Source organism: Alligator mississippiensis, chromosome 12, assembly GCF_030867095.1.
Source record: "Alligator mississippiensis isolate rAllMis1 chromosome 12, rAllMis1, whole genome shotgun sequence".
Taxonomy (NCBI): domain Eukaryota; kingdom Metazoa; phylum Chordata; order Crocodylia; family Alligatoridae; genus Alligator; species Alligator mississippiensis.
This window is the reverse complement of record NC_081835.1, coordinates 48,638,576-49,060,626: the sequence shown is the minus strand read 5'-3', so window position 1 is coordinate 49,060,626 and position 422,051 is coordinate 48,638,576. Positions and strand designations below refer to the sequence as shown.

The 422,051-nt window shown below is 48.4% G+C and overlaps 7 protein-coding genes across 26 annotated transcripts; 3 read left to right on the top strand and 4 right to left on the bottom strand.

Moving 5' to 3' along the window:
- Positions 1–322: 322 nt before the first annotated feature.
- Positions 323–32,931, bottom strand: WDR31 (WD repeat domain 31). 3 transcript variants are annotated; one of them, XM_014602668.3, is made up of 10 exons: positions 32,748–32,931; positions 28,041–28,165; positions 17,347–17,476; positions 15,165–15,239; positions 13,351–13,495; positions 13,164–13,264; positions 11,611–11,678; positions 10,510–10,651; positions 9,231–9,393; positions 323–5,379 (listed from the first exon to the last, which is right to left on the bottom strand). In XM_014602668.3, the coding sequence occupies exons 2-10, from the start codon at positions 28,145–28,147 to the stop codon at positions 5,219–5,221; spliced, it is 1,092 nt and encodes a 363-aa protein (XP_014458154.2). In that variant the 5' UTR covers positions 28,148–28,165; positions 32,748–32,931; the 3' UTR covers positions 323–5,218. The 3 variants fall into 3 exon arrangements, with proteins under 3 accessions (XP_014458154.2, XP_019331195.1, XP_019331194.1); XM_019475650.2 differs by lacking the exons at positions 17,347–17,476; positions 32,748–32,931 and having other exon boundaries at positions 15,145–15,239; positions 28,041–28,131; XM_019475649.2 differs by lacking the exons at positions 17,347–17,476; positions 32,748–32,931 and having other exon boundaries at positions 28,041–28,131.
- Positions 32,932–44,702: 11,771 nt separating this feature from the next.
- BSPRY (B-box and SPRY domain containing) lies at positions 44,703–62,947 on the top strand. The gene is made up of 6 exons (XM_006268293.4): positions 44,703–45,034; positions 46,479–46,577; positions 48,229–48,459; positions 52,642–52,667; positions 54,263–54,387; positions 61,406–62,947. Exons 1-6 carry the CDS (start codon positions 44,756–44,758, stop codon positions 61,927–61,929), a joined length of 1,284 nt encoding a protein of 427 aa, XP_006268355.1. The 5' UTR covers positions 44,703–44,755; the 3' UTR covers positions 61,930–62,947.
- A 1,348-nt stretch (positions 62,948–64,295) lies between these two features.
- On the bottom strand, positions 64,296–72,302 carry HDHD3 (haloacid dehalogenase like hydrolase domain containing 3). The gene is made up of 2 exons (XM_006268277.4): positions 70,911–72,302; positions 64,296–65,296 (listed from the first exon to the last, which is right to left on the bottom strand). Exons 1-2 carry the CDS (start codon positions 71,022–71,024, stop codon positions 64,553–64,555), a joined length of 858 nt encoding a protein of 285 aa, XP_006268339.2. The 5' UTR covers positions 71,025–72,302; the 3' UTR covers positions 64,296–64,552.
- Positions 72,303–72,401: 99 nt separating this feature from the next.
- Positions 72,402–86,808, bottom strand: ALAD (aminolevulinate dehydratase). The gene is made up of 12 exons (XM_006268276.4): positions 86,646–86,808; positions 81,644–81,770; positions 81,388–81,438; positions 79,867–79,963; positions 78,962–79,097; positions 78,792–78,875; positions 78,251–78,339; positions 77,853–77,908; positions 76,986–77,073; positions 75,642–75,728; positions 74,804–74,933; positions 72,402–73,558 (listed from the first exon to the last, which is right to left on the bottom strand). The coding sequence occupies exons 1-12, from the start codon at positions 86,791–86,793 to the stop codon at positions 73,491–73,493; spliced, it is 1,161 nt and encodes a 386-aa protein (XP_006268338.2). The 5' UTR covers positions 86,794–86,808; the 3' UTR covers positions 72,402–73,490.
- Positions 86,809–88,189: 1,381 nt separating this feature from the next.
- Positions 88,190–95,660, bottom strand: POLE3 (DNA polymerase epsilon 3, accessory subunit). Of its 5 annotated transcripts, none has more exons than XM_019475701.1 (5): positions 95,579–95,660; positions 95,010–95,091; positions 94,122–94,207; positions 92,787–92,905; positions 88,190–91,951 (listed from the first exon to the last, which is right to left on the bottom strand). In XM_019475701.1, the coding sequence occupies exons 2-5, from the start codon at positions 95,073–95,075 to the stop codon at positions 91,791–91,793; spliced, it is 432 nt and encodes a 143-aa protein (XP_019331246.1). In that variant the 5' UTR covers positions 95,076–95,091; positions 95,579–95,660; the 3' UTR covers positions 88,190–91,790. The 5 variants fall into 5 exon arrangements, with proteins under 5 accessions (XP_019331246.1, XP_059571441.1, XP_006268336.1 ...); XM_059715458.1 differs by lacking the exon at positions 95,579–95,660 and adding an exon at positions 95,357–95,537 and having other exon boundaries at positions 95,010–95,085; XM_006268274.4 differs by lacking the exon at positions 95,579–95,660 and adding an exon at positions 95,392–95,537.
- Positions 95,635–118,082, top strand: C12H9orf43 (chromosome 12 C9orf43 homolog). 3 transcript variants are annotated; one of them, XM_019475696.1, is made up of 12 exons: positions 95,635–95,717; positions 96,070–96,289; positions 101,398–101,575; positions 104,272–104,371; positions 104,804–104,937; positions 109,522–109,618; positions 110,244–110,368; positions 111,445–111,598; positions 113,580–113,667; positions 114,258–114,406; positions 116,030–116,153; positions 117,588–118,082. In XM_019475696.1, the coding sequence occupies exons 2-12, from the start codon at positions 96,127–96,129 to the stop codon at positions 117,869–117,871; spliced, it is 1,596 nt and encodes a 531-aa protein (XP_019331241.1). In that variant the 5' UTR covers positions 95,635–95,717; positions 96,070–96,126; the 3' UTR covers positions 117,872–118,082. The 3 variants fall into 3 exon arrangements, with proteins under 3 accessions (XP_019331241.1, XP_019331242.1, XP_006268334.2); XM_006268272.4 differs by lacking the exon at positions 95,635–95,717 and having other exon boundaries at positions 95,959–96,289; XM_019475697.2 differs by lacking the exons at positions 95,635–95,717; positions 116,030–116,153 and having other exon boundaries at positions 95,957–96,289; positions 117,588–117,708.
- Positions 118,083–121,765: 3,683 nt separating this feature from the next.
- Positions 121,766–299,085, top strand: RGS3 (regulator of G protein signaling 3). 12 transcript variants are annotated; one of them, XM_019475792.1, is made up of 24 exons: positions 121,766–121,864; positions 134,362–134,511; positions 158,533–158,583; positions 162,330–162,388; positions 163,379–163,473; positions 164,512–164,580; positions 166,868–166,928; positions 170,832–170,922; positions 172,697–172,764; positions 180,578–180,659; positions 183,771–183,876; positions 184,587–184,926; positions 185,448–185,487; positions 197,954–198,144; positions 200,447–200,530; positions 218,152–218,263; positions 226,689–226,732; positions 239,982–240,104; positions 275,404–276,072; positions 287,357–287,433; positions 292,881–292,982; positions 294,319–294,380; positions 296,561–296,727; positions 297,706–299,085. In XM_019475792.1, exons 2-24 carry the CDS (start codon positions 134,364–134,366, stop codon positions 297,889–297,891), a joined length of 3,027 nt encoding a protein of 1,008 aa, XP_019331337.1. In that variant the 5' UTR covers positions 121,766–121,864; positions 134,362–134,363; the 3' UTR covers positions 297,892–299,085. The 12 variants fall into 12 exon arrangements, with proteins under 12 accessions (XP_019331337.1, XP_059571435.1, XP_014458172.2 ...); XM_059715452.1 differs by lacking the exon at positions 121,766–121,864 and adding an exon at positions 124,634–124,738 and having other exon boundaries at positions 287,360–287,433; XM_014602686.3 differs by lacking the exon at positions 121,766–121,864 and adding an exon at positions 124,634–124,738.
- The last annotated feature ends 122,966 nt before the right edge of the window (positions 299,086–422,051 follow it).

The window sequence follows — 422,051 nt, the reverse complement described above, 5'->3', positions numbered from 1 at the left end:
CTTCATCTAACAGGCGCTTCTGAACTTGTCATCAATGGTTTAGTAGCCCAATTCACACGGAGCAGAGAAAATGAGCCAAAGCTCTCAGTAGTCTGAGAAAGGGACAGACTGAGCACTGAGGTCCACAGCCTTGTCTGCTAGTGGCAGCTCGGCAGAAAATTCTTCACTATTGGAAACACACCCAGTGCTGGCAAAGCAGGCTGTGAGTCTGGCATCAGTCCCTTCCATGTGGAGATTAAGTCTGCATCAGCATCACACACACCTTTTAAAGGGTAGGGCTCTCCAAGACAGGATTGTTATTCAATACACAAAGGCAAAGAACTTGTGTGCTCAATTTTATTTGCTCCAGCCTAGGAATATAATGTGGGCCATAAACTAGGTCATCTATAAAATACATTCCAGTTGTATTTGCAGTACAAAAAAGTGCCACTTGATCCTTTCAGTAAGTTACATTCAGACAAGTCAACAACTAAATTGGTTCAAAGGAGATTAACAGGCACCACATCTGAGTCCCACCACCTGTTACTGCAATGTAAATGAGCATCACAAGAAACCACACAGTGAAATATTCTACTAGGGGGGTGTTACATGTTCAACTTAATACTTACTAAGTGCAGTTAGAATGCAAGCAAATGAATGTTTAAGCAGTTTAGTACGTGTCAAGTACCATCATGGCATTTCAGGCGAAGATTATCTAACATAATAAGTTTAATACATCACAGCATTCCAATGATTTGCAACTGTTGCAAGTGAATGTGTCACTATGCCCCTAAAGTCATCTAGAGAAAGACAGAGACCAAGTATGCTAGTTTTTTCCTTTTACAAACCAGTGTCAGAACAGGTTTTAGTAGTACATCTACAGCATCCCTAAGAACTACACCAAATGAAGGGGACAGTTTAAACCTGAGTGGAACATACATAGTAATTCAGAGCATATAAACAGATTTCAGACAAGTGCATGACTGGACAGAACATGTCCTTCTGGCCACCCATCGTATGTTCCCTTGTATCTAATTCAAAGAGAAGCAGATGCCAAAGCAAAGGAGATATAAAAGACCACTATTCATACCACCCCACCCCATCTCTCACCCATTGACTCCTCAATCCACATCTTCACTGACTGCCTGTCTTGTATGCAGATCAGCCCAGCCGCTGGCTTCTTTACTTTTCATTCCATCCAGGAAGAGCACACACCGCCTGCAGAAACTTCCTTAACCTGACCAAGGGTTTTTGAACCCGAAAGCTTGCTTAATAATTGTTTTCCAACTATTTAAGTTGGTCTAATAAAAGATATCAGATTCACCCAAAGAACCTTGTCAGACCAAGAAAGAGGCACTAAGCACAGGCAGCTACTTGTGAACTCGGTGTAGCTATTGGGTTGGAGTCCAAAAAGGTGGCACAGAAGAAAATGTCTCTGACCCTGCAAGTTCCTGCTCTGTAGCCCCAATTTTCTCCTGCTGTAAATCTGCCTGTTGTAGGATGTTACAGAAAGAAGAGGTAACACCACAGGGAAAAGTATTGAGTTTCAGTAGAGTGATACTCTGGGCAGGAAGGATGAAAGGAAACTTGATGGGATAAACCGAGAGAGAGGAAAGAACCAAGAAAAGTGTTAACATCCATCAGGACTGTTTCAAAGGTCATTGCCCAGGAGGGGTGCAAGGCAGGTGGGAGATATGTAGTTGGGTGCGGAGGAGGTGGTGGCCGAGGCGATCACAGAACATTGTAATTGCAAGAAGGCCGATACAAACCCTCGCAAGGAACATCGGGGAAGAAGGGAGAGCATTTGAAGGGCCAGTAAGAGCAACTATTATTACAAACCTTTTCTGAAAGTACAGATTATTGGAGAAACATTTGGCTGAAATGTTATGGTCGTGATGCAGACTCTAACCTGTCAAAAGTAGAGTAGTGCAGATGGCAGCATTTGTATGAGGTGCCTGTACCCTCCATCTCAGGTAGCCAGTGTTAGCTTCCACTAAATAGAGACTGAATCTGGGGGTGGCTGGTGAATAAAGTGCATCATGTAGGGTATTAGCAGTGATGTGAGAAGCCCAAATCCCACTGAGTTGTACCCAACAGGCTGACTTCTGAGGAGCTTTTCTTTTCAGTTTCATCTTTGCTTTGGCTAACCACTGCCCACTCTGCACCACACAGAAGGAAGTGCTGGTTTTTCCCAGATTAATGTGTAGAGAAATTGGCCCCTCAAACATTAGGTCTCCAATATGGCCTTTCTGCACTACAAGCCAGAAACACTTCACTGTCCATCCCAATAACAAACACCTCCTCCAGATCACACCCCAGCTTCCAAAACAGTGCAGGGTTGCCACATGTTAAATATGAGGGTTGTTTCCTCTACACCGCCCTGCTGCATCACTGTCAGCTTGCAGACGTATTGATAGGATTCTTAAGGTTATTAGACACACTAGACACAGGGTCCCAGTCCCAGCGGCACTGCCAGCAAACCTTAAATGAAGCACGTGCCTGGCGTATCATCTGGCTGTTCACAAAGAACCAGGGGGTGTATAGTTTTACACAGGTCAGAGGTACCCTTCAAAAAGGCTCTTTAGTTGTGCTGTAAGTGAAAAGATGTCAAATTGTTACTGAGACAGAAGTGCATGAGTATTTTAACTCAGATTTGTACCAGAGAGAGGAGAAAAAGTGCCATGGACAGATTTCATGGATGACAGACATGCTCTCACATTATTTGTAAATACACATACAAAACCGTTATGAACAAAGCACCTATTTTCATCACAGGAAATTAAAAAAAAAAGATTGGCTCAAGTATAATCTCACGTGAAAAGTGCCCTAAATCCAAAGCAGAGCCAGCAGCTCTACCTAATAACAGCAGCTACCTTGGAGTGAGCCAAAGAAATGCCCATTGCATTAGACCACTGCAGAGCACAATGCTCAGAGACTTGGCCACAAGCATCAAGTTACTTAGGTACCAGGCCTGGGAGTCATGAAAGGGGAGGAAGCTAGTGGCAACCCCTGTAGTTAGGCTGCCCATCGCATAAGAGAGCCCAGGTTTCTTGGAAGCTTGCTCAAAACTGTTTGGAGAACTGAGCCTCTAGGCACAAAACCAACAAAGTGGTTATACGGAGGTGGGACATCTCTAAGGGATTATTCAGGATGGAGGATGCAAGGGCTCAGGAGCGCACAGAAAGTGGCATGATTTGGTATGTACCCTCCTCCAATGCCACAAAGAAGGAAGACCTTCTCCTGTCATCAGCCACTATAGTTAGCCTTTTTTGGCCAAGTGACCACAGTTCACAGTCTCACCCCACATGGGTGGTATCACTAACCATAGTTTCATAGCTAGTTGGCAGCCATGTCAGGCAGGAACATGGCAGGAGCTGTAGCAGACAAAGGATCTTTCTGTTGTTAGTGAACACAGAGACTTTGCATCTATTCCAGTTGACTACCTAGCGTCATCTGCATGTGAGGCAGCAGCAGCCACAATGGAGAAACCCCCTAGCGATTTCAGTGACTGTATGCTCAGAGTCAGCCCGATCGCCATCTTTGGGGTCAGGAAGGAATTGAACCCATGGTCAGGTTGGTATGGATTGTGGGGGATTTTGCCTTCGTCTATAGCAGGGGGGATGGCCTTCTGCCCAGGATCTCTTGAGAGTATATTGGGTATATTTTATAGCAGCAGGACATTGGCTGCCATGGTTCCCCTGCTTTACCTGTGGCAGGTTAGGATGCTAAGTCTATGTTGCATCAGGGTTGAGGGTAGTCTTATGTAGAGTTTAGATTATGGTTTGTATGGGATGGTTTGGACAGGGGTGATCCTGCCTCAGGCAGGGGGATGGATTAGGTGACCTCTGGAGGTCCCTCCCAGCCCTACTTCTGTATGACAGAACATTTGCCTAAGTTCTCCTTTCCAGAGAATATTCTGAACCTCACTTTAATCCACCAGGAATAAGCCACCAGGAAAAGGACAGCATAAGCACTTCTGAGAGCTGGTTGTCATTATACTGGGAAAACGGTCAGGCTCTGGTGTTCGGTATCATATAGGAAAAAAGGGCTGCCTTGTACCTGGCAAGCCTGGTAATCACTGGACAGCCCTCTTTCTGCAAATCCCTGTTACCTGGAAGGTATGGGTCTCTCTGAAACCTTTTCTTATAGGGTGACCCTCATGCCATGAAAGAGGATGAAGTCCCTGTCACCAAAGATTTCTCTTCCCTACTGAGGGAGGCCACACTTATAACACCGAGCTCATACAACACAAGTATTCTCCTCAAGCCTAAGGTTTCTGTGGCACCATCTTTAGCTGCACTAAACAGTACAATGAATATGATCAATAAAAAATGGGTTGAACTTTCCTAACCCAGTGCCTTGGCACTTCTCAATGCTGCATTGTTCATTCATTTAGTCAGTCACTGATACCTCCAGAAACAAGAAGTTCATTCCAAATCCTGAAGCCTAAAAGGTGGTTTCCAGGTTTATACAGAGAGCTTTGCCGCTTCATTGCACAGCACTCTGCTTCTAACCTGAGAGTAACAGAATAGTCCTTTTGTCCCTCAAAGGGTCAGTATGGTACACAGTATTCATACCCCAGAGTCTCTACTCTTTCAAGGTATTGTGTAGTGAGCCAGACTCCAAGCTAGTGTGGCCCCTGGGGTACAGAATGGAGATGCTGATTTAAAACCAATTAGGTAAGAGAGACGTTACTGTAGTTTCTCCTTCTATCTAACTGACTGAATTCATGTAATCCCTTATGTACATTTCTTAGAAAAGGAAAATGAACGAAGGAATTGGATGAAGCTAGGAGTGGTGTCTCCACATGATATCAAGTCCATACCACCATAGAGGGCAAAGCCAAATTCCTTCTAAGGAACAGAGTTCCACATAGGTAGTTAGCTTATTTTAGTACAGTCTTAGCTTATGTGTCTTGTTCCCTAACCTTACAAGACTTACAAGTAGTTTTCTTGTAATTTGTGCAAGTCAAACTCTTTTAAACTTAAAAATTGGCCTAAATGCATCTACAGTTTGGCTTTAAAAATGTAGCAATTGTCACCTCAGAAACTGAACCTGACCAGTCCTGCCACTTCTGCATTTGATTTACATCATCGCTGCTGGGGGCTGAATTAATGAAGTCCCCTTACAGGTGACTGATCAGTAAATCTTGGAAGTGACTCAGAACCCTTCTTAAGCAGGCAGGAGTCTCCAGCCTTTGACCTGCCACATAGCCTTCTTCAGGGAAGGTCTCTGCAAATCAGAATTTGGCCACTTCTTGGAGTTCCAGGTCCTTTGCGTTATTTATTCTGAGTAAGTGAATTCCTGAGTTAAAGCTGGCACAGAGGAGAGTAGAACTGTCGCAGACTGCCAGGGAAGCCAGGGGTCCAGATCCTTCAAGGCACAAGGTGGTCAGGCAGGCTGGAGAGGGAACAGAGAAGTCATCAGTTAGCAGAATTCTTCATCCCTGCATTCAGATGTTCATTGCTGCCATTCAGAAGTTAATCATCACCAGCAGGACAAGAACCAATAGCTACCTGGAGGAAACAAAGGAGCTTTTCCTAAGTTGCCCTCTACAAGCAGAATGCAGTTATACAATGATGTGCTTCTGCACACACTGGGCGCATCTACATGAGACACTACGTCGCTGTAGCAATGAGCTACGACGCTGTAGTTCGTTGCTACGGTGACATAGCATTGGCAGGCAAAAGCTGTGTCACTGAGCTACTGCACAGTAGCAACAAAGCACTGTGCAGTAGAGTCGGAAATGACCCATGCACTGCCAGGACTGTGCAGTAATGGTGGTTACTGCACAGTCATTAAGTACTTGCTTTAGCATTTTGTACTAAATGACTGCGCAGTAACAATTGCGCAGTCAGGGGCACATGTAGATGTGTCCATTAAGAGCTGAACATTTAAATGATGCAGTGGTCCAGTAGATTAGATCCAACCCTACCTTATCTCTCCATAGTCAGGTAGTTCTTCCTGGCTGTGGAATTTCCATCCTTGGAAGTTTTTAAGAGGAGGTTAGATAAACGCTCGTCTGAAATGGTTCAGACAGGTATGATCCTATTTTGAGCTGGGGTTGGACTAGCTGACTTCCTGAAGGCCCTATTTTCTTAAGAGTTTATGACATTACTTGTCTGTTGAGGGGACTAAGCTAGAGTATTACTTGTTTTGTTTGGTTCCTTTGCTTAGATTTTCCTTTCTGGGAGTTCCCAACACAAAGAGATACGGTCCAGACATTCATCTCAGTGAAAAGCACAGCCAGCCATCCTATTACTGCATGGCTACTGGATTCTAATCAGCCAGATCCCAGCTACAATCATGCTCAATCAGGCGAATGGATGTTACAACAAACTACTCTTGATATCACTTACATACTGAGTTAATGCCTTTCCAGGGGCCAACCTGAATTAACATTCCCAGAATACTTCCTCCTCATTTCTTTATCACCACTACCTTTGACTTAAATTAACAAAAGCATTACTGTTTCTCAAAGGCTGGAAAGTATACTGCTCTGCCAGTACTGGGGGTATTAGAACAAGCTTACTCCCAAAGCTCAGGAGGTTCTAGCACCGGGTGTATCTATGTATTTTATATGGAGACTTGCAGCCCATACAGAGTGAGAAGACCTAAAGGCCTGTGTGTTCTGGAGCATTTGTAGTATCTTCCTGCCATGACAATGACCCTGGCAGTGATTCTCACAGTGTGGGTGCATCTACACGTGCCATTAAGGTGATGTGATAAACTCTGGCAAGGTTTGTGCTGAAGTCAGCTGCTCCTGGGCACAGCGTCTGCACATGTCCCCAGGACCAAAGCAGTTTGAGTCAGGGTGGAGCAGCCCTGAGCTGGCAGGAAGCCCAGGGATGACAACACCGGGTGGTGAAGAGGCTGGCTGGGGCATGAGGGTGCTAAAGTGCAGAGCCAGGCGGCAGGCAGCCCCCACACTTTAGCACCCTAGTGCCCCAGCCAACCCCTGTCACCACCTACACGTGTGTTTCAGCAGAGTTAAGTACTCTGCCATAAGATAGATAGTACTGTCAGGGATAGTGCTAACAGCAGAGTTAATTTACTGTGCCCTAATATCAGCACACATGTAGATGATGATGCTGTACTGAGGAGCTAATTAGTCAACACTGTAGTAAAGTGCACATGTAGATGTACCCAGTATGTACAAAACACATGAACATGATCAAGTGCACTGTTTTGTTCTGAATTTGTAGACAACTTAACACGGTAGAGTCCTAGTCCATGGTGGGATATCCTAGATACTACCACCATAGAAAAAATAAGCAACACACAATTTTACAAGTGGCTTATATATTATCAAAGCTAGTGCAGCAATGGACTGTGGTTTATTATGGATTCAGACTGAGTTCTGGTTGGGAGATGGCATAGGCACTTTCAGAGTGCCCTGTATAGCCAGGAGACTGCTAGGTTGGCTTCAGCTTCATGTTATTCTCACTGCTAGGATTTCCCTACAGGGGATGCTTAGGTGAACTGTTAGCAGTCAGAGAGTCTCTGGAAACCCTTGTTTATATTGGATGTGTTACACTGAAGGTGCACTTTGAGATCCTGAAATATGAAATACAAAGGGATTCACTCTCCAGAGTTGCATAGAGCATTTTGTTTGCTTTTCTTTTGAAGACACTGATTTTATTATCCAGCAGAGAATAATATGTCAATATTTATGTAACACTGGGAACATCTACATGAGACACTACTGTGCAGTAGCAATGAGCTCCTGTGCAGTACCTTATTGCTACTGCGCAGTAGCATTGGTAGGCACTGACCGTAATGCAACACTACTGTGCAGAACTGTCTGAAAAAAAAGAGCGTGGGGATGCTACTGGACAATAAACTATGGCTACTGCGCAGTTATTTAGCATTGGCTTATGCAAATACTAAATGACTGCACAGTAACAACTGCACAGTCCACTGCTCATGTAGACATGGCCACTGTCAACTCCATGCTGGGTTAAAAGGAGAAGCACATTTGACAGGAATCTGCATCTACTTAAATCTCAAAATGGCTTAGAAAATTTAATTCCACCTAGATTAAGCTAAAATTTGATCTAGGTGTTCTGGCAACTGGCCAAAGAACAAGTGATTTGCCAATATCATGATCATCCCAACATGGAATGACAGACATAGACTGGGTTATAAAACCCGAGTATAGAATAACACAGAGGAAAAAACATTTCTATGGAATATTAGAAAATCTTCCCTTTCCCTACCACTGTAACCTACTGTGCTGATTTGAGAGACAGACATTTAAATGGACAAAAGTGTCCTATGATAATTGTTTGTACTGGATACGGTTACAGACTCTAAACTTCATCTGTTTCCCAAGCAGCTCTGTGTACCTGGAACGAGAGATAAGCAGCCCTGTAACACAAGCCTGCCGGCAGAACAGTGCTTGGCAAGCCTGTACTCTTCATTGTGCTCAGAGACCGTAACCTTTACTGTACCCTGTGTGTTTGGTGGGGATTAACCCCACAATGCCTTTAATTCCCAACTGAGGAACTACATGAGATCATCCATCATGTTGACAGTGGGCGTGTCTACACATGCCTCTATGGCCTCATTGTTACTGCGCCATCACTTAGTGCTTCCTAAAAAGAACATGCCGGTGGTGCATGTTTATTTTTAGCTGCAACATCACTGTAGCAATGCGCTATAGTGATGGAGCACATTGCTATGGCAATGGAGCTGCAGCATTGTTGTGGTTTGACTCCCAATGCTATGTCGCCATAGTGTGTTGCTACAGCTGTTGGATAAATGACCAATGCATAGTATATGGACAACTGAGGCAAGAAGTTGCGTCACATGTAGATGCACCCAGTGAGCATTTGATCACAAAGCCCAGCAGGTCCCAAAGTGGAATCACAGCTCTCTAGAGCTGGATTCCCTGGAACTTCCCCATAGCTGTTATTTCACCCCTACCTGCCCCCTTGCTGCTGAACTTGGTCACATCCAAAGAACTTCACCCTTAATAATGTCCTGTCAATTTAAACAGGATAGAAGTCTGCTGCAATGTGACAAACTTGAAAGGGCTTTATATATTTGTGATACAGAAACTAAATTGAGTCCACCAGGGTATCCAACATAGCTATTTGGTAAGCTTATTCCAGTCACAACCTACACAGGCTGCATGTCAATTCAAGGTTCAATAGCCCATCCCCATCCTTCAGAGATAAAGAAATAAGAAAGGAAGTTTGAAGATCCTGTGGTTACATTCACACAACATGTAATTCCCTGCAAGTCACCTGCAGTATCCTGGTTCCAGATCTTCACCATGCAGTCATGTGAGGAAGTAGCAATGACTGGGGTCAGACCCAGACCCTTTGGAAGGAAGATGCATGATGCAATGGTTTGGAAATGCCCCTTGTATTCACATACTCGGTTTTTAGTCTGTCGAAGGTCCCAGAGCTGCAAGGGAAGGGACACAAAGTATTCCAGCCTCCAGCTGCTCCACAGCTATTATGATAATTATTTAATAACAAAATAGGGGGCTTTATAAAGAAAAACACATTGCTACATTGTTAAACAATCTTCTTGCCATCCCAAATCTGCCCCTGTAGTCAGAAATTATCACAGAGAAGTTTCAGCTTGTTGCTCTGCTTTCCCATCCTCTTCAATGTTTGGCACACAGCATCACATATATCCATCTCATTTCTCAGTCCCTGATTTGTAGGGTTGCTGGCTTTCTCTCTCATTCCCTGCTCAAGATGACTCTAAATGGCAAATTCCACACGCCCAAGGTACAAGTACTTAGCCACACAATTCCCATGAACTCTGAGCAGTCATGAGACAGTACAGCCAGATCCTGGATCAAATGAATGCAACAGTGATTTTGCCACACCCTTAAACAGGGATCAAAATTTGGTTCTAGACTCTAGAATCTAGAGCTTCTCCTTAGAAGAACTTCAGTGTCTAAGGGGATGACTTTTCTTTTCACAAAATAATTATCAATTTAGATAGGGGTTATGGACTTCTACCGTATTTGATGCAGCAAGCACTCACAGCCAGATGCTCACATATCTCATTTGTGTTTTTCCTTCTCTCTTCCTCATTGGGCCCCCTGTGAAGGCTGTCTGTCCTGTCAGTGTTTATAGATGTCTGCCCTGAGAAATTCTGACAAAGCCCCCGAGAGCACTCATGAGCAGGGAGTTATACATATGTTTACATTTTGCAGGACTGGGTCTTTAGATTGCAAAGTCCGATAGGAAGTAACCTGTCTGGTGTGCTTCCTGCTAAGCACTTCGTATTTGTTCTAGAACTAAGATGAAACTGAGATAAAGGCAGAGTACTTCTTATTCCAAAAGAAGGAAGAGATGTAAAAAAAGTAGAGAGACCTGGACAGCAGGTCTTAGCAGGTAACGCCAATGTGGAAGCTAATGCAATGTGAAAGCTGTTCTACCTGGCAGTATAGGTCCTAGTATGATGATGTGAACACTGTGAACCCTGCTGCCAGCCAGCTGTGCCACCTGTGTTTTTAAAAGGAAGAGGGCAAGCAGCACTGTGCTGTTCAGCTAGCAAACTCACCGTTGCTTCACAACCCTCCCCAGCAAAGCCATTACTGCTGCTGATGCAGTATTGCCCGTCTTGGCTCACATCACAGTAGGTCTGAATATGCTGCTTTCCAGGGAAGGTGTGTGCCACCTGCAGTTTCCGACTATCCCACATTCTGGAAGGAATAACAAGAACAAGGAAAGCCAAGTTAATGACACAGTTAAAAACCTGGCCAGTTCCTGAGGCAGAATCTGAAAAGAACAAGAAAGGTCTAATTTGATGCATCACTGTGGTGATATGAAGCACCCGATCCCTCCACACTGTTAGCCTGGCCTCTTCTGTCCACTCCTCTACCTTGGGTTTCCTAGACTCTTCCACTCTTGGCCTTTGCTCTGGCTGAGTCTGATGATTTGTGGTGCCCCTTAGATGTGAACTAGAGGTCCTCTTCCTTCCTCCCAAGTGACAGTCATTTCCTCCCTTCAGCTCTAGTCTCCAAGACTGCAGGCTCTTTGGGGTGAGGCTGCCACTTATTGTAGACTGATTTGTAGTGTTTAGCACAGCAAGCCCCCATCTCAGCTAGATCCCCTAGCAGGTGCTGATGCAACATTAAACAACCACAACAGCCTTTCCTGCTCACTTTGACCTACAGCTTTTGTTCAGTCCCTTTCCCCTTCTGCCATCTATTGCTGCCTCCCTCCACTGCCCCCTTGATGTAATTAGGCTTATAAGGGAGGTTACATCACAGCCACTTGGAAAGGACTTGCAAGGCCACTTCCTCTTTAGTTTGTAATGTAGCTTCCAAATAGGAAGTTCTTCATCTTCCCATTTTCAGTGTTAATGACAGAATAAATATGCAAGTGTCCCCTCAATATGGCTGTGAGACTAGCCAAGGACAGTGCTGCCCTGTCCTGCAAGGGAGCAGGTATAAGGAAGAAAGCCTTGGGAATGCTGTCCCTTGAAAGAGGTAGAAAGGCCCCAAAGATAGTCATGGTGCATGGCAGAGAGGCATGGAACTACCTAGACAGCTGAGCACAAATGAGAGGTCTCACAGCTTCAGGCCACCAGCAGCTACCATCCCACCAAAAGGTCTAATTAACAACAGATCTGCCACTGATCACCACTGATAGGATTTACCTTATCAATTTATCCTCTGATGTCTGGATGAAGTAAGGTTCTCTAGGAACCCAGCACAGGTGTGTTACCTGTGAAAGGGGAAGAACAATTAGAAACCTGCCCATGCACAAAGCCCAAACTGATGCCTGCCCACAAATGTACTGTGATAGTGCCCCACTCTAGTCCAGTTCTGAGTGATCTTGTCTAGAGCAAAGAGGGCTGGACAAAGGTTTCTCTGGACCCAACAGTGCAGCTCCTTTGCTTGGGACAGGGGTGCTTGTAGGTGCAGTGCCTGTAGGCTATTAGGAGATTGGGAAAGTGCTGGGAGGGAAAGGATCTTTATTAAAGCAGATCAAACAAGAGTTTAAGGCTGGGAGAAGATAGGTAATGGAGTATTAAAGAAGTGTGTACATGCATGGATTTCACATATGCTGGAAGAGGCTGATAGGAAGAGTTGTGCAAATGGGCTAGGATTACACTGAAAGAGCATAATATCCTCTCTCTCCTCCTATTCTGCACTGTCTACTTAGCATTATGGGGTAGGGACCCTTCTTATTGTCTGGGATACCCAGGCCATTTTCAGTTTGCTCATGATTTTTGACATTTGAATTTGGTCCAGATTCTCCTGTATGTGTAACATCTACTTACTCTAGACTGCTTTTGACCCAGTGGGCACATCTACATGTTCCTTAATGCACTTTTGCTACTGCACATTAAGTTTAGTACTTCGAATATGAGGCGCTATATAAAGGCGCATTAGACTACCCTAATGCACAGTAGCAAAAGTAAATGCCTTTTTAGTGACACTTAATGTGCAATAGACTAAGTCTACTGTACATTAACATATTAGCACTGTTCTTGCTGTGATGCTTTAATACACAGTAAAATAAACTACTGCTTATTAAAGCACACATATAGATGCACCCAGTGTTCTCTAAAACTGCAGCCTCTGTCCTTCAGCCAACAATTCTGTTACAATTGCAATACAGGGTTTTCCAAAGAGAATTTGAGGCTGGTAGGAGTGGCCAGACCCAAAGCATTGGGGAGTGAGACTGCAATGCACACAGAACAGATGTCTCATGGGCTTGGGCACTGTGCCCCACTCATTACTGGAAGGGCAGAGATGACAGAAATACAGCCTCTGTGCTCACTTATCTGCTAGCCTTATTGAACAGACAGCCTTCAAACAAGCCCAGGTCATACAAATTGGGTATTTGGTGACATGGACCCAGCAACTCCACCCACAACGGCCTCTGGAGGGCCATTCTTTGGTAACTACTCCCAGCTGTTTCAGCTTTGGCCAGCCTAGAGATCCTGAGTTTGGACCTTTGTCGAAATTAAATGCATCTTTCAGAGGCTTTATGCAGCTGGAGCTTCTTGTCTCTTTTGGGAACAAGGCTAGCCTTCCAGGAGGCCTGGTCTCCAGGTACTTCAAAGGAAAACTGGGCAACTCAGGTTTATATAATGCTAGACTAGCAGTATAAATAGCTTCCTCTTTGCGTAGTTTTACATGCATCATGAGCCAGTGGGAAGATAGCTGCAGTCTGGGGATGAACTATGCTCAGGACTCTTACCAGATTCCTGGAGATGGCAGTTCTGCACAGGCACTCCCCGGTCTCTATGTCCCATTTGCAAATGGTGTTATCTCGGGAGCCTGTGCATAGCTGTGAAGCATCTACAATCACAATGAGCTTATGTAAAAAAGGAGGGCAAAAGCAAAATTTGGATAATCACTGGAAACAGGAGGCAGCTTTTCCCCACCTGGGCTCACAACTAGTCCAGTTACAACCAAGTCATGTCCTGGGAAGTGTTGGCTTGGCCCTGAGTTCCCAGACAATTCCCACATCATGACTGTCTTGTCACGGGATGCACTGAAGAATCTGTTTGATTCAAAGACACAGGCAACCTACACAGAACAGTGTGGAAAAGAAGGTTTTGATTATTTGATCAGGCAAACTTCATGGCAAGATAAGCACAGCAAGTCTGCAATAGTACCAGAGCTGGAAATTCCACTGCAGCTATATGCTCATCGCAAAGCTCAGGTTATGCACCAAAGACTCTGGGCTATGACTGCATTTCCATGAACCAAACTTGCTGGGTGCTCTGGCCAATAGCAACCCCAAAGTGTAGCCTCCTTCTGCATAAGCATGAGGATATATAACACAATCACAGGCCACTTTGCCACGAGACCCTGCATCATTCAGTGCACGGATGTTCAATTCAGATGCAGTTATGAAGGTCTTGTTTTCTCCTCACTGTTCAATGCATGGCCTCTATACCTTATTTACTACACACATCAAACCTTACTCTTAAGACTAATTTATTATTGGCTGTTCCATGATGCTCATGGAACATACTTTGTGACAGGATGTGAAATTCTTTTGTAAGCTTTCTATCATATCTGTGCATGCTTCCATTTTCCTGACTTGACTGAATGCTGTTATGTGCTGGGAAGGAATGGGTTAACTTTCAACCTGGACTAGGAGAGGGTGGGAAGAAGGTGAAATGTTGGCTTCTTTACTAATGGCTGTGGCTAATAGTGGGCCATCAGGAATTCTTCCTAAGGAAGAAGATGAGCCATTCAGTGTAAGTGGTAATGACTGGTGATACCCTTCAAGGACTAGTGCCTAGGAAGCAGATCAAAGAAGTCGGGCATGAGAAACTGGCTTAAAAAGGGAGTCACAACTTGGATTCTGGGACACAGAAAGATGTCATGAACCAAAAAGGACACAGCTCCAAAGGCCAATTCTTCCTGCTGACAGGGGCTCTATTTAGGCATAGCATAGTCATTGTGACACCAGGACTCAGTTAGCCAATAAATACGGTCTTCTTTGAGAAAGGCTGCCTGCTGTGCTGCATTTCACTTCAAGTTGCCCTCCTTCCCTTCCTGCAGGAGGGTCCTTATAAGGAGCTAGCCAGTTGAAGCTCACTGATGAGGCCCTAGAGACAAGGAAGGATTGTGTGATCTAAGGTCTGGCCTCAGTCCAATGAGCCATGGGCCCACCTCCATTGGAAGCTATGCCTGGACTGGTTTTAAGGAGTAGTCAGAGAGACCGTGCAAAGAATGGTGGTCCCAAACGGGAACACTTCTGTGGAATCCATGATGTAATTAATTAACAATTCATCTTTAGCACCCCTTAAAGAAGGGAATGGGCAATATCATCCTTATTCTATAGGTGGGGACCAGAGGCACTAAGAAATTACTGTAAAAATATCCATTAATTTTTGGTGTTCAATTTGGTATTCTAGGACCAGCATTTTACAGAGTACTTATAATGAACTGGGCTTCACTTATGTTTAAAGCACAGCTCCCACTGACTTCAGCTGCAGCTGTGAGCACTCAGCACTTCTACAAATAAACTACAGGGTCTCAAAATCATCAGTCAGGGATTATTGAAAACTAAGCATCTAGCCCCAAGGACTCTCCACATCTTTCTTTCTGCCTGAGGAAAGTCATGCCTGCTGGGGATGATGAACCACCACAAGTATCTCTTGATTCCTCAGTCTCTGACAGATGTTAGAGATTCCAGTAGTAACATAAGACTTGTGCTTCACCTGTTAAGTCTGCTATGTACCTTGGTCACCTCACGTTCATGTCCAAGGAACCTCTTCAACACAGCTCCTGATCTCCAGTTGTATATGACGACAGTCTACAGAAAGAACCATTTAGATTAATTCAGCATAGACAAAGTTGTGTAGTAACTGAAGCTATTCACACTGGTCTGCAAGTTAAAATAGCTCTGGTTTCTTTCAGGCAAATAGCTTTTTCTAACAAAGAGATTAGGCCTATTGATAAAGTGCACTAAGGAAGGATGTGCTCAAAGAACCAGGAAAAAATAGCAGTGGTAGTTTGAAAATGTACATATCTGTTGAAATAAGGGAATTTTCTAGACCAAAATACACCCAAGCGACATTTCCTTGAAGCTGGATTTATACCTTAGGGTTGCAGTGACAATATAAACTGTCAATAAAGCAAGACAAGCCTCAGCAACAGACCAGAAATATCAAAGCATACAGCCTTGGTTCCAAGCCTCAGGTAATAAATTATTCTTTTGGTCTTGAAATACAACAGTGATTTTTAGATCCCTTCTCAGAAGCTTTTCTTTTACAGTATAAAACACATCAAGGTGTATTGATTTTTAAGGACAAAGAAGCAATGAGATCATCTAATCTGACCTTCTGTATGACAAAAACTATAAAATTCCCCCAATTACCCTGTATTGAGCCAAATAACTTGTATTTGACTAAAATGTCTTTCAGGAAGGTATCCAACTATGACCTGAAAATTGCCAGAGAATCTACCACTCCATCAAATTTTACCTTGATATTAAAAGATACAGAAAAGCACTACTTGTCTATGAGAACAATAAAGCCAGGCTTGATTTTGAATAGTCTTCTAAACTTCTTCAAATCAAGAAAAAATGCAATAGGATCCAAAAGCTGGAATGCCAATTCATGTCACCTGCATTTGTGTGATTTTAGCATTGCGTTTCTAACAGGATTGCCTTCTCAACCCTTGGGAGTAGTGTCCTTCTCTCCTCCTTTTTAAGAAATAGCTTGTGATATTCTCTCACTAAGACTGGAGTTTTTTTTGGAAGACTGTTGTTGACTCCTCATTCATGACCTTTGCCCACCCCCTGTCTGTCTCCTATACCACCAGTTTGGGTTTTATCTATGTAGCTTCATGTATGTGGGCTTTCTCTAGTTAGACAGTTTTTAATAAGAGACTGCATGTCTGAGTTGTAGAAAGTCCCAGGTGCCCAAGCCAAGAGGCAGTGTGAGAAGTGGAGGATGTGGAACAAGTGTGCTAACCACCAGGCTACTGGGCAAAAAGTGGACTTCCACCCATATTCAAGAGTGAACACAAAGTGCTGCACTATCTACCAAAATCTGATGTTGCTAGACTGGTGTTATGGTTCAGGCAGGGGTTTCTTCTCTGAGGGTGCTGACTAATTACCTCTGCAGTAAAGCATCACCATCTATGCATGTGGCACTATTAGGCTTTAGTAAATTAATTAACTCTACTGTAGGACAGTACTGCCTGACACAAGTACTATCCTACAGTGGAGTAGTTACATGCAGAGAAATGCACATGTAGACAGTGATGGGGCTGGCTGGGGCACGAGGGTGCTTCAGTGTGAGGGCTGCCTGCTGACCAGCCCCACACTTTAGCACTCTTGTGCCCCAGCCAGCTTCTCTTCAGCATGTTGAGCTGGGTTGGAGCAGACCCAGGCTAGCAGGCTGACCACCGGGTCCCCTGCCAGCCAGAGCTGCTCCTCCCTGGCTCAATGTGCTGTGGTCCCAGGTGCATGTGCAAACACTGCATGTGGGAGCAATAAACTCTGGTGCAAACTGTGCCAGAGTTTATTGTGTCACATTAATATCATGTGTAGACATGTCCTGAGCAGTCCAGATTCTGATGGCACAAGTGGCTCCTTTGCAGCCCTGAATCAGATGCCTAAACCCTGAGGAGGAGCAGGTGCTGACACATACCCCTGCACATAGCATTTCCTGCTGAATTCCTATGAGACCTGGACCCCCTCAGGAGACACATACATCCAATTCACTATACAGGAAGCCTTGCACCTAAACCCTCACTATCTGGATTGCCTCCACAAGCAACATACTTATATTTTAGGTTGTGATGTCTACATGGTAGTATCTATAAGGTCAATTTGGATTAGAGATCTGACCCTGTACTTCCTTTGTATCCATTTGTATTTATTTGTTCTCTGAGGATGTTGATGTGCTCCCCACCTTATCCTTTCCTCCTGACACACACAGATCTGATTTCAGAGCAGCCACAGAAGTAACCGCATCAGTGTGAGCAGGGCTGTATTGCTGAATAGCTTTAACAGGACTGTTCTCTTCCATGTAACCACCAGCCCTGCCAATGAGGAAGAGACACAGTAGTGTGAATTTCAGTAAATATTACACAGAAGTTATCATACATACATCCCCACCTCAAAAAACACTCAACAGCGTGTCAAATTAGACTGAATTTTGAAGGGTAGCAGCACCTTCTTTCCCAAACAAATGCTGTATTTGCAGATGCTAGAGGTAAGCAGGCCAACACTAAGCTGCAGCAAATTCAGAGACTGGTCCCATAAGGACATGCATTTGTTCCCTGGACCAGATGTAGTTTGAAAGGTCTCCATCATCTGTAATTTCTAAACACTCAGAGTTATTCCCATCCACTCTTAGACAGTGGTGAGATGTCAAAATGTCTTCACACAGCTGCATTAGGTAATGCTCTAACTCAACCAAGTTAGATACTAGAAAGAATGTCTTAATTCTCAGGGTGGTTTAAACACTGGAACAAATATGTAGAGAGACTGGAATATCAAACATTTATCTGGCATTAGTTAGACAGAGATGATTCTACATCTGAACATCTTGTTCTACATTTGAACAAGACATGGTTTCTCAAGGTCCTTCCCAGCCCTATTTCAGATGATTGTTCCAGCAGATAAGAAGGGTTTTGCTCTCAGATTTGCCTAACCATAGCATTACTATTCTATTTTCTGCTGCTCTGTGCCTTTAGCTTATCTCGAGTCTGTGGCCATTACTATCATCTCTCTGTTCCTGAAGAAAGATAGATCTGAACCTCTTCTCTGCAGGGAGAAGCATGCAAGCCACTCTCTCAGACTATTAAAGTGCTTCTATCTGGTTTCCTGCTAGGCTGTTTACCATTTCTCCTCTCCATAAATAGGCACCCTTCCTACTAGGGCATCTCACTGTCCCTCCAGCAGGGATGGTGAAATGCCCTCCTTTTTCGCCACAAACAGTTTGCACCACAGCAATGTCCTCACTTCAGGAACAAAGGACAGATCCCTATACATAGGTTGTTGGCACTGCTATGACCACTCATTAGTAGTCCTAGGACTGGCATCTTCTTTTACTAAACTAAATTTATCATTCCTTTCTTACTGCTAACCCCTGAGGAAATTCCTCTTTTTGCCATCAAATCGATGTGTAGTAGTGGTTGGAGGCTCCCTTCTGCTGGGGATGGAGGGATCCATCTGCTGGTCTGACCTGTTGTCCCGGGAGGTCTGCTTGTCCCAAGCCTGGATCCAAGATGTCACAGAAGGATTACTGAGACTCGTCCAACCCTCTGACTATACTACCCCATGCTGCTCATCAATGTGGGCACCAATGATACTGCCAGGGATGACCCTGAGCAAATCAAGAGTGACTACAGGACTCTGGGTGCAAGGGTGAAGGGGACAGGGGCAGAGGTAGCGTTCTCGATCTTTCCGGTCAAAGGGAAGGGCCCAGGCAAGAGCAGGTGCATCCTGCAGATCAATGCATGCTTGTGCAGGTGGTGTCGTCAGCAGAGATTCAGCTTCTTCGACCACGGGATGTTGTTCCAAGAAGATGAATTGCTAGGAAGAGATGGGATCCACCTGACGGAGAGAAGGAAGAGCATCTTCGCAGACAGGCTTGCTAACCTAGTGAGGATGGCTTTAAGCTAGGTTCTCTGGGGGGATGGAGACCAAAGCCCTGAGGTAAGGGGGGAAGCAGGAGACATAGAGGAAACACAAGGAGGAGGGGTAACAAGGGAGGCATTCCCATGTTCCTGAGAAAGTAGAGCAACTGGCTAGTTACCTCAGGTGTCTGTACATGAATGCACGGAGCCTGGGAAACAAACAGGAAGAATTGGAAGTCTTCACACAGTCAAGGAACTATGATGTGCCTGGAATAACAGAGACTTGGTGGGAGCTTGCATGGCTGGAGCACTGTCATAGATTTCATAGACATTAGGGCTGCAAGGGACCTCGGAAGATCATCGAGTCCAGCCCCCTGCCCAAAGGGCAGGAAGTCAGCTGGGGTCATAGGATCCCAGCAAGATAAGCATCCAATTTACTCTTGAAGGTGTTCAATGTAGGTGCTTGAACCATCTCCAATGGCAAGCTATTCCATACCTTGGGGGCTCGGACAGTAAAGAAATTCTTCCTTATGTCCAGCCTGAATTGGTCTTGCAGTAGTTTGTAACCGTTCAACCTTGTCATCTCTTGGGGCGCTCTGGTGAACAAACGTTCCCCCACATACAGGTGGTCATACTGCAGGTTTTTCCTCCCAAGGTAGAGAACCTTGCATTTTTCAGTGTTAAACACCATCAGGTTCTTGTCCGCCCATTTGCTGAGCCTGTCCAGGTCAGTCTGGATTGCCCTCCTGTCTTCTGGTGTGGATGCTATGCCCCAAAATTTGGTGTCATCGGCGAACTTGGCCAGTCTGCTTCTGACTCCAATGTCATGGATGGGTATAAACTGTTCAGGAAGGACAGAGAGGGGAGAAGAGGAGGAGAGTTGCACTGTATGTAAAAGAGCTGTATGATTGCTCAAGGCTGCAGTATGAAACTGGAGACAGGCGTCTGGAAAGTCTCTGGGTTAAGGTTAGAGAGGAAAGCAACAAGGGTGATGCCGTGCTGGGTGTGTGCTATAGACCACCAGACCAGAGGATGAGGTAGATTTCATAGACATTAGGGCTGGAAGGCATCTTGGAAGATCATCCAGTCCAGCCCCCTTCCCTAGGGCAGGAAGTCAGCAGGGGTCATAGGATCCCAGCAAGATAAACATCCAAATGTCTCTTGAAGGCATTCAAAGTAGGTGCTTGAATCATCTCCGGTGGCAGTCTGTTCTAAATCTTGGGGACTCGGACAGTAAAGGAGTTCTTCCTTATGTCCAGCCTGAAACAGTCATGGAGGAGTTTGTGATCATTCGATCTTGTCATCCCTTGGGGCGCTCTGGTGAACAGACGTTCCCCCAGATCCTGGTGAGCACCCCTGATAAACTCATAGGTGGCCACCAGATCACCCCTGAGCCTGTGCTTTTCCAGGCTGAAGAGTCCCATGGATCTCAGCCTCACATCATAAGGTCTGTTTCCTGACCTCTGATCATGCGCATGGGTCTCCTCTGCGCTCTCTCAAGCTTCTCCACATCCTTTTTGAATTGTGGAGCCCAAAACTGGATGCAGTACTCCAGCTGCGGCCTCACCAAGGCCAAGTGCAATGGGAGAATGACATCCTGGGATTTGCTTGAGAAGCATCTGTGGATGCAAGCCAGCATTTTGCTCGCTTTACTAGCTGCAGCATCACATTGATGGCTCATGTTCATCTTGTGGTTAATTGTGACCCCCAAGTCCCTTTCGTCCATACTGCTAGCCAGCGTAGCACTGCCAAACTTATAAGGATGCTGCAGGTTTTTCTTCCCAAGGTGGAGAACCTTGCATTTTTCGGTGTTAAACACCATCAGGTTCTCATCCACCCATTTCCTGAGCCTGTCAAGGTCAGCCTGGATCACCCTCCTGTCCTCAGGTGTGGACGCTTTACCACAAAGTTTGGTGTCGTCGGTGAACTTGGCCAGTCTGCTTCTGATACCAATGTCCATATCATTAATGAAGATGTTGAAAAGTGTAGACTCAAGAACAGAACCTTGAGGGATCCCACTGGTCACAGTGCACCACAGCAATTGACTTCCATCAACCACCACCCTCTGGGTCCTACCATGGAGCCAATTCCCCAGCCAGTGGATCATGGTGAGGCCAAGGCCACAGTTAGCCAGTTTTGCTAAGAGGTGATCATGGAATACCAGATCAAAGGCTTTTTTAATGTCAAGATATATAACATCAATCTCCTCTCCCTTGTCCAGGTGATAAGTCACCTGGTTGTAATAGGAAATAAGATTGGTCAAGCAAGACCTACCTGCAACAAACCCGTGCTGGCCAACCCTCAGGATGTTGCCATCAGTCTGTTAAGGATGGTCTCTTTGATGATCTTTTCTAAGACCTTCCCCGGGACAGAGGTCAGGCTGATGGGCCTGTAGTTTGCCTGATCCACTTTCCTCCCTTTCTCGAAGATAGGCACCACATTGGCCTTCTTCCAGTCCTCAGGCACTTCAGCAGACCGCCAGTTCTCGAAGATCTGTGCCAAGGGCTAAGCTATGATGCTAGCCAGCTCCTTGAGTACCCTGGGGTGTGCTGTCAGGGCCAGCTGACTGGAAGGTATCCAGCCTCTCAAGGTGTTCCTTCACAAGGTCAGCATTGATGGAGGGTAAGGAATCACCCTCACCTGGGCCTTCCCATCCTGTAACGGGCAGAGGCATCCCATGGGACTGGTGAAAAACCAACACAAAGTACCCATTTAGCAAGTTGCCTTTTTTCTCGGCGTCAGTTCTCAGTTGTCCCATTTGGTTTAGCAGGGGTCCAGTGTTGCCTTTGCTTTTCCTCCGGCTCCCCACATATCTAAAAAAGGACTTTTTATTGTCCTTGATACTTGTAGCTAGTTGGAGTTCAGCCGCAGCCTTGGCTTTTCTGGTTTGCTACCTGGAGGTCCAGACCAGTGCAGAGTATTCCTCCTTGGAGGTGGATCAAGTCCTCCACCCTTTGTAGGTCTTTCCTCCCTTTGTAGGTCTTTAGATGCAGGAGGTCGGCTAGTTCCCTGCAGAGCCAAGGGGGCTGCTGTGCCCTTTTGCTGCCTTTCCTCCAAGACGGAATAGGCTTTGCTTGTGCATCCAGGATTGCTCACTTGAGGAGCAACCACTCGTCCTGAATTCCCCTCCCCTTTGGGTCGTGGTCCCTTAGGGCTTCACTGACAAGCCTCCTGAGCTTGTCAAAGTCAGCTTTCCTGAAGTCAAGGACTTCTGTATTACTGACTGACTTGCCAGCTTTACAGCAGATGGTGAAGGTGATCAGTTCATGGTCACTGTCACCCAGCTTCCCTTCAGTCGTTAGGTTGCTAATTAGGTTGTCCCTGGTTGCCAGTACCAGGTCAAGCAGCACTTTACCTCTCGTCAGCCCGTAGACTTCTTGCGTCAGATAGAGCTCATCCACGCATGAGAGAAAGCTTTGTGACTGTTCGGATTTGGCTGAGCGCTCTTCCCACGAGATGTCTGGGTAGTTGAAGTCTCCCATGACAGCCATACAGCAGAAGCGCGCAGCCTCAGCCAGTTCCCAGGCGAACTCCTGGTCAAGCTCTTGATCCTGGGTAGGGGGTCTGCAGTAGACTCCCACCATTGTGTCCCCTGTGCCATGTTCCCCATGGATTTTAACTCAGAGGGTCTCCAGTTGTCCACCCTGGGTGCCAATGTCAGCTTACAGGGATGCGTAGCTCTCCTTGACATAGAGAGCTACACCCCTGCCCCTTTTGTCCACTTGATCCCTCCTGTACAGGGTATAGCCATATATATCAGTGGCCCAGTCATGGGTGGAGTCCCACCAGGTCTCTGTTATCCCTATGACATGGTAATTATTTGTGTTAAGCAGGAGGACAAGTTCTTCCTGTTTATTCCCCAAGCTCCTGGCATTTGTGTACAGGCAGGCAAGTGTCCCGTTGGGGGCCCTTGCCTTGCCCACAGATCGTTCCAGGGCTGGGGCAGGGGTGGGCTCCCTTAAGTGCCTTGACCTGCTGGCTTTGCAAGGATTGCTCAGCGGGCCAGCAGTGATGGTAGTCCCTGCATCCCCGGCAGGCTTAGTTTAAAGCCCAGTAGAGCAGGTCAGCCAGTCTGGCTGAGAAGAGCCTCCTCCCCAGGGGAGAGAGGTGGAGGCCATCCCTTCCCAGCAGTTCACTGCCTCTCTCGCCAAAGAGCAGGCTGTGTTCATGGAAGCCAAAGCCTTCCTGATGACACCAGTGCCAGAGTCTTTGGTACACTACCTCTTCTCCCTCCTCAGCCCATAGCCCGAAACTGGGAGAATCGAGGAAAACACCACCTGCGTCTCGAACCCCTTAAGCCCCGCTCCCAAATCCCTGTAGCGCTTCATGACCAAGCTGGGAGTGCTCCGAGCCGTGTCACTGGTGCCCACATAGATGAGGAGCATAGGGTAGTGGTCAGTGGGCCGGAAGAGCTTAGGGATCTTCTCCGCAATGTCTCGGATTTGGGCTCCCAGGAAGCAGCAGACTTCCTGGGCTAAGGGGTCGGGGTGGCAGATTGCCCCCTCAGTCCCCCTCAGGATGGAGTCCCCCATGTCAAACACTTTGTGTTTTGTCTTAGGGAGAGCAGGGGCAGTAGCTACAGTGTTGTCTGTGTTGCCTGAGGGAGCTGGCAACTCAGCAGGCTCTGCTGGGGCTGCAAGAGGTTTGTACCTGTTGCAAAGCTCCAGCGGGGCAGGGGCCTTGGTGTGGCGGGCCTTGGGGCCCTTAACCACCTTGGTCCAGCCCCGTGGCTGGACAGTAATGGTGGTCCCTGAGTCCTTCCTTATCCTGGAAGGTGACCGTGGTCTACCCTCCATCTCCTGAGGGAGGAGGACCTGGCAGTAGGAGTCGATCTCCCGCTTACCATCCCTGATGGCAGGCAGTCTCTGGACTACGGCCTGGAGCTCCACCAGCTGGCGCGCCAGAGACCCCAAAAGGGAGCAGACCTCACAAGGGGAGGTGGCCACGCTCCTGGACACCAGAGCCTGAAAAAGTGACAGGCAGCCTCCGCAGCCGAGAGCCAGGGGCTCCGTCCGCGTGGAGCCAGGACCGTGGGCTCCGTCTGGGTGGAGACCTCTGCGGTGCTGGGGTGGGGGCCACAGACCCCTCGGGGATCCTCGGGGTGCAGCATGTGCCCATCGACATGGTGCCACTGGTAGGCCGGCTGCTGATGGGACTGCCTTCCCTAGGGTGCACTGACAGGGCCTCGGGCCCTCCCTCTCAAACTCCCGCGCTAACTCGTGCACTGGGCCCAGAAGCATGCCTGTTCGTGTGGCCTGTTCACGAGGCTCCGGTCATGCGGCTCCCTGTGGGGCTGGGCCAAGTAGGAGCCGGGGCAGGATGTGACCCTTCTCGGCTCCACTCAGCTGCTTCCCAGCTGGCTATGTCCCAGCTGGCTATGTCCCTCCCACCACGGGCCTCTCTCCTGGGGGTCCCTGGGGTCAAGGGGGCACATCAGGCTTTCACCTGCACATCTCTCACCAGAGCTGGGAACTGAGATGAGGCTTTCTTCAGAAAATTAGTGGAAGTTTCCCAATCACAGACCCTGGTTCTCATGGGGGACTTCAATCACCCCAGCATCTGCTGGGAGAGCAACGTAGCAGCACACAGGCAATCTAAGGGCCATGCTGCTCTTGACCTGCTGCTCAAACAGGGAAGAATTGGTGGGGGATGTAGAATTGGATGGCAACTTGGGCAGCAGTGACCATGAGATGACTGAGTTCAGGATCCTGACAAAAGGAAGAAAGGAGAGCAGCAGAGTAAGGACCTTGGACTTCAGAAAAACAGACTTTGACTCCCTCAAGAAATTGATGGGCAGGATCCCCTGGGAGGCCAGTCTCAGGGGGAGAGGAGTCCAGGAGAGCTGGTGGTATTTTAAAGAAACCTTATCAAGGGTGCAGGAACAAGCCATCCCGATATGCAGGAAGACTAGCAACTATGGGAGGCAACCAGTTTGGCTTAGCAGAGTACTTTTTGGTGAGCTTAACTGCAAAAAGGAAGCTTACAAGAAGTGGAAGCTTGGACAGATGACTAGGGAGGAGTATAAGAATATTGTTCTGACATCCAGGGAGGAAATCAGAAAGGCCAAAGTGCAAATGGAGTTGCACCTAGCAAGGGATGCACAGGGTACAAGAAGGGTTTCTACAAGTATGTCAGCAACAAGAGGAAGGTCAGGGAAAGTGTGGGTCCCTTACTGAATGGGGCAGGCAATCTAGTGACAGATGATGATGAAAAGGCTGTAGTACTCAATGCCTTTTTTACCTTAGTCTTCACAGGTACGTTCAGCTTCCAGACTACTGCATCAGGTAGCACTGTTTGGGGAGAAGGTGAGCAGCCCTCAGTGGAGAAAGAAAAGGTTAGGAAGTATTTAGAAAAGCTGGACATGTGCAAGTCAATGGGGCTGGATACAATGCATTTGAGAGTGCTGAGGGAGTTGGCTAATGTGATTACAGAGCTACTGGCCATTACCTTTGAAAACTCGTGGCAATTGGGGGAGGCCCCAGATGATTGGAAAAGGGCAAATATAGTGCCCATCTTTAAGTAAGGGAAAAAGGAGGATCCAAGGAACTACAGATCAGTCAGCCTCACCTCAATCCCCCCAAAAATCATGGAGCAGGTCCTTAAATAATCTATTTCTAAGCATTTGGAGGAGAAGAAGGTGGTTAGGAACAGCCAAGGGCAAGTCATGCATCACCAACCTGATTGCCTTCAATGATGAGATAACTGGCTCTGTGGATGCAGGAAAAGTAGTGGACATGATATACCTTGACTTTAGCATGGCTTTTGATATGATCTCCCACAGCATTCTTGGAAGCAACCTGAGGAAGTATGGGTTGGATGAATGGACTTTAAGGTGGATAGAAAACTGGCTGAATCATCAGGCTCAATAGGTAGTGATTAATGGCTTGATGTCTAGTTGGCAGCTGGTATAAAGTGGAGTGCACCAGGGGTCAGTTCTGGGGCTGGTTTTGTTCAATATCTTCATTAACGATCTGGAAGATGGGATGGATTGTACCTTAAGCAAGTTCTCAGGTGACACCAAATTGGGGGAGTGTAGTAGATACAGTGGAGGGTAGGGTTAGGATTCAGAATGATCTAGACTAATTGGAGGATTGGGTCAAAAGAAATCTCATGAGGTTCAACAAAGACAAGTATAAAGTCCTGTACTTAGGGTGGAACAATCCCATGTACCACGACAGGCTTGGGACCAACTGGCCAAGCAGCAGCTCTGCAGAAAGGGACCTGGGGATTACAGTGGACAGTAAGATGGATATGAGTCAACAGCGTGCCCTTGTTGCAAAGAAGGCTAATGGCATACTGGGCTGCATTAGTAGGTGTGTTGCCAGCAGGTCAAGGGAAGTGATTATTCCTCTCTATTCTATACTGGTAAGGCCACATCTGGAGTACTATAACCAGTTTTGGGCCACTACAGAAATAGTGGACAAGTTGGATAGAGTCCAGTGGAGGGTAATGGAAAAGGTTAGGGGGGCTGGGGCACATAATTTATGAGGAGATGCTGAGGGAACTGGGTTTATTTAGTCTGGAGAAGATAACACCGAGAAGAGGCTTAATAGCAGCCTTTAACTACTTGAAGGGGGGTTTCCAAAGAGGATGGAGCTAGACTGTTCTCAGTGGTGGCAGATGACAGAGCAAGCAGCAATGGTCTCAAGTTGCAGCAAGGGAAGTTTAGGTTGGATATTAGGAAAAGCTCTCTCACTAGGAGGGTGGCGAAGCACTGGAATGGGTTACCTAAAGGGGTAGTGGAATCTCCATCCTTGGAGGTTTTTAAGTCCCTGCTCAACAAAGCCTTGGCTGGAATGATCTAGTGGTGGATGATCCTGCTTTGAGCAGGGGGTTGAATTAGATGACCTCCTGAGATCTCTTCCAACCCAAATTTTCTATGATTCTAAATACTTGGATACAGATCTAGATCATCCAGTTGTAAGGGATACTCTCCATTTCCCTGGAGGTTAATGGGCAAAATCTCATTTGAAATTCTCTCTCTAATTGCCTCTGTGGTGGCACCAACAGCCTTCCTCTACCAATACTGAAAAATAAGGATTTGTTGCTTCCTGGCACTTGCTAGAATTATCCCTCCATCCCAGCTAATACCTATGAAAAGCAAGTAACAGCTGTGTCACAGTGTGGGCACTAGTACTCTGCCTGCATCATTAGAAATTAAGCTGCAGCAGTAGTACTAAATGTACACTTTCTCTTACATGCTCTGTTTGCTAGGTAGCCTAAAATGCAGTGCCTGACAGAGGAGGGGTGCAGGTTGTCAAATCATGGACTACATATAGACATTGGATTTATGACACATTATAACCTGCCTGACATCTGACTCCCCAGGTACCTCTCCACTATTTAACTGCTACATTCATCTTCCTTTTCTCTTCCCCCCCACCACCTAGCCTGTCTCTCACCCACTGACTCCTCAATTTACATTTTCACTGACTGCCTGTTTTGTATGCATACCAGCCCAGCCTCTGGCTTTTTTACTATTCCTTCCATCCAGGAAGAGCACACACCAACTGCAGAGACTTCCTCAGCCTGACAAAGGGTTTTTAAACCCAAAAGCTTGCTAAATTTTTTTTTCCAACTATTTAAGTTGGTCTAATAAAAGATATCAGATTCACACAAACAACCTTGTCTGCCTGACAGAGGAGGTGCATTCTTCACAGGAGCTAGAAAGCCAAGGTCCATTTTACTTGTCTAATAATTATTCAGGTGGAAGCCAATGACTCTCTAAAGACTAGGGTAGATGTCACACCGTGACCAGACACCCTCCCTTCCACTGAGGCAGCTTCTGGCATTCAAGGCTATTCATGAGTAAGTACAAATGTTGGTCGTGCTTGTCCACAGTCACTGCTTAGAGAGACAGGTAGGGATTTCAGTCAGAGCTGGGAGGCAAAAAGAAAAGTCAGTTTAGATAACCAATAAAACCCCAATGATTACACATAATCACTAGCTGCCCTGTCAAAAAAATGGCTAATAGACTTGATTAACTTCTTATAGAGCTGTCATTCACACAGGATGGGTGTACCTGTATTTGGAGGTGCTGTGGTTGATCTTACTCTGCAGTTTCCCCATGGTATTGCATATGAAAGCAGCTCTGGCAATGCAGTGAATTGTGCTCAGCATCTCAGGCATTCCCTGGCAGGAGATGAGCTGGGGTGTGAGGAGAGGTTATGTTACTGGACAAGTAAATCTTAGTTCTGATCTTTGCACACATTGAACCGGACATCAATAATACTGCACTGTCACTGCAGCCCCATTTGTAAGCGTCCCAGCATTTCTCTTCCCCTCTGTCTCCCTGACTGCTCCCATGGCTTTTGGAGGCAAAACAGGAAGGCTGCTTTCTCAGCCATGCTGTCACTGCCTTTTTTGTAAATGCCCAGGTTCATGGCCTGTGAGTCCATATGGAAGGGGCACATGTTCTCCCTTGGTTACACAGAGCTGCATTTATCTGCTTGGTTTTACTGTTGCCTTTTTGTATTAAAATGGATTCTGTGCACAAGCAAGGTGCCAAGCTAGCAGCCCAGAAACAATAATACCCTTTGTCCACAGAGTGGTGCAGCTCGGGATACATGTTCTGAATGCCCTTACCTGTGTAACTCAGTCCTGATATGAAGGACTTCACCACCCTTATCCAGTCTATAAATCTTTAAGCGTCACTCTCCCTAGATGCCTGGCTGTGCCAGTTTCTAGGTCTGGTGATGCAGACTCCTACCAACTTATTTTACGGAGGCAACTCAAGCAAGTGTAGTCTCAGACAAGGATGTTTTGATAACCACCAGCCTGGAATAGATATGAGCTAGGCTTAGAAATAAGTCTCTATGTTCCACTACCAACCCCTTCATCCATCCAGGCTCCTTGAGAACAACACAAAAACCTCCATTTAAAGAGAAACCAGGTGAAAAAGCAAGTGGTTGTTCAGGAGGTTTAAGTAAGCTTAATTAAGTTGAGACCACAGTGACTCACATGATAAGGCACCCAAGAAAGGACCTTTTCCCCTCAGCAAGTAGGCACCTGCATCACACATAATATTACCCAACACAACACAACACAATGCAGCAGGCTAATGACAAACATTAGTGCAGCCTGGTGGGGGGGATTCATCTCTGGGACGGTGTCTCCAGCTGTGCACATCAGTTGTAAGGGGAGGAACAGTTGTCCACAGGTCAGTGTCAATGGCAGTGAATTACCACGTACAGTAATTGGATTCCTCTCAGCTGGGAATGCTCTAATTGGATTTATGTTAGTCTGTGCTAGAGTTCCCATCTTCTCTGTCAGGCAATCACTGAAAATTCACAAACAGCTATCTGTCATAGCAAAAAAAATACATCAGCCTTACAGTCATTGATCACCAAAGCCTGAAAAACAAATGCTAGAAGCTGTAGGTTTGAGTGGACTTGCATTCCAGAAAATATTCCATTTCTAATTTTACTTTGCTGTCCTTTGAGATTAGCAGTAAGTAATACCTAGTTAAGCTGGTCTTGTTCTATCCATGTGTTTATACACTGAAAAGATTTAAAGGATACCCAATCTTAGGAGTTCAGGGACTGTGATAATTTGGTAATTTAATTTTTCCATCAGACTGAAATTGAGTTTGCAAATTATTTCAGCTCTGTAGGAATAAATGTAATTTATCTCAGCAAAGGAAGGCTGCTTCTGAAATATAATGCAAGAGGCAAGGATTTCGTAGGGTGATATCTTTTACTGGCCCAACTATGTAGTTCAGATAAAATTAAACAAGCTTCTGAATACAGATATGCTTTGTCAGGTCTGAAATACAATGCAGAATTTAACCCTTGTTCTTTTCTAGACTTGCAGTTAAAAGTGAAACTGCAATTACTAAAATTATCAGCATAAAACAGGAAGCTGGAAGGAAGGGAGAAAATAGAGCAACCGTAGTGTTCTTTACTGGAAGTTTGCATAGTGCTTTGAAGAGGGGGTGCAGATTGTAAAATCCCTGGGGCAGGAACTACCTCAATCTGATGTCAAATAATAATAGTGCTTAAGTACTGTTAGTAAATAGACCATGTCGTTCTACATTGTTAAAAGATTTTTACAATAAACCTACTAGATCATTCTCATTCGCAACTACTTTCTTGGTCAACTTGGTCATTTTTTTCCCCATTACCTTTAGTTTTTCACACTTAACTACCTTTACATTTTAAGTGGACTAGCAAAGAAGGAATCTGGGACTTTGAGGAAAAACGGGTATGCAGGGAAAACAGGAAGTGTATATCCTTGGGCCTAGATTCTGTTTCCTTGTCGCTAGCCTGCTGCAGAAATCTGTTGTGGTTCTTCAACTCTGAACACTTAACAAGAACAGAAAGTTTCCAAGTCATATCACTCCTTGCGCAAGCCATAAGTTATTTAGAAATCTCTCTACTGGGCCCCCTTTCCCAGGCAACTTTATTACTCTTTTCGTGTGTAAGTTGGTCACTCTTGTGAAATGCTGTTAGAGCAAAGTGTTGTGTTGGGATCAGAAGGTAACTGATTCATACAAAAAGCATGCTTCAAAAAGGCTGAATTTCATAGCAGGGGATTTCCCTTCCCCCCTTCCAATATGTATTGCTTAAGATACACTAATCTGTTTCCTAAATTGTTCCTAACAGCAGAACATATTTGCATTTAAACAAGAGGTTGTATTTTCTCAGCCTGCAGTGACTCTGACCTGAAACCCACACACTAACACCATCAAGAGCAGCAGCCATTGTGCAAAACACAAAATGAAACTTCATTACAGGATCAAGCCCGGTATTTCAGTTTATCCCTCATCCCCTCAGCGTCCCAGTGCCTTCCAGTCATATATTAAAGGACACAATTAACATCCACCACATGTTGTTTATTCTCTCCCCACGGAAAACTATTTGAGCATTGGTTTTTCATCTATACAATAGATTTTTTAAAACTATTTAAAAAATTATATAATTCAACTATAAAAAAACTATACAATAGTTTTCCATCTATTGACTTGTCTGTGAAATCCTATGAAATATGAACTTTCATTTCTACCCAGGAGAACTTTTACAATCTTTTCTCCAATGCCTGATGAAGGGTGTTTGTGCCCTAAAGCTTGCAATTAAAGAATTTTTTTTTGCAAAAATCTTGTTGGCTCTTGATAAAAGATATCATCTCTATTATGAGTCCCAATTCCCTTTTGAGCACTGGAGTGATTTTAAAAAAATATATATATATACAGACACAGTGGATGAACTGTGCACAGAGACAGAAGGCATTTGATCAAGCAGATCTCTTTGGGGTTTATTTGCAATTGTAGGTTTCCCTCGCTTTATGCTGTCCATGTGTTCCTGGAAAATGGCACAACTTGAATTCGCATAAAGGGAACCCACTTTACAATGTAGCAAATAGGGATATGTTCCAAGACCTCGACTGTACTGACCCCCAGACCCATTTCTACCACTTTTACAAGACAATTTTGGTACTCACCAACAGCAGACAGTGCACACAAGCATGGGTGACTGGTGCCACCTTAGTCATGGGGGGCATGCCCCCCCAGTGACCAGTCAGCAACTGGGGGGGAGGTCCTCCTGGCAGCCAATTGCGCTGCAACTGTGGTGCTCCCGAAAGCAGCTGTGGTGCTACACCCAGCACTCTCACTCCCCAGCCAGTGCTTACAGGGGGGACACTGGCATTCCTGCCTGCCCCTGCTGCCTGTCGCCTAAGCAGGGAGCGAGGCCTGTCAGGGAGGCACCAGTGCTCTCAGGGGGTGCATGTGCACCCCTGTGGACCCCCTATGCATCGCCAGCCACTGCACACAAGTTGGTGGTGAATGTTAAGCTAGCGGGATGCTTAGAAGCCATAACAAGGATGGCAACTACAGAAACACAGTTCGCAGGCAACGAGCAAGAAGCACAGATCCACGCAGGAGACTATATTTTGGTGCGTGTTGCTCCCACAATGCACCGCACAAAGCAGCTGACTGTGGGCTTCCACCAAACCAAAAGCATAAGAGTGAATGAACAATGAATTTTTGGTATAAAAAGGGTCATTGCATCAGAGTGAATTCACACATACAGAACCCGCATAAAGCGAGGGAAACCTGTACTGGGACTTGCATGTGCTTGTGGCAGAGAGAATGAAAACAGAAAGGGGAAGCAGGGAGGAGCAATTCAAAGGACCAAATCATCAGATTTTTCAAGAATAATCAGGATGCTCCCACGTCTGCCAAGATCACCCGCCCCCCTCTTTAATAATGCAATTAAAAGATCTTAAACTAGGTTTCGCCCCTCCATCTCCTGACGCACAGGCGCGACTATTTACAGAACAGCTCTGGCGATGCGACCACCTGGGGAGAACCCGGTGCAATGCTTTGGCATCTCAAGAGGCTCCTTGGACGGCGCCCAGCGAAGAGCGTTGTCTATCGGGACGGCGCGACCCTGAACGCGTGGCAGTGTGTTCAGAGGATGAGCTGGACATTTGTCCAAACCGGGGAGCACCCTGAGGCCTGGGGTCTCCCATCCCCTGGTACCCGGGCACAATAAGAAGGCCTTTGTTTCACACAAGCCGCCTGGGGCTGCTGTTTCTCCCTCTGCTCCGGGGCTGCCCCGACAGGTGTTTCCGCCGGGGAGGCTCCCCGCAGTTTGCAGCCCCCGGCCCCGCTCAGCTTTGCCCCTCTAGGACGGCGGCTCGGGAGCCGGGGCAGGCAGCAGCCGCCGCCCAGAGCCGGCTGGGCCCGGGGCTGCGGCACCGCCATCCGCCTCCGCCGCCCCGCACTCACCTGCCCGCGCCCGGCCCATCCCGCCGGCTCCAGGCGCCCGGCGCCGCGGCTGGGGGCGCGGCCCGCGCTGTCCCCGCCCGCCGGCTCTGCCCGAGCAAGCCCGGCCCGGCCCGGCCCCGCGGGGGGACCGCTCCCGCAGGAGTCTGCTCCTCCGGGCTGGCCTGCGCCAAGCGGCACCGCGCAGCGATGCTGTCACGGCGAGGAGCTCAGTGGCCTGGGTCTTCATGCACTGAAAGGGACTCAGCAGGACGTGGCACTGCTGGGGCTGGCACCCAGAAACCATCCTGCCCCTTTTACTGTCAGCCTTTGGCGGTAGGGGCCGTGTCAGCGTTGTAGCCCGATGATGAATGGCAGTGCGGGGGAGCCAGTGTGAAATGAGTGGACAAGCAAACAACACAAACATCAGGGTGATGATCGTCCAACATCAACTTTGTTGTGCCAGCTACATCATCCAGATGTCTTCAACTGAAATGAGCAGTCATCATCATCCTCCGCAGTCCCTCGTAGTCAAGGATGATTGTCTTATCTGCGGGTCTGAATGCAGACGGCGGACTAGGCCCATCTGGGATAGACGGGGTCTGCTGCAACGTGGGCGCGTTTCCCTGCTGGGCTAGTGGCTCTGGATTCTTGATTCGGTCTGACACTGTTTCTGCCGCTCCTGCTTTTCTGTCTCCTGTTGTCATCATTCAGTTGCAAAGTACTAAAATCCTTGCAACAGAGTCTTCCTCTATTTCAGGCAGTCCTGGGCAACAGTCTCCCAGGAGCTGATGTTGATGTTGTGTTTTTTCAAGTTGACCTTGAGGACGTCCTTGAAGCCCTTTCTCTGCCCTCCTCTTAAGTGTATGCCTTGACTGAACTGGGAAAATAAAACTTGTTTTGGGAATCTGGAGTTGGACATCTGGATGATGTAGCTGGCCCAGCAAAACTGATGTTGGATGATCATCACCTCAATGCTTGTGATGTTTGCTTGCGAGAGGACACCAGTGTTGGCATGTCAGTCTTCCTGCTGGATTTGAAGGATCTTCTGCAGGCAGTGTTGATGGTATTTCTCCAGTGACTTGAGGTATCTCCTCTAAGTTGTCCATCTCTCATCTCTGTACAGTAAGGTGGGGATCACACCTGCTTGACAAACCATGAGATTGGTTTTGGATCTGATGTTGCAATCTTTGAATACCCATTTTCTCAGGCATCCGAAAGCTGCACTTTCACATTTGAACTTTGAGGCGATGTTGGATTTCTTCATTGATGTTAGCCTTCTGTGAGAGGTGGCTTCCGAGGTATGGGAAATACTCAGTGTTCTCCAGACTCTCACCATGAATCTGAATGACCAGAGCTGGGGACTGCTCATTAAGAGCTTGTTGATGGAGGACCTTAGTCTTTTGAATGTTGTCAATCCCAATTTCTTGTATGCCTTGGTAAGACATTGATGGTTGCCTGAAGGTCTGCTTCCAAGTGAGCACACACTAGAGCATCATCAGTATACTGGAGCTTGATGACTGAGGTCAGGGTAATCTTGATTTTGGCTTGGAGTCGGCTGAGATTCAACATTATACCATCCATTCGGTAGTTTAGCTCCACTCCAACTGGAAGCTTGTTGGTGGTCAGATGTAGCATGACAGTAAGAAATACTGAAAAGAGTGCTGAAGGGATAACGCAGCCTTGCTTAACTCCCATCTTAACCTCAAAGGAACCTGTGATAGGTCTGTTATTGAGAATTACCGCTCACATGCCGTTATGGAGCAGGCAAAGAACAATGATGAATTTCAGTGGACATTCGTACTTCAGAAGGATCTTCCTTTGTATGTAATGCCCTAAATGAACTGAGTTGTATTGTAATGTGTTTAAAAGACTTCTTGTGCCTCCGCCAGGAATTTCAGAGTGCTTCTTGTTTATGTTTAAATCTCTCTGACAGGTGTAGGTGTTGTGGGAGCCACTTGCTTGTGGTCATTAAAGGAGTTCACAGAGACTGATGATCTAGGAGGGCTTTTATTTAAGGCAGAGGTTTGAGACTCAGCTGACTGGGATTTATTGCCCTGTGTGGCTTTGGGCAGTCACTTGGGGCCAGGTTCAAATCATGCTTGTAGGTGCCTCCACTTAGGCATCACAGTGACTAGGAGTTATGTGCCTTGCCTCAGGAGAGCAATCCAAGTCAACAGACTCCCTGTACAGGCAGCAGTGAGGCAGTTGCCTCCAAAGGGCAATCCAGAGTGCTGAGCAGGGAGGAACCTGCAGCTAGCCAATAGGACTGAAAGGCTCAGGTGTGTTTCTGAATGCTTGTCCCTCTTTGGGACATAGGACACCTGACTCAGGGCTGCAAGGAGGCACTTCAGTCATGTCAAGATCCAGAGCAGTGGGAGGAAAGGTACCTATTGACCAGGACACCTAGGTCACACTAGCCACAGCACTGACTGCAGTGCAAAGCACAGCACCCATGGCCACTTTCATTTTTGAACACAGTGGGCACGCCCAGACAAGCATGCATGTGCACGTGTGGTTTGAGGCACCGCAAGCCTGTTTGAGGTATCGTAAACCACATGCAGTGCATATACAACTGTGTACCATGCTGCACATTTGCAGCATGGTGCCAAAATTTGATACTAGGATTTCCTGATATATAAAACAAACAAACAAACAAACAAACAAAAAAACAGTTAAAAAAAAAAAAAAGCAGGGCAAAGTACAGTTCAGGAGTGTGCACTATAACAAACGGAGGCTTGGTCCTTCAAGGAAACACTCTGGCTGCCAGCCAAAGTGTCTCTGTTATTGCTGAGTGCCTCTGCTGCTACAGCCTTCGGCCTGGTGTGTTGGAGCAAATAGAAATGCATCAAGTCTCTCAGTTGCCTGCTGTGGAGCCTGCCTGGCATCCAGGGCCTGTCCTGGACACAGACAGGCACCCAGAACCAGCTGGGCTACCTTGCAGCTGGGCATGTAGGCCATCTGTCCCCATGCCCTGGAGACTGAGCTACCCAGGTCTCAGTTGCAGCCCAGACACAGTGGCAGGAAGCCCCAGAGGCGGTGGCGGGGATCATGGCTGAGTGCAGTAAGGCAGATGTGGGGATCCGGCTGGAGGAGGCTGCCCAGGCCTGGTACCAGGGACTAAACTGGACAGCCAACAAAGTGACTGACCTCCTGGTCATTTGGGGCCAGGAGGACACACAGCAGCGGCTTGCCATGGCCTGCTTCGATGAACACATGTATCAGGTAATTGCTGCCCAGATGGCAGAGTGGGGGCACTGCAAAACCTGGCAGCAGTGCTGGATGAGGGCAGTTTCATGCTGTCTATGATGCCAACTGGCACTAGGGGGTGGGGCAAACCACTATGCCCTACTATGAGGTCTGCAGCCACCAAGTCCCCCCAGCACTCCTTCACCACCGGGGGGGAGTGCAGCCAGTGGCACCCAGCCTGGTGACCCAGCCGGAGTTCCCGGAGGCAGAGCCCACCTCCAGGCCTGCTACACCACCACTGCCCAGCCATGCTGGGAGCGACAGCAGTGAAGGATGAACACTGCAGGCCAGACCTGGTGCTACAGCCAGGCCTGAGGTGGGCCCGCAGCAACAGGACCCCTGCCTCCTGCGGGACAGCAGCAAGAGCAGAGAGCCTGAGGACCAGCCCAGGGTGTCGGCCAGGTGGGCGGAGGCCACACCCTGGCAGCCTCAGCACCAGCCCTCACCCCCATCAGAGACCTGGTCTGGCCCCAGCTCCAACCCAGGGCCCAGGAACAAGGTCTCCCAGCTGAGCCGGCAGCACAGGACATGGGGAACTGGGAGCCTCCCCCCACCACCTCCCTGCAACTCCCTTCTCTCCTGGGTCACTTCTTCTGGGGCCCTGCATGCACCCTAAGTCTGTCTCTGCCACCCCTCTCCCTCCTCTCACAACTCCAACTCCCCTGCCATGCAGGGGCCCCCTTCCCAGCAAGGGCAGGACAGCCTCCCCCCTTGCCAGCACTCCCAGCTGGATGGAGCTGTCCTGGCCATGAGAGCAAGGGGGAGGTGGTGGCATTGTCGGAGCCACGTGCCTGTTAGGCCCCAGCTTGCACCTACTGGGGCCAGTGGCTGAGGGCCTGGGTGTCCTGGAAGACCGCATCTATCCTGGTAGGGGGGCGCTTGTCCCTGGGAAGGATCTTTCCAGGCGAGGCCCCGCGGAGGCCACAGGCAGAGGAGGGGCCCTGTTGGCCTGGACACACACCAAGAGAGGATGGGCAGACCCCAGGATGGGTGTAGTCCTTGTCAGGGTGCAGGGCCCACGCTGCTCTGGTTTGGGGGCTGTCTGCCTAGCCCTGCGCTTCAGAGTGAGGCTATTCCCTGAGACCCTCGCAGAGGCCTGTTCTTGCCACATGCCATATTGCTGTAGCTGAAGATGGCCCTCCATTCGCTCTCTCTACAGACAGCCCATCTGCCAGGGGAGAGGCTGCTGCCCAGTGCCTGGGACCTGCCTGGCCACTGTTGCAGACTCCAGGGGCTGTCCAGGTGCACCGCCTGTGCTTGGAGCGATGCGCCCAACAGGGCAGTGTGCAGGACCAGGTGCTCTGGACAGAGCAGGCATGCCACCAGGAGTCTCAGGACATTCGCGCCCAGGTCCTGCACAAGCTCCGCCACTTCCACTGTGACCAGACCCTGACCCTGGAGGAGGCACAGGCTGGGAGGGTGGCCCTTCAGCAGCTGGTTGGCGAGATACGAGAGGAGCAGCAGCTCGCCTGGGACAGCTTTGAGGAGCTGTGCCCACTGTGAACCTCTGTAGATACTGCCATCGCGCAGGAGTGCAAGGTCATGGAGTAGCTCCTAGCTGCCATCCCCGCCCTGGCCACTCCTCGTGCTGCACCCCAGCCTGTGCCAGCCCCACCACAGCCACCTGGCCCCTTTGGCCAGCCCACACCCCCAACACCAAGGGCAGGGCCTGGCTGGGAGCAGGTTAGGTGGCTGCTGGTGCAGCTGGCACCCAAGCAGGCCCCATGGGCCTGCTATGGCCCTCAAGGAGCACCAGTCCTGTGTCCCCCACTCCTGGTCCCAGGCCTACCTGCCACAGCTGCCCAAGGAGGAGCACCCGCCCTCCTCCCAGAACAACTGGGGCCCCAGCCACATTGGCGTGGCTCCCACACATGGGGTGGTCTGACCCAGGCCCAAGGCCTGGCTCAGGGTGAAGGGCCAGCAACCCCTGAGTCCTTCTTCCCTGTGCCTCCTCCCCTGGTGTTTCCCCTAACCCTCAGACCCTCTGTTTTCCTCCTGGTACACATGTAAATAGTTTTCATGCCTTTCTGGTTTTGCTTGGGTCTGCGCATCAGAGGGGCCCGGGTGAATGGCGGTGGCATAGTGAAGGTTTCGTATAGGGTACTGTGGGCACGTTGGTGCTGGGGAAGTTTTGGGGAGAGGGAAGGGGAATACGGTTGCTTTTGATTTCACTACAGCCACACTGCCTATGTTGCTGTGGTCCTGGCAGTGGGTGGGGATGGAGGCCCCTGGGCAGGTGGCCTAGTGCCAGTGGTGAGAAGGCCGGTTCCTTATCCAGGGGGTGGGCCTGCAAGTGGGCGGTGATGGTAGCACGCACTTTGGGTCCCATGTGCCACTACCTGAAAAGGTGGTCTTCACCTGCGGTATTGTTCCTGGCTGGCTAGCCCTGCTTTGGCTGTTGTTGGATGTGCTGTGCTATATGGTGAGCCTTCTCCATTCACTGGGGCTCAAAGACCTCTCCCCAGGATTCACGTGCATTACACAGGACATGCTGCAGTGCTGATGTGGGATATGTACTGTGGTGTTGCCTCCAGGTGGATGACTTTGACCCCAGACTGAGCTGCCTGGATGCAGTGGTGCTGCTGTGCAGTCACAGCCTGCTGGCAGCTGGCCCAGAGGTGCAGACAGCTCTGCTGGAGCACACACACCACAGCCTAGGCTGCTATGCAGTCCCCAACCAGGTCTGGCAGGTGCACAGCTGTGGGGCCACAGGTCTGAGGGGGCAGATGCTCTTGAGGGTGGCAGGTCACAGCCAGGCAGGTGCCAGACTGCTGCAGTGGGTACAGGGTATAGGGGCCACTCTAGGTCAGGCGTGCTGCAGCAGTCCAGGGGGTTAGTGTCCCCAGACACCAACTTCCCAGATCTGAGAAGCTTCTGAGGACAAGTAGCCCTGAGTTGCTTTCTAGGGCACCTTTTTATACTGCTAGGGCCAGCACAGTGGTTGACCCCAGCCTCCAGCTCCCCCTGACTGAAGATCCAAGAGGAGCTGGGCAAGGTCAGTTTGCCCAAAGTGGCACAATTTGCCCTGCACCAAAGTGCATGTTCAGGTATGTGCACTGAGGCACAAACCTGTGGCACAAATTTGTGCTGCCGCTATTTGTACTGCTGCAAGTGGATACCTCTGGATGTATAGATGCACCCAGTGAGTACAGGCCTCTTACACAAGAGCCTGCTGGATAGAGTACTTGATAAGCTTTCCCCCAGCATGGTACAGTGTGTGGACATTGCCTTCTGCCACTCCTAGTAGCTAACCACTTTGGTGTTAGTAGGTTAAAAACCACCGTTGTTGTCACGGAGATCAGCAATGGCATTAAGGTAGGGCTGCTGACCATGTACAGGGGTTATTGATGACCTTGTATGGGTAGGGTTTCTGTATTGTGTAGGAGTTATTGATGGGACCCCATGTCTATGAGTTCTGCTACATGTTCAAATGTAAGCTGGATAGAAACCAGCTGTAGAGTTGTTACACATTTTCAGGCACTAACTTTGTAGCTGGTTGGCTCTTCTTATAGCTGGATACTAGTAATTTTTATAGTGTGATAATTACTCCGTGCATGACTAGTCTAAATTTATTGCACAGTTAACTCATTAATTGTGTGACAGTTACTTTGCATGTGCGGCTGGTCTTTGCACATGTGTCCAGTCTAAATGTACTGTGTGATTAATCAGCTAACTGAGTAATATATGTAATGTATAGCAGGGGCCTATGTCACAAGTTCTGACCCCATCTTACAGGCTAGGAAGGACTATTTCCTTGTGGTGCGGCAAGGTATGGTTGATCACTGTGAAAGGTACAACAGCATTATTATAATTTGGTCTGGAAAGGTCCTTGATACCACAGTCTTTAGAAACTCAGCCCTGTTTGCTGTGTTTGGCCTTTATTATGGCCTTCAACTAAGTTCTGTTTCGTTTTGTCATTCAGGAAAACACCCTGCTCTCCTGGCTTATGACACCTTTTCATTGACCACTTGAGCGAGAGAAACAGCAGTTTAATGAATCACTGAATTGCTACAGACTAAGAATATAGTGTGTGTTCAGAAGACTTAAGGTAAGATGACAGTGCCCAAGATAGCATGGGTCATCCAGGAGACTGACTGCCCTCAGGAGCAATTTCAGGCTGGTTGCTGACAGCAGTTGCCTTCACAGCAGTTTGTGGGTTCCTGCATGGTGTTCTTGTATCGTCTCCAAATTGCCGTGTCATATAGCTCTTGGCTGTCCAGAAAAATCTCCTGGTGTGCTTGGGGTCTAGGATGCCTTCTCCATAGGGTCTTAGGAGCTTGCTCTGTTGTCTGTTTGTGGAATGCAGGACAGGCAGTGACCTCTTGGGGGATTGAGTTCAGCCCCCTGCTACAACACACACTGTTTTATACAATCTCTTCCATAAATTGTTCTATCTTAATCTTTAAAATGATTAGTTTTTTCCTGCACCAGGAGGCTAGGAGAATGAACTACTTCTTACTTTGCCAGTGCATCCTATTGTTACAGCAAGTCCTCAGCCTCACATGTGGGTTGGCCTGGGCATGTGCACCATTTCTCTGTCCACCAGTGGCACATAGATGGTTTCTTAGATGAAGAATTCACCACAAATACAAAAGGTAAAAGTAGCCTCTGTGAGGGAGTATGGTATGGCACCGTGCTGTCTGTCACAGGGAGAGAACACAACATGGCTGTCTGTCTCAGCAGCCACAGAGCCCTTAAACATGGAGCTGTGCTGAGTACAGAGCATGTAAGGTGCCACAGCTTCCAAGTTGGATGCATCACAGAGGGAAGCTCCCACAGTCCTACCAAACAAGGTGGGAGGTCTTTCATTAGTTCATGAAGTATTGAATGTCTTGGCCCACAGTCCTTCCTGGTAGAACAGCACCTAGTACACTGGAGTAGCACCAGGGATGAATTGGGCTCTTTGTGTCTAGGTTACATGGTGACTAGCAATTGCTTTTAAAAGTTGCTGGGAGACAGCCCTCACTGCTGCTCTGGTTGCCCAACTTACTTCCTGCCACACCTTTCTAAGGAGTAACAAGCAGAGGGGAAAAAAATCAGAAGTCCTGTCTAGCTTGGCACTGAGGGCTCCATTGCAGTTAGGTCATTTCTTAGAATTTGACTGCTCCAGTGAAGGATTTTTGCTGGACTTTTTGAGTATAAGTAAGTGCTAGGAACCTACCTAAACTGATACTAAACCCACCAAGCCCCTAATATGTTTCAAAGCATTATCTGTGTTGAATATCTTGGTGACAAATGAGCACTTGAGGCAGAGCAGAAGGCAAAAATTAATGGCTTTATGCATATCCTGGAAGATTAATTTCATCCTGCCTCAACCACCCTGCAGAATCCTGTAATGCTTAAGCCTTGCTAGAAGGAATAACCTCTCTCGCAGACTGAGATCTGTCACTGATGAATGGGCATTGGTGTTGCACTAGTGCTGCCTCCCATGTAACTACAGAGTAATGGCTGTGTGAAGGAGGTGGCCTGGCAATGCTGCTTACTGATTCATGTCTTGGGATAATGATTTTTACTAATCTGCCCTGTCAAAGATTACTAGATCAGCCTGGAACATAGAGAAGAACTGACATGCTCAGGCTGCAATTTACAAAAGCAGACTAGCTTCACAAGCAGGACAGGATCCAATCCTGTGTTGCAGGCTGTGTACCAAGCACACAGGATTACTTTGCTCAGATCTCTAGGCTTCCAGCTAAGGAATCTTCTGAGCAATGGCCCTCATGTGCCCCAGTAACAATGGTACTCAGAAAACATCCCAGCTGTGCCTCATTATCTGCTACTGGATCTCCCAGGCATATATGTGGCTTATGTTGCCCTTGAAAGCCTGAAGGCCTACTGAGGATAGAAAGCCTATCGCTCGTACAGCTAACAGATATTTTTTATGGTTCACCAGGAAGTGGTGGGTGTTTCTGTAGCCAAAGGTCCTAGATACTGTATGCAGTGTCAACACTGAGATGTAGCTGAGTATGCCTATAGCTGCTGCTCACAACACAGGTTAACTATACTACCACCATGCAAATACTCAGACACCTTGAGCTACACATGTGGAATACATATATGAATAAAAGACTAAGCAAGCAGAGTCTGCGGGAAGTTTCCATATTCAAATCAAAACTGTTTAGATATGCGGTGTTGATCTTTCTGACTCTGCAGGCTCCAATCAGAGCCCCATTCAGCTGCTTGGCATGTATGATGGGAGCTCTGGATATGAAAGCATGACTCTGTCCAGTGCAAACAGCTACAGCTTTGCAGTATGTACATCAGCAAATTGCATTCTCAGCTCTCACAACTATAGACTGACAGACCTGAATGTCCTCCTCTTCATTATCAGCACTGAGCTATAGTCCTTGGGCATCTCAGCCAGCTTTCTGTGGGGTTATAAACTCCCAAGGGAACAGAACTGCTTCTGGACCTTATTCCCCAGATAAAACACTACAGATGTGCTATTTGGGAGGCCCTGGAGATTGTGTCTTTTCCCCAGGTAATGCCTGGGCAGATATGGTATCAGGGAACACACTTGACTATGATTCCCCCTGTGACAGCACCATCAGCGTCTTTCCATCCTGATCCAGGGCACTGTGGCACAAGGAATCACTTTAATTGCTTTTCCAAGGTGGACCATTATCTGTGGAAGTAACACAGCAGCCCTGCCTTCAGCCCTGGTTTAGAGACTTTCCATCTGCAGCAATTTGTCCCCTGTCAAACCTACAGTATCTGCAAAGGCCTCCATCTGAGGAGCAAGGCTTCTTATTGATTTTTACAGCAAGCTGTTTTTTGGGCCAAACTGCTCTCAGACATGTTGGATAAATTTACAGTAATGCCACAGAAGTCACAGGAGTTGCTGCAGATTTACATCAGTGTAACAGCAGAATACAACCCTCTTCTTTATTAGACATGGGGGGAAGGGGGATATAAATTACTCTTACATCAGGGATTTCCTGGAGGATCTTTATCACACAGCAGTTGTCTGAGAGGAGACAATGTCTTTCCCTAAGGATCAAGGCTTTCAATACTCCCAGGACATGCCAAGATCATTGTTAACGGAGCTAAGAGGTGGGGTGTAGCGCAGGGGTGGGCAAAATGCATCCTGGGGCTGGATGCGGCCTGCCAGGCCATTCTGTCTGGTCCACAGGGCCCCTAAAAATTTAGAAAAATAATATTAATCTGCCCTGGGCTTCCTGTCACATGGCCCTCGATGGCTTACCAAAACTCAGTAAGCAGCCCTCTGTCCAAAATAATCGCCCGCCCCTGGTATAGCGGAATCCTTACTGAACATCCTATCTGTATCACTCAAGTATTAAGCAGAGGATGATGTTCTCTGGCACTCAGGCTACTTAGGCAAGGACAAAGTAGAGATGGGACACACAAATAAATCAGCCACGTAGTGATGGAAACACAAAACGTTGCCAGTGCTGAGCATGCTTCATAAGATTTGGATGCCGAATTGATTCAGTTAAGTAAGTGACCATATTTGCAGTTGCAGTAAGCAATCAGGAGACCGCAAACCAACCTTGAAATCTCTCTAGAACAGGCTCTTCCAAGGTTTCTAGCCCATCTCAACTCCCATTCAGTGACAGCAGATTCCTAAAACAGTTCTGCCCCTAGTTGTGCAGGGAACCACCCACATGTGAGTAACCTTCCTGGCTAAGTGTGAGCCTACCTGGCTCCAGGCCCAACTGCAGAGATGTGCATGAAAATGAGCAATGGGGCACGGCTGTTGGAACATGCACAGAGAATCCCTGTGGGATCCATTCTAGTGAGGAGATGAGTGTTGGGGAGATGGGGCCCAACTAACACTGCTCCCTAAAGAAGGAGCAATGTGCACCCATGTCTGGGCAGTCACAGCCCTCTGATCCCAGTGGCTCCATGAACTTTGCCTGGGGCTCTACCAGCACCCAGTGCTATAGCAAGGGCAGGGGGTAAGCAGGACGACTGCCCCAGGCACTGAAGCAAAGGAGCACCAACAGGCGCTGCCCAGCTGGGGTGGGACGGAGCTGCAAATCACTCGTTTGGGGCAGAGTGGGGACGGGGTGGCTCCCACTGCTGCATGCACTCCTGGGCAAGCATGGGGGGGCATGCACCCCCTTGGATCTGTACAAGGGGCAAGGGTGGGCTGCCTTTGTGGGCTTTGCCCGGGGCATCAATCTTCTTTGCTATAGTACTGCCAGCACTGGTGAGCCCTTCTTGACCCCTCAGAAAGTCCCCATCCAAACACTTCCATCCCTCCCTGTGACAGCCAGGAAAGGAAAAATGCGAATCACCAGTGAACGCTGCCGTGCTGTGCTGCTATCAGCGCCAGTGTGATCGCCACAGAAGACAAGACAGCCTCCAGCAGGACATTCAATCCACATCCTTTCAGCCAGCAGCATCCTCAAGGCTGGCACACTGGTTAACCAGTAACCCGTTCTCAGGGCAAACATGTCTTCGGTGCGCTCCCACCCCCTCCAGCCGCACCCAGGCACTTAGCCCGGCCAGCCTGCAGCCAGAAGTGAGCTGGGCTCAGCAAAGCTTGTGCGGGACACCTCCGATGAACTCGGTTTAGAAGGTGCACATCTGCCCTGCCCTGCCCTCCCCCAGGCGCACACAGCGCCTCGCCCGCACCCGGAGGGGCAGGCACCCCACCCCGGCCCGCCCTCCACGAAGGGGGCGGAGGCCCCGGGGAGCCGCCGCCGAGGGCCCGCGGAAGGGAGGGCGGGCTCGCTCCAAGTGTGCAGCACCGGCCCGGCCCCGCCCCGCACCTGAGACAGGTGCAGCCGCGGCGCCGCCAGCTCCGTGCTCCGCGCAGCATGGCCGAGCGCCGGGCGCAGGCGGAGCCGGGGGACCGCTCCGCAGCGCTGCCCGGGGAGGGGACTGCGGCTCCCGGCGGCGCCGGCCGTGACCTTGGGGAGCAGGAGCCCGGGGCGGCGCGGGGCGCCTGGGCGGCGGAGCGGTGCCCGGATCACGACCTGGAGCTGGTCTGGTTTTGCTGCACCGAGAAGCGGCTCGTCTGCGCGCACTGCCCCAGCCTGGGCGCCTGCCGCGGCCACCGCGTGAGGACGGTGGAGGAGCAGGCGGCGGAGCTGCGGGTGAGCCGGGCGGGCGGCGGGCACTCCTGGGCCGGGGCTGCTCCCCTCCCTCCAGCCCGGCCGGGCGTCATCGTGGCCCGGGCCCCCCGAGTGGCGCTGCCGCCGCCTCCCCACCGGCCAGGCCGGCTGCTCCGGGCCGGGCTGGGCAGGGCAGGGCAGGGCAGGGCAGGGCGCTGCCTGCTGCAGGTGCGAGCACGGCGGACTCGTGCGGCTGCGGGGCCCAGCGCAGGGCAGGGCAGGGCCGGGCCGGGCCGGGCCCCATCCTGCCGGGTGCGGCGCAGGGGCAGGGGCAGGGCCCGGCCGGGGAGCGAGCGGAGCCGCAGGCGGGACGAAGCCGGTGCAGACCCCGCTGCCGCAGCCCGGCCCCAGCGGCGCCCCCCGGAGCTCGCCCGGCCGCCGCCGCCCGCGCGCTCCGCTTGAAATGCACCAATACAAAAAAGCCTCTTCCTCCACCAACAGCGGAGAGAGGCATTGCCACGTGCCGGGGCAGTCTCGCACCTCCGCGGGTGCACAGTAGACGTGGAAGAGTTTGCGGGCAGCCCTGGGAGTGTCACTGAGCCCAAGCAGGCGTCCAGAAACTTCCAGTAGGGCAGGAGGCAGGTGGATCCGCACCTCGGAGATCCACCGAAGTAGTCCTGAGGAGCCCAGGAATTGCCTTATTACAGGCACCAGGGGCTCTGTTGTGACTGAGCTGTGCTGCAAGAGGAGGCGAGGGCAACTTTAAGAGCCCAAGCAAGAAGCTGCCCGGTCCTGACTCAAGTTAGAGCAGTTGCAGGGCTGCTCCAGTTTCTGTCTGGCTGCAGCAACTCCCCAGGGGCCGTTCTGCAGCCAACGGGAGCTGGCACTGGTATGGTCTGGTCTGGCCTGGCCCTGCCAGCCCCCTCTTCTGGCATATGTCTCTGACTGTGCGTAGGAGGCTGTTCTGGGGAAATTCTACCCCAGGGACATTTCCATCAGGCTTGTCCCCCCATCACAGTGCCAGAGCAGTGCAGTGAGGAACCCAGCTGTTCTGCATGCAGTGGTATCTTGCTGCCTTTGCTTTCTTCCCCATGTTCTCCTGTGCAGATGATAGTGCTGGTAATCAGGGGCCCAGGATAGCCCTTTACAAGGACAGTTGTTATTGGACTAAAACACCAGCTTTTAGAGCCATTTCCAGCCTGTTCAGTGACCTTTTCCAGGAAAATGCTGACATTTGCTTAGAAGCAGCAAAGGGCCTGGGCTTTATTTTCTCCTTGCTCAGATAGTGTGCATTTGGGCTGGGGGCAATGGAGCTGCAAGCCAGAAGCACACAGGGGAGGGACCTTTCTGGGTGCAGGGGACGTGTTCTGGGGAAAGGGTATTGTCTGGCTGGGACACCATCACCAGCTGAGAGCTTGTCAGCCCCAAAGAGCAAAGGATTTTCCCAAAGAGGCCAGTCCTTCAGCTTTCTGATTCTGTGTTTCAGAACAAAATCGTGGATCAGTGTGAGAAGCTGCAGCTGCAGAGTGCCACGATTACCAAGTACGTGGCAGAGGTGCTGCCAGGGAAGAACCAAAGCGCACTGGTAATTGTCTTGTTTTTCCCCTGTTGGGTAGCATGGACTAGAGCTTGCTAGTGCAGCCTCCTTGCATCTCACTGGCTAAAGTCCCAAGGTCAGCAATATTGCTGCTGGCTGCAGAGGGTCCCTGAGGTGGCTTTACTCTGAGGTCACCATTTTGCTTTAGGCAGCTCATATGTAATGCCTGGCTCCCCACAGCGATAAACCCCAGCTATGGTCCATGGGTCAGCCTGCTGATACCAACCCTCGCTATTGCTGGGCTGCACTGGAGCACTCCTGAGAGGTCAGTTCTTGAACATTGTACTTCTCGCAAGAGAGATGCTGTCTTATATGGGCCTTAACATCATGTCCTCAGTGCTATTGAGTCGCACAGATGCCCTCTCTTTCACCCCAGTGTCCCATCGACATTGGAGCTGCGCCCTGATCGTGAACCTGCTCCTCTCCCTGCTCAGTTTGTGGGTGTTCAGCCAGCCTCTTCCCCAAAGCCACTCATTCACTGCCCTCCCTTAAGCTGACAAGATAACAGCACTGGGCCTATTTCCCATGTACATGTTACTCTGCTCTGGCAGCCTCAATGTAATTTTACGCTAATTTCAAGGCCTGTTTGCACTGCAAGTGCCATGTAATGGGATGTTAGCCTGACTGATAATTAGTTCAGCCCCATTTATAGAAAAAAATCTTTCCCTGGGTTAGCATAATGCCACTGAATGGTTCAAGGAACCCAACTGCTTTGAGCTTCCTGCTGGCAATGTCTTTACTTCCCTCATGTGGGGAAGTAGCAATAAAGGACTGGCCAGTTCTGTTTCCAGCAGCTCATGTCCTATTGCAATATTTGGGCTGCAAAGACTGCATGGGACATCAGTGCAGAGACATTTTAATTGGGCCAAATCCTGAGCAGTACAGGGTTTGTGGGACTCAGCAGGTTTGAAGTCTGGGGACCCAGTCCTTACTACTGCAGGCTAAATGGTTTTTTTGTGTGTGTGTGTGTGTGTAAGTGCTGTTTTCCTGAGCCAAGCTCTGCTTATCAGTATGAGATCATCTCCCTAAACAGTAAGTGGGATGAAACTTGCTTTATGGATGAAACTGAAGTCTGGGGCCTCCGCTCAGTGGTGAGTTGCCACATGGATTCTGTGGTGATATCAGCAGGTACCTTAGGGCACATTGGCACGGTGGTGGTGTGTTTCACTTCGGATGAATCCAATTACACTCTGCCCTCTGGGTTTCCAAACCTGGAAACATGGTGGTGAGGCCACTCGAGGGTCTCTCCCTGCGGCCATTCGCAAAGCCTAAGCCTCTGGCCTGCTCAAGCGCAGCCAGTGGGGGTGACCAGCATGTTCATAACTCTGGATTTATAACATGTGGGTGTGGGGGCAGGGCATGCTGTGGGCCACCCCAGCTAAGACATGTTGCCAGCATGGTGTAATGAAATGCATAGAAACACTATAGCTGGGAAGACTGGGAGGTTGGAAAACAGACCTGGTTCTGATTGTCACTCCTGGTTTGTATCGATATAATCATTGTGACTTAAGCTGTATTTACTCTGTTAATGGGAGCAGAGTACAACGAGAGTTGGCGCTAGTAGTAGCTCAGCTGAGCATTTAGTTGGGCTGAGGTAGGATTGCCTGACAACTCTCTCTCCCCTGCCCTTGCTGTGCAGAGTGCGGCGAGTTGGGCCCGAGAAACAGTGATTCAGAGACTGATCTTCGTGAGAAATGTGTGCGAGAATGAAGAGCAGAGGCTGCTGGAGAAGGTACACACAGAAGAGGAGAGGACTCACCAGAGCATCCTGACCCAGCGAGCACACTGGACTGAGTCCTTGCAGAAACTGGCCACACTCCGGACCTACCTGGTGGACATGATCACCAACCTGGATGACCGTGGCCTTGTGGTAAGAATCCCACAGTCTTGTACTGAGGGACTGGTTAGATAGGCCTAGGCTGTTGCTTGGCTTCTCTTACTGTAGCCAGTGAGTGCTGAGTGTCACAATTTAGCAGCAAGTTGCACTTAGGATGAGGAGTTGGAGTTAGATGGACTGGGGTTTGCATGCCTGACTCTGCCAAGCTCCTTCAGCTGGTGGCTTCCAGTTATCCTGGTTGGAATCCCTGGAGAAATACAGCTTTCCCTCTAAGAGCTAGGAGCAGGCAAGGGACATTCCTGAATATGTGATCTGTCTGGGTTCTCCCTTGAGGTGATGGTAGAATATTTGAATAGTGCCCCAAGCTCAGGTACCCAGTGCTGGCTTGGAGCAATCCTAACTGCTGCATTGTGTCCTCCTTAGGTACCCTTCAACCTAACAAGCAGATGATTCCTTCTAGACCAGCCAGGGTAGGCCTCAGCATCTGGGGTTAGTTGCGCAACAAGGCCCTTTAGATCAGTTGGATTACATTTTGGCTTTTCCAGTGCTCTGTCTACTATTTAAACAGCACAAACTTCAGGACGTCTACCTTTTCACTTGAGAGATTGTCCAGCCATCTATCAGGTGAGGGCACTTCTGTCATGTAGCTTGAGTGCCCCTTTCCTCAGTTCCCTCCTATTATTTGCTACATAAACCTTGAGCCACTCTAATAATTCTTTTCCCTTCAGATACTTGTGGCCAGTATATTTTCTATCCTAGTTCTGTAGTAGTCAAATAGCATCCTGTAGCATGAGATCTGGACTTGTTGACTTTAGCCCATGTAGCTGCCAATATGATTGGTCACAGAATTAGCCAGCACTGGGATTTGACTCTAACCTCCAACAATAGTAAATTCTACACCTTGGGTGCTTCTACACATGCAGTTAGTGTGTTTGAATAACCTTTGGTGTGGTTTGCCCCAGAGTTTATTTCTCCCAGGCACAGCATTTACACATGTACTTGGGACAGCAGCACGTTGAGCTGGAGTGGCATAACCCCAGCTGGCAAGGGACCTGGAGGCTCAGCTTGCCAGCCTGGAGCTGCTCTGCTGTAGTTCAGCCTGCTGCAGAGGGGCTGGCTGAGGCATGAGGGTGCTACAGTGCAGGGCTAACAGGTAGGCACCCATGCACTGTAGCACCGTTGTGCCCCAGCCATCTTCAGTCACTGTCTACATGTGCAGTGGAGTAAATAACTCCACTGTAGAATAGTACTTATGTTGGGCAGTACTATCCTATGACAGAGCTAATGAGTTTACTGCAGCCTAATAGCACTGCTCGTGTAGATGGTGATGTTTTACGGTGGAGCTAATTAGGCAACTTCGCAGTAAGCATTTTGTGTAGATGCATACTTTAATTACATGCTGTACAAAGACTTAGGTTCTTATTTTGCATAATATATGAGAGAGAGAGAGAGAGAGAAGCTTTGGGTGATGGCAGGGTTGAGAGAGGAATCTAGGACATGCTCTGTGTGGTGGCAGATTTATAGCAGTTACAATTTCTGGCACATCCTGAGTCAAACAATTGATGAAGGGCGGTAATGGTAGTGCTAATGCATTCAGCTTCCTATGGGTTTAAGTGCAATGAGGGCTGTGTAGTTGCCAGTATGTTAAAAAATAGTTCTGCTAGTAAATTTGTATATAATTTTAGCTGTGTAGAGGGCACTGGGGTGTTTTACAGAAGGTCGCAGCCTCTGTAAATGGCTTGGCTAATTCTGTCCTACCAAAATTAATTTCCTGTTAGCCTTCTGTTGTGAAGAACACTGTGATGTCAGGCAGCAGGGCAATTATATCCTTTATCTATAGCTTCCTGGCTATTACTATGAGTGTGGCCTGTTTTGGACCATGGGGGAGAAAGCATGGCTGGCAATTAAGCTGGGTGTGGGGTTTCATGCTGTGGTGCCGAGTAGATGTCTGGACTCCTGGAGACTGGAGAAGCTCCTTGAGCACTGAAGTGTTTAGGGCCATTCTTGGGAGGGTCTCAGTTTTGGAGACTTCGTGCCCTAACTTAAGTTTCCCATGCCAGACAAGCCTGCTATAGTTACAAAAGCAGCACTGTGCTACCACTACTGTCACTGCCGCTCGTATGCAGCAGCATCTTGTCACCAGTACGTCATGGGGTGGCAGCCCTCCCCCCTCCCCCCCCGTGCTGCAGTTGGCTAGGGCCGGCAGAGCCCCATGCTGTCACCACCCTGCGATCCAAGCCCTGGCCCCACCCATCTGTCCTGTCCTGTTCCCAAATGTTGCTTTCACCCACCTGCAGGCCCATCCCATCCCATCTGCCTGGCCGAACATGTCCTGCCCACAGGTGTCCCAGGCTGGTTTCCATGGAGTTTCCTTCCCACCTTCCTGCTCTGTGCAGCACCCCCATTGGTGGGTGCAGGGTGGATGGTCCCAGGGTGGCCAGGCAGTGGAGCTAGGTCCAGCAGTGGTGATGGCAGTGGTGGGGATGGCGGGGTCTGCCAGGAAGCCGAGTCTGGCTGCTGTGCTGCCCCCACCCCAGAGCCCCACTGCCCAGCCCCGCAGACTATGGCTCCCAGTGTGCCCAAGAGCTGCATATGGGGGTGGGGCGGGCTATGCCAGGCAGCACCTCCATACCTGGGGACAGCAGGACTTGCACACACCAGGGTCCAGGCTGCCCCCTGTACCTGGACTGGATGGAGCTGAGGGACCCACTGTGGGCTGTACAGAATCCCTTGGCAGGCTGGATCTGGCCCGTGGGTCATATTTTGCCCACCCCAACACTAGAGACTGAGCAGATGGATGCTAGATCTGCTCCCTGCTTCCCAGCAGCAAAGGATAGGGGTGTAGAGCTGCTGCCTCCCTGGGAGGGCGGCTATGCTCCACCTAATCCAAATCACCAGCAAGAGTGGTGGTGGTGTCATCACAAAGCATTCTGAGATATACTGGTGCATAGGGGTGGGAGGATTCCTGAAGTGGACTGACTGCAAAGATGGACTGACTATGAGGATCCTCAGCAGACTAGTTTCTTTGTGTAAATGTGATATCTTTTATTAGACCAACTAAATAGTTGGAAAATTTCTTCTTTGCAAGGTTTCGGGCACAAACACCCTTCTTCAGGCATAGGGAGAGTCTGCTGTTGTTTTGTGTACTCAGGGATGGAATAGAAACCAATATGCAAAATGCAGGTCTGTAAAAATGTAAATACATGGCAGTGAGGGGCAGAGGGAATGGGAAACAATAGGTGTGAGGCCGGTAGGGGGGGAAAGGGGGATGGTGACCTGATGATGGAATGTAGCTAGTAAATGTAGAGAGGTTACCTGGGGTTATCAGATGGCAGGCAGGGTATAATGTGCCATAAATCCAATGTCTATATTTAGTCTGTTAATTTTGTATCCAGTAGATTTATTAAGTGAAATTCGTAGGCTCGTCTACAAAAAGTGTTTTGTAAATTCCCTTTGAAGATTAGAACTGAGAGATTGGAGAGAGAGTGGTTGTTGTCTTGTGAGAAGTGTGCACCCACAGGTAATTGGGTGCTTTTGTCTTTGATAGATTTTCAGTGCGCGTTCAGTCTAGTACACAGTTGTTTGGTTTTTCCTACATATTTTCCATCAGGGCATTTAGTGAACTAGATGAGATATATAACATTTCTGGAGGTTCAGGTGTAAGATCTAGGAATGGTGATGGTTCTTTTGTGGGGTGTAGTTATTGTGGGGAGGGTGGAGATGTGTTGGCAAGTTTCACATTTTTTGTCTTGGCACGGTCTGGATCCATTTGGTGTGTTTTGTACTACAAGACGTTTGCTTCTGGTGATGAGATTGGCAAGGTTTGGTGCTTGTTTAAAGGCTAAGATGGATGGTTCTGGGAAGATCTCTTTAAGAACTGGATCTTATTTTAGTATGGATTGCAATTGTTTGAGGATTTTCCATACAGGTTCCAGGTAGGGATGGTATGTCATAGCTAATGGTGTGTGATTTGTGGGGATTTTTTTTTGTACTGCAGCAATTCTTCACGTGGTATCTGGGTGGCACTTTAAAAAATGTGATCGATCTGTCTGGAAGGATCCCATACATTGATGGGTCTGGGGACACTTGGGCATCACAATGGAAGGCAAATAGGTGAAACTTCTAAACAGTGAGACATGGACAAGCATCCAGGGTTGGGATTTTATTTTGTGAAGATTACAACCTTGGTGACTCTGTCTCTCTCTTTGTCCCCAGCACGCAGAGCAGGAGATCTTCGAGAGGTTAGTAATCAACCATGCACAGACCTTTTCCAGGCTGGTTCTTACTTGCACTATTAGCTGAGCCACCTGTGCCCAGGCTTCAGGTCACGTGCAGCATTGAGCAGCATGCCACTGCTCAGGCAGAAGGTGATGCTGACCTTTTCCATGCCACTGCAGCTTTTGTTCAGGACCTTGCACAAGGGAGCTAAGTCGTCACGCAAATTAATGTCCCTTGCCCAGAATGTCACATTAAGGCTCTGCTTTGTATGCTGTATTATGGCTTAGATATGAAAACCTTTGCTTTTTTATATGGCACCAAGAAACCACAGTGGCTAGGACATGCGACTCGATGATCTGTTGAGGTCCCTTCTGACCGTAGCATCTATGAATATGTGTCTGCACAGATTAAAACTGATATGTATGTTGGCATGAGCACACTCGCATGCATGCTTGGGCCTGAATGCAGGGCACAGACTCTCACTCTCTGTAGGTTATTTGCTTATCTACTATTTAGGTCCTACAAAATCTGGTGGAAAAACTTCCCTTGAGTCGAGTCAGTGATGGATCACATCATTACCTGGCATGTTGACAGGAGGTAGAGACTATTCCACAGAGCCTTCAGTACTCCTGTTCTGTGGGTATATTTGGGACACTCACGGAGGGAATCATTATTTAGAGTTGTCTATGAACTCCCTCACACAGGGCTTTGCATTCTAGCAGCCTCCTTATTAAACAGAGAAGTCATTCATGAAGCACCTGAAAATGGAAAACCAGATGCATTTATAGGCTGGGGCTAACCTTGAGCTGCCCTTTGCTAAAATAGAAATCCAGGGCTGGATTTTGGAAGGTTTTGCAGTGACACTTAGTCACTTACTGGTAAATACCTTTAGAAATCTGGTCCTGCCCAGGTTTTGCACCCTATGGCAATACTTTAATTATAGTAGTGTTCAGTGCGGGATCTGCCTGTTGGACTACTCTCCCCAGATACTTGTTGGGTTTTTTTTGCTTTATGCTTGGTTTCAGTGAATAAAAAAGACTGTACAGCAGATTATTAGTAGCAGACTTCAAGGGCTCAGTCTTTTCTTACAAACCCGATAAAATTCATGCGTGCACTGCTCACCACACAAACCTGTCAGGCCTTCAGGTCTCTTTCTATGCCATGTTAAATACTTCAAGAGTCTTGGCCTGTTCTTATACTGTCTATTCCTCCCTTGTAACAATGATGCTTTGTCTGTGGGAGGCCTCACAAGGAAATCTGATTTGCCCATCTCACCATGTTGGCTGCATTCTCCTGTGTTTTGTGGGCTTGTCTCAGAGCTATTTATTCTGTGTCAACTGAGCAGTGAAGCTGTTGATTCTCAGCCTTTTGGGATTTTATTGTAAAATATCAACAGCTTTTTTTAAATGCCTGTAATCAAAGTCAACAGAAAATAACACTTGGGCTTCCAGGTAAAGAGGCAGCCATGTCCCCTCTGTAATTCCTCTGCAGTCAGCACTGCTCCTGGGACTGAGTCTGGCTCAATATCTCTGTCATACTTCTTAAGGACAGATGGCTTATGTAAGCATCTCTCAATAAAGCAAAACTCTTCAAAATAACTCTTTGTTTCCTTTGCTAGGACGGAGGCAGCAGAGGGGATCTTGGAACCGCAGGAGTCAGAGAAGTTAAACTTTAATCAGAAGTGTGTTCAGAGTCCACTACTGCACCGATTATGGGCTTCCACTGTTCTCTGCTGTACAACAGGTCAGTGCCTGGCTCATGTCCTTCTGGGATCTCTTGGCAAAAGCCATGAATTCTGTGCTCAAGAAAGCATCCTGCCTGTTTGTTATCGTCTGCCTCAGGTTCACACACTTAAAAGCAAATGGGTGTTAGGAATAAATATGTAACTTCAAAGCATGCCTGGGATTCTTGGTGTGTAAATTTGCAAGTGGAACCCAGAGACAGGAATGTCCCTTAGCAGGTATTCATCTCCAGACAGTCGCAACTTCCACAGCAGCAGTGGTCTCTGAAGAGGACAGAAATGCTATTGTCTTGTTTCAGACAGCTCACAGCAGTGGAGAGCCCCAGGGGACAGGGTGAACTAAATGGGGTTTAGTGGACAGGGCTCTCAAAAGCATCTTGTTGATTGCTGCCCAGATCAGGATGCATGGAGAGCAACCCAGTAGCAATGATCTCCAGTCACATCCTGTGCCTCTTGTACAAGGCCAGCACACCAGGTAACTATGCAGCAATACAATGCATTTTCCAGATAAACAGAGTAGTTTCAAGATGCGTTTACTAATGGTCACATTTAGTAACAGCAGCAGGATATATTTAGACTTTCTACTCTTTGAGTTTGAGTGAACTATACATGTTGCTGCTTGTACTTGTGGATATAAGCGTAATATTGTGCTTTGTAACAGAGTTGTCAATAGCTCCCAGGTTCTGCCAGGGGCATCATGCATCATCAGTAGTTCCTTGTACTCATGTTTGGCAAGATACCCATTTCTTTGGGCCATCTTTTGAATAGTACCAAACTGAGGTGTCCCTCAAGAATTGCGTCCCAGATGCATTTTCTTCCAGCACTGTTCCCTTCTCCACTGAGAACTCATGGTTTGGGTTTTTTTGTTTTCTTTTCCCATTCTGAAAGTCTGTAATGGCCAAGAGAGCTTGTCCTTGTGCAGGCCGTGTCAGTGCTGCTGACTGCGTTATCACTTTCACTTTGCTGTTTGGATTAGGTCTCATTTTTCAATGTGATCATACCAGAGGGTGTTCTCAGCACTTTTATCCCAACAGAGTGTTTCAAGTGTCTAACTCAATGCTTTCTTTGTTCATTCTCATCTAACAATATTCAGATGCAACATTCAATATGCTTGCTGCAGACAGCATGCCAGGGATATCCTTTAGAGTGGACTGGCTGTAGGGCTTAAACATTATCACTTTGTTTAGATCAGTGCATGTGCAGACCACAACAATGTTGGTATTTTCTACTGCAACTAGTGATTCTCAATCTTGGTGCTATGAGATCTTTTTAAAGTTATTGAAGTGTGTTGTGTAATAGTAGCAATGTTAGGTGTGCAAGCACCTACAGGTGATTCACCAGATAAACAGAGATTCCAAAAAGGAATCCATAAACATCAAAACCATTCTGACTGGTTGTGACCTTTGAGTTCTTGGCAACAGAAGAATTACTTTATTATTTCTTTTGTTGTCAAAAAATGAGTGAAAGCTAAGAGCTGGCATGTTCTGAGGTGGGTCTTGAGTCTAATGACGGGGGCCTTGAGTCTAAAAAGGTTGAAAACCACTGATCTGTACTTAACATGGAATTTCCTCATTATGTGGAGTGAATGCCCTCCATGTCCTGCTAACTTCTCAGGTATGTATGATAAAGAATGTTGTGGTGTCAGCTAAACTTCCTGGTGTCTATCTCCTGGATGCAGTTTACTTGTGCTCTGGCATCCATTTTGAGTTTTATGGGCATTTCTTTGGGGCCTTATTACTATCTTTACTATTGCAATGATAGTGTCTCATCATGATCCTTTCCCCCTAATTGGCACTGCAGCCCAAAAATAAGCTGCATCCTGGTTGTGGAGGTGCCCTCCTTTGGTAGGGGGGTGTAGGGGGGAGGTTCTCTGATAGCCTGCACTATGAGCTAAGTCCTTTTGTTTGCCTCTGTGGTTTGCTCCTGCAGAGTGGTTTGGCTTTGTGGCACTTTGTGAGCATCTTCCCCAGTCCTGGGCATTCCTTTTTCTCTGCATGATGCCATCCCCATTTACTGCAAAACTGCTCAGTCTGCACCTTTGCTACATGCTTCTCTTTTGATGCAGTGTTGTGGCAAGTGCCCAGCTGTTGCATCCTTTTCTGTGTGTGTGTGTGTGTGTGTGTGTGTGTGTGTGAGCGTGCGCGCTTATTTGCCAGAACCTTCTGGTTTATCACATACATGTTAGGACTGGGGTTGACAAATAATTTAATCTGCTCTTTGGCTGTTTCACATACTCTGCCTGCCCCAATGGCTTCTCGATGCTAACTTTGTCTGCCATTAGAAATATTTCTTTCCTTCTTTTTAGGTAGAATGATAGGACCTTAATGAAATCTATGTGAAAATCTCTTATTACCAGCTGTTGCTGGGTTACCCACCAATCATTTTAGTAGGCCCTTGTTTCTTCACACAGAATGTTTTCCTTGTGTTGTTTCTTGGAAATCAATACACCTCAAATAAGTCTAGGCAGGCTGTTTGAGCTTTTCCCCCTCTGTTTCACTGAACTTGTCACTAGGGGCCAATACTCTTCAGGCACTCCTGTCTTTTAGCCCATTATACATGTGAAAAGTATTTTGGCCCACTGACCTTGTTTCTGCCTCAGAAGCTGCAAAGATAAACACTGTTAACTCATTCTTCCTAGTCCAGTTTTGTGCAATGCTCCTGGTTTCCAAGTCTATAGGTAGCATTTTTTCTTTTTTGCATTATTCTGCATGAAAGTCATAGTTCACTACTTCTTCTATCTTCATTTAATTTGCTCATGGCATTGGAGGTCTGCACAATGAATGAAACAGAGGTTTTTGTTAACAAGGCTTTTCAAATGTACCAAGCTGTCACCTGCTCACTTCAGCAGACACAGTGACACCAGGCAGCAGTATTACAGTTATTTCCTGTCTCTCTCTTTAAAAGACAATGTCCTGGTGACCTAACTGCGTGGTTACAATACATGCCACCATTGTTTGTTTGAGCAGGGGGGGATACTATGAAGAGAGGATCTAAAATACAGAAACGAAGCAAGCCCCTTGCCACAGCACCAGCACAGAGCTGAGCCCCATGGCCTTAGTTTTAAAAACTAGCTAATGTTGAATAGCAACCTTGTCAGCTCTCTCAACGTCCTCTCCACCTATGGCATGTTGTAGGATGTTCTTGGTTTTTCAGGTGCTATGCTTTACGTGTGTTTGTTGTCTGCCAATGTGGGGGACTGGATCTGAGAGTCCAGGAGACCCTGTCCAGTTCTGTGTTTCCCAACTATTTAGTTGGTCTAATAAAAGATACCACATATACCCAAGGAACCATGCCTGCCTAACTTTTTATTGCATTTTGTGATTAATTATTTCATTTGAAGCCCTAGCTCCTGCAGGTAATTGGTTGGGAGCTTCATTTTGAGAGAGAGCTTTTAGGCTTTTTGTTTGTAGGGTGCTCCATATGAGTGTGGTAAAATGAAGTAAAGAAAAAGAACCCAAACGTGAGTTTTAAAAATAATTGGAGTTTTTTAAGGTACTTGTTCAATTTTGGGGGCAGATTTGTGGCTTTTGAAGATTTTGGGTTGGCAAGGGTGTAATATCCATTGTTTCGTGGCCTTAAGAGAAATTCTCTTTGGATAATGCATCCCCAGCAGTGTTTGCAGCCCAGATATTACAGCTTTGGGGTCTGTCAGTGGGCAGGAAGTAAAAGTGAAACTGCCTAGAAACAGCTTGGGTGTAAAGTTCAAGAAGGGGATAAACATCTTAAGTGGTGTCACATCTCTTGCATGTTACAGTGGCTTGACATGCTTGTGTGCTCTTAGAAACACAGGATAGGAGATTGCTTTGCAAATATCCAGAGCAATGGTGGTTTTGTTAAATCCAGGATTTCAACCCTAATTCCAGATTAATTTAGGAGTCTCAATTCAAATATGCTGGCTTGAAGATTCAGGCTGGGATTTTTTAAATAGAAATAATGCACTACCTGTAATGCACAAATAATGAACAGCCAGACTGAAATGATCTGTAGAGCAGATGGTCTCTCCAAAAGAAGTACTATCCTCAGCTACGTACGAGGACCCAGCAACCATAGTGATTGGTGAGTTGGCATGGTATAAACACTTGGGGACACAGAGTAGATCAAATAAAGAGGACCTTTTAAAGCATAGCTCAGATTCTGAACCAGGAGCATCTGGTTTGGCCTCCTCTATAGAGGAATTCATTAGAATGAAAGGCTTCTATACCGAGGAATTCTAACAGTGTAGGTCATACAGTATAACTCCTTGCTTGGATGTTCATCTTTCAGGAAAGGTGTGTTCATACAGAGTGTTAGTCTGGTATAAATATTATATGGGCAAACTTTTCCCATGCAGATAAGTCCTAAAGCACAAACCCCAGCCTGCAGTGCTCTGCCTAGATCCAGAAGGGAGGTGTGTGTAACCTCTGTGGGCTCCCCCTCTGCATTACAGATAAGGGAGGTTGTATCCTCCTCTGCTTCATAAGAATTAAGTGCAGCTTGTAGGCTTCTGGCATGTTGTCAGTGTGTCTCTTATCTGGGTGAAGTTGCATATACCTTGGGAACAGGGACTGGAGAACAGTCAAGAGCCCCCCTCACCCAAAGCTACCACCTCATGTGTAATTGTACCATCTGTGCTGAATGCAGGGGGCATTTCCATCCTGCCTTGCTACAACTGATGCCATTCTCCTAATTCAAGTAATGCCAGAAGCAAGGGTTTAAGCAAAATCCATAGATCCCTCACTTCAAGCTGCTACAGTTAATTGCATGGGGCTGCCTTACTGCCATGCTGCTGGAAGATCAGGTAGAGGCTAATTCAGAAGCAAATGCTGAGTTCCCAACATTACTGAGGGCACCTGGGGTCTGCCGCTGCCCGCTTTGGAGTCACTGGCAGCAGGCTTGGGACTGTCATGCTTTGGGTTCTGCATATTGGTTTGTTCTCTCTGTGAGGGCCCAGTCCTGCGAGGGGCTGAAACAGCAGTTTAGGGTGCTGGGCACCAGTCAGAATCTGCCCAGGATAAACAAGCTCTTTCTCCCAAGTGTAGCAGAGCTGAGCCTTGTGGTGACTGAGAGAGGAGGTGATTCACTTGCTCTCTGCCTAGTTTCTATAGTGATGATTTAAGACACAAAGTAAGTAAATGGGGGGAAAGAGCAGGGCAAAGAAACCCCGCCCCGGTAGTGGCTGAGGCGACCCAAGTAGCATCAGCCTTTTCTGTTCCTTACTCAGAGAATTTGAAAAGTAAATAGAACAGAGATGTTGAGCAACCATGCAAGCAGCTTTGTACCCAAGCTTTGGCTCTGCTGAGGACAGTCTCCCTGTGCAGCCCATCTGGGGATAGACTGTGGAGGAAATATCCTGCAGTGCGGGGCATGGTACCATAAACCCCAGGCAGGGATTGTGAGGTGTGGTGAGAAGTCTAAAGCAGTGGTTCTCAACCTTTTTTGGACCAGGACGCATTTGTAAACATTGATGGCCAGTCCCAACCCAGTAAATAGTTTAAGTAGAAAACAGCCCCTTGGCCCTGCTGGTGCCCATCACTCCTAACCCATAGCCCCCCACCCCCAGGCCCCAGCCCTGCAGTGTGTGGGGTGTGGGTGTAGACTATGAGGGGGCACATGCCCCTCCCAGATTTGTGTACCCACAGTGGGCACGGGGCTGCAGCCTGGCTATGCTGGCACGGGCAGGAGCCACCTACACGGCCCAGCAGATGGGACTTGGTGCAGGAGGGTAAAGCAGTGTGGCATGACTTATTGCTGCCACTGCTCAGGGCAGGGGGCGCACAGCCCTCACCTTCTCTTGCCACCAGCTGCTTGTGCACTAGGCTATGACTCTACCCTGCCACCATGGCTGAGCTGCCACCACCACTCCCCTCAAGCCATGGCTCTGCTCCAGAGAGGAGGTGGGGTGGTGGGTAGTATCTCCAAACCTGTAGACTTACCTGCGGGGAGCTGTGGGAACTGCTCTCCACACTGCTTGGCTGCCACATGCATGTGTGTGTGCACATGCACATGGCACCCCCTGGCTAATTGCCCTCCTCTTGCTCCCCCCAGCCCCAAGCAGCCCCTGAAGGCTGGAGCTCTGCCAGCCTGCAAAGAGAAAGCCGCAGTTTCCCACGTTTTTCTCCTTTAAAGGAGAATCTGTTTTTTAAATTTGTAGATCCATTTTTTTAAAGTTTTGTTCACAACCCTTTCATATATTCTTGTGACCCACTTTTTGGGTCATGACCCACAGGTTGAGAAACACTGGTCTAAAGAGCCTGAGTGGAAATGTCTGAGATCCCAGAATCCTCTTTGTCCTGGGATTTCATAGATTTCATAGACATTAGGGCTGGAAGGGACCTCGGAAGATCATCGAGTCCAGCCCCCTGCCCAAAGGGCAGGAAGTCAGCTGGGGTCATAGGATCCCAGCAAGATAAGCATCCAGTTTGCTCTTGAAGGTGTTCAATGTAGGTGCTTGAACCACCTCCGGTGGCAGGCTGTTCCAGACCTTGGGGGCTTGGACAGTAAAGAAATTCTTCCTTATGTCCAGCCTGAAACAGTCTTGTAGTAGTTTATGACCGTTCAACCTAGTCGTCATCCCTTGGGGCACTCTGGTGAACAAACGTTCCCCCAGATACTGGTGGTCACCCCAATAAACTTATAGGTGGCCATCAGATCACCCCTGGGATGTAGTCTCCCTGTCAGCTAAGCCCACTGCCTGGCTCTACTCCCTGGTCTACTCCAGCTCATTATTGGCCCTGGGTTCTCAGACACTCAGGCCAAATGAATGGTTTAGATTGTGAATTCTGTGCAGGTGAAAGGTGCTGGTCTGACTAGCAGCCCTGGGGTTCAGAAAGCTTCATCCCTCTAGGCCTAGGTGCCGTATGGGCAACAGCTGAGGGAATTTCCCTGCCTCATCCAGCCTCAGCCCAGCCTGAGCGGCCACAGGAATAACTGTACCAAATTAGTTCTGCTGCTGAGCTCTGATCCCCCTTGCCTAACCAAGTTCCATTGCCTTACTGGGTCCCAGCTGCTGAGCCAGTGCTCATTGTTTTGCTTCCCTGGCAGGATTAGAAGAAATTCGTGTGGATGAGAAAACTATCAGCCCCCGCCTAGCCCTGTCAGAAGACAAGAAGACCTTGACATTCAGCCCCAAAGCAAAGACCTACCCAGACTGCCCTGACCGCTTCGATCACTGGCCCAATGCCTTGGCTGCCAAGGCCTTCCACAAAGGGATCCATGCCTGGAGGGTCAGCGTGGAGAAGAGCTGTGCGTACAAGCTGGGGGTTTCCTATGGCTCCTTGCAGCGCAAAGGGCCTGGAAATGAAGCCCGGCTGGGCTACAACAGCTGCTCATGGGTGTTCTCCCGCTACGACAAGGAGTTCAGGTTCTCACATGACAGCCAACATCAGACTGTGGAGCTGATCAAGTGCCCCATGCAGATTGGGGTCCTGGTTGACTTTGATGGGGGAGAGGTTCTGTTTTATGACCCTAACTCCTGCATCATCCTTCACTCCCACCGAGAAACCTTCACTGAGCCCATCTATCCTGTCCTGGCTGTGGCTGACCAGAGTATCTCTCTTGTACAGTGAGAAGGCCTGGCAGGATAGATGCTCAAGCTCCTGCTTCGTGGGGGAAATGAAAAGAGCTTTTCCCACTTATGCAAAGCACAGCGCAGACCCCAGAAGTATCTTCTTTGGTGGCAAGTAGCCAGGATGGGATGGGTAGCCTAAGTGTGCTGGCACTTGGTCGAATCCTGCCTTCACCCCAGATACCTGCTCTTCATTTGTTTTTCAGCTGTGGTTGATGGCTACTCCACAAGCACGATGATCCAATCAGTTGCGCACCCACCTTACAGTAGTTCCATCTAGACTGGTTTTCCTTAGAAAGTAATGGGAGATGGTATTAAAAGATATGAGGTGTCTTGCATCCAGGACTTGCCAAGCCCCTCCACCATCCATGAGGCCTGCCACCTTGTCTGAGAAGGTAACCATGTTGGCCAGGTATGAGTTGCTGTTGACACATCCATGTTGGCTGTTAATTATCGCCTCCTTATTCTCTGGATACTTACAGACTGATTGATGAGATGCTTCAGTGTTATTCCAGGCATCCAACTTAGACTGCCCTATTTGTCATGCCCTGGGTCATCTTCACTTAAAGCTGGGGACTATATTTGCCCCTTTTCTAATGTTCTGGGCCTCCACTTGAATTGTTTTGTTTCAGCCTGACCCTTTCTGTGCTCTGTTCTTGTCTGCAAAGTGTAGTTGTTGTCCTGACAGAAAGCATTGGTGCAGTGACCTTGGGGACCCTGCCACCTGCCTACTTGAGGAAAAATTATGCAAGAAACAAGTGAAGGTGCCTATGCTGGAAGATGAATTCCACCACTAACTCAGCCATCACAGGAAGAGTGCTCTGTCTTGCATGTGAGACTGGCTGTGGAAGTGGGTCAGACTGAGATGAGTCAGGTTACCCCTCTGATATGATGGCTGCTCTTTCATCCCACAGAGCAATGTGGGAAGGCTAGGCTAGTGAATGCATGTGAGCTGCCCAGGTCTGGAGAGATCAGAGCTGGAGAAAAGCCTCTCAATAAACACAGTGTGAAACCCTTCATTGGATGGTCTGGCTACAACGTAGCTTTAGAGGAAAGATGTGACCCAGTGAGTTGTGGTCAACTCCCCTTTTATTTTTTAATCCCCTGAACATTGCAGATTCTCAGGATTAGTCTTCACTGTAGCTGGCAGTGGCCCTGTCACAGGGTGGCTGAAGCAGTCACTAGCAGCCATGTGGCAACAACTGTGAGCAGATGAGGCTTTTTGGGTAGGTGTGATATATTTTATTAGACCGACTAAATCATTGGAAAAATTGTTCTTTGCAATCTTTTACAAATACCCTTCTTCAGGCACACGGAGAGTCTGTTGGTGCTTTGTATGCTCTCCTGGGTGAAACAGAAGCCAAACCAACAAACCTTAACCACTGTGAGCAGCATTTTGAAAGGCACCTTCCGAGACTTGGGCAAAGAAATGGCCACTGGCTCTTTCATTCCCAGCTAAGCAGTGAACACCGAGCTGCTTCCTTTTTTTCCAACATTCCCAACAGTTTGCCCAGGTACAGTGTAAGCATTATGGTGAGAGGTGTGGGGATAGATAACACAGGATGCATTGCTAGGGTCATGCCTGAGGTACAAACTTTCCAAGAGACACCAGCTTCTTCAGGGCTGGCATTGTGTGGATGCTAAGGTGCATGGTTGACAGCCCAGAGACTTTAAGTTTGAGGCCACAGCAGAAATGTTCGTGGCACGGCCCTGTCAGATTCCAACAAATCTGTTAATTCTGCTAAATACCTTGTCACAAGGACCCAAAAAGGAAGAAAAGGGCCAGTTTCTTCAAGTGCAGATGCTAGCTGAGGAAAGCATTGTGTAGGGAATTGCAGTAAGGACAGTGGCAGCCTCCTGAGTCAGTGCAGCCCAGGAAAGCAGTGCCAGCTGAACATGGGCTATGGTCGGCTCAGACAAAGATGCACAGAATTAAGCACAGCCAGTATGCAGCCCCCACCCATACTTGCCCCTGCTGGAAGCACCACTTGTCTCCTTTGTGGGTGAGGCCCCTTGGCAGGGCAGCAAGCCACACTGCACAGGTAGATGTACCATCCCTTTGCCCTAATGGGGGAAAGAGCCTGACGGAGAGGAGGGTTTTCTTTTTCTGGCTTGGTCTGCAGGAAAACATGACTCTTGTTCCCAGTGGCATGGGCTATCTCCTGTGAGCAGGAGCACTTGCAAGGCACAAGACTGGTATGCTGGAAGACTTGAGTTCTGCTCTGAGCTTGGCCACTAATTTATTGAGTGACCATAAATATCACACACCCCTTGTGCCTCAGTTTCCCCATCTAGAAAATGAGGGTAGTGATGCTGACCCACTCCTGCAAAGCCCTTGGAGAGCTATGGAAGGAAGTGGCTGAGAAGTACTGAGCACAGTAAGGATTTTATTTTAAGACTGTCCCTAGGGTTTTGCTGTATATGGTGATAGTAAGTGCCTCTTTGCAGCATGGAAATGACACCAAACAGTATCTACAGTGTAGTTGATTCACCTGGTGAAAAATAAAGCCACACAGCCTTCCACCTCCACGTAGCAGCACAATTGGTCCCAATTCTTCCTACCAGGACTGTCTGCAACCTTCTTTCCCACTGGAGGGCTCTGCTGAGAAGTCAGGGGCTCCCTCTTAATCCTTTTTGATAACAGATAGCAGGTGGGGTAGTGAAGGCAAGAGATGCTCCTCTGGTACATCTGACTCCCATGTGTTGGCCTGCCCAGCTCTTTTGAGTAAGAAGCTGTGCATGCCCACTTCTCTGGCTGCCCTGTAATCCTTCATGTAATCATCCCCCACATGAGCTGCCAGCTGGGGAGCTACCCCTGAAATGCGGAGGGCTTTCAGAAAGATCCTTTGGTCAGGTTTGGCAAAGCCAGCATCCTCAGAGGTCAACACAAACTCAAAATGGTGCCTGAGGTCACACTGGGACAGAATCTTCTCCAGCCTTTTGTCAAAGTTGGAAATGACTGCCATGCGGATGCCTTGCTGGCTGCACTGCCTCAGAGTCTCTGTGGCACCTGGTAACACTTCCCAGTTGCATGCAATGCAGAAGTCTTGATAGAGCTTTTCTGCAATAGGTGCAAGGACTGTGTCTTCGTGGACACCAGAGAGTCTGAAAGTTTGTTTCACAACGTCCACCCACCACTGCTTGGAGCTGAGCCCCCTGTTCAAGCCATAGTTAGGGAAGTGTTTGCTCTGGATTTTGTAGGCCTGATGGAAACACTTATTAAGAGCCTCTGGCTCCACCTGGATTCCATGAACTCGGGCTTCAGCAGAGTAGTTCTCTCCCACTGGGTGCCGGAGCCGGATTAATGTGTCCTTCACGTCCCATGTTAATAATCGTAGCCTAAGCATGGCTTCATCAATGCCTATGGACTAAGAAGAATCTAGAATAACAAATGCCGGGATAAAAGCCAGACAAGCCACAGACCTCACCCTCCCTCTCACAGCCAAAGATTGATAGGGGAAGGAGCATTTTGGACAGTAATCAGCTTGAGGGATTGATAAAAGCTCTAGCACTTTTCAGCTCCAGGGTCAAATTTAACCCAGTTGTGCTGTGACTGAAAATGGTTTCCAGCCCATTGCTGTTCTCTGCCTGGTGTGAAACAAACTTCTGGGTCTCAGACCAGTTCTTGGCAGATCTGGGTATGTATCACCTGCACCTATCACCAGCAGTACCAACTGGCCTCTTACTGGGAGCCTTCTCCCTGGGTCTATGGAAACTCATCTCCCCTCTCAGAAGCTGTCCCCTGCAGGGCTGAGCTGAGACACAGCAGGGCAGAACAGGGGAAGCTTGGCCTGTTGGTAGTTACGTCCTGGACATTCTCTGGGTGCAGGGAAGCCATCGCTTTTCAGGACAGTTCATTCAGCATATGCTCCTGAAATCAGTCTGAAACTTTTTCAAATATTGAGGCTCACTTCATTTCTAAAGTGATTTACCTCCTCCCATTAATTTATGCAGCTCGCCAACAAGGATCCTAAATGTTAACACTTTACAACTTCTCTCTGCTTACACAAGAAACTCGAACAGCGTTTGCATTGAATTGCAATTTTAATTCCTTTCTGTACTATTACAATGTTCCCTGGCCTCCACAGCCACCAGCTTGGAAAACAAGTGCAAGGCAAATAAATGGAGGTAGATAGGCCATTATAACCTACTGAACTCTGCCAAGTTTCTGTAACAAAGTGGAATCCTCCCATTGCTAAAGAGGTTAACAACTAAGCTTATAAATCTGCTGTATAACAGAGGGTATCATGAGACAATGGGCTTCTATAAAACCACATGAGCTCTCAGTTTACTAGCCTGTGCGTGAGGGACTGAATTACTCAGCAACCTGATGATATTCTGGGAGAAACAGCCAAACCTGTTTAGCAGGAAAAGCAAAAGCAGTTAACAGTTGGAATTAACCAGGAATGACCTAAGCTTCACACAAAACTACACACCAAAAGGCAGATCTAACCATGAGCTTGTTGCAGTATCTGTACTGAACTCTGCCTACAATTTAATGGTGCAACAGCATGTTCCCTAGGTAAGGATTCCTTTCCACATGTTGTATTACATGCCCAGTCTCAGGCAAGGTGCTGTTCTGATGACAATGACTGAATGAAATCCCCTTTGCAGAGGGCAGCAGCAGGGCAAACACCTACCATCCTGCCCTATTAACATGCTGCCACTTTGTCCTGAAATGAGAAGGAGGCTCATCATCCCCAGGCTGTGACCAGCCTCTCTGCAGAGACGAACACCTACATGCCACATTCCTGGATAGTCTGTGAATGTTTAGGACAGGAGCTGGCACCCTGCAGCCCATGGGCTGGATGAGGCCTGGCAAATAATGTCATCTGCCTGTGAAGCCAGAATGTGTCAGTGAGTCTGGGGCAGGGACGCTGGCAGGAATTAGGCGGCAGGGGAGCGGCTGCTGGGTCAGGACTCTGGCACTGGCAAGGGAGCGGCAGCTGCCTTCAGAAAGCTGCGCTGAGTTGGCCTGTTGCTCCTAGAGCCTGCAGACCCTTGACTGAGGGCGGCGGGGCAGGCTGCTGAGAGGACACAGGTCACCGAGACTGCTAGCTCATGCCGCAGAGGTGCCCAGCCGCTGCCCCGAGCGAGGGCCATAGCTCCCTGCTGCTTGGTTTAGCCTCATCTGGCCACAGAGGGCTACCATATTTCCAGTATCAAAAAAAGAGGACAACTGGGGGGAAGAGGGGAGGGCATACAATCATGGGGGGGCAGTGATATGCCGGTGCCCTGACCCTGCTCCTCACTCCTAAGCCCCTGCCCCTCCCTGCCTCCCCTCACTCCTGCCCCACAGCCCCCTGCCCCCCAGCCCAAGCACACACATGCCAGAAATCCAGGTATTTGATTGCAGTTTAAAAACCTGCCAGACACAAGGACTGGGGGCCAAAAATGAGGACGTGTCTGGGAAAACCCGGACATGTGGTCACTGTCATGGGACAGGCAGCGCCCACATAAACACCTGGTGAAAGCGAGGTGCTGATACAAAGGGGAGCACCACCTGTTCCTTCCCGCAGGTGAGGTCTGGGTGCTGCACTTGGGCACCTTGCTCCCCCCAGCAAGACCCTGCAGCTGGAGGGAAGGGCCAACCCTTGAGCCACATCCGGGTGGAGGCAAGGCCGGGCCTGTTGCCCCTTCCTCAGCAACCCCAGCTGAGGGGGCAGTGGGGGGGGTCCCAGGGCTGCTCGCACTGCCCCCGTGTCTGATGGCCCAGGCCCCGCTGCACTCGTGACTCTGCAGGGGGTGGGGGAACGTCCCGGGTGCTCCAGCAACAGGAGCAGCTGGTGCAGCAGACAGGGCCGCGGGGCTGTGGGACCTGGCCCCAGGGCTGGACAACGCCCGGCCAGCGCCTTAGGGGGAGGGCCGCAGCTCTCCGCTGGACCCATCCCTGCAGCTGGCGCTGGGGGCCCGCTGGGCACCTCGGATGTACCGGAAGCAGCCAGGCAACGGCGGCGGCACCTGCCAGCGCGCGCGGCACTTCTGCTCCAGTGGCGAGCGAGGCCAGCGCTGCGGTTCGGGGGCCAAGACCCCCCCGACAGCGCGGCAGGGGCGGGGCCTCAGGCTGGGCTGTCGTCACGGGGCGGCCGCGTGAGCAGCACAGCCCCGCCCATTACAGATCCGTAGTTGGGACTTCAGAAGACTGTCAGGTCCAGCCCCCTGCACCAGGCAGGAAAGGCAACAGAGGTCAGGTGACCCCAGCAAGGTGACCGTCCAGCCTCCTCTTGAAGATTTCCAGGGTAGACCATTGCACCACCTCTGGAGGGAGCTTATTCCACAGCCTGGACACCCGGACTGTGAAGTTTTTCCTAATGTTGAGCCCGAATTGATTTTTCAGGAGTCTGTAGCCATTACTCCTGGTTTTCCCCTTGGGTGCCCTGGTGAACAATTGCTCACCAAGCCCTTGATGTACCCCCTAGTGTAGTGGTAGCTCAGGCCTGCTGGGATCAGGGCCAACCTACAACACCCTCCGCTTGAAGCAGCCCTTTCCTTTCAGGTGTCCTTGGGGTTACAGAAAGCACTGCCAACCCTTCCAGGCAGGGCTGTACTGAGCCAAAGGGCATAGCTGGCAGGGGAGGTGCCATGAGGCGGCTTTCAAGCAGGTCAGACACCCAGAATGGCAGTGAGGGGCATGGACATGTCCAGCGCACTGTGGACAGCCCCCAACCAGTCCGCTATACTATAAGCCTCCCAATGGGAGGATCTCGGCTACATGCCTATTTTATGGAGATGGGGGATTTCTCCCTAGCTTGCTCCTTTGGTTTGTTGGTTAAGGGCAGGTGAGACACGGGAGCATCTGAACTCCAATGACCTCTGGGCTTGGGGCCTGGAAGTAGGAAGCCTGCCAGGGATTTGGAGTATCTGAAACCCCTGGACTGAAGGATAACACATGGACCTGAACCATTGGGCTCTGCTCAGTGGATGGAATTCAGAAACACTTGGACTGGTGTGACCTGATGCATGAAATTAAAAAAAAAAAAAAAAAAAAAAAAAGCACTAAGTCAAAGGAGCCAGCCTGGCCTAGGCAGCCCTATAGGAGTGGCTTTTGCTGCCCTTTCCCTACACTGTTTCCATTTGAGCTCCTGCTCTTCAAATGCAACCAGCTCCCCACACGGTTGCATCACAGCCCTGTGGAGCAGCATTGTTACATCCGCTTGGTGTGGCTCTGGGCAATCGATCTTTTGCCTCTGCCATTTCCAACACAGCCTGTGTTTTATGGCAAACATTTTCAAGGGTGGGGCACATGACCTTGCACTTCATTTCCTCCCATTTCTATTGTGCCAGTCCTGAAAAAGTGAATCAATTCTTCCTGAAAGACGCCCCATTTCTCATCAGTGGTGCTTCTTGCATCACCAGCAAATGTCATCAGCATGCTTCTACTACTGCTGCTTAAATCACTTATGTCAAATCAGGCTTCACAACAGTGATACTCAAATCAGGGTGTCATGACCCCTGGGGTGCCTTGAGATCCTTTCAAGGGTGCTGTGGGGTGCCACTCAGTGTTAGCACTGTTGGGAGGGCAGGCACGATTCAGAAGATAAACCCAGAGATTTCAAATAGGAATCCACTACGTTAAAAACATTCTGACCCGCTGTGGGCTTTCTGTGTTCTTTGCAACAGAATTACTCCATTATGTTTCTGTAGGCAAAAACCAAGTGAAAACTAACAGCTGGCATTTTCTGAGGGGTGCCTTGTGTCTAAAAAGTTTGAACCACTGTCTTAGGGTGACCTTTGAGGAACTTCTCTATTCACTTCCTTCCACCCTACTTCTCATCTTTCACAGCCTCTCTCATCTTACACAGCCTTCCTGTCACTTTTCCTTAGTTCTTAATCTAGCTTTGAGTTCTCGTACTCAAGAAAATGGGCATAAGCATTACAGAAACTTTAAATTTAGCTTAACTATAAGTTTGCCATATAGCATCCATGACTTTCTGAAGTTCACACAAAAGATTAAGTCTTCCATGTTTCCTTTGACAAAGCATCCTTGTTTCACAAATCAGTGAGCAGATTAGTTTGGCACAATCTCTTTGGAAAACCCATATTGCATTTTTATGTCATTTCCATATGTTGATTGTTCTTTCTTTCAGATGTTCTTCTAAAACCTTCCAGAGCGTGACAGGGGGCTGTTACAAGGCCAATCAAATGTCGGCCCACCCACCTGTCTGGGGCAGTCTGCCCCGTCTCTTCTGCCACAACTTCTTGTTGAATTATTTGTGTAAACATGCGGGAGGCTGCCCATTTAATGCCCTGATGCCCAGGGTGTTATACACAGCTCCGACCTGCCCACGTCATGTCCCACACCTCGCAGAGGGCATCACACATTGATAACAGCTCCGTGCGAGGCCAGGCTAAACTCTGCCCTTTGCTGGGCCTCTAGCATACTCCTCTCACCCCCCACCCGCTCTCACGGGGCCTTATTCACCCTGCCCCCCCCACCGAGCTTCATGCGTAGCGCCCCTCACTTGGGCCACGGATCTGTGCAGCCCCTTCGGGTCCCCCTTGGGCCCCACTCCACACAGCCCTTCAGGCTTTCCTGCTCACACTCTGGCCAGCCCACACAGCCCTTCAGCCACTGCCCTTACGCCTCACGCTGGGCTGAACTCAGCCACTAGCCCCTCTCCGGGCAGCTTGCTCATGTTGTCACTTGCAGGGGCTGGCCCCCGTGCAGACCCCGCTCCACCCCCCTCACGCACAGCCCGTCAGGCACCACCGGGCACCCTACGCTGTGCGGGCCTCTACCCACTTCTGCCCCCGCGCTGGGGCTCAGGTGCCCACAGACACGCCTGGCCCCTACTGCCTGTTCCTGCTCTAAAATTACCCGCTGGGTCGTGGGAGCTGGGGTTACAAAGCGCCCCGACCCGCCTCTCACTGGGGAGACGACCGGCCGGGCATTTCCGGGGAACTGCCCCCCCAGCAGGGTGCGGGTTTTGGTCATGCCCCAGGACTGGGGCCCTCCGCCTTTCCGGTAGCTCCTGCCCTTACCTCCAAGCATGAGCTGAGCAGCAGCAGCCAGCGGGCAGACTGCTGCCTCAGCCCTGAGTTAAAATGGAGGCTATTCAGCCTCTTCTTCCAATCCCATGGCCCGCCTGCAGTCATGTGACTGCCTCATCATGGGGGCGGGGCCTGCACCTGCCAGCCACTCAGCTGCCTGCTCTGAGCCCTTAAAGTGGCAGGCACCAAAGGTGCTACACAGACTTTCTCTGGCATTAGGGATCTGCCCGCATTAGCGTTCCCTACAGTTTACAAAGAAGACCTTGGCTCAGGATTAGCAGTTACCAATTACACTACAGGACCCTCATTATAGGGTTATTATACATCCAGGTTTTCCTGGACATGTCCTCTTTTTTGATCCTCCAATCTCTGTCTGGGCTGGTTTTTTAAATCTAATCAAATGTCTGCGATCAGCTGTGTGAGGGCAGAGGTGCCTGCAGACACTTGGAGATGTGCAGGCACCTGGGAAATGTCTGGCCGCCTGGGGGCAAAGGAGATGTCCCGAGGGTCCTGACACCTACCAGGTTCAGTTTAGTTTCTTTGCCTCAGCACAGAAGACATCCCCACGATCCTACCACCTGCCTTTTTCTATCCATTCCTCTTGCAGTGGCGTCTGATCAATATGGGGCACGGGGCTGCAACTTGCGGAGGGGGCCGAGCTGTAGACAGCAGCCCACTGTGTGAAAAAGGTTGCAGGGGTGGGCAGCTGGGGGATGGAAGGAGCAGGGACCTGTGGCTTGGAAGTGAGGGGCAGGGGCCTGTGGGTTGGGAGTGAGGGCCACTGGCAGGGCTAGGGGTCCCCAGGTTGGGAGGGAGGGGCTGCAGCAGGGCTGGGGGTCTGTGGTTTGGGAGTGAGAGGCAATAGAATGGGCAGGGCCAGGGCACCATCATATCACTGCCCCTCACAGTCATATACCCTCCCACCCCGCTGTGCACACAACAGGTGTCCTCTTTTTTGGAACTGGAAATACGGTATCCCATCTACACTCCACTAAGACTCCCCCTCCCAGAGCACTTGCCTTTTACCCTGGCTATAACACAGGGGCCTGCAGATGAAACTTTCAGCCACCATAAAGAATTAGATCTAAAGCGTTGGTCTTGTCTCTCTGCTCAGTTGTGGAGAGAAGAAGGATTTTATTCCACTTCCTCAACTTATCACAGGCAGAAACCCACTACTAGAAAAGCCATAGCATAAATCACCTGGACTAGGTTTCTTTATGGTTTGTGAGACCTTGGAAAGAATGCAGCACATTAAGCTATCAGCACAAGGGATTCCTGACATGGTTCACAGACACCAAGGCATGTAATTGTTAGCTGACTGTACCTCTAGGGAAGGTCACAGATCTGCTTGCATTAGTGCAGCTGCAGCAGCCAATCCAGCACTTTTTAGCCCTTGCTAGTTGGACAATGAGCAATTAGTACAGTGAATTTCACTCCTGATCCTTCCTGCAATGACGGAGCTTCAAATACCACACAGAGACATTGGGTCAAAAACCTGTTATTTTAAAATTCTAGTGAAAAGCAAAGAAACATTTTTGAAAATGATTGTTTTGATAATACAAGGCGACAGCTCAGGGAACTGAAGGCGAGAACTGACATTTAGTGCTGGGAGCTAGGCATTTGGGTGCCCAGGGCTGAGAGACTGAAGGAGCATTAGTTAGAACATGCAGCAGGCTCCTTACACAGGACATTTGATTCTTGAAGCCCACGAAGCATTCATTGCCCAGCCCCCCATACCCTGTCACCCTAAATTCAGCAAGGCCACTGCTGAAAACCTACACTGTATTCTCTACCCCCCACAATGACCACAAGGCACAAGTGCTCTGGAGGGGGAGCGCCACCCTCCCCCTCAGCTCTGAAGGTGCTTGGGATGTTTAAGTATTTAAACGTTTAAAACAGCAGCGTGTTTACAAAAGGGAAAGCACAAGAGACTCCACAAAGAAACTGGCTGATGCGACATGGGGCAGGAAGCTGAGGGCTGCAACAAAGAGATTGCTTGTTTTGCTTAGTGTGCTGGAGGGGGAAAATTCCAAGGAAAGCCTGAGAAACACCCAAGGAGCCAAGCAGGTCAATATTCTTAGCAAGCCAAATCCCCTGCATTAGGCTCCCACTGTGTTAGCAACAGCCAGGCTGGGTTGGGAAGGATGTGACTCTAGCTGAGGGGAGCAGTAAGAAATAGGTCCCTCCTCCACAAAGAATCCTGTAGCAGCTGGGAAATTTAGTATGCCCCACCTTAAAATAGACCATCATATAAATTAGGTTTCTCGCTAAAGCAGGTTGCTGGAGGGATCAGCTCTGGCCCCAGGTGCCTTTCACTGGTCTGTGAGGGTCTCAGCCTTAAAGCCCAAATTTAAAATAACATTTTGTAAAAACTAGTTTCCATTGGTGTCTTTGGGCCAAAGTCAGCCTGAATCTGAGGCTGCAGTGCCTGTGTCATTGATGGCACTGTGTCTGCTCACACTGGAGCTGAATTTGGCTCTAAGTTTAAGACCCCACAGGAATCTTGTTTGGTTCACAGTCTTTTCAAACCCTTGCAGGTTTCCTTCTACTTGTTCCTGTTATTGAAGCACTTCATGCCTCTTGCTCCTTCAACCACTTCAGCAGCTGGGGCACAAAGTAGGTAATGATGATGTCAGCCCCTGTAACACAGCAGCAAGGAACACGTGAGGATTTATTGGAAATGCAGCACTAAGCTAGCCTGCTCTGCTACCCGAAAGCAAATGATACTATGCCCCAGGAAGGACCCACCAGCCTTGCAGCATCATCCCTGCTCCCCAGCCTGGCCAGGTGCCACTCCCTCTAACCCAGCATCAGCAGCCATAAAGTCTGCAGGCTGGGCATGGACTGACCATAGGCCACATTTACATGCTCCATGTGACATTCAGGTTCTCCAGAATCTCAGGCTTTGTGTAATTTCTAGCGCTCACAATGTAAACTGGAAGCAAGACAAATGGTGACACAGACCTGTGTTCACAGGTGTCTTGAAACACTAACCCTGCAATGTGATCTCTCACATTCTGCATTGACAGTGGGGAGCTTTTAAGTACTGGATTTATAGTAAAATCCATGGGCCACAATTCAAGCAGTCTCTTGGCCCTCTGAGAGAACTGCACACTCCTGCCTCTGACTCCTTCCACCCAGCATCACGTAGAGAAACTTTCATTCTCCACAAGCCAGATCAAAGAGGTGGAATGATTACATCCAAGCACTGGCAACTGGGAGGATTATGGGTTAACCCCCTAAGCATGGCTTAAGCAAGGTTTTGTGTCTCATCTTAACTAACCAGGTTAAGAAGTAAGACCCACACCAGGGAGGGGCTGCTGTGTTTTCACAGCCAGATGTCTTCAGAAATAAACCCAGGTTAACATATACAGCATCTTTCATCCAGAAGGCTCCCTGTAGCCCATGGAAGTAGGAGACATCCCTGCTTTATGAATGGTATAACAGAAGAGTAGGAAAATGCAAAAACTCACATAGTAACACAGGAAGTGGCACAGCTGGAAACAAAACCAGGAGTCCTGGCTTCCAGCCTCCTGCTACAGCCACATATCAGGCTTACTAAAAAGTCAGGGAGACCTGGTTTTCTTGAATTGTTATTGATTACATAGGAAAAACTCACAGAGCCTGAGCCACACAGAGCAGCGGTATAGCATGATCTAGAAATAGGTCTTCATTAAGGGCTGAAAGCGTGAACACCTCCCTCAGACCTGGCTTTGTGGTCCAATGTCAGCCTTCAGCTCAATACACATCACTGACTGGCATTGAAATCCTGGAATGACTGCAAGGGCTTTATAATGCCACCCCTCCTGCACTGGACCCAGAGGCAAAGAAAAGAGCTCCTAAGGTACTTGTTAGGTACAAAGCCAACCCATCCTCCCACTCACCTGCTCGCCTGAACCCTCTCATCACCTCCATCACAGCAGCCTTTAGGTCAAAGGCACCAGCCTTTGCTCCATGCCACAGCATGGCGAACTCCCCAGATACATGGTAAACTGCCAGTGGGTGGGCACGATGCTGAAAACAGCAAAAAAGTTAGTGAGACAACACTGAGCTGCAGGGTATAGCTCTTCTGAGCTCTGTCTAGGGTACAAAGTAGGGGTCCAATGCATTTTTTGCTGCAGTCACAGAAACCCAAGGCTTTGTAAGTTGGAAATTAGGAGACAGCTTGTACATATCCTTTGCAATCCCACCAACACAGCCATGGTCTGACAGGGGAGCAGAGGCCACTGTTGGACATCATGCGATAGCTTACTCTGGCCACATGGCTAGATTTGTACAAATGCATGGAGTGCAAGGAGTAAAAATGTGGAGATGACCAATAGCAAGATTGCAGCAGCCCCAGCAGGCAGAGCTGACAAAACAGAGGAACCTCATAGTTCAGCCTAGGAACTAAACCTCTAATCATGGCACAGGCTATAGCAGCAGGCCCCCAGGGTCTCCTCCTAGACTGAATGATGTGGAATGTCCTCCAGACTGGAGCATCATGGAGAAACCAAGAGCAAGAGTCTGTACACAAAGGCCCTCTTCCTTTCTGCTCTTCCCCAGGGGACACACTCATCTGAGGAAGCTCAAGGCCTTCCATGCCCTTCGTGAGGCTGAGAGGCCTCTCTGGTTTTAAAGGGGTCCCCCTCCTGAACTAGCTTATTCCAACCCTACAGCTTCTCATTCCATTTACAGTGATATTAGAAGCATCATTCCCCTGCAGACATGTGTGGAGCTTACCCTGGCTTTGACTTCTCCCACAATATCCAGGTAGGGCGTCCCCGGCTTTACCATCAGCATGTCTGCTCCCTCCCTCACGTCTCGGTCCTGGAAGGAGAACACAAGTCCGGGAATCTGCGAGTTGCACAGACATGGGGCAGGACACGAATATGGCAAGACCAGCTGGTTCACCTGATAGCTGTGGCTTAGGAACTGGTGCCAGAGGGAAGAGACAGTGTTTCCCATAGGAGAGATTGAGTTTGTCTGGCTCTTTTTAGCACTCTGCGCATTCTGTGCAACCCTAACCCACCTCTGTCCCTCCCCCAAACGCATGCACGCAGCAACTAGAGGGACCAACAGCAGCTGTTCTATACTCAGCAAGAACCTCCATGCAGTAACAGGGTGGGAGCTGCAACACCACATAGACCCAGGTGTGAGAGATGTGTCAAAAAGGCCAACACAAGTCACGTTTCTGCTCTTCCTCTAGCAGGAAGGCTGTTATGCTCAAAACAAGGACCAGGACAGGGAGCAATGTTTTGACAGAATAGCCAGAGGTGCTAAATAGGCTGATGCTCTTCACTGCACCAGAGCTAGCCACTCCATGCAGAGTCGGAGTTCAGTCCTCATTCTGGTTTCACATTGCTGGCAACTACAAGAGAGCTGAAGAGAAACTGGAAGGCTGAGCCAGCTCTACAGCTCCTGGCTTAGCAGGTCCTGAAGTCTCTGGGCAAGCAGGTCTGGGGTGGGAGAGAGGGAAGTTCAGTTCTCCTTATCAGAGAACAGCTGCTCTGGTGCCTGGGAGGGGCAAATATATGTGAGATTGTGACATGGACCCCTGGTGAGGCCAGCTTGATGGGGGACAGAGCCCTGCTCCAGTACAACCAGCCTCTCCTAACCCTACTTTTGAAGCCCCACATGCCAAGAAAAGGCATTAGCCCTGCTAACAGACAATTTAGCTGCAATTGGTGAGCTGGGTGGTAACAAAGGACTTGACATTTCTCCAGCTCACAGGAGAAACTCACAGCTCTTCCAAGCCAGCGCAATTCACTGCTGCTCCTCCCTCATGGTGCACAGCTAATCTTATGCACTTGGTTCCACTTCCCCTGACACACTCCTCTCCCAGCCAGAGGCACCTGTTCAGCTCGGCATGCATGGGCCCATGGCCCTATTGCTGTGCCCAGGCTCTCTGGAGGGCAGGAACAGGTGCAATTCACTCCCCAGCACAATTCAGCATCACCTCAATTCTCACATAAGTGTTCACATCAGGACATGAAAAACAGGAGAAAGGCCCAGGGATGAGGATGCTCCTGAGACAACTGGGTTTGTGGGATGCTGTGTGGCATCCCCCGTGGCAAGCTCACTCACCACAGCTCGCAGGGCCAGGCCCCTGGCACCTGGAGGAAGCTGGTAACATCGCCGGTCTCCAAAGGCAGGTTTGGACTGAGCAGCATCTCTGGTAACACAAGAGACCAGACAAGGAATCAGTATGAGACTGCAAAGAATTCCCACCAAACAGTTCTGGCAGAGCTCAGGCAACAGGGTGGCCCTCTCATAGACACAGAGGCAGGGGCAATGCCCCAACTTCTCCTTTCAGTTCCAGGAGGTGGGGGCAACTAAGAAGGCCTTCACCCCATTGCACACAACAGGCTAGGAACCCCAACTGCCCCACTGAACAGTCTCCCTTGGGACACATGCCAGACATGGTCTTTCATCACTGTCCCCCCTACTCCTGGTGGCTGAGAGTCAGGCAGTTCAGACCTTCTCCATCCCTGTTCTGAGCCAGGGGACCCTTGGAGGCCTTGGACACCAGTAAATTGCAATTCCTAACACTGGTAAGCTTCCTCCAGGAATGAACCTGACAGCTGAGTGAGCTAGGGCCTGTCCTGACACACACCAAGGGACAAGGAAAAGATCCATACCATTCACCAGCAGGGTTCTGGAGATGTTAACTCCTGCTACTCCTACCCTGCCCACCCTTGCTCCCAAAAGGCTGTGAGCAGAGGCCCAGGTGAAGCTGGGTGGGCACAGAAGTCAACTCTGGAGGTAGTAGGGGAGACAGCATGTGCCTGCCCCCACAGAGAACCTGTTATCTTGAGTCCCAGAACCTATATGCAGGACTCTTGGCTGAGTCCTAGTTTAGATCCCTAGGTCAAATGCAAGCCCTCTGGGGTTGGAGGTGAAGTCTGGCACACAGGCTGCTCACACTCACCCCTGCCTTTGTGAGAAGCTTACCTGAAGGGACCATAGAAGCAGGAAGCAAACTTGGCACTGTAGCTCATCACACAGACCTATGGAAGTAGGAGAGACACAGGGAATGTCACAGTTGTGTCCTGGTCAACAACTGGGTTGGGGGAGCTGTTCTTTTTGCATGACGTTCTCCAGTTCTCCATTCATGGGGGACCTTGGATCCACTCCTCTCTAGTGTGGCCTGGATCCCCAGGTTACTCTGTTCCCAACCATGTGCTCTGGGGAGTGCCTCCATGGCATCTACCATGCAATCTGTTGGCCAACTGCTGTGGAAAGAGAGGAACCCCTCACTGCCACACCCTGGTCATGCTGTGATGTCCCTGCCATACAGAACTCCAGGTGGAGCCATTCATGACAAGAGCATATGCTTGTCACCTGCTCACCTTGTTGCCCATGTTGTTGGAGATCAGGGCATGTTTTATGGATGCAATGCGTCCATCCATCATATCTGAAGGGGCCACGATGTGGCATCCTAAAAGGAGAGACCACAGACATTAAGAAACTGCAGAAAGCACTCCCTGCTTTGGGGGAGAGGGGCAGGGGTCACTTCTGGAATGGGAGGCTCCAATCTGAACTCCCAGCACTTGCTGGAATTGGCAGGCTTCAACAGTCAGGAGCTCAGGAGAATTGCTGCTAAGTTACCATTCATGTTGGCTGGGGGAGTATGTTGCACTCTGCTAGAGGAAGAGAGGAGTTGGTTCAGACACTCCACAAACAGTGGGTAGAAGCAGAGGTACATGGGATAGGCCTAAGTATGTGCAGCTCCTTGTGATATCAGCATGTCTTGGGCACCTGTATCCTCCCTAAACATTGGCCCAATCTTGGCAGGGACCAACTGTTATTTGCTGCCAGCTCTGCAGTGGGGTGGAAGGCATCAGCAAGAATCATCCCAGCCCACTGGTTACTTCCAGGAAGACCTCTCACCTGCCTTGGCGTAGGCCAGTGACACTTCTGCCAGCCTCTGGCAGCTGGTCTCATTCTGGATGGTGCCATCCTCCCGCAGGATGCCTGGAAAACAAGATTGGGAACTAGAAGGGAACTGAACCAGCCTGCATTGCCCATTGCTCTGTGGTCCCCATCTTTGTGGTACTCACCACAGTGTCCATGTGAGGTGTAGGGGCACAGGCAGACATCGCAGGCAATCAGCAGCTCTGGGAAGGAGGAGCGGATCTTCCTGATGGCCTGGATGGCTGGCATGTCTTTGGAGTCAGCAGCGGAGCCTCTTCCATCCTGAAGGGAGGAAACATGCTCCTTTAAATACATATCCTAAAGGGTCACACCCCTCCACAGAGGTCCCCTCACACACTGCACCCAGACTCTGCTGGGGCACCTGCACTGCAGAACTGAGAAAAGAAAAGGGCTCACAGCCTGTGGAGAGTGCAAGAGATGGGATGCAGACATGAGCACTGGGGCTTGGCCAGGGAGATACCTTTGGCATTTGGGAAAGACAGGGAAATTGTAGGCAGTAAGCAATCAGGAGGATTTTATTCTCATCCACCTAATCACAACTCCCCCAGCACAAGTTGTGCTCAGTGGCCGGAAGGAGCGCATGCCGCAGCCCAAGTTATCTACCCTGTTCCTTGCAACACCAGTGCCTTCAAGCAATGGGGCCAGCACAGGAAGCTCTCACTTGGAGTCTACCAAGCCCTACACCCTGCATTACAGCTCCCCCTTGCATTACACAGGCATAATGGGGTCTGCAATGATGCCACATAGAATACCCACAACATTTGGGATGGTCCCTGGAGATCTCCCATCCAAGCAGCAACTTCTTTGTCTTGCTGAGCCGACGTGTTCTTATCATAACCCAAGAACCTCCCTACAACTCAAGGACCTCCCCAAATCAGCAAAGATGCAGCTGAAGGGTTTCAGCTGATTTTTCAGAGGATTCACAAGACACCTTTCCATCCTCCTTCTTCCCTCCCCTCATCCCCCCTCCCCCTGGCTTTGCCAGGGCCAACAGCTTGAAACCCATCTGCAGCCATTCCCCCCAGCTGACCTTGGGGACTTTACTGGGCACACCGAAGATCAGCACACACTTCAGGCCGTCCTCCACCAGGGGGCGCAGCATCCCCTCCAGCTTGTTGACGCCATACCTAGAAAAGGCAGTGGGGTGGGTGGGATGCGAGGTGGGGCACAGCCCAGTGCCCCCACTCCTGGCTCCCTCTGCAGGGCAGTTGCTTTAGGGACACTGTGAGCAGGCTTGATGGCAGTGTTTACTACCCTGAGGTAGCTGAAGGTGATGGAGCATTCCCAGTGGCACCCTCCCCGGGGTGGGCAAGTGTGCAGCTGTGAAGAGAAAGGATGCACTGGGAACAGCCCCTACAAGGCCTGCAGTAGCTCGGGACCCGGCCTGAAGTCAGACAATGCACTGCAGATGGCTCAAGAAAATGCCAGCTGGAGATCCTGGGACCAGTGCAGGGAGGAGCAACCTCAGGCCTTATCTGGGGTCTCCAAGAGGCAGGAAACTACTGAAGAGTTATCTGCTGTGCTGGGGATGTGGAGGGAGCTGATCCCTGCCCAGTCTCCTCTCCAAGGGCGAGCAGGCACTGTCCTTGGCCACATTTATCTCAGTATTCCTGCTGAGGCTCTGCTGGGCCAGGCTGGGGCCCCTCTGCATTGACCTTGCCTGCCCAGAGCAGGCCCAGAGGCACTGGGTGAATGCATTGAGAAGGCAATTAACCCCCAAAGGGCATTGGCATGAACAGAAGGGCAACTGAGGAGCACTGTGGCCAGGCTGGGCAAAGAGCAATGGGTGCTTTCTGTCCCAGAGAACAGTAGCCTAATTCCCCAAGCCCAAAGGCAGGTATGACAGTGTCACTGCTGGCAAAGATCCAGCTGGCACTGCCCTTGCTCAGGCCTGCCTCCTGCCAGCCAGGTTCCCTGGACCTACTACACGCAGGGATTTTATTCAGCAACCCCCTCCTTCACATTTCCCCCAATCCCTGAGTCCTCCCCTCCTCTCCCCCCACCATCTTTTCACACAAAATAGGCTAATAAGGGGAGTCACAGCAGGGCTACCACTAGCCCAGCAAGGTCCATAGCATGCTCAGAGACAGCTTCCTGTACAGGAAGGAAAGGGGAAACCTGCCTGCTGCTGGAGCCCTATCTTTCTGCTAATTCTGGAGCTGCCCTTCTTCCTCCCCAGGATATGGAGCATTTGAAATAACTGGTGCACTATGGGAACTCAGAGTAGCTATCCCAGCGCTCTGCAGAAAGCATTCCCACTTTGGCTGCACCTGTTCCACTTGCAGCTTCCTGGGAGGTTTCTGGCCCCCTCCAAGAATCACTCAGGCAGCTGGGATGATGGACCAGCAAGGCATGGCCTGGAGCTCTGTCCGCCTTGGCCACATCACACTCTGAGGCACAGAACAGCTGGTAAGAACTGGAATTTCCTAGCAGGAGGGTGCCTCCTTCAGCCTGTGCCCATCCCAGGCCATGTGCCAGGCCCTCGCCCTTGTGGACAGGAGCATTACAGTGAAACCCTCCTGGCTCATAATGAATCTCTGCAGGCTCTTACCTGGCTTGTCCGGGGAGGCTGGCGATCGGCTCCTCTGCATCAGGGTTGTCACTGAAGGTGTCATATAGAACAAACAAGCAGTCAGCACTGGGCTCCACACAAAGGGAGGCCGAAAGAAGGGAGAGCCCAGGGGTACACACAAATTGCTTAACACAGCCAACATGAGAAACTGAGCAGCCAAGAGAATGAGTTGGAGCCAGGCCTCAACCATTCCCTGTCTGGCTGCACTCAGGCCCCAGTACAGAGAGCTACTTACGTGACAAAAATGGGGTAGATGAGGTTAGATGCATCAAAGGCTGTGGCTGCGGTCTGCCAGGAGCGCAGAACGGGGTGGAAGTAGCCGCTGTGGAGAATGGAGTCTGCCTGCATCTCGGAAACTGAGTCTGAAAGACCAAGAGAAACAAGAGGCTGCATCTGAGCAAGAGCTGCCAAAGCCAGAGATGGAAAAGACCTCTTCCTGGCAACCTGAGCAAGGCCATGCTCCAGGGGACAGACTAGAGGCAGCCCTCTCATAAGCACAGGGGGTCTATGCCACAACTCAGGTGATGGCACTGCCAGGAAGCAACTCCAGCCATGCAGCCTGACTGGGAGAGAGGCAGCATTGCCAAGTGGGCTGTAGTGAAGAGACCTGCATTCCAGAGAGACCTTCTCCTTTTCATGCCTCAGTTTCCTACCTGAGAAGCAGGGTTTGGTGCTGACTCACTCCTTCAAAGCACCCAGACTTCCATGGATGAAAATGCTAGTTATTAAACTTCCCCCATATATAACCACAAACCATCTCCCAGCACAGTGATGCTGTGCTGGACCCACTTTGTCAATCATGTACAAGGCACCCCAGGGGGCACCTGCAGGCACCTTCAGCTTGAAGAGTACCTTATAAAGCATATTTGAGGACTGCAGGAGTTGTGCCAAAGAACCAGTCTGTGATATTCCAAGCCAAGTGCACTGAAGCCTCCAGGTAACACACAGATGCTGCTGGGAGCTCCCCCCAAGAGATACATCATGCATGCATCAAGACTGCCAGGGCTGCCAACTGCTGTGTCACCTGCACAGCACCAGGGCTGCTGTCTTTCTGGTTACTAGGCCAGGACCCTTCTGCCATCCTGGGCATGCTAGTACCAAAGTTTTTCAGCCCTGGCTAATTTAGAGGGGTGGGTCCCAGAGAGCACATTCTCCCTGGTGCCCCGTGATTCCTCTCCTGTATCAACTACAATGGGTTTTTGGCACAGCTGGCCAGAGTGACAGAGCAGCAGAACTGCATGCCAGGGATAAAGCTTGTGACAGCAGCTGCCAAATTCAAGCAGCAAACAAGGCAAGAAGTAAAGAGCATGAGAAGTCATACAAGGTGATGTTTTGGGTCTAACGCCTGTGGAGTGGCCATGGTGACAAGCAAGCCTAGGTACCTGGGGGAACCCAGCTCTCAAGCTTTTCAGGGGGGGATAAAGCACTAGTGTCTAGCCCCACCATAGGATTTCTGCTGTCCCTGGCCCCTTGGCCCAGTGGTATGGGCCCAGGACTGAGTCCTGAACAGCCTGGACGTCAGTGGCAGACATTTGTGAAAGCTACATTTTGCACAGGGAAGGAAAAGCAATAAACAAAGCAGCTGCTTTGATCCTCCAGACCAGACTCCAACTGGAAGAGGCTTGCTGAGAAGAAAGGTCCTTGCAGGAGCTGGGAAATAAAGGCTGCATGTTCCCGGAGATGAGTCACTTTGTAGCAGTGCGGTGCCTCCTACTGCGATTACCACAAACAGGAACCCCTGAAAACAACAGCTGGAAGGGCACTTGCTTGTTGAGAGTAGGTTCAAAGGCTGCAGCTGGCTCTGCAGAGCCATACCACGCATGCAGGCCTGAAAAACCTTCAATCACTCAAGAGCTGTAGTGGCATAGGTAGTGCCCTGTCCCCTCTGGCACGGCTATGTCGGGAATTCTGCTCCACCCCACTGCCAGCACGTACCTATGCATCTGGGGCAGGACATCAACCTGACCTGCTCCAGATAAAGCCTGTGCCCTTCAACTGCCTTGGCTCCAAACAGCCCTGAGATCCAGTGAGAGCAAGCTGGATCCAGTGAGAGCAAGCTGATCCCTGTAACCCCAAAAGGTATCCCTGCCCAGCCCCATCACACTTCTGCTGACAGTCAGTCACCCCCCACCTCGGTCTCCAAGGTCACACTGTCTGCAGCACCAAGGGGAGCTCTGGCTAAGAGACTGTGTTAGAGAAACTGGGGGCCCCGCCAGTAATGGAAGGGAAGCGGGCAAGGAAAACTGAGAGATCCTCATCAAAATGAAAGTGTCTTATCAGTTTTATCCAGGTACTCATCACTGCAGTGCCTGAACACCCTCGCCTGTGCCATGCAGGAGGCTGAACTGGACAACCTAAAGGCCTGTTTTTGGCCTGAAGGGGAAGGTTGGGTCCAAATATGCCTAGTCCCAGTTGCCTGGCTATACTGGTCCTAGTTACCCTCCCATGCTGGCCCCAGTTACCTGGCTGTACTGGCCCCAGTTAAGCCCTATGCCCAATTCAGGTGGCAACATCTGACCTGAATCTTGCTAGAGTTACTGCTGCCCTTCAGCAACTGAACAGCAGCTATGAAGCTGATCAGTCTTTCCACTTTCAATAAGTTACTACAGCTTAGAAAGGCCTCTAGCATCAGCAAGGCCTGGTCTGTCTGCAGACTCAGGCAGAAAGTTCTTTTTGCACCTCCAAGGGTGGAAGTAGAGAAAAGAATAGATCTAAATTTTGCAGAAATGGCCACCTCCCAATCCATGCTCATCCAATCCCATGGCTCAGAGGTACGCAGTCATCTGGGTGGATATGCTGAAAAACCTTAGGCAGGCAGGCTTCTTTGGGTAGATGTGATATCTTTTATTAGACCAACTGAGCAGTTGGAAAAAAGTTCTTTGCAAGCTTTTGGGCACAAGCACCCTTCTTCAGGCATAGAAAGTCTCTGCTATTGTTCCAAGATCTCCAAGAAATGAAATTAACTAAAAGTGTGACAGGAGGTCAGTAAATAGGTGAAAATTAGGAAAACAATGGGTAGAGAAGAGAGGAGGGGAAGGGGAAAATAGTGGGTGAAGGAATGCCAAAGGTAAGCAAGGGAGACTCAGCTGCAGTTGAGTTCTCCAAGGTAGAAAAGAGGCAGTCTGTGAAAAAGTAAATAGCTGAAAATTAGGAAGACAAAGGGGTAGAAAAAGAAGGGGAGGAGAGGGGTGGAGGGGAGAGTGTAAATAGTAAGGACAGGCAGGTACCTGGCAAATTAAATGTCAGGCAGGTTGTAATGTGTTATAAATCCCATGTCTATATTGAGTCCATGATGTTTTGTATGCAGTAGATTTATGAAAAGAAGTTTGTAGGCTTCTCTACAAAAGGTGTTTTGTAAGAGCCTTAGGGGAATATGACAGCAATCATGCAAGTCACTGGTTTAGCCAAGGATCGGCGCACCAAAGGAGAGTTTTCCTGATGATGCATCTTCTATCCATAGTGCTTCTAGGCTAGGGCACTGTACGCTTGGTAACAGCAGTGCTGAGGAACCACCCGTAAAGTATCCCACCTTATCTTTCAAGTAACCTGTGGCAGGGAAGGTGAGGTTACTTCACCTAACTTAAGTACTGGAAAAAGTAAATTAGTGTTTTTAAAACAATCTAATTAGGGTGAAGGTGACTGGACAGTTATGAAGTCAGTAAGTGGGGAGGGATGGGACCTAACACTATCAGTCCTAAGAGCATGCTGCCCTGTTCCATCTGTTCCAGAGGGAGCAGAAAGATAACGTTTTGTTCTGTGCAATATTTGCAGATAACCTGCTGTCTGTACGGACACGTTTAAATTACACTGCAGACAGCCACCCTGCTCCACCCTCCACTCATGCACTTGATGTAGCAAGAATCAGTTTGGCGGGAACTGGCTGAATAATCCTTATAACAGATGGATCTGTGATCCACTCTGCTGCAGATCAAGGCAAGAGTTAAGCACCTGGACTGCAAGGCAGCAGCTGGTGCCCCTGAGAACAGGGCTCTGGGTGGGATGTTCTGATCTCCTCAGTCACTGAGAAAAACAGGATTTGTGTTTGTGCCTGGCACAAAGGGGCAACGCGTCAGCCCATCCCTGCAGGGTGAATAACCTCTGTGTTGACAGTGAATCACAGGCAGAAGTCCTGCAAGCCAAGAACCAATGGCTAGGAACAAACAGGGAAGGGCAGGTCAGGCATGAACTCCTGAAACAACAGATCAGCCCCAAACCTACCTTTTCTCTGCAGGATTGGGGTGAACTCATACAGACCTTGGATACAACCAGTCCGGGGACTATGACTTAGCTCAGCTGACTGGACTCACAGGCATCCCACTGCAGGTGGAAGTGCTGCTTTAAGGCCAGAGCTACTGAAGGTGGACGGCTTCCTAGCACTGCTTGATGGGACAGCAGGATTAACAGTGCCCAAGAGTGCCAATTATCCAAGAGCAAAGCAGCAGCTGTTTCCAAGCTAAAAAAAAATGCTGGACTTCCACCTTGGCTCTCAGCCCTGCCTGCTCAGCAGAAGCTTTGGTGAATACTATTTCCACCCAAACTCTGCCAAACATTAACTATTGCTGCCTTGTTTACGGGCATTAGATGATCCAGGACCTCCTTCTAGCTGAAGCTGGTTCATGAGCCAGGGAGTTTGTCAGCTCCTAAGAGACGGGACAGAAGTCCTCGCCTGCGTGGCCCGGGCGGCCGGGAGGGCCAGCGTGTGCAAGGCAGTAGCACCATCCAAGGGGAGAAAATGCCCCTGGTGGAACAGCCAGCGGCGAAAAAGCAAGAGGGAAAGAGAGGGAGGCTCGTGCCAGGCTCCCCAGGATGTTACGAAAGCATCTGCAGGCTGCCCGGCCAGGGGCGAGCGCTCTGCTCCGGCACCGGCAGCGGCCCCGCACACGGCCCGCCGGCCTGGGGGGAGCCGAGCCGAGCCGAGCCGAGCCGAGCGGGGGCACCGCTGCCGGAGCGGCCACGAGAGCACGCGGGAGAAGGAGGGTGACGTGCAGGACGTGCAACCGCGCCCGGCCCCGCCGCCCCACGCACGACCGCGTCCGAGGGACCCCGGCGCCGCCTCTCCCCGGGGCTCCCCCAGCCCCGCCAGCACCGCGGGGCCGGGCCAAGCCGGGGCTCCTGCTGCAGCTCCGACCTGGAGCCAGAAGCCGCCGGGATCGCGGGCAGCCCCGGCCCGGCCCGGCCCGGCCCGGCCCGGCCTCTGCCCACGAGGCACCGCAAGGACGCGCCGCGGGGACACTCACCCGAGCCGCGCTCCGCTCCGCTCCCACCGCGGAACCGGAGGCCTCCCCCCGCCTGCGGCCCCGCCCCGCCCCGCCTGCAGGGGCCGGGCCAGACGTGGAGCGGGGCCCGGCCGGGTCGCTTGTTCCCAGCTCCTTTCTCAAAGCTCATCTAGACGCAATAAAAGACTGTTATGAATGAATTGCGCCTCCTAAAGAGAGAGAGAGAGAGGGTTTCATTAGCTAGGCACATGTGCTAGTGAATATGTAAAATGCCTAATGACCCTAAATGAAGGTCAGATTAAGATGGGGCGTTGTAAGGAATCAGGAGCTGGGAATAAAGAGTAGGGGCTGGGAAGACGCGGCCGGCCTCATCGCTGCACAGCCCAAGGTGCCGCGGGGCAGCGCAGGCAGCAGAGGGCCCTGGGCCGGGGGTGTACAGGCCTCCGCGCCTGGGGCTGGAGCTGCACGCAGGGACGAGCCCTCTCAGAGGTCACTGCTGTCACTGACTGCATGGAGCCTGGACGTGCACATCTGTGTTGCACCTGAGGCAATGGAGAAGCTGATGCCGACCCCAATTCCTGCAGTCTGCTTGGGGCTCCCCCAGTGACCCTGGAGGTTTCTGTGTTAGGGTGAAGGAGACAGCACCATAGCCGAGGGCTGTGTCAGGCTGCTTACCACCCTGGAGCTGGCAGACTCCTGGTTTTGCGGCAGGACAGGTGCGTTATTGCTCCTGATCCCATCCTGGTTGCACTGCTGGTCAGACACTGGTCCATGCCTGAGCTGTGTCTCTGCTCCCTTGCTGCTGGAGTGTCACGGCTGCTGTCCAGAGACCCTAAAGACATAAGTGGGGAGGGATGGGGGGAACAGAGGGTCTTAAACCCACAGCTTTTCCTGAGTTGGGACTGGTCTCTGCTCTGGGTAAGAGGTGGGTGCTTGGCGCTGCAGCCATGGCTAGGATCTAGCTTGGATCGTTGTGGACTTTGTATGTGAGGGTGAGGCTGAGATCTGTGTGCCTGTAGTTAGAAATGTAGAGTGAGGCTTGGTGGGAAAGCTTACAGCGTTGCTGAGTCACTGGAGATTTTCCTAAGGCAGTCCAGGGGTCCCTCACTTGGGATCAGAGCTTCATAATGCCAAGGACTAGAGGTACAATAGAGAGGGGGGAGCTTTCCTTGTATCTGTGCACTTCTGGTTTATTTTTGTGCTTCAGCAGATGGGAAACTCAGCTTTCTCCTCCAATGTTAAATGCAAGAAGGTCTCTTACCCTCAAACTCTCCTTAGACAATTCAAGTGAAGAATGTGTTTGGATCACAGGACTAAGTTAAAGAGTAAGGCTGTCCCATTGCAAAAGTAAGCAATAGGACCTGATAGTCCAAGTAATGGGCTCCATAATAAATGCTGCACTTGATCTGCACCAAAGGCCAAACCTAACTTATCCAGTGTAAGAAAGGGGCAGGTTGGGATTTTTCATCAAAAAACTCCTTCGAGAAGGAAAAACTTGAAGGAAAATGAGATTCACTTAGTGAATCACTTAATGACACTGTAACACATGGTGACTGCTAAAATGCTGGGGTGCACAATAATAATTGGCTTTTAATTACAAACTGCAGCACATACAACTGTATGGCAACCCTCTTAAATCACAGAGGATAGGTTTTGTACCAAACCACAGAAGGGACAGATGTGTATTTCAAACACCATAGACAGGTAGTTTGGTTATCATGTGAGACTCCTACACAGCTTCTGATTCATCTCAGCATGAAGGCAATCCAAAGGAAATGGCGTTTCACCCAGCCGACTCCACATCACACTAGCTTATGGCACAGGCAGTGGCATGCTTAGGGAACAGGCAAGTCATGTTTCCCATTTCTCAATTCACCCTCTAGGAACAGGTGATAGTCACATCCCAGCTGCAGATACCTGCATAACACCCTCTGCAGAGTCAAACCGAATCAGGACATTATCGTTAAATCTTCATAGCTTTACAGCAGTTTCAGAGCTTTGTTCCTTAATGGGAGCCTCCACCATACCTCGATTAACTCAGCAAAGTCATACCCAGGGTGAATTTGGTCAAAAATTCTAATGCTTGATTAATTTCCATCTCCTCTCCATTTGCTCTGTGCTCGTGTTTAAATGAACCATTACCTGCACTAAAAGTAACAAAGAGCCCACTGCAACTGCAGAAACTCCTCTCCTGTCAATAAGGGGATTGTGGCATTTTGATGACAGCATGTCTCAGGAGGGTAGCTGTATCTCCAGAAACACTGCCAGGGCTAGCTTGTCACTCAGATTACTGATTTACTTAGAATTTATGCTATATAGGTGTAAGTTGCCACCATTTCTAGTGTTGACCTGTATAAGCCTGGGCTCAGGTAGGTAGCACCCCAAGGAAGGAAACAACATAAAAAAAATGGTGGGAGGCTGAGGAAGGAGTGTGAATAAGAGGCTGGTAGAGAAACCAGCACACCATCCGATACACAAAATAGCCTTCATTTCACTGCCTCATCTCCCACCTCAAAAGTAGAAGGGTTAACTAGAGTCTAAATTCTGTTTAGCTCTAGTCAGGCTCAGGCTTTGAGATGAAGGATGTCAATCAGAAGCCATGCCACAGTGGGGTGTATACTTGCTTCTCAGCTGAGGGAAATTTGTGCTCATTTTCATTAAACAGATTCCCAACCCTTTACTGCTTGACTGCTGATTCCCCAGATGACAGCAGCAGCAACTCTTCCACCTATGGGATGTAAGATGCTGCTCAGTCTTCACAACATGGACTCGACTGCTAGACTCGCATTGCCACATGCTTTGAAAAATAATGACAAAGTTAATTCACAGGCTCACTGCTTCCCTTCCTCCTCTCCTACATTCCTGCTGCAATTCAATCACACCAGAAGGCTGATCAAATCCCCAGTGAAGAAACATCAAGCACTGTAACTCGTATATCTAATCCTTTAACAATTATACACTAGGCTCGGTGTCACCTTTGGCTATGCAAGGGGAAGCAGAGTTATAAAACACAAAATAGTTAGTCTTTTTACTGGTTGGAGGAACCAAAGCTTTAAAAAACAACAACGGCCCCCCCCTCCCCCCGTATCTGTACAGAACCTGGCTTATTTAAATAAAATATTGTTCCCCTCCAGGAAGAGATGCACCTCAGGTTCATACTGCAAGAGGTATCAGATCTTCCATACAGCTCTGTTTTAACTGGACCCCTTAGGAAGACAAGTCATTCCTTTCAAATAATTTCAGCTATCATTGTTTGCAATCCTGCAGAAGCTGTACACACAAGAGCTCTGCTAGTTTTCCACCGGTTTCAATGTCTGGAGCACTATAAGATGTTATGTTGTAACAGTGCAGCAGCAGCTGAATTCCTGCTTCAGATGCAGTATCAAACAATAAGGTGCCATTTCTCACAAATGCTCTCAGTTTAGCCTGAATAAGCAGAACTGGGGAATTTTCAATACTTTAAAACTTGGATAAAAGAAAGTTTGGGAAATTTTGAAAGATTTTAAATTTAGGTCAAAGAGTTGGTTTACAATTATTTGATTTTGTTCTTCATGTACAGACTGCACAGAAGGGATGTATTTAAGAATGAATTTCTATGGGGAGGTACTATCCCCATGAATATGGACGGGGGAGGTATTCAGGACAGAAGCTCAAGTGCTCAAAGAGCAAGTTACTACAGAAGAGAAAAAAAATACTGAATGTGGCAGTTTTCTTTAACCATTGCATCAGCTAAACCATCTTACCTGAGCTAGTACAGGAAACCCTCACTGTTCACGGGGTTTGGCATTCGCGACTTCAAATATTCATGAATGCCGAACCCGCATCTTAAATATACTTATAGGAGTTCCTTGGGACCTCCATGCTCCTGCCACCACCGCCAGAGCAGCTGTGCCCTACCCCCATTCATGAACGCAGTGCCTTGTTCGCAGATTTCACATTCTCGTGATCCCCGTAAATGGTATCCCCTGTGAATGGTGAGGGTCTCCTGTATTTTGAAAGTTGCACCTTTTGCCCCCTAGGGAAGGCAAATACCTTTCTCTACTATATTTCTAGGGCTTACCAGGACAGGAGGTAGAATGATTTTTTAAAATCAGTTTTGGAAAACTTGTGTAAAAAAGGATACCAGGGGAGTTTGCACTGCCTAAAGGTAAACTATATCCATTAGAAAATTCTATCCTAAGAACATGAGAAGTCTGAACAGATAAAGGATACCCTGCTGTCACATCCTTTCTGCAACTCAGCATATAAAGGGCGAGTGATGCCACCATCTGATTGATTAGGAAACAAATGCTAGCCCAAAGAAAATGTACAGAACTTGACCTTAATCCTTCCCAGCCTCACACTTGCGACACAGTCAAGATTTCTTAGTTGTTAATTGTTTCAGCTTTTTTTTTTTTTTGCTTTTTTTTTAATATAAAAACCCTGTTGGCCTCACAGCATTTGAAACAAACCCCCAAACCAAAAACAAATACTTTGGGTATTAAATTACATTGCAGAAGCACAGTAAAACTCTTTGAATGCGATTGATCCTAGGCAAGAAGAGTCAGTTCTGTAAAGAACTGGTTGCTGAATGGTCTTACTGCAAATTGCTGTCAAGGTTGCAACCAAATAAGGGCATCACTGTCACATTTGGAAAGAGAAGGCACAGCCAGAATTAAAGAAAACAAAGGGATGCAGCTAGGAACCTCTTCTCCCCATATACAAAAACGTTTTGTGTTCAGCCTTTAAACCATTAAGGCATCAACATTATGTAAAACTTAAAGCCAGCTTAAGGCCTATCAAATTCAGACTTGGACCCAGTTAGTAAAACAGGCTTATTCAGCATTTTCATGTAGGTTCTTCTGCCCAGCTTCCTCAGTGGGAATCTTGAATGCTGCATTTTGGAATAAATCCAGCATAAAGCCCACAGTCAATTACATCAGTGGCTGTTCAGAAGTAAGGAGACAATGCCAAGATCCCTGTGCCACCAGCAAGAGGTTCTCTTTCACTGCAAAAGCTGTAGAAGTCTCATCAGTTCCCCTCTTGCATGAAAGTTAAAGCAAGGAGTGAACAAGCCCCAGGAACAGCGTGGAGCTTTACCAAAAAACAGAGGGGCACAAAGTTGATTTACAACATTTATGTCCCTATGCCAAGAGTCCAGCCCCAGTGCACATCTCTCCAGGAGGCTCAGTTATCCACCTCCTCCTCTTCATTCTGTTCCTCTTCCTCCATTCGTTCATCATCATCATCGTTCTCCTCCTCTCGGCTTTTGTCTTGTTCCTCAGAGTCTGCCTTCTTGTCTTTATCCTTTCTTGCCTCTTTCTTTCCTTTTTGCTCTCGCCTGTAAACTAGCAAAGCAAAAACAAACAAACAAAAATAAAGACAGCTGGCTGTATGTATGTTGATGGGCACAGTAGGAACAATTCAGTGGCCTAGTGCAGTGGTTCTCAACCCTTATAGACTCAAGGGCCCCCTCAGAATGTGTCAGTACTTATTTTTCCAGTCAAAAAAAAGGAGTGAAAACTAAAAGAGCAGTTCTTCTGTTGCAAAGGACTCAGTAAGTCACAAGGTCATAGCAGGTCAGAATGTTTGACACTATGGATTTCTAATTGAAATCTCTAGGTTTATTCTGTAAATCATATGTAGACGTTTGCACACCTAACAGTATTAATATTGTACAGCCTCTTGCAGCACCCTTAAAAGGGATCTCATAGCACCCTGGTTGAGAATCACTATTGATAGTGCTCATTCCCATGACTTAGAAGCTCTCCAGGTTCTTCTGGCTGACATCAACTGGAGCAATGAAGCTCCCAGTTGCAGTAACCCACCCTCTTATTTTAGCTGTGCCAGCAAACTCTAAAGGATATGCAGGTCAGCAGAATGTTTATGAAGATACTGAAGCTTACATGTAGCAGGAAGCACAAAAGACTCTACCTAGACAAAACTGATGGGGGAAGGTTACATGAACCACAAAAGTGCCTCCCCAACCAACAACAATTATAAAATTACACCACACCAGTACTAATGAACCACATGTTATTTGTCCCCATGCAAACTTCAATACAGGCTGTGGGGCAGAGATGAGAGACATGGCACAGGGAACAATATTGGACAACCAACTTTCGAAATAAATAGGAGCTCATACTGCTAGTCCTTACACAATGTGAATTTAGAGAATGTTACCTTCCAGTGATTCTTTTAAAGGGGCTACAAATCGCTGGAACTCCATTTCCTCCATGGCTGAGAGAACGTCTCCAGCATTAAGTGTTTTTCTCTTTCCTTTCATTGCAAAGTTATTTGCACTAATTGAAGACAAGCAGAATAACAGAAATCAAACAGCAGAAATTGACTCCATTTACCAGTGGTTTTAAGCATCACGGTCAACTCGAAACGTTTCAGAGAGTAACGATTTTTGTCACCAGTTATAAGTAATGCTTATAATTGACCAGGAAATTAACTATAACAGATTAAAAACCAAACAAACAAACAAACAAACAACCAACCAACCCCCCTTTGTGTTTATACTCTGCATTTATGTTTGTAGCCAGTTTTTGTTTAGTTACATTTTTCTGTTGTTGTGGGAGTTTCATAGAAGTATAACAGGGAAAATTATTTATTGGTGTAACTGTAAAACTGAAATGGCAAGTTTCAAGGCAGGTGCACTTTTAAAAAATTGCCTTTAAGAGACATTTGAATGTTAACAACTTTAGATTTAATCAAAGAGTATAGATGTACAAGAAGGTGAAACGGTCAGCTGTGGGACTCAGCTGCACATGGTCCTAGTGGCTGGGTGCCTCCGCTGCTGAGAAGACAATAAGGCACAGTGTGATCTATTGCACAATTCCATAAACATTCCTCCTGCCATGCACGTGTACTTAGATCACATGGCACCTTTACCTGCACATAGAGAGGGGTCCTAAGTAATCAAATAAACTCTCAGTGACACACCCAGTAATTTCCTAGTCTGTTTAGAACAACATTCAGCAAGCAAGTCAAAGGACTATGATGGAATCACATAACAAAACTAAAAGGCACCCCTTCATTAAACGGATGTTTGATTAAAAAAAAGAAAAAAAAGGCTGGATACTTTTATGACCAATATCACCACTGTTATAGCTAGTAAAGCAAACTAAAATGATCAGGTAAATCAACTGTTATGTTTGATGGTTAAAGATGACCACTGGCAAGTTTATGGTAATTCACCACTAATAGTCCATGCCCTCATTATTAAACACCATAGAAAGCATTTTACAGCAGCAAATATTGTCCACTGGTACAGAGGCAAAGCGATTTTTGCCCAGAGGGACAAATCATCATTGGCACCATGGTGCTTAATCAAGAAACTATCATGAATCACAAGATTACATTACAGGTTAAGACTCCATGAAGCTTTAGCAACCCCTCATAGATATTTATCACCAATGGGTATTTCATGAGAAGCAGTGAAAATCCTGCCCCCACAAGTGGACTATCTGCAGATCAACTAGTTGTTGTTGATTTGATCCAAGAGATGCTTACCATGATGTTGCATACAGCACAAACACACTTGCAGCTCGAGATATTGCACTTCGAGCTTCTTTGGAAATATTTACTCCATCAGGAAGCTGAAAAGAAAGCAGCATCATTTTATCAGAGGCAATGCAGTTCATACAGGTCAGGAAGCTGCAAGGAACGATTCAAGCTTTACATAATTTCTGCCTGAAAGAACCGGTACAGCAGGGGGAGATTGAGGCAGAGGGAGAAAAAATTATTTGGGGGTGCGCCTCCCCAGCAGGTAAGTCCCACATAGCTGGGGCCCCACTCAACTTACCCCTGCTCCTGCAGCACTGTCCCTCACTGTGGGGGCCTCGATCTAGCCCCCACCCCTTCCCTACCCCACAAACTGACCCGCTGGGCTGGGGCGCATGCGTGCAGGAAGAGCACGCAGCAACTGCTGCAGCGTCCTTAGCCTGACAAAGGGTTTTTGAACCCGAAAGCTTGCTTAATAACTATTCTCCAACCATTTGGGTTGGTCTAATAAAAAATATCAAATTCACCCAAGGAACCTTGTCTGCATGCAGACAGGCACTCAGCCCCCGCCCCAGCCTCGGATCGACTCCAAGACTTACCGGAGGATCGAGACCCACTGCTGTACAGCCACCCGTTCAGCCAAGCCACGTAGAGACTACACGGGGAGAAGTCACCAGCAAGGCTAAAAACCAGGTGTCTATTCTGGACACATCAAACTGCTGAGTCCAAAAGCAGTTAGTTACTCTAACTTCTCAAATATACAATCAGAAAGGCCAAGGATTTAACCTCTTCTTCCCACAGTAGTCAATGTAACAGCTGTCACGTTTCAGATGTCGAGGGGTAATCTCAAATGTGCAGCATCCATTTATCAAGCGTCTCGATACTGACGGTACTTACTGCTTCTTTAATAATCCGAGTGATGACAGCGTTGGGCAAGTTCAAGTCCTCTGGTCGTTCTGCCATCTTGGGACACCTGGAACTAAAACCAGCGTTATGAATTCACCAGATGCTTTTCTCTCCCATGCAGCTCTGCTTATAAAACACTCGGTCCCATGACAGGTATCCCCCCAAGACATCCTTGCCTCTCCTAGTCTACGCTTGTTTCATCCATGCAGCAGATCTAGCAAGTCCTACTTTGCAAAGCGTCTAGAGCAGGGGTTTCCTACCACAACCCCCGCGCTGCCTCGAGATCCTGACAAGGGTGCCGCGGGGGCCACGCGGCCAGACGCGCCCGCACCACTCACACGGTAAACACTGAGGGTCAGGCAGGCACCCGCACCTCCGGCCTGTTGCAACGAGACGGCGGCTCTAGTTTCCCGGAAGGTGAAAACCGAGGGGAGGGGAAGAGGAGGCGTCTTCCGAGGGGGCCTCGAGTCCAGAGAAGGCGACACCCGCTCACCGCGCGCAGAGGCCCGGCCAACCGAACCGCGCGCCAGCCCTGACCCCTGACCCCTCCCAGCACGCACCGCGCCGCCCGCCCGCCGGCGTAGTCGGCCTCTCCTTTCCCAGCGTGCACCGCGACCGCTCCTCCTCCCGCGCGTGGGTGGTTGCCTGGTAACCCGCGCGGGCGGGCCTGGGCCCCCGCTAGGGCGGCCCCGCGGAGAGGTGAGCAAGGGGGCCCCGCGGCCAAGGAGGGCCCGGGGGCGGGGCGGGGCGGGGTTAGCCGGGGAAGGGCGGAGGTGGGCGAGGCTTGAGGGCACTGGGCGGGGCTGGGGTGGGGGTCCACTTTGTGAGACTGGGGTGGGCTGGGCGGGGCTTGAGGGCACTGGGCGGGGCTGGGTGGGGGATTCCACTTTGTGAGGCTGGGGTGGGCGGGGCTTGAGGGCAGTGGGCGGGGCGGGGCTGGGTGGAGGGTTCCTCCCTGTGAGGCTGATGGAGCTTGGCAGGTCCGTGGCCTGGGTGCTGCAGAATGACGCCCTCCTCCCCCTGCCCTGTGGGCACTGTCTCCTGTGGGCAGGGAGCCCCACGGCCACGTGCTGCCAGGTCACTGCTGTCCCCCATTGCCCGAGTGACCATGAAAACGGCGGACGTGGACCAGTGGGATGAGACCATCTGCGACATGGCTGCTTGTCCGCACCCGCAGTGCTGGGACACCCTCCGCAGGGTGGAGCAGGGACGACCTCGCATTCGTGCCAGGGACTTGGACCCGCTCTGCAGAGCGTCTGTGGAAAGCGAAGGTAAAGCCCGAGGCAGCGGCACCACTGGCAGGACAAACACGTTCCTCACGTTAGTGAATCCTGATAAAGTTTCCCTGGAGTTAGCAGGTCGGGTTAAACCCTGTTCATCGTCATACGTTTAAAAGCTGAAAACGACCATCGTGTTGTCTAACCCAGTGGTGCTCAAACTAAGGCTGCCACCGCGGCCCTGCCGCCAGATCTTTGGACCCAGGGGAGCCCTGTGGTGTGGATAACACAGCTCCAGGGGACCCATGGGGACAGGCACTTGGAGAAGAAAGGACAGTTACTTACCTTCTTACCGTAATTGTGATCCTTCATGATTGTGTATGCATCTGGATCCCGTGTATGGCAGGTCCCAGCCACAGGGGTAGCTGTGACGCTCTCCCGTGGCCATGCAGCCCCTGCCTGGTCAGGCTCTAATGTAGCCCCTCTTTGATCACTTGCCCACCACACCTTGTTCTTATCTGAGAGATAATGTAAGGGAGGCTGCCAGTGGGCTTTGGAGTGAGCCTGAATCATACAAACCACCACTGGGCCCCTTATGGACCCCCCTAGTCATAGCTCTGCCCTCAAGCTAAGTAGCCCCTCTCAGCCTGCCCTTGTCTCTGCAGGGCATTTGTAGCCTTAAGGCAGGGGCAGGCAGTTATTTTGGGCGGAGGGCCACTTACTGAGTTTTGGCATGCCATTGAGGGCTGCATGGCAGGCAGCCAAGAGCAGATAAATATTAATTTTCTACATTTTTTAGGGGCCCCGCAGGCTGGATAGAACGGCCTGGTGAGCCACGTCTGGCCTGTGGACTGTATTTTGCCGACCCCTGCCTTAAGGGCTCATTGCGAGGCTCCCTCCTTCCCTACACCACACTCCATGCCTTATGGGTGTTATTTTCAATGATGTCACCTGCTGTTTATTATACTTAGCTCCTCTCTGGGCTCTTCAGTGCTCTCAGCCCCTCTCTTTGGACTCTTGGCCTTCTGGTTACCTGCACAGCCCACCTCTGGGCTCCAGGACCCTCAGGTCCCACATGCAGCCACTTGTGGGGTCTTGGACTTTGGTCTCCCACTGAGTCCCCTCTTGAGCCCTCAGAACCCCTGGTCCCACATGCAGCCTCTCTCTGGGTTTTTGAACCCTAGTCCCAAGCTCAGCCTCCCCTTCCCCCCAGGCTTGTGGACCCGCTAGTTCGGCTCACAGCCCCTCTCAGGCTCACGGGCCCTCTAGTCTGACTCTCACCCCTTCTCTGGGCCTGCGGACACTCTGATCTGACTTTCAGCCAGTCCCTGGCTCCTGAGTCTCCTGTTCTCGCACTCGGGCACTCTCCGTGTCTTTAAAGCTTCTTCAGTCTTGCTCTCAGCCCTGCTTTGTGCTCCTGGATTCTCTGATAACACTCCCAGCCCCTCTCTGGCCTTGGGTTCATGGATCTTCTGATCCCCACCCTCTGAGCTCCTGCACTTTCTGCTGGGCCCCACTCTCAGCCACTGTTGGGCTACTGGCACTCTAAGTAGGCCTTGAGCCTGCCCTTGTAGGGCTCAAAGCTAAACCACTGATTCAACTTAATAAAAGGATCTGCAGACACTCAAACATTCTCTGGGTTATAACATAAAACCAAGGCCACCTGCCTGTATAACAAGCCTCTCTTTGCCTTGGGTACCTTCGCTTGTTCCCAGCATTGCAGAGTTGCTTCCTTTCAGTCTATTTAGGAGCTCTGTTGCTAAGAGCTCCTCATTTCATGACTCTCAAAACTAAACTGCATGACTCGGCCAGGCCCAGGGCTTATATAGCTCAAGCACGACCTGCTGCTAGTCAGGTGAGTCCCTAATTAACCCCCTTCGCCACCTGCAAGGTGCCTCTCAAAAATAGGCACACCTCGGTGCTCTGTTACACCATGGTCCACGTACCTTTCATGCAGCTGTTGGTTAGAAGATCCCAGTCTCTTTTGTGCTCAGGGTATGCATTGTGCCAGGAGTGGGATCAATATGTACAAGACATCTAAAAAATGGCAGTAACTGTAGCGTAAGTCCCTGTCTGTTTGGTTTGAACTTCCAGCCATTGACTTCTGCTATGCCGTTATTTTCTAAACTGAAGAGTTCTTTAGGACCCAGGATTTTTTCCCCATAAAGGTACTTATCCCCAATAAGCAAGCCATCTCTCAGTCTTCTTTTTTGTAAGCAGGCAGACTGGAGTTCTTCAAGTCTGTCATTGTCATAGATTTTCAAATAATTTCTATGGTCTTTTTGCATCATTTCAATTTTTTCAGTATGCAGCTTTGTGGCATTGAGCTCACTGATGCCTATGTATATGTAAAATCACATCTCTGCTTTTACCTACTATCCTTATCTTTGAACCCCAGTGCAAGGGTCACACTTGTTCTTTTTATCATAGGATTATCCTGGAAGCTTATTTTGAAATACATGTCTACCATGATGCCTGAATCCTTTTCAGAGTCCCTACTTTCTAGGCACCATAAGAGCACCTGCAGTCCCTGATTCTGTATTTGTTCCCAGATTTATGACCTTGAAATTGGATTTATTAAAATTCATTTTGTTTGAACTGGCCCCACTTTAACACGATTCAGATCATTCTGTGCGATTGTCCTGACCTATCATAGATTCATAGAAAATTAGGGTTGGAAGGGACCTCAGGAGGTCATCTAGTTCAACTGCCTGCTCAAAGGAGGACCATTCCCAACTAGATGATCCCAGCCAAGGCTTTGTCTACTCAGGTCTTAAACATCTCTAAGGATAGAGATTCTACAACTTCTCTGGGTAACCCGTTCCAGTGCTTTACTACCTTCCTAGTGAGAAAGTTCTTCCTAATATCTAACCTAAACTTCCCTTGCTGCAACTTGAGACTATTGCTCCACCCTTCAGGTAGTTGAAGGTTGCTATTAAATCCCCTCTCAGTTGTCTCATTGCCAGACTAAATAAGCCTAGTTCCCTCTGCTTTTCCTCATAAGTCGTGTGTCCCAGCCCCATAACCATTTTCGTTGTCCTCTGCTGGACTCTCCAATTTGTCCACATCCTTTCTGTAGTGGGGGGCCCAAAACTGGACACAGCACTCCAAATGTTAGCATTTCCCCCTCTTAGTAGTAAGCCAGTATCCCACTTCAGATTTTTCAGTCACGGTAGTAGTGTCTTTCAGATGAGATGTAAAACTGGTATCCTGACCACTTAGTCTTATTACAGATCCTCTGACATTTTTTATAAGAAGGAAATATTAAGCCTGATGTCATGTCCACCTTCTAACCAAGACTACATTGAGCATCCTAAAAGTTCCTCATGTAGTTAAATTTGGGTCATTCTTTATTTTCTGTAAGGAACTCTTTTGTAGTATTACTGTGCACTGGTAAACAGCTTCTATGGTGCACGTCTGAGGTGGTTGAATTTAGGTGCTGGATAGCCCCTTGTTTATCCAGTTTGAAAGGTGGCAAGGTTATGAGGCTTAGTTAATTACTTTTTTCAAAATTCCTTTCACATCCTTTGGTAAAAGGCACTAGAAAAGACGAAGAGTTAATTATATGATCATTAGTCACTGTTTAAATTGGACTGACAGCACACTGATGAGGCTGAAGTGCAGGGGTGGGCAAAATACAGCCCACAGGCCGGATGTGGCCTGCAAGGTCATTCTACCTGGCCCACAGGGCTCCTAAAAATTTTAGAAAATTAATATTTATCTGCCCTTGGTTCCTGTGAAAAATGACAGGAGCCTGGGGCAGTAGGATCCAGGGCAAGCCCCGGCAGGCTTCTGCAACAGCAGGGCCCCCCCGGCCTGGCCCAGCCCCCAGCCAGAAGCCCCAGCAGGAGTTCTGGCCCGGGCCCCAGCTGGAAACTCAGGTAAGGGGGGGAGGGCAGGGGAGGAACCCAGGGAAAAGTGGCCTGGGGAAAAGCTGAGCGTGGGGAAAAGCGGCCATTCCCCTGCCCCATGGCTGGTGCTCCCCGCTGCAGTTGCTTGCAGCCTGCGCGGGGCTGAGCAGGCACAGGCAGCCCCACACGGGCTGCGAGTGGCTGCAGCACAGGGCGCCGGCCACAGGGCGGGCAAAGGGCCACTTTTCCTCCCCTGTGCTCAGCATCAGCTTGTAACCTGCCCCCGCTGCCAGTCTGGGCCCTGTGCTGGCTCCAGGCTCGCCCATCAGGGGTGCATGTGGTGGCAGCAGCTTCACTCCCCCGCTTGCTGCACCAAGCAGTGCTTGCCACTGCTGCCTCTGGGCTGCCCAGCGTGCGAGCTCCTGGTGGGCAGCAGCAGCAAATGCTGCCCAGCTTGGCAAATGGGGGTGCTGCTTTCTGCCATGCCAAGCAGCTGCTGCCTCTGCACGCAGCCCCGATGGGTGAGCCCGGAGCTGGTGCGGGGCCCAGGCTGGCAGCGGGGGCGGGTTACAAGCCGGTGCGGGGGAGGGGGGCAGGGCGGGAAGTGGCCTTTCATCTGCCCCGTGGCCAGCGCCCTGCGCTGCAGCCACTCACAGCCCATGTGAGGCTGCCTGTGCCTGCTCAGGTCAGCCCTGCCAGGCTGTAAGCAGCTGCAGCAGGGAGTATGGGCCGTGGGGCAGGGGAAGGGCCACTTTTCCTCGTGCTCTGCACCAGCTTCTTCCCTGCTGGCGAGCAGGGGGTCAGGGTTGCATGCTGCCCCCCACCTGTACCGTGGGGCTGGGGAGCACTGGGTATGAGCAGGCGGGGAGCCAGTGGGAGCACAGGGCCCGTACCAGTGTCCTGGGGCCGGCGCTGGTGGGACTCGGAGCAGGGCAGCAGGGGTACAGGGTCCTGGCCGGCAGGGGCTCTATGGAGCTGGGCCAGCTCCCCCCGGCTCCCTGCTGGTGCAGCTCAGCCCGGCTCCACAGACTCCTGCCAGCCTATGCCCCTGCTCTGGGCCCTGCCAGTGCTGGCCCTGTGACATTGGTCCCAAGATGGTGACCAGGGGGCGGGGCACCTGTCAAGGGGCGGGGCTACCCATGCAGCCCTCAACATTTTGCCAAAACTGGGTAAGCGGCTCTCTGCCCAAAATAATTGCCTGCCCCTGCTATAGTGTCTAAAATGGACATTAAATTGTTAAAGTCTATAATGATAAAGCTCATTAAGATCACATCCTCAGTGTAGACAGTATATTTGCTTTTATCTTTTAAGATGAATTACCAACGCTGAAGATTATAAACTTGCCAAGCATTTGTTCTTCCCAAAATGTGACCAGATGTTCTACACGCAACAGAACAACCACTTTCTCTGCACTGGAGACCTTCTTCTCCTATGGTTCTCTTCAGGGAACTTCAGCCCATGACTCATCTGAGCGAGATAGTTTAGTGAGGTGAGTTGCTGTTAAGCTCCCATCTATGGCTGATACAGTTGGTATGCTGCGGATTAAGTGTTTGCAGTGGGCTGATGGCAAACTTATGGCATGCTTGTTTTTCTGAAAGAAGTTGACAGAAATACATTTAGAGGCAGCAGTTGCTCTGTGGTATACATCTGGGGTGCCACTTACGGCTCTGGGAGCCTTCTCATTCGGCCTGTGGGGCTCTCCAGTGGTGCTCCCCTTTTGTCAAATTTCTGAACCCATAGGGAGCCCCATGGACTGGACAGTATGGCCATGCCCAATGTGGGGTGGCACGGTGCTCCAGGATCTGATTCTAGCATACAAGGGCCTGATCCGGTGCGCAGGGTCTCAGCGCCAAATTATGGCACACAGGTGCCTGATCCCAGTGTGCCAGGCTGGGCAGGGGTAGCACAGGACCCTAGGGCCCAGTCCCAGTGTGCAGGGGCCTGATCCTGGCAGGGGGCCTGCTCCTGGACTAGTCAGGGACTAGGTGAGGGTGCAGGGGACCCCAGGGCCTGATCCTAGTGTGCAGGATCATTTTCCTCTGTTTTTTACTGGGCAGAGCAAACTTTTAGCACTTACAGCACCAGTTTTGCAAATAATTACCCATATGGTTTATTTCACTCAGTGTGAGAGGCAAGGATTTTTTAGGGTGATATCTTTTATTGGATCAACTATATAGCTGGGATGAAGTTAGACAAGCTTTTGAGTGCAAGACATTCTTCCTCAGGTCTCTGATCACAGGGAGCCAGGCACAGTAAAGACTCAAGTAAGTGTTCTCACTAATTTCAGTATTAAGGACATGCATAAGTGTTTGTTAGAGCAGGGTCTAGGAAATACAAGTAATAAAAAAACCCAGATTGATTATTTTTACAATAGGCTGTATCATTATAATTAAATCGTCATTATTCCAATCAAGACCAGGTCACATTGTGGCTGGTGCTATTCATAGTCATGAAAAGCATAGTCTCTGCTGTGAAGCAGTTACAATTTAAATAGGCAAGATAGAAAGAAATAAAAAACAACAGGTGAGGAAGGGTCTGGAGGTGAGATATGTAAACCCCTGTGCTTAATTTTATATATAAACTGAGATTGTTTTCAGTGACCAAGAGTAAGCACGTGTAGACCTTGAACCGGTAAATGTTTTAGTCTGTGCATAGTTTGTCTCAGGATAAATACATCTGAATCAGTTCTATCCCCTTCTGTCCTAAGGAACAATAACCTACTGCACCATAACTAGTTGTAGGACTGTTTATGGAGGGAGTTACCGCTTGATGTAAACAGGGAGAGCAAAAATGGGCATAAACTGATCAGGGTAACGATGAATACGTCACCTTAGTTTACAATGTGACAACAGTGGATGTGCTGTTAATAATAGGCACATATCTCAGACATCTGGATCTGAAAAGCATGAGCCTTTACAGCATTTACTGAAGTGAGGTTCAGCTGATGAAAGCTTGTGGTATATATCTATTTTGAGGTGCAAATCTACCTTGCTTTCCACTTGAATTCAGACTAATGTGGCTAATTATGTCTCTCTCCTCTACTGCTTGAGCCAAATGACCCAGCTCTGTTAGCTCATTGCCAGTAAAACTCACACAGTTCTGGATGGGGCCCAGCCAACAGAAAAGCGCAGAGCTACAGCATATAAGCATGAGTTATAGCCGCAGGGGCATGCCACAAATTAGCCCCACACTCTCCCTGGAGTGCCAGTCTGATTCCTTTGCCCTGTTCACTCTGCTGCTCTGCTTTCTGTTCCCTGACCAAGCTGCTGCTCTGCTTTCTGATACCTGCCTTATCGGCCCCTGTGCTGCCTGTACCCTCCCCAGTCTGCCATGTGCTTTATATAGGCTGCTTGTGCCACCCATGTTGCAGATTGGCTACCCCTGAATTACAGGATAGGTTACAAGCATTGGTTATTTGTTAAGAGTATTTTTAGGGATTTATTTTAGAAAATACCATAGACATGTATCCTTGCCCATCTGTTTTTGTTGTTGTCGTTCTCTTGTACTCCTGGTCAATTTATTTCTTCTTCTTTTTTTAATTATAGAAAGACATAGTTTACTAACCTGTTTGGTATTCCTTTTTAAATTAGAGCTGGCACCCTCATGGTAGCATTTTCTGATTTTTAAATGGTTCCCTTCTCACTTGTAGTGCAATGGCAGCCCTAATTTTTCATGGTATTCTCTCTTAAAACCGTTTTCCCTTTAGAGAGAGAAATACCCAAGAAGAAAAGACAATAACAACTTCCAGGGGAGTCTGCCAGTGTCTGGATGCCCTCTGAAACCCTCTGCTCCTTAGCTCAGACCTCCTAAGCTTAGGTCATTTGTGACAAAGGCCTCCAAATTCAGCATTTTAACCTCAAACTTTAGACCATTTGAACCACCCCAGATTTTAGACCAGTCAGAAGTTCAGTATATCCCAGAGACCCCATCATTGTAAGCTACTCTAACTACTTAGTGTATTCAGAATTTCCCTATAAGTCTACTGGTCAAATGGGATTTCCGTGTGATTTAGTAAGATGCACAGGGCATCTGTACTAGGACAGATAGCTAATGAGGAGCTTTCCACTTTAGCACTTGTATGATACTTCAGAGAGGAAAAGCTCTATATTGTAGCACTTAAATTTTCTTTCATATTGGTAGTTTGTATTGGTCTCCTCATGATTCTGACTTGTGTTTCTATTTCAGTTCAGAAAGACTTCATTTCCCAGGACTGAACTCAGCAACAGAGTCACATGCAATCCTGCACAGACAGATGAACCTCACCTACTTGAACAGAGTTGGAAAAGTAAGTGATTTAAAGTGGAAGGTGGAGACACAAGTAGATGCAAGTGTCTCCTCCTGAGAAAACTCAGAGCTTGCCTTTGGGCTCCTGGGAGATTGCAGTGGAAGGACTGTCTCTGCATAATATAATCTCTTGTGAGAAGTTCTGCAGGATCACACATAATTAGCCATTCATTTCTGTATCTCATCATTTGAAAGAAAACTGCAACTAATTACTTGGCACCAGCATTCCCTCTAAGCTGTGTGGTGTACGCAGCTGTGCAGGTGCACTCATGCTGCGCTGCCAGGCGCGCGCCTGTGTGGCTGCGCACGCTGCTCAGCTTAGAGGGAACGCTGCTTGGCACTTGCAGGAGTGCAGTGACCCTCCTGCAGCTTTGTGAGTGCTTTAGGACCTGTACCTTTAAAAGTGGTTAACTGTATCATGTTTATATCTTAGCTTCAAGTAATCGATCTTGGTGAGCTAGCTGCTCCCACTCAGACCAGTTGGCCTGATGGTGGAAATTTGATTGTCAAATGGATCCCAAATATACATCGAAAATCTCAGAGGCCTGTTGTACACACACAGACAGAGTAAGTTTCATAGTGATAAGTACAACTGTGGGAGGGTGGCTGGGTCTATCTGGGTTTCCCTCTGAACTCATCTGCCACGACTTTGATTGAAAGAAAAAATGTTCAGTGCTCTCCTTAGGGATGAGGAAACACCACAAACCACCCAGATGGTGAACTCACACAGTGCTGATTTTATTCTTAGCAGGAGGTTACAAAGTTGCATTCACCTAGCTAATTATCTCATTAGCAAGGGAAACCAATGTAGCTGATAAGGTAACTCCGGAAGCCTGAGAGTGCCCGGGATGCGTTAGGCTATTTTGGTTCAGGCTGCGTTTTCCCTGCTAATTAACTCATTTGCGGGGCGTGTTCCCTGCACCTCTGCGGGTCCCAAGCCAGGAGCTGCCTCTGTGGCTACCTCCCTGTGCCTAATAATAGACCCAGCACTGCTCTGAGCTGTCTGGTGGCACGAATGGCTCTGCACTGCTTTTGCTGCCTGTGTGCTGCCCTGAAGCCCTCTACCTCGGGGTTCTCCTTGGTGCAACAGTCTCCTGGAGCCCCAGTTCTTCCCTGGGTTAACCATATTGACTGCAGGTCTCGGGTGAGTACCTCACCTCCTTACCAGCCAGCCGTGGCATCTCAGGGTCTGCCATCCCAGGCTCTCCTGGGTTGTGGATTGGGCTTCTCTCTCTCTCTCTTCTTTTCTTCTCTTGCAGTCCTCCCTTCTTCCTCCAATGCCCGAAGGCAAAGTGTGTTCACTTGCCGCTGGGCTTATACCAGCTGCGGCGGGATAATTATCCTGACCTTCTCCCAGTGTGTAATTCTCCTCACCTGTGCAAGGTGCTCTCTATAGCCACCCACTCCCATGACTACCTTAGTAATGGGGCTCCTGTTACAACAACATACACTAGACCCTTTCTCCTAAGGTTATGAGTGACCAAAGGCTAGGTAGCTGAAGTCACATGAGTGCACCTATTTCCACAAAATGGCATCCAGCAGTCCCCCTTGCAATCTCCATGTCCCTGAATACTGTGCACCATTGTGACCTCAGTGGCATTCTGCTTAGCCTAAGATGGAGCTTTGAGTGTCAGGGCTTTGCTGGACATCCCACTGTATTAGAGGTGGGACTTTCATGGTACAGAAGCTGCTTTTGGATACTTGTTTCCCAGGTGAGCAAAATGTGTCATTTGGACCTGAACCCATAGCTAGTGGCCGTCTGTAGCAATCCAGTGAAAACATAGTTTTGTAGCTCACAGCGGTCTTGGCTGTGAACCTGTAAATCTGAAGATGTTAGTCTGAAATGGGACAGAACAGTGGTTAACACTGTTATTTGATAAGTTATTTACTCAGTTTAACACTAAGTATTTGATCCCAGTCAATGTTGAGCCAGACTAGATATTTAGAAACCTGCCTAAATCGTGGTTTCGCAGATTTAATGGAAACCACAAAATCCAGGGGTGTCCATGAAATCTGCAAAAAAGAAACTTAATAAAAACATTTTTATTAAGTCTTCCCCTCCTGGGTGAGCCTTGCAACCCACCTACGAGGGGAAGGCACCGACTGGTGGGGTGGCCTGAAGGGGGCAGCAGACAAGATGGCAGCTATCCCTCCTCCCCACCGAGGCCTCTCCACCAATCAACACTGAGGGATGGGGCTGGACAATGGTCAGCCAGCAGTTAAGGTGCTGGTCACCCACTTGTCCCTCCTCCCCACCCCTTCCCCTAGGGCCTCTGTGCCAATCAGTGCTGAGAAGTGGGGCCACTCCACCAATCAGCGCCAAGGGGCAGGGTTGCTGTGAAATGCCTGTGAAATAGGCTTTTCCTGCTGGGAGAAAACTGTGAAAATGGCTTTGTCTTGCTGCAAGTTAAGTAGGTCCCTATGGATATTTGAACATGGGGAGTCAGCAGCAGAGAAAAGCCACCAAGTTCTGCATGCTGCATTTGAACCTACTGTCTGGTTTTGCACGTTCACCTCAATTACTTCATTTCTCGGGTGTACCAAACTCTCTCACACTCTTGGCCTTGATCATTTTCCTCAGTTATTTTTTGGGAAAGAATCTCTTGCAGTGCATAGATGTAAAATTTAGTGCACAAGAACTGCAGTTTCCATTGCAAGCTAATGTATTTGGATACTGAGTTCCATTAAATGTCAGACAAGGTTCTTCAGGAAGAGCACACACCAACTGCTGAAACTTCCTTAGCCTGACGAAGGGTTTTTGAACTCGAAAGCTTGCTTAATAACTATTCTCCAACTATTTGGGTTGGTCTAATAAAAGATATCAAATTCACCCAGGGAACCTTGCCTGCCTATGTCTTTAGACCAACATGGCTACAACCTACACCCCTGCATTAAATGTCAGGGCATTTGAAAATCTCAACCAAGCTTTCTAGCTGATAGATCAGTTTACACTGATCCGAGTTACAGAAGTTAGTGTTGTTGTTAGTGTAAGGAGGTGACACTAGAATTTGGCCCCTGGTCTTCAAGAGTCAACTTAAAGCAGGGTTGGTGCATTAATAAATGTACTCTCTGTACTTTCATGTTCATGCTAAAATGCCAATGACTTATGACCAGCTCCACATTTGGGTGAGATACACTTGTGTAATGGGATGTCCAGTGGTTTAAACTAGACAAAATAGTCATCTGAGCATGTGCATGAGATGGATGAGTCATTTACATATTGGTGCAATTAAGAGGAAGGGTTGTTGTGGTTTAGATTCTCTAGGCTGAAATTCAATTGTGGTGCAGAGGGGGAACTGAAACAGATAGCTCATAATGATTAAGGGGTGCTGTGCCAACCTTTTGTTACAGAGTCAGCTCTGTAAGTCAGCTCTGAACAGACTGGCAGATAAGTCAGGATTGATTGGAGGAAAGGATGCATAGTATGGGTGTGCAAAGCGGGCCCTATTTGATTTGGATTTGGATTTGGCCTGAATCAGGGACAGTGATTTGATTAGTTGATTCGGATCAGTGTCCCTGATTCGATTTGGACGAATCTGAAGATTCAATGCTGATTTGGAGAATCAGTGATTCAGACTTAGGCACAGCTTTAAATGTTTTTTCTACATACCTTGAGGTACCAGTACGGCTTGTGAGCACTGCGATGCTGGGGCAGATGGAGCGTCCCACGGAAGTGTGGGGTGGGGGACCCTCCATGTGCTCGGCGGTGAACCTGGAAGTGGACCGGAAGTACTTCAGGTCCGCTTCCGGGTCCAGTGTGGAATGCATGGCCCCCCCCCCCCCCACCCCCCGGCTCAGCATTCGGCTGTAGAGGGACCCCGGGTGCCCCCCAAGACTCAGGAGGCACCAGTCACTGAGCCGGGAGGTGCGGCCCTTCCACATGATCCTCGGGACCAAAGTGCTTCTGGTCTATTTCTGGGTCTGCTGCCAAGTGTGCTGGGGCCCCCCTTTGCTTCTGTGGGACACTCCATGCACCCCAGCATTGCAACACTCACGAGCTGCCTGATACCTAGAGGTATGTAGAAAAAACATTTAAAGCTGTGTCTATGTCTGAATCTCCGAATCTTTGCAAATCTCTCCGATTCAGAGGGCTCGGATCTGATTCGGAGAGATTAAAGGGTCCTCTGATTCAATTTGGATTCAGAGATTAAGCCACCGAATTGGGCCAAATGTCCGCTGAATCGAATCAGGGACCAAAGCTTTGCAGAGCCGTAGTGCACAGTCCACGACAACCAGATCTAGTGGCCTGGTCTCCCTGCATAAATATGGCTAAGTGGCAGCAGCCTATTCTTACAGCCTTTGGGGTGGAACGATGGCTGTACAGGAGTTGCCCAATGAGTCTCTCATATACCTTGGATTATGGAGCTGACTCCCATACTCTCAGTTTATTTATTTCTTTTCTGAATCTATTTATCAGCGCAGCACTACTGGTCCACCATTCATCATCATTCCAGTCCATCCAATTAACAGGCTAGGAATTAAGTTAGGTCTTTAAACCCAGGGCATAGGTAAGGAATCTGAGCTGGACCCCTTAGCTTGTTTTTTCTTCATTCCTTGAGACTTCCTTTGGGTGGAACTTACTCAGGTTCTGATCAGGTGTCCTTGCTGAATCACACAAAATAGTATTTATTCCCAGAACCTCTTGCTGTCTTAGTAAAAGTCTGCAGTTCAAGCCCAGGCCCCCTCCTTTGTAGTGCATAATTTTACTACTACCTCATCAAGCAGGTCTCTGATGCTTAGGCTGATGCCAGTTAACCCTTTCAAATATACATTTTTGCTGGTTTTATTTTATTGTTTTTCAAGGATGAGAGAGGGAAAATCTTACATGTCATTACTGGAGCCACAAGAATCACAGATTCCTCTCACCCTTCTGCAGCAGATTTCCTTTATCACTGGTGTCCTACCAGCTGACAGGGAAGTGTGAGGCATTGCTTTCATTCTCCACCTCCCGAGTGTTTTGTACTCCATGTGTAGCAGGCTAGAACTGCTGCTGAAGGACTGGGAATCAAATACTGGTTTCCTGTGAAGATACTTGATAAAAACTGGGATTTCTTTTCACCATAACTGAACATTCAGACTTTTGGTAAAATGTTATGCACAGAGTATGTGTACTGCTGCCATTAATTCAATTCCTGTTTTTCCCTTGTTTAGACTAAAGCCTTTAAGAAGACTGTGTGTTAAAAATCTTCCCTCTGAAAATCTCCTTTCCTTGAAAGAAGTGCAAAGCAAAGGAAGAGGCTTTGACACTGTAAGCTTCTGCAGTATTTGCATAATGCCTCTGGACTATCTATGTTTCCAGCCACTGCTGTACAGCATCTTAGAGATGGAAAGAAGACCACTGTAAAGAGGGCAAATGCTTTATGCAGACTAAAGAAATTATAACTTCTTCACGCCTTCTGGGACAGAAGAGGGCTGAGGGTTCTTCTTTCAGGAGTGGCACACAATTACCTCTGATTGGACATATTATTCACAGCTCATAGTTCCCCTATGTGGAAATAAAGGGCTGTGGAGGCTTGGCCCTCACTGTAAGAGAGGCTTTGCTTTGTGTTGCACCGCAGCAAAACACTGAGGTGACTAAGCAGCAGCATTGCAACAGAATCCCCCCTAGCTGAAATCAAGACATGGGTGGCTGTAAGGTTAAAGTGCAGGATACTGCAGGATGCAAAATAATGTCTGAGGAGCAGAAACCCTTGCCAATCCATTGTGCCTTCTCTGCTTTAGGATGAAATGCCCATCTTTCTGATTATTTCCCCTGGGAAACATTTATCTGGAAGAGAGAAGGCAGTAAGGGGCTCAGGCATTCCAGGCTTAAGGTCCTGAGGAAACATTTTTCTCCTGAGTTTCTGTTTCATTGTAACTGCTCTGTTCTCCAGAAAAGAAAGAAGTCCTGGGAAACCCCTACAGGAAACCAGCCTTATCTCCTGAACCCCAAAAGATGCCAAATAATGAACCGGTCATCTAAAAAAACGAAGCCAGCCCCCAAATACAGAGGCGAAAGGTAAGCCATTTCAATTAAATAACCCTTGTTTCAGTCTGTTCTCTGTACCAGAGTGCCACACAGGCTAGTGTGCTGTCTATTTCAAATTGCTGTTGTTGAGCCAACAGCAGGTGCAAACATTGCTCGGGTGGTGCGGCTCCTGTTCGTTCTGGGAGTCAGGTTTTGGGAATCAAACGTTCTAGAGAGAGTTCTTCTTCTGTCCTTTGTGCACTGTGGGCATTGTGGGCTGGTTAGATGTGAAAATGCATGGGGAGGTTTGCAGGGACTTCTGCTAAAATAGAATCCTGGGAAGGCAGAAATGCTCAAGGGTAAGGAGTAGTTGAAGCAAAACAATGACACTTTTTCAGGCTTGCACCTCTGCCCAGCCCCAGGATCTCTTTGTTTTCCCTTTGGTTCCAGTCTAGAAGAGACCCAGCTAAGAAGGAGAAAGGACATAGTAAGGGTGTGTACAGAAGCTGTTTTTTCTGCTATTTAAAGCATTTATTGTTGTGACTTAACAGAAGTGCACAGCTTTAAAGCATTTAAAAATGGGTCCAGTGCTTTAAATGAACTCTTGTTAAATGAGGTATTAAATTTGAAGTGCTGTATTTTATAGCACTTTAGCAATCTACAGCACTTGAAATAACTTCTGTACACTGGTCAGATTTCTGATCAGTGGAGAAGTCCCAGGAAGCTGTGGAGTGCCCCCTTCCTCCTAGCTTGGAAAGAAGAGGGAGGCTCAGATATCACACCCCTCCCCCATGAAACACTGCACTTCTGTCATGTTTAAGACTGTTATAACTTTATAGTGCTCGAAAAAGTGCTCTAAATTAAAGTACTGTAAAACATGCATAGATCACTTGTGTACACACCCTAAATCAGCTTGCAAGAGTAGAGGAGGTCTCTGTGCTGCATCGGAAGGGGCTTGTCAATCCTTACCTTCTTTAAAGGGATATTTGTTGTTTACAACTCTGTGGCTTTACTGCACTCCTGATGTATTTTCCCTTTGAGAAAAGTTGGGTGCATCTGTCCTGTCTTTGACACCTGATTTCTTGAAATGAGGCAATATTGATTCTTCCTCTTTGTTTTGTCTTTAGTTCTACAGCCACAGAAGGGAAACCAAGAGCTCCTCAGATAAAAAAGGGGAATGCTGTCCCCAGGCATCTGCAGACTGCTACAATAGTGCAGCTGCAAGATCGGAGAGCCTTGTTGCCAATGAACAGGACAGAGCCTGAGGCTAAGCAGAAGCATGTGAGTCATTTGCTTTTGCAGAAGATACCCAGTGGGTGTGTCTACACAAAATACTAAATGTGCAGTAGACAAATTCTACTGTGCATTAGCGTGTCACGGCAAAAGTTGTGCTAAGGTGCTAATAATGCACAGTAGAGTTAGTCTGCTGTGCATTAGTGTCACTAAAAAAGTGTGTGCCAGTGCTACAGCTCAGTAATGCCAGTTACTGCGCATTGAGTTAGTACCTGTTATTGCAGGTACTAAAATTAATGCACAGTATTTATGGCTCATTCATACATGTGTAGATGTGTCCGGTGTGTGTGAACTTGGTGACAGACTTGGTGTCCTGAGGAGGCAATTTGTCCCCAGTCATGAGCTGTCATTGTAGAAATCTATTACAGAGGACTTTCTGGAAGTGGGGAAATCTGTTGATAGTTCTGTTTTTCACAAAGGCAAAAGAAAGTGCTTCCAAGGCAGCATGAGTCCATGGTTTCTACAGGACATTTTCCTTTTGCAGTGGAGTCAAGGGTTTCTTTACACCAGTGGTCCTCAACCTTTTTAGGTTTGAGGCACTTTGGTAGGCTTGTGGTCCCCACGAGAAAATATCAGCTCTTAGTTTTTACTCATTTTTTGATTACAGAAAAATGCAAGTCCTATTCTTCTGTTGCAAAGAACTCAGAGAGACCACAGGAGTTCTGAATGCTTTTGACACTATGGATTCCTATTTGAAATCTCTCAGCTTATCTTGTGAATCATGTTTAAACACCTAACAGTAGTAATTTTGTGTGGCATCTCACGGCATCCTTGAAAGGATCTTAAGGCACTTGTGGATGCTGAGGCAGCCTGGTTGAGAATAACTGCTTTAATGTCTTTCAGTCAGTCACAGCAGTCCTTAATCCAATGGTTCTCAACCTTTTTAGAGTCAAAGCATCCCCTCATTAGATTCAGGGCATCCTTGTTAGGCTCAGGACATTCTTTGGAAAATGCCAGCTTTGTTTTGACTGTTTTTTTGAGCACAGAAAAATAATAGAGCAATTCTTCTGTTGCAAAGAATTTAGCCCACAGGAAGGTTTTTAACACTGTGGATTCCTATTTGAAATCTCTGAGTTTATCTTGTGAATTATGGTTGCTTGCAGACATAAAAAAACCCCAAAACAATGCTTTACTTTAAACTTGGTGCACTTCCATGACGTGCCCAGCATATGCCCAGAAAAGGCAGTGCGTTAGTTGGACCTGGCTCGCTGAACGTCTGTATAGATTGGGTACTGTAGTGGGTTTTTTTTGGTGCTTTGATCTAACAGCTGATTAAATTAGTTTTAGCTAAAAATGCCAAAAAGCCCCACTGCAGCACCTAATCTATACAGATGCTGCAGAGTTGGGTTGAAGCAGTGCACTGCCTCTTCTGGTAAAGTGTGTTTGTCTGGTTTTTTAATGTCTGCAAGCAGCTCATGTTTTTATACCTGACAGTGCTAACATCATTTGGCACCCTGAGGCACCCTTGAAAGGATCTTAAGGCACCCCAGGGTGCCAGGTTACTTTGGTTGAAAATCACTACCCTAGGGGATTTGCCAAAGCTAAGTGAGACCAGTCAAGCTCATCCTCATATCTTTGTATTCTCTTTTCCTCCCTACACACATTCTTGCTGACTTCAGCTTCCATGTGGATGACCCACGTGATCCCTTAACTGCACATTTCCTCACCTTCATCAATACACATGATCTGCAGGCTTGATTCAACTCCCGTGCTCCTCAGAAGATCCATTCACCTGAGTTGGTCCAAGCCAAGCATCATTCCCTGTCTGATCTCTCTGAGTTCCCCTCCATTAAAACTACCTCATCTCTTAACTAACATGGCCACCTCCTGGAGGTTGGGAATGGGGAAGAACACATGGTGTATCAGTGAGATAAGCTGAGCTGCATTTGGGGTGTGTATACAGAATGTATTATTAAAAATGCTATCTGAAGATACCAACTTAACTGTGATATTCTTGCTTTTGGTTTAGAATCCAGTAATGGTGAAACAAAAAGTCTTGGAAAGAATGAGAAACAAACTTTACCTAAGAAAACCACTCAAGAATGAAACTAGACTAGGTACTAAAATGGAAGCTTCAGTTATGCCTTTAAATACCTCTGCATTTCCACACCACAATGTTTAGATTTCCTGAAACTATAAATTTTTCTGTAGGGAGTGGGCATTTGGGATAGAAATACTATATGATAACATGTTTTACCTCTTAGCTACCAATAAGTACTCTCAGCCTTAACATGTTCTTAATATAGTATTTTTCTCTTGGAATTTCCCTGGGTTTTTTTTAGTTAAAAATGTACACATGAGCACTAAGCAGAATCCATGAAGAGTGACTCGAGCTTCTTTCTAAGGGGTACAGAATGTGCTTGTATATGTGTACTGATAACACTGCTGCAGCATTGGTGTAGAAGGATGCCTTCAGTTCCTCCTTTTCCCCCTGGGATTGGCTAGCACACACAGGGATAGCAGGGGGGGAAGACGTCTATGCTGGAGGAGTGTGGACACTGTCAGGGTCATTCTTTACCTGGTAACAAGCTCTTGTTGTTTTCTCTCTGGATTGTGGAGCATTTTCCTGACCTGAGAGTCCCAAAGGATATGCTGTTTGGATGATTTGACAGAAAGTCCAGCCTATCTGTTCTGTATCCTTATGCAGACTGTATGGTCTTATGGCCCCTTTTACCTAAACTGGAACAGCAGCCTCACTGCCAAGGACCAAGTGAGTTGCCATGCCAGTCTGTGGACTCCCACCCACCAGCAAGCACAGAGGAGACTTCTGCAAACAAAACATTGTCACACAAAACAGTAAGTACTAGTCAGATGACAACATGCATCAGACTAGAGGGATCAGACTCCCCAGCTCTGAATGGGATCCTGGCACTATGACTAACAGTAAAGCTTTTATAGCAGCCCAAAAAGCAGGATCAATTTAGGCTTTTTGTTGATCAGAAAGTAGGGAGTGTGCTGCAGAGCTACAAATTGTGCATTCTGTCACAGCACTCAAGTGCTGCCATTACGGAGGGCACTGACAGATGTGACAGCTTGTCGTACAATTGGCTACTGAAAGCACTCTACAGCTATGCACTGAAAGGAGCACACGGCTGCAGAGCACTTAAACAATGCTTGATTGTGCAACAATTTGAACCCTCGTTACATGTGGGTTCAGATGAAGGCACTCCAAAGGAGGGGAGTGAGTTCAGTCTTTGATTTGCCCAGCCAGTGCTGGAGGGTGGGGTAGGTGTATTGGAGCCCCCCTGAGGTGGGGGGCTCCAATCCATCCTCCTCCATACTGCAGAGCAGGCTGGGGAAACCTCAGAATGGACCTCCCTCCCCTGCCTCGCCTCGCCTCCCCCTCTGAATCCTGAGACAGCACAAGAGCTGGGAGAGGGGAGGCAGGGCTAGGGGACAGATGTTGCAGACAAGTAGCTTCTCTCCCTGGATCAGCTCTAAAATGGAGCTCGATCGCCCACCCTCTTGATCCAACAGTGAATGTCTGTTGGGTCTGGAGAGTTGGTCTCACTCATGGTGCTTTCTGCAAAGCCCTATGAGTTAGACTGGGGAGCTGCATGTCTGGCAGCTCCCAGAGAGAACCATCAGCACTCCAAACCTTTTGTTAGATCCTCACTTCCATGTTGTCTGGGTTAGCATCTTTAGAGTACATTCATAGTCTGGTCTCTGTGAGTTCTTAGGTATATCCTTATTGCTCTACCAGGTTAATTGTCAGGGTGACAAAGATTAACTGCCAAGCAGATCCTCAAGGGTCAATACAACCCATTATACAGCAAAGTCTACAGAGCAATTTCCTGTTGCTTCAACCTCCTTCAGTCCCAGAAATCAAAATATCCAAAAATAGGCCCACTGACAGCCAGCAGTCTCAGCTCTCTTTGTGACCTGATAATATCCCTATCCTCCACAGAACAAGCCAAACTTCCTCATTGGCAAATGGTGACCAATGAGATTTCATTTGACTCAGCCCTTGCTCTCTTGCAAGCTCTGTAATTACATTATTTTAGAGATGCAGATTTGACTTTCCACTTGTTGGCTTGTAGTTAAAAGATTAGCACAGTAGCTTGGCTGGATGGTGTCTGGCACTCTTTCACTGAAGGCCTACTACACACAAACTTCTAGTTATGAGGAGTTAGTTTATGCTATCCTAGATGAGCAGGAAAGCTTTAGGGAGGGACTGTGTGCAACATTGGAGTGAGAAAAGGAAGACAAAGGATATAATGGGAGAAGATGGAAACTAACCCATTCTTCTTTTGATTAATGCAACCTGTAAGCTTCTTCTGGCTGACCTGGCTAGGGGTTGAGTGAGTGAAGAGCTGAAAGTATTCTTTTGGTGAAAGAAAGTCTGAAATAGCTCTAGAGGAATATCACTTTTATCTGCTACCCTTCTAAGATGTGTATAGTATTTGTGAACCTCTTTAGTCTGCAGAGAGGGAGTGCCATGAAGTGAAGAGCCTCACAGAACAGCTTATGGGACTTGGGAAGAGGAGATCTTCAGTGAAGCCTGTGCAGTGCAAGAGCAGCACAACAAATCTAGTCCTTGAGGGTGAGTGCTGCTAATGTCTTTGCCATGGAATGTGTCTGGTTTCTGTAAGGACAATGTATTCACATTATATGTCAACAGAAGGCACAGGCAGAGGCGACAATTTTCACCCAGTCTGGCCCCTGAAAGTGCACTGCAGCCATGACCAAACAGAAGTGCACAGCTGCAAAGTGCTTTAAAAGGACCCAGTCCCATGAAAATCTGAACCCTTATTGCATGAGGGTTCAGATGAAGATGTTTCAGAACAGAGTGGCTTCAGTATCTTGTGTCTGTGCTGCCCCCAGCCTCAGAGCTGTTTTCAGAATGTTTCCGGCTGGGGAACCCTTAGAACGAGCTCCCTTTCCTCCCTCTCATTCTGAAAACAGCACCCCTCTGGGAAAGACGAGAGACTATTGCTAGAGGAAACAGGCTGCAAGCTCACAGCCAGCAGCTGGATTTCCTTTCCCCCTGGAATCACCAGAGAGCTTCTATGTGGTCTGGGGGATCTTGTGCCTCAGAACACTTCCTGCAAAGCATTATGAGTTACAGCGGAGAGCTGTACTTCTGTCTGCACCCAGAGTGGGGCTGTGTGTGGCAGGTGCTTCAAAACCAATGAGCTTGGTCATACCAGTCACTAGGGCAGTGTGACATTACTCTGCCATACTCTGATTAGCTGCAAGTGAAGAAAGTTGTAGTTGGAAGATGCATTGCCTCAATGTCTGAAACTGTTGGTGCACCCAGTCTGGTATGTGCCTCTACAGATGTCCAGTGCTGGATGCTCCAGAGGCAAATGAAGAGCAGAAATCCATGTAGGTTCTTAAAATGTGCTGAAACCTTGCAGATATTTGCAAGTGCATTCCAGAGAATGCAGCAAAACTTGAACTTCTCATGGGACCGCAGAGATCACTGACACTTGAATTCAGAGATCACTCATGGGACCAGGCAAAAGAGGTGCAGAAGGGAGGTGGAGGGCTTAAGGGCTGCACTTGAAAAGCTTGGGGGAATCCCACAAGAGGTGAATTCATTTTGACCTATAAGATGCTGAATGTTATTTGGCTGTTTATAGAAATGTGTAATTTTAAAAATAAAATACTTGAAACACATATATTAAAGTTGTTAAATAGAGGAAAGGTTGGATGTAGCTGGCTTAGATATAGGAGGGACAACATTGGAACTTTTACTTTCAGTATAAAGTGGTCTGATACCAAGACAGTGGCACAGTAACAGAGCTGAGAGTCATTATCATGGGATAATGGACTGGTCTAGGACATGGACCTTAACTCACAAGTTCTGACTCGCACAAAACCCCCATTGAATTCAGTGGTGTTTTGCCCTGAATAGGAGTCTGCACGATTTTTCCCAGGATGTTTTACTCTGCTTTTATCCTCAGGTGACCTCTTATTTGTCCCTGTCAGCAGTAGGACAATGTTATGTTCCCTCTTCTTATTCTCTGCTCAGGTGTTGAAGAAAACAGGCATCTGCTAACTGAAAAAGCAAGTGAGCATGAAATGTACTGCAATCACCCAGCAATCAGGATGGAAGCGATGCAGGCTCTGGGCTCTCATCAGGGAGAGGGCAGAGAGCAGCCAGGAGGAACTGCTTTGCCACCTCATCCTCCACCCCCTTCCCCTTCTCCTCTCCTATCTAAGGACAATGAGGAGCCTTCTGGGGCAGAATCTCCTCTCTGTATCAGAGGCGGCATCCAAGGGCTGGTCAGTGATGAAGGCAGCCTTCCTGATTAACCTTTCATTGGACAAATGCTGAAGAAACCTGTTTCTACCCTGACTATAAACACTGTGTGGTATGATTTGTCCCAAGACACTTTGCTATCTACAGCTAAGGTGAAAAGACTCAGAAGGAGGGCGAATGACGTGACTCCAGAAGCCTTGGAACATACACAACAGGCTCAGTGCTTCTTTATTTATTATAAGTAAAGTTAAAGCTTTCCATTGACCTGCCTGTGTGTTTGTCCAGTGCATTGTCCGTGGAAGGGGAGTTAATCTGTGGATGAGGGCACATTTGTTAGGGGGAGGAAAAGGAGGATTTCTGAATTTAGCTGATTGCAGAGCCCAAACACTCCAGCCCTGCTCATGAGGGCTGTTGAAGCAGTAACTTGATCAGAGCCTTAGCCTTGGTACCATTGCGCTACACAGCATTGGGTTGCAGAAGCACAATCTTTCTGCTGAGCTGTATGAGTGTCAATGCTGATGCAATGGCTTCACTGTGGCTGGCATCTAAACATCAGCCCAGCAAGCCTGAGTCTCTGACATCACAGACAACTGACCCCTGGTGTCACCCTAGCAAGCAAGAGGGGCTGGGTTGGTGACCCTGGTGTTGCCTTGACATCAGACCTCTATGCTGTAGGTGCTGAGCTAGTGACCTCACAGAGGCCTATGGCTTGTCATCAGCCCAGCAAGCTAGAACTGCTGCTGAGGCAGGCTCTGGCTACCAGACCTGCCCAGGGGATGCCAGGAACTTCATGGGCACTTTGTACCTTGGCATCAGGAAGCTCATTGGGAAGCCAAGCTGATGAGGCAGAGACTGCAGGGAGAGCTGTGCTTAGCACTGTCACAGCAAGGTGAGGGCACTTAATCATTCCACAGGGGCTACAGCTGGATGCCAGGTTGGTAGCTGAGAGCTGCTGAACTAGTGAAAAAATGCAGGCCCTGCCTTGGCACGCATCCAGTAACTAAGGGTAAGGATTAAGTGAAAAAGTGTCCTGGAAGAGCAAGTCCCCTCCCCCTGAAACTAGAGAAGAGGTCTCTGTTAGACCTGGGAGTGTTCCTTCTCCCAGAGCTCCCCCTCCTTCATTAGCTGGTGATACGGACTTGTCAGGCAGGAGGACAAATTGGGAGCAGCAGGAATTATCAGTATCAGGCTAAGGGACTTCAAGGCTTCATGCCAGTAAATAAAGCAGAAGCACCTGAGAAAGGGAGAGAGTCTCCAGCTGTTTCCTGGACAGCCTGTTCCTCTCCTGTTTACCCTTCTCTCCAGAGGGACTGAGAGGAAAGAGGCAGAATCTATACCTTCAGCTGTCCCTCTGCTTCAGGGGAAAAAAGGGAAGTTCTGCCATCAACTACCCCTTCCCCAGGTGGAAATCAGGGCTACAAAGCAGTCCTGCCAACACCTTCTCCTTTCCCAGCTCCCCCAGCATAGGGGTACCTTGGAACAACTGCATACGCAGAGTAAGCATGTGTGCACACAAGGTAGGGAGCTGGATGGGCAGCTTGAAGAGACATTCCCCTTTCAAGACCTGAATTCTCTCTACATGTGCAGCTTTAACTGTCCAGACTGATTTCCCACATGTGCAGCTCTGGGGGTCTTGCACTGAGCACTTGCCTTTGGGCTAAGCTAAAACAGCTCTTTAGAAAGGAAGTCTAGACCTGATGTAAAGATTGCAAATCCCTCCTTGGTGAGCTCCAACCTTAGCTACCTTCACTCAGGGAGTGTGAAAAGGCCACACTAGCTGCTAGCCTGAATGTGTTCATCTTCAGCTTCCTACCGGTGGGTTTCATCCTTCTGTCTCCTGCACTGAAGAGTCCTTTGCTGTTACAAACCTTACCCCATACAGGTCTTTATAGACTGGGAAGTCCCTTCTTATCCTTATGTTAGTTGACTAAGAAAAATTGAGTCTTTCGTCTCTTGCTGTCAGGTTTCCAGACTTTGAACCGTTCTCTTTTTTTCTGAACGCTTTCCAGTTTTTTAAGGTCCCTTTTGACATATAGGCACTGGAACTGGCTGCAGTGCCAGTCACGGTCCCACTTGGTAACACACCTCCCTATTCTTGGTGATACCTTCCAACTCATGCATCCAAGGGTCAGGGTAACCCTCCAAGCTACAGAATGGCACTTAGAGCTGATTTTCTTCATAACTTCTACCCCTGTCTGGATGCCTGCTCTCCAGGTTACAGTCCTTGCCCTCAAGTGCTGCCCTACTGTCTTTTAATATATGTTACTGTGATGTAACAGTGCAAAGAGGGAGGTGTGGGCCTGAGGCAGCACCTTCCTTAGAGGAAGGTGGGCACCGATCTTGCTTCTAGCAGGTAAGGCCCCCGGGGGGGGGAGAGATGTGAGGCCAGCAGCAGGGTCTTTTCCACAGGGAGCTGCTGGGTTGTGGTTAGGGAAGGGATGGGAGGAGCTGGGGAGACCAGGAGCCCCAAGTCTGAGTCCTGAGGTGGCCAACATCCTGTGACCTCCTCAGGGGGCATCTCCATCCTGCACTTCAAAGAGGGAATCTCCTGGCTCTGGTATCTTCTACTTGGCCCCAGCAATGAGGCTTCCCTCCCCTCTGAAGCCAGACTGCTCCTGTCCCCATGGCGCCTTTCCTGCACTTGAGGAAAAGGACTTTCATAGTTTCATAGTAGGTAGGGTTGGAAGGGACCTGAGCAGATCATCAAGTCCGACCCCCTGCCATGGGCAGGAAAGAATGATGGGGTCAAACGACCCTGGCTAGGTGTCTTATCTAGCCTCCTTTTGAAGACCCCTAGGGTAGGAGCAAGCACCGCTTCCCTTGGAAATTGGTTCCAGATCCTAGCCGCCCTGACTGTGAAGTAGTGCCTCCTGATATCTAGCCTGAATCTACTCTCAGTCAACTTATGGCCATTATTCCTTGTTACTCTTGGTAGTGCTCAGGGGAACAGGGACTCTCCCATAACCTGCTGGCCTCCCCTGGCAAGTTTATAGATGGCCACCAGATCCCCTCTGTCTTCTTTCGTGGGAAGGAGGGAGGACAGGGAACAAGGGGAAGTGTGTGCACCAGCTGCATTCCTCTGCCGGAGACCAAGGTTTAAGTTCTTGCTTTCAACCTGGCAGAGCAAGGACTTGAACTTGGCTCTCTCTTAGCTTAAGTTGCTGCCCTAGCCACTGTGCTACTTCTTATCCAGGAGACTCTCTGGCCTCAGCGTCTCCTGAAGAATCTGGGGTTTATACAGTAGCCAGCACTGCCATGTCTAAGTCTACTCCTGGTTCAGGGATCTGTCTCCTCTCTTCACTCTCAGTGCTATGCCGTCCTCATATGCATCCCCTTCCCTCCACCCTGGGGCCAGGCTCCTGCCTGCTCACCTCTGGGAACCAGGGCGTTGAGCATTAGACGCTAGGGTCTGGGACAGAAGGTTCAGAAAGGGGTTTGACCCAAATCAGTTAAGTCTGATACTACATTCGACCAGGTTGATCTTCAACCAGTTTCAGCCATTTTGAAACTGGTTTATGTGCCCTGAGCTTCTGTTGTGTTACAGGTTTAAACCAGTTTCTGATCACTTAAACTGGTTTGTGTGTAATGTCTGTCCCTAGCCCTACCACCCGTGTCCCAGATAGACTCCACAGGAAGAGCCTTTTCTTGCAGACCTTGATTTGGCCTAGGTGCTTCAGCAATCTGCTAGGGGATGGGGATATAGGGGGGTATGTGTGGACTCCCTAGCACCACATTCTGGGCAAGGATTTTTCACTCCCCGGCAACACCTCACTAAATCCTCTGCTCCGGTGGCAAACTTGTATGATCCACCCCCACACAGTGACAGGATTCAGCTGTTCCACCCTCAGACAGTGTCACCTCGCTGTCCCCTCCCCACTCCAAAGGGGCCACTGGGTGCCTTCAGCCGAAGGGATCCAGCAAACAGCAATTCTTTCTCAGTGGATTGGGAAAAGGGTCCTGTGCCTTTAAGACTGGGAGATCCCCCTCCAGACAGGCTCAGGAAAGTTTGAATAGGCTCAGAGCTGCCTGGACTTTGCTGCTTGCAGGTGAGCCCTAAGTTTTGCCAGTGAATTTAACTTTGCAGGTCCTCGCAGTTTCGGAGGGAAACAGTGGGTGGCTGTTGTATGGCCCAGTGTAGGCTTTGTCTGTGATCGTGCTGCTGGTTTTTGGTTTGTTTAAGGCGTTTGAGTTGTAAAACCCCAAATTCCCAGGGTAGAAGGAAGGAGCAGCAGCGGAGTTGTAGCAGCTGGGTGCTGAAGGTCCTATCCCTGGTGGGAAGTCCCAAGGCAGAGCCAGCTGGGTTTGAAGTTAGAAGTGAATCTAACTTGTTGGAGAAGGGGAAACAGTATATTTGTGCATTTGGTTAAGGTGCAGGAGCAAATCATTGAGTATTTGCAAATGTAGCATAAGAGTCAGCTTAAATCCTGTCAGCAGCATGCAGGGGATGGCAACTTTGCAGATGGGATTGTATGGGGGAGAAGATGCAAGAATCAGTTGGGTGAATCCTGCTGACATTCAGTCTGAGAGTGGGAGCAGTGTGAATACTGCTGGGGGTGTTCATGTTGCCTCCCAGATTTGGGGTCCTTACAATGGCTGATGAGCCATCCATTCTCTGGTCTGAGATGGGGCAGTGCTGCTGGGTCAATGCTCATTTCCTTAGGGAAAAGGATTGCTGTGGCTGCCTAACAGAAATGTAGAAAGCTCCTTTTCCCTGTTGTGGGTGGATGTGCTTTGTGCTGGTGGCATGTTAGGGGGGACTCCAGCATCTCCCCCAGGTCATGCCCCAGCTCTAAGTGACATGCTGCATCAGAATCGTGCCTGGTACCAGCTTTGGTGTGCCCTACACTTTCCCAAGGGGGGCATTTCTCAGTAATGCTGCCCCTCCATTGCAGCTATTTTCTGTCAAGTCCGAGGGTCTGGTAGAGTCCCATCCAGTGCAGCTGCTGAGAGGCAGTGCTTAGTATGTTGTTGGTCACCTCCTCTGCACCCCACGGGTGAAGGGGCTACACCAGGGCCTGCCCTAGCACATGAGGCAGTGCTGATCCTGGCTGCATCAGTCTGAATGGCTTTTGGGGCCAGGCTCACCTGCCATCTCACAGCTGTAAACTGCCCAGGGCTGCTGGTACATAGTATCATGGTGGTGATGGAGCAGAACAATCCTTTGATAGTCTCTTGCTGAGTTCAGGGGTGAATTTGGTCTGGGGGGTTGCTATTCAAATGCTACATGCCTTCACCTTTGTGTTTAAGGCTTTCTCCTGTGAGATGCAGCACATGTGACTGTAGAGTGGAAGCAAAGTCATGTGTTCCCTTTCTGGCCCTTGGTCAAGAGCCCAAGAACAACTGAGGTGCCTCCACCTCCACCTGCCTCCAGTTTAGTACAGAGGGATTGGTTGCTGGGATGAGAAGGGAGCAGGTCCTCTTGGGACTCTTCATCCTTTGGCTTTTTTGCCAAGAGTCAGTGAGAGGGCTAGTCCCACCAATTGTGACTGAGGGGGCCTTTGTGATGTTGGAGTTGACTGACACCAATAGCAGCTGTTAATCCCCCGTCCAGGGGGATGGCTCGAGGTGGCTACTGATGTGGGCTAGCTTTAGGCCACCAACTTAGAGCTCAGGCAGCCTGCTGCGCTAGCTAGTCCTCTCCTTTCGGTTTCTTCAAACCAGTGTGCTAGGAGAGCATTTATGCAGTAAATAATTCAGTTACAGTTGGCTATTAGCTCAATACTGCTGGGAAGGAAGCGTGAGGAGGAGTCCCTGCCTTCTGGGGTGATCTGCTCCTGTTCATACACTGGAGGAGACAGCGAGACGCCTATCTCAGCACTGGGAATGGTGTGTTATATTTTAATAGTCGTGAAAGAAGTGCTTACAGGAATAGCTCAGTCTGTCTCTTGCTCCTCAACACTGATTTGGAAAACCAGGTTTTCCTGCTCAGGTGATCTGTAAATACAGAAGGATATCGTTTGTAGCCAAAGCAATCTAGGCTAGCCTCAACACACTTGTCTGGTTATTCAAGCCCATATATACAAAGCAAGTATCTACATAGCACTGGGGGATTGGGGACTGTAGGAGGTGAACCATATCAAATCTTAAACTTAGAAGGAAATTCATTAACCCCAAGATTGATTGGCTGAAGTGTACTTTGCTGTAAAAGTTAATATAAACTGCAGGAGAATTTCAGTCCCTGGGGGATTAGATCACCACAATGGGAACACGAACCAACCTTGCTCTTGCTCCTGGGAACATGTGGGGGAGAGAGGACTTTGTTCATGCATCCCTCCCCCTCAGTAGTTGTTCCCCTTCCAGCAGAGGAACATGAGCAAGGACTGCTGACTGCCTCTGCCATCCTGCCTGGGTCAAAAGCTCATGGAAAGTAAATCAAGAAGTGATTGCAAAGTTTCAGTGCTGAATACTTTAATAATGTTTTCCTTTCCTTCTCCTGCATCCCCTTATGGAGGTCTGTGTTAACGAGTAACCCTCCTGGCTGGGGCCTGTGAAAGAGATGCCATGCTAGGGAGATCAAGGAGTGAAGTAATGAGTACTCTGATTAGATGTCTCTACTTGGACTGGGCAGTCAGTACTAAAGTTCGGGTGGATGAGAGCTGTGTGGGCTGCTCTCCTTAATACCTTTGCTAGGCTTCTCCTGTTTTCCTTCTGTCAGGAGAAACCAGGTTTTGGTGGAAGGGCATGGAATATTTCCAGGGAACAGATGCAAGGGCTAATAGCATGGAGCTTGTTTGTTGCCTTATTGCCTCTGCTTGGATTATAGGTTAATGATTACCCCTAGGTGCCCAGTTAGCTCTGCTTATTTAAAAATTAGCAGTATTCAGGACCTGGGGAGTGCTGAGGCTGTCTGTCTCCAGTCAAGTGTGCTTGGAAGATACTTGGGCCATTGCAGTACTGGACATGATACATCCCAGATTCAGGTACCTTTGCCAGCATCTCGTGCTGCTCAGCCTGATGGGCCCAATCCTGCCAGAATGTCTGAAAAGGGCTGCTCATTCTGGGTACCTTAGCTTTTGGGTACTGAACAGGAGATCCCTTTGAACAGATTGTCCAGGCTGCTGTGCACTGAGTGGAGGGTGCTCAGGGTCTATGGGGTTTGATTTTGGTTTCCTAGGAGTTCCTCAGCAACTCATTCTTAAACTGTTATTTCTTTTTCTCTCTTTTTTTTTGGCTGAGCTGAGGGCACAGCTAGGAAAAGCCCAATCTAGTTGTGACCCCCTTGTTCAAAAACTGCTGGGCAAGCTGTTTTAAAGAGACAGTGCCCTTTTGTGACTGTCTCATTGTTCCTTTCTTTCTCTCCTTAAAAAAAAGTTTTGCAATAAAAAAAAAAAATTGAGCGAGGAAGTTCTGTCTGAGAATGGGATGTTTCCAGGATACTGATGGCGGCATGTGAAGCAAATATTGTATTCTCTTTGGGTGTAAATTGTACTGACTGGGGGGAGCCACTGGCTCGCCAGAGGAAAAGAGAAATAACACAGGTTTGATGGGGTTGGTTGTAGCAGTGCCCTGGAAATGTTGCAAAGTCCGTTGGAGTGTGCGGTAGTTTGTCTCGCTAAGTGCTTTGCCTTTGCTCGATGCATTCCAGTGCCCAGAGGTTGTGGGAAGCGGGTCTCATGCAGAGTGACTACACAGCCCCCGCTTCCTTGACATAACTTCATGGCTCTGGATTGTGTTGGACAGTTTTATTTTTCTTGTATTGGAAAAAAATCAGTTTTGAGGGGACTGAAATTATTCATGAATTTGTTCCATCCAGGAAATAAAAGGGAGGGGACTTGGGAAAGTCTAACTGTCTTTTCAATACTGTATGTTGTCATTTTGGATTAGTGCTTTTGTTTAGGGGTTGAGATTATTCTTTTTAAGGGCTAAATAAGCCCCATGTGAAATAAAACATGTCATTTCAGGTCTGATGAAAGTCGTTTTGGATCAAATGAGATATTTCAGGTGGAGCCAAATGGAACGGAAAATGCCACCATTTGCAGAGCTTTGCATCTCCCCCATTTCCAGAGCTGGTACAGCACATTGCTTTATGTTGTTTGCTTGTCCACCAGTGATAGCTGATGCTGAACCAGCGGGGTTTCTTGAGATGTGAACAAGGACTGGTTCTGATGATGGCAGGTGTGAACGTAGCAGTGTTTCAGGCATAGGAGGCAGAGCATGCGGTGGGGTAGGGGGACCTCAGCTGTAGATCTGGCTCTTGATTCTGGATGTGATAGGAAGAGCAAAGAGAATGTGGCGTCTGGAAAGGTGTCTCATTCATATTTCTGGACACTAAAGTTCTTAGTTCACAGTACTAGTACTGTACAGAGGAAATGTCTATCCCTGGCCACAGACATTACGCTTTTACCAATATAAGTGATCAGAAACCGGTCTATACCCATAGCAGAACAGAAATTCGACACACAAAACTGGTCTGTTCCTGTAACAGAAGGTATGTTTGGCTCACCTAGACTGGTTTAAAAATGGTAGAAACCAATCTAAGATTTGCCCCCCACGCCACCCCAAAGGGCGAATGTGTGTTCTGTTCACTACTGACCTATATATATACCGTGCAGCTTACAGAAAACCATGCAACTTTAGGTTGAGTCTGCCTCAGCCTTTTTGAATATCTGTGCCTAGAGTGTCTCATGGAAATCAGTGGCAGAACTCTTGTTAAATAATTAGGGGCAGGATTTCAGGACCAGGCTTTGATGTCTCTGGTAAGAATCTCATGAGGTTGGAACTCAGCTTGGACCCCCCAACTGATTTCATAAAGCTTGAGGAGCAGAGGTGCTGTCTGGTGCTTCCTAGTAAAATCCCAAAATGGAGAATGTGGATTTTTTGGGTAATTTTCTTGTAACCAAAAATATATGACACAGTTTACCTCCTCCTCCTGTTGTTGTCTACCAGGTCGGAAGCAATGAATTGCTTTCCTTGGATGAGGGATGGGAAGGAGTAACATGGGCAATAGCCATTCCTGAGATGGTGTGAGTGAGCTGTCGAGACTTGTTTAGGAGCTGCATCTGGACACTAACTATTAATGAGTTGGAAAGAAAGAAAAAAACATGTCAATGCAGTGCAACTGCAACCCAAGGCACAGGACTAGCATGTGAACATACGTGTTACATGAACTCTGTTGTCAGGGCAGGGGAAAAGGAGATGAATCCTGGGTATTATGCGATAGATAGAGAGCCCAAGCATGTGGGTAGAGGTTTGCTTTTTCTGTTCCAGCCAATGAGCCCTACACCCTTGGTTTCACTTACCTAATAAATGCTGTCTTGTTTTGAAGGTCAGTCTGTGTTGTTGTACACACCTGGTTGCACTGATGATGACAGAGGTATGATCTATGGCAGTTTCAACTCATTATAGCCAATAGGTTGATCTGGTGGTCACTGAGGTAAGATTTTAATCATCTTTTAGGGTTGTTTTGCTTTCCAAAGAAGCAAGGCCATTGACAGGTCCTAACCTAATTTGGATCAAAAGGGTAAGCTATATAGTAAGAAACAGGTGGTTGAAGGAAACAGTCTGAGAGTAGTGCAGGTGCTGGGCTCATCCATGCAACAAACAGAGGTCTAAGGGATGCCCACAGCAAGACTGCAGAGGTTGAGGCATGCCCTGCTCTGAAAATCTGTTGTTTATAACTTAGACAAACTTTAACTTTCTGGGCTAAAGCATTCTGCATTTGTGGACTGCCTTGGGCTGAAGGGTTTTGGAAGGTTTCCCCAAAGAGCTGGGGTTTAAACAGCTCTGAGGAGCAGGTCAGCATAGAGCAGGGTGTTTTGGTTATGTACAGCGCTCTTTTCCCCGCAGTTACATAAGCAGGTGGTGTGCTTCAAGTGTTTGCAAGAGGCTGTTGGGATTTGGGAAGGGCGTGTTCTGAGGTCTGAGAGGCGCCATGTGCTGCCCCTGAGACAGCCCACCCAGGCTGACTGAGCTACAAGTTGCAGAAGAAGGGCTGCTTCACAGTAACTGTGGCTCTGGTCATGCCTTGTCCATGGGGATCCCACTCCAGGTGCACCCATCACAGTCCAGGATTTCACTGTGCTCAGCACTGAATGGAACAAGGAGATGGTGCTAACGAACTTACCACTTAAGTCCAAAAAGACAGCATACAGATATGAGCAAACAGGAGGGAGCACATGCCAACAAAGAGATGCAAATGGTTATGTGATAGGCAGCTCCTTCCTGTTGTATTTGCCGGACATGAGTGGGTGAGCTGGAGATGAAAGGTGCCATGCTGGGAACAGGGGCCCTGTGCATGTGAAACAGAGTGCAGTTATTGAATTCCCTCCTTCACTGGTCTACAGTATTCCTCCTCACATCTCGGGCTTCTGGTGGCTGGTCCCAGGTTTCTGGTATTTTCCACACGCAGTCTGAGTGTGCAAAAGACCCTCAGGGTTTGCAGGGATCCTTCTACTCAGCAGAGCCAAGATGTGGACTTCACCTTTGCCAGTGCTGCAGCGCCATCTATGAAGCACATCCTGCCGCAGCACCCCAGTTCCCTGCTCTGACACACCTGGCTGTGGAGGCCTGAGCCCTTTGATTCAAGCACACTTTTGTTGCTGGCTGTGGAAAATGTTAAATGCTGACCCTGCAGGCTGAGTGACCCAGCAGATCTCCTGATCCAATGCCCCTTATGTGATTTGTATAGCACCCTTCCCAACAAAGGCTCAGGGTGGCTTATACTAAGAGAACAGAGTAACTTGTAGAACAGGAGATGGGCAAGAGAACAAAACAGCGAAAAGGGGAACTAGAATATCAGTATCAGAGACCCACTAAGCAATAACTCAGCCTAGCTTTGTTTGCTAAAAGCCTGCCCAAATAGCAAGATCTTACAGTGCTTCTCAAAGTTGCTCAGGCTCAGGCATGCCTCGAGAGGGGGGAAGTGCCAGAGCTCAGGAGCCACAGCTGAGAATAACCAGCCATAGGTTTTTGCCAAGTCGACTTGGTATACTCATGGTGCTTCCAGGAAGTTGCTCTTGACTGATCTTGAGTATCACAACATGCTGCAAGGGAGAAGGCAGTAGGTACGTAGGGGAAAGACCATTTAGGGCCTTATAGGTTAAAACCAACACGTTGAATTGCACCCAGAAAGCTATTGGGAGCCAGTGCAGATGCTGGAAGGTTGGAGTTGTGTGCTCCTGGCAACCAATCTGGGTCATCCTGCATCAGCTGCAGCTTCCAGACCGTTTTCTAGGGCATGGATGACAGTGTCCAGATCTGAATCTGAAAGAAAGGGTCACAGCCTTCTCACCAGATGGAGTTGGTGAGAAGAGGCTCCTAGCTGCTGCTGCCACCTGAAGATCCAGGAGCACCCGAAGGCTGCAAACCTGAGTGGTGGTAGACTGAACCCCATCAGTGATAGGTGTCCCAGTCCCCCTCAAGTCCTGTGGTCTGCCCCCCACCATCACCTCTGTCTTGTCTGGATCTAGAAAGGACTGAGGCTGTGGGGCCAGGGTCAGAAAAAGAGGAGAGGTGGAGCTGGGTGTCATTAGCATACTGATGGCACCTCACTCGAAATCTCCCCATCATCTCACCGAGTGGCCTCATACACATTGAATAGGATGGGTGACCAGACAGAGCCTTGAGGGACTGTTCAGGAATGATCCTGAGGGGATGACATGCACTCGCTCATCATCACCCTCTGAGATCTCCCTGCTTGTCCTGTGGAAGTTTCTTTCAGACTCAGCCTGCGTGTTGTTACTCTGGCTCAGGGGCGGGCAATTATTTTGGGCAGAGAGCCGCTTACTGAGTTTTGGCAAGCCATCGAGGGCCGCATGACTGGCAGCCAGGGGCAGATAAAAAATTTAGAAAATTTAGATTTAGGGGCCCTGCAGGCCAGAAAGAATGGCCTGGTGGGCCGCATCTGGCCTGTGGGCCGCATTTTGCCCACCCCTGCTCTAGCTGCTGCACGTGGCCTGAAACCTCTTGCCTGAATTGTCCTTGGGTGGAGCTGCTAACAGCAGGTTGTCACCCAAGCAAGCTTCTGGATTAACCTGCCTGTGGCCCAACTGCACGCAAGGCCAACCTTCTCCAAGCAAGTGGGCATTTTTGCAGTCGGAGCTGCTTGGCAGCTATGTAACAGCGAAGATGAGAGGTTCTACTTAAAAAGCTGATCGTGTTTCTTTAAAAGCAAGAAGAACCCAGGTGTCCTCCTGTGGTCTGTTTCTGCCCATGGAAACTAGTTAGCATTGATTGTTTACTTGCTGCATTTTAATTACTGCCTGCTCTCCAGAGGCGGCTGGCTTTCTAAATAAACAAGCAGCAATTAAAGAATAAATAATGCCTTTGTCAGGGTCTCCCTCCCCACTCCACCCAGAGCTCCTGTCTCTAAGCTGGAGACAGCAGGAGGACATCCAGATTAATTGCCGCGGCGCCCAAGACAGAGCGGGCAATGTTCATTTTTTGGTGCGATGCCATGGACGCCAGAGCAGTTGCTCTGACCCCGGGGTGTGGCCAGCCGCTTCTCTCCTGCCAGCTCTTGCTTGTTCGGTGCCCGGTTGGGGCGGCTGGCTCCAGATTCTCAGGGTGATGTGGTTATTTGTCATGGGAGGGAGGGAGGGAGGGCAGCAGCTTAGCCTGGCTGGGGAATGGAGCAGAGTCGCTCTCCACCAGCAGGAAAGTGACTCTCCAACAGTGCAGGGGTCCTGGGCCGTATGCTTGGCTGAGTCTTGCCTCGCTGTTCCTGGGGCTGTCCATCTCCTGCTGTTTTGCACCAGCCTGGGGTTTTCTGCCCTTCCTGTGAGGGGATGGTATGCACAGTGTCTCCCCCCAGCTCAGAGGATTGGGGCCAGTTTTAGTATTGGATGCTTCCTTTCTTAGCACCGACCACAGCACTGAATGCTCCTCAGGGCACTCATGGGCTATAAATAACTGGCAGCAATTAAAATAACCGAAGGTCTTTGCTGGATGCTTTTCCATGCTCCTCCCCACAGGCCCATGCAGCTTCCCAAGTTGAAGGCTGAGCACAGCGGGAGGGCGTCCAGACCAAACAGAGCCCAGCTCTTTGTTCGGAGGCCTTGGGAGAATAATGTGTCAGTGCCTTTATTTGTCTCCTTTTCCCCGCTCCCACAGGGGCCGTGATTTAAAGCTGCAGCACAATAGCTGTCCGTTCGGGCTCTATAAATGAGATGACCAGGGGGTGTCCTCCTTTCCCTTGGTTGGTCACTTGGCATCTCCTCTGCTCTTTTTCCTGAAATGCAAGCAAGCATTTTGAGCAGAAAACCCATTTCTAGGGTTAACCTGTGTAAATGCAGCCAGGGTTCGGCTGAGAGAGAGCCCAACCCTGTTCTAGTAAAAGCAGCCAGCGGCCTGAGGTATGGGCTGCTGTAGTAAATGGCAGATGTCCCTTCCTGGCTGCTGCCATGGAGCGTTGCTCAGTTGCGAACCCCCTGGTCAGAGAGGGCAGTGGGATGGGGGTGGGTTTGGACCAGTTGGTAACCTTGGGTGCCAGCGGGTCCTGGCTGGGTTGCTGGGCACTTGCCTTTGAATATCTGTCCTGGCCCTGTCCCTCTCGGCATTACCCCCTCGGTTCTCTGGGATTTATTGAGCTATTAATGCTTTCTATTTCCAAAGTCCTCTATGAACAAGGCTGGCAACGGGGTCCAGCCCTGTGAGCTAGCTGATATTTCTACATCCATTTGAGAGGTGGATCTCTGGCAGCACAGTGCTAAGTGACCTGCCCACCATTCCTGAGATACTGGGTGAGTGCTGTTTGCAAACATGTCCTCAGATCACCCTCTAGTTTTACACCCCTCAGTATTTGCAACCACTTGGATCTGCTATGTCTAACTGGTAGAAGTAGAGAGAGGTAGTTAGCCATGTTAGTCTGAAGCCAGTCAGAAGGCAGGGTAGATATACACTTTCATAGACTAGTTAAATAAGATATATATAGAGCATAAGCTTTTGTGAACCTCATCAGATTGCGTGTGACTGATATGAGCCTGTCTTTGCTGGGGTGAATGGCAGGAGAGGCAGCTGTCTCCAGCACTGTGCAGACATCCCTGAGCTGCCTTCAAGCTAACTGACTCCATGAAGAATAACAGACCCTGCTGCATTGTTTTCCAGAAACTGCTTGCCCCAAGGAGGGCTTCTTTTCCTAGGACTGTGCCAGTATGTGAGATGGGGACATCTGTGTTGTGACGGTACCTCTGAGAGCATGTGCAGATCTGTGTTGCCCAGAAACAGATTGGGAGGAAAACCTTTTTGCCAAGCGTGCCACAATTTAGTCTTATCCTGTCCCCTCGTGCCACTCTGATCCCCTTCCCCTGGCTGCTCTGCTGCTCTGCTTTCTGTTCCTTGCCCTATGCACCACTGTGGTCCCTGTCCTCTGCCTGTGCCACACCCAGAGGCTGCCCGTGCCACTTCTGGCATGTATGGCGCAGTTTGGCCACCCCTGACAGGGCATTAAATATCAGGGAAATCCTGGAAACAAAATCTTGCTTACAACTAAACTGAATGTGTTGGGATGTGTTTTGAATGGATCTTGTTTACCCACATAGCGAGCAGAGAGTGACCAGCTCTCTTGTGGAAACTGCTCAGTACAAGAGCTTTTCATTTCAAGTAGTATCCTTTTGTTGTTGGTTTTGTTCTGTGGTGGAATAACTTTGTGCAAAGGGATCCCGACTGTTGCTCTCCTTTTCTCTTGCAATTGGTTCACTGGTTTCAGTCATTGAAGGTTAAATTGCACAAATAAGAAGCACGTACTGACTGAGTTTCATAGATGTCCTTGTCACTGTGTCACAAAGCGTTGTGATGGGCTAAGCCAGGAGTTTTTCCATCTGATGACATTTTAGGATATTGTTCTAAATGTAGTTGTTACTCCAGGCTAATGCAATGTGGAACACAGCAGAGTAACTGTCTAGAGATGAGAAAAGAAAGCCCAAAATAGACACCCTTGTGACTCCTGGAACAAGTGTAAGCTGGGGGCTTTGTAGCTTAACTTCTCAGCTACTTCTCTCCCGTACAGGCTAATGGTGGGGTGAAGAAGTGTATGATCTTCTGCAGGATTTGGGGTTAGGATATATTCATGTAGTATCTTTGTCGCTGGGTCACTGTCAAGTTTGTGTGTGCACACACATCTGTATGTGTTTGGGGTGGGAGAAAGGGGACATTTAGAAAAGGTCCATTAAGGTTTGATTTCTTCTCTAGTAGTGCAGTTTCCTTTCTCGGTAGCTTCTAACCTGCCCAGGTGCTGTGTTATACTTCTGGCCAGCAGGTGGGGACAGGAAAGCAGGTCATATGGAGTTAAACCTGGGCACCAAGGGCACTTTTACGTGGCAATTAGAGCATCTCTGAGAGCCACTTGAAAGTTCTGCGGCATCGCCTGTATTAGCATCCCCACGCTTAAAAATGGTAGCAGGAGCTCTTGAACTAAAACGTGTTCAACAAGCTGTAGTTCAAGTGCCCCCACTGCCATTTTTAATTGAGGGCATGCTGATATGCGAGACACAGGAGGTTGCTGGTGCACAGTTACTGCCACACTCCAGCAGACTCAATTAATGAATCTGCTCTGACGTGCTGGAATTCCAGCATGTCGGAGCAGCCTCCACACTCATGCATAGCTGCCCCAAGATCTTACTCCCTTGTACAAAGCCCATGCTTCTCCACAGACCTATTGAAAGCAAGCAGGGCAGTCAGTCAACTTGCTTGAAGTCTGCAGTGCTGCTTTTACTGACCATGCTAATGGTGGTTGGAGATTAAACAATTCTAACCAGCTACTACAAAACAGAACGGCCTTTGAAACTCTTTCTGGCGAGTTATAAAGGATAAATGCCTTTATCCAGCATGGTATTCCAATGTATCGTCTCTAGCTCTCTTGAAGGGGCCTTCTCCAGAGCATTGCTTGTGTGCCAGGCAAGGCTACACTTGGTCCTGCATGCTCTGTGTGACAGACTGACACTGGTAATGGTTGCAGTTTTAAGGTGGGCCTTTCGGAAGTGCTCAGTGTTGGCCCGTCTCTGTGTTTTCAAAGGACAGGTCTGAATGGTCCTGCTTTGTGCAGAGGGTTGGGCTAGATAACCTCCTGAGGTCCCTTCCAACCCTAATTTTCTATGATTCTCTGAATGAATGTGGGGTCCTAGTGAAACTCCCCTTCCTAATGTGGATGGTAAAGCTTTCTGCTCTGGTGTCCAGATTGGAACCAGGCTGGGTTTATGTTGCAGCTGTGCTTAATTTACCATGGCAGGTACAGGGCGTTTCCTGACCAGCGATAAAAGTGCTTGCACCTAGTTTAAGTCCATGGACAGCTCAGAGGTTGGCTTGTTGCTGTGATTAACAGAGTGCTGCCCTCTGGACTGCAGGCCAGGTTTTGTGGGGAGCTGATCTTCCCAACCCCTCAGCTGATGGCCGCAGGACAACAGCATTTCCTGGAAACTCCCACACCCAGGTGCTTTTGGGGAGGGGGGCTCAGCTCAGTCCCCAGAGAGTATGAGGGGCTCTGGCAGGCATCTGACAAAGGAGCATTGTGGGGAAGCTGGAGCTGCTCATCCCGAATGTGCACCAGTTCCACTTCTGTGCCAGGGGCTGAATGAGGCCATTCTCAGCCATGCTGTGTTTTCTCCAGCAGGGATGGATCTGGGTCTCTGCAGTGTGGAGCCAGAGCATGAATTGTCCCCTCGTGTCGCCGTTTCTACTGTCCGATCCTCACTGAGGAAGCAGAGGGGGCAGCATGTGATGAGACGGAGGAAGATCAGCCATGCGAGAGTGAAAGGAAAAGGTAGGTGGGGCAGATGTGCAAGCCAGGAGGTGAACTTCGGTGGCTTAGGGCAAGGCACTGCAGGCCATGCCTGGGGCTCCCTGCACAGGCACAGAGAAGTGTGGAGTACTGCTTGGCTGTGGGGGGTTTGGTATCTCTCTCCAGAGAGGGTCACAGCTGATACTTCTGCAACAATTGGATGTGTGTCCTGTGGAATACACAGGATCCAAGTAATTAAGCCTAGTAGTCCTGGCATTGCCCCTGTGCATCTCGTGCTTGCTAAGGTGGCTGTCTAGAGCTCCTATTAAACTAAACCAATACAGTCCACATCCCACTCGCTAGGCCTACATGTGAGGTTCAGAGGTTACCACAGGGTGGCTCCAATCTCTCTAAGTTGCCAAAAAACTAATTCGGTTTGTTGTGTTGAAACAGTGGTCTGTTTGGATGCTTACACGCAGCTGAATCCCTGTTTGCCCGCTAGAGGGAGCTTTTGCCTTTCATTTGCTTGAAAGCGCTTGGAGGCATTGGCTTGTGGCCCAAGCCATGAGCGGCGAGTCATCTTGCTCCCAGCCGGCTCTTGCCAGGGGCGGTATTTTGTTGGGACCACAGCCTTCTTGAAACATGAGGGGGCTGGTGAGAAGTTCATGCACACGTAGCATAGTGCTATTTTGCACCTTGCACCCTGCCTACGCTTCAGTTGTGACATCCTATCACATGAGAAGAGCTGTGAAGCAATGTGAGAAACCACGAAGTCCTGGGGCAGCGGCAGAGGAGGGCTGGGTACAGGGGCCTGTGGGCTGAGCAGGTCCAGTGTGCAGTGTTGCGTGGGTCGGTGGGGAGCTGCTGTGGTTAATGTGATGTGAAGAGGGGCTGGTGGGCTCGGGGGCCCTGGTGGCATTTTGCTCAGAGCTGCCTCTAGTGGGTTATGGAATAGAGAAGATCCCACACAACTTACTGATTCATTTGATGCACTGGCTGGGAAAATTTTTAGCTACTTGCACGATTTCACAATGATTGCACACAATTCATACAACACAATTTTATTTTAAAATTCTTTGCTACACATATAACACTGCTTAGCTTTAAGAAATACCACAAACATTAAGAACACAGTAACTACATATATCAGAAACAATGCTCCAAATGCACTTCCTTAAAACAATTACAGTTACAAATAAAGTTAAATTTGAATCAATACTATTATTTTTCATAATATACTTACAATCCTAGAATTCTGAGAAACCAAACACCTAAATATGGTTTCATTCCTCAGTAGTACAATTTAATGGGTTGGCCTCAGTAGTATGGTTCAATGGGCTCACCTCAGCAATATGATTCAATGGGCTGGCCTCAATACTGATACGACTAAGTCCCCTTCCTTCAGTCCCTTTCGGGCGCTCCGCGGCTTCAGCGTGAACGAAGATTCGTGTTCACGGAGAGGGTGGTTCAGGTGATCAGTCTGATCCGGCCTACACTTGCGATTCTTCCTTCGTTGTTCTGCAAGTGAGGTTACCTCCAAATTGGGACAGTAGGTTACAGTTTTTATTGAGTGGGTTGCCGTCTTGAGCTCCTCCTACCCAAACCTGTCACTACTCCCAAATTTGGGCTCGGATCTTCCTTAACAGATTTCTGCTGGGTTCAGTTTCTTTGGGGAATTTCCACACCACTGCAGTGACCTTTTTTCCCAATCTTTTCAAAGGCTCCTAGGGTTTGATTTCTCGGAATGTGGGATGTTTGCTTAAGGGTCATTTTTATGTTAACTTTGTTAAAGGCCTCTAAAGATAAAATTCAAGAGTTAAGACTTTGAGCAAAGCCCGAACCTTCCGCAAGTAGGCCAGAACAATGGCCTAGATAAGAAGATAAATCTTGTCTTTTTCTAAACTGGCTAGTGGGCAACTATTACAAACACTCAAACTATTACATTCAATATGACAAGAGCTGGGTGGGCGTTCCTTTTATGGGGTATGCCTATGCAGTGCTCAGTGGCCTGGATGAGGAGCATCTGCAGCATTGGTACTTGCCTTGCCTTGGGTTGTCTGTGATGGTGCCCAGGCTGCCTGCTCACCCAGAAAAGTGCCGGTTCCTACTCCCCACCTTCCTAACAGGTTTAGATTACAAAGGTGGCTAATGTGATTTTAGAGGAAAGGAAAATGGGACCGTGCTAGCTACATCTAGCCTCAGGGACAACAGTACCGGTGAAGGGGTGGCAGTTTTGCCACAATCTCTAGTGGCCAGCACATGCCCATGGTCCTTGGAGGTTCACACACAGGTCCCAGCACACACTAAAGCTTGGGGTGCTGCATCCTCACTGCTGGTGCTGCCTCTCCCGCCTAGGTGAAGCTGCCACAAGTGCACTGTCACAGGACAGTCGCACTAATGCAGACATGCTCTTAGACTCAGGACTCTGCTCTCACTCTGCAGCAGCCTCTGACAGGGTCCTCAGGTGCCCCCTTGCAAACCCTGCCCTGAACACCACTGACACCAAGGGCCAAAGGATCTGAAGGCAGGACTTGAGTGTTGGGGTCAGCTCTGGAAGGAACACCAGACCTTCCCTTGCTGATGGCTGCAGCTCTGGTCCTAAGTCCCCTCTCCTGGCTGATGGCTGTAGTGATGCCCCCAGGCCCCTTCTACCTGGTATATAGCTACAGTGGTGCTCCCAAGTTTCTGAGTAGATGATGTGGTGGCACTTCCTCCCTACGGAGGAACTAATATTCTCTCAGGACCTGACTGCAGAGACCTGGGGAACTAGTTAGGGTGACTTTGGTTGGTTTTACATTAGCGCTTTAAGGTCTCTGTCAGCAGAGGTCACCTGGGCAGGGTTCCTGCCAGGATGGTCATGGGTGAGATCTGGAGTCTGTCATTGGTGCATAGGTCCAAATTTCTGCTGCTGTAAAGTTGCCAACAGGCTCTCTGCCCTATGGAGAGCAACTCTTGGAGCCTTGGCCTGTGCAGCTCCAGCTGCGAGACTAGAAAGGATTGTGCAGCGTCACACTTGCCTCCTATCAATTTGTGCTTTGAATTCTCTGAAAGGGAAAGGACTTGCATTTCCCCAGCTGGAAAGGTGAGTGACATTCGTCTTGGGTGAGAGCTTATGATGTACACAGTGTCCATCCTTATCTTAGGAGAGTTGACTGTTAGCTGTTGACACCCCAGCCTGATCTAGTTCACCCGCTAACAGCATTCACACATTAACAATGACTGAGTGGTGTTTGCACTTGAGAGGAAGTGGCTCGCTGAACGGGGAGCAAACGCTAGTCTCCTTGGTGGGCTGCGTTAGTCATCTTGTGGTTGTGCTGTTCCTCCTGCTTCAGAAGAGCAATGTTCTCTGTCAGGTGTCACCCAGAGCTGGAAGACAAGCCCTTCTCGGGTCAAATGTAAGGCATGTATGACTGTAGAGGCATCATTAGCATTTTTGGCACTCAGTGTACTGGTGGGGGGTGCTGTGCCCACCGTGCAAACTCTGCAACTGCCATGGTGTGTGCTCCTGGGGGGGCGGGATCATTCTGGCACTCCCTCTAAATTGGTTCCCAGGGCTAATGCACCATTCACCCACCCCTAGTTCTGCTACTTCAAGACTGAACAGCTCCTTAGAACAGGAGGTGAAATCACCAGGTCAGTTGGGACCTCCACTGGGGAGTCAGGTTGGCACAGTGAAACGGACATCCTTTGGCTGGTAAATGGGAGAGCTGGCACTGCTTGCAACAGCAAGGCCTGCCATGGTAACCTTGTGAGCTGGGCATATTGGATGCTGAATGGAGGCGGCTGGGCGTGCTTGCAAAGGGAGTTCTTGGTTTGTTTTCTGATTTAACTGGTACCAAGGCTCTCAAGAAGAGCCCAGAAGAGATGCACAACTTACTACCCACAAAGGGAGGGCATCAGTTGGCAGATGGGGCAAGCAGGACTGATCGGCATCCTGTGGTCTGCTCTCCTTGCCTTGCTCCTTTGGCATCATTTATACCAGGGCATGAAACTACCAGATCCAAAGGGATGTTTTTACTCTCAGTCTCCTGTCTCTGACATGGGCATAAGTAAGCTTGGGTACAGGCTGAGGTCTTGATCCCCTTGGGACCAATTAGCCAAGGAAGAAGAGAGGCCTTCCCTGTCTGGGCAGCTCCCCTGAACCTGGCTTCACTAGCAACAACACACAGGGCCAAGATCTGCCTGAATAGGAATCATGCTGCAGCTTTTGAAATGATGCCAGAGTTATGAACCGCAATGGTATTTGGTGTTTCTTGCACCACAGCTCCTGGAGTTGGGGAACTACACTGCACTCCCAGTGTCCATCTGAGAGCAGTACATTTCTGGCCCTCTTGATGCAAAGAAAATCTGGAAAATGTGACACCCTCTGAAAGGCTCCAGCAAAAGGAGTTGAATAAATTATCCCCAAACAGATATGGTGCTGAGTCTTCTCATCTAATGTTGACACGTGGAGTGTCTGCATTAGGCATCATTGCTGTGCTGTGAGAAGGGCTCCGTCTGTGCAGTGCATGAGCTGCTGTTGCTTGAGTCAAAATATTAAATCTGCTGCTTTGGAAACAGCAGCAGACTTGAGCCTTTCTATGCTGTCTAACCATTAGGGCTAGGGACAGAAATTACACGCAAACTGGTATAAGTGATCAGAAGCTGGTTCAAATCTGCAACACAACAGAAGTTCGGTGCACGTAAATCACTTTCAAAATGGCTGAAACCAGTATAAGATAAACCTGGATGGATGTGCTATCAGACTTAACTGATTTAGGTTAAATTGGTTTATTCAGCTTCTGTCCCAGATCCCCTCCACGTTCAAACTGACTCTCAGTCCCTGAGCATCCCAGGATGCTTTGCACCGCCCCAGCAAAACTCCCCTTGGAGGGTGGGTGGGCTAGCCTTGGCCCAAGCTGTCTGCTTCAGCTGAGCAAGGAGGTGTGCTCTAGTGCCCCCCAGCTTCTGGCCTGGGCCACTGCAGACACATGGCTGCATTTCTGGAATCAAAAGTGAATGTCTGTTCACTTCCTTTTTGGTTCAGTCTGTGCAGCTTAGACTAACCTGCAAAGACTGAATTGATTCAGCCTTGGGCTTTTTGACTATCTGTACTTAGCCTTGAAGGAATAAGGAGCCAGGCTGGGGTAATTTGAGTCACACTGGAACCAGTGCAATATTAGTGTGTTCTGGACACAAGGTCTAACCCTCCTTCTCTGACCAGACTCAGGGGACATGTTGTGTGGTTAGCGCACCAGAGTTTGAACCAGCTGTTTCTGGGTGTTACTGCATGTAGGGCACTGCCTTGTGATAACAGGGAAATCACCTCTAGTGCAGACCAGGCCACCACATTGAAATAAAAAGAGCAGCTTAGGGTTTAAAAAAGCCTATTTCTTTGCATTTTCTCCTCCGGGCCTGGTTTATGGCAGGAAGTTGTTTGAGCTGTTGCTGGTAAAACTGGTATCAATGGGCCCTGCAATTGTAGTTGAACTGCATAGCCTGGAAGCTGACAGAAAAGAAACCATCAGCTGTGGGCTAACCTGTAAAGAATGAGCAGAGACATCCCTAGGGGTGTGCGGGGCCCGGGGCGTAATTAGACTGTGCGGGGCCCCGAGGGAGGAGGCAGTGGTGAGTGGCTGAAGCAGGTAGCACTTGGCAGTGGCAGCATGTGGCGGCCACAGCAGGGCCTGTATGGCGCTGTGCGTGGGACCCCCCAAAGCATGGGGCTCAGGGCGGTCGCCCCAATTTGCCCCCCCCTCCCCCAGGGACAGTCCCGGGAATGAGTGAGAAGAGGCAGCAGGCTTGCTGCTCCATAGCAGAGGGTGCTGGCTGTGCTTGCAGGCACTAGGCTTTGTAACAAGGAAATACTGTGCATCACAGTTCATACTGCAGCTGGCTAGCTTTCCTTCAGTCCCTTTCCCTCCACGAGGTTGAAGGCAATGTATGCTGCCATCCCCGTAACTCTTTGCCAACTGGTTAATGGCAGAATTGCAGGCTGGATCCAAATAGCTGAGGATCCTTTTGAGCCCTTGCCCAGGATTTCCGGATTACTTTCCTGAGTGCCCTTAAGGCAATACTGCCCCACTCACCAGCTTAGGGTGAACATGGAGCAAGAAAAACTTCAGGGGAAAAGAAAACCGGCCTCAAGTTTGGAAGAACATAGCACTGGCCTGTCTATGTGAATGGTCCATAATCCTGGTATTTTAACTATTGACTGTTAGCTATGTTCCTCGCCCACCAATGTGGCCATCCAAACATCTCTTTACTACATGTTTTTTCCTGTTCCAGCCACTAATTCCCACTTGCAGTTTGGTGTTGGAGAGTAGCGCAGTCCTAGACTGCCAAGGGCACCAGGGCAGGCTCGGGTCCAGCCCCTTGCACCCAGACATGATAGTTTTAGATTTGTGTGGTGGCTTGGTGGCAGGGGCCTCCCTAAAACTCACTCAGCTGTTGTCTTCTGTGGGTTCAGTTATCAACCTGCCACATGTTAGATCCTGTCTTGTTGGCTCCTATTGCATTTTCCATCTTTACAATCCCAGCAACAAGGGATCTTCGGAGAAAAAAAGAAAAAAAAACGGCACTACAAAGAGAACTTTTGAGCAGCATCCTGGATGCTGCAGTGTTGAGTGATTGCACAGAACCACTTTTTCTCATCAGGGATGACCTTTTCTCCTCTCAATGCCATCAGCTGGCCAATTTGCAGTCTGTATCTTTGGAGGGCAGAATTCTGGGTAGAAAGTGAAGCTCTCTGCAGGTCATTTCTCGGGCTCAGACCCTCGTGGGGCATGTTCCCTTCTGGAGTTCTGGGTAAATGATGCAGATGGCCAGCTGGATGCCCAGCTCTTCCCTTTGCTCATCAACAGATGGGAGCAGGCAGTCTTTTTCCTTTGAAGCTTCAGGCTACAGGGTTTGGGGGCCTTAATTTTAAAGGTATGTGTAGGCATCAAATTCACACTGAAATCAATCCCTTTAACTCATTCTCATTGAAAGCATTGCATTTATTTGTTTTAACTTTAAAAACCAGCCACATGCCAATAAGGGAGAAATCCTGGATGGATAATAGCACAAGTGTTTTGGATGTAGTGACTTCTTGACAAATCAGTCTCCTGTAGTAAACCAGCAGTGGGTGTATGTTGCAGGCCAGTTTGACACTCATGTATACAGATTGGCTGTTTTATATCAGGGGTGTCACACACACAGTCCACAGGCTGGATCCGGCCCATTGAGCCCTGCCATCTGACCCTGGTGCTGTCCCTGGGTCTGAGCTGACCCACATGGGGCATGATGCATGCATGATGCAGGGTAGGGCCTGGGACTGTGCCACAAGGATCCTAGAGTGGCTGTAATGGGCACCACAATCTCATCGCTCACGCAGGTTCCTAACCTGTATACAGGACCTCCACCTGACACAGGAGGTGCATGGTCCCACTAGGGGGAATGCCATACTGGATCTGGTATTGGCAACAGGAGATGACATGATAGGGGACCTCCAGATCGGTAGCCATTTGGGAGACAGTGATCACCTTATAATAGAATTCAACATAAGACGTCGAGTGGGTAAGGTAACTAGTAGGGTGAAAGTGCTAGACTTTAGGAAAGCTGATCTCAATGAACTCAGGCGATTAGTCAAGGACGCACTGCAGAGTAGGAGTTTTGATGGGATGGGAGCCCAAGAAGGGTGGCTGTGCCTAAAGGAAACGATCCTTCGGGCACAAAGCAAGACGATTCCCGAGCGAGGCAAAAAAGGGAAAGGGGCCAGGAGGCTTCCATGGCCTACCAGAGAAATCCAGGGCAGCCTAAGGGCCAAAAGGGGAGCACATAAAAAGTGGAAACAGGGTGAGATCACAAAAGATGAATATACCTCCTCTGCTCGTGCTTGTAGGGAGGCAGTTAGGCGGGCCAAAGCTACCATGGAGCTGAGGATGGCAACCCAAGTAAAAGACAACAAGAAATTGTTTTTTAGATATATTGGGAATAAAAGGAAGGCCCAGGGAGGAATAGGACCACTGCTAAATGGGCAGGAACAATTGGTGACAGATAGGGGGGACAAGGCTGAACTCCTCAACGAGTTCTTTGCCTCAGTGTTCCTAAGTGAGGGGCACGACAAGTCTCTCACTGGGGTTGTAGAGAGGCAGCAGCAAGGCGCCAGACTTCCATGCGTAGACCCTGAGATGGTGCAGAGTCACTTGGAAGAACTGGATGCCTTTAAATCGGCAGGCCCGGATGGGCTTCATCCGAGGGTGCTGAAGGCACTGGCCGACATCATTGCAGAGCCACTGGCAGGAATATTTGAATGCTCGTGGCGCACGGGCCAAGTCCCAGAGGACTGGAAAAGGGCTAACGTGGTCCCCATTTTCAAAAAGGGGAGGAAGGAGGACCCGGGCAACTATAGGCCAGTCAGTCTCACCTCCATCCTTGGTAAAGTCTTTGAAAAAATTATCAAGGCTCACATTTGTGAGAGCCCGGCAGGGCAAATTATGCTGAGGGGAAACCAGCACGGGTTTGTGGCGGGCAGATCGTGCCTGACCAACCTAGTCTCTTTCTATGACCAGGTTACGAAACACCTGGACACAGGAGGAGGGGTGGATGTCGTATACTTAGACTTCAGGAAGGCCTTTGATACGGTATCCCACCCCATACTGGTGAACAAGTTAAGAGTCTGTGATGTGGATGACTGCACAGTCCGGTGGGTGGCGAATTGGCTAGAGGGTCACACCCAAAGAGTCGTGGTAGATGGGTCGGTCTCGACCTGGAAGGGTGTGGGCAGTGGGGTCCCGCAGGGCTCGGTCCTTGGACCGATACTCTTTAATGTCTTCATCAGCGACTTGGACGAGGGAGTCAAATGTACTCTGTCCAAGTTTGCAGATGACACAAAGCTATGGGGAGAAGTGGACACGCCGGAGGGCAGGGAACAGCTGCAGGCAGACTTGGATAGGTTGGACAAGTGGGCAGAAAACAACAGGATGCAGTTCAACAAGGAGAAATGCAAAGTGCTGCACCTAGGGAGGAAAAATGTCCAGCACACCTACAGCCTAGGGAATGACCTGCTGGGTGGCACAGAGGTGGAAAGGGATCTTGGAGTCCTAGTGGACTCCAAGATGAACATGAGCCGGCAGTGTGACGAAGCCATCAGAAAAGCCAATGGCACTTTATCGTGCATCAGCAGATGCATGACGAATAGGTCCAGGGAGGTGATACTTCCCCTCTATCGGGTGCTGGTCAGACCGCAGTTGGAGTACTGCGTGCAATTCTGGGCCCCACACTTCAAGAAGGATGCGGATAACCTGGAGAGGGTCCAGAGAAGGGCAACTCGTATGGTCAAGGGCCTGCAGACCAAGCCCTACGAGGAGAGACTAGAGAAACTGGACCTTTTCAGCCTCCGCAAGAGAAGGTTGAGAGGTGACCTTGTGGCTGCCTATAAGTTCATCACGGGGGCACAGAAGGGAATTGGTGAGGATTTATTCACCAAGGCGCCCCCGGGGGTTACAAGAAACAATGGCCACAAGGTAGCAGAGAGCAGATTTAGATTGGACATTAGGAAGAACTTCTTCACAGTTCGAGTGGCCAAGGTCTGGAATGGGCTCCCAAGGGAGGTGGTGCTCTCCCCTACCCTGGGGGTCTTTAAGAGGAGGTTAGATGAGTATCTAGCTGGGGTCATCTAGACCCAGCACTCTTTCCTGCTTATGCAGGGGGTCGGACTTGATGATCTATTGAGGTCCCTTCCGACCCTAACATCTATGAATCTATGAATCTGGCCAGGGGCATGGAAGTACCACATGTGGTGCCTGCCCTAGCTGGGTTGTGCCAAACATGGTGCCTGCTCTGCGATGTGCACTGTACCCAGCACGTGCCCTGGCAGCTGTGGGACTATACTGCACGCAGTGCCTGCTTCAGCCAGTCTGGGACCTGTGCTGCACATGGTGCCTGCAAGTTTCATCTGTAGCATGGGTCCTGAATGGCTGCAGTGGGTGCCACGTGCAATGCAGTTCCCAGAACAGGCATTGCATATAGTGCAGCCTGGCTGGAGTGGGCACTGCATGCAGTGCAGCACCTACTCTGGCCAGTTTGGGATCTGGGAAAGGAGGGGGTTGGTGGGCTCAACTATGCACCGGCCCCACACTACTTATTCAGGTCACGGGGACATATGAGTTTGGCCCCTCTGTTTTAGATCTTTGATGACACTGCTAGATAGATTCAATGAAAAATGGCCTAGAAAGACCCCCTACAAGCCCTGGAAAATGGCCTCTGTGGCTTGCAATGAGGAACTGTGTTGGTGACTGAATAATCTGAGAGCTCTGGGGCCCCAAGCCAGGGCAAAAGACTCTGAAGTACAGATGTCCTTTCTGATAGATGGTCCCTCGGAAGCAAAGAGTTGCAGCCTGCCATTTGGAGAGACCTGGGCCTCTGCTGTGTCTAAAAGACCTTTGGTCAAGATTCTTCTCCTTGCCCCAGGCTGCTGTGTGTGTAGCACTTTCTCCCCATTTTATCCCAGGGTTGGAGTGGGCGAGGAAGGGATGGCATTTTTCTAAGCTCTTCTCACAGAATGAGCCATGCTTGCTCAGGCCTGCCCTGGGAGATGCCATTCTGAATCTGGCTCTGCAGCTCTTTGAGTTTGGTTGCTCCTCAGGGGTCTGCTGAGCAGCTTGGGTTTGACTCTTCCTGGACTAGGGATGAGGACTAGTGGCAGCATCTCCTGCTGCCCTGTTCACTGGGACCTATGTAGCTATCCCCACTCTACTGCAGCATGTGTACATTGGCACTTCAGATGCAGTTGTGCTGGTGCACGTAGCATGTCTGCTTGACCACACACGCTACACAGCTCTAACATATGAGTATGTAGCAGAGGCTGTGTTCACATGTTGCAGTGCAGACACATACACAGCGCCTCCACTGTGAGAGTACACCTTGCCCATGAGCTGAATGTGAGCTCCACCATGAAGGAGTATGTGGGCAGGCCTCTCCCAAGGCCACCTGGGACTTAGCGAAAGGTCCCTTTTGCTCTTGTGTGGTTTCTGACAAAGACATCTGGGCTCACCTTGCCTTGTGGTGCCTGATGCCCCATGAGAGTGGAGCAGATACCGCTTTACCCAGCCAGCCTCTCCATGTTTGCAGACTATCCATCAACAGGGGATGATTTTCACAGAGGTTCCCTGCTTGAGATGCTCTGATAAGGTAAATGTGTGCTAACCCCACAGCCCCAGAAAGTGGCACAAGAAACGGGGGGAGTTCCCACTTTTTATATAGAAAATCATAGGGGTTAGGGTCACAAGCCAACAGGCCAAAGGGAGGGAACAAGTAAAAGGCAAAGGAATGTCAACAGTGGTGGCAATATACACTCAGTACCTTAATTTCCCGTACACCTCTGGAAGTGTCCCGCAATCAAGCCTTTAGTCCCTGGGTGCTCAAACAGCAGCACTCTTTCCCCCAGTTGGAGGCCAGCTCTTTCACTCCACACAATCTTAGCTGACCAAGCCAGTGGGATCCCAAGCTCCACTGTGCGCTCCTTCTATGTAGGACCACAGGCAGGGGGTGCAAACACTGTCCTCTTCTTCTCACTACTACTGCGCATACCTTTACAGTCTGCTTCCCTCTTCTTTCTTCCCCTGCACTGCAGCCCCCTGAGAGTTTTCTGGAGTTGTAGTCTGAATTAGCAGTCATCACAGAAGACTGCATCCTCGTTCCATCTGCTATTACACTGGTACTCGTTACAAATGCTACTCCACTGTGCTGCCAAGGTGGGATTGGTCATAAATCACATGCTTCTGGTTTTGTTCCCAGATTGGGTGAGTCTCTAGTTTCTTGTGCAAATGGCTGCAGAAGGTGAGTTTAAAATATTGCTGTCAGAGTGTGCTTAGGTGTGAAAGTTTTGGAACTCCTTGCTCTAAACATCTCCAAGGAAAATCTACTTGCTTCAGTAGTCCTGGGTACTGACATGGTATGGCCCTGAACAGGCAGAGAAAAAGAAATGCTGCCAGATTGCTCTACTTTTACTGTTTCCAGACTGTCCTAATGGGAGGAAAGTGATTACACAGCTACCTGCTAAACAGCCCTTGGCCTTAAAGGCATGACAGATCTGGGCAGCAGTCTGGGAGAAGTGGCCAGAGCAATGCTGTGTGTAGAAGATGGGAGAGCCTGAGGTGAGCTGCTCTGCTACTCTTACGGAGATCTGGGTAACTCCCTGCACAGCAGAGGAGTTGGATGTCACTGAGAGTGGGGAGCAGGAGGTGGCACCTGCTTTGGAGCTGGGAAAAGCCAGTGTTACTGCTTGTGAATATGTCAGTGTGTGTGTATCAGCATGTGTGTCAATGGGAGTGTGCGCATCTGGGTATGCAAATGTATCTGTCTCTGGATCAGTAAATGTATGTGATGTGTATATTTGTGTATGTCAGTAGGCACATATATATAAGTGCATGTGTGGTGTGGGTGGGTGTATCATTGTGTACACTTGTCTTGCTGTGTAAATTGTGTGAGTGTTTTTGTGCATGTTAGCCAGTGTGTCTTTCAGCATGTCAATGTGTGTTGGTATCTGTGTGCATGTGTGTACATGTGCGTGTGTATACGTTACTGTGTGCGTGCATACTTCTGCATGTGCATGTGTTGCAGCGTGCAGCTGAAGCCCTGTTTGTTCAGTCAGGTACAGCTTGCTATTCAAATCCGTCTGGGCCAATGGGAGCCCAGAGCCCTTTGTACTATTCAAATACATGGCGGTTAGAGGCAAGGCTCCCTGTGAAGCCTGTTGCCCTCACCCTCTATCGCCTGCAGCCCTCTCCATGTTAAACAGCAGCTGAGGCTACTGGAAAGCGACACCGAGGACTCCAATTACAGGCTAATTAGAGAGGCAGGCGGCCATGGAGCACAGCACTGTCCACGGAGTCTCGCTCTGTGCTAGACAGGCTGCCCACCTGGATTCCTCCTTCTACCTCACAACATTTGGTAAGTGGCGAGTCCAGTGGGGGCAGCAGCTGGGCCACGGGTGGTGGCATTGGCATGGAGGGACGGATCAGTGTGAGCGGGCTGGGGGCACGCTGGGCTCCTAGGAGTGCAGCCAGGTGGCTGTTTTGCAGAGTGATCTGTTGGGCTGTAGTAATTCTCAGCCAACGCCATGGCAGCCCCTTTGAATCCAAGGCAGCTTCTAGGATTTAGATTTAAAGCCATTCCGTGCAACAAGCTGCTCAGGCCAAGTCGCCTCTGTAAAGTGGCGACCTTTTTATTTCTGCCTCACTGGGCTGGAGACTAATCAATGGATCGTTGACTCAGCCAGGCTGAGGATTCCCCGGTGCAGAGAGCTCAGTGAGGCTGGGGTCTCGGTAAGGCTACCTGTAGTTGGGGGTCACTTTGATTTTCCCTTATGAGTTTGGGGTGCAGGGCCCTGGCATTGTAGATTGTGGGGTACTTCTCCTGCCTGCCTTGCTGGGGGATTCTTGTCACGCTCCGGGAATGGCGGAGGTCTCAAGGTAGGGACAAAGCTGAGGAAGTGCTAGCCAAGGCCCTCCCTTCTGCTCACTTTGCTCCCTCTTTGCCTCTTTTGAAAGAAGGCTCTGATTTGGACCAAGCCTTGTTTCTGCAGGTTTGGAGACTCCCCAGCATGTTGCTGGTCATTTCCAGAGCCAGGAACTGCCAGAGCTGTGCTGGAGGTTATGTGCCAATGCACCCCCGATTCATAACTGGGCTCAGGCGTGTGTCCCACTAGTACATGTACTTCTTTGCCATCATGGTGTCCTTTGTGCTAGAAACTCTGTAATTTCAGGATCTGGGGTTAGGGGGTCTCCATGCAGACACATGTGCTCCCCTTCCCCCTGGTCTGGGTCTAAAGACCTTGAAAGGATGATGATAGGGTGTTAGCTTCCCATATAGTTTTTAATCTGGGGGTTGTAATGCACCTCTTTCTGTTGTCTCTGTATATGGCTGAGTAGGGTCAGCAGCTGTATGCTGCAGGTAGTCACTGAGAGGCTGGATGTGCTGCAAGTGGAGAATGCTGCCTGAGGCTCCATTGCTTGTTTGGGCTCCTCTGTTTTGCATTTCCAAGCTGTAAAATGCATGAATTCCTTTTAGCTGGGCTTCTGCTTGGGTTCACCCTAGCTCAGGAATTGCTGGCTGCAGAGATCTGTAGGCCTGGAATTATTTTTACCCTTACATACCAATCTGTGCTCTTCACTCCAACCCCTGCTTAAGGAAGCATCTGCTTGGCTGGGGATATTAGGTTGCTCTTTGAAAGAAGAGCTTTCTTAAAAGGACCATAAACTTTACAGGACCTGTAGGTGAGGAGAACATTAATCCAAGAAGAGAATATAGGCAAACTCTGCATGCAGGTGAGAGGTTGGGCTGCGCTCTAGTGAGCTAAGGATAGTGTTGGTCCATGTGTTTGCTCACATCTGAAATAGAGCTGGAAGGCTGTTGATTCAAGTACCACAGCGAGTCCCCATCCTGTACCCAGCACAGATGCTGTATTGCTGTTTCAGATGGTCTGGCTTGGGCCTGTTCTGCTTAAGGAGGCTTCTGGGGTGCCAGTAGATGTGCAGGATGTGCTGTAATTACTTTGTGTTGGAGCAGACTCGATTAATCAAGTTTGCTGGAGTGTGCTAATTAGCACACTCCAGCAAAGGCGTTTAATGTATTCAGTGTCCCCGTGCTAGAATGACATTTAGTTAAAGTGCCTCCACCAAAATTTTGAAGTGCGGGACACTGAATATACAACATGGTATGGGTGCTTTAATTAGAGCAGCTCTTGAGAGCTGCTCCAATTAAAGTGGACCTTCATCCCTGGAGCACGTGTAAAGATGCCCCTGCTTACTGAAGAGGTGGTTAAACCACAGCTAGGGTGGGAATTAAAGATCCTTTTAGACAAGTATTGGCTGTAAGCCCTAGCATACTGCTTGGTGTTTCCCCCTTTATTACTACTGACCCTCATGTCCAAAGGACCCACTGGCTGGGCCAGGTGCTCCTCCACAGTATTGATTTGCTAATGGGCCTTGAGATGCCAGTAGTACAAATGCAAGCAGGACTGTGTGACAGTGAGGTAGGAATCTGCCATGATGTGGCCCATGACTTGTGGAACTCCCAGCTGGTAGCAGTTGCTAGTTCTTGGTACCTGGGTGTTGCTTTATGGCCTCTGCCTGGTTCCCAGTATCCACCAGAAATAAATGCACAAAACAGCAGTGATGCTTCCTTCTGTCTCCAACCAGCCCTCCATCTTGCTTGGGCTTGGCACCAATCACCTTCTCTTCTTTCGTGCTCTGATGTCAGCCCAGCACTGCATGAAGGCTAGGGACAGACATTCAAAAAGCCTGAGCCTGAATTGATTCAGTCTTTGCAGGTTAGTCAAACCTGGCTAGGCTGAACTGGTTTGAAACCGGACAGACATTCTCTCTGGACTGAGGAAATTCAGGCACATGCCTGCAGTGGCTCAGGCTAGAAGCTGGGGGGCGCTAGAGCAGCCTACCCTTCCCTTCAGCAGGGAGCTGAGCTGAGGGGGTTGTGGCAGGACTCTCATTATGGAGGTCTGCCTACAGGTCCTAGGCTTTTCCCTGCTGGCTGCTCACAGGGTGGAAGTGTTGCTAGTCCCCAGGCCTGGGTTAGCACTCTGAAGCAAGGGGGATGCGGGGTGTGCAGTGCATGCATCTGTTGATGGTACGGAGCTTTTCAGTCTCCTTCCCTGCTTCGTCATACTGCCTGCAGCAAACTGACAGGCAAGCAAGCTAGCAGGGACTGATAGTGATATCAGTCTTTATCACCTGATTAGCAAAACAATGGCCTCTCTCCATAACTTCAGACTTCTTAAACAGCTTACTGGCTGACCTCTTGATTAGCTCCAAACTGCCCTAAGCAGTCTCTGTTTTGTCTGCCTGCCCCAGTTAAATTGGAGAGAGACACATACGTCGATGCCTCTTAGCATTAGCTAGCATACCACATGCCTAGGGTTTGTGGGGCTGGGGTCCATGCTGCGGGAGATGGGAGGGAGGGAGGCAGGGATTTCCTGCTTGAGCAGTGAAGTGGAGCAGGGCAGGGGAAAGCCAGGCAGACCCTGTTGTGTCTGCAGTCTCTGCTGGAGCCCTACACAGCATTAGCTAGCATACCACATGCTGGCTGTGGTCCGTGCTGTGGCAGAGAGGAAGAAGGGATCCCTGCTTAAGCAGAGAATGGTGAGGGGGTGGGAGGAGGGGGGTACGGGGAAGCCAGCAGACTCTGCTGTGTCTGCAAGTCTCTGCCAGAGCTCCAGCCAGGGAGCAGAGGAGTGGGGCCAGTCCCGCTGTGGAGGAGAGAGCCCCACCCAGCCCAGAGAGCATGCTGGGATGCTGGAGGTGTCTGGTGTATCTTAAACCAGCAAGGGGCCTGGGGCAGACATTGCATAAAGCAGTTTGACCCAAATTGCATAAAGCAGTTTGACCCAAATCAGTTAAGTCTGATACTACATTTAAGCAGGTTTATCTTAAACCAGTTTCAGCCATTTTCAAACTGGTTAATGTGCACTGAACGTATGTTCTGTTACAGGTGGTTTAAACCAGTTTCTGATCACTTAAACCAGTTTATGTGTAATGTCTGTCCCTCGCTGGAGTGTTACCGTGCAGTCAGGACTGCAGGCCATTCCAGTTTCATAGTTGGTAGGGTCGGAAGGGACCTGAGCAGATCATCAAGTCCGACCCCCTGCCATGGCAGGAAAGAGTGCTGGGGTCAAATGACCCTGACCCTGACTAGGTGATTATCCAGCCTCCTTTTGAAGACCCCCAGGGTAGGAGTGAGCACCACTTCTCTTGGAAGTTGGCTCCAGATCCTAGCCACCCTGACTGTGAAGTAGTGCCTCCTGATGTCTAGCCTGAACCTACTCTCAGTCAATTTATGGCTGTTATTCCTAGTTATTCCTGGTAGTGCTCGGGGGAACAGCGTCGCTCCTGTTCCCTGCTGGTCTTCCTTGGTAAGTTTATAGATGGTCACCAGATCCCCTCTCAGCCTTCTCTTGTGGAGACTGAACAGGTTCAGGTCCCATAGCCTCTCCTCGTAGGGCCTGCCCTGCTGCCCCTTGATCCTGCGAGTGGCCCTCCTCTGGACCCTCTCAGTTCCCTCAGCTGCCATGTTGGATCCATCTTTTTGGTTTTGAATAGGTGCAGAAATACTCATAGAAGGAGCTGAACAAACTATTCCATGAGAAAATGAGGGCAAATGGGTACCTAGGCTGTCTGATGTGCTGGGGACCAAGCTTTGGTGTGCGATCTGCTTGGAAACACCACAGCCTCCTGACTCTGTTTGGTCCATGTTCCCAATATGTGTCAAATAGGCCTCTTTGGGGGGAAGCATGTCCAAAGGCATTCTTGGCTGCTTATTTCCTGTGATGAGTTGCTGCAGTCCCGGAACAGAGCAGCAGGCACCTGTGGGGAAATGGCAGTCTCTTCTCAAGGGAGCTTAGGATGGATATAAGGAAAGCATTAAAAGAAAGTGTGCATGTACTTCTGTATGCATATGTGCATGACAAGCCCCCCACTAGTCTGACTTCTCCTGGGGCCTTAACAATCTCAGCTGTTGCTTATTTTATACATAGAGGGGTGACTTTTTTCTCCTTGAGGCAGTGCAGATTCTCCATACTGAGATTCAGTGATGCTGTACCTTTTTCTTTTCACAGCAGCACAGTCCAATTTAAAAGGTTAAAAAAAAATGTCAAAATTCAGTGCAGAAAATCATGCAATTCCTGCCTTTACCAGCTGGAAGCAGAGGGGGAACTCTACTCGTCTGCCGGGACATCTCCCTCCATAGGGAACTCAGTCACTCACTCCGAATCACTGCTGCCCTTCCCTTCCCACCCCATCTTGAGGCCAGGGCCACAGTCCAGGATGGCAAGGTGTGGCGGTGCTCCCATTGACATACCCAGAACTGTTAGTCCCAAGAACTCCAGTTTTGTGAGTCAGACCCAAAAAGCAGAAGCTTACCTGAAAATCACAAGATTCAATAGTTAATGATGTTTTATTCATGTTTGTGGGCCTTTTGGGTTTTGAACCTTGAGATGCATCCGGATGGCTCTGTTCAGCTTTCCTCTGCAAACTGAAGGCCAGAAAATTTCATTTTTGTAAATGAAGACTGAAATTCTCCCATAATCTCATTGACTCCAGGAGCTGGCACTTTACAAACATGAAATACCCTGAGACTAGTGACACTTACTGAAATCATGAGGGGTGGTTCACAACACTAGTAGAGATGGTAGCTGTTCTCTCTGAATCAAGCATTGACTGAGTGGTATCATGAAACTGTTATTCTCAACGACATGCAAGCATGTTTGAATGAGGATACCTGTGGTGGCTGGCTTGGTGCTGAGATGAGAGTATGCTGGTGGGACACTGCTACAAATGATTTCTGTTTAAAGTTGACCTAGAAGAATTTGTGCTTTTGGGATGGATACAGATGGACTGAAAAAAGGGACTAGGTGTGACCAGGCTGAATATCCTGTTGGGGCTGGAGGGCTCCTTGGCAGGTGCAAGCAATGGAAGGGAGGCTCCCACAGTCCAGGTCTGATTGTCTTGGGTCTGGAGCGGGGTGCAACTCTTTACCTACAGACCTCACAGCTCCTAAGCATTTGTGTTAAACAGGAGCTAAAAACATGCGCAAAAATCAAATCTCAAAGGATCTGAAGGCTGATAATTCTCCCTAACATGTAATCAGCTCTTGCTTCCTTGCTTGTTGAGATCCAGCTACCCTCTTCCTTACTCCACTAGGATGTTACAGTTGGCTTGTGTTAGCTGTTCCTTGTAAAAGTCCCTCTAGCTTTTTCCTAGTGCAAGCACAGGCCTGGTGCTTCATGGTTATCCATTGGGGCTGGAAGGATAGACAAGGCTCACCTTTGTAAACGCAGAGAGATGAGGAACCACACTTTTTCAAAGAAAACTTCACCCTTTAGGGACCGGTGCAGAAAGCCTCATTGCTCTGTGCAAAAGGAACATGGAAAACAAGGCACAGAGCCATTTTTTTTTAGCCATCTCTAGCTCTGCGGATTTGAAGGTGGGTGGAAATGCAGCCCTTGAACACATCCCGTCAATCGGGGGAAACTCAACAAAATTGGCTCCTTGTGCCTTGATTTTTTTTTTTTTTTTTTGAAGAGTTTACAAGAGTTTTCAGCATTCACTGCAAGGAAAGGGGCTGCCTTTCCTTCCAGCAGAGATTAGTGGGAAGAGCAGCAGACTGCCTGTCTGAGAAAATATTAATGCCTCCACTGAAACCCTATTTCTGTGTGGCTGCAGTTTTGTTTGTTTAACAAATCCTTTCCTCAGGCTCTGGCACCACCAGTTCTCAGACTCCTCCCAGAAACAGAAGTCATTTCACAGCTCCAACCCCCTAGGGTTGCTGAAACCAGTACCAAGCTGGTAAGGGCTGGGGATCCCACTGCAAGGATCATATAAGCCATTTGGAATCCCACTCCCTAGTTCAAGAGACTCTATCCTCAAATTCAGCTTCAGTTGTCTCCTAAGCATCCATTTACAGCTAAAGTTTATCCCAGCGGCTAGAGCAAGGCTGGGAAAAATCTGTTTTGAGAGATCATTATAGCATTACAGCCCATTCCCTATAGGATGAAAAGGCTTTTCACACTGGATGAGACCACTGGGATCAATCTCTAATGCACTAGAGGGAGGTTAACACTTTCCATAAAGCTCAGTGCCTTTGTTGCATTGCTTTTGTCCTTCCCCTCTCTGTTTGTTAAGTACTTGTGTTGCACCCAGTGAAACAGGGCCTTCATTATTATGATAAACCAATAATGATAGATAGTGGTTGTATAATTGCATGCAGCATAATCAAACCAACTAGGTGCCTCAGCACACCATGCTCTGCTCCTCTGACCATTGCCTACTTGGAGTACTCCTTTATAGACTGTTGCTAGTGGGCAGAAAATGAACCTCAAATGACTTTAAAAACTCTCACCTCTGCTGCACCCTTGCTATCTGCTTCAAGCTCTATTTCAGCTCAGCCCAGGATGTAGGAGTGCCACATGCTCTTTCAGGGAGATGAGATCCCCCTTAGCCACTCCTCGGTCTGATTCTCTCACATGCTCTTCCTCTCCCCACTCCCCCAAAGTTATCCTTGCACAAAAGCTTCCTTTCTCCTTGCGGGCCCCATTCATTAGCAGGCTGACTCCTGGTCACGCTTGGTTAGATGGGATCCTTTTGCTTTCACAGCATAACCATTGTTAAATGTTAATTGTGGAACAACAAGATTGTTCCCACGGTTTCAGAGATCTGAAGATAGGAAAAGGGTTAAAGTGGGGGTCCAAAGGCTGGGCTTGTTCTGGTAGCATGTTAAACACCAAAGGCCAAATGCTCAGCTGGAGTAAATAAACATTGACTTCAATAGGGCTGCACTGATTTACACTAGCTGGGATAAAATCTGGTGTTTTCTCTGTGCACTGGTTCCCAATCAGTAACATTTTTTGAATGGTTCAAGTGTTCTTTCTGTCTGCACCCCGACTCTATGCTTCTCTCCCTGTCTCACCCGCACCTGCAACATCGGAGCCAAGCAGAAGCTATAATACCAAAGCTGCAAGCACTTTGGTTAACTAGATGCCTGTATGAGTCAGATTTAGGGCTGATTTAAGTGGCTAAGGCAGTAGTAGTTCACCCTCTTGGAAACGTAGTATGTGGGGCAGTTTCATGTGACCACAGTGGTGGCACTACTGTACCCTTGAAAAGGTCTAGTAACACCCCATGATGCTGTGGCACACTGTTTGAGAACAACTGAGTTAAGGTGATATGTCAGAACCAGAGCTGGGTGACATTTTTGGTGGTCCCATTTTTACTGAAAAAAATTAGATTTGGGCTGATTGAAACATCTTGCAAATTTGTGTTGAGTTCACTAATGAATTTTCATTGAAATAAAAAATCCTAAGAGAAGTTCTGAAAAAAAAAAGTGAAAATGGTTTATTTCAACACTTCCAGAACAAAACTCTTTGATGCAAAGGGATGTTTGGTTTGAATAGACTTCAGTTGTATTTAAAGGAAAATTAAGCTTGAAAATGAAATGAGGCAGTCTGTTTTGACACATTACATTTGGTTAAAAGTTAGTCCCCCCCACCCCCTGCCCCCCATTTTTTGGTTCATGAAAAATGTTAAAAAAATATGTTTCAGCTCAACACAGAACAATTAGAATGGGCTGTCATTTGGGGAATGAGCTTGTTTGTCGCTTACTGTAAGCTGCTCTGAGCCTTTCTGGATAGAGTAGGATATAAATTTAAATAACAAAAACAACAACATATTTTCAGGGCTTTTAAGGAACTGAGTGAAATTAGTCTTTTGGTCTGGATCTAGCCCAGGGCTTTATGGTAGAGTTTTCTCATACTCCACGTATACCTAGATGGGAATGAAATATTGGAGGATCTCCAGAGAAAAGTAACTAGAAAGTTCCCGGAGCCAAATCTTGTCTATCTAGCCCATCTGCTCTCACCCTGGCAATGTCAAGAACCTTACAGCTGGCTTAACTACCTGTTTAGAGATCCCTGTGGCCCTTGGGAATCCACCCAGAGCATCAAACCCACTCAAGGATCCTTTCTGGGGTACGTGGCATTTAGCAGCTCTTAAGAATGGTAACTCCCAAACATTGTGGTGTCTGACTAATGTCAGCTTTTAATAACATCAGGCTTCTCATCCCGAGTTCTCGAAGCACTTTACATGGATGAAGAATTTCATTATTTCTGTTTTACAGATGGTGAAGTCACAGTGTAGAGAGGGCAAGTGACTTATCCAATGATTTTTTTAGTCCAGGATCCCAGAGCTCTTCCTGCACAGAGTGGTTGTGTTGATTTTTGCTTGCTTAAGGTACAACCTGGCCAGAACTTGCTGCTGCTTCATTGTAGATTATGACTCCAAGCTACTGTAGCTGCTTGCAGCTGGTACTTTTATAGCACCTGGCCACTAAGAGGCAATGGTGGCAGAGTCAGGTTGTATTGAGCAAACAGCTGCTCCCAGATGCATTGACAAAGGGTGTGGACAGGGGACCACTACAGATTCGTTACTCCCATTTCCTGATGGATAACTTTACTCCAGAGTGGAGTGACATGTGCCTGTATAAGGCTGTGTGTTTGCTGTAAGCATTGTGTGTTTGCTCCATTGCTGCTACCGTGGCGTTGACTTGCATTTGGCACTGGGGTCACTTCTGCACACAGCTGCATTCTGGTCCCTGTCCTTTGATGCAGTATGGGACTTGGGGAAGCAGGAAGTGTAATGTTAAGTGCCATTTCCCCCACAGGTAAGCCCTTGCCTTTGTTTTACCCTTTAGGGAGGCCAGCACCTGCACTACTGTCTTTCGGGCAGTGGGGAGTATTTGCCTTTGCTGTGATGGGCATGGTAAAAATGGCCACTTTTGTTCTCTGTGGGCAAACACTGTGCTATTCTTGTCACGACCCCCACAGGCTATGAGACCCAATGCATAACAGCTCACCAAGAAGCCTCCAGTTGGTCACAGGAAACAGCCTGAACATTTGTGACAGTTGGAAAGCATGGTGTACCAACCCCAGCAATGGCAACATGCCACCCCCCACGGTGCAGCAGGCAGATGATTATGGGAGCAATGCCCAGGCTGCTTGCTTGGGATGGCAGTGTCACTAGTTTGCTGTCTAGGAGTAAAAAGCCTCTCAGGCCAAATTGGCTTCTGCATGCCAAGTGGACCCCTGTTAGCTTGGCAAGGCCCAAAAAAGAGCTGATTGCAACTCATGGGGCTGCTGGAAGCATCTTCAGAAGTCTGGAAGTCGCAAATCCAGCCAAAAGGGGGTGTTAAAGTTAGTTGTCATTGATGGGGCTCTCTGTTCTCTCTTTGAACAATGGGGCTGTGACTAATGACTGGCAGAGTGGTAGCAATAACAAGTCATCTGCCATATGGATGCTAAGTGCTGTGGTTGGTACTGCTGCCAGCAGAGTGAGATGCTGGAATGAAAGATGCCACGACCTGGGTACATAGAGCTAATGCAGCCTGCTGTACCATGGCCCTGGCTCTGCTCTGGTGCATTCTCCTTGTGGGCATTGGTTGCGTATGCGCATGTCTTGCGTTGCTTCTTCTCCCAGGTCTCTCTGAGGCTGATGCTTCAGTCCCCAGACTGGAATGGTCAGGATACTCAATGAAGCCATGACCCAGCGATCTGCCGCATACACAGGAGACCCTCTGCACTGTCCTAGCTGTGCACTGGCCACTCTGCCAGCATGTGGGGCTTAGAGCTGGGGAGGCTTCACATCTCTTTCTTAGTAAAGTGAACTTGACTGATTAAACTCTGGGCTTTCTCACTGGGGACAAGCCCCACTGCTTTGTGATGGTAATAATGTTAGCAGATGTTCCTGTCTTGAGGTTGTGGGCGGGCAAGAGGCCAGGCCCTTGCCATCTGCTCCTCTCCATGTGGCTGGAGAAGTGTAGGCCTGAACAATGGGAGATGTTTTGTCTGCCAGGGCTGGAGGTGTTTGCGTGGCATCTGGCTGGAGAGGGCAGCTGGCTTCAGCTCCTCCTCTCTCTGAACAGCATCCATGTCCTGGTCTTGTGCTCCCAGTGCTGCTGGGACATGTCTGGGTTTGGCTTCCTGGACAAAGCAGTGCTCTAAGGAATTGGCCTTTCTTCCACCAGGACTCGGAACCAATTGTTTTGGTCTGAACCTCTCAGTCCTCTACTCCCTCTGGCCACTGCTTGCTCTGTGCCATATTCTGCTCTCAAACTCTGCTCCCCCTTAGCTTGGCACTGGCTACAAATCAGAAACAGCTCAGAAACATGGCTGTGTGGGTGCAGTTGCTCTAGGAGCACCTACTGGCTTTGATTCACGCCATGTCTCCACAGCATGATACGCCACTAGTCCTTAACCAGCATGTTAGGTCCACTCTTTTACATGGGACCTGGGACAGAGGAACTGTGGGAATGTCAAGTATTATAATCCCTGTTTTACGATCAGAGACAGGAGTAGGCAGCACATTGTGCAACTGCTGCAGAGAGGCTGGGATGAAGCTGGTCGTAGGATGAAACTGTGTGTATTGAGGGGGTCTCTCTGTCTTTGGCCAGTCAGGCTGTTGAAGCCTATTTGGTGGGAAATCTCCAAGGATGAGTTCCACATCAGCTCCCTTACCTGCTCCTTTCGCTTTCTGCCCTCAGGTCAGCTGAAGCTGTCCATCGATGTGCAGGGCAGGTGTCTCATGCTGCACAGTAAGTATTACTTGGTTGTGTTGAACTCGACATGGTGCCACAGCACCCAGTTACAATCACTAGCACAGATGAAACCAGCTTTGGAGAGGACACCCTCTGTGGGGTCTTGCAGAGGCCCAAGTGCTATACACTGGGGTCCGCTGCTGGGAGTGAACATTTCCATTGCGGGTGGATTGAAACTTTTCTTGTTTAGGTTATTTAATCATTTTTAACTCCATTGTTTGAAAATGCTGCCTGTCTCAAAATGCAAATATTATTTTAAAAGGAAAAGTCAAGATGTTTTGTCTCTTCTGATTTTCCCTTCCTTTTTTTTTTTTTTGGCTAATGCCATTTGCCAAATTTGATTCAAATTTGCAAATAGATTTGGTGGCCCCAAAACTGCCTGTTTCTGCCTATTGAATTCCCTGCTCCCTGAAGAGTTGCACCCAGCTCTCCTGGGGGGTCTCTGCCATGAGAGTGTGCTATTGGACCTGGAAGGGGCAACCCTGTTGCTAAGGTGGCAATAGGCTCCTCAACCTTTATACATGGCACAGCCAGTGCAAGAAGGGACAGAGCACTGTGGGGCAGAACAGGGGGGTCTGTACAGTCTCATCAGTGGGGTCTGCATTGTGTGAGGAGAGCAGTGCTTTGCCCTTTACCTTCCTTGACCCTGCTCTAGTCAGGTTATTTAACCAGGTGAAGCAGGTTCATTCCTGGCAGGACCTTCCTGGTTTGTACCATACCTCACTTCTCCCATGAGTGAGTCAACAGTGTTGCAGTTGCAGGACCTATCCAGGGTAGCCCCGATACAGGGGCCCTTTCTGGCTGGCACACTCATGGACCTGGTATGGGAGCCTGGTGGGATGAGGCTATGCTTTAGGTCTCTGACAGCACCCAGGGCATTTACTGGCACTAAACTTTCTAACAGTGATGGCTGCAAATCCATTACCGACCAGCTTGGGGTTAACTCTTGAGAGCAGAGCCAGAGTTCCTCCCTCTCTGCCTGCTTGTCTACACACCACTCTCTGTCCATCCCTTTCCTTTCCTCTGTTCCCCCCAGGAGCCAGAATCACTGAGCTTAACATTACAGCTACAGCACAGTTTCCCAAACCGCTTTGATTCCAGTGGGCTCTATCAAACCCTCTGGAGCATGAAAGAGGAGCTGGCTTCCTCGCTGGAGTGCTGCTGTCCTCATTCTCCGTGTAGGCTGACTATGCTGCTACTGCATGGGGCTTCAGTTGGGAGTGGGGGTACAAGCCCCCAACTCTTCCACTTGATAGTGCAGGCATTGTGCTCTTTAGCCTCAAATAGTATGACCCCCAGAGCTCGTTCCACCCTACCTCAAGGGTCTTGCTGGCCTGTGCTGCACTGAAATGGGGCACTGTGCTGGGAGGGGCTGAGTGATCCCCACTTCTCCTGAATGCTTACCAGCCACTGCTGAACATAAAGTGCAGTGGGGTGGTGGAAAGGGGTTTGCAGTGCCCAGCAGGCTCTTCTTGAAACCACTGGATTCCACAGCAGCTGCCAGTATGTCAGAGAGGGATTTACAAGGGGAGTCAAGTACCTAAGATGCAAATAGGTGTCAAGTGGATTAGGTACCTAACTCCCATGGATTTTAAGGGGAGTTGGGCACCTGACCTGTTGAGTAGTTCTTCTTTAATTTCTACTAGGTGCCTGTCTGTATCTTTATATGCCTGACTGCCTTTGTGCATCTGACACCATGGTATTCAGTGCAAAGCCATGTCCTCAGTGCAGTCCTCATGCTACAGGAGAGTGAAAGCCCCTGAAGTGATGTTAATGTGTCATATGCATTTTGCTGGATGCCTTTTCAGAGATGAGCAGTGCTATACAGCAGTGCACATGGCTCAGGGGAACAAAATGCTTAACCCCAGCAGTGGGGCTGAGTGCATGTCACTGGAGAATGTTAAAGATGCCTGGCAGAAAATTGAAATGGAGTCATCAGCGCTTCATTCTGCTGCATAAAGAAGGACAGAAAGACCCACTCTTGGCAGCTCTCTTCCCTTTAGAGGATCAGGACTGTTGGGTACTTTTGTTGCTTTATTGGAGGTCTCACATATATATATTGGGACCTCTTCATTCCTGAAGTGAGGGAATTTAGTGCTGGGTTGTTAACCTTGACGCCTATCAGAGCCATAAGTAGGATGTTCTAAGTTAGCACTGGGGGCTGGTTGTGCCCCACTCACCCACCCTTAGCTAAACAGCTGACTCCCATCTTTTTTTTCAGTTTGCAAAAAGCTGAGTCATAGCTGGAATAAAACCCCTTCCCCTGTGAATACATTTGTTCTCCTTGATCTGAGAAAACTATTAGAAGTGGATCCAGGTGCAAAGGGGCAGTATCCCTCCATCCCCATGGAGCAGGGCTGCCGAATCCCAAGGGGCTCAGTGGGATGAAGGTACAGAAGAAGTGTTAGGCTGAAAACCAAGTACCACTCCCATGGAGGGTAGTAACCAGCTCCGCAGGGGTCATGGAGGAAGCCCCACCACACATAACTAGACCACCCAACCCTTAGCCAATGGCTGCATGAGAGATCCCACCAAGCATATTCTAGTATATGTTTGACTAGTGTTTGCTTCCCTGAGTGAGAGCCTACAGACAAACTGAGCCATCATGTGCAGACAGCAGGGAGAGCAGGAAGTTCTTTAACCCAGCAAAGATAGGATAGGATCCAGGGAAGTAGAAGCTAGGGAGATTTGGGCTAGAAGTAAAGCATGTGTATTCAACACAGTGTTGAGAGAGCAATTAATCACTGGAAGAGCTGACAAGTGATAGGGTAGACTCTCCGGTACTTGATGGTGTTAAACTAAGACTGGGTATTCCTTTCTAAAAGATCTGCTCCAGCTCAGCCACAACTTGTGAGGTCACTGAAGACATCCGTGGCTGGGATCCTCTGGTGATGCTGGAAGCCAAAGTGAATGAACACAATAATCCTTTTTAGCCTTTGGGGCGGGCCATCCCAACCACAGTTTTGGAAAATAGCATGCGAGAACAGTGGGTCCTTGCTGAACCCACTCTGCTCCCATAGCATTTGCTGCACTGTGCATTGCATTTTCCAATGGTCCCAACTCTGATGAAGAGAAATGCATGCATCTCCCAGCTGAATGCAAAAGGCACTGCCACCTTGCTGGGCATGTTCTGAATGACCTTTGCTCAGCCATGACAGACTGCCATGTACTATCTGTGCCCTGGGGACAGATTCTGATTTCTCTCACACAGCTGGAAAACATGACACCTCCCTGCTGCAGTCAGTGGAGCAATGTTGGGTTTGCATAGGCGGAGCTGAGATCAGCACAGAGCTTTTGATATTTGACTTGATGATACACTTGGCCCTGGGGCAAGGTGCCTTGGGCCCTTGAATTGTGTGAAGTCAGGCACATGAAATGCAATTTGTCATCTGGACGCTGAGCTGTTTCTGCCTTAAACTTCACTCAAGGATGCCAATATTTGTAGTACAGTTTTACTTAAAAACACTACACCCATTGATCATTTCTCTCTGCAGCCTGCGCTGCTGCCAGGGTGCCCATGGTGCTTGGGGAGGTGCGTGCAGGGAGCCTGCCAGGAGGGTCACCTTCCAACCTGTGCCCTCTATGCGAGACTTTGGTTTAATCCTGTGCCTCAGGCTCTGAGCAAATAAGAGCCCTGCTGTCCGCGTGCAGTGCCGGGGCAGCAGAGAATTCTTGGAGCGCAGCGCGGGGGGAAGATGTTATTTTTCTTGTCTTTTTCCAACCACATTTAATTTTATTTTTAGTTATGGAAGCAAAAGGCCTGATGGGCAAAGAGTACCGGACGTGTGATTCTTATGTGAAGGTGGGTTCTTCTGCAGTTGCTGCAGAGCTCTGGGTTCAGTGTGTGCTGTGAGGACAATCTTGTTTGGTGCCCTTCCTGGCTTTGAGGTATATTTCCCCAACCATGCACTGGGCTATCGCCCTTCCCCACACCTAGTTTGAGGATGTGCATAAATCAAGTCACAGCCATTTCATGGACCTCTCCATTTGTCTCGAATGACCTCTCCTCCGACACTGATCTGTCGTGAAGTGCTTTTCCTGCATCAGGTGAGTGAAGACAGCTGGTCTCTTGCAAGATGCTGAATCACTGTGTTAATTGCTCCTGTGGGACTGTCAGCCTCAGACCATGAATTTACTGCTACAGCATCACTGCTCACATGGTGTTGGATGCCAGCTGAGTGGCTTTTGCTTGGGTTTGGGTTAACAAGGATTATGTGCCTATGCTCACTATTTTCTGCAAGAATATTCCATCATGCAGATTAAGGAAAAGGGAGAAAGGAGTTCAGCCTTGGGCAAACAGTAGCAAAAGTGCCGCAGACACTAGGGGTAGGTTTAGCAGATGACACCTGAATAAGTCATTTCTTTGTCTCTCTTTCCTGACTGAACAAAAATGCATGCTATTATATGATGCAACGCACCATATAATATGGTGTATGATGCACTCCTACTGCAGGTCTCCAACCCCTTGGTGGGAGGGGTCAGGGGCTGTTAAATCAACCCCTGGATTTTCTGATATTTAACTTGTATTTTTTCCATAGTATTTGCTCATGAGCAGCATTTGTCCTGCTTGCTTTACCCTAGGAAGTTTTGTCATGTTGTTGTTAGACATGTACAATCCCAAGTGATCTGTAAATGTGGCCAGCATAGGCTCAACTCACTCTTTGAGACCTAGCCATCCATGCAGCTGGTTCTGCAGGTCTCCTGATAATTATAGCACCAATGAGCTAATGACTCACCAGAGTTTGTGTTTGCTGAGAGATAGCTAATGTGCCATTTGTTTCTCCAAATGAAGATGTCTATAGTACCGGACACTGATCGGAAATGCAGGCAAAAGACCAAGACTGTGCCGGACAGCAAAAATCCCGTCTTCCACGAGCACTTTCTCTTGTGAGTATGAATGGTCAGATGCAGCCCCATCCTATTGTGCTGTGTTCCAAACTGGGCATGTGTTCTGAATGGGATTGGAAGTGAATTCGCGCAGTAGCTGTGCTCTGTGAGCTTCTTGTAGCCAAGACCCAGCATTGGCTCTTCAACTATTATCTTTAATAAACATGCATCATGCATGACAAGGTTTTATACTGAAATGAGGAGTGACAGACATTATTTTGCTGTTTCTTGTAGCTGAAATGCCTTGAACTTTTGAACAGAGCTTTGCTGAAGCTCACAAAGCTGTCAATACACAGCATGACAGCAATATTCCTGCCCATTTGGAGTTTCTTATTGGGTAGCTTCTATACATCCATATGGAGTCGGGGAAACAAACTCCATTTCCTAGATACTGAGCCAGCAATGAAACGGGGAATCGGTATGAACGAGGAAGGTAAAAGGCTTTCCCAAAGCTCTCACATGTCTTTGCATGGTAAAGGAGCCCCCTGGCTTGTAGTATTTCGGTAGATCTCATTATCTCTTGCAGACCTGCTATTGCGAGATCTTTGCACTCATAAAATATTTAATTCAGCAACAGAGTGATTATTTAACAGCATGATTTATTGGTTTTCTTGGTGTGTTTTTTCTTTGATGCTTAACATGTATCTTCCTGTAGGATTTTTTCCCCCTAAGCAACCTGAGCTGTGTTTCATCACCTGCCCTAAAGAGTTTACCTCCCTTCTAGTAGTGTATCGACAACAAATGGCTTGTTGTTTAGCTATGCAAGCAAGAGTTCTTTATTATGTAATAAAAATGGGTTGGAGCTTGCACTTTGGTAAAAGAGTGCACAGCAGCTCTTTGGAGAAGACTGTGCTCTGTACTGCTTGCCTTGGAGATGTGTGTGGGATCCAAGGGACAGGTTGTGGAGAAAAGGTTGGAGCAAGTGCCTGTGTCTGAGGAGGCAGAACTGTGGCAGTAAAAGCATGCTAAAAATCCCAAATGCTTAGTACTTCTGGGTGAGTAGCACTCACATCCCATCTTCTCTGGCTTGTGTCACAGCCCAGTTCAAGAGGAAGATGAACAAAAGCGTCTTCTGGTTACAGTCTGGAACCGCGAGAGGAATTCCAGGTAAAGGTGCTGCTAGGATGGGGCTGGGGTTGGGATGCTGGAGAACTGTCTCTTTAAGAAAATGAACCATCCTGTCTGCTCTGTTTAATTTCATGTGAGCTCTTGTAGAGCCCTTTGTCCCATGGCTCAGCCTTGACATCAGGGACTGCTGTGTGAGTAGACTGAGGGCAGGCTGCTGCTGTTTCATTTGAGCAGCCCTTCCATTGCATTCAGGTCTTCTCAAGCCATATGTGCAGATATCTGCAGGAAGAGGAGGACACGTGTCCTGGATCTGCTTCCTCATTTGGGGCAGGGGGTGGCACGCAGGCTTCTAATTGACCTGACCCGACTGCTCCTCCATTTCTGTTGGCTGCTGGAAGGCTCCATGTTCTGTCTCTGACTCTCCCATCCCCCTACAGTGGGGTGATATTTAAGCAAATTCAACTCCTAGTGAAGACTTTGCTAGGGCCAGGGCAGCATTTTGCATACGGTTTTGGATAATGTGGCTGAGAGAGAATTTTGCCTTGGGGAAGCTCACCCAGTGTCTACCCACACTGATGCCTGTGGCAGCCCATGGGTGGCTCTCTGGTTACCTGGTCTGCTGCTTGAAAGTTCCTATGCATGGCTTATGGAAAGTATTTTTTCTACAGAATAGCCTCCCCAAGTGGACACTGGTGTCATCATGGGTGCTCTTTGCATAACAGGTGATCAGACCTCACATGAGCAGCAGCTAATACCATGGCACACTCCACCCATGTGTAGATGTGGAGCAGACCTGAAGATTTTGCCAGATTTATAGCATCCAAGAAATACTGAAGGGAAAGGTATTTGGGTCCTTTAAGCTCCATCCTGCCAGGAAAGCCCTGCCTGCCTCCTGACCTGCTTCAGCCAGTGCCGGCTGCCCATTAGCTGCCTGAGCTCAGTGATATGTTTCTTCAGTCCTTTACCTCCTGAACTCTCAGAAGTTTCAGGCTAAAGCAGTGTTGTGGGGTAGTTGTCTTCCTGGGACAGAACCCAGTCAGTCCATTCTGTAGTAAAGAATATCTCCCTGATGCCATAGGAGGCGCAGCTATTGGAGATATTGCTTAGAAAGAAGGCCTTCCAGAAGCAAGTGCTTTTAAATGGCTTCACTGTTTCCCTTTAACATTAGAAATTCAGGTCTTGTTTCCTCTGTTGTCCAAGACTCTCTGGAGAGCTGGTGGGATTGTGGCATCTCAAGCAGGAAGGAAGTTAGCTGGGAGGAGAAGAGGTTTTTATGAAGTCCGTTCAAAACTGTCTTACGTTTTTGGGGGTGGGTGAAATTCATATTGACTCAAATGTCTGAGGAACAGTGGGCAGAAAAGCTCTCTTTGTTAATGGTTCAGCCTCTCCTTCAAATAAAGGCTCTGGAAGCTGCCTTCAGTGCTCTCCACTTCCAAAGAGAGCTGCCCCAAAGGTGGGAATGACAAGGCTGCTCTAAAACAATACATAAAAACATCCCTTGTAATTTAACTCATAAAACTGAAGCAAATGCCAAACTCCACTTCCACCCTTATTGTTTCCAAGTTAAAAGTTGGGAGAAGGTACTGGAATCTCAGGCCTCTGCATGGGATTTGTCAGCAATGCTAATGTGAGGTGAACATGATCTTTGTACCTTAGTCTGGGACATGGAGACCTGTGTTGTGCTCTGCCACTAATGAGATCTGGATATAAGTGCCAGGTGCTTTTTCCAGGGTCTGTCTGTTGGGCCAGAAGTCCTGCCTGGGTATGCAACCTGCATCTTTCCATCAGCACAATGTCTGTCCAGGGTAAAACAGCAAAGCTAGGGCTTCTGTGCAGATTGGACTACACTCTTTTACAGAAATGTGGGTTTTTTGACCAACTGAGATGGCAGACACAGCTCTATGAAGTAGAAATCCAGCCATGGTTATGATTGAGGTGACATCACAATTAGCAGAGTTACAACATCACAATTAGCCTGACCAGCAAAGTGGAGGCTGGAGACGGGGTGGAAAGAGCAGGCATTGGTCAAAGGCCTTGTTCTCAGGCAGAGTGGAAAAACAACTTGGAATAGCTGGGGGCTGGTGGCTCTCTGTGTCTGTTTAATCTTGTGTTAATATTACTCTTGAAGGGAGCTGGGTTTCTTGGCATGGGGAATGAGGTCAGAGCAGGGCTGGGAGTGGGGAGGTTCCCATGGATCTGTAGGGCAAGTGGAGTTTGTGAGTTGGTACTTGAAGGGGAAGCCCTTAGAAAAATATGCTTGTGTAGGGCTGGTGCCACAGGGGGACTTCAGCAGGGGCATGCTAACCCTTTTCCCAATCCTTTTCAGACAGAGTGAACTGATTGGCTGCATGAGCTTTGGAGTGAAGTCTCTCTTAACCCCAGACAAGGTACAGTGAGTGGTCTACAATTGGTTTGGGCTCCTCGCTATAAGGCAGTCAGGGAGTTATGGGAATTTTGAAAGAACCCTTGCCTGAAACATCCTGCATTTATGGAGGAGGGTGCTGGGGCCTTCTTAGGGAGGCTGGCAGGAGAATGGATTGGAAGTGCTAGGTGGGTGTTCTGCTTTCCAATGGAGGGAGCATGTGGAGCTGTATGCCCCGCTATCTGGGCAGGAGCTGGTGAGCTGTACTTTGGGGTGGAGCTCAGAAGGTACCATCTTGGTTGGGGAGGACCCTAGTCTTGTTCCCAGCACTAATGACCCTTTTATGACTTCCAAGAGTGCAGAGCAAGGCTATCAGAGTTTAGTTCTGGAGAGCAGATGGAGGGGGTATCTGGACCTGGGTCCTTGAACCCCATCTCTGCCCCTACTGAGGGTGGGACCTGGAGAGAGCAGAGGACAGCGATGTCTTCTCAGTCAGCAACACCTGCTACCATACCTGGTGTCTTATTTGTGAGCCCAGGGCACTTGTTGATATGGGCCCTCCTCTTCCACAAACAACTTTTTAAGGGAAATGGCTGATACAGTCAATCCCCCTTCCCTCCCCCCTACTCCATTTGTCCTGCGATACCCTTAATATGCAAAGGATTTTGGTCTTCTGGAGTCCTGGCCTAGGTAACACTGGGGTGGGAATGAGCTGGTGGGAAGCTGAGTTGATTGAGGCTAAGAAGGTGCTAGCAGCAGAAGGAAACATGGCAAGGATTTGGTGAGCAGGGCTGGGGAGGTTTGAGCTCATATTCTGTGGAGATGGCTTTGGAAGCTCAGGTGGCTGGAGTAACCAAAGGGGCCTTGCCATCTGCTTCTGTAAAGTCATTAGAGAGTACATCCCTCAAGCCCGTAGCCTGCTGGCTTGCACTTTTTCTCTTTCCCAAGGTGTTGGTTTAACTCTCTAAATCCCAGATGATACCACCACCCAGTGTGTTCCTTGTAAGGCTCTGGGGCTTTGCAGATGGTTAATCCTCACCACCTCCAGGAAGCAGGGTCACAATAAGCCCCATTTAAGAGATGGAGAAAGCGGGGTGCAGCAAACACAAGTCCTATTTCCAAACAAAGCTACTGAGTTGGCTGCCCAGCTGTGGGAGAGCAATGGGGAAGGAGCAGATGGGTATGGTGAACAGGGGCAAGCCAGCTTGTCAGGGAGGACTTATGGCCCAGTCATGCACTCTCGTACACATTGCCCGGGAAGATGATGACTGGGGCTGGGATCCTCAGCTGTGCAGAAACCTGTTTCTCTAGCTAATAGTTAATGCTAGTAAAAGAGCATTGGAAGGGAGACCAAGCCTCCTGTTTTAGGGGTTAGACTCTACTCTCTAACTACTGTAGACCCAGAGAAAATCTGCATAGGGCAGCCTATCTTATATGTATTATGGAAGGGTTTCTGCCACTTTCTTATGAAGTGTGTAGTCCTGCATTATCAAATCCCAGACCCTGAGCATGGATTTGAACTGACCTGATAATTCCTATGTCCTAAGACCCAGCTTCTCCCTGAGCCCCACTCCCTGCTCTGCACCCCTGGGTTTTCAGTGTTCTCTATCCCTTGGGTTAATTCCTGACCATTATGGCCACACAGGGATGCACCACCCAAGTTATTTGTGGAGTTATTCTGAAACAATCCCATGGTTTCCAGCCAGTAGCAGCCATTCCTGCTCCATTGCTTGATAATCATGATACGCTTTCACTAACCCTCTCACCAGAGGGGGATGGGAGGCGACTGCTACCCTTCTCACAGTTGCTGTCTTATTACCATTCTGTGCACTGGAGCAGACACGTTGTAGGCTGGGCTAGCAGTAGCATTATTTCCCATTGTAGACTCAACACAAAGGAGTGGGCAGCAGGGAACACTATCAAACCAGTGCTGCCACAGCCTGGCTACACTGTGATAATACAGATTTAAAATACACTGGGTTTTTCTTTCCACTGATTCCTACCTCTGAGTCCTGAAAAACATAGGAAACACTGGAATTGTCCAGCTTATCCAGTGTCCTGTTTCTGGCAGTGGCAGAAGATACAGGGACTCTTCAGTATAAGCAGCTGTGGAATTACCTGCCCACAAGGAAATTTTGTCTTAGTCCCCATCATGTAGCGATTTCAGTATTAGATACTGCCTCCAGTTCTGGTGGCTGCATAGCAAAAAGGAGCCTGGTAAATTCAAATGGATTGAGGAAAGCTGGTGAATGATTTGAGGTCTGTGAACTTGGTTTATTGCAAGAGATTAAACAGAATCAATCTATTTGAAATCTTTGTAAAATTAAACTTTCTGGAATCTTACTAAGCTGTGGTAATGAATTCTATAGGCTAATCGCAGCATCTGAGCTCAGAGCTTGGGGGCAAGAATGTGTATCTGCACATGCATGTGCGTGCGTACCTTAACCCGCTCCCTCACACACGCATATTCATACAATGCCCCAAGGGAGGAGTATGGAGGTTGATGATCTGAACACACAGCTGGCACCGCTGTGGTTGGCCAGAGCTATCCCTGGCTTTAGTGCTCTATGCTATTGCATGAAACTTTGAGACAGTTTCCTGGTTGCTGCCTACTTCCTCCAAACAATCCCTTTTTCATGGCTTGATGGAATGAAATGCCCAGTGTGGTTGCTCCAGCATGCTTGGTTTGCCAGCTCTGTTTGAATTTATTCCGGGAGGCTTCCAAAACATCAACATACTCGCAACACACAATGCGAACATGCCTGCGTGTTTGTGTATATCAGTTACAGATTATGGTGCATAGACTTTATATCAGGAAGGCAAATGCACATTACTATTACATTTTAAAAACCCGCTGGACTACCATATAAATTAGATTCAATATTTAATATTTATTTTCATGAATGCCCTATCATTTATCTCCTGAGTGACTCTCAGCAGTCTCCTGAAGATTTATATCTAATTTCTGGAGACTCCAGGGCAATTCTGGAGGGTTGACAATCCTGTTTGTTGGGAAGGAACCCAGCTGCAGTACAGCTAGCATTCCCTACCCGTGCTGGTGAAGGCTGTTGTCAAAATTGGGAAATATTCTTTCTAGTGACAATGTTAGAACCATGGTCTCTTTGTTGGCACCCAGTAGATGGCAAGTGTGATGTGGGCCCAGTTCTGGCAGGGACTGAGCAAGTTTCGCTCAAGCCACTGTAGAGTTTTTAGAGGTTTCAGTAGCAGTGCTAGGTCACTACTGCATGATCATAGGTATCGATGATGTGTAAGTGTTGCCAGTGAGGGCGTGGGGGGTGGTGGTGCACTGCCCACACTACTGCTGGGTGCCAGCTCTGACTGGGCTGCAGCCCCACAGTCAGTGCAGAAATTGCACCGTTGCCACTGCCGCTGAGCCCTGACTTTGGCTGTGCTGCAGACTCGCACCTCATCATCAATGCAGAAATCCTGGGGGTACATGCAGTGACCTAGGCCTGGTCTCTACCTGATGTGATCCTTCTGGTATGTAAAGAGGCTGAAGCGCATCTGGAACTCCACTTCCCTAGAGATAATGGCTAGATAGCCAGGTCAGACTCCTGGGGGGGGGAGGGGGGCATGGCAGGAGAAAGGGGATTGGACCAGATTGCTTCTTTGCTCTGGTGATGTCCAGATGCTAAAAAAAGTCATCTGGGCAATGTGCAGTGAGACATAAATTAAAGGAGCTCTGAGATTCATTGGTCCCTGGCCAGTTCACTGGTGCTCTTTCCCTTCTGGTCTTGCTCCAAATACAGTTTGGCTAAACCCAAGAACAAACAGCTGAGGTGAGCGGCTATGGGCGACATCCCTAGCATTGGGAGTGCCTTGGGTGCTTTCCATGGGTAAGCTCAGCATGCCCCAGCACTCAGAAGCATGCTCTCTGCCACTCCTGTCTTCTCTTCTTCTGCCCTAGGAGATCAGCGGCTGGTACTACCTTCTTGGTGAGGACCTGGGCAGGACTAAGCACCTGAAGGTGGCCGTGCGACGTCTGAAGCAGAGCAGAGGTGGGTGTCCCATGGGAATGTGTCCTGGAGAGATTATGGTCCCAAGAACTAGTGGAGCATAGAAAGAGAAAGAGTCTTGTGCTTTGCCATCCTATGTTTGAGTGGGGCTAGGCCCAGCTGGGTGCCAGATCAGCAGAGCCTCCTGGCTCTGTAGCTGTACCTCCAGGGGAGGTGTGGAGCCCTGTGACTATGGGTGATACCTCTGTCTGGTGACTCCACCAAGTCTCCTGCTGAGATGTGTGGAGCTGGTCCCAGCTGGAAATCTCCATTAGTAGCTGCCAATACTAACCTCCTTCACCACCTGAGTGCTGCTCCCAGCTGTGATAGTGGGAGTTCTTCTTAGCATATCGGTACAGCTGGAGCTCTCTTGGAAGAAGGAAATGCAACAGTGGGATATTCTGGGAAAGATGCTCCTGGGCTGCTGGGGCATCATGTGAGAAGCCAGGATTCTGCTGAACTCCTTAGTCATATGCTAGCCCTGGGCAGGAGTGTTCCCAATAGTCCATTCTCTCAGGCAGCAGCAGATGTATCCTGACCATCCCCAAATCCATTAGCCCTCTCGCTGTTGCAAGGGATTTCCTGCTCCTCACCTGATTCCTAGGGATCATTATTTTCTCTGATTAAAAAAAAAAAATCCCCAATTTTCAGATTTATAGAAGTAACCCAAAATCCAAATTTTTCCATGATTAAAATGAAACACTATATATGTGTGTGTGTGTGTGTGTGTGTGTGTGTGTGCGCATATACAAGGGAGACCAAGCTTCCTGTCCTAGGGGTTAGACTCTAACTGATCTATATATATAAGTGGTGTTTCATGGGAAAAATGTAGATTTCGGTTTACTTTTTTTTAAATTTGGGATTTTTTTTTTTTTTAACAGAGAAAACCAGGATCCATGCTGATTACTTATTTCAGGGTGTCAGGGAACATGAGATGAGGTCTCCAAGCTGCCTTTGAGACAGACCAGTGCTCTGAGGGGACCGATGGGGTTATTCTGGAAATTCCTGACAAAGTCTGTTTAGTATTTTGGAAGGGGAATACCTCTTCACACAAGAGATTAATCTGAGGGGAGAATGCAGCTTTTCACCCTTTTGAACTGGGACAGGCTTTTTCTTCAGCAGCTCTCTTTCCCATTTGGTGGGGAATAACACCAACACTGCAGCTAAGCTCTCCTTGGGGAAATCCAGAACTTCATCCTCACACCATATCCTGGGAGGAGATTGGCTTGGCTGCCATATTGTGTTGACTTCAGCATGAAGGTCCCATCTCACTGATGCTCAGATAATGTAGGCCGTGGTAGCTTCTTGGCAGAGATCCAGGCCTGAACCAAACTGCCTTGATATCAATGCAAAGACTGTCATTGATTGCAGTGTGTTTTGGGTTCAGGTCTGTGTTGACTTCTCTTTTCTGATTTTATTTCCTTTAGTTGCTGAAGAACAGCCCAGGGAGCTATACCAAAGGCTTAAGCTTGCATAAGAGATAGGTAGTAGAGCAAGGTCAGGGCTGAGGCACTATCACAGGCTGTGAGTGCAGGGCACCCTTGCAGATACCCGTCATACCACTTTTTGGTTGATCAACATAGAATTTTCCCATCCTGGGTGCTCCGTTCCCACAGGACACCAGGGTGGTCCAGGCTGTAGCTGGTGCCTTCAAAAGATTATTTTACCTGTGCACTGTGCAGAGAGAGAAGAAGCTGTTAAAAGGCTAAATATGCTGACAATATTTGCAGGACCCAAGAGTTGCCTCTGTGACATGCTCTCTTCCATTGCCTTGTAGAGCTGCTGCTGGCAAGCCAGAGAGCTGTGTTGCAGAACCAGGACACTGAGAACATGGAGCACCTCAAGGTAGGTGTGAGACATTCCCCAGGAGTGCCAATGATGATGACAGAGTCTGGACACACACGGCACATTTACCTTGGTTTAATTTACCTGTTTTGTACAGCAATGTAAATTGCACCAGGATGCATATCAAACGAATGATCAGGTCTTGTGGGGTAGGCACTAGTGGCAGGTAACATTGTAGGGATCTATTTGTACTGAGCAAATGGCTCCCTCAGAGTAGCTGTGGACATGTGAAATTTATAACGGTGTAGTTTTACCCTTGTTTTTTTTCCAGGTAATTCTACAGCAGATTCAAGTCAGTCACACTGTTGTATGGTTGCAAGCCAAATGTTGGGTATAATGGAATAAAGGCTGTTTATACTGGTATAAACATCATGAATCCAAGGCCAAAGTCAGTGGTGGGGGTAGGGGAAGAGGGTACAAGAATGGAAGCAGGTGTAATTCCTGAAGAAATTCAAAAATAGTTGAGGAGACAAAGCATTAGAAGGCGACTCTTTCAGAGGCAAGAGATACAGAGAGGGAGAGACAGGAGGGGTAGCTGGTGTCAGATTAGCAGGGAGGCTAGGCTAGTCTGCATAGCTACATGGGGAAAGGTTGGGAAAGGTTTTTAAAAGGTAGAGGGGGATTCTGAACAGGGTATTAGAGTTAGCCATCTATGAGGGCTTTGTTTCTACATACAGAAGAACAAAAGTGACTTTGCTACGTATTAAGAGAACAACAAAGTACAAGGTTAAGTCTTCATGAGACAGGGAACAACTACAGCAGTCGTTTACTGCAGTTGCCTAATTAGCTCTGCAGTAAACATCTCAGTGTGTACACATGCAGGGCTACTAGGCCACAGGAAACTAATTAAATCTGCCACAGGTTAGTACTTGTAAATACAAGTACTATCCTGCGGCAGAGTTTTTTACTGTGCAGCAATGCCCATGTAGATGCTATGCAGCCTGGCAGCTAGCCCCGCACTGGAGCACACTCGTGCCCCAGCCAGCCCCTCTACAGCATGTTGAGCCAGGTGGAGCAGCTCTGGGCTGGCAGGCTGACTGATGGCCCCCGACCCCCGCCCTGCCGCCAGCCAGGGCTGCTCTGACCTGGTTCAGTGTGTTGCGGTCCTGGGTGCATGTGTAAAGGCAGCTCTCAGGAACAATAAACTCTGGCATATGTGCTAGAGTTTATTGCTGCACATTAACAGCATGTGTAGATGTGCCCACAGTGCAGTATGCATGGTGTGTGTGTGGTTTTTTTGTGGTTGGCTGCATCTGAACACATTATGGCTGCTATCTCAGCAGCAGGGGAAGGCAACTCCTCTCTGATTAGTCCCTTTATGTGCTACAGTTTTTAAAACTAGTTTTGGAGCCATGAAGTGACTCTGAATACAGTTCATGCCTTGCAGTAGCATATTTAGTGCAGTGCCCAGGGCAGCAAAGTGTATTGACTCTGCCAGCAGCTCAGGCTGCTCCATGGCTCTTCTTACAACAGGTCCAGCACTCTGTTTTCTTGCCGCGTGGACAGGACCCCGACCAGGCCTGTGTAATTAAGTTGGCAGGCCCTTCTTCCCCCTTGCTGTCCATGTGGTAAGATCTTTCAGAGTACTTTCCCCTGCATGCTTCTGGAACTGCTCTAAGGGCATGTTATACCTCATAGATTCATAGATGTTAGGGTCGGAAGGGACCTCAATAGATCATCGAGTCCGACCCCCTGCATAGGCAGGAAAGAGTGCTGGGTTTAGATGACCCCAGCTAGATGCCTCTGTAACCTCCTCTTGAAGACCCCCAGGGTAGGGGAGAGCACCACCTCCCTTGGGAGCCCGTTCCAGACCTTGGCTACTCTAACTGTGAAGAAGTTCTTCCTAATGTCCAGTCTAAATCTGTTCTCTGCTAGCCTGTGGCCATTATTTCTTGTAACCCCTGGGGGCGCCTTGGTGAATAAAACCTCATCAATTCCCTTCTGTGCCCCCGTGATGAACTTATACGCAGCCACAAGGTCACCTCTCAACCTTCTCTTGCGGAAGCTAAAAAGGTCCAGGTTCTCTAGTCTCTCTTCATAGGGCTTGGCCTGCAAGCCCTTAACCATACGAGTGGCCCTTCTCTGGACCCTTTCCAGGTTATCCGCATCCCTCTTGAAGTGCAGTGCCCAAAACTGCACACAGTACTCCAACTGCGGTCTGACCAGCACCCGATAGAGGGGAAGTATCACCTCTTTGGATCTATTCGTCATGCATCTGCTGATGCACAATAAAGTGCCATTAGCTTTTCTGATGGCTTTGTCACACTGCCGACTCATGTTCATCTTTGAGTCCACTAGGACTCCAAGATCCCTTTCCGCTTCCGTGCCACCCTGCAGGTCATTTCCTAGGCAGTAGGTATGCCGGACATTTTTCCTCCCTAGGTGCAGCACTTTGCATTTCTCCTTGTTGAACTGCATTCTGTTGTTTTCTGCCCATTTGTCCAACTTGTCCAGGTCTGCTTGCAGCTGTTCCCTGCCCTCTGGTGTGTCCACTTCTCCCCACAGTTTTGTGTCATCGGCAAACTTGGACAGAGTACATTTCACTCCCACGTCCAAGTCGCTGATGAAGACATTAAAGAGTATCGGTCCAAGGACCGAGCCCTGCGGGACCCCACTGCCCACCCTTCCAGGTCGAAACTGACCCATCCACCACGACTCTCTGGGTGCGACCCTCTAGCCAATTCGCCACCCACCGGACTGTGTAGTCATCCAAGTCACAGCCTCTTAACTTGTTGACCAGTATGGGGTGGGATACCGTATCGAAGGCCTTCCTGAAGTCTAAGTATACGACATCCACCCCTCCTCCTGTGTCCAGGCATTTTGTAACCTGGTCATAAAAAGAGACTAGATTAGTCAGGCACGATCTGCCTGCTACGAACCCGTGCTGATTTCCCCTCAGCATAATTTGTCCTGCCGGGCTCTTGCAAATGTGAGCCTTGATAATTTTTTCAAAGACTTTGCCAAGGATGGAGGTGAGACTGACTGGCCTATAGTTGCCCGGGTCCTCCTTCCTCCCCTTCTTGAAAATGGGGACCACATTGGCCCTTTTCCAGTCCTCCGGGACTTGGCTCATGCGCCATGAGCGTTCAAATATTCCCGCCAGTGGCTCTGCAATGATGTCGGCCAGTGCCTTCAGCACCCTCGGATGGAGCTCATCTGGGCCTGCCGACTTAAAGGCATCCGGTTCCTCCAAGTGACTCTGCACCATCTCAGGGTCTACGCATGGTAGTCTGGCACCTTGCTGCTGCCTCTCTACAATCCCAATCAGACAAACTCTCTTGCGCGTCTACTAAGACATGGTGGGATATCTGTGAAGATTTCCCAGCATGCACTAGTCTACACCCAGTTAAGTGGTGTGGCAGGTAGAGAGATGCACCGGCCCAGTTGTGCTATGGCTGCGAAGCATAAAGGCTGCAGCAAGGGCACAGTTCCACCACTATGTGAGAGGTTCTCTAACCAGGTCAGATGAGAGAGTTATACCGGGTGATAAAAATAATTAGTTTGACTGTAGCAGTAGGGCCTTACTGGTACATTTCGGAGAAAACAAGTCCTAACAGGCATGAGCTACCTACACCATGCAGCAGGGCAAGTTGAGAATGTGGGGCATGTACAAGGAAGTGGAGTAATATGTGCATCTGGAGGCATCATGCTGGAGAATGGGAAGGCCATATACAGGCACCAGGCTAGTTCAGGGAAAGGGAATGAACTTATATGGATGGCTCATTTCCAGAGGCTTTCAGAGAAGCCTCATCTGCGTGACTAGAACATGTCCTTTGTTGAGAGCACCCTAGTGCAGACTCCTTCAGTGCAACTGCTGATTTATCTGGATGTTCTGCAGTTTCACTTGATGTTTTTTCAGGGGGTGCTGAATGAAACCCTTTGCTGTCCAAATGCAATGTCTGAGATGGAGGCCTCTGTGATTTATAGGAGAGGCAAGGATGGGAAATGGCAACACAAACACAGGGCCCACATCGGAAATTGGGCTCAGCAGCCCCGTGATTTATCTGTGCCGAATTCCGCTTCACTGCTTCCCTCAGCTGCATTTTCAGTTATTTGTTTTAAACCATAGGATTGAGTTAGACAAACAAACCCAGCGCCCACTCTCCCCTCCCTTCCTCTCGCACAGTCACCATGGACTTGAAAGATGGCAAAAATGGGGGAGGAGGAGTGTTAGCCTCTCAGCATCAAAGTGGCTGGGCTAGACAATGCAAACCCAGCAGGCTGGCGTAGCTGCTTCACACCCGCTCCCTGTGCTCCTCCAGAACTGTGCTGCCCTCTGCGCCAGGAGGGGTCTGGATGCTGGATAAACTCCCTTCCCTTCCCTCAGCTTGAGCATGGTTTCCTTTAGTAACTGCTAGATCAGACTACAATGAATGTGACCTCTGGGGCTTGATTTGCTTGAGTTCCTGGTAATCCTTTGCCCTCATTTCTGGCCTTGGGAAGGTGTGTGGAAGGAGTTTTCTCTTTCCTCAGTTTAGTTGCAGTCTAAAAGCATTCCTCAGTGACCTAGGCATTTAAGTTGCTGCCATGTCTTGGGATCCACTGTATGTCTGCACTTGATGGAGAGTTTTACTTTATCTTTAATTCTGAAATTAAACCAATTGAACTGAACTTCTAGCTTTTTTGTCTTGCTTTCCCCCTCCTCTCTGTAAAAACACCCGGCAGTAATGTGCATGAATGTGTGCACGCATCTTCTGTGAAAACGCATTCTTCACTGGCTTCCTGAAGCAAAAACCCTTCTTAGTCTGTATCTTGAAATTAGTGGAAGGAGCCTTTTTAATGAATTACAACTCCAGCAGCCCGTGCCTGTGAAACGCCACTTAAACCTCCTCAAAGTGTTTGTGAGAACATTGCAATAACAAAGTACTCTGTGCCTCTGAAGAATGCAGCGGGAACAAAAGCCACATCAACAGAGAAAGGACTAGGGAATACTAAATAGTTGACAGGAATTTTAATATAAAACTCTCTCTCTTCCTTGTTGCTTAGAGTTTTCAGGAAGCCCTCTGGCTTATCGTAAAGCGGCATACGGCACAGACAGGGGCTTGGGAGGTGAAAGGTGGCTTCCTGCCATTCTTCTCTGGAGCTGGGTTCCCATGGGCGGTCATGCCAGCTTCACTGTGGCTTGTTCCACACTGTTGTGATACAAGGAGACTAGGATTACTGCTACTTTGGGGGATTTAATTTTCATGGGCTAACGGCGTGTTTGGAGTTTTCAATCATGAATCGCTTCAATGGACTCTGCAAAGTGTGCTCGGAGCCGAGATACAGACAGGTCTGTGTAACTGGAGTCAAACCTGAATGCAAGGGAATGTGTTTGGGTGGTTGTGGGGGTGTCTCCTGCAGTTAAGCAGAAGTACTTGGCTGGGTTCTTTCCCACTTTTCTGCTTGTGCATGTGTGCATTTCCAGTGTGTTTGTTGCTAGGGTTAATTTGCCAATGATGTTATAGCAAATACAATTAAAACATTTTTCTAGTAGGTGTCTGTATCTCTGACTGCTGATGGGCTTATCTATACAACTGGTTGGCTCCTCTAGTGTGGGAGAATTATCAGCCTGCCCTAATGATCTGAGTGTTAGTGCTGTCACTACTCTGCGTGCATTGTGCAGACACTGAGCTGAGAAGTATCATCCCAATTTACCATTTATTAGCGGAAAGGAAGGCACAGCAGACTGTAAAGCCTCTGACATTTTAGTGTGGCCTCTTTGTAGGGTGCAAGTGCATTTGAAAGAAGCATTTCTACAACTAGTTATGTTTGAGAGTGACTTGGCTGTTACAAAAAATACTCAAGCACAGTAAAGGAAAGTCTCAAATTTTGTCTGATCTGGTTTTCCATTACTTTTTGTGATGGAGCAAATCTCTGCTCTCATAGTTTAAGCATGGCTGTGGGGGGGGGAAGCTGTCTTGGACTTTGACTCCCATTTTGTCGGTGATAGGTTTCCCGGCCTGCTGCCAGACAGACCTATGTGGCACCTGGCTTCTTTGCTGAGGTCTTATGTTTACCTGGGATGATCTGTAGTTCTGAGGCTAGGAATTTTGTGGAGGATTGTGTATGAGACCTTTCAAAGCAATGAAATAGTTGCACAGTCTAGGTGGGAAAAAGAGACAGCAGAAGGAGTCCTGTCAGTTAAACATGCTGGAGTCCCATTAGTTAAACATGCCCTATGCAGTCTGGGTTGGCCGAAGGGTGTTGCACAAGAACTCTCTTTTAGTTTGCAGGCAGCACTGGTTTGCTCTGACCCATGTCTTGGGCTATGTTAGTTCTTTTTCTCTCAAAGCCATTGGAATCTGAACACCCTTGACACCATATGACTGCACAGGTTTGGTATCTCTGCCCTCCAGGTTACTGGTGTCATGTGCCACCCCTTGCCCCTGTTCCCACTTATCTCTTGGTTAGGGTTCATGCTGTCCCTCTTTGTCCACAGTGGCAAAAATAGTATTTCTAATTCACCACTGAGGGTAGCAGTGGCAGAAACTGTAAAGTACTAGAATAGGCAGGGCCTCCAGCATTTTTCCCATGGTGTTGTAAAGACTCCAAGCAGGACTTTAATCAGTAGCAAAGCATCTGCAGTTAGTAGTTATCTGCTGATTCTCTTGACGATGAGTGATGTAGAGAAGGTTTCAGCTCACACTCACGGCTAGGCTGGCTCTGCCGGCAGCCAGAGACAGAACTTGTCTGTACTGGTGAAACCCATGCATCTGACTAGCAGCTAGTCAGGACACAACTTGGCAGGATTAGAAGGGGAGAAGGAGCCATTTTCATGTAGTTTCTCTTTTTCTACTCTCAACCCATCTAGAGGGGTTGCCACTAAGTGACATAAAACCCCCTTCTCCCCTCAAGGACTGAATACATCTGTTAACAATGATGCAATAGAGTACAGGATGAAAAGCAAACTCAGAGGCCGCTTAGAAGGATGTTGAATGCTGTCTCTGGCCATGTGTCTGGTTTTAAGTGGCTGCTAGCAACACTTTTTCAGAACAAACCTCCCTCTTACCTTCCTGCCCTGTGGTCAAACTGAATGGGGGAGGCGATTCAAACCTGAACAACCCTGACAGCCTTTTATGTAGTTATTATCCACCACAGGCCAGAAATAAAAGGAAAAAATTACTCAAGGCAGAGAGGGACAGGGCTTATTCTCGACAATGTTAGAGGGAGGACATTTGTCTTTTGAAGTCTATTGCCATGCAAAGGACATTTTCAGATGTGGGGTACTGCATCCCAAAACATCTTCACTTTGCTATATATAAAGAAGATTGAACTAAATTTTCTTCCTTCAGCTGCTCACATGGGATTCCTCCATGGGATAATTCTTCCTTGTGGCTGTTTATTTTAAAAAATCAGATTAGTCAAGCATTTTTTCCCCTTTTCTTTTCCGTAAAACTGGAAGCTTGATCAGTTTCTTTGATCTAAGTACTTATTATAAGAACTGTGACTCTGAGCTTTCACTGGAAGCTAACAATCAAGAATTAAAATTTACCTTATGAATAAATGCTCACAGCTTCCAGGGTCAGGATGGAGGGTGTTGTATGTAGTTTGCTTTTTGCTTGCTCATGAAACAGCATTAATATGCTATCCATTTGCATAGAGACTCATTTAAGCCATGTCTTAGTTAATGTGCTTTTTTTCAGGGAGGATTTTTACAGTGACAGTTGCTTGTTGTCTCCATACAGTGTGTCCAACCCTCTGCAGCTGGGTAGAGAGGCACTGTATTATTGTAGGTGTTAAGTCCTGGGGCTGTGCATGGGTGAAGTGCTGAGTACTTGCTGATCATACCCACTAGCTGTCTTCCCATTTAACCTGCTGACTCTGTTTTCAGATTACAATCCCTCGAGGAAGGGATGGGTTTGGCTTCACAATCTGCTGCGACTCTCCTGTCCGTGTGCAGGCTGTGGACTCTGGTAAGACACCCAACCATTCTTATGCACCTCTTATTACTGTAGTGATTTGAAAAGGATTTGCTGCTCCTTTTTGCTTCCTTGTGTTTGACTGTGCCTTTCAAACCACAAAGAATTCTCTTGTACTTTTAAATGATCCCCTCTTTTTCTTTAATGAGGAGGTTGGCTGGTGTTGCTGCCACCCACTGACTGCTCATATGGAAATTACAGAAAGCTTTTTGATTTTCAGTGTTTAATGAAAACTCTGAAAACGCTGTGGCAAATGCATGTTTCCAGTACAAATTTCTGTTTTGACCAAAAAGTCACTCTTAAAAAATAACACATTTTAGGCCTCTTCTATTTGCAGTTAGGGAGGACTGCTTTTATATTGAGTATTTATAGGTTACATATTCAAGATTTGCTTCAGAATATTGAGAGCAGGAAACATACTTTGTAATGAAACGTATTTCATTAACTGTTCTAGAAATCTAGATTGCTGCACCATAACTACCTATGTACAGGAGAAACCAATCTACTTTCTTTGTTCTGTGTGCTTGGATGATCAGGGTATTTGGGTCTTGGGCAGACAAATGCAGAAGGAGTGAGGAGGTGAAATGACATCACCTTCCCAGCCTCTGGTGAGTGCAAAAAGGTAGAGCACAGCCTCCTGAAACTGGAATACAGCCTATATCTTCTCCATAAAATTGCTGAGCACTGAGGGTTCAGAATCTGTGTAAACAGAGATCCAGATGTGTGCATCCAGTTGCTGGTGCAGGTGGGATTTAGAGGAACCGCACCCTGCCTACTATGTCTACTTTATATCAGGCCTTAGCCTGTATAGAGGCTGTTGTGCTAACTATCCACATCACATATATATTTTTTTTCCTTCTGAAAAGCTCTATGACTATACTGGTTAATGAAAGCCAGCTAGAACAAAAGTAACTACTTCTAATGGAAATAATCAACATCTGAGAAGTCAACATGCCAGTCATCATACAAAATGCTATAGGCTGCCATTCCTCTGGAAGTTAATAGTTGAAGCAGGAATTTTCACCATCTGCTGCTTCACATATAACCTCCCATTCCTCAACCTAGTAAAGCAGAAACTAGCAGAAGTTGTGTGCCAACGCCATGAGGCATCTGCAACATCCCAGTGATTTGTAACTGGACTTTGAACTGGAACAGCATGGAGCTGGCCCTACTGACACTACAAGATGATGTCCTCAGGACCGTGGATAGAGACCATAACTCAGTGCCCATGCATTTTTTACTTCCCTGCAACTTTCAAGAGGGTTTACCACAGAGGCTGCTCACCTGCCTATAGAAACAAGTGAGATGGATAACATTGCCCTGCTGTGGCTCCCATTATTCTTCTTCAGAGAGGGGAAGTGGGCAGCTGACTCCTTTTTCACAACATCTGGCACCTGCAGGGGTCTAGGGGAATCAATCTCATCCCACTTTTTCTTCAACACCTGTATAGGTGCACCTGGGAATTAGAGCAATGCCACAGGCTCCAGTCCCAGCAATGTTTTGAGAACTCCCAGCTCTCCCAAATCCTCTGTAACACATCATAATGCAGAGTGTCTCCTTGTCTCTTTGTAGTGGTTAGCCCATGGAGAGAAATTTATGAGTTTCATCCTCCCTTTATGCTAAAGTGCTTAGATTCTTTCGTAATCCAGTATGGTGGTATTATAGATCCAGGGAGCTCAAAGTCACCCCTCCTTCCTCATCCAGGGATGCTGCTTTACACCTAAATGAGATAATTTCTGACTGAAAAGAAAGTGAGCCAAATTCTACTTGAACAAGATGAAAAGTGAAAATGCTTGAAAGTGGCTGTCTGTCTGGTCTTTCCTGCCCATTGAGGTTACTTCCTCCATATCCAACACTGACATGAAGTGTTTGGATGTAGTTTTGCCCAGTACTGAACCTATGAGGCCAATCCTTTTCAGTCATAAAGATGTCTTCTTCCAGCTCCAGTTTACTAGGAAGCATTCCTCCTTTGCCCCAGATGATGGCCTGGCCACAGGGGTTGAAACATCGTCATTTCTTCTGGACCAAGATGAATGTGGTTCACAGTGCAGGTGCCAGGCAGAGAAGACAGTGTAGCAACCTTTCTCCTCAGCACTCTGTCAGGTACCTGGTACAAGCAAAGGTGCCAACGTCTTGCCTGAAGAGGACAGCTGAAAGCTGAAAAGGTTTGACACCAATGGTCAAAGAGCCCAGAACTGGAACCCAAGTGGAGTGATTCTCTTTGAAAGGGGCTTGAGCACTCTGCCTCGGTCTAGTAACTGGTGTGTGCAGCTTTTTTTTTTTTTTTTAAGGATCAAACCATGCTTCAAGCAGAGCTGTCTGGCAGCTGCTTGGATTTATTGTGTACATAAGATGTGCTTTAAATTAAATCTGTATTTGTATGAAAGGCTGGAACCATTCCAAAAGATACCATAGCAAATGCATTTTACAGGGACCTACTGCTTGCCTTGCATAAAAGAGTCTGAAGTCATACTTCATCTTTAGTTTACTATGCATACCGCTTAAAATACTGGCTGTAAATAGTTGCAGTTTGAAGGCTGGTTGGTGGTTTCTGTGTATGTGAAATAGATGATTTAAGAAGAATTCCCAGTGGACAAATGCCAGTCTTATATAAAAAAAAACAATAGGTGATGGAGGGAGGGAACTATGTCAGTATGGGATTTGGGGGGCAGGAGTTGGTATAAAATCTAGTATATAGGGAGGAGGGGAATGGGTTTAGTATGACATTCAGTATTTTGGGGAAGAGGGGGATGGGGTTGGTTTAGGGTCCAGTAGGTAGGACTGGGAAAGAACTGGGTTGATAAGGGTTTAGTAGGTAGGTGAAGGAGGAGATTGGATTGGTATTGGATCTGGGTGGTAGCAGAGGGAATGGACTAGGCCAGTAGGGGATCTGGCAGATGGAAGAGGATGGTATGTGGTCAGCATGGGATATGGACAGTAGGGAAGGAAGATCTGGGGTGAGGGAGTGAATACCCTGTTGCAAGTTTGTGCTCTTTGGGTGTGTTCTTTGCTTCTGTCTCCATCCGCACTCTGTGGCCATCCTGCCATGTATACTCAGCTCTTCCCTGCAGCAGTTCATTGGCACTTGGCTCCTCTCTCCATTAGGTGGTCCAGCAGAGAAGGCTGGTTTGCAGCAGCTGGACACGGTGCTGCAGCTGAATGAGCAGCCTGTTGAGCACTGGAAATGTGTGGATCTGGCTCATGAAATCCGGTGACTATTCATCCAAACCAGGTTTTGGGCTGGGTTCAGGCGGGTTCCCTGTTGGAGCAACAGGTGGAGGGCAGGGCCCAGCAGAGTGATGCCTTACTCACTTACTGAGTTAGGTAGCCTTACCTGGGCAGAGGCGGAGAGACACACATCCATCTGTGTAAAGGAGAGGAGGGTTGGAAGGGGGGCCTGGAGGGAACAGGAATGGCAGGAGGGCAAAGGCTTTGGAAGGGAGTTGGCTGGGGAGTCTCTGAGGAGCTGTGGGGAGAAGGAGTCTGAGCAAGCTTAAGGGGAGGCAGGAAGTTGAGGGAGGTCTCTGAAGGACTTGGGGGAGGATGACTGAGTGAGAACAGGGGAGGGGATGAGGAATCTCTGAGCAGATGCAGGGGGCTGCGAGAGAAGGTCTTTGAGGGGATCTGGGAGGAGAGAGGTGTCTGGTAGGTGTTGGACATAGGAGGGGTAGTCTCTCAGGGGATGTGGAGAGCCTGGAGGGAGAGAGCCTGGGGGCTCTCAAGGGAAGAAGGGGCAGTATGAGATAGGGCAATGGGAACAGGAAATCTGTTAGGCCCCTGAACTCATCAGAGCTGTAGAGATGCTTGTCATCTCTTGGCACTGAACCTCTTCTTTGATGCTGATTCTGAGTTCACTCCTTGGCCTCCTTGCTTCCCCCCTGACTGCATTTGTCTGAATCTGTCTTGTTGCTTCTCTTTCAGGAATTGTCCCAATGAAATCATCCTGCTGGTTTGGAGGATCGTCCCTCAAATCAAGCCCGGCTACGAAGGCATGATTCGGAGGTCTTCCTGCAAATCCACCTATGACCTCCAGTCACCGCCCAACAAGCGAGAGAAGAACAGCACTATGCCGTCTCGCCCTGAGCAGCGCCAAAGCTGCCACATACTGTATGATGGCAGTGACGGGCTTGTGCTAAACAACTGGGAGAGGTACACTGAGATTGGGAAACGGAGCCAGCACACCATGCCACCCCTGTCACGAGCATCCTCTACTGGGGACAAGAACTACATCATTTTAGCACCTCTCAATCCAGGGAGTCAGGTACTATTGCCCTTCAGCACTATGAAAACTTATCCCTGGGATCTGCATGCAGTCCTCTTCCCAGGCCAGTGCTTCATATCTGTGGCATAAGATGGGACAGTCTCTCTCCAGACACAAATTAGGCCTCTCCACTAGAGATGCATGCCAAAGGAATCTGTTACCTTCTTACCAGTGGCTGTCACCTCTGTACCTCTGTAGGTTGATGCTGTTGGGTGTAAGTGGATTACTGTTGTCTGTCCGCAATGCACTTCTCAACAGGGGTCTGGCAAGGGCTAGGGAAACAGGAAGGACTTTTAATAGATAGGCTATGAGTTGAGGTTCTTCTGTCTGAGGCAAGTCACTGCCTTTGGTTTCCTCTTCTGTAGTGTGTATAGAGATGATGATATTGCTCTTTTTCATTAAACCCTTTTGGGGGCTCTGGGGATAGGGAGCTGAATATTGCTGTTTTATATCCTGAAGCATCCTGGGCTACTGGAAGCCTGCGTGAAGTAAACGTGTCTTTTCTTGTTTGTGTCTTACAGCTGCTGAGACCTGTTTATCAGGAGAACAATGCTTCTGTCGGTAAGTCTCCTTTGCTGATGCATTGAAATGGCACAAAGCTGGTCAGGATTTAACCACAGGAGTTGGGAACTTTTCTTTCTTGGAAGTCTCTGTGTTCAATTCGCCAGTGGCTTTGGGGTGACAATGAAAAGATCTTGATTCTCTTCCAATCTCTGCTGTGATTACAGTGTGGCCTTGGGCAGTCATGTCTCCATGGCTGTCCCAGGGCTAGAACAAGGCCCTGGATAACAGCTGGTCTTAAGGTCCCATGAGGAAGAACCTCGATTTTCATTAAACCTAAGGAATTCTGGCTCTTAACTCTGCCAAGATCAAAGCCTTGTTGCAGCCTATGCAGCTGATGCAGCTTGCAAGTACTGAGGGAACAGACAGGAAGGCGTTACCCCTTCAGCCTGAGGTTGGGGGAAATCCCGTCTCAGGCTTTCCTCTAAGTTATTTTGACTCATTTGCTCATTATATATAGTGTATCTGTTGGGTCCTTTCTCAGAGTTGCTCTCTCTGCTGTTGGGTGAAGACCTAGAACAATAAACCATTAAGAGCTAAACCTTCCCTTCAGGCTGTGGGAGCTGATGCCAATCTGGGTTCAGAGAAATGCAGTACCTTTGATAACTTCCCTCTTCCCCCTCCCGACTGAGTGGCTTCCATGCATCCTGGTGGTGACACAGTCCTGTGACTCATCATATTTTCTTGGGAAAGAACTTGCTGATCCTGCTCACAGACTGCTCAAAAACCCTGTGAACTATAGATAGTTTGGCTGTGGGAAATCCTTGGGCTTGGCGCTCCCTTCTGCTTTCTCTATGTGGCTCAGAAAACAAGAGTGAGCTGTGGAGGTGTGTGTAACTTGATGGAAGGTGATACATTGGCTTTCAGAGCCTGGTGAGTTAGGTCAAGGGCAGCTGAATGGCAATATTCTCTGTGACAATAGGTCTCTGTTTTATGGTGGCTTGATGGAGAGGGTGAAGCTGAGCACTGCTCTCCAGTCCTTTCACCCTGTAAATGCTGTCTCTCAATCAGTGCCTGTTGCGTACAGTTCTAGGCAGAGAAAGCTCTCTTAGGTCCCATGCAATCCAGATTCCTTGTTCAGGGCAGTAGTGCTTCCTATAGGTCTGTGTTCATGTCTTGGTTTAAATTCCTGCCCACTGATAGACCAAGTTTAGTATAAGAGACAGGGACGGGGCTGCAACTCCATGTACTTAGCTTCCTTAATAAGTTCTACTACACGTGGTTAGCCAGCTTTTGTGGGAAGTAGACCAATACTTGCTATCCAGATTGCAATAAGATCTGAAGTCTGTTTGTGTTTCTTGGGGTGTAGCATTTTCTTCAGCCTAGATATTGCCTGAGAAGATCTAGGTTCCTCTTTGTACACAGTTTTCTGTAACAGTGGTGACCAGGAGACCTCACATACTGATGGACCATTGAGAAGCCAAAGAATTCTCCCTTCTCTGGCTTAGGGTTTCTGTTTCATGAAAACAAAACCCAAATCCATGTTTGCTTTGATATAAATGTAAAATATTATAGATTTCACAGGGGAAGGCTGGCTTGGAGGAACTGGGTTGAGAAATGATCTCTCTGACTGTCATTTGTACACTGAGGAGACTTCTATTTGTTTGGCTTATTTAATACATCAGGAAACCAACATACTATGTGATCTGTTCTACTTGGCCTTGCAGGCCCTGGCTGTTGGAAACACTGCATAGCGAACAGAGCACACATTATTTCAGCTCAATGAATTGCTCTCTGAGGTATTGAAAAACCCAACAAATACCAAGAGCTGTGAAGTTTATTCGGCCTCCTATAAAACCCAAGTGTACAGCCCTAGACCTTGAGCTGCTGTTAGTATTGGGCTGAGTATGAGAGGGAGAAGGAGCATGGATGAGCAGTGGGTTGCAATAGAAAGGTACGTGTCTCAGTAATGGAGTTCAGGTAGGGGGACTCCGACATCTGGACCCAACTTCTCCCCCTCTCACAGGGGTTTGGTGAGTATTGCCAGATTATCAGGTATAAATCAGGACTTTCTTGGCATAGTACCCAAGCTTGAATCCTTCTTTAGGCCTAGAGTTCAGTACTTGCTGTATTTTCTTCCTACCTGCCTATCCTACCAACGTGGCTTAATTTCAGCTACTTATGCATGCAGCCACCACTCCCTGAAGCTAGCATCTGTAGCTGTTAATGCCATGTCTGTGTACTCCCTGCTGGGCTTCTGATACAGACATAAAACAGACAGTGTGCAGTCGGGAGTCTTCTGGGAGTGTGGTCAGGAATGAAGCCTCCCTAGCTGGAGTTTGGGTTAGCTGTGAAGATGAGGGTTATACAGTGTTTCTGAGCTAAACTGGTTCTCTTGTGAACTTGATGAGATGAAATAATTGAAAGTGGGAACTCAGGTTTGAGAGGAATTTGGGACACAATGAAATCCTGAAGGTGATAGAATGGGAGGTGAGAGAATAGGAGGCACTCACCAGGGCATAAATTGGATGTTGGTAACCCATTTAAAAAATCATCATCATAAGGCAACAGTTTCACTCAGAGACTCTTGAAAGCCTTCTCTGACTCAGAATCACTGACAGGGAGCAGCTACAGCCCTCATGCTGAAAAAAGATGCAGGTGAGAAGGCAATCTCAGCTGTTGTAGTTAGGATCCTTGTGGAGAGCTCAGTGGCAGAAAGCTGTGCTGTGCATTTGGAGAGGAGCTCAGCTTCCAGGTGTAGTTGTGGAAGAGATTTTTTTTAGCTTCTTTGGACTGGATAGTCTCTTGCTGACATGGTTGCACTGTTGATGCAAGTTTTCCAGGTGGAAAATTTTGCACTGAAGGTAGTTGCTGGCCAGCATTTGTAGTGGATATAACGTTGTGTTTGAGAGCCTCTGCTGCAGAAAAGTTAGATTACATTGGAGTGGGCAGTGTGGCTTCCACGTTTCTGTGCATGCTTCAAATTTGTCCAGCCCTACATTTCTGCTGATGGGAGAATTTTCCTTATCAGAAACCTGATCAGGAAGGGATAGTTTATTGCAATATTTTCCTGCCACTACTGACCCTGTGAAGAGTGTATTTTTTGCCATAGGGAACTCCCTGTTATAACAGGGGTGTGGTGAAGAATCAGGCTTTTCCCCATAGTATTTATTTTTAATTAGTTTTTTTCAGTTTGTTTAATGTTTTGAGTACAGAGAAAAGGCAACTGTAGTTAATCTGAGCAGTGATAAAAAGAGCAAGTGCTGAGCTCATTGTCACCTTTTGTGTTGCAAAAGGAATGCAACTTGACTGTTTTAACCAGGACGGGGCACAGACACCCAGGAATCTATTTTTGATGTGTGACAAATTTTGGAAGTGAAAGGAGAAGATTTAGCCATAGGAAGTGAGAAAAGTCGACATCCAGTCTGAATGGATTGTAGCTGCATTCCCTTTCAGCACGCTGCTTGTTGAGTCCATCTCTCCTGAGTTGGTTTTATCTGGAAATCGGACAATTAGCAAAGAGAACACACCAAATTACAGAATTATTGTAGTTAGAGATGGAAACAGCCTGGTAGGTCACTATGGCCACCCCCAGTGAGGGCAAGTTATTGGACCAACAGTAAACAGTGGGAGCCGATTGCCAATAAAAAAGCACAATCTGTCTCTGCCTGTGTTTATCTAAAAGCAAACACACTACTTCCTAATGGTTAATGGAAAATGTAATGTTGGTTAGATTTGTGTATTTACTTTGGAAAAGACCCTATCTACTCATAACCTTATTCAGAAGTGTTTTGGCCTGTTTCTATGCAGGAAGGTTAGGGGGATCAGTGGGGATGCAAAGGCAGGAGCAGAACATGCAGAAAACTCTGCTGTGGTTAGAACAGATTTGACTGAATTCAGAAGTTGGTGACTGGACAGACCAGTGTATTTCTAAGTGATTATCATCTCTTGATGCCTCTTAACTACAGTGTGATAGGGCGTTAATGTAGGGACTCACACAGACATACCAGACATGTTGCTTTAGCCAACTTTCCTTTGCTCGCTCTTTAAATTTTCATTTGTGCTCATTAAAGTCAAAGTGATTGGTCTGGGAGATTTCTGCCCTGAGTTTATTTGGGTCACCAACAACAAAAGTGAGGGATGCCATAATTCAGTCGACTGTCAAGACAACATCTAGTGGGTACAGTGTTGCTGACATAAATATAGATAGATCTTTTAGAAATAATTTTTCCCTGAAATCTCGACACAGGATTTGGATTCCCAGCTTCCAAAGGCCTTTGATCTGAGACCTGCTTCTAGGGTAGTGGGGCTGCTCTGACTCCTGAGGTTAACTCTGAGCTAGCAATATGCATACTGTGTACTCTGGCATATATAACAGCTCCTGTATGCTATCTAGTCCGGGTGCTGCAGCCAGCATGAAAGAGTTTACTTCTGGTCACATGAGAGATCCCTGGGATGGGCCTGACCCCCTCTTACGTTCCAGTGTTTTTCAGTGGCCCCCACTGATGTGGGACCAAGGAGGATTTTCTCCTATGTCAGGAGGAACACAGATACATAGGATTGGAATAGACTTCCTGAATCATCAAGTTCAGTCCCTGCTATCATAGGCAGACACATAAAATCCTATTAATAAAGTTATCAAGCTCCATCTTAAAACTGACTATTTCTCCTACCCCCTTATTATGATTCGGAGGCTGTTCTAGACCTTTGCTCCTCTGCTGCTTAAAAGTCTTCTAGCCTAAATTTATTAATGTCCAGTTTATACTAGGGTGTCCCAAATATGGCCTGTGGGCCTCTCCATGGGTCTAGATATTTGGTGGCAGAGGAGTGATGACAGTGTTAATTGTCCTGGCTTCTGGAACTGTGGCAATTAAGGCTGATGCTGTTCATCCTGCTACCAAATTTCCGGACTCGTGTGGAGCCCTGTAGGCCAGATGTGGGCCCTGCATGCTGGATTGCACCTGTAGACTGGCCCCATGCCAGTCATCTGGTCCATGGGGTCAGATGTGTTAATCACCAGTAGTGTAGACTGATTTGTTCTTTTGCCAACATTGTCCTGTAGCCTAAATAGCCTTTCTTCTCCAGTGTTACCCCTGATGTATATGTAGAAAGCTATCACATTCCCTCTCAGCCTTTGTTTTGCTGTGCTAAACAAACCAAACTTTTAGTCTCTTCTTATAAGATTATTTTCTCATAAGATTCTCGTAAGGTTCTCCATTTCTCTAATAATATGAGTGTCCCTCTTCTGCACTTGTTCCAGTTTGAATCCATTTTCCTTGATCATGGGTAACCGGAAGTGTGTGCACAATAATCTGGATGAGTTGATAGCAGTCATTAGGGAATATCGAGACTGCTGGGCCTGAAGGACTGCAAACTCCATGCTGTAGCATGAAGTACTTTACAGCTCTCCTTAGTTTGAAAGTCCTATTTCGATATTGTCTTTAACAAGTTAAAGAAGGGCCAAATGGAAAGTCAGTCTCGTCTCTCCCTAGAGAGGAGAGTGCATAATCAAGTGTTTTGTTTTTTTATAGCTGCCTGATTCTTGTTAGGCACACAACACCCTTTGCTCCCAAATATTTGTCCCACTACAGTTCTCTGTGAGATGGGTTTGAGAAGGTTCTGAAGTGAGAGGATGATCAGCTATTGGGATCAATATGTACTCCACTAGTTACTTTTGCAGCCTTCTTCCCTGAATCATTCCTTTGTGTTGGAGAAAGCTGTTCCAGTGGCTCCCTTCAGCATGGAAAGGGCTATTCTAACTTTAAACTCTGGGGATGGACTGCTCTAGGACTGACAGTTATTCACTGTGCAGTTAGCTGAGTGAACCTGTTCAGTGACACATTTCGAAGGCCACTTAGACATAGCATTCATTCAATATGGATTTGCACTGCTGTGGAGTCAGGCAAATGCCTTCTGGAAACAGAAGAATGAATTGATCTGGTTGGCTGACAATGATGTGAAACCTTTGGGGATATCACTTTTGTGAAAGCTGGGTACATCACCCTGGGGTTTGTTTAACAACCTAGGAAGGTTTTTAGGCATTAAACTGGCTGAAAAGAACTGTCCCCCATGCAGTAGTACTTGGCGTTCCCAGTTCTATTCCTATAACCTTAAAACCAGACTGTCTGAGGTAGAGAAAGTGAGTTATAGCCTCATGTCTTCATCTGGCTTGAGCACAGCTGGAAGATATACTACTCTGATCCTTTGAGTTTGCTCACTCCCCTTGGGTAGAATAGAATAGCAGTAGTCGTATCCCATCCAGGGACTGCTGTGGTTCAGTGGTAGAAACCTTGTCTGCTATATGGGAGATCTGGGTTTGATTTCCAGATGTGCATATAAATACAGCCATTGAGGTGCCAAATGTTTGGACTTGGTCTAGCCTTTGACTTCTGTCTAAAGGGGCGATGGAAGGTCTGGGCAGCCTCTACTCCTCCATAGTCCTGCCTAGGCAGACATGTTGAAGGTCCTGTTGACCTCTCACACCTACACCATAATGCAGAAGGATTGACCGTTGCCTACCACTATTTTAAAATAGTGTGGTAACTAAACATGGGGCATGACTGCTAGTGAAAATGCTGAATGAAAAGCAAAATGCCTTAACTATACAACTTACATTTAAAGATACTTAACATTCTGCAGCTAAAGCAACTAATATAAAGGAGCAGCATCACTTAATGCCAGATTACGGCATGCCACTTAAAGATCAGTGAACCCCTAGGCTGCATCTATCAGATAGTGTAATAGAAGATGCTTCCAGCTCTGCAGGCAGTGTGAAGGCCAACATGGGATATTCCAGAGGTACTTCTGGCTGGCACATCCTAAAGAAAAACTTGTAGCTCTAAGTAGATTCAGCTGGAGTGTTGGGAAGGTTCCATAATGTTAGGATCTTGGGCAATTCAAGTACAGCACAGTCCTGCAGGGATTAGGAAGATTTCACCTAGTTATGGAGCAGGAACAGTCAGAAATGAGAACAGGCAGACTGAGGGGATTTAGACTGAATGGGCCAGACCCTCAACATCTCCTAAGTCCTTTTGGGGCTACTGGAATGATCTTAGTGTAAAACTGCTTTATAACAGCAACTGTGAATTCTCATAGTCTAGCAGCACACAGAGGTGGTATAGGATAGGTATGGCTATCTCTGTTCAATCCTACTCTCAGCAACTTCCAAGGCCAAAGGAACAGTAAGGAAGAGAAACCCATGAAATCCCCTTTCCCTGGTGCATGGGACAGGCTGGTATATCTGAATATTTACCCCAGGGACTCTTGGGAGAAACCTGTTAATATAGACCATGTCAGCCAGAATGGCGTAATTCAGGCCCAGCTCTATGTTTGGGTGTGTTTGGATTCTGGGCTCCTGTACATGATTTTTTTCTATTTAATGAAGAAAATAACCTCACCCACTGCTGCCATCCTACTCCCCCATGCATCCAGGAGGAAGAGCTGTAAATCAAGTACATGAAAAAGGAAGAATTATTTGTGTTCTCACTGTGCTTTAGAAACCCAGCCAGTGAGCCAGAGCCCCTGTGTGCTAGGCCTTGTGCAGACACAGAACAAAAATGCAGTCCCTGCCCCAAGGACTTACAGTCTAAGTGTGCAAGACAAGGCAGGGGAGAGGGCAAAGGCAAACAGTTAGAGCTTACTGGTTACCCTGATGGGCAATGGTTTCAGTATGCCAGGAGCCAGATTTTATTCCACCTATTAGATCAGCCACTCTCAACCAGGATTCTGCAGCACCCTGGGTGCCTTGAGATCCTTTCAAGGGTGTTGCAGTTTGCCACGCAATATTATCACTGTTGGGCATGCAAATGTGATTCACAAGATAAACCCAGAGATTTTATATAGAAATTCATGGTGTTAAAACATTGTGACCTGTTGTTGTCTTTCTAAGGTCTTGGCAACTGAAGAATTGCTCTATTATAGGGGTTTTCAAACTTCTATAAAAAGTTCTGACTCAGAGTTTCAGGTCCTGTACCCCTTTATATTTTTTTCTTATTTTTAAGGGGGGCGGGGAATAGATTGAGGCTGCTGTGATGCAGGAGGGAGTGAGGCTGGGGCAGGCATTACACAGCCTGGGCAGGGTGGTGTGCGGGATGGAGCTATGAATGACTCGTCTGGGGGGGCGCGGGGAGGGGGGGTGGCTTCCGCTGCTGCGTGCACCTCAGGAGGGCATGGGAGGCATGTGCCCCTGGATCTGTGTGGGGCAGGCAGGGCTGCTCCAGTGGTGGGGGAGGGAGTGGGGCTTGGGCAGGGGCTGCCCTGCTGGGGCAGGGCATGGGACTGAGCCATGTGGAGAGGGGAGGACGCGGCTACATCCCTCTCCCCACAGGAAGGCATGGGGGGCATGTGCCCCTGGATCTTCATGGGGTGGACTGAGGCCTGTGACCGGGGTGGCACCAGGCTCTTCCCAGTAGGGGCTGGGCTAGGCTGTGCTTGGGGCAGGTGGTGGTGGTGCTGGAAGGGAACAGCCCGGTGCAGCCTTGCCCCACGTGCAGATCCAGGGGCCTGCACCCCCCATGCCCTCCCAGGGTGCACATAAAACCGGCGCTGGGAGTGGGGGCCAAGCGGGAGGAGAGCTTCAACGCAGCAGCTGCCACCCCCGCTGGCTATTGGCTGAGGGCAGCGGCCCAGTGGCCAGTCAGAAGAGTGAGCTGGGGTGGGTGGTGGGGAGGCGCTGAGATGTGCCATGTGGGGCCAGTGGTGCCCAGTGTGCCCCTCTCCCTTCCCTGGGTAAGAGGCAAATGCGCCAGGGTAGATGCCACGGCTGTGCCCTGGGGCACGCCCTGTCCCCACCTGCGTGTACCCCTGAAGACCTTTCTAAGTATCCCTGGGGGTACACATACCCCGGTTGACATCCCCTGCTATATTATTTTTACATAGTCAAAAAGAAGAGTGAAAACTAAGTGCTGTCATTTTTTGAGGTGTGCCTTGAGCCTAACAAAGGGCATTTTGAGTCCAAAAATGTTGAGAACCAGTGTATTAGATGCATAAGTGAACTTTGGCATCTCAGTGGGATTCCATTCCAGCCTAATTGAGTCCCTGGGAAACTGTTAATGCAAAAGATGGGTGGGTCCTCTTCCCCTTTGCTGCCTTGTTGACCTAGTCTTAAGGGAACGATGATAGTGTGTTAAAAAAGTAGAGGCATTAAAGGATTTTCAGGATGTGAACAGGTTGGAATAGAACCACACTTAGGCACCCAAGTCCACTTAGATGTCTAATAGGCTGAAAAGAATCTGACTTCAGGTGCCAAACCAATTTTTGGAGGTCTTATGGCAAAGGAGAGCAATGTTATGAGTTACAGCTCATATTGTAGAGGAAGAGACAGGCAAATACAAGCTTCTAGTTCCTGTTAATCTCTCTGAGCTGAATAGCAAATATCATCCACGTCTGTGCTCAGTGCATATCTGCAGTTGTGGGAGTAGGAATTGTTTTAATCTATTTACAAGGTTCTGATCTAAATTATGCCACTGCTGAGAAGATGAGTAACTGATACCCAAGCACAGTGGGTATAGACCATTTTCAGATACATAGGGAGCATCTGTTTGATATGCTTTACTGCTCAGTAGACTATTCTACTGTGCAGTAAAATACCATCATCTACATGTACACAGCATTTACTGCACAGTAATTTAGTCTACTGCATGGTTGGCTACTACCTGTAGATACAGGTAGTAGATTAACCATGTAGTAGCTACTATACAGTAGTACATGTGTAGACAGCTGGCTAGTAGCAAATTCCTGCAGGTTAGTCCAGGCAGCAGGTGGTGGGGAAACTGTCTGCTCCTGGGCACAGAGCTGGAAAACAGCTGCTGAGGGAGGAGAAAGTTTCTCAGCCCCACCCACCAGAGCCCAGGCATGAGCTTGGTGTCCCCTGCCAATCCGGGGCTGGCACCTGGAGGAGCCTGGAGTAGAGTAGGTCAGCAGTAGCCTCGCACTGAATTGCTCACATCAGGAGCAAATTTGTTCCTAATGGGCGTTTGTGTAATGTGCTCCCAGGGAAAGTTTACCATGCATTAATAGCATGTGTAGATGCATCCGCAGACAACTATCAACTTCATTATGATTGAGAAGTAACCTCTTTGTGGGGTGTGGAGCATTTGCTTGAATCTGTTGGCTATGAAGTAGGAGTGGAGTAGGAGTAATGTGTGTAGCATTTAGTTTAACCACAGATGAAAAACATTTCTGTCCTAACCAGAAATCAGCCTGGCACAATAACACCTTGATAATTTAGTGTCTAAAAATAATTTCTAGGTTGTGGGAGCTCTATGACACCCTGTGTGCTGTTTGATGGCCTGGAAATCCTGCAGTATTGCAGGCTCAAAACGGCCACTAGCAGATGCCAGTCTCAAACTTCATAGCCCATATGTAGAGCAATGTAATTACTGTACTTGACCATTGAAGTAGGCAGCTGCAAAGAAGGCCTTTTGTGTAATCCTGGGTTTTTTCTGGATGAGGATAATGGGTTTCTGCAGTGAAAAGAGCCAGAATAGAAAACTAATGAGGTTGGGCAGATTTCTCAGGTCTGAAGGTGAAATGTAATACTAAAAACCCAAACTGTGGGGCCAGATTCTGCTACTGTTATGCACCGTGAGTCATCGCTGACATATACAAACACCACATTGGAGCAGGTGTTGATGTGATCATTTAGAAAGACATGGATTGAATGCTTACATCTGAATGTAATTACTAACACCTCTTTCTGACACTCATCCTGACATTCTCTGAACTGAGCAGCTTATAGGAGCCATAATAAAAATAAAGGTTTCTTGCCATAAAATAAAATCCCACATAATTATCCACTATATTTTAGAATAGGTATGCTCCATTTCCAACTGTAATGTTTATAAGTCAAAATGTCCAAAATATCTCTTCCTACAGGTTAGACATTGTTGCTTTTATCTCTGTGAAGAGGAAATCCCTTGCTTAGCAAGGAGAATCAGATGTTTCTTCCATTGCTGGAAGCACCCTAGATATTGGACAGTTTTGATCCAAGAGTAACTATTTGAAGTCACAATTTAAAAGCTATTTTGCAATTGTTAGTTCATATTTTTAATTCTTCCTCTCTGAGAAAATACTGAGAACATTTTACGTAGGTGTCTACACATGCAAATAATCTGGGTGTAATTTACTCTCGAGTAAACTCTCCCAAGCATGTGTCTACATGTGCAGGGATGCAGGAGCAGATTTGCTGCTTCTAGCAGCAGACTATTCCCACTCTGTGTGGCCCTGCAGTGGGGCCCTGCAGCAGCTAGGGGGAACTCGAGGCTCCATCTGGGTGCTAGCCCAGGGGCCAGGAGACAGACGTTTCCTGGCAGGGGCCGGGATATTGCTCCCTGCCCTTGGGAGCTGCCTGCTGCCGAGGCAGGCTTCACCTCTGGATCCTGGTAGCAGGGAGCTCCCAGTCCCTGCTCTGTGATCACTGGGCCCAGGCTGAGAGATAAGGATCACCTGGTCCTGGCCTCACCATTGCGGGGTGGGGGCTGGGAGCTCTCTGCTGCTGGGCCAGGGGGACATTGTCCCCACCCAGGCTCTGGTGGCAGAGCCCACCCCAGCAGCAGGCAGCTCCTGGGGGCAGGGAGCAATCTCCTGCCCCCTGCTGCCTGGCTGATTGGGTATATATTTGCTCCAGGTCAGACGTCTACACGTGCACTACTGCAGAGTAAGTAATCTGAAGTAATTTTGCCACTTGCATTTGCAGGTATCAAATTTACTCGCGATTAGAGCCACATACTGTGCAGTAAGTGCCTGCATGAGTAAATGTGGACTTACTGCACGGTAATGACCTCTACTGCACAGTAAAGCATCTCCTGTAGATGTGCCCATTATGTATAAAATACAAGATGCCATTCTGGACTATGGACTGACTTTTACTGGTATTTGTTTGGGAATCTGCCATCCATGAGTAATGTGACTGTTCCACATTAGTGCTGGCAAAAGGTTTATACAAAGCCCTTTATTGTACTCCTTTTGGGGGGGGTGTGTGTGTGTGTGTGTGTGTGTGTGTGTAGAGCCTTGTCTTTAGCTGATGTGAATTTGTTTGTGACAGCTAAGGATATAGTCCATAGAAATATCCCTTGGTTAATCTTTGACTAAGCTCCCACACCATTCAATCGGGTAATATTCTAGCTCAGTGCATTACAGTAGGTTAGAAGGAGGGAAAACTTTTTTGATTTATGAAATAACAGGCTGCTTATTGGATTGCCAGCATGAGGTGTCCCTCCTGTCTTCAGAAGTGTTTAGAGAAGTAATATATAGAGAATCATTGCTTCTGTAGTAAGCTCTAAAAATAGCTCATTTCCTTTTAGAGAAAATAAAATCTCTCCTGCTAATTTTTAAAAGTATTGATCTGACATGACAATAAGGTGACTGATTCTTTGCAGCCCTCAATTCTGGTGTCTTCCATCTCTCCACCCCTTTGGGTTATTAATTCCTCCGTGCCTGGGATTTAAGAAATAATAATAACAGAGTAGAATGGGCCCTTGGAAATTCAGTTTTCTTTCTGATTCCTTTTGCTTTCTTATGGTCCTAGGAAATGCAAGTAAAGGCAAATCCCATACAGGATCTGGGCGGAAATCCAGGCTGATGAAGACAGTGCAGAATATGAAGAACCATGGGAACTACCAGAACTGCACCATTGTGAGGCCTCATATCCCACACTCCAGTTATGGCACCTATGTGACACTGGCTCCCAAAGTGCTAGTGTTCCCTGTCTTTGTGCAGGTAAGCTCGTCCTTCTTGGGCACATCTGGAAACTACCTGATCAGAGAGTGACAGAACTGACCACAGTGTTTTGCAACAGGGTTTGCTGCTATAAGTTTCAGTGGTTACTCTCAACACTGTCATTTAAGGGGGAGAAATTCCCCCTTAAGAACTGGATTCCTAATCATTTTCAGCTTCTTCCTATATTCAGCATAGTATCTGATTCATTCTCTGCAGGGAACTGTGCCCTGCCCATGTAAATTCCAGTGAGACATTTCCACCTCTCATTTCTGTAATTTACACGATAAAAGGCTAATTTTCCACCTTTGGTCTTTGAGGGCACTTGTACACGTGCCTGATGCCTGCTCCAATGAGTGCTAATTAGATTATGCAGTGTCCTTGTGCTTCAAAATGGTGTAGGGGTGCTTTAACTAAAGCTCGTTTAGCGAGCTTTAGTTAAAGCACACCTTACGCCATTTTGAAGTGTGGGATGCTGAATGCATGAGATGCAGGCACTTTAATTAGACTGGTTCCTCACCCCGGAGCACGTGTAAAGATGCCCTGAATTCCTGAGCCAGTTGGTGGACATCTGACCATTCATATTTGAGCTTAAACCACTTGGTTCTCATTCTGTAAGGTACAGAGCTACAATGCAGCTTCTGCCTATAGCTGCAGAGTCACCAAGACTAATTTAGTTTTGCCACTTGACAGCCCTCAAATCAAACCATATTAAGAGGGGCATCAGGGTATAAGGGGATTGTGGGGTGAGAGAGGGGGACTCCACCTTCTCAATTCCAAAAAACAATTGTCTCATAATTTAGATATGATTTAGTGGGAATAGCTGGTTTGGAGACTCCTGCTCTGTTCTTAGTGCCTCCTGCTAGTATTCACATGGATATTGTATATGGCCAGATCCTCAAAATGGAAAAGGCCTGGATTTGACCCCAGTTTTGACATAATTCTGTATGTGCAGCTAAATCTCCTACACTGTTAAAAACATCTGTATCTGTCTGTTAAAAACATCTGTATCTGTCGGAGATTGTTCTACTTCCATGTGCCTGGTTTTTCTAACGTTAGTCCAGCTGCACCAATGCATAACAATAGGATTTTTTTCAGATTTTTCAATTTTTTGTAATGTAGACAAAGCTTTAGAGAACATAGTGAAGGTGAATAGCTGTGTGGCGTCTTGAGAAAGCTGACTATAGCCAGAATGATGAAAGAGAAGGTAATCAGATCCTCAGGTACTATATGAAGTCATCTTCTCCAGGTAGAGTTCAGAGCTATAGGCTTAATTCAGAATGACATTTTGAAAGTACTCTTCTTGTGGACTCATTGCAAAGGTTCTGGGGTGAAACCTGCCAGTAAGTTCCCTATTTTTAAAACCAGTTTCTTTCTATATCGCTGTCTTGCCTGACGCAACCACTGATCCATTGTGCAGTGCATGGTTTAGCTGAATTCATTGTGCTCCAGCAGTGGTTGCATTCATGACTTAAGAACACAGTTGGGATTATGTGGTTGTTTTACTGCCTTTCCAAAATAGTGATTCTTGGTTTGACTCTATAATGTTCCCATAATAATGTTTTGCTGACATTAGTGAGATTTGTATTTATTGAGTTCAGCTTTTTTGGCTTTGTTTTATAAAATTTCATTGTGTAAGCTCTCAAGTTGTATCCTAGTCGCATCCAATCGTATGCCCTTACAGATTCTCTTTTGGATGATGTCATCTGAGAACTGGTTTAGCACTTACTGTACAGTAATCAGGGCAATCAATGTTTGTTCAGTTCTTCAGTTAGTTTAGTGTCAAACTGAATTGTCCCAAAGGTTTAGCTTTGTAGCCCAAGGTCCACTGCAGCCTGGAAGAAGAGAGGAGATGCCTCTCAGGGCCTTTTCATCTTGCTAATGAAATGAATCAATTACAAACGTGTAGCCACCCCTGTTCTTGTCTGAAGGTAGATGACAGTTTGATGGGCTACTGTTGTGGTTGGGCTTCCTGCTCCATGAGCGGACATCACCGAGCCCACACTTTGCAGAATTAAAGTACAAAGAAGCAGAAGCAGCTGATAGTCTTTTTATAGCTCCACATGACGTAGGTGTTAAGTGTAAGGCTTTTTTTTTTTCCTTTTATCGCTTAGCTGGACTGCAGACTTTCCATCCTTGAGAGTTGTGCAGTTGTAAGGTACCTTCTGATTGTTTCACTTTTAGTGGTTTTCATACTAAGCTGAAGATGAAGTGTATTTGATGGGTGGAATTGAATTTTCATAACAAGCCTTCTCCTTGTGAGTTAAAGTTTTGAATCTTTTTTTTTTAACCTTTAAATCTTCAGCCTCTTGATCTTTGCAACCCAGCACGGACTCTTCTTTTGTCAGAGGAGTTGCTGCTTCATGAGGGCAGAAGCAAAACTATAAAGGTGAGATTTTATGTTGCTTTTAACATGGGTACTGAGCTTATGCTTTCTGAATATGTTCTCGCACCTTTTAACATGCTAGATTGAAAGTATACATGTTTGACTTTTAAATGCCTTTATTACAGTGAAATTCAGAAAACCTTGTAGCCAGTTTACCATGTGATAAACTAAATGCCACAGCTTGGCAATTGCTAGAACTCTTTTCTTTTCCTCATTGTCTCTGATGTCAACACAGATAAGGCTGTATAGGGCAAATCCAGTCACTTGCCTAAAAGCCAGGGTTTTTTTCCCTCTGCATATTTGTCAAGTCAGGATCAGGCTCACAGGACTGAGGGGGGGTGAAAGGGAAGATTGCAAAACTGGGTTCCACAGAAGCCAGGTATAGCCTTTGCTAGAATTTTCTTTGTAGGTCTAAGACATGAGAGGGGAAATATGCCATCTCCTAAACCCCTTTCTCCTTTTGCCTGCTGCATCGTGTTTCCCTGCAGCATTATCAGAAGGGACATGTAAAGTCTTGGCAAACAGGTCAGGCCTGTTTATATGTTTCAACAGAAGCCACAACATCCAAACCAAAGGAATATGGTGATTTTTGGCTGACGTTATTTGCCTTTGTTTGGATCCAAAGTTTAGGGGTTGCAAAAAAGAAGTATTTGAGACCAAAATTGTAATTCCTTTCAACCTCTGTTGAGGCACTGGAGCCTGGGAGCTGTCTCTGTCTATCATGAAAGTGTGGGGCTTTACTACATTTTGTCTTACATGACCTTCCTTGAAACCCATTGTGAGGCAGGATACCCTTTTTTTCCTGCCCATTTAACATAAGTATATAGTTCCTTGGACATCCCATGATTTGTTAGACCATACACAATACTGTTGTGTCCATGGAGCTAATGAAGACCTTTACACTTACTATTCAAGTACTTATTATATAATATATTTTTGTGTGACTGGTTGTAGAATCCCAAGACAGACCACCTCATTCCTATCTGTTCAGTGGCATAAAACTGTGTAAGTGTGCTCACTCATATATATGTAGTTTTGTTTCATTAAGTGACTGATATTTCTTTGTGGTTTCCAGAATATATAACCCCTTTGTATGCCTGATTTGCATCACTGGTCTCCCTATGAATGTAAATGGAAAATGTGTCACTTGTTTGGGAAAGTTGTCGCTGATTTGCAAATAAAGTACTCTCTCATCTGCCCCCTGATACCCTTTACAACCCTGAGACTTCTAGACCTAAATATCCCCAAGGAACGCTCAAATAAGTATAGATCTGTGTGAAATCAGATAGGCACAGAGTTGTGAGTGTAGTTTCTCCATGATGGGTTGGAAATATTGTGGCATTTCCCTCCATGGAGAAATGTTTAATTGAAGTCATGGTGCTCATTGTAGGCCACTTTCACTAGTTTAACTTCAGCTGTGCTTCAGAGGCTAGTAGAAGCAGTAAAATGTAAGATAGCAACTACAGTGACTTGTCAGGCTTGTGAGGGAGACAATGGACTGGGAATGGTAATACATAGTCACATGTAGATGGGCATGTTGGGATTTTATTTAGAATAAATATGCTGTTCTGTCACTTATGTCAAGTGATGTTATTAGCCATTTTGGGAACACTGCTGCAAACATCAGAGATGTTTCAGAATGAGGACATCAAAGTTTCATGATGTCCAGGCAATGGGTGTGGGACTTAAAGAGGACATCAAAGCTGGTGGTGTCTCCATGGTCAGGGACTGTAGCACTCTGACCATGAGCATGACAGAGATGGATGGGAGGAGTGCTGGGTTTGATGCCATAATATCTATGTATATCTGGCCATGGGGGAAAGGGCAAGGGATATAACTAGGAACAATGGATAAATAAGAGTCTGAGGTGAGAGCGAGCAAGAAGACAGCAGCTGTTTTGGAAGACTGGGCTGACTCATTTGGCACAGCACACAGTGGCATCTAGAAGTGGTTCTGAACTTGCATTACAGAAAGAAAGGAGAATCTCAGCGAGTAGCATTTGGACATCACCTAGCCTTCTACAGTATGGCTTTCTCATGTGGCATTTGTGAGGACTGCTTTTCTAGAACTTTGCAGGGCAGGAAACAAATGTTCTGTGTTCTCTCTGGGAAGTTGGAAATCTTTCTTCCCAGTGGAACAGAGGCATCTGCTGTAGACCCTGGTATCTTATAAGACACTGAATCTGAAACCTTTGAAGTCAACATACCGTACAGTGGTATAGAATCATGAGGTTGCAAAGTATCTCCAGGGCCATCCAGTCCAAGCTCTGAACAGATGTATGACTTGGTGTTCCTAGACCATCCCAGACAGAAGCTTAATCAGCGTATTCTTGAAACCCTCCAAGTGCAGGGCATACCACAGTTTCCCTGGGCACCTTGTTCCATTGTCCTATGCTTCTTACAGCTACAAAGAGCTGAGTAGAGTGGTTCTTTTCACCCCTTGAGTCTCGCATAGAAAAACTCTGGTTAATGCAGTTGCAAATGGCATTTGCTTCCCCTCACCGGGGGGTGGGGGAAGCAAAGATCACAGTTCTGTCTTATGTTGGTTTGTGATTCAGTACTGTTACCTAGCTATCGATCCCTCATTCTGCATTTGTCCATTTGGTTTATCATAGAATTGTAGAAATTTAGGGTTGGAAAGGACCACAGGAGGTCATCTAGTCCAACCCCCTGCTCAAAGTAGGACTATCCTGAACTAGATCATCCCAGTCAAAACTTTGTCTGGCTGGGTCTTAAAAACCTCCAAGGACGGAGATACTACCACCTCTCTGGGTAATCTGTTTCAGTGTTTTACTACCCTCCTAGTGAGAAAATTCTTCCTAATATCTAACCTAAATTTCCCTTGGTGCAACTTCAGACCATTGCTCCTTGTTCTGTCATCTGCAACCACTGAAAACAGTCCAGCTCCATCCTCTTTCAAACCTCCCTTCAGGTAGCTGAAGGCCAGGGGTGATGCATAGGAGGGGTATGGGGTTGCATGTGCACCCCCTGAGAGCACCAGTGTACCCCCTGTCAGGCTGCACTCCCTGTTTAGCCAGTGGGCGGGGGGACCCCTGTGAGTGCCAGCCGGGGAGCAGGACCGCCAGCAAAAGTGGCCACACTGCTTCCGGAAGCAGCTGGGGGAGTTCCAGAAGCAGCGCGGCCACTTTTCCTGTGAGTGAGATCAACCGTAGCCAGTGGGATTGGCCACCAGGGGACCTCCTCCCCCCAGGTGCTGACTGGTGTTGGGGGGGACACATGCCCCACCTTGACTCAAGAGGCACCAGACACCCATGCTGAAGGCTGCTATTAAATCCCCTCTCGGGCTTCTCTTCTCTAGACTAAGTAAGCCCAGTTCCCTTGTCCTCTCCTCATACGTCATGTGCCCCAGTCCTCTAACCATTTTTGTTGCTCTCCACTGGACTCTCCAATTTGTCCACATCCTTTCTGTAGTGGTGTCATCTGCAAACTTGCTGAAGGTGCACTCTCTACCATCTTTCAAGTCATTGATGAAGACATTGAACAAAACTGGCCCCAGGACCGGCCCAACTAGATATTGAGCCATTGATTATTACTTTCTGTGTCCGATACTTCAGCCAATTTTCTATCCACCTTACAGTCCATTCATCCAGCATGCACTTCCTTAGCTTGCCTGCAAGAATGTTGTGGGAGACCGTATCCAGAGCCTTGCTAAAATCAAGGTATATCACATCCATTGGTCTCCCCATGTCCACAGAACCAGTCATTTTGTTATAGAAGGCAATCAGGTTGGTCAGGCATGATTTGCCTTTGGTGAATCTGCTGACTGTTCCTAATCACCTTTTTCTCCTCCAAATGCTTAGAAATTGATTCCTTGAGAATCTGATCTGAATTTTCCAAGGACTGAGGTGAGGCAGAGTGATCTGTAGTTCCCTGGATCCTCCTTTTTCTCTTTCTTAAATATGGGCAGTATGTTTGCCCTTTTCCAATCATCTTGGACCTCTCCTGATCACCATGAGTTTTCAAAGATGAAGGCTGGTGGCTCTGCAGTCTCATCAGCCAACTCCCTCAGCATCCTCAGGTGAATCCCATCTAGCCCCATGGACTTGTATATGTCCAGCTTTTCTAAATAGCCCCTAACCTGTTCTTTTGTCACTGCCAGCTGTTCACTTCCTTCCCAAACTGTGCTGCCGAGCGCAGTAGTCTGGGAGCTGACCTTGCCTGTGAAGACTGAGGCGAAAAAGGCATTGCCGTTTGGCCACAGTCAGAGTTAAACTCTCTACTATAGTTAAGGATCCTTCTCCCCCCATCTGGCTTGATTTCAGTGCAGCTGTATTATTCTCCATGTTCTGTCATATCTTTTCATTTCTTGTGCACTCTCTTTCCATTCTTCTGTGAAGTCTTCCATTCTCTTTTCCCATCCATCTGTCTTTCTTCACAGGCCTATTCCAGCTGGAGGTACCACTCCTTTGCTGCTGCAGATTAGCTGTGGTTGGCTGGATTTCGCTCTACTTCTGAGTCATTCAGGACGGGGAAGCCATGGTGCATCTGCTGCAAACTAAAATCTTGCATCATAAATTAAATAAAAACAAACCCTTTTGCCTTTCTACCTTGACTCTCGTCACCACTTTGCTTGGACGTAACTTAGCACCTCCAAACTGTGAGCTTGGGGATCTTCCTTTACACCATGCTTAATCTCTTCCACCTCCTGAGGGAGTGACTGTTTCTATCTCTGGAGACCCGCCAGAACCTGCCCATTGGTGCACTCATTCAGACTTTAATCACATCCTGTCTAGACTTTACTGCAATTCCCACTTTTATATTCTTCCAAAATCCCTTCAGCCAGCCTTCCGTGCCAGAGGATCCTGTTGTGCAGAGGGTCTCTGTCTTTGTCTGGACCATCTGTAGTGTACATCAGGCTTATTCAACTTCTAAGTGGCCAAGGGCCATATTCCCCATGGGCTGCACCAGTGGGGGCCTGGCTTGCAGTGGGGGCCACCTCTGCTGCACCATGCGTCCTTCTGCTGCCCCTGCCCTCCCCACTTCACTGTGTGCCCGGGTGCTTCCCCTCACCCTAAGCTTCCCTGCTGCTTTGCACCTCTCGGGCACCCCCCTGCTTCAGGCCCCTACAGCACTGCAGGCTGTGCCAGGTTATACCACCCTGCCCCCTTGTATGGGAAGGGAGAAACCAAAGGGAGACTGGAGAAGCTGCTTTTGTTGCTGGACCCTCCATTTAACTCCTTGTGGGCTGCAGGTAGCTTGTGGGCCTCCCATTGGACAGCTGTGGTGTACATAAAGGCATCTAAATGAAGTAAGCCACTGCACAGGAAATCTTATGCTGTACATCTCTGACTTGGTTAGTCTTTGAGGTGCAAATCTTCCCTGCCTTCAGCTACTCAACTGTCATGGGAAATACTCTTTCCCACCCCTCTTTTCTTCTCCCTGTTCCCACTCCTCTTCCCAGCAGGGAAATGAATTCAGGACAGACCTGCAACACCTCCATCCCAGCAGCACCAGGAATGATGTGGGTTTAGGCTACTGTCCCATGAACTGTTCACACCTCAGGAACACAAGCGTTTTTTTTTGTTCCCTTTGCATTTCTCCTTAAAACCAGATGTAGGTTCAGGAACAAAGCACCTCTGAAGAAGCAGGGGTGTGACAGGTCTCTGTGTAGAGTGGAGTGCCCACTACAGTGGGTCAGATCAGACCCCTGAACTCTGGCAAAGATATTTGCAAACCTGGTTCTCGGGAATTGTAGCTCATGGCAGTGTCCTGCCACCCACCCTCCCTAAATACTTAGGATTAGGGCCGGCAATCCAGTACTGTTCACCTTTCCCTCGCCCTTCTCATCCCTCTCCTTGTCGTATTCATCCTTGCAAACCTTCCTGGCCCACATCCCAGCCCCTCTTCTCATCTGCTCTCAATGTCACACTCACGCCTACACATCTCCTGTATCCCTAACTTATCCTCCCAACCCTTTTCCTGCCACACTTACCCACACACACCATCCCTACCTCCCTATCCTCTCCATCTAGCCTCCCTAGTACACTCATGCTCACTCACCCTCATCTCCCACCTTCCTGTCCCTTGACTCTCCCCTCAGATATAGTCACCAGTCCCTTCCCATCTCTGCCCTCCCTTCCTTCCTCACATTCCTATGCACCACCCCACACTCCTCTATCTGTCACTTACCTTCACACCCCTTCTTCCCTCTGACATTCAGTCACCTCTGTCACACTTATGCCATACACCATCCAGTTGAATAACCTGCTCCCCACCCCATCCATGTTACACTTACCACCACACACCTATCCTTTGCCTGCCAGTTACCTACCCACACCATATCTTTCCCTTCTACCCCATCACTAGCTTTCCAGTTTCCAGCCTCTCTGTCACAGTCACTCCCCCTCTTTTCCCCCTCTACTTTTCAGTCTCCTCCCAGGTGCTTCTCTACAGACTTACCATGAAGAACCTACCTTGTAGCTTTGTGTCTTTCCAGTGTCATCTTTCTCATCTCCCCTCTGGTTGTAGGAGAGCATGGACTGCCCCAGCTTTGTAAGGAGCCTCTCCCTTATGCTGTGTTGTACAGTGCCATGTATAAAGGGTGCTGGTAAAGCTGGTATTAAGCAGATTCATGTGAGGATCTGCCTAGACTTTTCTGTTTGTGGGTTTTTTCAAACTCAGGGTTCTCAGGACCTTTACACCATTAAGTTATGCAAGTGCATAAATTAAATCTTTGAATGGCAAAATGGGCCAGTTCTTGAGGAGGATGATGACAGCAGCCACAGCAGAACTCATCTTGATTCTCAAACTGCTTCCTCCCCAAGAGGTCCAGAGGCTAAAATATCTGTTCTGAGGAAGCAAGGTGAGGTGCTGAATCCACCATCTGACAACTCTCCATGACAGAAAATGGTTCAAGAGTTGGAAAATCTACTTGATAGGGAAAAATTTTGGATATTCCATCCATTTAGTTTATCCAAGAGGGTGTCAAGAAGTGACAGTCTAAGGGTATGTCTACTCTGCTTCACTGGAGCCACCCAGGGCATCCTCTCACATGCACATCCAAATCACTTTTCCCTGCTTGTATGCTTCAAATCTGGAAATGCTGAGGTGAAGCTGCTCTAAGGAAGCCCTCCACTGTTGCTGTCAAGTAGGCCAGAGACAGACACCTGGGGAGTGGCTATGGGGGCTCCCCTAGGGTGCCTTTACTTCTGCATTTCCAGGTTTGGCAAGTGGGAGCAGGGGGGTAGGGCATGCTCCAGCATGGACATTCCTGGCAGCCCTGGGGATGCAGTGCAGACAGACCCTGTAAGTACAGAGAGGTAAGTGGCATGATTCAGCAAAGGTATAGCTGGAGGCTGGAAGCTAGGGAAATTCAGGCTAGTAAGAAGGCATATGCTGTTAAGCAAGGGTAACTGATTACTAGAAGAACGTATCTAGCAACGTGGTGGATTCTCCATAACTTCAAGTCTTTACATCAAAGGCTCGACAACATATACTTTTTGTACCATTTGTACTATACTACTTATAAAGATCTTTATCCTGATACAAAAGTATTCAATTTTCAGGGTTGCCTCAGTACAGTCTTATGAGCATAGAAACCAGTATGACTTCATGAATACAAAATCTGTGAGTGGATCAGTCTCGAGACTGCCTGTCTTTTTCTAAGACATCTGCCCTAGATCAATCAGGCATATGGGCTTGATACAGAAGTCAGTGGTAGATTTTTCTGGCCTGTGTTACACAAGATATTGAAACAGATACGTGATTCTGATCCCCGGGATGCCACAAGATCCTTTGAGGGGTATCATATAATATTAGCATTCTTAGGTGTGTCAACACCTACATGAAATGCAAAACTCTAGAACTTTTTCATAGATGTTAGGGTCGGAAGGGACCTCAATAGATCATCAAGTCCGACCCCCTGCATAAGCAGGAAAGAGTGCTGGGTCTAGATGACCCCAGCTAGATACTCATCTAACCTCCTCTTGAAGACCCCCAGGGTAGGGGAGAGCACCACCTCCCTTGGGAGCCCGTTCCAGACCTTGGCCACTCGAACTGCGAAGAAGTTCTTCCTTATGTCCAGTCTAAATCTGCTCTCTACTAGCTTGTGGCCATTGTTTCTTGTAACCCCCGGGGGCGCCTTGGTGAATAAATCCTCACCAATTCCCTTCTGTGCCCCCGTGATGAACTTATAGGCAGCTACAAGGTCGCCTCTCAACCTTCTCTTGCGGAGGCTGAAAAGGTCCAGTTTCTCTAGTCTCTCCTCGTAGGGCTTGGTCTGCAGGCCCTTGACCATACGAGTTGCCCTTCGCTGTACCCTCTCCAGATTATCCGCATCCTTCTTGAAGTGTGGTGCCCAGAATTGCACGCAGTACTCCAACTGCGGTCTGACCAACGCCCTATAGAGGGGAAGTATCACCTCCCTGGACCTATTTGTCATGCATCTGCTGATGCACGATAAAGTGCCATTGGCTTTTCTGATGGCTTCGTCACACTGCCGACTCATGTTCATCTTGGAGTCCACTAGGACTCCAAGATCCCTTTCCACCTCTGTGCCACCCAGCAGGTCATTCCCTAGGCTGTAGGTGTGCTGGACATTTTTCCTCCCTAGGTGCAGCACTTTGCATTTCTCCTTGTTGAACTGCATCCTGTTGTTTTCTGCCCACTTGTGCAACCTATCCAGGTCTGCCTGCAGCTGTTCCCTGCCCTCCGGCGTGTCCACTTCTCCCCATAGCTTTGTGTCATCTGCAAACTTGGACAGAGTACATTTCACTCCCACGTCCAAGTCGCTGATGAAGACATTAAAGAGTATCGGTCCAAGGACCGAACCATGCGGGACCCCACTGCCCACACCCTTCCAGGTCGAGACCGACCCATCTACCATGACTCTTTGGGTGCGACCCTCTAGCCAATTCGCCACCCACCGGACTGTGCAGTCATCCACATCACAGACTCTTAACTTGTTCACCAGTATGGGGTGGGATACCGTATCGAAGGCCTTCCTGAAGTCTAAGTATACGACATCCACCCCTCCTCCTGTGTTCAGGCGTTTCGTAACCTGGTCATAGAAAGAGACTAGGTTGGTCAGGCACGATCTGCCCGCCACAAACCCATGCTGGTTTCCCCTCAGCATAATTTGCCCTGCCGGGCTCTCACAAATGTGAGCCTTGATAATTTTTTCAAAGACTTTACCAAGGATGGAGGTGAGACTGACCGGCCTATAGTTGCCCGGGTCCTCCTTCCTCCCCTTTTTGAAAATGGGGACCACGTTAGCCCTTTTCCAGTCCTCCGGGACTTGGCCCGTGCGCCACGAGCATTCGAATATTCCCGCCAGTGGCTCTGCAATGATGTCGGCCAGTGCCTTCAGCACCCTGGGGTGGAGCCCATCCGGGCCTGCCGACTTAAAGGCATCCAGTTCTTCCAAGTGACTCTGCACCACCTCAGGATCTACGTATGGAAGTCTGGCGCCTTGCTCCTGCCTCTCTACAACCCCAGTGAGAGACTTGTCGTGCCCCTCGTTTAGGAACACTGAGGCAAAGAACTCGTTGAGGAGTTCAGCCTTGTCCCCCCTGTCTGTCACCAATTGTTTCTGCCCATTTAGCAGCGGTCCTATTCCTCCCTGGGCCTTCCTTTTACTCCCAATATATCTAAAAAACAATTTCTTGTTGTCCTTTACTTGGGTTGCCATCCTCAGCTCCATCCTCAGTTTTGCATTTCTTTTTGTCTCAGACCAACATGGCTGTGAAATACATCCCTAACACCTACATGTGATTCACAAAGATAAACCTGCAGAGTGCGCCCAGATGAGACCATACGTGTGGTTTGCAGTGCCTGAAACCCGTTTGTGGCGCCAGAAACCACACGCAGTAAATGTGTAACTATGCGCCATGCTACAAATTTGCAGCATGATGCTAAAATTTGATACCAGGATGTCCTGGTATTAAACAAAAAACTGCCGCCAAAAGTGGCACGGTGCATGTGGCAGTAACATGCGCTGCCAGAAACAGAGACTGGCTATCTAGAACCACGCTCTGGCTGCCGGCCAGGCTCCTTGTGGCCGGATCCATGCTTCTGCTGCTCTGGGAGGCCCCCAGGACCCCAGGTAAGGCTGCTAGGGCCAGCACGTGTGCTAGCCCCAGCCTCCCTTACCCCACCTGAGACAATTTGGTGTGTGCTGGAGTGCATGTACAGGGGCATGCCCTAGCAGGGGCACAAAAAGCAGCGGCACAAATGTGTGCCGCTGCTTTTTGTGCCCCTGGAATGCACGCCTCTGCATCTTGGGGCACATTCAGTGATATCAAAAAGGAATCTGTAGTGTCAAAAAAACTTCTGACTTGTGGTCTTTCTTACTTCTTTGCAACAGAAAACTTTCACTCATTTCTTGACTGGAAAAATAACAGAGAAACCTGAGACCTAGTGTTTTCCAAGGAATGCCTTTAGTCTAATGAGGGGTGTCCTGAGTCTAAAAAGGTTGAGAACTGATCTGTGGGGGAGTCCTGTGGGCCAGATGACAGGGCCCTAGGGGCTGAGCATTCCTGGACTAGTTAATCATCTAATTAGAAGGTGTTGAACCGTGCCTGAAAACGGCCAGGGCATTCTTTGCTGATTCATTGTGGCAGGTACAGTTCAACATAATGGTGGAAATGGGAGCTGCTCTTTATGCCAAGGGGCCTAGAATTTATTTTGTTGGTGTCTGGAGGTGGGTTTCCCCTCTGTTTCATGTGTCTTTATGAAGCATGGTTGTTTCCCCCATTGCAACTTCCTTCTTGATGAGATTTGTAACAGCCCCGCAGTTGTTCAGCCCTGCTCCTCTCTTACCCTTTTAGGATATGTGGATACAATCTCTCTGCAGCCTAAAAGGCTGCAATACATTTTTCCCCAGTTCCCTGATGTGTATTTTCCTGCTGTGGTATTTATTTTATGTTCTTGTTACAAGCCCCCAGTAAATGAGAGGGGTTTTAATCATACCTCTTCTTGCACTGATGCTTTGCTCTGTTAGCGTGTAGTTGAATGGAGGATCTAATGCAAAAGTAAAAAAATAAGCTTTTGTCTTCTGCTGTAGTGGAGGATGGGGGCAGCTATGCAGTGTTTTTAGAAAAGTTGTCACTGGCATTTGTAAATGAGGCCACCATCCAGACAGCAGCATAACTTTTATGCAGCAAAATTGGCACTCGGGCATAGTTTTAATGGGAAGGGAATAGTAGCAGATTTGCAGTTAGAGAATGTATTTCATTCGACATTTACTTCAGTTAAGAGCTGAATTTGCCAGTGTTTCCTAAGTTAAATATAATTCAGTAATACTCTCCACCAAGCTGGCCATTGTTATTTTTGGAGCTGGCTAGACTCTTTTTTTCCATGGATTTTTTTCCTCCATAAAGTTTACTTGTGTCCCCAGAAAAATCTGGATCTAGCCACTTGCAATTCCCCTAAGCAAGGCTGGAAATAATATGTATGTTCTAATCTCTTCCTTCATAACAGCCTTTTCTTTCCATGTCAATCATTTTCCTTTTTATGGTGGGATATGAACCGTATATACCACATATATGGGCTGCCTGCTGATCCATTCATGGTAATGCCTTAAATCTCTCTGAGTGGTTTTCAGGAACAATTGGAGGCACTTTACAAATTATTCTGTGAACGTGAGGAAATAATTCTCCATGGAGCTCTCCCCTGTTACTGATACTAAATTGTTTCACTGCACCTGATGGATATTGTACTGGGTTCTTTTCTGGAGCGTGGAGGAAACATACAGACCTGGAACACAATCAAAGCTTTTCCTAATAATACCCAGTGCCAAGGGGTGCTGTCCAGCTGTTTTATAGACCTAGAGTTTAGGAAGCAGGCAGAGCCTGCTTACATTTTCCTGCTCTCATCTTTCCTATTTTTGATAAAATTGTTTCTACTCGTCTTGAAGGCTACCCTGTCCCACTATTCTTTTCTCCACACCACTGGGCTTGTCTCTTTACAAACACAGTGAATTTATCTGAAGATTTTGTCATTCCTGCTACAAAGACTCTCTGTAAACCCCATTCCATTAGTAGATCTGGGATTTTCAAGTGGATTTAGCAGTTTAGAGACTTCCTTCCCTGTGGACACTCAGGCTACAACCTGCCATGTGGTTTAATCACTTTGACTTGACTTAATGGCTTTGTGCCTGGCCAGAGATCCACTGCCACTATTTATAACACCAGTGGGCTGGAGCCAGCTTTCCACTGTCTTGGAGAAAAATAAATATCAAGATTGTTGCACAGCAGGGAGCTGCACTCACATATATCTTTCCATTCCTATGTGGGAGCCAGCTTAGTCCTCACCAGATAAATTATGAAGAAATTAAACTACCCCCCTTTTGAATATTTACTCTGCTATTTCACAATTTTGCTTTCAGGGACCTTGTGCTTCCTTAGACTATGCGACAGACAGCCTAATTCTGACCTTACACTCATTGACTTCAGTGGGTACTTGTACATGCAATGGGGGTTTAGTTCTCCCTAAATTGAAATGGTAGGTTTTTAATTGTCATTTAAAAACCCACTGTTTCAATATAGGGACTTGTGTGATGTCACATGGATTGTCAAATAGCTGGACAAAACACCTGGATTTGAGTGGGAGTTGTGAGTACATATCCCTGGGTAGAGTTCAGCACATCTGAGTATTATTAGGAAATATTTTGCTTGCATTCCAGATTTGCTTTACTTTGCTTTGTTTTGTTTTTTTATCTCTACATACTCCAGAAAAGATCGCACTCCAGAGCAGCTACACCATGCTGTATCTAATGCTAAGAAAATTTTGACTTTTGAAGTGTTCTGAAGTGCTGGCTTCTGCCATTTCTGAAGTGGTTGCAATTGTTCTAGTTAGGTAGGAAGAAGCATGTAAAGGCTGCTTATCTGGTTCTTTATCACATAACATTTCTCAGATCTGGCCTTTCCATACCATCTGCATGCACATAACTCTCATGTAGGCCCACAGCATCTTATGTCTCACTTACTGCAACCTCCCCTTTGTGACTGACAGATCATTTCAAAATCCTACCGTGAGGATCATTTCCCTGTCTTGTAGCTTTGACTATGTCCCTCCTTTGTTTCCATCATATCAAACAAACTATTGTTTTCATGGTCAAGCAAGACCTACCCACAACAAACCTGTGCTGGCTGTCCCTCAGGATTTTGCCTTCTGTTAGCCTGTCAAGAATGGTTTCTTTGATTAATTGTTTCCAAAATCTTCCCAGGGATTGAGGTCAAACTGATTGGCCTGTAGTTTCCTGGGTCTTTTTCCCTCCCTTTCTTGAAGGTGGGCACTACATTAGCCCTCTTCCAATCTTCAGGTAATTTGCCCGAGTGCCATGAGTTCTCAAATATCCTTGCCAGTGGCTGCGCTATGATGTCTGCCAGTTCCTTTAGCCCTCTTGGGTGCAACCCATCTGGACCAGCTGATTTATGGAGGTCCAGCCTCTCAAGATGCTTCCTCACAAAATCCACGCCAATGGCGGGCATATATTCATCCTCACCCTGGTCATCCCGCATCATGTACAGCAGGGTGGTCCCATTGGGCTGGTGAAAAACCGATGCAAAGTAATCATTAAGTAGATTGGCTTTTTCCTGGGTGTCGGTAGTCAGCTGCCCCAGCTGGTTTAGCAGGGGTCTGATGATGCCCTTGTTTTTCTTTTGATTCCCCACATATCTGACGAAGGACATTTTTATTGTCCTTGATTCGTGTAGCCAGTTGGAGTTCAGTTGCAGCCTTGGCTTTTCTAGTTCACTCCCTGCAGGTGTGGACCAGCGCAGAATACTCCTCCTTAGTGGTGTTTCCTGTCCTCCATCCATTATATGCCTCTCTTTTTAGACGTAAGAGGTCCATGCATTCCCTGTTGAGTCAAGAGAGTTGTTGAGCCCTTTTACCACCTTTCCTATGGGTGGGGATGGACTCCCCTTGTGTTTCTAGGATTGCTTCCTTAAGGAGCAACCACTCATCATGAACTTTCCTCCCTGTGAAATCATGAGCTTATGAAAGTCAGATTTCCTAAAGTGAAGGACTACTGCATTGCTGGCTGACTTGATGGCTCTGTGATGGATAGTGAGAGCGATCAACTTATGGTCACTGTCACCCAGCTTCCCTTCAATTCTTAAATCACTGATTAGTTCATCCCCTTTGGCCAGTACCAGGTCCAGCAGCAACTTGCCTCTTGTCGGACCATAAACTTCTTGGGACAGGTAGAGCTCATCCATGCATGTAAGGAAGCTTTTAGACCGATTGGATTTGGCTGAGTGCTCATCCCATGAGATGTCCGGGTAATTGAAGTCTCCCATGATGACCACACACCAAGAGCATGCAGCCTCGGCCAGTTTCCTGGTGAATTCTAGGTCAAGCTCTTGTTCCTGGTTTGGAGGTCTGTAGTAGACGCCTACCATTGTATCCTCTTCACCACGTTCCCCTCGGATTCTAACCCAAAGGGACTTTGGACCTCAGTCATCCTCCTTGGGTGCCAATCTCAGCTTGTAGGGACGTGTAGCTCTCCTTCACATAGAGAACTACCACCTCACCCCTTTTTTCAGCACGATCTCTCCTGTACCGGGTACAGCCATTTATACCCGTAGTCCAGTCATGGGAGGAGTCCCACCAGATCTCCATTATCCGTATGAGATTGTAGTCGTTTTTGTTTAGCAGAAGGACCAGTCCCTCCTGTTTATTCCCCAAACTCCTAGCATTAGTGTATAGGCACATAAGTAAGCCTGTGCGAAGTGGCTAATATTTGCTTTGGATTTGGATTTGGCTGATTCGGAGGACAGTGATTCGATTTGGTGATTTGAATCACTGTCCTGATTTGATTTGGTCGAATCTCCGAATCAGCCAGGCCAGGCCCATCCCCCGCGCCTCTCCCAGCCTGGCAATGGCTGCTCTGCCTGCCCCAACTCCCAGCACTTGGGGGAAAAAAAAGTCCCAGTTCAGCAGGTTCTGCCAGGCAGAGAGCGATCTCCACTGCCCCACGCTGCATGGGGGGGCTCTGCATGAACCCCTGATTTCCCTCCCCCCTGCTCCTCCAGGCCCCCCTGCCATGTGGAGGCTCTGCAGGAGCCCCTGAAGCCCGAGGCTGCACCAGGAGTGAGTCCCAGGGCTTTTCTCTGCTTTTTAATTTTTTTTCTTAAAGGGCCGGAGCCCTGCCAAGTGGGGCAGCCATGGGGGGCCAGGGGAGCAGGGGGGGTGTTGAGGGGGTCCCCCATGCAGTGTGGGGCAGTGGGGATCACCTCCTGCCCAGCAGCACCCAGTGAGCACCGGGGCTTTTATTTAAAGTACTGGGAGCTGCAGAGGGTGGGGACAGCCATGGGGGGCTGGGGGAGTGGTTGGGGGTTGGGGGGGCTGGGGGAGTGAGTGGGGGTTGGGGGGGCTGGCAGGGCCCCCCCTGTGGCCCCCTCCCCCAGCCCCCTTTCCCTTGCCCCTAGTACTTACCAGCTTGGAGTGGCTGCAGCTCCCTGCTGCAGCCACCAGGGGCTGCCCGAATCGTCAAAGCTCTGTGAATCTTTGCTGAAGATTCGGAAAGCTTTGAATCGATTCGGACATTTAATTGGCCCCCTGATTCTATTTGGATTCAGACATTTGGCCACCAAATCGGGCTGAATCTCCTCTGAACCGAATCACTGCCCAAAGCTTTGCACAGCCCCACACATAAGTATGCCATTGGAGGCTCTAGGCTTCCTTGTACTCATGGAGAAGCTCTGTTCCTGGACTGGGGTAGGAGCAGGTTCCTTTGAGCATCCTAACCTGCTGATTTTGCAGTTGATGCTTGGTGAGCTTGCTCTGTTGGTTGTCCGCCCATCCCCGGTGAGCTTAAAGCCCAGTCGAGCACGTCAGCCATTCAGGCTGAGAAGAGCTTCTTCCCCAGTGGAGTGAGGTGGAGGCTGTCTCTTCCCAGCAGACCACTGCCTCTCTCTCCGAAGAGTGGACTGTGGTTGTAAAAGGGAAAGCCTTGATGGTGGTACCAGCACCGCAGTCTTCTGTTTACTGCCTCGATTGTCTCTCCCTCCTCAGCCCACGACCCATAACCGGAAGGATCGAGGAAAAACCCACCTGCACTCCCAACTCCCTGAGCCCTGCTCCCAGAGCTCTGTAGCCACTCATGGGATTGCTAGAGCCGTGTCATTTGTGTCCACATGGATAAGGAGCATAGGATAGTGGTTGGAGAGCTGGATAAGTTTTGAGATCCTCTCAGCCACATCCCAGATACGGGCTCCCAGGAGGCAGCAGACCTCCCAGACTAAGGGTTTGGGGCGACAGATCGCTCCCTCTGTCCCCCTTAGGAGGGAGTCACTCACAATGACTACTCTGCGTTTCATCTTAGGGATGATAGCTGGTCGTGTTTCTTGGTCGCTTGCAGTAGCTGGCAGCTCTTCAGGCTCTACTGGTGCTGCAAGAGGTTTGTACCTGTTGCAGAGATCCACGGGGGTGGTGATCCTGGTACAGTGAGCCTTGGGGCCAGAGACGATCTTTGTCCAGCCCCCTTGCTGGACAGTATGGGAGTGCCTCTTGGCCTCCCTGGTCCTGGCAGGGGACCTAGGTCGCTCATCTGTCCTGGGGTGAAGGGCCTGGCAGTAGGAGTCAATCTCTGTTTGCCATCCCCGATGGCACGCAGCCTCTGCACCGTGGTCTGGAGCTCCACTATCTGGAGCAATACAGAGCAAACCTCACAAGGGGAGGTTGCAATGCTCCTGATGCCACGTGCCTGGAGTTGTGCCAGGCGGCCCCCACAGCCGAGAGCCAGGGGCTCATCTGAATGGAGACCGGAGCCGTGGGTTCTGTCTGGGTGGAGGCCTTGGAAGTACCAGAGGGGAGGGATCCAGCCGCAGGGGGAACCTCGGGGTGTGACCCATCCCACCCACAATTGCACCGGTAGTAATTTGGCTACTAATGTGCTAACCGCTCTCTTGAGGCTCTCTGCCTAGGGCCTCTGGCCCCCCTTGTGTTTTCTTCCACCACCATTCACCCCATGGCTTGTCCAGGCCCAGATCAGCAACTCATCATTCAAGTCCCTCCTTAAAGCTCTCTTTTGTGATACCTATAAAAGGCTTAACTGTGGCTCAACCATTGCTAAGACATCCTGCTAATTACTATTGTCTCTTTGTTTCCTTGTGACCCTAAATGTCTGTCCATGCTGGCCTCTCCCTGTTAGACTCCAGGCTGAACCTAAACACAAGGTGTTGTGGCAGAGCAGTTAAGATGCTCTGCTTCAGCCCCAGAGATGTGAATACCAGCACTGCTCCAGAATTGTGCCAAAAGCCACCTCCAGTTGACTTGGCTGTAAATATGTCTCTGGCCATTCAAGCTGAGGGGGGTCAAAGGCGGCTGGACTTGATGCTGGCCACATCACTGCCTTCTATACAATTAGTTACAGAAACTGGTGTGCCTTAGTCATACTTGGTTCACAAGGATCCTCCGAGACATACTGAGGGGCAGATAATGCCATATCTGTTTTCTCTGGGCTTCACGGACCTTCTCCTGAAATTTGTGGCAATGGCAAGGAGAGTATGTACGCTTATTCCTCCCATCACAGGACCCCAGAATTTGCCTATAGGTCCATTATGAGGCAGTGGCAGTAGTCTAGTGACACCATGTAGGAGCTTCTGCCATTTAGAGCACTGAGCATATTGCAGAGCTTATGATGTCCTCTTCTTCCAGGTGACCCTTTTCATCTACTCAGACTTGCTGCTTTTCACTAAGGAGGATGAGCCAGGGCGCTGCAACGTGCTGAGGAATCCTCTCTATCTGCAGAGTGTAAAGCTCCAGGAAGGTGAGTGTGTGTAGCAGGTCAAAACCTTTCTCCTGTGGTTCATGTAGGCAATGATTGGGTCGACCCAGCATGGCAGGGCTGTCTGGGCCAGCACCCGCTTTGTTCCTGGGCATGGTGAGAGTCTCAGAAGTACATGATCTCTCCTTCCACTTGTGCTGCTGAACCTTCATGCCAGGGAAGGAGTCCAGGACATGGGCTCACCCTTCCCTTGTGGAGGCCAGTCCAGCCCTGCCCATTATTCCCTGAATACAGACTTGCATGGTTTAATATTTGAAGTGCAGAGTGCTAGGAATAGCTCTGATTTCCATAGCCTGTCACACCTCTTGCAGTTACCACAAATGGAACAAGGCCCTTCTGGGATGAGGGGCCATCCCTTCCAAGGATGCTGCCGTGCCGTGCCGCACCCGCCCTCCCGGTGCTGCATTGTGTACAGCGGTAGTTAGCTAAGGCTGAGAAGGGAAGTGGAGTCTTGAGGTTTCCCCCCTGGTGCTTGAAGAGAGCACAGCAGCTTCCTCCGCAGGAGTCTGACTAAGCCCTACTGACCTTTACTTGCCCCACTTCCCCTGTCAACCACCCACTGCTTCCCTCCCAAGCTAGCTGGGGAACTTCAGACATCCACGTTGCAAAATGCTGAGGTCTGAGGGGAAAAGGCAAAGAGAGAGGCCGGCTGGGCCAGGCTGTAAGCATTTTTCTCCTGCAGGCTGCTTTGCCTGGCTGTTGCACCCTGCTGTTTGTTAGGGAGAGGGAATTTTGGCAGCAGAGAGGTCTTGGGGGCAGGGGCTGAAATTAGTTAATGCCAGAGAACATGGAGCATGACCTTGGCTGCTCAGATACAAAAGAGGAACAAAATAATTGCTCCACTCTTCATTTCCTATGTAGAGTCAGCTCTGGACCTTGATCCCAATCCCACCTCGCTCCTTCCTTCCTGGTGCAGCTAGTCTATTTGGTTACAGGTAAAAATACCCTTTGAAAAGTCTGAAGAAGCAGTTCTCAGCCTGCAGCTTACAGGAGCAGCTGCTGGGGCCTAAGCGTGCTTTAAAGGAGGTAGCTGAAGACCGTACGGTAGAGGCACTGAAGAACCGAGCTGGTATTCCTTGGTACTTACAATTAAAATTGGTGAGATGTGCATTATGGCATTGCAGCCTGCTGTTAACCCAAACATTGGCATGCTGGGGTGGGAGTGGTAATCAAGCTCTTACCCTCCTGTGCAATTTGGGCAGCTGAAGAAATCTTGGTGAAGAGAGACCTAACTATAGCTGTGCCCTGTTTTTTTGTCATGGCTGAGGAGTGCAGCAGGGCTGATGTGTGTACCTGTATTTGTGAGGTGCTTCCGAATTGTTTGGGATGGGCTGATTTCCCCATCCCTCCTAGGCCATTGTCCTCCATTTGCTGTGGTTCTGCTGTTTTCCGTCCCAGTGCCCACCTGGCACTAGGAGCCTGTGTTGACTGTTGTGAGTGCTTATTCTAGGACCCAGCTGTGACTAATGAATTACTCAAGGGAATTCTCACTTCCCATTTGTGAATCTCATGTGGATAGATTGTGATTTTCTCCAACTGATTGGAAATCTCTGATAATTAGTCTTGTCTGTCAGCTTGTTCCAGTTCACTGTGGGCTCTTAGTATTGAATGTTCGAGCCGTTTCAATTGGATGCAAAGGTCACCTGGTCTGTTTCTCTTCCTTTAGTACGCGGGACATAGCATTTCTTGGTTCCCGGAGCATTACTGCAAGTAAACTCCCCTGCTGGGGAGGATGGATGCAATGGGGGTGATCCAGGCAGAACAAACTCATTTAGAAATGAGACTGAGTACTTTGTGAGGATTTTTTGGCTCTCTTTACCCTGTGCTGTTTATTGCTAATGACTTGATGTGGAAATGTCCTTTGTGAAGTACTTTTCTGTTGGCCTCCAGCCCTGGAGTGGTAAGTTCTGGAAAGGCACATATTTTGATTGCACAGCTTGGCAGATCCTGACTGAGATGTCAGATGGCCTTTTCAATCTGAACTGCCGTCAAAGTCTGCTTCTTCCTTCTGGTCTTGTTTAGGAGCTTGAAGAAGTTGGCTTTGCTTGTGCCTGTCCCCGTGGCACCGGCGTTGACTCTCAGTGAAGCCTGTTTGCAGGTCCTGCTGTATTGCTGTGCGCTTCCTACCCTCCTGCATGTCAGTCTGATTCCTCAAGCAATTACCTTTTTCCTTGAAACTATAACTACTTGGCTCAGTCCTACATAAGATAGTCTAATGAGGAAGGACAGTGACCACCCGTGAAAAGGAGGGATGTTTCTTTTTGAATAACCTTGGCTGGGATTTCACTGCTTAGTGTAATATGCTTCTGGACACCAGCCCTGAGTATGGATTAAACTGGTCTGTCACAAAGGTGTATAGGCCAACCCATATAAACCCCTCTCCACCCCCATCATTCCCTTTTGGCAGAGACTTTTTGTTGGTCTCCTAATTCACTGAATGGCACATTGATAGGAACAGGCGTATTGCTGAGTATAACAATTGAGACATCTCCGGTACACTGAAGACCATTGTGATGTTTCCTGTTTCTGTCGCTTACTGCACTGTGCAAAGGCAAATCAATATAATCTGCTTTACAATGCTCTGTCTTCCTGCTTTAGAAGCCCAACATGGCTGATGAGCATTGCACCAGCCAATGTTTCCAAGGGGCCGGGCTAGTTTCCTTAGTAGATACTGTGGGAATTTCCATCTCAAGTTACCGCCTTGCTGAGGAACCGCACCCCTCCTGGCGTGCATGTGCATTAGTTTAGTGCTTAGCAGCAAAAAATCAAGGGCCCTGCTGTGAGATCTTCCCACTCATGGTCCTGTCTCCCACCCATTTGGGATCCCAGAGTGAAAACAGTCATCTACTTTATGCTGCTTTGCTACCCACCTGCAGGAGCTTGGAGAGGTGCTACACTTGAAGTAACCTCTCATGTAGTACGTCACCCCTGGACTGCAGTGATCTAGTAGATGGTGCTGGTAAAATTGCTCAGGTCATTGTAGCCTGCTCCCAACCCTCTGCTGCCCACATGGTTCAGTAGTTCTTTACTTGGATCTATTCTCGGGTCTTCTGTTTACCTTTTACTGGAAAGGAGACCAGAGGTGCTGGTGTGTTGGGAAGATATTGCTTACATACAGGTCTTCATTAGCATGTGATGAATAGCTCCCCCCACCTCCCCATCAGTGGCTCTGTGGAAATATAGCTTCCTTAGGGAGGTAGAGATTCTGCACTGAATGGATGTGTACTTTGCAAAACTCATTTGTTCCCTGTCAGTACAATGAGGAGCACATGAGCAGGCCAGCTCAGTGGTGCTTTGGAGAAACACTCTCAGGTTAATTTGAAATGCTAAAGCCCAACCTGAAGTTTAATACTTTTGAGAAGAATCTTAAACATCTTGGATCCTGGTGGGTTTTGTTTTGCCCTGCTGTTTGGCTGCAAATTTCCTTTTAACACATCTCTGAGCACAGTTTGATCGAAGACTATTTGTCTGCCATAACAGAAATGGGTATGATGGTGAGCATGGCATGTGTATAGAATAGACTGTGCTAGCTAGCTGGCTGTCATCTTCAGAGGGCTGGGGCTGGGGTCTCTCTCAGGTAGGGAATGACTGTCCACTTAGGGTTGGTCCCTAGTTTGTTTCAGGTTCTTATGCCCTAGCCCAACACTGCAAAAGTAGCTGGGTAGGTTCCTTTGGGACTTAAAATACATTCTGGTAGATCTTGTAACAGCCTCTGTGTTTGTGCTTCAGAATCTACATTTGGGTCTGTCCCTCCTGGCACTATCCCTCTCATACAGTCTCTGGCAGTCTGTCTGCAAAGGCAATTCTTCTGTCCATAGCCTCCTACTATGCACAGGTACATGCCCACAAACACATGTAGTTCAATTCTCAGGATTTTATTCTGAGGTTTGTAATATTTGGGGCTTTTTGTAAAGCCCCAGCACCTTGAGTCTTGTGATTATGGAAGAAACTTAGTTTCCATTTGCTTTACGTCTAATGGCTTGTGAAAGAAGGCAAATAAAATACTCATTATCTTGCTCCACACATTCATGATTTTTAAGCCTGTCTTGTGATTTGGAGTGGTCTGACATTGGTTTTGAATGTTTGGTGCTGATAATGTGCCTGCATATACACATCCAGACACACATACGTGTACACGCACAGCAAGTCGCCATGCAAGGTTAATTCAGTGCTGCTTGAGGAGCACACACAATATGGCTTTGCTCATCCTTTCCAACCAGGAGTTGTCGCACTGGGGGCCTATGGTGTTTGTGCTGCCTGAGTGCTGAAGAAGGCTTTCTGCTTTCCCTGTTCATTTTGTGCCTGCATGAATGATCAGTGAATGATCAGTAACTCCAGCCAGGACTGGGACTCTGGGGTTTTCCGTGGTGCTAGCAGCTCTGTGTCAATCCCATGTAGCCTGCTGTCATGGAAAAATCTGTGTTGGGGGGAGCAGTAAGCAAGTGATTCAGAGGTCTTGTAAGCTTTGCCTAGTGGTTCTCATCACAGCTCATGATCATTGACCTCTCCTCTTACCCCCTGAAGTAGATATAAAATGTCTGAAGTGGATTTTTGATCACTTAAGAAAACAGGCTTAGATCCCAGCACTGGTGAGCCAGCCCTACCTCAGGGGCTCTGCATCCCACTCCAGTAGGTGGCTGGTGACCTGGTGATCTGGAGGCTTGTAGAAGTGATCATTAGAGTTGGAGTTCATGTTTGTATCTATAACTATGGAAGGGCATTTGCAGCTTGGAAGGCAAATCAGTTCCAATGACCATGTGTTTTTGTTCTGTTGCATGAAACAATTGTCGCTTTGGAAGCCTAAATAAAATAGATGCAAAGATCCAGAACCCTTTCCAAGGCTCCCACATGCCAGTCTTGTGCTCTTAAGGGGTGTGGCACACCTGGAAGGATGACACTTGTTTCTGAGCTTGGCCACACCATTTGGGGAGCCAGATATGAGTCCTTGGAGAAGCGTGGCTGGGTATATTGGCCTAACACTGCAAACTACCTATGAAGGAGTCTGGAGGGCTGTTATTTTTCATGATTACCTGTTGTGTTAAATAGTTCTTATTCACTCAGAGATCTGCAATTATTTATCATTGTCTCTACTCTTCCTAGCAGAAGTGAGCAAGATCTGTGTTTGATAGGGCGAAGTGGAAAGGGCAGGCTTTTTTGCATTGAGGAGAACATACTAAGCATAAGTGAAAGAGAGAGAACTTGAAACTTTGGCATAAAGTAAATGAACCAGGTTGTTATTCTCCCAAAACCCCTGTGTGTAAAGCACTAGCTGGATGGATCTGCAGGAGCACCCAGGATGGTGGTGTTGGCTGTGTAAAGCAAGGACTTTTGGCTAGTCCCAGTGACTTTAGGTGATAACTTGCTGTGAGGCCCTGGGCAGGGTCTGTGTCAGGACTGCTCTGGGGTTAAAGTGAGATGTCTGGGGTAAATCCAGAGGTGCCCATAGTTTTGCCAGTTTGGAATCTGCAGTAGCTGTGGAGGGAGCTGGGGGTCCCTTCAGGTGCCCCCTCAAGGGTCAGTCAGAAATAGCACTTACTGTGGCCCAGACTTGCCAGCCCCATCGCTCAGTAATGGGAATGCTTCCAAATGGGAGCGCTTTCCAGACTGTCATCCCATAGCACGGGACACAGCCCAGCAGAGCTCATGATGCCTGGAGATATGCAGTGGATACATGCTCATTATCTGACACTTCTTCAACAGCATTCCCAGAGTATCAGGGCCTCACCAGCACAGTCTGGGCCTCAGGCACAGCTGTCCTTGCAATGGGGATGTCATGCCCTTCTGTAAAGTTCTTGAAAACCAAGGCCCTATAGGGCCCTCATTTTGCTCCAGCCTGTGTATCTGGAACAGATACAGAGCACTTGCCAATGAGTGATAGCAAAGAAACTTAGAATGTGATGCTGTTTGTGCACTTGCTTTGTGGCACATGGAAAAAGCACAGGTGGCGGCAGGGTCTCCCTGTGGGATCATAGCATCAGTTGTTAACTCCAGAGGTTGCTGACTGTACTGGATCGTTACTGTGAGGTTCTTTGGGGAGTGTTATTTTTCCAGTCCCCGTACAGAGCCTGTCTCCATCGGTAGTGCGGCGCACACAGTTGCAATGAGGCAGACCGCATTCTGATGTGATCAGCCAGAGTTGTTCCTGAACACAGACTGCAGAGTCAAACTGCTCCACAGGCAAGAGAGCACTTTGAAAAGGCTTGTGAAGTCAGCGGCCCAACAGGTTCTTGCACTTGGGGGTTGTGGTAAGTCTGGGGGTGTCCCACTGCAGGCATAGCTAGGGCAGGGTTGCCTCTTGCTACATCTAATCCACTACTGTGAAGTTCAGGTGTCCACATCTTGTGTTGATTATGTCTCCACCAGTAAGACTGTATTCAGGTGGTTGCTGTCCCTAGGGCTTGGCAGAGTCCTCTGTTTTCCTTCCCCCTCGAACAGAAGGCAAGTAAGGGGAGTAGGAATCCACATTCCTCCTTGTGGATGCCAGGAGCAGCATCACTCTCAGCAAATTCTTTCAGCAAGGGCAAGTGGAAGATGGAGCCAGTTCTGTTAGTTCAGCTGGCCCTAGTTGCTGTGAGAATCAGCCTGAGCAGAGTGCCAGGGACAGAACAGACTTCCTCAGACACCTTGCAAAGAAAGGGGTTGTTTGATTCAGGGAAACCTGTGGTTTCACAAAGTCTGGATCATTGCTCTCTCATCTTTTTTAATCTTTTTCCAAAGAGCCAAGCAAAGCTGCCTGCTCTGTGGAGGCACCTGTGCTAGTGGTAGCTCTGGGAATATTGGGGGAGCGGTATGGTGTTGTTCGCTAAGTATTGCCCCACTGACCCCCAGTATAAGAGGTTCAGAGGGAGGGGCTGCGCTGTGCTCTGTTACCATCGCAAGGGGATCTATTAGTTCTTTTAATTCAAAATATAAACGCTGCAGCTCTCTGTTTGCCCAGAGTGGGGCCCATTCCCTGTGCTAGCTCATGTAGTGTGTCAGGGAGCAAGCTTTCCTTTCTTAGCTACTGACAGGCTTTAGCACGTGGGATCCTTTGGCTTTTTGTTTCTACCCTTGCATCTTGTCTCCTGTGCTCCATTCTCCCCTGCTCTTCCTTTGTTTCAGCAATGTCTATTCAAGGAAACAGTGTCCTTAGCAATTGTCATGAGCTATACTGATGAGGGATGCTGTGTGAGAGCTGTCTCCATCTCAACATGTGGCTCAGAGACAGGTGATGGGAATGACCAGGGGTATGACTAGAGACTGGAAGGATTGAGGCAGCATTCATTAGAGAGAGGATGTGATAAGAGAGTAATGCAGGCAGGGTGCAGAGAAGACCGATCAGGTACTGCTCTCAGCTGCATTGTAACCCAGAACCACCTGAGCTTACTTCCAGGTCGGGTACTAGCAATAGACTAATTGTATCATCCTGGAGCTCCACTCACACTAATGTATTCTGCTGTGAATCTCCAGCCTGTTTAAAACCTAACCCTGTTTAAACCATCACTGATGGCACTTCTGTATTCTGCAGAATGTCACTGCAGATGTACTGTTAAGGAAGTCTATGTGGGAAGTCTGGGGTAGCTTGTATGCTAAAGTCACACCCAAGCTTATTCTGCTCTAATATGTAGAAAAGCCCTGCCCCTTTGGGTGGCAGACAAAAGGAGGAACTATTCTAGGGCAATTCATAGCATCAGTGCCTATTGCAGGTTCTCATACTTCTCTCTGAAGCAACTGCTAACCAGCTATTATCCTATGCAGGGACAGAATTATGGACTTGGATAGATGTTGGGTCTGATCAGTCTGGCAGTTTCCACTGTCCTTCATGAGTTTCAGGAGATTATTTTCCCCCCAGCTCTTGGGAGAGAGGTGCTCGATGATCAGCACAGAGGCTGGATATGTGGTGGCATGGAGGAGAAATGTGCACTAACTCTGCCTTTATCATTCATGATATGTAACCCAGCATTTGGGAAAGCAGTGAGGAATTCCAGATTTCCCTGGTTCCATGCTTATAAGGGAGATGGCCCAGCCCCTGGCACCATGGTTAAGTGCAAGTAGGGCCTTAAATAGCCTCTTGCTTTACTTCTGCATCAGGCTGGTCCTTACTAATGCCCTTCACTGACCAGCCTCCAAACTACAAACATAACAGAAACAAGGCCTTTCTCTAGGAAATGTGCCTGGAGGAAAACCCATTGCTATGCAGCACATAAATGAGTCTAACCCCAGTTTGCCTGCTGCATTAACCACAGGGATGTCCTCCTGGAAGCCAAACAGCAGGTATTGCTCCCAGCAGACAGCCTGCTACAGCAGAATTGCATCCTTAGTTTTTCTTAAATGCAGTCTTATCGCTTATTGCTTTATCAGTGGCACAGGTCTTTGTTTGGTGACTCCCAGCCAAAGCCTGATTTTGGCTTTGTTTTCTCCCTTTCAGGTGCTCTGGAAGATCTGAAATTCTGCATCCTCTACCTTGCAGAGGTGAGTATTTTGTACTTTGGGAATTAATCCCCACTCCAGAGGGAGCCAAACACACTGACCAATACTATATACTGCGGGCATAAAGTACAGAGAGCACAGAACAGATTCATTTAATTTCTCTTTTTAATTAGTTTTCCAGTAGTCTGCATAGGAAACCTAAGTGGCTGCAGCCAGAGCATATTAATAAGCTGCTGCTAAGTGGAACCTGTGAATCAGGAGCATGGGTGTCTGTATACCCTTCCTTTCCCCGACATGTAATCCATGGGTAGCTCTTTTCCCACTGCTCTCGCTTTTGATTTAGACCTCTGGATTCCTTTGCCTAATGATGAATTAATTTTGCCAGTCTATTTCAATTTGATTTTTATGGGTATTTACCTATTCTTGCCTTCAGATCGTAGGAGTTTTAAACAATGAAATAGGAACAAAGGAGCCTATCATAAAAGACTATATAAAATCTTTAGAATTATAGATCTAAAAGTGCACGTGGATGGTAAGTGACTGTTTGCTTCACACATTTGCAGTCATTAGGACTTCAGCAGAGTTCCATTTCTGTCATACACAAGCTAAGGGCATGGCAGAGCATGTTCCTTGTTCATGGGCCCACCTAATCACTAAATCCTGACATTTTCTTCACAACTCTCCATTGTATTCTTGATTTTAAGGCCTGCTACTCATAGGGCAAGAGATTACGCAAGAGAATAATAAATAGTCCTGGTGAAAGTCAGTGGAAGGAATATTCAGATTTGAATTTGATTAATTTCTGATTTAGTGGAAGGGGTGCTAGCCTGCATAGGGAGACCTGTGTTTTATTCCTTGCTCAGCCACTGACTTGTTATGTGACTTCAGGCGAGTTGCTTCTCCTCCCTGTTCCTCCCCCCCAATCCTTTGTGTGTCTGCCTAGACTGTAAGCTGGTTGGGGCAGGAAGTGTCTCTCCTGTGTATTTGTGTAGCACCTCACCCAATAGCAGCCTCAAGCTCAGTTGCAGCTTCTAGACAATACTGCAATAGAAATAAATAATACAAATAGTTTTGTGGCCCAGGTGTTTTTGAACTGTTGCTAGTTTTATTTCCAAGTGAGGAACCATGTGCATGTTCACATAAATCGGTGGGGAAAACACAGCCTTTGTCTAAGATGCATTTTGAAATCCAACACGCCATTTGAGGAGGTTGAGGCCCCATAAACAGGAATGTTTTAAGGGGGAGTTAAAAATGTCACAGGTTTTTTTTGGTTCTTTTTCAAGTTGTAATGAAATGCAGAGCACTTTTCTTTTCCTGGATTTGAGTGTCACTGCAAATCTATCTCACGGCTCTGGCCCATGACAGCCATGTATAGTCAACATGTCATGGTTGCATGGAAAGTCCGAAGCACTTCTGGTTCTTCCACTGACATTACATTCTCTCAGTGCTTTCGAAAGTGCCTTCTGTAAAGGATTTGGAAAGTCCTTGTTCTTCCTGACTTCACTATTCTGAGTTATGTCTATCTTTGCTATTTCCACATTTGCTAACCCATAATTGCTGAAAACCAAGGGAATGCTTTCAGCCTTGCAGTAAAACCTGTTTTATGGCTCATCATCCAGCAGGGGCTGCTTATGCATTGAACAAGGAAGGCCAGTGGCCTATATAAACAACGATGACATCACCCTTGCAGTGCTGCTACTCCCTTCGACAGACCCCTTGTATTGCTGCCCACAGGCAGCACCTCATCAGCTTTGCCATAAAGAGAAGCAGTAGGGAGAGGAAAGGATTAAAAAAAAAAGGTTTAAAAATGCCTTTACAAATGCCTGTGAATAGATAGGGTGCTCAGGAGTCTGGGAGACAAGTGGCACCTAATGCACTTTCCATCTTCAGTGTTCAAACAGCTTTGCAGAAAGGGGAAATTCCTTTTTGACAGAAGGGAAACTGAGGTACAAAGAGAGAAAGGAGGTTGCCCACCATCACATCTACGTGTCAGTAGCAGAGCCAGAAATAGTGCAGCTGAGTCCTGACTCCCACTCATGTGCTCTGAGTCAGTAGATTCATAGCAATGTCAGAAAGGTGACAGGGTGCTAGGGAAGCTAATGCAGCTGTTGACAGCACTGGAAGAAGGGCTGAATGATTTGCATGTGGCTAAAAGCACAAGCCTGCTAGAAATGACAGCTGAATTTTAGGGACAACTCTGTTGCTGACTAGTGGGTGACCCTGAGCAAGCCACTCAAACTCACTGGGTGCTGGTATGGCCTTAATCCTTATCTACCTCCTGCGAGTGCATAAGTTGGTGGGGCTCAGAGCACTGGGCTGTGTGGTTGGGATCCTTGGGTGCACCACATTATACACATGCAGACTGGTTTTTAACAGTAAGAAGGGCACATAGGAGTTCCAGGGGTCAAATGGGAGAGGGGTGGGGAGGGCTTTTCCCACCTGAAATGCAAAAAAAGATCTATGACACAGTAGACCAATGGTCAGTAACATTTTTGGGCAGAGTGCCAAAAAAATTGCAGTGTCTATCTGTAAGATGTTGGTGTGCCGGGGGTGAATGGCTGGGGAGATATGAGGAGTCTGATCCTTCTTGTGGCAGTGCAGCCCTGGCCCCTTCTCTGTCATCTGTGGACCCCAGTATAGCTCCTTGCAGCCTCCCGGCTGTCTGCCCTAGCCAGCCTGGCCTCTGGACAGGCCCCTGCTGCCCTCCTTGGAGCCCAGGCCACTTGCCGTAGATGGTGGGGAGGCTACAAGCAGATGTACCAGGGTCCATGGAGCGCATGCCCATCTTGTTGCCAGTGGCACATGCATGCGTGCCTTGGGATGGATAGCAGGGAAGGAGCCAGGGCTGCACTGTCACAACAAGGATCGGGCTCCTTGCAGCTCCCCTACCATCTGCCCTGAGGGCTGGCATGCCAAGCAAAATGTCTTCACTTGCCATGCTCTGGCACGCACACTGGGGGTTGCTGACCCTTTCAGTGAATATCATCATAATCAAGCCACCCGTCTTCTTTTTTTCACATTCTCTGATCAGCAGTGAAATATCAGCTCCAGTTGATATGTCAGGTATCACCACTGAGCTCAGAGTTAACACTCTTCTAGTATGAGTAGGAGCAGGGCTTGTCTCAGAGCTATTATTGTAGGCTGGCTGGAGATGCAGGCAGGCATCACTGCAGCATTTTTAAGATGATATTCACATTTTTGAAGGCTGGAGACTTATTCTTTGGTTAAATGAAAACTAAAATCCTGGAGAACAAAACAGCAGCCTTCAATAGAAACTCCTCTACTATCAGATGCCCTCCTCCCAAGCCAGCCTATCCTGACTCTGAGAGGTGCTGTCCCAGTTGACCTAGTGTTTTCTTTGGTAAATAGCTGGGCCTTCCGGGTGTGTAATTTCCCTTTCTGTCTGCACACAAAGCTGAGCTTTCCTTCTGTCTATGGGAACAGAATTTGGTTCCCTCTGCCAAGAGTGCTTTCCAGCTCAGATGGCCCTCAGGTTAGAGCAGGTCAGCAAGGCAGCAGTCGCAGCTTGTGACAGGAGTGTGCCCAGTAGCCTAATGGAAGAGAGATTTGTGTGAGGTATAGGAAATGGGTGTTAGTTAGATTTATGGGCACCTACCTGGAACAGTGCTCTGGGTCACTCATGCACAGCAGCTAGCACTTGCTGGCAGATGTCTCCTGTCAGGGAATCCTGTACTGGTTCAACTATTTCTACCCCAAAATAAGCAGCTGTATGCTGTTGGGTGGTCCCCCTAGACTCTGCTGTGACTCATCTTTCGTGTCCAGTTACCTCTGTGGGACACTGCAGCTGGATTCTCCTCTGTCACTGACATAGCACCTCTCCACTTCTTCCTCCTCTTTTCCACTGAATGGTCATTTCAGCACAAAGTGAACTGAGGCCTGTGGTAGTTATAGCAGGAAGGAAATGTCAAATGAGATGTGATCTACAAAGAAGAAGAGAGTCTTTCTGCTTATCTAAGATGGATAAAGAAATCCAGGAGGGCTTTGAGTCGTACCAGTAACAGCTTTTTGATTAGCAGCTGTACCCTCTGCTATGTAGGAGGGGTTCTGCTGTGTGCAGGAAGGTGGCCTTGATAGATCTTGGTGTTGGTAGGAAGTCTTGTTCCAGGAGGTAGTCTGTGTCATTAGCAGACATTATACTTTGCAGTTAGGGATGCAGGTATGTCTAGGAGGGATGATGATAGTGATTGGGTGTGTCTATGCATGCTTTTATGTGCACCTAAACTTAATGCGCATTTGGCTAATGTGCATTAAGGCAATTTAGGCGTGTCTACATGTGCACGTGCTAAGGCACATTAACGCGGTTGTGCAGACTAATTTGGGACTGAGACTAAAGTTAGTCCCAAGTCAGTCAACGTACACAGCGTTAATTCATCTTAGTGTGTCTACACGTGTGTTAAGGTGTTTTAGCTATTCGCGCCTAAATCTGATACCTGCTTTTGCAGGTATTAAATTTAGGCACAAATAGCTTGAAATCGCCATTTTTAAGGCGTGTTAAGAGTGTGCATGTGTAGACCCGTGCTCTTAGTGCGCCTTAAAAATGGCTAATGTGCCTTAAATCAGCATGTGTAGATGCGCCCAGTGTCCCAATGACTTATGGAACAACCATTACTGTGGCATATAGGCACACTGGGACCTCAGGCTGAATGGGTGTACAGCGGTTTAGGTATTTGAGGTAGCTGTTGGTGGAAACTCTCATATCATTGTTTATTATCTACTTGTCTTCTATAATGAAACCTATCATTGTTTTAATAGCTGAGTAAGTAGAGAGGGATTCCATCATGCACTCTCACTCTGAGACAAACATTCCTCTCTGAGGTCTAATGATCTGCAGGGGACGATGTTACATCATCCTGTAGATGATATATGAATACATACTGTGGGTTTTTTTTACCAGTAGTGTAAGAGATTAAGTAACAGAATCTAATGTGTTCTGGATATTGGAAATACCCTTACAAAATGGAAATTTTGAAGTTGAGAGAAAACTGAAGTGTAATAGAAAAGCTGCCTTCAGTCATCCTGTTTAATTAACACAAATAAACCACTCAACTTTCTTTGAAAGGGATCTTGACTACAATGATTATTTATAGGAATTTTCCATGAATCATTTTGTTTATTAGCTCTTTGGGACACGGACTGCACCTTCTGATGTGTTTATACAGCACGGGGCATAGCAAAGGTTTGGTCCCAGTCCTGACTGGGGCCTCTGCAATATCACTGCTAAACAATGATAGATAAAGGTTTGCACTGGAATGTGAGAGGAAGGAAAGGAAAACTGTTCATATTGTTATTGTGAAATGTGTTAATTTTCAAATCACATTGAACTAACCCTAAATAAAATAGTTCTGTAAAATTTTCCAGTGGAAAATTTAATGGAAAATTATCCTCAAAATCTAACAATGAATAATTACAGTTTTTGGAAACTGCCTTTTGGTTGGAAAATCTTTCCTACAGAAAAACATTTCAGTGGGAATTCCTGACCATCTCTAATGAACACATTTAAATTATTAGGTGTATCTTTAAAATAATACTGGCAGTAGCTCCTTGATTGTGTATTCAATGGGGGCTCCTCTGCCTGAGTTCCCCATGCTGCATCTTTGTACTGGCGATGCTCCTGCCCAGCCTCTCCAGGCACAAGGGTTCACAAAGGTGCATCCAAATACAGTACATCCTTACACAGAAAGAGCCCAATTGTTTCCTGGCTGTTGGGCAAATACCAAGTAGCCCCCGACCAGAGGAGTTACTTACACTTTATGGCAGCCAAGCAGATCAGTGTTTGGCCCCATCATGAACCACGGGCAGGTTTATTTTGCAAATGAATCGGAATTGAGTCTTTTTAATATATACTTTTAGACTTACCTAGATCTGTGTTCAGATTTATTATTAAATTTATTTTAAAATATATTTGTTTATTTAATTTATTTATTTTAAAATAAAGGGTAACTCGTATTTACTAAATACATAAGTTATTATAAGTAATCATGGCAGGTTTTCATCAAGGACAGTTGAAGAAAACTCATGCTCAGTTTTGTTACCAAACAAATGCTGAATGATTGCTATCTAACCTGAATTATTAACATAGTGAATACTAGTCCCCCATCTAATATAAACTGGCATAAATCTCTGGTTTTTAGTGGAGTTATACTATCAGAAAATCTAGCCCCTAAAGCACATGCTTCAAAAGATCAGGAGTCCTACATCTCATGCCCTGATGAAAGTGGCATTATCACCTCTGGTTATAGCAGTGCTGGAGAAGAACAGAGATCAGAGAACCAGTTTCCTCTTTCCTAGGATGAGACATTGGGAATAATGGGATTGTTCACCTTAGAGGGGAGACATATCAGCAGCAACATGCAAAGAGACATTGGAGGTTAAACAGTGGCTACTTTAGTTAGGTATTTTGAAACCAGCTGGTCCAAATAACTTGTATTCAGGATTTTTTAAAGTGCTATTTCAGGAGCTCTGTGGAGCATTATTGCTGATTTTCAGTAATTGCTGGAACATTGGGGAAGCTCTAGAGGACTGGAAAAAAAGTAAATGCACTAATATATAAAGAGGGCAAACAGGATGGCCTATGTAATTATAGGACTGACATTGATCATGGGCAAAATAATGGAACAGCTGATATGAGACTTGATTAATACAGAATTAAGGGAGGGTAATATAATTACTGCCAGTCATCGTGGGATTATGGAAAGTATATCCTTTCAGACCAACTTGATATCTTTTTTTTAAATGAGATAACAACTTTGGTTGATAAAGGTAATAACACTGATGTAATATACTTAGATTTCCATATAGCATTTAACTAGATAAGGCACGACATTTTGATTAAGAAACTTGAATCTTACAGTATCAACATGTCATAGATTAAACAAATTAAAACCTGGATAACTGATAGCCAGATTTTAATTGTAAATGGGGAATCACCACTGAGCATGTGTTTTAATAACAGGGTCCTGTGAGGATTAGTTCTTAGCCCATGCTATTTAGCATATTATCAGTGGCTTTGATGAAGACATAAAATCATTACTGATAACATTTGCATGTGACTCAAATGCAAGATGGTAAATAATATGGAGGACAGGTCACTGGCACAGAGTGATCTAGACTGCTAGGTGATGTGGTTAAAAGAAAACATTTTTCTGTTTGGCAAAATATAAGATCCAGCATCTATGGACAAAGAATTGTTGGCTGTGGTTACAGCATGAGGAGCTGGGGAGGAATGACTCAGGAACAGGCATAGTGTTGATAGGCAGTCATCTGAATGTTCTTGTTCTGATCCTGTGGCCCAAAGGGCTAATTTGATCCTTGGATGTAGAAACTAGGCAATGCTGTGTAGGAACAGAGAGGTTGTTTTTAGCTTCCTCCTCTGCCCAAGGGTATCTGAGCCCACTTCTCCCAGTCCCTAGGAAAACACCTTAACCATAAGAACATAAGACTTGCTATTTACTGGGTCAGACCATAGGTCCATTTTACCCAGTATCCTGTGTCACACAGGGGCTGAAAGGGGAAATGAACTGAGTATGACCAGGTTTTTTTCTACCGTTCCTCTCTCACTTGCAGCTTCCAGCATTTAAGGTTCAGGAAGTTCTAATTCAGAGGCTGTATCCATAACTCTCATGCTCAATAGCTATTGATTCACCTTTCCTCCAATAATTTCTCCAGTGTTTTTAATCTGGCTGAACTGCCAGCTTCCACAACATCTGGTGGCGGAGTCCTAACTTTACTTACATGCTGTGTAAGAACAAAAAACCCCTTCCTTTTGCTAGTTTTAAACTTACTACCCAGTAGTTTCATTTTGTGACCCCTAGTTCTTGTACTGTATAAGATAATATATAATAAATCCCTATTTACTTTCTCTTCACCATTTAGTATTTTGTAAATCCTTATCAAACCCCCTGTCTCAAACATCTGTTTTCTGACATGAATAGACCTAGCCTCTATTCTCTCCTCATATGAAAGTCCTTCCATACCACTAGTCATCCTTGTTGCCCTTCTGTGTACCTCCTTTAGTTTGTCTGTATCCTTTCTGAGGTGTGGGGACCAGAATTGGTCATAGTATTCAAGGTGTGGATGCAGCAGGGGTTTATAAAGGGGCATGATGATACTCCATGTTCTATGGTATTTTGTAAAATTTAGCAGATGTGGTGTTCTTTCTGTGATGTAGACTGAATATTTGCCTATAAAGCAAGTGCAGGTAGCTTCTTCATAGTATAGAAGAAGAGTGTGAGCACTTGTGTAGTGGACATACTGGGGTATTGCTCAAAGAGGGTAGAGTTAAGGTTATATCTATGTTAACTATTCATCTGCTTGTTTTCAAAAGCTTGAGAGACCACCAGGCAGTTTTAACTTTATCCTAACAAAGCCTGCCCCTCACATTGGCTTCTAACTCCTCTTTTAGCTAGGCTTCCCCAGCTGTATTTTTGGCCCATCTAGTCATACCCACCTCCAAGGTGAACCTCTCCGTCCTTCCCATCTCTGTCCTGGGTCTCCCTGGTGAGATTCCTGTAGGAGTGCCAAGTGAGACCTAGCTGTGGTGGCAATTCTGATTCACAAGTCTTCTGCCCCCATAGAGCCATCAAGACATGTGACATGTTGGTTAGCTCAGTGCTGACCTGGATGTGACTACTGTTCACAGAGAAATCACTTTCCATCCAGATCTGACCCATAGAGTCATTGTGGGTGGTATCTGGACAACCATGGGTTTTGTATGTGCTGCTCCATGGCAGAGAAGTGGTAGCAGTGGCAGCTGGATCTTAGCATTTGTCTGTCTCAAACTTGAGATGGGTTATTCCAGCCCAGGATGGAAAATGTTACTAACCACTGCTTTAAACATATGAATACTACACATACATGAACATCTTACCTGTGCCTGTAGCAGGACTTCCCTCCAGGGGTCCTCATGACCCACTGGCCCAGCTCAGCGCAGATCTCCAGGGTCATGGAATCCGATAGGACTGTGTTTGTGCCCATGGCTGTTAGCATGTGTGGTCATGGCTCTCAGTATAACCTGGGATTTGTGCAGTCCCACTTTCTTCCCCAGCCTTCTCTTTTGGTTAGTGGTCCTGGCACGGAAGGAGGCTCTGATGGCTAATACCAGGGGTTCATGCATCTCCCTGCACGGGTGGAGGGAGATCCAAACTTTGAGGGATGATTTAAAGGTCTGAGCTATTGTTTGCCTGTCTGAACAGAGCTCCTTTCCACTCAGTGGTCCCCTGGTGCTAACAGGGATGGTTGGAGCCCTGTGCTTAGCTCAGTTGGGCCCTTCCTCTCTCCAAGCATCCACTTATGTTTCTCTGCTGCTCTGGTAACAACCAGCCCCAGCCTGCTGGCCAGTCCTGCCTGGAGGGCTGCAGTCTCACAGGAGGCAGGATCCCACGGCAGCCAGACAGAGCACTTGCAATAACATGTTTTTCGAAAGCACTGTGTAAATAGCACAGCGCAAAGGCGACTGGCAGCTCTCCTATTGGGCACTTTATCTGGTTGCAAATGTCCCTTTCACACCATCTGCATCCTTCTTCCCCAGTTCTGTGAGATTAAACCATGTTTTCTCTCTGCACATGCTGGCAGGGGAAGCAGTAGCCTCCCTAAATAAAAACAATAGCAGGGAGGCTGGTTCCCAGAGCGAGGCCTGGCCAAGGTAGTTGGTATTCAGCGTGCTTATCCAGGCACTGGTTCAGTGTGGAGGGAGGCAGGATCTGCTGGCTACTGGTTTCCGACTAAATCAGGTGTCCCAAGCATCTGAGTTTCATAGTTTCATGTTCTTTGCGAGCACTGAAAACCTTGGAAAACATCCTCCCCTGTTACTGCCCTTCTGAGAACAGAGGGTCTCTTATGGGGAGGTGGTTGAAGAGTGGAGAAATTGCATTTTATGCATGTAGAGAAACACTTGTCTAAACCCACGCTCCTATTCATTGTGGGGATTCTGGGGGAGGTGAACCATGTCTGGTAGAGCCTGTGGGCCTCAATCCACTGATACAAGACCAGACCGAGGGAACAAGCATTAGAGCCCTGTATTGGGTAATGTTTAACACTTCACATTATTACCCTCCCTCTAGATAGATCCCAAAGCTCTTATAAGCTGGGGCCTGAGTTCCAGAGGGAGATGGAGGTACTCGGCTCCTCTGCAGGTTGGATCTGGACAGGCTGTTTTCAGCACTGCCCTAGAGCTGGCTCTGGCCACCAGAGCAACACCTGGGGGCTGTATATCACATTCATTTGGTCAAAAAGATTGGGCGTTTGTGTTCTCAGATTAAATGATATTCGAGTCCTGAAGACACAGCAGAGATTCTCCTTTCCTTCCCCCCTCAGGCTTGGGGTGGGGGGCAGTTTCCCATCAGTAAGTTGGTGATGGTAACATCTCTCAGGCTGCTGTTTCCATGTGGACTCTCAGGCTTGTTTGCAGTCAACATGGGGGTACTTGTCTCTGAATGTCCAGTGTGGGATGGGTAAAGCTGTATGCCAGATCTAATCAAATGGATGGTAGCTATAATCTAATTGGCGAGGGGGCTGTAGAGTGGGACTAGGTGAGTTCTGAATCATTCTCAATAAAGTGGATATGAAATGCACTTGGAATCTCTTTACGCCTTGCTCCAGGGGAATTGCTGTAGCTCTCTGTGGAGGGTGGAATATGCATTAGCTACAATAGCTATGTGGCCATGTGACTCCTCTCAGCTACACTTACACCTATTAAGCTGTATTGATTTCCTCTAAGTCATTCACTTCTGCTGCAGCAGATCCAAGTGCAGGGGCAGAGGGTCACTTTACTCCTTGTTTTCAGGGCATCAGTGAATGCTGCCACATTATTTCAGAAAGTTTATTCATGTCTTATTTCAGAAAGTTTCAAAGGTTGTGTTTCATTCTGGGTACAGTACAAGTGAAGATCAAATTGGTCCAGATTAGCAGTTTGGTGGTGACCTGGTTTGGGACCCGAGTACTGCGGGATGGCAGAGGCTTGGAGTGCTGGGTTAGGATTGGGGTATCGTAGTGAATGCCATCTTGCCAAATGATGGTCAGAGTGATCCTGGTAGGGGTCAGAAGATGGGAGACTCATCAAGATAAGAAGGAAATGGGCAGAGAAATACTGAATGTCCCACAGCAAATAAGGGGCTGGTTCAGTTTATAAGATGTACTGAATTCCCTTCTCCAGCTCCCAGCTCATGAACAATTCATGAGCTCATGAGAAATTTAGCCATAAAAACACATGTTGAAACTACACAGAATGGGAAAGAATGCCCAAAGTGCCTCAGGACATTTGGCACCCCGTAGCCCATGACAGCTTCTCAGACCTACACACCTCAGCCCCTCAGGCCTTGGTGACAATCCGGCCCAAAAAGACTTCTAATGGAATCAATGTCAGCGAACCTTAACTAAAGCCCTGGTTGCCTTGCCGGCAGAAAACCATCCAGTCTTCACAGTGGGAGTTTGAATTCTTGCTTTTCTTAAAAGCCGCTGTAGTAGCTCAGTCTACAAATGACATTTTCTAAAGGTTGCTTGCAAATGGGCCTAATTGTGTTTGCACCATTATTTTATTTTGGTGACATAGAAGAAGGCTTGAGAGAGCTTTTCTTTTCAATTCTCCTGCTTGCTTTTCATCTTAGAAAGACCAAACCTATCAACCTGCAAGGTCCACTGCCATGTATACAGCTTTCCAGGAAAAAAAACCCAGGGTAACTAATACTTGCTTTTCTGGCAGAAAAAACCCAAAATGCAAAAATATGCATCCAGATCTTTTTTTTTCATGCCTCATAAATAAGCTATAAGGGCACAAGACCAGTTTTATTTCCTGGCAGGTCAGTTTGAAGATCCTGTTTTGCAGAATTAACCACAGAATGAAATCATCCAACCACAGCACTTATCATTTTAAGGGAAACCTTCCCAGTCCCAGCCAGGCCCCACTTACTGCCTCGCATTTAGTTTGTGGATTGAGAGGTTGTCAGTTCAGAGATTGGCAGATGTTGCCAAGGATGGTTTATTAATCTGGTTGTGTGGGAGCGGGCCCCAAGAACATCTCACAGGAAAGCACAGAAGTTTGATTCTCAAGTGCACATTATAAGACATATGGGGATTATAGCAGCTGAAACATGCCAAAGCCTGGGCCTGGGACACAGCATGGACTCAGCCAAGCCTGAGGGCTGCTGTGGGCAGAGGCCAGTGAAACCCCCCATGTTTGGGGTGCATTCCATTGTTTCAGAGGGATCAGTCTCTCTAGGTGCAGACCGAAATAACATTTGTCATGTGATTGGCCCTTTGAAAGTGCTCTACAGCCATGCCCAAACAGAAGAGCACAACTGCAGAGTGCTCCAATCATGGGACAAATTAACCGGGGCGAGGGGCTCCAATCCATCCACCTCCCCAATCCAATGTGTCTGGGCAAACCCCAGAATGGACCTCCCTCCCCTGTCTTCTCCCTCTCCCATCCTGAGATGGCACCACAGCTGGGAGAGGCGGGGTAGAGCTAGGGGAAGAGGCTGCAGATCCACAGCCTCTCTCACTGGATTGGCTCCAAATTGGAGCTTGATTCCCCATCCTCCTGATCCAACAGCTAAGGTCGGTTGGGTTGGGAGGGTTGGTCTAACCCATGGTGCTTTCTGTAAAGCTCTGTGAGTTAGACCAGGGAGCTGCACTTCTATCTGCACCTTCTGTAGTGGCTGTGCCTCTCTCATATGAACTTTGTCTTAATACAGGTACAATACAGGGTTCCAGTGACCCCCTTCTACATCTTCCTCTGGGCAAAGAAGCAAAAGGGAGAGACTTTAATTTTCTATCCTTGGCCTCCTATTATTGTAGCTTTTTTGCAGGTTAGCCCTAGCTGTAGCCCAACCCAGCCTGAGCTTGGCTGCTTTCAGTAGTTCAGGCTATGTCGTGTCATTATGTTTGCACACAGCAAAGAGCAATTTCCATCCTCTGAATTAGTTCAATAGACGCATTTCCACTGTGGTGTCACATGATGCAATATTGCTGACATTCTGTCCAGATCTTACCACACTGCTTCACTTATTGGGAGTAAAAAAATCCATTGCTCCACATTACAGAAAGCTTTTCAAGCTATGTCTTGACATTCTGCCACTTCGGAACGGATTTTCCTCTGTTTTACTCACTCCTGGCTCTTCAGGGCCTGAGATGATGAGGACTTTTTCAGAGCGGACTCCGCTTGTTCTTACATTCATCGAAGATGGGGTTTGGGAGACAAGTGCTTTGCAAACAAAGCCAGGGCCCTGTGACATGCTGCTAATGACCTCGCTCTCTGCCTGTGTTTTCTTTACGTCAGAAGTCGGAGTGCTTATTAAGTTTGGAGGCTTACTCCCAGGAGCAGAAGAAGAGAATCTGCTGGTGTCTGGCTGAGAACATCACCAAGCAGCAGCATCCAGCAACAACTTCTGCTGAGAGCAAGGTAAGGAGCCTTTGGGCTGGCCAGCCAGGCTGACAGTGCCCCCTCGCTCGTAGCACTAGGAGCCATCTCTGCTGCAGGGGCTTTTCCTACGCTTCTGACAGGCTCTGAAAGCCCAATTCAGCCAGGTGAGGTGTGAATGTGCACCCAGGAACTGCTGTGTCTGCAGCCTTGCGCTGTCTCGGGAAGAGTTGATTGCATTTGCAGTCACTGAGTCCAAGTTGAGCCAGACTTTGGCAAACAGGCTACGTTCCCCCGCTCCTCCTCGCCTGGGTGTCTGTATTTGAACAGCTGAGGCAGCACTGATTTTTAACTGCTTTCCTTCAGATAATGCCTGGGTTAGTTAGGAGAGAGAAGTACATCCTTACAATGCACACAAGTTCAGGCTAGGAGCTCTGGATCCTGATTTGAAAGGCCAAGTACATGGGAGCCTTGTATAGCAGCATTGTTGAGACTCTGCCTTCTCCCCTGCCACAGGGCAGCCATAGACATTCAGGCGGGCCCTCGTGATCTGGCCTTAGGGCCCAGAAAGGTCTTTAATGAGCACTACTTTTTTTGCATGAGGTAGCAACAGTGTCTCCCTTATTAAATAAATATGGTTTGGCTGCTGGCTTGTGAGTCCTGCAGACCGGTAACCACATGTAGAATTGGCAGGACATAGGGAGTGGTAAGCTTGCCCCGTACATGGACTGTTTACATGTTTTATCTTTGCTCTGATGAGAGACCCTGTTTCTTGGGGCCTCTCTGCTGAGGATGTCAGCAAGGAGGTCTGTTAGTGGTAGAGGCATATTATAACGGGGACGCCACATCCCTCAGGAACTGAGATCACTGCCATGTTTCAGGGTGAGCAGGGATTTGTAATCTCTTCCGCTGTTGAGTATATTTCTCGGTGGGGATGACTCTGGGACTGATCCTAGCACTGCTGTAGGACAGAAAAAGCTCCCCCAGGCTGGCCAGAGTGGAAGCATTCGATAAATGGTGCTGAGTCAGACTTACTCTAGATCCCTTGGTGGTAAAAGCCCCTGTATCTTGTCTATGTGAACACTTTTTCATGGTTCCTGTTAGTCCTAGACACAGCCTGGGCAGCTTTGGTTGTGCCTTGCTGAAGTGAAGCACAAGGTTTCTTATTCTTGCTGTGATTGCTGATGAATAGTGGTGCTAAGGAACAGAATGTCTCAGCCACTTCTCTGGGCAAAGGAAATATGACATTTACTTTGCAGTGTCCCAAATTGGGTCAGTACAGACTTTTCTGTGCAGGAGATGGAGCTTCTAGATTCCTTCTTCAGATGCAAAATGGCCTGGAATAGCTTTGGGAGGTAATTTTGATTAGAAATGGAATCAATAAGAAATATAAATTACCTGGGGCAGATAATTTCCTCCTCCTCCATCAGGTGACAAAAATCTGGCTACCATACCTTCTTACCTACTTATCTCATGGCAATTTAGCTAACTTCTAAAACAGTAAGGCATGCACTACAGTATTTGTGACATCATAGTGTGTGATTGCCAGGAAAACATAGAGTGCACCCAAAGTGGAGTCGTAACAGGGAGAAGCTTGAAGTTCCCCATTATAACATGATTGTTATTCTGTGGCTAATTTGCGGCCTCAGTGAGTAACTTCCATTCTACTGCATTTGAACATCATGTGTGTGGCTGAGCAGGTGATCCTCCCATGATCCTGAATGCCTCCTGCTACCACTGTAGAGCTCAGCTCAGGAAGCTTGAACAGGCCCAGGCAATCTGCATGTGCAACCAGTATCCAGAGGGCAGATTTTAGTTCCTAGCTGTGCATGGCCTGAGAAGATGTGTGCAGCATTGCTCAAGGGGCATGTAAGCAAGTATTATAGTGATAAGGTATAAAATGGTCTGGTAATTAATGCATATCTGGACATTTTTTTCCATCAGAGATAACTCTCCATGTGAAGGGAAAAGTGAGGCTGAGGTGGGCATCCTCTGGGTTTTGCAAGGACTGGGGAGGGAGGTGCCATCTTTGTGGGTGGGTAGTAGAGGGAATGACCTGAGAGATGCTAACAGCCAACAGAATCTCAGCCGAGAACTTCCAGACTGAAGTACTAATGAGCTGTATAAATCTCCCTTCTGAGCCGTGATGACAGGCAGTTTGCTTTGGCACTGAGGGCTGTGTCGCTCGGAGTGATTTAAAGAGGGCATATATAAAAGCTCACCTACCAGGAATACTTGAGACCAATTGGTTCACTGATTTTTTTTAGAACAAAACATAAGGATTCACTGAGTTTTGTTGCCAAGTGAACAATGAACCTAAGGGTATCTGATCTCCTTGTTTCTCTTCTGCTAAAATCTCTGCCTGGTCTGGTTTGGGTTCCTAGATTCATTCTGTGAGTAATCTACAGTTATTGTTTCCAGTAACTCCAGACACCATTTTCATTAGAGAAATGGGGATGGGCATCATGCCCTGGAATGATCAGAGCTCACAAAAGAGCTGTTTCAATAAACCCAGCCACAGAAAGGAGTGCCTCACAGGGTTGGCACTGGGGAATTGGCACCCACATCCCATCCCAGCCTGGCCTCAGCTTTTCATGTAACACTTGAATGCAAAGTGAGCTTGCTCTCTCTAAGCCCATCTGTATATACACATGCCAGCACAGGGTAAAATGCATGGACAGGTCAGGGTGCATTGTCTCTGGTGAAACGCCGTGCACTACCTCATTTCTGAGTGGTAATAGGCAAAATAGGAGTAAGGAACCATTACAAGGCAAACAGTTTGTCCTTAGTCTTAGCACCTTCCACTTTAGGATCTCAATGCACTTTGAAGACATGATTGAATTCACAAATCTCACAAACCTCTCTCTGGTTGGTGGGAATAATCCCAGCTGTGGAGATGGGTAATTGAAGTGCAAAGGGATCCAGGGGATTTGTTCAGCAGCACACAAGGAGCTGGTGACAGAGCCATATTTAATGCTGAAGGGATACCTTCTCTGCTGAAACGGCAAGGGGAGGAGGTGCAGAGGAGCGCCTTGGCACACCCTTGCTCTAGGCCTTGCCTCCCTGCCAATTATTGTAGCCCACTGGCTCTTGTGATTTGTGGTGTTGCCATGACATACCTGTATAGTAGGCTTGCTGTGGGAGAAGGAGGTGGCTGTGCTCACACCAAGGGAAAACTCAGCTGGTGAGGATCCAGTAGCTTTCTGGGCCTTTTGTGTAGCCAGAATAAGGATGAGATTGTGGCATTGTACCCACTGGTCCTGTGTCTTCTCCTAGCCCTCTTTCCCCTGCTCCAGGCATTTGGTTCCCATTGACCATTATTTCTGACCTGTGCTCCTGGTCCCTTGGTCCCAGACCCCCTGTTTTAGGTAGCATTCCATGTGCTTCCTGAATAGAGTTTGCTCCTGTCTAAGTGTATAGGATTGGCTTAGTTATGAAAAAAGATTAAAGGATTTTGGATAAATTTATGAAGGGGATACAGAAAGGGGAGTTTTGGCTGTCCAATAAAAGGTCATGATGGGCAGAGTTATGCTCAGTGTCCCTCTGTTTAGAGCTAGATTGATTGTTGCATTTGGGATCAGGAAGGAATTTCACCTCAAGGTTAAATTGGTACAGACTGTGAGGGTTTTTCTCTTCCTCTGTAGCAGGTGCCATGGCCCTCTTTCTTGAGTCTCTCGAGTTCATTTTAACAACACGTGCAGTAGCAGGACACTGACTGCTTTACCAGTGGCAGGTTAGGGTGCTTTTGGTGTCTTTGGGCAATATGCTGTGTAGTTGTGGAGCAGGGTTGCCTGTGTATCTTACGAATAGGTTAGACAAGGACTTATATTAGATGGTTTGGATAAGGATGATCCTGCTTCAGACAAGGGGTTGGACTAGATGGCCTCCAGAGGCCCTTTCCATCCCTATTTCTCTATGATCCTGTGACTATTCCAGCAAGTGCAACAGAATTTGATACTACACCCACTTTGGTATCAGGGAACAGTAGCAGAGCAGGCTAAAAGCTGAGCCTAGAAGCTTCAAGTGCACAGATGTCAGGAATGGGTCTGTGCTGCTTTTTTGTCCAGCCTTCATTCTAGATATGAAAAACCTTGTAAGGAACATCCCACTGAGTAGTGTCAGGTGCTGCACATCCCATGTACAATTGATTTCCTAGGAGCTGGGCAGCTTTATGTCACTATGGAAAAATTAGCCAGTATAGCTGAGGCTTGGCCTTCATGTAGATATGCTGAGTCCACATGAGTAACATTTTGTATTGTGTTTGGTGATGTTCTCTGTATATAGAGACCCCACGCAAAGAATGGAGCCACTACAGAGAACCACTCAGAAAGGTGTAAGAGCAGGTTTCTCCAGCCTGGTACCTCTTGAGGGGCACTTCTTGCTTTCTCTTTCCCTTTTTGCCCTGTTTGACACCGCAGAATTTAACAATGTCTGACCATGGGTGCCAACAATACAAGGCTGTGAGCCCTGGCCTGCTGGATGGTGTTGAGCCAATTACATCAGTCACTGCTCTCCATCTGGACTCTGTAGATTCTTAGGCAGGGCCTCCGTGCCAGCTTTGGGTGCCAGAGGAGCTAGGCAGAAGCCTTCTCTCCTGAGAATTGTGTAAGGTCTGCAGGGCCTGTTGGCGGTTCTATAATGTCTGGCTGGGACTAAATGAATGAGAGGAGTGTGAATCACCCTGAGCGGGAGAACGAAGACGCTAAAAATAACTGCAGTATATGGAACAGTTGGGGAAGGAGGGGTTTCATGCTTCTTCCTTGGAGAGCTTCCCTTATGCCCAACCAGCACCAGGCCTTCTGACTCCAGCAGAAACATCCTGCCTGCAACATGAGCCTCCTCTCCCATCCCTTGGAGCAAGAAGGGCTTCCATGGTACGTGGCTGGGCAGTGGTGGCCCTACAGCTCTCTACAAGGCTTTGTACACTATCCTGTTCTGTTCAATCAGAGCAGTGCTTGAATAGTCATGGGGATTGTTCTGGTCATTCCTGAGAGATCAGCCCTTGGGAAACCCTGTGGAGATTACTCTTACTCACAGCCTGGCCTCACCTCTGCCCAGCCATTGCCCTGCCTATGCAGGCAGTTGCTTTCCTTTGCCTTAACTGTAGAGGTCTTTGATGCTGCAGCCCTATTAGTCTTCACCTTAAGGATGTGGGTCTTACCCCATCTCAGGGCACCTCCCTTCCTTCTCTGTAGGCTTTCCACTTCCCATCCTCAACCCTAGTTTCCTCTCCATCCCTGTCTCCTGACATTGTCTGTGGCTTCCCTTTTTTTAAATCCAATTCAAAACAGTTCTCTTGGTTTCACAGTCTTTTTGGGGCCTCACTGGATCCCTGCTCTTTGTGTGAATCACCCAAATGCCTGCCATCTCTGAACACTTGTCCCCATCACACTTGCAAAGGCACAACTCCCCCACTCCCTTAGCACATCCTATCTTTCTGCCTCCTGCATCCTCCTATATATGGACACCTTGCTCTTTTGTGCCTTCCTGTGTGTGTCCTGCTTTCCCTGTCCCTGACTCAGCATTTGCTCCCACTTACTCAGCTGACATCCTTTGTTTGCTCCTCATGACTTTTGCTTGTGCAGTTTCTTCTGCTTTAATCTCACCTATCTCCTCCTGTACCCTGAGGGTATGTCTTTTCTGCTGTTGGAGGTGTGATTACAATACATCTAGACATACCCAAGTTTAGCATCACCCTAGCTAGCTGGTTGCTGGTAGCAGTTTAGCTGTAGCAACATGGATTTCAATGAAAGGCTGCTGTTGAGTACTTACCCATGGTCCTAGTTGGCTTTCTATTATCCACCCTGAAATTTGGTATCCCATAGCTACACTGTTATCAACGTGCTGCTAGCAAGATTAAAGATAGCTGGAGTATGTCTACATATGCCATAGTCTGACAGCCTGTCTCCCCTGAGACATGTCCCTGTGGTTCTAGTAGTGTTCTGACTTCCCTTTGTCTGAAGCCAGTGTTGTGAAATCATCACTGTTGTGACTATACCTCTACTGTCTGGGTGTCTGTGCAGAGTTCATAGATTTTATAGATTTCATAAACATTAGGACTGGAAGGGACCTCAGAAGATGATCGAGTCCAGCCCCCTGCCCCAGGGGCAGGAAGTCAGCAGGGGTCATAGGATCCCAGCAAGATAAACATCCAACTTTCTTTTGAAGGGGTTCAAAGTAGGTGCTTGAACCACCTCTGGTGGCAGGCTATTCCAGACCTTGGGGGCTTGGACAGTAAAGAAGTTCTTCCTTATGTCCAGTCTGAACTGGTCTTGGAGAAGTTTATAACCGTTCAATCTTGTCATCCCTTGGGGTGCTCTGCTGAACAGACATTCCCCCAGATCCTGGTGAGCACCCCTGATAAACTTATAGGCAGCCATCAGATCACCCCTGAGCCTGCGCTTTTCTAGGCTGAAGAGTCCCATAGCTCTCAGCCTCTTGTCATAAGGTCTGTTTTCCTGAACTCTGATCATGTGCATGGCTCTCCTCTGGACTCTCTCAAGCTTCTCCACATCCTTTTTGAATTGTGGAGCCCAAAACTGGATGCAGTACTTCAGCTGTGGCCTCGCCACGGCTGAGTACAACGGGAGAATGACGTCTTGGGATTTGCTTGAGAAGCATCTATGGATGCAAGCCAGCATTTTGCTTGCTTTACTAGCCGCAGCATCACATTGAAGGCTTATGTTCATCTTGTGGTCAATCATGACCCCCAAGTCATGAAAAGCCAGCGTAGCACTGCTAAGCCTATAAGCGTGCTGCAGGTTTTTCTTCCCAAGGTGGAGAACCTTGCATTTTTTGGTGTTAAACACCATTAGGTTCTTGTATGCCCATTTCTTGAACCTGTCAAGGTTAGCCAGGATCGCCCTCCTGTCCTCAGGTGTCGATGCTTTACCCCAGAGTTTGGTGTCGTCGGCGAACTTGGCCAGTCCGCTTCTGATACCAATGTCCACATCATTAATGAAGATGTTGAATAATATAGGTCCAAGAACAGGGCCTTGAGGGACCCCACTGGTCACAGCGCACCACGACAATTGACTTCCGTCAACCACCACCCTCTGGGTCTGACCACGGAGCCAATTCCCCAGCCAGTGGATCGTGGTATACCCAGGCCACAGTTGGCCAGTTTTGCCAAGAGGTGATCGGGGGATACCAGATCGAAGGCTTTTTTAAAGTCAAGATATTTGACATCAATCTCCTCTCCCTTGTCCAGGTGATAGGTCACCTGGTCGTAAAAGGAAATGAGATTGGTCAAACAAGACCTACCTGCAACACACCCATGCTGGCCAACCCTAAGGATGTTGCCATCGGCCAGTCCGTTAAGGATGGCCTCTTTGATAATCTTTTCCAAGACCTTCCCTGGGATAGAGGTCAGGCTGATGGGCCTATAGTTTGCTGGATCCACTTTCCTCCCTTTCTTGAAGATAGGCACCACATTGGCCTTCTTCCAATGTTTGATTAAATTCGATCAAGGGGAGGACACCAGTAAAATCAGTGACCTCAAAGAACCTGTCACTGGGTAACAGTTGGAATGGGCTTGCCCAGAGCTGAGCCCAGAAGGGAGAGTTCAGAGGGCAGCTGGGCCAAGCAGTGAACTTTTGCTGGGCCCATGTTAAAAAAAACAAGTAATTTCTATAATATATTTTGGACACATATGAGAGGATTCAGTTGACAATAGACTCATTGGGGCCATCACCAGAGAGGACTATACGTCTGTTGCTTGGGACTGTAGGGGAGCAGTTAAGGCCAAGGTAGAGATGGAACTGGGACTAGCTACCCGGATCAAGGACAACAAGAAGTCCTTTTTTAAATACATAGGGAGTAAAAAGAAGGTACCGGGTAACGTGGGGCCTCTGCAGGACAGGCTAGGAAATCTGGTCATCAGACCAGACAGCAAAGCTAACCTATTTAACAATTTCTTTGCCTCCATTTTTCTGAGTAGGGACCTGGTCATCCCCCCCACTGGGACCCCTGTAGGCCTTGTGGGAGGCACACCTGGGTCCAGGGTCAGCGAGGACCTAGCTAGGGAACTTCTGGAGGGACTGGACATATTGAAATCAGCAGGTCCTGATGATCTTCACCCCAGAGTGCTGAGGGAACTAGCAGAGGTTATTGTGGGATCCCTGGCATGGCTTTACAGCACTCATGGTGCTCTGGCGATGTGCCGGAGGACTGGAAAAGGGCCAACGTAGTTCCCATTTTCAAAAAAGGGAGGAAGGAGGACCCAGGAAACTATAGGCCAGTTAGTCTTACCTCGGTCCTGGGGAAGCTTTTCGAGAGAATTATCCTGGCGCATGTCCATGAGGGGCCAGCAGGGGAGATTATGCTTAGGGGCAACCAACATGGGTTTATTAGAGGCAGGTCCTGTCAGACCAACCTGGTGGCCTTCTTCCAGGTCACCAAATCCCTGGATGCAGGTGTTGCGGTGGATATAGTCTTTCTGGACTTTAGGAAGGCCTTTGACACAGTTTCTCACCCCATTCTCATTAAAAAACTAGGAGACTGTCGCGTCGATGCCTACACAGTCAATTGGGTCACTAACTGGCTGGAGGGCCGCACCCAGAGAGTGGTGGTGGATGGGTCTTATTCGACCTGGAGGGATGTGCACAGTGAGATCCCCCAAGGCTCAGTCCTCGGGCCCACACTGTTCAACATCTTCATCAGCAACTTGGACGAGGGGGTAAAAAGCACCCTGTTCAAATTTGCAAATGACGCTAAGGTGTGCGCATGCTAGAAGGGAGGAATAGGTTGCAATCAGATCTGGACAGGCTACAGGGGTGGGTGGATGAAAACAGGATGGGTTTCAACACTGACAGGTGCAGGGTACTGCACCTGGGGAGGAAGACCCAGCAGCATACCTACAGGCTGGGGAACTCCCTTCTTGTCAGTGCAGAGGCAGAAAGGGATCTTGGAGTCATTATTGAGGCCAATATGAACATGGGCCAACAGTGTGGGGACGTGGTCAGGAAGGCCAACCGCACTTTGTCATGCATCCACAGATGCATCATGAGCAGGTCCAAGGAGGTGATCCTCCCCCTCTATGCGACACTGGTCAGGCCGCAGTTGGAGTACTGCGTCCAGTTCTGGGCACCGCACTTCAGGAGGGATGCGGACAACATGGAGAAGGTCTGGAGGAGCGCCACCCGCACTACCAGGGGTGACAAGAAATAACAGCCACAAGCTGGCAGAGGGTAGATTCAGGCTAGACATCAGGAAGCACTACTTCACTGTCAGGGCGGCTAGGATCTGGAACCAACTTCCAAGAGAAGTGGTGCTGGCTCCTACCCTGGGGGTCTTCAGAAGGAGGCTAGATGAACACCTGGCTGGGGTCGTTTGACCCCAGCACTCTTTCCTGCCACGGCAGGGGGTCGGACTAGATGATCTGCTCAGGTCCCTGCTGACCCTACCAACTATGAAACTGTGTACATGGTGGTTGTGGAAGTGTTAATTAGGGTAAATCAGCCAAGCTGAGCTGCATGCCACTGTAACAAGACTGCTGTCAGTCCCTGAGCTAGCTCATGCAGAGGCAGCTTGAATATCCCTACACTCCGCTGCTGCCACTCCTGTGACCGTGGTGCTGACACAGCCTGTTGGGACTGGGATGAGATTGCAGGAGAGTCTCAGAGAAAAACAGTGGCTCAGAGGATCAGCTGCTTCCTAGGGAAGTGTAATGATGATGCCTCAGCTGAAAGAGTCGCCTGTGATTACTACCACTGCTGTTCCAGGAAACAGGACAGCACCTACTGTCTGTAAACAAATTGCATGCTGAGCACACCAGCCAGGAGCAAGGCCCCCATATCTGCTACTGCTTGGCAGTTGGACCATGGTGCTCATGTGTGCCTAGAGCAAGCCTCAGGCGTCAGCCCTGCGTGTGTCGATAAGATGAGGATTTAAAGGGCTTTGCCAGCTCTAGCAAGAGGAAGATGTGTTGTTTCTGCTGCTCATTAGAGCCACAGAACGGGGCCCACGCACAGTCTCACCTGAGCTGTCATCTCTACTCATCTGGATGGGGCCTGCACAAGCAGGCATCAGCAGCTCCTCCTTCAATGTGTTAATTTTGTTTTGATAAGAAGATAACATTATTCATGTGCAGCTGTTGAAAGGCTGATCATGGGCCTGGAGTGCTTCCTATGGCAGGAGGGGTGGCACTTCGATTCCTTGCTGTTTTTATATGAGGCAGGATTTGTGTGAAAGGACTGCATGGTTATGAAGCCCAAGTGAAGAGGTTGTACCTAGAGAGGAGGTGGTGGCTGAAACGGATGCAGCGGGAACAGAACTAAATGAGAGTGGAGTTTGCATAGGAAAGGAAACCTGTGGCTGCTGTCTAGATTTATGTGAAATCACAGTCCAGGCTTTAAGCTGGCATTTTCAGACAAGAGAAATGGTGCAGTGCTGGACCCAGTCCTCATCTGGAAGGGTCAGCTCCAGGGAAGAAGGCATCCCACAGATTCCATGTCTGGCCTCTCATCTTGGAGAGACTGCTATCCAGTGTAGCTCTTAGTTCAGACATATGACAACCATTGGTCCTCCTGGATCATGGTTCAAGTTCAGACAGATAGCGCTCGCACGTGGACCGTGTCAAGGTCACATATGTGTTCTCAGTGCCAGAATGAAGGTTGCCTGTGTACCTGCAGCCCTGCCTCTGTGTGCATGTTCTTTTATCAAATTGTGAGCAGTTCATAGCGTTGCTTAATAGAAAAAAATGGCTTTCCCCCCCTCAGACTGTAGATTCAAATCCAGCCTAGACTCAAACTTACTGTTTGTCTGTCCACTGTGTGTTGGGCCATGTGAAATGATTGCTGTATTCAGAACATTTTTTTAGAAGAGGCAGTTATACACCACAGTTGACACTAACTAGCAGCCTGTGAAGACATGCCAAGAGAAGGCTGGGCATGAGGACTGTCCTGTGCTTGTATTGGTCCTGTCAGGGTATGGGTGTGCCTATCCTGCCACTGCTTGTGCTGGACTTGCTGTGTGGTAATCGGGACCACCAGTCTGGCACCCTTCACCAGTGTAGGTATGAGGAGCGATGTGTCTGAAGTCCAGATTCCTCTCCGAGCAGGCAGAGAATGCTTTTCTCTTTGGGACTATTCCACTTTTGAAACTCTCTATGCATCACTCTCTGGGCTTAAGGATCCATTACATAGGGATAGACACCAAAGCACTACTAAGCTGTCACAAACTGCATTTTGACTGGAACATGTTTCTGCTTTGAAGTGACCCCACAGCTGCATTTTAAAGCCAGTTATTTTTGTTGTTGGAGGATGTGCAGGATTCGCACGAGCAGCCATGGCTTGTTTTTGGACTCATTACCTGGTCCTTTAGGAGGTAAGAGCCTTTGGGAAGCCTCGGTCCCAAAGCAAAAGCCTATTACTTATTATACTTTATTTTGTCCATTGTGACAAAACATTGTCAAACCCTTTTGGGAGACAGGTCATTGCTGTGAGCTTGATTTGACAGCCTGATTCTTGCTGGGTGTTCTTTCGTGTTCTCCTCATTCAGAGTGGCAAGCTACCTCCTCTTGCAAGTTCACAGCCTGAGCTTCTTGGAGACACAACAGATGTGTTTGAGAGATTATAATTAAGCAAACTAATTATGAACATATTTTGACATGGACATGGTCATCGTCCATGGGAGTTAAAGGCAGGGGATAGGAACTTCCACTGGGCTCAGTAAGAGCTGCTGGATCCTTGGCACTGTTCAAACATGGCTGGCAACCTTCCTTTTCATATCCCTAGGCAATTGCGTCATTGACTTCAGTGGGAGCAGTCTCAGGTGCTGCCTGAGGCCATTTGTATACAACACGGGGGTTTAATTCTCCCTAAATTGAAGTGGTGTTTTTTTAAAAACACCGCTTCAATTTAGGGCGAAATAAACCCCCGTGTCATGTACACCCATGTTAGAGCCCGATCCTTACCTGCCTCTCCAGTGGCAAGGAAGGGAGAACGAGCTGCTGGTGGGCAGAGTGGTCCCTGAGCTGCAGGTGGGGGCGGGTGCTTCCCTCCATGGCAGTGGCAGCCCCCCCACCCCAGGTGGCACCCGGCTTGGGCATTCCCAGGGGGCACTGCTGCTGCGGAGGGAAGCACCGGGCCCCCACGCAGCTCAGGGAGGGGGGGGAGGAGGGGAAAGATCAGGCTTTCCCCCTTTTTCTTTTTTTGTTTTGTTCTATGGATCCTGCCTTCCCAGGCTTCTGCTGGGCTGTCTGCATGGTTTGCCTGCACGCCCCTGAGCTGCACGGAGCCTGGTGCTTCCCTCCGTGGCTGTAGGGTAGGAAACTAAAACTCCTCAGAGGTGTTTTACTTTGCAGTGCCCCAGAGACATTTGCTACATCCCAAAGTCATTTAAGGTGCATTACGCCACTGAATGTGCTACAGTGGCTGGAGTTAACGCACAATATGCCGCTGAATATGCAAATGGCAATGCCATTAAAGTGATGCAAAAGGCATTTAACCTGCTTTAAACTGTTGTCTACAAATGCCCTGTGTGATTGAGGGCCCATGTTATTGGCAGTCTGCAGCTGAGACAAAAGATATAGGCCCTTGTGTCAGTGGTTCTGTAGGAGTGTCAGAGCCTTGGTGCTTGGAGCTATAGGTTCTAAGTGCTAACCTCGTTCCCAGGAAGTGGTAGCTGCTTCACAGCAAAAGTTGCATCTGATACCCTCTTATGAGATTTCTAGTGATCCTGTGTGATCTTTAGGTTCCCAGATCAGCTCTCAGGCAGTTTTGAGTGCAGGGGCCATTGTGGAGTGTCCAAATCTGGCACTGCATTTCTTTCTCTATCACTGGAGTTTTGCTGTTGGGTGTTGAGAGCCCTTCCTAGCCAGCAAAGGGCAGAGGCAGCCCCCTGTCTTGCAGAAGACAAGCTAATTGTCTGTTCTTCCCTGTGCAGTCTCAAAGAAGGTGCCTTCCTTGATGCTGCTGGGTTAAAAAATCTCCACCAGTGGCACTGACGGATCCCCTACTTCAGGCTTTTTTGGCCAGCTTGGACCTTGTGAGAGGAACATTACAATGATCTTTGTTCTCTGGTCCTGGAGTGACTGTGCCAGTCCCTTTCCTGCCTATGTCTGTGATCAGGAAGGGCAGGGCCATTTCTGTCACTATTTACAGCTTGTTTGACAAGCGCAATTAAATGTAATATCAACAAGAGCAGTAGAGTGTAATCGAGGGATAAGTAAAAATAAGGCAGTCCAGGACAGTGGCTATGGAAATGGGAGAGGCCTGTTGGATTGATGGTTTTATGCCCTCCCATGGTGTTTACCTCACAGACATGCAGGGCAGAGAGCTCAGGCAGCATCACTGTTCAAGAAGTGGTGGGTGCTGTCTGGCTCAGGGGGCCGTGAGCAGGGGGCTCCCATGGCCACCCCACCATACCCACAAACCCTCCCCCGCACAGAATCATGCATGCCCACATGCACACCTCGACACACACACACCTGCGTGCCTCTCGGGGGAGCCCTACTCACTGCTATGTGCACACACCCCACCGCACACATACCCCCACATCTCCCTACGCACATCTCACACCTATCCCCCACACAAACAACCTCAGCCACCCTCCCCCCCCCACCACAGGTGCCCACATACCCACCCACACACTCACCCACACATTCCCACAAACACCCCCCATAAACCCTCATGTCCACCCTCCACACCCTCCCCCACATACACATGCATCCATACCCACCCCTTCATACCCCCCACCCCTCCACATCCCCCACAATATACAAGTAAGACCTCATGTTGAGCTATTATGCAATCACCTATATATATATATATATATATATATATATATATATCACACAAACACACACAAGCCAGGACAAAATATTTTTTAAAATAAAATTAAAATATGTAATTGTCAGTGTTTGATTTTTTTATATATAATTTTTTTTTCTGGTTCCAAGATGGCAGTCCCCCTTCCCAAAAGGAGTACTTCCAGGGGCAAGGGGAGGGACTTCCCATGGCAAAGGTCAGGGGCCAAGGGGTGGGACTTCCAGTCCCAAGATGATGGCCAGGGGGCGGGGCACCCTTGCCACCTCAACAGCTTGCCAAAACTCGTTAAGTTGCCCTCCAGCCAAAATAATTGCCCACCCCTGGGCTAGAAGGCTCAGGGGCCATTCATGGAATTATGGACCTATTATCCTCTGTGCATCCTTCAGCGCCAAAAGAAAGGCTTTCCTCTCAGAGGGCCCTTACGAAGCAGCCTTCAGCCATAACTCTTCTATCACAGGAAGCAGGCAACTGCAAATCCTAGTGATAAATGAAGCCACACCACAGGGTGGAGTAGTTAGTCCTGTTGCTGCTTGTCCTCCCCTACTTTGCTGCCCTCCAGCCCTTCACTGCTCTGTGTGTGGACTGGAGGCCCCCATAGGAGAGTCTTGTCCTACCACTCTCCCTCTGATATGATTATAAAACACCACTGGTGGCTGGGCACTGGCTCCTGGGAAATAACCTAATACAGTGGGGGCCAACCTTCCCCTGCCCTATCTACTGCTCTGCTTTCTGTTCCCTGTCCTGTTCTTATCCAGTCTGCTGCTCTGCTTTCTATTCTCTGCCCTGATCTCCTCTTTGGGTCTGCTGCTCTTCTCTCTGCTCCCTGACCTTTCTGCCACTGTGCTGTCTGCCCCCTTTCCTATCTGCTGCATGCCATACACAGAGGCTTTTCATGTTGTTTCTGGCACCAGTGCCACAGGTTGTCCAACCCTGATCTAATAGATATAGCCTATGTGGCTCTCACCTTTGGCTGTGGTACCCCAGGAGAAAGATAAAGGATAAATAGGCCTGAAAGACCTCATGCCTCTAAGAATGAGGTCATTGAAAGGATGTGGCTTGAGGGAAACTGCCTAATTTTGGGATGACAGACAACCCAGACTGTCCATCCAGCACACTGCACCAGCAGCCAACAGGAGTCGCATCAGGTCTTTTTCAGCCAGCCAAAACCCCAGCTGTTGCTCAAGTGTGGTAGGAGTTGTGACCCTTTTCTGGCCCATCATGCACTTGCTTACACCAACATCATGCATGCTCTTTGGAGAATCCCTGCTGCACCTTCCCACTTCCCTAAGCTCAGGGCAAAGAACAAAGTTCTGAAACTGAATCTAAGTTTGGGCGTGTGAACAGTAGAGTCTCAGAGTGACTGGATCTGAGAACCACAAGCTGCTTGGACAGGGAGGTAAATATATCAGCTCTTGCTGGCGATGGCTGGCTCTCTGAATCCCAAGGTATGCACATGCTGTACATTAGGGAAGATAATAGATACAGATCCTGGAACAGGCTGTGGGAGGAGAATGCTGTCTCCAGTGTTATTTGTATGTTTTCTTAAGCTGGTTCTAAACTCATCAGGAAACCTGTTCTTCCCCCTCCAGCAATGACCATATTCTGTTTCCCTGGTGCTGTCTAATGCACTCATGTCCGAGTTAGCAGCAGCAAAGATCCCTCACCCGCACTCTGCACTCCACACAGGGTTATGTTTTCTGAACAAGAAGAAAGTGATGCCTCCTGGAGATGAGAATGGCCTGGGGCCATTGCAGTTTCATCCCTGAAGAAGGCATTTCTAAGCCTTTAGGGTTGTTCCTTGTGTGTCCCACAAAGGGCTGGTAAAAGCAAAAGTGAACTAGAGAGCAGTGCGTACCGGTTGGTGGGGGGGAGGGGGGATTGATCAGCATTTGGAGTTATGAGGATCATTTGAATTGGCTGGTTTCTGGCACAGGCTTAACTAGTTTAATCCAATGATGATGTGATTTAATGAAGACAATAAAATCCTGCTTTAGTGCAGTCCTCCCAGCAGAGGGGAGATGCTTGCCACACAAGGGACTGGCACCAGCAGTGGGGCTGTTGCAGTACTTGCCTCTTGCAGCTGTCTGAGTCCTCTCCAAGGTATTTACAGAATCTTCTTTCTTTCTTGCATGCTGGCTAGGCAGAAGTGGGAGGCTGGGCTGGCTGTGCAGCTAGGGAGGATGGCCTCTGCCTTCCTTTTGCTTTTTGCTGCACTGACTTTGTTGTACATATGGTGGCCAGGTGGTGCCTGGAAGCAGTTCAGGAAAAAAGTGGAGTGGTTTTGAATGGCACAGTGGGGGGCTCCAGTTGGGTCCTGCTGGTTTTCTCCAGTTGTCTCCCATCCCCTTTCTCCTGGGCTCTGAGAAGATAGTGGCAGATACTGGTAAGTACCCCAGTATGTGGTGGATATTTCCAGAGTAGGAAGAGGGTTTGACTCCCAAGAGACTGGGGTGGATGGTACCTGAACGCTGGGATGCTGCAGAGGCACCTCTCACTCCAGTCCGTCAACCTGTTCTGGCTGCAGTTCATGGGCAGGGCTGGGGTAGGGCTGTCAGCAGGCTGGAACTGCCAGGCCTCACTGCACTAGTCTTTGCCATTGCCATCCAGCACCACAGCGTTAAGTCTAACCCAAATTCCTCAGTCCTTCCCAGCCATAGAGCTACTGTTTGAGTGGGGCACAGAATCCACAGGAGTGTGCGTTCAATGACAGACTGGGGCTGTTTTACTGAACAAATATTTGCAGCTCCTATGGAAGCAGCATGGCACCATCAGATGCCAGCCCACTGAGGAATGGCAAGGAAGCAAGATAATGGCAGGAAAGGGACACTTAATCAACCAGTGCTCACTCTGTCCTTTGCCAGCCTTACTTAGACCCTAGCATCCCTGAAAAGTAGTGTGGATTGACTGCAGAGAGCTACTGAAAGCAGCTGCTGGGACCTGCTTTATAGTCCCGACTCTCACAGGTTTCCTGTGCAGGATGCTTCACATCCAGTTGTCTTGTCTTGGGATTTGGCTACGTGAAAAAGTTGCCACATGGTAAGTTAGGCTGTAAATCTGAAGTTACTCTGTGGCAATTGCCCATGAGAATGCTTTTACTTTGTAGGACATGTGAGTAACTCGCCTCACTTTCACTAAGGGGGAAACTACTTCCTGCTTTCCACAGGGTCAGAGAGTACATGTGGACAGTTCAGTGGAGTAGCTGACATGCTGTAAATTTGCATCCTAGCTTACTTCACAGTACCTTGTTCCTGTAGGTGTGCCCTGCCCTCAGTTCCCTTTTCCAAATAGGCAAGGCTAATAACAGGTAATGTGCTTGGGGGATGTGGCGGCATTAGGACAAGATTTAAGCAACATCGTTTCAGCAGTATTCTCCTTGTCCAGCTATGGGCCTTGCTCTTGCTTTCTTCCACATTGTGTTGGCTCCCCTTGCTCTGGGCATTAACTGCATGGCAGTGCAATGAGAACTCTGGCCTGAGTCCCTGTGCTAGATCTACAACTTCAAGGTACCTGTTTTCTTGTTCTTCATTGGTGCTCTCTGTATTGACTGTGCATGGTAGTCAGCAGAGGCCTAGTGGTCATAGCGCACTCCCAATGTGATGCCAGAAGTGTGATATTTCATCCCTGAATGAAGCCACTGCATTGTCTTAGTGTGTTGACTAAGTGCCTTGATATGTGCTTTGTTGTCCTACATCAGGGATCTGAACCCTTGAGTATTAAGTGTTCCAGGTGGGCTGGTTCACTCTGTGCGTTTCCACCAGTGTTTCCTGTGTGGCTGGCAGCCTGGGGGACTCTCCTGAGACTGGCATCCCAGTCATTCTGTCTGCCACCCAGATGGAGTGAACAGAGCTCCAGAGATGTGCTTAGGGCCGCAGGCTGATTTCCGTATCTTTTGCAGCCAGGTGGGTCAGAGGATGTTGAACTTGACTGACCCTGTTTATGCTAGAGAGCTGAGGTTGGGATTGTGCTTAATAACAATCTGGGGTTGTCTGGAAGAGACTTCCAGTTTATCAACCCATGCATGTGCATCCGACTTGTCACATATGCATTTCATTAGGTGCATGTGTGTACCTATTTCTATGCCAGTTCTGCCTGTTTCCATGTGTGACTGCATGTGCAAGCATTTCTGTGGGGTATATATATAATGTGCTTTTCCTTGTGTGTGCACATAAATGAGCATTCCTTGTATGTAAGCATTTCTCTATGTGTGCAATTCCCTGTGAACATCTGTAACCATTTTCAGGTGTACACATATATCTGTGCATTTTCCTGTCTGTATGTGTGTAACCATTTTTTCTGTGCATGCATGTGTGTGTATTGCCACCTGGACATGTGTGCACTTACTATAGACACATCATACCAACTATCATGTAGTATTCAGAATGTTTTTTCCTGCAGAGACTGAGCTCTCACTGCTGAAGAAGTGGCTAGCCTGGCACACAAATAAGAGAAGAGATAGGGTTTGCTTTGGGATCAAGACAGATGCTATATAAGGTTGAAAACAATAGTAAGTGCTCCAGGTCATACCTTAAATGCAACTGCTGCTCTAAAACCAAAGCTAGCCTGGACCCCTGGACTTGACTCTGTTCATGGTACTGGCATCAGAGAGAGAGGTAAGATCCTAGGCGTGGTGCCAATACCTTTACAGAAGTTTAAGGCTGAAAGAGACTTTGTGAGATCATTGGGCCCAGCCCCTTATTAAGGTGCAGACAAACGTAATCATTATAAGATACTGTACAACCTGTTGTATCTGCCATGATCTTATAATAATGTTAGTGGAGCAGAACTATGTGACATTGCCCCTGTTTCATTTAGGGTTAAAAGTTACAGCAATTTAACTATAGGAGAATACCGACATTACAGTTAAATTGGAACATCTGAGACATGCTCCAAAAAGAAAGCTACTTCTTCCCTTTTAAAGCAGTTGAAAGTTACATCTGTCCACAGCCTTAGACATCCCCCAACTGCAAACGTTTGAACTGCTACTTGTTCCTCTCCTTGAGCCTTCCTTTCCCTCAAGGAGCTAGCTAAGTTTTATTACTGGTGATGGGGTCAGACCCCTTCCATTTCCCTTTTCTGTCCTCCTGCTTTTCACCCACACTGAGCAGCAAGGGATATTTATGCTCCAGATGTCATCTGCATTAGCTTCTAGCTTTTAGTCCCTGTGCAATTGGCACAACAGGGCCAGGTTATGCAGGTTAGGGATCTGCCTGGACATGGGAGCCAGCTGCCTGGCTTTGGCAGGACTCCCGGTAACATCTCCAAAATTTGCGCCTGAAGGAGGAAATCAGAGGGGAGGTGCAGAGGTCTGAGCAGGTCCTGGATCATGATGAGATTCATGTGCATATTGTACTTGTTGGCCATGTTCTGGATTATGACCAACAGGCCTGGGGCTGTTTTTGCTTGGAGTCCCTCTAAGAGAAGAGCCTGTGTATACTTTGCTCGTGGCACCAGACAGTGCTGGAGGGGAGTGCAGGGCTGTGATAACTAGTCCCAATCAATAGACATTTTCCTGAAAGGTGGGTTTATGGCCAAAATATCTCTCTGTATGGAAGAGTGTTGACCTGTGGCTGAGCCCCCTCTGCTTGGCCCTGGCTTTGCCAGTTGTCAACCATGAGGAGTTGGGATCCATGGTCACGGCCAGTTCAGTGCAAGTGGAGGCAGCTTTCACAGACTGCAGCTTGCTCAGGCCCTTGGCTCCAGCCCCATGGAGGATGCATGTAATGACTAGGGTGCACATGTTCTGGGGCTGGGCTGTGCATCTGTGAGGGCAGCAGGTGTGTGTGAGTTCATGTAAGGGCAGGTTTGTGCCCACCAGCTGGCATGGGCCAGCCTCACTGAACTCATTAGATTTCCTGTTTTGTAACACTACACAGCCAAGTGCTGTGTGCAAGAGGCAGCAGCCAAATTGGTCAGTGGGACACTTCAGGCCCCACTCTGCCACGCTAAGGCAAGGACCATCCTTGCTGTTTCTACTTTGGGCAGCATGTAGAAGGATGACCTGATGCCAGTGTATGGAGGCCAGTTTGAAGCATGCTGGTCTCCCAGCCTTTCCAGGGCTGTAATTGTATTTACATTCAAGTCTTGCTTACTGATACCCAAGCACACTGTGTAATAATAATCAGTGCTGGGCCAGTGAGGAACAGTGAGCTAATGGTAATGACAGCTCTCTGTGCAGAGTGGTAGGTAAACAGCTGAAGTGGAGAGCCTGTTGATAACCATGGTTTAATTCACCAGCCTCTGTGGCAAAGCGCCCATCTGAGTCAATAAAACGTAATGCCAGGAGGAAGTAGATTTAACCAAGGCATTTGAAATCTAGCCTTATGATTAATCATAGGTGAATGCTACCAGGCAGCAGGGCACAGCAAGGAGATGCTGAGCAGTTTACCCAAGTGCAAGTTCACCTTAAATATGTCTTCCACTGGCTCTGCCTGGTTTGAACTGTGCTGTGACTTTAATTCTCCTTGGCCAGCCAGATGCAGTCAGGAGATCCAATAATACAGAAAGCAATGGAATCTGCATTAGCAAATTGGACTTGGGAAGGTTCCAGCTCCCAGTAGGAACTGATGCACAGAATAGTGTCACATGCTTTACTTGTGCTGTGGGCTCGGGCGTGTTCAAAGAGGCCCTTGTCACAACAGTTTGTATGTGCCGGTGTATCTGTGTGCATGCATATCTGTTGCATAGATGTGTTAAATAGAAGGGAACCAGGCACTTCATAGTTTGCATGCATTTCTCCTGTGAGTATGTATATGGTGGTCGTAGCACCACAGTTGGGTTAATTTATGATGGTGGTGGTTGAAAGAGTATGTCAGGCATTGCAACTTTGCCCTCCTTTGAATTTTGTTTGTTGTTTTGAATTCTTCTGCCTTCAGGGGAACTTTAGCTTAAAAAGGTTGTGGGCAGGGAGGCAGTTGCAAAGTGCTTCTGGGGTTAAGGATTTCCTTGTTCAGAGGCATCACACCTTTCTCTGGTTGACAGTAAAGCTGTGGAGTTTCTGTTTAGAGGAACCACAAAAAATTGGTTGCTTGCTTGATGTAGCCCAAGGGCAGGACAAACTGGGTGAGGGGGAGCTGGTGGAAGGGGTCTGAATGTGATGCAGAGATTTGCTTACAGGCACAGTGGTCATCCACTTTTATCAGCAGGTAATAGTGCCTCTGGGGAGCTCTGGCAGAGCCATAAATAGAACATTGGGCACAAAGGAGTGCTGTCTGGGGAGAGGCTTGTGCGTCTTCAACTAGCATTTGACACGGACATTAATAACAGCAGAAGCAGAAGCTGACTGCTGTGCTAGCATCCCATTGAAGCTCCGATGTGGACATACGCAGGGCACAGGAGCTGCTAGTCCTCAGCAGCTGTTGAGCTGCACATTGGAGATTGCTGCAGGTGGAGGTGGACATTGCTCACTCAGCTTCGAGCAGCGGGATTCAGCTCCCTCAGAAAGAACAGATTGGTATGTGTTCCCTTTAAAGTTCATAGCATGTGCTTGTGCATTTGATTTGCTGTAAGCCAGCTGTATTGCGAAGAGGCAGCATGTACCCAGAGTTTGGAGGAGTGTGGTCTCTAAGTCAGAAGGTATCTCTTATGTTTTCAGTACTGCTGCTCTCTGGACCCCTGCTCTGGTTCTGACAGGAGAACTGGGTCTGTCTCACTGCTTCTGCGTGAAAAGATGCTGTAAAGGTACTTTTTTTCCAGAGAATGAATAAAGAATAGCTGTAGCAGGAAGGTGAGAAATGAGCCTGCGTGTGTAGAGAGCGAGTCTGTTCATAGTTTCCTCACAAGCGCTGCTCAGCAGAGGTGCTGGGCTTTTCCTGCTTGCTGTGTTGGGAGGCATTGTCCCTGGGAAGGAGTGACATGAACTCTGTGCTGTAGACAATGGGCGTTCTGCTGCCAGAGTGGGAAGTTGCTTTGCAAGGAGCACAGCTGTGGCACTGCGTTATCCAGCTCGCTGCACTGCTCTATCCAGTCACAAAACTTTGTGTGCATGAGAGACAGCAGCAGGATTTGAACCGGCAAATCTAGCAGACCCCCACGGAAAGGAGTTCTGCTGATGCTGACTGATGCTTTCACAAGGCTGATGTAGTTTTGCCTTCTTGCATGAATTCCTCTGAGGTATAACAGTTTGTGCTGTGAGGTATCCAACCAGTCCAGGTCCATGTGTCCTGTAAAGTCCAGCCATATGTGCTGAGCCATCTGCCTCAGTGCGCCTGGCCAAAAACCAAGCCTCAGATGCCTCTCCAGGGGCACCAACTTCTGGCCGACCCCCTTCCTGGAGCACACCCGCAAGCCTGGGGTAACTGCCACCACCACCCGGGGTTGGATTGTTGTTCGGGCCCTGTGCCCTCTGGGGTACATAGGCCTTATAGACCTAGAGGGTGCTTGACCCACTGTGAGATCTTGGGGTGCCTCCTTTAACCGGAAGCACAGGAAGTAGTCTCCCTTAGCCAGCTGAGGCACAGGAATTAAAAGGCATGCCCAATCCCTCTCCAGCATATACCACAAAGCTGGTTATAGTGGATAGCTGTATTGGCTAGAGAGGGTAGGCTTGGGGGAGAAGTACAAGTCAGAAAAGTATCAAAAGAATATCTCTGAGCAAACAGAAGTGGCTTGGTAGCCGTTTGACACGCTTCTAGAACACTGTTCCTGGCTAAACTTCAGGTAAGTTACTCGCATGTTCATCTGGAGTCTGAAAGAGCTCCAGAGGTCGTGTGCTTGCTCCATGTTTCCAAATATGTCTCCTCCCCTTTCCTCATGGGGACCCTTTTATACACCTGTTGTGACCTCATCACTAAGTTCCCACCAGAAGCAGCCCCATTGGCTGCTGCCCGGTGCTTCCCAAGGACATCACCTTCCCAGGTGTGGGGACTAGTCACATGACCTGCAGTGGGGGGGAAAATGAGACAAGGGGAGCAGGTCCCCCCACCTTCAGGAATGTCTCCAGCCCAGGTCACAACTCAGGGGTGACTGAAACAGATGGTGGCAGGGGTGATGCATAGGGGCTGCATGTGCACCCCCTGAGTGTGGCAAAAAGGCACTGCCGACAGTGTTGGATGGTCACTGCTCGCCACCCTGCTGCTGACACTGATGACAATGTCTGCAGGCAGTCAGCAATCCCCGCTGGCCACTGCTGCCACTGCCAGCAGTGCCTGTGGGTGATCGCTGACCCCTGGTCGGCGCTCGCCACCCCCCACCCCCATGCTGCCAACAGTGCTGGTGGTGTCTGCGGGAGCTCCCCGCTCACCGCTGCTGCACTCCCACCACCACCGGCGTAGCCGTGTCCCCCAGCTGCCGGGGGCACGCGCTGTTCATGGATGGTGGAGAAGCTGTCTGCTTGCAGCAGTGAGGCAGACTGGGAGGTGACTCCTCCACACCCTGCATGTCTCATAAGCATGCACCTCAGGTCGCATGGCAGTTTATCAGTATTATGTGGACACAGTGTTTCATTGCAAATATAGAAACACAGGAATAGAAGGGGCCTCTTGGGTCATGGAGTCCAACCCTTCTGCTACTGCAGTGTCACAGAATACCTGGAGCTGCCTCTGCCCTGAGCTTCCTGCCTCTATTTTCTTTTTTTTAAGGTCATGTCTCAGGGAAGTTGCATCTCTAGAACAGCAGGGGATGTTTGCAGTGCTGGGAGATGAGAGTCAGCTCCCTTACAGGTGAACAAACAGACTGTTCGATTGATCATCTCACCGTCCACCCAGTCTGGAGATCACCAGCTTTGTGATCATCTCTGCCAGACAGGGCAGGACTTTGGTAGGACCTTGCAATTAGATGCCCAGACCGCAGGCTTGGAGCCTGGCTGTTCTCAAAGCAGGTGCCTCAGGTGAGAGATGCAGAGGTAATACAAAGATTAAAACCAGTTGCCATGGCTACAAGAGGGCAATATGCTGAGATCAAAAAGAAAATGCCAGAGATGGTCATAGAGGCTTGGGACTCTTCAATACCTAGAGAATGAATGGCAGTAGGGTTAGATTAAGCCTCTGATTTCTGGCAAGTAGCACAAGGCCACATGACAGGGGCTAGAGCACTGGCCTCTTGGAGACCTAGTTCCCAGGCAGCTGAGGTCACAGGTATCAAGAGGATGGGACATCAGCAAATTTACCTCCTAATATGGCAGCATTTGCACTGTGCCTCCACTGTGAGGAGGGGACTGGCTGAGTTGAGGAAGAGGATGGTGTCTGTTGTGTGCTTGGCTCATGTTTATCAGCAAACAACCCCTAAATCCACAGAAAGAGAGAGAGAGAGAGACTCCATATCCCACTTCTGAGAGGTGGAATGTAACATGTAGTTAACAGGGACTCATGTCAGTACCTTTCATACACTCCCCTTGCTCTCCTGTGCAAAAGTGCACAACTGTACACTCCCACTCACAAAACCATGCGAGATGTCCTTGCCCGTGACCTTAACATAGATCCTCCAGCAAGACCTGGGAGTGCTGACTGCTCGGGAAGGGTTTGTTGCTTTTTGGCTTCTGCCGTTTCCAAGAGGCCATCATGATGGGAAAAGCGATTATTCTACAGTTAAACAAACAGGCTTATTTATGGTTCACTTCTAGAGAGTCTGCAGTTTGGTCCTTTTAAAAGCATGGAGCATGGTCACTGCAGCAGCAAGGTCTGTGTGATACCCTGTTAAGACTTCATTTCTCCAGGGTCATCAATTGAGGCTGACACTAATAGGTAAATGGGATTATTTCAGGCTACTGACATAGGATCATTTCCTCCTTCAAAAGACTTTATCTCCTTCCAAGGCTTGGAGACATTTTGAACCACGTTCTTTTCAGCTAGATATGAGTGGTCACAACAGCACCTGTGTTTTCTAGCTGATCTAGGGATAAGAAAAGCCTGCATACTGCACTGTCAGTTCCTGCTGTCTTAGATTATATGGCAGAGGGTGGTGTTGCTGTTACATCAATTGTCCTTTATCTGTTCTTTATCCATTATTCATAGGTTTAATCCTTAAGCAGAGAGCCGGTGTGAAACCCCACTGGTGTAAGCTGTAGGCCTGGTCTCTTTGCCCTATGGTACATCTCCCCCTCTAACCTTGGAACCAATTACCAGTATGCACCAGGACAGTGATTGAACTGTGCCAGTGAAGTCCAGTTCTTTTGTAGCTAAGCCTCAAGAGAACCTGAGACCATTTCACTCCATGAACTATTTTGAGATTTAAATTTTTTGTTCCCAAAGTTTGGACCAAGACCACTGTAACCCAGGCGGTATTCCAAGAGGTAGCCCCTCTCCAATTGAAGGGATCAAAGCAGAAGCACAAGTGCTGTGGGAGGTGTAGGGACTCTCCTCCCCCTATAGAGCAGAGCCAGACCACCAATGGGGACTTAACCACATACCTTTTAATGAGAGAACAGTACTGGGAACATAACCAGTATAAACCAGGGGGTATAGGGGATTCTACAATGCCCTGAGGGGGCAGGATTCAATAAAGGTTAGACACTTACAGTCATAGACATATTCATCCAGTTGACACATGACAGGGCTAACCAAAATACAAAACACAAACAGCAGAACAAACAATACTGGTTGGTGAAATATAAAAGGCACAAAATACAAAATGTCAAATAACAAGGAATAGGTACCTGGAGGTGGAGAAAACACAATGACCCCTTTCCACTGCAACAAGAATTTCTCTCTTACTTCACTCACCCCAACTGGGACTCAAACTCAGATCTCCCATGTGGTAGGCAGAAGCACCACCACACAGCTACCAGTGCTGATACTGTGCTAAGCTGCTAGGGGTCTTGACCCTCCAGGAGCCCCAGCCTTATGTGGAGCTGCCTGGCCTCTTGCTGGAGGAGCTGGAAGCAGAGCTAGAAACCTCTCAGGTCACTGCTCAGATCCCTGCTGGAGCTGGGGAGCCTCTCCTACAGGCCACAACCTTTCCTAGGGGATCCTGGAGCCCAGCAGGGAGCCTCTCCTGCCGGCTGCATGCTGCGCTGCTGAGGATCCAACTGCTGCCTGCAGGTCCCACTCCTTCAGGCTCTTCTGGGGCAACTGCTCCCGCCCTGCTGGCCCAGCTCTTTGAAACTCCTTCCTTGTGGTCCCTTGCTGGTCTCTTTCTTGAGTCAGCTGCACTGCCCCTTTTATCCCCCTCCAGGTGACCTAAGGGGCCAATCAGGGGACATGAAGGGTGAGTCTTTGGGGCCTGATTGGTAAGGAAAGGGAATCCCAAGTCCTCCAATCATCTTTTACCCCTTCAAAACCCCTGGGCTAAGTCACTAGCAGCTAGCCCGTCATACCACATTTGGGACTGTTGGGATTTCCCGTGACACGGGAGTTCCATTTTCTACCCTGTTTTCCAGTGTTCAGCTGTACTATTGACACCCCCCATCCCCAGACTTTCACTGTCCATCTTACAGCTGCAGGGCTGGCATCTTTCAAAAGCTCCCCCTAGATGAGCCTGCTCGTTCTCTTAGAGCTAAGCCTTGGAATGAGCAAGTCCTTGGAAAAGAGCAGATCTTTTGATGTCCCCTCATCCCTGGGGGCTAGTTAAGACCATCTCCAGCATCACTTGTCTAGGGTTTGAACGTGCGTATACTTGGGATAGGAAGTTAGATTTGCTTTGTGGTAGCTCAGGAAGATCATTAAGGCCTGTCTGTGCTTTCCTTTTCCAATTTCTAAGGGGCCATTTGTGAGTGTCTATCCCCAAGGGCTGTCAGTGGGCTGGTTGTAGCAGCGGACCAAGAGGAATTGCTGTAGCAATGTGTCTCTAAAAGCTTTTTGTACTGAATGAAGCTATAGCTTATATTCACTAATCAGCTTTTAAACAACACAGGGTGTTGTGGTTGCCCCTCATTTGGTAAGCCAAGCAAAGCTCATGCCCAAGGAGGTTGTGCATCTAGGCAGCAGAGTCAGAGTGAGTTAGCCAGAGAAAAGGGGATCATTCCATAAGAGACAGGCAGCCAAACTGGCTCAGAAATCCTTGACTGGCCTTAATTAGATGTAGAAAAATAGGTAGCCATCTTTATCTGAAGTCAGTAGAAGGCAGGGTAGATTTGCATCTCACAGACTAACTAAACTATTCATATAGTTCTGCTCCATACATCAATACCCTAAAAAGTTAGTATTTTGATTATGACTGACAACATAATATATGTCTGATATATATCTTAGTTAGTCTGTAAGATGCAAATCTACCCTACCTTCTACATGACTTCAGATATATATAGTAGAAGCATTCATGAGCTGAAGCTCACTTCATCAAACATAATCAAAATGCTAAATTTTTAGAGTATTTATGTATGAAAAGCCAGCAAGTCCTGACAGGACCCTACACCATTTAACTTTGCCTGTGTGGGGATAGCAATAGACACTGATCACGCTTGTCTAATGCCATTGCCAATTTTTTACTTCTGTTCATATGGATCCTTACTGGACTTCCAGTAGCCCTCTGGATCTGGAGAATGGTGGATATCACTTTGGACAACAAGACCAAGTGAGTGGTGAAGTAAGTGAGTCCTCAGAGGGACTCCTCAGAGCAGAGATCGAGGGTCTTTAAACACATAGAATTTGCTGAGTGTTCCCCCAGTGCTGCTGTTGTGTTGTCACATCAGACTGCTCTGTGGGATGGAGCAGTTGCTGTACCGGGGAAGACGAAAAAGGCTAGGACTCTCCAGTTTGGAAAGGAGAAGTTTGAGAGGGGGTATGATAGAGATTTATAAAATCATGAAGGGTATGGACAAAGTGATTAGGGAACTGTTATTCACCAAGTGCCAAAATACTAGAACTAGGGGGCACCCAATGCAATTGGTGGGAAACAAGTTTAACACTAACCAGAAAAAGTACATTTTTATATAGCATGTAGTTAACTTGTGGAACTCATTACCAACAGGGGTTGTAGAAGCTGATAGTATAGTTAGGTTCAAAAAGAGACTAGATAGATTCATATCTGATAGATCCATTACTAGCTATTAAATAGAACAGAGGTGTTTCCTTTCCTATCTCTAAAACAATGATAGTGGATGTCAGGAGGGGTATGACAAGGGGTAGATCACTCTAGGTACATACCTGGGTTCAGAGTGCTTTCCCTTTAAAGTATCCATTTCTGCCACTGTTGGAGACAGGATACTGGATTAGATGGACCATTGGTCTGACTCAATATAGCATTTATATTCTTAAATTCTTCTGGCCTCCATATCTCTTATGGAGGTTCACAGCTTCAGGGATGAGTAAGATGGGCACAGTTAAGGTGGTGGGATGTAGTCTTAGGAGCATGTCCTTTTTTGTGCATTTACCTCAGCCCTGAATGTCTTGGTTGTCTAATGGCGTGTACTGTGGGATGTTTTTCTTGGTTTGAAGAAAACTATTGGTGCAAAGGGATAAGATTGCTGCTAAGCAACAACTCTGTCTGTCAATATTTTGCAAGTGAATATTAGCCCTAGCAACTCAAATATTCAGAAGTCAGGAGTTGAGATAGTCCAGTCATGATGTTGTCTTAAAAATTATGCTTTTTCTTTAAATGTAAGGCTGTCTGTATTTTTGAAGGCAGGTTGAACTAGAGTCTCCAGAACAAGGAAACATACTGTTTTAAGCTGAAAGCTGAAACTCTTGTATAATCATCTGACTCCAGGATCTGGGTCTTTAAGTGAAGCATCAAACAGTGTGAGATTCAGGAGAAGATCATGGTAGTTGGCAACACCGGCACATACCAAACGATTTCTCCTGCTTGCTTGCCCCTGTGCAATAGGTGGGGTTCTTGTATGTCTCCTTCCTGTCCCTTCACCTCTTCTCTCCTCTCCAGCAGTCTTGAGCAGTATGTTTCTGAATGGCAGCACTTCACTGATCTTTTGTACAAACCAGTGCATTGGCCAAATGGCAGATCTTCCCTTTTATCCTCAGAAGTGCCTGAGCACATTCGTCTGCTATTCAGGCACTGATTTCACAGGACTTGCATCCTTTACTGGATATCAGACAACTGCAAGCTAGTGAGGAGGGTAGTGCTGTAATTACTCTCATTACAACAAGGCTGGAGGAATTTTGGATGCATTAACAAGATTGGACTTGGTTGTTGAAGTTTGTTCTGCTAGCGTCAGAGCAGGAATACATTGCAGAGAAACCTGATCAAATTACAGGGTGAATGGCTGAAGGGAATGCGGCAGTTGTCCTGTATCTGGACTTCAGGAAAACCTTTGCCGCAGCGTGTCAGAAGAACACGTTCAGACTGTCTGGAGATCCAGAGACAAAGGACAATTTAAACAGAGCTGTACCAGTCTCAGGGCTCCAGGAACTGAAGGAAAGACATCTGACCCTGCTGGTTTGCAGATGACGTGAATTGCAGATGACATGACCCTTTGCATTTAAATTACTTTATTCCCTTCTATTTAGTAGCCCTGCTCTCTGCAAGTTCATTCTTAGCATCTGACTAAGTAGGCCTTTGCCTATCAAAGCTTATGCCTCTCTGAATGAATTAGTCTTTAAGGTGCCACCCAGCCCTGCCTTCTGCAGGCTTGGAAAGCTTTGCCTAAATCTGGAGGGGCCAGCAAGGATACAAAAGGGCTGGGAAAAGTGAGACAGTGTCATGTTATGTGGTTCACCTGAAGGATGCTACCGGGTAGTGGGGGGAGGGGAGTGGAGAGGAAAAATCAGGGGTTTAACAGAGTAGGTAGGACTTGGAGAGGATCAATGCAGAGCTGCTTTGGCAGATGGGAGACAGCAAGCTGTTTATAACTTTGTTAGCTTATCCCCCACAGGCACCAGATAGCTCCCAGCTTATTCTGGATCTCTGAAGAGCTGAACCCAGTGACCAAAGAGAAAGGATCAGTATCCCATTTCCAGTTTTGTGAATAGGTTAGACAATGGATTTGTATAGGATGGTTTGGATAGGGATGTCCCTGCCTTAGGCAGGGGGCTGAACTAGATGATTTCTGGAAGTCCTTTCCAGCCCCACTTTTATGATTTCCCTCCTTCCAGGCAGGCTGAGTTTTAGCAGGCTTCTCCTTGTGGGGTCCTACCCAGTTCTGTTGTGAACACTTATGGCTGGGACTTGAACTTCAGAGTCCTGCTGTTGGTTTTAGCTGGGGATCAACCAACCTGCCCTGTGGCTCTGGAGGGAGTCTCTCTGTTCATATCCTGCACACTGGAGAAGAGTAGCAGGTTCTTTGATTGAATTTGCACAGAGATTTAATTTAATCCAAAACTGTTTCTCATCTTAAAGGAGCTTGTTCATTTCCTGTTGGCCCTTATCTGATACAGGCAACCAGCTATATTAAATGTAAGGATGGCTGGGATAGACAACCTTCGGAAGGTGTGTCTTTACGATGGTTGTTGTGCATCAGAGACAAAGAGCTCGAATAGATTTTTCTGTAATTATTTCATGAAATAATAATACTAATAAGGATTAAGATATAAATAATACAGGAATATCATAAATAATACATAAGCCAGCCTAACTGCTGGGCACATGAAACTAGATGAAGCAAGATTGGAATCATACAATATTTCCACCAGAAATTGTTTTGGGGGGTGGAGAGGAACAAGGGAATGAAATAGTTTGTGGAACTGGGAATCTGTTATGGAGCATTTTAGGTCACTAATTTTAATCCAGCTCAGGTCAGCTCTATCAAAAGCAGCTGTTTAGAGTTTGGTCCAGTATCACAGATGGCTCTCTGTCTGCCAGTCCTGGCAGAGAGGCAAAGGATGGGGTGAGACTGGTAAACTGCTCTTACCTAAAAACTGGGCTCACTTAGGTGGGGACTGGCACATTTTCTGGGATACCCACTTTGTGAGAGGATTTCTCCCTTCAGAGCTTTGGGGTAGAGTTTCAGATCCTGCCAAATGCCCTCCATGCATACAGCCTGACAGATCATGTATTGCAGGGCCTTTGGTTGGTTTGTTGCTGGGGCCAGGTATTGAACATCACTGCCTCCTGCCAGCATGCTGCACAGTAGAGAAGCAAAAAGGCACAGCAGGGTAGAGGATTTGGAGTGCAGTGATCTACATGTCCCCAGCTTGACCAGCCCTCCTCCACTGACATTTAGCATGAGAATCTTCATTTTTTAATGAATTTTCATATTGAGAACTGAGCTGTTGCCTGCTCCCTCTTGCTTCCCAGTAACCCAGCTGACTGGGCCAGGGGATGGGAAGTGATACAAACCCATTCACTGAAAGGAGCATGACCCTTAAGACATTTCCCAAAATGAAAGGCTTTTCTTGTGCAATGTTATTCCTTCTGGCTAAAAGTCAGGGACAAAGCCAGGAATTCTGTCTTGTGCATGACCATGTGGCCATCATTGTGGGGTTAGGATGCAACATGGGTGTCCAAAGCCAGCATCTTTACCAGCCATCCTTGCCTAATTCCTTAATCCAGCACCAAGGAATCCTACACAGTGGAGAGAACCCAGTCACAGTGTCAGGAATGCCACATGCTCCCACAACCAGCAAGTCAGTAGAGGCTGAATGTGCTCAGCCTCTCAGAATTAGGCCTGAAGACTTTTAGGGAAGAAACTAAGCTTTAAGGACAGCTGTTCTGTTCAGGACCAGTCCTTCCTTTGTTATGTCTTCCCTTGCATCCCCAAATATTCCCTGCCTAGTGTCTCTGTGACCTCTCACCAAGGCTGTAGCTACTTTAGAATAGGGCTATTGCCCTTCTAGAGTTCCCCCAAGCTTCCCACCATTGTAAGGGGTTTGGTAGCCCTTTGCTTGCAAAATGACCCTGAGGGTAGGGCCTGTGGTGTGCTGGATTCAGAGATTCACAGAAATTTAGGGCTGGAAGGAAGGGACCTCGTGAGATCATTGGGTCCAGCCCCCTGTTCTGGGCAGGAAAGACTGCTGGGGTCAAATAACCCCAGCAAGGTATGCAGCCAGTCTCTTTTTTGAAGATTTCCAGGGTAGGTAGAAGGGCACATTTATTGCAGGGCCCCTATGCAAAAGGGCACAACTGTTCTAGAGCAGGCCCTTTTCCTGAGTTGTGCTGAGGTGCGCTTTGAAGCATTACCCAGCACTGGCATTAGTTTAATTTCTGCTTGGCCTCCTGTAGTTCACACACACAATCCAATGGCAAGTGATAATCTATGCAAACTGGATCTGCTGGAAGAAGGAGCACTTAGCAGCCAGTTTGTCATCTCTGTGGGGAGAACTTAAAGCCAGGGTGATTTCCATAGGGTTGGCTAATGCCTTCTCTGAGGAGACTGCTGCCACTTGGCATGGTTTCAGGAGCTGATTTATGGAAGCCTGAGGAATAAATCTGAAGACTTCTCTATGAAACCTGCCTCTCATCAGTGGCTGATTGGCTTCCTCTCCTGACTTCATGCATTTCCCATCACACCCAAAAAGGGAAGCATGGCAATATAGGCTGCTGCTTCTTGTGCTAACTGGGGTACTTTGAACACAGCCTGGATTTTCCGCACCAGTTTAGAGCCAAGCAGGAGTCTGGGCCTTTCCCATGTAAAGCTTCCCAAAGCTCCTGTGAAACGTACCAATGAAAGGCTGCGGAGGCTTCAGGCAAAGGGGAAATGTGCGTATGCATGTGGCACGTGTGTTTTCATAGATGCATGCATCTCGGGGTCAGTGCCAGCTTGGTGGTTGGGAGGAGCTGGAACTAGAGGGTCATTTTTCTTGTGCATAGAGAATGACTAGAGAAGCAAACCTGGTTTATATAGCAGGTGTGGGGAGCTCCATGGTGGGGGACGCTGCAGAGTGTGCTCACTCCCTGTGGCACCCTTTGCCCACATGGTCTCCAGAGCTCTGTTGTCAGTAGGGTGGAACATAGCGTAGTAACATCTGGCCCCAAGGGCAGCTGTGATGCACCCTGGTGGCCATGCAACCACACTCCATTTTCTTGGGGTACCCTCCCTTTTACCTTGCCTGCCATATCTCGATGAAATTTCTATAGAGCTTAAGGAGGCTTCCCCAGGGTCCCACAGTGAGCGTCTAGTTTACCTTAGCCTTGGCCTTTGGGTGCTAAGTTGTGGCCCTCCTTACTCCATTAGCATGTCAGGGCACCAGTCATCTTATGGGTGGTATTCATAGACTTGATCCTCCCCTGTAGCCATGCTCATACCCCATAGGTAGTATTTGGTACCGCTTTGGAAGGGCTCCCTAGCCCTAGTGCAACACTTGGACCTGTCAGGCCTCAAACCTTTGTTACAGCTTCAGCCTTCCCAGCTTTGGCTCCTTTTCTCTGTCTGTGCTCCCTCCTCCTCGGTCCACTGCTTTAGCCCTTGGACTCAGTGCCCTGGTCTCATCCTTCTTGGGCTGCTCAGACTCTGGGGCCCCTGACCCAGGCAATGCTGCTCACATGCCTCTCAGTCCCCTTCTGGTCTCTCACCTTTGCAAACCTCTATGCTAGGTGCCTCTCAGGCACTCCTATGGCCTTCATGCCACCCCATAACCACAGCCCAGTATCAAATTTAAACATAACACAAATATAAGCAAGTTGATTCCAAATTAAGGTTCCCCCCAACTCTGGGCCAATGCCATAAAATAGGCCAGACAAGGTTCTTTGGGTAAATCTGGTATCTTTTATCAGACCAGCTTAGATAGTTGGAAAAAAAAATTTTGCAAGCTTTTGGTCACAAACACCGTTTGTCAAGCTGAGGAAGCATCTGCAGTTGGCCTGTATTCTTCCTGGATGGAGTGAGTAGTAAAGATGCCTCTGGCTTCATGAAGCTTTCATTCAGCTTCTTTACTATTCTTTCCATCCAGGAAGAGCACAAACCAACTGCAGATGCTTCCTCAGCCTGATGAAGGGTGTTTGTGCCCAAAAGCTTGCAAAGAAGAGTTTTTTCCAACTATCTTTGAGTTGGTCTGATAAAAGATACCAGATTTACCCAAAGAAAATTATCTGCCTATGTCCTTAAACAAACACAGCCACAACCTATACCCATAAAATAAGCCATGCTTCCTTCCTTAGCTTTCTCCTTCAAGCTCCATCACATAGCTTGAGTGCCTGCCAGTTTGTCTCCTACAGCCATCTCCCCTCCAGAAGCTCTTCTACCCACAGCATGAAGAGCTAGACTACTTGTTCTAGCTCCAGGGCTGAGCTGATATCTCCCTGGGCTCCACCTCTTCTGGTTAGGTGAGCCCCTGACACACTACAGGTGTTTTCACTCAGCTTCATGAGCAGCCTGCCCTCATCTGCTGTAGTTTGCCTTCCTGTTGGTCTGGAGTTGTGTCTTACTGTCTTGCAGGCTCTCAAGGAGGCACTTTGCAGCCCTATAGCCCATATTTTCTGGTTTCCCCTGGTTGCTTCCTTTCCTGCAGCTATCCCTACTTCAACTAGTTCAAATTACAGTCTTCTAATGCTGCCTTCTTATTCAATAAGTAAGTAGCAGGGATTAAGGGACACTGCTACACGTGGCCATGGCAGAGCTGCCTGGGAGCTGCCTAGCTCAGTTATTTCAGGGAGGGGCTGTAGCTTTTCAGGTTCCAAGTGGGAGATGGGAGCAGGGGCCCCTAGTGAGTGATGCTGCCAGGGGGCTGGGAGTAGTGAGACCCCCAGTGAGGGGAGCTGCAGGGCATTTAGCAGTGGGAAGCTCCACAGCAAGCAGCAGGGGGAGGCGCTCCATAACAGGGAGCATGCCCTGGGGTAGCCATGGGGAGCACCAGGGGTATGGTAGGGAGGCTGGGAATGAAGAGCCCTCTAGCTAATGTCATGTGGCCAGAAATATGCAGTTTCTCGTAGAGGCAGAGGCTGGGCTGAGCCTTGGGCAATCAGCAGATGAGCAGGAGCAGGCACTTCCCCTTTGTGTTTTGTTCCTGTGGTGCAGGAGGGGCAGGAGCTGCTAGACAAGTGTTTCTGGTTTCCACTGCCTGCTTCCCCTCTTGAGCTTGGGTTCCTGGTATGCAGGCAGCCTGGATCGCTGGGAGCCTGAGCCCCCAAACCCAGGTGTCAGCAGGTGGGAGGGCATGATGCAGGGTAAGGACTACGTTATTGTCTCTTGCTTTTGGCTGCAGGTTCTGGCTGAGCCTTCTGCCTTGGCTGTCTGGGTTCTGGGAGGGGATTGCACACTTCACTCTGTGCTCCTGCAGGCTAGGCCCCAGACCTGCTTTCTCACGAGGTCAAAGGCCCATGCAGATTGCTGGTAAAGCTCACTGGGCTCCTGTGTAGCTATCAGGCCAAGGCTGAGTATAGCTAGTTCTCCCTTACTCTGCTTCTTACCCTTACTGGTTGCTTCTTGCCTTACCATAGATGGAGAGCCCTTGGGGAGCACTGTGTTTGGGGGGCACTAGGAACTGCTGTAATACAGATAATGGCTGGCAACACCCTCTAGTTCAGTGTGTGTGTGATTGTGCTGAGAGAGAACCCAGTGTTGCCTTCCACCTGGAGAGGAGTAAGAAGGTCTCCTCTAGCACCAACAATGGAGGGTAGCACTGCTCCACTTCCAGAGCAGTCTGGGCTGGGACCTCACCAAGCCCCACTTGTGCATGTGTGTATGCAGTAACCTAGCTGTGGGTGCAGACTGGGGGAGGAGAAATAGAGTCTGGCCCCTCTATTTAACATGCACCTCTCAGGAGACTGGTGGGTGTTCCTGACCTCCCTACAACATGACATCTGGGCACTGGGGGATGTTCTGGATTTGTCCTGACTTATCCTGTTGTTCCTTTGGCTCTTTCTTTTCCTGGCAGATGCTTGAGACTGAATCTGAGAAGTCAAGGGAAATGCCTTCTGAGGAGAATGTGGCAGCTGCCAGTGCCCCTCCAGCCACACAGGGCCCTGGTGGTGGAGTGTCCAAGGATGCTGTCCCAGCTGTCTCGAGTGCCTCTTGGGAGAACACAGCAGCAACTCCAGCTGAGAGTGTGAGGGAGCGGCAGAGCTCCGGCCCAGCCTTTGTGATTCCAGAGCTGCGCCTGGATAGCACTTTCAGCCAAAGCGTGGAGGGTGCTGAGGACAGCACGGTTGATAGGGAGGTGGATGAGGATGAGGATGAGGAGGACGAGGAGGATGAAGAAGAGGACGAGGAGGAGGAGGAGGAGGACGAGGAGGATGACAGTGATGAGCATTACCTGGACAGAAATGAGGGCAAGCGCAGCAGCATGATTGCTACGCCAGGCTGCGAGCCGGTCTACACCCTGAGTGTGCAGAGCTCCCTGCGGCGCCGCACGCACAGTGAGGGCAGCTTGCTGCAGGAGGCCAAGAGCCACTGCTTCACTTCTGACACCACCCTCAACTGCATGGACAGCCAGAGCCCCAAGACCCACTGGGCCCTGCCTTCTCCCAGGACCCTTAAGAAGGAGCTCACCAGGAATGGGGGCTCCATCCACCAGCTCACCCTTCTCTTCTCTGGGAACAGAAAGGTATGTCAGCCAGGGCACGGATGCCCCTACTCACTGCGGCCACTTCCCTTGGGGTGGGAAGGCTGGCAGCTGGTGCAGGACTCTGCTTGGCATGGGTGGCAGTGGGAACAGGCTGAGCATCGTGGGCGTGGGGCAGGTGGTGTGTCCTGGCTTGTCTGCTGGGCCTGTTTCCTTCATTGTCCCAGCAGGGGCTTTCCCACAGGCTCCAGGGGAGTCTGTTCCTTAGGGTTTGGGCCATGAGCCAGAGACCTGCCACCAGAGGGGAGATATGAGGACACCAGATTTGGGTGGGTATTTGTTACTACTCAGGGCATCTTCATGCAGATTCTTCCCCCTGTGCCCAGCCCATTGCAGGTCCCCTTCTAGCTCAAGCATGTTGAGGATTTATGGCTGCCCCAGCACATGGGCAACAAGGGACCAGCACCCCACAAGAATCATAGTGTTGGGGACCCCACTGCCTGGGGTGGGGAAGCAGAGCCTCCTCTCCATGGTGATGGTGCTGTGCCAGTGATGTCCTCTCCTGTCTCAGAGCTCCTTTTGGATCTCACCCCCTTTGGCAGCAGAGCTGGCAGTTATCCCAGACACATGCATGATATTCAGGCCTAGCTCACACAGAATGGATGTGATCTGGGCGCGGGGCACTTGGTTCTCTAGGGTTGGAGACAACCCTGCCAGTGTGCCCCAGGTAAGAGTGCTGGTGCCATGACCAGACATGTAGACAGCAGCAGTTCTTGAGAGCTTTTCCACTGATGGCCCAACTGCCCATCTTGCCATGACTCCTCCATGCACTTGGGAAAACAGATATGCCCTGAGGGTTTGCTCCTTTAACAAGATCTCTTTGCCCCGGGCCAGTGAAAGGGAGGGAGGAGGTTGGTGCCAAAGTTCCCTTTAGGTGGAGGGATGTTTGGAGCCCCCAGTGGATTTCTGCAGACTTCTGTAGCTTCCCCCTCCCTCCCCTCTTGTTGGTGGCAGCTCCTGTGACTTTGATCCTGCACTAGGATCCTGTCATGGGTTTCTGCCCTCTGTCTGTTGCCATGGAAACAAGGGTGATGTCAGTGACAATCTATGACTTCATTGCCAGGTCATGTAGATGGAAGGAGCACCGTTTGAAACAAATCTTTTCACTGTGGGAGGACAAGGGCCTGCAGGTCAGGACTAGGGGCATTGGAGGAGCTGTATGGGGAGCAGAGCTCCAGGACTACATAGCAGGGGCCACAGGCTGGTGCTGAGGAGCATTGGCTTGTCCTGTACCTGCTGGAGTGAAGTTTGGGGAGCCAGCAGGACCACTCTGCAGTGCAGGAGAGAATCTGCCTTTGGCCAAGTTTTGAGCTGGAAGCTGGGAGCCTTTCCCCTGGGGGCATGCTCTCCTCCAGCATAGAGTAGATGACTCGCTCCCAGCCTCTTTTGGGGAGGTTAATCCCTGAAGATTTAGCGGTGGGAGGTTGAACCAACTGTGGCTGGCCCTGCCTGTGCTTCTGGGGCCCTGTGAGCATGTGGGTCTCTCTGCTTCGTTGCTGGTCTGCCCCATCCCTGGACTAAGCTGGTGTGCCTCTCCATCTCGCCCTGCTGTAGGGGACGGGTGGCCCTGGCACGGGGAGCTGGCTGGGTCAGAGCAAGGTGCAGCTGCTGCTGGCATGAGTGAGGAGCAGGGATTAACAAGGTGTGCCATGAGGCTGCCAGCCAGAGCTTAACCCTCTCTGTGCCAGGCTGGCATTCCACTTTTAGAAGCTGCTAGGGCTGCTACTTCGTTTGGGATCTTTATCCATTTGAGCTGATCAAGACTGGCCATCTCTTAGACTAGAAAGCCAACATGGGCTGAACACTCTGAACCCAAAGGTGCTAACACCTTTGTGGGGGGAGGTGTCCTGAGCACCCAGCTGGTCCAGGAGCACTTCTGGCTGCAGCCAGTTGTTGAGCCTCTGTGGGTTAGGAGTATGTATGAAGAGGGCCCTGGCCTTAGACTCCTAGCAGGCTCCCTGGTTGTTGTGCTCACAGGTCAGAGAGCCCCTGGCAGGCAGCGGCTTATCCGGCTGAGAAAGGAGGCAGCATGACAGAGATTTCCGTGCCAGCTTCCTCCTGGGGGCCCACACTGCTCGCAGCTCAGTAGATGCAATGGCAGTGTCCAGTGAAGGCCTGTATTGAGTGAGCCCATGTGACCATGCAGAATCAGCAGCCCCTTGCTGTAACAATGCTTGATGTGTGCTAAAGCCCATCCTTTTAGTCCCACACGCCAGGAGGCTAGTGTGTGCACAGTCTGTGGGCCAGATCAGCCCTGTGCTGGATCATGTCTGCAGCCATGGCACCATATGCAGGGTCGTGTCATCTGGCCTGCAGGGCTTGGAAATTGGGTGGCCAGGGAGTGAGTGGTGCCACAGTTAATTACTATTCCTCCCCTGCTGCCAAATTTCTGGGCCCTTCAGGACCCCCAGGGGCTAGATGACATGGATCCACAGGCCCTGCTGCAGGAGGGAGGATGAAGGCTACTGTGCTCACGAATGCCTCTATAACGTGCTGCTAGGGTGTGTGGAGTGCTGCCGTCCATGGGGGAGAGATGAAAATGTGTTATCTGCATCTCAGACAGGGATTCTGCTTGGGATTGGGTGGTGTGGCCTGTGCTCTGTCCCTGCTTGTGACAGGCAGGCCAGGATGTGCTCAGAGGGCAGCAGTCCCACCTGGGCAGCGGTATCTTCCTCATGTGGTTCCAACTTTGCCTTTGAGCCACAGCTTGCATTGGTCTCGCCAGGTTTAAAACCTGTTAGCTGAGGTGTTGCCCTACATGCAGTGAGCTGCAGGAAGTGAGGCTCCCTTTGCAACTGAGACAAGCCTCTGCCTGCCTCGGAGGGTGGCTTGTTCCTGTATTTGCCCCCTGCCATTCTATAGCCAGCGAAGGAGAGCTGACATTTATGCAGCCATGCAGCAGAGACCGCCTGTGCTGCAGCCAACCCCCTCACCCCCTTCCAGTCCACCACCCATACAAGAGAGGGATCCCACCACGCAGAGTCCAGTATCTTTCCTTTGAGTCAGACTTAACGCTTCACCTCCTGACACAGAAGTCTGCTCAGTTCTTTGCTGATTTTTTCACTTCTGTGCCCTGCATAACTATTCGGGCTCATGCCATGTGGGAGTCTTGTGTTTCTCTGGTGACTGCTGTGCTGTGGGCTGGATTAGATCTGGCTGTTCCTGAAGCCTTCAGGAATGGCTGCACCCTGTGGAAATGGGCATTGAACTTGATGGTTGAACTGTGTGGCATGCCCGGAAGCTGGGTAGAGCAGACTTCTGTGAGCTCTGGAGATGGATAATTCACAGCAGGCAGAATTACAATGGTGTCAGGGGCTGCTCACCCTGCTCTGGCTTGTGTAACTGCTCTAGGCTCCTGATTGCTACCAGCACACTGTATTTTTCCAAACTACTCTTGGCATCATGTTAACTCCACGAGAGCCCAGTACCATGCAGATGTTATGGCAGGTTACTACACCAGGGCAGTCTGAGACTCTCTTCCTGGGTGTCCTAGGAGAGCTCAGGGCTGAGAACAGCCTGGATCCAACTCCATGGGTCTTAATTGCTCCTGGTTTAACGGGAAGGATTTGGTGAATCCCAGTTGGTGGCTATTCCCATTGAGAGTCTCTGCTGTACTTGGTTGGACCAGTGCAGGGGGAGTGGCCAGGCTGGGGGACCAGCTGGACTAAGAGCTGCCTCTCTGGGGCTGCCTGGATTGCTGGGCCCTGTTTTGGCTGTCTGTGAAGTAATAGCCTCTCTGACTCCTTTAGATGTAGCCATGCTCTGAAATCCTCCCCTTGTGCTCCTTGTTACTTTGCCTCCCAACCCAATAAAGAACGGTGGTGCTTCAGGTATGAGGACTGTTCCCAGGAGCAGGACAAGCTTGGACGCCACGACATAGATGCTGCCTCTAAAGAATCCTTCCCCCGGAACTGACTTTTCACGTGCTGTCGGCTGACCACTGGCCCCGCTCTCTCAGGCAGGGAGTGCCCTCTAGTGATAGCTGTGCTTTTCGACAGGACCTGCTCGCAGCCCTGCTTGGCCCTCTGTTGGGGCAGTCATTGTGAGCTGGAGCTGAGCGCTGAGCGCTATCATTTGCACCTCGCTCCATCCGTGGGGTGGGACGTGGGTGAAGGACAAGCACTGTGCAGCGGGGAGTCTCTGTGTTCCATTATCCCTATTTGATGAAGCTGATCCCAGCCAACATCCCCAGCATGCCTTTTCCCAGTATCAGCGCAAACACCTGTAGTGCACTGAGGGACTCCAGCACCTGCCCTGCCCTTGACAAGGATGTGCCAGCCAAACCCTCCAAGCTGAGCCAGGGGCCTCCTTCCCACCTCAGGTTCCTAGTAACGTTGAGAAGCAGCAGAAGAGAGACAAGTTACTTGAGGAAACTTGGGACACTTAGACAAAGGTTTAGGCAAGAGCCTTATTGTGTCTTCCAGCTGTCAGTAACCCTCCTGTGTACATGACAGCATTTCCTGCCATGAGTGGTCCCTGGGAATGGTTAGCAGCCTGTAACCAGCTTCCGGGTCTTGTGCCTTGTTTTACTCCCGTCTACACAGGGTTTTCAGCTTGGTAGATGAGGTCCATCTCTGGCCATAGTGTTTTTGCATGAATGCCTCATTGCTCTGACCAGCTAGGGAAGCCTCTCTCATACCCTGGGATCTTGGAAGCCGTTGAATGTTTTGCTTTTTCGTGGTAGTGATAGAGTGGTGTTGTAGCCATGATGGTCCAGGAATTACGCGAGAGGCAAGGATTTCTTTGCGTGATATCTTTCATTTGACCAACTGCATAGCTGGGATAGCTAGGCAAGCTTTCAAGTGCAAGCTATTCTCCTCTGAAGATCTGAAGAAGAATGCTTTGCATTCAAAATCTTGTCTTACTCTACTATGTAGTTGGTCCAATAAAAGATATCACCCAAATAAATCCTTACCTTTGCTTTTCAGTCCAAATATTCTTAATGGTGACAGAGCTGGGTGTCTGATCAGACCCAGTGCTTAGCCCTGAATGGTGGGACTGGGGACCCCTGCATAACACTTGCTTGATTTTAGAGCAGTTTTAAGGGACCTGACTTCTAGGGAAAGCACTGAGACAATGGCAGATGCACACTGGGCCTTGTAGCCTCTTGTTTGGTGGCAGTTTCTGCCTGTTGCCTTTCAGCTGCAAACCTTCCTGGGCTCTCTTTGCTGTTTTAATAGAGTGATTCTTAAAAATCCAAGGGGTATAATTGACAGACAAGTGGTCATCACATTTAATCTGCTCACTGAGCACCATCTAGTGGTTGTTCCAATAATAATAGTATTTAGTACAAGAAATGTTTGAGGGACTACACTACCCAGAATCCTTAGCAGCAGCATGTGGGTCTCAAGGTGGTGACAGTCCTCAAGGTGCTCTCTTCCCAAAGGCCCTGGAGTCCCTCCTGCATGCACAGTGCTGAGTGCATAGCTTTGTATCAGCACATCACTTTTGCTGGAGGCTTTTGTTCTCCCCTTTAACCCTCTTGTGTCTGGGGCAGTTTGCAGGCTCCTGTTTTGCTCTCCTCCTTTTTCTGCAGCAGGGATTTGGAGGTTGTTGTTTTAAGAATCCATTGTGGCTGGGAGCTCTGGGACGTTTCAGGCTGAGGTGAGGCCGTGGTCTGCCTTTTGTCTCCACGCAGAAGTGGAGTCTTTCCTGACAATAGGAGGAAATGTTCTCAGGGCTGCAAGTCGCCTGGTTTGAATTCATTGCCAGGGCCATATCTGGAGGGGGAAGACAGTTTGCAAGGGCCGTATTGTTTGGGTGTGATAAACTCCGGAAACACGAACTCATAATGGAAGGAAGTCTGAAAAGCCTCTAGCTTGGGGTTGCTGGGCTAAAGAATGAGTTCCCACGGCAGGACCAGGGTGCTGGGGATCCTGGAAAGCACATTGCACCTTTGAGCTGGGGATTGGGCTGAGGGGGAAGGCAAGCTGGGAACGCTATAAACCAGTGGGCCCACCTTTTTGGCAAGCATGCCATAAATTAGCCCCACACCTTCCCTGAGTGCCACTCCAACCTCCTGCCACTCTCTGATCTGCTGCTCTGCTTTCTGCTTCCTGCCCTGTGCTCCCTACCTGATCTGCTCTGCTTTCTGCTCCCTGCCCATCTGTTGTTCTGCTTGCTGCTCCCTGCCCTGTCTGCGACTGTTCCCTGTCCCCTCCCTCATCTGCCATGTGCCACACACAGATGCTGCCCCTGCCACTTGTGGCACCCATGCTGTAGGTTGGTCACCTCTGCTCTAGACTGTTTTTTAGAACATTCAACAGTTTTTTGGGTTTTTTTTCCCCATTTTTACAAAAAATAGCAAGATGAGCAAATCATAATGGGCCTGAGCTCGCATGGGCAGAGGGGACCTCCCTGCAGGATATCTCTGCTACCATGGGAGAACCTGGCTCATGGGTGGGTGTTGTTAGTGTTTTTCCCACCATGCATGCCCAACCCTACACATGGCTGTCCCAAAGATTCAAGTGCCAGGGCCAATTAGTGATGTAATGAGATGCATTGGTGGAAGCTACAGAACACATCCCTTGTCCCAGACCAGAGCCATGTGCACAGTGAGATGCTCAGCAGGGATGGTCTCCAAGTCAGTTCTTCCCTGCTTGCCATGGCTTCTGCTTCTGGATATCCTTTCCTACGGCAGCAAGGAAGAAGTTTTCTGCATTCATTCGGACACATGGCCGCAAGGAGTGGCTATACCCCACTCCTTGGTCAGGGACTTGGTGGGCTGGAGTCTGTGAAGCTGCCTCAAGCCTAATCTAAGATCTCTAGGAAATGCCAGGTGGGGTCTCTGAGCTCAGTGTTCAGCTGTAAGGGGAAACAGTGACCTACTCTGATGGAGCCTGGGCATTCTCAGGGGTTTTTCTTATCTGCATGGTGAGACCCATCCTGATGTGCCACAGCTGTAAGCAGCAGCATGCCCTAGTTCTGGGATTTTCTGTTTTCAGCCCTTGCCCATAACATGAATAAAAGCCCCTTCCCAGCAGTGCTGATCCCTGGATTGTCAGGCCAGAGTGATTTGGCTGCCTTTAAATTCTCCCATGTTGATGTCTCTTCTCAGCTGTTTCCTGATTTTTGCCTAGGATTGATGTCAGACTAGTTGGCCTCCACTTACTTACTCAGGCTGCCCTACTAGCTCTTCTTAAATATTGACACGTTAGCCTTTTCCTCATCTTCTAGAGCTGGTCCTGTGCTCCAAGGTCAAGGCCTGTGTAAGCAGGAGGCTTGGTGCTCCTGCTACTTTAAGAGTAGGCAGGCTGCAGATGAAGCAGACAGCTTGTGTGGCAGGAGACCATCAAGAGCCATGTGACCCAGAATTGGGCTGGGCTTGCAGTATATAAGCCAGGGTTGGGCAATTATTTGGGCTGGAGGGCCACTTAGGGAGTTTTGGTTAGCCCATCCCCCTCCCAATGCCACACTCTGCCTTCCCTGCAGCCCCATCCCATCCACCCATCCCTGCCCATGGAGGTCCTGGCTGGTCTCCATGGAGACCTTGCCCACATGCTCTGTCTGGTGCCCCCAGTGGTGGGTATTGGGTAGATGGACCAGTGTGCCCGGGCAGCAGGGCTGGGTCTGTCAGTGGTGGAGACTGGCAGTGGCAGCTGAAAGGAGCCACTGCTTCAGTGGTTGTGAAGAAGCGAGTCTGCCTGCTGGGCCACCCCAGTCCTGTTGCACACCCAGGGATGGCAGGACCAGCTGCATGCACCACGGCCGAGGCTGCCCCCCCGTAACTGGGCCAGGCAGGGCTGAGGGACCTGCCATGGGCTGGATAAAATCCCTTGATGGGCTGCATCCAGCTTGTGGGCCATATTTTGCCTACCTGATATAAACTCAGGCCTGAGTTGGGCAGGCAGCCTGGCCCTGGAGGCTGCTGAGAGAACATCTTCTGGGCAGGATGGCTGCGGCTTTTGAATAATACCTAGGACATTACAGTCTGGGGAAACATCTGGAGGTTTGGGAGGGACTAAGGGGAGGAGGAGGTCCCAATAGGCTCTGGAGCAGGGCCAGAAGCCCAGGAGCAGGGCTAGAGCATGGGTGAAGGGGGGAGAAAGGACTAGATTGGGTCCAGGTGCTCTGAACTGGAACACCGACGGGACCAGGGAAGGTCCGGTGCCTGGCAGGGGATCGAGAGGCTCTGGTGCCCAGGAGGGACTAGGTACCTGGTGGCGGCAGAACCAGAGTGGAGCCAGAACCAGAGCAGGTCTGGTGCCTGCGGGGGGGAGGGAATCGGAGGGGTCTGGTGCCCATGGGACACTTGGTACCTGGGAATAGTGTGGAGATGGGAGCTAGGGTAGGCTCAAGGACAGAATCAAAACAGACTCAGACCTGGGAGCAGGACAGGAGCAGATGAGAGCTTACCCGGGAATCCTTGAGGCAGCCTCCTTTTGCTTAAAGGTACAAGTACATCAAGGCACGGCAAGCGAACAAAAGGGGAGGATCAGGGTACAGCAAAGGCTGAGTAGCCACCAGGGGGACAGGCCTTTGTTAGAGCCTGTAGTCAGCAGCCAGTTCTGTGCAGCGTCCCACTGAACCCAGCGTGTGTTCCTGACAGCTGGAGCATAACAGTCTCACAGCTGTCACAGCCAGGCCCACGCCACCAGTCCAAACACACAGGCTCATGGGATGTGACAGCTGTACCTCTGTGTTCAGTGCTGAGGCTGCTTGGAAAAGCCCGGCTCTCAGCGGCCTGCTGAGGCAGGGCAGGGTTGGACTGTCCCTTGGTCTGGGCTGGGTAACACGTCCAAGTTCTGTTTGCAGATGGACCAACCTTTCCAGACCTCCCAAGTCACTTTCTCTCAACTAGTGCAGCTGCTGACTAGCCAGGCCCATTTGAACCTGTTGCATTGAGTTGTGCTGCATCCCCTGGTGCTGAGACACTGCATGGGAAGAGCAGGAAAGCTGTGATGATGCTGCCTCACCCATTCAGCATTGTGGGCCTTCCACTGGTGTGTTTAGTTGCTGGAGCTCTGCTCAGAGGTGACAGTGTCCAGGCAGGAGAGAGCCCAGCAGGTCTCTCTGATCCCAGGGTTGTTGATAGTGAACCTTGAAAACCCATTTGCTCTGGAATCAAGGAGATGACAAGTATGGATCCCCCACGGAGTTACTGCTCCACAGTGTCACTGTGTCTCTCTCCTGCTCACTTCTCCCTCTGGTGACCAAGGGAAAGTGTTTCCCAGGGTTGGTCTTTCCAGGTCAGGAGTTCATGTTTCCATATCTAGTACCTTTAAAGGATATCCTGCCCATCCAGGAATAGTTGAGCCAGAGCAGGGCGAGGTGACAGGTCTCCAGGATGTGTTTTGAACTAGCAGCATTTCTGCAATTAGATCTCTTGGATGACTGCCTGGTCAACTGGGATGCTGCAAATATAGGCACATGCCAGAACCTGAGCCTGCTGCTGTCATCGCTGGGAATCTTACCCCTGCCTGCAGTGTGAGAAGGATAGGGCCGCTTGTCAGTTTCTTCCAAACAGCCATCGCTGTAATGCATCTCAGAGGGCACCTCTTGGACCCACGATTGCAAAGAGCAGTGCAGCACCACCAGTATTTCCTCTCCTCCTCGCCCCATTTGGGATGAGGCCTTTGCATTTGTCAGGCCAGCCTTCTTGGCATAATAAAACAGTGACATAATGCAGGGCACTTAATCAAGCTTTGGGGCAGGCCTCAGTGGAGCTGCCCGCTGAGAGGCAGGACAGTCCTAGCCAGAGCAAGACCTCTGATCACCTCTCCTCTGCTCTGAGCTTTTGCTGGGATAGCTGCACCTGCTGAGGCAGTACAGGCAGTGAGCGTGTGGATTGAGGGCAAGCTCTGCTCTCATTCCCCTTGCACCAGGGAGCTGCTGGACAGCTCAGAAATGAACCTCAAGGTGGTGTACCTTTGAGTTCTGGGGTCCATTACACCACCCTCTAGCTCTTCTTTATACACTACTTTTCCATGTCAGTGGAGAATGGCTTAGGAAAGTTGCCTTTGCATTTTGCAATGATGTTTCTCCTTGGAAAACTCTGGGAGGCCCCATTTAGTTTTGAGCCTTGGAGGGCTTGACAGTGACTGAGCCTGGAATTCTGTTTCCTTTGCTTTGATAGACCCTTCCATGCAGGAGAGCCTGTCCTGCTGGAGGTACTCAGTTGGGGTCCTTCATTCTGGCCTGATCTCCAGCTGGCCCTCTGATCTATGGGAAGAGATGCAGAGGAGGTCTCTTGTGTTGTTAAGAGGGTCAAAAGGCAATTTATGATGCTGGAGGTGTAAGGTACTTGTTGAGGATGCTGTGTCCCCCCCATTCATTTGTTGACTGTGGGAAAATAATAGAGCAATTCTTCTGGGGCAGAGAACTCAGAAAAACCACAGCAGGTCAGAATGTTTTTGACACGATAGTTTCCTATTTGAAACCTCTGGGCTTATCTTGTGGATCGTGTTTGCACACTTAGCAGTGCTAATATTGCATAACACCTTTAAAAACAATCTCTTGGGCCTGCCAGGATGCCACAGCACCCTGGGAGAGAGAGTTCAGAATAATGGTTGTGGTTCAAGGGAGAGGGAAGGAGATCTCTTGTGGCATTGGGAGGCTTATTTGGTGTGCAGCAGGATGAGGGAGACCCAGTCAGATGTGTTTGACCACAGAATGGCTGCGGTTACTGGCTGAATGGTTCCTTCCCTTCCCAGCCTAAGCAGTATTTGGGGGATGGGTCTGGCACTGCTGCCCCTGCTCTGCCTCCCCTCTTCTGCCATCTCTGCTGCCTGGAAGGCCTGGCATCAGGAGCTCCTCTCCAACTTCGGTGTTGCTGGAGGGCAGCTCCTGCCCAGCCTCATGGGAAAAGGAGCAAGCCCCTGGCTAACTCCAGCTGCAGTATCCAGACCAGCTCCATGCTGCAGCTTCCTCGCACCCCCAACAGGCTGCAACAGGTGGGGACTCTCTCCCATTCCCTAGATGGCCTTTGCTGCTGGGACAGCTGCGCTCTCATTTGGACTGCTGGCTCCCTCTGAGGCATTTGCCCGCCCCCTCTTCCCCTTGGCCCAATGGCGTTTGGGACTGGCTGTGTAACTCTGCACCTAAACTCGTGGCTCGCCTCTCTGGTCCCGCTCCCAGGCTCACATGGTCTGTGCTGGCAAAGGCCATTTCCTGATCCTCCGGCATCTGCAAACGTGGGCTGCCAAACAGTCCCCGAGACCCTTGCCAGAGGGAGTGGGAAGGGCATGTGGAGCTGCTCGGGGGTTCAGCAACTACCTAGGCACACGGTGACTTCATGATGCAGACGGTGTTTTTGTATTTTCCCCAGCAGCTGAGCAGAGCGGACCCTGAATGTGGCTATGAGGATGGGGACGAGGCCTCTCACAAGAAAAGGAGCAAAAACCTGTAAGTGGCCACACATTGAGTATTAAATCACTATCCTGCCTATGCCCTGGGGCCCAGCTGTCTCACAAGAGATGGGGGATGTGGATCTCCTTGGGTCTTGGTCTCTGATTGAATGAGGAGACTGGTGTTTTGATGTTTGAAATAACTACGTCGTGTCGTATCTGGGCTGTGTCTCAGCTGAGTTCTCCTTCAGCAGTGCAGGGGGGAGGGAGGGACAAGGACAGATACAGACTAAGATCTCACTCTAGGCTTGTGGCTAAAGATTGGTTTTCTGAAGAAGTGTGTTGGAGCGAGAGCTGGAAGCAGGAGGCAGAAAGCCGGCACAGTACAGCCTGCACAGGGAAGGGCCCTTGGTGTAGCATGTCTCTCTTGCTTGATGCAGCTCATGAATGCAAGACTCCCTTGGTGCCAGGAGAGAGACTCTAGGTTGGCTTTGCAGGGAAGCGAAGTTCAGAAAGAGGACATTCAGAGCCAGTGAAACTTGAGCCGGCAGCCTCCTTCAAGCTGGCCCCATGCAGGGGAGGAGTAGGGAAGCTTGCAGCTGTTGCGGTTTAATACGGCAGGGAAGTACCCTCAGGCAGTACAGCAACAATGGACCCTCTGATTGGAACATGCCCAGATAGATTCAAGTGCTGCTGGCTCAGGCCAGGCAGGGGACCGACTAAGAACAGTCCCTTCATGCTTGTTCAGTCTTTGACTGATTCTCTAGTGAACATGACCCTCTACCATTGTTTGTCAGATTTGCAACTATAGGCCAAGCCTGGCTTTTAAGTGTTAAACATGCCTCAAAGCTGCCCTAAGTGTGGAGTCTTGCAAGGAAGACTCAGTCACAGTCTTTTTCTGCAGTCAGATTTCAGTGACTAGAAAAGAGCCATCACCATTGTGGGGATCTTTGGAAACACCACCTTTGGTTGTAAAGAACCAAGATTTGCTTGGTTAGAACTTTTGCTGGACCAACTGTGTAGTTGGGAGAGAGGTTAGACTGGCCTGTGGCCACAAAGTGTCCTTTGGTCAGCCTAGGAAAGAGGCAGGCAGACAGCATAGGTAAATGCCAGGTAGAACAATTCCATTAGTTCAACCTCATGTTAATAAGGGAGATGTGTAATAAATGTGTATATCAAAGAGCAGTTATAGGCCTAGATGAACATACTGAAATATAAGTCCTGGCAAGCTGGCTCTTTCCCCAGTAACTCTGGTGTGGAGTGGAGTGGACACTGAAAGCCCATATGTGTTTGTCATCTTGAAAAAGAGATGCCTAGTGTGTGGGGGGTGGAAGGACACAGTGCAACAGCAGACAGGCCACAGCTCTTAGCTTTGGCAGTTACGTGCGTGGGTATAGCCCGAGGACTGCCCTTGGCGGGTGGCTGTGCAGTTCAGGGAAATGCAACGGTAGTCTGAGTGCCACTGGGTGGCAGTGTTGCCCCGCAGGGCCTGGGAGCAGACAGGCTGCAGCTGCTGGGATCAATGTTTGGAGCCCTCTGATGATTTCCTCCTGACACTTGTATTTAAAACGAGCCCTTTACAATCTGGCTTTTGCATGCAACCAGCTCTGAGTGCAGAGCAATGGGACATCCCTTCCTGCCAGCCTGTTGTCCAGGCTGTGAGATGTAACTTCATGGCTCACCTGCCGCAGGCTTGGGGAGGAAGCAGGATTGAGCCCTGCAGAACTTCTCATTTTTAACTTGGTGTCAGGGCAGCTGCAGAGCCACCCGCCCGCTCCTCAACTTGAGGTCACAGGAGACAGCAGCAGATTCACTGTGGAGCTCTCGGCTCTGCGCTGCCCTGCTATTGGCTGAGCTGTTTGTTTGCAGTCAGTCCATGCGGAGTATTTATGGTGCCTGCTGCTGAGAGCTGGCACTCAGCTCTCCTCCCCAGAACAGTGCACACCTCTTGCCCTTGGCCACTTCCCAATGTACCACACCATGGTGGACTTTTCTGAAAAGTACTTGGAAAGGTAGGACTTTTTATTCACATCTTGGGGCACTGGGCCAGAGCCTGGGGGGAAGAGGCAGAGGAATGGATGGGGTGCTGCTGGCTTTAAAGTCTTTCAGCAGGAGGTGGCATTTCGGCAGTGTCGGGGTGCTTGGATGCAGTGCACGGCTGGGCAGGACATGCGCTGTCAGAGATCAGGTGCTAATCCTGCTGTGAGTTGCCCTAGGAGAGAAAATCTCTGTCTTTCGCTTGTGAAGAACATTGCAACTTCAGCTTCAGACTTACAGGACTGTCCTGTGTGGGGCTTGGCTGCCTTCTACAGCTCTAGATTTTTTTAAATTAATGGGTAGATTCATACTTGTCCAAGGAGAAGATAGTGTTTTTTAATAACTTTCCATGCTCTGGACCAGGAAGCTCAGTTTTGTGGATTGCACCAAGTGATGCAGCTCTGAGGCTGATCAAGGCTATTTTTTGTTATTTGTTTGTAATGTGTAAGGAGAACAATAGAATAGCTTGTGTCTTTACTCAGGAAACGTGCCAGTCTTCCCATATTGCTTCCTAGTGTCCAAACAATAGAAAAGCCAACTGGTCATTGGCTATCTCCACTTGTATAGTGTCAGACAGCTCTGCACCTCTTGATTATGTCTGTACTTTTGCACTGTGCTGACATGTGGATGGTTGAGTTCGTGCTCTCAGTCTCTCATACACACAAGTGCTTGTAAGTACCAGGTAATCTTCCTAAGTATGTTGCAAATGCAAACTGGAGAGGAAGATCTTGCAGAGGAATAATTATGGAGCGCTAAATTAAGAGCACAGCTAAAATTGTGGTTTTGCGACTTGTAGGATTGCTTCATCCCATGGTGTGGCTCTCCCTTGGAAAACAGCACACACAGGCATTAGCATTCCTGGCAGCGCCGTAATGGGAGACAGATGGTGCTTTGAGGGTTAGAGTCCTTGTTTGGCTCCTCTTTTCCCATGCTACTGATGCTTGCAGCTGACAGTCGGTGTCCAAGGCACTGATGCGCCTTGGGCAATAAGGGTTTGATCCTGGGAGATGCAGAGCTCTGGTACAGGGCCAGCAAAACACCTCAGCACATCCCTCTCTTCAGGGCTACCCCCTTTTAAGTTAGTGGAGCACAGTGTTTCACACAGTGAAAACTCTGTGACCTGAAGTGCTCAGCTGGCCCAGCACCAGAGAGTGTGGCATGTTTCCAGATTGAACCTGCCCCCTCCTGTCCTTTAGGCACCAGATCAACATCCCAGTGAGATTTCCCTTTGTGCTGGGGCCTGCCTTGGTGTGGAAAGAACTTCCTGGGCTTTGGGGCATGATGTTCAGCTCCATACCCCTTTGTGGTCTCTTCTGCTGTGCGCAGTGACTGCAGATACACTGCTCTGGTGCTGCTGGTTGGGGATGTCTCCTTGCAAGGCTCTAAGTTGCTCTCACAGCACAGCTACTTACCAGGTAAAAGAGCCAGACTGGGGCTAGACCACAAGAGAGAAGCATCCCATCTCGCCATACTCCCACCCCATGCTGCACTCTCCATCTCCACTGCCTGCTTTCTCCTAGAGAAGGCTGTCCTGCCCCATTGACAATTGGCTGAACTGCGCTCAGCATGAAGCAGCCCTGTCCTTAGCTTAGAAACCATCTGATTCATGCCTTTGTGCAATGACTGTCACATTAATCCCTGTACTTGCACTTAAGTGCATTGTCCTAGTGGGATGGGAGCCTGTGCCAGAGTGTGTGTAAAACCATGTGCTCCATCCATTGCTGCAACAGCTACATATGTGCCTGGGCCTGAGAGAGCTGAACTTTTCTCAAACAATTCTATGCTGGGCCCTCCTGGCCTTGCCAGTAATTTGGACAGCCTCACAGTAAGCCAAAAGCACTTGGCAGGCTCAAAGACTTGAGGGACTTGGGAAAACAGCTATCAAGTCAGTGCCTGAGTCAGGAGGGAGAATTGGGCCATTTGGGCTTGCGTAGCACAATACTGCATCAGAGCACTCCTGCTCTGTAGGATGCTACCTTGCATAAATCCCTCTCTCTGCAGTAGAGAGCCACTGGGAAGTACCCCTGTAAAGAGAGTGGCTGTTTTTTTACAGTCAGGAATCTCCTGGTGATCTGAGCATAGAAGGAAAGCTCTTTACCCCAGAGCGTTTCCTTCTTGCTCCATGACATATAACAAAAGTAAGAGAGCGTGTTGTCACGAAAGTGCATGCAGCACACAGCTCTGGTGGCAGGTCTCTCACTCTGCACCACAGAGAGTGGAGATGCCTGAGAGGAGAACAGGAATCAATTCATTGCTCTCAGCTTGCTTAGAGGTGCCTTCAGTGATAGCCTGTTGTGCTGGGCACTCTGCTGTCACAGCGCTTGGGGGCACAGGGCTTGCCCTGGCAAGCCTGGCCTGTGAGCATGGCCAGCCCAGGTCTCAGGGTCTAGAGGTGCAAAGCTGTCCAGACAGACCTGGCACAGAGCGCTCCACTGGCAGGCTGTCTTGCCACCAGGCATGCCAGGAGCACTGGTACTTACAGTGCATTTCCAGTGGGTCGTCAGGAGCAGGAGCCAGATCTCCAGGTAGTGGGGTAGCATGACCGCTCGTGCCCAGCTGGGCGACTTGTATCCCTGGGGCCGCATGGTGGGCCCCTCCTGTTAACCCCTTCCCTGCCAGCCTGTGAGATGGACATTCCAGCCCGCATTCCTGAGGATGCCTGCTCTCTATAAATAGCTCCTCGTAAATCCTTGCCTGATTTCTTTTCCCGCTGCTCTGAAAGGCCCCACTATCCCAACTCTGTGCTGATTTTTCCAGCCCTCCCTTTGGTTGCTACAGCAACTGGTCGAGGAGTCATCATAAATAGCTGCAGCTTGTGTGCGGGGCGGTGCGCAGCTGGAGTGGCCGCGGCTGGGCGCTGACACAGCCCTTACTCACACATGCCTCTTTCACTCCATGGAGCGTTTAAAGCTCCTCCAGCCTGGTCCCTCCCACTTCCTGGCTTGCTGGCCCAGAGCAAGAGCGCAGCACAGAGCTGGGATTCAGAGCTCTAGCAGCAGCTGGCCAGGCTGGTCGCGCGCCTGTCTGCTGCCTGCGGAGCTGCTCTCCGGGCTTGGGGCTCCCTCCTGCGGTAGCCATGCCGTTCTTCCGAGACCTCTCTAAGCCTCAGCCCCTGGAGTTCCATGCGGAGATGCTGCTGGGCATGCAGCGGCCCCACGGCGGGAACCTGCAGCGTAGGCACACCATGAAGGAGTAGGTGTCATGTGGACGCTGGGCGGGAGCGTGGGGACATGGCCGTGGAGGGCTGTCCCCTGAGCTGGGCCGGCCGCGGAGGGGAGCTCTCATAGTATGCCCTAAAATCGTTCAGGCTTTTGACCCATCGCAGCGCTCTGGCTACTGGTTGTAGAGCTGGTTCCTGTGAGCAAGAACGCTGTGCCCCTGGCTACGAGGCTGCGGCTTGGTGTCCCCTTCCTCATCTCCCATCACCAGCCCACGCTGCAGGGTACTAAAACCTGCTCTTGTCTCTAGGGCCAAAGACATGAAGAACCGACTGGGGATATTTCGACGACGAAACGAGTCTCCAGGGGCCAACCCCGCCAGCAAGCTGGACAAAGTGCTGAAATCCCTCAAGTAGGTACTGGCAGTGGGAAGCTCCAGATGCTGCCAGAGCTGCTTTGCTGGGGGGCTGTCTGTGTGGGGGGTTGGTGCTTGGGGCTCTGAACTTCCCTGGCACATGGGGGTTAGGACATGAGCTACAGTGTGAGCATCTGCACTGAACGTGTGACCCCAGTGATCTACAGCAACCAGCTGGGAGGGCAGGCACAGCCCCACGGTTCCCCTCACTGGCTTTTAACCCCCCCCCTTCCTCCCCCAAAAGAAAAACAAACCCAAAACAAAAACCAAAACCCCAAACAACCCCCAAAAACCTGTCCTTCAAGGGATTCCACCAGAGCCAGGTGCAAGTTCATGATCTGCTACCCTGCCATCAGCTGTGTCCAGACAGCAGCCATGGCCATCCAGCCTGGCCCTTCTGCTCATCCAGGGAATCCCTTGCAGTAGTGCTTGGTGACTTGTGGCTTTCCTGACAGCTGTCCTCTGTGTGGATTATTGCCCATGTCTGAGAAACCTCCTCAGGATGCCAGGTCCCCTAATCTGCCAACAGGACACTTGGAGACGTTCCTCATGCCTTTTTGAAACCCTTGATAGGGCGAATCCCAACAGGGAGAGACAAAACCTCCCAGCCCAGCTCTGTTCCATCCCATCCTGGGTGAGGCCTGGAGCTGGTTTTCCTCCATTGTGGCTTCTTTTGGCATCAGTCATTTCAGGAGGAGTTGCTGGGTGATGAGGAGGCTACTGCAGCCTGTGTGCAGAGGCACAGACACCCTTTGTACAACACCTCTCATTAGTGCTTCCCAACTCTCTCCTCTTTCTGAAATAGAGGAAGGGCAGCATACCTCCAAGACCACTACACTGGCCCTCAGCTCTTAGCCCCAGCTCCACGCACAGCAACTGGGAGCTGTCTCACTCTGGCCCCTGAGACTCAACTCCGCTGCTCTCCATAGCCCGTGGCACAGGCTTGTGTTCAGGCACACTGCATGAACTTGGCCAGCCCTGTTTATATTGCATTTTTTCCCGCCTACCATTTAACGGCAGAGGACTCCTGCCAACAAGCCGTTATTTTAGTGGGAGGCTGGCACTCTGCCGTGAGTGGGAGCTGAGTCAGGGCAAAGGAGGGGCAGGCTGAGCCTGGGCCTCCGGAGCTGTCTTGCTCACAGCTTACAGATGCCCTTGAAATGCTGATGCTGAGGCCGAGTCACAGCTGATTCTTCAGGTGCAGGTGGTGATGCTCTGCTCCTGGGGGGAGGGTATTTGGGTTTCAGTGCTTCTGCTGCCGTCTAGTCAGTAAGGGCTGGGAGTGGAGAGCAGTCATTTGCCTTTCCAACAAGCGGCCCCTTCTCTCTTACAGGCCAACTCCAGAGGAAGCTCTTAAGTGGGGGGAGTCTTTGGAGAAATTGCTGCTTCACAAATGTAAGTGTTGGCTGGTCGCAGCCTCTCCACTCTCCCCAGATGGGACAGTGGGTTGGGGGGTTAAAGCCAGGGACTCCAGTAGGAGGTGGATGGCCTGTGGTCCAGACCTGTCTACTGATAAGGGATCTAGGTGGATAATGTGCAGTTCTGCATGGACAGAGCAATGTTGTTTGTCTCCTCTTGAGTCAGTTGGCTCTGGTCTTCCTATTCAGGTGTTTAATTCACTCTGAGCGATTCCCCATACCCAGTTTTTAGTGTTGTGCTAAGGTGCTCTGGTCCCTGCGGGGAGAGGAAGGGGCAGAGCCTGGCCCTGTGGAGCTCTCTGTTCTTGGGGCACAGATTTTCACTCCTGGTTTAACTGTTTGGGCAACTTGGCTCTTGCTGTTTTAGAAAAACAGCCATGTTAGAAATTCCACCTTGGCCACGGCCTGTTTGCATTCTGGCTCACACTGTGCTTTCATCTGTGGTTGCTAGACAGCACCATCAGTTAGAGCAGTGTTTCCCAGCCAGGTGTACATGTAGCCCTGGGAATAGGTGCCAAACTGCTTGAGAACATGAGAGGGGAAGGAATGGGGAAGTACAAGAATGGAAAGAAGAAATGTAAGTGAAGGGAAAAGAAGAAAAAGGAGAAAGGAAGACCACTCCATCAGCATCTCTGAGTTGTTACACTGAGTTCCTTTTCTTTTCTCCCCACCACAGAATCCTTTTTGCCATATAACAAGCTTAGTAAGGAGAATATGACCCAAACATACTTGAGAACCACTGAGTTAGAGGAGGAATGGAGTTACTCTGCAGCTAGGCTCAAGCACTGAGTTGAAGGGGCCAGAGTCTGGTTTCATCTCTGATGCTGATGCAATATGTCCCTTCCCCTCTCTCTGCCTCAGTTTCACCTCTGTAGGAGGCAGATGATGATATTTTTCAATCTCATTGGAGTGCCACTGGGGTAGGCTAGAATGTTTGTAAAGTGCTTTAGGAGCCTCTGATGGCAGGTGCGGTAGGAATGCAAACTGGGGCTGTGTCCTGCCCTAAAGGCTTCCACAGCTGCAGAACCATTGTGGCATTGTGCCCCAGAGGTAGTGTCATTGAAGCATGCATGCCTGCACACTGCCCACCCCTGTGCACAGTGCTGTGTTGGGGGCATGCTCCCCTGGATAAGGCAGGGGGTAAGATAAGGGCTCCCATTTCTCTGTAGTCTTTAGAACTCCGCAGTCTCCAAAGCCAAGTCTCAGGTTCTTGACACCTGCTTGGGTCCAGGCTGGTCAGCCTGCACATGGTCAACATTGCTGGACTTGGTCTGGCACTAATCAGAGCATTGCCCAGACCCAGTTTCTTCTCTGTGGGGCCCAACAGAGCCTCAGTACAGAGTTCTCCCCTCTACAAGATGCCCAGTGACACTTGTGAACAGAGGTCTGCAGTGACTCCCTGCACTGGGTCATCAGGAATCTTCCCTTCCCCTGCTTGCCCCTGGGGGATAGAATATCTTTAAACTGTGAGTCCTAGCTCTGCCAGTGATTCTGTGCCTTCCCTCAGTGTCCTGACTGCAAGAGCAATACTAGATCAGAACTAGAATTAGTTCTAGACCTAGGCTGAGCGAGGACCTCCAGGACTGAGGACTGGGAAGATGTCAACAGAATCACAGAGCTCAGGTCATGAAATACAGGGACTTACCTACATTAAGAGAAGACACACTCTTTGAAAGTGTGGTAGCTGAGCCCTGTTCAAATTCTTGTGTAGGCAAAGCAGTTGGAGGTTTGGGCTGTGTGAGCAAGTCAAGACAAGTGCTTGTAGCGAGCCTAAGATTTGCCATGGCCAACCACCATGAATGAGGAGGACAACTTCCCTTGTCCAAACCAGGAATTTTGCCTGGGTTAGTGAACCTTTTTAAAAGCTGCCCCTTTTCTTCTGGGGGGGAGCAGAGCCTAGCCCACAGACCTGGGTTATTTACACACCAAAACATGGAGGAGCAAGATCAATAGCACGGCAAAGCATGAGGGAAGCACCAATGTAAGCTTAGGCCTTGGTAGGAGCACTACAGAAGGGGAATTATTTAGAAGAAGGCAGAGGAGCTTTAAGGAGGCCACCATCTGCTTTCAGGGAATGTCTGTTTTAGGCATCAGCAGCTGTGACTCTTTCCCTGTCTGGGATCTGGGGTAAAGCTTTCTCTCTGATCCTCTCCCTAGATGGTCTGGCTGCCTTCCGGGCATTCCTGCGAACAGAATTCAGTGAGGAGAACCTGGAGTTCTGGCTGGCCTGTGAAGACTACAGGAAGATCAAATCTCAGTCCAAGATGGTGTCCAAGGCCAAGAAGATCTTTGCCGAGTACATTGCTATCCAATCGTGCAAAGAGGTAATGGAGATCATTTGCAGCTTGGCCTGTCATGCATCAGAGATGGGGTGGGGGGAGTCTGAATGGCTGGGACCTGACATCAGTACTGTTGAGCTTGTGCTGTGGGAGCGGTGGTCCACGGGCCCTCACAGTTGGTCCATTGGCCCCTTACATTAGCAGACCTGTGGCAGTGAGGTGGAATCCCAGCTCAGCCTGTAGCTAATTTTCCTGGCCTGCTGGAGAAGAAAAAATCTTGTATGTGCTGTGCTGGCCTCCCACCAATTCAGTCTGGCTTCTGGGACAGTCTTCTCTCAGCAAAGCTGTTTGGCTTGTTCCCAGTGAATCACGTTCTCTCAGACTTGCACAGCCACCTTCACCAAGGGCTTGTGTGCGTGTTGCCTCTTTTGCATGTTGGCTTCCTCTGTCGGAGCAGCATCCTAAAGGAACCACCAGGGACGAGCAGTTCTGCCTCTATGGCCAGCCAGGGGCCAGCTAGTGCTAAGGGTGATGGTGGCTTCATATCGTGGCTACCTAACCCCCTTACACCACGGTTATGAAAGCCTGTATCTAAACTGAGAGATCTAATTGGCAGCGATGCAACAAATCATTCTCTAGCCATCATCTCAGTGCTTGGCTACTATGCACTGTAACTTATACTGGATTCTTGAAAGAATTCTCTCTTTGGCCCCTTACTGAATGGAGTAATAGATCTCACCCCTCCTTGGTGATGGCCCCTGAGCTGATGAACTTCTTTTGTAACACCTGCTAAATGATTTCTTTCTGGCTCTTGTTTCTAAGAGATGATTCCCTTGGTCTGTGCCTGGGTCTGATATTTCACCCCAGAGGGGGACAGTGTCTGTCAGGACAGAGTGAGTGAACTCTGTAGAAGGGCAGAATAGCCTCAAATATCGCCCTGTCTTGGGAGACCAGGTGTCTGTGCTGAGCATATGTCTGTATGGAGAGAGAGCTGATAAGAGACTGTCCTTTGTTACCTGGTAGGTGAACCTGGACTCTTACACACGGGAGCACACCAAAGAGAACCTGCAGAACATTACCCGGAGCTGCTTTGACCTCGCTCAGAAACGGATTTATGGGCTTATGGAGAAGGACTCTTACCCCCGCTTCCTCCGCTCTGACTTGTACTTAGACATAATTAACCAGAAGAAAGCCAGTCCCACGCTGTAGATCCCAAGGAGGCTCTCTCTGGGGCAGACTGGGAGCTGTATGTTTACATGAAAATTTATTGGTGGTGGCCTTCTCTGAGTGGGATGAAGGGAGCAGGCCTTCCTGTCAGGATTCACACCTTCCAAAGCCATGGCCATGTAGTGGCTAGGCATGCGGACAGGCAAAGGCAGAGAGCCTGAGGCCAAGGGAACTGGAAAACCAAGCAGTCTGGTACTGTTCTATTGCACCATTCTCCCAGAATCTCACCGTCTTGCTGGTACGACGCCCTATGGAAGAACTCTGGCATGAGTTTTAGCCACGAGGGAAGCTCCCACAAGACTACTGTGAAGCACTGGCCTGAGCTTTGTCTTTTTGTTTTGAAGGGTGACAAGTGACCCCGAGTCAGCGGGGAGTGGGGCTTTTGGATGGGGGTTCTGGCAAGGGGAAAACAGAACAACACAAACTTTTTTCCTGAACAAGACACCTGAACTGGACCAACTGGACCTGGGTCAGTGGGGTGGTTGTGCTTCCCCTTGCCTGGGAGACCCCACATTGGCCTAGCCCCGGTGTTCCCCCTCAAGGAAGCAAACGACAGCCCCCAAATCTGGGGGCAGAATGGCACTTCATTCATTTGTCTGTGGCGATTGACCCCTTTTGAGCAGGGGGAGCAGGTTCTTTCGCCCTGCACTACAGGCACGCAGTGAAACTGCTTCCCCGTGCCGATCTCCCGCCTTGTGGTTTATTTATTGATCTCCTGTAGTTGGGCGCGTGCTGTGTAATAGGAACTCCTTGCGTCCCTTTTCCTTTCTTAATTTACAAGTGCAATATTTTTGTGCATTGCATCGGAGTTCTGCGGTGGAATGGATGCCTATCTCTCCGGAGAGGGTGTACACAATTTTGTATGTTTGCAGGTTTTATCTGACAAAACCGTGTGCTCCCTAGCAGCAGGCCGCTGGGGGATCCTGGGTGTACATATCATTCTGTGATGACAGAAGGTTTGACTGTGTAGATAATTAGCTGTGTGAATCGGACTCTCTCACTGCTCTGGATAACGATGTCGTGTTCTGGGAGGCATGAGTTAGCGATGAACCTGACGGAACTGGACGAAGTGTCTTGTGTCCAAGTGCCCAGTTTACAATGCAAAGCATCTCTGCAGCTAGCAAAAACATGTTGTCATGGTATAGTGTAAATAAAAGGAGAATATAATTTCTTGCACCTGCCTTTTCTTCATGGTTTATTTTTTCAAAGAGCATTGGCAAGGGTGTCCATGAGTAAGGGGGAGACGCATTAATGTTTTTGCCTAGAGGAATGCTAGGAAAAATTGTGCTCTAGAAGACTTGGCATCCCTTCTAAAGGCCAGTTAGCAACTAACCATTGTTTGGGCATGACTGATGGTGGCTAACCTGGGGCCAGATTTAGCTTTTGCATAAATACAAAATGATTTTTTTCCAAAATTCAAAGTCACGAGGGCTGTTCACATGAATCTATTTTTGAAACACAGTGTGCTCCAGTGATGTTTGCAGCCCAAACATTGCAGCTGTGAGCCAGGGCACAAGACCTTGAGGATGGAAATGACCCAAAAACACAAGTGAACAAAGCTGTTTCCATTGTCCAAAGAAATAGCAAGAGTGAACCAACAACAGCTGTAGCTGCACGTGGATGTTTCAAATCCTTGTGCTGCACCATTCTGAAGGGCTGTTCCTACCTCTACACAGGGAACTTGGGTTAAAATTGGAGCCTTCCAACACAAGTCTCCTTTGAGCTGAGTTTATACCTTGATATTCACTTGAGTTAGATGATCTTATTAAAACCTCTTAGATTTATTACTCCATGACTGGAAGTCTTTTTACACCGGGCCTGTCCAACTGCTGGCCCATGGGCTTGAGGGGGTAAGTTGTAGCTCCCAGGTTCCCGCTCACCTGCTGTTCCGCTTATTGCTCTGGCTGCAACAGCAATCAGGGGCTCTGGGATGCTTTTCCCTCTTCTGACTGCTGCTTCCTGCCCTTGTCCTAGGGGGCAAGGCAGTGCCACACAGCAATAAGGAGTGGAGGATTAGTTCAGGGATGCACAGAAGCATGGTGCAGTGGCAGGGTGCAACCTGTGGCTTGCCCTCATGTGTTTTGCATGGTGTGTGGCCCTCATGGGTGCTGCCTGCAGGATGTGTGGCTCCTGACCACTTGGATGTTGCACAGCTCTGCTTTACACCAAGACTGGAGATTTCCTCCAGCTTAACCAGTAGTTGTGGGTTGCTCTGAGGCCTCCCACTGATGGAGTTTCTCTTGGCCATTCCCACTTGAGGCAGCCTTATTGTGAGTGATGTTGACTCCCAGCTCCCCTGCTGAAGCCCCCACCCTGCAGACCTCTCTAGGTTGTGCACTCCAGCTGGATTCCCCACAATGCGACTTCATCCTAGTAGCAGTGACTTGTCTAAAGGATTCCTCTCTAGGGAAGAAGTTTATGGGGCTGTGGCCTATTCTTTGTGGCTACACTAGGTATCTGGTTCATGCCCAGTGCCCTCCAGGGGTGGAAGTGCTGAAGACAATGCAACAGGATCAGGAGCTGTATCCTTCCGGAGAAATCATCACCTCCATGAAGGATTTTCACGCTGATGGAGCCAGGGGAGGGAACATAAAAACTGGGGGATGTGTCCGTTGCTGAGTCCTGGGAGGATTTAGATATTTCCACACTGATTTTACCAGCTCATTTTCTAAGGGAACAATTGAACAGGGAAACCAGTTCTAATAATTTGCCAAAGAAAACATTTCAAAGGGTTTTCTTTAGAGAAGGATCCTCCAAGCACTGAACATGGCTGCTGCTGCTGCCCTGCAGCTCACTCACTGCTGGGAGGGGAGGGAAGAGCAGGGCTGAGAGTGACCGCCTCCAGTTGGTGGGCATTTTAGTAACGAGCTTTTCCCAGTGCCTCACATCTCAGGACAAGACAAGACTCTTGTTACTTTTCCAAAAGATTGATTGCCCTGGAATTGGGGCAGGAATGGGGCAAACTGGAGAGGGAGACCAGCCAGAGATGCAAAGGGCTGACTTGTGGGGCTTCCCAAAATGTTCTCATCTTTGCTCAAGATACCTCAATGTGGTGGCTAAGTGGCCTACAACCACGCACAGACACTCAGCTGTGCAGGCTTCAACCCTGCTGCTGGGAAGTGGCCTCTTGTTGGCATTGCCTGCTAGTGGGCTGCATTTTGAATAAACAAAGCCTGTTCCTTTTACCAGAAGCTGCTTCACTCCCACACACAGCTTGCAAGTGAAAGGGAGGCCTCTGGCTTAAGGAGAGCAGCACTCAGGCCTCTGACTGAAAGGGCTAGTACTTGGCCCCCGAGCTGTGGGCCTCATTCTGCACAGCGACTCAGAAGGTGACCTGTGTCACGTCTTGCAGAAGTGCTAGCAGGGTAGTTGTGTAAGGCTGGCCAAGCGCTGGGGAGCAGCCATGTATGTTCTCATCACTTAAAAAATATCAGCCGAGGTGTCGGCCTTTCCAAGACTAACGCCTTGGCAAGGCCAGACCCTTGACTGATATTTTTAATTATCGTGTAGGAACAGCCCTTCATAACAGTGCAGCAAGAGGATTTGAAACATCCGTGTGCTGCTGCTGCTGTCAGTTCACTCTTGCTATGTGTTTGGACAATGGCACCTGGAGATTCATAGATTGTATGGGGCTGGAAGGGACCTCGCAGATTATTGGGTCTACCCCCCAGCCCCTGACCCTTGGGGGTTGCTGGGGCAGGGGCAGGGAGGGGGCATTCAGCTTCTCACATGCTCAGATATAGGCCAGGCTCCCTGCCCTCATAGTTCAGCACCGGCCGACCGCCTCAACCCTCGCCTCGTGGGCTAGGCTGTAGGGCTCACTTTGAAACAGGACACCTCTGGGTTCCTGGTGTGGTCTCAGGCTGGGGGTGCGAGCCCTGCGCTAAGGGGATGACACACCCAGGTGAAGTGCTCTGGCAAGGCACCCCAGGCCTGACCTTGGCACACCCCTGTTTATGACCTGGCAGTGGGTCTGTGATGGGCATGGCATTACCTGCTCCTTGCTAGCCCAGTATGGGATCAATGATGTGGCTGGAGGAAAAGGCAGCACCAGTGGGGTCTGTGGGCCTAGATTACGCAAAGGCAAGATAGGCTGCTTCTCCCCAGAAGAGGGCTGCTCAGCTTTGCCCTGACAGCCGCTATGATTGTGCCATTCCCCGGCACAGCACGTGCAGAGCTTATGACAGGAAGCACGGGTAGAGCCCCTCTTTGAAGTTGGAGAACATCTCTGTGCTGCCCCGCAGGAGCCCATGTGGGGCTCTGTACTTAGTTAGCATCTGGGAGAGTGGAGGGGATCTACGCAGCACAGCCCCAGCCACCACACACAGGTGAGATGGCAAGACAGGAGTCTGCCTTGGCACTGGCTGAGCAAAACAGCCTTACGATGCTGCCAAGAGCCAGGTGCCAGCCAGGGCACAGCGAATCCCTTCTGGCGTCAAGCATATAGACAGCACTTGTAGCTTCCTTTCCTGTTGGATTTGCCTCGCTGGGCCTGTCTGAGCCATTTCTGGGCTTTGTACCACTTGCTTCAAATCCCGATATGAGCTGGAGCTGTCTGAGAGTGACCCTGGGCCTGCTGCAAGAAGCAGGCCAACCCCAGAGAGGCTGAGGGCAGTGTTGGGCATATGCTGGAGCTCTAAAGTGGCTACATGGCCTCATTTCTGAGCCTTGGTGCATGCACAGAGCAGGAGGGTGTGTGTGTGTATCACATTGGTGTTCCTGGCTATGGCACAGAGAGGTGTAGATGTGTCCGTACTCTCTCACTGATTAGTACATCAGGGCCCTCCTGCACAGTAAAACTGCCACTGCCTCAGAGCTGAACTCATGTGTCACTGGTGGGAGCTTCAGCTTCAGTGGCAACATTGGGCGTTGGTGTAGACAAGCCCTTGAGCTATACATCATGTTACCCCTGTGGTGCATAGGATCAGTGGGATGCCACCCCCAGTGTACAGTCACTGTGCTGTGCTGCCCACCCGTGTGTTAATTTTGGTGGAGTAGGCAGGCTCAGAATGGCAAAGGTCTTAACATGAAACTAGCCCTGTAGTGGGGTTCAGCTGGCCCACTGATTATTACACCATCCTGCTGCTGTGTCTTGTTAACTAACCACTGCAATGGATGCATCTCTCTCACAGACAGTCAAACCCTAACACCAAAGGTTATACAGGACTTTCAGAATATCAAATTCTGTTTCTGTTAACCATTTTCAGAGCCAACTTGGATAACTACTGGATTACCATTACAAGCATCTGCTGGCTGCTCAGTGATGTGTGTGACTAAACTCTGAGGTCTTGGGTCAGACCTAGTAGATAGGTATCCAGGAAAAAACGATCATCATCCTGATTGACAGAGAGTAGAGGCCGTGATAGGAGGTCGGCTCTTCTTCTTCCCAAGCTGTCTTTGCCTCAGGGAGAGTAAGAGAATATCAGCTTCCAGAGCCGTGTGTAGTGGGAGAGGGGGGGATCAGGCTCATACCCTACAGTTGTGGCTGGTGACTGGAATTCTTTTGAGCATGGGATCCCTTCCTGAGCTTTCTGTTGTCTGGGATTTAAGGGGAAAGGCCCAGGAAATAAATGACCTTCCAGAAGAGCCCATCAGTGACACAGAGAAGGCTTGGCTGGTATTTGCAGAATTTGCCCTCAGAGTATAGAGTCCCTGGTAGTATTCGCCTTTTACTTCTGGTCTCAGCTGCCCGGTGAAGTGTGCATGAATGGGTTGGAACTGGGACAGCAGTAGAATAACACACTAAGCTTGAGAGTGAATAGGACTGAACTGCAGCCTCAGAGGCTGCTTTTCTTAGCAACACGCTGTGTCTTCTTTCCTCTTGATTAGGATTCAAGGACTCTCTGTAGGCCACAGGCTGCTATTTTTAACTATGACTTTAACCAGAGGATCACAGAGATGTGAATGAAGCTTTTATGCACTTCAGAGTTAAGGAAAAAATATCCTGGAGAGGGCAATAAGTAGACTGGTTGGCATGGCACTTTGGACACAGGTCATAATGGGGGGTTCTTAAATACTTTCACAGTATGGATCTTGTCTTCAGAGTGTAGCGGGGGAAGCTTGCCTCTCATGGGGCGTTCATTCCCTTCCATTCACTCTTGGATGGATCTCCACCTTTGTATCTGTTTTTATCTTCACACGCATTCACAGCCATCATCTCTCCCATGAACCATCACTAGATTCACTAACATCCCTATGGCAAAAGCATGGGGAGCTCCCAGCCCCAGGACAGGCAGAAGCATGGGCCATGCTAGCTGCCTGCAAGCAAGCAGCAAGAACTATTTTAGCCAAATACTTAGCTTTTTTTAAGTATGGCAGCAGGGCAAGGGCAAAGCAGGAGAAGATCTGACAATAGGCAGAATTCCCAGGGTTCAGCCTAATGGGGTCCTCATGTAGAAGAAGCTGCAGATACTGAGGAGAATGCCCCTTGGGCTCAGTCAGGGATCTGGGTTTTCTGTTTCCCTTGGAAAAATGTGGATTTCTCCCTTTAAAGGAGAAAAACCCAGATTTCCCCCTTTGAAGTGGGAAACTGTGGGTTTGCCCTTGTAGGCTGGCAGAGTTCCAGCCTGCAATGAACTGCTTGGGGCTGGGAGGAGCAGGGTGGAAGGTGATCAGAGGCAGAGGGCACCATGTGCATGTACACCAGCATGCACACGTGGCCAGCAATACTCAGGCAGGGTGGTCGGAGCAATCCCAGCACTGGATACATGTAAGTCTCTGGGATGGAGTGGGGAGGAGGGGGGTGTTGGAGGGTCAGGGTTTGGGGACCATTTGGGCACAGTCCAGACATGCCCATTGGCAATGAGTTGGTGGTCATGGGGGGGTTGGCACATTCTCCCCCAGATTTCTGTGCCAACAGCATGGCACAGGGTGTGGGGCTGCAGCTTGGCCAGACTGACACTGGGCAGGAGCCGCCTCTTGCCCTGTGGGTAGGACTTGGCAAGGGAGGGTAGAGCCTGGCGGGAAGACTCATTGCTGCTGCTGCCCCAGCTGCCGGGAACCCCTCACCAGCCCTGCTGCCATGGCCACCTAGGTGAGGCAACCCCTGCCAAGCCAGCAGTGAGGGCGGTGGTGGCAGGTGGAATTGTGTCCCGCACTGTGGTGGTGGGCAGGGGGAACCTCACCAGGGCGGCGAGGCTGGAGCAGGACTCCCGGCAGCAGTGTAAGCACCAAGTTTCCCTGCCCCATTCTGCTCTCCTGCACCGGGTCCTGCCCACAGGGCCATGGAGGTGGCTCCTGCCTGGTGCTGATCCAGCCAGGCTGCAGTCCTGTGCCCCATGCCCTGTTGTTGGCACAGAAATCTGGCGGGGGTATGTGCCTCCCCATGTCCCCCTGATGCATTGCCAATGATGTCCCTTATGTCCACACACTCCCTGTGCCACGTATCCCCTGCTTGACACACACACACCCTTCCCCACATACCTGCTGGGCAGGGAGGGGGGTGGTTGCACTGGGTGGGGGGCGGGGGCGTGGCATGAGGGGGGCATGGTGTCCGGCCACAAGGTGCCATTCAGGGAGCCGGTGCAGGAATGCCCGCTGGCAGCAGCACATGGACACGGGCTGGGGTGCGCCCCCCACGCCCGCTCCCCATATGGCACCCTGTGGTTGCATGCCATGCCCCCGTATGCACCGTGCCACACCCCAGGGCCACGCCCCATGCCTCGCAGCCGGCGGGTGCTGCCCCTGCTGTGGCCACTCCCCATGTCATGCCCCTGGGCCACATGCCACCCCCCATGCATCCATGCACCACGCCATCCACACTCCCTGTGCCACACTCCAGGGCCACTCTCTGTACCACATAGCTGCAGCCATCAGGTGCTCCCTGTGCTGTGGCTGCTCCCTGTGTCATGACCTGTGGCTGCAGCCCCCCCCCCATGCACTACGCCACCCCCCCATATGCCACACCCTGCTGCACATCCTGTGCCACACCCTGGGGCTGTGCCACATGCCAAGTGGCCGGTGGGTCCTCCCCCCACCATGGCCACTCCCCACACCATTCCCCATGGCTGCGTGCCACTCCCCCACATGCCCATGTGCCACCCACCCCATGCGCCACACCACCCTACCACGCGTAATGCCCCCGCCCCATGCCATGCAGGCACAGCCTGTGGGCATTCCCTGCGTTCCCGCACCATGGCCTCTTCCCATGCCATGTTCTATGGTTGCATGCCACACCCCCCGAAGCAGCTATGCGCCGTGCCCCCCCACATGCCTCACGCAACACCCTGGGGCTGCTCTCCATGCCACATCCTGTGGCCATGTGCCACGCACCCCATGCTACACCCTGGGGCTGCTGCCCATACCATGTGGCTGCAGCCGGTGGGTGTTCCCCGTGCCCCCATGCCATGGCTTCTCCCCATGCCATTTCCCACCCCCCACCCCAGAGCTGTGGGGCGGGGGTGGGGTTGGATCCAGAGTGGCAGGGGGAGCGGGGCACAACCCAGAACGGCAGTGGGAGCAGGGCAGGACCTAGACTGGTAGCAGGGGGTGGAGCAGGGCAGGACCCAGAGCAGCAGTGGGAGGTGGGGTTGCAGGGCTGGACCCGGAGCGGTGGGGGGAAGGCATGGAGCTGGATGCAGGTCTCCATCCCTGCTCAGGCTCCCCCACTGTCATTCATGACAGGCATTGTGTTAATTTTATTAAAATGACTGAGGCACTGGTAGGCTTCCAAATTGCTTTAACATTGTAAATATATCAATAAAAGATTGTGGCCAACAGATATTTCTATATATAGATCTATATATACAGAGGCATTTCATTTTAATCACATAAAAATGCAGATAATGCAAAATAATGCAGATAATGCATAAAAATGCAAAATAATGTGATGTGAACTGGTTGCTCCCTCTCTCTCTCCAGGTTTTATAGACAACAGAGCAGGAAATGAAAAATTTCTTGGGAATCAGTGTTTAGGGATTCCTATATGTGTTAAAGGCGACCTTTGTATGAATTAAAGCAGAACTGCACAACTGCGTGTCATAGGCAGTGTCCATTTACTAGTGACCCTCACATGGTAATGGCCTGAGCTTGTGGGGTGGGACACTTTTCTGAGCAATCAAGGGAAGTATCAGCCTGACAACTGTGCCAGCTTAGGTACCCACTCATTTGTTACAATACGGCTCCTCACAACATCATGCATTAATTTTTCATGCTGGCCACTTTCTGAAATGTAGCACTAATGAGGTCTCTTCTGCAAATGCACAGTTCCTGCCCTGATAATTACACATGCCATTTTTCTTAAATTGCATTTTGGCTTACGTCACAAGAATCACCAGTGCACATCCAGAAAGGAAACTGGTAGTATAGCTGCAGCTTTAAGGTCTGTAGCACTGAAGCCTGAAATGTGCCCTTGAAGCAATGACATTAACTTGACTACAGAGACTGTCCTTGGAACTAATGGAGACTTAGGCTGCCGGGCAAACGCAAGAGGAAGAATAATGGTTCATTGAGGTACTCCCTGGAGAAGGATGAAATAGCTTTGTGTTAGGGTTATAAAGGCAGTTATCACTGTAATAGAATTTATTGCTGTCAGATCAAGTTAGTCTAAATCATTTGCAAACTTCCTTGTGCAATTTAGAGGTGGCCTATCTTTAGCTCAGGGAGCTGGAAGGGGAGCGGGAGCCAACAATGGGAAACGGATGTAACCACATATATTTTCTTGGCCAGCCAACTCCCACTCCTCTGCTCATTCCAGCCCCCTTCCCCGCCCCCCATACTCTGATCTGGTCTTTGATACATCATTTTGCCAGCAGAACTTCTCATATTTTTTGTGTCCGTACTTACTACTTCCCCCAGTGGTATAACCCCATCGTGCTGCCAGCACTGGGATATTGGCAGCTGGTAGGTGTGTATACATATACATGCTTGCTCCTCCTGCCAGCTACTGTGGTCCCTTTAACAGCTGCCTACCCAGGGTGCACTTCATGACCTACTAGCATAGCTGGTAAGATGGAAATACAGATCTCACATGGTTCCTGCAAAAGCATCTCAGTGCAGAAGAGGCCCATCTCTCTCCCCTTTCCTCTCTCCCCCTGAGAGTATGTCACTAGCACAAGGGAAACAAAACTGGTACAAACCAACTCTCAGTTAGGAAAAGTTCCTCTCCTGAGTCCTGGTGGATCTCGACAATAGTGGGTTTTTGCTTGCCAAGGCTCTCTGTTCTGGACTGTGCCATGGCATTGCTGCAAAATGTGCAGCCCCCAGAGCCACTGCAGAAAGGGACCTGCTCTTAAATCCCACAGAAATCTGAGTCTCCTCTGGGGTAACACCAAAGGTCAGGCAGGTATGAGACTGTGTGACATCATAGACACTTGTGACCAATGAAGGCCCAGCAGGGTGGACAATGTAAGTGAGGTCAGGGAAATCTAAGCTGGGTCAAGTGCTAGTTTTCTGGACGCTCTGGAGAGTAAGTATTATTCTTTACAGAAAAATGAAGAATCAACTAGTGATGAAATTATTCAGTGTCCCTGTAACAGCTACCTACTTAGGAAGCACGTCATGTCCTACCAACCCAATGATGCATGTCCTCTGGCCAGGGGAGGACTTTGTCAGGCAGTCTCCTCAGAGCGTTCCTGGCTGCTGGGACCAGGTTTCTCCACAAAGATCAGATATTGCTGGGCCCTGAAGAGGATGGAAAGTGTCTGCTAATGATAAACAGCAGTTGGAAAACCTTTTCCACTCTAGGGGCAGTGGTGTGAGTCAGCACCCCTTCCTTTCCATGGGCCCTAGGGTGGCCATCATAGAGGACGTTCCGGTTTTCTACTACTCTGTCCTCTATCGATACGAAACCCGATGCCTTATGTCCTCTATTTTTCTCTTCAAGAAAAAAATTGAGGACATAAAGTTGTCCGGTTTCAGATCAATAGAGGACAGAGGACAACCAGGCTGTCCTCTATGATGGCCACCCTATCCACAGCACAATCCATCTCACTGAGCCAAACTCCCTATGGCTTCCTCTCCTTCTCCTGGCCCCATAAGCCTTTCCCTTCTTGCTACCCATGAACCAGCATCAAGAAAAGGGCTGGAGAGGTGCTTTGGCCAATATGGAAACAGAATCTAAGTGCTGCCTACGTGTCAAAAATTATGCTAAGTGCTACTTAGGTGCATAAAGATGAAATACGGTTCAGCCTTTATGTGTAGATGAACAGTTAGTTGCACGTGTACTAATGGGTTCAGCAAGATAGAAAGTTATTGTTTTCTGGAGGGAGTTGAAAGAGGGATGTTTCAAGCGAAATGTTAATGCTCATCTTTTTCAGGTAAAGGCCTTTGCAGTATTGACATCTCCTATCATTTTATCACCAGTCTTGTAATATTTGATGGTTTTTTCCCCCCCCTTAAAGCCCTGCCTAGTCCCTGAAATTGTGTTAGTAAGGGAAAATCTCAGCTTGCAAAAAAAAAAAAATGTTTCTCAGCCTTGCGGCTGTGGAAAAAACCTAGAAATATGAAATGAAAGAAAGGTTCAAACACCAAAAGACAAATACAAAGAAATCTCATGCTTCTGAAGCTACTCTCTTGGTATTCTGGGTGCCTGACTCATGACTTGTGAATGCTTGTGGTTGGCAACACTGACTTCGACACTCCTCCTTTCAAAACACATCTGCCTCCAGAGCACTGAATACTGGGTCAGGTTCTCTGTGGATACAAATCAAGGTAACTCTATTTAACTATGATGATTTAAGTCAGCTGAGGATCTGTCTCTTTTAGCTTCAATCCCTCCCCCACTTGAAGCCTGTTCAATTAGAGCAGAAACTAGACTGAGTTGCTTTGAGTCAGCCAATTCCAGCAATGTCCAGTAGATCCAGTGGATCAGAGAGACTGACAGCAGGGTTTCACTCTAGCTGGCACTTTGGATTCACTTCAGTAGCATTTGGTATTTTGAAAACAACAGGTTTAGTAGTGAAAAATTAATGCTGTCTTATTCAGTTATCAGCAGGCAAACAGTAGGTAACGGGAGTTTTGGGGGGCATGTGTGCAGCCTTTTTTCTAGGCACATTTCTAGGCTTGATAACAGGATAGTCAATGATGGAGCAATGGTGTGATCTGTAATAGATGCACCAAGTTCTTTCCTGTGTGAAGACAGAAGAAACGTCTAGTGTTTGCAAGGCAAGTTGGTAGGTGTGCTGGAAGAAAGATTCAGTGTTTGGAAGCGCAAGTGCTGATGTTGTGGGGGATCGGAGCAAATAAGAAGCACTTGGACAATCAGAGTCCGGAACAACGCTACCTCGGATTCAAGAACCAAAGGAAATGGCTGCTAAGGAACCAGAAAGAGTGGAAATCAGAAAGGAAATGACAGTTTGTTACCACCAGAGGCACGGCAAGTGGTATTATACACAGCTAGAGGGGAAAAATGATGTGGGTGGGTGTGACTACCAAAAACAAGAGCATCAGAAGGAATTCCACACAGCAAGAATCATTTGATTATTACCAGGTTATAAGCACAGAAACTTCAGAAAATATCTCTGAAGATCCAGGTCAGCCCAACAAGAACACCTCTGAAGAGATCTCCAGCCATTCAAGGAAGAGAAATGATCCTGATCAAGGGCTCTGGTCTAAGAAGAAAAGACTTTTTTTTCTACAAGGGAAACCAAACCAGGTAGAAAACAGGAGAGAGGGCTGCCTTCTAAAAGCCAAGTCGCAAGGCCTCAAACCTTCCGTCTTGGTCTTGGATTTAGCCCAAGATATGATTGTAAGACTGGACAGGCGCTATCACACTAATACGATGACTTTGTGTGTTACCCACAAAATATAAACAACTTTAGACCTTGGAAGAAAGAGTGTTAAAGGAGAAGAAAACCAAAGTAATCTCAGAGATCCATCCTGTTCCAGGAACAAAGAAAGACAGAAGACATAACACTTGGGTGTTGAGTCACTGGCCAGGTAAATGGCGTAAGGCATGTTGGTCTTTTTTGTATAATTTGTTTGCCTTTGATGGGCAGAAAGGCCTGTATAGTTTGGATAGTCTCCATCTTAGCAGAAAGATCATTAATCTTCTAAGGGCTGGCTGGGTAGACTAATCAAAAGGATGATAAGCTAAATATAAAAGGGAAGACAGAAAAGTGTGAACAAGACCAGAATCATTCAGTTCAAAATCAATGTGTTCAGGAAGAAGTGTATCAAGGCACTGAAGGACATGAAGAGAAAAGGAATGTTTAATTGCTTATACACTAATACTTAGAGCCTGCGTAAAAAACAAGAGGAACTAAAATTGCTCACTAGGCATAAGTTTTACTTTGTTGATGTTTCTGAAACATGGTAGGAAGATTCACATGGTTGGAATGAGAAAATCAGTGGGTTGAACACATTTAGGAAGGAATAAGTGGGCAAAAAGGGCCAAGGGAGCTGCACTCTGTCAAAAATGACATTTCATGTTTCTGGTTCACTGACAACTTGGAAGCTAATGATCTTGAATGCATATGCATTAATACTAACAGATAAAAAGCACAAGATGTGGTACTTGTTTGTCTCTGCTACAGATTACCAGGTCACATAAGAGAGCAGGATGACCCACTCCTTAGAAACCTACCTGTAAAGGGGTAGGGAAATAATCTTTATTATTATTATATGGGTGCTTCAGTCTAAGTGACATATAGAAGTCTCCAGTTACGAACATTAAAACTCCTTTGACACATCTGAAAAAATTGCAGATGACAGTTTTCTAATTAAAAAAAAGGATTGTATCCAACAGGAGAAACTCTAGATTAGCTCTTATTTTGACAGATAAAAAGGAATTTATCAGAAGTAAAAATTAGTGGTTGCTTAGATGCAGGTGGTCATGTCTTGATCACAACTGTCATGTGCAAACAGAATAAAGTCCAGACCAGTAATACATATGTCCTTGGTACTTTAAAAACTAAAAAACTAGAAAAACTGAAAGCAATTATGAACCTAATCGACTGAGAGAAAGAACTTAAACAGAAAAATGTGAATAGTAATCAGGTACTTTTAGAGAACACTTTACTAGCTATCCAAAAAAGTCGTAATCCCACAATTGCCAAAGGTGGCTAGTTAAAAACCAGCATGGCTTACAGGTAGGCTGGCCATAAGGAAATCCGGGACATCAAGGGCATTCACCCGAGACATCACAGACGCTGTCCTCCCTCACCCTGCCTGTGCTCTCACAGGTCAGCACTCAGCAGGAGTGGGGCAGCATGCTCAGCAGGCAGCAGTTCAAAGCACTTCACACTGCTCTGACTCCTGGCCAGACTGCTCCCCATGCCCCTGCTTTTCTGGGACACCCATTATAATTCCCAGCAGCTGGTTGGAACCAGCCTCTGAAATACGGCAACTGTCCTGGCTAAACCGGGACATATGATCACCTTACTTACAGGGGAAATGAAAGTAGCCATGCAAAATAAAAGTAGTATATATTACAATGAAAAAAGGATAAGTACAGGTTTCCCTTGCTTTATGCTGTACATGTGTTCCTGGAAAATGGTGCATAACTTGAATTTGCATAAAGGGAACCCACTTTACAATGTAATAAATAGGGATATGTTCCAACACCTCGACTGTACTGACACCCAGACCCATTTCTGCCACTTTTACGAGACAATTTTGGTACTCGCCAACAGCAGACAGTGCACACAAGCACATGTGGTGGTGAATGTTACCAGAATGGGGATGGGATGGCAACTACAGAAACACGTCGCAGACAACGAGCGAGGAGCACAGATCCACATAGGAGACTATATTTTGATGCGTGTCACTCCCACAATGCACTGCACAAAGCAGGTGACTGCGGGCATCCACCACACCGATCATATAAGAGTGAATGAACATCGCATATAGTGAATTTCTGGTATAAAAAGGGCCATTTCATAAGAGCGACTTTGCACATACAGAACCTGCATAAAGCGAGGGAAACCTGTAAACAGTAATAAATATAAGCTAAAAGCTAAGAAGTATAGGATATGGATAAAGAAGTAAACAGACACAAGGAAGATTTTATGGTCAGCAAAGTTAAAAACAATAAAAAAGTGTTTTTTTAAGTATAATGAAAACAAAAAGAATCCTAACGATAGCACTGGTACATTACTAGATGGACATGACAGAAACTAACTTACATTCAGGAGTTTTAAAAGAGCTGACCAAGGGGTTCTCTAGAGCATTGAGGTTGCTTTTTTCCCCCCAAAAGTCATGAAACCCTGGGGATATTTCAGAGGAATGGAAGAAAGCCAATGCAACAGGATTTAAAGAAGGTAAATGGGATTACCTGCCAGTCGCACATCAGTCTTTGGCAAAGTAATGGCTGACATGGAACTCTATAAAGATTAATAATTTAACTAAAGCTGGTCATCATGGGTTAAAGAAAGTAGGTCTTGTGAAAAATTTAATTAGTCTCCTATCATTTACAAGCTTGGTTGATAAAGATAATACTGTTGATGGAATCAGCTTTTGTAAGACATTTGCCTTGGTAGCACATGACATCTCAATTAATCAACCAGAAAGATACAAAATCAGCATGACACACAATAAGTGGATTAAAAGCAGATTAAATAAAAGATCTCTAAATTTAATTATAACCAAACAGCTGTGTTTCTAGTGCAGACCCTCAGGGATCGGTTCTTGGCTTTCAGCTATTTAACATTTTTATCAATGATGTGGAAGGAAACATGAAATTGTATGGATGAAGTTTTCAGATGGCCAAAAAATTGGGGGGATAGTAAGTAAATAAGAGAGTGGGTCAAAATTATGGCACTGCTGTGACATTTTCTGCCATCACACTGTTCACTCTGCTTGGGTGTTGCAACCTTTCCCCCACCCTGTATCTACCTTCTCCAGTTAGACTGAAAGTTCTCTGGGACTGTCTCCTACACCGTGAGCATCAGTATGTGGGGCATCACAATGGGTCCTCATTCCCATTTGGCTCTTAGGCCCCACTGTAATAAACATGATTAATGAGAGTAATTAGTCACTATTCCAGAACAATCTGGATTATTTGTTAAAATGGACCCCAGGAAATAATGTGTTGCATTGCAGCCAGATGAACGGTCATGAATGTAAGAACAAGGAACGTACAGGATGGGAATTCACTGGAAAATGGTGGCTCTGAAAGGGACTTAGGTATCACATAGGTAAATAACTGAACTTGAGTTCCCAGTGTAATGCTGTGGTCAAAAGGCCTAATATGATCTTTAGCTTCATAAACAGGGGACTATCAGGGAGAAGCAGAGAGATTCTTCTAACCCTGTATTGGGAACTGTTGAAACCACAACTGGAAAGCTGTATCCTGTTCTAATACGCACACTTCAAGAAGGACGTAAAACAATTGGAAAGAGCTCAGAGAGCATCCATGAGAATGATAAAAGCATTCCTTAGAGTGAGAGACTCCAAGACCTCCATTTATTTATCTTATCAAAGAGAAGATTACAGATCACGGTCTGTAAGTATCTACATGGGGAATAGAAATGCGATACTAGGAGAGAGGGCTTGGGTTGTAGCCGTGTTGGTCTAAGGACATAGGCAGACAAGGTTCCTTGGGTGAATTTGATATCTTTTATTAGAGGTCTTCACACTATTAGACAAAGTTATAACAAGTCTGTTGGAAGCTGAAGCTATATCAATTCAGACTAGAAATAAGAAATACTTTTTTAACATTGAGAATTACCTTTGGAATAACTTGCCAAAGACTGTGGTGGACTTTCCATCCCTGGGAACTTTTAAATTAGGACCAGATGTTCTTCTAAGGGAGATACCCATGTCCAAGCAGGAATTAATTCAGGGAAGTCATATGACCCGTGTCAGGCAGGAGCTCTGACTAGATCATCTCTGGATCTAACAAAACAAAAAGGAGAATCTCAGGGTGAGTAGTGTCTTCCAGTAAGGGAGACTGAACCCACTCAACAGTGCATATTCCTTTTTTCAATTACAGCAAGTGATTAGGCCATCAGATACATGGGCAATATCCACATGATTAGAAGCATGTTGCCAGCAGCACTGAGAAGGAAAACCCAATTGTCTGGAGGATGTTATGCTTCTGTAATTAAGGATGAATATACAAGTACATTATTTTTATATATTTCTGTTTAAAATGCCATTGAAAAGTAGATAGACCACTGAAAGCAGGTAACAACCCCCCTGAGACTAAAATACAACATCAACGTATAACAAAATGCAAAAACTACAAAGCTATAAGTGAACCCTCGTCATTTATCTGATAGCTTTCTATGGTATATGTACATCAAATCTTTACTCTTGTTCAAAGCTTATGAAGAGGTTGGCTTTCTTGCAAAACTACACAATGCATAGAATCCAAGATACTTTATCAGTTCATGTCCTTTATCCAGTTTCTCCAGGGTACCTATCAGGCAGTGTAGAAACACCCATATAAAAATATTTTCCTACTGAGCAGAATAATTCCACAGACCCCTGATTAAACAAATATCTTTTGATTAGAGACAAAGCTACCCTACAAGCATAGACTAAACAAAGTTCTTATTCTTGGTCTTAAAACTGTTGACAGTATTTTCAAACAGGAATTAATCATGTCATAATGCAATACTGTACTAGCTACTGCAGAATAAATATTATGCATAGCTACTTGATATCCAAATTCTTCAGGTTAATTAGATTATAAGGGATATATCCAATTCTTATTTAAGTCATATTTACACTTGACTTCACTGGAAGTTGGCCTGAATCGTAAAAGAGGAATACAAATCTAGGGGTAAATCTAGGCATTGTGTAGGTGCTGGTTGCTGAGAACGTGGCTGCGCTGTAGTTCTGGTCTGCTGTGGATGTTAGTGAACCCTGTTGTTTTTACCATTGGTGTGGCAATCTTGTTGAGATCTGGTTCTCTTGAATGTTGCTTGGCTATCTAGGGACCAGTTCTGCTCCCAATGTGCTGGCCGGGAAGCAGTGCTACCCAGCCAGAGGAAATTCTTTCAGTTTAACCATACTGGGCTCTTTGCTGCTCCCTCTCAGCCCCTGATGTTTTGATGCTGCCAAAGTGAGTAACAGAAAATGGCAACAAGCTTGTCCTTTTGGAGGTCCCATATTAGCTGCCCATTACTATAGTGGCATACATTGTAGAGCTCTATAATTAGTATTAACAATATGTCACTCCTAACAAAAGTCAGATGAGCCAGAGGAGCAGAGAACAACACACACTATTGATCAAAACCCAAATAAAAGTAAATCTCTCTCTCCAGTGGTGAGTCAGGCTCATTTGCTCTTTGTTGTCAAGGAAATAAGCCTATCTGGCCAGATGCCAGGCAGGAAATTGAATGGTTGTAGAATCCCCTGGGCATAGCTACTTCATCCGGGAAGCATTACGGGCATCTCACATTGCTCATTGTCCGAGTCTTCCCTGCATTAGTTCATGATTACTCGGCTGTCCAAGTCACACATTCCCCTGGCTTTGGGGAAGGAAGACAAACAATCTTTAGACTCTCAGCTGGTCTGAGGGAGCTGGGGGAGTTTTAAGGGAAGGGAAGTGAAAGATGCCTTTCATTTTAGCTAACTTGATCTGCAGTGTAATGACACAGATGTTATATAGACCAATGCTCAGTAGGAACGATGTCCAAAACAGTAAAAGAATTCAGTGATTTCCAGCATGATCTATTGCCGTTCTCTGCGTATATGCCCTGTATGCAACAGTCATCTCCAGATCGCTGATCCCATTCTCAGACCTATCAAAGGTTCCCAACGGGGCATTATTACAGTGCTTTAAGCTGTTGTGAGTAGTATTTCAGCCTTCTCCTCCTATGCTGGGCCATGCTTCATGGCATGGCTTGTGTCCCAGGACATACTAACCCAGGAGCTGTCTAAGCACCAGTACACGCAAGCGCACAGGATCTGATCCTAGAGGAAAAACAAACTGATCCACATATTTAAAAGTGAAAACCAGTGCAAAACAAATGTATGTGCCTCTTGATGATACATTGCATACACCTATTTTCTTTTTTGCTCAAGGTCTGTATTAGAATTACCAGGGCTCGTCTTCCCCGTGCTTGCTGAAGAAACTGGGCCATGTCATAGATTTCATAGACATTAGGGCTGGAAGGGACTTTGGAGGATCATTGAGTCCTGACCCCTGCCCCAGGGGCAGGAAGTCAGCAGGGGTCATAGGATCCCAGCAAGATAAACATCCAGATGCATCTGTGGATGCAAGCAAGCATTTTGCTCGCTTTACTAGCAGCAGTATCACATTGCAGGCTCATGTTCATCTTGTGGTCATTCATGACCCCCAAGTCCCTTTCGTCCATAGTGCTAGCCAGCGTAGCACTGCCAAGCCTATAAGGATGCTGCAAGTTTTTCTTCCCAAGGTGGAGAACCTTGCATTTTTCGGTGTTAAACACCATCAGGTTCTCACCCACCCATTTCCTGAGCCTGTCAAGGTCAGCCAGGATCACCCTCCTGTCCTCAGGTGTGGATGTTTTACCCCAGAGTTTGGTGTCATCAGCAAACTTGGCCAGTCCACTTCTGATACCAATATCCACATCATTAATGAAGATGTTAAATAGTATAGGTCCTAGGACAGAGCCTTGGGGGACCCCACTGGTCACAGCGCACCATGACAATTGGCTTCTGTGAACCACCACCCTCTGGGTCCAACCATGGAGCCAATTCCCCAGCCAGAGGATCGTGGTGAGGCCGAGGCTTCAGTTGGCCAGTTTTACTAAGCGGTGATCATGGGATACCAGATCGAAGGCTTTTTTAAACTCAAGATATACGACATCAATCTCTTCTTCTTTGTCCAGGTGATAGGTCACCTGGTCATAGAAGGAAATGAGATTGGTCAAGCAAGACCTACCCACAACAAACCCATGCTGGCTATCCCTCAGGATGTTGCCATCGGCCAGTCTGTTAAGGACGGTCTCTTTGATAATCTTTTCTAAGACCTTCCCTGGGATAGAAGTCAGGCTGATGGGCCTATAGTTTGCCGGATCCACTTTCCTCACTTTCTTGAAGATAGGCACCATATTGGCCTTCTTCCAATCCTCAGGCACTTCAGCAGAGCGCCAGGAGTTCTCGAAGATCCGTGTCAGGGGCTGAGCTATGATGCTCGCCAGCTCCTTGGGTACCCTGGGGTGTAAACTGTCAGGGCTGGCTGACTTGAAGGTTTCCAGCCTCCCAAGGTGTTCCTTCATGAGGTCAGCATTGATGGTGGGTAAGGAATCACTGTCACCCGGGCCTCCCTGTCCCGTAACGGGTAGGGGCATTCCATGGGACTGGTGAAAGACCAACACAAAGTACCCATTTAGCAAGTTGGCTTTTACCTGGGCGTCAGTCATCAGTTGTCCCTTCTGGTTTAGCAGCGGTCCAATGTTGCCCTTGCTTTTCCTCTGGCTCCCCACATATCTAAAAAAGGACTTTTTATTGTCCTTGATACTTGTAGCCAGTTGGAGTTAAGTCGCAGCCTTGGCTTTTCTGGTTCGCTCCCTGCAGGTCCTTAGAACCCCTTGATACAGATCTCACAAGAAGCTTGGATCTGATGCAAGGTCTTCAAATTCCCAAGTTAAGGGGAAGGAGGTCTTTTCTACACAAAATAAAAATTGTTTTGCTCTGTAGATTCAGCAGTGGGAATTTCCTTTAATGTAGGCAGGGCCTAAGACTATGTAAGGAACCATAATAGTAAAAGGTGAAAAGGGGAAGCTGGTTACCATGCTGGTCCTCTGACAAACTTGTTACCCTACTCCATTTTGCAAGCTACTTAGAAAATTACTGAGTTAAAAAAAAAAATTGTTCCTGAAGGAAACCCAGGTTTTCTGTGAGAACTATGCATCACAAATGAATGAGTGTAGGGGTCCAGAGGGCTCCAATGGGCCTGTACCCAGAAGTAAAATTCCCCTGGAGATTCCAAGTCTGTGGCAAATAAAAGTTGTACTAATGAAGACAAAATGGATCGGTGTTTGGGATCATCACCGTATCGGCTGCCAGCAAGGTCGACCTCTGACTGAAGCTACTTAAGGTTGCATAATATCACAAGGAAGAGACATTTGCCTCCAAAATGGTTTGATAAAACCTTTTCCAGCGTGCAGATTAAAAGTTATCTGTATTATGGGTGTCTCCTTACCATGCTCAGTTCAAGGATGCATGTTTCAGGGACATGGTTTAAACAGAGAAGAGTCCAGACTCCAGTCCATACCATAAGATGCAATAGTGTTTTATGACGTGAGTCCTCCAACATGGTTGTTATTGTAGAACTAGCCAATTGCCCGTCTGGAATGATGGGGGTGGGGGGGAACATGCGGGGATGGATCCCCATTCCCCCCATCCGGGCCCACTCCCCCTTTACCTCCTGCTGCTTGGGGTCCGGGCCCACTCCCCCCCTCCCCACCACAGCAGTAGGGGGAGGGGAGGAGTGGACCCGGGCCCAATGCAGGGGAGGACCGAGACCGAGGGTGGGGAAAAGTTGGTCCACCATGGTGGGGGGAGCAGCGGGCCTGGGCCAACCCGGAGGTGGTGGGGGAACAGGAGCAGTGGGCTTGGAGCTGATGGGGGGGGGGGCCTGGGCCCGAGGCGGGGAGTAGGCTTGCTCCTCCCCTCCGCCGCTGCTGCCACATTGGGCTGCATTGGGCCAGGCCGGCTTTTCCCCCGGCTCCAGCTCAGTCCTTCTCCCAGCCCGTGTTGGGCATGGGCCCACTCCGCCCCTCCCCCCACCGCTGCTTCAGTGCTCCCGCTATTCCCCCAACCCACATTGGCCCCGTTCCTCCCCCCACCGCTGCCGCCTTGGCCCTGCAGGTGGCGACAATGGAAGGGGGGAGGGGGCGAGCTGAGGCCAGAGCTGGTAGCCTCACCCCCCCCACAGCATCTCAACCCCACTTCCCCTGGCGCCGCCGCTGCTGTCACCTGCAAGGAGTAAGGGGGGGAGGAGGCCAGCTCCAGAGGCCTTGCCCCCCTGCGCTCCATTGTTGCCACCTGCAGGGAGCAGGGCAGGGGCACTGCTGGCCTCGCCCCCCCGTTCCATCCACTCTGCTGCCCCCACCTCCAAGGAACAGGTGCGCGGGGGGGCGAGGCCAGCCCCCCTCCATCCCCTGTGTCCCCACCAGCATGGTGACACTCCACTACCACCAGCTCCTGCTCAAACACTTGTTCGCACTCTGATTGGCTGTTTGTCAGCCAATCAGAGCACAAATCAAGTGTTATGGACAGACAGACAGACATAGGCTTTTATAATATTAGAATATATAGGCCCTAACTCTATAACTAATTCCTCCAATGCTTCTGGAGCTGGGAGAGATTTAATTCTGAGCTGAGCCTTGTGTCATGATATATCAAAGACTCCTCTTTTCACATACCATGGTGGGCTATCATATTTTGTGGGAGAAGACCTAATTCTCAGGTCCTTCAAAAATGCTGTCAAGGTCTTCCAGTAAAGAGAAGATACTCAGGGACAGATGGAGAAAACATGTTAAAAGAAGGGGGCTGTCTTTGTGAGTCACAAACGAGCAGCAAAGAACACAAACAATGTTTTTTTTTTTCCTCTCTGCAGCATAAGTTACTGTGATCAGTTACTTTAAGGTTGTGGTAATTTTAGCTACTGGTTCATTATGCCTGGTGCTACATGCATAAATCATGGCACATTTAAAGTGGCATGAAAAAGGTTTTGTCAAAAGCCAGAGATTCTCAGAGATCAGCCTGACATTCTGCCCTCCTCTCACTCTATTAAAGGGATTTTCATGTTGCCATCAGCCTGGCTTGCAATGACTTCTCATGGCCAGGAGCACTTTGCACCTTCTGCAAAGTGAAAATTGGTCTGAGCCACATGCTGGCAATATCTGAAAGAGCATGCATTTCTAAATGCTTCCAAATACATGGAGCAGGAGGCACTATTCAAATAAACAACTGTCATCTTGAGCATATCCACTTTGGATGGACAGTTATTGGCAGCAAGTTCAGAGCTGCCAGCTTTCTGATTATGTGCCCCTCTAAATTGGTTCCATCCATGCCACACAAAAAGGTGACATATTTGAAAAGAGGCATATAACCACTACCAGAGACCATAAAACTACATTTTCCATCCCAGGACCTAGTAGTGATGACTTTTTGGACAGTTGCACTAACTTTGCTGATCGCTTTTGAGCCTATAATTAAATTGGGAAAAACAGAGAAAATAACCTAAAACATGCCAGAACATGCACAAATCACTCCCATAATGGAGCCTGAGTGATCACTAGTCTCCTGCTTTATTTGGAGATGTGTCCCTTTTTAGCACTTCTATACATTAAAATAAATCAATATTGGCACTTCTGCTTCTGTCCAGCACCAACAGCTGGATCCCACATCTCTAGAAGGAGGTTTTTCACATAAACTTCTGTTCTGGTTCCTTTTGAGATGTGAACAAAGGTTTTACCAGGCACTGGCAGCTTGTAGCGCCCTTTCAGGTTGTACAGGAAGTCATGAGGCAGAGATTGCTATGGCCTCACTGTGGCCTTGCTCAGCCTGTACCAGAACAACTTGAACTTCATGTCAGCTGAATTATTTCCCCTTGATATTAAAAGTTAACAAAAAGATTCACTAACATCCCAGCAACTCTGAAGCACTGGAGCTGTTAGCTTATGCTTTTCAATTTTTTTCACTGGTTAACGCAAATTGTGTGGCAGACACCTTCCTACCCAGTGGTGATTGAAGAATGTGCTTGTGGCAAGTGAAGCAGTTGCCCACAAAGACAATGTAAGTGGAAATCACTTAGGGCGCTTGTACATGAAATGGGGGTTTAGTCCTTCTGGTTGCAGTCTATGCCCCCTAACTTGAAACAGTGAGTTTTTAATTGAAGCCTCACCGTTTCAGTTTCCATCACTGTATATATGTAATTGTCCTGGTGGCCACAGGCGCCTGCTGAAGGCAGAAATGGCAAGGGACCCGATTCTTTTTTTTGTTTTTTGGCAGAGCCTGCCCACCTCTCCTGCAGCTGAGGGAGACATTAATCTGTGCCATTAATCTGTCATCTTGCCCCCTGGCTGCAGGAGAGGTGAGCAGGCTCTATTGGAAAAAAAAAAAAAGGATTGGGCCCCTCTCTGCTTCTGTCTTCAGCAGGCTCCTGTGACCACCGGGACACCTGGGGCCACCCAGGAACAGGCTGGCTTGCCCCTGGAGCAGCACAGGAAGGCAACAAGAGGGTAGCTGGGTTTGCTGGTGGCCAGAGTAGGCAGTGGGGATGGTGCATGGGGCGCTGGAAGCCTGGGCAGTCTGCTATCTGGCTTAGTGAGTGCTGCCCCAGCTCGGAGATGCCTGATTCCACGCTTCCCTGAGCCCACTCAGGCTTCCAGCACCCCATGCACCATCACCACTGCCTTCTCTGGCCCCCACAAACCCAGCTGTCCTCCTGCCACCTTCCCACACTACCCCAGGGCAAGCCTGCCTGTTCCTGGGTGGCCCCAGGCATCCTGCCAGCCACAGGAGCCAACTGAAGTTGGAAGTCGCCAGATCCTCTTTTACTGTGGAGCCTGCCTGCCTCTCCCATGGCGAGGGGGGTGAGCTGACCAATGGCTGTAACCTTCCAAATTGCAACCTTGCAAACTAAACTGCATTGGGATGTAGTTTAGTTTGCAATGATGCAAACTCATTTAAAATGCACAAAACAGGTAAGTGTAATATGTGACACCATTAAGCTACACACAGGGGAATTTTCATCATGTGTACATCGTGACATTGTCACATGTACAAGTGACCTTAATGTATTTTTAGCATCTTGTAATACAGCTTAGTAGCTGGACACAAGGAGGAGCCAGCCCCATGAACAAGGGAGATTTTCAGTGATCACCAGCACTGTAATCTGAAAAACCTCTATTAGATGGCTTCAGTACACGGAGACCAAAGGGCCCATTCCTGCAGTTGCCACATGTTCAAAGCAACATTTGAGGCCAGGTCCTCAGCTGTGCATCTGGTCTGTTGTGTTTAATAGCAGCTCCAGTGCTGTGGGCCCAGAGTGTTAGAAACATCTCTTGCTGGGCCTTCTTTCCTCATGGGTCATGCACATTTACATCCCACAGAAATGTTACCATTTTTCATTTGTTAATTTTTTGCCTTAAAAGCACAAAAAAAGGTTCAGGGCATGATTTTACAAATGATTAATAATAATAATGATTAATAATAATAATAATAATGATTAATAATAATGATTAATAATAATAGTCCTGTGGACTGAGATCCTGGGCTGTATTTGGAGGCATGAGTTGACATGTCACTTAATTTGCCAGTTGTCTAAATGCAAACCCAAAGCTTTATTAAGCTAGATGATTTTTTTCAGGGAAGGGGGGCTGTTGTGGGTAAGGGACCTGATAAGAAAATACAGCTCTGCCCTTCCATTCATAAATATATATGAGGAGAGGGAGCCAAGCTGGAGCCCAAGTGTCAGCCCAATGTGACTTTTTAATGGCTGAGCTATAATTAGCTCTTTAAATACTGGCATAGTTTTAATTAGAGAAGAATTATGAACCAAGTCATTATTGCAGCTTCATTACTACTCCTGAACCCGTGTCTCCAGTTAATCCCCAGCCAGGTGTGCATGTGATTGGGAAATGACTAGCAGACGCTGCTCTCACTGTGCAGGTGATTCTCACTAACACTGGGTGAGGTCTTGACCTTCCTGGCAAACAGTGAAAGGAAACAGAGTGTTCTGTGCACACAGTATCTGCCCTGGAGAGCCAGGAGATTGCACCATAGAGCCAGCAGGAAGCTTTAGAGTGGCTTGGTGACACTACGGAGCCCTGTAGGAGGCAGCTCAGCTGTAGCTCTCCTGTATTCCTGTGAGCTTTACAGCAGTGGCAAGTCTGTGGAGCTACTTTTGTGGTTTTCTGCCAAAACTGGTACGGGCAGTCATCCCTGTGATGAAGGAACCTACTTGTGACTGGTCACCATATTGGCCACTCCTCCATCTGGGGCAGTCTGCCCAGTCTCACCTCCCCCAACTTGTTGGGATATAGTATCTGTAATAAATGGGATGTTGCCCATTTAACACCTGATGCCAAGGGGTTTACAGACTGCTCTGGCCTCCTCTTACCATGTCCCATTGCTTGCAGATAGCATCCAACATTGTAGGTGCTCTGGCTAGAAGGTGGGCCAAACTCTGTCCCTTGCTGGGCCTCTTATACTTCACTCACATACTCTGACCCCTCTCTCAGGGCCTTTATCATTCTGCCCCGGGCCTCTTTCAATCAGCCCTGCTCCATTGAGCGGCCCTTCCTTGGGTCATCAGGCTTACCTACATACACCCTGGGCTATCCCCTGCACAGCCCTTCGGGTGCCTCATGCAGCCAACTCTACGAGTGATGGTCCTTTTCCCCAACACTAGGCGGAGTTTGGCCACTAGCCCCTCTCTAGGCCCTTGGCTCTTACTCACTCTCAGCCCCCTCTCTGGGGCTTGAGGTCTTACTCTCCCAGGCACTCAGGTGCCTCCCTTTAGGTGCACCTGGCCTCATTGTCTGTTATAACAGCTCTGGGTCGTGGGGGCTGGGGTTATAAGGCGCCCCTACCCACCTTTTCCTGGGCAGGCCACTGGCCTGGCATTTCTGGGGAGCTGCCCCACCACAGGCAGCCCCACCAGTCCATCCTTCCACAGCGGGGTGCAGTTTCAAGTCATACCCAGGACCAGGAGCCTCCTGCCATCCCCACAGCTCCTGTCCTTACCTCCAAGGTGTTCTTGAGCAGCCTCTCAGTCAGATGTTGCTCTGCCAGCAGCAGACTGCTGGCTCAGCCCCGAGAGCCTGCTCTAAAATGATCTAAAGTGGAGTCTACTCTGCTCTTTCCTCCAATCACATGACCCTCACATGGTCATGTGACTGCCTCATCAGGGCTGGCCTGCATCTACCAGCTGCCTTGCTGCCACTCAAAGCCCTTAAAGTGCCAGGCACCAAAGATGCTCTGTCACAATCCCATCCTACCTCCTCACCACAGTCCTATCTGGGGCATGAGTCCCAGCTGTGCTATCTCCAGAGGAAGGAGGAGGAGGATATGAACACTTAATAATATTAGTTCAATCTGCTTATTTTAGATTAACCTGCAAAGATTGAATCAATTCAGACTAGAGCTTTTTGACTGTCTGTACTTAGCCTAGATGTACAAATTGTACTTCTCAGCTGAGATGAAAGTGCACAGTTCAGCGTCTATGGATTCTAGAACCTCTCTTGGATTGATTTGTTTGCTCTCCATTTTCTATGATTCATATCACCCAGGGAGAGGCTGGATTGGAAACATATTTAGAAAATGTTTTCATGTTGTTGTTTCTGTCCTTCCATCCCCACCCCTTTCATTTCTATTAATAACGGATGTGTTGAGGTGCTTTCCATAGCATCAAGACAGACCTCCCGGGGCACTGCCATCATGACCCAAGCCATATATGTCTGCCATGGGGGACTGAAATTCCCCCAGACACAGAAGATTGAATCAAATCCCACCCCTGATCACTAGTTACCTTTTCTACTCCTGGCAAATGCACTGTTGGTTGCATATCTGTATAATTGAATATGTGTCAGAGCTGCTTGCACATTTTCTGTGATTCTCAGCAGAGCAAGCCTTTTGATGTTTCATTCCGAACCTTGGATATAGTCATTTTGGATGATCCCTGCAGGAAAAGGTGGGAATAGAAGGAATGAGTCATGTCAGGAGAAAAATACTAATTTCTTCTAGTCCTTTCTTCAAAAGCATCCTCAGTTTTTACTTTCCAGGCTGCTAAAAGTAGAACACTTGCTGCAGGCTTAATTTTGTGCTGGGCCCAAAGACATAAACCAAAGGCAACATCCTTTGAAACATCTGTAAGGGAAGCAGAACAATAGGCCCTACACCTTGGTGTTGGTGGTGATGAACAGTAAATGCTGCTCCTAAGCCCTGGAAATGTCTCCTGGCATAGTATGAGCCCCTTCCAGAGGGGATGAGCCATATGAATTGCTGCTTTGCATTTAAGTTGCATGTCTGAACCGGGCTGATAGGTTGTGACAAACAGCCTTCCATTTTCCATACCCCAGTCGCTGGTTTTATTGATCCGCCCTCACTTAATGAACAAAAATGATTTGATGTGCTAAGTAAACAGACTAAGATGACAAAATGCTTGTCATGTGTTTCTTGCACATGACATTATTCCTTTTGACTCTTGAGCTCTATGAGTTTGCTGCCAGATTTGTGAGGGGTGGGAACACACAGTTACATTTTGGTCTATAACTTCATTAATCCACTTATTTCTTTAGGGATGTCCAATATACCTTTGCCAAGCTCACTAGAGATCAGCTACAGGACTGAAAAACATGCTCACCTATTACCCAGCAAAGACTCCACTCCTCACTATTTGATTAATCCATGGCATTAAGGGTTATTCATTTTGTTTTTACTGCTCAGGTAGGATTTTCAAGAGCTGTCAGTGTAGGCAGGCCTCAGTCTGCTTCTATTAATGTCAGTGGTAAAACCTCCTTGACTTCACTGGGAGTGAGTTTTGGCCTATGTGGCACACATCTGAATATCACAAGTTTAATACCAACTTTCTGTGGCAAATAGCACCAGCATTTCTTCAGGCCTTGTTTTTAAGGGAAAACTACTACAGTGATGTGGGGCTTACACTATGTTCTGTAAATCATAGAAAATTAGAGTTGAAAGTGGCTTCAGGAGGTCATGTAGTACAACCCCTGCTCAAAGCAGCACCATCTCCAACTAGATCATCCCAGCCAGGGATGTCTTTGTCTAGCCAGGTCTTAAAAACTTCCACGAATGGAGATTCCACAACTTTTCTGGGTAAACTCTTCCAGTGCTTTACTATCCTCCTAGTGGAAAATTGTTCCTAATACCTAACCTAAACTTCTCTTGCTGAAACTTGAGACCACTGATTCTTGTTCTATCATCTGCCACCACTGAGAACAGTCTAGGTCCATCCTCTTTGGAACCACTTTCAGGTAGTTGAAGACTGCTATTAAATCCCCTCTCAGTCTTCTTTTCTCCAAACTAAATAAGCCCAGTTCCCTCAGCCTCTCCTTAGATGTCATGTGCCCTAGTCCCTGAAGCATTTTTTTTAATCTCCACTGGACTCTCTCCAATTTGTCCTTTCTGTAGTGGGGGCCCAAAACTGGACACAGTACTCCAGATGTGGCCTCACCAGTGCTGAGTAGAGGGGAATAATCACTTCCCTTGATCTGCTGGCAGTGTTCCTACTAATAAAGCCTCGGTATGACACTAGCCTTCTTTTCAACAAGGACACACTGTTATCACCTTCAGCTTATTGTCCACTGTAACCCCCAGGCCATTTTCTGCAGAGCAGCTGCTTAGCCAGTCAGCCCCCAGCCTGTACTGGTGCATGGGATTGTTGCATCCTGAGTGCAGAACTTTACACTTTGTCCTTATTGAACCTCATGAAATTTCTTTTGGTCCATGTGGCAGAATGCCATCTCTGTCACTCCCCAAACTCTGCTATCAGCCTGATAACAAATCTGACAATTTGGTTACCATGGTCACTGCAGAGGGCAGACACCCCTGCCCCCATTGGCTTCAGGTAACCCTGAGTTGTAACCTGAGCTGGTTGCATTTCTGAGGGAGGGGAAACCTACTCCCTCTGCCTATGTAACTGGCCTCACACACCTGCCCAGGAGGAGGAGCAGCAGACATGATGAGAACTCTCAGAGAAGCTGGACCTCGCTCTCTCTCTCTTTAAACTCAATGTCAATAAACTGCTTGCCTCCAGAGGAAACCTCCACCTGCCTCTGGATGATACTTGTGAGTAAACTACTTGAGATCTAACTAAATATATAGCTTGCAGTAACACAGATGTGTAACCAAAGGCTACCATGCCACTGTTTGCTCTGAGGGATTACTCTGATATTGCTCTACCCGGTACCCTAATCCAAACCTACTCCTTGTAACCAATAAAGTTCTCCTCTGTACCTAGTGTGGGAGACTTATTAGGAGACGGTCTAGATTATGCCTTGGGGTCCCCTTGGTCCAGCTGACTAAGGGAAACCACGATTTGTGCTTTAGACTGAGGGAAGCACCCCAAGTTCTTGCAGTGGGTTGAGTACCCTCAAGGACTAGTAGGCCTGTGTTTTCCAGGGGGCACAGGGTCAAATGCAGTCCAGACCCTGGGGGTGGTGGCATTACCCCCAGGCTTGCAGGTGTGTTCCAGGAAGGGTGTCGGCCAGACACGAGGCGCCCCCAGGGAGGGGGCCTGGAAGGTGGTTGGGTGCAGTGAGGCGGGTTCTCAACCCAGAAGCACCCTCTACTGGCCCGCCACAATCCAATCCTCCAATTTGTAAATGTCTGTCTGAATCCTAGCCCTACCCACGAGTATATCTACTACTTGCCCCAGCTTGCCGTTATCTGCAAACTTGCTGAGCGTGCACTGCATCCCATCTTCAAGGTCACTGATGAAGATATTGAACAAAACTGGCCCTAGGATGGACCTCTGGGGCACTCCACTTGATACCAGCTGCCAACTACAGATTGAGCCATTGACTACTACTCTCTGAGCCTGATAACCCAATGAGTTTTCTATCTACTTTACAGACCACTTATCCAACCCGTACTTCCTTAGTTTGTGAGAATGTTGTGGGAGACTGTATCAAAAGCCTTAATGAAGTCAAGGTATATCATGTCCACTGCTCTTCCTGCATCCACAGAGCCAGTCAACTCATCATAGAAGGCAGTCAGGTTGGTGAGGCATGACTTGCCCTTGGTGAATCCATGCTGACTGTTCCTAATTACCTTCTTCTCCTATAAGCAGTGCCATAGCAAAGAAGTTTGGTGGCCACAGTGGCAGCCCGCCCTCACTCTGTCCACAGGTCTGGGGGGCCACATCTCCCATACTTGCCCAGGAGTGCACTCAGCAGCAGGAGTTGCCCTTCCCCCATCCTCACCCCCCCCAAAATGAGCCACTTGCAGCTCTGTCCTGTGCCCCACCCCAGCTGGGCACTGCTTGTTGGTGCCCATTCACTTTGGCACCCAGAGCAGTCACCCTGCTTGCCCCCACCTTGTTATAGCACTGTCTCCAAGTACTTAGAAATAGATTCCTTGATGAGCTGCTCCATGGTTTTTCCAGGGACTGAGGTGAGCCTGACCGGTCTGTAGTTCCTCAAATCCTCCTTTCCTTTTTAAAAAATGGGTACTATATTTGCCTTTTTCTAATCATCCAGGACCTCTCCTGATCCCCATGAGTTTTCAAAGATGATGGCCAGCAGCTCTGCAATCACATCGGCCAACCCTCTCATCACCCTCAGGTGCATCCCATCCAGCCTCATGGCTTTTCTAAATAGTCCCTAAATTATTCTTTTGAAACTGTTGGCTGCTCACCTCCTCCACAAACTGTGTTGCCTGGTGCAGTAGTCTGGGAGCTGACCTTGCCTGTAAAGACAGGTGAAAAAGGCAGCGAGTACTTCAGCCTTTTTTGCATCCTCTATCACAGGGTTTTTCACCTTTTTTAGTCTAAGTACCCTTGGCAGCTGGACACCAAGCAACGGGGGGCGTGGGTAGCACATGGCCGGACACAGAGCAGTAAGGCAGGGATGGTGTGTACGCGGGCGCAGAGACAGAGCACTGCTGTCTCCCAGGAGCAGGGGCAGGGGCAGGGAAGATCATTGGGCTGGTGTGTGGCAGCTACAGCCACTGAGTGTGAGCTTCCCCACCCCACAGAGAGGTGCCACTGCCCTTGCCCCACCCCAGCCCTGGTCCTGGGAGGCAGCGGTGCTCCATCCCCACCCGCCTGCCCGTACCCCCTAGGACTGGTTCATGTATCCCCAGGTATGCGTAGCTCCCATTGACAACCCCTGCTCTATCACTAGGTTGCCTCCCCAATTTAGTAAAGGACCCACGCTTTCCCTGCTCCTTCTCTTGTTGCTGTCATACTTGTAGAAACCCTACTTGTTACACTTTACATCCCTCGCTAGCTGCAACTCCAGTTGTGCTTTGGCCTTCCTGATTTCATCCCTGCATGTCCAAGTGAAACTCTTATACTCTTCATTAGTTGTTTGTCCAAGTTTCCACTTCTTGTAAGCTTCTTTTTTGTGTTTTAGCTCTCTGAAGAGTTCCCTGCTAAGCTAAGCCGGTCTGCAGTCTTCCTGCACGTTGGGATGGTTTGTTCATGTGACCTCAGTAAAGTTTCTTTGAAGTATGACTAGCTCTTCTGAACTCCTTTCCCTCTCAGACTGGACTCCCAGGCGATCCTGCCCATCAGTTCCTTGAGTTAATCGAAATCTGCTTTTCTGAAGTCCAGGGTCCTTACTCTGCTGCTCTCCTTCTTTCCTTTCCTCAGGATCGTGACCTCAATCATCTTGTGGACACTGCTGCCCAAGTTGCCATCCATTACTACATTCCTCACCATTTCTTCCCTGTTTGTGAGCAGCAGGTCAAGAAGAGCATGGCCCCTAGTTGGTCTCTCCAACAGTTGCACCAGGAAGTTGTTCCCAGCACTCTCCAAAATCTTTCTGGATTAATTGTACACTGCTGTATTGCCCTCCCAGCAAATGTCAGGGTGATTGAAGTCCCCCATAAGAACCAGGATTTGTGATCAGGAAACGTCCATTAGCTGTTTGAAGAAAACTCTCATCCATCTCACCCTCCTGGTCTGGTGGTCTATAGCAGACCCTCACTGCAACATGGGTGAAATGTGGAGGCATGAAGTCATGCTGTACGCAGGTGCTGAGGAGTCCCACTGGTGGGGGTGCTTCTTGAAGTATGTTCTCTTCCTGCCCTAACAGTTTCATGCCAGGCATTTGCAGCACTGCCAATGAGTATAGCTTCTTGGTGAGTTGTGAATAGTATTTTTCACATATGTATGAGTTAAGCAGGGTGTGCAGAGAACTGGCATGATGTGCTCTTATTTTATATTTTGCTTAAGAGATAATATTTCCAGGTGGCCTTCATAGTTATGTTTAGGTAGAATAACGTGCAGTAAATAAAGCATATAAGCTGACAAGCAGGTAAAAGGGGAGGCTCTTTATCACATGACAGCTACTGTGCAAAAATTACTCATGTGTATTCTCTCACCCTGAGTTAAGTAGAAAGTAAATTGAGGCAGCTTATCCCCTTTTTACCAAGGGTTAGTTATATGGGTTAATGCCTACTTACCTATGCAATTACCATGGAGCTCTTGATGCTCAGTACAGTCCTGCCGTCCTTACCATGTGGTAAATGGTTAATATGTCCATGTCCTAGCTTGGCATGAATGAACACATAGACCACAGTGGTTAGCTGCTCATCAAAGCCAATTTGGCCATGCCTTCGGACTACCCAAAGATGGAAAGAATTTCCTGCCATACTTGTTGGTTATGTATGCTCCTTTGGACATCATAGATTAGTTCAGGGATGTTCAACCTGTGGCACAGGTGTCACAAGTGGCATGGGCAGACTGGGGCATGCAGAAGACGGGAGGGGACAGGCAGTATAGTGGCAGATAGGGCATGGAGCAGAAAGAAGAGCTGCAGATCAGGTAAATGAAAGGGATTGGAGTGCCCAAATCCATAACTGCTCCCAGCATAATGATACAGTATTGACAAGCATCCATCTTTCTGGGATGGAAGTGGTATTTCAGGTATACACACACTGACCACAACCATGCTGCAACTAAGGTGGGATGAAAGAGGCAAGCACCCTGGGTACTAACTTTGTGGGGAGGGGGAAAGCACAAAAAGGAGGCTGTTGCTGACAGCTGTGTGATTGCAATCATGATTGCTGTGGCAGCCAGAAGTTGCCACTGCCCTTGTGTCCCTGGTACCCAGCAATGTCCCTACACTGCTGGACCACAAAGATTTACTTCAGGGTGAAATAAGGGAGATGTGATCTTGCTACTTGATATTTTATTAAAGCAAAACAAATAGTTTGGTCTTTTGACCTCTAGGAACCCGAGTATGTGACTAAAAGAACTGAAAGCAAGAAAGCTTAGGGCCAGATCTAGATCAGGTGTGCAGGTGCCTCCTCTTAGGCATGGCAATGCATAACACATAAGTGCCTCATACCAATAGGGCAATCCAAATAAACAGGGTAAGTCTCCCTATAGAATCAGTGTAGCTGCCTGCAGAGAGTGGTCCAAAGTCCTGAGCAAGGAGGTGCATTGATCCAGCCAGTAGAAAACATGCCCTACTCCAAACCTCAGGTGTCTGACTTGGAGCACAAAAGTAGGTGCCTCCAGGATCTTGGGATCCAGTGTGCTGAGAGGGAAGGGGCCTAACTAACCAGTGGTAGCACCCATCTTTTGCATAGTATCTTAGCAATGAGAACAGCTGGGAGATCTGGGATCTCACCCCTCCTCAGCTGAGGGGATTTTGAAAGAAAAATTGAAATGTTTCATATTGAAAATGTTAAAATAAGCCTTCCTGACTTTTGCAAATCATGCCTCTTCCCCCCCAGTTTCTTGGCTGGAACTGTTTACCCAGATCCACCTCTAACTGCTCTCCTGGTTTGATCTGCTTTGTTTTACCTCAGGTACATCTACATGTGCAATTAATGCGAAGCAATAAACTCCAGCAAGCATTGCACAGGAGTTTATTGCTCCTGGACATCACATTTACAGGTGCGCCCAGGACCACAGCATGTTGAACCAGATTGAAGTACCTTCGGCTGGCAGGGGGCTCAGGGGCTCAGCCTGCCAGCCCGGGGCAGCTCTGACCTGGCTCAATGGGCTGCGGATGGGCAGTTGGGGCATGAGGGTGCTCCAGTGTGAGTCATCTCCCAGAGGCCTGCTCCAGGTGAATAGACCTTTAGAGTCAAGACGCTCGGCTCACCTAGAAGAACCTCTGACAGGAGTGAGGGGCAAGCATAGAGCTGCTGGTCAATGAAGTTATCCAGCCCCTGAGAGCAGTGTGCTTATCTCTGCCTCCATCCCCAAAGCCACACATGGAGTGAGGAAACCTGATCTAGAGCTCTTGTGTAAAAGATGTGCACCCTGCTCACACTTTTCAGATACCCAATTGGTCCTTTGCCAGGTTGGACCTGAGATGTAGCCATAAAAAGGCAATCCTATAAACACTTTCCATTCTGTGTAGGACTACAGATGAGTGCTCTTGTTTCTGTTTGTGCTGCTATGACAACTGGCCCCTGGACTTGCTTCATTCGATGCTGGAACAATATTTCTCGTTGTTTCATAGAGGAGAAATCAGTGTGGGGCCTTCTCCAAGACACGTGTAATGGTGGGAGGTAACTCATTTAATACTAAAAACCACAAAAGCAAACCTCTGCACCTGGGGACCCAGTCTGTTCATCACGCTGCTAACAAGTGGACTGAAATGTGACTTCATAAATGACAGTCAGCTCTTCCTGTTTTTTTTCTGCATCAGTGGCCTTCAGGCTAGATTTGCCAAATGCAAAAAAGTCTCTTCTCTACATGTTTTACCTGCTCCATCTCCCAGCCCTGCGGATGCCAGTGTCTGGCTCATTGTTGTAGTACCCATTAGTATGGCAGAGGATCTTTGTTTTTGCTTTGATACATCTCGTTTACCAGGTTTTTGGACAAGCTGAAGAGGGTCATCAGTAACACAGAGAGACAGAAACATGATCAAAACTCATCAAGCTACACTATACATAGACCACAAGCAGCTGTTGGCAGCTTCCTCACTGAGAGCTTATCAGTATTAGCAAAATCAACAGACATACAGTCATTCTGCGTTAATGCAGCAGCAAACTAAGTAGATAGGTAGCATGCTCAGGAATTGCCAAGGAGGAGCAAAATGAACCATTTTGCCAGGCATCCTGACCCTAGCAATGGCTGGAATCCCAGTCCTTCAGAGGGGCCTGAACAGAAGATGTACCATAACAGTGGGTGTCCTTGTGCAACCCAGACTTTGGGCAGGGAGAGGGAGTCATTTCCTCACATTCTCTGAGTTTACAAATTAAAAAGACTTAGGCAGGTTCTGCCCTCAGATTACTCTTGTGAAGCTCTGGTCTATCGCCACTCAGTTCAAAGGCGCTATATACTTATGAAAATGAAAGCACAGATTAGTCCCGTTTGTTCCTGCACTCCAATCTTGACTTGATGTTGAAAAAAATCAATCAATCAAGCCATTGCCTCTCTGCCTCCTTTGTGTGTTCAAGTGGAACACATTCCAGGTGCCTTGTGCTGAGCGAAAAACTATGAGACTTTCCAGAGCATACAAGTAGTTCACAACCAGGGAAGATTAGTGTGGTGAAGGAGAAGAGGGGCGCATCTACACAAGACATTTACTATGAAACTGCCTAATTATCTGTGCAGTAAAGTCTCTGTGTGTAAAGCGGCCCTATTAGGTTGCAATAAACTAATAAACACCACTTGTAAGTTAGTAATATCCTGTGGCAGCATTATTTACTGTACAGCAACACACATGTGGATACTCGCTTCCTTGTGCCTGTCTGGCCCTCATCTGATTCAGGTGTCTAGGATTGCACTCAACCCTTGTACCACCAGAACCTCCTCACACATGGGGCAGACATCTCTGAGGTTGTTCAGCACGTATATCCCAGAACAGATTTCTATGAATTTACACAGCTTTTCTATCTTTCCTGGATGCAGTCCCTGGGAGGTCACTCACAGCCACTGCCCAGCGGGCCACTGCCCTGGCTATGGTCTCTGTGGTGTCACTCAGGTCTTGGCCCCTCTAAGCCACCCCCTACAGTGCAGGTGCATGAGATGGTCTATGCTATCAGCATTGCAGGGACACCCCCACAGTCAGCCCCTGTAAGGTGCTTACAATGTGGTCTACACAAAGTGAGAAAGCTGAAGGGTGAATGGCTTTCAAGGGAGTGACACTGGAGGCGAGGGGAGCAGACCATTACTGGCTGAAGCTTCCTGCCCAATTGCCTGCCCACCCAGAGCAGTGCAACAGGGGCAGAGTAGGAGGAGGAGCCGTTACTGGAGGCAAGGGGAGCAGAGCAGCGCAGCACATGGTCAGCTGCAGCTACACCGGGAACAGCCCTGCCAGAAGCTGTGCATGCTGGCTTGGGCCCAGTCCACCGGGGCTGCTCTGCTCCCTTCACCGCCAGTGGCAGCTTCTGCCTCCAGGGCAAGCTCTGCTGCACCTCCCCACCTGGGTGAGCTTTGCTGGACACGTCACCCCGCCTTCCCCTCCCTCCTTTCACTGCCGGATGGCTTCTGGGACCTAAAGCCCAGGCAGCACCCCAACACATTTGCACCCCCCCACACACATATCCCCATACACGCCCTCCTACCCCACACAGAACAAGGTGTACAGGGAGAAGATTACAGCTGAGCTGGGAGCTGTCACCACCCTGCGACCCGGCACCATGATCCCAGCCTTGCCTGCCCATCCCACTCTTGAACACTGCTCCCCACCTGCCCAAAGCCCTACAGGGAGTTTTGGTGAGTTGTTGCTGGGGAGAGGAGGGAGAAGACATGCTTACCCAGCCTGCAGGAGCTCATCAGAAACTCCCTATGTGGCCCACAGGCCCAAATAATTGCCCACCACGGTCTAGAGCCTTTGTCAGCTGCATGATCTACATGGCAGAGATGCCAGATCTTCTCAGGGGCTCATGCCATCAAGCAGGCAGGCTGGCAAAGCAGATGGTTAGAGTGACTTTATATGGGCTTCTGCTAAGAAAGCGCCTGGAATTTGAACTACTTTACAGAGCCACACTAGGTCCTATGTAGCAGGAAGGACAGGGTAGACAGAGCCCCAGAGCAGTGCCCTGCGTCTATAAAGAGGCCTTGCAGTCTTTTATAGTCCCTGGTAGCCCCTGGAGCTGGAAGGGTGGCTTTGTTGCAGGAGACTGGTTTTGGGCAGAATGGACAACTGTCTTCCTGCAAAATACAATGGAGACATTTACTTGCTGCCACATATATGTTTTACTATGTTTTATAATCTAATTTTCATTGTCGCAAATAATTTGCATCTGACTGCAAATTCCAGCTGACAACTAACTACGTGTGCACTAACCCTGGTTAATGAAGCTCTTCATCCTCAGGGCAAACTTCCTTGGGGAGGCGACAGGTAGTTCAAACGCCTAATAAGTTCTTTGCTGAGTCTGATGTTTGGTACAAAGTGTGACACAGAGTCTGTGGCATGAGGGATTAGAACTGAGACCCATCAAACTCATTCAAGGTAGGGATGGCCGGGCACCCACTAGGAGGGAACAACTTTCAGCCTTTGCTGAGTTTAGCTAGATTCAAATGTAATTGAAAGGGGAAGTTGTGCAGCCAATGTGACAGCAAGCTGAAGCATCCAGTACCCCTGGTAAATACTAACTTAACATCTCACAGATATATATAAAAGAGTCAGGTAACTTCATTAAAAAAACTGAGGGAGGGTTTTTCATACCCAGAAGCTTGTCTATGTTGTTTCCAACTAGACAGGTAGTCCAATAAAAGATATCATTCACAAAAATCCTTGCCTCGTGCATTAATTTACAAACATCGCTGACATTGCAACAGTAAGCCAACAAAAGTTAAGGAAGACCAGTGCTGGTGTTCCTAGATGCTCATTGCTGTGGTGTCTGTCACACATGACTGGATTACCACACTCCTGTGAGGTGACAGTGCAGCATTATCATATTTTCTCAGATGTCAATGCCCTCTCCCCCCTAAATATGACACGCATTTTGTTTTTGGGAATGCAGAACAAAGAAAAAAAGACTTTTCCCTGAGTTATAGAGTAGGAAAAGAACCTAATCTTCAGATGACTCACCCTCCCTTTCCAACTTAACTAAAAGCTGCTGCTGAAGACTGGTTTCCATGGGTAGAGCTATGATTTAAAAAAAATGCTAAATAATGTCCAGGCCTGCAAAACAGGAGAAGAGAGACCAAGATGAGAAAACAGACAGCAAAATTACTCTATGGATGGTTACCTTGATTAGTGGAACATCAAGGGCATTAAAAAGGAGAGGCAATCATTAAGGCCTGTGTCATGAGCTGACCTCATATTCAGGAATGATTTTGGAGTGCAGAGTGTCTCCCACAGACGTATCTGTCCCAAGGTTAATTTGAGTAACCTTGTGTTTGGTTTTGGTCAAAAGTCCATTTAAAGTTGTATTTATTTATGTTATTTTTATCACTGTATGGATAGTTATGCTGTCTGTATCTTTACAATTTTGTAACATAGCTTAGTCAAAATTTATGGCCAGATCTCTATTTAAGAACTGTTATGTCAAAGGAACTGAGTAATTCCTACTGAAGGAATTGCTAAGTATCTCTTGCTAATTGCATTACTAGAGTAAGAACAATTGCCACACTCAACCACAGGCAACAAAGGGATTATTGTGTTGTTCTTTCCTCCTATAGAATAATCCCTTTGTTGCTTGTTCCTTTACTCTTTACCTGTTGTGGAGCGGGATCTCAGAGTGAGTGATATTCCTGGTGAGCCCCTTCTACAGAGGTCGGGGGCTGGGGCTAGAATTCTTTCATGACCCAAAGGGGGACTATGTGGAGCTGGTAAAGTTTCCCCTGTTGCAGCTGTAGGGTCTGGCGAAAGGACAGTGGAACTATAGGTGGTGGGAATAAGGAGCTGTCCCAGAGCAAACTTGGCCTGTTCCTTGAGACAAACAGTGGGGAGAAAACTCAGGCTCCAGCGACACTCCTGTTGCCACGTTGGTGACACCCTGCAGAATGACTAGTCTGGCATAGGGCTCAAGATATTTATTTACCTGCTGCTATCATCATACAGGCCTATGCAAAGCTACTTGCTGACCATATACCACAGTGAGAAGTGCAGAATAAAAACCTAGGCCAGTGGTTGGCAATGTTTTTGGGCAGAGTGCCAAAAACACCCCCAACTCAACTTGTAAGATGTTGGCATGTCAGGGACGTATAGCAAGGGAGCTGAGAGGGGCCCAATCTTTCTTGTGGCTGCGCAGCCCTGCCCCCTTACCCACCGTCTGCCTCGAGGCATGCATGCACCTACTGGTGGCAATGAGCCAGGCTGGGTCTTTGCGGACCCCAGTGCAGCTACTTGCAGCCATCTTGCCATCTGCTGCAAGCAGCCCAAGCTCTGTGGTGGGCAGCAGGGGCTTGCCAAGAGCCCGGGCCAGATGTGGCAGGCACCTGGGAGGCTGCAAGTGGATGCACTGGAATCTGTGGAACCCTGGTCTGGCTCATTGCTGGCAGCAGGTACATGCGTGCCTCAGGGTGGGTGGTGGGGAAGAGACTGGGGCTGTACTGCCACAACAACGATCAGGCCCCTCACTGTTCCCCTGCCATCCACCCCGAGGCATGCATGCACCTGCCACCAACAATGAGCCAGGCCTGGGTTCTGTGAACCTTGGTGAAGCCACTTGCAACCTCCCAGTTGCTTGCCACAGCTGGCCTGGGCTCTGGGCAGGTCCCAGGCTGCTCACAGCAAGTGGCAGGGAGGTTGCCAGCAGCTGAACCAGGGTCCACGGAGCCCTGGCCCAGCTCGTTGCCAGCAGTGGGTGCACACACACCTCTGGATGGACAGTGGGGGAGCTGTGAGGGACCTGATCCCCATGGCAGTGCAGTTCTGGCCTGTTCCCTGCTGTCCACCCTGAGGTGCACGTGCCAAGCAAAATGCCTTTGCACATCATGCTTTGGCACACATGCCAGGGGTTGCCAACTCCTGACCTAAGCAGATTGAAGTGTTGATTGCCATGGCAAAGGTCTTTGGAAGACCATTCAGATGCACATTTTCAAACTAAATCTATATAAATGGCTTGATTCCAAAGCAGCAGCAGCTTTGATGGATGAATCACAAAATCCTGGTATTCTTGGCCTTGTATTCTTTACCTCCATTTGCTTTGGCTCTAATGGGCATTGTACTGATTATCAGCTTCTCAGTCGGCTGTGAAAATCAACTAATATGGTAATTCTTTCAGGCTTTTATAATCTTTGGTTGGGGGAGATGGGTCTAGGAAGGGAAATATCACTGTTGAAATGGAAATAGAACACAGCTTTCAAACTGCCCAGGATAGGCTGCATGGACAGGATAATAAGGGTCTATTTAACTGTAGCATGGGAGAAAATGGAAAAAATAGGCAGCTAGCCGTGGGAATGGAATATTCAGAGCCCACCTTGGTTTTGTGGATGATGCCTCTCTATTATTTACAGGCAGTTATTTACAGCTGTGGGTTTTGGAAGTCTCCTGTAGATCTGCCACTTTTAGCTCTTGTGGCCTAGTGAGTGATCATGCCAGAATTCCTACTCTGTACTTCTTGGAAAACCCCAAAGTGCTTTCAGAGGGTAAGAATGATGGACAGCTGGAAATAAAAAGAAGGAGACTATTTCTAATCAAGTTACAGAATTTTTTGAAAAGTATGTCTGTATTCTTTAGGGATCATACCGGCCGCTGCAATTGCATATTTCCTTGTTGTGCTGAGCTCTTAAAATAACTGTGGTTGTTAATGGAAATAAAACATTGCAAGAAACAATTTTTTCTATTTCATCAGCTAATCTCAGTGATGTGTTACAGATCCCCACACTGGGTTGCAAATCTTTATGGAAGCAGCAAATGCTCAATCTAAATAGCAACTTTATTTCATCAAGAAGATCCATCCTGAGATTTTTATCTTCAAAGGCTTATGTAAATCAGAACAATATGACGTAGATAGGACAAATGCTTGTTAGATGAACTAGTCTGTGTGGGCCAACACCATGTAGTTTCCTTGGTGAAGTGATGGCAGGATTGAATTGGACTGCTGCTTAGCTGCCCCACAGCACAGCCAGTCACAGGAGCTATGACTTTTCCTTCTTACATAGTATGAACATTGTCTCCTCTCACACAGACTCTTTAAAGATGACAGGAGCTTGACTCACAGCTCTTAGGCACTGATATTCTGTGTGTATATTCAGAGAACTGTTCAATCCAACCGTCCTTTTAGCTTCCCCCTGAAAGAGTGGGTGTCAAAGACCAAGAGCAGAGCGACCTCATTGAAGTATTTCCAGGTTTCAAGCAATCCTGCACATGCACATGGCCAAGAAATGGGCAGGGCTGGCCAGGTTTGCCTTGGTCCTTAATGGGACTCTGCTGCTGCCTTTTGGGTACTGGGTTTTATAAGCTCTGCAAAACATGTCTATCTGTTTGCTTCTACTGTCATAAGTCTCTTGGAAGAGGTGAACTGTAAACCCACAAAATTGGAGCTCTAGGAAATGGTTTGCTGAAGCAACTTAGTTGTCAGAAAGCCAGCACTGGTCTTGGGGGCCTGGGCTGGTTGAACCACAAGATCCTTTTTCCTTGAGGAATTAATGGATGTGGGGATTGTGCCCAGGACGTTTGTCAGGAAAGTAGCAGTGGTGCAACCTACCCAAACATGCCGTTGTTTTGTGACTGATATGAAACAGCCACTCCTGTACTCTCCAAGTTAAGAGGCTCACTGATATTAGCTGTTTCCTACCAGACTGCTGCGTTTAGGCCACACGTACTGGACCCATATTCTTTAAGCTTCCTTCCAGGTTCTCTGGGAACCAATATACTTCACCTGATGTCCTAAAACACCTCCATGTCCTACTTCATCACAGCCACAGCCCACCCCAAAGGCAGATGCATTTCAGCTAGAGACACGTTTTGTAATGCAGTGAAGAAGTCCGTGACTGGCGCACAACTTCTTTCAGCACAGACTGTGCCAACAGTGGACTGCTTCTCGCAGCTCAAAATGCTTTATGGACTGTCTGTGTGAACATGCATAGTTCTGACTGGTCTATGCCAGACGGCAGCCTAAGGTGGGGAAGAGAACATCAGCTTTAAACCACCTTGATGCTCCCTGGATTTAGGGCTTGTTCCAGAGGCCACTGGCAAGTTAAGAAACCAAGGTTGATCAGATTTTTTGCATCAGGAAGCAGCTAGTATCAGTGAACCTGTTAACTCAGAGAGCACAGTAGTGGTTGTTTCATATCAATCACAGAACAATGGCATGTTTCGCTGTATCTTGCACTTCCCACTCATGGACTCTTATCAGGACTCCCTCTCCTCCCAGGCTCAGCTTGTTCTGTTCTGTCTCCATCAGCCTCCCTTCCTCAGCAAGCGGATTTTTTGGAAGAAGTCGTTCTCATGCGCAGGCCAGGGGGAAGAGCCTTGTGGGGGAAAAGCTGGCTGCAGACTATCTTCCTGCCCGTTATTAATCTCTGGTGAAAGCCGGCACAGCACAGCACAGCACAGCACAGTGTGAGCAAGAGCTTCACAGAACGTTCCTGCGAGCTCTGCACTTAAGGGAAGCAAGTCACTGGGGATGATGCAGCGTTAGGAAGTGTTCAAGCTGGAGGTGTCGGGGATTGTTGCACTGTGAAGCCCCTCAAGCCAGCTGTTCCCTGCCACATCAGACTGTCTTACTGGAATAGCCAGGACTCCTATGTCCAAAGAGCAGCTGAAGAGGAGCATGTGTGTGAAAAGTGCCACTCCTCTGCTGCCCTGCTCTTGGGCCTCCCTGGACACTGAGCTATTGTGAAGACAGCTTTGATCTGTGCCATGCCAGTGATTCCCCAGGACTGTTTCCTAGTTAGGAACTGCCAGGGAAGAGGGATGCTCCCATTACACCCTTTTATTCTAGTGGCAGGAGGGAACAAAAGGCTGGACACAAAAGCCTGCATGGTACCTGGAAGGTGAAGATCTGTGTGGGAATGTGGAGCTTTCCACACATGAGAGGAGGCACAATGCTGAGGTGTGCCTGGGTGCAGGCTGCACTGCCCTGGATGTCAGTTCAGGAGTGGGGCAGAGCCCTTTCCTCCTCCTCATGTGGGGGCTTGTGTGGGAGCAATGCTTGCTCAGAAGACATCAAGACCAAGCATTACCAAATCTAACCATTCATGACTCACAAATCAAGCTCCCAAAAATCATGAGACTGCCTTAAAAGTCCTGAGTTTTATTATTGGCAATATCAGTTTATTTCATTCACAGCCTCTGTGGTTCACCTTTTCCATCTTTTTTCTATAACCATGAGGGCAAGAAATGTTTTTTTTTCTTTAAATGAAAACTAAGATTTCCTTATGATGACTTGACTACAGGAACTGGGGATGGAGCAATAGTATGAAATGAGATAAGATTTGCAAGAGCTCATAATGCTGGGATTATCATTTTCCCCAGCCTTTGAATAAGAGCACATGGAGGGGGGTGGATGAGAGGGGGGCAAGTAGGCAGGAAGATTCCTAGCCCTGAGGCAGGGCTGTAGAAAAATCAAAAGCAACAACCAGAAAATCCACCAGCGCAACATCTCAGATGCTCTGAAGAGAAGAGGAAGACTGAGTTTACGTCCTATTTATTTCATTCAGAGTACCCTACTTTGTCCATCTCCAGTTAATACAAAGGCAAGGTTGCTAGTTATACCGGTCAGCAGTGAAGGGATAGGATAGCAGACAAAGGGGATGCAGAGTGCAGGGGGCCTTGTTCTGTCAAGGGGTTATGGCTGAATGCTGACACTACAGGCAAGCCGTGGATCCCAAGTAACTACCCAGAAAGTCTGCCCTGCAGGAAGCTATTCAGTAGTATGTTCGTGTGAAATGCAGCTATGGTTCTTCATGGGCAAACCAGCCCCAAAGTGCACTACTTGCTTGTTTTATATAGAATCTCTAATGTCCTTTCCTATATGTCCATATCTTTATGTGGTCCTCAAATGCTGCATCACATGGAGAAAATCAACGAAGTGCCCAGAACAAACAGTCAGCAGGCTGAGAACAGGGCCTTGCACAGAGCAAGAGACTCCACTGACTCCTAGAACGGAAATATGCATGGAGCATAAGCTATGAGAGTGAAGCACTCACTGAGTCCTGTCTATTGTACCATTAAACTCCCAAGACTGCAAGTGAGTTGAGCATTCATTTTCTTTACAGAGGGTAGTGCTTGAGCCACATCCTCCTACAGCAGGGGTGTCCAACCTTTTTGAATGTGGGGCCGGATCACAAACATTTTATCACCCAGTGGGCCAGCGAGCCATATTCAAAGACCTCACAGGAAGTGGTATCACATCAGGAAGTGATGTCACGTGACCTTTGACACCAATGAAGTTGCAGGGGTTGACATGGTGCTGGTTGACATGGCATGCATGCCCAGTTTGACATGGTGCTGCAGGAGCTGCTTGGCTACAACTGGGTTGACCTGGTGCTGGAGAAGCCACGGGGCCAGGTCGGGGTTGACGCACTGTCCCCAGCTCGTCTAACCAGGCGCGGCTGGGGCAGCCCCACGCCGCACAGCCCTTGGGGCAGCGGTGGCAGGACCCGGCTCACTGATGAGCCTGACCCCGTGGGGGTAAGCAGTTCTCCTTCCCTCGCTGCTGGCTGGGGCCCGCAGGCCGGCTCTGCCCGCCTCGCCTCGCCTCGCCGCGGCTCCATGCTCCGTGGCGGTGCCGCAGCGGCAGCCCTGTGCTCTGCAGCAGCAGCACCGCTGCCTTGGCCCAGATAAAATGACTTGGCGGGCTACATGGTGGCTGGGCTGTATGCTGGACAAGCCTGTCCTACAGCCCCTTGGCTTCTGTCTTTTCCAAGGGATCTTCCTGATTTAGCAATCTGTCTCTCTAACAGTGTAGCCCATCCCATCCAAAGTGCTCCAGATATCCAGCCAAGCCTCTTTGCTGGTATGTCTAACTGTGAAGGCCAACCATTTTAGAAGTGACCTGTAGTTCTGGGAATTCAGTTTTGGGGCATCCAGTCAGAAATCTCATGGGATTGGTTTCCAGCTCCTGCCCACCCTCCCAAATCTCAACATGTCAAAAAGCTCTGGGGGACCTTAGCACCAGTGAAAAACCAGGACCAATGGCTCATGAGTCAGGGCCCACACAACCGGCATCTTTTTATACCTAGAGACCACTTTTAAAAGTGTGGCTGTACCCAGCTACCTGCCTTACTACTAGGGTCTTGCTGACCTAGCAAATGCTTCTGACAGGGCTCCTTAATTCTCTATTGTCTCGGCAGATTTTCTTTTCTTTCTAAATCCTGATTATTCCCCAGCATTATCCCTTCTGCCTGGCCAATGTCTTCCCTTCTCTTCCTTCTTGCAGGACAGGATGCACAATGCTTCTGAGATGCTTTTTAATGGGGAGTAACATGGAAGCAGATTTGATGGATGAAATCCTGTGTTCAATTTGCTGTCATGGCTCTGGCATTTAGAAAATGAGAGTCTTATCATTAGTTAGAGCTTCCTGGGGTCTTTTAGGTGCATTTCAAACACTTGGGAGGCGCTCTTGTCCCTTATAAGTTCCCATAGTTGTATTGTTGAGCAATAGCACCTCCTGTAGTTTGCCCTAGTTTGGTCTTGCAGACTTTGTATGCAAGGCCCAGGAAGGTAGCACATGCAGCATGGCTATGTTCTTCTTGATTCTGCTATTCTTTCTGTGTCATTTCCCCGCCTCAGACTAGGCTGCTTGGACACCTGTGTCCTCATCCTCAAAGTAGCCAGTGGTTGCTAATGAAGTTAATTTATGAGAACAGAGGCTAGTGTTGTTAATTTTGAAGTTTTGAGGTTTGATATTAATTGACAACTGGGACAGTGACATCATCATAAATGATGGCTTCAAGACAGACCTGAGGAACTTGGGATAAACTTCCTTTATCAGGGGAGGTTTGTAACACACTGGCAAAGTGTATGCTTCCTCCCCTTCTAATGGCAGGTCTGAATATGTGGTTAACATCCTATTGCTGCTGGAAGTGAATAGAGCTACTCCTGGAGCTCTTGAGAATGAAGGTTCTGGGTTCAAATGCTAATGCTGAGATATGTGGGTAGGGGCCTTGCTATCCAGGTTGTCTGCTACTGGAACAGTGCATATTACTCAGCAAAGTGGGGGACAATTCCAGCTCTGCAAAGAGGAGAGGAAGGCATGGGCACGTGTCCATTACCCAGTGCAGTTTCCCTTCTTGCTGAATATTTGCTGTTGCCAAGAGTGGTTAGCATCTTAAACGGCTTGCAGTGCAGTGGAGAGCTGGGTCTGTAGTTTTTCTGCTGTAGCACAGAAGCCAAGCCAGAACTGAGGACATGTTCTCATATGTCACTCTACCCTCCCTTCCTACCCCACTGCTTCAGAGCAGTCTGAGTTCTCTTGGGAGCAATTTCTAAGTTGGGTCTAAATCTAGCTTATTACAGAGTTTTTCTTAGAAATCATCCAAGCTTCTGTTTTAGTCATTTCCCTAGCTCCTTGGCTCCTGCCTCAGAGTTCATCTCCCAACACTGAGGCTATTTGCATGCCACACGCTCTCATCTTGCAATAAATGATCTCTACTGCTTTTGCAGTATCTGTGTAATGGGCCACTTAACAGGGTGGTACCAAAACAACAGAAAAAATGAAATGAGCTCCGGCTCTCTTTGTTCTGTTTAGTTTGCTCTTCCATGAAGACTCAACCATTTGATTATTCTCTGTTCCTGTAACAAGCTTTGCATACCAGGGTGTAGGGCTGAGCAGGGAGCAGATTTCCTTTGTTGGGAGTCCTTGACATTTCTAACAGTACTCTGTGTGTGCTGTCTGTCATCTGATGGGCACTTGATCCCTCTCCAGGGTTGAGTACATTGCCACTACGTTGCTTCTTAACCAGGGACATTAAACCAGGAAGCAGTTCCAGGGCCCTGAAAAGGCAGTGAAGATTAGGCCAGTCTCAAGACTGGGGGTATGTCAACACTGCATTACTTGCTTGAGAAGTCAGTTAAATATTTGGGTGGTTAGGTCAGGGTTAGTTCTAAGATGCTGCAGCTGTGTTGTTAGCAGTACCCAAGCTGGTTGATTTTCATGTAGCTCAGATCTGTCTACTACACGGCAGTCACTGTGCACATCCTGTCTTCCAATGAAGAGATTCTAGTTCGCTGTGCGGAACACAAGTCACTATGGTACAGAGAAGCCCTAGCAAGCCACAGGCTGACTGATTCAGTAGTAAACAAAGACTTCAAACCTGATACCAGTTTGACACATGACAAAGGCTGCTGAATATGACAAGATCACAGTGCTGGGGAGGACAGAGAGGAGAGAGAGCTGCCAGCCCCTGCTATTTTCTGCCTTAGGAAGCAAAGACGATGCGTACTTCCAAACTGGCTGGGTAGGATTGAACCACAGTTTTTTTGTTCTTTTGTTTTTCAAAATGATATCACAATGTAACGTTTAGTAAAAACATCCTTGTTTAGTCTTTTTGAAATGTTTCTTTTAAAAACTGCTCTAAAATTTCCATTCTGTGTTTTTATACCTTACTTTCTTTTCCATTGGAAAAATAAAGGGAAAACACCTGAGAGCAAATGAGAAAAGGCCTCCTTCAGTAGCATCTTTTCAGTTGTAAAATTTAATTCAGGAAAGAACTGAAACTTGTGAGACTGAAGTCTCACCTGGTCTCCAGACGAGAGGCAAGGAAAGCAGAAAATTACCTCTCTTCCACAAAGCTCCTGAATGGCTGCATGCCATATGCCAATCCAATGGCCCCACCTCTGAGGGAGCACCTGGGCTAGGGACAGACATTCAAAAAGCCTGAGCTTGAATTGTTTCAATTTTTGTAGGTTAGTCTAACCTGGCTAGGTTGAATCAGTCTGTAACAGCACAGACATTCCTTCTGGACTGAAGACATGCCAGCACATGCCTGCAGTGGCTCAGACTAGAAGCCAGGGAGTGCTAGAGCAGCCCTCCCTTCCCTTCCACAGTGCTGAGCTGAGGGTGAGGCATGGCTGGGCCCTGGCAGGATGCTCTGATTAGGGAGGGGTTCCCCTCCTCCCTGGTCAGGGAGGGAGCCAGCAGTGATTTACACAGCATTTAGTTACACAGCAGGGAACATTTATCAGCCTATCAGCAAAACAAAAGGATGTCTCATTAGTTCAAGCTCTTCTTAAACAACTTGTTCCAAAGAAGGAATGGAGGGACATTAGCAGCTACCTCTTGATTGCTCCAAAAAGCCCTAAGCAACACTGTCCTGTCTGCCTTTGTCCTGTCTCCCACAGCACAGACCACTGCCAGCATGTGGTATGCTAGCTAATGCTGAGAGGTGTCAGTGTAAGGCAGAGGGGAGGGACGAATCCCTGCTTAGCAGCGAGTGGTGAAGGGGAAGAGGGGAGCAGGAGGAAGCCAGGCAGATCCCCTGTACCTGCAGTCTCTGGTGGAGCTTTAGCCAGGGAGCAGAGGGGAGGGGCCAGCCCAGCTCTCTGGAGCAGAAAGCCCTGCCCAGCCCAGAGAGCATGCCAAAATGCTGAGGGCCTCTGATTTAACTTAAACCAGGAAGGGGTCTGGGACAGACATTGCATACACTGGTTTGACCCAAATCAGTCAAATCTGATACTACATTCAACCAGGTTTGTCTCAAACCAGTTTCAGTCATTTTCAAACCAGTTTATGTGCACTGAACTTCTGTTCTGTTACAGGTTTAAATCAGTTTCTGATCACTTAAACCAGTTTATGGGTAATGTCTGCCCCTAGCCCTAGAATGTTCTGGATGCCAACAGCTGGATAAGTTTGCCTGTCCCCTGGGAGGAGTGAGAGATGCGCAGAACAGCCACTGGCTCTGCAAAAGCAGGAGACATCACTAGACTTTAGCCCCCACTACACTGGGTTACATGTGCATGCACCAGATGAAAGTGCCTCAGGAGCAGAGCCTGAGGGCCTGGCTCTGGGGGAACAACAGAGAGCCCTTTTGTCATTGAAAGGCCAAGCCTGTTTTCCAGGGCTCTCCTGTCAGGGGCTTGCTGTCACAATTTGGCAGCCTCAAAGTCCTCCTAGCTCTAGAGTTTCAGTCCCTCTTTTCCAGGAAACCTGGTTCACCCTGCCTCTTCCTGTCATTTCTGGATTCTGACGCTGTTGGATGGACTGAGGGACCTGTACCACTGAGCCTCAAATCTCCCAGGGACTGGAAAGTTTGTGTGCTGATACCCAGGGACAGAAGACTGGAACTAGAGTCTCTAAGTGTCAGAGTCCCTAAGGGCTCAGACAGCAGTACTATGTGGACAGAAGACCAGTGTCCGTCAAAAGAGTGTGTGTGTATGTCCCTGGGAGACCGAGCCCTAGAATTTTTGAAGCGCGGTCCACTGCAGGAGCCCTGCAAAGAGCTCTGTGCACTTTGTTGCTTTTCTTGTGCTCCATAATGGACTCACTTACTAGAAAAATATAAACCCCAGCTACTCATTGTAGTTTGCAGATGGAAAACCACTCAGGTCCTTTCTGACTGCATTCAGCATTCAGGAGGATATTAAACACGTTTCCTTTGCCAGGCTAAATACGACAAAAGGTATAAGTGATGCCAGCCAGTACAAGCATTCACCATTTTCTATTCAGGAGTAAGCCTGGCCCTGTAGCAGCCCACCAGCTCAGGGACAACGATTTACAAAGGCGAGGGGCCCCGGGCTTTAGATACTGGTTGCTCACACAACAATCCTGCCGGCTGAAAAATGCAGCAGCTCCAGAGATGGAGTGTGTGCACACTGTCTTGCAGATGGATAAGGAGAGGGAGTGTGGAGCACTGATCTACTAGGAATTGCCTGAACTTTCCAAAGAGCTGTGATAACCAGATTCACAGATTCAGATTCACAGAAGTTTAGGGCTGAAAGATTGAAGGAAGGGAGCCCTCACCCCCCTCTTGGGAAAGCTTCCCCTCTCCATGTGAACCCAGACCCTCAAGAGCTTCAACATGAGGTCCATCCCTTGGCTTGCTGTCAGAGACACTGTGAAAGTCCTCCCCTCAGCCCTCTCTCCTCAGCCAGTCAGCTCTGGGGAACATCCAGGACAAAGGTTTGCAGCAGTTGGAAGCCGCAGCCTCAGCTGAGGGACAAGGAATCAGAACAGCTTACTGATGTTCATGGCTGTGGCCCAAATGCAGAAATGTTTTTTATCAGACTCAGCACTAAGCCCAGTAATTCACAAGGGTGATCTCACAGTATTGGTTTTGAGGGAATTTTAATTAAAAACCAAGTTCTGGCCCTGAAAGGAAGTGATTGGGGTTGTCTGATTTTTGGAAGCTATTGAGAGCTGCCTACTGGAGTCTACAAGAGCAGCTCTTCTAGTAGGGGCCCCACGTTCTGCAGGAGGTAGAGTGCAAGTGTGTTCAGTGATCAGCCTCAGTGGGACCCTGTGGCAGCAGGCTCCACATGTGCATTGTGGGAAAATGCATTTTCTTTCATCGGTTTCAAAGCACAATGTTTCAGTTTCCTTGGGGGAGTGTTTGTGCATAGGAGTACTCATCATCCCCTCACTGCCCCTCCCGTAATTCTCATATCCCCTTTTGTTTGTCCCCTTCCTAAACCCCACAGTCCTAGGGGGCAATTCTCCGAGTAGACGTACGTGACCTAGATGCTCTAGTTCAATTTACAAAAGTGATTTAGCACTTAGCCCCTACGTCTCATTAACAGGCAATGGGACAGCATAAAATTACTTAACTTCTAGGCATCCTGCCACAGAATGGAAGCCTAAATTGGGTACCCCGACTCACTATGTAGTGCATAAGGAGAGTAAGGGCTGGTCTATGCCATGGCAGCAGTGTGTTTTTCCTGAGTGGTTGCAGTTTTGAGCACATCAGCAAGGGAATAATTCAGCTCAGCCCTTGCAGAATATGCAGCCTTGTTCTCCCCATTAGCTACTTGTTTAGCTGCACTCCCTTCCACCATTGGCAGGGGCTATTGGCTCTGCCTTCTGTGTTATTTCTTCCCCACTCCAGGGGCCTCATCCCAGTGCTAGCCTGTGAAAGGACATTATGCTCTCTTGCTTGCACACACTTCCTAAAGCACTTGGATTGCATTGGCTCTTTATGGAAGCGAGGCAGCTATTGTAGCTCTCAATGGGATGGACAGATGGGCTTTTAGGCTTGCCCAAAGCTAAGAGCCCTCTCTCTTACTGGAGGAACCAAGGGCATAGTTCTAGGGCTATAATCCTGTGGGATTGTCAGTAGAGTTTTTAGAACTTTTTGTTAAATCCTTTTCTCATATTCTGCTGATGCCAGTTCTCAAAGGCCTTCGAAGGTGAGTTTTGTGTTGCAGTGTTACCTAAGCAACTTAAGGCAGGCCAAATAACATCGCCTTTCCATGGAAACATCTGTTAGCCAGCTGTTCTATACCTGAGGGCTTTCCTTTCATTATAGTACTGGGTTCTGCTTTGAAAGGTCCCTTTCAGCAAGGAGGCGTTTGTAGGATAAACCAGGGCAGGGACTGTATATTCAATCTGCTGCTTGCCTCGGGGATTGGATGGGGCCCTGAAAAGTGGGTTTGAGTTTACAGAAGACGGCTGACTCCAAAGTTGAATGCAAAGTAGCTAACCTGGAGGATGCTATTACAAGAGGCAGGTGTTGGATGAAGAATAATAACTGAACTATACAGTTGAGCCAGGCTACACTATGCTGCTGGCAGAGCTGGGGGGCAAGCAGTGAGAAGTGACCTGGCAACAATCATGTCAGCTGTTTTTGGCCCCTTTCCATCTGTTTCTTAGAACGCTTCTGCAATTGAAGTTTTGTTCACATCAGTTTTCAAAGGAAATAACCTTGGCTCCGTAGCCAAGGTCTGTTTAATCATGAAATCAAAGATAGTCACCACTGGGCAAAGGGCTAATGCTAGCTCTTGACAGTGCTCAAGAGCCACTGATGCCCTCTGGAACCTCCTCGAGCTGGTCTAGGCGCAAGGGCGAATTTTGCCCAATCCGTTTTCCCAGTTAGAATTGTAACCATCTCTTCCTGCCTGTTTCCAGCTCCCAGATCTTTGTGCTCATGACTTATAATTGCAGCATACAGAGGTCAGAGATCACGGGTAGACATCAAGGGTGTGAACAAACATAGTGCTTAGAATGGTTTAATTACACTTTAAACCCAAAGGCTAAGTATAGACATTCAAAAAGTCTGAGCTGGAATTGATCTAAGTGACATGGTTTTTTGTAAGCAGCATGGTACAGATTGGGAGTGAACTGAACACACATTCAGCCTTGGGATGGTGGGGGACGCAAATCTTAGAGTGGGTTCTGCCATTTTTAAACCAGTCTGTGTGCGCTGAACTTCTGTTCTGTTACAGGGACAGACCAGTTTCCGATCACTTATACCAGTAAAAGTGTAATGTCTGTACCTGGTCCAAGAGTCTAGATGTACAGGCCATTTAAGACTGGCTTAAACTTCTTGGAATGGTTCAGAAGCACACTGGGAAAATCATGTACTATTTTGAGCCAGTCCTCCATGAACTAGCTCAATGTTATGTGTGAACACAGAGCATTCTGTGCCTAGTGTCTGGCTAGTCCTCCAGAAACCCCAAGCTGCACTACTTCTTGCCTCCCTCAACACATGAATTCAGCTAGCGCTCTACGATTCAAACTGCTGGTCCCAGCTTCCCCCCTGCCAGGATGGGGAGACCAGACTTCAGGAGCAGAATTGGAGACTATTTAAATCTCTAAATCAGCTAAAGTTCCTAAAACCCCTGGTCCCTGCCACCCCCCATCCCCAACTCAGCACCTGCTCCTTTCCCCTCCATCCTCAGCCGCACCCCCTTTCCCTCCCACTTCCCTGTCCCCTACCTGCTGCTGCCACTGTCCCTGCTGTCTGGGGGGGCAGGGGGGGGAAAGGGGGGGAATCATGGGGTGCTCCAGCTCTGCTCCTGCCCCATTCCAGCTGGGAACAACAGCAGCAATGACAGCACTGGGCAGGTTCCTCCTCTCTGCCCAGTCCCCCAGGTGTTCCCGACCAGCCTGGAAGCAAGTGCAGGGATGGGGAACCTGCCTGCCACTGTCCCTGGGTGGAGCAGGGCAGAAGCAGCTCTGGAGTCTCCTTATCCCCATCAGCTGGGGCAGTGGGGACAGCAGCAGCAGTGGGTAGGGGATGCGGGGAATGAGAGGGCAGCGGAGGTGCTGCTGAGGATGCAGGGGAAGGGAGGGGAGAGATTCTTACGTGCTTTGGGGACTGTTGCTCCCACAATGCGGTCCAAAAGTGGGGGTACACCCAAGCCACAAGATCTGTGCCTGCGAGGATCTGCCTCTGCCTGGCCCCCTATGTGGAGTTCCTGGGGGCCTGGCACCCTGCAGCACAGGGTCTCTAGCGGGGAGGTGAAATTGATAGGGCAGCTTTCAAGGCCGAGTTTTTGTAAAGTCATAGAGATTTTGGGGGTCCCACAGAGCATTCAGCCCACTTGGGAACCACAAGTGGGGGACCACGCAGCCCCCCAGCACCTAGCATTCCTTCCACTTCTCCTTGGGAGGCAATGATGGTCTGGGTACTCCACCACCCCCTGCCGGTGTTTCAGCAACAGCGCAGTCCTTAGAAGGGGAGGGTTCTACTTAGACCCCCTAGCGGCAGACACTTCTGTCCAGGGACAACTGTGAACCTGTTCCCAATCAGTTAGGTTCTTGGAACGGTTCAAGTGTTATATCTGTCCGCATCCTAAAAGACCTTCTCCTTCTCCCAGGTTTGTGTGATTGAGAACAAGTCATATCAGGACTCTGTGCTGTAAGCTTCCCCATGTGAAAAAAAGAGAATGAAATGGGAGCTGGGGTCACCTACCATCAGGTACTCAAGATCTCAAACCCTGGGAAGATCCTCTTTTGCTCATTTTCTCTGTGTGTAAAAAGAAGTTGATGATACCTCTGGACCAAAGGCCTCTGGCAGGGTGTTATGCAGTGCTCACATGTCCAGCCTGACAATGGTGCAGAAAGGATCAGTTAACATGTGAGTAAATGTTGGTGAGACTCCTTACCCAATTAGTGCTCCTCATTCTGCTGGCATGGATGCCTGGGGAACAGTAATTAATTTGGCAACTGGTGTAATCACTCTGCACCCTGATGTGAAACTGCAGTATGAGATCCAGTAGTCATGTATTTAGCTAGCAGCTAACCACAGATAAAAACTCTGAGGAGTGGGCAGGGAAATGTATCTTCCCCAGGCTGGGGCTGATTGAATGTTAGAGTTAAAGAATGGCCAGGAAAGGGATGTCTCTCTGCCTCCCTCCTTACAAAAGAGCTAACCTCTGATAACTTGCCCTCATTGCTCCATTGAGCGGGATCACCTTCTACGGGATCCTGGGTTTTGGAGACTAGTTTTGAATGGCTTCTGCTCTGACTCCATGCTGGGATCTGGCCTGGAGTGTAAGAAAGCCTGTATGAAGGGGGGGTCCCAGGAGACTTGTGGCTAGGCAGATAGTCCAGTGCCTTGGACTGTTTGCCACTGGAGCTCTTGCAAGCCTTCAGCCTCTTATGCCTCAGGCATGGTATGTCCAAGGTAAGCCATTAGCACCAGCGGTGGGGACCTTTGTTATGGTCCATTCTGGGAAGGACAGTTCTGCTCTGGGAGGCTGTGCTCCTCTGTCACTACATGCTGTTTTAACTTCTCGTTCTCCTTGCATGCATCAGCGTTAGGTCTGTGAACTAGATCTTTATCCAGGCCACATTCCCCGTGAAGGCAACAGGGTCTTGTATGTCCAAGCTCCATGTGGTCTGCCACATTTTCCCTTAAACATCCAGAGCTTCTCAACTGTGAGCAAAGCCTAGCTCTACACACCTTCCCCTTTGGGTGTCAGATAGTTACAGGTGGATATGTACGTCTGTCTGTCTAGCTAGGCTTCAGCACTACGCCCATCACTGCTGTCTGATATGCTTACAATGGGTGCCATTCTGCTGGGGTTTGTCTCCTGGGGGCAAGAGGCCTGTGTGTGACACTCGTTTCTGTACACATCTGCCCTGCTCTAGTGCGAGGCATGAGTCCCAGCTGTGCCTTGTGCATACCTCACAGGGAGGTTTTATGCTTTATGCTCACACAGGGGACATGCAGCTGAGGAAAAAGACAGTGAGTTCAGTTCCACCAGTGACCCATGACCATGTTGGAAAATGCCCTTTAACTGCCAGTTTTATGACAACCCTCCATGCAAAACCAGGCAGTGCTGTACACCTCCAGAGACTAAATAAAGCCTAAGCCCCAAACCACAAACAACTTGCTGCCACACTTTTCCACGCTGTGTCTCCTGCCGGCAAGGAAACAGCCCCATCCCTCTTGTGGTTTCAGTTTCCAACCGCACTGAAGTGATTCAAATCATAGGTCACGAGCTACTGTTGTTACAAGGCTGAGGCCTTGCATGCAGCGGTCATGGCAGTCTGCTCTGCTCGCAGAACCCAGCAGCTTTGGGACTGGCCTTGCTCTGTTTCTATATAAAGTCCGTGGGCAGAAGCCAGCAGGGCTGGGGCAGGCGGGGGATGGCGGGGGCGGGGGGATGGGATGGACGGACATGCTCACAGCTCTGCAGTGTGTCCACAGGAGTGAAGGGAGCAAGGGCTCACAGAACAAAACAACCTGATAACAGGGGTTGCAGCTGGAGGCTAGTGTCCAGCTGGTGGTTTAAAGCCAGCTGAGCTACCTTGCCCCCTGCTCTGCCTGGGGGATATGCAGAGGTACAGTGTGCTGCACTCCAGCCATCCTGGGCAGGCAGGATGGGATTGTTCAGCCAGGGGAAGGGCACAATACAGAAGTTCTCTGGTATCCACATGGGATATTCTGAGCCAGAGTCATTTTGGGTAGGCAAGATATGGGGAGTGCAATTAGTTTAATTTTCTTGTAGAGAGGCTCAGCTTCCAGGATGGGGAAATGCTTCTTTAATCTGTCCCTATACACAGTGTTTTCTCATAGCCTCTTCACTGCTATCTCTAGGGCTAGAAATAGATGTTGCCGAATGAAGCAGATCGGCTGTGCTGTGATGTGTGGTGGCACAGCTAATCTGCTTCATTGGGTGAAACGCATGTTACTCCTTGTCCTGCCCTTGATGGTATGAGACAAGAGGTGATGTGATCTCTGGAGGCAGTTTTGTGTGAGCAGAGAAAGCAACTCTTTCTCTGTTCAGCCAGACCTATTGCCCAGGATCAACTTTTCCGCTCACCCAGACTTACTCCTGCAAGCTGGTGAGTGGGGAACCCTGACTTCTCTGCTTATGGAGCAGTGCCCCGAGATTTCCTGGGGTGCCTCTCTGTAAGATGGGAAAGCCAGGCAGCTTCTCCAGGGGCTTGAGGGGCCCTCGCATTCCCAGAGCACCTGCTCTGGAGGGGCTGGAGAGTGCAGGCAGCTCAAGCTTTCTGTACTGTCCCGCCCCAGAGCTAATAGACACCCGCCACAATAAAGTGGCAGAGTCTATTACCACCTTTTGTTTCGTTACTGATTTTTCTTTGATGTGACGTGGCAAAGGGTCAGCACAAATGAGATGTCAGGAGACATCTGTTTCCACCCTAGGAGTCAAGTGGGGGGTGATAACTGTAGATGCTATTCTCAGTTACATAAGCATCTGTCTCATTAGAGAAATACACAGCTGAGACAGGTGGAGCATACATGAGAAATGGGTTCAGCTCCTGGCTTTGCCCATGTCACTGAGGTCCAGTCACCTCCTGTCTTTGCATCTCAGGTCTCTTACAGGACTGCTGGGAGGCAAAGTTTGCAATTGCACATGAAATACTCAGAGGCTATGGTGACATGGAGCCAGGCTGGGGATCTTATCGAGGTCTCTGTTCATAGTCTGTGATGACAAATTCCCATGCATGGGAGTTGCAGAAGTTCCCTTCTGGGTGAGATGGGTGACTTGCAGAAGGACTCAGGGAATGTTTGCCCTGATCCCTGATGTTTCATAGCCATATCTGAGTTTTCAGGACTGGCTGGGGCACCTCTGGGAGGTGTTTTTGATGCACTTGAGTTTGCCAAAATTCCAGCCTGATTAGCTCTTTGTTGGAAACCATTTCTAAACAGAACCACTCCCTCTCTTCTGCTGCCTTGCTACTCCTTCAGGCAATACATTCAAGAGAACTCTGTTTTCTCTGCCACTTTTGCCTTTCACAAGACACCACTGAACAAAAGCATGTGGTTGAGAGCCCCTGAACCATCGCAGTTGCTGGGCCAAATTTTGCTCTCAGCTATACAGATATAAATCTTATGTAGTCCATGGAAGTTAAAGGAGTTACTCTGGACTGACAAGGGCATGTGTGAGACTGGAAGCTGGCCCCTTTGCCAACTGCAGATAGGCTGGATCAGCCGGCAGTGACAGCTGCAGGACAGACTATTCCCAGATGGGCTTCTTCATTGTACAGCAACCAACACACATCACCTTTGAGATCAAGCCAAGAAGAATGAGGTGTTCATTAGGGGGGTGTGAAACAGACCCCATTCAATTTGGATTCAGCCTGAATTGGGGACAGTGATTCAATTTGTTGATTTGGATCACTGTCTCTGATTCAGTTTGGCTAAATCCGAATCTGAAGATTCGATGCTGATTCGGAGAATCAGTGATTCAGCTATAGACACAGCTTTAAATGTTTTTTCTACATATCTCAAGGTACCAGGCACAACTCATGAATGCTGCAATTCTGGGGCAGATGGAACACCCCACAGGAGTTGGGGGGCCCACGTGCTTGGCAATGAACTCAGAAGTGGACCAGAAGTACTTTTGGTTCACTTCCAGGTCTGCCGGGGAGCATGGAGGGGGCCCCCGCCCCACACCCTCCCGGCTTGGTGATCAGCCATGGGGGGACCCTGGGTGCCCCCCTTCCAGACCCAGGAGGCACCAATCGCCGAGCTGGGAGGACACGGGGGGGCTCCCCCCCACGCACTCCCTGGCGGACCCAGAAGTGGACTGGAAGTGCTTCTGGTCCACTTCCAGGTCTGTTGTCGAGTGCGCTGGGGAGCCCCCCACGCTCCTGTGGGATACTCCATGCGGCCCAGCATCGCAGCATTCACAAGTTGCCTGCTAACTAGAGGTATGTAGAAAAAACATTTAAAGCTGTGTCTATGTCCGAATCACCAAATCTTTCTGAATCTCTTCAAATTGATTCAAAGGGTTCTGATTCAATTTGGAGAGATTAAAGGGTCCTCTGATTCAATTCAGATTCGGCCACTGAATCAGTGTCACATCCCACCTGCAGCTGGAGCTGCATATGCTAAAGCCTTATTCCCCCATGTCTCCTTTGTGAAAAATGCCCATGCCCTTTGCACCTGGTGGAACTTTTTTGGAGATCACATGCTGCCCACAAACCACCACTTGTTTCTAGGTCAATTCCCTGGGCTGATATTGTCCTTGGAATCTGCTTAAAAACATCCAAAAAGCAAAACTGTGGGCATGTCTACACAAGACGCTACATCGCCATAGTGATGAGATACAGCAATGTAGCTCGTTATCATGGTGACGTAGCATCGGTGGGCACTAACCTTGATGCTGTCACTACTGCATGTGCGGGCCGGGAGCGGTCTGATGGTTTCAGGGGCGTGCGGCGGGCTGTGGCCAGCAGCCCTGGCACGTGGGTCGGGGAATTCGGCACGGCGGACTAGAATTAGGCACGGACTCGTAGCGGTTGATTAAAGATTATTTTACTTACACTGTAGGAAAAGCTTCGCTTAAGTTGCAGTTACAAATGAAAAGAAAACTCGCACGAACAAGACCCGTAGAAAACTCGAGCCTCTTAAACCCGGACAGAGCTCTGGATACCACGATGAGAGTCTAAAAGGTGATTCTCCATGAGCGTGCAGGGAAGGGTATGTCGAGGGATCAGGCAGCGACGGGGAGAGGCTAGAGGTTGATCAGGCCCCTATATCCTTCTTAAGGCACATGCTGGATTCGTTAAGCTCCACAGCGCGCTTAGAGTTCTTCCCGAGATGTGAAGTCCTCCTTCTCCTCCTCCTCGAGATGGTTGTGGAATCCTCCTCCTCCAACTTGGGCGGAAACCACTCAAGCCTCTTATACGGCTAGCAAGCCAATCGCTAGCCGCCACGTGGGAATAATTTAGAAACAGCCAATAGTGGGACACAAATTTACATACGGGTGGCGGGAACTCCTTTGCACTGGGGTTTTCTCTCTGCAACTGAGAATTGCACCGTGCAAAGAAAGCTCCTTGTGGCGGGAAATAATTCTGCAGTGCCGAAGCACACACAAAATCATACCCTTTGGGTCATGATACTGCACAGTAGCAACGACCTACTGGGCAGTAGGTACAAAAATGACCCATGCACCACCTGGCCAGCGCAATACCTGAGGGTACTGTGCAGTCAGTTAGTACTTGCTAAAGCAAGTATTAAATGGCTGCACAGTACCAACTGCACAGTCAGGGGCATGTGTAGATGCAAGTGCTGAGCTAAAGAATCTCTTCATCTACTTCAACCTATCCTGGCCTTTTAATTGAATCTACCCCTAAGATGGGTTGCGCCAGAGGAAGTGAATTTTAATAAAAGCCTCTTTGGAGAAGCCCTTGTATCTGCTATCTCTAACTGATGGTATTATTCAAAGTCACTTTCAAAGTAGGATTAGTCTGATGCTTTGCAAGGGCTGACATCATCTAAAGAGTGCATTGCAAAGAAGCATTTGTATTTGTGGTGAGCTTGTTTCAAGGGGAACTAGAGAACCATGAGAAAGGAATAATTACAAGAACTTGGCATCTGAAACTCTGAGGCTATAAAAAAGAAATTACCCTCAATTTCACTGGGCTTCATCCAGTGTTTGGGGAATGAGATCTATTGCAATTTAACCATGACAATTAATTCTGCATTTCATCTGAACACACTGTGCAAATTCCCTCATTCCATGGAGAAATCACAGAAGATAACAATAGCTGTGACCTGGCACAAAATTCAGTGGAACAAAGGAGACGTTTTTCCAAAGTTTCCATTTCTCTTCTAATGCCTTCAGCAATGCACCAACTATGAGATGATGCCTGTCCCTGTCATTCAGAAAGTGACTGGAGTGATGGGTAGAGCTTATGGTTCTCAGTGTAGTTGAACTTATCTGCTATTGATTGATGCAAAAGGAATTAGTTCAATTGTAAACCCAGCCTCTGTAGGACAAATGCATATGAATCTGATGTAGCTCTGCTGGCCAATCAATCAGCTCAGCACATGCACCACAGAGAACATGGGAGGGCTATTAATTCTAGGGGATGCAGCAGCCAATTTTTACAGAATGATGCACTGAATACCACTGAGGCCCATTGTTCTACATTGCCAGTGCATATCACTTTGCAAACATTCCTCAGCCTAATGCTGTGTGTGCTGTGCAGCGAGCTCCTGCCTAAGGTGTGCTGTGTGCTGCACACTCAGGGAGGTCATTGAGGTATCCTTGCTGAAAATCCTCTAGAGCAAGGATGGCCAACTCTTGGCACAGGCAGCCAGCCCATGGCACGAGTGCCTGCTATGCGTGGCATGTGAGCTGTGGGTGCTCAGTAAAGGGAAATGCCAGAATAGAGCCACTTGGCCTAGGGACAGACATTCAAAAAGCCTGAGCCTGAATTGAGTCAATCTTTGCAGGTTAGTCTAACGTGGCTAGGCTAAATCAGTTTTGTAACCAGACATCCCAGAAATGCAGGCACATGCCTGCAGTTGCTCAGGCTAGAAGCAGGCACATGCCTGCAGAGGCTGCTAGAGCAACCCTCCCTTCTCTTCCACATGCTGAGTTGAGGGAGGCGTGGCTAGACCTGGGCAGGACACTCTGATTATTCCGCCCCCTCCTAAGAAGCCTAGCAGGGAATGTTTATTACTCCTAACTCAGTGTTTATCAGCCCATTTAGAAAGCAAAGCCTCTTTACTTTAACTAATGGAGCTCATCTTAAACAGCTCTTCCAGGAAAGACATTAAGCTACCTGTTGATTAGCTCCAAAAAGCCTGTCTGCCTGTTGTCTCCCACATCATGTACCATAGCCAGCATGTGGTCTGCTAGCTAGTGCTGAGGTGTCTGCGTAAGGCAGAGGGGAGGGGGAAATAATCCCTGCTTAGCAGGGGGAAGCCAGGCAGACACTCTGTGCCTACAAGTCTCTGCTCTGGCCAGGGAGCAGAAGGGAGGGACCAGCCCTGCTGTGGAGCAGAGAGCCCTGCCCAGCCCAGAGAGCATGCTGGATCCTGTGGGTGTCTGGTTAATCTTAAACCAGCAAGGGGTCTGGGACAGACATTGCATAAACTGGTTTGACCCAAATCAGTTAAGTTTGATACTATATTCAGTCAGGTTTATCTCAAACTGGTTTCAGCCATTTTCAAACTGGTTTATGTACACTGAACATCTGTTCTAGTACAGGTTTAAACCAATTTCTGATCACTTAAACTGGTTTATGTGTAACGTCTGCCCCTAGCCATAGAAAAGATCAGAGCAGGGGCAGGGGCAGGGGCAGGTGCAGGATGCTGCTGTGAGAGATGTTAAGTGTCCCTCTCAAAAGCCAGGTTAACACTTCCCTGCCTCTACAACCACTGCCAAATTCAGCTTTGTATCCCTGCTTGCCAGATAAAACGGCAGCAGTTGCAGGGCCACAAAAAGATTAACCTGGCTCTTCGTGATCTCTGTCTCAGCAGCATCATGCCCTCTCTCATCTCTAGAGACTTGAGCCCCTCTGCCTCCACTCTGGTACCCAAGGGTACAAACTATCTAGTCCATCTCTGGGGTGTGGGGATCAGATTGGCATTGGGGAGGAAGTAGGATTTAGCTTGTGGCACACCTGCCACAAAGTTTGCAGCCACTTCTCTGGAGTCATGGCTTGCAGGGGTCTTGTCACATGGGTGACCCACCAGTTATCTGTCATTCCTACGATAATACATAATTTTGATCTCACTGACTCTCATTAGCCCTGTAAAACAGGCCCTTCCTATCCAGTGGCTCATCAAGATGATTATTAATTAGGTTATACTGCAGGGCCACCAGTGGAATGCAATTTTATTTGTGCCCTAAGTAACAACTTTGCAACACCACTGAAAGGGAGAGACTTACATAGGTATAAGGGTGCACTGCCAAAGCTCCTCACAGCAGCTGCATCTGGATAACAGGGCAGCAAAATACCAGGGCATAATTTGTGCTCCAAACAATAAGCACCTGCAAATTTCAAGCAACTACGGAACTGATAACGTCATAAATCCATCTAATTCAGAGCCTCTTCAGAGCTCTCATAAAATGGGCACTTCTACAGAGAAAGAAGCATTAAGCCAGCAACTCTTGTACACCTGCTTCTTGAGGATTTTTATTTTCTCAGAAAAATTGAGCATTTTATGTTAGTCCTTGGATGCTGCATCCATCTCACAAAGTCCTTCAAGCTTCAAAGAGATTTGGTCACATATTCCATATTGTACACCTTAACTAGGACACTGTGCTATTTTAAGGTTTAGAACCTTGGAATGTCTTATCTCTTTGATCCTTTTACCTTCAAAAGCTTTCTTTTCCTTTTGAGCCCAAGCAAGGAGGGAGGGGATGCTTTTCTTTGAACCGATGTCTTAATGTATTTTGGTGATGCTGGTCCCACTTGTACAGGCATTCCACACCATTGATGTGTAATGAAGGCTGCAGAAAACAAAGATCACAGAAGATGATGGTAGTGTTGAAGTGATGTTGTAGCCATGAGGGTCCGGGAAATATGCAAGAGGCAAGGACAACACGCAAAGATATTTTTGGTTGACATCTTTTACTGGACCAACTGCATGGTTGGGAGAACTTTTAGACAAGATTTTGGGCACAAGGTACCCTTCCTCAGGTACCCATTGCCTTGGAGGAATAACAACACATGACTATAACAACACATGCAATAATCACAGGCACTGTCCTAATGCACATGCATGTGCTCAGGGCATGTGTGTCTGCATGTGGAAAAATATATAACAATACCTCAGAGGTGTTTTCTGGAAGGACTGAGCCTCAAATCCATAATGCAAAATCAGGCGCCTCACATGAGCCTCTGCACAGCACAGCTACCGATCCCAAATGGCTCTTGCAAAGACCTTTCAAAGGTACAGTTTCTCACAGGCATCACTAGGGCTAGCATTCTGCTCTGTCCTGGTTGTCTTGATGGCCATTTTTTTGGTCACTAAGATGTCTACAGGGCGCTGGTGGTACTCATGTGTCCAGGAGCATTTTCTTCCTGTATGTGTAGCCCTGCACGTGTGGGTGACTATGTGCATGCTCAGACTGGCACCAAAATGAGCGAGAGAGATTGATCCTATCATTCTTCCCCAGTAGCTAAGTGGCCAGGGGACTCACCTGGAAGCTGGAGGCTCTAGGATCCCAGCACAGCCTGCTGACTACCACACCACAGGTCAGCCAGTACTCAGGACCTTCTCTGCCACTCCTTTTGAATCTGGGCTGCTGGGCAGCCATGAGAGGGAGATATGTGGGACTAGGAGGAAAGACACAAGCCAGAGTACATGTGGCTCTCTGAGGTAGCTGCTGGCCTGGAAGAGAGGAGGCCCTGGGTCCTACTGGGGCTCTTGCTTCCAAGGAGAAAGAAACTTCCTCTCTGCATTGTTCTTTATTTCCATGGTCTGTGTTAGTAGCTCAGCTTCTAAAGGAGCATTACAAGTATACAAGTAATACCTCACTTGTGGTAGAGTTGATAAGGTGCTGTGCTAGAAAGCAGACCCATTTCAAAATCCCAGGACCTATGCAGTATCCCAGGTGAGTGCCTAGGCAATAAGCTAGCAGGGTAAAGAATGCACTTTCCTTCTTTATCCCTGAATCCAGTAGTTATGGCTTCTGGATGACTCTATTTTTTTCAAACTATAAAACTTACTTGTTAAACCAGTAGGAGAGGACAGTTTACAAAATGTGGCTTTCCCCTAAACAAAGAGATTAACAAGCCACATCCAAGACAGATTGTAAAACATTTCAGATGAGGGAAAGAGCTGTTCAGGTCTGAACAGTGCCCCTGCCACATCCCACTGACTAATAACAGACAGGCCTGAAGTGATGTTGCCTGCCATTTAAATGAAATACTAATAAACAGCAGAAATAACGAAGAACACTTGAGACACCCAGAAGTTGTGCTGAAAAAGTTGCAAGAACAGATATTTGGCGATAAGAAAGAACAAGTGCTGTCTCCTAGACTCAAGTTGCTTATATAGTGCCCAATCCAACAAACCACTTAAGCATGCAGACTCCATGAAATACGTGAGCACCCCCTTTGAAGCCAACGACACTACTCGGGTGTTTAATGTCACAGCCGTGTTTAAGTGCTTTACTGGATCAGGGCCTTAGGGTGTAGTATGAAGGCAGAAGAACACTGAAATATTTCAGAGTTGAAATCATTTTTGGCCACATGAAGCAGCTATAGGAAATTCATCTGAAATTTGTCTTCAGTGCCACAGAAAAATGGACATGGGTTTGGGCCAGGAAGAAAAAAATCAGGCTGTTGAAGATGCAAAACTGGGTTGTTCCAGGGTTGTGGGACATTTTCATCCGACTTTCCTTTTCCATGATCATGTGAGGCTTCCACAGTAGGGGCCAGAGTTATAATTTTGCAAATATGCAAAGATGAGAAGAAGAAAGCCACAGCATTTGCTTTCAGCCCTTGAACAGTGTCTGACAGAAACTGTTCTGACGTGAAGAGAGAGGCACTGGAGACTATTTGTAAAGTCATCATTCAGTAGTAATTATCTGGAGAGAAAGGTACCTGGGTCACAAATCATTAACCTTAGGTAATTATAAGCACTAGCTCTTCTACAAGCACTTTTCATCAGTAAATCTCAAAGGACTTTATGGAAGATGTCAGAATCATTATTGACCTTTTGCAAATTGGGGAAGGTGTGGCACGGAGGGAAGAAATGACTCGCTGAAGGTGACCCAGTGGTAGAGCTGAGAACATAACTCATTTCTCCCATCTCATATGCTGTAGACACTTGGCCCTATTGCTGCCTGTGGAAATCAGGAAATGTTGCACAATTAGCAGCCTCTGCAATTCAGAATGGGCTTCGTTTGAGCTGCATATTAGTTTGAGCACCACTAAAAGCTTAAGTGCAACAGAGATGTACTATCCTGATTTCCCCTGATGTGGACATGTCAGTGAGAGGTAGAAATGAGGTGTAGGATCTTTCTCTGAGGACCTTCTTGTTACTGCAGACAAGACAGTTGTAGAAACAAAGAAAAACTCTATTTTGGCTGCAGTGACACAGGCTGCTCTTTTTAGGTAGCCAAAGTGGAGACACTAACCTCATTCCTCTTTAAGGACAGGACTCTCAACAGGCTCATCCCAGCAAGTGGGCACAGTGCCCCCACCGGTGCACTTCCTCAGGTCCCCCCTCCCTAGACTGACCCTTGCCACCAGGCTGTAATTAAATTGCCAATCACTAGATAAGAATGAGTCATGCCAGGATGTTAATGGTGGTGTCTTACCAAGCCGGGGCCTTTTGTTGTGAGAAGTGGAGGGTTTATTTAATAACATGCAATTAATTAAAAGAAAGGCTAGAGGAAAGAAAGCCAAAAGGAGCAATGCAAACTTAGCAGAGACATTACATTATTTACAGGGAAGGCTTGGTGCTCATCTCTTAATCTTTTTTTAATCTTCTGCCCAAGAAGTAGAATGATATGGACACTGCAGAGACCCTGAAGAAGGGTGTTTGGGTCTGAAAGCTTGCAAAGAACAATTTTTCCAACTATTTAGTTGGTCTAATAAAAGATATTGCATCTACCCAAAGAACCTGGTCTGCTACTTAACTCCTAGTGAGTTCAAGTACCTTTAAGGAGCTGGCCAATTGCTGCTAGAAGGCTAGGTACTGCACTGGCATGTGTGCTATGTGAGCAGTGAGGACTCTCTGTTCGAGTGCTCTGAGACTGTTTGCCAGGCATCTGTGGCCAGGTGTAGACGAAACGAGGGGCATGTGTGCATGATACTTTAAAGCAGGTTAAATGCTTTTGCACTGCTTTAATAGTGTTGGTGTTTGCACGTGTCGGCAGTGTTTTGCGTGGTAATTCCAGCCACTGTAGCAAATTTGGCAGCATGATGCACCTTAAATGACTTGGGGCACAGCAAACTAGAACTACTCCAGGGAGTTTTAGTTTGCTGCCCTACAGCTGTGGAGTAAAGCACCGGGCTCCGTGCCACTCAGGGGCTCTGCAAGAAGCCCGTGCAGGCAGCCTGGCAGCAACCCGGGAAGGCAGGCTCCACCCAAGGAAAAAAAAAAGCATCCAGACTGATCTCCCCCCACCCGGAGCCTGCTTGCCTGCCTGAGCTGTGCAGGGGCCCGGTGCTTACCTTCACAGCTGTGGTTCCCCCCGAGCCAGGTGCCTGCAGGCGGGTGCCACCTGGTTGGGGAGGGGGCCCGCTGCTGCTGCGGAGGGAAGCACCAGCCCCCACTCACAGCCCAGGGACCGCTCCACCCGCCGGCAGCTCGCCCTCCCCTCCCTGCTGCTGGAGAGGCAGGTACATGCATGGGTGTGTGCATGACACGGGGGTTTACTTGGCCCTAAATTGAAGCGGTGTTTTTAAAAACCCACCGATTCAATGCAGGGCCCCCGTTTCATCTACACACACCCTGTGAGCACCCTGGAAGTCAGGGGGAAGCAGGACCCAGGCAGTAGCAGGGAGAGCCCCAGACTCACAGCTTGGCTTTGACGTGGAGCCTGCAGTGCCCAGTCCATTCCAAAGCAAAGCCTGGGCTTGGCTGGGACCCCTCATCCATGCTCCACAAGGGTCAGGAGCTCAGCAGTGGTCTTGATTTAAAGATGACCAGAAATGGAAAAGCTACCATAGCCCTGGTTTGCTGCTTCCCACAGGCCATTTCCCTCACTGTTAAAAGATTTAACCTTGTTTCTTGCCTGAACACTCCTGGCTTCAGTTTGTCGCGACTGGGTCTTTGCTTGCTAGGTTATTTTAGACTCCCCTCCTGGCCCAAACTGTGTTCCCAGGGAGGCTTTGAGACACTACTTACAGGTGTCATGGCCAAAAGGGAGCATGACCTGATCCCTCTGCCTAAGTAGCCCAAAGTTATACTGGCCTTTTCTTGCAAACTCACAGGTAATTGCCATTGACAGAGGACCTGCTCCCTCAGGTCATGGAGAGGAGGGGGCACCTCCTTCTGCCTTAGCTAAGGAGTGGGAAATAGCTCTCCATGCAGATGCTTTACCCTGGAGAGCATAGACAGGCTGATGAAACTTGTCCCTGTCAGGGCCTGGGGCTAATGCTGGACTTGTGGTTAAGCACTAATGGCCTTGCTGCTCTTCCTGCCTCAGCTCTGAGCGTCACGGTGTCCTGCGCTCTTAGGCGTATTTTCAGCATGGATCTGCATCTGGTCAGGACCACAGCTTTGCTTGTGACTCCTTCAATACAGATAAGGAAGTAGAAAGGAAACAATAGCAGCTTCAGTTATTTTTGGCCAGCAGAGGATCCTTATTAACAGCATGACTTTCTAATAAACAAAATCTCCCTTCATTTATGGCAGAGGGGAAACAATCAGTCCATTTATCCCCTGCACTAACAAGGTCATGGAAAAACTGTAAATGGGAACTCAGTTGACTAAGCAGTTCAAAGAGGAGGCCAATTACTTCAGGGCTGCAGAACAACAGATCTATTCTGGGATGGGCAGGAAAGGCCATTCAGGAGCAGGAGGAGAAACGTGTGTGAATTTCCTCTTTCAGGGTAGTCAGGCTGCTATTCTAGGGTCTTTGTTCTCCTCCACCAGTATAGCCGCTGTAAGCAGCTGAGCGAGGAGGATGGTTTCTGTGTAAACAGATGGGCTGGTGTCCACCCCTCCCCGCACACAGCCTGCTCTGGTGTTCAGATTGGTTGGCTGCCTTTTGAGCAGTTTGTGGTATAAGTATGTGACACCTTTCCAAGAAACTGTGCCCTCCCTGGTTTGGTTTGAGTGCGTGGTTGAGACAGCCTTTCACAATGAGAAGCTCCTTACTTCTGATGCTGGTCAAACCAGGCTGTGTGGGCACCTCTTTGTGAAGTCGCTACCAGGTCTGGAGGATTCACCTGCATGTGGGTTGATGTGCATTAGCTCAGCTCTAACTCCAAGCGTGCCTGGATTGTTTTAGAAGCAGGGAAGCATCATGCCCAGAGCTACAGGATGGCTGCATATTTGGGCTTTCTCACTGAACTTAGTGTTTCAATCAGAACTCACTCAGAGGCCCTTTGCATTCACAGTATTTCTATCTCCAATCCCCCTATGGTGCATACGTGGCCTTCTGCCCCAGCCTAGCCACCCAGGAACCTCTGCTGGTGCAAGAAGCATCATGTGCCCGGCCCCCTTAACACCTAGGGAGCTGTACAGGAACAATTTTGTCTCTGGGATGTACTTTACCAGCCACGACTCTTCTACATGACCCTGTAGTGAAAGAGGGAAGGATGGGTGACACCACCTGCCTCTATAGACAAACAGATCCAGAGAGGCCCCAGAGGCTCTCTCTTCAATGCTCTACCTCATGAGCTGGTGCTCATGTCTTCCATGAACACAGAGCAGGAGTTAGCCATGCCATTCTGATGTTAGGCAGAAGTCAGTGGATACATCTCTGATTCAGTTAGTCCATATGGTGCAATGTTGCTCAGTCTTCAACTCATGTCTTGTGGCCATAGTGGAAACAGGAGGGTCTAGGGAGATGCTAGGCTGGGGTGGTGGTCATAACTTGGTGAGTTAGGCTGGGGATTCAGCCCTCCTTACAAACACTGTGGACCTCCTGCTCTGTGTACCACAGCTCTCTGCTCACAGGGCTTGGGAGAGAGGGGGGTGCCCTGTCAGGCAGTGCAGGCTGGAAGCAATTCTTCCTGGTTCTTTCCACTAACCGGAGTAAAAGGAGTTCATACAATTTCAACTTTTTGGTGGGAGAAGAATAAGGTTGCCAACTCGGGCTGAAGCTATTTTGGGAGATTATTTTCCCCGACATGATGTAATGTCATTAATTGGATTTATTTTCTTAAAACATCCTATTAAAATCTCCTAGACTGCTTTTGTAACCCAGGTGTACCAGAGTGTATAGTCCCCTCTCCAGTAGAAGGGAAGGGTCAGCAGGGTATAAGTGCTGAAGATGGAAACTGCAGGTTGCTCACAGCTTCCCCTTCTCCGGTGTCTCTATAGAGGAAGACCAGGCCACAATATCTTAACTATATACATGGTTTATTCAGGTGCAGAATAAAGGGGGAGGGGATAGAATAAACTGGATAGATGACCAAGATAAATATTTATGTATAATACATTCAAGTAATCAAGTAACAGAACAGTTAAGTAAAGCAGCCACCCAAGACCCACGAGAGAAACCTCACCCATGGATCCCGAGGGTATGTCCCAACAATCAATGAGTAAGCACCGCAAAATATAAAGTACAAAAACAATTAATAAACACTCCAAAATATAAGATGCAGCAAGCAATTAATAAGCACTCCAAAATGTATGGTAATCCCAAATACCCCCCTCCTCTAGAGGAGTCTCTCTCTCTCTAACATAAACCCCCTCTGATGGGGCTATCCACTGTGTGTTTCCCCAGTGGGAAACCCCTTGTCCATGAATGCCGAGTGCTCCTGGAGGCTGAGGTGGGGGGCACGGTGACTGCCTGCAGGTGACGGCGGTGGTGTTGGTGGAGGTGGTGAGTGGAGAACTTCTGCAGGCGGCTGTGGTGGTGTCCGCGGTGCAGGTGAATGGGGGTGGTGAGCGCTGACCAGTGGGGTGGCGACCACCCACAGATGGGACCAGCAGTATCAGTGATGGCCAGCCGCGAGGGGGGGAGTGCACCACCAAGCTCAGAGGGTGCATGTGCACCCATGTGCTCTCTCTACGCATCGGCAATGCCCTTGCCCGAGAACTCCCGATTCCTGGCGAGTAGGGTCCAGCAAGGGTTTCCGGTGTTTCATCCCCAACTAAGCAAGCAGCTCCTACATCTGATGTTCTGTTTCAGTCCTCATGTTGGGTGCGTGGCTTGTTCACACGCCTGGATGGCTTGGCCTTCTCAGCAGGCTGCGGGCCTGGGCTGCCTTGTGCGTGCCCAGGGCTGGGGCTCCAGTACAGGCTCACTGAGCTGCAGAGCCTGTGCTGCCCATGGGCCCTTGTGCCTGGCAGTGGGGAATGGGGCCTGAGCCGCACCCTCCAAGGGCCCTTGGCTCGACAATGATTTACCGTGCAGTGGCGTCTGCACCGGTGCCGGCCTCATGCCGGGGTTGGAGACTCAAGCCACCTTGAGCAGCTCCCAAGGTCCTGGTCCCTCTTGGACCCTCCGTGCAGCTATGCCTGCACCAGCTCGCCGTGCTCTCTTGCGGCGAGGGGTTGGGGGCACGGCTTCCTGCCGCTTCCGTCTGACAGTGGAGTCTTCAGGCTCTTCAGGGCAACTGGTAGGTTGCTCTTACCCAGCTCTTCCTCAGCCCTGGCTTCTTCTTTCTTTTCCGTCCCTCGTCATCTCCTCCGCGTGCTGTGCACGCAGCTCCTTATATACCCTTTTGGGGGTCTGCCTCAAGATTGAAGACTGGCCAATGGGGGTGGGTGGGGGGGAGATGGAGAGCAGTCTTCAATTAGGTCCTCTCCTCTCCTCGCCCTGCTGTAGGGGCGGGGCGGGCTCCTTCTGAGGCTCCTCCCCTGCTGGTCTCTGATTGGCAGGTTTGCCCCAATTGCTTTGGCAATTCTCTAAGCCTGAGGAACTGGGCTAAGATAGGCAAGCCTGCCACACTTGCAGTAGTCACTGGGAGATTAATGCTGATTCCGGTAGACTACCAGCCAATCCAGGAGGGTTGGCAACCCTACAGAAGAAAGCTGCTTCTCCTGAATGTGTTGGGCCAAGGAAGTGCCCCAGAAAGTGACAGATCAGACATAAGTTCCAGCAACCAGTTCTGGTCACACAGGATTCTCAGAGGATTGAGCTAAATAAGAAATTGCACCCTTAGTACCAGTGGGTGTCTGCATGGGGGTTTGTATCAGAACAGCTGTGGTGGTAAATTTCCAAGGCCAGCCCAGCCTCAGCTCAGCCAGGTTCCTGACTCCAGAGGCACAAAGGCCCAAACTAGATCAGAGCCGAAATCCTTCCGGCCAATAGCCTAGCCTCTCACACAGGCAGCATCAGCTGCTCAAGGAGGAGGTGCAAGACTATTAATAACATATATTGTTCACACAAATACACACGCAGAATTAATACATGCAGACCCATACACAATACTCCAATCTAGGTTGGAACATTCATGTGTCATGTACCCATGCCTACTTACTGTACATGTGTGCATATATGCATACTCAGTGAGGCCACAAGAGCTGGTGTGTCTCTGGTCGTAGCAAACAGGGGATCCAGTTGCTCTTAGACAGTTACATTACTGTACTGTGTTTCTTTGGGCCTGACAACAAGGTGGGATCTTGTGTGTTTGCAAGACAGAGAGAAAGATCTGACAAGGAAGGATCCAGTGCATGCATGTGTGTATAAGTGTGTGTAAGTGATCTGATGGGCTGGGATCTTGTGTATGCTTAATCTGATGAGGTAGGATCTGGTTCGAGTCTGCTAGTATTTCTGAACAATGGGACCCATTGATTGTGAAGCCACTTAGTCACTCACTAAGCTGACATTTGGAAACCATTCTGGCTTTCTTTCCTCTTCTGGCTGATGGCTCAGATGAGCCCAGGAGGACAGAGGCTTTTTCTAGCCTTCTCTGCATCTTTAAGTGTTTTGAAAACAAACCCTGTGCTGTCACCTCAGTCAGGCCTTCCAGCATTCCCTCTCCAGCTCTGTCCCCTGCAGGGTTAGCACTTGTATACAGTGCTTCCAATGACCCCTAGTGGCAGTTCCTATTACTCTAGTACTCTTGGTTCAGAGATGATACCTTTTATTAGACCAACTAAGAAATAGGAAAAAAAAATAAAATTTTGTTTGCGATTTCTTAGTTGGTTTAATAAAAGGTATCATCTCTGCATTTGTTTTTGTCTCAGACCAACACAAGTACCAAATACATCCCTGAAACATGGAAGTTCCTATTACAGCACTGAGCCCCTTGTGTGCACAGAAAATGAATGGGGTCAGATTCACAACTGGTGTAGGTCAGATGTAAATCAGATGAAGCCCCCAGGATCCAGGGCAGTGCATAGCCAGAGAACACCTGGCCAACAGTGGTTTTGTGCAGGGTGTGAAGGAGTGGACAGGGGTGTGTGTCTCTAAGCATTTCTCTGGGCTGTCTTACAAGGAGCGGGAGGGCATATATACTTCTATTGAACAAACAGTGCTTCCTTCTCTCCCACTGTGGAAAATACTTTCCTCCTCCTGTAACACAGAGGACTCATAGCAGTGATCTCCAAACAGGTTCTCAGGAGATCACTTGCTCAGTGATGCAGGAGATGGGTGGCCAGGTTCTAGTGGCTGGGCAGTAAAAGGTGACAACACTGGTTAGAAAGGAACTATCATTTCAGATATCTGAGCTCACCATCTCCTACTGCAACACACTGAGGTGTGTGACTATGTGTGCAAATCATCTAGCTCTTCTTTGCCCAGTTTCCCCTTAAGGATGGAGACAAATAATAAACGCTTACAACGACCTTAAGAGGGAGAATTCATTATCATTTGCAAACCTCCATTGGACTCTTCCAAAATAGATTCAGTCAGGCCTGAATGATGACTGATAGGAAAAGTGTCAGCATTAGAGGAGTTGATGATGTCACCGGAGCCTGGTGTGTCACTGCTCATGCAATTGTTGATAATCACTTGTCAGACATTGTCACTGTCCAATACAACTGGTTAAATGGGGGGAAAATACAAAGGCATTTCCAGCGTTGTTGAAGGTAAGGGTAAGACAGTATGTGTGGACTGCCATTAAGCATCTGATACCATAAAGATATTCTGACTAAAAATTACATATCACACAAAACCAGTGTGCCAGGAACAATCTCTGAATGGGATGATCTAATGGGGCTCTGCAGGGATCTGCTTTTGAGCCAATGATATTGACTGTTTATATCCAGTGAGGAGCAAAAGTAGAATCAGCATTGCCAACGTTTGGAGATACTAATAAAATTGATGAAGTGATAATTAATAATATAGTTAGGTTAGTTCCAGCTCACTTGACAAGCTGTGTACAAACAAAAAGCATCTGTTTTAATACAGTGACATGCAAGTGACATACAGTGACACACAGTCTAGAAATAAAGGCTAAAAGGCACTCTTAGAGTCTGGGCACTGTGTCCTAGAAAGCTTTATAGCAGTTATACATGAAGTAACATAAGCCCTATAGATTACTATTCTGTGGGCACATCTACACACGAAATTAATGCAACACAATAAACTCCAGTAAACATCACACCAGACTTTATTGCTCCCAGGTGCTATGTTTACACGTGCCTGGGACCGCAGCATATTGGTCCAGGTCGGAGCAGCCCCAGCTGGCAAGGGGCCCAGGGGCTCAGCCTGCCAGCCCAGGGCTGCTCTGACCCAGCTCAATGTACTGCAGAGGGGCTGGCTGGGGCATGAGGGTGCTGCAGTGCAGGGCTAGCCAGCAGGCAGCCCCTGTACTGAAGCACCCTTGTGCTCCAGCCAGCCCTGTCAGCATCTACATGTGCGTTGCTGCACACTAAAGAACGCTGTGTTTACAAGTAGTAACCGACTCAGAGTGAATTATTTTACTGCAGCCTAATAGGGCTGCATGTGTAGATGCTGAGACTTTACTGCAGAGTTAATTAGGCAACTCTGCAGTAAATGTCTCATGTAGATGTTCCCTGTGGGTGCATCTACATGTGCAATTAGGCAAACAAATAAACTCCAGTGCAGTTTGTGTCAGTTTTTCCTAGATGCAACATTTACACGTGTGCCCAGGACTGCAGCATGTTGAGCTGTTTTGGAGTATCTCAGGGTACCAGGGGTCTGGGGGTCAGCTCTGGACTACGGGTGGCAGCGTCAGGTGGCAGAGGGGCTCACTGAGGCACAAGGGTGCTACAGTGTAGGACAGGCAGCCCCCATACTGTAGCACCCTCGTGCCCCAGCCAGCCCCAGTCACCATCTACATGTGTGTTGCGGCAGTGTAAATTACTTCACCATAGGGTATTACTTGTCCTGGACAGTACTACTCTATGGTGGAGTTAACTAATTGACAGAGCCCTAATACAGGCACACATGTAGACGGTTACGCCTTACTGCAGAGTTAATTAGTCAACTGCAGTAAAGTGCATGTGTAGATAAATCCTGTGTTCCCCTGTTTATATTGCAGATTTTATTATTGTCATATATAGCACTGGACACTACTGGTTCCTTTCTTACTAGAAAGGGAGTTGGAAAATTGGAGACAATTCAGAAAATAATTCCCCAAATGAGGTGACATCTCTAAAATCTGCATTAAGGTGACAGCCTAAAAGAGGTTAGCCTCTCAGGCAGAGACTGTCAGGTATGGTTTACACATACCTCACTAATAAGAAACAGTTCTTTAATCAGCAGACAAGGACAGAACAAGATCAGTGTTGGAAGCTAATGCTGGGGACATTTAAGCTGGAAACAATGCACACATTTTTAACACAGAGAGAGGGCAACTAATCATTGCTGAGGGATGTGTAGAGATTCTTTGTTCCTTTCACCCAGATTTTTTTAAAAGTATCTAGGTGCCTAAAGAAGTAGATAGGTGTTTAGTGGGACTTTCAAAAGCACCCAGACTCTTAAATCCCAAAGAGGGTTTTGAAAGAACATCACCAAGGGACCTTTGAAAATCACACTAGAGTTTTCTCTGCATCTTTAGATACATACATTCGGGACCCCAGTCACAGGAGTTTTTAAATCAGGGGCGGGCAATTATTTTGAGTGGAGGGCTGCGTACCCAGTTTTGGCAGACTGTCGAGGGCCGCATGGGTAGCCCCGCCCCTTGACAGATGCCCCCCTTCTTGACAGGTTCCCCACCCCCTGGTCACCATCTTGTGATCAATGTCCCAAAGTCTTGGGACCAATGTCCCAGGGCCAGCACTGGTGGAGCCCAAAGCAGGGCGCAGGCTAGCATGCGTCTGTGGAGCCAGGCTGGGCTGCACTAGCAGGTAGAGGGGGGAGCTGGCCCGGCTCCATAGAGCCGCTGCTGGCAGGGACCCTGCGCTCCTGCCATCTTGTTCTGGGCCCCGCTGGCACTGGCCCTGGGACACCGGTGCGGGTCTTGAGCTCCCGCTGGCTCCCTGCCCACTCACTCCCAGTGCCCCCCAGCCCCGCGGTACAGGCGGGGGGCAGCACACAGCCCCGACCCCTTGCTCACCGGCAGAGAAGAAACTGCTGCTGAGTGCAGGGAAAAGTGGTCCCTTGCCTGCCCTGTGGCCAGCGCTCCCTGCTGCAGGCACTCGCAACCCATGCGGGGCTGTCTACAGTACAGGGCAGTGGCCACGGGGTGAGCGAGGGGCCACTTTTCCCCATGTTCAGCACCAGCTTGTAACCTGGCCCCGCTGCCAGCCTGGGCCCTGTGCCGGCTCTGGACTCGCCTGTCTGCAGCAGGAGCTGCGGCCCCCCCAGTTGCCGCACCGGGCAGTGCTGGCTGCTGCTGCCCACCCAGAGCTTGTGTGCTGGGCAGCCCACAGGCAACAGTGGCAAACACTGCCCGGCACTGGAAGCGGGGGGGCTGCAGCTGCTGTTGCCACCAATGTTCCCTCTAAGGAGCAGTGGTCCGTGAGCGCACCGCCTCAGTCTGGTGTGGGACACTTACTGAAGGGGGCTGAGGGTTGGAGGCCACAGGACGGGGGCTGTGGCCAGGGGCCAGAGGCTAGAGCTGGGGCCAGATGCTGGGGGCTGGAGGCTGGGGCCGGGGGCCGGAGGCTGCAGCCAGAAGCTGGGAGCCAGGGGCTGGGGCCAGGGGCCAGAGCTGGGGGCCAGGGGCTGGAGCTGGGGGCTAGGGGCTGGAGCTGGGGGCCAGGGGCTGGAGCTGGGGGCCAGAGGCCAGGGGCTGGATCTGGGAGCCGGAGGCCAGAGGCTGGATCTGGGAGCTGAGAGCCGGGGGCCAGAGGCTGGAGCTGGGAGCTGGGGGGCAGGGGATGGAGCTGGGGGCCAGGGGCTGGGGCCGGGGGCCAGGGGCCAAGGGTTGGGGCCGGGGGCTGGAGCTGGGGGCTGGTGGCTCGAGGCTGGGGGCCAGAGGCTGGAGCCTGGAGCTGGCAGCCAGGGGCTGGGGCCAGGGGCCAGGGGCTGGAGCTGGAGTCTGACACAGGCTCCCTGGCTCCAGGGAAGTGCTCCACTCCCCCACATCAGGGCTGGGGAGTGGAGCACTTCCCTGGAGCTGGTATAGCCTGCGCCAGCCATCTGCGCCAGCCTCCATCCCTGCCTTGCCACACCACGGGGAGGAGCTGCTGCCTGCCCTGAGTGAGGCTCCGTCAGCTCCGAGACAGTGCTCCGCTCCCCGGCCCTGATGCCACTTGCCTCCTTGCTCCCCAAGGTGATGTGGGGGAGCAGAGAGCAGTGTCCCAGAGCTGGTGGAGCCTCACTTGGGTCAGGCAGCGGCTCCTCCCCGAGGTGAGGCAAGGCAGGGATGGAAGCTAGGGCAGGGGGTTGGCACAGGCTCCGCTGGCTCTGGGGAAGTGCTCCACTCCCTGGCCCGATGCAGGGGAGCAGAGCACTTCCCCAGAGCTGGCACAGCCTGCACCAGGCTCCCGCCCCAGACTCTCCTGGCGCGTGGCCTTGAAAAGGCTGTGCGCAGCCACACTTTTAGTTGTGCATGGCTGCGCATGTGCGCACCTTAGGGGGAACCTTGGTTGCCATGTGCAGCCCCTGGAGCTGGCGCAGGGCCCAAGCTGGCAGCAGGGCTGGGTTACAAGGTGGTGCTGAGTGTGGGGGGGGTGGGGGGGAAAGCAGCCCCTCCCCCGCCCCATGCCCGGCACCCCATGCCACAGCCGCTTGCAGCCTGCCTGGGGCTGCCTGTACCTGCTCCAGACAGCCCTGGCCCCACGTGACTTTGACAAGATGCTTAACTTTTTTTGCTGCTTAGGTGCCCTGTGTCTGTAAGAGTGCTAACACAGAGTGATGTGGGGCTTATTTATAAATGCTGTCAAATACTCTGAAATCCTTTGGATGAAAGGCACTAGTAAAGAACAAAGCATTATTTTATTCTAGATGTATTATTCCAATGTCCAACATACTAATCAGCCTACTGCACCATTTGAAACTTTCCAGTTCATTTAAATTGCCCTGACAAATTAGCATTGTTTGTGATGCATACAATTTTATGTTGCAGTAAAAACATACTGCAGTAACCAGCCACTTCTCGTTGGCTATCTCTGCATAGAAGTCTAGATTATTTATATTCCCATGGTAATGGTGCACATGCTTTTTATAGACAGGAGTTGGGAATAAGAAGAAAGCAGGATGGGGAGATAACACAAAGCTTTCATATCTATGCCCCAGGGAATACACAGAGAGAATAAGAGGAGGAAAGTTCTGAGACTAGCCAGGCTACCTGGGTCCATGGCCAAATTTTCTGATTTAAACTATAGTCATGTTTTCATGCACATTCACTGTATTAACATATGTATGTCATCAGTCAACAGCCTGAGGAAAAGTCTCTTCCTCCTGCTGTGATCAGGGAGAGCTGGAGCAAAACTGAGACAGATAAATGAGACTTGCTGAGGCTGCAGAACACAGGCCACAGAGGTCAGAATCTCCCAAGAGAGCTCACTATCATGCTTCATGTTCTGAAGAAGAACCATCCCACCTCAGCTGTCTCTGCTTCCGACTGATTCATGGTAAATATTTGAGTGCTCTCAGAAGTGGCCACAGACAGCACTTCTGCAAAATCCGGAAAGCTTTCTTTAGGCCCCTGACAGATGTTCCTTTTAAGGTGCCATGGGATCTAAGCTGCAATCCCAACAATTGCACCTCCTGCCATGACATATGTGCATGGCGGGACATGTGAATTAGATCCCTACTGTGCCTTGTCAATGCAGGGAGAGCCTAGAATCATGATCCCAGCAGTTGAAACCTGCACCAGCATGTTACAACCCAGGTAGTGACAATCAGGTGATTGTCATTTGGGGCCAGGGACCAAACGAGGATCTGAAACTGGCCCCCAGCAGGTCCTTAGCCACAGCAGACAATCAGCTGATTGTCAAAACCCCAGCTGGGATTTTAACTCTGCCCTGGGCACAGGGACCCCAGGATCAGGCTGTCAGGACAGCTGTGTTCTGGTCCCGGGGCTGACCCAAGCTAACTCCTGATGCTCAACTGAGTGTTGGGATCTGTTATGAGCCAGCCCCAACAAGCCACATGTTCAATTTAAGGTGAGATACAAATGAGCCACAGTTGTTGCACATTATATGTGGAAAACCTTGTGGCTGGTTAACTGCATTAACACACTTTCAATTGACTTTAATGTATGGCCAGATTACTATTTAAGGCACAATTAACCTGATAATTACATCTGAAATGTAATGTGTCAGAGGCTTTAGTTTGCTGAACTCTCTTGGCCACCAGGGAAAGCTCTCTCAGTTATCAGAGTGCTTTTAAATTTGACACTAGCCTTGGTGAACTGCAGCACAGCTCTAACCTGTGACTTCTTTTCTGTGCTCCAAGACACCTACAGTGAGGCACAACGTGTAAGAGAGACACTGGCCCATCTGTTGGCAATAGACAGAGCCAGCGTGGATGGCAACAGAGCAACTGTTGCTGCTGCAGCAAAATGCTGTTGATTTCCCTCAGCTGAAACTGTGGTGTCTTAGATGGTCCTAGTGCTCTCAATATGAAGAACTGGCATACAGACAAATGAATCTGGAAAGTCAAGTAATCCTCCACAATCTGTGTAAACATCTTTGGGGCAGAAATGGTCTGACAGACAGCAGTCTCCTACCACCACAGAGCTGGGTCCTTCCTCAGATCCCAGTGCTCAGCAGGCTTCCGGCAGTGTTCTGTTACAGAGGGTCACCATTGCTCAAGTCACACTAGACTGCAATGTGACCCTCGCTGTAAAATCCACGAAAATAATTGCATCGGTCTTAAAGCTGCTGGATTAGGTATAGAGGGGAGGGGGGATTTTTCTACCAAATGAGAAGTGAATGGGACAAGGGATTACTGAGTTATAACCCACTAAAAACAAAACACCTGCAGGAGTTCCCAGTGGTTTGGAATTTATTTTACTACTTTGTAGCAACCCTTCCCCCACCTCACCCATGAAATGGAGAAGAAAAAGAAAGGCCCAGGTACTGGAGTCCCTTGGCTGGTACCTTGTTTTGGGCCCCATGCATAGTTAGTAGGGCTGTGTGAAGCTTCGGTCCCTGATTTGATCTGGCAGAGATTCAGCCCAATTCGGTGGCTGAATCTCTGAATCCAAATTGAATCAGAGGACCCTTTAATCTCTCTGAATCGAATTGGAACCCTCTGAATCAATTTGGAGAGATTCAGACATAGATACACCTTTAAATGTTTTTTCTACATACTTCTAGGTAGCAGGCGGCTCATGAGTGCTGTGATGCTTGGGTACATTGAGCGTCCCACAGGAGTGCGGGGGGCTCCCCAATGTGTTCGGCAGTAGATCCAGAAGTGAACCAGAAGCACTTCCGGTGCACTTCCGAGTCCACTGGGGTCCCCTCTCATCTCCCCCCTCCCCCCCCCCAGCTCAGTGACTGGTGCCTCCTGGGTCTGGGGGGGCGCCCAGGGTCCCCCCATGGCCGATTGCTGAGCCAGTGGGGTGTGGGAGGGGGCCCCCAACATGCTCTCCAGTGGATCCGGAAGTGGACCGGAAGTAGTTCTGGTCCACTTTCCAGTTTGCTGCTGAGCACATGGAGGCCCCCCCCCTCCCCCTCCTGTGGGACACTGCATCCGCCCCAGCATCACAGCATTCACAAGCCATGCTGGTACCTCGAGGTATGTAGAAAAAACATATTAAGCCGTGTCTATAGTCGAATCGCTGATTCTCTGAACCAGCATCGAATCTTCAGATTCGGATTCAGCTGAATCGAATCAGGGACAGCGATCCAAATCAATGAATTGAATCACTGTCCCTGATTTGGGCTGAATCCGAATCGAATAGGGCCCGCTACATGCACCCCTAATAGTTGGTTTGAGTGTAATTTTAAAATGTGTGACCTTTTGGGTGTGTCACCTCGTTACAGAGCAGGGCATTGCTCCTTGTTCATTTTCTCCTGGGGTCCCCTCCCAACACCAAGTAGCCTGAGGCTGGCAGAGAGGACAGGGGGAGCTAAATGCTTTTCTGGCACTGGTAGCTGGCAGTGAGTTTTGCTGAAATCAGAGAAGCATAAGAGAAGAGAGAACATTGCTAAAACTTTTGCATGTAAGGGTCTGAGCCTCAGGGAGAAGGAGAGAAGATTGCATTACATTTCTAACAATAGGAAATCAAATCGCTTCCCTCCCGTTCGCTCCAGGCTGTTGGGCTCACATGTGGTAATTGAGGAAATGGATAAATGCTAAATGGGACATTCTGTGTCTGGGCAACATACAATATAGGCTCCAAGTCACTAGAGTAATGAACAAAACATACCTGTGGGGGTGGGGGGCCAAGAAGGGTTTTTTCCCCCCCAACATACAATTGGCAAGGCATATTCTAGTTTTTTTTTACCACTGTTCTCTGAAACATTGGAGATGGGCCACAGCTGGACACAGGACCCCAAATCAGAAGTGGGGTGGGTGCGGACACCAGTGCTCTGAATTGATACCGAGAATCCTCTTGCCATAAGTTGTTCTTATAAGAATCCTATAAATTGCTCACCTGCTTAGAGTCATATGGGTCACCAGAGTTGAGGTCAGGAATAAATCCCTCCTCCCCCAGGCAGATGAACAAAGATCTTGAGAAAGACCTCTCCTGGGTGGGGTATATTGCACCTAATCAGCTCCCTACTGTTGCAGAGGCCTTGGACATCGGTGTAGCATCTTTGCCTCTGTCATTCTGTGCCTGTGGTACAGAGCAGTTTAATCTTCTAAAAACTGAAATGTTTCATGCTAACTAATGTCATTGGATTTGATACACCTGGGTGGCACAAGGGGTGAGACTAGATTATCTAATAGTAACTTCTGACCTTAACCTCTATTAAATTATGAGCCTATTAATTCAGAAGCTGCAGAGTGTATAAAGACTGGAGGAAAATCTAAGTTTTTTTCCTTTTGTGTTTAACTGGGGACACATGAGCATGAAAATAAGATTGTTTTCAAGGCACTTGCCCTTGGAAAGACATTCTCTTCTTTCTATTCTTAGCTACAGTAGATGTTTGTTGCACTCTGGTCTGAAAAAGAGGCCATGCAATCTAAAGCAATGCAAGGTATAAGACAGGAGCAAATAGGAAAGAGATTGCTTTTCCATACTATTATTAGAACAGACTAACTGAGGGCAGAATGCACACAGACAGTTTGGTCTGGAAAGCTGTCTTTTTTTCTGGTGCCCAAACAATATGTCTAAATAAAATGAAATCATCTGTACCTGCCCATTAAAAATGTTATGCAACACTGAGGTCATGGCCGATGGGCATCATATACTCTGCAACTAAATTTAACATTATTAGTATTGTTGCACAGATTTGTAAAGGCCCCTTCATCTCAGCATGGGGGGGTCTCTTCCATGCATGTTTCCAGGAAATGGATGGCTCCTAATGACAGTACAGCTCTCCATCCTCTGCTGCTCCTCTAAGCACTGAACACAGATCCATAAATTTTAAAGCCAGAAAGGCTCACTGTCATTAGGTACTCTGACCTCCTGCATCACACCAGACATAAAATGTCACTAATGCTTGCACTGATCCCAGCAACTTGGGGTTGATTAGAGCACTACTTTAGGATTATGGCTGACTTTTGCGTGAAGGCTGCAAGTGAGGGAGAGCTGACCATAGACCTTTGGAGACACAGTATTGAGTTACCCTATTTACCCTCAAAGATAAAGATTTGTATCTTAATAAAGTTTGAACTGGAGGTATCTCCAAGTACTTCTTGCTGTTGGGTCTAGTTTAGAGCTATTGTGAGCAATCCTAGCTTGTTAGATTAAAAATCAGACTTCAAAGCATGGTCTACAAAGCAGCTGAGCCACTGCTGAACATGATTTTCAGGAGAGCTCATCAGGCACGGTGCTGGGGAAGACTGAAGTGGTGTGATAGATCAGAAACCATTTTTGATAATATATCAGACGGATTTACTGCTACCAACATTTCTTTTCTAATTTTATGCCAGGGCTCTTGCATCATCCCGATTCTGTCAGTAGCAGCAATGAGGTGAGTCCTAAGGTAGAAAGGACACTGCTGGCATCTCTCAGTAATTCAGTCAACATGTTATTATCATTTGAAGCAGACTCCCACTGAGCAGCTTCCTACTCATCATTTGCTATAGTTGGGATTTGGCAGGGGCAAGGGAGAAGCTAGAGGCAATGACAGGATTTGTATACTGTAAATACTAAGAGTATTTGGATTGGCACAGGGAAGAGCTAGAGAGGAGGCGATCGAGGTGTTTAAGAGTCCAAAGGGTACCATAAAAACGGGTTGGCCCTTCTACTTGTACTGCCTCAAGCTATGCAAACAGAGGCTTTTCCAGAAAGAATGGCCAGTAAATTTAGAACAAATGAAAGGAAATGTTTCTTCACACAGCATGTGCACAGCCTGAGGAAATCATTACAGGAAGGAATCAGTGCTGAATGCTATCCTCAGAGCTGAAAAGTTGTTCGGTCCTTTTAATGCCGGTATTTGTAATTCTGCAGGCTCACATAGGGTAAATATATCTTATGATGAAGGGACAACGGAATGGGCTTTCTGCGGACAACACAGCACCTGTTAGCCAATAGGGAGGCTCACCTTCATCCACAGTCATGTACTGCACAGTAATCAAAGTGATGGCATTTCCTATACTCCTTTCACTCTCGCTCTGTTGATCTTCATTCTACCCAGCTCTTCTCAAAATTCACGTCCTGGCTATTAGAGTCAATGCCAAAGGGGGTGAGTTCAGAATGAACCATCACCTGCGATGTTATTAGGGGGGCAGTGTTCAAGAGAGGCTGCGGGTGACTCAGTAGGTAGCCCTTCCATTCCAGTCATGGGTGGTGATGGTTCCATCTTGTAGACAAATCGGGCCTTGGCCACCCGAACTCATGAACAGTGGCACACCTAATTCTGGATTCAATGGAAACAGGATCCTCCTTTTCTTTCTCAAGTTCTGCTGTGTTGCATTTATGGGTACAGGCCATCTGCCCTGTCCACTTCAGGGTGAGCTGTGCAAGGGAGGAGTGGTTGCTGGAGTGATGACCTATTAAGCTTTTTGTGACTAGAGCTAGACAGGAGCTGGTTTTTCTACACTATGCAAGCTTTCAAGATTTCAAGTGTCTTCCCACTCCATACTGTGATGTGACCAATGTCTTTTGAAGTGGAAATCAGGGAGAAACACGTCCATCTGCCCCAGAAGCATCAACAGCCAAGGACTAGGGCACTGTGCTGCAGTGTGAGACATAGCAACTCAAAGTATTGTCTTGAACCAGAGAGAGTGGGGTTCAGTAACGATCACCCCTGCCGCAGCTGAGCTGTCCTAACCACTGGACAATTATCTAGATGCTGCTGTGACTAAGTGTCTCTCTCTAAACATAATTTTCCTGCTGGTTGAAGCTTGTGCTTCCATTCCCAGAGAGAGATTCAGTTTGTACACACTGACATTTTCCAGTGAAAAACATTTTTTTGGAAAATTTCTGACCAGGTCATTTGTGATCCATTGGGACAGAAAGCGCCAACACAATGCAAGAGCTTATTGTTGTTATGAAACAGCTCTCCTCATAAAATGTTGAGTGAGTGGCTGGTTTTACTCATCCTGCCTGGCTCTGGTGAGGTTGCAGTTATAGGTTATAAAAGGAGGAACAAGAGAAACCAACAGACACAAAACACAACGTTTCTTAGAAAGACTGGGACAGCTGAGCAGCCCTCTGGGAAACTGCCAGCAATGGAGCTGTTAACAAGCATGTATGTTGTCCTCTTAAGGTAAAGATGGCATAAAGCAGCACCTTAACGGGCAGCAAGTAACCTTTCCTGCAGCCCAGCTTGGTCCCCTGCCTTCAGCACTTCTGTTTCCAATTGACAACTTTATAGAGATTATATAACTTCCAGGCCAGCGGTGCTGAGCGACTTTTTCCAGTTCCAAGAGCCGAAGGGATTCCCACAGTAGAATTCGCAGAAGTGTGACCATGGGGCTTACTGGAAAATCTTCCCCAGGTGAGAAGGTGCTACAGAGACTTAGGCAGAACCCAGCAGCCTGCCCCTGAGGATGTTAGCCTAGAGATCTTTGGAAGCTGGAGGGTCCCAGAACACAAAAGGCTGAAATGAATTGCTAAGACCATACCTCAACCACTTTTAGCCAAGTACCTTGTTTTGTGAAGCTCTTTGCATCAGATTTTACCATCATGTATTTTTAAGATTAGCTCATTCGAATAGTTGCTAAATATTTGCATTTATTTGTGAATCATGTGGCATGGTAAAAGGCAGAGCACTGCCATACTGTCAACCCGAGACATGCAGGAATTATGTTAGGCTCCCAAAATCATGGGAATGATTTCAAATAATGAGAATAAATTTGGGATCATTTTATTTGTCTTTTAGTCCCTGAGCCTTTAGGTGACACTTGATCCATGTATCAAGTTTTCCTCTGCAACCACAAAGGCTAGAAACTAGTATTTTTCAAACAAAAGCTGAGATCTTTGTGTAGTCTCTTGTCTCCACACAGGTTTCAGGGCTGTTGTGAGAACAAGGCAACAAATAATTATGAAATCCTTGGGCACTGTATTACGGAGTGCCACAGAAAAGCCTGTGAGCAATTAATACTTCTGTCTTCAGAGCAAGGTTTGAGTAGTGTGCAGTATATAAGGCCTGGGGTTACATGTTGAACAAAGAGGATAAATCAAAATGTTAAATAGTTGCTCATTAATTGAGCATTGTCCAGGCTGTGCCCTGAATGAAGTAGGAAAAGTAATCTTTGATCATGTAATTAAAGACACTATCATGAAGTATATACACCAAGGACTGAATTAAGGTTGCATAAGCAATCTTAATTCTGACATTTCCAAATGGTTGTGTGCTTGTCTTTGTAATTTTAATAATATTCTTTGAATGTAGTTCTTTGCAAACAGTATGACATGCCCACTCACACCCAGACACCCAACCCTATATTAAAAGACTGTTGATATTACAAAGTTAGTTCATGCAAAGATGGGGAATACCAAACTGAAGATTTTTTCATGTGGGCTTAATTCTGGTGGAATCTGTATTTTCAGTCATTTTCTTTTTTCTTTTTTTAAGAACTGTTTTACTTCATACAGCAAGAATACTTCATTAATAATAGATTTTATAGCTCATACCTGTCATTTATGCTGCAACAGGCAACACAATGCAGATGGCCCACATTGGAGTTGTCTGTCACATATTTTGATGGCATGTGCCATGTACTGGCAGGTTTGAGAATTAAGAAATATTCCAAGCTTCCCAATTAAGCCATAAAGGATATGACAAAACCTATCAAAGCTTATATCTGAGGAGATGCCACTCCTGAACATGCACAGAAGTGATTTTCAACACATAAACTTTTAAATAAATAACAACAAATTATTTAAAAACTATTATTTTCAATAAATAATAGCAATACTATTCTAAAGGAAAAATATATTTGTGTTCCATTAGGCTTCCTAGGATCAAAGGATCCTAGGAAAGCAGGGCTGGAAGGGACCTCATGAGGCCACGCATACCACGCAATTTAGAGGTAACACTGCCTTCTAGCCCAGCCCCATGCTCAAGGCAGGATCATCCCTGTTAAACCATCCCAGGGAGGTACCAGTTTAATCTGCTCCTGAAAATTTCCAGTCACAGAATTTGAGTTTCTCTAGGCAGCCTGCACTGATTCTTGACCACCCTCGTAGTCAGAAAGTTCCCTCTAATCTCCAACTTAAATTTCTCCTGCTGCAGCTTGAGGCTATTGCTCTGTCCCTTACATCCACAGAGAAAAGCCCATTTTCATCCTCTTTGTAATCCCCCTTCAGGTATTTGAAGACTATTATCAAATCTTCCCTCGGTCTTCTCTTCTCAAGGCCAAATAATCCCAGTTCTTTCAGCCATTCCTCATGAGTCTTGCTTTCCAGGCTCCTAATCATTTTTGTTTGCTCTGCATTGGACTCTTTCCAAACTGTCCACAACCTTTTTGAAGTGTGGGGCCTAAAACTGGACACAGTACTCCAGGTGAGGCCTCACCAGTGCTTAATTGAGCCAGAGAATCACTTCACCCTAATTTATAAGTGACAACTCCTGTTGATACAACCCAGGATGCTATTGGCTTTTTTTGCAAAAAGAGGACCCTGGCATGTCTATGCTAGACGCTACTGCACAGTAACTTGTTGCTAGTGTGCAGTAGCATTGGCAGGCAGTAACCATGATGCAATACTACTGTGCAGTAGTAATAAGCTACTGAGCAGTAGCTCATTGCCACTGCACAGAAGAATCTGAAAAAAAACTCTGCAGGAATGCTACTGCACACTAATGCTTATGCAAGTACTAAATGACTCTGCAGTAACAACTGTGCAGTCCACTGCTCATGTAGACGTGGCCACTGTTGGCCAATATTCAGCTTGCGGTCCATTCTAACCCCCAGGTCCTTCTCTGCTTGTGAAATTCAATTTAAAAAAAAAAAAGCAATATAAAGTCTGGGAAATATAATTAAAGAATTATGAGATAAAATTTAAGTTTTTCACCAATTATACTTTTCATTTTTGTGATGTTACACTTTCTTTTATGATGCTAACTAATGACTTGCAACATATTTCTGACCCGATTTACTTTCTTAATCTATGTAATCACCATTTCTGACTTGATAATTAGCTAGAGTTATATTTATACAATTTATTTATAGACAGACAAAAATGTACTTCAGTTCTGTTATGGAACTTATGAATCTCCTAGGGCTTTAGGAACCTGTAAACTAAGCTATTGACAGCGGGTGCATACAGATGCTTGGGGAGGTTAGAGGAAGGTTAGAGCACGTTAAAAATGGCCACCTGATTTAACTGGGTTCACCCAGGTGTGGACCTTACACTTGGATCTCTAAAATTATCCCTTGATCCCAACGGGTGGGAGAGAGCCCCCATTCTCCCAAGCCCCACCCCATAGACCTCATGAGCCCCCCTGATCCTGCCAAACCCTCCCAGACCCCAGCAATCCATCAAGAGAACAGTCTTTATTGTCAAGAGAACAGGCCTTATGAGGAGAGGCTGAGAGGCATGGGACTTCTCAGCCCGGAGAAGCAAAGGCTCAGGGATGACCTGGTGGCAGCCTATAACTATATCAGGGGTGTGCATCAGGATCTGGGAGAACATCTGTTCACCAGGGCACCCCAAGGAAAGACAAGGTCTAATGGTCACAACCTGCTGAAAGACCATTTTAGACTGGACATGAGGAAAAACTTCTTTACTGTCCAAGTCTTCAGATTCTGCAATAGACTCCCCCCATAAGTGGTGCAAGCACCTACTCTGGATACCTTTAAGAAATGCTTGGATGCTTATCTTGCTGGGGTGATCTGACCCCAGCTGACTTCCTGCCCCTTGGGCAGGGGGCTGGACCCAATGATCTTGCAAGGTTCCTACCAGCCCTAATGTCTATGAAATCTATGAAACTCCTGTGAATCCCATCTCCCTCCCCAATCCTGTTTGCAGATCCCAGCTCTCCCCTGATTCCCCCACATACCCCACTGCCCTCCCAATCCCTCCTGTGGATGAGGCCTGCCCCCCCCCACCCCTTCCTGTGGATGTTGCTTATCCCCCTGATCCCTCCTACAGATGCTGCTTGCCTGCCTGATCCTCTTGTGGACCTCACCTGCCCCCCCCCCAGCTCCCCTGATCCCTTCTGTCGATGCTGCCTGCCCCCCTGATTCTTCTGGTACCCCCAAAGATCCCCCCAATTCCCTCTGAGCCTGCTTGCCCCTGATTCCTCCAAATCTCACTTCACTAGCCCCACCCCATTCTGACTTAGCTTAGATCAGATGGCCATTTTAAACTCGATCTAACCTCCTCCTAACATCCCCAAATGTTTGTACCCAGCCAATGCAGTGGTTAATATTACTGATTCAGGATTCCGGATTCCATTCTTAGATCTGGGAGAGGAGCGTGGTTTATCAAGGTTAGTAACAGGGTAACCAAAACTGATGAACTACTCTAAAAAGTACAGGGGCCGGGGAGGCAGCAGCTGTTTGTAGCCTCCCGGCTACAGCCAGCCTGGGCTTCTCCCAGCAGGTCTTGCAGCCTCCCAGCTGGGAGCAGCCCAGGCTCCCGGCTGGCAGCAGCTACCCAATGCTGGGGCTGGCTGCAGCTGGGAGGCTGCAAACAGCTGCTGCCTCCCCACCCCCAGCCCCAGCCCAAATGCATACCGAGGAAAATGGCCTAGCATGCCATGCTCGGCAGGTGTGCCGGGGGTTGCCAACCCCTGTTTTAGACTTAGGTCAGCAATGTAGGAAAGAAGAAAATTACATGGAATTTAGATATGACTTTGAAGAGCTGGATTTGAGCTGCTGCTCTTCTTTTTGCTGGCTCATTGAATACCTTTTCCCCAAGCTATAAGGGCATTTAGTTATGCTTTCTCTCTCAGCAGTGGGTGATGTTCGTGCTACAGTACCGTAAAATTTGCTTGTACAAATGTACTGTAACTGCACTAAAGTGCTGTTTAAAGATTATGCCAGGCACTTACCCAAGATGGTTTTCTATAAATCCCTGTTATAGAGATAATGATCTGTGCAATTTTGCACGATGGCTGTGGTTGTATGAATGTGATCATTTTGCTACAGTACAGAGGCAAGTGAGATGCTCTCAAGTAAATTGTGCCTAAACACCTATTTTTCTCAAAAGCTCATTGCAAGCTTTCCAGAACATGAACTTGTACCAGCAATGCACCAAGCACTCTGTAAGTGACAAGGAATTACCATTTCTACAACTTACTCAAAAGCTCTCACCATTCTTTCCACTAACACCATGAAAATATGAAATACAACCTTAAGTATGGGATAGCTACTTCTGCATCACTATCATAGTAGAAGAGTGAGTAGTCTTCTTTTAGCTCCCAGCCCAGGCAACAGAATCATATATTCCATGCAATGCCTGAGTACCCTTCATGCTTCCGGGGTTGAGGGCCATTAACCAAATCTAGGCCCTTAACCCCTTCCATATAGGAGAAAGCCTATTTTTATCACTTCACACCTCTCAGAACTGGAACCCAAGCCTGACTCCTCTCTCATTTGCCTTGGCTCCAACCTGCTGGTGTAGAGACCAGGAAGAAGAGGATGTGGTCAGCTCCATGGTGTGCAAAGCCTCTTTCTGAATCATAGGGCAGCCTTCACACAGCACAGTGCAAATGGGAACATCTGCAGGCCCCTTGTTAAATATAGGATGTGTTTGTCCTTTCTTGTCTTGGAAATTAGGCCTGTGAGAAGCGGCTAGTATTGGCTTCGGATTTGGATTTGGCCAGTTCTGGAGACAGAGTCGATTCGGTGATTCAAATTACTGTCCTGAATTGATTCAGTTGAATCACACAGGCTTGTTCCCCCTCCCTGCTCTCCCAGCCCTGGCAATGGTTGCCCTGCCTGCCCCAGGTCCCAGCACTTTGAAAAAGAAAGCTCCAACTCACTGGTTCTTGCCCAGTGTGGGGGCGATCCCCACTGCCCCCCACTGCGCCATGCCACGGCAGCACCCGGTGAGTAGGGTTTTTTTTTTAAAGCACTGGGAGCTGGGCTGGGCAGCTATGTAGGGGCTGGGGGAGCAGGTGGGTTTTGGGGGACTGGGTCCTGGTGGGGTTCCCCCATGGTCCTCTCCCCCCTCCTTCAGCCTTCTTGCCCCCACCCCCTACTTACCAGTGCTGAGTCTGGGTCCAGCTCACTGCTGCAGCGAGCGGGGACTGCCCGAATCACTGAAGTTCTCCAAATATTTTCTGAATCAATTTAGTGAGCTTCGAATCGATTTGGACCTCTCAATTGGTCCCCTGATTCAATTTGGATTTGGAGATTTGGCCACGAATCGGGCTGAATCTCTTCCGAATTGAATCAGCACCTGAAGCTTCACACAGCCCTATTGGAAATGAAGCTCACAAGTGCGCTAGAATTTACCAGGGGCTTAGAGCAGTGATTCTTTTGAAAATTCTTAGCAGGTTGAAGGTAACTGAACTCAAGAAGAAGGCATAAAGCTTCCTCCTGGGTGGAAAATAAATGGACGAATGTTATGTTCGTGATAGGGCAACACCAGACCTACGTCCTCCAAGTTCTGATGAATCTCAACCCTGATTTGCAGCACCCTCTGTGGCAGTCTTTAGCCCAACATATGGCTTTGCCAATTCATACCCAACACAATGGAGGTTGCAGAATGGCTAGACAGCTGAAACTTCCCTTCTAACTGGAATGAAGTAGGGTGTAACAGGTAGTCACTCTGGGCCACCCTCAATGTGGCCCGCACACCTGTCTCTGGGTGAACCGCCCGCCTACTCGCCTGCCATGCCTTGTTCTTAGTTAATTAATTAGTATTAATTAGCAGGAGGCTGCCCTTATACTGCCCTGCCACTAGGGGGCGCTATCTGTGGCTCCGCTTCCTCCCCTACACCGCAGTCCACACCTCACCGATGGAAATCGCTGTTATCTCAGTTCTCTTGCTATTCGGCCCCTTACTGTTCCCCCTGGGCCTTCCTTCCTTTAATGCATGCTCCCTCTGGTGCTAGGGCTCCCTCTGGCCCTCTCTCACTCTGTGCCCTTTTCTCTGGGGCCTTATCTACAATGCTGCCCCCTCTCTGGGGCTCACCACACCCGCACTGGGGCTTTCTCAATAGCGCGGCCCCCTCTCTGGGGCTCACCACGCCCACACTGGGGCTTCTCAAACGCCCCTCTCTGGGGCTGGGGTCTATGTACCCCGTGTGCTGCACCTGCTGGGGCTGGGGTCCTCACACTCCGCTGTGAGTCCCCTACGAGGCATCCTCCATCCCCTTATAGCCTCACCCAAACCACCGGTCTAACCAACAACAAAACACAAGCCCCTGGGCTGTAACATAAATTGAAGCTGCCTGGCTAAAACAACATTGCTCAAGCATCTTAGAGCTGCCATACGCTGTACCTGCAGTCAAGCTTCTTCCTGCACTCTGGCTTAGAGAGCTCCTGCCTTTCTGGCTGCTGGCAGGGAACCTCCTCTGGCTTCAGCTCCTGGGCTTTATAAGGGCCAGGCCCTGCCCCTTCTGGTCAGCTGGCCTTCTTTGGTTGCCTCGGCAACCCACAGCTGTGCTCCTTAGTCACTGCTAGGGCTCCTTCCCTAGCAGTTTTCCCCTCTTCAGGCACAGGGCACCTCAGTGCTCTGTGACATCGGGTCAGCACCTACTGCTCTTCAGCACGGCTAGAAAGCATCTCAGATACTATGGCTGTGAGTGTGGTATGAGACACTGCCTAGATGTGGACAAAAAAACACTGGGCCATGATGTTCAGAACTGGGGACAGAGCCAGGGTCATTGGGTGATGTTCCAGTTTTAACAGTATAGTTAAAGCATCCGTGCAGAGAGATGACCCTTGAGGTCCCTGTCAATTCCACAGTCTATGTGAGGGAGAGGATGTAAATGACTAAAGCCTCAGGGTAGCTGTCATACAGCTAAACGAATGATATCCTGTGGCAATCATCCCATAGGTAAATTGTCTTTTTTTACAACCACTTGATTTGTACTAGTTCTGGAATTGCCCCTTTCCATTTCATTGAACATTTCTTTGCTTCTTACTTTATGAGTCTGGATAAGTAGAAGCTCCAAACCGACCTTCTCTAAACCAGTCAGGATTTTATGTTTTTACCAGGTCCTCTCTCTCTTATCTCCTCTCTCAGGTAAACTGCTGATCTCCTTTCAAGTGGGGAATTTTTCAGTTCCATCATATTCATTGCAGTTTTCACTGTCTGTCTCTGAGCCTCCTCTAGTTTGGCAATGTCTTTCTGGAGCTGGGGTATCTTGTGCAAGTGATGCCATGGATCTATATAAAGGCTGTACAATATTTTCAGACTCATTCACCACCTGTTCTTCATAACTTTTATCATCTTGTTTGCTCTTGGAAGCATAGATGCTCAGTGAGATCTCTCCTGAGCTGTCCACAAGGATGACCAGGCCTTTTCTGACTACTATACTTTATTATTTTACAGAAGAGTCAATCAAAATCAGGACCCTTGGGTCTGAGAGCTGCATGGGTACAGAGTATGAGAGTCTCAATCCCAAAGCAGCAAAACAAGACACTGGAAGAGAAAGAGAGAAGTTAAATGACTTGCCCAAGGTCATAAAGGAGGTCAGTGTCAGATCCAGGAGTAGGAAGTACCCAAACCTCCTGGCTTCCTGGCCACTGTCATCCCTGGTGGGGCATAGCCACAGAGTGCAATAAAGTATCTGAGTAGTTTAAATTATTCTCCCCAGAATATGTTGCTTTGCACTTGCTGGCACTGATTTCCACCTGCTGGAATGCTGGCTATTCCCCTGTCAGGGTTCTCACAGTCTTCCCTGGTCTTGACTAGCCAAAATAATTATGTCATCTGCAAATGTTACCATCACCCCTGTCCCTGTTGCCCTGGTTCAGCAACTGGTGCCTTCTAGGTCTGGGAGGGCAACCAAGATCCCCCTGTGGCCAATCGCTGGGCTAAGGGGGTGCAGGGGGCACCCTAGCTTGCTCCCCGGCAAACCTGGAAGTGGACTGGAAGTACTTCCAGTCCACTTCTGGGCTTGCTGCCAAGCATGCTGGAGAGTCCTCCGTGCTGCTGTGGGATGCTCCATCTGCCCCAGCACTGCAGCAAGCACGAGCCAGGCTGCTACCTTGAGGTAAGTAGAAAAAACCTTTAAAGCTGTGCCTGTGTCCAAATCGCTGATTCGCTGAATCAGCACTGAATCTTCAAATAGGGACAGTGATCTGAATCAATGAATTGAATCACTGTCCCTGATTCGGGCTGAATCCAAATTGAATAGGGTCCATTTCGCACACCCCTACCTACTAAGTGAGAGCTGGGAGCCAGGATGTGCCTGTATGCATGGGATATATAGTGTTTGGTAGAGGGTGGTGTGAAGCTTTGGTTGCCAATTCAATTCAGAGATTTGGCCCGATTCGGAGGCTGAATTACCAAATCTGAATCTAATCGGCAGACCAAAAAAACCCTCCAAATTGATTTGGAGCCTCCAAATTAATTCAGAAAAGATTCAGAGATTTGGAAGGCAGTCTTTCAGGGGAACAGAACCTGAGAAGAGGGAGGAGGAGCAGGCGGGGAAAGATTGACATCTGTAGCTGGCCAGTGACTGTGATCTTTCCTTGAGTCCCCTTCCAATCACAGTGCTCTGTGGGAGGGATGTAGAAACAGCACATAAGCCTCTGTCTGCAGCCTTTATGTCCCTTTTGTGATCTGTTTCTGCCTAAGCAACAGCATCTGAAAGGTACTACTGGACTGGCTTGGCTTCCTAGTTAGTCTCTTGCTAGTTTCTGTTCTTGGAAAGGATTGGATACAGCTTACTAATTACCCTTGCTTAGAATACCTCTACTTATCCCTATCCAATCCATTTCTTTCAACTTATTCTTCCCCCAAAACCCTCTTATTTGTTCTTGTTATTTTTCCCCTCACACTAAAAGAAAGCTGTGTTTTCCTTGGCAGTGTGATCCATCACTATGCAGGAAAGCATGTACATTACACACACTCACACACATACAGTACACAGAGAAGAAGAAGAGATATTAATATTATTAAATGCCCACATATACAGTAAACAGAGAAGAGAGATTAATATTATTAATTACCCACAATTAGAGTAAACAACAGAGAAGAGATAATAGTCAGACACATACAGTAATCAGAGAAGGAGATATTAAAATGATTAATTACACACACATACAGCAAACAGCAGAGAAGAAGAAGAGATAGTACTAGTCAGACACATACAGTAATCAAAGAAGAGATATTAGTCAGTTACACACACACACAGAAGAAGAGATATTACAGCTGCACACACACACACAGACACATTTTCTAGCACGGCAAAGATTAATATGAAGCATGCTGGAAAGGCAGGTGCCAGGTCTTCTGGCAGGGGAGGGAGAGGGGCTTGATGGGGTAGGGGGAGAGCTGCATGTCCCTCCCCCCCAAACATAGATGCATCCTCTTTCCTGGAAACTATGAGTGTTCTGCTGCCAGTGGGAGCAAGGAGGTGGGAGCAGTACCTGTCCCTGCACCTGCACCACATCCCCTAACACCAGAAACAGTCACCAGCACCAGAATGACAGTCTCCTCCACCCCAATTTCATCTCCCAGTGTGAGCCTCCCAGTCCCAGAGGAGGAGCTGGATCTGGAAGCAGGGGACCTGAGTGCCCTAGCAAAAGAAATTCTGGGGAACAGGAGGGAATCTGAATTAGTGCTCCAGACCCTTCAAAGCTCCCCTAGAGCCAGGTCTCCTTCTCAGGAGAGCACCTCGGAGGAGGTTGAGGTTGAAGATGTGGAGGCAAGTGGCTCAGCTGAGTCAGGTCCTCCTGTTGTTGTGCCTCAGCCTGCTGAGGAGCATGATAAGGTAGGATCCCCACCCTCAACCCAGAAGTGGGGGGTAGTGTAATGTGGGATTATTTTGAGGTGGCAGATGATCCCAAGTATGCTATTTGCCAGCACTGCTGAAGGCAGATCAGTTGGGACAAGGATGTGAAGCACTTCACCACCATGGCAATGCTGCTGCATCTCAGGAGGCAGTACCCCTTTTGCCTTGTTCCTCCTCAGCCTGGCACCAGTGGGAGCATGCCCAAAGGGAAGTCCCCCTCTGGCTCCAAAGCCCCCATCCCCATGAAGCAGAGGCAGGCCACCCTGGACTGGTGGGGGAAAGCCGCAGACAAAGTGGGGTGCGTTGCAAGGACGAGTGAGGTCACCCAGAGCACTGGGGAGATGCTTGCTCTGGATGGCCAGTCCTTCTCCTTAGTTCAGCAGCCAGGGTTCAGGCAGCTCATGGCACTTGTGGCCCCATCCTACCAAGTGCCCGCATGCACCACTTTTAGCAGGACGGTGGTGCCCTCCCTGTATGAGGCATGCAGGAAGTACTTGAGGGAGGAATCATGCAAGGCAGGGCCGCAGGTAGCCTTGCACTTCACCTCGGACGTCTGGAGCAGCTGGGTTGGAGATCATGCCTACCTCTCTCTCACAGGGCACTGGTGCAATCATAGTCAGCTGCACCTCATAGTCAGGGATGCCTTGGAGGGGGACAGGGCTGCCAGTGATGGTGCTGTCACTAACACCCAGCTGATTTCAAATTGCAGGAAGGTGGTGGGCTACTTCCACTGCAGCATCAAGGGGGGCAAGATGCTGTGGGAGAAAAAGGCAGAGCTGAGCATCCCACAGTACAAAATCATGCAGGCTGTGGAGACTCGGTGGAACTCCACATACCTGATATTGGAAAGGCTGGTGAAGCAGCAGAAGGCCATCTATGAGATGGCCTTGCTCAGGGATCAGTGGCCCCCTTAACAAAATGGTATGGGATACCATCTCCCAGATCTTGGTGGTCCTCAAGCTGTTCCTTGAGGCCACCAAGACCCTTATCGCTGGTAATGTCCTCCTTAGCCAGGTGATCCCTGTAGTCAAGGAGCTTGAGAACCAAATGGAGAAGTTCCAGGGGATCAATGGTCCTGGCTGGGGCAAACCACTTTCACCAGAGGTGCAGGAACTAGTGAAGCGGCTGGAGGACGGCATAAAAAAAACCAGCTGGATCCCTTGTGGTCCTGTACAGTCCATATGCTGATGGGCATGTGCGACCTGAGGATGAAGGGAAGAACATGCAGCACCAAAACCCTTGATCACTGGCCAGAGGTGCTGGTGAACAGAGTCAGGGAGGCAGAAGGGCAGAGGCGAGGACATGTGGAAGAGGGGGATCCATTTTCCCATGCCAGCACTCCCAGCACCAGCCAGTCACCTCCACATCAGCCACTGCCAATGTGGGCGAAGGGCATCGCTTCAATGTTGGGTCCAGATAAACCAGACCCCACCATCAGGCAGGTAGCACTCAGGCCTTGGTGGCTGCCTATCTCACTGAGGACATGGAGCTGCTGCTGTGCGACCCCTTGGCCTACTGGGCAAGCTGCAGCCAGATGTCGCCAGATCTGGCCACGGTTGCCCGTGAATACTTGTCCTGTCCACCGACCAGTGTTCCAAGTGAGAGGGTGTTCAGCATTGCTGGGGGTGTTGTCACGCCCCATAGCACCTCTTTGGATCCTGGTTTGGTGGAGCAGTTCGTGTTCCTCAAAGTGAACTTCCCGCTGCTGGGGTTCTCCAAGCTCCACCTGCAGATGGAGTAAATGCACTTATTTCCTTTAAAAAAAAAAAAAAAATGTAATGCCTGGCTCTCAGACCTGGAGGCGGCACTCACTGCACCACCAGCCAGCAGGGGAAGAACATGTCTCTGCTGAGCTCCTATGCCAGGACAAACTTGGAGATATGGGCTGGGATTATGGGGGAGGAGGAGGTCCCAGGTCCTGGGCATGACCTAAAACTTTACCCTGCCAGGGTCAGGAGGCCTGCTGGGTCAGCCGGTGGCATGGCAGCCTCAGGAAATGCCAAGACCGAGGACCTCCCTGGTAAAAGGTGGGTAGGAGGCACCTTTTAACCTTCAGCTGCCACACGCACGCACAGTCCTGGATGGGGAAAGACCAGACCTGTAAGATCTTTGAGAGGCCTGAGGCTTGCTGGTTGCAGTGGAGTTGTGAGGCTCCAGGTGAGCTTAGCTGCCTGGGATGCCATCTGCGAGGCATGGGCTTTGGGGTTTAAAACACTTTGTCAGGCTGAGGAGGCATCTAGTTGGTGTGTGTGCTCTTCCTGAATGGAAGGAATAGTAAAGAAGCCAGAGGCTGGCAGGCAATGCAGGCAAGAAAGCCAGTCAGTAAAATTGGAAATGAAGGCATCAGGGGGGTGAGAGACAAGCTGGGGTAGGGGGAAAGAGAGGTATAGCAGGTAAAAGTGGAGAGGTACTGGGGGAGTAGATGTCATGCAGGATGTAGTGCAGGAGTGGGCAAAATACAGCCTGCGGGCCAGATTCGGCCCATGAGGCTATTCTATCTGGCCCACGGGGCTGCTAAAAAATTTAGAAAATTAATATTTATCTCCCCTTGGTTCCCATCAATAATGACAGGAACCGGGGGCAGTAGGACCCAGAGGAAGCCCTGGTGGGCTCCTGCAACAGCAGGGCCCACCTGGCCCCACCCTCCCCAGCTGGAAGCCTCAGCAGAGCTTCTGGCCTGGGACCATGTGACTCCTCTGGTGCCAGAACCTCAGGTAAGGAGGTGGGGGGAGGGCAGGGGAGGACCCTGGGCAGGGAAGGAGCCCGGGAAAAAGCTGAGTGCAGGGAAAAGCGGCCCCTCCCCCACCCTGTGCCCAGCATTCCCTGTTTGGTGGAATAAGCCTAAGTTGGCATTTGGGGCAGGGGACTGGCTGGAAGAGGTGTGGAGTTGTGGGCAAGGACACTGTCTGTCTGATTACTCCCGTGCTGAGGAAAGCAGAGGTTTCTTGCGATCAAGCAGAATTGCATCAGAGGTCCTTCACTAGATTGCAAATTCCTCCTCCTCACTGGAAGAGCCTCCAAGACCTTCATTTTGACTGGCTTCTGGGATTGTGAGGGGTAACAAAACATGATTCCATTTTCCCTCCCCAGATGCCTAGTTAACAATAAGGGTCTCCTCTGGCTTTGCAGTTGTTTGGGAAAAGCAACCGCATGGGAGAAGTTAGACCCCCTGGGAGGCCTTAATGAGAAACATTTGGCACAGGGCTGCATGTACTAAGACTCTGCGGGCAGCATAGAAGGCACTACTTAAAATAACCATCTCCAAATGTGTTCTTCTCCACTTTAAGTAGGCCGAGCCCCTGGCTACAGCTACACCTTAAATCACAAACAGCAGTACATGCCCTAACTCTGACTGCACCAGCACAGCTATCAGCCAGCCTCCTAGTAGCTGACTGCCATGTTTCCAATTGGTTTCTATTTAACGATCATGACGAAACCTTGTATTTCCTTGTTTACTCAGGACTCCAAGGGCAGGATCTAGAGAGCCCAGTGCATCTTGGATTGCCAGAAGGGTAAGATGGGTCCCCTTTGACGGCCAGAACCAGAGGGATTAATAAGCAATAAATATGTGCTTCTTGGAGGCATTTGGTATTTTGCCTAACAGGTAATATTAGCTAATATAAAGCTTGTAAGTTCGTAACCTGCAAATGTAACTTGTCTGTCATAAGTTTAACCAAAATGATAAAACTAACTGTTCGCATTAATCGTGGAACTGACTGGGCCCCAAAGGCGAAGCCGTAGCTGCAAGTTTAGCTGACTTAGCAGTTTTTGCTCAGGGTTCAGCCTTGACGATAAAAACTGGATCCAACTGCCTGGCATACCCAACATATTCCAGGAAAGCACGTCCCAAGAAAATATACTCAGAGAAACCTAAAAGGGTTGGGCTTAGGCGAAGTAATGTCAATTTCAAACCTAAAGGTGCTGTATTGTAATTTGCTTATTGGATAAACCCAAGTCTAGGTAGTAAGCTTTTATGATAATTTTTAACACCTTTCAGTCCCATAGGATAACAGCTATAAGGCAAGATTGTGAGTGGCTCTAAAGCCAACAGATTAGCATAAGACTAGGTATAAAAAAGCGTGTGTCAGGTGACCAGCAGGAAGGAGGGAACAGAACGGTCATTGCTATTCCAAGCCCGGACTCTGGACTTCCGGTATGAGTGAGTATCGGATCCTGATCAAGGGACCTTCCCAGGTAATCCCTCCGACAGTGTCAATCAGGGACACCTGACTTCGCTGGAATCACTTGGAACGCACCTGGCATTGAGGGACTATCGATAAGTTGCCAACCCATATCTGTCTATCTGTTGTTTTGAACAGCCCAGTGGCTGATACCCTCGCAGTGTCCAGTTGGCCTGCGACAGACTTGATCCATCTATCTGTGATTATCCATTGTTATTATTTACTATTAGCTCTTTAATACTGCATTATCTGCTTATCACATTTATCTTTCTGTTAACTGTTGTGTGTGTAAGCTATAATAAATTTGCCTTTGCTTCACTCCCAACTTTGCCTCCTCGATCCAAAACTGAACCGAACAGCCCAGTGGCTGATACCCTCGTATCGCCCAGTTGGCCTGCGATAGAATTGATACACTGACAGTGCCCAGCTGGTCTGTGACAGTCCCCTCCCTCCTTTATTATCAACAGGAACTTGTGATACCAAATATGATGTGGTAAACCCCACTGGATTAACCAAGTTGCCTGGCTTGTAAAATAGGTAGAATTCAGCCCCTGGAGTTCATGGAGAGATTAAAGGCAACATTCTGCTTTCAGTTACCTTAACATAAATTGGGATCCCCTGGAGTGATTTCTGTGGGGCTAACCCCGGATTTACTGAAGACAATTTAGTACAGAACATGGCTCAGCCTTGGCATTCAGCGCCCTCTGCTCTCTCCCATCCTCAGGACCTGGGAGCTCCTTTGCATGATAGTTCCCTTCAGATGTTTCCAAAGGGCCAGTCTCAGGACGCTTAGTTATTTATATTGTTATCAGACAGGGTTTAGATCTAATAACTCACATGTGTCATATTCATCTAGGAGCCTTCCTGAGGAACAGCATTGTTTACTTGGGTGTGAGAAGATGGGCAATGAAATCAAGGGCACAGACAGAAGTTATGTTTTTTAGGGCTGTGCAAAATTTCGCCACCAGTTTCGTTTCAACACTGTTTTGACCTGTTTCGAGGTTGAAACAGCAAAATTGAGACGAAACAGATATGGTCGAAACAGCCTCAAAACAAAACAAGGCAAGTTGAAACATTTCGCAGTTTCAACACTGTTTCAACATTTCGTCCATAGGCTATAATGGGGAAGGTTGAAACAGCCTATAACTTTGCCGTTTCTGGCCAGACATGCAGAAATGGTAGCACCTTCTGAGGGCATACAGTGTGCCAAGATTCAAGAATATAGGTGCAGGGGGTGCGGAGAAACTGCACCCCTAAGTCTTGAGAGAAAAGCTTGTGTCCTGTGTATGTGTTAAGCCACAGCATTGTCAAAACTACAGGGATGATAGTCCCTGCTGAGGCCACAAAGCCTGCCAAGTTTCAAGGAGATAGGTGCAGGGAGTTTGGAGACACTGCACCCCAAAATCCTGAAAGCAAAACTCATATCACGTGTATGTGTTACACCACAGCGGGGTGAAAACTGCAGGGCTGGTAGCTCCTGGTGATGCTACAAAGCATGCCAAGTTTCAAGGAGATATGTGGAGGGGCTTGGGGGAAACTGAATCTCAAGCTGTGGACAAGCAAAACTCGTGACATGGGTGACACTGTGTATTAAGGCGCAGCAGAGTGAAAGCTGCAGGCCTGCTAGCCCCTTCTGCGGCAATGAAGCCTGCTAGCTGTCAAGGAGATCAGTGCAGGGGTTCTGGGGCCTTGCACCTCTGGCTGCTGACAGGTAAAACTCATGACATGGGTGCTTGTGCAACTGTGTCTGTCTTGGGGCACGGGGGAGGGGAAACTACTGCAGGCCTGACTGCTAAGCCCTGCTGCGGCCACAAAGCCTGCCAGCTGTCAAGGAGATCGGTGCAGGGGGGTTCTGGGGCCCTGCACCCCTAGCTGCTGACAGGAAAAATTCATGACATGGGTGGTTGCACAACTGCTGCCTCTCATCAGGCAGCAGGACTGAAGATCCCTCATCACTTGCCACCACAGAGCTGGGGGTAATAATTGACCACAATATGAACATGAGCCGGCAGCGTGATGCTGTAGCCAGCAGGGCCAACAATACACTAGCATGCATCAATTGATGCATCGCCAGCAAAACCCTTGCAAAGAAGTGATTCTCCTGCTCTACAAGGCTCTTCTCAGTATTGGTGAGACCGCAGCTGGAGTACTGTGTCTAGGTCTGGGCTCTGCACCTTAACAAGGACGTGGTAAAATCTGAGAGTCCAGAGAAGGGCCACTCGTATGATCAGAGACTTGCACGGCAAGCCATATGAGGAAAGGCTGAGGGACCTGGGACTCTTCAGCCTGAAAAAGAGAAGGCTGAGAGGCGACTTGGTAGCAACTTACTGCTACATCAGAAGCATACATCTAGGGCTCGGTGAACAACTGTTCACCAGGGCACCCTTGGGGAAAACTAGGAGTAATGGTAACAGTTTGGACATTCTAATTGTGAAATAGTTTTTTCTAATGTTGAGCCTGAAACGAGACTGAAACGATCTTCCAAGAGTTTGTGACCATTACTCCTAGTTTTCCCCAAGGGTGCCCTGGTGAACTGTTGTTCACTGAGCCCTAGATGTATGCTTCTGATGTAGTGGTAAGCTGTTACCAAGTCCCCGCTCAGCCTTCTCTTTTTCAGGCTGAAGAGTCCCAGGTCCCTCAGCCTTTCCTCATATGGCTTGCCGTGCAAGCCTCTGATCATACGAGTGGCCCTTCTCTGGACTCTCTCAAGCTTTATCACATTTTTGTAAAGGTGCAGAGCCCAGAACTGAATGCAGTACTCCAGCTGTGGTCTCACCAGTCCTGAGTAGAGCTGAGTAGAGCAAGAGAATCACTTCTTTGCAAGGGTTTTGCTGGAGATACATCAATTGATGCATGCCAGAGTATTGTTGGCCCTGCTGGCTACAGCATTGCACTGCCGGCTCATGTTCATACTGTGGTCAATTATTACCCTCAGGTCTTGGTGACAAGTGATGGGGGATTTTCAGTCCTGCTGCCTGATGAGAGGCCTATGGTGACCTGCACTTGTAGGGAACAAATTAGAAAGGCTAAGGTGACAACTGAACTTACATTAGCAATGGGAATCAAAGACAACAAAAAGTCCTTCTTTAGGTTGGTAGGGAACAAGAGGAAAGCAAATGGGAGTGTTGGGCCACTGCTCAACAACTCAGGACAGCTGGTTACCAACACCCAGGAGAAAACTGAACTCCTGAATGACTACTTTGCCTCAGTGTTTCACCAGCCCACAGGGAAAATCATGCCAGATAGGGTACAGAAGGAGCAGGGCAGAAATGACTGCCTCCCTACTGTCACCATAGAACTGGTGTGTGATCAGTTAAAAAAACTAGACATATATAAGTCAGCAGGACTGGATGAACTCTAACCGAGGGTGCTGAAGGAGCTAGCTGATGTCATCGTGGAGCCCCTGGCAAAACTGTTCCAAAACTCATGGCACTCTGGAGTGGTTCCTGAGGACTGCAAGAGGGCCAATGTCGTGCCCATCTTCAAGAAGGGGAGGAGGGTGGACCTGCGTAACTATAGGCCAATTAGCCTAACTTCTATCCCAGGGAAAATCCTGGAAAAATTCATTATGGAGTCTATGGGTGATAGGCTTGCAGAAGGTAGGATTCTGAATGACAGCCAGCATTGTGGGCAGGTCTTGTCTAACCAACCTCATCTCCTTTTATGATCAGGTGACTCGTCACCTGGATAAGGGAGAAGTGGTGGATGTTGTATACCTTGACTTCCAAAAAGCCTTTGATCTGGTATCCCCCGATGTTCTCCCTAGAAAATTGGAGGACTTATGGGCTTAACTACAAGACAGGTGGGTATGAAGCTGGCTGTGGGATAGGACCCAGATTAGAGCAGACCCGAGCAGGGTGCAGGGCCCAGGGTAAATCTGCCCATGTGGGGCCCCACCCCTGCTCTGATCCCACACACTCCGGACCCAAAGAAGCTGCCCCCACCACTGGCGCTGGTGGCAGGGGGGAGGTGGTAAGTGAGTGGCTGGATGCGAAGCCAGTGGCTGTGGCGTAGAGTTGCCATGGCTGCTCCACCGAGCTCCACGGGGCCCTCTATAGCGCGGGGACCCGGGTCAGTTGCCTCAATTCTAACCCCCTAGGGATAGCCCTGACCCAGAGAGTCCTAATGAACGGATCTGTGTCGTCTTGGTGAGAAGTGGGCAGCGGTGTCCTGCAGGGAGGGGTCGATGCTTGGTCCTGTACTTTTCAAAATCTTCATCAGTGATTTGGATGAGGGGGTGAAGAGCTCACTGGCCAAGTTTGCAGATGACACCAAGTTATGGGGAGGAGTGGTCATGCTTGAAGATAAGCTACAGATACAAGCAGATCTAGAGAGGTTGGGCGAGTCAGAACCAGATGAAGCTAGCAAGTTGGGAGAGTCACAACCAGATGAAGTTCAACATCGAGAAATGTAAAGCGCTCCACTTGGGGGCCCTGCACACCTACAGGCTTGGCAACGCCAACCTGATCAGCGCTATGAATGAAAGAGACCTGGGGGTAATAATAGACCACAGCATGAATATAAGCTAGCAATGAAATTCTGTTGCCAGCAGAGAAAAGAATACTCTGGCATACATCAATCGATGCATGTCCAGCAAGACCAAGGATGTGATTCTTCTGCTCTACTCAGCACTGGTGAGACCCCAACTGGAGTACTGCATCCAGTTCTGGGTGCCACACTTTAACAAGGGCATGGTACAACTTGAGACTCCAGAGAAGGGCCACCTGTATGATTAGAGGCTTGCACAGAAAGCATAAGAGGAAAGACTGAGGGATTTGGAACTCTTTAACTTCAAAAGAGAAAGCTGAGAGAGGACTTGCTAGCAGTTTACCGCTACATCGGGAGTACATCGAGGGCTTGGTGAACAACTGTTCACCAGGGCACCCTTGGGGAGAACCAGGAGTAATGGCCACAAACTTCTGAAAGTCTGTTTCAGGCTCAACATTAGGAAAAACTTCTTCACAGTTAGGGTGTCTAGACTATGGAATAAGCTCCCTCCGGAGGCTGTCTTTCCTGCCTGGTGCAGGGGGCTGGACCTAATGATCTTCTGAGGTCCCTTCCAGCCTTACAATCTATGAATCTATGAGATGGGCGGCTCCTCAGATGCAGGCAGCGTTGATTCTCGCCCCCCCGCCCCCCTCCCCATCCAACAGGTGAATGTCTATTGGGGGGGGGCATTCTAACTCATGTCGCTTTATGAACAGTGCCATGAGTTAGAGCGGGGGCCTGCATGTCTGTCAGTGCCCCATGAGCTTACACAGGTGGGAAACACAAGGCTGTGCATTCCAGGCAGTTACAGGTAAACCTAAAGCCAGATCCTGCTTCCCAGCTCTCAGTAGCAAGCTCCATGATACAAACCCTGACCAGGTGTTGAGGGGTCTGGTACCTCACTATGCCCTGGTATCTCCTGTAGATATTGCCTTCCATTTCAGAAAGCCACCAAGGGAGCCAGCAGATTTGTTAACCTTCCTGTTGCCAGGAAACATCTACATAGTTGTTGCCCCATATTCTATTGGAAACACACAGAGTTTGGATTGTACTAAGCATGCAACATTTGCCTCTGCTGCCTTGCTTTACAAAATAGTAGACAATTGCTTTACTGTGATTAATACCTGAGAATTATCCCAGGATAACAGAGATATCCCTAGGACAAACCTTTGACGTGATGCTGAGTGGTAAATGCAGACTGACTCCAAGAAGTCTTTGGAATCGCTTTGGAATGACGTAAGTGTAACTGAGAGCAGAATATGGCACAACACACACGGCACAAAAGTGAACGCTATATGCAGTAATACTTGGCTCTGTGTTGCAAGAGGTCTGGAACAATGCCTCAGGGCACCTGGTGATTCCCCCTGCATAGGGGAATCCCTGGTTGGAGCAGGCTCAGTTCACTCATCTCTCTGCCAGCTCTTCCTAGCCTCCCTCTTCTCAGCTTCCAGTGTGGCAGACACCCTCTCTATTGGAGAGAAGAAGGGGGTTTCTGTAATGTGAGGGTGTATGGGTGGAGTACAGTGTGCTCTGGCAGTCCTTGCCAGCAGTGCCTAGGAGGATTGCTTGGAGCCTACTCATATGCATTTTACATTGCTTTTCTCTTAAATCCCAGTAAAACTTCTCGTGTTCTGCCTTGTTTATGCAGAGCAGATAGGTTCTCCAGGATCCCTTGGGCTTTCTAGCACAGCAACCCATCTACAAAATACACAGGCATAGAAAACTTTTGCCAGTGATGCTCCATTATAGGGTTGAATGAAGAGGCAAAGAATAGTTGAGGGGAGCAGAGCACTGCAGTGTCTCTTCCCCAGGGCCTCCGCTACTAGCTTTACACCCATATAGAAAGTGGGCCCTTATACCTTATCTGAATAAGGGAAAATGTTGATACAACAAAGAAGAAACTGAAAAAGAAAGGACAATGAAACTGCATTTTAAAGATAGAAAGAGGAATCAGAGGACTTGTGAGGGGCCTCTGGGTCACTGAGTCTATTCCCTGCTAGTGCAGGAAACTGTGTCATATAACTCCTTCATAAACTTAATCACATGCTGAGAAACAGCAGCAGTGCCTTGCATTGCTGTACTTAGGCCCCTGCCACCTGCCTGGCAGTGTCCTATCAGACAGCATTTCAGGAATTCTGCATCCCATGTCTCCTTGTGCTCTGGTTTCTGGATATTCCCCAGTGGGCCCCAGAGCTGAGTTTCAACCTATGGTTACAAGAGCCCTGGCCATCCTCTGTGCAGTGTTCCTGCATTTAGACCTGCCCTGCAGCAATCTGGGAGCTTCTACTTATATGCCTGAGATCATCAGATAGGATGCTTTATGCTGCAGACTTCCAATACATAGCTTAATTTGTGTTTTTCATTTGATCCAGCAGTAGGGAGTTTCACACCATGGCAAATCCTTTCAATTTATTGCTGTTGTTAATCTGATCTCTCTCTTTAACCAGGCTCTTGAATGGATTACGTGACTATTGCATGGGGCGCACATGGCGCTTGTACATGTGATGCCGCTACCATATACACGTGACAAAAATGTCATTGTGTGTGGCTTAATGGTGTCATGCTGTACATGTGCAAGAGTTATTGGGGTTTAAAATAACTTTTCATTTGTGAAATGAACATAGTTTGGAACATTGCAAATTGCAACAATGCAGCTGTGGAAGAAGTGGGCAGGCTCCACTGGGGGAAAAAAAAAGGATTGGGCCCTTCCCTGCTTCTGTCTTCAGCAGGCTCCTGAGGCCAGCAGGATGGCTGGGGTCACCCAGGAATGGGCTGGCTTGCTCCTGGGGCAACACAGGAAGGCAGCAGGAGGGCAGCTGAGTTTGCTGGCAGTGGGAGAAGGTGGCGGGGGTGGCACATAGTGGCCCCAGCCATCTTGCTTGCCCCAGGAGACTGCTGAAGGCAGAAGCAGGAAGGGGCCCGATCCTTTTATTTTCCTCCCCAGCAGAGCCTGCCCACTTCTCCCATGCCTGGGGGGTGAACTGCTAGCAGGCTGGGTGGCCCCTGAGCTGTCCCTCCATGGTGGCGGCACCCCACAGGGCTGGCTGGGAAAGCTGCTAGTGGGCCAGCTTGGAGGCACCACCTAGCCTTATCCAACTCTTCTCTGAGCCTGCCCGCTGGAAGCCTGCTGAATGCTGCTCCCTGGGCAGGCTCGGGGAGCAGTCGGATTGGGCCAGGTGCTGCCTCCAAGCTGGGGCAGCACCTGGCCCGCTAGCAGTCCACCCAGGTGTCCCCAGGAGGTGCTGCCACCGCAGAGGGAAGGACCAGGGCCCCCTGTAGCTCAGGGGTTGCTTGGCCCCCAGCTGCAGGAAGCTCCAGCTCTGACAAAAAAGGATTGGGCCCAACGCCCTAACGTGACAGAAAAATTAAAGTGGAGGGTTTCAATTAAAAACCCACAGTTTCATTTAGGGGGCATAGACTAAAGCCCTGAGGACTAAGCCCTGTCACATGTACAAGCACCCACAATGGTGCACACACTTTAGAGTTTCTTATACTGAATGACAGGGACTTCTGAAATCACTTTCTTAAATGTATCCTTTTCTTTGAACCCCCACCAGCATGGTCTGCACAAGCCTAGCGGTATGTATTTGTTTAGTATTTTAGTAGAGTTAAAATGATTGGACCAGACTCAGGGGCCCTCTTTGGCTTTGCTTAGCAAAGGCATCTCCCCACAGCACCAAAGGAAGAGGAGGAGGACAGAAGCAAGTTCTGCAGCACTTATAAAGCACTGGCTGACATGTGAAGCCTCAGTGGCTTTGGCATTGATTGAATTGTAGAGGACACAGAGAGAGATGAGATGCATTTTACTGAAATGAAGCTGAATGGTGAATGCCTGCCTGTATCAGTTGAGTTGGCATTTTCTTTAAAGGGACTAGAAAATAAATATGATGCTTCCAGATTTATCATTTATTCCCCACTAGTGATTCTTCCTGCCTCCAACAGCAGAACTGCCCTGTTTATATGGGCAGCCCTAGGCTCCAAATGGCTGCCCTCATCAGGCACCTGCCAGCTGCCAGCTCCAGGCCCTTGAAGTGGCAGGCACCACCAGGGCCCTGCCACAGGGGACATCATATGAAGGAGAAAAACTTGGATACAGTTGGCCTTAGGGCAGGAAAAATAAGCCCATTGTCCTCATCCCAATGGTACATGAGGCCCTGCACTTTGGAATAAAACTTGAGGTTTCATTATTACAATGATGAGGAGGAACTGTATGTGAAAAGTCTGAAAATAATATTAAAATCTCTTTATGTGTTATGCTTTCTGTTTGAGAAAAACAGTTTTTACAAGGTTTTACAAACACAGTGCATTTGTTTAAAATTGAGAGGTTAGCTATATGCTCTTTTGCATAGCAACCAGAATAGTAATGGAAACAGTGCTCATGAAACTGCCAGAAAGAGCTGCACTGTGCTTAAGGCTGTTTAAATAGTTACAAGTGTTGAAGGCAGTTTTTCTTAGATTAATCTGATAAAGAACTACTTAGGATCAAACATGAGCCAAGACCAACTTAATGGTTTAAGTCCTTATCTGACTGAAAACGGAATATTGTAAAAAAAATAAAAGGGTTGTTATTAATGATTTGGATGCAAGAATTCAGCAACTACAGATTGAGTTTGCAGCTGACACAGAAGTGGGGGGAGCGGGGGGCTTGCAACTACTTTGGAGGATAGGATTATAATTCAAAAGGCTCTTGATAAATTACAGAGCTGGGTTATAGACAACACGGTGAAATTCAACACCAACAGATGTATCATGCTACTCTTGGGGGTGAAAAACAGCTGCACAATGCATAAAAGGGAATAACTGGTTATGAGAGTAGTGATCAACCTTTTGGCCCTACACCTCAGATGAGTGGTGCAGGGCCAGAGTGTGGGTTCAGGTCCATCAGGGGGTTGGTGTGCGGGTCTGCACTCTCAGATCCTGCCTTGTACCACTTAGATTGGGCTCCATGCACCAGACCTTGTCTCACACAGCCCAGGTTGGGCCCTGTGCTGTGCCAGCCCTACCTGCCTGATCTAGCATGCAGAGCCATGATGTCTACCTACAGGGCTCTCTATGAGTCTGGAAATTTGGGAGCTAAGGAGTGGGAATTAACACTGCCACTGCTTTCCCACTGCCAAATGTTTGGACCTGTGGAAAACTCTGTAGTCTGGATGACACAGGTCTGTGGGCTGGATCTGGTCCATGGGTTTGGGTTAGGCAGTAACTGCTGAGACTGGTTTGAGGATCATGGTTAATCACAAACTCTGCATCAGTCAATAATATGATATTGTGGTGATGAAAATGAATGCAGTTTTGGGCTACAGTTATGACATAGAGAACATAGGAGTTGATAACACCACTCCAGTGGATGCTTCTAAGCCCTCATGTGGAATACTGTGTCTAGTTATGGGCTCTGCATTTTCAGAGAGATATGCAGAAACTGAAGGGTATCCAGAGGCAAGCGATGAAGATGTAAAGGGGTTGGAATGCAAACTGTACTAGGAAAAGCTGAGATAAATAGGTATGTTTAGTCTGGAAGAAAGGAATTTAAAGGAGGACATAATAGAGGTTTTCAAATATTTGAAAGGCTGCCATAAAGAATAGCAAAAACTGTTCTCCCTTGCCACAGAAGGCAAGGCAATGGGTTTAAACTGTAAATTTAGATGAAATATCAGGAATAAGTTCCTAGCTGCATAAATGGTAGGACAATGGAGCAAGTTGCCAGTAAAATTGTGGAATATCCTTCACTGGAGGTTTTCAAGAGATCTCTGTCTGGGGTGGTTTAGGGATAGTACCTCCTGCATATGTGTAGGGGTTGGACTGGATAACTCTTGAGGGTATCCTTGAGGTCTCTGCCCCCCCTGTCCTGGAGTCACCAGCTCTAGAGTTGACAATGCAGGAGCATTCTGTTGCAATAGTTTCTGTTTTGTGGTTTAGCCCCACCCAGACCCCCAAAGTATAGAGGTCAATACCTAAAGGAGCATCAAAAGTATAATACTGTAATGATTTTCTGTGTATAGGGAGGTCAGTGCCTGAGTCCCTCAGGGAAAGCATAATGTTACCCTGGGCTTCCCAGCACACAGCAAGAGTGCCCATAGTGAACAACTTATTAGGAAGTGGGGCAGAGCCCATGCCTCTGCAGGTCAGTCAGCTGCTGTTGTAGGATGGATGCAAGTGTGTCAGAATTGATATTTGACAGAAAATGCCAGTTCTATGATTGAAATTAAAAAAATTCTGGAGGAACTGTTTTGATTATGCTGTCACTTTTCAGTTTTCCTTTGGGAAAACACAAAAAGTGTCTCATGCCAATTTGATGCCAAATTAGTTCATTTCAAGTCATCTGAACATTAATCTGCATTTCCCTATGCGACTGCATTGCTTCATGGGAACATGGGTCTACAGGACTCAAGGGCCACCTGGGTTGTTGCATCCACCCTCTGCTGTCACAGGCAACAATGTCCTATAATTGCATTTATAAATGCATCTCCTTGGTCTTAAAACCAGTCAGAATTTTGCATCCACTATTCCTATTGGAAGGCTCTTCCAGGACCTTACCCCTCCAACCATTTGAAACTGTCTTCTAATCTCAAGCCTGAACATTGTGTTTTATAACATATAACTCGCTCCCAATGAGATACACAACCTCATGAAAAAAGGCAGAATGAAAAAAAATTTTTTTTCCCCAGTATTATGAATGCACACAGCAGGGGCAGAGCCTAATCTTCAACTCATTCACCTTCCCATCCCTGTCCAAGCACAAGCTACAGTTTTAACCCTTTCACAGTTGAACTGTCATCAGCTCTTGGCTGCTCTCCCAAAAGCCTTAACTAGCTGCAGCCAAAAGCTGGACTTCATGGGCAGAACTAGGGTATTGAAATGAGCTAAAATAGTCTGAAGAGATGTGAAATAGGAGAAGAAAGACCAGGAGTACCTAAATTACAAATCCTTCAGCAAAATTGCCACATTAAGGATAGCTTGATTAGTGGAATATTGAGACCATTAAAAAGGAGGGGTTGTTAGCACCTGTTCAATGAAGAGAAATTACTAGAAAGCAAGTAGATTCTAAGAAGCCATAAAGACAATGGATTCCCTTAGCACTGCCTGAATAGCTGCAGATGTTCTGGGCAGAAAAAATCAGCTTTTCTGCTTAAGACACGCATCTTAATTTTGGCAGTCTAATTTTTTTGGGGAAAGTAAGTGTGGTATGAGCGTTAATACAGTAAAATCATGGCCTGTGTATACACCTATTTTTATGACAAGTTCACCTTTTAGCTTAAATGGGTTTTTTTCTCTCCTGGGTGTTAGGGACATGGGAACATATGGCTGGAAGGGATTTTGTGGGTCCTCACACCTGGTACCTAGCTGTTGCAAGAGACCAGATTGTATAATACCATTCAGAAATGTATTAATCTTTTTCAAAACAAACTAATTAGGCTTCTTGCTCTTATTATAGTTAAACTGTTTCTAAACCTCACTTCTCCTCAGGTTTTTATCAGAACAGGTCACTGATTACTTGGTTAGAATGAAGTGCCAGTGGTGTGAGTCTGAATCCCCTTTCTGTTAATCCTGCCTTGGCTATGGCTCCATAGCTTGGGAGTCAACTCAACAATGAAAAAGAAACAGTTGGTTGGGAATTTTGGAAAATGCTAACACAAAATGCACTGGCATCTCCAAATGGAAAGTTTTCCACTTTGGGATGAAGGCACATGTTGAACTACAAGGATTTCCTATGGGATGGAAATTCTGAGTTTTGCTCAACATGTATTGTTTGGATGCAGATGTGAATAAATAGTCAGGGCTTTAGGGGAGGCTAGCATGTCAAGGGACTTTTAGGAGAGTCAACCTTGTGTTCAGGAGAATGCAGTGGCTGTAATTGTGCCCTCTGAGTGGGAAGTGGGAGGGAAAGGGAACAAGCCCAGCTGCCTCATGCAGGCACCAGCAGGGACACTGCTCTGACTGCCTTATGCTGACAGCTCCTGTGAGGTGACCAAGCATCCCAAAGCCACGGCAGGCTCAGGTACAGTGTCGCATGAATCAGGGACTAGTTCACATTGCTGCTGGACTGCTCAGACCTGAGACAGCTGGAATGGCCACATCAATCAAACAGTTTTTACTCTTCTGAAAGCTGGATGGAAAAGTTCCCTGTGATATGGGACTGTTACATAAGTGCAGGCTGCTAGACCAACCACTTGGACTTCCCACTAATTACTTTACCAAACACTAGCTATAAAGCTAAAAATAACTGAAGGAAGCAAAGAGATGGTAGATTATAGTGCATGGAAAGGCTGTATTAGCAGCAAGCCTGATTGCTGGCAATACAAGAGCTCCAGATGGACTCCCGACAGCCCAGCTCTCTAATCTAAAATCCTTCTGGAGCAAACAACCATCTCCAAGGATCCAAAAGGTCTTCCTTCCCTTTTCTGCCAAATTCTGTTCTAATCTTGGCCATGTTAAAACTGAGAAAGGCTTGGGGTCAGAAATGTAACCCATGGTAGACACTTCCAGCCCATCCCATGTTCCAACTACATTGACTGGGTTCAGACCATAAATCTTGCTGCAGAAAGGGATGATGCATCTTTCCTTGGCGTTGGGGAAAGGTCTCGGCCTTCATTGGCTCCACACAGAGAAGCACTTTCAATATCAAACCTAGTTTTTCCCTGATGCATTACAGGAAACTTGTCATCTTCACAGCTCCCTCTGGTCAGCTCAAGAGCAGCATCCTTGGACTTCAGGGATATCTGTCTCCATGTTTCCTGAGCATCTGATACTGGATGCATCTGGATTAATGGGATGGGTGTCTCAGAGCTCCAAGAATTTAAAGAAACCTCCTGGATGGTTAGGGGGAATTAAAGGTCCCCTGTATCTGTACACTCTGCTGCAGAAATATCTCAGTTTAAAAAGCTGTATAACCCATTACAAACAATGTAACACATTGGAATGATAGCCAACGTGGAGCAGTAAATTCTAGTAGCATTTTGGGTGCAGCCTCTAGCACCATACAGGATGGAGGCAAGTGCTATATATTAGCCGAGTGGCCATTTGCTTATGAAAATGGACGTTTACACAGAACTTGAAGGTCTGAACAAGAATCACTCCCTGTCTACTTATAGTGGAAATGCTTGTTTAACTTAAGTGCTGTCTACGTGCAGAAGTTTCTTCTTCAGACAAAGTTTTTGATATTGCCATTCCTGGAGCAGAGCACAGGGTTTCTTTTGCTTTGTAATAAAGAAAAACTCCAACTCGGTAACAACTGCCAGCTATTATACACCTTCTCAAACCACAATTTTGAAAAACACAAACATGGGATTTCAGTTGCAGAACTGCAGTCCTCTTTGTAACCACGGGAGTTGAGACAACACCAGAGCACATAATCTCTACACAGACTGAATTTACTTCTAATTTGTCATTCACCATGCTTTCACCACACAGCACCAGTACCATGGTCAGGTGGCAAAGACTGATTCATCACTTAGTGCAGTTGCTCCCAACCCATGACTTGTATGTAGCTTGTTGCTAAAGATGTGAAGGCCTGGGAAAAAACCAGAACATTTCGGAAAAATGGTTTTTTCCCCCCTGTTTTTTCCAGAGGACTTTTTTAGTCTTTTTCCAAAAAATTGGAAAAATTCTAATTTTTTTCTAAAAAATTAAAAAACCTCTTATGAAATATTTTCTTTTAGAATAATGAATAAACTGTTTAAGACAAGGTGCTCATATATTGCTACCCTTTACTCCTCAAAAATGTTTTCTAATAACTATGTAGTAGGAAGACTTTTATGTAAGACGATCTACAGTAACAGATCAATACAATTCCTGCACACTGAGGACAAGCAGTACAGTGCAACTCTCAAATGCAAGAGCAAGATGCATTTCTGCCCCCAGGGAGCACTGCCATGTTCATGAGAGAAGGAAGAAGGATTCGGTGCCTTCTTTGCTTGTGAACTTCCTCTACTGTTGACTTTCGATCTAAAGGATGGTGGATCTGTCCTGTCCTCCTGACAAGGCATCAAAGGACTGGGAGTGGACAGTGGCAGCAGCATCCACTCATTCCTGTAGAGATTAGAAACAAGGAGCTCATTGCCCTGCTTGCTTAAAAGCCTCAGGAGAGGAGACAGAGCAAGTCTAAAGGTTTTGGAGTTGGAAGGAACCTGCTACCTCCTGGCCCCGTGACCTTGAGATCCACAGAAGTACAGAAGCAGCACAAAGGAGCTGGAAGAAAATATACTTCTTTACTGAAAGGTAAGAGTTTAAATTTCTCTGAGTTCAGTATATTAAACTATATTTTAGCTGCATTAGTGGATTTTCATAACCTTTATAATCCATAATTGAATTCCTACTAATCTGATATTTTGTGACAAATCACCCAACCTTAGCAGTGAGGTGAGGCCTGCAGGGCACAGAAGTTGCTCACAGTTAATTCTGAGGAGGCCTCTCTTCCATCCATTACTAAATTCATGCATGCTGTAGCTTAGTGTTTACATATGCAAGCTAGCCACTAAATTACATTTTTATTTTTTCTCCCTAAGCAAAATGGTGTGACCAACTTTTAGCATATGGAAGCATTTCCACACTGCAAGTTATTCTTGCAAGTTATTCTGAGATAAAAATGTGATTTGCAAATATTGTCCAATGAAATATGCATTTCCAAATGCTACAAGGATGACCAAACACATCCTTGTATGTAAGAAGTGTCCTGCAGACATTAAAAAATCCTTCATGGGTGTAAGTGAGGAGGTAGATCACAATGATGAAAGTGCAAGTAGCTCTTTCCAATGTTCTTGATCCAGAAGCCCTCCTGCTGCTGCTGCTGCTGCTGCTTCTTCTTCTTTTTCTATAACATCAGCATCACAAAGGATTGCCCAGTCAACATTCTCAAATATTGCAACCAGCTGTATACAAAAGACTCTCAATAGCTTCATTTGTAGACAAGATGACACCTGAAGATCAGGAAAAAATTGACCAAGCTCTTGCAAGAGCAATATATTTTTCTGGGACACCACTGTCAATAACTGAAAATGCATACCGGCAGGAAGCTTTTAAATTACTAAAACCATCATACCGTTTGCCCAGCAGACATTCTTTAAGCAAGCCTTTTTTTAGAGTCAGAATATGAACACGTAATGCAATCTGTGTAAGGAAAAATCAATGAAGTACTGTGTCTTGCAGTACTTACAGATGGATGGACAGATGTGTGGGGAGAAGGAATCATAAACTTTGTGATAACAACACAACCAGTTTCTTACAGAAGCATTGAAACAGGAGAGTACAGGCATACTGCAGAGTATATCAGTAGTAAAATATGTGAAGTCCTACAGAAGATTGTGAGTGGTAAAGTATTTGCTTTGCTGACTAACAATGCAAGTAACACGAAAACAGCATGGGAGATCATAATGGATAAAAATCCACATATTACTGCAATAGGATATGCATCCCATGGGCTAAACTTGCTTCTTAATGACATCATGAAGTTGGACACTCTGCAAAAGATCTATAGAGGAGCAAAAGAAGTCATAAAACATGTCAAAGCTACTCGTATTGTAGCTGCAGTCTTTAAAAAGAAGTAGGAAGAAAAAAATGCAAAGAATAAAATAGTGACACTCTAACTCTTTAGTAAAATTAGATGGGGTGGGGTGTTGATCTCATTTGAAAGTTTACTAAAAAATAAAGAAACTCTTCAAGAAACAGTAATAACTGAGGATCTTAAAGTACCCAGAAGTGTAAGGAACACTGTACATGATGAGGATGTCTTCTGGGTTCAGTTGCAGAACTCCCTGAAGATTCTAAAGACAATTCCTTCAGCAGTCACTGCATCTGAATCAGACAGCGCACTTCTGTCAGACATGCCTTAACAAATGGCCCAGATAAAATCAACTGTTTTTGAGAATCTAAGTGCATCTCTGCTTACAAGTACAGAAGAAAGAAAAGTATAAGACTTTAGTAACAGATAGGAAGAATTTTGTTGTCAATCAATGCTGCTGCAAATCTCTTGGATCCAAGATTCAAAAGCAGAAAAGTTAGTGATGATAGCATTGCTACTGCATTTAACTGGATTACAAAACAAGCAACACACTTAAGACTTGATGTTGGAAAGGTATTTTCAAATGTTGCAGAATACAGAACATCTTCAGTTATTTGGTCCAGGAATGCAGTCTGGGACTCTGCCAAGCATATCACTGTTGCAACATGGTGGCAAGGCCTTTGCACAACACACCCTCTGATTCCTCTTGCTTCTCACCCCCTTCAGATTCCTTCATCTTCTGCAGCATGTGCAAGAAACTGGTCTGTGTTTGGAAATACTCACACCAAATCAAGAAATAAACTAACACGTGAAAGAGTAGAGTAGCCTGTCTCAATCCAGGGAAACCTTTAGTTTTCAGAAGCCCATGAAGATAAAAATGAAGGAGCAGAAGAAGAAGAAGCAGAAACTGCTGATAGTGATAGCTCGGAAAATGAGAACAATTAGACAAAGTTTCATGTAGCAAAATTTGTATTCAATGAGTCTTGGTTTTTTCCCCCTTTTTTTCCAGCTCTTTTTCTAAAAATGAGTGCTTTCTATATTTGCTTGACACTATGGAGGAGACTAAGTCCAGAATGTGGCAGAAATGCCACCATCTGTGCCCCTCTCCAGAGATCTGTCTCTGCCAGTGTGAGAGGCTGGTGTTGAATTTCTCAGGGCGGGGATCTCCCCCCCTTGTCTACATGACAAAAGCCTGGTGCCTGGGAGGCGGATGCTCTGGTCACCTGGGGAGGGGGAGGGAAAAGCCCCGCTCACCAGCCCAGGTAGCCAGTGATGCTTTTTTAGATTGGCTGGCTTGTGGCCAGCACTGGCAGCTTCGATTGGACCGGGCAGCTGAGGTCAGAGAGGTTATTTAAAGGCCCAGGGCAGGAAGAAGGCAGCCATTAGCCATGCGGTCATCCAGGTGAATCTGAAACTGGTTCTGTCCTCATAACCGCATGCTCAAAGAGTGACCTGCCTCCAGAGGGAAACTCCAGCCACCTCTGGATGATGCGTGTGAGTAAGCTACTCGAGATCAGACTAGATATTTAGCTTACAGTAACTCAGATGCATGTTTAAACGGCTACCTCAGCCATTCTAGTTTGCTCTATAGGATTCCTCTGATATTCCTCTGATACTTCCATGATATTGCTCTACCTTTTACCCTGTTTCCGCCCTACCCCCTGTAATCAATAAAGTTCTCCTTGTGACCGGTGTGGGAGACTTTTTGAGGGGCGGGTCTAAATTATGCCTAGGAGGCCCCTTAGGTCTGTGGAGTAAGAGAGGCTTTCCTAATAAGCCCCTGACTTGGGGAAGTGCCCCAAGTGCTGATATTGGGTCTAGTACCCATTGGACGATCAGGCCTGTGTTCTCCAAGGTGCGCAGAGCCAGAATTGAGTCCAGAGCCTTGGATGGTGGCAGCAGGAACCCCAGGTTAGCGGGTGTGCTCCAGGGAAGGGGTTGGCCGGACATGAGGCACCCCAGGGAGGGCACTCAGAGCCTGGAAGGTGGGCGGGCGCAGTGAGGTGGGCGGCTCAAGGCAGGAGCGCCCCTTACTGGCCCGCCACACAGAATACATAATAACTTTGTTTTACTATAATGTTCATGGTTTCTTCTATTTTCAACTTTAATTTTTGCCTGCTTCTCAAGCTGGCAAAAACTAAGAGATGCTAGGTTCCTTAGAGTTCAGCAGCTTGTAGCTCCATTTGTAACAAAAATTTAAAACATTTTAAAGTAAATTCAGTTAGTAAAGTTGTAATTATTGCCTGAATAAACTATACATTTAAATTTAATAAATATACCAAACATGATCATTTTATGAGCAAACCAAGTTATACATAATACATTTTATGCTCTTAAAGTAGCAAAGTGAATTTAGATCTGTAAAGAGTGCTAATAAAATAAGTATTGCATATATTTAATTTTTCCCCAAAATAACTATTTTTTTCCCCAAAAACCTGCAAAAAAACATTTTTTTTCCATGGCTTCAAAATTTCCAGAAATTTTACATCTCTACTTGTTGCCCATGAAGCCTTCTGATATTGCTCACAGCCACAGGAAAAAAGCTATTGTTGCCCATGAGCTACTGAAGGATGGGGACCACCACCCCAGTGTCTTTAATACTGTAGTATATGGATGCTGCCAAAAGAGCTCAGACAGGTACCTGTGCAATAGGACTGTGCGAAATTTCACCGGGTGTTTCGTTTCAATGCTATTTCAACTCATTTCGAGCTCAAAACAGCGAAATTGAAATGAAACAAAAGGCTTTAAAACAGCCTCGAAAAGAAACAAGAGCAGTCGAAACGTTTCGATGCTGGGCTTGCTTGCAGCTGAGGAGAAACTAAGGAGAGGGACGGGAAAGAGGGGGGGAAGGACTGCTCTGCTATTGACATGGGTACCTGGCCAGTGACTGTGATCCTTCCCTGAAGTCCCTTCCAATCCCAGTACTCTGGGGGAGGGATGGGAAAACAGTTGCACCTTAACACACACACACACACACACACACACACAGTCACATGTCACAAGTTTTGCTCTGAACACTTTGAGGTGCAGTTTCCCAGAAACCCCTGCACCTATCACCTTTGAAACTTGACAGGCTTCATGGCCTCAGCAGGGGCTAGCACTCCTGCAGTTTTCACCCTGCTGAGCCTTAACACACACAAAGTCCCATGTCACGAGTTTTGCTTGTCAGCAGTTTGAGGTGCAGTTTCCCAGAAACCCCTGCACCTATCTCCTTGAAACCTGGCAGGCTCCATAGCCTCAGCAGGAGCTACCATGCCTGTTTTTACCCCACTGTGCCTTAACATACACGTGACATAAGTTTTGCTTGTCATCAGCTTGAAGTACAGTTTCTCACGAACTGGTGCATCTATTTCCTTGAACCTTGGCAGACTTCCTGACCTCAGCAGGGACTACCATCCTGTGGCTGCAGTTTTCACGCCCCTGTGCCTTCATACATACAAGTGACATGAATTTTGGTTTCAAGATTTTGAGGTGTAGTTTCCCAGAAACCTCTGAACCTATCTCCTTGAAACTTGGCAGACATCATGCCCTCAGAAGGGGATACCATGTCTGCTATTTTCATCTAAATCTGCCAAGACATGACAAAGTTACAGGCAGTTTTGTGCTTCCCCATTATAGCCTATGGTCGAAACAGCGTTTAAACAGCTAAACAGTTTCGATGAAACGAAATGGGACAGTGCTTCCAAACAAAACAAAACTCAAAACAAAACACTGTCCCATTGAAATGTTGAAATGGAAGTTGAAACCAAATGGTGCCGTTTCACACAGCCCTACTGTGTGCAATATCACATCACACTAATCAACTGGTATGAATTCTAACATGAACTTTCCCATGGGAGAGGCAAATTGGCAAATGCCCATTAACAACTTAAGGGAAAAGCTACACTTTAATAGACCATGATAACTTCAACAAAAAGACTTCTCAAAGCTCTAAAAGTCAAAATTATTCTCAAGAAGAAGTAAAATCCTTGAAAACAGGGACATGTATTAAAACTCCCCAAACAACCTTGATCCTGCCCAAGTACAGAAAGCAGAGAGAGGCCTTGGAGAGGAAGACAGAATGGCTTTGGAAGCGTGTGTGTGTGTTGTATGGTGAGGTGAAGGCAGAAGATGGTTTTTTGTTAGGGGAGCTATCAGGAGAGTGTGCATATGGGGAAGAACTTTTCCATATGCCATATTTCACAATAAATAATTTCCAGCAAGTCTGAACTTACACTTTGCCGGTTCTCTCCAGATCTGCGGCACAGACTTTCACATGTAGTCAATGAGGAGTTGTGAGAGATAGAAATTAGAATTTGCATTCTGTAAAAAATAGCAATGCTTCAATGTTTGTTTTTGTTCCAAATTCGTATGAACAGTCAACATTTTGAAATTTACCCTGAAACAGAGTGCTGAAAAAATTCATTTGGCAATATTGAATCATTTCTTTTTTATTCTGTTGAGTTGCTGCTAAGCTCTCTGACCTATGAATCAATAAGACAGAAATCAATGCTACCACTCTAAGATTTACTCAATTGAACATAAATATTAAATAAAATATAATTATATACAATACATAAATATGATACTGAAATACTGTATATAGTTTCCAATATTGTTTAAATTATGAAATGGGTAGAGAGTGCATTGTAGAGCCCTCATTTAAAATATTAAAATGTAATGGTAATATATTTATTTATTATTGTTTAGTGTAATATAATAGTAATATAAAATTAATAATAAAATGGAAAAATCAGAATGAAACATGGTAAAATTGAAGTTAAATGACAAAATAAAAAGTAACTTTTTAATTTTTCTTTAGTATTTCTCAAGAAATGTTTCAGCTGCAATGAAACTGAATTTTCTGAAGAAAAACTTATGGTGCATTAATTTTGAACGGCTTTCAGTGACAACTTCTTTACAGCCTCCCCTTTTCCTGATTGCCATATTCCCAACTTTGTTGCTCCACTCAGTGGCAAGAAGATTACGCGTGGATTCCTATGCTCTGCAGACAGCAACAGTAAAAGCTACATGGGTCTGGAGTTGGCTTGTTTTTCATTCTTTCACAAACCCTTGCTCACTAGGGCTGTGCGAAGCTTCGGGTGGTGATTTGATTTGGAGGAGATTTGGTCCGATTTGGTGGCCGAATCTCCAAATCCAAATCGAATTGGGGGACCAATTTAAAGGTCTGAATCAATTCAAAGCTCTCCGAATCTTTGGCAAAGATTCGGAGAGCTTTGATGATTTGGGCAGTCCCTGGGGGCCGCAGTAGGGAGCTGCAGCCACTCCGAGCTGGTAAGTACTAGGGGCAGGGGAGTGGGGCTGGAGAAGGGAGGAAGAGAAGCATGGGGGGACCCCTTCCAGACCCGCGACCCCCCCGCTCCTCCAGCCCCCCCGGCCCCTGCCTGCTCCCCCAGCCCCCCCATGGCTTCCTCCACCCACCCGCCCACCCCAGCTTTACTTTAAAAAAAAGCCCCGGTGCTCACTGGGTGCTGCTGGGCAGGGGGCATGATCTCTGCTGCCCCCCACTGCTCCACGCTGCATGGGGGGTTCTGCATGAGCCGCTTCGACCCTCTCCCTGCTCCCCTGGCCCTCCCACGGCTGCCCTGCCTGCCAGGGCTTTGGTCCTTTAAAAAAAAAAAAGCCAAGAAAAACCCCAGGACTCAGCGCTCCTGGTGCAGCCTCGGGGCTTTGGGGGCTCATGCAGAGTCCCCGACATGGTATGGGGCAGTGGGGGGCAGTGGGGATCAGGCCCCCGCTAGCAGGAGTGGTGAGTCCTGGGGTTTCTTCAGGTTTTTCTTTTCCTTAAAGGGTCAGAGCTGGCCTGTGTGGGCCACCCGTGGGGGCTGCGGGAGCAGGGAGGGGGGGTTGGGGGCTTGTGCAGAGCCCCCCATGCAGCGTGGGGCAGTGGGGGGCAGGAGGGATCACCCCCCACCTGGCAGCACCTGCTGATCCAGGGCTTTTTTTTCCCCAAGTGCCAGGAGCTGGGGCAGGTGGGCCAGCCATTGCCAAGCTGGGAGAGGGGCGGCGGATGGGCCTGGCTGATTTGGAGTTTCGGCTGAATCAAATCAGGACAGTGATTCGGATCACTGAATCAAATCACGGCCGAACCCAAATCCGAAGCAAATACTAGCCGCTTTGTACAGGCCTATTGCTCACTGAAATACATGCCCCTTAATCTTTATTTGAAAAGTTGTATATTTCAAAACTATAGTACATCAGTTTAACCCTTGTTTAAACATCATGTAGCTTTGGAAAAGCTGAATGAGTCTGATTGAGTGATTTTGCATCAATCCTGTTCTAGTTAGTGATCATTACTACTCACAGCTATTAATAAATTCATCTCCTGGCATAAGACCTTATATTTAACATCTTGCTGAACTAAACCAGGTGTGGGTGTCCTACTTTGCAAGAAACTTGATGGAGATGGGACCCAGAAGTCTTGATTGGCTGAAAACTGAGATGAGGAGAATGGTAACCACCATCTAGGCAGCACTCTGAGAAATTTCATGTAGTCTCACTGTCAGACAAACCCGTGTTGTTAATTATCCTGCTCTCCCAGGGCTGGTCTTTTGAGTTCGTTCAAATACCAATAACTGGACTATTAAGCACAGGTTTATACACCATAGTGGTGGTGGTGATGGTGCAAGGGAGGATTTTATTTTGTCACCAGTTTAAGGCTTCGGGTTGCAGCAAGCGTTCTCCTAATTTCATAGGACTGGGTGAAGACACTCCAAGACGGATCAGAGAGGCACTTCAAATGACCATTTTCTCACCTGCTGCCCATCGCAAAGCAGACAAAACAGGCTGTGAGTAGCACTGGGCACACCTACACATTCATTAATGGCAGTGGTTGCTGCGCATTTAATCAATGTATTTATTTATTCAATTATTTAAGTAACTTGTGTAACCAAGTACTAAATAAATGCACAGTAACCAGAGTTAGTCTGAAGTAGTGCCAGTGAATGCCTTTTTAGTGATACTGCTGTGCAGTAGTCTAATAATACTGTGCAGTAGTGTATTAGCACTGTTTGTGCTGTGACAAGTTACTGCACAGTTTTATTCATAGGGGTGCATTGATAAAGATTTTCTTGGACAATACTGATAGCTGATTGTTAACAAGCCTATTGGCCAATGCTGATCCAATAACCAACTTGGTTACATGTGATGCTGGAGGCTGCTGGAGTGCCTCCCCCCCCCCCCCGCCCCCAAAAAAAGTTTTATTTATGTCAGTACTTTAAAATGTACTGACATAAATATAACTTTTTTTTGGCGCACTCCAGCAGCCTCTGGCATCACATGTATCAGTGTCCCAGCACTTAAAAATGGCAGCCCCAGCCAGAAGGCATAATTAATTATAGCTATTGGAGAAAATTGTTGCCTACAACAGCTAAAAAAAGTCAATAGCTGATAATCTAAATTACTTTTTTATTGGTGCCGATCCAATATGCAACCGATAGATCAGTGTACATCTATTTATTAAGCTACTGTGCAGTTAGTGTCTTGTGTAGACATGCCCACTCTGCTTTCAATAGAAGTAAGGTGAACCATACAGATAATGGTTTCCCTTGTCTACTTTAGAAACGGAATCACTAATCACAGAAATCATAGAAATTATAAGGCCTGAACAAACTGTTTTGATAGCAGCTCTGGCCCCAAGGATAAAAGATGCCAAATTCAGTGACTGAGCATGGCTCTCTTGTATACTGATGCAAAGCACTAGCTGTTTTCCCGTGGGGCCAGGTCAGACTCCTATAAACAACCTCAGAGGCACTTCTGGAGCCTATGAGTCCTGTTAATGTCTGTAAGAGCTAAAGATGGTATCTGACTTCTCAGCACATGGCCTTATTAGACCATTTCCACTGCAAAAATGTGTCTTTTGGGACCCATTCATCATGAAATGCCTTCCATATTTGGGTCATGTATAGTCTCTAACAATATACACGTGAGAGCAGCCATGAATTATCTGGCCACAAAACATAGCTGCTGAAGGATGTTAGGAGTCAAGGAGAATCCACACAAGCAAGGAAACTGAGAGTGAAGGCGGGAAGCCGAGCCACTGCTTCTGTCTAGTAGGGAGCATCCCAAAAGGTCACAGTGACAGGCCAAGTATATATTGGCCATGCTTCCACTTGTCTTGTGAGTCTGTCACCCTGCCTTCTCTAGGCCCCTCATCGCTCCTTCTCCCTGCCTTTGACTACCCTTGCTACCTGAGAGTCTCCCCATTTCTGGTTCCCATTCCTCTCATTGCTGACATCATCAGGCACTTCCCTGCCTCTGCTCCACAGCTGCCATTGTGCCCACAGAAGAATGGCCTCAGCCCTGGGATCCAGGCTGCTCTTGTGTCTGGTGGGGAGAGGCTTTATGCATACCATCTCTCCAAATGACCCAGTGGAGGAGGCAAGATTTTCTTCTAACCCTTTTTTGCGGGGGTTGGCAGGGCAAAAACTAGTTTAAAGATTAAATGTAATCACTATAAGGTAGCACCTATATGAGCAGTTGCTTGAAAAACAGAACTAGCCCTGGGAAGTCCTTTTCAGGCCTATGTTCCTATGACAGAGTCAGTCTCACTTCGGTGAGGCTTTCAAACTCCAAGAGATCCCATCAGCTCACAGAAAATTTTCAAACAGCCTGTGATATCCTTTTTGAGGTGCCTGGCTTGTCATCCTCTTATGATGGCCTCCACTAGAGCAGCAGGAAGGCTGCAGTTCAGGGCTGACATAGATTGGCAAAACTGGGGAAAGGCATAGAGGAGGGAAGGACAGAAATCAAAGAAGGCAGCACAGACTTGGCTTAAGATGCACTGCTTAGATTATGGCAAGGAAATCTGTCCACTATGCTGTTGTCCTATGCCTTGTCTGCATCTAGCATGCAGTGCTAGTTTTTCACTTTCAACAGCACAAAACTCACAATGCAAAAACATTCACATAATGTCATAAGCAGGAAACAAAATGGCTCCAAGACAGCCAAAGTCATGAATATCTTTCTGACCAAACTGCTTCACTTTTTCTAAGCATATTAGCTTCCCTGTTCTTTCAAACTAGTCCTTGAGTTTATCAGGACAGATTCTCCCTCTTGATGAGGACTTCACCTTTATCTCTGCATTCCCATTTCCAAACCACATGCATCACGTTGGCCTCAGGGAGCAGTTGCCGGTCACTTGAGCAGCTAAAAATATCTTGGAGGAAGCAAGACGAAAATACACTTATTCTCA

Bases quoted from the DNA above. Each gene is read 5' to 3' on its own strand.
- WDR31 (XM_014602668.3), bottom strand. From the start codon at position 28,147: ATGCCTGAGATGCTGAGCACAATTCACTGCATTGCCAGAGCTGCTTTC. The intron at 13,265-13,350 runs GTGGGGAAAAGC...TTGTGATTGTAG, and splicing joins TGGACTAGTTGTGAGCCCAG to ATGCTTCACAGCTATGCACA. The intron at 11,679-13,163 runs GTAAGAGTCCTG...CCCCTTTCACAG, and splicing joins CTGCCATCTCCAGGAATCTG to GTAACACACCTGTGCTGGGT.
- BSPRY (XM_006268293.4), top strand. From the start codon at position 44,756: ATGGCCGAGCGCCGGGCGCAGGCGGAGCCGGGGGACCGCTCCGCAGCG. The intron at 46,578-48,228 runs GTAATTGTCTTG...CTTGCTGTGCAG, and splicing joins GGAAGAACCAAAGCGCACTG to AGTGCGGCGAGTTGGGCCCG. The intron at 54,388-61,405 runs GTCAGTGCCTGG...CTTCCCTGGCAG, and splicing joins TGTTCTCTGCTGTACAACAG to GATTAGAAGAAATTCGTGTG.
- HDHD3 (XM_006268277.4), bottom strand. From the start codon at position 71,024: ATGACTGCAGGCGGGCCATGGGATTGGAAGAAGAGGCTGAATAGCCTC. The intron at 65,297-70,910 runs GTAAGGGCAGGA...GATTCTTCTTAG, and splicing joins TGCTCAGCTCATGCTTGGAG to TCCATAGGCATTGATGAAGC.
- ALAD (XM_006268276.4), bottom strand. From the start codon at position 86,793: ATGAGCTTTGAGAAAGGAGCTGGGAACAAGCGACCCGGCCGGGCCCCG. The intron at 81,439-81,643 runs GTAAGTAGCTCT...TGACACCTTCAG, and splicing joins ATCTACCCCATTTTTGTCAC to TGACAACCCTGATGCAGAGG. The intron at 77,074-77,852 runs GTAAGCTTCTCA...TTGTGTTACCAG, and splicing joins TGCTTCTATGGTCCCTTCAG to AGATGCTGCTCAGTCCAAAC.
- POLE3 (XM_019475701.1), bottom strand. From the start codon at position 95,075: ATGGCAGAACGACCAGAGGACTTGAACTTGCCCAACGCTGTCATCACT. The intron at 94,208-95,009 runs GTAAGTACCGTC...CTTTCTTTTCAG, and splicing joins CTCGGATTATTAAAGAAGCA to CTTCCTGATGGAGTAAATAT. The intron at 91,952-92,786 runs GTAACATTCTCT...TTGCTTTGCTAG, and splicing joins TTTAAAAGAATCACTGGAAG to TTTACAGGCGAGAGCAAAAA.
- C12H9orf43 (XM_006268272.4), top strand. From the start codon at position 96,022: ATGACGCCCTCCTCCCCCTGCCCTGTGGGCACTGTCTCCTGTGGGCAG. The intron at 96,290-101,397 runs GTAAAGCCCGAG...TTATCTTTTAAG, and splicing joins AGCGTCTGTGGAAAGCGAAG to ATGAATTACCAACGCTGAAG. The intron at 116,154-117,587 runs GTGAGTGCTGCT...TTCTCTGCTCAG, and splicing joins AACAAATCTAGTCCTTGAGG to GTGTTGAAGAAAACAGGCAT.
- RGS3 (XM_019475792.1), top strand. From the start codon at position 134,364: ATGGATCTGGGTCTCTGCAGTGTGGAGCCAGAGCATGAATTGTCCCCT. The intron at 170,923-172,696 runs GTGGGTGTCCCA...ATTGCCTTGTAG, and splicing joins ACGTCTGAAGCAGAGCAGAG to AGCTGCTGCTGGCAAGCCAG. The intron at 200,531-218,151 runs GTGAGATTTTAT...CTCTTCTTCCAG, and splicing joins GCAGAAGCAAAACTATAAAG to GTGACCCTTTTCATCTACTC.